This window comes from Carassius carassius, chromosome 12 (genome assembly GCF_963082965.1).
Source record: "Carassius carassius chromosome 12, fCarCar2.1, whole genome shotgun sequence".
Classification (NCBI taxonomy): Eukaryota; Metazoa; Chordata; class Actinopteri; order Cypriniformes; family Cyprinidae; genus Carassius; species Carassius carassius.
The window spans coordinates 10,870,456-11,326,494 of record NC_081766.1 but is presented as its reverse complement, the minus strand read 5'-3'; the positions used below and the strand labels follow the sequence as shown (position 1 = coordinate 11,326,494).

General features: G+C 36.7%; 14 protein-coding genes, 3 long non-coding RNA genes and 4 gene segments (V, D, J or C); 12 read left to right on the top strand and 9 right to left on the bottom strand.

Moving 5' to 3' along the window:
- The first annotated feature begins 13,260 nt into the window (after positions 1-13,260).
- Positions 13,261-22,946, top strand: LOC132154793 (uncharacterized protein KIAA0040). The gene is made up of 2 exons (XM_059563464.1): positions 13,261-13,488; positions 19,576-22,946. Exon 2 carries the CDS (start codon positions 20,081-20,083, stop codon positions 20,411-20,413), a length of 333 nt encoding a protein of 110 aa, XP_059419447.1. The 5' UTR covers positions 13,261-13,488; positions 19,576-20,080; the 3' UTR covers positions 20,414-22,946.
- Positions 22,947-24,002: 1,056 nt separating this feature from the next.
- tnn (tenascin N) lies at positions 24,003-52,944 on the bottom strand. Its single transcript, XM_059564259.1, is given in 17 exon segments — positions 24,003-24,749; positions 26,010-26,173; positions 26,255-26,419; positions 26,537-26,633; positions 26,820-26,971; positions 27,128-27,266; positions 27,907-28,037; positions 28,344-28,580; positions 29,100-29,141; positions 29,144-29,343; positions 30,942-31,158; positions 36,854-36,943; positions 37,051-37,233; positions 38,198-38,461; positions 40,727-41,101; positions 41,694-42,083; positions 52,833-52,944. Coding segments are annotated over 16 exon segments (2,967 nt in total). The 5' UTR covers positions 42,079-42,083; positions 52,833-52,944; the 3' UTR covers positions 24,003-24,623.
- Positions 52,945-63,666: 10,722 nt separating this feature from the next.
- mrps14 (mitochondrial ribosomal protein S14) lies at positions 63,667-69,383 on the top strand. Its single transcript, XM_059564258.1, is given in 5 exon segments — positions 63,667-63,771; positions 63,886-64,038; positions 68,811-68,975; positions 69,202-69,316; positions 69,319-69,383. Coding segments are annotated over 5 exon segments (603 nt in total).
- A 701-nt stretch (positions 69,384-70,084) lies between these two features.
- On the top strand, positions 70,085-71,973 carry cacybp (calcyclin binding protein). The gene is made up of 6 exons (XM_059562780.1): positions 70,085-70,241; positions 70,506-70,719; positions 70,807-70,903; positions 71,123-71,222; positions 71,314-71,408; positions 71,650-71,973. The coding sequence occupies exons 1-6, from the start codon at positions 70,224-70,226 to the stop codon at positions 71,807-71,809; spliced, it is 684 nt and encodes a 227-aa protein (XP_059418763.1). The 5' UTR covers positions 70,085-70,223; the 3' UTR covers positions 71,810-71,973.
- A 1,645-nt stretch (positions 71,974-73,618) lies between these two features.
- On the top strand, positions 73,619-80,241 carry plk3 (polo-like kinase 3 (Drosophila)). The gene is made up of 15 exons (XM_059563463.1): positions 73,619-73,912; positions 75,222-75,329; positions 75,418-75,534; positions 75,623-75,752; positions 75,852-75,939; positions 76,021-76,116; positions 76,220-76,418; positions 76,572-76,698; positions 76,826-76,938; positions 77,350-77,467; positions 77,880-77,963; positions 78,060-78,222; positions 78,399-78,528; positions 78,741-78,854; positions 78,951-80,241. The coding sequence occupies exons 1-15, from the start codon at positions 73,712-73,714 to the stop codon at positions 79,146-79,148; spliced, it is 1,986 nt and encodes a 661-aa protein (XP_059419446.1). The 5' UTR covers positions 73,619-73,711; the 3' UTR covers positions 79,149-80,241.
- Positions 80,242-80,724: 483 nt separating this feature from the next.
- On the bottom strand, positions 80,725-87,628 carry LOC132154184 (dynein light chain Tctex-type 4). The gene is made up of 3 exons (XM_059562779.1): positions 87,022-87,628; positions 86,781-86,889; positions 80,725-81,478 (listed from the first exon to the last, which is right to left on the bottom strand). The coding sequence occupies exon 3, from the start codon at positions 81,465-81,467 to the stop codon at positions 80,787-80,789; it is 681 nt and encodes a 226-aa protein (XP_059418762.1). The 5' UTR covers positions 81,468-81,478; positions 86,781-86,889; positions 87,022-87,628; the 3' UTR covers positions 80,725-80,786.
- Positions 87,629-122,028: 34,400 nt separating this feature from the next.
- ankrd45 (ankyrin repeat domain 45) lies at positions 122,029-123,973 on the top strand. Its single transcript, XM_059562778.1, has 5 exons — positions 122,029-122,304; positions 122,751-122,918; positions 123,013-123,107; positions 123,214-123,352; positions 123,660-123,973. Exons 1-5 carry the CDS (start codon positions 122,064-122,066, stop codon positions 123,689-123,691), a joined length of 675 nt encoding a protein of 224 aa, XP_059418761.1. The 5' UTR covers positions 122,029-122,063; the 3' UTR covers positions 123,692-123,973.
- A 494-nt stretch (positions 123,974-124,467) lies between these two features.
- rasal2 (RAS protein activator like 2) lies at positions 124,468-202,844 on the top strand. Of its 7 annotated transcripts, XM_059563458.1 has the most exons (19): positions 147,128-147,966; positions 167,677-167,804; positions 168,642-168,768; positions 182,842-182,951; positions 186,828-186,940; positions 191,856-192,009; positions 192,240-192,338; positions 192,432-192,986; positions 193,065-193,209; positions 193,290-193,434; positions 194,268-194,504; positions 194,765-194,966; positions 196,120-196,319; positions 197,185-198,142; positions 198,228-198,359; positions 198,441-198,643; positions 198,982-199,069; positions 199,286-199,316; positions 201,577-201,744. In XM_059563458.1, exons 1-19 carry the CDS (start codon positions 147,432-147,434, stop codon positions 201,606-201,608), a joined length of 4,194 nt encoding a protein of 1,397 aa, XP_059419441.1. In that variant the 5' UTR covers positions 147,128-147,431; the 3' UTR covers positions 201,609-201,744. The 7 variants fall into 7 exon arrangements, with proteins under 7 accessions (XP_059419442.1, XP_059419443.1, XP_059419441.1 ...); XM_059563459.1 differs by lacking the exons at positions 147,128-147,966; positions 199,286-199,316 and adding an exon at positions 124,468-125,323 and having other exon boundaries at positions 201,577-202,844; XM_059563460.1 differs by lacking the exons at positions 147,128-147,966; positions 199,286-199,316 and adding an exon at positions 124,469-124,611 and having other exon boundaries at positions 201,577-202,844.
- An 847-nt stretch (positions 202,845-203,691) lies between these two features.
- dhx9 (DEAH (Asp-Glu-Ala-His) box helicase 9) lies at positions 203,692-214,074 on the top strand. 2 transcript variants are annotated; one of them, XM_059563454.1, is made up of 28 exons: positions 203,692-203,827; positions 204,256-204,376; positions 204,514-204,654; positions 204,765-204,870; positions 205,143-205,276; positions 205,372-205,520; positions 206,408-206,454; positions 206,556-206,692; positions 206,779-206,868; positions 206,953-207,114; positions 207,206-207,283; positions 207,987-208,178; positions 208,273-208,414; positions 208,494-208,576; positions 208,680-208,836; positions 208,995-209,092; positions 209,316-209,529; positions 209,645-209,739; positions 209,822-209,895; positions 210,121-210,273; positions 210,364-210,524; positions 210,605-210,716; positions 211,121-211,282; positions 211,398-211,525; positions 211,637-211,866; positions 212,445-212,560; positions 212,712-212,912; positions 213,047-214,074. In XM_059563454.1, exons 2-28 carry the CDS (start codon positions 204,266-204,268, stop codon positions 213,330-213,332), a joined length of 3,759 nt encoding a protein of 1,252 aa, XP_059419437.1. In that variant the 5' UTR covers positions 203,692-203,827; positions 204,256-204,265; the 3' UTR covers positions 213,333-214,074. The 2 variants fall into 2 exon arrangements, with proteins under 2 accessions (XP_059419437.1, XP_059419438.1); XM_059563455.1 differs by lacking the exons at positions 203,692-203,827; positions 204,256-204,376; positions 204,514-204,654; positions 204,765-204,870; positions 205,143-205,276 and adding an exon at positions 206,165-206,307 and having other exon boundaries at positions 205,384-205,520.
- Positions 214,075-217,623: 3,549 nt separating this feature from the next.
- lamc1 (laminin, gamma 1) lies at positions 217,624-274,361 on the top strand. Its single transcript, XM_059563453.1, has 28 exons — positions 217,624-218,333; positions 255,113-255,417; positions 258,074-258,204; positions 260,574-260,740; positions 262,185-262,373; positions 262,548-262,665; positions 262,843-262,941; positions 264,567-264,703; positions 264,845-264,967; positions 265,078-265,267; positions 265,712-265,824; positions 265,976-266,197; positions 266,626-266,814; positions 266,900-267,145; positions 268,010-268,163; positions 268,258-268,400; positions 268,515-268,693; positions 268,788-268,944; positions 269,191-269,396; positions 269,532-269,611; positions 269,704-269,841; positions 269,980-270,124; positions 270,215-270,364; positions 270,919-271,033; positions 271,223-271,422; positions 271,539-271,697; positions 271,782-271,881; positions 272,319-274,361. Exons 1-28 carry the CDS (start codon positions 217,964-217,966, stop codon positions 272,573-272,575), a joined length of 4,782 nt encoding a protein of 1,593 aa, XP_059419436.1. The 5' UTR covers positions 217,624-217,963; the 3' UTR covers positions 272,576-274,361.
- Positions 274,362-277,758: 3,397 nt separating this feature from the next.
- Positions 277,759-295,591, top strand: lamc2 (laminin, gamma 2). Its single transcript, XM_059563451.1, has 22 exons — positions 277,759-278,028; positions 286,363-286,539; positions 287,410-287,533; positions 287,627-287,769; positions 287,857-287,988; positions 288,087-288,276; positions 288,499-288,611; positions 288,715-288,930; positions 289,018-289,194; positions 289,437-289,670; positions 289,784-289,920; positions 290,556-290,712; positions 290,802-291,007; positions 291,203-291,282; positions 291,730-291,867; positions 291,996-292,140; positions 292,322-292,471; positions 292,714-292,828; positions 293,646-293,842; positions 294,055-294,213; positions 294,316-294,415; positions 294,957-295,591. Exons 1-22 carry the CDS (start codon positions 277,953-277,955, stop codon positions 295,208-295,210), a joined length of 3,420 nt encoding a protein of 1,139 aa, XP_059419434.1. The 5' UTR covers positions 277,759-277,952; the 3' UTR covers positions 295,211-295,591.
- Positions 295,592-295,601: 10 nt separating this feature from the next.
- nmnat2 (nicotinamide nucleotide adenylyltransferase 2) lies at positions 295,602-304,416 on the bottom strand. Its single transcript, XM_059563452.1, has 11 exons — positions 304,329-304,416; positions 301,989-302,077; positions 300,990-301,057; positions 300,783-300,861; positions 300,576-300,693; positions 300,410-300,490; positions 299,534-299,578; positions 299,076-299,152; positions 297,972-298,073; positions 297,738-297,805; positions 295,602-297,662 (listed from the first exon to the last, which is right to left on the bottom strand). Exons 1-11 carry the CDS (start codon positions 304,411-304,413, stop codon positions 297,560-297,562), a joined length of 915 nt encoding a protein of 304 aa, XP_059419435.1. The 5' UTR covers positions 304,414-304,416; the 3' UTR covers positions 295,602-297,559.
- A 2,364-nt stretch (positions 304,417-306,780) lies between these two features.
- smg7 (SMG7 nonsense mediated mRNA decay factor) lies at positions 306,781-322,220 on the top strand. Of its 3 annotated transcripts, none has more exons than XM_059563449.1 (23): positions 306,781-306,927; positions 309,452-309,483; positions 309,852-309,969; positions 310,078-310,210; positions 311,521-311,692; positions 311,818-311,889; positions 311,984-312,134; positions 312,236-312,371; positions 313,103-313,265; positions 314,030-314,186; positions 314,469-314,539; positions 314,629-314,689; positions 314,798-314,917; positions 315,091-315,502; positions 315,589-315,724; positions 315,817-316,169; positions 316,356-316,700; positions 317,929-318,078; positions 318,562-318,639; positions 318,987-319,140; positions 319,276-319,446; positions 319,872-320,026; positions 320,199-322,220. In XM_059563449.1, exons 1-23 carry the CDS (start codon positions 306,902-306,904, stop codon positions 320,310-320,312), a joined length of 3,480 nt encoding a protein of 1,159 aa, XP_059419432.1. In that variant the 5' UTR covers positions 306,781-306,901; the 3' UTR covers positions 320,313-322,220. The 3 variants fall into 3 exon arrangements, with proteins under 3 accessions (XP_059419432.1, XP_059419431.1, XP_059419433.1); XM_059563448.1 differs by having other exon boundaries at positions 306,782-306,927; positions 315,583-315,724; XM_059563450.1 differs by lacking the exon at positions 317,929-318,078 and having other exon boundaries at positions 306,783-306,927; positions 315,583-315,724.
- Positions 322,221-331,801: 9,581 nt separating this feature from the next.
- On the bottom strand, positions 331,802-332,623 carry LOC132154182 (uncharacterized). Its single transcript, XR_009437097.1, has 2 exons — positions 332,485-332,623; positions 331,802-332,018 (listed from the first exon to the last, which is right to left on the bottom strand). It is a non-coding gene; the product is annotated as an uncharacterized LOC132154182 (long non-coding RNA).
- Positions 332,624-333,911: 1,288 nt separating this feature from the next.
- LOC132154181 (uncharacterized) lies at positions 333,912-335,379 on the top strand. The gene is made up of 2 exons (XR_009437096.1): positions 333,912-334,695; positions 335,283-335,379. It is a non-coding gene; the product is annotated as an uncharacterized LOC132154181 (long non-coding RNA).
- A 7,150-nt stretch (positions 335,380-342,529) lies between these two features.
- On the top strand, positions 342,530-393,499 carry LOC132154783 (M1-specific T cell receptor alpha chain-like). The gene is made up of 6 exons (XM_059563447.1): positions 342,530-343,040; positions 345,838-345,929; positions 392,152-392,319; positions 392,433-392,477; positions 392,732-392,839; positions 393,316-393,499. The coding sequence occupies exons 1-5, from the start codon at positions 342,946-342,948 to the stop codon at positions 392,836-392,838; spliced, it is 507 nt and encodes a 168-aa protein (XP_059419430.1). The 5' UTR covers positions 342,530-342,945; the 3' UTR covers position 392,839; positions 393,316-393,499.
- Positions 393,500-413,054: 19,555 nt separating this feature from the next.
- Positions 413,055-413,546, bottom strand: LOC132155399 (T cell receptor alpha variable 25-like). The segment is given in 2 exon segments: positions 413,055-413,386; positions 413,507-413,546. Coding segments are annotated over 2 exon segments (372 nt in total).
- A 5,474-nt stretch (positions 413,547-419,020) lies between these two features.
- Positions 419,021-419,771, bottom strand: LOC132154179 (T cell receptor alpha variable 12-3-like). The segment is given in 2 exon segments: positions 419,021-419,438; positions 419,561-419,771. Coding segments are annotated over 2 exon segments (405 nt in total).
- Positions 419,772-432,666: 12,895 nt separating this feature from the next.
- Positions 432,667-436,722, bottom strand: LOC132154178 (uncharacterized). The gene is made up of 4 exons (XR_009437095.1): positions 436,167-436,722; positions 435,845-436,012; positions 433,070-433,607; positions 432,667-432,986 (listed from the first exon to the last, which is right to left on the bottom strand). It is a non-coding gene; the product is annotated as an uncharacterized LOC132154178 (long non-coding RNA).
- LOC132154177 (T-cell receptor alpha chain V region CTL-F3-like) lies at positions 434,574-435,849 on the bottom strand. The segment is given in 2 exon segments: positions 434,574-435,002; positions 435,118-435,849. Coding segments are annotated over 2 exon segments (417 nt in total).
- Positions 436,723-437,098: 376 nt separating the features above from the next.
- LOC132154176 (T cell receptor alpha variable 36/delta variable 7-like) lies at positions 437,099-437,882 on the bottom strand. The segment is given in 2 exon segments: positions 437,099-437,707; positions 437,837-437,882. Coding segments are annotated over 2 exon segments (399 nt in total).
- Positions 437,883-456,039: the final 18,157 nt, after the last annotated feature.

Below are 456,039 nucleotides of genomic sequence, written 5' to 3'. Positions count from 1 at the left end.
CCCGGGAGCAGAGCAATCGGGGGAAAAACGCACAGATGAAGCCTCGGCAATGTCTGTACCATGGCGTCCAGCCCCAGTGGAGATGGATGAGTCAGAGGAAGCCAGAGGGGACAGTGCGATGTCTCTCGAGTCACAAACAGATCCCCCCGAGTCTGGCCAACCTCTCCAACTCTGCTTCATCACCTCGGTGTGAAGCCGCCATTCTCCGGGCCTCGGCCCCTGCCTCAACAGGATGTCTGCTCCCATATTAAGATGCCCAGGAATGTGGACTGCTCTCAGTGAGAGGAGTTCGCCCTGGGACCACACAAGGATCTGGTACGCTAGTTTGCATAAATGGCGTGAGTGCAGAACTCCTTGGTGGTTGATGTAAGAAAGAGACCACTGCTGTGTTGTCGGTGCGCAGCAACACATGGTGACCTCTTAGGTCTGGCAGAAGTAATGTAGTTCTTGAAGCACAGCCAGCATCCTCGGGCAGATGATATGCGTGTTGGATTCAACAGACCCCGGGAAGGGTGGCCACTCATGACCGCACCCCAGCCAGTGAGGCATTACGCGGTGACAAGGAGCTCCCAGCACTAGGCCCTGAGACAAGAACCAAGGTTGTCGAATACCACACCACGCCCAGATAAGTGGTTCTCTGTACTGGAGAAAGCACACTTTCCTTAGAGTTAAGTCTTAACCCCAGCACTTTCATGTGAGCGAGAACGACACCTCGATGCCGGACAGTCATCTGCTCTGATTGAGCTAATATCAACCAATTGTCACTGTGGTTGAGTCGTGAAAGTGTGGGGTGAGAGTGCAAAGCCAGAGGAAAAAAGCAAAAGCAAACCTCAGGAACTTTCGATGAAGAAGGATGAGGATCCTTCTTCATCAAAGTGCATCTTTTTGATAGATCATGACACACCAGTCCTCGGACTTGGCCTGTGCAAGCGTACTGAACTTCAGTCCCCTGACTGAGTGGTTCAAAAAGTGCAGATCTAAAAAAGGACACAACACCTCATCCTTCCACGGAACAGTGAATTACCAGCTGTACGACCCGGACTCTGGATCCCGAGGAGGGACCACCTCGATAGCCTCCGAGAGAGTCTACTTCTGTTCCATTACCAGAGCCTGCTTGGGGCCCACCAGAACTGGATTCTGTGGTCTCTCACTACAGTGTGCAGGACGGGCACTGTGTAATGCAGTGTACACTGCTTTTCCCCAGAGGGGCCTGCCCTCTGAGGTCCGGAGCCACAGCATCAGGACTCTCGAAGCTGAAGTCTCCTAAAAATGACGGTCCTCAGACCCACATCGTCTGCTAGGAAGACTAGACCAGACCCTGCTCGGGGCAGGACCCCATGAAGCACACTTGGCAGGGGTTCCCACACCACCATGTGACCTCCTAAGGGAACCAGTCTCGTGAGACTGGCCTCTGGTGTTTGTCTAGAGCCACTAGCTCGATGCCTCAGCGGACCGGCAGGGGATGACCGTACTAGCTGCTCTAGAGACCTCCATAGAGGTAGCGAGCCTCTTAGCACCGCTACATCTCTGGGCGGTAACTGAGAGAAGCGCTCGCCGGAGATCGCTGCACCCTGGAACACCGGCAGGGTTGGCAGAACGATCTCCTAAAGGCACTGAGGAGAGACAGGCACCGTGTAATGCGGTGTACACCGCTCTTCCCCAGAGGGAGTTGGCCCTTAAAAAGGTCTTAGGCCTTAGGCGTCAAGACGTTATGACGAAGGCCATCCAGCGAAAACGACGGTCTGCAGAACCGCTTTCCACTAGAAGCCTTTGGCCTGAGAGCGCCACTTTGACTATAGCATCTGCGGAGTACGAGAGTGACACCCCCGGCCCGAGGGGCTGGAACACAGTTGGGACTGCTCCGCCCAGCAGCCCCTGACCGCCTCAACCTCCTCATAGGAAGAGAGGTGAAAAGTGTTCTCACACAAGAAATTACATCTAACTTCACATAGTCAGATAAATGTTATTTTAGTCCTCAGAATTAAATGTAGTCAACAATCAGATGAGTCAACTTGGTCTGGTGTAGAAAACCTCACATCAAAACGAAACAATGTAATACACGATTTCATTCGTGCCTCAGCAGCAGCGCGACCGCAACAGCAAGATCGCATGCACGGTGAGAGCGGAGTGTTTTACAGCGAGAAAAGCACAGTCAGCCCCCCGAGAGCTGACTGTGTGAGCTCCACTCCTCATTAATGCTGCTTATTATAATATTAGGCATAATATGCTTGTGTAACTGGTGCTTGTGCAACTGATGCTTGGGCAACTGGCGAGCTCATCGATGCCTTCCACATCAAACTCCTCAGAGAAAGACAGGCAGCGTCTCACGCCCTCTTACCGGGGAGAAAGTACTGAAAACACAGGCTTCCAAACCACCGAGAGCGGGCGCCGGATCTGGTGGTTTAGGAAGAAGATAGGGACTTGCCCGTCTACATTCCTTCCAGCGGATCCGAAAGCGAAACCTGCGAGCACAACCACCGCTCTGCCTCGGCGAAAGCGGGGCTGGCACCGCGAGAAAGCCAATGAAGGCTCCCTCCTCAAAGAGGAGTCTTGATTGAAGCTTTGACAATGAAGTTTATCAGTGGACAAACAGATAGCGACTGACACACACACAGAGCACTTGCTGAAAACAGAAGGCTGGCTGCCGGCTTCGCCGCTCATGTTTTTATGCTTCCTGGTGTCTGATGTCACCTGCCTGTGACGTCTCGCCCATACATTGGACTGATTACACACATTATTCAGAGACGTCATGCTGGAGGCGTTCCCCAAAGCGTCCTCGACGCAGCTCGAGTTCCTGAAGTGGAATCCTTTTGGATGTCAGTAACATTAAATGTTATCTTTACCAAAGAAAATATTAGCAAGTGTTCCCAAATACCAAAATCATGGCACAAGTCTTAAAGAGACTAAATCAAATTTAAAATTCATTATATCATAAATTATATAAATATTCAAATCTATTATATCTGTATGCTCTGCCCTATTGTGTAAGGCCGTAGATAAATATTCTGCAGTTCTCTGGTGTTCTGCTTCTCTCACAACACCGGTTTCACATAGTCGCAAATCTCCTAATGAGCCTTTTTTGAGAGACGGCACTATGATGTCTTCAAAGAGTTTCTACCCTTTTCCTTTGGTTCTATTTTTTCTTTTCTTTTTTTCTTCATTTTTTTCTTTTTTTGAGGGGTGAAGAGTAGAGAGCTTGGCAACAGCTGGCATCGGAACTAGAAACCAAGTAAATTCTTAATCAGCTCAAGGTAATTGCATGTAACACTGAAAAAATACTTACATTTTGCTTGCACCAGAAGGCACAATTTTCTCCAGTTACTGTTCTGTAGAGAACATGGGTGGAAATATGTGTTCCTCCTTGTGTTTTCTAACCGTTTCCGTCAGAAAACTAATTGTTTCTAAAAATCATTTCTTGTTTCACAAAAAAAGCAGCCCTTCTTTAGTTATTTCTGAAAGAGGAATAGAGACTTCAGTGTTGTGTTGACTGATTGAGGCTTCTCAACAGAGAGACAGCAGAGTTTCCTTCATTATTCATTGACTCAGCATATGGTGGGGATACTTCAAGTCCCCTTCATTCTTCATGCCTCCCATCCACCAAACCACTTATGGCTCAACATTCACCATAGGAACACACGTTACACTTAAGACTTGGAACTCTAACTCTGTGGTATGCAGGAAAGTAGGTCATTTTACTACTCTCATATACATTTATTTAATTTCATTATGATATTTTAAAAATCCCATACTTTTTGTACCTTAGAGGATGTTGTAGAGCAGTAAAAATGCTTTACTGCTTGTCCTTTTCCTCTATGGCTCTTGGGAAATGTGTTTAGCATGAACACTAATGAAGCAGGTGTGTGCAAAAAAACATCTTTGAGACATTTGTACCGAACTCACTAACCACATTGTCAGATAACCTTGGATATTATTGTAACAGATCAAATTAGCTCTAGTTTAACTTATAATGTGCTGTATAGTTCCTTTTTTAATACATTTTCTACACATTAATAAAATATTCAAAATAAAAATTTGAATGTGAAGTGATTTATTTATTTAAGAACCATTGCAAGTTATGTCACTGAATAAAAGCTTGATGATTGAAGAGTTTTGTTAACATACATCCCTTGTAATATTGATTATACGACAGTTAGTTATGCCCTAAAATGTTATCATTCCACTTGTCTGTGTTTGGGCTTCAGACAAACTGTTTTACCCTGTGTTACATTCGGAAGGGCTCATCCCTGTGCCCTAATCCCTTCAAAGGTTTTACCCTCCGGAGTGAGAGTTTCTAAGGGATGAAGGGTGTAGGGGTCAAAAACTTTTCTTTTTTTTTTTGGAACACACTTCTGCATCACTTAGCCCAACGAGACGCCTTTGTCGCACATTTTGTATGAAAAAGAGTAAAAAACTAGACAAAGTAACCGAATTTACTAGTGGTTCTGACAAAATGTTCATTGCTTAATTATTTTTAAAGAAATATATTAATTTAATATATTGGGAAGCCAGAATGCATATCCATCGACAGAAGCAACATTAGCCAAAGTTTTATGCATTGTTTTTAACAAACCATATCACAGATGTCATTTTTAATTTGAACCATGGTCCAAGTGCGTGCCGAACCGTGTGTGGAGAAAAAGTCTCATATAGCTATAGGTGTGAGTGTGTGTGTAGGTTATATGGTCCTCCCAATGATCAAGACATGGTTATGGCCATGGAATTGTATATACTGTTTATTTGTTATTTTTGCATCATACATTTCACAGCCTTAGACACACTCTTGCTAGGTGTTAATTTATAATCTAAAAATACATAAGGAATCTTCTTTGTACGTGAGTCTGTTCACCATTACAGCTGTAATAACCCCTTTTATCTATGGCGGGTGCATAGCAGTCTTGAACTGACTTGCTAGGGCCTGAATTAAAGTTACATTAATGCTTGCCTTTTCAATGCTTTCTAGGCGGTATGAGGTAGAGATTAGAGTATGCCACAGGTATTTACACACTTGAAGTAGTCTGATAATGCACTTTATAGCCCCATCACCAACCAAAGGGGTTGAACCCCCTGGCCTCAGAACCTCTTCACTCTATTATCAGAGCTCTAGGTCCATGTACAGTATGCACCGTGCCCAGGGTGAGTCTGATGTATGTAGGCAGAATACACCACCCCCTTCACAAGTCACTGAACACTGCGAACTAATCACTCCTGACACCAGAATAAGAGTCTTGAGCGTCTGCCTGTAGGAGGACTCACTAATGGCAGCACACACACGGTGGTTAAATCAGAAACCAAATTTAAATCTCTGAAACAGCTTCAACAGAACCAGTGGAAGTACATTCTGTGGCACATGCATATGTTGTGGAGTAACACTGGCAACTGACGTACATCTGAAGGTAAGGTACATCCATGCAGCTGAAGGTGATTCCTATACAGAAGAATGAAGAGTTTGCTAAAAGAAGTGATGTGTCTTTATTTGTAAGCTCTTTTCCTGATCTCGACAGGTCAGTGGAACTGAGAAATGAGTTATATGCTTTTAAAGAATGCTATCATTTACAAATCTTTAATTAGCCTGTAAAGATTTTTTTTTTTAATTATTACCATGTGGGTTGATTAATATATTAATATTATTATACTACCTGTCTTAAAAGATTTTTTCAGAATAAGATTATTTATATCCTTCCTGACTTCACAGCACATTTAGGCTGCAATATAAATGGCAAATGGCAAACTATCTGGAATAATAAGCATTCTCCATCTCGTTTTGATTGTTTGCTTGTAGAAAAGTGTCATAGCAGAGACACATGTAGTCATTCAAACAAAAAGATAATACGTTAATATTGCAACACATTTTGTGACATGCATGACAATTGTTGACAAGATATTCCTTGGATTTCTAGGGCATGCTTCAGCTTGATGTATGAAATATAGCTTTCCAGAAAAGGAACTTTTAGTACAAAAGCAGGCTTTTCTGACTCCCTCAGCCGTGTTGGAATTTATGCTCTCAGGCAAAATCAATTGTATTGAGCATGTTCAAGCTTTTCTCCTTTTATCAAGATGTCACAACATATGGTGCAAAAATCGCAGAAATGCCTTTTAGGGCTGGAAACCCAATAATAAGTATAGGCCTGAGGCCTTTTATGAGAGGCATTATTTTGCAACTGTTTTGTCTTTTTTGCCACAATATGGTCCAGGCTGAACCCAATTGTGTTAGGTCATTCTATTTCAAGCTTTCTGTTGTCAGCTGGAAAACATTCAATACTTTTGATATTGTAATATAAAAGATTGGAAACAGAACTTAAAAAAAATACTGATCATCTTAAAAACCCTTCAAATGTTTCTTCCTAAAAAAAATGAAGGTTGGTCAATTTCGTTCATGTTCTCAAAACAGAAGTAAACGTACACATTTAGCCATGACTTCTGCAATCATCTCTTTTTTTCTCACACTATACTTGCTTGTGTATTTCGAATAATTTAGGCTGATATTCTGAACAATGTCAACAATACTGACATAGAGTCATATGTTTAGACTACCTTACAACGTGATGTACTTGTGTTAACAAGACTTCTGCCATGATCTGAATAAAAATCTGAGATGCATTAGATAATGGTAAAGAGATGAAAACTGAAACTGATGAAACCAAAAATGAAAACTTTCATCATTTATTCAACCTCAAGTCATTCCAAACTGTTCGCATTTCCTCTTTCTCCTGAACACAAAAGAACATATCTTAAAGAATTCTGAAAACCCAAGTGTTTTGGTTCCCATTGACTTCTTTTAAAGTTTTGGTCCATAAAATGGTAACCGAAACTGTTAAATACTTTCATGAAGTAGTATAGTTTATTAGCCTAACTATATTAGCTATTGAAATGATGGTGAGGTGTGGTCTGTATTCTAATTTTAATCTTTTTTAGAAATCTATTTGTAAAAGCACACATTTCTACACATTACTTTACACCTGATAATATATACTGTATACTGAAGTATACTGATCTATATCTAGTGTGACAGTGGGAGGAATGGGTGGGGTGAGTGTGAAAACAGGAAGCTCAGTTTCAAGATTCAACACAAATTCATGTTACTGTAACTTTGCTTGTTTTCTAAAATGGAGAGTTCCCTGTTTTGAGAAATCTGTCCCTCCAAAAGTCTAGTAATGTACAAATCCTACAAACAAAGTTTACCTCATGTGTGGTTTGAAATGAAACCGTATACAAAAAAAAAAAGGAAAAAGTTTAAATTACTCTGTGAATTACCCAATTTTTTTCAGTCACAGAGGTATTGCAAATTAGGAGGGAGTAGGTCCATTTATGGCAGAGAACAAAGCATTCAGTGTTCCCTCCTCTTGTTTTTATAGCACTTTTCTGATACATTTCAATAGAATGACTCATAAGCTACAGTTGTGACTGGTTATGGACAGCCTGGGCTATATTTGGATTCAGAGGCAGACTGCTTTTATTTTTCATTAAAGGGGCTACACATAAACCCAACACCCGTATGTTTCCCAAGCACACTCTGTGACTTTGGGATGTGCAGATTGCTGCTACTGAAGGATCCAATCAGAGGACAGAACGTCAGAAAGAAAGATGATGGAAGAATATGGTAGAGAGAGATAATTTCTTAGTCTGCCTTCCTTGGATTAGCAGTCTTGCCGCAGCAAAGATCTTTAAAGTTGGGTGTGGATAACCACAGAAGCAGGAGTCTTAAACTCAAGCTTGTGAGACATCAAGAACAATGAGTCCAGGTTTACATCATCATGTACAAAATAACCCCAGTCTGGTAAAAGTTTTACATTCAAAACATGTGAAATCCAGAAAATGCTTCTCTTGGTTAAGTCCTGTTTAACTTGGTTGACTAAAAGTTCAAATAAAGAATGTGCCCAAAATAGATGTTCAGTTCCGCATTTCTTATTTTTTCCATGCTTGATAGATTAAAGCACACAGTCTTTGTGCTGTTTCACTGTGTGTGTGTGTGTGTGTGTGTGTGTGTGTGTGTGTGTGTGTGTGTGTGTGTGTGTGTGTGTGTGTGTGTGTGTGTGTGTGTGTCGATTCAGGGGCCTCATGCACTTGTTATTTTTGAGGGGGCACAAGTGAATAGGGGAGAGGGGGTATCATGAAATATCTCGATTCTCAAATATGTGTAGTAAATGCATTTTGCACCTTTATTAATTATGTTAGTTGATCTATCCCGGGTGACAGGCAAAGTAGACAAATGTTAGTGTGATTTGTTAACTACACACAGGGCTGGACTGGGGTTAAAATTTGACCCTGGACAAATCCATCCAATTCGGCCTATGAGTTCCCCTGTGAATGTTTTATTGGGTTATAGAGCCTTAAATTGGAGAACATACATGAATAAATAAAGCAGGACAGAAACAAATAATGATAGATAATAGTGAATTCACTGCATAAGTAACAAATTTAATAATGAATTTTTAATAATCATAATTTTTTTTACAGTTTTTCTCGATTGGTTTGGCTCATTTCTTGAAACCAAGATGACATTCTCAAAATAATATGGACAAATCTCCAAACCACCTTGCAATTGTTCACAACAGAATGTCATTTTTCATTGGTTTTATCAAATTGCAAATGCTTTAGTACATGTCTCAAGTGACTCTGTGCTTTTTTTCAAATGATTATGTAAAAGTAGCTACAGTTAGCACAATGAGCCCACATTTAGCAAATTTTCCAAATAAATAGATCTTGCTGATCTAAACTGATTAGTTGATTTTTCAGTGAAATGGTTACTCTCTCCAAAACATATCAGCATGGTTTCATTGTGTAAGTCATCATATGCACAATTGTCTGTTCAACTGTCAAAATTAGTCAAAGATATAATACCATGAAAGAATTTCTTGGAACATTTGATAAATTTATGACAGTACTTGACAATCAATCAGGTGAAATTAGAACGAAGGAGCAGTTTCCCACATCTCAGATGACCAATCAAACAGTTTGTTTAGTTACCTGACAGGTGTTGTCTATGATTATGACTGCTGCCAAAAGTATATAGACAGAGCTTGGCCCAGGGCCAGTTTCATTTGCAGTGTGAACATGGAAGCACCTCGCCAAGTACAACAGCAACTTCCTTCTCGAGGAGGAAGAGGAGGAAGAAGAGGAAGAGGAGGAGTGAGAATGCGTGGAGGAATAGGGGGAAGAGGCCGAGGAGCACGGAGGCACCATGATGTCCCAGATGAAATCCGGGCCACCATTATTGACCACGTTATAAACCATCGCCTCACAATGGCAGAGGCAGGTCGCCGAGTGCAGCCTAATGTGCCTCGGTCTACAGTCTCCTCCATCATCCAAACCTTTCGCAGGGAAAACAGGTACAGAACTATTCTATTGAACTATTCAGTGTTGGTGTGTGTGTAGGCCTAGAGTACTGTAATATCTTCATGTGATGTTATATGATACTATAAAAATGACAAAGAAAAAAAATGGAGAAAATACTGTGAATAGTATTCCAGTCACTGTGCAGTGCATCACACTTTTAGTACCATAAAACAGCAGTACAATTACATTGGTAACTCATTTTGTAACAAATTTACAGTGTTGACCTTTGACTTGTATGTCTAGGATTGGACGACAGCCTCAAGTGGGTGGCAGAAGAAAACTTCTAAATGAACAACAAGAACGAGAAATATGCAACATGGTCATTGCAAATAATGCCATCACACTGAGACAGATTCGTAATGCAATCCTTCTAGACAATGTAATGTTCCAAAATATAAACTCTATCAGCATCTCCACAATAGACCGGGTATTGAAGAAACATCAGATGACCATGAAACAGATTTACAGGGTACCATTTGAGAGAAACTCTGACAGAGTGAAAGAGCTGCGGTACCAGTATGTGCATGTAAGTCAACTACTGGTTGTCTATCATTGTAACACTATTACAGTAAGACATGGTTACCACTTTTTTTTGTTTTGCTTTATCCTTTTTACCTTCAGAATCCAGCTTTGTGTGACTAGAGCATTTTGCCTAGAAATTGTCTTCAGTTTTTCACTCCCTCTTTTTACAGTACTTTAGATCCTCCCTGCAGTATCTGTCTCTACTTGACTGATTAGATTTATTTTTATTCTATTGTAGAGAATAATGGCATTAGAAGGCAACGAAACCTCTCACATCCTAGTGTTCGTTGATGAAGCTGGCTTCAACCTGGCCAAAGGTCGAAGGTGTGGCCGTAACATCATTGGCCACCGAGCCACTGTGGATGTCCCAGGCCAGCGAGGAGCAAATATAACAATGTGTGCCGCTATATCAGAAAGAGGTGTGGCCACACACATTCCCAGTTTAGGGCCCTACAATACACAAAAGCTCCTCAATTTTTGGACCACCTTTTATACTGATCTGATCCCGGAAAATGAGAGAGGTGAAGAAGGACCTCAGCTACCACATTATGTCATTGTGTGGGATAATGTGAACTTCCACCGTGGCCCACGCATCAGAACCTGGTTCACCACCCATCCCCGGATGCTAATGGAGTTTCTTCCACCTTACTCTCCTTTCCTAAATCCAATTGAGGAGTTTTTTCAGCTTGGAGGTGGAGGGTGTATGAGCATCAGGCTCAAGACCAGAGGGCCCTGCTGCATGCAATGGATGCTGCATGTGAGGACATCACAGGGGATCAATGTAGGGGATGGTTGAGACATTCACGCCGTTTCTTCCCTCGCTGCATCGCAAGAGAAAATATCCGTTGCGATGTGGATGAGAATTTATGGCCTAAAAGAGAGCAGCGCGTCGATGGCCAGGAGGATGAGGATGGTGGCCAGGAAAGAGAGGGTGACAATGGCGACCACTGAAAATATTACTGTACTATAGTTCTGAAACTTTATTTACAGTATGGTAGGCTAGAGTTTTTTTTGTTTGTGTTTATAACTGTTCACATTTACAGAATCCTGTATATGTTTTCTTTTCACAGTATGTTCTCTAATGTTAACATTTATTTGTACGAATAAAAATGTTTACAGTTTCCTTGAGTATGAGTGGTTTATTGGAGGCTGATTTTACTGTAAAATCTTTTAGTTTTATTCATAGTGGTATTCTGTTGCTAGACCTGTGCCTCAGTGACAAAACGTCTAAGCATTTTGACTTGCAGTGCTTAAACAATGCCAAAGGTATAATGCATTTTGGGGCATTGACTATTTATATGAGAAGGATATTTAGTTTTGACACATGGATAAACTGTTTTGGGAGAGATATGAGCTTTTGCAGGGGATCCATGGTGTTGTGCTTAACCATCCAGGTTATTTTGACAAAAGCACTAAATGAATGCACATGTGCCAAGGCAATTGAGAAGGATCTGTGCTATTTTGACTGTACTGACCTTTTATATGGGAAAGGAATCTGCTTTTGAAGCATGGAAGAAGAGTTTGGGGAAAGATATTTGATTTTGCTAGTGAGCTATAATGTTGAGCAGAACTGTAAGACTGTTTGGCCAAATGACCTTATGGTTTTGAGAATGTCATCTCGGTTTCAAGAAATGAGCCAAACCAATCGAGAAAAACTGTAATGCACTCGACAAGCATTGGTGTTGAGCTAGGATTAAGAAAATGTACTGCTATTAAATTCGGTCATTTCCTCACCCCCATGTCCTTCCAAACCTGTATGACTTTCTTCTGTGGAACACAAAGATGATATTCTGTAAAACGTTACCAAACCATTTTGTTACCAAATGTTTATCCTTGATTTCTACTGTATGGACAATTACAATTAAAATCACTGAAGCTGCTTACACTGAGAAATGCATATCTTACTTACATCGTAAGTACATCTGCACTTTGTTGTTTCTAATGAGAGAATTAATTCGCCAGAGAGCAGAATTCAGTCAGCAACGTGCACAGTGAACAAAACTCCGGTGTTTCAGCGATGACTCATCTTAACGCCTCTTATTGGCCACTGCATCCATAAGCTCAACAGAATCATGTGAGATTGGTTATAATGTGCAGCGCAGTAAAAAAAATATGTCAGTCTCTGGCTCAGTGCCAGCCAGGGAAGGCAGATTTGATTTTAGCGCACATCACGCCCCTAATTTATATATATATTTTTACACAGTAAACAGTAATAGTTAAACAGTAATATACACAATAATATATGGGTCAGTAAGATTTTTTTCTTTCTTTTCTTTCTTTTTCTTTTTTTCATACTTTTCCAGTAAGGATGCATTAAATTGATCAAAGCTGACAGTAAAGCTATTTATAATTTTACAAACGATTTCTCTGTATTATACATATATATATATATATATATGCATTTAGCGGATGTTTTTATCCAAAGCGACTTACAAAGGAGAAACAAAACAAATCTTAGGCAAAAATATTTGTAATATAAAATGCCATTTCTTTTTTGCCAACTATATTAAGAAGCAAGATATTTTTAATGATGATTTTTTAATATTGTATATGTAAGACTTATTTGTAAACCTACATTTATAATGTCTAGGTAATGGTCTTTTTTATTATTATTATTTTATTTATTTATTTTTATTTTGGAAGAATAAAATATTTTATCATAATTAGTCTCAAATTGTAGAGTAAAAAAACTATATATATATATATATATATATATATATATATATTTAATTCTATTTGAAATAAATGCTGTACTTTTGGACTTTCTATTTGCCAAAAAAATCCTGAAAAAAATGTATCGTGGTTTAAACAACAATATCAAACAGCACAATGTTTTCAACAATGATAACAATAATAAATGTTTCCAAATTGCAGTATTATAATGATTTTTGAAGGATCATGTAATACTGAAGACTGGATTAATGGCTGCTTAAATTCAGCTTTGTGAGACAGTTATTGTAATAATAATAGTAGACACAATTTAATATGTTGTGTCAAATATTGTTATAATAAAATACTTCACATTATAAATATGTTTTTGACTAAATAAATACAGCCTTGGTGAGCTTAAGTGACTACTTATCGAACCATTACAAGTGTTGAAAGTCATAAATCAAATATACAACAAGAATGCTCTCTTATTTTTGTCCTCATTCATTGTGAACGACTGATTTCAATTTGATTGCACTTCAATCTAAATGCATACCAGTTTCTTAAAATACAAGAAAGCATTTAAGACTGCCCTCACTCTGTTTCTTCAGTGAACTTTGAGACTGATTTGATTACATGCTAAAAACTGTTTAGCAGTAAATAAGTGAGCACTATTTAAACACAATGACACATTTTCCCCTCCCTTCATTCTGTGACATCACAGAGAAGTTGAGTTTATAAAGTAACCACAAGAATGCAGTGTGTCATGCAAAAGAGCTGCGAGCAGACAGAGGGCTCTTTCTTATACGGTACGGCCCAGGAAGACTGAGAAACAGTGACTCAACTCCTCCTCTCACACACAGGCTCCAGGTACAGCTGAGGATTTATGTATGTGCCATCCATTCAGAGCAGCAGATTGTGTTGCTGAAACAAGGGTTATGTGATGCCCACAGAGATCTCTGGACTGACCCCTCATCAAATCTGGTAAGATTTAATGCTTCTGGGCTAGAAATGATGGATTGCTGGCCTGAAACACATCTGTTTGTCATATGTGGCATAACTGAGAAAAGCTAACTCAATTCAGGCCATATGCCCCTTTAACTTTTGAGCTCCCTTCGTGATTGACATTTTGTGTAATAGAGAAGCTTGTGGACATGCTGGGAAATATGTTTTTCTAATTTTGATATATAGCATATGTGCATTTTGCGATATGACTTGCTTATCTGCTGTCTGGTTGATATTCCTTAAATAACTGTTGACCTTTCTCCAGATTATTCCTGGCAAAGGTGTGGTAAAACTGTTTGTTTTGTATTGAGGCCTGGGATTGGATTGTGTGTAAATGAAGGGCAGGTGGAGACTTATACAGACTTTTTAAGTTAAGTCTGATTTTCTAATATTTCCATAACAGGTCTAGAAGCAAGCAAGTGCTTAATTTTAAGACAGACTCTTTAGCTTTTAATATAGAGCTTCCAAATGATAAAAACTAAGCAAATGTGAGCAAAGCGCTTACTGTTCATCCACTTTCTCTCAGACACTTTTTGGACCCTGAGGGCCTGTGCTGTATTTAGACAGGGTCCTCTCTTGTGTGAGGTTAATCATGTCCCTGTATTTGTCTTTTCTAAATGTGCTAAATTTGCTTGTGAGCCTCTGAAAAAAAATACCTTTCCTACCTAGTTTAAATAATAATAATAATAATCTCTTCACAAAATTCAGAGGAATTTGGCATGATGTTCACAACGGCATGTCTTTGCATGTAACTAATGTTGTCAGTGAAATTCGGAGCTCCATCCTGGCTTTGTGTAAAGCTGAGGAAGTCTTCCTGTTTGACATTCCTCAGCCAATCTGAGAATTATTTAAAGTGATTGTTCTTCTTTAGAAGGGTCATGCTGAGGAGGTGAAGGATAAGAGTGAGAATGTAGAGTTGAATGCTTTCGAAGTCTTACGCAAGTCTACAGCTGAAACTTCAAAATGGGAAACATGATATGATGATGCCTTTTAGTGCTCAGCTACGTTGACTGTCTTCCAGTTGTCTGTTTTTGAGAAGAGAGTTGCCTTTTCTCACATAGCCATTTCCTGTTGTGAAACTGTCTGCAGGAAGCAGAGCAAACACATTGCCCACATGAACCGTGCACAGCCAAAACAAGATGCTGAGAGGCCTCAGAAAATTTTGCAACAAAGTTTTGGGAAACAGGGTTTTTTTTTTTCATTAATGATTATCAGACTAGAGCAAGCAAAAAAAAAAATCCAAAATACACATTCAAGTGTTTGTTTGATCACACTTTATTTGTTTGTGTCTGTAGATTTCAGTCATACATCATACAGTACCATGCAGTTTTCTCAAAATTAGTTTTTATTCCTCTCTCTCTCTCTTGGCAGAAATCTCCACTTTAGCACTTGCAGACACCAAACTTTCCAGTTTTATTCCTATCCATATTTTGAAGGTTTTTACAGAGGCATTTGCTCATATATAATTTGCCTGATTTATATAAAATTTTATTCCTAAAAACATGGCAATTTTATCTTCTGGTTGTTGACAGTACTTTCTGATTTATAAAGTAATAAAAAGAGATATCCAAAAGCACCTTTATAGAAACATTATATATCTCAACAAAATGAAAAAAGAACTTTGAACCTGCATTTATCCAGTGTTCATATTTCTGTATATGTGTAATTATATAATTACTCACTGGAATATTTAAATATAACATTTTGGAAAAACCTGTAATACAGAATATCTAAATGTATTGTGATTAACCTGCCGAGGAAGTATATTGATATCTAGAAGTTAATATTTTTACCTCTATTCAACAGAGGTGTCTTGCCTTGCAAATAATTTCTATATATTGATACTTTAAGGAAATTTGTTGAATTTGAATCTGAAAATGTTCATTATATGGATGTGTGTAGTAAATAAACACAATATAAACAAATCAATTCAGGGTGAAAAGGTGAAAATGTAATGAATCCATACCAGGGTCATTCCTACAGTTTAGTGGATTTAGAGCTGAGTTGGATTGTTTAGAGGGAAGAAATGCATCAACAACAACTATATATATATATATATATATATATATATATATATATATATATATAAATATATATATATATATATATATATATATATATATATATATATATATATATATATATTAGTAGTAGTACAGACCAAAAATTTGGACACACCTTCTCATTCAAAGAATTTTTTTTATTTTCATGACTATGAAAATTGTAGATTCACACTGAAGGCATCAAAACTATGAATTAACACATGTGGAATTATATACATAACAAAAAATTGTGACACAACTGAAAATATGTCATATTCTAGGTTCTTCAAAGTAGCCACCTTTTGCTTTGATTACTGCTTTGCACACTCTTGGCATTCTCTTGATGAGCTTCAAGAGGTAGTCACCTGAAATGGTCTTCCAACAGTCTTGAAGGAGTTCCCCGAGAGATGCTTAGCACTTGTTGGCTCTTTTGCCTTCTGTCTGCGGTCCAGCTCACCCCTAAACCATCTCGATTGAGTTCAGGTCCGGTGACTGTGGAGGCCAGGTCATCTGGCGCAGCACCCCATCACTCTCCTTCTTGGTCAAATAGCCCTTGATGCCTTCAGTGTGACTCTACAGTTTCCATAGTCATGAAAATAAAGAAAACTCTTTGAATGAGAAGGTGTGTCCAAACTTTTGGTCTGTACTGTGTATATATATATATATATATATATATATATATATATATATATATATAGATAGATAGATAGATAGATAGATAGATAGATAGATAGATAGATAGATAGATAGATAGATAGATAGATAGATAGATAGATAGATAGATAGATAGATAGATAGATAGATATAGCCTGGGGGAGAAAACGTCTGTCCATCAGAAAAATACTGGTCAAACTCAGCCTAGTAGAACATAATCCTGACCAAATATTTCACATGTTCATTTTTTCACCCTGTTACATGATGTTTAAAGCAAAAGAAGCCCATTGCTGGCTATGAAAAACAACATGATTGCAGATGAATAACATTTAGAAAGAATTTCAATAGATGTTTAAAATGCATTAATATATCCTGGTGGACTTTAAATTTTTATGCTATACAGTAAGCCTTCTGAAATAAATCTAAAAAGAGAAAAAGGTTTGACTAATGAAAAAATTTGTGACATACTTTGTTCTTGAAGTTCCAAAGAAATGATGTCACTTCTAAGAATTCACAAAATTTAGGGCATATGGTTAAGCTTTTAAAGGGCAAGTGTCACTAATGTAACAGGATGTGGGGAAAATATGTATCAAAATAAATTGAATCTTTATGTCAAAGAGTAAAATACTTAAAATTGCTAACTTATGAATATATTAATCTTTTATAATCCTTTATTATTTAAAAGTGAAGTTAAGAAAACATGACTGGGGACATTTGCCAAGTGTTTCAAAAAGTTTTGTTTTTGAAAAATCATTTGGCTTAGAAGTTCATACACATTTTGTGTAAAATATGCAGTATTTTTTCATGGGAACATAAAATCCAAGAATGTGTAGCAATGTGTAGAGTCCAAATCTTGGGACGAGAAACAACTTAAACTAAGTTCACATGTAATAATTAATATTAATTTAATCTTACAGTACAAATTTGCTTCATTATTACATTGATTACAATATGTTGCTGTGGGATTTATTCTAACAGTCAGTTTTATGTCATAGTGGTTTTGCAGAGCATATCTTTTTGTCACCATAATTGTGGTATATGGATTTACGTCAGAGTATATTCATTGTTTCCCAATCCTTTGAAATAATGTGTTATCTCTCATGGTTGTGGTAATGTTTTTGTCCATTTAACTGTATTATGTTGAAACAACACAACAAAACAAGTGAACATAACAGCGTCACTGAAAGAATTAACTCACTGTTAGACATTTCAAAGGGTTTTTACAGTAACTTACTGGCAACAAGTTACAGTAATTAATATTAACAGTAGCAAACTGTATTTGATTTACAGTAGCAAACTTTTACCATTTACAGTTAATTACTATAAAGTCCAATTTATCAGTATACTACTGTAATTAATTAACTTTAATATAGATTTCATTTGATTTAATTTTTTTTATATAGAATTAATTTTACTTTCATCCCACATACTGTATGTACTACTGGGGAAGTCATGGCCTAGTGGTTAGAGAGTTTGAATCCTAATCCTAGGGTTGTGGGTTCGAATCTTGGGCTGCAATACCACGACTGAGGTGCCCTTGAGCAAGACACTGAACTCCCAACTGCTCCCTGGGTGCTGCAGCATAAATGGCTGCCCACTGCTCTGTGTGTGTGTGTGTGTGTGTGTGTGTGTGTGTGTGTGTGTGTGTGTCACCATACTTGACTGAATGTCCACTTCACTTCAATCAATTAAAACTGACAAAGTAATTGCAAAATTTCAAATTCTTTAAAAAATTAAATATATAACACTTAATAAAACAGTCTTTCAATTCTAGAACAGTTTATGTTCACCATTTCTCCTGTCTTAGGACATTTTGCAGTGTATTTTGTTGTATTATTCTCTGGATTTATCCTCACAATGAATCTTTAGGCAACAGAAACATAATGGGAAAAGAAATACATAACCATCTGCAAAACCTAGGTGCCGCTCCAAAACGTGGCCACCACCTTTGCTCGCCATTCACTTTGTTAGTGACAGAAATGTGTTGTCTGAAAAACAAGAAGTAGAAATGCCACACTTTTTAAATGCAAACCCCATATAGAATACACAAACCTTTCAAAACCATATTTGATCTCTTACATTAATTAGTCTATAGAGTGGTTGGCATGCTCATGTCTTTCTCCATGATTCACTGCAGTTGCCTTTAAAACAAAAATATATATAAAAAAAATTAATAAATAAAAATATTTAAGTTAAACTTAAATTCCATTAAAAACTAAAACTAATTCTAAAACTAAGGCATATAGCCATAAAACTAGTTTAAACTTGCTAACATATGGTTTTATTTTCTAGGCTACGTGCCTAGAAAACCTGGCTAACACCAGAACAAAATTTCACATTAGTTAACTTAATGTTAATATAAGCTAAGAGTTGTTTCAAAAAATAATTAAATCGGTATGTTAATTCAATATGCTTTATGACAAAGTCATTTGAAAGGACAGTGCAGTTTCCTTTGGTAAATTTACCTCAGTGTTAACTGGTAATTTGTTAACTGGTGTCCAAAAATCTGACAAAACACACACACACACAGACATAAATTATATACTTATGTTTTTACCTTGCTTGCTGGTCTTATTCTCTCATAAAGTGCATCGATACACAGCGCAGATGTTCTCTGGAACTCTTCCACTCTCGCGGGTTCATCCCCGGGCACAGCACAACAAAAGACATAGAACCCACTATTATCTGCGATACTATCTACAATCGATGCGGACAGTAAAGTGCTGCCCTGGTATAGTTCTGATGTACAGATGAACTCCAAGCACACGCGCTGTTTCTGACACAAAGGTCAAACCTATTTGCCATTCATTACAAGCGATGTAACACATACAGAAGGCTATAGTCCATCCCAAGCTGTTGCGGAGTCGTAGACAGGATAAATCCTGTCAATCCAAATGTAAGAAGTGAGGAAAATAAAAAAACCTCAATGGAATGGCACCACAGATGTCGTTATGGCAAATACAGTAGTATACAGCAAAAAATACAGTAAGTCACTGTATGTGGAGTTTGAAGTCACAGAAAATACCCATGATGCAAAGGGTATTACAGTTACTTACTGTAAATGGAATTTGCAGTATTGTACTGGGGGATATACAGTAAATAACTGTAGAAATTACAGATTTCTAACAGTATCCGAAGTCTGATTTTACCATCTACAATATGGACCTCATATAACAATTTTTTGTTGATGTCTATTTACATAGATGATATTTGACATTAAAAATAATCTGGCTTGCAACATTGATGGGATTCAGAATACATGAGAGGCATGGAGTCACTAGAGGATCCACAGCTGACTTAACTTCTGCTCTCTCTTTTGCTTTCTCTCTCTCTTTTTTGATATTTCTTTATTTCTCTCTCTCCCCCCCAGAAATGCCCTCATTCCATCACATCTGTGAGAGTCAAGGCAGAAGAGACTAAAATAGAGTCTGAGTCTCCAGAGGGACCGATGCTGAGAGGAATCCACCCAGTATAAACACAGCCCACGATCTCTGCAATCCTCACAGCAACGCTTTGTTCTTAGACCCCAAAGGCAAGGGGTTTTATGAGATGAGCGGTGTAGTTTGGGATTAAAGCAATAACTGTGTGCATCAAGGATCTTCAAATTGTCTATCTGTTATCTATTTCAATTGACTTGTGTGATATTTCTCAGGATGGGACTTGTTATGACACAAGAACATTTAACAGGCCTAAACTGAGTTGAAACCCTTAAACGGTGTTGGAATTAGTTCAAATGGACAATTTCTTGATCTCCAGATAGAAATCCCATGCTAATTACTGGTTTAATCAGATCTACGGTGGCTTTACATCTCAGATCACATTGGATTTGATCTCTATAGGAACCCCAAAGGGATTTGAAGAACTCACGCTGAACCATGAAGGAGGAAATCCTGCAGTTTTTCAACGATATATGGAACCTCGTTTCAGCCAAGCACGACGAGAGCGTCTACAACACTGTGTGCCTGGTGGTGCTTCTGACTCTACCACTAGTTATCATCTTCACTTCTCTGCTGATTTGCTGTCATTGTTGCTGCTGTCGTAATGCCGACAGATCCCCGTGTTGTTGTCGTAAAGGTGAAACCTCAGTCACAGATCTGAAAACCGAAAAGAAGAAAAAGAAAAATGGCAGCCAGAATGATGAAGACTTGTGGATATCCGTCAAAACAGATCCCATTAGTAATGAAAGACTTGCACTGACTATGGTGTAAAAGGGAATGATTGATGAACATAAACAATTGTATATTTATTTATCTTAATGGTACATGTAAAGGTACAAAAGTGTTACAGAAGTGTTTACTAAAATGTACCTGAATGTAAAAAAATTCAAAAGAGAATTTCAAAAGAATTTTTGTATACAAGCAAAGTTTAGGAGTGAATGTGTATGCAAGAAGATGCTTTATGATGTGTGTGTGGTCCTGAAACGCTTTACAATAACAAACGTTAGGGGAAAAGAAATTCATATCTTTAAATGTTTTAAATGCCAAAGAGCATTCTGTCCAAATGGCCACTAAGTTTGCATTTACACTGCGATCTTGATACCCAATGTCTAATTGTTGATTAAATCAAATCTTTTTTTTTTTTTTTTTTTTTTTTTTTTTTTGATGACCCATATCTGATATATACAGAGATTTGGCATGAAACTCTGATGATCCAATCCAATAGGTCTAACTCAATCTGACATTGTGACATCATCAAATGGCAGAGATCTGCTACGAGGTGATTAATGTATGCAATGGGGTTATTTCATGTATGTTATATTTGCAGCAGCAATTTTTCTTATAGGATCACGGCAGCATGTTGTGGATGTATTGGCAGTAGCAAGTCTAGGTACTTGCTCTGCTGCAGCAGCAGCAGTGTAGCAGATCCATTCTCCCAAGACCAAATACATTAAAATGGTTATGTACATTACCATGCCAAATCCCTCTTGAGAGTTGTCATGACAGAACTGCATTTACATTATACACTTAGAGCAACAACTAAACATAGACACACTGACCTACAAAAACTATGGCGTGATTTGCAATGGAGGCAGATTAAATGATAAAGCAAGCTTTTGCTTGACATAAAACCTCAGCATGACTCCACTGGCTTGAGCCTTCATCCACCATTTAATTGATCTGATCTGTCCATTTACTTAGCAGACTCAAATAAACGTATCCGATTCATATCAGATCAGAATTGTGTCACTTGAACTATGTAGTGTAAATGTGGCCTAGGAACAGCAGAGGAACTTTTCGCAGTACTGTTAGCAGTACTCTGCTTATCTTTATCTGTGCGGTCTAGACAGTATTAGTGGTGGGGATTTTTCAGTGACAACAACTGTCTTTATGAGTGAATCTTTGATTTGTTAATTCAGCTGATTTGTTCAACTACAAAGATTCATTCAGGAGTGTTACCATCAATATGAGTGAGTCATTGAATCATTTACGTAACCAATTTATCCAAAATTTATTCTGGAATGAAACATACCACTGCTAAGTGACCCAACAGTTGATTCTGTTTTGATTACATTTGGAATTTGTTAGTTGCCAGAGTGAAAATACAGCAATGGAAACCGGCAATATTCCATATAAAATCTAAGTTACTCAATATGAATTTCTTGTTTATTAAACTACTGTATAAAATAAATATCACACTCGCAACCATGTTGTTGGTTCAGAATATCAGTGCCATTGTGATTCCCTGTAATATTCGGAACAACAGCGCTTGTGTGATATCGCTTGTTCAACACAGATTTCAGAAATCAGATGTCAGAAATATGTCAGATTTCTACACATTTTACCTAAAATTCAAATGCTTCTAAAAGTTACACTTAAACCAAATCTTGAAGAAAATAATTTTCCAAAGATGCTGTAATACAAAGAGGTCAAAATCTTCTAGTGACACACTCAGCGGGTCACAATCACTTGTCCTTCACTTGAAGGATGAGAAGCATTTAAAATGAGCTGCTTTAAATGGCTTCAGAAATAGGTTTCCTTACAAAACAATTTCTCTATAAATATAACATGCCTTTCTTTTTGTGATGATTCGCCTGAGAAAACCATTATTTAAATGGGGGGAGGGGTTGCATGTTGGATCTGTGATGCATATGGATGGATATTTAGAGACGAGTCAACAACAGCTCCATGACACTGGTCTCATAATCTTCGTTCACAATGCAGTGAAAAACTGATTATGCCGAGTTCAAAACGCAGACTGATAGATACACCATTATCATCAGAGTTGTGTGAAACTGAGATTGCTGATAAACAAACGTAAATCTTCTTGCACTTTTCAGATGCAGGGATGTTTGCAGTGCCATAATTAGATGTTTATGTAGTACTTCAGCAAATTCTGATTATGTGTGTTAGAAATTCATGCATTAACAGTCATCATGCTTCTTTTTTTACTTAACTGCTGTGTTTGACTACCATGCATTTCGGGTAAAGCAACCACTGAATTATTATGTAATTATGTAATCAGTGAGGTTGGATCATACTTGTCCTTCATTGATTTTGGTTTCTGGTACAGCTGGATTTTTCATTTGTTTGAACAAAGAAGCTGTCAAGTTCTGTTTCCTGCGCTCTCCTTCAACATACATGACAGCAAAGCTTTGATCAGTCCAGTTCTGTATGAAAATGAGTGTCAATTTGAATGAATATGCCGAAACTGCATTTTATTTTACTCAATATGTTACAATGCAGGTTGATGCATGCAAAAAAATCTTCAGCCTTGTCTTTTTTTTCCTTTTCTTTTTTAAATTAAATAAAAATACATTATATTTTTCGGGCTGTATTTTTTTTTTTTTTTAGACCTGTCAAAGTTCAAATGCTCAAAAATAACTTTTATAAAATAAGTTAACACAATTTAAGTTTAATCAGCATACAAAATCATTAACATAAAAAACACTACTGGCCAAAAGTATGATTCATTGGAATATTGGAATGATTTCCAAAAGATTGTGTGACACTGAAGACAGGAGTAAAGTTTCTAGTATAGCAAGAGCTTGATAAGCTGGTTCAGGTGTGTTTAATTGGGGTTGGAGATAAATTCTTCAGGACACCGGCCCTCCAGGACCAAGTTTGGATGCCCTGCTATAGACCTACAATATGGTACAACTAAGGTGTGATAGATTGTCTGTATATTTATATGGAAAAAAGCACTTAATGAACATTTTACACCCACGGACTGCTGTTGCTGCAGTTTTCCATCACATGGGTCAGGAGACAGAGCAGAGGGCTGAAAGGGAAATTCTCCCCTGGTTATACACACCCACAGTCCAGATCCCTCCACCCAAACAGACCTTGTTTTGTCTCATGCTCCAGCTCACGCTAATGCAGAAGGAGAAGGCGGGGAGAGGAAATATAACAAACCCCATCCAAAACAGTGATTCAGCCATAGACTGATGAGAGAAAAATAAGGCAGCTGTGCTGCAGGCTGAACACGGCCCTTTTGGTACCACAATCCATGGGGCTTCTGAACAAAACATGCTTTTAGCAAGAAAATAAATAAATAAACATAACATTTCTTTAGCCTACTATTTGCCCAGAAGATGTGCCAGTTTGGCAGATGTCTGGAGACCTAAAGATGAGTCAATACAGTCCTGCTCCTGCTGAGGCTGCTGATATGCCTCCTTCTGATGTCACTTCCTCTATAAGAACAGTTATTTTTCCAGTATGATCTAAATGTACATTTCCAGGTGATGTGAAGAGTGACCGGCCCACTGCAGTGACAATAACATTAAAATGCTTCAATATGCAGTGTAATTTTCCTAATTTCCCATCATTTTTTGCCGTAGAGCTGATCAAATCCAATGTGTGAGTAAAATATTTCAAACGCTTTTTTATTTGAACAGACTTTACTTCTGTGAGTATGTGACACTTGATTTGGTGTCTGAGTCAGAAATTATTATAATACATCTACATTACACATCCAGATGGAAGACATTATAGCTTAATATCTGTTATGAAACATCTTTTTATACATAACATTTGAATTAAATCATAATTGTCAGCTATTATGATGGGGTAAAATCCTAAATATTAATTCAAAACTTTAGAAAATGATCATACAGTAACAAAGTACTTTGGTGCAAAACACTGTAATAAAATATATATTTAAAAAAAACAGGTTCTATGAAGATTATAATATTTATGAAATACACACTTTGAGTTCCGAATGGCACTGTGATGTCAGTCATGCTACAAATGTTGGTTTGCTTTTGGATTTCTTTCATATACAATGTGCATAGTAAATCAAAAGAAGTATAGCATATTCTATTCGAAATCTGACTTTTGTATAATGTTACAAAAGACAGTTACACAGCGTATAATCTTCAGAATAGAGTGGCTTTCGTCGTATGAAGAACTATTCCAACTTGGTCTGATCAAATTCTTGAACATTTAAGATTTTATTATAACATTTTTTGTCAAGTGATTGTTAATACACAGCTACTCTCCTTTTCAATGACCTTTTCTGTCTGCCCGCTGCTCCCACTGGCCGGATCTTAATTTCTGCAAAGTCGAGAGACTGGAGTTGGCCTTTCCATGGCTCCCAGTTTACTCCCTGAAAGACACAATCAGGAAAGTATTAAGTTTATTTTACTTACATTCAGCTACTCATTTTTTTTATCATTATATTTTTCATCATCATTTTTCATTATATCATTGGGCAGCATCGTTGATAAAAGAGATTTCATCTAATATTGAGTGGTCATTTTTGCCTATGTTTCAGTTTTTCAGAAATGCTACAAAAAGTTCAAAAGTTCTTCTTAAAAAAAAAAAAAAAAAAACTTTTTTGAAAGAAGTCTTTTGTGCTCACCAAGGCTGCATTTATTTGGTCAGAAATAATAGTAAAACAATAATATTTTGAAATATTATTTCATATTAAAATAACTGTTCTCATTTTCATATATTTTAAAATGTAAAAATTCCTGTTTCGGCATTTATTGTGTCACATGATCTTTCAGAAATCATTCTGATATGATGTTTTGGTGCTTAAGGAAAATTTCAGGAAAATTAAGGAAAAAAAACATTGAACAATTTTGAGGACACATTTTGTATACTTACAAATTAGAAAAGAACAACATTTATTTGAAATAGAAATATTTCACTGCATTACAAATGTATTTAATATCATTTAGGCAAGGCAAGTTTATTTATATAGCACATTTCGTACACAATGGTAATTCAAAGTGCTTTACATTAAAGAAATTAAAATAATAATGAAGAAAAATAATAACAAGAATAAAACAAGCAATTAATTTATTGCATCCTTATGGAATTAAAGAATTTATAGTACAGTATAAAAGCACCAGTTCACATCTTACTGCACAGTAGTGTATGTTTGGGTCATTTATGCAAAGTTATAAACCAGGGACAAAAATTTATTTTTATTTAATTTATTTTAAAAGTTGGTAGCCCCTAAAACCTAAGCTTAGTCTGATGTTTAGAATAAGAAGAAAAAAAAATGTTTTCTATACTTTGTTGCCTACAATGTTGTTTTCCCTCTTCCATGAAAAACAATCCTGTTAGCCTCACAGAAATAAAGGCTGTAATAGGAATATAAATCTCCAACCAACTTGAAAGAATCGTCTTATCTGTGAACTTAAGAACTTTGATAGATCCAGAACACTGCTTTTGAATTACTGGGCTATTTCTTGTAAGAGGTCTCGCTTCAAATCGTCCCTTCAGTGTTGTAATTTGAGAGCTCCCCCTGCTGGTCATTACATCTCATTACTGTATTTCCTTTGGCAATCTGTAGAAATAACCAGACTAAAACAGACCCTATTTCACTCTGATTAACAACAAAATCCTCATAACTCACCATACTGTGTCTGTTGTCCCCAAATCTGCCGTTCAGATTGGCCAGGTGGCAGTTCTGGTACCACCAGGCCCCTTGGTGAGTCCAAGCACAGTTACTAAGCGCGATGTCATTGTCTGAATCCTCCGTTGAGAAAGACGCTCCCTGGTGGTAGGTCATGGCATCACCTGTGCACAATGTGTTATTAATAACATGACTTTGCTTCAAATAACTTTGTTAGCATAATCAGATGACATAATTCCACTCACCAGCATTTCCTTTGTAGTTACCGATGGTAAGATTAAACTTCTGTTTGGATGGTGCTACTCTGAAGTTATCGTAGACAGCATATGTCCGCTCTGATCCCAAGCCCAGATCAAAACGCACTTCATATTGTGTAGGAGTATTAGTCAGTTCATGGATCTTCTCCAGACCTGGCCAAAAAAAGCATCAGAGGAGTTCAAATCAATATCTAGTTCAATATGAAGCAAAGACATGAGTAAGTGAAAGGTTTCAATAAGAGTATAATGTGAAAACTTTATTAGATATACCGAGCCAAAATTCATCTGTCAGTTCTCCAAAGCCTTTCATATACTCTCTCCAGCGCCTCATGAAATCTAATTTGCCGGAGTTTCGTCTCTGAAACACCTGTGATTGATACATAGGATAAGTTGTTGGATACAAGTGTAATGTATACTGTGGCTACAACATGAATTAATAATATCAAAACCGGAAGAATATTTAACAAATTAAAACCTTGCATTTCATGAATTCATCACAGTATTATATATTCCACAATAACAAAAATAATAATCATCATAACGGCATACTCACAATCCAGCCGCCGCCATCAGTTGTCATGTCACAATACACCTGCATGGTTCTGCTACGGTTGCTGTTGACGTAGATTGTGTAGACGCCGCTCTCCATGTTTCCATTTCTCATAATCTGAGTGCAGTCCATTGGGAACGGGTAGGCCAGACGCACTAGAAATAACAGCAATACAATAAATGTATGAGGTTTCTTATTTCAATTAACTTTTATATATTTAATATTTGGTGAAAATAAACTTTGGTTATCTGTTGATACACGAGTAGTCTCATAAAGATGTGAATGAAGCAATATGGTACTGCATAAATTACCTGTGCTAAAGCGTGTCTCCACTACCCTACTCTTCTTCGTGCCCTTGTAGGCAATAAGGGTGACAATGTACTTTTTCCCCATTGTGAGGTCAGAGAGAGCAAATCTGTTCTCCTGCGCAGTCAAAGTTTTTTCCACAGTCTAAAAAAATAAAGCAGAAAGTCAGTGAAACAAACAACAACTCAGTTTAGACATTTAACAAACGTCAGTCAGACATTAACAAACATAAGACATTTATGAATTAAACAATAAATTATTTACAATAAAGTTCTTAGTATATTGGATATTATATCTAACAATGAAAAATAATTTAAAAAAAATTATTCAGCAAGGATACATTAAATTGAGACTAAAGACATTTATAATGTTACAAAACAAAAACGCTATTCTTTCAAACTTTCCTTTTATCAAAGAATCCTGAAAAATGTATCATGATTTCTTTATAAGAATAAGGAACGTTTCTTGAGCACCAGATCAGCATATTAGAATGATTTCTGAAGGATCACTTGACTGAGGACTGGAGTAATGGCTGCTGAAAATATATACAATTTAGTTTATATCAGTCCATAATACATTAATGTTAATTTACTGTATACAAAACTGAAATGTTGAAATGTATTAGTAAACAAACAATACAAATTAACCAACATTAATAAATGCCATAAAAGTATCATTAATTATTAGTTCATGCTAGCTATTGCCTAATACCTTATAAATTGTTGTAAGCGGATACAGAATTGAATTGAAGAGGTTTCAAAATCTGTTAGCATGTAGAGCAAACCTGCATGCTGCCATCTTCAGGCCTGTAGGTCAGGATGTAGCCATCAATATTAGCCTGAGGAGCTTTCCATGTTAAAGTGGAGGTTTGAGTCTGGACATCAGTGGCTTTGAGATTCTTTGGTGCATCAATCTCTGCGGATCAAAAAAAAAAAAGTTCAGTTGAATAAGGTTGACATCATTCAATATGTGGCTGAACTGTGTCTGGAAATGATCAGGAGATTACAACTTAATCTTAATGAGCTCTTAACAGATGAGAAATGTCTTTGAGTGTTAGCTGTTAAAAGTGTATAATTTGAACTTTCTGTGCAGAGTTAATTCAGTTATCACTATTGCTGAGACAAGACCTTAGCTAAGACCTTCGTCATGCTTCATCTGACATATTTAGGCAGTAGAAGAAAGCACGGCACAGAGCCATGATGCCTGCTTGAATCAGATAACCTGTTTCAGCCTCAGTTGTGGCTGTCCTGCTTGAGCGAGAGCCTTTCACAGCCCAGATGTAGACTGTGTAGAGAACTCCAGGCTTCAGAGCAGTGAACTTGTAGGATTGGAACTGCACTCTGCAGGACAGTGGTCCTCCAGGACCGAAGTTGCCCAGACCTGTTCTGGAGGCATATTTTAAACTGCTTATAACTATAGGACTTAAGTTAGTGAACCTGTAGAGGGCGATGTTGATTTCTTCTCATATGCCCAGAACCATCAACACAACAATAACCACTTATGTCTCTCACTTGGTTAGTCACAAGAGGTTAGTAGGAGAATGTATTTCTAAATGAGCAGTTGACACATTCAATTAAAGGTTAAGCATGTCATTTCTTTATAAACTAATCTAAATATGCAATGGACATTGTTATGTTTACCTTTAGTAGCTCTTTTGAAGGCATCTTGATTAAAACAGCTCTATATTTCACAAAGCAAAAAACCTGAGATGGAAGCGATGCAAAGTTTTACAGATTACGTAATCTGTACACAATGAATAAATCAATGGTAGACAACCATGGTATATTAGAAAGTATTTTAACTTTAAAAAAAATGACACGCTTCACTTTTAATGCACATTTCTGCATTAAAGCCATGCACAATTGGACTTAAGGATTCATGCCATAAAGTCTTATTTCTGCAGACAGATAAACTGTTCAAAACAGAGAACTCTGTGTTAGTTTTCATTAGCTGCCTCGGAAGACACAATTCAAAAACCTCTTTCTGCTTCTGTTGAGCTCTTTTTGCTAGCACGAGACACACATAGAAAACTCCAGGCTTCAGAGCAGTGAACTTGTAGGAGGTGCTGTTAGCTCCTACTCGAACCTAATGACCGGAGCCATCTATAGAGCTGTAGCTCAGCATGTAGCCATCAATGTCAGCCTGCACCTTGGCCCACGTCACCAGCGCCGAGTCCTCGGTCACCTCTTTGGTCATGAGGTTAGTAGGAGAATATGCATGTCTATGTAAAGGAATGCATCACTCAACCATGAAGGTAGACAGTTTATCCTTTTCACACTGATACAATTAGCTATAAATCCATAATACAGATATTATGTCCTATTAATTTCCATCACAGTTTGACCTAATATAGGATCAATAAATTTTTATCTTATCTGATGTTGTTTGCTTCTTTAAAAAGTTGAGCGAAAATTAATGACTTTAATTCATTTAAATTTGGAAATGCTCTGTGCTTACGAAAAGTGCAATTTTCTCAAATTAGAGTTCAGCTTGATTAATGCAGCCAGCAGGTTCTGTTATAATGTTGCAATTCATCACTTCACCAAGGGGACAAAACAGCACAACATGCTGCATAAGAGTATTCTTTAAAAAATATATTTTATGAATCCTTCTTGGAATTTATTACCTAAATGTTACCTGGGATGACATTTATTTGAAGTTTATTCGATTGACAATTTCCATTTAAATTGAAGATTTACACATTAAATGAAGCAGTAACAAAATGCTAACACAAAACACAGTAAAATAGGGTAAAAAAAAAAAAAGACCATCATGCTCAGACAGTGTAAATTAACATCTGCACAGATATTAAAGGAAAAATAAGTGATGGGGGAATGATTGCGCATTCAACAGAGATTCTAATACCTTCTTATAAAATATTAACATAAAATCTGCAATACTACATTACAGATTAACATGTCTGAAGCGCCAAACATTATGAAACACTGTCATTTGTAAGTTTAGGCACCAGCTACTGTAAACAACATGATTGGATTTTCTACAAAATTTAAAGGCTTATCTAAACTTTTGGCTCCCTGATTCCAGTAAACAAAGCTTTAAATATTCCTAGGTAGATATTCCAGCCATTCATGCAGTTTGTTAAAGGCTGCATCAGTAATACAATGCAAACAGAAATACCCAGTCCTGCTCACAATATCGTACACAGAATTCTTCTAATGCTATTTAGACGCTATAATGTGGACAGTGATAAATGGTTATGGTAACCCAAAAGAGGATGCGCATGGGTACATCTGTTATATATCCAAGTGCTTCTGTTTGGGTTGCGTTTCCTGACTCTGACTGTCTGTTGGTAATGCACTTAGACCATCTGCTATACCGTCTACAGCAGCACCCACTGGAGAAATACCTCTTAAACTTGAATTGCTATGCAGGAGTCTTCTTATTACAGGTTTGGCGGTTTAAAAGAGCTGAAGAAATTCTACTTTTGTTAATCTTATGGAGAATGGAAAATACTAGAACATTATGGCTCCATAATACACTGCTGACAACTGGTAGGTTGCATGTGCTTGCAACACCAAGGTCTTGGTCTGATTCTCAGATAACACAAAACACGTACAATGCGTCTGGCAAATGCAAAAATGTAGACAAAATCTCTGTCAAAAGAAATAGAATCAAGCACGGAAATGACTGCTTAGATGCACATGGAAACAATGAACACATGAGAATGCCAGTCTTCCATTCTCTGAGAAGCTCAAGAGATCAAAACATAGTGGCAAGATCCCTTGAGGGAACACTTGAGATGAGGAAATAAAAACTGTGAGGATAAAGCCCCACAACCTCACCCAGAAGTTGAACAGCATACCAGTCACGGCTTCGGTCATGCTCTTCTGACTGGAACGAGAGACCTTATAGGCCCAGAGGAAAACTGTGTACAGGACTCCTGGTTTCAGAGAGGTCAGTTGGTAAGAAGTAGCATCTGGGCCCACTTTAATTTCTCGACCGGTGCCCTCTGCAGAGCTGTATATCACTATGTAACCATCGATCTCAGCATGAACACCATCCCACGTCACAGATTACATTCAGATAAAAAAAAAAAACATGCAACACTGGCAGAAATAAAAATCTAAATGTTCTAAATCAATGTTTTTGCCCTTTTTTAAAACAACTTAAATGAGATATTTTTTTTATAAAATCCATAAACAATAAATAAATGTATTATTTATTTACAAATGTACAGTATATGATAAAAAGATTTCTGAGATTTCAAATATCTTAGATTTATATTAGTATCTTTTTGTTGTATAAATATTATTGTATTAGAAAATATTTTAAAGGTCCCGTTCTTCGTGATCGCATGTTTTAAACTTTAGTTAGTGTGTAATGTTGTTGTTAGAGTATAAATAATATCTGTAAAATTCTAAAGCTCAAAGTTCAATGCCAAGGGAGATATTTTATTTAACAGAATTCGCCTACAAGGAACGACCCGTTTGGACTACAGCCCTCTAGTTTCTGCAGTAATGACGTCACTAAAACACTAAAACAAACAGTTTTTTTGACTAACCTCCGCCCACATGAATACACAAACAGGGGGGCGTGGTCTTGTTGCGCTCCGATGGAGAAGAGGAAGAGCTGCATTTGTGTTTGTTGCCATGTCGTCGAAACGCTGTTATTTTCATCTCAGAGTCCAATCACCTTTGTTTGGCCTTCCCAGGGACGCTGTACTTGGAGATTAATGGTTACAATTTATGTTTAACTCGGTTACCGAAAATTATAATCCACATGTAAAACTATGTGCAGCACATTTTGCTGAGGACAGCTTCCTCAATCTCAATCAGTTTAATGCCGGATTCACACAAAGATTATTGTTGAAAGATGGAGCAGTTCCCTCTTTGTCTGGAGAAGGCGTCGTTTATGGACCACAACCGGTAAGTATATTTTATTATTTAAGTTGGTGCGTTTAACAGTTTCTGTAACTTTTACACAAAAGGTCAACGCTGTTTAGCTTTGTTAACTAGATGTTAGGGCTGTGCAAAAAATCGAATGCGATTTTCATGCGCATCTCGTCAGTAAAGGCGTTCTGTGATTAGAAGTGCATCTCCAGCACATGCGTTCAGGTCAGGATTGCCAGGTTTTCAAAACAAATCCTGCCCACTTGCTTGTCAAAACTAGTCCAATCGCGTTTCCAGGAGGGTAACGTGCACTAAGCTGGTGTCGATTCACAACACAGGAACTGCTGGCACAATCAGAACTCATCACGTATTTCTGAAGGAGGGACTTTATAGAACAAAGTCATCAGCCCGTTTTTATGACAGTGAAAACAGCGGTATACAGATAGGTGAATTGTGTGAAAAATACTGTGTTTTTTTACACGCGAAACATGAACACATGTTATATTGCACACTGTAAACACAATCAAAGCTTCAAAAAAGTGCGAAAAACGGGACCTTTACAACATTTACACAATCCAGAATATTTAACTATTTATAAGAGAAATTTATTATTTACTCACAATTGCATATGATACAAAGACATCAGAGATTTCAGAGAATTTATCTTTTTGTCTTTTAATGCAATATGCATTTGTGAGCAGTTCCACTGGAACTAAGAAAGTGCCCATGCAATGCAATAGAGGAAGTCAATAGTAAAGGAAAAGCAATCATCATTTAGGCCACTGTTGTGTGACTGCAGCAAGGTTAGCTGAATGTCACCATGCTATTGGCATCATGGAAACTGATTCACGATGCCTTCCAAGATTGCTTGAATACACAGCTCTCACTTTATGCTCTCTGATTGCTTATCATTTCTGACTCGTCTGAGTTTGAAACATGTACCAGAATACAAAGCAACAGTTCAAACTGGAAAGCAGACAACGCCAATAATAAATGCATTTATGAGACACTCAAAACTTAATGATTCTGCAATTACCTAGTCAATATCTCAGCACACAAACAACCAAGTTATAATAACATGACATGTGCCAAGCAGCTCTTTTCTCTGTTATTGCTTATACAAATAAAATGTCCTTTGTCAAACAGCGCGGGACCAGAGAGATCGAGAAAAACTGCCAAATGTATCTCTATTCCTGTCTCTGACCATTAAAGTATGGTCAGATTAGAAAATATTTCTCCCAACTTTCTCTGGACTCATTTCAAGCTTCCAAGCCAAAGTACAGCAGGGGAGATATGAGCTGGAAGCACTTTTCTATCATGGAAAACAGTTTATCCATCATGAGAATCAGGGCAGAATTATTGCACGATCTGATTCATGAGATGTGCATGTTAGATTCACTGTGAAGAAATAGAAAAAAATGTTGCACAAAAAAAAAATCCAATAATACAATCAATTGTGAGTGCAATCATGTCGTCTGCACTGAAATTAGCACCAAATAAGTTTTAATACTAGAAAAGAAGCTAATTCAAGACATTCAGATTTAAAAACAACAACAACACTGGTATATTGTACATTTTCTAAATCAGTATTTCTTTTGCCTTTTTCCAGGAAAAATATTTCAACAATTTTATAATAAACTATATAATATATATTTATATGTTATATATATATATATTATAATATACTATATATTTTTCCATAAAAATTACATAAAATACAATTAGAATAAATTCAGAGAGAATACATATATATACACACACAAACTATATTTATCAGGGGTTGTTTTACAGTACAACATTTAAATATTTTGTAATAAATAAAATCTATAATATTAAAATATTGATAAGATATATATTTACTAACAGTTGCATATAAAATACTTTAGATTTTGTAACATAAATATTTTGTTATTAAATTATTTAAATATAGTTTAATATTTAAACTTTTTAAATAGTTTAAATAAATAATTGATATTTAAATATTTATAGAACATGATAAGTGTACATTTATTTACAAAAAATTACATTAAATTGCAAACTGTAATAAATACATTTTCAGGATAGAGCTTGTGGTGAAAAAGACATGAGGTACAACCTCTTCGCAGGTGCATTTAACATGTGTTTATGTGGATGTATTATGTATTAGAATAAACAAAATATAACTTCAATAAATAGATCAATTGTTTAACTATATACTGTAGGTAAACTATGCAAACTGGTTTTGGAACTCAAAATGGACTTTTAGTATGGACTTTTTTCTGAAGTATAAAGAAAGAAAAAAACAAACACCAAACCATTTTTTTTATTATTATTATTATTATTATGAAAGCCCTTCTTTAAAAAAAATAATTTTAACGTAGTGCTGATCAAGATGTGAGGTCTTGCTTACCCACTTTAGGACATTAAGTTATTTGAAGATGTCCAATCCAATGATTCTTTCCACAGAACAAATGATGCCTTAAACTCCCCTGTGGTGGCAGAACTACACCTGATTGTAGGAGGTGATGAGGGACACATTTAGGGTAGAACAAAAGTATCAATGTCTGCAGCAGAATGAATGTCTTAGTAGAAACGTTCCCTACTGAGCCATTTTGTTCTTTTTATAGAGGCAGTCTTTTTAGTTAATTTAAAGTTGTGTTTTTATGGTTCCCAAGGACTTGAAAAGCTCAACAGTGCTGTTCAAGTCATTGATGCTAAAAGAAACCAGGTTGGGGGGCATTTGATCACTTCAGGTCAGTTTGAATGCAGTTGAATAAAATGAAATTCTACATTAAAGAATATGGTCACCCTAGATTGCACCGGATAACAAGAAGATGTGTTACACATGTGCAAAATATGCCATGGCTGTGAGGAAGCATTGAAAAACAATTTCCAATTGGTAAGACGAAGTGGATGAACTGGTGAGGTAATACATAAGTTGCTGAGTGGATAATACTGTACTGGAAATCCCTCTAATGGCTGCTGTTGCTGTCAGGAACAGACCGAAAGGATGTACTACTAGCCTTAAATTTAAAGGCAGTACTTTTGAAATTGAGAATCTCGCTGAGAATCTCGCTGAGGCTGAAGTCAGTGGGGTCCAAAACAACACTGGGACCCAATGAAAAAATAATAATAAATAACATTTTCAAAATATGTTTGTGTTCATACAAGTTTAGAATGAATTTTCATTTTGGGCTGAACTATCCCTTTAAGGAAGACTTGGGGTTCTAAGAACAGAAGGATCTTGATTAAAACAACATCTTTTTAAAGAGTAGACAGCTTATACACAAATACTTACTTATGTATTTGCCTATACAGTTCTGTTACAATCACGTTTGATTTAATATTTTGCTTTGTTGTTGTACTATTGATTCTTTTCTCACTGAGACATCACCACACTTGTCTCCTCAGACAAAGCAGCCCTACACACGTCTGATTAGCTGACTATGAGACTAGGCAAACTCTAATTTATCCCACTCAAGCAATTCCCATAGGTAAATAGCTTGACAAAGTAAACTATATTTATGCTTACAGCAATAATTCAAAGCCGCAGATGTTGAATACAAAATCTAGCAGTTCCCTGCACTATATTTGATAAATTAAAACCACCCTCTGCACATAACTGTGGTTTTGTATGTTAAGTTTTCTTTGCAACCATAATTTTGTGTCTTAAACCATAATTCTAAAGGGATGATCTTATTATTGAGCCAAAAGCAGTGACGCATAAATGTTAAACAGGGAATATTACAGCTGTTAAATAGACATAAATATTAGTCCAAGCATTTAGACTATGAAATTTAAGGCTTAATGTTTTCTCTTGGTTCATGTCAAATAAATTTTTATAAATAAGTCTCACCTGACTATAAGAAATTTAAGGCTAAAACATGACATATGCCTTTTTAATGATTTGAGGGCTATTGATAATTTTCACTTTAATAGGGGGGATATTATATGGGCAGTCCATCAAAATTATTCTGCAACATTTCCAAAAGCCACAGACATACACAAATCACATATTTAAAAGACTTCTTTTTATTAGACATCGTTGGGCACTTCTAAGGGAGATTTACAGACCACTATTTATTTGATTCAACATTATTTGACAGGTTTAGTTAGTATAAAGATCTCGTTGATGGCAGACTATCATTTCTAAAGCACTGGAGTGCTACCTTTAAATATCTGCAGCTCCAACCACTAAGATACCTATAATAAAACAGAAACCAATGCCTCTAGGGTTCTTCCTGAAGATTTGTTGGTTTTGGACGTGTACTTTTTCAGAGCAAGTAATGTTAGAACTGCCACATTTAAATAGCCCTGAGTAAAATAATAAAACGGATTTGTTTTTTTGTTTTGCTTTTTTTTCAGTCCAGGAAGCAATTTAATTGATTTATGGTCACAAGGAAAATATCTGTCTTACGCATTGGGCTGAAAAGATTTTAACTACCATTGGACACTGAACCCCTTCAGAAGAAAATATTTTCTGAGCGTAAAGCATGAAAGCATGAAAGGACTCCCTCCATTAAAAGATTGTTGTGGCAAAGATTCTATCTCTAGCATCAACATCAGAACAATAATCTTATTTCTGCATCTATTTTTCTCTGTTATGTTTTGCTTTCTTTATGTATTTCTGCAGATTTTGATGTTGTCATTTCTAGGTCAGGTTTCACCTACATTGTGAGCACCAATATCCCTGCAAGATTAATAAGGCATTAAATCACCTACAGTGTGGCACAATGAAGTGGCTTAATAAACATATTAAATATTCATATTGTAAAGTAAAAAATAATGACCGAAAGGAAATCTAAAAATGTGAAAACATCCCCACTATGAAAGAAAATCTAAAGTGGTGTCTGGAAATTTTACTTTACACTTTATGCATTGCTATCGAGGTATATTACTGACCTGTGACCCCTGTGGCATACGATGGCTTGCCTTCCATTTCACCTATGATTGCTTGTACGCCTATCTGATATTCTGTTCCTGGGTTGAGGCCTGAAAAACACACATTCATGTTGTTCTCACTACACAGCTACTGAAGTCAATACACTCTGAAGCTTAGGGACCTGTGACTGCAGATGGATGCATAACACCGGACTGACCTACAATGGTATGCTTGGTTCTGGCCTCTTGGCTCATTGCCACGTTCTCCTGTCCTCCCTGACCATCAGGGCTAGCATGGGTCAATTTGAAGTAGTCCATGGCAATTGCAGGATTCTTCCAGTCCACCTGGATAGAGTCCTCTGTCTGGCCCAGCACCTTGATTCCTTCAACACCAGAGACCTCTGAAGAGAAAACCAGATAAGGGCAATATCTCTTATGGACAGTAAACGGAAAAAAAGCGTAATGGTGCACTAAGTTGTTTTTACCTGTTTCAATGTGCAATATGACTACTGTGTATAATCAGGCATATATCAGAAGTTTGAGGTTGATAAGATTTCAGTGGCTACATTTATTCGATCAAAAAGATTCTGAAATGTTTTTATGATTAAAAATAACCGTTTTGTTTTCAGCAGCTATTACTCTAGTCTTTAGTGTCACATGAACCTTCAGAAATCAATATGATGATTGATATGCATTTGTATGTGTGTGTGTGTGTGTGTGTGTGTGTGTGTATGTATGTATATATATATAATTCTACAGCGATTCTGTGTGAACAGACTTATTTGATACAAATTAATGCAAATCCTTTGACATTTTTTTTTTTTTCATTTTTTTTATTTGATGTCTCCGGTACTCTTCTTACAAGCATCCGCCCTTAACATTCTGCCACCGGATGACAGAAATGAGTTGCAGACAAGGACTGAGCTACACTTTCATGTGAGAAGGAAATGCTTTCAGACATTCAAACTCTCTGTTAACTGGTGACAGACAGTGTCCAATACTGGCCATTCATCTTTGTCATCACATCCAGATTATCAGCACTTTCTCATGGGAGTCTAATGTGCTGTGGGGAATGTATGACTGACCACATCAAAATGTTGTAGTGCTCATCCCATTGTTGCACAACTGTAAGTATTCATTTCCGTGAAAATGTGTTTTTGGCTTTTCACTGAACTCTACCAGCTGGCTTTAAATGAACACAAATACCACTATGACAAAGCCATTTTACTGAACTGAAATGAACTTTCTTTGTTTACAAAGTATTTACACAACTACATAATATCTATTTTAAGCTTTATAAAAACTGAACCCTCAATACTACATGACTGCCAGTATATTTGTAGTATTTTAGGCAATTGGTCTTACCAGTAATAGCCACTATCTCATCAGACTGACTGTTAATGCCTCTGATGACAGCGTGCACCTGCACTATGTATGTGACTCCGGGTCTGAGGCCCGTGATTAGGTAGGAGTTTTTCGTGTTTTCCACCCGAACATCTTTAATGGCTCCCTCGTCTCCCTTTGGATAGTAGGACAGGATGTAGTACTCGGCCCCTCTCACAGACTCCCACTCCACCAGCAAAGATACATCTGTGACTTTGATCAGACGAAGACCTTTTGGTCCTAGAACTGAAGTATGAAGAAATGTTGTCAACAAGCATTCTTTCACATCAGATTATACACTAGTTGTCTATGCATTTGGGTCCTGTTTATTAATTAATAATTTGTTCAACCAACCAACATTGACAAACAGACCAAAATATAAGTCGATATTCATTGACAATATTAATTTGTCAAAACCACATAGTTAAAAGTTTCTACTTTCCAGTTCTCTTCTTTCATTTCTAAAGCTTTTTCACATTTATACAGCTTCCCAAATACCAGGTGACCTTATGGTTAACTGAACCTCTGAGTTGGCTATTTTATGGAGATTATACATTTTCATTCTGGTTACTTTGTAGTTTGAGCCTCCATCAATAAGTGGGGATCTTATCAAAACTGCACATCAGAGTAGGAAGAAAAGAGGGGAGGTCCCAGTAGCAAACCCGGAGCTCCAGAGTCAGACAGTCAGCAGAAGTTTGCATTAACACATTATCCACCAACTTACATGGGAAAAAAAATTAAGGAGACGGAGGATTTAAGGAAACTGCAAGAGAAAATAAAAATCAGGAAAATCCACGATGGGGAGAAAAGGGTGCTGTGGACACTGCAATACCCAGGAAAGAATGAACAGCAGGTTTTGACATTCTTCCACATGGCGAGGGGACAGGAAGTCAAATTTTTCCTTCAGTTCTGCAGGAGGCTTTCCATCCAGTGGCAGTTAATATTGCCATTCTTGCTGTACTCTCCTGAGTTTGCCAGTAAGAATTTCACCCGTAGATAATTTCCCAAAAAGGCCTGCTGAGCTATCATATAATATAATGAATTATCAGCCAGGTGTAAAGAAAACATTAGCGTCAGAAATGCATGCTCCCACCAAATGATTTTAAGGGCGATGACCAAAGGAATTGAATTACAATTACAACACAGTTCTGTTTGGACTTGGACAAACTTTAAGCCAGAGAAACATCAGCCTGATGCTTAGAGCAACTTTAATTAAGCATAAATTAACTTTTAATTAGATTTTATTGATGGTTTTATTGTGATCAGGATTAATATACATTTCTTACACATTTTAACAACAAAATTGTAGTCACTTTTTATGCAGTGACTAAGCCTATGGCGCCAGCAGTAGGTACAGTAAATCTAATCTTCAACATCTGCACTTTGTTGATCTACCATTAAGACATCCACCAAATCCCACTTGACTCTTTGTGGTCAGAACAAAGTTGCCACACTGATCTTTTGATGATCGACCACATTCATGATTAACGTAGAATTGTTTCATGGTGTTTTCTCTGTTTTTCATACAGGTCTCATCTGTGTGAGTTTGTAATCACTTTCACATAATCCAGTAGGTCTAGGCTTGCAACGTACATTATACTGTTCAAAAGTCGGTAAGATTTCTGTTGTTGTTGTTGTTTTGAAATAAATTTATCAAGGATCATGTGACACTGAAAACTGCAGTAAAGGCTGCTAAAAAGTCAGCTGTCCCATCAGTGGAATAAATTACAAAATTAGATAAATACCTCCTAATATAATAAACCTATAATTTTATATTATTATTGTTATAAATTTATTTTTATTATTATTTTTTTGCTTCTGGTGTTCAAGGTATAACTTTTAATCCTAGAATCCTTGTAAGATTTTACAGGTCAGAAATCCCCATATATGCAAGAACGAGTGTGGTTCAATAACAATGGCGGTTCCCTATAGCATTAGATATGGAAAATCTTTCAGACAAGTTATGGACAGCTGAAACCCTCGAGTAATATTCCAGAGCCAATTAGTGTCAAGATCATGAGACTGTAACACACAAATTGATCTGTTTGACTAGTTTGCAGTGCTTGCTCTTACATCCCTACTATTATCATTCTTGGAGTAAATTACACTGTGCCCTAACTCCACTACGAAACCATTTCAGAAATTTTAACACCGATGATATGTCACACTCTAAGGCTCTGGGCACGGCTTATATTTTTTTGAAGCTCAGCTCATCTATCCATGCATTCCAACTCTGAGGCACTCACTTCTTTTTTTTTTTTTTTTTTTTTTTTTTTATTAAACAAATATTATAGGAGTATGTTTTAAAAGATGTTTATTTTATTTATTTATTTATTTATTTTTTTTGTAGTTGATCTACTTCAAATGTTCGTGTTCTTGTTGCTGTTTTTTTTTAAATTGTTTGTAAAATATACTAGCAGTTTCAGGGTGAAAATTACAATTATTAAAACATTCTGTTTAGTGATTCAAGCACAGTCAGGACATTTAAATTCCAATTTAGTATAATCTTACCCATGGAGCAGTCGATTCTAAAGAATCCCTCATCGCAGATGCACTGTCCATCCACGCAGCGTCCATTTCCTACGCAGTCATTCGGACAGGTGACAATACTGCAGTCTTCTCCTGAGAATCCACTAAAGCACACGCATTTGCCATCCACACAGTGGCCTTTGTCTTTGCAGTTGTTAGGGCATGTGAGCTGGCTGCAGTCATGGCCGATGTAGCCTTCATAGCAGACGCAGCGTCCGTCAACACAGCGGCCATTATCGTTGCATTCATCGGGGCAGGATGAGATAGAGCAGTCTGGAGCCTCCCAGCCTGGGTTACACTTACAACTGCAAGAGTCCTGCTGGTATGTGCCATGCCCACTGCAGCTAGTGTCCACACCTAGCAAAACAGAACAGCCTTAACATATTTCACCTGCATGAGATTTTGGAGGTTGGGGAACTCAGATATATGGACCAGGGCGAAGAATCACAGATTTCAACTGTCTCTTTATAAGGCCTTTAAGTCAGTTATTGTTGTTGTTTAAATACAGTTATTTTTTTAAGTGACAAACATTGTTTTTTCTTGTCAAAATTCACATTTTTAGGGTTATATACATATTTTTTAATTCAGTTCAATGGTATTCCTTTCAAAAAATTCGAATTTTAGCTCCTGCTTGATACCTTCATTCAAATTCAGTTTAAATTTACAAATTGAACTAGAATTATAAAAAAGCATAATATTTTAACTTTTTTAATAAAAGGTGGCACATTCACAGTATATTACAGATGCATGTACTTATAAAGGCTCTGGGTCTAAGTACAATAGAAGTCAAATGTGATAAGGGATGCATAAGATATTTTAGCATGAATCGATTCAACTAGGTTATATTTGAGGCATATTCTGATATATATATGATTAACAGCACCAAATTAGGTAGCTTGATTTTGAGTTTTAAAAAATCAGGGAAAAATCTCCAGGTTTGTACTAATACCTGACCCTCCTCTGCAGCAGCCCTGAGCGCATTGGCTCTTTAGGTAGGTGACTTCCTCCTCTAGGCCATTTACACGGTACAGCAGGGCTTTGAAGTCTTCGGAATCTGCACATCCACAACCAGCCGACTGCAGACGTATGTTGTGTTTGAAAACAATGTCATTATCTCCACCCACTGTAACTAACTGACCTTCTGAGGCCTGGTCCTGGGAAAGCTGAACCACCTGAGAACCCTGCTTACAACCAGAGTCAATCCTGTAGACATGGCTGAAGGTGACTTCTTTCTCAGCAGGACCCACCTTTTCAGAGAGCACAAGATGGGACACTGTAAAGAACATCCCCAGAAGGAATAGGCCTCTCTTCAGCCCGTTGAATCTTACAATCATGGTTTCTGAAAGAAAGCAGAAAGACATGAATCCTTGGTTGGAGAATCTTATGATGATTGTGTGGTTAAATTTACAAGCATTTCTTTCTTAAAATATCAAACTTTCCTTATGGTTTGCGGTCCAACCTTCCAATAAGGAGCTTGATTTGCAAGCTGCACACACAAAAATCATTGTGCAAGACATCACATTATTTTTAATGGAGCGCAATCTGTTTTACAAGGCCAGTGTTACAGATGTCTAATCCTACAGTAGGAACTGGGCAGACCTTATGTTTCAAGCACATTTCATCCAAACCATAATTGCACATCCACAACCACAAGGGCTTCTGGGAGCAGAGAACCCTTCTAACTAAATGACGTGATCCCCATGATAATAATGTCAATCAAGGTTTGAATGCATCTTTATTTAAAAGTAGAAATTTTATAAAAGAGAAAGTGCATGCTTAGAAAGTACCACCAGGGGTTTGTTTGCTTTAAAACTAAGATTTGAATTAAAATAATTAGTTTTTCTTGAGCGCCAGCGGAAATAGGCCCCAGCATCCTAAGTTAATGTAAATCATTAACAGTAAGCGTCTGATATTGTGTAAGTCGATTCATGTAGTTAATAAAGTAAAGTTAATCATAATTGGTAAATGAATACTGTAGATATTTATAACTTACTTGATGAATTATAGCATTCTTATATAACCACTATAATACATTTATTTTTAGAACAAATCTATAATAATAAAAAAACGTAAAAAAATATTAAACAACACATTTTAAATTATATTAAATAAAATAAATAAAATAAAATGTTAAATAAAATTTTATTCATTTAAATAACTGTTTAAATGTCCATCTTTGATGCATGCATCTAATTTTCCATTATAAGAATCTAAAATAAATGCATACCTCTATAAATAAATATAAATATAAAAAATATAAAGCAAACAAACAAAAAACAAATCTAGCATAGTCCAATATAAGGACCAAAAATTATTACAGAATTCTTATATAGACTAATTATAAACATTTTACATGTTTATTATTATTTACTGAATAACAAATATAGATTTTTATCAAATAATATAATTAATAAAATAATTAATAAAATAATATAAATATAACATATAACAATATATAATATTATATTATATAGCAATATTTCAAGCATTTAAATAACTGTTTAAATGTCTATTTTTTTATTCATACAGTTAAATATAGTCTATATGTCCAGTAAAAATATCTAGAATAGGATAGGGCATACCTCTATTAACATAAAATTTAAATATAAAAACTATATACAACCCGAATTCCGGAAAAGTTGGGACGTTTTTTAAATTTTAATAAAATGAAAACTAAAAGACTTTCAAATCACATGAGCCAATATTTTATTCACAATAGAACATAGATAACATAGCAAATGTTTAAACTGAGAAAGTTTACAATTTTATGCACAAAATGAGCTCATTTCAATTTTGATTTCTGCTACAGGTCTCAAAATAGTTGGGACGGGGCATGTTTACCATGGTGTAGCATCTCCTTTTCTTTTCAAAACAGTTTGAAGACGTCTGGGCATTGAGGCTATGAGTTGCTGGAGTTTTGCTGTTGGAATTTGGTCCCATTCTTGCCTTATATAGATTTCCAGCTGCTGAAGAGTTCGTGGTCGTCTTTGACGAATTTTTCGTTTAATGATGCGCCAAATGTTCTCTATAGGTGAAAGATCTGGACTGCAGGCAGGCCAGGTTAGCACCCGGACTCTTCTACGACGAAGCCATGCTGTTGTTATAGCTGCAGTATGTGATTTTGCATTGTCCTGCTGAAATAAACAAGGCCTTCCCTGAAATAGACGTTGTTTGGAGGGAAGCATATGTTGCTCTAAAACCTTTATATACCTTTCAGCATTCACAGAGCCTTCCAAAACATGCAAGCTGCCCATACCGTACGCACTTATGCACCCCCATACCATCAGAGATGCTGGCTTTTGAACTGAACGCTGATAACATGCTGGAAGGTCTCCCTCCTCTTTAGCCCGGAGGACACGGCGTCCGTGATTTCCAACAAGAATGTCAAATTTGGACTCGTCTGACCATAAAACACTATTCCACTTTGAAATAGTCCATTTTAAATGAGCCTTGGCCCACAGGACACGACGGCGCTTCTGGACCATGTTCACATATGGCTTCCTTTTTGCATGATAGAGCTTTAGTTGGCATCTGCTGATGGCACGGCGGATTGTGTTTACCGACAGTGGTTTCTGAAAGTATTCCTGGGCCCATTTAGTAATGTCATTGACACAATCATGCCGATGAGTGATGCAGTGTCGTCTGAGAGCCCGAAGACCACGGGCATCCAATAAAGGTCTCCGGCCTTGTCCCTTACGCACAGAGATTTCTCCAGTTTCTCTGAATCTTTTGATGATGTTATGCACTGTAGATGATGAGATTTGCAAAGCCTTTGCAATTTGACGTTGAGGAACATTGTTTTTAAAGTTTTCCACAATTTTTTTACGCAGTCTTTCACAGATTGGAGAGCATCTGCCCATCTTTACTTCTGAGAGACTCTGCTTTTCTAAGACAAAGCTTTTATAGCTAATCATGTTACAGACCTGATATCAATTAACTTAATTAATCACTAGATGTTCTCCCAGCTGAATCTTTTCAAAACTGCTTGCTTTTTTAGCCATTTGTTGTCCCCGTGCCAACTTTTTTGAGACCTGTAGCAGGCATTAAATTTTAAATGAGCTAATTAAGTGGATAAAAGTGTAAAATTTCTCAGTTTAAACATTTGCTACGTTATCTATGTTCTATTGTGAATAAAATATTGGCTCATGTGATTTGAAATTCCTTTAGTTTTCATTTTATTAAAATTCAAAAAACGTCCCAACTTTTCCGGAATTCGGGTTGTAATAATTAGCCAATCTAGCGTCAGATTGTCATAGATAGACAGCACATAGAACTTCATTTTAAAAAAATCCTGAATGCATGCAGAAGATTAGACACACATTCTGTATCTATCCGTATAAGTGATGTAAAGGCGAGGGCCCTAGTGTCACGTTCGGTGTTACAAAGAACCACGGGAGAGATCCAAGTGCAGGTATGTGACTTTATTAAAGGGCAAATCCAAAGGGTAAACAGTCCAGGCAGGGTCAAAACCAGAGAATCCAAAACATAAAAACAAGACAAGAAGACAAGGCAAGGGCACGACTAGATGACGGACATGAATTAACATCACATTAAACAAGGACTCCGTGACTAAGACTCAGACAGACCAGGTATAAATACACAAAAGGATAATGGGGAAACAGGAGACAGGTGGGGAACAATCAATTAACTAAACAAGGAGGAAGGTGACCAAATAAGGAGACAGGAAGTGATAATATGATAAACACCGTGGGAACTGAGGACACCTAGTGGAAACCCAGGGAACACAACCCAGACACTGTGACAGTACCCCCCTTCTACGGAGCGGCTCCCAGACGCTCCAAGACAGACACAAAACAGAGACCAGGAGGGAGGCGGACAGGTGGAGGCTCAGGGGGAGGGACGGAGGGCCAGAAAAGAAAAACATGGGGAACAGGCACCAGAATGTAAACACAACACAGAAAGATCAGGAGGGAGGAGGAACGGAGGAGGTACAGGGGGAGGGACGGAGGGCCAGACTAACAGAAAGGAACAGGGACCGACATTAACACAAAAACAAAAGGAAAAAAAACAACATGAAGCCCCCCAGGGCGGAGCAGAAGACCACCACACCCTTGTGGTCAAGGCCAGAGTCCTCCAGGGCGGAGCGGAAGACCACCACAACCGTGTAGTCAGGGCAAACGCCCCCCAGGGCGGAACAGAAGACCACCATCTCCGTGTGGTCAGAGCGGAAGCCCCCCAGGGTGGAGCAGAAGACCACCACATCCGTGTGGTCAGAGCAGAAGCCCCCCAGGGCGGAGCAGAAGACCACCACGTCCGTGTGGTCAGAGCGGAAGCCCCCCAGGGCGGAGCAGAAGACCACCACATCCTCGTGTTCGACGCCAGAGTCCCCCAGGGTGGAGCAGATGACCACCACGCCCCTGTGGTCGATGCCGGAGTCCAACAGGGCGGAGCAGCAGACCACCCAGTGACTTGACTTGTCTCTGGAAGGTCAGCGGTGACTGGCCCTGACTCTGGAAGGTCATCGGTGACTGGCCCTGACTCAGTAAGGTCATCGGTGACTGGCCCTGACTCAGTAAGGTCATCGGTGACTGGCCCTGACCCTGGAGGACACACAAACATCTGACTCGACTCTGGAGGGTCAACTGGAACTAGCCCTGACTCTAGATGGTCGACGGTGACTAACCCTGACTCAGGAAGGTCCATGAACACCTGACTCGACTCTGGAGGGTCAACCGGGAACTGACTCAACTCTGGAAAGTCAATGGGCACCTGACTTGACTTAGGACTGCCTGTGGAGACGTTAGACGCCTCGGCTTCAAGCACCGCCTCTGGAACGGCCTCGGGCACTGCCTCAGTAACGGCCTCGGGCACCGCCTCGGCCTCCGGAACGTCAACGGACACCGCCTCGGCCTCCGGAATGTCAACGGACACCGCCTCGGCCTCCGGAACGGCATCGGGCACCGCCTCGGCCTCCGGAACGACATCGGGCACCGCCTCGGCATCGGGTACCACATCGGCCTCCGGAACAGCATCGGGCACCGCCTTGGCCTTGGGAACAGCATCGGGCACCGCCTCGGCCTTGGGAACAGCATCGGGCACCGCCTCGGCCTCCGGAACAGCATCGGGCACCGCCTCGGCCTCCGGAACAGCATCGAGCACCGCATCGGGTACGGCCTCGGGCACCGCCTCGGCCTTGGGAACAGCATCGGGCACAGCATCGGGCACCGCCTCGGCATCGGGCACCACCTCGGCCTCCGTAACGGCATCGGGCACCGCCTCGGCCTTGGGAACAGCATCGGGCACCGCCTCGGCCTCTGGAACAGCAACGGGCACCGCCTGGGCCTCCGGAACAGCATCGGGCACCGCCTCGGCATCGGGCACCGCTTCGGCCTCCGGAACAGCATCGGGCACCACCTCGGCATCGGGCACCGCATCGGCCTCCGGAACAGCATCGGGCACCACCTCGGCATCGGGCACCCGCTCGGCCTTCGGAACAGCATCGGGCACCGCCTCGGCCTTCGGAACAGCATCGGGCACCGCCTCGGAATCGGGCACCGCCTGGGCCTCCGGAACAGCATCGGGCACCGCCTCGGCCTCCGGAACAGCATCGGGCACCGCCTCGGGAACGTCCTCCGGGCTTTGAGGAACGGTAGACGCCTGTCTCCTCCTCCTCCGCCCTCTATGATGGCGAGTCGGTGACACCTTGTCTGGAGACTCAGGCGTTGAGTCGGCCATGTTGTGCTGTGGCTCCAAGCTGGCGGCCATCTTGTACTGTGGCGCTGGGCTGGCGGCCATCTTGTGCTGTGGCTCTGGGCTGGCAGCCATCTTGTGCTGTGGCGCTGGGCTGGCAGCCATCTTGTGCTGTGGCGCTGGGCTGGCGGCCATCTTGTGCTGAGGCGCTGGCTCAGCAGCCATGACGTTAACCGTCTTGGGAATCTCTAGAATCTTGGACAGCGTAGCGAAATAATCCAAGAATGAGTCAGCGGCCTTCTTGGGTGTTGGCGCTGAGCTGGCGGCCATCTTGCACCGTGGCGCTGGACTCGCGGCAATCATGGGCAGTGGCGCCACCGTGGCGGACGTGCGCTTCCTCTCCCCTCTCCGTCCGCCATGGTGAGACGGTGGCTCTGATCCATCCCACACGAGCCCCGGGTCGAAGGGAGGCCATGGTTGAGAGCGGTGCTGAATCTCCTCTCGACCACTCCCTCCTCGGCGACCTCCCCTGGTCCCCCGGAAAACCACCAGGCGAGTTCCCTCAAATCCGTTCCTCTCCCGCTCTGTGGCTGGGGAGGAGACATAAACAGACATACCGCTGGATCTTCGCTTGACGGAGTCCTTCTGTCACGTTCGGTGTTACAAAGAACCACGGGAGAGATCCAAGTGCAGGTATGTGACTTTATTAAAGGGCAAATCCAAAGGGTAAACAGTCCAGGCAGGGTCAAAACCAGAGAATCCAAAACATAAAAACAAGACAAGAAGACAAGGCAAGGGCACGACTAGATGACGGACATGAATTAACATCACATTAAACAAGGACTCCGTGACTAAGACTCAGACAGACCAGGTATAAATACACAAAAGGATAATGGGGAAACAGGAGACAGGTGGGGAACAATCAATTAACTAAACAAGGAGGAAGGTGACCAAATAAGGAGACAGGAAGTGATAATATGATAAACACCGTGGGAACTGAGGACACCTAGTGGAGCTCCGAGCGGCCGCTTCGACAATGGAGGTGGAGAACATGGTCCACTCGGACTCAATATCTCCAGCCTCCCTCGGGATCCGGTCGAAGCTCTGCCGGAGGTGGGAGTTGAAGATCTCTCTGACAGGAGACTCGGCCAAACGTTCCCAGCAGACCCTCACAGTACGTTTGGGTCTGCCGAGTCTGTCCAGCTTCCGCCCCCGCCATCGGATCCAACTCACCACCAGGTGGTGATCGGTTGACAGCTCAGCCCCTCTCTTCACCCGAGTGTCCAAGACATACGGCCGGAGGTCGGATGAAACGACCACAAAGTCGATCATCGACCTACGGCCTAGGGTGTCCTGGTGCCACGTGCACTGATGGACACCCTTATGCTTGAACATGGTGTTCGTTATGGACAAGCTGTAACTAGCACAGAAGTCCAATAACTGAACACCGCTCGGGTTCAGATCAGGGGGGCCGTTCCTCCCAATCACGCCCCTCCAGGTGTCACTGTTGTTGCCCACGTGGGCGTTGAAGTCCCCCAGTAAAACGACGGAGTCCCCAGTCGGAGCACTTTCCAGCACCCCTCCCAGAGACTCCAAGAAGGCCGGGTATTCTGCACTGCCGTTCGGCCCGTAGGCACAAACGACAGTGAGAGACCTATCCCCGACCCGAAGGCGCAGGGAAGCAACCCTCTCGTTCACCGGTGTAAACTCCAACACATGGCAGCTGAGCTGGGGGGCTATAAGCAAACCCACACCAGCCCGCCGCCTCTCACCATGGGCAACTCCAGAGTGGTGAAGAGTCCATCCTCTCTCGAGGAGTGTGGTTCCAGAGCCCAAGCTGTGCGTAGAGGTGAGCCCGACTATCGCTAGTCGGAACCTCTCAACCTCACGCACAATCTCGGGCTCCTTCCCCGCCAGTGAGGTGACGTTCCACGTCCCTAGAGCTAGTTTCCGTGTCCAGGGATCGGGCTGTCGAGGCCCCCGCCTTCGACTGCCGCCCGATTGTCTAAGCACCGGCCCCTTACGGTCCCTCCTGTAGGTGGTGAGCCCACGGGAAGGCGGCCCCACGTCGCTCCTTCGGGCTGAGCCCGGCCGGACCCCGTGGGGAGAGGCCCGGCCACCAGGCGCTCGCATACGAGCCCCAACACCATTTATTCATTCCATGCTTTGTTTTGAACATTAAGGACATCTCTGTAAATGTGGCGCTTAAATATAAACATGGAACAACAAACATCAAAGTCCAGAAGCAGATGTGGAATGGCAGAAATGCTGAAATGAGAAGACAGAGAACTCCCTCAGGACTGAGGTAGAAATGCGAACAGAAGCACAGAAAAATCTGGAGCTCATGCCACACAGATCAACCAACTGAAAAGAAAACATTGCTGGCGGCTGTTGTTTCTGACAGGTTCTCTTTTGCAGATGTGGAGAGCTATTCCATTGCATTAGTCTAAGAAGATTGAATTCTAACGGCCATTCTGTGTTCATAAATTACCAGATAATAACTATAAATAAACCAATAAAACAAGATGAATCATCCACTAAATCCAAAATGTCCCATCCAGCCAATGCCACCCAGATTCATATAAACAAGTGCTATAATCAACCTCAATACTTACAATAAGAACTACAGCAACGGCACAAACAAAATGCCCACACAGATCAAAACAATAATCCAATAACAATAACCACATAAAAAATCAGCAACACAGTTCATATGAAATAGCATATTCAAGTCACTTAAGAAGTTTGTGACTATTTAGGGAAATAATGTTGGTCTAACATGTGTTTTTAGAGTGATTCACATCTGTTACTCAAAAGGGACTGTGTACTGGAACAAAATATTTCCTTCTGCATTATCTCTTCTAATTGATACATCTAAATAAGGATATTCAACTCACTGGGTAACATTTAAATAATTAACCACTGAATTCAAACAGGCAAGAGAGTCTCTCCTTGACCTCATGGACTCCCTGATGCTAATTAGATTGGATGATGCAGTATTAAGACACAGAGCGGTGAGGTCCATCACATCCTGCCATAGCTTATATCACAGGCCCAGACACCAAACATATGCTACTGCAAGCTGCAAGGCCTTTTGAAGGTCTTGTTTATTGCTTTTTGTCAGAGGCTTTTATTTCATGTGCACCATTTCTTTTTTGCGTTTTTATTTGTCTTGGAAAACACACTGGAAAAGTCTGCCAACTCTCTTCTTCCACTGCTACTGAGGGGATGTTTGAGCCTGCATGCACATAAATAAACGCACAAAAAAGATGCTATGTTTCTACCATTGAACAAACAATGCAAATTGCCATGCAACAACCATAAAATACTTATTGCCCACATTTTGCATGTGACTGGCCAATGTATGACATCAAAATTGCTGATCACAGTCCATAAATTGCTCATGAATAATGTTTCACTCTTAACTATTTTTTACTCATCCAGTGGACTGCCCTGTAAATTTACACACACACACACACACACATACGAGCATTTAGATTTAGATAGATAGATAGATAGATAGATAGATAGATAGATAGATAGATAGATAGATAGATAGATAGATAGATAGATAGATAGATAGATAGATAGATAGATAGATAGATAGATAGATAGATAGATAGATAGATAGATAGATAGATAGATAGATAGATAGATAGATATTATTTTCTTTTATAGGTAGGAAGGTATCAAAAGAAAATTGACAAATACATTCTAAAATAAAAATAAAAAAATCTGAAATAATAATTTGTTAAAAAAGTATTAATTAAAACTATAATGAAAAAAAAATCTCATGATTCCACCCAATGAACTTAACTGATAAAAATAATAATAAAATATTAATAAATGTGCATAATGTTTTATACATATAATTTGTAAAATATATAATAACTTCTTTCTTATATTATTCCCAGAAAAATAAACATATTTTTTTTATAAGTTCTTTTAGCAAAATTTGTATTATTAATAATATTAAAATTAATATTAACATTGATAACAGTTAATTTTACCTGTTTTCATCTTAAAAATTACTAATAATACAATTAGGAAAATATCTATAATAATAATTAAAAGGTTTTGCTTTTGTTTTCATAATCACCTTGAATTTTACAAGTTTTTGCCAATTTACACACAGTGATGTTTGAAAATCTATCTTCCATACCCATTGAACATTTCAGTAAACCATGCTCAATGAAGTTTAACAGAGTCTGGTTCAAGACAGAAAAGATGCAGGCTGCTAAGTGGCCATTGACTGTTATCTGTTGGATCTCAACACCAAATTAAAATATAAGCTTTCAACGCTGTAACTGGGAATCATTTATGCCTTTTAGGAACTGAAAGGGCAAGGACCTACAAGCAATACAGAATACAAACAGCATGTGAACAGCATAAATCACATTCTGAGTTGGAAATAAACTGAGTGAGGTAGAGGGCAGGAAAATAGGCAGCCAGACTGTGCCATGCCATGCCCTCTCCTATATAAGACAAAGTCAGTCTGTTTCTCTGAATCTAAAGCAGAGCCCCAGTTGCACCATTAGTAAAAAGATTTAGGGATTACCAGTGCAGAGAAGAGAAGAGAAGAGAAGAGGAGGAGAGGTGAGGAGTGCAGACTGCAAGCCACAAACATGCAACACTAGTGATTTCTCCCTTTTGCTCTTCAGCTGATGAGAGCTGAAAGCAATTAAGCTTAAGTCTTGATACAGACTCATTTCCTCTCCTCAGTATGTACCACAGGGGAATGAAACCACAGCAGACTTACAAGGATCTTTCAGATTCCCAAAACTGACTCTGTTCACTTGTATTGTGTAATCTGCATGCAGCAAATAGTAAACCTTCAGCGGGCTGCGTGCAACATCTGCCGTTCATCTGATCTGGGCTTCTGATAATACCCGAAGATTATTGCCTTAAATGACAAAACACTATGGATGGTTTCAGTGTATTTATCCTAAAGAATTATACATTTAGCAATAATTCTTAGTCTGAGCATGAACATTAGACAGTAACATAAACATAAAAAGAAAAGAAAAAAGTTAAAAGTTCAAAAGTTAAGATTGCACTGTATTCATGTAATATTTCTATGTGATCTGACCCTAAGAAAATATATTACTTTAATTTGATTCAGACATGTTAAATCATACCTTGTAGAAAAATAAAACTAGTTAATTTAGATGTTATCACATAACATAACAAGTACTTTTTTATATAACCAGTCAAAACATGTTTACAGTTTTGAATATCCATAATATTAATATTCATTAGCAAGAATTTGCAAATTAGAAAAAAAAAGCAATTAAATTTTTTTAGTTTAAAAAACAAATTCTAAATCACTGCATTAACATCATTATATAATTTAATATCAATTAAACATAACTTTTTTACAGCTGCAAAAAAGTGAGAAGCTTATGCTCATGCAATACTGAAGCTGTAGATGCCTTACCCGAAAATATTGCCTGCCACAGTACTATTCCTGCCCACTGATGGACGCTTATTAGTGCAAGCACCTGTTTACAAGCTCCGACCAGCCATTCAGCAATGTCTCGACTCCTCCAACTCTCTGCCTTCAAACTGTTTAAATGTCCTCATTGCAGCCACGAGCCAATGGCCAGCCTGGGTGTGGCTACCTCCAAAACTTCACCATAGAGGACAGAACTGATGGAGGTAATGAGACTCTTCTCTGTTGTACATTGTCCGGAACTTATTACAATACATATATAAAACACAAACTTAAGAGGAGTGGTCCATAAATACCAGTAGCTCTCGCAGGTAGATTTGGTAACACTTTAGAATTGGTAACACTTGTGAACTATTAACTACGACATTTCTCTCAATAAATTCTTAATTTGCTGCTTATTAATAGTTAGTTTGGTGGTTTTTAGGTTTAGGTAGGGTAAGATTAGGGATGTAGAATAAGGCATTAATTAGCACTAATACATGGTTAATATTCTAGTAATATGCATGCTGATAAGCAACTAATAAGTGCTACCTATTCTAAAGTGTTACCAAAGATTTTAATAAACACGTTTTTAATGTCAAGGATTTTCTTACAGTAGCAGCACTAATCAATCTGTTTTCCAGGAACTGTGATATATAGCTAATGAAGGGCATGTAGAGCAAAAAATCTACTTGAATACAGCACCAAACTACATGGTTACAAGAGCAATATTTTATGTGTTCTTACCTCAAATTTTCCTCTTGATTCCAAAACTGGAATTACTTAACAAATGGAAACTAATTCCTAATCTAATTTACACCTTTTGGTTTTGTGCCGTCTGTGAAACATGTGCAGTGCAACATCCAGAATCATAAATCAAAACTTACACAAATGTTTCTTCAAAGTAATAAACTTAAGCATAACTAACAAAAACTTAGTTAAACATGCATCTTGGTTTTTTCCCTGCTGCACTCAAAAGAATTTAAACAATACACATACACTGTAATTTTTATTTATTCTATTTATTCTGTTTATTTATTTATTTATTTATTCAGAATTGGAATTAAAACTGTGCGAGCCCATTTTACAGTAAAACAATTTCAGTCTTTCTTCTTCAAAAATTTCACATTTAATTCTTGCTGATTCTTTATAATGAATAGTGAAATTTGCTAGCAGTTTCTACTTAACTTAAAAAAAAAAAAAAAAAAAAAAAAAATGTTTTTGGTGTAACAATTAACCAGCTAGCAGCTTTTTTTTTTTCTTTTTTTTTTAATTATTATTATTAATTTGTTTTGAGAGCTCCACACATATTTTTCTGTCAGCATATAATCAAGATTTTAAGTGGAATGGACTAGCAATTGTTAGAAGTCATCACAGAGGTTATTTGGCTATAATTTCCCAGGCATCTGTTGTTCTCTGGGTGTTGCGTTACAGAAAGGTGAAACTGGAGAGCAGGCCAGGTGTAATGTTTTTTAAAGAGAAGCAGGGGTCCCGCTTTATACATAATGTGGTTTTATGTTCTTGCTCAGACAGATAGCAACAGCAGTAGTTTCCTCTTGGAACACTTTTAAAGAATGTCGTCATTGAAGGAAAAAAAAATCACAATTACAGACTCGGGTCCTACAGCAACTATGACAAACTCAATGTTTAATTTGTTAACGGCTAAAAGTAGAGTCTAAGAACTATAAAAAAAATCTTTGGCACACCTGATTGTCTCCGTAAATATTTGGATACTTTCACATGTGGTGGGAATGTGTAAGGCATAAAGGAGAACAGGGAGAAATTGTTCTGTAGTCAGGAAATGTCCAGCTGCATTGTGGATTGTGATTGTGTGCATGTCTTTGTCTTTAATTACAGCTGAAAACACAGTAAACACTGTTACTACCTGTTTTAATTACATGCAGTTCTGCTTTTTGGGAAATGATTTGCAGACTGCTACTGCACTACTATGGTTTAAATACTGGTGAAAAAGGCAGACTTAAGGTAATGTCAAATTTAAGTCTGTATACAAAATGTATTATCTTTCAACATTATCTTTCAACACAATAGTAGTAGTTAAACAGAATCATACAGTGAAAGTGAATTGTGAAGGCACACTAAAGGCATCAAAAAAAGCATATTTGCTACATTCCAAATCTTCTGATTCTGAAACCATATGATAGCGGCGTGTGAGGAACATTAAGGAGGGAATCTAAGGGAATGGTCACCATTCACTTTCACTGTATCGAAAAGAGCCTTGCACAAATGTTGTTTTGCATGTTCTGCTATAAATAACAGAAGAAAGAAAGTTTTAAAAGTCAGGGTATTCATTTATATAAATGATAAGTAAATGTTTACAGTTTTCATTTTTAATTTTATAAAACTCTATAGTAGTATAGTACTTTAGTACTTTAAATAAGCAACTATATTTGTTAATTTATCATTATTATTTGTTCTTTTTTGTTTCCTTAAATTTATTTAATATACAGTACCACTTAAAAGTTTCGGGAGGTATGTTTTGAAAGATGTTTCTTATGTTCACCAAGGCTACATTTATTTGATCAAAAAAGTGGTATAACGTCAGTAATATTTTAAAATATTATTACAATGTAAAATTCATATTTTCTATTTTAATATATTTTAAAATTTAATTTATTCCTGTCACAGCAAGTATAATATTTATATATTAAAAATATTTCTATCTATGCTGAAAATCATACTAAAAACATACTATTTTATTTTTCTTCCCTCCTTTTTTTTGTAATACTGTAAATGTCTTTACTGTAAATTTTGATCAGTTGAATGCATCATTGCTAAATTAAATTATTCATTTAAAAAAAAATCACTTGGAAGTATACTTGTCAGTATACTTACTCATGTGTGACAATACTAAACATATTTTTTTAAATATTAAGTGGCCATATTTATTTACCACTTGTGTACCAATGAATGCATTAGAATGATATATACGGTTGAAGTCAAAATCTTGCTACCGCATGTTTAACATTTTCCAGAGAGCTCTAAATCACTTACCCTTTGAGCGATAGGCTACACATGCTTGAGGTCCTTCCTAACACATCCTCAAATATATCAAAAACAGTTTCCTTTGGAATTATTGAATTATTTTTCAGTTTTTCAACACTAGTATGATATGATGAGATGAGATGATAACCACAAAGCAAATGCAGCTTTCAGCTGTCACTCATTTTTCACCCTCTCTATGAGTTTATTTGAGAAGAGGATCTGTGTATGCTGATTAATGTGTTTGGCCACCAGTGTTGAGTACAAGAACTCAGCAGAAATGTGGCATGGCGTGAAGCAGACTTATGGCTTTCACCATGTTTTTTTATGAGGCATAGGCTCAGCAAGAGTTTGTGCATTAAGGAAATATGTATATATTTCAAAAAAGACTACGTGAGAGGCCCACAGAATAAAAAATAGAGGGGAATAGGGGAAGGAAAACTTTTGAATGCTGTGCTGGAGGTCTATGATTATTACAATTACTATAATAACCTGTAGCTATAAAAACGTTTTTTAAACTGTAGCTGCAGGTTATTGCTAAGCAACTGTAATCAATTTATAAGCAGACTACACTTCAGACAAACTCAGAGGTGTAAAACTCATCTCTCTTCTGAAAGTTCAACTTATTACAGCATGTTTGTTTTAAAGTCTACTATAGAAGCAGAGAGACTTGAGGCCACAAAGACAAAGCTGCAAGGAAATCTATCAAAGAAAATGAAATCTCTGTACTTAAACATATTTAGATGGAATGCTTCTGGGTTTTATTAGGCTGGTTTTGAAGGTCAACCCCGACATAAGTGAACTTAGATGGGAAAAGAATTTAAAATTTAAATCAAAGCCATAAGTTCTCAACTCTGCAAATAAAGCTTCTACCAGCTCACATAGGTGTGAGACACAGATCCAATATTCTATATCACACTGTCAACAGTACGCTTGGGTTGTGTTATACATTCATATAATTCCAATATAATTCATATAGTCCCAATGGATTGCATCAGCTGTGATTCCGCACTCACACAGTGTTGCCAGATCTCGCGAGACAAATAAGCAACCAGGCCTGTGAAAACAAGCCCAAAACAACGACTTTTTCTTTTTCTAACCCCCCTAGGTTCTGGGAAGAGAAAAATAAATAAACTGTGTGCACGGTTTTAAAAAGGTCTATTCGTGGGGACGGATTTTAAACTGGGTACAGATTGTCAATTTACATCCATGTGGACAGATTGGTAAACTGTGCGCAGTTTTACAAAACTGCACACACGGTACAGTTTATTTATTTTTCTCCCCCCTGAGCTTCAGGACAATGAACACAAGAGGAAGTTAAACCACCTTTAAACATTATTTAACATTAGAAAACAGACTAGAACTACATTTAAATAACATATAGAAAATATCTGCTTGATAACTTATTATGGAGCTGGGAACAAGCCCAAATAAACAACTACACTTTAGAAACAAGCCCAAAAAAATGCGACCCGCGACTACCAATATTTGTAAGCGACTTTACAGTCTTCCACTTCTTAAAATGAATACAGATTTAATGAAAATCCATGACTGAGAACAGACGTCTATATATCTACAAAAATCCTGTGTTAAAGGGATAGTTCACCCAAAACTACAAATTGTCATAATTTACTCGCCCTCAAGTTGTTCCATATCTTTATAAAAAAATTCAACTTTTGAGGACAAAAGTAGATATTTTGAAGAATGTTGGTAACCAAACAGTTGAAAGTAGCCAATGACTTCCATAGTATGGAAAACAGCTACCATCAACCATTTGGTTACCAACATTCTTCAAAATAAATTATTTTGCGTTCAGCAGAAGAAAGAAGGATGAGTAAATAATGACAGAATTTTAATTTTGGATGAACTATCCTTTTAAGATTATTGGAAATGCAAACAATAACAATAAATAAATCAATAAATTGCAAGGCAAAATAAATGACGTGTAAAATATATAAAAGTATGTAAGTTTGACAAAATGACACAATATTGTTTTGGAAACAATTTTACGGTCTTTACACATTATTGTAACACACCTTAGTCAAAGTAGATACCATATTTAATGAGAGCTTCTGAATTTGTTGTAGGTAGTCAGCCTTGTACGCAGTATTATATACTCTGTCAATGCAGTTCCATTATACTTGATTCAGCTGTAGTTTGACAGACCAAAAAGATCTTGATTGCATGTCTCCAATTGGGAATCTGAGCTGAGCTCAGGCTGCTAAATAAGAGAAAGAAAATGTTTTAATTAGTTGGAAAGAATATGGATCCTAAAAGGGATATTAAAACTCTGCTTTAAGCACTTACTGTCCAAAGCTCCTGACTTAATGTAAATTTATCAACTTAGAGTCAACACAGATTCTATACATGGGGCGGCAGTGGCTCAGTGGTTCATGTAGGTTGTCTACAAACCGGAAGGTTGGTGGTTCAATCCCCGGCTCCACCTGACCAAGTGTCGAGGTGTCCTTGAGCAAGACACCTAACCACACCTGTTCCCGACGAGCTGGATGGCGCCTTGAATGGCAGACACCGCAGTCGGTGTGTGAATGTGTGTGTGAATGGGTGAATGTGAGGCAAAATTGTAAAGCGCTTTGGATGGCCATGTGGTCTGTTGAAAGCGCTATATAAATGCAGTCCATTTACCATATACATACATATATACATACATTTGGGAAGTCGTGGCCTAATAGTTAGAGAGTCGGACTCCCAATCGAAAGGTTGTGAGTTCGAGTCCCGGGCAGGCAGGAATTGTGGGTGGGGGGAGTGCATGTACAGTTCTCTCTCCACCTTCAATACCACGACTTAGGTGCCCTTGAGCAAGGCATCGAACCCCCAACTGCTCCCCGGGCGCCGCAGCATAAATGGCTGCCCACTGCTCCGGGTGTGTTCTCACAGTGTGTGTGTTCACTGCTCTGTGTGTGTGTGTGCACTTCGGATGGGTTAAATGCAGAGCACAAATTCTGAGTATGGGTCACCATACTTGGCTGAATGTCACTTCACCTCACTTCATACATGTGAGTGGTATTCCTAACAAATTCTGGAAGAAGTGTCCCATATGGCATTGGAAGCTGACAATATTTGTGATGTACTCAGTTTTTCTTTATTTTATGCATTCCAGAGAGGCTTTTCATCAATTCTTTCTGAGGGTCACACAGTAACCCCAGTAGGTGGCAACAAGTTAAAAGTTTGAGTGAATTATTATATCATTCACTGAATCGATTCGTACAAATACACTGATTCATTCGGAAATTAATAACTAAGTGTATAACTGAGTCATTGCATCATTTACTTAACAATTCGTTTGAAAACACTGATTGATTCAGTAATAAAATGCCATTAATGAGTGTGTTGCTTGGAGAGGCCTTGGTTGAATCTCCTTTGATTTAGTTTGGAATAATGTTTGTTGGCGGAGCAAAAATAAACAATGTAACTGGGAATATTGTGTCTAAAATGTCAATTATTTAACATCAGGTTTTTTTTTTCATGACTATTGACCAAAGATACAAATAAGAAACGTAAGTTGATTAGTGTGCAGGAAATATCAAATGGTGCTGGTGAAAGAGTTTTCTTTTTTGTTTTTGTTTTTTTGTTTATTGTTGATAGGCAGTTCACTAGGAAGATCTGAATGTAGTTATAATAAGTATGCACCACATCACGTGATCAACCATTTCAATTGACATTTATTTTTTCAACAGACAATTATGACAGCATTATCAGTTTCAGATCGCTGGCCCTCCCTCAAAATGTAATTTCTGAGCGTGCAACACAAGTAAATGTCTGCCTCCCCCAGTTTTCTGTTTACCTTTGTCACAAATGTTCTTTAAATAAACCTCTCTGAGACACTTAAGGTATGATGATTGTCATTGCAAGACGGCAGTCAAAATGGCAGCCCTCCCCAAACGCCTATAGACTGAATCTTAGTTAAATAATTAAAACAGGTCAGAAACACATGCTGACGTGTACATCAGCATATGCTCTCTGCAGACCATTCTAAATTACCTGACTCAATAAAAGAAGATTTCATAAAGTTTACAGACTCTGCTGAACTGTATTGTGTTTGGTTACTCTGCTCCACTGAGTGGAAAGGGGTTTTGGATACCCTGAGAGCACACTTCCTGTTAACCTTTCTTGGTCCCTTTGAATTAATTCAAAGATGGTTGTGCAAAAAAGCTCTAAAGAGTCCTAATGTCCCATTTGTCATGTTATATTTCATATTGGAACTGACTCGTCATAAACGTCCTTGTGCTGTCTTTGATTGGCTCAACAGTTAGGTTTGGAAAGCAGGATCGCTCTGATTGTGATGGTTGGCCATGCGAGGTTCATTCCCTCTGATGTCTCTATTTCTTAATCTAATGTCAAAACCAGACATGCAGTGGGGACAAAACATTAATCAAATACTTGTCATGCCTCTGTGCTGAAATTAGAGGTTGAACGATCAATAAAAATGACACTGCTAGGAGTCGTTCTAGGAGTCCTTGTTTGTTTACTGAAATTGACAATCAACTTAAATGAGACTTCAGGATAGATGTTCTCTCTTTTTCTATAGATCAGCTTCAGCATCTGTTGTACAGCAGGACTGTGGTGTAAAATTCAGATAAAGACATGCACTGACCCATGGAGAGACAGAGGAGGAACAGGGACTACCGACAAAATATAGACTCGTTTGGCAAGGACATCGGTCCCCAGCTATTTGATTGACACTGACCTGAGGGAACAATACAGAACATTCCATAATTCAGGAAGGCCTTGAACTCATGTTCAAAAAGAATCTTATAGATGGAAGGCTGCCTGAAATGATAGTAAGCGCAATGGAAATGAGATACTGCACTGAATTTATCTAGTCAAAAATTCTAGAAGCTTCTTTAAAAATAGAAACAAAAAGTAATGTTAGTGGTTTCCCGGTTTCTAACCAAGATTTTACATAGGCCTAATAAACAGTGCAGCAGTTCTGAGGCAAATCACCTGTTACCTTATGGTAGAGAGCTCAGAACATGCATCTCCACACATGTGGAACATTTGAATTTCTTCCAAGTTAAATTTGTGGGATCTTTTTTGAAAAATGCAAAAAATACATTTTATATTTACAAATATGCTATATAATATATAAAATCTAATATATATATATATATAGAACTTTTTAAAATATAAAATGTATAGTGTTTTTATGTCGATGTCCATCATGAATCTGCTGACGGACACGTGCTGCATTGTCACGGGAACATCCCAGCTGAAGATAATGAGGAAATTATGTAATTCCCAACAACTACTTAATGGCACGTACGTGCCCTACTCACTCCAAAGTCCCCACTCCAAGGGGATAAGGATGAACTCTTCCATTTGTAATTTGCCCGGGTACCATTCGGTACCGATATTAAAACTGGCACATCCCTATAAATCATATGAATTATTTGCTAAATAAATCCAAATACCCACATCTCAATTGATGTGACATATGTGACATACAGCCAAGTATAGTGACCCATACTCGGAATTCATGCTCTGCATTTCACCCATCCAAAGTGCACACACACAGCAGTAAACACACACACACACCATGAACACACACCCCTGAGCAGTGGGCAGCCATTAATGCTTCGGCACCCAGGGAGCAGTTGGGGGTCCGGTGCCTTGCTCAAGGGCATCTCAGTCGTGGTATTGAAGGTGGAGAGAGCACTGTATATTCATTCCCCCAACGACAATTCCTGTCGGCCCGAGACTCAAACTTGCACTTTTGGATTACGAGTCCGAATCTCCAACCATTAGGCTACGACTTCCCAAAATTATGAAACATATTCATTCCTATGACTGATTTATACATGGTTTCAAAACTTACATAGAGCAAACTTTGAAAGTTGAGTATTTAACTAAGCTATCAACTGTCAGTCTTTCAGCTGTTCTGTACATCACAGCTTAATGATTGAGACAAAGGATATAAAATTAAAATAACTTGCAAAAGTATTCATCATAATTCACTACAGACTTACTTTCCACTGTTTTCCAATGTCTATGTAGAGATTATAGATATATTACATCATGATAGCATGTTTATTATGGATCAGTGTTTCTGCAGTGTATAAAAATTGTCATGCCTCATTCCAGCTAAACATCATGTGTATCATCTAGAACTTGTTTATCTTCCCTCTAAATATGACTTTGCTCTGTCATTCCTTTGCTTGGAACTACATGAAGGGCATAAGAGAACTAACCAAAAGAACAGAGAAAGTCACAGTTAGATGCTGAACAACCATGTTAAGCACAAGGAGACTATATCACATTGGTCTATTTCACTTTCTCTGAGCTCAAATTAGAACTGAAGTACCCAAATTTACTAGATTGCAAGCTTCCTTTCTGCAATGTGTTCAAATACTGAATTTGCAAGGCCTATGGTGGCATCAGAATGAACTGCCCACACAAGTAGCTCATGAAATTGAAATAGGATATTGTAAAAGTTATTCATGATTTCGTTTAAATGAACCAGTGGCAATGCTAAAAAAAGGCAATATGCACTCACACAAAAATTATTCGCACAGGTTAAAAACACTAAACAGGAAACTTTTTGCTTGAAAAATGTCACATTTAAACTCATTTGGTTTCTCATTTGGAATCAGCCTGGAATGCCTGAATATGAATTAAGTAGAAGTGAAGCTCTACTTAAGCTCTACTTACTCTACTTAAGCTCTACTATACCAATATGTTTAATTTTTCATTTGTTAAAGAACAAAGCACAGGCCGAATCTGCTTTGTTTTTAGAAAGCTTTGATCTAATTTAAAAGCAACTAGTGGGCTTAGAGTGGCCTGTGAACAGCAGGAAATTTACTAAATATTTCTGAAGCTCATGCTTCAGAAACCTTCAGAAGATCAAAGTTGCAGATGTTAGATTCAGCTTTAGAAGAGCAACACATGTATGTCACAGTATGACATTCTGCTTTATACTGGTAAGTTTTAAATAATAAGAACTGTGTTGTGAACTTTTTAGATCAACAGCATTAATGCCCAGATATTTCACAGGAATGTCCTAAATGGAATTAGTTGCACAATATTTTATATATGTGGAACTATAAGTGTATTTTTTTATGTAAAAATGATTTAATTACGATTAATTTAGTGATCAGGACCTGGGCTGAAGAATGAGTTTATGGCAAGCTCTAGAAGAGGGAGTCGTTGTGTACCTGTGCCATTCATCACCCACCCATCTAAGCCCTGCAGAACTACCTCCACTCTAGCGAACAGGGCTTATTCAGTGGCTTACCAGGCTGGCTCGGAACTTCACACGATGGCGGCGCTACAGCCGTTACTTCCTTGTTCCCGAGAAAGATGACGGGCTCAGGCCCATTCTCAATCTCATACATCTGAACCGCTCGCTTATGAAATGGCCATTCAAAAATGTTGACTTTGAGGCAGATACATATGCAAATATGCCCCAGGGACTGTTTTATTTTTATTTATTATTATTTATTTTTTTAATCAGTGGATCTGAAAGACACTTACTTTCACATCCAGATCATCCCCTCACCAAAGATTGATCTTGAGATTGGCGTTCGTGGTGGTGGCTTAACAATATACAGTACAGTCAATTCAGCAATTCAGACTGTCTCTGGACCCTGCACGTTTACGGAGTGCATGGACATGGCTCTTTCCCCTCTGAGACAGATGGGAATAAGCATCTTGAATTGCCTCAACGATTGGCTGGTTTTAGCCAGATCGGAACAAGAACCCATTGCTCACAGGTTGCTGCTGCTCAGAAACCAGAAACAGCTTGAGGTTGAGAATCAATTCAGCCAAAAACTCTCTGTCTCCCAGACAGTAAGCAGTCTTTTATTGATTCGGCCCAGATGAGGGCATGGATTACGTTGGAAAGCTCTCTGATAATTCAGAGTCTAGCAGCGTCATTCAGACTCGGGACTTCACGTCCCCTCAGGGCTTTCCAGAGGACGCTCTGTCTCATGTCAGCCACTTCCTCTGTGATTCGTCTGGGCATGCTTCACATGCGGCCACTCCATTATTGGCTCAAAACCCATGTCCCAACCAACACTTGAAGCTTGGGATGTTTTCATCTTAGGATAACCCACCGCTGCATCAGAGCTGTGTCCCCTTGGAAAACCCCTCACCTGTTTCAGTTAAGTGTCCCATTGGGGCTGACCTCCAGAAGGAAGGTGGTCATGACAGATGTCTCCAACTCTGGTTGAGGAGCTCTGTCCAAGGGCAGACTGGGGTTCGTATGCTGGACAAACCTGGAGCAATGCTTAAACATCAAATGCCTCAAGATGATGGCGGTTTTTCTAGCCCTAAAAACCTTCCTGCCGGCCTTAAGGGGGCACTACATCCTGGTTCCCTTGGACAATATGGTGATGGTAGCTTTTCAAATCAATCATAAATCATGCTCCCTTCAAAGGTTGGTCCGAAGCTTCATTTTAAGGGGACACAGAGCAATCTCCTCTCAATGAGAGCCAGAGGCAGGGTAGCTCCAGGAGAATGGAGTAAATCTTTTCTGATTGGTCTGCAATACGGAATGAGGACTCGTCCTCTTGTGACATTTTGTATCTTTTAACAAAGGAAGAATGCTTGGAAAATACTACAGGAACTTACTAGACTTGTTTTTTTTAATGAATGCCTTGGGGTTGAACAATAACCAATGTCATGCAGAGAAGCACCTAACGAGCTGTTTGTTGGTTGTTATTTTGTTGTTGTCTGATTTTTTTCCTCTTTTCAGTTGCATTGTTTTATTGAGGGGATTTATTTATGATGTGGTAATGACAGAATGTTAGATAAGTATAAGAAATGGCATTGTAAATGCTGGCTTAAAAAAAAAGAAAAAATGTCAACATACACATAATGAGCAAACTTACCTCAGACATCAAGCTGTGAGGGAGGAGTTTTAAAACAGAAGGTTCACTCTGTCCCCTGTTATTCTTATAGTTTGTTAAAGCACGTTTGTTAGTTTAATCCTTTGACATCTAATGACCAAACTTTCATAATATATTCAGGGATTCTGGTGTTATTGATTACTTAGTAGTAGTGACATTCTGCCCCTATCTGGCCATGTACTGAAATTACACACAAACTATTTAATGTAGATTACTTTCTTCATATTTTCTGATTTGTTTACTGATTATTGTGCCTTACGAATCTGTTTTTTACACAGCTAATTTCATGGCTGGTGATAATAGATGCTCAGAGCTACAATCCTCTGTGGACTTTTCAAAAGTGAATCGCAGTCTATGATTCGCCATGACAACCATCCAAAGGCAGCCAGTTGTGGCAATATTGTCAGCTATATCCTACAACAGCCAAGTATAACTTTTGCTAATTGTTTAGGGTAACAGATCTGCTAATTGTAGATCTCCAGTTGCATTTTAAAATAAATGAAAAGGAAATGTGTATGCCTAAAGAAATAGTAGTGGATCAATATCTGAAACAAAACTATTTTAATAGTATTCAAATATATACGGATGGGTCAAAAAAAATCCAGATTCTGGGTATACAGCAGCAGCCATATATATTCTTTATTTTAAATATAGCACCATTAAGAGGTTATCTAACGATATATCTGTATTCACAACATAAATTATGGAAACGTTGCCATAAATTTGAAGTGGTGGGGGGGAGAAATGAATCCTGTAAGTGTAGTAGTTTGTTCAGATTCATATTCAGTATTAAACAGTTTAAATAGCATCTGGACAGGATATACTTTAAGAAATTTTACAGAATCTATATAGAATAAATCAAACAATAGTAAGAGTACAGTTTTGATGGTTTTTATGGTGTAGAAGGAAATGAGAAGGTGGATAAGCTGGCTAAGTCAGCATTGAGAAAAGAAGAGATTGATTTAATAGAAATGTCTTTAAGTAAAATAGACGTAAAAGGTATTGTTAAAACAGCAGTGGGAAGTATGTGGCAAGATGTATGGAATAAACAGTTAACGATTTATGATTTTCTTCTGAAATATTTAAGAGATACAGAGTTGATTAGACGATTGTTTTTCCCCCAGTAGTAGCAGAAATGCATCTTAAAGGTACAGTCGTAGCCAAAAGTTTTGAGAATTACATAAATATTAGTTTTCAAAATGTTTGCTGCTAAACTGCTTTTAGATCTTTGTTTCAGTTGTTTCTGTGATGTACTGAAATATAGTTACAAGCACTTCATACGTTTCAAAGGCTTTTATCGACAATTACATGACATGTATGCAAAGAGTCAGTATTTGCAGTGTTGGCCCTTCTTTTTCAGGACCTCTGCAATTCGACTGGGCATGCTCTCAATCAACTTCTGGGCCAAATCCTGACTGATAGCAACCCATTCTTTCATAATAACTTCTTGGAGTTTGTCAGAATTAGTGGGTTTTTGTTTGTCCACCCGCCTCTTGAGGATTGACCACAAGTTCTCAATGGGATTAAGATCTGGGGAGTTTCCAAGCCATGGACCCAAAATTTCAACATTCTGGTCCCCGAGCCGCTTAGTTATCACTTTTGCCTTATGGCACGGTGCTCCATCATGCTGGAAAATGCATTGTTCTTCACCAAGCTGTTGTTGGATTGTTGGAAGGAGTTGCTGTTGGAGGGTGTTTTGGTACCATTCTTTATTCATGGCTGTGTTTTTGGGCAGAATTGTGAGTGAGCCCACTCCCTTGGATGAGAAGCAACCCCACACATGAATGGTGTCAGGATGCTTTACTGTTGGCATGACACAGGACTGATGGTAGCGCTCACCTTTTCTTCTCCGGACAAGCCTTTTTCCAGATGCCCCAAACAATCGGAAAGGGGCTTCATCGGAGAATATGACTTTGTCTCAGTCCTCAGCAGTCCATTCACTATACTTTCTGCAAAAGATCAATCTGTCCCTGATGTTTTTTTTTGGAGAGAACTTTGCTGCCCTTCTTGACACAAGGCCATCTTCCAAAAGTCTTCGCCTCACTCTGCGTGCAGATGCGCTCACACCTCCCTGCTGCCATTCCTGAGCAAGCTCTGCACTGGTGGCACTCCGATCCCGCAGCTGAATCCTCTTTAGGAGACGATCCTGGCGCTTGCTGGACTTTCTTGGACGCCCAGAAGCCTTCTTTTACAAGAATTGAACCTCTTTCCTTGAAGTTCTTGATGATCCTATAAATTGTTGATTTAGGTGCAATCTTAGTAGGCACAATATCCTTGCCTGTGAAGCCATTTTTATGCAACGCAATGATGGCTGCAACCGTTTCTTTGCAGGTCACCATGGTTAACAATGGAAGAACAATGATTTCAAGCATCACCCTCCTTTTAACATGTCAAGTCTGCCATTCTAACTCAGCCTGACATAATGATCTCCAGCCTTGTGCTCGTCAACATTCTCACCTGAGTTAACAAGACGATTACTGAAATGATCTCAGCAGGTCCTTTAATGACAGCAATGAAATGCAGTGCAAAGGTTTTTTTGGGATTAAGTTAATTTTCATGGCAAAGAAGGACTATGCAATTCATCTGATCACTCTTCATAACATTCTGGAGTATATGCAAATTGCTATTATAAAAACTTAAGCAGCAACTTTTCCAATTTCCAATATTTATGTAATTCTCAAAACTTTTGGCCACGACTGTACAATTTGTATGATATTTGCAGTAAAATATTCAAAAACCACTAGGCTAGTGTTATATATTTTGTCCAGCTGATTACTAACAATATCTCTAATGTTTTCAACTACTTGTAAATCATGAGAAAATTCCCATTTTAAACAGTGACATGGGGCAGTGCAGTCGCCTGTCAATGACGTTAGTTACCCTTTGTTACCGCCTTTACTGACGTAGAAACCACATGACAACAGTGTCCTGGACAAATGCGGAAGTAGCTTCGCGACAAACTTCAAATAGAAAGAGATGCCGATCTCACTTGTGATTTACTCGACAGGTGAGTTGTTTTGATTCATATCTTTACAGAAAGCGTATGTTATTATAACGACCAACAAGATTAGTATTATGGGGCATACACGCCAAACGTGGGGCATCGCATCTGTAGACCCGCGCGAGAACGCGTCTGATCCATAGTCTGATCGCGTCTTTGCATTGACTTTGTATGTAATCTACTTGTTGAACTCGCGTTAAATCCATGATTTATCTTTCCGTCTGATTGATGGCCGTCACCGAATGGATAGAAGACAACAAATCCCATCATTCCATGGTCCTTCTTAGCATCATCAAACCACGTGATTGTTATTGTTTTGATAGTGTGCCCTCTCGTGGCAGGTCCTACAACCTGAACCTTTAAGCTGGTTTGCCAACCGCCATTAAACACAAGCAAAGAATAAGAATAAGAAGCGCTTACTGGCATGCGGGAAGGAAGTCGACCGGAAGTTGAAGTCGACCGCTTGCCGCCATCTTGTAGCAGAACTTCACTTGCGTTAGCATCCCATTGACTCCCATTCATTTTGGCGTCACTTTGACAGCGTATAACTTTACATCTGAGGCGTTTAAAGACTCCATTTGTCCATTATTTATTTCTAAAGATACACAACATTATATAAAGGGCTCCATTACCTTCTATGTTACATTATGGCCCCGAAGAAACAGTTTTTGTAAAAATAGGCTAACGATTGCATCATAACCACTCGACTCTCTGTCGCACAGTAGAGAAATTACCGTACAGACAGGAGGAGAAGCTCGCAGGCAAATGGGGGAGACGTCAAGAGAGAAGCCCATAGATACAAGCCCTGGCGTTACATTTTAAAATACTATACAAGATAATTAATCAGAATACTTACTCCTGCTCATTCACGCCAAAGAACTCCCCCCTCAAGCTCGCCGTCTCTGCAAGCTTAACGATGGCAGTTTGTACGCACAGCTACTAGAAAATTTACATCTGTCAGACAGGTTGCTGACGTCATCAAGCTTAGTTTGAGTCTGCGTGTCAGAAACGGAAGTGCTAAAAATGGGCTTCACTTGTCTCAATTGAGTTTGGGTTTTTGACTTGGTGTATTTCAAAAACACACATATCCAAATGTAAATCTCGTCTGATGTTCTTCAGGCCTGCACAAGTTCTCTTGGAGTGAGAGTGCAGGTCAAGAGCTACTATGTTAACTGTAGAATGGTACAAGTTGTGAAAAGGAGACAAATGGCATTTGAATATGCAGATACAAGACTGCGCATTAATGCCATTGGGAAGAATACTGTTTTGCCAAAAGAGCTACAGGTATGTTCAAAGTCTTTCAGTTTTCATTCAGCGGAAGTTAATATGTTTAAGTTGTTTTCCATGTAAATTACATGTTTGGCTTTTTCACTGTAGGATTTTAAACCCATTTACATAGTCATTTACCTTTATTTCGACTTGTAATTAATGAACGTATGAATTACATGTCAAAATATTGCTCTGAAACGAAAAATAAAACACGCCATGTCTCTCATGTTTGTTTCCTCAGGAGATCGCTGATAAAGAGATTGCCGCACTGCCTCGAGACAGTTGTCCCTTTCGCATTTGCAACTGGTGTGTTATGACATCATGTCCACGTGGAGTCAAGCGCAGGTGGCGTCTAGTTGCATTGTTTTTCGCCATTTAGCGGACCACAACCGGATGTCTGGAATACAGAGATCAATGTGGTGATCAGCCATGGGATTTTATAAGTGTTCTATTCTAAAACCGTGCAATAAAATATATTCATGCATAAAATGTAAAGATGCAGAGCTGCAAAACCAACATCCACCTGCTTGTTGGTTTTGCAGGTGCTTGTTGGTCTGATGTTCTTCATGTCTGCAGTAGTTCATCTGGAGTGATGGAGCAGGTCAGGAGTTACTATGTAGAGAAAAATCTCTACTAAATTGATTCAGATTTCACAATCACTTTTTTTTGTTTTGTTTTTGGCTTCAACTGATTGCAAATTATGTAAGTTATTTTATTGAAGAGACAATAAAAAAATGTTTAATGTGCTAATAATTTTTTTTTTATTATTATTTTTATTTTTTAGGTTTTAACTTTATTTGTACATTGGCAAATGAGCACTCCTTACATTAAGCAAGCGTAAACTAGAACTTTTTACTTGTTAACAAGTAAATGTATTGAGTATATTTTCTGGATGCTGTTATATATCTTGAACGTTATGAGCACATTAAAAAAAATTGTATATATTTTTGTATTTTATTTGTTTAAGAATAATTTTACCCTATATGTAATGTAATAGGTTTGCAACAGTGTAATTATTTTTTCATGGTTATGAATATTTGGTGTTTGTAAGAATTATTTAGAAGCTTAATTGTGGTCATCAAAGGCCACTAAAAGGAGGACTTTTATTTTGACATAAACGCGGAAGCAAGAATCCTTCTAGAAACATCGCTCAATGCATATCAGCGCACACGCAGCGCGGAATCACAGTGAAATTAAAGTTCATTTTCATCACATAAATTAGAAACTGCAGAAGTGGTTTTCTAAGGTTTCTTCAGGACAGCGATGGACATCAGTGAGATGGTATAATGGACTGTGCGTTCTGTGTGTGTGTTTTATTAATGTTAGTTCGTTCTCATTGTACTATTAAAGCCTCGTGCACTGGTATAAAGAAGCTTATGAACGTGAATGAAACTCATGTTTTATAGGACAATATACACATTGGGTTAATTAAGTATCACTTGTCTGTGAGATGACAGCTGTTTGCTGATCTCACCTCTGCTGTAATGAACACGTAAACAAGCTTCTGTAAGTTACTTGATCTCAGACTTGACTTTGTGTGATTAGATCGCCGGTCTTGAGAGTGATCTTAAAGAGATCACGAGTGTGCTGGAGAAATGTGAACGCCAGCGCGTGCGGGATGTGTTAACGCAAGAGCAGAAGAAGATCGAGAAAGAGCTGGAACAGCAACGACAGCAGAAACTGCAGCAAGCAAAGAAAGACTCTGGAGTCAAAACAGACACAACACTCAAAGGATACACAGTTAAAATTAATAATTATGGTGCGTTCGTACCTAATAATAGGCATAGGCTATGACACAATGATAAGCATGGTCTAATACACCTGTCATTGTTTGTCTCTCTCTTAGGATGGGACCAGTCTGACAAATTCGTCAAAATCTACATCACGCTTAAAGGTGTACATACTATTCCAGCTGAAAATGTTGAGGCCAACTTCACAGAGAGGTGTGATCTCACACTGAATATTGCCTTATTTTAGTTTATAATTTTTGCTTATTTTTTATTCTTTCAATATTTGGTTAGGGAGTAATGTGTTATTGTGTGTGTGTGTGTGTGTGTGTGTGTGCATCATACATTTGCTTATGCATATATGAAGGTCCTTTCAACCAAAGTAAATGGGCAGCATAATGGTGTTCTTAATGTCCTGCTTTTCTGTTTTCACAGAGGTTTCAATGTTCTAGTTAAAGACCTGGATGGGAAGAACCATCAAATGACAGTCAACAACCTTTTATATCCCATTATTGTAGCAGGGAGTAGTAAAAAGGTTTGTAATTTTCTTTGTTATTGTATATTTAGTTGGAAATTTGATTTGTAAAACTGTATATATAAAGAGGCTGCGCTTCATTTGATTACAGATCAAAACAGACATGGTCCTTATTATGTGCAAGAAGGCGGAAACAAAAAAGTGGGACTGCTTGACACAAGTAGAAAAACAGTCTAAGGAGAAAGAGTGAGTAAAATGCACACACTTTTAATCTCTATTGGTTTTACATTTTAAAATCTATATTAAAGCAAAATTTAAATTGAATGGTGCAGATTTATGCATTAAAAAATGAAGGCGATAAAAGTATACATATAAAAAAAATGAGACTGCATGATGCACTATTATCAGGTTAGCATCATAAGCATCATATTAAATTTGGTTCCGCAAATTATAATAAGCTAATTGAATTGTAACCTGTCTGTTTTAGCAAACCCAACTTGGATGCGAATACTGATCCAAGCGAGGGGCTGATGAGTGTCCTGAAGAAGATCTACACGGATGGAGATGACGAGATGAAACGCACTATCAATAAGGCCTGGGTTGAGTCTCAGGAGAAGAAGGCCAAAGCAGATGACTTTGACTTCTAAGCCATCTTATTGATCTGCTTTTACAATGAAGCATCCAAATTCAGCTGCTGCATACATGCCATTCCAATTTAATCAATTATTTTATATATTGTTTTACTTTTTTCTGTTGCATGCAGCTGTTATTGAAAGTTTTGTTTCATTAAATGTTTCGCTTCCCACTGTAATTTTGACTAAGTTGATCATTTTCAGTAGTTCCTTATGTATTCAGGTAAACAAATGTTCATTTGTTCAAATCTTCAAATGTGGATTTTAGATCAATATTATTCTTGCACTTAAGACCAATGTACCTAAACCGTGGTAAATTAAAATAAAAATAAATTTCATTAATTTTTTCGGGCGCTCGTAAAATTAAATATTGCTGTCATGCAATGTTGTTATTATCATCATCATGGAGAGAAAACAGAGAACTAAATAAACTCTGTATGTAAAACAAAACAGTGTTTGTTAATTAAAAATGTAGATAATCTAGCTACATATTCTTTTATGTACAATATATAATCCCTGTAGTTTACCTATAAATCCACAAGGAGGTGCATGAAAACAGGATATGCATATGTTTTATTTTTTTGTGGTAAAATTATGGGAACAAATGGCTTACTGAAGTCAATATTATTCTTGCAATTAGGACTATATGTCTTTAAAAAATGAAAAAGTTAATTGCTTCTGGTAATCAAAAAATAATATTGCTGTCATGGACTTCTATTACTGGTACTGCAATTTATAAATTCTCATTTCACTTTATTGATTTTTTTTGTATTTATTAAAAAATAGTCCTCATAGTTTATTTGTCAAACCACAAGGAGCTTTTTATATTTATTGTGGTAAAATCATGGAAATAATTTAAAAGTTTATTGTAATATCATTCTAGTGCTTAGGACCATAGACCTTCAGTGTTAAATGAAAGAAAATTGACCGCTTTTACACTGGATGTTGTGATACAGATACTGGCCCACGAGTATTTCACAAAGGTTAACATACTAATTAACCTGAGTAACTATTCATCTGTTTATTTATTTATTTATTAAGTGTCTAAAAAGACCAATGTTCATAAATCTGCTGTGATGCAATATTAAATGTATGAATGGAACTAATCTAAACTAAACAGTGAATTAGTGTTTGTTGGTTATAATTTCGGTCACAGAATCATTTTCTAATCTAGAAAACATGTGAAAAAAAAAGTCCCCGTAATTTATGTATTGAGCCACAGGGGGGCTCATGAAACCATAAGTTTCTCAGTTCAGTTCTATACAGCTGTATATTCTACAGTGACGTAATTTGGCTACATCCACATTATGCCTAATTCAACTCTGAATGATACATAACGATACAGTATGATAAAATGTACGATGTGATAAAGTGTAACACATGGTGGGCATCTGTAAATATAGTTTTTACGCCGTATGACCTAAAATCATGAATTAATCTCTGCAAAGAATTGGAGGGTTTCACAGTTAACCAATATGAAATGATTCAAAGCACATATGATAATGCTAAACAAATGTTTACACTAAAATTTTTTAATGGCATGTCGTCTAGTGCACAAACCCTAAACAGAAGAAAAAAAAGAAACACTGTCATTAAAGCAGCCAGTGCAAGTCATTTGGAGGTCCATAATCACGGCAACCATGATTGGATGATGTTATTAGGTTTTCATTCACTTTTTCTGCAACACGTTCTCTGTGATCTTTGATTAAATCTCCAGCAGCCAATGACGTTGTTTCTTTTTCCAGACGTCCCCGTCTATCGCCCCGCCCATGCCCATGACGTCACGGAGAGGTTATATACTGCAGGTCTCCGGTGGCGAGCATGTTTGACTCGCAGGACTAAAAAACTTCCAAAGGTACTGGGACTAGGACTACACATAAGGAATTATTTTCTAGGTCGAAGGATCTATATAAATGAATGGATCCCGCTTGTTTTACCTCAGCGCAGCGTCTTCCCTGTAAAACTATGAATCCGGATTTGTTCAAACCGTCTCAAGCTCCTCAACCGCCCGCGAAGCCGAACCGGAGTAAATCAGAGCACGTTAAGACGGAGCTCGCGCAGGTGGTGGTGGACGCAAAGACGGGAAGATCGTACTGTAAAGGAAAGCTTCTGGGAAAGGTACCAATCTGTTTTTCAGTGTTTGGGATAAATCGGAGCTGGTCATTTTAATTATTTATGCGTTTTGTCACTGTCTCTTTTATCGCGTTTCCTGATGCGCTCAAACGAGGACGGTGGTCAATGTATCGGTCTCGTTCTGGTATCGCGCGTGCTAGTGCAGGTTCGGCTGGTTTTGGGAGATGGTGCACCATTAACCACTGGACTGCAGTCCGCTCTGTCTGTGTTTCTAGAACCGGTCTGCTGGTTTTCCCTCACTGCGTCCTTTGTTACTTTCAAATATTGTCCATTATCTATTGGATGGATTTTTAATACGATTCCAGATTTGATTTGATTCGATGTCAGGAAAAGACCATTTACATGAATTAATCCGGGCATATATGAAAATGTTCTGCATTGATCATAATCAGTGAAACCAATGGCCACTCTGCAGGTGGTGTTCGCTTGTTTACAAAACAAGATTCTTCTTTTAATTAATTAATTATTAGAAGTCTCTTTAATCCCAGATATTAAAGTGCTGCATCATTGAGCGATGCTGTAAGGAGGGGTTGGTCGATTGGGAAAAGAATACGTCATTCCTTTGTACATGTGTTGGGACCAAAGTAAGAAATAAACTAAGGATTGGTGCAAACATGCCCTAAATATTTGAAATTGGAGACCAAGAAGATTTTTTTTAAAGAGAGCGAGAGAGAGAGAGAGAGAGAGAAATTTAGATGTTTAAAAAAAAATCAGAATTTGCTAAACTAATCTGCTAATTAATAAGGATAAACCAATAGGCAATTTTATGCAGATATGACGATTCGTATGTGACCGATATCGGGTCAACCGATAAATGGTACCATCTCCAACAAAAAATAAAAATACAACAACTACCAACATCTGCAAAGTTAAAAGTAGATTGTTTTAAATGTTTAAAAAAAAAAGATTTTTTTTATTTTGTATAATTAATAGCCATTTTGTTTAAGAGCAAGCAGTAGCAAATTGGATTATGGACCTTTTTTATTGTGCAAAGGATCGAAATTAACTGAAAACCAATTCTAGATCGCAAATACTAGTCTGGATGTATTGATGGACTCTGAACTAGACCGCATTCTTGACATTAGTGATGCTGAAAACATACAAATCTAATTTTCAACTCTGGTAATCTCCAGATATGTTGTCTTTGTAAGCAATTAGTTAGTTTTTTGGACAATGAGTTGTTGAGGCACCTGCAGCCAAACGCTTTAGCTAATCATAACCCGAAGTTTAAACACCAGCGTTTTTCTTGTTGAAACCTTCTGAGTGACTTGATATATAATGGCTTTCGTTTTAGGGTGGTTTTGCACGATGTTATGAGATGACGGATCTTGCCAACAACAAGATGTATGCTGTGAAAGTAATCCCTCAGAGCAGAGTCTCAAAGCCACACCAGAGAGAGAAGGTAAATGGACAATAGCCAAATACACATGTGAGAATCATCACATTTCTAGCTGCCTCTCTAATGTTTATTCATTGTTTTTGTCCTGCAGATCATCAATGAAATCGAGCTTCACAAAAACCTCCAACACAAGCATGTGGTGAAGTTTTCTCATCATTTTGAGGACCAAGACAACATTTACATTTTCCTTGAACTCTGCAGCAGGAAGGTGAGTTGATCTGCTAAAAACAGACCTCTCATAATCTGATTTGGTGAATACGAGGCATTTACTTTAAACCTGCGCTCCATATTTTCAGTCTCTGGCACACATTTGGAAAGCAAGACATACGCTGACAGATCCAGAAGTACGTTACTACCTCAAACAGATCATATCTGCGCTCAAATACCTCCACAACAAAGGCATCCTCCACAGAGACCTCAAACTAGGTACTTGTTTTGTTCTGTTTTTTTAGCCTCCTGTTTGAATTTTAGCATGACATCCATCAAATTCAATTGGTTTGATAATGCTCTAATTTCTTTTTGCAGGGAATTTTTTTGTGAATGAAAACATGGACTTGAGATTAGGAGATTTTGGGCTGGCAGCAAAATTGGAGACAGTCGAGCAAAGGAAGAAGTGAGTTTATTTGCCTTCTTCCTCATTAACTTTTAATAAATCTACACTTTATCGGTGTGCTGATGTAAAATATCCTTACAGGACCATCTGTGGGACTCCAAACTACCTGGCACCAGAGGTCTTAAACCGACAAGGCCATGGGACAGAGTCAGATGTTTGGTCTCTGGGTTGTGTAATGTAAGCCTTATCAAGTCTATTCTACATAACTCTACATTATTGATGTTGATTTATGATGCATCAGTTGTGGCAGCCCTGATGACGAGTTCCTTGTCTAATTTAGGTACACACTCCTATGTGGGAATCCACCTTTTGAAACCTTAGACTTGAAAGAGACCTACAAGTGTATTAAGGAAGTGAAATACAGCCTTCCTCAGTCCCTCACTCCATCCGCACAGAAGTTGATCTCCGCAGTCCTTCAGAAAGACCCCTCTGACCGCCTTACACTGGATCAGATACTGGCCCATGAGTATTTCACAAAGGTTAGCATACTAATAAGCCTGAGTAATCATTCATCTGTGTCCAAATACATTTAAACGTTTTCCTTTTAACTTCATTATAAGGAACAGTGTTTTTGTTTTTAAGTGTTTACTTTGTTTTAATTCCGCAATCCATCTACTATTTAACTCCCTCAGGGCTTCACCCCAGAAAAACTCCCTCCCAGCAGCTGTGTGATGGTGCCTGAGCTTAATCCACCCAGCCCCGCCAAGAAATTCTTCACCAAGATGGCTAAAAGCCTCTTTGGTAAGAAGAAGCCGAAAGGTACGTGCCTACTTCAGATACAAAATGTGATTTTTAATAGATTTACTTGAGATAACACCATTGGTTTGATTCAAACCTTAGTTTCTGACATTAGTTTCTTTGTTATTGACTTGAAATGTCATTGCAGCTGTTGAAAAGACACCTTGTGAGGAGAAAGATGACATTTCTAAACTGGTTTCCGGCATGGTGAAGCATTCCATCGGTCGGCAAATGAGCTACAAGACAATGGGAGGGAATGAGGTAATAATTCATCTTACATTTTTGTGCATTGGTGTGTATTTAATAGCTTCGCTGTAAACTTTCGCTCCCTGGATCACTCATGACCCTGACAGAGAGCCGCATCAGTATGCATGCTGTTTTTAAGCACCACTAAAGTGGGCTCTGTGGGGATGTTTTGGAACCTGCTGTAGATGAATAATAGAGTGCAATCGTCCAGCTATTGTGCATAATGTCTCTGATTTACTCTGTACTGACCAAACCCAAAATTGCAAATCAAACCCACACAGTTGCTAAATTATTCGCATGACAAATGGGTCTTTTAAGCTTGATTGGAAAAAAGTTGTCCACTGTGCATGATGATAACTGCTTAAAACTGGGTATAAGGCAGTACTTATGATTGTAAAAACAATATGACTTTCTCTTGATACTCAGGCCACCTCTCCCACGGTTCAACTGGCAAGCTCTGGTCCTCTGGACACCCCGGCCGAGGAGGAGTCCAGAAAGTCTGCGTCTCGTTCCTTCAAAGGCACTGTCGCCAGCAGCACTGATGGTAAGGGACCGTAGAAGCAGATTCGCTCCGACATACAGCAGCAAATAGTTTTGTATGTGTGCAGCCTATTTTAGGCTCAACCCCCAGGCTTTCAAAGGCAGCTATTAAGAACAAGTTTGTCCAAAAACATCCTGGCCTAATGTTTTTTTATTTTTTTGCTCCGTTTTTGCTTCGTTTAGCAGCAAGTTGACTTGTCAGTTCTACCCTTCATAGATTTGTCTACCTTTTTATATTTACACTACTAATCAAGAGTTTAAGGTCGAGGTTTTCTACAAAAACATAAAGCAGAACATCTGTTGTCTAGAATTTAAAATATAACCAAGACACCACTAATATTTTTTCTTATTATTATTATTAATTACTTTCAATTGCTGTCCATATATAAATCATTAACTTTGTTCTCCCCCCTCAGCTAGTGACGATATCCCTACCCCTGCTGCTGTAGCCGAATCTGCCATGAAGGTTCTTAACAGCTGCTTGTCTTCCATGCCAACAGGTTTGTTCCCACACTCTTGTCACACTGAGGTGCTTAAGCAATGGCCGTTTTCAAGCCATTGACCATATACTCAAATATTGTCCTTTCCTCTTCTAGCTTCAAGAAACCCCCCCTGCCTTTCTAAAACCAAGCCTTTCATATGGGTAACCAAGTGGGTCGACTACTCCAACAAATACGGCTTCGGCTACCAGCTCTCCAATCAAAACGTTGGTGTACTCTTCAACGAAGGCACTCATCTGAGCCTGTGTGACCAGCGGAGGTATGTCAGCTTACTTTCTGTGCTCCCATTCTCCGAGTCTCCAGTCTGGCATTTGGACTGAGCTCTGATTGACCCACATAGAGTGCTTTACTCTTTACAAATTCTCTGCTTCCAACCAAATTGTTTTTAAGTAGCTTTACCTTTTATTTGAAGTTCTTCTTTTCATTTTTCCGCAGGACTGTACGTTTCTGTCTGACAAACAACAAACACTTTAGTTTTCCGGCCGATGCTCTACCAGAAAAGCTCCAGAATCAAAAACACATAGTGGATTTGATGGCTAACTACATGGAGCAGAACCTGATGGAAGTAAGTCCAAAAATTCTCCCTCAAAAATATAATCTAAACATTCTGAGATGCACTATTAAATATCGAATTTAAATGATAAAGTTGAACTATTATTGAGGTTCAGCACTAACCTTTTTCAAATGGAATTTGATTTATATTTTGAAAATATGTACATGTACAAATATTTTGAAGATTTATAGTTTATTTTATAAAACAATTTTTCCTTTTTGTAGGGTGGAGATATCAACTGTGAGGACCAGCCATCTCCAAGCTCTTCTCCATTGCTTCTGCAGTGGATTAAAACTGATCACGCCTTGGTCATGCTCTTTGACAACCGAACCATACAGGTGAGTCTCAGATCATGCAGAAACACATGAAACATTGATCATTTGAATTGATTGGCCAATTCACAACATTCCCTCTCTGTCCGCTTTCTTACACAGGTTAATTTTTACACAGACCACACAAAAATCATCCTGTGCAAGACCTCGGACTCCTCGTACCTGCTGACGCACATCAGTAAGGAGCGCATCTCTTCTTCCTACCCTCTGAATGTGCTTTCTGAATGGGGCTGCTCTTCGGAGCTCCGGCAGCGGCTTCATTACGTGGTACAGCTTCTCCAGCACTACACCAATGCATAATGCCTAAGAACTTCGATTGCGATTTGCTGCTTACCGCTTCCATTTGAGAAGCAAAAAAGGACTACGACGAAGGAAAAAATCAGGGGAAGCTTTCACGTTGCCACAAAGATCTCCTGTCCTTGGTCATTGGCTGGCCTCTTTGAACTATGGTGCACTGTTTTGTTTGGTTTTCTTTTGTTGTTTTTGCGACTGAGCCTACACCGACAGTATCACACTACCAGCTTGACTCACAGTGTGCACAACCAAAATTCAAGCCTGTTCTTTTTTTTTCATTTTTTTTTTTTTTAACTGGACTGAAATGCAGATGGCATAAAACTCACAGGGTTCTTAAGCGTCTAGCTTGCGCTGTCCCAAACACTGCGCAAAATGGGCTTGGCTTTTTTATGCTCTATCACCTGGGTTTTTTTTTTTTTTAAACATTTTATTTCACTAAATGGTACACAAAGAAGAGCTGCAGACACCAAATGGTTATTCTTTTAATGAGATTAGTTTTAAAGATGGCTGAGGTGGAACTGTAATTCATGGAGGAGCAGTTAGGAGTGGGAGAGACTAAAGTGCCTTTCTGATGGATTCCTCTGTGCAATAATGGCCCTGAATCCCAAGCTTCAGTCACAAAGGGAATAAAAGGGGCTTCATAAAGTCTTCATACTTGGTTTTCCAAGAGAGATAGCTAGGAGTGGGGGAAGAAACACTACAAATACACACCTGATATAAGCTTTTTGCTGTTAAAAGTTATATCTTTAATGTCTGTACTTGAGGAGACAAAAAAAAGACTATGTATTCAGTGTGCCTCCAGCTTTGTTTACTTGACATGCTCCATCATAAGTTATCCTAATGTCCTCAAAACTGTGACCATGGCTGTAAGTGTTAAATAAGTCTTCAGAATACCTACATTGTGAAAGCCATTACCCTCAGACAAATCCTAACAAGTATTATTAATTAATTGTGGCACGTGTTCTATTTATATTTTTATTTATAGTTTTTTATTTATTGATGTAACATAATTGTATGGTGTCAACACTGGGAAATGTTCAGTATGATCACTTTTTATGTATTTGGGGGGGGGGGGAATAAAGTTGATTGAAAATATAAATTTAGTTGATTGAAAATATAAATTTTCTGTCTCGAGTTTATTCTCTTTTCAGATGTATTACTTTTCCTCAGCTAGAAATTAAATTGAGCATAAGAAAACTTACTGACACATATACTATATATATATAATTTAAAAGGCAGAAAATAAAACATGTTATTGCTTATGTCTTATATTTTCTTATATACAATTTTCTTTATATACAATTAGTGTATATAAAATTACAATTTGTAGATAATATATGATTCTGAAGTCACGTTTTCTAGAAAATCAGCTTAGCCATCATAGCATTAATAATTATTTTTTTAAATGTATTAAAATGGAAAAACTTTGATATACAGTAAGAAACTTAATTCAGAAACAACCACAAAATTGTACTGACCCTTTTTGTCTAATAAAAAAAATCTTTCTTTACAATTTATATTATTTTGCTATATTACTGTTTATATATATATATATATATATATATATTTACATATATATATATATATATATATATATGTGTGTGTGATTGTTGTGGTATATAATATGTTTATTGATTTTAGCCTTCATTCAAAGTACATACCGTGTACTAAAGCCACAGCAAACAATGAGGGATTTTGGAAAACAACAGATGTGTAGTTGTCAGTGCTGAGGTTCATCATGCTACGGCTGGCCACCCTTATACCTTGTTTACCACTCTGTCCGACCACCACCTGGCACACAAGTTTATATCGTGGTGGATTGACATCTTTTAGCTTATTGAGAACTAGATCTGCTAACATCTGACAAAGCTGGCTACAACTATCAGGACTGTAACACACACCTTCCAAATAACTATCCAAAGTGGCCTGTAAGATCTGCTTGTTCCTGGTTGCACTGAAATGGCACCCTGGTTCTGGTCCCATTCTGTAGGTGTTCTCCACATAAACCTCCTGGATGGGTTGTTGGAGGTACAGTCCAGAGAAGCTCACTCTTCCTCCCTGGTGCCAGCCTGCGAATGAGAACCGCTTGCCCATGGAGATGTGAGAATTGCTGATGTTGGCACTCAAGAACGACAACTCAGAAGAAGGAACCGTCATGCCCCTAAAGAATAGGGGTCTGTGGTGGGGCTGATCTTTGGAGCTTCGGCGAGTGGAGATAGAGCCCAGACGTCGCCTTGGAGGCCCTGAAGCACCTGGTTCTGTGGCCATGGAGCGATTGAACTGAGCTAAAGTCTCCTGAGACAGTGGTAGAGGCTGATTTGCCATGATGAAGAAATCTGTGAGGACACAATCCACATTGTATTGATTAATATAGCCTTGTTCAAAAAGTGATTTTAATTGTTTCTTCACTGTACATTTCACAATGTATATATCAAATTATATATAGACTTTCACCTTATTTATAGCAAAAAAGAGAATTTTCAAGGAATACTTCACCCAAAAAATAAAATTAGCTGAAAATGTTCTAAGTCTCAGGTCATCTAAAATGTACAGCAGATTTATTTATTCTTCTTCTGATTAATTGTGGGACTAACTGGTAAATTATTGTGATGTTTCTTATCAGCGCTTTGAACCCTCATTCTAACGGCACCCATTCACTGTAGAGGATCCATTGGTAAGCAAGTGATGTAATACAAAATTTCTCTAAATCAGATTTAAAAAGAAACAAACTACACTACAGTACATCTGGATAGGCTGATTTTCAGCAAATTTGGAATGTAGTCCAACAAACATTTAGACTAGTACTTTTTTTGTTTTCAGTGGGTGATTCTAGGTGGTTACAGCTTTGCAAGTATAGATATTTATCATTCCGAACAATAAAACTCTGTGTTGTGTGCCAGTCCTGCTACATTCTAAATGTTTTGGGGTTGAAGATCAGTGCTAAAACGTCTTTGCTCCCAGCCTGAGCAACTATCATTGCACCTCACCTAACATTTTAATGCCAATATTCTTGTGCATTGTGCCAAAAAAACAATATTTCTTTGTTAAAAAAATATATAAATAAAAATTCAAAGAAAGTGCAGTTTTGCAAGGGACAAAGACAAATTCTTGTTCTTCTCTGAAAATGTATAAGGCATTTTAATTGAAAGTTATATTCCATATAACCCATCACAGTTTAACAGTTTATTCTTCAATGAAAAACACAAAATTAAGATTTTTTTCACACTACAGTAAACAGTCCAAGTCAATTATTCTAGTATTCTATTCATTATATCTGTAGTAAGTCATTCAGGCACAAATTACATCATTTCCTGGGAATTTCCAACATTGTATTTGTTGAAAAAGATGTGAACTTACAGGATGGTCAACTCTGTAAAATAGATCATGTGAGTTCAGTGGTTAAATTAGTACACAAACAGGTATGAGACAAAGGGCCTTTCCCAGTAACACAAATTGAAATTTTACTATTGTTTCCTCGATGACACAGGTTTCTGAATTAGATAGTTTCCTTGACCCAAAAGCATTTATATTGATTTAATTTAAAAGTTAATTGAGTTTTATTAGTTATAGGCCACTGCACAAGAATCTGGCCATGCGCGTAATTTGCACGGGGGTTACGGGGGTCATGACCCCCCCAAAAATCAGATCCAGCTAATATAACCCCCCCAATATCATCACATTATTCAGATTAAAATAGATATGAAATATTCAGAATGAATACTTTTGTTCATTTTCTTTATTAATTTCATTTGCCAGCAAGAAAGATAGTATCATATTTTAAATAATCTGTAATGTACCCACCGCCCACCGCACCGATTTGGTATTACCAAAGTCTCTGGTATTACCCAACCCGCTTTCTGTACCAAGTTTGTTCACTATTTTGCGCAGTCGATGGGATGAATGGTTGGAGAAAGCTGACGGAAAGATGAAAAGGACACTGAAAGGCAGCCAGACAACGATTTTTTATTGTTTGTCGACACCAGCCAAAAAAAAAGAAAAAAGAAAAAAAAAAAGAAAAACGAAAAATCCTGACCAAACGGAGGTACCCTTAAGTTAGCTGTTAAGTTAGCTCAGCGTTTCTCAAAGTGTGGGGAATAGAAACATGACAAACAGGTTTTGTGCCCATCTTTTAAATTCCGTTATTTATTGACCATACACTCAAAACAAAGACACATTTAAATGTAAGCCTTGACGTTACTTAACCTCTTCACACGTAAGTTTAAAAGTATTTCAAGGCTACCGTTATTGATCGTAGTATCGCTTTATGGTTCCCATGGAGACGCGCCATTCATTGCTTGTCACACCGTAGCCACAATAGTGCTGAATGACTGATGATCTGCTTTTATTTCCTTTTTTATTCAAAATTTCACAAATGTGTTAGCTATAGCAGGATATATCTGATATTCCGATTGTCAAATATGTGCAAGTGGATGTGTTTTGTTGTTCAAACACCTTTATAACGATCGCATTACTTGAGCTGTATGCGCAACGTATTTTAGGTATCTATCTTATTAAAATACCTAAAAAAATACGTACATTATTAGGAATTTACCACCTCTGGTTCAATTTGAGATTATTTTTATTTTTGTTTGTTTGTTTGTTTTTTTGTTGTTCTTTTTGCATGGATTTTGCAAAGTGTCAAAATGAATCAAAGCACAACTAGGTTAATGTTAGTCCACACTTGTATTGATGTTATCAGAAGCTAAATGCAAACACAATTATTATTATTTTTTAATCTAATTTTGAGTCTTATTTCATGCAAAGTGATAATATAATTGCACTTTCATTTTCTTTATTTGAAATTTTTTAATGCTGTTATTTGATGTTAAGTTTTTAAAATGTGATGTTAATAAAATACATTTTAATAGTTAAACTTAAAGCCTAGTTTATTAACATTTTGTTGGGGTGATTGGGGACAGGTGGGGCTCGGAACCCTTTCCTACCTCTGAAGTGGGGAATGGCAGAAAAGTTTGAGAAACACTGAGTTAGCTGATGATTTGTTTTGTTGACTGGAGTTGGCTGGCTAGATGTTCGTTTGCCAGTGTCCTATGAGGTAAAGCCAGAGGGTGCCAGGGACTGTGTAGAACCAATGTCACTGAATTGTAACTGCTGTTTGCTCCAATACAGTCACCCGTTTTGGGGGGGATTGCATAATTAAATTATGCAAATTAGCATGTTACCTTTTACACAAGAAAATAATACAATAAATTAATAAATAAATAAATATGCCGCGAGTTTAACCCCCCCAATGGTAGACCCAAAGTTACGCCCTTGAATCTGGCACTCATAAATCCATGGTTATGGAGTGTGGTACTCAGTGTTACTTATAAAGGGTGTCTGACCATCAGGGGAAAACAACCGGCAACATTGTCCCAGGCTTGGGACTAGAGGGAGCCTACTAAATCAATGCTTCTGAGTGTATGGGGCCTGGGGTCCAGTATTACAATTTTGTCCCGGTCCTGTGAATTTAGCTCTGTGTCCCACAAAATCATTTCAAAAGGTGTTCACTGCATTAGTAGGCCATAAAAAGGTCAGGCCAGAGTAAGGGATTGTGAGAGTGACATGACAAATCCAGTATAAAAAAAAACAATAGTGTGTCAGTTTAAAACAAAACCTAATGGACAAATGAAAATTAACACCCTCTTTAAAAAGGGTCTGAACACAGAAGTAGAAGAAGCAGATCTAACCTCTTAAGGCCCAAGGAAAAAGTTTAAGGGAAAAGTTTGTTTTTCCCCATATATTTACATTGTTTAGAGCATTAAAAATAATGTAAAAAAAAAAAAAAAAAAAAAAAAGGTAAACCAGTCCAGCCCTAAAACCCAGTTACATGATTGAATCTTTGTAAAAGGATTTTATGATCTACTGTGTCAAACGCTGCACTTAAATCAAGCAGGATCAAAATACAGCAAGAACCAGAGTCGAGAATGAGTAAAATGTCATAACCTTCACCGACACAGATTCAGTACTATATCATTGCCTGAAACCAGACAGAAAAAAAAACAACAACATTAAAATGCTTAAGTAAGATTAAATTTGAGAGTAGACAACTTTTTCCAAGACCTTTGAAATGGGTCTATAATTATTCATGACATGCTGATCAAGATAAATCTTTTTCAACACCGGTTGTACTATAGCATGTTTAAAAGTGGCTGGCACCACCCCATTGACTCAAAACTAGAAAAGCCTCTTTAAAAATATGTGAAGGCATAACATCACAAGGGCAGGAAGACTGAAAAAAGACCTGTAAGATGTTAGCTGATAATTGATAAATGCATTTTATGAATCTGTTTTGCTAAGGTTTTGATTCTTATAATATTTTTTTATCAATAGGATATGAGTTTCAGTTTGAGTGGTTTATTGGGCCAGACTAACAAGAATGGTTTTCGAGCCACAGACCTAGATTCAGTCCAGACCTAGATTAAGTTGCAGTTGATGATAACAACTGTAACCTTTAAAAACGGATTTTAACCTGGGCACCTGGTTTCATCTATTTCTTGGAAGCCAACCAGAAGAGCTTCTTTAAGAGAATAAGGTTCTTTTCATTGTACGAAACTTTTCTTAACACTGTCAGGGAAGTTCCCACCTGTTTGTGCAGTGAGTTGCTGTTAAATTACTCAGATTTAGTCAACAATATTCCACAGTTCAAGTTCAGTTCACCACTCTTCTGCCTCTCCCCAGTCTTTGCCTCCACAACACTCTTGAGAGATATTAATCTTTGTGCCAAAACTTTTACCATAGTTTACGACTCTATGCACATGTAGAATAGAAACAACAAGGAAAAAGAACAGGTATGGGTAAGATAGAGAATGAGTCTTTCATCACTGAGTCACTAGAAAAGAACAGCAAGCGATTGTGCATCCTCACTCAGATAAAATGGTTACACTTTATTTTACAGTATGTGCTGTTACATGTACTTACAGTGTAATTAAAGTGTATCTACCTAAGAAAGTACTGTAATATAAGGTAACTACTTAGGGTAGGGTTAGGTTTATGGATAGGTTAAGGATAAGTACCTAGTTATTAACTAGTTATTGTAATTACTATAATAAGTACATAGTATGTACATGACTAACAGGACTGTAAAATAAAGTGGTATCGATAAAATCATTTAATGAGCACATCCTTACCATCAGCCTCCACACCATTAGCAGCAAGAATATACAAGCTAAAATGTCCCCTGAGTCAAAAGATTTACATATGCTTCAAAAATTTTCCCAAGTTTCTCTAAGCACAATTGTTTAAACTTACATTTATGAATTTATATAAAAGTATATTTAAGTAATAGGTTGTTACTTCCTAAATTTTATCAATTTTGTTATAATGAATTAAAAATAAAATTCACCTATATATACTAGATAGATAGAGATAGATAGACATACAGACAGACAGATAGACAGACAGACATATAGATAGATTTAAACTTTAAAAATAGCTGTCAAATAAGTTTTGAATAGGTTAGAATAACACCCTTACATCATTGGGATCTGAAACTCAAAACACAAAAGCAGTAAAGTCAATCTCAATATTCCAAGAGTGTTAACATGACTTTCAAAACCATCTTTAAAAATCACCAAAATTTTTGTTTAGTATGAAGAACTTGGTATCGCCATGACAATGGGTTACCCCAAATTTCCTTACCTGTTTAGAAGCTCAATTAAATCTGAATACTGTTGTATTCCAGTGAGGGTCTCTCTTCTCAACTAATGCTGTCAGTAAGTGGTCCACGCTCACTGTTGCGAGTGCTTCTCTAAGTAAAGAGCAGCCCCGTAAATTATTATCAAAATGGGCTACATGGGAAAACACACCAAACAATGCCCCGCAAGCCAGGCAATCATTTACACAGAGCATTGAACAACCTGGATATCTGCCACGAACTTACTTGTAGTCATGGAAAGCCTTTTATTTTAGTCTTCCACAGCAGCCTGATTAGCTTATCAACAATTATGGCTGATGTCCAGTGCAGTCATGGTTAATCAAATTTATTTGACCAGTAACATAATTTTTTTGTTTAGCAAATGTTTTGCTGTATGGTCATTTTTGTATTTCCAACAGTGCTGTAGAGCTTCATTGCAAAGGGCCTTAGTGTATCACGCTGATCTCTTGTATTTGAGAGAGAAAAGGTTCTGATCTCCGGTTGCCAGTGGGCGGTATCAGGCAGAGCCATCTGTTTCCACTGCAATCAAGAGGAAAAGGAGGGCTGAAGTCACTTCCAAACACAAGCAGCTCATGAAACGCACCTCTGTGCAGAATCTTTGACTCACTAAACCAATCTTAGCAAAGTCAGGAGGCTGTTTGACCAAAAACAACTCTATAAGCCATGTGAGAGTTATCTCAAAGAAAATCACTGACAAATACTTTACATCTAATGGAAAGTGTTGTTGTTCATAATCATGATAACATTTCCACCCCAAACTCTTCTCTTCTCCATATTGATTTTAGTCATGCAAAACACAAGGATATTTGTGAGGACGTTGGAAATAAATGACAGATGCTCAAAGGTCAACAAGTTCCAGCATGTCTGAACATGTCTGCAGATGTATCAATACACTTGAGGAGTTTAAAAAGTGCTGATAAGCCAAAAGTACAAACAGTGGAGGCAGTTGAAAAGGCAAGACCTTTGTGAGGGGAAAACCAATTGTGTTTTCATACAGACAAAGAACTCTCATTTTCCATAAATCAACTGGAAGATTGTTGCCGTACAGAAACGAAACTTTTACTTTTCAGAAGAAGAAAAAGTAATGTTTGCCACAAAATGCTTGCCAGGGATTGACAGTGTTTTGGGTGGTTAAGTGTTGCTATGTAGTCGTTTTGGGTGGTTGTTAGGTTGGAGTGCCAATCTAAAACTATTAAAAGTAAATAAAATGCAAATATTAGATGAAGAATTAAAAAAAAAAATTACTTAGCAACTAATTGAAATAAAATAGGTTTAAGTTTAATAAAGGTTAAAAATAGGTTTAATAAAATAATATAGGTTTAATAAAGAAAAATTAATATTTGAAAAATAATTTAGAGAAGCTGATAAAGAACCATGACAAAATTATTAAAATAAAAACAAAAATTGAAAATAATAATTAAAAAAAACAATACGAAAGTCAGCACCAAGGTTAACTTTTTATCTGTACTCAGCGGGCCGGAGGGCTCTAGTGTTACACAATTTAAATACTACACACTTCGGGTCTAATGATGTCACTCAACTGAAACATTTAGAGGAGCACTGGATCAGCCAGAATCTTTTCTTGTCAGGACACAAAAGTCAGAACCAACTAAAACAAATGATTCTTTGCGATTGTAAACCATTCACCTGAAAAAAGAAATGTCATTTTGAGCATTTTTTTTTAACTTAATAGTCACTTTAAACTGTCAGTTTGTGAAAATATCTCATTAAAATAAAAATCATCATGTACATTTGGAATGACATGAACAACAGAATTTTCATTCTCAAATGAACAATCCCAAAAAGTAAAAGCCACAGTAGAGATCTACTGAAGTATTGATCATTTCTGATAGAGGTAACACCCATCTACAAGTCAGAAAAATTTTTGAGGGAGATTTTTAAGTAGATAGATGTGTCAATTCAAAACAGCTAAACAGATTCTGATCTCCACTATGAAATATAAGATGGTACTGCCTTTTAAGGATATTTAATCCATTGTTTAAAAAAAGATGCATGTTCAGACTCGAACCAATATTTTGAACTGTTATCATATCAAAGCATTCTGTTTCTCTGCATTATTCATTGAGACCTACACTGATGCATATTTCATTGACTTTAATCATGGTGTCAGATTAACATCTTTTCTGAATCACAAATAAATGTACAATGTTTCATAAACAGAACATGTGGGTGTGCTTAGTGAGGCACGCAGATGACATGATGAAGAGACAGGGTTTAGTATGTTTCTTTTTTTAAAGAAATCAATACTTTTATTTAAGCATTAAATTGATCAACAGTGACAGTAAAGACCTTTACATTATTAAAAAGAAATCCATTTCAAATAGTTGCGCCTTTGAACTTTCTATTTATCAAATAATCCAGAAAAATACTATTTTCAACATTGATATTAATGAAAAATGTTTCTTGAGCACCAACGCAGACCCATACTAGAACGATTTCTTAAGGATCATGTGGCACTGATTGGAGTAATAATGATGAAAAATCAGCTTTGCCATCACAAGAATAAAAATAAATAAATAAAATATATTAAAATCAAAAAGCTATTTTAATTTGTAATAATATTATATATATATATATATATATATATATATATATATATATATATATATATAAAATGTTACAGTTTTTACTCTATTTTTGATCAACTAAATGCAACCCTGGTGAGCCTAAGAGACATTCTTCAAAAAGTTTTTTTTTTTTTTTTTGCTAGCTCTTTGCTAACTTGTAAACCATGGCAAAAGAAAAGAAATGAAACACCTGCATTTTAACCTAAACATACCGACTTTGTCTCATAAATATCCCACAGCTCTTATAACCTGACATTGCAGTGGTTTGATGTTTTGAGTAAGCCTGCGTGAGTAAACAGTAAAACGGTAAAAAGTTGGGGTGCGTTTCTCACTCTGACTGAGCAATTGCGCTGTCACCCACTCGCCAGTATTTCCAGAGGCAGTCGAACCAGTGATTCACATTCAGGAAACCACAACAAAATGGAGTTGCACTTCTTTTTGACAGCTTCCTCAATTTCCTTACAGACTCACAGAACCCTTCCTCCCTCCAGCTGAGCTGAGAGTCACTGCTGAGTTACACAAACTGTTACACTGCTGGCCAGGTCATTTCACCTATATATGCTTCAGTGTAAATAAACGGAGTCCCTTATACAAACACATGAATTAAGTGCTCATCCCTTATTTTTGGTTACGTCAAAAAAAAAAATTTTTAGTCTAATATTTGTGCTTCTGTTTTTGTCCATACAATGAAGTCGATGGGTTCCAGTGTTATTTTGACTATTTTTTTGCATTAACTATCCTTTCAACTATGATTTGCTTCTTACTGTTGAAGGTTGTGTCAGGGGGCGGGTCATTCTCTTACTAGAGAGCATTCGATTGGACCAAATCTGTGTAGTGCAGGATGAGTCATCAATATATTTGGTCTGTTTTCTTATAAGATAAAAAAGTGCCAGTATCTCATTAAGATTAATTTTGTCAGATTTTCTGAGCATATAGATAAGTGGGTTTTTTTTTTAAGATTATGTTAAAGGCAGGGTAGGTAATACATGTATAAACAACTTTCTTCCAAATTTGTTAAAACTTTCTATATATATCAATGCATAATTAAAATGTAAGTACTCTGATAAAAAGAGTATAAAAATCGAGTGACTCTAGACCGTTTAATCTGTATTAAACACAGCTCATTATTTCCATTTCGGGACGAAACATAGGATTGGCTTAGGCGACTGTCACTCTCTCGCAACCATGGCAACCACCCTTTTGCCACACATGACCTGCCCACTTGCGCGCGCACGTTTGATTTGAGGAATTCAAGAGGCACGGATCCTAGGAATACCAAAACAATGGCAGAAAAACAGCAAGCAAAATTCACAGTACCGGCCTATGCAGTTAGTGAAGGCAAACCAGGCAAAAAAAGGAAGACAGTAACAGTACAAGAAAAGGCAATGAACAAAAAGTCTTTGGATAAACAAAGAAATAAAACGCGAGTTTATATCGGCGTGGCTTTCCAGCGATGCCGAGAACTGAGAGAACTCAAGGGGCTGGAAAGTGACTCCTTGATGGCTTTATTTCTGCTGGACAGGTAAATCTTTCTTTTTGTATTTTGATCATACATATTTTTTTCATGAAGCATGTGTCATTAGCACACGTAGCTGCGTAATATAGCTAACATAACATTACTTAGCGAGCCGTAGTAGAGGCTTTGGAAGGAGCCCAGAAGGGAGGGGGTGGAGTGAATGGAAATAATGAGCTGTCTTTAAAACAGTCGTGAGAGGTCTACAGACACTCGATTTTTATACTTTCTTTTTCAGAGTACTTACATTTTAATTATGTATTGATATATAAATAAAGTTTAAACAAATTTGGAAAAAAAGTTTTTTATACATTTTGTTACCTACCCTGCCTTTAATATAACTAATTTACATTAGGCCTGAACCACTGGTATAGATGACTTTAGCACAAACAGATATGACTTCAATCCCACAAAACTCCATTTAGGATTTATCGGTGTCTTTAAGGCAAACCTCATGGTAATCTACACAAAGTGGTCCTATTGAAAGAGCAATTGCTGATGTTTAGCGACTGGTTTTAATTTGTAACTTCCTCTGTCCCACTACATGGAAACACTCTGAAGACCAAACAAGGCCTTGTCCGCTGGCTTGTTCAGTGTTTCCTGACAAAAGCAGGGATTGTGTGGTGGGTGGCGGGTGATGGGAGACTGTTGTGGACTTCTTCTAGACACCGGCACAGGCCCAATGCAGGGTCAGATAAGCAGAGTTTTGTGTGCAGAAGACTTTTCAGGGAAGGCCCCCTAGTTCGCCTCAAAAAAAAAACAAAAAATGAGGATGTATTAGTTTGTGAAAGGGGTCTGCCATTAAACCAGAAACATTTACAGCAAAGTGTGAACTAATTCATGTGAAACTGGTTAGGGGTGGAATGGCAACTTCCTTTTCAGTCTGATTGTTCTTTATTGCACATGTGATGAAACTCACACTGTGGTAAATCAGATAGTTCTTTGACTTTTAACACTTTTTTCGCAGTTTTTCTCAATATGTTCACCTTAAAATTTGTCTGACTGCAAATCTCTGCTTCGACTTCGACAAGATCTGATGTGTCAGCAGCGGGCCCATTTGACAAAAACATTAACTAACAGGATCAATATTGTAGGCATGATGTCTCTACAGCAGCCAAGGATGTGGACATCTCTTATTACTTGTTGTTTGTTGCTGCCCAAGTTTTCATCTGACATTGTAAACTGTAAACTTTGTAAAATAAGCAAAATGTTTATTGTAAAAAGCACAGCTTAAGGAAATGTATATTTCAAATTGAAAATATATTCCGTTTACACCTTCAAATGCCTAAGTGTATTAAAATATACCTCAAGGGGCAATACTTTTTTTTTTCTGGTAAATGCAAAATGTACTTGGAGAGTATAAATATATTTAGATGGGGAAAGTATTTTATGGTGATCTATATTGGTGTATGACCCTTTCTGTTTATTTAATTATTTTTCCTTGACTCAACATTCAGCTCAGTTGCTGAGGGAAAACTGATTTCTCATATGCAGATAGCTGACAAAGTCCATCCATTAATATTCACATGTAACATGACACATGGATGGCTGATCTTTACTTAAACTGTGAATTATTAACAACTTGTTGTCAGTATGACCCGCTCTCCCTGCTCATTCACCATCTGGACTGGAAATGTATCATTGTGATGCAAATGGAAATACAACTTGAATTAACATGTAGGTAAACAATTTTTTATTTTAGTTTTATTAATGTTTTTGCCTTGTCCGTGTACTATTAAAAAATATCCAACTAAAGTACAAAATCTGTCCTTTAACTTAAAACTTTTATATTCTCATTCTCTCTTTCTTTGAGCATTCTCTTTTTACAGGACCAAATATTATGCTAGACCAATAAGACGTTCCAAAGTAGCAGATAGGGGGAATTCCCACAACATTCCCTCCTGATTATTATGGCAGCCTGGATCCCAGATGCACCTCACAGCAGCACTAAAGCCAAAGGCTTGAAGTCAAAGTATAAAAACATCAGTGGATTTATGGATCTCCTACATGTTTAGACAAAGAGATTTACTTCTGTTACTTACTTAAAGTTAAAGTAGATTTTTTTTATTTTATTTTTAATCTGTAAAAAGCATATCTTTTTAGGTGACCCAAAGCCAGAATAATCATATTGATTTTTTGTAAATAATAACAAACATTTTTATAATCAGAAGAAAAATTGTCGGACAAAAACAGTTAAATAAGTAAAACCAAAAAGTAGTTATTTCTGTAAAACTAGCATAAAAAAAACCATTAAAATCAATTCAGAGAAGCCATATATATGATGTATACATATAAATATAGTATATTTTATCCTAACAGACCAGACTCAACCTTCTGACCTCTTTGGCATCTCACAAACAAATCATAATCTGTTTAATAATGCCATATCTTATTCAAGTCTAAGATATCAATTTGAACTCAATTCAATTCAAATCAATTCAACCCCTTCGAGAGGTTTCATCTCAAAATCATCTCAGCTCCTCATGCTTAAGGCCGTTGGCTCAGTTCAAAATGAGACATGTTACTGTTATTAGCTATACACTGTCAGTCAATGCTGAGTTTTTCAGTTCTGAACCTACTTTCACAGAAATATGTGGGTGTTTATGCTTGATCCGTAGACAGGGTTTTTCAGAGGTGACATTCAGAACAGCGGGAGGTTTCAGTTTTGAAGGTGTGCAGCACTGACGACAATGTAATCGAGGGAGACGAGAGTATCACGCGCTTCACACTGGAGCTGAAACAGTAAGACAAGGAGGTGAAACTGTGGGTGGTGCAAAAGTGTTTTACTCAGTCAGAGGAAAACCAAAAAGGGGCCTTTCCTAACAACAATAATAATAATAATAATAGAAAAAAAGTTGATGAAGAAGAATGTGAATTTATAGAATGTGAAGACTACAGTAAACTTAAAGATAAAAACTCATGTGATACTATATATATATATATATATATATATATATATATATATAGTTGGTCTTGTGCTTAAAATGTCTTTAAAAATGTATTAATACATTATAGCAAGGTAAATGAATGAATAAAACAAGTTACATATAAGTTATATGTATGTGTGTGTGTGTGTGTGTGTGTGTGTGTGTGTGTGTGTGTGTGTGTGTGTGTGTGTGTGTGTGTGTGTGTGTGTGCTCTTGTTTTTGTGACATATCAGGACACAACTCTGTATAATGGCATGGGTATGCCACAGGTATTACAAGGAGAGGGTGACTCATGAGGACTTTACCCATGTCCCCATTTTTCAAAACGCTTATAAGTTTTTTTGAGAAAGTAAAAATGCACAAAGTTTCCTGTGAGGTTTAGGGTTAGGTGTAGGGTTGGTGTAGGGCCATGGAATTTACAGTTTGTACAGTATAAAAACCATTACGCCTATGGGATGTCCCCACTTTTCACAAAAACAAATGTGTGTGTGTGTGTGTGTATACATATGTGTATGTATATTAATTTACCTTGCTTAATACTTTATTATAAGGTAAATAAATAAATAAATAAATAAATAAATAAGAAGTATTTCAGAAGAGTGGAATGCAATACAATTCTCTTGCCGTTCCCGGCTGGGGCACCCCCGTGCATCTCTTCAAAAACTCCCCTGTTCTTCACAGTCATAAACCATACATCTCTCAACTATCTGCTGCCCGTTTTTCTAGAGTAGAGAAAGTATGACTTAAAACAACAACAACAACAACAACAACAAAAGAGAACAAGAAATCTGCTGGGGAATTTATTGTACTTTCTGCTGTCCCAGACTGCTTATGAATAAAGCATGATAATGTCGAGATGTTTTCTGTGGTTAGTGATGCTACTTTTTAAAACACTACTGCTTTTGTGTTAGAGAATGCTGTCATAACCCAAACTAAATTAAACACAGTGTGCTAAAAACATGTTTCATGGGTTTTGCATGTGTATATTTCCACCTCATTATTTCCACTCCCACAATATGGTGGGAGGTATAAATGTCTGTATGGGTTTGTTTGCGTGTGCTTGCATGAGAGTGCGTAAGTTTATCAAGCTGATAAGAATCACAAAATCTAACCCTAGGGGTTATTTATATTACAAATATATGCCCACAGTAAACTAATACTGAAACAACCCCTCAGTCCCACATAGTGGAAATGTCCATCTACTGACTGCTCTGTCACCACAGTTGCCGAGGGGTGTTACTACACCCTGACTTGAGCTGTGTGTGTGTGGTGTGTCTCCTGATCTTATAATAAATCTGATTTTTTTTATAGAGTCAGGTGGTAGCATGGCCTAATGGTTAGAGAGTCGGACTCGCAATTGAAAGGTTGTAAGTTCGAGTCTCGGGCCGGCAGGAGTTGTAGGTGGGGGGAGTGCATGTACAGTGCTCTCTCCACCCTCAATACCACGACTGAGGTGCCCTTGAGCAAGGCACCAAACCCCCAACTGCTCCCCGGGCGCCGCAGCATAAATGGCTGCCAACTGCTCTGGGTGTGTGTTCACAGTGTGTGTGTGTTTTCACTGCTCTGTGTGTGTGTACTTCGGATGGGTTAAATGCAGAGCACGAATTCTGAGTATGGGTCACCATACTTGGCTGAATGTCACGTCACTTTCACTTTCACTAAGCTAACAACACAGCACTGAAAAACTCAAAAATACATATCAAATACTGGGCAGAATGTTTTCAGAAGAATGTTTTTGTGAATAAAATATATTTATATTTTTGTGACTCATTTAGTACCTTTTTATTCACTAAGCATGTCACAATGCATTCTGGGATTGCCTAATTCACAGTGAACATATAATATACTAAAGTATGTTATAGTCATTGTTTCTCTTTACTTCTCTGCCATTTAGGATGGATTCTTTCAACAAGCATGACACAATGCATTCTGGAACTGCCTAATTAATAAAGTATACTATGTGACGCTGTGATGCTGCTTTTGAATTTGGCCAAAATGCAGTTTCTTGTAAGAAAGCCTCATTTTAAGGCCTGAAGTTTTGTTCATTTGCTGTCTAGACCCAGTAGGTTGAGTTAATGTCAGTGTGTGAGACTGTCTATGCCTACACAGTAACTCTTGTGGTGTTGGTTCATTACAGTAGGAGGCAGGTGGTAGTGCTGATGTCCATGTGCGTGACCTTTTTGAGTCGATTACCGCACCATTAAGAGGCTCTGAGGTCGAGAGCTACTAAGGGCTGACTGAACAACAAGGAGGCTCTTATTGTGTTTTTAGGTTATTTCCCAAGTTCTCAGGCGATGTGTGGTGAGAGATATGACTTCAGGGGATTAGCTTTGAAATACAAGAGCTCTTTAAGTCAGCCAACAGATAAAATTAGTTTTTATGGGAATGACAAGCAAAACTCCCTGATGTCTGTATGTTGTAAAAACATAAAAATTGGCGGCTTGCCTTGAGAGGGAATGTTTTATGGGAGGAAAGATACAGCAAGAATTCATCTTATCTGTGTTATTACTTTTTATAAATTTTGACTGATACGTCTGGACTCTCTCTGCATTTAGCATCATGACTTATTGTTCAAGTCTGTAAAAGACACACTGCACCTTTAGAAATATAAATAACTGTCTTTTGTCAAATCTACAAAGAACGGTGTGCCTTCTCGTCTGGTACATTAAATGCAGGGTATGTGCTGTAATATGTGAGCTGAGATTTTATTCATTCAAGGATTTCATGAGTGCTCTGCTGATGACAAGGACTCAAATGAGTCCGAACTCCCTCAAGAGAGTATCTCCAAGCCAGCCAATCCCAGCCAAAAATGCTGCTGTCTAAAACAAGCTGCATTTCTGTTGAGGACACGGTTCCTTCTTAGGTTTCCACTCTGATAAAAGATGATCCTATCTGTTAAAAATACAGATTCAATACACTGCCTGAGACACATGACATGTAATAATTCATGCCTCAGTCTATGTGCACACCGAATCTGTGTTTGAAGTTATCATGAGCTACAAAAAGACAGGGTGGCAATGATACTTCATGGATTGCGGATTATTATAATTGCATAGATCCCCAAACATCCCCTCTTCTTTTTATAACAGTCTGCAAACATCTGGGGACTGAGGAGACAAGTTGCTCAAGTTTTGGAATATGAATGTTGTCCCATTCTTGTCTATTACAGGCTTCTAGATGCTCAACTGTCTTAGGTCTTCTTTGTCACATCTTCCTCTTTATGATGCGCCAAATGTTTTCTATGGGTGAAAGATCTGTACTGCAGACTAGCCATTTCAGTACCCGGATCCTCCATACGCAGCCATGGTGTTGTAATTGATGCAGTATGTGGTCTGGCATTGTCAGGTTGGAAAATGCAAGGTCTTCCCTCAAAGAGACGATATATGTTGTTCTAGAACTTGGATATACCTTTCAGCATTGATGGTGCCTTTCCAGATGTGTAATCTGCCCATGCCACACGCACTCATGCAACTCCATACCATAAGAGATGCAGGCTTCTGAACTGAGCGCTGATAACAACTTGTGTTGTCCTTGTCCTCTTTAGTCCGGATGACATGGCGTCCCAGTTTTCCAAAAAGAACTTCAAATTTTGATTCGTCTGACCACAGAACAGTTTTCCACTTTGCCACAGTCCATATTAATTGACCCTTGGCACAGAGAGATTTTTAGATATGGCTTAGTTTTTTACCTATAGAGTTTTTGCCGGCAACGACGAATGGCACGCTGGATTGTGTTCACCGACAATGTTTTCTGAAGTATTCCTGAATGGGAATACTGGATGCCCGATACTGTATCCGATGCCTGATACCGAAGATCACAGGCATCCCGTATGGTTTTCCGGCCTTGACCCTTACGCACAAAGGTTGTTCCAGATTCTCTGATTCTTTGGATGATATTATGCACTGTAGATGATGATAACTTCAAACTCTTTGCAATTTTTCTCTGAGAAACTCCTTTCTGATATTGCTCCACTATTTTTCGCCGCAGCATTGGGGGAATTGGTGATCCTCTGCCCATCTTGACCTCTGAGAGACAGTGCCAGTCTGAGAGGATCTTTTATACCCAATCATGTTGCCAATTGACCTAATAAGTTGCAAATTGGTCCTCCAGCTGTTCCATATATGTACATTTAACTTTTCTGGCCTCTTATTGCTACCTGTCCCAACTTCTTTGGAATGTGTAGCTCACATGAAATCCAAAATGAGCCAATATTTGGCATGACATTTCAAAATGTCTCACTTTCAACATTTGATATGTTATCTATACTCTATTGTGAATTAAATATAAGTTTATGAGATTTGTAAATTATTTCATTGCATTTTTACTCACAATTTGTACAGTGTCCCAACTTTTTTGGATCGGGTTTGTATATACATACATACAAAAATACAAACATACACATACAAATCATATATATATTCATCTTTATATATGATTTGTATGTCTATGTTTGTATGTTTGTATGTGTATATATATTGAAATTTATTTATAATAAAATTGCCCAGTACTTTAGCACAGGGTTTAAGCTCCAGCCTTAATTAAACACACCTGAACTAGCTAATCAATATCTTCAGACTCACTTGAAACTTCCTAAAAAGTGTGTTGAAGCTGGTTGAAGCTAAACTCTACAGGCCACTGGGCCTCCACTTCTAATTTAAAATGTGACCAAAACCAGAACAAAACCAGACAAAACCAGTCTTAAGCGTCAATTTTTCGAATTTGGGATTTATATATCATACGAAAGCTGAATAAATAAGATCTCAATTGATATGTGGTTTATTAGGATCAGACAATATTTGGCCAAGATACAACTATTTGAAAATCTGTAATCTGAGGGTGCAAAAAAATCTAAATACTGAGAAAATCGCCTTTGAATTTTTTCAAATGAATTCTTAACAATGCATATTACTAATTAAGTTTTGATATATTTATGGTAGGACATTTACAAAATATCTTCATGGAACATGATCTTTACTTATTATCCTAATGATTTTTGGCATATAAGAAAAAATTTTAATTTTGACCCATACAATGTTTTTTTGGCTATTGCTACAAATATACACCAGCGACTTAAGACTTTCTTTGTGGTCCAGGGTCACAAATATGCAATTTTGGAGGTCTAAAAAACAAGCCTTGTATCTGAGTATGCATACTACCAGTATGTATGCATGCCCGAATACTGAGTCTCCAGGCAAACAATACAAAGATGAAGTGCTGCATCTGTTGAAATTCTGAAGTGTGCACCAAGTGGATGCTTTTCTATTCCATGAGACCATGGGAGCCTTCACACACAGGTCACACACAGAGTATGTTTTACAACAAACTACTATTTCAGTTTTCTACTTCAAAATTGCACGTTTAATTCAGTTTGTCACTTGCCTTTTTTCTTCTTTTTTTTATTGTTTGTGAAATTTACTTTGTGTAAACAGTGATTAATCAGGGTACAGTCTGCAAAAGCAGACAGAGGGGCTTCCCAGTGAGAAAGATAGAAAGAAAGAGAGTAAGATGTTCTCATTGTATTTCCAGTCACACATTGTCTCCTCAGGCAGCTGCCCCAACCCTCCTCTTTTCTCTTTTTTCTGTCTTTTCTTTCTCTCCGCCTCACATCTGTTTCCTGGGGTGATGTTCATGTTGCTACTTACTTTCCAGAACACATTTGATTCCATCCAGGGGAAAAGCCGATGTGCTGGAATGTCCAGGCACCAGGTGCATCAGCACTCTCTGTTATTCACATCTGAGAGGCTTTGTGATCTCTCTGCCAAAAAGAGACAGTTTAATTAGCGTGTGCACTGAACAGTGTTTATACTGAAAAAAAGACTTTATGTAACCATTAAACACTGCGTTATCATAGATGGATGGTTTGACATGCTCTGATAACTATACTTTTACTTGTTCTAAGATCTGTTTAGGGTTTGTTTACCATTCTTACCATTCAAGCAATGTTAACAGGGTGTGAAAATGCACTAAAAATAATTTATGTAATTAGAGATTACTTGTGATCAATCTATCTACGCAGTTAGATGGGTCCCATGTTGGAACTGTGCTTGTTGCCATGGGAAACCTCCAAACTTATCATCACAACAAGGATATGATGAGTCATCCAGAGGCAGATCCATATTTATACTCAGTCACCGTGGTGGGTCACACCTCCCTCCCCCACCCTGCTTTCTTTCCATATATGTTTATGATCCGGATGTAAGATTTTCGCAGCAAAGCAAAAGCAGAACTATGAGTCATGTGGTATGTAACTAACTTTGGTATGATTGATGAATAGATTCAGTATTATACTGCTCTAATTCTTTAAAAAATATTAAATAATTTTATTAGATTAAAGTTTATAGTTAAATATTCTTGGGTCATAGCTCATATTATTTAATATTTACACTACCATTCAAAAGTTTGGCTGTAAGATTTTTCTATGTTTTTGAATATTATGCTCACCAGGACTGCTTTTATTTGATAAAAAATGAAATAAAAAAAGGAATATTGTGAAATATTATTCAAATTTTGAAATAATTGTTTAGTCTTCAATTTCTTTCAGGATTCTTTGATGAATAGAAATTTCAAACGAACAACATTTTTGTATTATTATATAAGTAGCATTATTTGTGTAGCATTGTAAAAGAAAACAAGAAACATTAATATTGCCTTGCATATATCATTTATATAATTTAAATCAAAATAATGTTATAAATTATTATATAGAAAATGTTAATTTAAAATATGTGTTCCAAATAGTAATAATTAAATAAATTGATTTTATCCAAAACAAAAAATATTATTTACCATCACTGAATCAACCTAAACACACTAAGTTACACCAATAAAAGTTAATAAAATAATATATATATATTTGTGTGTGTGTGTGCGTGTGTGTGTTTTCATGTAACTATTAATTCATTCTAAAATATTGAACATATGCCCTGGGGATCACAATGCCACCAGTAGACCCGAAAGAGGAGAACAAAAGAGAAAATTAAGAGACTCTTGGATAATGTCTGAAAGAAAATACAGTGCAATTATGTTTTAAATCACTGGTCTCTTTGAGCAGACTGTAATACTGATTTGGTGTCAGACACACAGGGTGATTTCCCATGCTGTGTGAAAGAGGAATGTAAACAGTAGGGTGTGAGGGCTGACACCATGGGTGTCTGAGAATGTTTTCCTAAGCCCAGTCTCTTCTAGCTTTACAGCACAGAAGTGTGAGATGCTGCACAGTTAATAGCACCCTACGAATGAAATACTGCTCCACGCAAGCTTCTCACACAGACAGCAGACACCTTTCTAAACACTTCATTCCTCTTATAGAGGCTCATAAAGGCCGTCAGCAGGAGAGAAGACTTTATAATCTTGATTGGTTTTAATATAGATTCCACATGGAATGTCAAAACAGCTCCGACCCTCCCAACTACACATCAAAGCAAAGAAGAGAGTTCCTGAACCTTAAGATGTCTAGTGGTAGATATTCTAAACTTTGAACCTTGAGTGTAAATGGTAAGGGTGGTCATTTAGAATTCAAGCTAGTCATTGCATTCATTCCTCAGTAGCAGATGTTCACTTGAAGATTGCAGAATAGCGCAATAGTAATTTCTCATAGACTTCACATGCACTGAACAAGTGATTAAGAGAGTTACAAATATACAGTGAGAAGTGTTTTACGAGAAAGTCAGAGAAAGTTTGAGAGATGATGCATTGACATTTGGGAGAAAAATTATGACAGCCTTGGTTATGAATGGCCAGGGACATCATGGACATCTACATGTGATGATTCCCTTCAGCCACACAATGTAGGATGAGCTCACTGAAGTCTGAGCCAGAAAATAATGCATGTCTATGAGCCTCCCAGCATCACCACGCAAAACCACGCATGTGACATGTAGACCCTCATGGCCTTCTTGATGACAGCACATGGCAGTTTTATCATCTCGGATCTGATCTCATGTCTGTTAATCGTTCTTATTATTGGTGCTATATGCAATGCCCTAATTTTCTATTGAATGACCTGATTACGAAAGACGATTCCCAAATCCCAAACAAGGTCTTATAAATACAGTATTTCAATTGTTTTTCTAAAACAGCAATGAGATTAAATGAATAGAAGGCTTTTGTTTAATTGGAAAGTTCCCCCTATAACCTTACCTTCTTCTGTGGAACATAAAATAAAAACATTTAAAAACTTAAAACTAAAGGTTCCAAAAAGAGGTTTTCACAGTGATGCCTTGGAAGAACCATTAAGGGTTCCCCAAAGAACCTTTCAATAAACAGATCTTTAAAAAAGCATTGTTTCCTTAGTGTGAAAAGCATTTTGATAATCTAAAGAATCTTTTGTGCAATGTATAGGTTCCATGGATGCTAAATGTTCTTCATGGAACCATCAATGCCAATAAAGAACATTTATTTTTAAGAGTGAAGAATGTTGGTAACCAAACAGATTTACCATTGACTTATGTTGTGTGTGTGTACACTCACCTAAAGGATTATTATGAACGCCATACTAATACTGTGTTTGACCCCCTTTCACCTTCAGAACTGCCTTAATTCTAAGTGGCATTGATTCAACAAGGTGCTGAAAGCATTCTTTAGAAATGTTGGCCCATATTGATAGGATAGCATCTTGCAGTTGATGGAGATTTGTGGGATGCACATCCAGGGCACAAAGCTCCCGTTCCACCACATCCCAAAGATGCTCTATTGGGTTGAGATCTGGTGACTGTGGGGGCCATTTTAGTACAGTAAACTCATTGTCATGTTCAAGAAACCAATTTGAAATGATTCGAGCTTTGTGACATGGTGCATTATCCTGCTGGAAGTAGCCATCAGAGGATGGGTACATGGTGGTCATAAAGGGATGGACATGGTCAGAAACAATGCTCAGGTAGGCCGTGGCATTTAAACGATGCCCAATTGGCACTAAGGGGCCTAAAGTGTGCCAAGAAAACATCCCCCACACCATTACACCACCACCACCAGCCTGCACAGTGGTAACAAGGCATGATGGATCCATGTTCTCATTCTGTTTACGCCAAATTCCGACTCAAGACTCATCAGATCAGGCAACATTTTTCCAGTCTTCAATTGTCCAATTTTGGTGAGCTCGTGCAAATTGTAGCCTCTTTTTTCCTATTTGTAGTGGAGATGAGTGGTACCCGGTGGGGTCTTCTGCTGTTGTTGCCCATCCGCCTCAAGGTTGTGCGTGTTGTGGCTTCACAAATGCTTTGCTGCATACCTCGGTTGTAACGAGTGGTTATTTCAGTCAAAGTTGCTCTTCTATCAGCTTGAATCAGTCAGCCCATTCTCCTCTGACCTCTAGCATCAACAAGGCATTTTCGCCCACAGGACTGTCGCATACTGGATGTTTTTCCCTTTTCACACCATTCTTTGTAAACCCTAGAAATGGTTGTGCGTGAAAATTCCTGTAACTGAGCAGATTGTGAAATACTCAGACCGGCCCGTCTGGCACCAACAACCATGCCATGCTCAAAATTGCTTAAATCACCTTTCTTTCCCATTCTGACATTCAGTTTGGAGTTCAGAAGATTGTCTTGACCAGGACATCACCCAGTCATTTTAGAAGAGATTTCAAAGAGGTCTCAAGCGGTGCTCAGATTTAGATTTGCCAAGTTACCAAAGCTTGATAGATGCTATCTACATCAATTTTACAGCTTACCACATGTAAACAATTTCCTCATTTCTGTTTTTATTCCCAAGAAGAAACCCTGGAGACAGTTAATAGCAATTACTGAGCAATAAAATGTTCCTCTGGGTTTCTACATATTGTTAATAACCAACATGTTGGTTCTGAACCATAACATCTACCATGAACATCAGTTGAGATACAACAAAGCATTAACTTTTAGAAACAGATCTAAAATTCGACAACTCCATTTCCCAGAAACCAAACTCACCAAAATGAGCTTTTAATTAGAGAAAAGCATCTGATTAGGTCAGAAAAGCTAAAAGAAAGTTCACATGGGCCCCATAAGCACTGAGGCAGGAAGGCATGTAGCGCGAGCTTCATTAAATTAAGTGAGTAAAGCAATGCAGCCCAAATGATGAATCATGCCTGCCAGCAATTTGCACCTCTCCAGAGCACAACTAAGTGAGAGAAAGCCACATAATTATGTAAGTGAGCAGAAAATAATCCAGGGAATAAAAACAAAGCTTGAATAATCATCAGCTATTTGATTGCCTTGTTTCTCCCTACTGAAAGAGTATTTCTCCAACAAAGAGATATACACAGACATCATGGCAAGAAAATGTGCAGCACACATTTATAATTCAGGAGATCAACATAGCAATGTGTCTCTGGCTTCCTGTCCTGGTGATCTGGGAAAATCAATAGAGTTTTCCATAAAACAAGATGACAGCAATAAAAGATTTACAGGTGAAGGATGGGTCCATTGCCAATGTACCATCACAGAGCTTATTTTATATGGTGGCCAATTAAAAATGTGAAGATGCATAAAATACCCTTGAGATTTCACTGAGGTTTTGATTTCACACCTTTTGCTGATAGGAACTGATGAATTCACGCTATGTCTGATGGAATATATTAACACGGCTTAGTACATGCAGCATTTAAACTAATTATGAAATTAAAAATAACAACTAACTTAAAAGTGTGAAAAAGAAACTGAACTAAAATATTTTTTAGATTTTACAATAACTAAACTAATTAAAAATGGTTGCAAACAATTTTTGTTTCCATTTTTGGTGCATTGTATAAAATCTTCAACCACCCACCTGCATTAAACATGAACATGACATTAAACAGGAATAACACTGAAAAATTCAACACAACATACATATTTTAAATGAAACCATTTAGCACATTAACTTTGACAACCCTAAAAAAAAGTAAAACTTAACAAACTAAAATCAATCAATCAATAAAACTAGATCTTTATATAACAAAAATGACAGAGTGAAGACAAAAACTAAATTAAAAATACAATGAAATTATAAGAGAAAAAAAACACTAAGTAAAAAATACAATAACCCTCCAATCATAAAAGTTTATTTAAAAAATGCACACATGAATGAAGGACTGTAGTTTTTCTGCCGCCTATAAGGAATGCTTAAACAGATCTTTCATTATACATAACTATCTTTTTAGTTTTTGTCTGACAAAATATCATAATATATACTTAAATCTCAGCCAATTATATGTCAGATATGTTTACCATCACAAGCATCCATGATCAGACACAGAGGCTAATATACAGCTTGGGGTTTCGGGAATGCCTGTTTCTTTCACGATCATGGAATATTTTCTCAGGGAAAAGCAAATACCTGCATAGTGTTCGTTTCTGAACTATGATCAGCCTTTGGGCACTAGAAAATGATTAATTGCTATAAAATGACAAAACCACTGACTGTTACTTTGTATATAGGTAGTATATGTGAGTGTTAAAGTCCTTTGCCGAGGTAGTTTTGCATTATGTGGAATTTATTTTTCTTTTTTTCCCGATCTGTAACATTGGAAAATCATTTCCAGTTTATCAAAATCTACATATATATAGTAACGGGAGGAGCCAACGACAGACACAGGGGGCGTGGCGTCAGGCCTCCGAGAGGCCTGAAAATAAAAATAAAACAAAACAGGGGATAAACGTGGAGCATCCTGCTCGTTGGCCGCGGCGCTTGCAGGGGATGGACGGCCCGGCATCCTGGCCCGTCGGCCGTGTAAACGGGTGCGGTTCTCGTCCGGACCGCCGGTCCGGCAGCTCACGTCTCTGGTGGCGCGGGAGTCCCTCAACGCACCCTTCCTGGACCCACGAGACCACCAGTGTGCATGCACGGGGAAGAGACCGGTCTCTCGAGGAGAGGCGCGTTGGGCTTTTAACAGCGGCGGTGATGATGCTCCATTTACATCAGGTGTGCCCCATCACACACCCCCAGCCCTGACTCGTCCAGCGCCCCTCCTCTCACACACACCCACTCCAATATAGGCATATTAATTACACATCTGATCTTCCTAATAAACTGGAGTTACAAAGCAGAAAAACACTCATCTCCTTAAGCCAGCTTTACATCAATGTACCCGACAGAAGATCAATGCTTGGAGTCATTTCTCGGTTTGCTGTGTGGCAATCTGTACAGTAAGGAATTAGGTTACACATCACATCCTTCAATGGACTTCCTATTGCCTGCCTGCTCGTTTGCCTCCGTCCTCTCTCAAACATATCTTAATTTACATCCATTCAGTTTCAGTGGATTCCTCTGAGCTGTATTTTTCTATCCATTCACACATATAATGCATGTGAAAACAGCAGGGTTAGAACAACAGTTCAAAACTGAACTACTCAGAGTGCTTGTGCAGAATTATGCAGAGTCCTTGAGCGTTACCGTGCAAGGGTAATTGATTGTTTTGATATGCTGCTGGAGAGTACAGCTGTAGCACTGAAGTCTGAGACCGATTGCAATTTCTGTGCTGGCGCTGTAAATGAGGCCAATGTGATCCAGTGCATCTGCATCAGCACACACACCATGACAAGTTTTATGGTTGACAGCAGTGAACTGCTATTTGTTTAAGGCCACTGAATGTGTGAAGTTTAGATTGTGTTTCAAAACCTTGTTTGAGTGATGTAATCTTTTAGAAAGGATTGGCACCTCAAAACCAGATTACAAAAGAATTTGCAGAGTAGTTTTGCAAGCTTCAAAAAGGATGCCGAAGTACCATGAAAGAATGACAAAAGTAATGCAAAAGAATCAAAGTAATCTATAAGACTCAAAAATAATTTGATAACTTTGACATGTACAGATTACACTTTACTGGTGATACTGATATTTTCTGGATACTGTTAATCACAGTCAGTGAGTTCAACTGGAGAACTAAATCAGTCTGATTCACAAACAAATCTTCGGCTTGTGAACTGAATCAACTGGTTTATTGAACTGATCCGATTCAAAAGACTGATTTGTTTACTAAACAGACATTACTTGACTAGCTACAGCAGTTGTCAAGACCTTTAGTGAATATTAACAAATCAAAATTCAGTTCGTCTCACACAGAGCTTTTGCATTTGCTTCTGTCATTTTGGAGTTCAACAGTGCTTGCATTATATTGGTTTAAAAAGTAAGAAGAAAGTCATACAGGTTTGGAATGACATGAGAGTCAATGAACACTGACATAATTTTTCTTTGTGGGTGAACTATCCCTTTAACATCAAATTTGCATTGAGGTCAGAGTATGATTGTTGCAGGTTTTTGCTGAATTCCTCTTCTCACTTGGCGAATGAGGAAACTATGCTAAAATAACCTTTAAAGTATCCAGCAGCAGGTGCAGAAATCAATCATAGGAATCAATACGAAGCACCCTCATCAGAGCAATTAGCATTGCTTCACAAGGAGAGGACCTGAGGAGAGGGAGAGGAGAGATGTGCGCATGGAAAATTCGAGAAGCAGAGAGAGAGTGAGCGGGAGAGAGGGAGAGAGAGAGAGCGAGAGAGAAAGCACATATAATTGCAGGGCTCAGACTGGCAGACACTCTGATGTTCTTAAAGGAGCTCCATGAATATGCTGCAGCCCACACCAGATGGAGAGGGGCAAACTCACTCAGACAGTGCTGTGACACAACACAATGATGTTATCTCACTGTAGACGTGCGCTCCATTCATAATCACATCAGACAAATGTCCCATTACACAATAAATGCTTTCACCCTTGCATTCACCTACAGTCAGTGTACCATTAATTGTCAAGTAAGTGCTTGTTACGTACTGATTCTAGAGTCATATTTTTTTATGTAAGGGCTGATGATGATGATGATGATGATACGACATACAGCCTTTTAGCAGCGTAGCTCACTCATGAGTACAAATCCAAGCTGTATGGATTTCCACAGGCAAAAATCCAGCTTTAAGTACATTTTTCATGTTCTTTCAAACTGTCAACACATTACAGATACTGATAGGCCACTTGGGGTGGAAATGTAGCATAAAAAAATATTTGTTTTACCTCAGAACTAGTGTTGATAACTATTTATTTAAAACATTCAGATAGAAATATTTTCATTACGTTTGATTCATTTGATCGTCCTCACATTTCTATGGACATGATCGGAACACTTTATAATGAGTATGTCAGCTGGATCTTTTGAGTGAATCAAAAAAAAAAAGATTCATATGAGCCTGTTCTTTTTAGTAAATCAAAAACACACAGTGCAACTGCTACCAGAGATATGATTCATGAGTGATTTGACTTTTATAATCAGTTCTTTTTAGTGAATCAAAAACAGACAGCGTGGCAAGAGATATATAATTCCCAAGAAAAGCTGCGTCTTTATAGTGAATCGAAAACATATAGGGTGAAAAGAGAAGTCTGATTCCAGTGTAATAGACTCTTATGAACGGTGAATCACAAACACTTATGAATCAGTTGTTAATTTGTGACATTGTGTTTTGTTGTTCCAAAGGCTTGTGATGATCAGCACTTCAATTATTTTAGCTTCTGGCTCTGTGTTCATACAACAATAATTAAAAATGCACATCATGAAAATGTGGTATTTTATAAAAACAATGGCATGAACTATGTTAATATACCACACCTTTTGTTCATTGTTGTTTTACATTTGTTTTGGGTTTGAAATGATCCCAGCATATGGCAATAGAATTGCATTAATGTTTTCCAAATATTTCTTCATTTGGGAAAAGATAGAAGGAGAACTAAAAGAATCAATGGCAGATGTGTGTTGTTAGTATTCATGTGACCCCCTACAAGACCCATTTTACATATCAGTATGATCTGTGTTTATATGCTATAGAGCTGCATGAAAAGCAGATCTGGGTCCAGCAGTCTGCAGACTCATCTTGGGCTTTGTGACGTAGTAGTCTGGCTTTTGTGTGGTCTTGACAGGTGGGGTAGACACCCTCTGTCCGGAGGATCGGAGCAGCAAGAGGGGTTCATTCCCCATCTGCTCCTGTGAAAGTGGGGCATGTGACCCTGGTAGCAGCCCCCACCGTCGCAGCCTCTGGCGATAGAGAGAAAGAGGCCCAACGGTATTGCATACACAATAGAGGAGTCTGCACGTCTGTCTCTCTGGGCATATAACACAGACCAGAGGCCCCAAACACCCCTTTTAGCTTTTCACTTAATGAAATGGAGTGTGTATGTGTCTGTACACCTGTCACTGCATTGTCTTGGTTACTCCTTAAAGGAATGCTATTTCATGGTGTATTTCTGTCCTTATGTGTTCATGCAAGCATTTGTAATATAGCCAGAGGGATCAGCACATTTCTAAAAGCACAACTGCAGTGAACACCTGATACAGCCCGACCAGTAACAAATCCTTTGCCCATTCTGAGTTGTGATTTTGAGAGAGAACGTGAAATATGCACTTAAAACTTTTCTTATAATGTCAAATAATGGCTAGAGTTTACCAAGACACCACTTTAAATGAAAAAAAGGTGTTTATTTTTTTACTTAAGATAAGAAGGAATAACATACAGCCCAATAGAAACTTAAAGGTCAAATCAAAGTTTATTTATCCAGTGCTCATAATGCAGCTGTTATTTAAAATGAATATGAAATGGATCAACAATTAAACATTATGCAGTAAAGCTATTTGGTTCCAAAAAAACAAAACAAATATATATATATATATACACAAACAACAGAAAATTCTAAATTTTTATTATATGTTTTAATACTATATATCCTACACACACACACACACACACACAGAGAGATGGGTGTGTGTGTGTGTGTGTGTGTGTGTGTGTGTTAAAATCGCAATTAATATACATAATTACATTTATATTTGAATAAATAATTTACATTTTTATTAGATGTTTATTTTATGATTTCTTTTAGAAAATTAATTAACATTCATAAACAAGGCACCTCATGTCAAAAAGGTTGCCAATCTCTGTAGAGCATAACTTTCCACTTAAGCACCTCAATATATCTTTTTCTCTTTCTCTTTCTTCCATTTCCCTCCCACACCTGTAAAACGATCGGCCACAACCTAGTTTAAAACGATTATGTCAGCAGAGCAGAGAATTCAAGTTTAGCCTGCAGGAAGTTGTGGTTTGACCTGTGCTATTTTTTTACGTTTGGCCCAAATGATTTCAGTTGAGCACTTGGCATTGTTTTTTTTTTTGTTTGTTTGTTTTTACACAGTGGTTGATTTGAAGCAGCAAAATGAATGGCTCTTCTTTATATTTAGTCACTGATATATTGGAAATGCCACTGGGTGTCCCTTAAAACTGATAAATCAAAAGTGGATTTCAATTTCTGTGGCCATGTCAGATTCTGTCACTGATGTTTTCAATTTTAGCTCATACTTAAATACTTTGTGTAGATGCATTCTGTAAACACCCCCTCACATTCACAGGAAGGATATCCTTTACTGGCAGAGCAGCAGTGACAGTGACAGTGCTCACATTGTGTACAGACATTTGCTGCAGCAAAGAGGAAAAACTTGTTAGAGTATCTCTTGGAAAAGCCTAGTCAGTTAGCACAACATCACCTTCACCCACCTCAAGCAAACACTCATATATGCCCCATTCATACTCATACCTGAATCCCACATGCAACATGATTTATGAGGACAGCAGCTGAAGTTACACCCCCCACGTCAGATCAAAAGCAAAGTAAAACTCTCGTTGGGACAGTTTTAATCTACTTTGACAGTGGGTCTGCAGCAAGTCTGACTGTCAGGCCATTAGTGTATGCAATGTAGGGATCTGAAGTCTAAAAGAGTTGACCTTTAACATTTCACCTCCAACCCCTGGCAGCTGTCTGTGAAGTCAGTTCAGAGTTCCGCCATCTGTCATTGACCTCCCATAGGTGCAGGGGGGACGGATGTCTCTTTATTTCATTAGGCCGAAAGAGAAGAATGCCATTCTCTGTTTTAGTGCACTTGTCTGTTATATAGTGTTATATAACATGTATTATATAGTATTATGTATAATACAATAGATAGACGGACAGACAGATGATAGATAGATAGATAGATAGATAGATAGATAGATAGATAGATAGACAGACAGACAGACAGACAGACAGACAGACAGACAGACAGACAGACAGATAGACAGACAGACAGACAGACATACAGATAAATAAATAGATAGATTGATCGACATAGATCGATCAACAGACAGACAGAGATTTTCACAACCATTATATATATTATATATATATATATATATATATATATATATATATATATATATATATATATATATATATACTGGATGGCAGACAGACATATGGATAGCTGGATGAATGCCTAGACAGACCGACAGACAGACAGACCGACCGACAGACAGGCAGACAGACAGACCGACAGACAGATGGACAGACAGACAGACAGACCGACAAACAGACAGACAGACAGACCGACAGACAGACAGACAGACCGACAGACAGACAGACAGACAGACAGACAGACAGACCGACCGACAGACAGACAGACAGACAGACAGACAGAAAGACAGACCGACAGATAGACAGACAGACAGACAGACAGACAGACCGACAGACAGACAGACCGACAGACAGACAGACCGACAGACAGACAGACAGACAGACAGACAGACAGACAAACAGACAGACAGACAGACAGACAGCTGTTCACACACACAATAGAAGAATTTTCAGGCCAATTCTGAAGTGAAAATTTAACCTTGAAATACGGCCAAGGTATTAGTCACAAGATCCAGATCATGCCTCAGATTATTATTCCAATTTCCTCATCCCAGACCTACTTCTAAACTTACATAAACTGATTTGTGCACTAAACAAAGCTGAAAATAGAAGGGGGTTAAACTCAATTATTTAGAGGCGTACACAAAGACTCAATTGTGAAGAATTTCTCTGTGCTCCATAAATCCCTAATATTAATTGTGGTCTAAGGAAGCTTTGTGTGAACTGCAGGTAACAAAATACGGCAATCTTTCTCTAAGAGGGAGGAGATGTCATTTCTACCTGATGCATAAGTGGTATAAGAGTCAAAGAACACAAGAGAGGTCAATCCAGTAGATAAATACATTCATTCACTTATCAGCAGACATTAATACGGATGAGAATTTGAGTGTCCTATACACTCTATAAACAATGACAGTCTCACAAATTTGTGAGTGATTAGTCATTTCTGAGATCACACAGTAGAAAGATATATGTTACTGTGCCCAAGGCTGTTTGCGATCTATCTGGTTGACAGCTGGAAGATACTTTTTAAAGTGTGGAGAAGTCTCTTGTTCATATAGCCGTGAGATGAGAAGGGAAGGGAAGGGAAGGGAAGGGAAAGAGCTCAGGGAGATGTGGGCGTCGAGGGGAACACTTGCCGTGACGCACAAGTGGCTGCTGTCACAGGCAGGATCCGCTCGGCTCTACAAAGGCAAGGTGTGAGAGGAAACCCTGTTCTGGGAACATTGTCTAGCTTGTGTGGGTGGTACGGTGCTTACTGTTGTCTTGGAAACAAAGAAGATCTGACTACTATCAAGTTCATGTCTTGGTCAAACATGCAGTGTGCACACATTATAAATAGCAGCTTTATCTTTACTGTACCTGAAAGGAGTGTCTGTTTGCTGTATCCATGTGCACTTTACTGTGTTTGTGTGAGTAATAATCGGCACTCGTTTATGTCTGTGAGACACCGACTTTGACAAGGTGTTGTAAACGTTATTTGGCTTCGAGCGTTTACAAGGTTTCGGACAACAAGACAACAAACATTTGAACAGATAAAATATGCATTTAAAAAGATACAGTACACATTTACTTTCATCAGGTCCGCGATCATTAGAGTCTTGATTCACCATACACAAATAGAGAAAACATAGTTCAGTAAGTTTTGGATGACATTAAAAAAATTCAAGCATTTTTTTAAATTTGCTGAAAATTTGAAAGTTTTTTTTTTTTACTTGATTACCAATGGATCCTCTGCAGAAAATGGGTGCCATCAGAACAAGAGTCCAAACAGCAATAAAAAAACATCACAATAACTCACAACATGACTCCAGTCCATCATTTATGGATAGAGGACTTGGACACTGGATTTGTTCAATACAAACACTTTTCACTTTTTAACATTAATTGATTAACATTAATTGATGGAGTCGTGTTGTAAATTATTGTGATGTCTTTATCAGTTGTTTGGACTCTAATTCTGAAGAGGATCCATCCAATTTCTTAAAAATCTTCGAAAACTTTATCTATCTATCTATCTATCTATCTATCTATCTATCTATCTATCTATCTATCTATCTATCTATCTATCTATCTATCAAAAACTGAAATATAATGTTTCAATTCCCATTTAGCATAAATGTGAACTATTCCTTTAAACTCTTTTGTGATTGATCATTCCATCTTGCCAAAAGTGTTCTGATATTGCATGATGCATAACTGCGCAGACAGCAGTGACAGTGATGATCTATGACACTGATTGTTCTGATTAGGACAATGTTCTTGTGTGCTTTTGCCACTTTGGTTACAGCACAATGTTGCCATCTACTATTATTTTACTCAAATACTTATCTGGAGCTAAGCTTTTATTATTTTTCCTTCAGGTTGCTGAGCACAACTAAACCCAAAATGTCATTCAGTAAGTTACTCTTAAATTTGTTGGGCAATTCATACATGTTTGTTAGGTTGATTCTTCTGTAACCATAACAAAATGTGAATATTTCAGTCTACAGAACTTCTTCATTTGAATTTTTCACAATTTCAGACTTGACAAAGAATAACAACTTATTGCACCACTATGATGTACATCAAAATGTGGTGATTTCATTCTCTCAACCTTAAAACCACACATGACCCTCCTCTTGTGATGTCTGAAATATCTTGTTGCGACTGCCGTTGAAAACATGCACTAGAAAGGTGTGAGCGTGAAGTAAACTGAAAACAAGTCTGACCTAACTGCGTCAAGTTGCTGTTTTGTTTATGTAAGCATAACTGTGACATTTCTCAAGAGATTTATGCCACATTTATGTAATCCTCTATTTTTTTTTTCTTCTGAGTACTGGGGCAGGTACCTCTGCGTAGAGCCAGTCAACAAAACAAGCAGACCACAGCTGACATATTATGAGGTTTCAGACTGGAACACTCTGCTTTGTTAGTAATACATTATATTAATTAAAATGAATTAATATCTACATATCAAGTGTTCATGCCACATTTTCACCAAATAAAGAATTTTAGTGAAGGAAACACTTAACCATAAACACATTTTAACACGTTTAAGAACCATCTACCAAACTGAGATACTGTAGAAAAACTCCAAAAAGAGAGAATATACTGTAGGACCACCATGATCATGACAAGCACAAGTTTAAATGGCTTGCTGCCTGCCTGCCAGGGAGCAGAGCTGCTACTGCCCATCAAGCTACATAAAAAACAGCTGTATGTCCTCAACTCAGCGGGACAAAAACATATTAGGAACTCCAACCTGAAAGCTAGAGCAACTCCCAAACTCCCAAATGGAGAAGAAGACTTTCTTCAGTATCTGAGAATATATTGAGCTTGTTATCGTACCATAGAGGCAAATGTTCAGTATTGAACTTTGACGCTTATTCTTCCAGATAATCAATCCTCATGCCAAAACACCAGGCACAGACTTGCTTCCCCTTGAACCAACATACAACCCGAATTCCGGAAAAGTTGGGACGTTTTTTAAATTTTAATAAAATGAAAACTAAAAGACTTTCAAATCACATGAGCCAATATTTTATTCACAATAGAACATAGATAACATAGAAAATGTTTAAACTGAGAAAGTTTACAATTTTATGCACAAAATGAGCTCATTTCAATTTTGATTTCTGCTACAGGTCTCAAAATAGTTGGGACGGGGCATGTTTACCATGGTTTAGCATCTCCTTTTCTTTTCAAAACAGTTTGAAGACGTCTGGGCATTGAGGCTATGAGTTGCTGGAGTTTTGCTGTTGGAATTTGGTCCCATTCTTGCCTTATATAGATTTCCAGCTGCTGAAGAGTTCGTGGTCGTCTTTGACGTATTTTTCGTTTAATGATGCGCCAAATGTTCTCTATAGGTGAAAGATCTGGACTGCAGGCAGGCCAGGTTAGCACCCGGACTCTTCTACAACGAAGCCATGCTGTTGTTATAGCTGCAGTATGTGGTTTTGCATTGTCCTGCTGAAATAAACAAGGCCTTCCCTGAAATAGACGTTGTTTGGAGGGAAGCATATGTTGCTCTAAAATCTTTATATACCTTTCAGCATTCACAGAGCCTTCCAAAACATGCAAGCTGCCCATACCGTATGCACTTATGCACCCCCATACCATCAGAGATGCTGGCTTTTGAACTGAACGCTGATAACATGCTGGAAGGTCTCCCTCCTCTTTAGCCCGGAGGACACGGCGTCCGTGATTTCCAACAAGAATGTCAAATTTGGACTCGTCTGACCATAAAACACTATTCCACTTTGAAATAGTCCATTTTAAATGAGCCTTGGCCCACAGGACAGGACGGCGCTTCTGGACCATGTTCACATATGGCTTCCTTTTTGCATGATAGAGCTTTAGTTGGCATCTGCTGATGGCACGGCGGATTGTGTTTACCGACAGTGGTTTCTGAAAGTATTCCTGGGCCCATTTAGTAATGTCATTGACACAATCATGCCGATGAGTGATGCAGTGTCGTCTGAGAGCCCGAAGACCACGGGCATCCAATAAAGGTCTCCGGCCTTGTCCCTTACGCACAGAGATTTCTCCAGTTTCTCTGAATCTTTTGATGATGTTATGCACTGTAGATGATGAGATTTGCAAAGCCTTTGCAATTTGACGTTGAGGAACATTGTTTTTAAAGTTTTCCACAATTTTTTTACGCAGTCTTTCACAGATTGGAGAGCCTCTGCCCATCTTTACTTCTGAGAGACTCTGCTTCTCTAAGACAAAGCTTTTATAGCTAATCATGTTACAGACCTGATATCAATTAACTTAATTAATCACTAGATGTTCTCCCAGCTGAATCTTTTCAAAACTGCTTGCTTTTTTAGCCATTTGTTGCCCCCGTGCCAACTTTTTTGAGACCTGTAGCAGGCATTACATTTTAAATGAGCTAATTAAGTGGATAAAAGTGTAAAAATTTCTCAGCTTAAACATTTGCTACGTTATCTATGTTCTATTGTGAATAAAATATTGGCTCATGTGATTTGAAATTCCTTTAGTTTTCATTTTATTAAAATTTAAAAAACGTCCCAACTTTTCCGGAATTCGGGTTGTATATCACGCATGAACTCTCCACTACACTTCCGCTCCAACAACAGTTTTTCATTCATATAATTACTTACATTTAGAGTTATACACTATAGAACTATAAGTTTAAATAAGCAACAGAAAATATGTATTTTAAATTTATTTGATTCAATTCTGTTCTATTTAATTTAATGTAATATATATATATATATATATATATATTTGTTGTATTTATTTTTTTATTTTTTATTTTTTGCAAAAATCATGTAATGGCATTGTCATGTGTCATTGCTAGGCCCAGACAGAACTTATTGCCTTTTTTTAAATATAATTTTTGCATGAATGTTGATGAAAAATCATCATAATTCTTTACAATGGATTTAATGGACATGATAAAATATGTTATTTGAAAATCGGAGCACTATGCTTTTTGTTAGTATCTGAAAAGATCATCAAATTAGGTTTAAACAAACAGAAAAGGGATGGGATTTGATCATTTTAGAACTTGCAGAAGGCCCAATTTGACAATTTGAGTTAGATTATGTACGGAAGCAGCCATCAGCATATGCATGCACAAACATCCAACTAGAGAGTAACAGATTACTGATGAAAACCCAGATCTATATCTGGTAAAGTTTGATTGGTTTCTGAATGACCACATTATGTGTATTAAGTGTGAAAAGATAAAGTCAAAACCTACTTTATGAAAGCCTTACTTTTTTATTTCTCCATTTATATATTAGAAATTATATTATCCTTGACGGGAATGTTCTTTGAATCATCTCTTGGCCAAAAAGTGTTTTCCATGACCCAGGATGACTTTCACTCTAAAGTGAAAGAAAGATGCAGATGCACAGAGAGAAAATAAAAAGGAAACAGATTAGCATAACCACAAAAGCCCTCTTGCACAGACACCAGCTCACACATAACAAGCTGCTCAGTAAACAACATTCTCTAGTTCTTAATAAATACTCACATTTACCACAATGTGAGCAGATCTCACCATTCCATAACCAGCATGCACAAGGGCAAGAAGTGCAATATGCAAACTGCACCAGAAATTACTGTACAGCCTTGTGATTACATATGTTTCATTCTGTAGAACTGTAGCAATTCTGCAGAAGTGTTAAAACTTGGTGACAAAGGCAAGTTTGTTGGGTACTTTTCTTTGCAGGGTATTATTACAATGCACGTCAAGTGCAGCGGAACTTAGCCGTACACAATAGAACAGAGAATCATGCAGAACTAACACTGCTGACGGCAATTAATGCCACTCATTTGTCCTAAGTTCTGCTTTTTTTGCAAATACCCAAAGCCGTTCCTACATTCACTCATTGGATCGTCATCGAAAGCTGATGGAAAAGGGGTTATGCATGACCTTAAAGGACAAAACACTGTTCAAGGTCAATGCCACAATTCATTTTTTTGACGTGTTTCCTGATTGAAATGTTGATGCAGTCTGATAACTCAAGACAGGCTCATTATGATGTCAATGTAAAGGTTACAGAATGTACCCTGTAAGAACTGTAAAGGTACCCTCCTCCCATCACTGTTCCTGCTCCAGTGGGACGGTCCAATTAACTAAATATAAGGCTGTTCATGACCAAAAAATGGCATTTTACGGGTATTCCATTTAAAAAAATGTCATGTGCGGAATAAATATGCAAAAGAAATAACAGAAATATGCTAAAAGCACGTCATGCATACCTATCAAGTAAATGCATTTGAGATTCAAAATGTAACCATTTATAACTAAACAAAACAAAACATGACCAAGAAAGAAAAGTGGCAGAACAAAAACAAGACAGAATAAAACATACTTTTAAAATGAAAATTAAATGATATTAAAAGAGCAACAATATACTTGTCCCAGAATTTGGAAGAACAAAAACGTGGCAGAATGCAGAGCTCTCCTGACTCTGTAATGTTCTCTCTCCCCTTCTGGTGGTGCTCAGTGAAGCAATATATCTGAGATGTGGGGCACTGGACCTCACCCAAACAGAATTCAAGGTGATGAATCTGTGCTCACTGCAGCTGGAATGCAGCACTGATGATAGACAATGGGAACAGGAAGCAAGAAAAACTGTTTCTGTATTACCAAAATCTGCTTGAGTTGTGTGTTACCATTATAATAATAGTTGTGCTTGTTGGTGCCATAAACACCACCTTGAACATGAGCCTGTGTAAAAAATAAATGTAGCCTATCTTACTGTATGTAATCACTTAATGCAATATCTGGTCAAGAAAAATCATAATGCTGCTGCTTAAATATCACTTAAGCAACTCTATGTTTCTGAATAAGGAGCTCAGATCATCTGCAATAGCATAATATTCATAATGAGACTGCAGCTGTACCTCAGACTCACTGGAAAAAAGTGTTAATGTATGTCAACCATGCTAGACAAACGCACAATCCATTTATAGATGCATCCTGTGGAAACGTATCTCAACATGGACACCTGTGTTTGTGAAACACAATGTTTGTTTACAGCCTCTCTGCAATCAGAACACTCTGTATACTGTTGTTTACTTGCGTTGGATTGTTTCTATGCAGCATGGCCTTTTTCTAATATATCACCTTCCTGTTGACTTGTGTGGCTAACACACACACTGCAAAGTGAGATCATCATCATTAAGGACCAAAATAACCCAACTGTTTTTCCAACCACTTTCTTTTCCACCGAGCAGGTCACATGGTTTGACCTTGTGAGGGGTGCAGACAGAAGTCATAACTGGTGACAACTGCTTCCACAATTTTCAACTTCTTCCACAACTGGTAGTTCTAACTATTCAAGACTGATTTTATGTGATGGTTCTGTGTAACACTCATTTAGTGTTAAATATTAAATATTCTAAGTATTTCTTAGTATCAAGGAAATCTGACCTTTTGCACAAAGAAAAATATTACAGAATTTCTAAATATTTCTCTATACCATAAGTTTACTTGATCAAAAAACGACACAAATCCAGAAATCTTTTGTTTATTGCCAATTTAAATAAGACCTAGATTTTCACTTTTTTGGTTTTTATTTTTATTTTTTGGAACACCTGCTGTTTGGTTACAGGAATACACATTATAGTGACTAAGACAATGCAAATCATTTAGTAAAACATCAAAAGAGGCAGACTGTGACTTAACTAAAGTCAATGCATCACCAAAACCAGAGTGATTAAAGATACTGAGGTACGTACCCAGAGAATTTCCTACCCTCTTGAAAGGCATCAATGGGGGGATGACTCTGAGTTATGAATATGACAAATCAAAATCTCTTGTGATACATTAAAAGACTATATTTTTAATGTACAAATCCTCCTTTTAGAAATTGTGATTTGTTTAGATTTGCTTAGAAATGGATTACACAGTATAATTAATGGGTAAAATACAGTTCAAAAGTTTATTTGTTTGTTTGTTTTTATAAAATAATACATTATAATACTTTACCTTTGCGTGTGTAATGGAGATCCAGCATCCTTGTTCTAGGGATACATTAAATCATTAATTAAAATTAAATTACATCCTTCTAGAATACTGAAAATAAGTGTAGTGATTTCCACAAGAAATAAATACAGAATGCTCTTGTTTGACTTGATTAAATTTAATATATGTTTAAATCACACCTAATACTCACTCCTAAACAACACACTGAGTACTACAATGCACTCTGTCATGTCAATGTCATTCCAAACCTCAAAAATCCAAAAAGCAAGTTACATGGTTAAGCTTAAATGTCAAACTGGTTGCAACGTGGCCTATAAATGATAAAAAGCTTTAAAGAATGTGAATACTCAACATACAAAGTGGTTAAACCTGTATTCCTTTAACAGGTGTGGCTAAAGTTTCAGGACAAGAGGAAATCCAATATCATGAGTCAGCAGAAACAAACATAAAGACTGAAACGATCACATTATAGGCCTCACAGCTTAAGGAAACATCTGTTTTCCTTTGGATCTCTTGCAGTGGAAGACGTCAGACTATAATCCAGTGCAGAGGGGTCAGTGTAAAGCAGCGGACATCACTGGATTCTCAGGACCTGAAAGCCATTTACTAATTTCCTGAGTCCAGTCCTCTAACAGGGTTATTTTTAGTGCGCCGTGATTCACTTGTAAGTGCAGTTTAGAGAATCCAGGCCAAGCCGAAGCCTGATTACTAATTTCAAGGCAGAAACGGAAAACAGACATGCATGTACAAGGAATATGCCGTCAAAAAGAGATTATTGTAGCTTAACAGGGCAGAAGTTCAGCACATTATTTAGGACGAAGCAAAATGAAAGTTTTTCAGTCCTGATCAAAGGTCTTTCATTCAGTCACTGTTAACAGCTTTAGGCTAAATTACATTTTTGGGCAGATTGGCAGAAATAGAGCTCACTGACTCTAATAAGGTGATGTAATGGACTTACACAGCAATACAAGACCATGTTGATTCTCAATGCACTATGATTAGCCTTGGGACCAGGCTGGTCAATGTAAACTCATATTTTTCACTTACAAAAGCAGTCCTGGATAAAGGATAGCTGATGTAAGCAGCTGCAGAGTTCATTAATGCAAAGACCTAATGCATTTTAGTTACAAGTGTTTGCTATATTATGGCACCTATATATCAGCCCCAAGCACAGATGTTGTTTTGGCGTTTCAGAGAACTGAAGCATGACTGCAATGGCTCTGAGGACAGATGCTAACAGCCCACTCTAAATGGTAAAAACAGCCAGATGCATATTAGTCTCACCTCAACTCAGGACTTAGAGTTGTGAAAGAGGTCTACTGAACTAGTATTTGTTGGTTCTAATAACCAACTAATTCTAAATTTTCCTATAATTACAGACCCAGATCATAAAAGGTTTCCTCCTTTGGCTTAAAATAGAACAACTATTTGTCATGTCATTCATTGAACGCACACATGCTACAAATGCTTCAATGACAGATCAGGAGTTATGGGCAGGTCAGGAGTGAACACTTGAGTCAGAACCTCTGACACAAATCCATTCATTCCACATTCTTTACACACCATCATTACACACACACTCTCTGTAATGTGATCATTTCATGCCTCGAGCAACACAACTGTCCGTGTGGTATGACATGATGCCACTTGATGCTTCCTTTGTATAATAGAGTGAATTCTACCAAATAATTCCCTGCCATTTCATCTAATGATGCTAAAGATGAAGGCAAATATTGGGTTGGGGTGACCCAGAATTTTTAGATTTTCAGGTGAGGCTAATATTAAAACAAGTCATGATATTTTAACAGTTGATTGAGGAAGTTTTTTTTCTGCTTTTTTTTTTTTTGTTTTGGAATGTACAATGACATTATGTGATGACAAAAGTGAATTTGTAATCACAAGTTTCCCTGTCAGCTGACTTTCCATTCTTTATCATCATGAGAGAAATTACCTTTAGGGACATCAAATGACTTTTCCCTTTTTAAATGAAATATATCAAATTTACCACAAGAAATGTCCAGTTCCTAGTTTTTTCCCCTCGTCCTCTCACTGAAAAACATATTTGCATATAAACTAAATAAAGTGGAAAGAACATTTACCCAGATACTGTACTAATATATCATCGATTAGAGTTTACTTTTCAAGACTTTTCATTTCGTAGAATCAAAATACATGACTTCAAATGCATATTTTATCTTGATTAGTATCTTTCTTTTCAGTGTTAGTCCATTTAGATGTCAGATGACAGGCCTAATGTAATTTACATGGAGAAGTCGGAGCCATTCAGGGGCTTTCTTTTCATTTTTTAAAAATGGTATCTTTATAATAATCCAACATTAGTTAGCTTGTTCTACATACATAGATATTCGTGTCTAATATTGCAGCTGAATAATAAAAAAGTTTTGGGTTTCTAATTTGATAATTATATTTATTTATTTTTACACTTATTTATTTCCACAGCTATAAATAAGGGTTAAGTGTTTCTTTTGAGAATCTACTTTCTTTAACTGTTCAGCTCAGAGCATCGGCTCTTCTTATTTCAGCAACAGCGACATCTTGTGGCCAATAACAGTAATGACATAAAAACAGCCCGGTTGCCATAGAGACAGCGAAACACACCATCACTCTTCAGCATGATGCGGTCAACTGAGGAGAAAACTGTACTTTTATGTGCTTTAGATGATGATTTAGAGGGACTTACGAGTCTTTTGGAAAGCAAGAGCGCCAATGATAATGAGCAATCAGTGAATATTTTGTGTGAAAAAGATGAGGTTGGTAGAAATGCGCTGTTTGCTGCGTGTACGCTCGGACGGAGCCGAATAGTGCGCGAGCTTGTGCGGAACGGCGCTGACGTCAATAAACTCACGGCGCGCGGTAATAACCCTGCAACATTACTTGTAATTAAAAATACCTAAAGCTTATCCACTTTAACACCTACAGTAAAAGTTGTTGTAGATGTGTAGTTAATTTAGCCTAACAAGACACCAAATTACTGCTAAAACTAAAGCCTGAAGCGGTTTACTGGCCTCAGCTGGATCCTTGCTGGTCAAATCAACCGGAAGACAATAAGCCTAACATATTTAATATAAATAAATGTGCTAGATTTTAAGTAATGTTGTTTCTTGAAAACTTTTGCATTTCACCTCTTAATTATGCACCATTTGTTTCTATCTAAAAATTGTCTTTTTTAATTATTTTTCACATTTCATTAAGATATTTCTAAGCTTGAAAAGTGTACGTACAGTAACAGAATTTACAAGTTGTTGCACTGCAAAACAGTCTGATGATAAATAATGGTTGATGGTTCATTGCTGCTGTAGGCTACTCAGCATTGCATTATTCTGCCATGTGGGGTCAGCTGGACACTTTAAAAACTTTGGTTGAGCTCAAGGCTGATTTCCAAGCGATCAGTTTCCGGGGAGAGAAGGCTGCTGATGTGGCCCGGCGTTATCACAAACTGGACTGTGCAGAGTATCTGGCATGGGCTGGTAGGAAAGAGATACATTTCAACACATTATGTTGAAATGTTATGAGTCCAATCTTGTTATGATTAAGGCCGATGATTTTTTTTTCTCCTAACAGAGGCCAAACAAAGTTTGCAAGCATTAATAGAAGATATCAGAAACATTATAACTGATCCAGAGAAAGTTCAAGGGAAGCTCAATAAAGAAGACAAGGTAATTAATTATTCGTAATATCCTTAGTGAAATAGTTTCAGATAGTCTTACCTTTTTAGTAAACACAAAAGTACAAGTTTCCTAATCAATGTTTGTGTGTTGCTAGACTGTGTGTATAAACAACTGTTCGGCAAAATCTGACTGGATACACAACACCAAAAATGCAACAATTCAAGACTTCATCGAACAGAAGCAGCACCTTGAAGACATACTGGCACCTGTTCTGTTCAAGCTTAACACACAATGTGAGAACTGATGTAAATCTACTAAGAACATCTTGGTATTTTACGTCATTCAGTATCAGTCAGTGAAAGTGAAAAGTGATCAGTGCATAATTAATGTAAAAAAATTTCATTTTAAGGGATAGTTCACCTGAAAATGAATATTACCCCTCAAGGATGGCTTGAGGGTGAGTAAATCACAGAGTCATTTTCATTTTTGGGTGAACTATCGCTTTAACCTAGCACATTCCTGCCAAACAAATGTTTGATATATTTGTGTTTTATTTTTTTATTATCTAAATTAAGTTTTTTGTTTCTTATTTATTCACAGCTGAAGCCACAGCAAAGACAAGAAAGCCTTAGAACTTCATCATTGCACAGAGGCATTATGTCATTCAAATGACCAAATAAATTGGTTACATTAACTCAATACATGTTCTGCATTTAGTCTTTTCAGAGATTAATAATAAGACCCTAAAATAAATATTGTACGATTCCTGACACAGAATTGCAACGCAACTTTTATCTGAAAAAAGAAAGCTTTTAACTGCTGTTTAATGAATGTTTACTTTACTAGAACATGTATTGCACAATTTCCATTATTAACTGATAAAGAGAATCAAGGTCATATAAACAAGAAAAAAAATTTATATATATATATATATAAAATTTTTTTTTTTTTTTTTTTTAGCAGAGCTGTTGGCTGATGTTCTTGTGATGCGCTTAATAAACACTAGATGGAGACAGAGGCCGCATTTCGTGGTTAGCTAAATCATTTCTCAATATCGCCAAAATATTTAATATTACATGTATTTTTCAGCCAGTCTTATGCCTACAAAACGTGTTATTCAAGAAGTTATTCAACTTATACATTATGACATTACTGCACGAGGTTAACCAGCAGATGTCTCAAAGACTCGATAATTATTTGATATCTGTCTTACAATATCGATCGATGCTGTCAAAGTCTCAATTCGTCGTAAAATGTAACAAATAAAGCATATTTCTAAAAAAAATAAAAATAATGAATTTTAATCGATGTGTAAAAAAAGTAGTAAAAGCTGTCTGAAGCGGTTTAAAACATAAATTCGTCTACATTGTGTCACTCGGTCATCGTCTAGTTTCCCCTGAATCCCAGCGCACAGGCTGGCGATGACGTGATTGAGCTGGAAAAGCGGTTTGGATTTGGAAGTGTGAAAAGGGCTGTCTGTCCTCAAAACAGGACCGGGAGGGAGTCCCAAACAATGACTCACGCGTAAAGTGGACGACAGAACAATAAACTTGTACTTGATGTTAATTTGGTGATTACTGACGCAAGGACAATGCAGTAAACTCCTGCCGTCGATCCAGGAAAACCGACGCCTGGATTCATTCATGAACACACTCAAGAAACAGCGGTCCATCCGAATATAACTTCAAGAACTGCTGCTTGTTGCTTCTGGTTTAACTTTTGGCTGCTGATTCTGTCTTAAGAAAAGGGTGATCTAAACTTTGCACTTTCGTATGTTTTGGGTTTTATAAGTGTTACACTATAAAAGCTTTTATCCGTATTTCCTTATTTTATTGTATTTTTGCCGACTGCGTAGCTACAGTGCTCTGTAATGTAAACATAGACTAGAATCGTGCGTACATAATTTATATATTCCAACTGTGAAACAAAGACAAATATGGGAAACTCCAAACGTTAGTTTGAACATTGTCCTACTACTGTCGCTGGTTTATTTAAACTATTTTTAGCTATATGGACGGATACTAAACCAACACAAACAAGCGGAAACATTGTGACTGAGGATCTCCTGCCACGCGCGTTGAAATCCACCGGACTGGAGTCTTTACCTGGACGTTACCGTAGAGGTGTATCGACCATGGAAACGGATTCAGTAACCGCTGGCGACGTGGGCTCGATTCAGGGAGGCATGATTTCTTTAGACCCAGTGGTCGATGGGATTTTGATGGACTCGTTTTGCCAGCAGCAGGGATGGGTGCGGGTCTACGGTAGGTGATATTCAGTGGCCGCGCTGGCTTCAGATGTGATATAAATCACAGAGAGGTGCTTTAAATTTAATTCTGAGCTTAAATACATTAAATAAGCAAATGATTTGGGGTTTTGTTTAATATCACCCTTTAATACCGAAGGAATTCAGATTCGTATGTTTACCTTAGCATGTTCAGACAGGACTCTTTATGGCAAGCCGTTTTAACCTTTAGCCTGTTTCTTATTTGGGGTTATTTCTAGCATTTCAGTACTGGGACACAGGCCCTGCATTAAGAGCCAACATTTTGTTGCTACCTTTTTTTTTTATCCTGTTATGGATATATTTATAGAACTTGTCTTTACCAGCAGCACAGAGTCAAACTGCACACATAATTCGGTTAAGTGATAACGTAAGAAGCGCTGTTTCCGGGTCCAAGCCTCAAGTCGCTTCACTTGAGAATACGACCTCAGCAGCCGTTTATGAGCACTGTTTATTCATATTAATAATTTAAGCTAAACGCTTTCAAACTTACGGTATACACTACAGTCTCCATGCTCACAGCGTCCCAAACACAAATAATTTTTATATATTTATTTTTTATATTTATATTTTCATTGTCTGGCTATCTGGGACTTCGGTATGGAGTTAAAGGTTAAGATTATAACTTTCTCGCTAGTATTCTATCACATTGTGAGTTTATATTAGCACCTTTTGTTGTTTTCTCGTGGTAACAGATAGAGCGTTTGGACACGGAAGCGCTGCTACGTGACGTCAGACTTAACAAGCGAATAAGGTGCTTCATCGGTGACAAACCATAGAAGACAAGTTTTTTTCTTAGAGTGGGTAGTAGGTAAATGTCTACATCAGTCAGCACCCCATTTGTTTAATTATAAAATAAATATTCTATAAGATTAGATCAAAACGGTGCTAAACTGATTCTAAAGTGCTGGTAGAAAACAACATGCTGATATATTCTCAGGAAAGTTTATTTTCAATTTAATATATAGATTTATAATTTGTATCTTTTTGGTGGGGCACGGAGGTCATTTAATTGTTGCTAGTTCCCTTTTCCAGTTTATCTAGAAATTATTTTAGTACTTATTACTTAGTTTCTTGTAGATATTCAAATCATGACTAGTATATATTCAAGTTTTTGAGTAACGGTTAGGTTAGCATATACTACCTGGAGTTTAACAGTTGATATATGAACCACAGATCTATGGAATAGTTAGTTGGTGAACAGATACCAGTCATTGTTGGCTTATTTACTGGTAATTAAAAATTAGTATGAGTAGCATTAAAATACCTGCTAAAGTTAGTTGTGTGGACTAAATATTAATGTGGTTTGCCATAGTACAACAGCTCTAATAGAAAAATATTGGTCCTTTTTCCTTCCTGTTTGTGACTCAAACTATCAGTTTTCAACTTGAAAAGACACTAGGTTAAATTGTATATCTTCATACATTATGTAGTTTGTGTGTGATGGCACAATTTTGTGCCTTTAGTGTGATTGTTTTAACTGTAGTATAATTTGTAAAGAAACATTTGGATGAATATATGATAGATTCCAATGTGTGTATTACGATTTGTGGTTAAGGGAAGGGCTGTGTGGAAAATCCTGGTTACACATAATAGGTTTGAATGTTGATATGGTTGTGGATTTTTGTCTCCTAGAGCAGTTGCAATAGGAGACGGGTGCAATAGGGAATAGACAAAGGTTTTATATTGTTGACAAACATGAAAATCTGTTCTTGCCTTGGTTTAAATTTGAGTTTTAATAGGGGTTTGTAAATGCACATGCGCAAATTTAATTCTGAATTACAAGACTTAGTAGTACACCATGGTTACTGATTGTGTTTCCAGATTTGTTGTTAAAGAAGGCTTCTTTAAGACTGTGTGCACCCTATAGACCAGTTGCCAGGGGCTGTTGTCATGGCAACCTGTTGTCTTCTTATTTAAGGATGTAAGTCGAAACCAGGGACTTCACATGAAAGACAGAACATCCAGATCTGTCCAACCATTGTCACTGACTCTCATTTTCCATCCCCACCAATTCTGAGCTGAACCAACTAAAATCAAATTCTAAAAATTCTAATATAGATCAACTAACAAAAATAAAGGTTAAGTTCCCCTAAAATTAAAAAGTGTCATAATTTACGATCACCCTTATTTCATTCAAAACCCATACTGTTTTCTTTCTTCTGTGGAGCCTGTGGAAAAATTTTGAAATTTTACAAGATTGCACTTAAAATTAATGGGGACTAAAGTTTCAAAAAAAGGACAAAAAAACAATATAAATGTATAAGAACATTGGTCCATATGACTTGTGGACAAGTCAATCCAAGTTTTCTGAAATCATATAATGGATAATCTTGACATGCTCCATAGCTCTCTTTGACAAGTAGCGATTCCTGATTTGTTCGAACATCATTCTTTTGAGATGATCTCGAAATGATAATCAAGTTCACAAAACAAGTCTAGATGTTGAATCAGACTGATTCAGTGAGTGAACTCACTGGATACAATGAATAATGAACAATCAATGAATAGTCAAGCTTTTTTTGATTGTACAATGCTTGGAATATAGTCATACGAACAACCTTTATGAAGCTTTTTATAGCATTTGGGAATCAGTGACCATCACTGTCTTCCGAATAACTCCTTTTGTGTTCCAGGGAGCAAATAAAGTCATTCGGTTTCGGGAATGACTTGAGGATGGGTAAACTATTACGCAATTCTCATTTTGGGTGAAATATCCCTTTGTTTTGAAATACAGCGCAGTTTAATCTTATTTTCCAGGCCTGCACTGGGAAAAAGTTCAAATCCAAATGATGTGTTGTAATCTGTGAAGAATTCATGTTTTCTCTGTTCATGTGCTGTTCAACACCCTATGACATAATTTTCAATTCTTTGGTATTCGTCTTTAACTTGTTCCCACTGGTGTAAGGGCAAACTCACAGTTAGACAGAAATGAGTCATTACTGACAGTCAGAGAGCAGTCAGACCTCTCACATTAAAGCTGGCCTCATGGATGTCATATCATCCATAATTAAATGACCACTACATGCTCATGTCAAATATCACTTCCTCAGACAGACTGGTAATGAATCACGGTTTTAAAATAATCAGCGGAGCAGGGTCTTTAGTTTTGGTGGTGTTCATTAAGTGACTTGTTATTTCTAGGAAGTCTTTTTTTCTGTTTATATATGTCTGGGGAAATTAATAACATAACTATTCTGTTATAGTTGATGTGCCTCCCACAGGCTTATTCAAGGGCCATTTGTGTTCTGTGTAAATGATGTTTGTGTGCTTCAAATGGAAGTTTGAATTGCCTTAGGCAGCCTTTTCTGTGCACTTTGGATTTGTTGTTGCCTGGAGTTCTCTAAGAGACATTTTTGAGATGTATAATGCACTTCCTCCAGTCGTTTACACAAAGCTCGGGATTGGCGGGTGTGTAGGTGGCCCTGTCAGATTTGGCATCTGTTTAGGCCTGCTGGTTCAAAAAGTTCGCCTACATCCACAAAGCTTCTTACATCATGCCCCTCATATTGAGATGGAAAGGTACGGAACGGTTCTGCCATGGTGGATGAAAGTGAATGCTGTTGAATGTTTGTGAAGTTGCTGCTTAGATGTGTTTAATCTTGTAGAGGAAGCTAAGAGAGGGTGGGGAGGGGTGGGAGTGAATGGTGGGATTGTGTTAGCGGTGGATGGCTCAGGATGTGCTCCCCTATGCGCCACCTCCCCTCCACCCAACGTGAGCCATTCGATCGTTCATAGTAGCTGTCAGCAGACAGGGCCGGGACTATGATGTAAGCAGACCATTCCGAGAATGACCTCAGTGGACTGGATTCCAAAATCCCAGTGCATTCATCGTGGCATTCCAGAGCTAAAATAGCTCAATAAGGATGCTGGCCGGCTTCTCTCCCACTCACTTCCCTTATGAATCTGTTAAGAATAATGTTTTCCATGCCAACTTGTCTATTCGTGGACTTGTTTTTGCCATGGCTGTTCTTTTCAGCAGCAATTACAAAACATTTGCGTTTGGACTTTCAATCAGAGAGCAGAGCTGCTAAGTTTTAGCAAGTTAATTTGATTATTCGATATTTGAAAAATAAAAACACTAATCAAATTTAACCATGTGTTGCTATGCTAGCCGTAAATATTGTTTATAAATAAATGTACTGGGTGGCGCTGTGGAGCGTGTTAACAAGTTGATTATATTCAATATTAAATATCACCGAATGTCCTCGTCTGCCTCGTGAAGGTTGGAATTACTTTTTTGTAAAAAATGATCTTACAAAATGGAATTACTTTTGAACAAATAAATCAGAGAAGCTGAGTTTTCATAATATCACCACCTCAATGAGAAATAACATGAAATCCAGACACCACTGAGGAATGTCAGCTGTCCATTACTGCATTCACGACTGCAGAGAAGCGCAGATGTACTCCGAGTGAGCCGAGAAGAGAGCTTATCTGACAGTGAATGCACATTCTGTACTGTTATTGGCTATGGTCTGCTTCATTTTATACATTTGCTCTGCTTGAGCTTAAATGCTTTTGTTTTTAAATAATATAGCCTATTTGTTGTAGACGTTGTGTATAATGCCTAATCATTGGAATTCGTGGCCCAGTGGTTAGAGAGTTTGACTCCTAACCCTGGGGTTGTGGGTCCGAATTTCGGGCTGGCAATACCACGACTGAGGTGCCCTTGAGCAAGGCACTGAACCCCCAGCTGCTCCCCGGGTATAAGCATAAAAATGGCTGCCCACTGCTCCGGGTGTGTGTTCATTGCTGTGTGTGTGCACTTTGGATGGGTTAAATGCAGAGCACAAATTCTGAGTATGGGTCACCGTACTTGGCTGAATGAATGTCACTTCACATAAGTTTGTTCAGCAATGGTGACAAAAACTTGATTATTAAAAAAGTTACGTCTTTCTCCTTAAACATCATTTAAATAAACAAATATTCATTTTTTATGAGCCCAAATATTTGAATGGAATATTTTGAAAAATGCCCATCCCTAATAATATGATTTCTCATGTGCTGTGTATCAGTAGAGCAGCAGTTATGTCTAAGCATCCAAGGTCTAAAATTCAATTACAAAGTCAGATTTAGTTAGGTTTAAATGACTGAATGTGTCCTTGACTTGCCTCTCCATTAATCCCTGATGTTCAGTCTATTAAGCACCTTTCTAGATAAGGATTAGGCCCTGTTTAATGTGGACTGTGGATTCTCACATTTACATAGACTCTCATTTTTAAGCTTATTAAAGGTTGAAAATGAGGAGATTATTTTATAGCTCTTCTTCTAGAAACCAACTGGGATGATGACAGTTTTCCAGTGATTTCTGTCACAAAGAGTGATGAATTGAGTGGAACACATGCTGCCTAGTCAAGTTCCTCATCAAGCTCGATGCAGTGCCCAGTGCCCTACACACCAGTGTGTTGGTGAGTTGCCTGCAGTGCTCAACGTTCAGTTTGAAAAGCCCCTTATTTGGAGAGTCCTGAATTGAGTTCACTGTTGTCACAAGAGTTTCACATGCTCGGCTCTGATGCACCAGGCCGCCTGTTTTGCTTCCTTTCACAAGGCTGGCTCAAAGGTGCCTTTGTCTCCTTAGATATTAGTTCTGGGCAGGTCATCTGAATAATAAAAGAATACTTTTTTAGGATTGATGCTTTAGTTTGTGTATGTTTTGAGCCTCTTGGAGGGGTCAGTAGAGTGCGGCGGTCTGGTGTTTTCCAGGAGACGAAGGCAGGTATCTGTCAGTTCTCCACCCTTTCCTTTCACTCATGGAGACTGAGTGGCTGGAAGACAATGCCCTGGGATTCCAGGCGTTACCTGAAAACACAGGAAGCCCCCTTTCCTGTTTTCAGGCCCGTGCCTGATCATTCTTGGTTAAATATTTTGCTCCTCTTGCAATAGATCATGGTGGTGAAGAACATTTTAATTCCATGTATTTTTTGTATTGCTACATGACTTTCTGGATTACTTGATACTTATGTGTCAGTCACAGCATTCAGTGGTCAAATAGGTTTCTATAATGACTGCTAGTTGTGGTAGTTTCATATTTTGTGTATCGCTTTGTGGTCTCTTCTCACAAAATAAGTTCATTTCAGATCAATATTTCGTTTTAATTTGTCATTTACTTGGTAAGAAGTCATGAATTAAGCAGGATAATGTACAGTAAGGTGGTCATAATCACAAAATGAACCCCTTCAGGATGATACAAAATCCCTGAATTTGGTTTGAAATTAGCTTTTTATTATTTTTATTTTCAGTGACCTAATGATTTTGTAACTTGTCTTAAAATGAGCAAAATTTTATGTATGCAACTGAACTTTGCTTTCATTTTTCTCTTTATAGATGACTTGGGAATGTCTTTTTCAATACCCAGATTACCTTTGCAGCTTGTGTTCTCAAGGCTGAACATTAATTCCACATGCAAGAGATCTCATGAAAGAATTCCTGCCACTCTGAGCTATCGATTAGAGCGTGTCAGCAGACCGGTGGCATGTGCTTCCTGCCTGCTCTTTTAAAGTCTGATATAGGAGTGTTACTTCCCCCGTAGGACTCATGGATTGTCAGAATTGATTGGCTTAATTGGTTTGATTGTGATAACACCCTTAAGGTTAAACAGCATCCTCTTGTTAACCAGCTCATGACTCTGCATAAGAAATGCACGGAGGATTTGGTGCCTTTGACTTTCTATGGTTGCAGTGAGACTCATCTGTGCCCATATGTAGCCAAATCCAATTATAACATTCCTCAAATTGCATTTGTCCAGTGTAGCTGTGTATTCAGTGATATTTCATTAGAAGTTGCTCAAGGTTGGACTGTATCCTCTGAGCAGCACATTCTATTAATTAAATCCTCTCTTGCCCTGAGTTAATGTAACTCGTGTGATTAATCACAGCCCTTTGATGGATGCGATTCATTACGGGTGAGCAGGTCGAATGCAAAATGCATCAATAAAGCATCCACTCATCTGGAATCATCTGAGCCAAGCTGTCAAGAGGGAAGTATATCTTCTCTGGCCTGTATAGTACACCTGCCATTGATAAAGATATGCATGGTTGGCACATACAAGGAAGAAAATGAGCAAGGTATCCAAAGGAAACCGATAAGGGATGGAGGAACATGAGAAAGACAAGGCAGACTGATCCAAGATAAACCTTCAGGTCCTTTTTTCAGCACCGCTATAGTTGATGACTGCTCATATTTGGTTGCCATTTGCTTGCTTGTAAAAGCCTGAATGATAATTTTCCACCTGTCTGCTCTGATTCACCATGAACACTCAGAGCAAAAATGCCTGAATAAAAAGGATAATAAAAGCCATGCTGCAGTCGGACTTCCGCAATCTCATGTTACTGGTAGAGACTCATGTGACGCCAAGGTTATTTGATTTGCTCTCACAGGAACCCTCAGCATTTAGTTTTCACCAACAGTAGCACTTTAATGTTAGTTTGTTCTTTACTGTTTGGATTTGTCTGTACACTTAAGACAACTGCATTTATTTAGGAAAGCCTTATTGTGCTTAAACATTGAGCTTGTAGTAATTTCAACATCTTTGTTGCAATAGATTTGGAGCATGTATTGTCGAGCTCCGGTGTACTAGGAGTTCATTGGATGGTTTGCTCAGTCCATTTAGCACATATAACGCAATGTCTGTCATACACAATGCTTCACTTTAACTGGCTTGTTTGAGGAAAGCATGAGGGACTGAATGACATCATGATACATAACAAGGCCCCTCCCTTTAGCAGAGCTAGCGTTTGATTGGTTGATACCAGCTGTGTGTGTCCGTTTGCGCTCTCTTGCATGTCTTCCTTTGGAAGATTGACAGTTGGTAGGTGTAGTTGCTGTTTTGTAGTGGGCTTGATAACAGCAGTGGCATTATACCAAGCAATCCTTTTGTCCTTGGTTGAATATTTCCTACTGATTATCATTGCTGAAAAAAAAATCCTACTACTGCAATGCAGTAGTGTAAAATATCTCCTTTTTTCACATTACAGTAACAGTTAGAAAGGAAATCAGATATGGAGCAATAGGATCCCAGTATCATAATGCAGTAAACAGCTGTCTGTCAAACAAAAGAAAAAGAGAAAATCTCTCACTGCTCTTTACTTTATAACCTCTGTAGCTTTATTATGGATCAAAGTATATATAATTCATGTGGAGCTCATGTGTTTTAGTTTTTAATTTGATTATTCAGTTATTTCTTACTTGAATGCTACTGTTAAATGTATCTAATGTAGGCCTACCTGAAAATTAAAGCACTTTATTTAATTTGTATCTTTTGTTGCATTCTATTAGTCATCTTGTTTGTTGTTATTTATTTTTAATAAGAAAGATAAATTAAAATAACAAAAATAAGTAATCGTCCACCGTTAGTTTCAGGTTAGTTCAGACATTATCTCTAATAGTGTTGTCACGGTACCAAAATTTCAGTATTTGGTACCGATACCAGTGAAAATCCACGGTTCTCGGTACCAATTTCGGTACCAAAGCAAAAATATGCTAATTTAAAAAAAAAACTTTTTAGCACTAAAAATAAAACCAATGCCATTCTTTATACTTATTTACAATTGATTTTAAAGTTTTTCTACAAGTTATATAATTATGAAAAACAGTAAAAACAAGTTTCACCCTAATTTAATTTGTCTTTTAATTTATGAAATTTAAACACATTTTATTTCTGGTAAATAAAGGGGATTTTCTATTAAAATTAAAACATGTAAGAAATATTGTGATTTATTTCTTTAAAAAATAAAGTTTTATAAAATTTTTCAACAGTAGTAGCAGTATCACATACATTTTACTAAATAATAGTAATATTTCAAGCACAATGCCTTTATGTAAAAATTTACTTTTAGGCCTAATGAATGCATATTTGTCATTTTAACTGAACTTAAAACTGGTGGTGATGCTTAAGATATTTTTGGTCATTGATGGTTTCTGTAAAAAAAATAGTAATAGATCATATTAATTAGTATTAAAATTAATTATTATTAAAAGATAATAATACTACTAATTCTACTATCATACTAATGTATATACAATGCACTATGAATTGATGAGCTGCTGGGCTCATGAATATTAATCACGTTGTCTGCGTTCGGTCAAACTGATTTGCTGAAATCAAAACAGGGACGGTACAAAATCAGCGCCAGCCAATAATATTGCCATTTGCGCATTAGCTCCGCCCACTACCGGAGAAACCGGTATGTCTTCTGCTTGTTCAAAAATGAATGTGAATAATTCTAAATGAACTCAAGATTACAGGAAAAGACAATAAAGAATAGTTTACATATAGCGTGTCGATTCAGCGTGGTAAGACTCTCGCTCTCTCTCTCTTTTGCATGTGTGAGAAACTGAAAAGATCGCTTGATGGAGAGAGAACTCTGAAGCTCAGATGCTAAAATTAATGCAAGCGTCATGTGCTTCAGTCTATGTAGTAAACAAACCCGCACGTCTCTGCCATTCATTAATTCGCACAGAGACGCGCAGAACACTGATTCATATTTCAAGCAACTTTTGCAGCTTAACATTTACAGATACTGGTCCATATGGAGATTTGATTTGATTAATGTATGCTAACTTTGACAAATTCTATGACTGTCCATATTAAAATGTAAGTTTCATTTTCATGACTGGATTTTGAGATTCCGTCCTCGTTTTCTGCTTCGCGGAAATCATAGCGCTGAACCGGGTTTGAACGGGACCTCGGTACTACCGGTACTTAAAGAAACCTGGTACCGTCACATTTACATTTTTTTAGTACCGACTTGGTACCGAAGTACCGGGTCTTTTGACAACACTAATCTCTAATATGGGTGCCAGCAAATTCTGTCAGATATGTCGGTCAGGTCTTACATTTGAATCTTGAAATTGCGTGTTTCAGCCTGACAGTGCTTTGCACTGTTTGCTCTGCAATTGACTGGTAAAAATCACAATCACACTTCACTGCTTAGAAATGCTGTACGAACTGCCAAAAGAAAGCAGAGCACGAAAGTCCAAAGAAAATCAGACTTCCCTTTGTGTGTTTTCATGCACTTTGCAGGTTTGCAGACCCTAACGATATTGGGCAACTCTGGTAGCCCCGTTTGATTCGTTGATCGAGAATGGCTAAATGGGGTCAGGCGCTGCGGGCTCCTTCTGAGTCTGACTGACCGAAGTCTGCTGTGGGAAGCATCCAGAATCTTACCATGCGAATGTACATTAACAGTATCACAACTGACAAAGCTATATGGTTAGAGATAAGCCTGAGATAAGTCTGAGGTAAGCCCCATTGATGTGACGCATCAATAAGTAGACGTCTGCATCATTAAGACATTGAAGGTATGTGTACAGGGCGTGTTTGTTTGCCGCTCAGTTTGCTTTCAACATTATCTGTGTACATCTTTTAAAATGCATTGTCAGTCTTGTTTGTGCATGTGTGCATCACCGTGAAATGTCTTTCCAAGTTTTGTGGGCCATCTCATCTATTTTGCAGAAGACCTTTAGTCTTGTGTTTCCACTCAGTCTGTTTCTTATCAGGGCTTTGCAGTGAACGGCTTTAGAAAATGGCTCAGCTGGACTGGACGCATACAGTGAGGCAGGTGAAGTCAAGCTCTTTTTTGACATCCTTTTCCCATCTTAAAGACTCCTTTGAGGCACAAACAATAGGACGGCAGTTATGCTCTAAAATAACTGCATCATTTGTCCTCTTAGCTCTCATATGTGAAGGGCTATTCCTTGTAAGATCGAAAGTGCTGCAGTGATGATGGGTTTTTGTAGGACAACCCAGAAGATCATTTTTTTTCCGTTGTTGTTTTTTTTTGGGGGGGGGATCACTGAAAATAACATATGCCTAAAGGTCATTGGGCACTGTCTGAATCTGAAATTTTATTTTATTTATTTTTTTACATTTTACGCTTCTGTAGCAAGCATCTTGAGAAGCGTTTTGACCGCTCAGAGTCACCGTACAAGTAAACGTCAAAATCCAGATTGCGGATTGCTAAGTTCATCCACTTCGTCTCGTAGCACAAAGCACCGAAAAAAATTTGTTGGACGTTGAGTTCACAAAAATTGGGGGTCTTTTTAATATGTGGCTCTGGTATCGCTACCAAAACATCAAACTGAGCCACAGACATCCTGAAGTAAACTTTTACGCATCAGACTCTGTGTGCAAGGTTTTTGTGTGTGACAAATTTTTTGGATTTCTAATACTTTCGAATAGGAAAATTTACAACTACACCGTAGTCATTTGACTTTAACGTCACCACCATTAAGCTTCCAGCTCTTTCAGTCTTTATTTAAAAAATTTTTTTTTTTACTTTTACTAATAGTTTGCAAGAGTATGATTATAAACTAAGGCTAAGAATGTAAAACAGACTAGTTGAATAGATGAGTTTACCTGTTTAATGTCCCTGACACTTGTTAATAACTGCCCTTTTTCAAGACAAGTAAAAGCTTTTAAAAAATTACAAAGTCTTTTAAATTTTATGTCAGAATAAAATAAAAAAAAATATTGTTAACCACAGACCTTATTTAACCAAAACCCATTCAAAAAAATTAACCCATAGGCTTCAGGATGATGGAACCAAAAGTGCAAAAATGCTAACTTGTTTAAGGATTTTGGCTAACAAAATTATGTTATTCCTGCAGCATCCTATTTGCTCAGCCTAGTGTTGTTCCAAGCTTGTATGAACCCCCCAAAAAAGATATTTTAAACGGATTGGGGTCCATTAACTGTTATTGTATAGACAAAAACACTAAGACGTTTCAAAACGCCTCAATTTTGTTGCACAGAAGAAATTCAAACAAGTTTGGAGATGTAGAGTAATTGATGACAGGTTTTGTTATTGGGTAAACTAACCCTTTTACATGTCCTCTGCTCTGTAATCACATGAGGGTAATTTTTTATGATTTGCTTCATTTGTTTGGGGTTCCAGGTCGAAGCAGATATTTCTTAGATTCCTCACTTTAACATTGTTTGAAAGCAATGTAATGTTCAGGCTGTTGTGGATGCCTAACCCCCTGTGGGCCTGCTGTACGGAGGAGATGGAAAGTTTTTTTGCAGCCTCCATGGAGCGATGTCTGGTGAAGGCAGGATTTCCCCTACTTAAGAGCCAAAGCAAGAGCACTAACCTATGTGTGGGTTAAAAATACTCTCTCTTCTGTGTTTCTAGGGGGTCTGTCCTGGCTGAGAGAAAAAATATGCATGGTAGAATTCATCTGTGTGTTTACTATACTGTTGAGATTTTGTCAGGAGCTCAGGCTGGTCATTCCATCGGATATTCACAATGTAATTATGCAACAGTTTGAAGCATCATGGATATCATTATTATTGTAAAGTGCTTTTTCATGCAATTTTTTAGGCCTTCATAATATGATTCATGATTTTTGTTAGCATTACCATCAGTAACTGCTGATGTAACTTTCATGTGCTGTGGTTGTACAATAGGGTTGTGCCGATCGTGTATCGACAATCGTCAGAGATATCGACATAAGTAGATTTCTCTGACGATAATCAAGACGATATAAGGCTCATTTTCCTATTAATGTATTAGATTATAATAATAATAACTATTATTTTTATTTTTATTAGGCTGCTTATAATTCGGCTATCAAACTGCCCAGTTATTTCACTTCAGCACCGCATTTCACACACACACACACACACACACACACACACACACACACACACACAACGCGTGCTAATTAAATATTTAAAAATTAAATAATAAAAAATAGGGATGCACCGAAATGAAAATTCTTGGCCGAAACCGAAAAAGAGAAAACCAAGGCCGAAAACCGAAACCGAAACACCGAAAGAAATTATCCCAATTATTAGTACCATTGCATTTATTGCTATGACCGTGTACTAACTTTACTAAAATTAAAACATTGCAATTGCATAAATTAATATTAAAGTTTCAAAGATAATTACAATTACATAAATTATAAAAAAACATAAAAATGCATAATTACAAATTATGAAAATATTTATTAAGCACATTGCAACAATGCACAGTATAAAATAAAATTCAAACTAAAATTTAATCCCACTCATCTGTATATTAAATAATAATGTACAGACCTACTGGCCTGCAGAAAGGTTTTAAAATTAACTGTTCTCTCATAAAAAGTGCATTTAGGTGAAGAGCATTTGAAATTTTTCTCTGTAGGACTAGAAAGTGCATTACTTCTCCAGTAGGCAAGACTGTTATCACTTCTGGGGATGGGGACTTCAGACAGATAACCATCTAGCTGTTGAGCAGTTGAGCTTGTCATCTGCCTGACATTTGAGAAATATTTGAGAGAGTGTATTTAAATAGGGCCAGGGCATAAATAAACATTTTTATCAAATTAAAGCAGAAATCTAGCAAAATATCTAGCAGAAATATGGCTACAATCTGATATTATGCATGTATATGTATATGTGTGTGTATTATATATGCAGAGACGAGTCTTTTTTTTTTGCGCTCTGATCTCAGTCTCCTGCGCTTGGCGCTTCTCCGTCTCCACGCGGGTTCTCCGCATCCAGCGCGGCCTGGAGCATTTCTCGTGTGCTCTGCCATATTTCCGCGTCCAAGTAATGGCCTTTATAACGCGGATCAAGCACATTCGCGATGAAGTGCGGAGGATCCGAAAAGATCTCAGTGAGACGTGTGCTAACAGACTCTATAAGACTGTACTTTTCTTTGTTTTCACTTCGTGGTCCGTCTCAATCTCTTTGTTAGGAGACGCTTTAGTGCTGCGAATAAAGGAATAAGAATAGAGAGAATGTTCTCTATTAAGACCCACTGGTGTGAAGTGAATGACGCGGGGAGCTCGTGGTCTGCGCTATGCAGGTGCACGTGCAGGTCGCGGTTTCTGTTTGCGTCATCATAACATTTCGGCCGTGTTGTTTCGGTAATAAAAGTGTTTCGGCCGAAAACCGAAAATGCACTTTTTGGCCGAAAATTTTCGGTGGCCGAATATTCGGTGCATCCCTAAAAGTTATAGCTGTTTAAGTTTATTGTAATAAAAAAGTAATGCAATAAAACTTTTATATTTTATTAAAATAATATATAAATAAAAATTTGGTTCACCCTAAAATTATATGAAATAAAAGCCATAGTTCTAAAGAAGTTGTGTTCCAAATTTTTTGAGACTAATATCTTAAAAAATGAGATTTTTATGAGCTGTTATACCAACAAAGGCCACTAGGTGACATTCATGCCCAGTTGATGATTCCTAAAGGACACTTGTTACCACTTGACACATTACATCAACCATTAAAAATATATAAATTTTCGATTGTATTCTCAATATTTTTGGACAAATACTAGAAAATATATTTAGTTTGGATTATTAGCATAAAAACTAGAGTTTAAGTCACTGTAAGTGTGTTTATGGGTTTTTCATAACAAAGGTCACAACTCCTGGTATAGTTTTGATTTTTTCGTTACTTTCTCTTGTCACAAATTGATAACCACTATGGATAATAAGTTCAATCTGCCGCCTAGTTATTATTTTCATGCACTCCACACTATAATATGATGCATGCAAAATACATAGTTTCGGCCGTTACAAAGTCTCCATCCACAAACAGACGTACATGGTCTGTAGATAAAAGGTATTTCATTGAACTTTAACAAGTAATCTGAACGGCCTTTATATGTGTAATATATTAAATGAACCCTCACTAACTGAGTTTAATGCCACAGTTATATTATAATGCATCTCATTCTTGTTTCTGTGGCGGTGCGTCGAGCTCGTCATGAGGCACGCGGTCCGGAGCGCTGTATGACTGATGCATCAGTTCAACTCAACTTACTCCAAATATATGAACTTGCCTGTTTTAAATACTTTATTTAACGTGTTCGTTTATGCCCAATAGTAGTGTTAAACTGCTGGACTCTAAATGAAATCTACTATTGATATTCACCGTTGACTGATTTTGCAGAACATTTAGACTGATAACTTCCGTGCGCAGATGCGGACGTGCGATATGACAGTTGCGTCCAACTATGTATGAACTAGCTGTTTTAAATACAGTATTTTTATATTTAACGTTAGTTTATCAGTATGTTTGAAAGTATATTTTTTCGATTATTGGTGATTACATAGGCCTCTCTCGCGCACCTGCGCGGTTTAAAACACTCAATAGTTATGATTTGACAAGGACAAAGAGTCTCTCTCTAGCTCCACCCATCCACGATAATATCGTGTATCGTCGATCTCACAGGCTGACGATATGACGATCTGAAAAATGACCATATCGCCCAACACTATTGTACAAGGTTTTTATTTTAACTTTTTTAATGACCTTTTGTGCCCCGTGACCTCTTGTGATACTCTTCTGACAGATTTGTAGGGCCTAATGCTATTTTTAGGAGAGAGGTGTGCGTGCATCCCCTGTCCCTCCTGGTTTCATCCTGCACTAAATAGCAGACCTAAAAAATCCCTCCAAAGTGGAGGTAGGTGTAGAAGGGTGCCTTGTGTCATTACTTCCTGTGCTGTGTAGACAACGTGACCTCCTTTGCTGCAGAGGTTGGGGGATGTTTGTTTTTTTTAAGGTGATGGCTTATCACAGATTTTAAAGAGAGAGAGGACAACAAGCTTTGAGTAATCTCAACAAATGTTAGCAGCCTTGCATTAGCACTTCTTTTAAGCAGTCATAATGGCCTACATGTCAAAACTTATTTGCTTAGTTTGTAGAATAATTACTGAAACACTGAAAGGAAACATGACCGTTGCTCTTTTTCAGATCAGATTGTGGCATTGATAATGGGGTTTATCTGAATCTCACGCTCGTAGTGGTGGAGAGGGATACTGGTGTTTAATGATTGCTTTCATGCTTGTTTGATGGCTGTAACAGGGTGCTAATTGCTGCTGTCCATACTGGACTCTCGCAGAGCGTTAAAAAAAAAGGCAGGAAATTGCTTCTCCAATTTCAAAACATAGCATAATAATAGAAGCTCATGGATGTCAGATGTAGTGTGAACGTTACTTTATCTAAGGGCTCTTAGCTTACCTGCGTTTAATGCTTTTATTAAAGAATCAGTTGATGTGTCCAAACTAAACTATATATATGTGTTAGACATGTGCCGGTATTCTGTAATGCGATATATCATGGTAAAGGATATGCACGATATTGTTATTGTGGGAATAATTATATATTATAAATTATTCCGAATTTGGAATGCATTTTAAGAATAATCTTCACACCAACTGTTCAAAATGCACAACACTTCTGTATGCTGCCTGAAAGACTCGTGTGGGCTCTAAAGTAAATAAGCACACATGAGAAGCACATGAGGGAACACGTGAGAGACGCACTGAATGAAAGCACATTCACTCTCTGACAGCAGATGGCACTCCGCTTTAGAAAATGCAGCTGTTACCCTGGAAACTTCATAACTAATGCAGCTGCTACTTTCTAAAACATATTTAAATAGATTTAAATAGCAATTCAGATTTGTGGATTTGCTATGGTGTAAATCACAGCACCAAATGCTTAAATATTTAGACTTTATAGGCTATTTCTTTTCAAACATTTTTTACATTTTAATCTGGACAACAACATGCCCTAGATATTGTTTTAATATGATATAACATAAGTGTTTTGATTCTTTATTGTTCATTCATACTTTACATTAGGGCTTCATTAGTTAACATTAGTTAATTCATTAGTTAACATAAATTGCCAATGAAAAATTCTTCTGAAAATTCCTTAATCTTAGGTATTCCGATATTTAATAACAGATTGTTAAAATTGCAACTGAAAGTTGCAACTGTGTTGTTTAATCAGCTAACATGGATTAAGACTTGTATTTTTTAACAAAGATTAATAACTTCCGTAGCAAATGTAGTTATTGCTCATTGTGAATGTTAATGCATTAACTAAAGTTAACTAATGACATCTTATTGTAGTGATACCTACTGGTCTTTATAGTTCTTTTGCACTTTAATCTGTGTAAAACTTTTAACTAGGGCTGAAACGATTCCTCGAGTAACTCGATTACAAAAAATGATCGAGGCAAATTCCTCTGCCTCAAAGCCTCTTTTAATTTATTTTAAATCTCACGTCAGGTTCTTTCGCAATGATTTTTTTTTTATGTGACAATGCGTTTACGTCACCCACAAAGCGGAAGGAGACACAAGCGCTGCGTATGACTGCAAGGAGTCAACAGTGTTTTGATTTGAGGGCGCGGGCAAACATAAAGACAATGTCGTGGCGTGTGTCCATTGCAAGATAGAGCTGGCATACCACAACTAGGGCCCTAGGATTTCCGCGATGCAGTAAACGCGGAGGGAATTGCGGAATACAGTCATAAAAACGGAATTTACTGTTTAACGCGGAATGGCACGGAATTTGCAAATTTTGAATGAATTAATCAAAAATAGGTTATTGCACTTACATCGAATCACGATATGGACTAATATCTGTAAATATTAAGCCGGAACAGTCTATTTAAATATGAATCCTGCATGTTCTGCGTGTCTCTGTTAATGAATGGAGCACAAGCGCGTCTTCCTTTATCACACACACTAAGCGCGTGTGACGCTCCTGTAATTTCATCATCTGCTGTCTCACTAAATAAGGATGTGAACACATGAACAACATCTCCAGAACTGCTCTGACAGTCACTTCATGAGCATTTGACCGTTTGATTTGAGTAAAACTAGCGTCACATCACATACACAGAACTGTAAAGGTACGTCAACCCATCAAAATAAAAGTCCTGTTTAGTTTAAAGACAAGTATTTGCCAGATATGTATTACTATTGTTCAGCAGAATGTACATAGCCTATTACTACAAAAGAAATCAGACATTTTTTTTTAAGGTTTAATCACACAACATTTCTTCCATGTTTTATTTTTAATAGTAAATCCCCTTTGTTTACCAAAAAGTTAAGTTTGCTTAATTTTCAATAATTAAAAGATAAATTTATGTTTTATGTGTTTAATGTTTAATGTGCATCTCAGAAAATACTTTATTTAAAACCCCAATTGAATGGCACTTAAATGCACTTAATTCATCTGTCAACTTTGTCATTGTTCACAGTACAAGTACAGACAGAGAAACAATGGGTAATAATTAAATGTTTTTTTTTTTTTTTATGTATGCATTTCAATTTATGCATCTAAAAAAGGAAACTAAGTTGTTCATTTTAAGAGACCCAGGAGTCTTATTTTCTCTTGCATAATTAATATTGCACTTTAATTAAGCAAAAACACATTTTATTCGATTACTCGATTAATCGATGGATTAGAATGGTAGAATACTCGATTACTAAAATATTCGATAGCTATATCCCTACTTTTAATTGTATATATTTTTCTGTATTGGTTTATCATATTTAAATGTTCAGTTATATTTGTTATAAGAAAAAAGTTATTAAACCTGTTATGTTATGACTTTTTTTTTTAAACTAAAATTCAATACCCTGATAATACCGTATACTGTGATACGCATTAGCAATTAATCGCAACATGAACATTTGATACCGGCATATCACTGTGTGTGTGTGTATGTGTGTGTATATATATATATATATATGTGTATGTATGTGTATATATGTGTATATATATATATATATGTGTATGTATGTGTATATATATATATATATATATATATATATATATATATGTATGTATATATATATGTATATATATATATATGTATGTGTATGTGTGTGTATATGCATATATATCTATGTATGTGTATGTATGTATATATGTAGAAGATCATGCCCTTTCTTTCAGAACATGCTGCACAACTCCTTGTTCAAGCTCTTGTTCTGTCCAGGCTGGATTATTGCAATGCCCTCTTGGCAGGTCTTCCAGCCAGTTCCATCAAACCTTTATAATTAATCCAGAACGTGGCAGCAAGATTAATTTTTAGTGAGCCAAAAAGAATACACGTCACACCTCTGTTTATCAATTTGCACTGGCTTCCAATAGCTGCTCCCATAAAATTCAAGGCATCGATGTTTGCCTACAAAACTACCACTGGCCCTGCACCCATTTACCTAAAATTGTTACTTCAGACTAGGGATGGGACGGTATGAAAATTTTATATCACGATTATAGTGACTAAAATTATCACGATTATCAATATTATCACGGTTTTGTTGAAACAAGATGAAAGTGTTCAAAAATAGTTGATGCTCACACTGAAAACATTTCAGCAAGTTTTATATTTAATAATCAACAAACAACTAATAAAACAAGCAACTCTATGCACTTAATTTAAAGAAAGATTAAATTCTGTGGCATTTCCTTCCTTACAATGAAAAGTGTAGAAGCATAGAAAAGCATAGAAAAGTCACTGACTTTCGCCATTCCTTCTCGAAAAAAAACAAAAAAAACATTGTGCACTGCGCTTGCGTCAGACTGTTGCTGGCTGGACATGATTTAATAGTGAGTTATTAAAACCGCGATAATCAAACACGGTTTTAATGATAATTCATTTTTAAACGATATTACTAACCTTCAGCACATTTTATCACGGTTATCAATAAAACCGGTTATCGTCCCATCCCTACTTCAGACTTATGTGCCCTCTAGAAGCTTGCGTTCTGCAAGTGAACGTCGCTTGATTGTGCCATCCCAAAGAAGCACAAAGTCACTTTTACGGACTTTTAAATTAAATGTTCCCTCCTGGTGGAAAGACCTCCCAAACTCAATCCGGACAGCTGAGTCCTTAGCCATCTTCAAGAATCGGTTTAAAACCCATTTCTTCCATCTTTATTTGACCCTATAACTTTAGCACTCACTATTCTAATTTTATTCTTTAAAAAAAATCTAACTACCTTTCTAATCTTTTTGTATTCTATTTTCTTTTCATTTATTATGCATGTGTGTGTGTGTGTGTGTGTGTGTGTGTAAAGACCTCTAACACTAGCTTGCTCTATTCTTTTTTTTATTATTCTATCCGTTTTCTTTTTATTGTATTATTTAAAAGCCCATGCTAGGTGTACTGTGTTAACCTAACTGAGACTTGTTATAGCACTTATATATCATTGCTCTTTTTGTTGTTTTTGATTGCTTCCACTGTCCTCATTTATAAGTCGCTTTGGATAAAAGCGTCTGCTAAATGAATAAATGTAAATACATCTTATATATATATACACACACACACACACACACACACACACATATATATATATACACACACACACACACATATATACATACATATATACACATATACATACATATATACACATATACATACATATATACACATATACATACATATACAGCCAAGTGGGCTCAGTTTCTTAACATTCTTAACATATACATTTAGTGGACGCTTTTATCCAAAGCGATTTAGAATGCATTCAGACTATACTTTTTATTTATTTATTTATTTTCCCAGTATGTGTGTTCCCAGGGAAGTGAACCCACAATCCTTTGTGCTGCTAACGCAATGCTCTACCACACTGTATGCCTAGATCTATTTGTAAATCTGTAAGTCAAGGTTTCTTCATAATCTATGTAAGTGTCAATAATGCACTGGGTAAATCTCAGCAGAGATTGTCAACTTTAATATTCACAGCTTTGACCTTCCGTTCTAAATCCGTTGCTCTGGAAATGTACTGCCCAAAACTCAAGTCCTGCTGACCCACTGTATGTTTCTTTTTAACGTCACACAAGGAAATAGTTTTTACAGTGGCTTTCTTATTTAAAAGTATGAGAATGAAAACATGATAATGTTTCTGATTCACTTTAAAAACCTTGTCGCTTTGAAAACTATTTTGGTTATCAGCATTGAAAGGATCTGACTCGAAAGGAATTTTCTTCTTTAACTTTCTCATTGGTTCATTGGTTGCTCTTGAGTTCATTTGGCTTTTGCACAGATGTGGGTTTACTGATGTGGCACCGACATGCTATTGACCGCAAATGATAAAAATGGATATGATTATCAAACTATTCGTGTAATCAAGATCAAACTGACATCCATTGTAACCATGTCTCCTTTTGTATAATACTTTTGATCTTCATATATCGCGGCTGTGATTCATCATGAACATAGACAAGATTGTTGAGCTGTGGTTGCAGGACTGTTTCCCATGGACCACGTCCCATTCCTCCTGGTGCTTAAACCTCCCGTCCCACAAAACTAAAAAGACAACAGTTAAATAAGCAATAGCACAAACAAAAACCATAACCAGTTACAAATTAAATTAACAGTACTTTAAGTTTTTTAGGTATAGTTTTAACAGTAATAGGCCTATTTCAGTACAGAATTACTACAGAAACTGAATAATCTATTCAACTGTAAAATAACACTGAATAGTCTTCACTGTATAAATAAACAGTAATGACAAAGACAACAGCAGGTTTATTTAGATTGAGAGCAGTGATAAAAATCTCTATGCTGTTATACTAAATATCACTTCTAATATCATACCAGTCAGAACTAAATGTTTTGTTATCCAGAATATGAAACTTCCATATTTGTTCTGTTTTTCCCCTCTATTGCATAACATATTGCAGGGAAATCCCTTGAGGTTACTCTTCAGTTTCTCTCTCTAATTCAATGAAACATTTCTATTTTCTTCGCATTTTACATTTGCTATACTTTTTTAAATGGTTCTTTTCAACACTAACATGAATTTATACTTGGAGCTCTACAGAAGCCGTGTGAGGTACATTTCCTGCACTTGACACTGACGAACCAGATTCTCTGAAGTCAGGGCATTTTTTTTCTTCTTCTGGTTTTACTTTCATGAAACGGTCTGTGTTGTGCTAACCACAGAGTGGGGCCACTAAATGGGCAGCACATGCTCTGATTGGATAGTGAGGCAAAGTGTTTCTACGCACACATATATCTGACACTTATTTCCTCCCAGAAAGCCAAGCAGCAACCAGGAAGTGGTGCCTCACCAGTGGATGTCTTGCTCTCTCACTGAGAGGCATTTGCTCGGCATGTTTCTTCACAGAGATCTCAGGGATGGTGTTATCCGCTATGTCAGGCATCAAATTTAGAATATTATGTTCGGATAACTCAGTTAAATCGAGCCTAGCTCATCGAGATGAGACTTTGATGCAATTGTTTGCATTTGAAACGGACTAAAATAGATTTTTGGCTTCCTGCTTCTGGATATTGTTAAGCTTTTTAGCTTTTCTCCCCTCATCAACCATGAGTTTACCACGGAAGGCCACACCGGAGGAGCAAACAGGGTCAAACAGGAATCCATCACGCAGTTCGTCTGGCAGGGAGAGCACTCGTCACTGGCGTCTCCTCAGTAGGCCTTGGCTAAAGCACCGTTCAGTTTCAGTTCCCGAGGAGCCATTGGACACGCATGACAGAAGGAATCTGGCTGGATGGAACATGCACACACAGAGCTTGACATGGTCCAGAAGCAGCAGCAGTGCACATCCGTCCAATCCTCCTATCTCCAGGGTCCACAGTCTCCCGGACCCTCAGAGGGTCACCAGCCGCGGTGTCCTCCTGGAGCATGCTAATCTTCAGAGGGACTGGTTATCTCGAAGCTCAACCCCTTTTTTAAGATCTACGTCTGAACCGGGGAGTGAAACACGTAATGAGACTCCACCGCTTAGACGGGGACTGAGCTCTCAAACGTTTTCAGGGATTCTGCTGTCCATGTCAAGACGAATTAGCCAAATTTTAAATACCTCTCCTGAGCTGGCTGTTGGAGATATTTCAGAAAATGGTAGGAAACTTGATTTATGGTTTTGATATTATGCACCGCATAAGTGCTCTCATTTGATGGTTTAGGCTATCTGAAGTGGATGGTTCACAAAAATGTCTCATTTTATGTTCCACAGAAGAAAGTAAGTCATAGTAGTTTGGAGTGACATGAGAAGTAGGGCTAAATTTAGACTGAAATGTGGCACAGAAGTCTTTCTGAAAAGTGCATCATTAGACAGGTAGTTTAATGCTGCTCAGAGATTTGTCTTAAATGCAGTTACAACTGTATAATTTGATTCCTAGGTGCTGAGGTGGGTCTGAGCAGGCTTTATTTAGTCTGGCTTTAATGCCGCATTGCTTCTTTACACTGAATTTTGAGAAGGCACAGAGCAGCTTTAACTCAGCTGTGTAAAAGTGCCTTGGGTGAGTAAATGATGATAGAATTTTGGTTATCCCTTTATGTGCCACCTCCACACTAATTTGTTTAAAATTTGGTTCAGTTGTTGGGTAGGTTAAGCACTTTGTCAGATTGAGCTGCCATCCCATGTACTATAATAATATAATATATATCAGTGGATGTGATATTACACTTACTTTTTGAGTGACATGACTTTGTCGTCCTGTGGATTTTGATTACTAAAGTTATTTAGCTTTCTTGTGTTTTACCAGAGTAGATTTATCTTATAAGAAAGCTGTTGTACCAGAAAATGCTAAATTGAAGCATGAGCAGTTAAAATGAATGGGAATACATCTTCAAGCTTTCCACATCTACAGTAGAATCAATTGTCATTTAGTAATTTTTTTTTTACTGAGATGAACCGTTACATGAAAATGGCATATTTCTAAACACCTTTCTCACACCGTATTTCATTCAAATTTTCTGTGTACAGTGTTTTTTTTTTATTAGGAGAAAAATTAATGCGTGCGCCTTGAAAAAGATCAAACTGCAAGCATTGTTCTTTCCAACCTCTCCATTGACTCCATTAGCATTTGCAGGTAAAATGGAAATTCATTGAACACTGTCTCACTATCCGAGTAAACACCTTTTTCTCATTTAGATTCACTTCCCCCTTTCCAACCTAACTCTGAACACTTCCCATCACCATTTTCAAAAATGCTAATTAGCTAGCATGGAAAGGCATATGCATATACTTGATAGAGCATATGCGAAAATAATAATTACGAAAGTAATTATTGCTTTCGGCTCCTCTGGGTTCAACACTGTGATCCCTGGGTTAGCTTGGAGGTTGTGTCAACAAACCTTGGGGTGACAGCAGGGTTTTGACCCCCTCCTAAATCCAACTTTTTCCTCCATTCCTTTAGAAATGTAGGAGGCAGCTAACTCACCTCTTTTTGTATGCTAATACATGTTCCTGCCAGGGTACAAAGACCGTGGGCTCGTCACCTTTTAGCCTTATTACCCTTTGAAAAGCTGGGGCAAAGGTGGTCTACAGAAGTCATGAGAAAGCACCCTGTGAAATAGATTTTTGAAAGGAGAGAGAGGCAGAACTGTACCTTCAATATAGCTGATTTCTGTGTTAAATCAGAATGTAAAAAGAACTATTTACATCTTTGACACATTAGTAAGCACAGTTTCCTCATTTAGGTCATCTCGTCATGGGCTGGTTGCTCCAGGAATGCCCCAGCCTGACAGAAACACAGTGGGTGGGGAGAGCAGCGAGCCTTAGACCTGCAGCTGAAAATGGGGCACTGCTGAATTTGCAGTCCCAGTGTCATGCCAGAGATAACTTTGTTCTGTCCTGCAGATATTCCCTCAAGAGTTGGCACAAAAAAATTGCCATTCCTCCTTAACAGCGAGAGTGAGCAGGAACAGTAAAGACATTTAATCCATTAGAAAGGAAATGTTGCCAGCGAAGAATCAACTGGCTTGAATATAAACAGAGACTGGGTCTCCTGAACAATGCCAGAATCATACTACTACTAATAATGGCCTTGATGATGATGATGGTTGTTGTTGTTAAGCTTTCTTAATGCATATGTATTAACTTTGTCAAATTAAATGTTGTTAAAACCATATGGATTTAGGTTTGAAGCACACACAGGAGGTGAGTTTATGCAGAGTGGGGGATATAAGGAAAGACATGCAAATGCTTCAGGCATGCTGACGGCAGCCTATTTAAATATGTAACTTATGTCTCTCAGGGGAGGATTGTAGTACTTGTGACTTCAACAAAAGAGCATGCACTCGGTGCCTTGTATATTGCACGGTCCCATCTGTAACAATGGAGGAAAGGATTACAAGCATTTTGAATTATTTAACATGCTCAGGTGTCGGACTGTGAGAAATGCATGACCTCCTCATGCGACAATGTTTGACGAGTAAAAAAACACGTAGCTGGGACAAATGTGCTAATTGCACAGAAATTTAAAGAAGTGAAATTGATTTTCCTCGCCACTGTTTTTTTTTTTTTTTTTTTTTTTACATTGCAGTAATTGCAGAGTCAGTCCTGATAAATGTCAAATTAAACATTGACTGAATTACACAATCATGCAAGTGATTCCAATACAAATGAATGCAAACGTTATTACATTCAGTTTATTGGGTCTAGTGTCCTGCCAGTGGCTGTAACTAACCTCTTTACAGTATGCATGTGTTTAGAGGGGCTCAGCTGGGCGGAGGGCATGTTTTGAGGGCATAACATCTTTCTGAGCAGTGTGGTGTTTTAGATTCTACAGGGAGTCTGAACTGACTGAATAAATCCATCTTATTGTAGAAGGAAGATGTTTGAGCATGCAGATTAAAGAGCAAAGGGACGATGGTGTCGTCGCGGAGCTTCTTGGCTAGAGTGGCACAATGTTAAAAGGCTGGTGATGCTGATGTTGTGAATAATGAATGACACGAAGCACTCTCCTGTCACTGCGATGGCACAAATCCAAGTCATTTCTTCTGTTCACAAGCAATTTGTGCAATTTTGCTTTAGGGAAATGACCCAAAAGGGCACCTTTTATATTTCTAAACACAATTAATGCTCATTTAAAGAGAAGATGAATCCATTTAACAGCAGCTGTTTTTAGGTGAGTTTGACTCCCGTATGACCTAGATTTCTAATCATATGAACGCTTACATTTTTGGTAAATTTAAATATAGTAAATTTAAGGTGTGTGGTCAGTGTAAAGTACATTTTTCTATCACATTTTTTAAATGTAACGTATTAAAACATTGACATTAATGAAATATCTCACCCAAAAATGAACATTTGCTGAAAATCTATTCACTCTCAGGTCAGCCAAGATGTAAATGAGTTTGCTTCTTGAACAAATTTGGATAAATTTAGCATTAGCTACATAATGTATCCATTGCTGTAATTGGGTGGCATCAAAACAAGTCCAAACAGCTGATAAATTATTATTGTGATTATTGTACTGTACTTATTGTTGTGATTTATTTTGATGATTTTTATCAGCTGTTTCAACTCTTATTATGATGGAACCCATTGACTGAAGAGGATTCATAGGATAGCAAAGGATGGATGTAATGCCAAGTATGAAGAACACTTCTTAAACCTAAAATGATTTTTGTAAATCCAGTGGTCAAATGCTGTGTTGCCACCTGAATAGTGACTGTTATTTGTGTGAAGACTTTCTGACCGTGCATATAAGAGGAAGGCTATTTTAGAAAGGAAGATTTAAAAGATGAAAAAATGGAATTAGGGAGAAACAGTGAATTATAAATAAAATATTGCTATTATGTGAATAATATGTTATCACATACTAATCAATAAAAAAAGTAACTGTCTGATTATGAGTATTTTAAAATGTAACTTATTCTGATTACATGTACATCATTTTTGGAATCTGATTCCATAATCCATATTACATGTAATCAGTCACTTCCCAGCTCTGCCGATGTTTCAGGCATCCCTGCTTGTAAAGGCTGACACTGAGCAGTGTCTAAGTCCTAAAATGTTTATATTTCTCTGTGGTGGTGTGTCCGGCCTTGTATGTTCTGAGTAGGGCTGTAGCTATCGAATATTTAGTAATCGAGTATTCTACCAAAAGTTCCATCGATTAATCGGATAAAATGTGTTTTTGCTTAATTAAAGTGCAATATTAATTATGCAAGAGAAAATAAGACTCCTGGGTCTCTTAAAATGAACTAAGTTTCCTTTTTTAGAAAAATTTATTTAATATTTTTATTTTTTAAATGCATAGAATGCAATGCATACATCAAAAATAAACATTTAATTATTACCCATTGTTTCTCTGTCTGTACTTGTATTGTGAACAATGACAATAAAGTTGACAGATGAATTGCATTTAAGTGCCATTCAGTTGTGGTTTTAAATAAAGCATTTTCTGCGATGCACATTAAACATAAAACATTAATTTAATTGATCTTTTAATTATTGAAAATTAAGCAAACTTAACTTTTTGGTAAACAAAGGGGATTTACTATTAAAAATAAAACATGGAAGAAATATTGTGTGATTTAAACCTTAAAAAAAAATGTTTTTTTAGTAGTAGGCTTTGTACATTCTGCTGAACAATAGTAATACATATCTGGCAAATACTTGTCTTTAAACTAAACAGGACTTTTATTTTGACGGGTTGAGGTACCTTTGCATTTCTGTGTATGTGATGTGATGCTAGTTTTACTCAAATCAAACGGTCAAATGCTAATGAAGTGACTGTCAGAGCAGTTCTGGAGATGTTGTTCATGTGTTCACATCCTTATTTAGTGAGACAGCAGATGCTGAAATCACCACGAGCGTCACGCGCGCTTAGTGTGTGTGATAAAGGAAGTCGCGCTTCTGCTTCATTCATTAACAGAGACACGCAGAACACGTTGTGTCACATTTAAAAAATCATTGCAAAAGAACCTGACGTGAGATTTAAAATACATTAAAAGAGGCTTCGAGGCAGAGGAATTTGCCTCAATCATTTTTTGTAATCGAGTAACTCGAGGAATCGTTTTAGCCCTAGTTCTGAGGTCATCATGGGTAATAGGACAGCGCTGCCCCACCTCGCCCTGCAGTCAACAGCATGTGATGTGCTGAGACAGGTTAATCAGTAATCTAACAGGGACTGGTCCGGCCTGGGTTGAACAGCTGTTTAACCAACTGTGTCAAAACAAAGTCACATCTTCCCCTAAGCATCCCCACTTTGTTCCTCCAGCTGGAAGCTCCACAAACACATCCTCACAGAGCTGCAATCATAGCTCAATCTGTTAATTGCAGTCATTTCCTCTCTCTGTGGACCCAACTCCCCCAAACTCCCCAGACACCAATTAAAGCTGCTAATTTGCAGGACTTATGAATTGCCATCCCAGAGTGAGATGGCTATGGATGCATCTGTAGTGGGCTTACGCTGAATCTTTTATTATGATCTGCAAGAATTTGAGTCCTGCACTTTGCCCTGCTCACGAGAAAGTACCATGGAATTGCTGCTTTTGGACACATACAGCTCCAATGTAATGGCATTTGTTTTTGGACATGCCTTGTGAATGCACAATAAAATGTGTATATTGTCTGTTTTACACTGACTTCATATGTGGCTCATCCAGTCAGAGTTATAGGTTTATATTTTTGATTTATATAAGTCTATGTATTCTGTTTATTAAAGTAAATGATTCACTGGATTTAACAAACTATCCATTGTTTTATATATATATAAAAATATATAAGATGTCAAACTACTTGCGCTACAAACCAGTGTTTATGAAAATAATATAATACCATTTTGCAATATCAAACAGCTAAAAATAACTAGAGATGATGACAGGTTACAAATGACTACACCCAATTTTACATCAAGAATGTGTATATTAAGTATTATATCAACAAAATTCTTAAGAAAAAATAAGTATAGTTTTTATTTTTTGTCATTAGTTATGTGTATTTTTGTTTAATTTTTTTTATTTATGTGTGGGTGTGTGTGTGTGCGCAAGATTTTTTTCACTGCTGTACACGGTAATGTAAAAGCCGAGGAGTAGTGCTAGTCAGAAACTTAACATGTTATTTTTTTTTTCGTTGCTGTCATTAGTCTGTGGTAACAGTGGTAAAACATTTGCTCTCTCACGGTTTCATATGGGCTATTTATATAACATGAGAGTAGCCGTCATGAGTATACGGGCCGTTTCTGCACCACACCTCCTCGCTCTTTTCTCTCTCTCACTTTCCCTGTCCTGACTCTAATGTTCTTCCACATGAATTGACAACCTGCTGTGGCCACGCCCCTCCCTCTGTGCTCTGCCATTGTTATTAGACGGGCTGTTTATGTTTAAGGGTTGTTGTGGAGACCAGGTGGTTGGGCACTGTCTAGGTTGGCCCATGAGAGGGCAGGAGGGTGACGCTCCACAGCCTCCGCGGCTGAGTGACACAAAGCATCTTCTGTTCTCCTTTGCAATATGTTTGTGTGTCAGGTTGTGCACACATCTGGCAGGCACTGTGGGAATTTGGCATTAGGACATATATGAAACTAATGAAAGTCCAACATAACGAAAAAACTGATTTGGGTGAAAGATCCCTGTATAATCAGCCAATTCATGAATATAAACTTTGCAATAGACTGGATGTTTGAGTGTCCGCTTAATAGTGATGTAATCTGATTCTTTTAAAGTGCATTGAATGTTGGGAATCAATAGCCCTCTTATACAGAACCAGTTCCATTAAACAAAACAAGGACAGTAGATTTTCTATTCTATTTCTATCTAGCAGCATTAGAATAAGAAATAGTTTTTTCTGAGCTTGCAGTATGTCTTTGATAGGAAAAAAAATCACTGCTGAGTAAAAGGCAGTAAAAAGAGACAGATCTTTCTATTGCGGTGTTCTCGCTAGTTTCACACAACTATCAAACATACTGGGACCAGTGTTTGGCAATTAGTGAACAAATGACTCCGAGTGGTTCTTTTTAATGAATCCACTTTAAAATTAGGGTTGAAAGAACATTAGAATCAATCGAAGAACTCACTCACACAGTGAATCATAGTGAATAGCGTTTGATTTACTAAATTTGAGTGATTAGGGTTTTTTTTTTTTTTTTTACCAAGAACTGTGTGTTTACTTAAGGCTTGTGAGACTTAAATTAGTGTAATTATTGATTGTTTTTATATTACAGTGCATAGTTTAAGATACACTATAGTGTTCAGTAAGATTTTTTTTACTTATACTTTTACTTATATTTTTTTATATATATATATATTTTTGATAGAAGCAAGGCTGCATTTATTTCATCAAATGTAATAAAAAAACAACAACTTTTGAACAGCAGTGTGTGTTTAAATAAACAGTGCTTTAATATTTATTATTGTGTTTTTTTATTTTAATTTAATTTAGAACTGTATATAATTAGAGCAGAATATGTTTCCGTGCAAAAAGACGCTAGATCAGGGGTCTGATCTAGTAGGGAAAACTCCATACAGATGTACATTTTGAGGTAATAACTTCTCATAGTCTCATAGGAGCTATAAATACTATTAAAGTGTGAGAATTAACATGCACTAGTCTACGGATGCGAATGCTGCACATACTAGGCGCTTCAGATCAAAGCCTCAGGGGTCTAACAGCGCTTGTCAATGTCAAAATGACTGAGATGGCCAATCAAATCAAAGTAGGCGGGGTTTAATGTTCACAGAAGCACAGCGTGAAGCGTCAGTTTAACGTTAAAGAGAGCGAGGTAAGATGAAGTGACAAATCTTTTAATATTAGTCAACTTTAAATAATCCGTTTTATGATTAATAATATTCTCCGTTTTAAGAAATGTTAAATGACCGACTGCTATGTCTAGTGATGAAAATTTTTCAAAAATATGGCCATTTTGAGAGAGATGTGTAAATTGTCTGCGTCTGTCTCCCTTTACATACATTGAAGCGATTTTGCCCCCTTGTTGTTGGCACAGTGGTTAACCAGAAAAATTTTAAATGGCACGTCATGCCAAAAAGGTTGCCGACCCCTGCGCTAGACCATCAACGTCCGTATTTTAGTTCTGCAGCAACTGATGCTTCCCTGTTTCCTCGCTTCATTGCACTTCTGCTTTCCTCATATATGAACCACTATGATCCACTTTTATCGTGTGGTTTGTCATGAGAAAAAATAAGAGAAGTAAGGTTGTCCCATTTGTCATATCATATCCTCATCAAACATATACCTGGAGTTGTTTTATTGTGTTAGTAATCCTTTGTCGAACTCTTCTGCAATCAGAACACTGACCCATACTCTAGGAAATTTCACAAGGAGATTTCAAATGTTTTCACCATGGCAGTCCTTAGAGCTCCTAAAGTAGTTTAACATCCTGAACAAAGCTTATTAAGGAATCTTTCAGAACATATTTTCACGAAGAATAAGGATAAAACAGAATAAAATTGCAGTGCATTGTATTTTATTATTTACTGGGAAAAAACTTTATAGCTTTTGCTGTGAAATTGTAAACAATCCTTCGAATAAAGTGCCAATGGCATGAAACCTGAATGGAACTCACAATTTAAAGTAAAATCCATCAGAAGGTTGTCCAGAAAAAAAAATAGGACACACACAAAAAACCTGCTGTGTGAAAAAGAGCAGTGAATAATACTTAAAAAAAATAAAAAAAAGTGCATTTCAAATATCTACATTTACCTCTCTCATTCAGTCATAATTAGGCTGCACGACTGAATTTTGAACTGGTAAACGACAAACTGATCACAGAACATGTTTGTAAAGCTTTAAATGTTAACTGTTAAAAAGCAATGTTATCAGCTTTTACGACTAAACATTTGCAAACAACATTGTACTGGAGAATCTGCACAAATGAAAGTCTTAGGGGCCGTTCACAAATCGCGCCTAAAAACGCGTGGAAAACGCTAGGCGCACCGCTTTCTCCTTCTTTCCAAAGCGCTCGCGCAGCAGCGCCCCTGAGGCGTCTGCCTTTGCTAAGCAACCATGACGTGCTCTCTCCTTGAAGAAGCGGAAATTTCAGCAAAGGTTAAATGGATTTGCAGCTCAAAAAATCGCTTGCAGTAGCTCTGCTACTAAATTTATTTCAAAATGGAAATCCATATACAACTATGATCAGCTGTTCCTTTCATCTTGACTGAGCTTTTAACGTTGTTACGGGAAAGGATGAAGCTGATTGGTTAGTTCTTGTCACATGACCAGCGGTGCGGTTGCGGCATTCTGAAAAGTTTAAATGTTTTTAACTCGATGCGGTGCGGTGTTGGAAACAACGAAATTGAGCGCGCAAAAGACGCGATATGGGAACGTCCCCTTAAACAGTGCAGTAGTGCAGAGTTTACAGGTTACTCTTCTTTTTTAAAGGCTCAATGTAAAGTACTCCCACATCACGCTGAATGCTGCAGACATAGACATCATATGATGTCTATGGCTGCACAGACGCTGTCCGGGAAGCACGTGACATAAAACAAGCCCAGCTATTGGCTATTCGCTACTTCTCCTGTTGTACTGGCTGAGTAAAACCTCCAGTGGCTCATTACTGCCACACTTTGGTCACCGCAGATTTGAAATATGCACGAAATGAGCCGCTTACGGCAAATAAAAGTTATTTAGCAACGAATTGATGACTAAATTAGTTGACAACTATTTTAATAATCGATTTTAATCGATTAAATCGATTCGTTGTTTCAGCTCTATTTGAGGGTTAGTAAAACACAGGCTAATTTTCATTTTTGGGTGAACTAACCCTTTAATGACACATATTCCTATTTACATTTATTCATATGCCATTGAACGATACTTCAGAAATTTACTTTTAATTTTCCACAGAAGAATGAAAGTCATGGGTTTTGCCGCAACATCAGGGTAAATAAATTGTGTTTTAGGAGAACTGTTTTTATTATTATACAATTAAAAATAAGTAACTGAAAGAAATTGCAATGTGGTTTTGTTTGGTTGTGGAGAGTTTAATTTCTTGACAAAGTGGGATCCTTTAAAAGCAGGAGGCAGTTGAGTTTTCTCCATCTTGGCAGTGATTAGCGGTCCCAGGCATTCCCTCGTCTGAAACCTCATCCCAGACAGGTGGTCTCTTCTTTAGCTGAGGTCATTCCAGGCAGGGCTGCAGGGGTTAGGATTACCCCTTCATCAGACACATGCAAGTGTCTGTGATCATGGAGATGTACTTTAGGCCCGTCCCAGTCAGTGTCACACACATGCTCCTCACAGATGCTTGATCTGCTTGTGACATATCTGCATGAACCATGGTGTAGCACACGTGCAGACGAAACACTGACCTGACTCATCTGTTTTATCTTTTCATACTCTCATAGTTGACACATGCTTTATTACTTCAGATGTCTTACAAACGTGATGATATCACATCATCATCCTGTATAACATATGGAGCTTTAATCTAACACATGCACACTCACTTCCTGCTAGTCTGTCTGAACCTTCCCTGACCTCTTGGGTAAGCGCTATTTGTGGGCTCCAGTTCCATTACGGGGTCACAAACTGGCAGCTTTTGGGATCAGCTGGCAGCCACCCTGCAGTAATTGTTTCACAAACAAACATATGGGAGCACGTAGGACCATGTCTAGGACATCCACACGGTTACAGTCTTATTATAAGCTTTCTAGAGTCTAGGTATCTCTCTACCCACCCAGCTCACTGCGGTTAAAAGAATTGCCCTTACAGCTTAATCTGTATCTTGTATCTTCTAAATTATCAGATCATCAGGGTATGATGTTCATGGTTATTTTATATTTTTTCTTCACTGTAGGGATGGATCAGAATGGTTGACTAGTTACAGCTAAACAACTTTAGCTGTTGTTTACATCATTAACAGTAGCATTGAAAAAAAATACTACTGATAATATAATAATTACACACGCATACTTTATATATATATATATATGTATATGTATATATATGTATATGTATATATATGTGTATAGGTGCAGATTAGTATGAGGGGCCGTGCAAGACTTAATTCATTCTGGCACTCTTACACGCTTACATTCTCCTTTCACATACATATATTCTTGCTTTCACACACTTACATTCTCCTTTCAGATACATATATTTTTTCTTTCACACACTTTCATTCTTCTTACACATGCATACATTTCTACTCTTAACACACACTTACATTCTCCTTTCATATGCATATATTTTTGCTTTCACGCACACATACATTCTCCTTACAAATACATATATTTTTGCTTTCAAACTCATACATTCTCCTTATACATATATTTCTACTCTCACACACATACATTCTCCTTTCACATACATATACACACATGCATATATAGAATGTATGTAAGAGAAGAATGTATGTATGTGCGAGAGAGAGTATAGTGGAAACGGAAGGCGTTTAGTTGAAACGGAAGGAGTATAGTGGAAACGGAAGGCGTTTAGTTGAAACGGAAGGCAGGTTAGGCGCGATCAGGCTCACCGTGACCGGTCTTGATCAGCATGGCTGAGGTAGATGAGGAAGCCGCAGATGTATTTCAGCAAGCTATCTGGGTTTTAAAAAATAAATAAATATTATTATTGTGAAAAGGTTACATGGCCTCGTCCTTTGAGCGAGTTGTGATTGAGGACGCGAGCTCAGCCTCAGTCGTGTTGCAAGATAGATGTATTATAAGCGTCCGAGGTTTTTTTTTTTTTTTTCATTTAATTTAGGAAGTGAATAAAGTGGGAGGTTGCAAGTTAGGGACAGCGATATCTTTATATTATTTAAATAACTGAAGACTCATTGCGGTTTATTTATTTTTAGATTTTAATTTACTTATTTAATTATTTTTTTTCAATTGCAGCTCTGCGTGCAGCAATAGATACAGACGGTTGGTCTGGGAACGCCCCCGGGAACGCCCCGTCACGTGATGTGAATTTAGCCCGTGGGGGAAAACATTGCCTTGGCGCCAATTGAAATACATGGGACAATCACGCCGAAGAGTTGCTGTGTCGTTTTCTGTACCTCCAATAAACTAACAAATTATGAATTGAAGTTCTACATCCTTCCTAATAAACATACAGAACCGGAAAGGATGACAAAATGGCTACAAGCAATAAGTTGTGAGGATGATCAAGGGAAGTTGTGGAATCCCAAGACTAAGCATGTGTATGTGTGCAGTCGGCATTTCATCACAGGCAGGCTATATTAACATCGTGTTCATTATTAACGTTGTCAAAACTGTGTAAGGTTGTTTCAGAAAGTGGCATGCATATATAATTAGCCTTATCATTCTACCTGAAGCTAAACTATGTAACGTTAGCCTAGTGTCGAACATAAACCCACTTAAAAAAGCGTGTGGACATGTAACAACTTAGTTTTGTGTCAGAACTTTTACAATTACATTCATAAATTCACCCCGTCTGTGTTTGCGAAGCGATTGAATCGCGGAATCCAGTCAAAAATAGAACTTGCTGTATAAAGCAGAACGTCAAGGATTTTGGCTATTTTTGAATGAATACATCTACATTAGGGCTGTAAAATATATCAAATATCGATATGGACTAGTGTATATGAATATTAAAGTTAAAAGAGACTACAATTGTTCTACGTGTCTCTGGGAATGAGCGCTCAATATGTGCATTTTTGTCATTCAAATACACACAATGTTCGCAGTGTTTTCCCCCACGCCGACTCCGCCCTCGCCACGCCCCCAGCTATGACTAGATGCCGACTGTATCTATAACTCAGTGCTAGAATAGTGATCTATAAGCGCCACCTGTTGTCAGAGATTGAATTAGCATTTTCAATAGAATCAGAAAGAGCTTTATTGCCAAGTGTTTACACACAGAAGAAATTTCGTCAGGAGCTTCCAGTACAGAAATTACAAACAATTAAGGAAATAAAACTAATAATAATAATGAAAAATTAATTCAGCCAATCTGATGTTTTTGTTTTGTGCACTTGCTTCATGTTGCATATATTTTTTTGTTTGTTTGTTTGTTTGCTCAAGGTTAGTTTGGCCAGTAACAGAGCAAAATAAACATTTAATAAATGTAAAAAAAATAAAATAAATACAGAACAACTAAATAAATTGGCAACGAGAATGGGAATCGGCTCATTTGATTGTAAAATAAATAAAATCCTGATCAGTGCATCCTTAACTGGAATAGTTAGGACTACCTGAAAGACATGAAAAAGCATGGTTTATTTCAGTTTTATCTTTGAACTATTGTACCTATTTGTGCAAAGTGGTTATTATTTATTACAATACAATGTTACAGTCAACAATGAAAACAATTAGTCTTATTGATTGATTGATTGATTGTGGCAAGTCCTGTAAAAATTTTGCCAGGGCAAGTAAAGAAAAAATGAAACCACTGGCCGAACCGGACCAGTAGAAAATGTCTTTAGCGTTAAGCCCTGTTAATATGATCAAAATCAGTGTCTTAGAACTTGTACACAGATCTGTAGAACACGTAGGTTACATAATGATTTGTTAAAAATAAAAACTTAAAATATGTACTTGAAAAGAAAACAGGATGACTTTAAAAGAAAATAGCATAACTGTAAAATTGTGAGGAAGAGCTGAGCAGGTCTTGCTCATGTATTTCCTGGTCTGAGAGTGACTTCCTGCTTATACAGGAAGTAATGGATACCAAAAAAGGTAGAAATATATATATATGTAAAAGGAGAATGCATGTGTGTGAAAGCAAAAAAAAAAATTATGTATGAATATATGTATTTGAAAGGAGAATGTATGTATGTGTAAGGAGAGTGTATGTGTGTGAGGGTAAAATGTATGTATGTGAAAGGAGAATATATGTGTGTGAGAGTAGAAATGTATGTATGTGAAAGGAGAATATATGTGTGTGAGAGTAGAAATGTATGTATGTGAAAGGAGAATATATGTGTGTGAGAGTAGAAATGTATGTATGTGAATGGAGAATGTATGTGTGTGAGAGTGCCAGAATGAATTATGGCTTGTATGGCCCCCCATAGATTATATGTTTATGTTGTTCTTATACAGCCATGTTCAAATGTTTTGAGAGTGACACAAATATTCATTTTTACAAAGTCTGTTGCTTCATTTTTTATGATGGCAATTTGCATACACCCCAGAATATTATGAAGAATGATCAGATGAATTGAAATTAATTGCAAAGTCATTCTTCGCCATGAGAATTAACTTTCCCAAAATGACTCTGTCATGCTGATTGAGATAGAATAACAGACTGGTAGATTTAAAAGGAGGGTGTGCTTGAAATCATTGTTCTCCCTCTGTTAACTATGGTTACCTGCAAGGAAACGTGCAGTTATCATTGCTTTGCAGAAAAAAAAGGATTCAGACCAGTACAGAGTTTGCTCAGGAATGGCAGCAGGCAGGTGGGAGTGCATGTGCATCCTCCATAGGCAGACTTTTGGAGGATGGCCTGGTGTCAAGAAGGGCAGCAAAGAACCCACTTATCTCCAGAAAAAAAAATAAGGCACATATCTCCAAAAGGTACAGGGACTGGACTGCTGAGGACTGGGGTAAAGTCATTTTTCTGATTGTTTGGGGCATCTGGAATAAATCTTGTCCAAGAGGGTGGGCTAACTCACAGTTTTGCATAAGAACACAGCCATGAATAAAGAATGGTACAAAAACATTCTCCGAGAGCAACTTCTCCCAACCAGAAGTTTGGTGATGAACAATGCCTTTTCCAGCATGATGGAGCACCTTGCCATAAGGCAAAAGTGATAACTAACAAAACATAAAAATTTTGGTCCATGGCCAGGAAACTCCCCAGACCTTGATACCATTGAGAACTTGTCGTCAGACCTCAAGAGGTGGGTGGACAAACAAAAACCCACAAATTTTGAAACTCCAAGCATTGATTATGCAACTATGGGCTGCCATCAGTCAGGATGTGGCCCAGAAGTTGATTGACAGCATGCTAGGGTGAACCGCAGAGGCCTTGAAAAACATTGTAGCAGCAGACTTTGTGAAAATTTATATTAGTGTCATTTTCAAAATTTTGGTCATGGCTGTACAACACATTTTTTGCCTTTCATTTTTTGCTAGGATTATGTTTTATATAGTCCCTACACAAACAAAAAAAAACTATTAATAATAATACAAATTAATATATATATAAATAATATAACTTCTATTTATAAATGGCCTTAAAATAACATTATCTGTGTCTGTCATTTGTAGGGGTGTTACACCCCTAATCATTTGTGTTTTCCCATAGAGGTTACCTGATCTAGCCTTCGGTTCTGTGGTTGCATTTCCCTTCCAGAGAAATGAGTGTTTGTTCTCTCTGGTATATTTTTTTATGTCTTTCTTATGAAATACTACGGCAATACATTTATTTAGAGAGCTATATGCTGCTTTTTTGTGGGGTTTTTCATCCGTTTGTCTCTTGACATTTTAACTGACCCTTCTGTCATTGCAGGGTTTGATTTAATATCTGTTTTCACACAGCTGCCGCCCCCCTCACAGAGCATGTTGGGTAACATCTTTTGCATGTTCTCTGTCATTGCTGATGCTGTGCTTTAATCTAGAGGAGATTGGAGTGAAAGATGAGTTCAGTTGAGGACAACATTTTTGTTAAAATGAGTATTTTGCAGAGGTTATGTAACAGTACTTTTTGAAGGACTTTGTCAGGACAGATGTGATTTTCATTCTAGATTTCAGATGACATATTCACACTTAACTAAATGTTCCCTTGCCTGAACACCTCAGGGAGGGAGCTTTATATGCCGCTGCTATATTTAGTTTAAGATCACATTAATTATGTTCCTGAGGAAGTTAAATGTTTTGCCTTCTCAGTGAACTTGGGACTCTCTAGTTTGTGTTGCTGTTACTTTCCCCATCCACATAAAGAAGTATTCTTAATCTAAAAAAAATATTTGGCATAATTAAAATATATATATATATATGTGTGTGTGTGTGTGTGTGTGTGTGTGTGTGTGTGTGTGTGTGTGTGTGTGTGCGTGCGTGCGCGCGCACGCCCAAGATGCTGTTAATGGAACCTACATTCAGGGTTGCCATAATCATGGAAAACCTGCAAATATAAGTGGATTTTCTAAAAAATATAAATACACAGGCCTTGAAAATTTTAAAGGTCGTGGAAATCTATTTTGTTTATGCTGTACATGGAGCCTCTGGAAGCTGAATCCTCACTGACTTGCAATTAAAGTCTCTTTTGCATCTTTTTGTATACCAATAAATATATATTTCTTTAAAATCTATATTAATTCCAATAAATGGTACCCAAAATGCAAATGGCACAACCTCTATTAAATTACTGTAAAAATATTTATAAACATGCATTGCTTTAAGACAGTTGGCAACCCTATATGTTGCATTTTACCCAGAGAATTAGTTTAACCTAGGTTTTCTACAGCTTTTAAATAGTTGTCACAATTCTGCATAACATTCGTGCAAATTAAGTCAAATAAATGAGCCTGCAATGTATAGCCTTCCATATGCAATCAAGACTAGTTCAGTGAGATGTAAATGAGAATTCTCAGCTCTGAAAACACTATTCAGTTCTTTCCAATGGCGTGAATAAAGGCCTTTGAGAGGCTGTTCCATCTGCTGGTTTTGAGAGATCTCTGATCCTCAATGTTCACTGGCCTTTTACTCTCCCAAGAGAGAAGCTGTGATTTGCACATAGCTGGTATGAACAGGTGCAGGTGATGCCCTCATCCGCCCCAAAATCAGAGGCAGGCAATCTGTACGGGATGCAATTAAAATTCCTGAAATAAATCTTCTTTGCTGCTGCGTTGACAAAATAGACAAGTATTTTTGAAATTCATATGCTAGTGGTACACGGTTTACACATTTGTAATTTGAAACTTTGGTGTAATTGAACTGTTATTTTCGAGTCTCTCATGCCTGGAGAGTCTCAATATGCATAGATAATTATGGAAGATATTGTGATCGATCAGGAGTTGTCAACTGCTTTCCCAACAGCTTCACACATTTCTTAATGGGATATAAGATCCCTGGAGAAGTCACTTAATCTCACCCATCCATATGTTTATATGCTGCCACTGTGCTGCCGAGCACGAGCTGTCGTCTCAAAGACAGGCTTTAGATTGGACCGATTCCCTCCACTCCCACACATTTCACCTCCATCTTTCTGCAGCCACCTTGAGTGGAGCGCCACCAGTCTCACTCGTTTGCCTTCCAGCACTTATCCAAACACCCATTAAAGCATGTCTGTTTACACAGTTGCATGCTTGTTTGCAGAGCAGTAAATAGAAGAACTGTTTGTGTCATTGTCAGTGTTGAGCTCGATCTCTCCTAACCTTTTTTGTTCACACCTAGGGCTGGGAGATTTGACCAATTATCACAATATATCCATGATGATCACTCTCAGGTGAAATAACATAAAGCAAAACTGTGAAGGGCTCAAGGCCCGATAATTCACCCGAGAAATTATATTTCTGTCATCATTCAATCAGCCTCATGTCATTCATGGCAAATAAAAGATTTTTAGCTGCAGGTTAGTGTATAGAGAGCCAAAGGAATCTTAATAGCATTTCTGATTTCATATTTAATAGCAGAAACAAAATTTAAATAAGTTGGTGAGTTTGAGTTTAAGTGCTTTATCTGTCTGATTTGATTAATCATACAAAAATAAGAAATACATTTTCATACATTAACATGTTATTGTTAAAATGCACTTATGTTCAGAAGTTTGAAGTTGGTGATTTTAAGAAGACTCATATGATTACCAAAAATACAGTAAATCCAGTAATATTGTGAAATAAATTTTATTACTAATTTAAACCATTTTCTATTTTAATACATTTCAATATATTTCTGTGATGGCAAAGCTGAATTTTCAGCATTATTACTTCAGTCACATGATCCTTCAGAAATTATTCTAATATGCTTATTTGGTGCTCAAACATTTCTTATCAATGTTTGAAAATAATTAAATATTTTTGTGGAAACCATGATACACCTTTTCAGGATATAGAGTAGAATAGAAATTTTTAAAAAAGTATTTTTTAATAACTGTCTTTACTGACACTTCTGCTCAAACTTGCATCCTTGCTGAATAAAAAAAAGAAAAAAAAATTAAATCAGTGCAAGTAAAACCTTTTTACAATAAACATTTTAGATTTACTATAACAACTTGCTCTATATGACTGAAATGGTTACTCTGATTGAAAAATAATAATAATACATTCATTTGTGTGAAATATCATCAAAGTTATGAAAATAATGACTATTTCTTTTATCCTTCTTTTAAGCTTTATTCGCACTAAGCTCCGGTTTTTATTTATTTATTTATTTTTTCTCAAGAAGTCTCTATTTTGGTCCATTCGCTCTGTTATTGAATCAGTTCTCTGTCCGTTTGAGCTCCTGATCTCACGTTGATTAAAGAGCAAATGTTTTTTCTTCATTTCCGTCATAGCATTGCTTTAAGCTAATAGCTTATGTGTAAAATAGTCATGGGTAAGATGACTGCATTCACTAAACTGAGGGGGATGCCCCCCACCCGTCCTCTTGAGACACATTGCGTCACTTTCTTCTGCATCTGTGTGGTGTTCATTTAGCCCTGCGGCCTGGGAAAAACTGAAGTGAGGCCACTATTGGCCCAGTCGCCTGATCCAGAGTGACATAAGGGCGTGGCTGACCTCTGACCTTGAGTCCTGACATGTTCTTTCTGTGTCTCGTTCTGGTCAACCGTACACCAAAACTGTCAGCCAGAACTGATTGATGAAGCTTAGCGAAGGTCTAAATGATCAATTAATAGACAAGGAGGACCGCCAGTAATGTTCTCTGACAAGTGCTTGCACTCGTTGGTATGAGATGTGACTGTTCCCAAAATGTACTTAAGTGTCGCTCTGAAGGTGACCCAGAATGCATCTAATCACTCAGTTCTTGCTTTCAAAAAGCAGATGTTTCCCCTAACAGGGTTTGTTTGGTTGCTCTGAGAGAGATGCAAAGAATTATGAGCTTCCTGGTGTCATTTTCCCCCACAACTGAGATTGAATTCTGTAAAAGATGTAGATTGATCGAGTGCATGAGCAACACTATAAACCAGTATAACGCTGCTCTCTACAGGCAGCAGTGTGCAGAACACCATACAGTCCAAGTACAGCTCTTCAAATGTGAAATCAAAGCCAACATTAATGCACTTTCTTGGTCTTATTGTGCATGGTTAGGCATGTTGTTTTTCAAAGAAAGACTTTTGTAATCACAAAAAAGTCTTTGTAATCTTTTAATCACAATGTAAAAAATTGCTCCGCCTCTGAAACAACTTTCCTTTCAATCCCTTTATCTTTTTCAGCCCTTCCCAGCCACCCGCCGAAGTCCATTTTTTCACAACATAAGTCACACAGTGAAAGTGGGTGGTCAGTAATTTTATACAGTATATACTTTTATCCCGTTAGCTGACACATTTGTGAATGGGATTTGCAGCATGTGTGTGTTATTCAGTCAGAAGTGTAGAAGGCAGCTTTCTGCCACCGAGATACATTTTAGACCGCGCTAGCTGGCAGTGGTGGAGACTGTTGTTATTGTTATAAATCCATTTGATGCAGCTAGTGCTGCAAAATTTGCTCACAGCAGCGTTTAATGAGTTCAGTGTGACTCATTTTCTTATGAGCAGCATCATTGTCCAGAGTCTATTTTTGTGAGGTGAACTGATTAAATAAAGAAGAGAAGAGAGTCTGTGCCTCTCTGAGGACCCTTGTCTATTTCTGCAAGATGTGAGGAAATATGTAGTTGCATATTTTGGGAGTTCCGATAAAAGCGCTGCTCAGTCGTGAGGTTTAAAGAGAATCTTTGCTGACATGAAGAGAGGCTGTTTTTGTGGTGGTCCTTTTCTGTGGCAACCGATTCTGAGATGTCTTTTCTGTCCCCTGTGCACAGATGTGAAGGGGCCACCCAGTCACCACTTCTCCTGTGGCCAGTCACCGTTCACAGAGCCCTGCGTTTGGGAGAGGAAGTACTGCATCCTGACCGATAGCCAGCTCATCCTGCTTAACAAGGAGGAAGAGGTAAGAGCGCTCCTTCCCTGTGCTTCATTCTTCTGTTTTCCTCTCTCTCAGAATGAGGAGCGAAGGACAGTTAAATGAAGACGTGCAGATGATGTTTGTGCTTTCTTGTACATTTCCCCTTGTGAGGGTTAAATACATTGTTTGCTGATGTAATTTACTGACCTGAGCTCTATTTGGATCGGATTAGTTTTCCAGACGTTTGGGTTACAGTTATGAAGTCTGTTATAAAATCCGAAAGCAAATTTACCTGACCTCCTTAAAGGGATAGTTAACTCTAAAATGAAAATTCCTTTCGTCATTTACTCACCCTCAGTTTGTTCCAAACCTGTATGAGTTTCTTTCTTCTGTGGAACAATATTTTTGTAAAATCAGTTGATGGTCCCCATTGACTTCCATAGTATGGAGCCCGGGGGACTATAGAAGTCAAAGGGATCCAGAAACTGATTGGTTACATACTTCAAAATAGCTTCTTTTGTGTTTAACAGAAGAAATGAATTCATGCAGGTTTGGAACAACTTGACTGTGAATAAATAATTACAGAATTCTCATTTTTGGGTGAAATGTCCCTTTTAGGAAAACTATTCCCATCTGATTAGGTCTTGATAGTTAAAGAGCCTCATTTTGAATGATTTGTTCTATTCTTTAATGAGTGCATTATTCTTGTTGTGCATACCAACCAATTTAATCTTTAAAGGGAATAATAAATTCTATTAATTTACTGAAATAGTTTCTGATTGACCGATTGCTTTCAGATACATTTAAATGGTTAGTTAATTAATAGCATTGTGTACTCTGTGACCTCCACCCACTGACCTCTGAGCTCTGACTTGTTCCCAGATGCCATCTGAAGTCCATGAAAGCCCCACAGCATCCTCATCAAAGGGTCACAGCCTGAGAAGGACAGTAAGTGTGCCCTCTGAAGGACAGTTCCCAGAGTATCCACCAGAGGGAACCTCCATGTCAGGTAAGATTTATGTGGCGCTTCTGTTATGAAAGCTAAACTATTATTTATGCCCCGGTTCAAAAGGTGTGGAAATAAATGCTGATTCAGACAGTAGCAGGAACTTTTAGCAGTCTATAGGGTTTCAAAGATGAAGCTTATACTGTGGGATCAGATGGCACTCTTTTTGCATTTACTGTAGCTTTAAGATGTTGTTAAGCAGGCACGCTCACACTGCAGGCAGAGCATGAGGTGAATTGTGAACAAAATCATGTCAGTAGGTGCATTTGTAACATCAGAGCCATAACTCTTGAATCCACTTCTAAAAAGCACAGAGGATCAGAATAACAAAGCAATGGATTTAACCGCAACACTGCAGACTGGGTTAAGAGAAACACCAGATTGGGGGCGAAAATATGCATGCTAAAAACTGCAGAATATTTCACAAAACAAAGATCTGTTGTACAACAGTATCAAATGCATACTTGTTATGTGCGTATATATACACTGCCCTCATTATTTCAATATGAGATACGAGATACCATTGCATTAGTCAATAAATGTGTTGTTACAAACTTCTATGACTGACTGACTTCGGTGAAACACAAAATAAGATATTCTGAAGAATGTTTTGTCTGCTTTTTTCATATAATGAAAGTCAGTGGGGTCCAAAACAACACTGGACCCTACTGACTTTCATTATATGAAAGAGAAAAAAACACTTTCTTCAAAATGTCTTATTTGTGTTCAACAGAATAAAGTCAAACAAGTTTTCAATGCCAAGAAGATAAGTAAACGCTGACAAAATGTTCATTTTTGGGTAAACTATTCCTTGAATCCAAACTCAGACTCAGATGCTCCAGAGTTTTCAAAGTTCAAGTTATTCTAAAAGCAGGTTAATATTCTGATTCACCTCTCCATATCTGCACCTTTTTCTCATAATGATTCATTATGTCTGAGTAACTTGGGTACGTTTGATCTCGCAACCTCTGTGGGCCGGGCAAGCTTGTGCGAGGAGGAGTATAGAGGAATGTCATTTTGTAGAACAAAACTCACTGTTGTTACTGTGTTAGTTCTCTCCCTCTCTTTCTCTCTCTCTTTGGACAGTGTTTCATTCCCGCTCAGGCCTAGGGGGGCAATAACTGAAGCTGCCCTCTGACTGGTCTCGCATTCAGTACCAGTATGTGTGGGGGTGTGGACACTGACCCAGCGGGTCGGTTGCTAAAGGCAGCAGTCAGAGAAATGCTCAAATCTCTGTGACTACGAGAGTCATTCATTCTCATTCTCAAGTTGCGCCGCCACGGATTTAGAGCGAGAGAAGAGGGTTATTTATATGTTAATGTTGGCTCTGTTTGACAGTGAGACACTCCACAGCAAGGGTGGATTTCTGTGGCCATTCAGAACAGGTTGAGTCTCTAGAGGCTGTTAGATTCACAGCTACAAAAATGTAGTGAGATCATAATGTGATTTTCGGTTTGTATGGTTTTGATCAGTGAATCATATATATTTTTTCTTTTGTTGCCATGAGGAGAGCTATACAGGTGTATCTTATTGAAGCTCCAGCTCTGTATTTCTCACGGTTGTCAAGACAATGAGGTTCTGACTTCTCTCACATAGCAAACAAAGCTATTTGTGCACTTGTAACTAATTGTGGATGTTGCTTCCACATTTGTAGTATTGTTCCAATGAGAAAATCTGTTTTAAAAGGATAGTGAGCTCAACAATAGGGTTTTTAGGGTAACTATCCCTATACAATGCAATATTTGAAAACAGCATCAAAACATTCACTTGAACTTTTTTGTTAATAGTAATGAAGCATTTAATTGAGACTAAAATAGAATAATGGAGATCTGTTTTGGTAGATGAAATGCATCTCATTCTATTGTTGCACTAAAGAAAATGTCCTATTGATTTTGCTATTTATACATGTTGAGGCGAGGAAGATGACTCAGCGTTACAGAATCAACTAATACTGGTCCCAAAGTCTGTGTTTTTCCCCTGAAGTCTTTCTGCAACACAGTTTATTTTTATTGGAACAAATAAAAAGGATGAGAATAGTTCAGTGAGCAGTGTCATGGGGCATGCTGTCCTTAGAAATTATTTTTTTACGTGGTGGACGAGGCAGATCAAAAAAACCTCCTGCCATATTTAAGGCAAGAAAAACTGCTACTAGTGTGTTGATAGCAGAATATTGTTGTTTTGCTTGTTGGAAGAAAGAACTAAGTGTGAGGCTATATGTATTTAGATTTATCTGGATGGCAATTTTAGGAGTATTATTATCAGCTCTTTCCTACTATTTTCTCAGTGCATTATAAATGCACGACATCCTACTTGTTTGCTTTGACCATTTGAATGGTGCAGTGTAAAAAAAAGTATTTTGAGTTTCAGAATTTTAGATCAAAATCAGTGTAATTTTGCATAACACACTGCAATTGGTCTGAATTGTGATTGTCATCTTGAGACCATCATCTGATGTTGCACTTTGGATTTTCCTCCTTAAATTTGTTTTTAGAAATCCATTAAATCCTGACATTTATGCATTTGCCGGTTTGGGGTGAATTTTAGAGAAGTGAAAACCTGCAAAATTGCAGTGCTGGGCTCTTAGGGTTACAAAATTTCACAATGTTGTTGTCTATAAAGGAATATACAGTATTATTTAACTGTTTTGAAGCTTTCCTAGCCAGTACGAAGGCTGAAATTCTGATAAGTGCATCTCAAAGCTTTCCTCTTTCATTGTCTAAAGTATCAGGATCCTGTAATATTCCAGCACCTCATAGACTCTAAATATATAGTTATACACCTGACGTGCAGTTGCTTTGACCACTATAAAAGCTTTTTCAGTGAGTTAGAAGACAGAAACTTTAGTCTGTTCATCTCCGAGCAACCATCTTGCACTCCATAAAGTTTAGTCTGGCTGTGATTTTACTGAATCAGCTTAGTTGTGTGCATAACATTAAAAATTGTTTACTGTTAAGTATGCATTTCTGAAACATTAAATTCTTCAGCTTGTCTCGTATTTTACACATTTTATGCAATGTTGCAATATTCCTATCACTAAGAATTGGGGGGAAACCACAGATCAAATACCTGAAGATAGCAACATTTGATCTAAAACAGTCAAAAGTGTTGTCAGTTGGCAGTGACCACATTGTGTGACTTTGGCATGGTGGGACATTGAGATTGCAAATAGACTTGTTGCTATGATACATTTCACAATGTGAGCTGCTGTTATATGTAGCTTCAACCCATATTAAGTGTATAAATAAGCATTATTTCATTGATTTATACAGCTGGTCCCAGAAGATAGTTAAATGCTAATCGCCAGCATTTTCACACGCATCCAAATTCCATTTAAACTGAAAGCTTAAATCCTATGTTTCTTTAAAAGGATTTTGCTGCATTGCATCATTCAGAAAATGTTACAGTATTTCACTGATTTCTAATGACATTCTATTCTTTTAAGTAATTTAAAATAAAACTACAGTAAGAAATGGCATTCAACACAATGCTTTTGTTGCTAGAAAAATAAGCTAAGTTGTACATCCAGGTGCTTCACTTCCTCTATTCATTCCACTTTATTGTTCTGCCGCAGTGAGGGTTTCCTGTTCTTTCTCACGCATGTAACAGGTGAAATGTCTTACTTCAGTGTTAGTACACAATGAGTGAAATATAATAGTGCAGCAATATATTTTGTATTTCTGTTCTGTATATTATAAGGATCAGTGCTAGATTGACTCATTGGCACCTTTGCATTAAAGTCATAGTTTTTATTTTTATTTTATTTTATTATATATACAAAGCCTGTTTGACTTTTTCTTCGGTGAAACAATATAATCGCCAGTAAATGTCTTAACTTTCATTTTGTGTGAAACCCAGGGATTTATCTTGTCAAAGCGCTTGATTTATTGGATAAATGCATTTCCTAGTAATGTTTTAGGATGGACCGTGTGCAATCGTCTGTAGATTAAAGGATCCTCTGAGAGGACAGTCATTGTGCTCTTTTCAATAGACTAAGCGGAATGGGTTTGACTGAGACTGACTGGATCGGGCTCATGTTTTACTGCATTCCTGTATCAACTGCGTGAAGGGGGTGTGAGAGGCTTCACTCACTAAACACCGGCTCGGCTCAAATCATCTGCTCTCTGGGATTGTTTCGTTTTGTTGTCGCGAAGGAATATGACTGATTGCAGATTCGGAATCAACAATGGAATTTATAGGTATGTTTTTCGCATCGCTTCATATTCCACGGTTGTGGAGCACGGCAGTAAGTTGTGGGAGTTTGAATTGATGTTACGTTACGTAACGTTTGCCTAACTGAGACTTAGGTCTACAACTAGTACTGTTATAGTGTTGTTATTTCACATACTAATGCAGACATATGATGTAGTGTGCATTCAACAGTTGTGTGAAGTTGAAACTGGTTTACGGTTCTGTTAAAAGATTCAGAATCGATAAACGGTTGTTTTTAATTTCATGACCTGAACGTTTCCTAAACTTGTGTTTCCCGCTGTTTCAGACTAAACGCCGGATTAAAATACTTTGAATCCAGTGTTTGAAATTTACAGCGTGACTAGTATAGTTCGATTCCCTCCACAAAGACTCCGTGATTCACTATTGTAAAGAACCGACTCCTAAAGCTCAACCCGTAGTAGTCCGATTCCCGAGAAAATGACTCGCTTGAGTCGGTTCATTCTAGTGAACCAAATATATAATATGAATCACTCATTGAATCATTCGGAGAGGTTAAATCTTACTGGAATACTAACGCGTGTAATTATTTATATCGTCGTATTTTAAACCAAAAATTTACTTAGTATAGAAAATAGACTTGTATAGCAAAACTGTTTTGAGTGTGTGTGTTTGTGTGTGTGTGTAAAAGTAACTATCCTGTAGTTAAAACAATGTGTTTGTTATTTTATTTTTTATTTGTTTAGAATGGCTAGAGTACAGAGAACATGAATAAGCTATGATCATACAGAGTTTGATTTCTGAGAAATGCCACCAGTTTCTCAATTTGTGAATAGACCTTCCAATAGTTTTGCATTCCAAAAAGAAAACTCATGAGTGCCCTTTGCATGAGTTTTCAATTACTAATATCACTCAAACTCCCTTGGGATTTGAGAGTACTAAAGCATATTGAAATGATTTGTCATGGTAAAGATTATTTGGATGTAAACTCCTGCTTGGAGTCATGCAGTCTTTGTTGCTCATTGCCCTGCCCCCATTTGACAGGATTTTTAGTCACTGAGGCCTGAAACTTGCTATGTGACTCTGGATAGCTTGAATAGCATCATCTGAACATGACAGTCATCACATACACTCACTCTCTTGTGCATGTAGGTGTAAGTGGAAAGGAAGTGTGTAGAGTAAGTACATTGTATGACCACCTCTTATGAACCTCAGCACACTTTTGATACCTGATGTTAAACTTGAAATACCTGTCTGTGGGTTTCCGTCATTTTTGACCAAACCTGTTTGACCTTTTAGGTTCTGAGGCATCATAAAACTAAAACAGTGCAAGGTCAGTGAGTTGCACCACACCTGTCTGCTCAGTGTAAGAATAGAAAAGACATCTTGCGAGTCTACAGTTTCACAGCTTAGTGTCGTGACATCACTACATTCCAGACATTTGGAATCACACAGAAACGGGTAGATGGAAAAGTAAATAGTGACAGAAGTCTTGTCATCAGGAAAGGAAGAGAATAGATACACTATTGTGCTTCTGTTTGCACTTGTTTCATTAAATAACACATTCTCAAGAGCAGTGGTATTTAAGAAGGTGCACCAACCTGAACTAAAATGGGAAGATAAGGCAATAGAGAAATTGCTGTCTTGGTCAGCAAACACTTCTGGAAGTGTTCTGTAGCGCCATCAAGCTGTTATTGTGGTTTAGCACCACAAATAGAAGTTAGAAGAATGGTAAACCCAGCAATAAAAATAAATATAACCCCTCATAAGTTGCCCTTGAGTATCTGAATGAAAATAAAAAAACACTGGGATAACAGGCCCATGAATAAGTCTTTCTGAGTCAATCCTGTCCGATCATATAGTGTGTGTTTCCACTAAATGACTAAAACCCCACTGCGTTTTGCATTGGCTTTCATGCAGGATATTCCCCATAGCTTGCCGTCTCTGAGTGTTATGATGCAGAGAAATGCTGCAGTTGCATGTGGTAGAAGCGTGGAGCTTTACAGAGCTTCACTGTTTCCCCTGCCATTCCGCTAAATATGAATAATTAATACCCGGCCTGCACATTTCATATCAGGTATTATCATCTTTACTGTGATGGTGTGGAAAGGCCTGACAAGTAGGCTTTTCATGTATTCCATATTCTTCAGGCATGTAGTACTGATAAAGTTGTCGGTTTGTGTAAGGTCTTGTTCTAGTGGTCATGCTGAGATAATGACGAGTAAAGCTCGGTAAGGCTCATACACAACACCTTGACATCATTTCAAGATTTCAGTTTTATTTTGATTATTAACCTAATATATCTTGTGTATTTTAGACCTTTTTTTAGCATTTTTATGTATTAAGCCTTAACATTTGGTTTTCTCTATCAGTCTGTTGTCACCTTTTCAACTTTACATTGGATAAATAAGGTTTTGTTGTAATTGCAAGAAAGATTTGTTATAGTCTTGGTAACAATACAATTTAAATTCACGTCTCGCACAATTTAATGGAACACATGCGCTCCCTTCCATAGATATGTTATACGTAGGTGCCTCATTAGCAACTCTTTCCATGGGCCGCTATACGTAAGCCATCCCCTATATTCAAAGGGTCAACTTGACGTCATTCACCATAACATCCGATGGTCTGCGAACTAGGGCTGGGCGATATATCTAACGATATGATCATGCGCATCTAGTCAGTAAATACTATGCGCTTTCCTTTCAATAACAAAATAAACATCAAAAACTGACAGTGGTGAGAAGGTAGCAGTTTAAAACGCATCTGATTACAGAGATGTGGATGTTTGCACGAGCTCTGTAGTTCAGTCCTCCAGTAAAGAACAGTCACGTCATGTTTATTTATTTAATACTTTAGTACTAGCCTTATCAAGCAGCTTTACAGTAGTATTAAACATGAAAAACCAGAGTTAGTTTCGCTTTCAGTTAGAATTACAACTTGATTTTCTGTTATAAAGGAGCTCTCCAGTGTGGAGCTAGCTAATGATAAAAATCTTTTTTATTAGTGGGGAAAACATTTATTTAAATGACATTTAATTAAAGGTATAGATTGGTTTGCAGAGATCAAAGCTTTGTTTTGATTATCATAACCCTATAAGGTATTTTAAGAGAGATTATGTTGTGAATATTAGTTTATCAAAATAATTAAACATGTTATCACTTAACCTTCATTTTGTTTCTTACAAAAATATATTTTAGGTAATTAAATGGTGAATAAGAGAGTTTCTCTGCAATCTCATATACAAATATATTTATTTGTATAAATTAATAGTATAACTGTAATTACATAATATGACTTTTAAAAGCTGAAGTGATTCCCTTAATTTATTTGTTAGAATATGTATAACTCAATATTTTAAATAATTGCAAAAGCTGAATAATCAAATGTCTACTGATAAATCAGCAAAATAAACGATGACTAGTTGATTAATCGTTGTAATAACATTTATAAACACACGTTTCTTCAGGATTTTAAATCCCGGCGGTTTTTACAACCATCGCATGTGCAGGATTGTGGCATCTTTGAATATTCATTGATTTGTTATGGTGTATGATGTCAAGTTGACCATTAGAGATGGCAGACGTGTCTACATAATTGGTGCAGTTGAATGGGGCATCTACCAGTACTTATCTATGCTCCCTTCCACCTGGAATTATGGTGGAATATCTCATAGGACACTTAAAGTCGATTGAAGTGATAAGAGATGTATACAAAATTTGCAGAGCAGGGGGTCGAAATTGACTGGAATTGAAAACCACTGATATAGAATACATACTCTGTATATGTATCACATAATATACATATAATTATACATGTAACTTTATTTTATCAAAATAATGACATTAAAATTTCATATTTACATTTCTATACTTTTTTTTTTTTTTTTTTAACTGGAGACCTGTGAATGTTGGGAATCAAGTTGCACCCTTATGATTTTCAGTGGTTCAGTGGTTGATGGACAATAAAACAAAAATCTCATAGACTTACAGTGAAGGAGGGACCCAGCCACCCTTACCTTAGAGTTTTGGCACAGACAAGCACCACACAGAAAATTTAAAAATCTAGTTTCCCAGTGAATTGTGTCTCCCCTACAATGCATCCATATATCAATACATTTAATAACAGTCTTTTCATCCATGCAGAGAATGATGGGTAATGTAAGTGCAGTTATGCTTAATGTTGCAGGCAGTTTGGCTCTAGATAAAGCATTGTGGCAAAATATTTTTCACTTTTTTTTAAGCAAATCCATATTGAATCATTTACAACTTGCGAATGGCATTTTACCACAGATTGATGGCTCATCTCAGAAGGCAATAAAAGCTGTGTTGTTGCGCTAACTAGGGACCACCCTTTCTCGCCCATCCCCCACCCTCCTATCCACCAACAGCAGAGCACCCGCATCACTTCTAATTACAGCCCGGGTTTCTGTTTCAGGTCTTGCAGTGTTGATTTTAACCCCTCTGTTATATCCAGCACCGTATTGATCCGAGGAAGGGTTGGGCCAAATCAATGCAGTAAGTGGATTTTCAGGGGGAGTCACAGCCTGGAGGGTAGGAGAAAAGGAGAGACGCTACGCTTTGCTGGCCTCACTGAGGGTCTGACAGGGAGACCTGTCGACTCTGATGCAAGGGGACAGGGAGGGAGAGACGAGAATAATTCTAGGTGTGATGTAATATCTGTGATTTAAGGGAACTAAATGAAAGTGTAGTCACTGAGAATAGCTGGTTTTTCCACACTGCCTGAGTCCTGGGTCCGTGTACCAGGTGGCCAACGGATTTTCATTTTAAAAGGAAAAAAAACAAAAACGAAAAACGGATCGTTTCCCAATTTCCATTAGTAAATAGGAAAACAAAAAACGGAAAATAATCCATTTTTCTTTTTTTCTTTTGATATTAAAAGAAGGAAAACAATCTCGTTATCCGATTGTGTTTATAGATGGAAATCGGAAATCAAAATACGTATAAATTCGTAATCAGTGTATAATTCGTTCTTTCGTTTTTCTAATTGAAACCAAAAATGAAAAAATAAAATTTGAAAAAAATAAAATTTGAAAAACAAAAAAAAAAAGATTTTCAAATTTGTGCTAATATCAAAAATAAATATAAAAACGGATAACAAGTGTGTGTGTTTCACTTTGGTGTTTTCGTCTGATGCCAGTTAGTGACGGTTGTTCTTGAAAGATTCGGTCATTTTAAACGAATCTTTAATGTGACTCGGGAAGAACGAGTCATCTCTGGGAGTGTTTCGTTCGGTCGCGCATGCGCATAATTCTATAGTTTAAAAATTTTCAAATGAAGTACCGCTGAGGGGTGCTTAAAAATGAATGACCATGCAAGTAATGCCTGTTTATGAAATTTGGTTAAATTGTAAGGGATTCTAGCAATATTATAAATACAGATCAATAGGAAAGGGAGACCACCTAATTTGGAAAAGTAGTCATTGGGGATAAAAATACAAATTGAGTTTGGATTACACAAACACTGTCTAATCCAATTAATTTTGGAAGTGTTGTTCAAAAAAGAGAAATCAAGGAAATTAAACCCACCATAATCATATGTGTTCAGTAATAAGTACTCTTTATTACCTTTGTTACAACATTGTGTATAGAAAATAACCACTGTGATAGAAATTTGTACATTTATAAACTGTAAGAAGTAAAAAGCTCAGAAATGCAGTAAGAGTAAATAATAATTATGATAATGATGATGATAATAATAATGACTAGGCACCTATTTGTAAGGAAGCGTGTAAATTAATTTCTTTATCCAATGCTGTCTCGTTCAAAATGACCGAACCGTTCAAGAATGACCGTCACTAACTGGCATCAGACGAAAACACCAAAGTGAAACACACGCTTGTTATCCGTTTTTTTTATATATATATATATATTAGCACAAACTTGAAAATCAGAAAACGAAGCTTTATCCATTTTTTTTCATTTTGGTTTTGGAAACAGATTTAAAAAAATCTTTATATTTTTATTTATTTTTTATTTTTCAGATTTTCAGTGTACAAAGATTCAGGTTCTGAGGTATTTGCATTGGTAAACAGTGCATTTTTTTGTTCTAACATTTATCAATAGGTGAATTTAAAAAAATAAAACATTTTTACTTTTTTTTTTTTTTTTTACACTTTTAGTAGGGTGTTATTTAAAAAGTGAATTAATACAAAATGTATTTTTAGGTCTGTCAAACTGACAGTGTTAACAGAATATTTTTATTACATGTTTAAGACTATTTTTAACTTGATTGATTGATTAATTGATTGTTGATTGATTTACACTTGTGCAAACGTGAGGTCAGTTCAGTAAAACATTTTTTATAGAAGCTATTTTTTTAATCAAGGATGCAATAAATTTAATTTTTATACAAATAAATGTGGCCTTGGTGATCATCAAAAATTTTACTGTTTACTATTTACTTATTATTTAACATCTGCAGTTCCAATAGGTGACAAACGAAGAGAACATTACAAGGTCATTTATTCACTATTAAATTTTTTGCAGTATGACATTTAAAACACAAATTTGTACTTTTTGCAACATATCAGTGCGTTTCTTCCTATTTATTTATATAATTTTTTGCAAGCTATGCAATTCCTGTGGGGAACAGAAATTAACTTAACTTTATGTTGTAGCTGTGGCCTAGGAGTTACACACTCCAGCAACTTGAGCTGACTAATGTGGGCAGTCTAGGTTTGAGTCTGGCTTGCGTCATTTTCTGATCCCAGTGTTTCAGCTCTAACACACTTTGACCTTACAGCAGCTAATGTAATCTGATACACGCTTGTGTTTCCTCTCTATTCCTTTACTTCTCCATTCTTTAACGTCCTCCATAACACACCTCATAAAAATGACATGCATTCACACGCGCAGCACAAATCTCCAGAGCCGTGTCCCACATGAAGTACGAAAGCAAAAGTCTCAAGGCAAAGAGCGCCTCTTCGTTTTTCCTAATGTGCAAGGCTGCAGCAGGCAGACGGAGCCAGATGCGCTGAGGAGGGGGGGGGGGACGAGCGAACGAAGAGAGAGAGACAGAGGGATGGGAAGTGCTTGCAGTTCTGCTGCGAGAAACAGAGGAGTGAGGTTACAGCGATTGATTGAGTAAATGCGGTAAAATCTCTTCCGCTGGCGTGCCAATAAAGAGAAAGGGAAGAGGCTGATAAAGTGAAGATTAGGATTGTTATCCAGAGATAGGGGTAGAGAGAAGAGGATGGACTGAGACGGGAGAGAGGGGTTTAGCAGAGGACGTTTCAGCTTTTGAGGGAGAGCTCTGGAGTGCTGGCACAGAGAGAGAGAGGAAGACGCTACGATGTGGCAGCGAGCCACGGCAGGACAATGAAGAGGCTGCAGTTTATCAATGCGGCGGAATCTCTCTCTGAGTGATGGACAATTAAAGGGAAAGCGCTCAAACTCATTGGACGAGGGCGATGGTCACTCTTCAACCAATCCAATGGTGACCAGCTCCATTTATTCAGCAGGTGATGGGCAACAGCTGTGATAGAGGTATCGCTCGCTCTCTCTCAACCTTTTTCTCAGCTACATTTCATTATATTAATTTAATAGATTAAGTTATCGTCTTGATCTCAGACTTGGAGGGTCATTAAAAAATCAATAATGATTGAAGTGGAGTTGAATATGCTGTTACAAGTCATTTCCTGTTTGATAAGTTGTCCGTGCATTTTCAGGGGCGGGTGTTTTGCTGCCTTTGGTTTTTATTTACTCACATTTATGCATTTGGCTTTTATGTAAAGTGTGTTCAAGCTGTATGTTTAATCACAACATGCATTCCCTGGGAAGTGATCCCATGATCTCTGTTGCTAGCGTCAAGATTTAATATAAGTACCGCTTTGCTTGGTCATAGGGATCACTGCGATTCGTCAAGTTCAGCACTGCAGAGCCCTCGCGCTGGCAGCAACTTCATGGAGAGTGTGAGTGATGTGTGTAAGAGTTTGATCCAAAGAGATCGATTATACAACAAGAAAATGTAAAGTTGCTGTCCTTGTAAAGCAGAGTTTTGATCTGATCTGTATGTATAAGATATAAAATCAGTAGTTTAGCTAAAAATAAAAAATCTTGCAGCATTCGTGTCGTTCCAAACTTGAACAACTTTCTTGTATTTGTGAAACAGATATATTTAAAAAAAAAGATTCTCTATAGAATGAAAGTTTTAAAGGGGTGTGGTGTTGTTTTGGACCCCATTGTGATCATTGACAAAAAAATTATTTAAAATTATTTAAAATATCATTTTTTGCATTGTACAGAAGCAAGTCAGTCACACAGGTTTGGAATTTTGGGTGAACTATGGCTTAAGCTTTTCATTGTGAGTGGAGGGTATGATCTTGAGCAGCAGTGGGCAGCTCTCCAACGGATCAGGCACAGTCTCTATTGTATGGATCCACTGAGGCCTGCAAGCTGGAACCAGAAGCAGCATCTTGGCCAAAGACCTCTGGGTCAATTTCAACAGTGTTTCTTGATTCAGTGCAGATGCTGCGAGGCGGGAGTTCTGCGGCAGTTCGTGCTCAGTGATGGACTGGGTTTTTATTTCTCAGGATGAATTAACTCATTATGGGGTTATCTACACTTGGGTGAGGAGGACAGCCCGAGGGGTGGATCTCTGGGAGGCTGTGCGGATGTAGGTTACATCTTACTCCATCCTTGACACACATCGGCTGCAGGGCTCCCTGCAAATCCAGAATGAATCGGTCTGAGGAAATTAAAAATGAACTTGGCTATGAAAGGAAAATGAGTAATATTCCACTTAGCTTCTGAGAGCGGATGTATATGAGAGCCACAGGGCATCCATCTGAAAGTCTGGTGGTGGCAGGTAGAGTGAGCGTTCACGAGTGGATTGATGAGTGCTTTATTAAGAGGACTTACTGAAAGCTTTGGGTTAATTCACTCTTTTAAACCTGTCTGACTGGCACTTTAGCCAGACGTGAGCTCTCTGTTAGTGACCTGCTGGGCATCATTAGGGGAGAGATAGATTTACAGAGGGCAGGTGACTTTATTAGACCCCAGACTACATTTAAGATTGGTCAGGAGGATCAATCATGGGTGTGGGCACAGTTTTAAAAAAATGTGAGAGGCAAAGGAAGACATCATAATTAGGGATGCTCATAAAATAAATTTCTTGTGCATCCTCAATTTTATATATATATATATATATATATATATATATATATATATATAGAATAGAAATCATTCTAATATGTTGATTTGGTACTCATGAAACGTTCCTTTTTATTATAAATGTTGAAAACAGTGCTTCTTAAAACACTGATCATTTTGAATTCATCTTTGATGAATAGAAAGTTTTTTTGAAGCGCCATTTATTTGAAATTGAAAGATTTTGTTACATTGTAACAATGTATTTATTTACCATCACTTTTGATCAATTTAATGCATTATTTTTTATTTATTTATTTCCAAAAAAACTTACTGGGCCTGACTTGCAAATATATTATTAACCTTATACATAGAAACTTTATAACAATTCATACATAATATAGTTTGCAGCTAATGCAGGCATAGAACCACATAATAGCATTGCAGTGGAACATACGCCACTACACTGTTGCATTCTGACTTATATAATTGGTAATGTATCAGCCATCATTTCTAAATGAGTGCAGCCACAGTAGTGCTAATAATGTTTGGCACAAATGTTGATTCCAGTTAGAAAGACTCCTGTGTCTGCAGTATCAGTAATTCATCAATGACATCAAACTTCTTTCTGGAAGTTTTCCACAGTCGACTACCTCTGTGTTACAGCTTTTCAACTCAGTGTTTGAAATATCTGTAGTACTCTGATCATTAGTGTGCCTATTAAAACATTTAAAGACATCCTCCAGTCTCTCTGAAGGCTTCCTCTGATCTAATCCCTGCTCTCCTCTCTTCTCTCACAGCGGAAGCGTCTGCGGAGCGCTCTCCCAGGCGGAGGAGCATATCGGGGCTCGGCAGCTCGGAGAAGAACATTCCCATGGATGGCCCCAACTCCTCACCCTTCAAAGTGCCTGTGAGTTCATTTAGCAAAGCACTCATATCATTATTATACCAACTCATCATCACATCTCACTGGCCTCAGTTACAGTCTGCGATGCCAGCACTTTATGCCCTACAGCCGTTGTTTCATGTTTAGGTCCCATATTGTTTTTTTGTTGGCTATTTGAGCATACTTCGCTGTTTTGCCTGCTGACCAGTGTAAATTGTCCAGTCATGTTTTTTTGAATGTGTTATTATTATTATTATTATTTTTCAGTTCATTTAATTGAACTGTCTGAATGAGCTGAATCACAGGAATGAATCAGACTCAGCAAGGTTACATTACTGTTTAGGAGAGCATTTGATTTTTGTCTCAACTTGCTCGACTGTAAAGTTTCATTCACAATACAGTGTTTTATTAAAAACTATGTTAAGTTTTGTTATACTACATCGCTAAATTCTGGAAAAAGTGACTGAAAAAGACGTGTGGTCAGAAATGTAAAAGGATGGTGCACACAAAAATGAAAATTGCCGTCATTTACTCACCCCAGTGTTGTTCCAAACCCATATGGCTTTCAAAGTTTTTGAATAATGAATGACAGCAGTTTGGACAAACAAATATAACCTAACCTATCTTGCTTGAACCTGTTTTCAACATTAGCATTCGTTGAAAAGAATCGCTTTAAAGGGACATTTCACCAAAAAACTAAAAGTGAAACTAAATTACTCTCATTTTTGTATTTATTCTATATTCGTGTCGCTGCCATTAGTTAGTCTCCACTATCAATCATCGTCTATTACATGTCACACTGCACTGATGTAGAAATAGAGCAGATTTCCTGCTTGGGATACATGCCCCACTTTAATCACCCTCTTGAGCCCCTGATTAGTGAAGTGTCATCCTCCTCCGTTTATCTCCAGGCCAGTTCCTATGTGTGAGGACAGAAGTTCAGCACAATGATATATCTATATATACAGTGTAATAATACTTTGTAAGTTTGCACAATAAAATTTTTTCCTTTTTTTTTTTTTTTGCATTAAAGGCAGGGTAGGTAAAAATGTATAAAAAACTTTTTTTCCAAATTTGTTTAAACTTTATTTATATATCAATACATAATTAAAATGTAAGTACTCTGAAAAAGAAAGTATAAAAATCGAGTGTCTGTAGACCTCTCACGACTGTTTTAAAGACAGCTCATTATTTCCATTCACTCCACCCCCTCCCTTCTGGGCTCCTTCCAAAGCCTCTACTACGGCTCGCTAAGTAATGTTATGTTAGCTATATTACGCAGCTACGTGTGCTAATGACACATGCTTCATGAAAAACTAAACAAAAAAATATGTATGATCAAAATACAAAAAGAAAGATTTACCTGTCCAGCAGAAATAAAGCCATCAAGGAGTCACTTTTCAGCCCCTTGAGTTCCCTCAGTTCTCGCCATCGCTGGAAAGCCACGCCAATATTAACTCACGTTTTATTTCTTTGTTTATCCAAAGACTTTTTGTTCATTGCCTTTTCTTGTACTGTTACTGTCTTCCTTTTTTTGCCTGGTTTGCCTTCACTAACTGCATAGGCCGGTACTGTGAATTTTGCTTGCTGTTTCTCTGCCATTGTTTTGGTATTCCTAGGATCCATGCCTCTTGAATTCCTCAAATTAAACGTGCGCGCGCAAGTGGGCAGGTCATGTGTGGCAAAAGGGTGGTTGCCATGGTTGCGAGAGAGTGACAGTCGCCTAAGCCAATCCTATGTTTTGTCCCGAATGGAAATAATGAGCTGTGTTTAATACAGATTAAACGGTCTAGAGTCACTCGATTTTTATACTCTTTTTATCAGAGTACTTACATTTTAATTATGCATTGATATATATATAGAAAGTTTAAACAAATTTGAAAGAAAGTTGTTTATACATTTTTTACCTACCCTGCCTTTAACAACGAGCAAACACTGCCTCCGATAGCATTATAGTAACAAAGGCACATCCTGGAAACGGTCTGGGCCTCTGAGATGCATTAGAAATTGTTTAATGATATTTTTAACCAGGCATGAAGTGGGACAAGGCAGATATTTATATCTCCAGCATTTCTGTGTCATTTTATAAGTGATTAATCGTGCATATTTGTCTGTCTGTCACAAAATTCCTAGACAAATGAACTGATTTGGTGCTCTTGGATAAAAGACTTGGATGTTGGATGTGTCTGTTAATATGAAGTCTCATTACAGCCCAAGTCATTTTCTATTAAGAATATGGAAGCATTGCCTGACAGGTGCATTCGGATTAATGGGCTCTGTTGAGGAAGCATAGAATTGATATATGAATTATGTGAAGACTGCATTGAAGCCTGTCAGTCTGTAGTGTAGCCTGAATTTTAAGATACATCAGCAGTATTCCCAGAGGTGTGGAAACCAGATAACAGAACAAAAAATATGATTATTATTCTTAATAATTATAACATTTATTGGAAACACTTTACAATAAGGTTCCATTTTTTTATTGTTAGCTTATGTATTAACTAGCATGTCAAACAATGAACAATGTATTTATTACATGATGTTAATATTAGTTAATAAAAATACAGTTGTTCATTGTTCATGTTAATTCACGGTGCATTAACTAATGTTAACAAGCACAAGTTTTTTTAACAAAAAACTTTTGTTTTTTTAATAATGCATTAGTAAATGTTGAAATTAACATGAACTACCGCAGCTGAGTATAAGTCGCATCAGTCCAAAAATACTTCATGATGAGGAAAAAAACATATATAAGTCGCACTGGACTATAAGTCGCATTTATATAGAACCAAGAACCAAGAGAAAACATTACCGTCCACAGCCGCGAGAGGGCGCTCTATGCAGCTCAGTGTAGACTACAGGAGCACTGAGCAGCATAGAGCGCCCTCTCGCGGCTGTAGACAGTAATGTTTTCTCTTGGTTTATTTCTCTCGGTTCATGCCAAATTAATTTTGATAAATAAGTCGCACCTGACTATAAGTCGCAGGAACAGCCAAACTATGAAAAAAGTGCGACTTATAGTCCAGAAAATACGGTAAGCTCAATAAATGTTGTGGAAGAATTGTTCATGCTTAGTTCATGTTAACTAAAGTAGTTAACTAATGTTAACTAATGAACCTTATTGTAAATACAATTTATACCCATTTATTTATTTATTTATTTATTTAGGTTGTTTCTCCTACAGTTTCAATCAATCAGATTTCAGAGGTTTTACAAATGTATTTATTTAGTTAGTTATTGTGCTCCTCCTACTAACTGAAATGAGTCAATAACATACTCACACCGGATACGAATGGATATGCTTCTGCTGAGAATTTTTTGTGTTCTGTTTATGCTGAAACCAGCACACCTCATAAGAACAGCTCATTCTGACCCAGTACCAAATATTACTTGCATACATATCCACAGGTGGCTGTTTGAACTCTATGACTTGGTTACTTATTAATATTTTGTTTTCCTTCAAGACACTGAGCAAGCACTGACTGTGCAACAAGCAGACGTTAAACTATTCAGCTGGCCTTGGCCGCCCCTTATTTCTCCGTGCGAGTGCATTTTCCCTGCCAAGATAGACTGATATGTCTGCTGAAATGGTCGGTTGGATTTTACTTCAGCTGCTTGTCGTCTGATGTTCAAACCTGCTTTAGAAAGGTCATTGAAGTCTGTGAAGTTGCCTTCTGCTTCGTCGTGTAGGTGCCGTTTTCTCTGTCATGTTCTCAGGGTCTTTCAGCGAGTGCTGTCCATGTATAATTGATCATGACTTTAAAACTGTATGCGCAGACACTCATGAACAAGTTTGAGTCATGCCGGCCACAGCCACACACTTAGCCGTCATTCACCGACTGAAAAACATGAGTTTCTTAAAGGCACACATCTGACTTTTTCTACGCTTCTTCTTCACAGGGTTTTTTAAGTAAGCGACTGAAAGGATCCATCAAAAGGACGAAGAGTCAAACAAAGCTGGACCGCAACACAAGTTTTAGACTCCCGTCGCTACGACCAACAGAAAATGACAGGTACAACTTACGCTTGATTGTTTCTCATGAATGTAATCATTCATAAACTTTGAATGAACCTCACTGAATTTCCTTCAGTATTTTATTTCAAAAAAAAAAAAAAAAAAAGCCATTTTATTTCATTTTACACTGATTTAATAGATATGTTTGAATGGATCGTTTTCTCTGGACCTTTTATAGGTAAAATAATAGTTATATGTTTTTTCACTTTTCTTTAATTATAAGCAACTATTCACAAAAAGGGTTTGGGTGCTTATATAACAAGGCCAAAAATTCTGCTTAAATTCTTGCTTGTCTTCTAGAGAGCAGTTGGTTGTATAATATGCTGTGCTGTGACCTGGCATAACATGAGATCCATTTTAAAGAAATTTTAAACCTTTCAGGCAGTCTTACAGCTCTCTGGATGAACCATCCCTAATAAAGCTACAGCGTTAAAACTGCCCTTTAAACTGCACTTAAGCTACCAGTCAAACATTTGGATTTTACTGCCATCTAGTGGAATGCACTGGCTGTGTGACAAATGTTTTGGCTGCCTAGCAGAGGCCAGTTCACCCATTTAGAATTGAAAAATCCTTCTCCATTGACCGACATTAAGTTCCCATGTGTTCTAACCTAAAGAAGTCTTATTTTATTTTATTATTATTTTATTTTCTGAGCTGTTGTTGGACCGTTCCTGCGTGCCAATGAAAATCTTTCTACTTTAATTGCTATCAGAAAGTTCCATTGTTTTCTGATGAAATGGAATATATATTTTCGCAAACGGACTCCCCAAAAATTAATCTTTCTCCACTGATCATGTTTCGGTGAAATTCAATTATTTTGCTTTGCTTTGCCTTTCTTTAGTTTGTTTCCCCCCCAAAAATCATTGGTTCATTAATCACCAGTTAACAGTTCCTATTTGTCCTAAAAAAATAAAAGTATTTAATTTTATTTGATCTGCCTTTAAGATAAATGGCTTTCTTCAGGTGTTATTGACTGTCCACCCAGATGATGTTGTATCACATGGACAGTGGCTCTTTGTTTTCTGTCATTTGATTTTTCAGATTTGCTTGTGATTTACTTCTTCTCGGTGCTGCAGTTGGGTGTGTAAGGAGGATTAATGGATAAGCAGGGCTGTTAATAGTATTAGGGAAATTCACTTTTGCTTTATTATCACACAGAGAGTGTGGCACAGGCCCAAGGGCTGAATTAGGGCTGGTTACCTATGGTGACAAACCAGAAGTTGCTTTTCCACCCTTTTTGTTTGTGTTAGTTGGAACATGTTGGAGACTTTGGGCTCTGGCTGTGATGTTGCTGTTGGATCTGCTCTCTCTGTATACTCTAATGGCCACAGCTGCTGCGGTTAGACTACAGATGAGGAGGAGATGCGATTCTAATCACTCTGAGTTCTCATGCTGCTCCTTGTGGATTGAGTGCATCTGTTTTGAGGAGCTATTGCTCATAAAGTAATTCTGGGAAGGAGTGTGTGAGTGTTGTGGGGCATGTGGTTGTTTCAGTGTGGCCAAGACAGAGGAACTGCATGTGACCGTTTGATTGAGATGAATTACAGCTGAACTCTCGGCAGACATCTGTCACTACATTCACGCATGCGCTTACATGCACATGTTTGGGTGCATTTAAAGGGATAGTTGACCCGAAAATAAAAGTATTATTTATAATACCGTATTTTCCGGACTATAAGTCGCACTTTTTTTCATAGTTTGGCTGGTCCTGCGACTTATAGTCAGGTGCGACTTATTTATCAAAATTAAATTGACATGAACTGAGAGAAATGAACCAAGAGAAAACATTACCGTCTACAGCCGCGAGAGGGCGCTCTATGCTGCTCAGTGCTCCTGTAGTCTACACTAAAGACATAGAACACCCTCTCACGGCTGGAGACGGTAATGTTTTCTCTTGGTTCTTGGTACTAAATAAATGCGAGTTATAGTCCAGTGCGACTTATGTATGTTTTTCCCTCATCGTGACGTATTTTTGGACTGATGAGACTTATAGTCCGAAAAATACGGTATATAAATATAATGTATAATAAATGTATTTTAAAGAAAATAATAATCCTACTGATCCCATATTGGCATTATAAGCTATTCTGCTTGTGTATGTACCATAAAAATATCCTATAGAAATATTTTTTTATACTGCTGAAAATTCCAATTTGGTTTTAATGTCGGATCGGAGTTTTACATTTCTTTTACATTTTCATTTACATTTCACTCAAACTTCAAAACTCAATAGGTTCCCATTGTGATCATGCCAAGAGTTAGCTTAAGCTAACTAAACCCCTCTTCAGATAAGGCTAAAGTTTTCTGCTTTCTTTGCTTTGCTGAATAGCTGGCAATGGGAAAACATTTGAACTCTTAGCTGAAAAGAAAATCTAAATGGCACATTAGAGGCTTTGAAGTAATCGACCTTTGCCATAGCAGAATCACCTCTCACTATGTGGTCTGAATGAAAATACTAGTCCTGTATTCATAGTGGAGTTGGAAGCTTTGACTATAAAGAGCTTGAATGTGGCTCTGCAGTCCCAGCGGACTGATTAGATTTCTTGGATCAAGGAAGAGAGCTGTGTCCGGGTACGGGCTGACTGTGCACTGATCTGCTTAGCTGTCCGAGTCAGCGCAGGTGAAACATATCAAGAGCTGGAAGTGTGCCCTCCATCAGGAGTCACCCTGCTGTTTCTGCATCAGCTGTCCGATTCAGTGTACCATGCCTTTGTAAATGGAGCCGGAAAGAGATACCTTCAGGATGGAGGAGATGGATTGAAGTATCTTGAACTACACATTGTCATATGCAATTGCACTGGGTCTCACAAACCCCAGGCAAGATTCAGAAGGTTCAGTAAGTGAGTCAGTTCAGTAAATTTGCTGACAGATTTAGCGAGTTCATCTGGTGAAAGATCCATTAAACTGATTTGTGATTCGATAGCTTGTGAGTCTGACCAGTGTTATTAAAAGAGCTAACTCGCAGGATTTGTGTGTTCATGAATCGCGCTACATTGGGTGTGCTGTGTTTTTTCATACAACCAGAGAAGACATGTTGTCTTTTGTGTAACTGGATTATATTCAATTCTGACTGGAATATCACATCTCGGGGGAAAATATGGGGTAATGTGGACAGATAATGGATGTTTTGTGATAAATGATGGGTCCTGTGTTTGGGTTCTGTTGGGCTGTGAGCCAGATGAGTGGCCAGTCATTGTGGTTATCTGGTTTTTATCTAAGTCAGCAGGCATCACCACAATTTCTTATAATGAGAGTAACTGATGCCAGCATATTTTCTATTAGGCACTTATGCCAGGATAGTCCATGTTACGTGACCTACTCTCTGATCATATGTGCAATGTTATTGCGTTCGGCCTTATAGCAATTGGATCGCTGCATTTAATTTGAGAATGTACGTACAGAATGATGCATCTGATGTGCGATAGACGCAACAGTCACCAGCACATGCTTCACCAACAACAGCCTGCCCCAGGTAGTGCCAGTTCAATAAGGCAAATTTTTATTTATTTAGGGGGTGCTGTAGGCCTAATTGTAATAGAATGAAAAAAATATATACAAATCGCTTTAAGATACTTGTGATTCTGGATAAATAAAGCAGTAATTTTTGTCCAAATCATGAGTCTGTTTTGATTTTAAAAGTCAGAAGCTATAGCTTACATGAATAAAAAACACAAACATGACGTTTGTAAATTAAATAATTTAATATATACATATTTATTAATTAATATGTAAAAAAAATTTCAAATGCATTATAAAAACTTTAATACATGATTTTAAGAATTTTTGCAGCTCTTTTGCTTAAGACCATCTATTCATTTTAAATCCACAAAGAAAATGTTAAGGTTTCAACTCATTCGGTCTTAAAAACTAAAAAACTTTTGATTAGTTTTATTAGTTCTAACAAATATGTTTTTACTCAAAACTAACCAAATTTAAAATAATCTGAAAAAAAAACAGACTTTGTGTTGTTTCAAATCAAAAGGAAATTTATAACTGTTTAGCTAAAATGATTTGAAAAATATCGGCATATCGGATATCGGCAAAATCCACTATCGTGCATCCATAGTTTTTACAGTATTTTTGATCAAATAAATGCTTCTTTCAAAAATATGGTAGAACATATGTACTGTATGTAGCTGTGTGTGTGTGTGTGTGTGTGTGTGTGTGTGTGTGTGTGTGTGTGTGTGTGTGTGTGTGTGTGTGTGTGTGTGTGTGAGTGTTAAGACTGTTTATGTAGTCAACTCATCCCTTGCTCCTCAGCTCCTCATAGGGCGGTCCCCATGGTAACGTTCTCACGGGGACTTGGCATTGGACGGCCCTCTCTCTTGTTTGTCACATCAGCTTTCTGCATCCTTTTTAACTTCACCTGAGCTACAGTGAAGTACCTCTACACCTGCAACAAAAAAAGGAAGTGAAAACTATTGGATAGCAGTCTTCGTTTCATTACAGGAATGCGTTAATATCCTGATATGCTCTTGGGAGACTCCTTCAAGTGGATCATTAGTTGTTTTTCGTAGGTATAAACTCTCTTTCTGGAAGCAGTGAGATTGTGGAATTGGTTTCTTGTCAGATTTTATAATAAATATTGCTTTGTCTACGGCAAACAAGTAGAAATTGATTATTGGGTGCGTTTATATAAAATGAAATGATTGTTTTTGTCTGAAACACTCACTCTCTTACGTTTGACTGCCTCCCTGTGGCCGTACTAAAAGGTCCTCAAAGTTCATCTGAGATTATAATCAATCTCTCTGAGCCAAAATGATTTGTCACGGTTCTTATTTGCCTTTCAAATCTCCTGTGGCTGAGGACACAGTGTTCTGAAATCTAAGAATCGGATTCATTATTATTAAATGATCTGGCTGAATCTTGAGCGGTTGAGTAAAAGCTTCTGTTATTTCTGTGTGCTGTTGTAGGTCGCGAGGCCTTACCAAATTGAAGGAGTCCTGTTCCCATGAGTCTTTGCTGAGTCCAGGCAGTGCTGTTGAAGCTCTTGATCTGAGTATGGATGAGGACGTCTACATCAAACCTTTACACAGTAGTATTCTAGGACAAGACTTCTGCTTTGAGGTACAAAGCATTATTGCTCTTTTGTGAGCCACTTTGGCTAAAAGCATCTGATTAATGAATAAATGTAAATGCAATCAAACTGAACCATAGGATGAGAAGAGACCATCAGTAAACCACAGCACAAACACAGTATATTTTGGAAGGGTTATATTGAATACAGTTCACATTTTCATAACATATGGGTTAAATGAATGATTTCCTTCATGAATGAAGTCCCTCTCCTCATGTAGGTGGCATACTCGGGTGGAAGTAAGTGCTTCAGCTGCTCCTCTGCTGCTGAACGGGACAAATGGATGGAGAACCTCAAGAGAACTGTGCAGCCTAATAAGGTGACCACCAGATGCTGGTTTTTTGTTGTTTCTTTTAATCAATACAAAAGCATGCATGCTTGTTTTATACTTACTGTGGGTTCAAATCACCAGGACAACTGCCGACGGGTGGAAAACATCCTCCGTCTGTGGATCATTGAAGCCAAAGATCTGCCACCGAAAAAGAAGTATTTCTGTGAGCTGTGTCTGGATGACGTGCTGTATGCCCGCACCACCAGCAAAACCCGCTCTGACTGCCTTTTCTGGGGGGAGCACTTTGAGTTCGCCGGTGTGCCGGCCATTAAGAGCATCACTGTACACATCTACCGTGATGTTGACAAGAAAAAGAAGAAGGACAAAAACAACTATGTGGGCCTGGTGAACATACCAGTGCAAGGAGTGATGGGAAGACAGTTTGTGGAGAAATGGTATCCGGTCAGCACCCCCACCACCAGCAAATCCAAAGGTGGAGGCCCCTCCATCCGCATTAAATCTCGCTTCCAGACCGTCTCCATCCTGCCCATGGAACAGTACAAGGAGTTTGCGGAATTTGTGACCAATAACTATACCATGCTGTGCTCTGTGTTGGAGCCTGTCATCAGCGTGAAGAACAAGGAAGAGATGGCCAGCGCGCTTGTGCACATACTGCAGAGCACGGGACGAGCGAAGGTACGATGCCAGTTAACTTCTCATTTACTTAAATGCACCATAAATCACTTGTTTATGACTGAAACCTGCCTTTATTAGGACTTCCTAACAGATCTGGTGATGTCTGAGGTGGATCGCTGCGCTGACCATGACGTGCTGATCTTTAGGGAGAACACGTTAGCCACCAAAGCTATTGAAGAATACCTCAAATTGGTGGGACAGAAGTACCTACATGATGCACTAGGTAAATTAGGAAAAAAGTTTGCTCATCATTGCTTTTGTAACAAGAAGACCCTTTAATATATGTTTGTACTTGCTTTGCAGGAGAGTTTATTAAAGCCCTTTATGAGTCAGATGAAAATTGTGAAGTAGATCCATCGAAGTGCTCCAGCACTGAGCTTCCAGAGCATCAAAGTAACCTAAAAATGTGCTGTGAGCTGGCCCTCTGCAAGATCATCAACTCTTACTGGTAACTTTTTCAATTCCTAAAACTTGACATCATTTATGTAAAGCGTAAACTTTAAAAGTAGCTAAGAAGAAACTTGAATAACAAAAAAAAAAACAAAGAAAAGAATCTATGTAGGGTTCACAGTAATTAAAATAGTGGTTTTCTTGTGAGGTGATCTCCATAAAATGTTTTAAAGAATTCTTCTTCAGAAATTCTGAACAATTGGAAAAGTCTTAAATTGGTTTTCCAGACTTTATATATTCAGATTTTACACTGTCGTTCAAAAGCTTATGGTCAGTAAGATTTTTTTTTTAAAGAAATTACTTTTATACAATGAGGATGTGCGTAAATTGATCAAAAGCGATCATTAAAATGTAAACAGTTATAACATGATGTACAAAATTTCTATTTCAATAAAATTCTTATGAGTTCTTATGAATTTTCTATTTTCAAAGAATCCTGACAAGAATGTATTATGGTTTTCAACATTGATAATAATACGTTTTCAACACTGATAATAATAAGAAATACTGATTTCTAAAGGATCACATGAAACTGTAATGGCTGCTGAAATATTAGCTTTGCCATCGCAGAAATAAAATACATTTTAAAATGTAAAAAAGATCATTTACGGTAAATTGTAGTAACTTTTACAGACTCTGTGAGCATAAGAAATGTCTTTCAAAACATGATGAATAATTGCCGACCCAACAGCAGTATATGTTTATGGAGTTCACCGTTTTTCTACTGGTAACTACAAACACAACTACATTGCTCTTCTTTGTAGTTTTTTCATATGCTCATGTTTGCAATAGCATTAGTTCCATCCTAACCTGCTGCTGTGCTCTTGTCAGTGTGTTTCCACGTGAACTGAAGGACGTGTTTGCATCCTGGAAGCAGCAGTGTCATGCCCGAGGGAAGCAAGACATCAGTCAGCGTCTGATTAGCGCATCGCTCTTCCTGCGTTTTTTGTGCCCTGCCATCATGTCCCCTTCGCTCTTCAATCTCATGCAGGAATACCCTGACGACCGTACTTCTCGAACACTCACCCTCATTGCCAAAGTCATCCAGAATCTCGCTAACTTTGCCAAGTATGTCAGGAACACTCTTCATACAGTTCACAATGTTTACTTCATAAAATTCTAATTATTAATTCAATAGTTTCAGGATTTTGAATGTGAAAATGGGAAATTGAGTCAAAATTATGGAATCCAGGTTAACGGTTTACATGTCACTAACATAATTCTCATTTAATGTTATGTATTAATATTATAATATTCTTGTGTGTGTAAATGCGGTCATTGTGAAACGCTTTCAGTACTTTTGAATATTTTGTTCTTTGTTACATCAGATTCGGAAACAAAGAGGAGTACATGGCCTTCATGAATGACTTCCTGGAGCACGAGTGGGCTGGTATGACTCGATTTTTGCTTGAGATCTCGAATCTTGAGACTATCTCCAACACCCCGGGCTTTGAGGGCTACATCGACTTGGGCCGTGAGCTGTCGGTGTTACACTCGCTACTGTGGGAGGTGGTGTCTCAGCTGGACAAGGTACTGAAATCCCTCCAAACCATTAAACTGCAACAATACCTCTTACAATGAAATCTGCAATAGGCTAAAGTCTGGTTTTACAGAGATTTAGAACAGCTGAGCATCAATTTGTTCAAGAGGCGTGACAGTGGTGGGGTAAAAACACACCTGCCTACCAGAGAGTAAACCTCTTTTTTTCACCAAAAAGTTTTAGACATAGAAATAAATAGGACTTACACAACATAATCAAATGCAACATGAATGGTACTCACCAAAAAATTGCAAAGTGCACATTTAATTTATTAATTAAGAGAGCCCACATCTCAAAATCATGAAGCACGTTTCATACCTCAGAGGTATTGCTGCAAATGTTATGTTGAGCTGTGTGCTTCATGTCAGTAATGCTTTATCCCCACTAAACGTTGTAAGGATTTAGCTGATTTTAAATGTTATCACAAACCTGGTATTGCAGTACATTGAATGGCTACGTACGTATGACCAAAAAAAAAGCTTTGCACTTGTTTGCAGTGTTAATGTCATAACTCATTGTCTAGGTTAAGTTAGCCTCAAGGATAATGCCCCTGTTTAAACTGGAACAGTCTGTTTAATGACATTGGACACAGTGCATTCACGCATCCCCACGCGTCCTTCCCCTTACTCTCGCTGACCTGTTGCGTCTGGAGCATGGTTTTGTTTTGACTGCAGTTAAAACCTCCCTGCACAATATTTTTGTTTCTTGCCATGAGTTAATTCATCGCAACCTTTATTTTATCTTATCTCAGACATAACCTTCTGTTGTTGTGTGATGCATGGCCTGCATTTGACCATTTTTACCCCTTTTGTTTCTGTCTGTTGTTTTTGAAATTGCTTTTGTCATTTTTGTAGAAGCATGCGTTTGTTTTTTCTTTAATTTATACCTAATTTGACTTTTTTTCTTTTGTTTTGTCCTCTGTTTACCCATGACACTATCCATTCCACCCTTTCCTGTCCAACACACTGTCTCCATGGTTATGCTGTTCTATCACCAATGCATTATGGTGCCTACTATCTCGACCAACCAAAAAAACCTCCTGCCAACCCACCAATCTGCCATCTGCACCCTCATACTCTGGGGCTCCATGTGGTTGCCCTCTGTGGTCCTCAATGTGGTTACCATGGTAACACACCAACCCAGGGTGACAATTCCTTCCTGCAGGCGACGGTGGCCAAACTGGGGCCCCTGCCACGTATTCTTGGCGATATCACCCGCTCTCTGTCCAGCCCCACCCCCATCCAGCAGCAGCTCAGGCGCTTCCAGGACCATAGCTCCGCTCATGACATCAGTGGAAGCGTGTCCTCAGGACTGCAGAGAATATTCGAAGACCCAGCAGACAGGTAGGACATTGTTGGATTTCATAAATTTCGCTATCTATGAATCTTGTGCTATATTCTATTATATTCATCTAAAGCCATAATTAGGCTTTGTGTGAGGAATAGACTGAAATTATTTGGTTGCTATTCCAAAATTATAGTAGTTTCTCACTCATCCACTGGTTCAAACTTGGTGTGTTCCTGAAAGGAGAAGAACATCATTGGTTCTCACATGTACTGAGAAAGTTCATGGTTTGAATTTGTGGAAACATGAACATTATAAAGGGCTATTTTGGTTAAAGACGCAATGTAATGAAAGTAGTGACATATATTTTCTTCTGTATTGTGACATACAACAGATTTCATGCCAACTTTATATGTCAAAAACATAGCCTTTGCGTGGTGACCTGTGGTGATTTGCATTTATAGCTATATATAGGTACATTATCTTTGTTCTCGTACACAGCCAAAACACAAATCACTTTTTTTTTTCTCCAAAGATCACATTTAGAACGGGTTTAACTGGTTAATAATGGATAAATTGTCCCTGTCCTACATTTTTTTTGGGATAATTCATTTCACTCAAATGTACATCACAATTCAGAAGAAAAGATCTGTACTAACTTCCATTTCATCGCAAATTTTAAAAGGCTTTAGAACAGATGGCAGGCAAGCCTACTTATATTTCTCTGAGAAGGCCCATTTGTATCGGACAAGGAAAGACCACAATACATTGTAAAACCAAAGTATGAATGAACATTACATTAGCACAAGTAACTTTCCAAAACCTCTGAGACTTGGACCATTGAATTGGACCATTTAAATAAAATGCGCAATATTATGAATGCATGATTCTCATATATTCATTCTTGTGTATTTTGTTCTTCAGTGAAATGAGGAGCATCAAATCTCCTCTCCAGGAGCACATGGAGGCCTTAGTCCGAGGGAAGCATCCTTTATTGGGTCAGCAGTCCTCCACTCACAGCATGAGCTTCTCTGACAAAGAGCGAGACAGTCCGCTCCCGAATGGACGCAGTATATCTCTAATGGACCTCCAGGACTCTTACTTGGCAAAGGGGCATCCGGGTCCTAACTCTCTCAATGAAGCCCAACCTAGATTAGGCCGAGTGGGCTCTCAGGCCTCCATCGGCCCTGTCCCACCTCCACACCTCCACCAGCCCCCGGTCCATCCGAAAGTTCCCCAGCTAAGAGACAATTTGTCCCAGAGTGCCCCGCAAGTGCGGCGCCCTATGCACCCCTCCCTCAGCCAGCAGCGCAGCCTGCAACCGCTGTCTTTCCAAAATCCTGTTTACCACCTCAGTAACCTGCACGCACAATCCACACACTCAACCCAATCCATGCACTCTGTCCAGTCCCAGCAGCCAGACTCCAGCTCAGAGAACCTGAGCACTGGCAGCTCTCGGAGCGCCAGTCCAAGTGCGTCAGTTGGCCGGGGAGCTACACCCAGAGCACGGATGCCCTCCACCAGCAGCATGGAGGAAGAACTCACTCGCAAAAGCATCCAGGGCCAGGAGACGCCTCCTCCCTCGGCACGCTGGCACCCTCCCCTTGCAGACCAGCACTCGGGAGCCCAGGTTGTGGCAGTACCGAAGCAGAGCAGCGCAGGTACGGCGCATATCGTGAAGGTGGAGCAACAGTGTCGAGGAGTGGGGGTGGCAGCAGGAAACGCAGGGTCGCGAACCCCAAGGTCACTTCCTCACAGCACTTCTCTGCGTAGCAGCAGCAGCGTCAACACTGAACCCATGCAGCAGAGCGGCGAGAGATCCAGACAGCAGTCCATGTGTTCCAGAGACAGTTCGGTTCCAGGAGGACGAGGCACCAAACAGGTAAAGACTGAGATGAGGAAAGAGAGTTTGCTTTATCCAGACACATTTGAACCCAAATAATGCTTTCTTTGCATGTGTCCATAAGGTACAGTCCCCTGTAGAGTCAGTCACCATGTCCCCAGTGGAGCGGACGGCAGCATGGGTCCTGAATAATGGCCAGTATGAAGATGGGGAAGAGGACGGACTGAGCAAAGATGATGCCAAACATGTAGAGAAGGTACAACAAGCGATAAGAAGAAATTGCTGCAAATATGCATTAGAGTTGGGTTTTAAGAGACTCTGCTCTTCTTCTCTGAAGTACGAACAGGAAATCTCAAAGCTGAAGGAGCGTCTGCGGGCGTCTAGTCGGCGACTGGAGGAATATGAGAAGCGGCTGCTGGCACAGGAACAGCAGATGCAGAAACTGCTCTTGGAATACAAGACTCGATTGGAGGACAGCGAAGACCGTCTGCGCAGACAACAGGAGGAGAAAGACAGCCAGATGAAGAGTATTATCTGCAGGTGAGTGCATGAACCGGCAGAGTATGACCAAATTTACAGTATATACTGTATTGAGGAGTGAGAATCTTACACTTTTTGGTGTCTAAACATTTAGTAAACATGAAGTCAAATCTTTGTATATGTGTACATTTGATGTTTAACAGTTTAGAGGTCAGTACAATATGAAAGCTCTTTTGCATTTATTATTAATTTCTTAAGGTTCTGATGTGTTTACATTTTTACTTTTTAATTTGTCTGGTTCTTGTATACAACATATAAACAAAATTATCCAACTTAAAAACCTGCAATGTCAAAATGTAAGTGTAAAAATAAGGTTTTATGTCATTTGTGGCTCATAGGCTGATGGCCGTGGAGGAAGAGCTAAAGAGAGACCATGCAGAGATGCAGGCGGTCATAGACGCCAAACAGAAGATAATCGACGCACAGGTACTGCAGATTGCCATATTAATCCGCATGATAAATGCAAGAGAACTTTAGTGAGAGTTTGGAGATTATCTTAGTCTACTGTCTGTTTGTGAGGTGCTGGCCTGTGTGTGCTGCACAGTCAGTGGTATGCTTTGAACTCCCTCCTAAACCTCAGATGGTATTAAAACAAACAGGCTGCTGACTGGCTCATTGTCACTGTGTCCTACTGAATTCCAGGTTGCTAATGGAACTGAGGTAATACCAGCAGGCAAGTACAAGCAGAGCAGCTAGGCTTATGTAAGCGCTCCCCGATCCAACACCCATGCCTGGCCTGAACCTTTGCAACACTCAGTCCTCTAAGCCATTTTGTTTCTCTCCACTTCAGACAATATAATAAAACAAGGGTTAAAGGTGAAGTGTTTAATTTGTCAATGTTAAAAGATGCTCTGTCCAAATTTAATACGCAGAGACGACGATAACAAAAATGTATCATAAAGGAAAATGTGTAATAAGTACAGAAAACAAATGGAAGCAAAATGTAAGCTAACCACACAAAGTATAGCTTTGTTAATAATATTGTCACATATAATGATATTCTGTATTATATGTAACAATTTGTATTCAATTTGAATGTCATTTATGTAATTCATGTTTAATTTGATTATTAGATATTTAAAAGGACTGTCCACCCAAAAATGAAAACTGTCATAATTATTCACTCTCATGTTGTTGCAGACCTTTTATGCATTTTTTTTTTCTGAGGAAAACAAAATAAGATATTTTGAAAAATGTTGTTAACCAAACGTTTCAATTCCATTGACTTGACCCATTGTTTTTGTCCTGTGTGGTTACCAGCATTCTTCAAAATACCTTTTTTTTTTTACATTCCACAGAATTAGAAACTCATACAATTTTGAAACGACAGGAGGGTGAGTAAATGATGACAGAATTTTCATTTTGGGGTAGTCTTTCCCTTTAATTTATAATGTTTTAAATCATATTACATTGAATTAAATGTTCCTAATTAGGAACTGAAAAGTACTTGAAACTCTTCATGACACCATTAGTGATGTAGAAATTGCACACTTTACCTTTAAACTAGATATTTGAATATGGTTGCATACTGAAACTTTTCAGTCGTGGCCTGTTTTTTCATTTCCCTCTTTTTTTCTTTTCTTTTTTATTCTCCTCCGGGTTGTTGAACGCTCATGCTTTTTCCCACATGTCAAAGCTGTCAGAGCATCTTCCTGATGTTAGTATGATGCTATTGAGGAATGTGTGTTAATAGGGATCTCTCGTAGCAGATTTAGTACCTGCTATCTGTGAGCTCTAGCTTTGGCTGCAATTTTGTTTTTGTTTTTCCCTCCTTATTTTTGCCTAGTCACTTCTTGATTGCCCATGCTGCCACACTCCCAGCACTGTAGACGTTGTGTGTGCACTCCTCAAATTACTACTGACTATATATGTGTATACTGTATACTGACTATATACTACTGATGGTGTATCGTTTATTTGTGGTTTTTGTTTGCGTATGTTGCTTATACAGGATTTGAGTTGTGCTAATTTTTTTTTTTTTTTGCTGTCCTTACAAACTTGCTCTTTTGCTTGTGTATGCTTTTGAAGACCGATTCTTTTAGCACATGTGATTGTTCACTTGACCGACCTCTGTCAGACTGGCACAAATTATTAATAGGCCCTATTCACATTAATTATTATTTGTCTTTAAAATTATCCTAATTTTGTAGTTAATTTGGTTATACTTCGTTGAAAAATATACATGATAAAAAAATTACTCATTATAATTATTGAATTTATTATTTATTTTCTTTTTACTTTTTCCTTTCTTTTTTTGAACTTTTTTTTTTTTTTTTTTTGGCTAACATTCAGTTTCACCATCTATGTCCCCCATTTTTCCTTTTGGGCAATATTATTTGTTTACTTTATATATATAGCTTTGTTTGTATTTGTTTGTATTTTTGTTTGTATATATATATATATATATATAATTTTTATTTTTTTTTATGAATCTTTTTGAAGGAATATCCATGGTTTAATGTAATTTCAAGTGATTTATATATAGAATATATACTAGAAATACTTAAAATAGAATATAAAAGGTTGGTAGAATATAATGCAAAATTAAAATTCATTAACCTGAAAAAGCAAACCTACCTTTAATAATAAAACAACTAATAATAGAAGAAATGATACTAATATGTATACAATTTAATAATAATAAATTAACATTTATATGTATGTATTATAATACAAAATATTTTTGTAAACAGACGTTTTGTATATACACATGCATTACACACAGAATGTCTGTATTATATGATATTTGTGTGTATTTTTGTGTATATACACTCAAATATCATGTAATACACACACACATATGTTCTGTTTCTGCTGCTAAATCAATAAGAGCAGTAATATTATATGTAATATTTAACATTGAATATTGCTTTAATTTATGTTAAAAATTAAGATATCTTAAATTTTTATGCACTTCTTTCTCCCTCTTGCAGGAGAAGAGGATCAGCTCCCTGGATGCAGCTAACTCTCGGCTGATGAGTGCCCTCACTCAGGTGAAAGAGCGATACAGCATGCACAACCTCCGCAACGGCCTGTCGCCCACCAACCCCACCAAGCTCTCCATCACTGAGAACGGAGAGTTCAAGAACAGCAGCTGCTGATTGGTGCTCATGGACTTGATGAGCTGTGCCGATTGGTGCTCCAAGACAGATCACCAGCACCGATTGGTCGAGTTCAACACGGACAGAGTACCTAGACTACATGCCTAAACATACTGACTACTGTATACATGCGATTGCAATGAATGTCTGGTTATAAATGTATATAAACGTTACCTAATATTGGTTCTGTACAGAAATGCAACTGCAGAGTGTTTTGAAATTGCGTGGGAGAGTCGTGCGTAGCATCGGTTCTGTTTTTTTAAAATACTGATTTACGCATAAATGCAGATTTAAGATTGCAAAAAGATTTTTAATTATTGCCTAAGATATATGAAGGAGATGTACATATCTTAAAGTAAAATTGTTTTAAAAGAAAATATGAAGAAAAGCACATAGGTATCAGCCGTAGTTGTAAATGTCCTTAAGTTGCAGAATCTGACAGGCAGAGATAGATGAAAGGCAATTTTATGCACTCAGTTTTCTAACACAAATTTTCTATATATTTTTTTCTATTATTATTATTTTGTTCTAAGGTTATGACTGATTTTAGGTGACTAAAAGGACACAGATAAGCCAGCCAGAGTTCAATTGCAACAAATCTAGAACATGATATTCAATAAATTGAAATGCGTGTTCATAGATGTTACTAAAAAAATATGACTGAAGCAGTGGGTTTAATAAATTAAAATATTGAACGTAATTAACTAACTGAATTAATTTAACTGATTTTTTATTTCATTTTGATTGGTTATTTTACTGCCACTCAACCTAACTTAACTTTTTTTTCTTTTTTTCTTTCTTTCCTTTTTTTTTTGGCCCTATATCTGTTTTATGTATCTGACCAGAGTGCTGTGAAACCGCCAATCTACAGCCTCAGTGCCCTCTTTCTGATCCTGTTATTGTTTGTCAGCTGCTTTTATTGAAAGTCATTGTTTTTCCACTTTGTTCTCACTCTGTCCATATGAGTATCAATGCCTTTAACCTTTTGAGGCACAGAACTACCGTACTCCATGTTTGCTGTTCTCATAGCAATATATTTGATGGTCAGTCTCAAGGTTGAAAGCTGAGCATTGAATAAAGTTGGATTGTGGCCTCATTGATCCTGTTGTCTGTGTGTGACCTGAAACAGATTTATAATTTCTGCTTCCATTTATTTTGCTGTTATTGCACATTACCAAAAGAAGAGTCATTCCCATTAAAGATTATATTGTATTCATTTTTCTATTGTTTTATATTACATTATTTAAATAGTTTTCTACAGCAAAGATGCATTGTTGGTCAGAAGTGACATTAAAGACATTTACAATGGTTAAAAATATTTATTACAAATAAATGCTTGCACCAAATGAATAACAGAATTATTTCTGATGCATGATATGGAACCATAGATTTGCCATCTCCGGAATAAATTACATTTTCAAATACATTAAAATAGAAACATTTTAAACTGAAAAAATGTTTCAAAATATTATTGTTTTACTGTATTTTTATCAAATAAATAGCCTTGGTGAGCATAAGAGACTTATTACAAAAAGCAATCTTACTGATCCCAAACTTCTGCACTGTAGTGTATATATAAGAATGACAGTTTTCGAAATGATAGTTTTCATAATTGTACCCCAAAGTGGGTAGAATGTCATTTGGCCTTGAACAGGCCTACAAAATAATAATTTACTGTTTACTTAAAAATGTGTAACAATTAATTAAACTGCTATGAAAGTTTGTCATTGCCACTCTCCGGATGTAATATCTCCAACACATCAAAGCATCATGTATATCCATGGTAATGATAACCTAAAATTAACCTAGGGCCAAATAAATAGGAACTAACATTCAGTCAATAGTCATGCTAATTTTGACCCCAAAATCTATATGTGTTATCGATTATATTTATGCTTCAGTGAAACTGCGTCACAAGGATCGAGTTTTATTGGATTTTCTACGCTTTCACGGCTGCGTCACTTCCTGTGTTTTCTGCTCCGCTAGCTTTCCAGACAGACAGTGAAAGCTTTCCTGTAACATAGAGGCTTGTCTCAACATCGTGAGCGTTTTATTTGGATTCTTGCAAAAGGCCATTTGTCGGGTATGATACAAACGTAGAGAGGATCATCTTAAGTTGTATTTAATAATTTACCAATAATGTTATTATATGGCTTGGATATGGTTGCAGGAACCGGCTAGTTAATGTTAGCCCTTTCAGATTGCAGCAGACTAACTTACCTGCAAATATATAGCCAAGAAGCCTCTGTAGATGTTCATTTGTGTGTTTTAAATGTATGATTTTTCTTGTGCTGAGAGTTTAAAATTCTAACTACCAAAGTATCGAGTTGGATACAGTTATTCTTGCAGTAATTTTCTCTCTCTCTGTAATTTTGAAGTCAGCGCATGTTTATGTTTATCTGTGAGAAATGGGTAGATTCCAGTTTTCACCATATTATTTTCCTATGGGCGATTGATAATCTTCTTTTATTTTTTAATCGTTTTATAAATGTAATGCACGTTCACATGCAGGCTTTCAACTATGGCGGACATGAAGAACTTTTTGTATGCTTGGTGTGGAAAAAAGAAGCTAACGCCGAGCTATGACATCCGAGCAGCTGGAAATAAAAACAGACAAAAATTCTTGTGTGAGGTAAGAATAAGGCTGAGGCCTCTTAAAGTCATTAGCAAATTTTATATAAAAATACTTTAAATAAAAATGTTGTGTGTGTTTACATAAGGCGTTTTATTGTTGTAGTTGTTAACTGTTTTGAACCATGTTTCTTTAAGGTGCGTGTTGAAAGTTACAGTTACATTGGCATGGGTAATTCTACCAGCAAGAAGGATGCTCAGTCCAATGCAGCCCGAGATTTTGTGAATTATCTTGTTCGGATGAAAGAAGTTAGTCCTGGTGAAGTTCCTGCTCTTGGGGTCAGTATCACATCTGTGTTTACCAGTTCTACCTCGGCTCATGTGTTGTGAGGAGGGTCTGAGCTTACATTTATCCTTTTTTTTTTTTTTTTTTTTTTTTTTTTTCTCAGGTCAGCGTACCTGACGGAGGGAATGAGGAAGGTGGTGAATTTGGAAATCTCCCATCCAACTGTCCACTACCTCCACATCTTTCTATGAAGAAGGAATCAGATGGAGGTATTTTATATTATACCTAGAATCATCCAGTAATTAGTTGCTGTTGCTAACGAAACATCTGCTATAATGTAATATCAGTGTTGTAGATGTTGTTTAGATATCAGTGAGAAAGATCCCTTTTGGCCTCAGATTTGTGTAGTTATGACATCTAGCAGCAGAGTTTGGTCTGATTAGCTAACAAGCCACTTGTATTGACACACTGGTTTTATTTAAACCATTTATAAGATTGATTAAAAAAAAATGTTTAATGCTGTGTTCTTCCTGAATCTCAGAACCTCCTGAGGGTTCTGCACCTGTCCCTGGAGTCACAGGTTTGGGCTATTCTGGTTTTGGTAACACACAATGGGAGCGTGGAGCCAACATCCAGGAGTATTATTCCAAGAGAGATGAACAGGATGCAAAAGCGGTATGGTTATTATTATTATTATTATTTTTGCCTGTTTTTGACTACCATTATAGAAAGTTTCTGAGAGTTTAAGATATTTTTCCCACATTCCCAAGACCTTAGAAGCTGAGGAAGTTGATCTAAATGCTGGCCTGCATGGGAACTGGACTCTGGACAATGCAAAATCTCGTTTGAACCAGTTCTTTCAGAAGGAGAAGAACCAAACCGACTACAAGTACAGCCAAGTGGGGCCTGACCACAACAGGTCTGCACGTTCACATTTACTTCTATAGTAGATTATAGTTTAATTATAAGCCTCGTCGAAAATCAGGCTTTGCATCTAAATGTATTGTATCAAACGGTTTGTTTTTCTGCTGGACTGAAACAATGACAGAGAACTCCTTGATGTGTATATAACCTCAAGGAGATCTCAGACAACTAAAAGACTCAGATGGGATGTTACTTTTCAAAATCAACAATATTACATGGGTGAATCTTATGAAAATTGTCAAGCGCGTGTCCAGGTCATATTTCAGTCCAAACTCAAAAGAATAAATTATAGTAATGAAAATTGAATAGTATAAGAATAATATACTTAATTGATACAATTAAGATCACAATGCAATAAAACAAGTAAGATGGAGAAAAAAAAAATTATGCATATTTATTTACATTATTTAGGGGTGAAATGTAACCTGGACATGTTTTGTTTTGCCAGATTGACCCATATAGTATGTAATCTTAAAGGGGGCCAATAGAAAGACCAGAAATCACAACCTTAAACATGTGGGGAAAACATGTGACATGACTTAGGCTACACTAAGAGGTCACATGGTGAAGTATGTGATTGGTTGGGTTTCTAAGCAAAATAATATCTGGTTGTGATTTCTGGTGTCACTCATCCATCAGGGGTCAAGGCCTCCAGTACCTAGAAAGGAATAACGCCATGTTTAGAAGTCTGGCAGAAAAACAAACCTGCTCAGGATGGGTTGTCCTGTACGGACTCTGCTGAAATGTCACTCTGTTGATCGCGCGTGCTGTCCGGTTAAGAGGTCAGTTTGTGGAGTTTATTTGTGCTTAATTCTTGCAAAGGCACCTGTGGGCTAAATGTCATGTTGGGACATCTTGATTTTAAATCTAGCTCTGTTATAGGAGTTTTATTGCTGAGATGACAGTCTTTGTAAGACAACTGGGTAGGAGTAAGTATCCGAAAACCTTCCACATAATAAACTTTTAGGTCAAGGGCAAATAGTTTGACATCAGAGGCCGTGTCCATGCTAAAGCTTCCCTACTTTTCCAGAGGTTACTGCTCGTGAGCATGGCTCTACGAAGAAGCTGGCCGCCCAGTCATCTGCGCTGTCTGTTGTCCGTCAGCTTTACCATTTGGGGGTCATAGAAGCCTACACAGGACAGACCAAGAAGAAAGAAGGAGAGAGTGTGAGTTTTACACCCCAGTTAATCTATCTTCTGAGACCTGTCTGCTGACGGACTCTTCTGACTTCCTGATTTGGTTGCTGTGACAGGTGGATGTATATGAAGTCAATCTCAGTGATGATGTACAGCAGCAAATACGCAGTATTGTGCAGGAACTTGGCATCCTGATCCCTTCTCCTGTAAGTGATGGACAGAAAAGCTGCTTGACTTTGCATTACCAAGTAAGAATAAGTGCCAAAACGTTGTTGTGTGTCCTGTCTTAGCCTCAGGACCCCAACAGTCCAGTATCTCTGGTGCAAGGGAAGATGGCTCAGTTTGAGCCCTCACAAAGGCAGAGCATAGCAGGAGTGGTGCCGTGGTCTCCACCGCAGGTCAACTGGAACCCCTGGACCAGCTCCAACATTGACGAAGGACCGCTGGCATTTGTGAGTCTTGCTGTTCTAACTGAATGATAGCAAATAAAATTGATGTGATGTACTTCATACCACTGAAAGCCTATTGTGCTTTGGTTTGCAGTGTACCCCAGAACAGATCAGCACAGACCTGCTGCATGAGCTCAACTATCAGCTCGAACAGGACAAACATCTGCAGACGGTGAGATTAAAAACTGCCCTGAAAAATTGATGTTTTGTGGGTTTTAGTTAGTGTATTATATTTGAGGGCATTTTACTTTACAAAGCAAAGAAAAAGACAATAATACTAACTCCCCCATGATGGCAGTCAAGCAAAATATGTATGTGTATGTATATATACACACAAAAAATAGTGTGTACATAATTATATATTCTATTTTAAACCTTAGAAAGCATAGCTAGGCAACCTAGGCTGAGGATATTTATATGTTAAATGTTGGCGTACTAAACATGAATGAATGCACATTTAAAATGTACAGTTTTTCTCTTCTGCTCTGGGTGTGTGTTCACTACGGTGTGTGTGCACTTGGATGGGTTAAATCCAGAACACAAATTCAGAGTATGGGTCACCACAGTTGGCCACACGTCATGTCACTTCTGAAAAATGGACCTAAAATGTAAACAATGTTATGTCAGATGTTCAGAAAATGCATCATAATCATGTACAAGCCTTGGAATATATATCCTAAACCTAGTGTCCTGTTTCAATAGGAAGTATGTCAGTACCAAAAACTTCACATGCTTTAAACTTTTTATGTTTTATGGAATATTCAGCAAGCCTATTTTTTAGCTTTTAGTGTGAGCATTTTGCATATGTGAGAATTGTTGACGGGGTAAATGCATTTGGTTTTGTCAAATCAACTAAGCGCATGGTCTTTTTACAGATTCTCATGGAGCGAAGTCAGCTGCCAGTCAAGAATTTCAAAGAGCAAATCATATCCACCATTAACAAAAACCCAGTGGTCATTATTCGTGGAGCCACTGGCTGCGGAAAGACCACTCAGGTTCCTCAGTACATCTTGGATGAGTTCATACAGGCAGGCAGGGCATCTGAATGCAATATCATTGTTACGCAGGTGAGTCTCTTGAAATGCATATTGATTTTGTATGCTCGGTCACCATAAGTAGGCCAGTAATGTGACTAGCTATTGCTGCCTCTCATCCTTTCAGCCAAGACGGATCAGTGCTGTGTCAGTGTCTGAACGTGTATCATTCGAGAGAGGAGAGGAGGTGGGGAAAAGCTGTGGCTACAGTGTGCGCTTTGAGTCCGTCCTGCCCAGACCTCATGCCAGCATCCTCTTCTGCACAGTTGGTGCGTTTCACTTTATAATCTTTGACTGTGGCACACTGCACAGGGTTGGATGATAGAACTAAAAACGTCTTATTCACAGGGGTGTTGCTGAGGAAGCTGGAATCTGGTATCCGTGGCATAAGTCATGTGATTGTGGATGAAATCCATGAGAGGGACTTAAATGTAAGTCCAGTGTCTCACCATACCATATCAGCTTTAAATGGGTTAGAGAGGTTTAGACTCTCTCAACCTATACTGTCTCACTACAAGATGTTTTTCTGTACAGACTGATTTCCTGTTGGTAGTGTTGAGAGATGTGGTCCAGGCTTACCCTGATGTGCGCATCATCCTCATGTCTGCCACCATTGACACCACCATGTTTAGGGAATACTTTTTTAACTGTCCTATCATCGAGGTGCATGGACGTGCACATCCTGTGCAAGGTGAGGAGCACGTTTCACCAATGCAATGTGTTATAATGTTGTTTTAATTAGTTAATTTTAACATAATCACACATACTGGATGAAAAACAATGTAAAACACTGTTGAATTGGTTTCAACAACCTGAAAGCTTATTGTTTGTACGTTTATATATCTCCAGTGTATTTTCTAGAAGACTGCATTCAGATGGCTCAGTTCGTACCACCACCAATGGACCGGAAGAAAAAGGATAAAGATGAAGATGGTGGAGAGGAAGATGTATGTTTTTGTTTGTTTGTTTGTTATCATGTTTTCATAAAAATATTAAGCAGCACAGCTTTTAATAAGAAATCTTTCTTCTTGAGCACCAAATCAGAATGATTTCTGAAGGATATGAACAGCTGCATTTAACTCACTAAACTTTACTGTACAGCACTGATCAGATAAGTTTACTTAAATTGATCCTGGAAACGCTTTACTTTTCTACTTCTGTGTTCTGCAGGTGAACTGTAATGTCATCTGTGGATCTGAGTATACTGCTGAAACCAAGCGTGCCATGTCTCAGTTGAATGAGAAGGAAACTCCTTTCGAGCTCATTGAGGCTTTGCTGAAGTACATTGAAACACTGGAAGTACCAGGGGCTGTGCTAGTCTTCCTGCCAGGCTGGAACCTCATCTATTCCATGCAGAAATACCTGGAGATGAACCCACACTTCGGTCTGTAATGATATTCTGCTCACACACAAGCAAAATCTTTTTTCCAGATAGGTTTTTATCTCATGATCACTTAATATATCTCATAGTGATTCCTCCAATATTGTGTCCCTCAAAGGTGGACCTCGATACCGAATCCTGCCCCTTCACTCTCAGATCCCCAGGGAAGAACAGAGACGAGTGTTTGAGCCCACTCCTGAGGGTGTGACTAAGGTATGGAGATGTCTCACTGTGTAGTTTAGGAGCTGATATAATAAAGCATTTGATTGAAACAAATTTTGTGAATACACAACAGGTCATTTTGTCCACGAACATCGCTGAAACCAGCATTACTATCAACGATGTGGTCTTTGTCCTCGACTCCTGCAAGTAAGCAGCTTAAAGAGATAATTCACCCAAAAATTACACTTCACCCTCATGTCCAAACATGTATGACTTTCATTTGTGGAACACAAAATATAATTAAAGGTGCCTATTTTTGGATACCAACATTCTTCTTTGATGTAACGCAGAACATACAAAGTATTTTCTCTCTTCTCTATATGCCCCATTTTATGCACAAATGGTCTAAAATATCAACTATCTGTCATGCAGGCAGAAAATGAAGCTGTTCACTTCTCACAACAACATGACAAACTATGCCACAGTGTGGGCCTCCAAGACCAACCTTGAGCAGAGGAAGGGTCGAGCTGGCAGAGTCAGACCCGGCTTCTGCTTTCACCTGTGCAGCAGAGCTCGTTTTGAAAAGTATGAAATGTCATTCTTCAGTTGTACCAAAACCTCAGACAAAATCAGACATTTTCCGGAATGTTGATGATTGCAGTGATTGTTCCGCAGGCTGGAGACCCATATGACTCCTGAGATCTTCCGCACGCCCCTGCATGAAGTGGCCCTCAGCATTAAGCTACTGAGACTGGGTGCCATTGGGAATTTCTTGTCCAAAGCCATTGAGCCGCCTCCATTGGATGCCGTTATTGAAGCTGAACATACACTGAGAGGTACAGCTTCTGCTGTTATACATCTTAATTCTAATGATGTTGAAGTGAACCAAATCAAACAAGCCTGTGTTGTTCCCCAGAGCTGGATGCTCTAGACTGTAATGATGAGCTGACTCCACTGGGACGCATTCTGGCCAAACTGCCCATCGAACCACGTCTGGGAAAGATGATGATCATAGGATGCATATTTAAGTAAGTTCATTCATCCAACCTTGGCTGGTTATGAAATGGGTGAATCACACAAACCTGTCAAGAACTTACAGCTCATACTTAACCCTAAAAAGAAGTAATAAAGTAAAGAAAAAATATTATGGGAAAGAATATTTCTAAATGCTTATACACTAATGTTCAAAGGTTTGGAGTCAGTAGGATTAAGGTTTTTGAAAGTATTCTGTATGATCACAAAGATTGTTTATTTTTATAAATGCAATGTTAAATATTATTGATGTTTTTACTGTCACTCTTGAGCAATTTAATGTGTCCTTGCTGAATGTGTGTATAAATGTTTACATATGTGTATTACATAATCTTACCTTTTTTATTAGCCGTTTCCCCCCCATAAATTACCTGTTGATTTATTTGTGTTTGTTGTTTAGTGTTGGAGATGCCTTGTGCACTATCTCAGCTGCAGCGTGTTTCCCTGAGCCCTTCATCAACGAGGGTAAACGCCTCGGATTTGTTCATAGGAACTTTGCGGGCTCACGTTTCTCAGATCACGTTGCCTTACTCTCTGTCTTCCAGGCCTGGGATGAAGTCCGGTGAGTCCAGATGCCATTGTGCTAAATCTGGAGACCTTTTAATGTTTTTTGTTGTTGTTTTAACATTCTGGTTTATTGAGGGATTCGCAATAGAAATACATTTCTCATTTGCCAGGATGGGAGGTGAGGATGCAGAGATCCGGTTTTGTGAGCACAAGAGGCTGAACATGCCCACTTTGAGGATGACTTGGGAGGCCAAGGTCCAGCTGAAAGACATTCTTGTCAATGTCGGCTTCCCTGAAGGTTAAGCCGTGCTTCTTAATGCACTTCCATGTAGTGCTACGGTTTATTTCAGTCCTCAGATGTTATTTAGAGAGATTCATAGTGGATTTTTGGCTTTTCCGTTTCTTGTAGAGTGCCTCCTGAATCAGGTGTTTAACGCTGTGGGACCAGACAATAACTTGGATGTGGTGATCTCTCTGCTGACGTTTGGCTCTTACCCAAATGTGTGTTACCACAAAGAGAAAAGGAAGATCCTGACCACCGAGGGGCGAAGTGCTCTCATTCACAAATCCTCAGTCAACTGTCCTTTCAGCAGCCACGATATGGTGTATCCATCTCCTTTTTTTGTCTTTGGTGAAAAGGTTGGTTTGAAAGTCTAGCTTTAAACTACTATTTTTTTTTTTTTTTTTTTTTTTTTTCAATTTTTGCTCCATTTATACTCAATTTAATGCAGACTTTAGTTACACCACAGCCATGAACCATGATTTTCAACTTGCTAATCAGTTGCAGATAATATATTAGGGGGTGGAACGTTCTTATTCAAATATTAGAATCCAATTTTATATATTAGAATCCAGTCCAATCAAATGTATATAGTCCAATTAAAATATCTGATTGGAGTATATAGTGCAAGACAGAGAGAAACTGTACATTTTTAAATGCATACACTACCAATCCAAAGTTTGGGTTTGAGATTTTTAGTCCATTTATCTTTAGCATTGACCCATTCAAAAATACAAAACATTGATTTCTATTTGTAATTCATTCCTGTGACATTTGGTAAGTTTGAATGTGTACTTGGTGAATAAGTATAAGTGTAAATTTCTAAAAAAAAAAAAAAGACTCCTGACTTTGAATGGTGATGTATATCATCTCCTAAAAGTTATTTTTGTCAGCTTTTAGGAAAATGCAAGTATGATTTTGTCTTTTGTGATTATAGATCCGAACTCGAGCCATTTCTGCCAAAGGAATGACTCTTGTCAGTCCTCTTCAGCTTCTTCTGTTCGGCTCGAAGAAGATCACCTCAAATGGAGAAGTTGTTGAGCTTGATGACTGGTATGTGTTTCATTAAGATGAACCATAAACAACAAAAATAAGTGCTCTGGAATTCTTGAGTCAGGAATCCTGGAAGCAAGCCAAATATTTGCATGGAAGCCAACAAGAATAGTTTTCCAGTGATAATGCAGAATATTCCTTCCTTCTGCAGGATCAAATTGAAGATTCCCCATGATGTAGCCGGTGGTGTGGTGGCCCTGAGGGCACTGGTGGAAGCCCTGGTGGTGGAGGTGACCAAAGACCCAGAATACATCAGAAATTTGGATCCCAACAATGAGCGCTTGCTGAACGTCATTCGGCTTGTGTCTAGACCCTCATCAGCGGGCATCAACCTTATGGCCGCCAACCCACGGTGAGATCATTGATCCCATACATTTAATTGGCTTATTTGGGATGAAGCTTTCTTATGGAACTCTTTTGAAATTGAGATGTTAATTGTATTGTTTTAACAAATCGTTTTATTTATTTATTTATTTTATTTTATAGCTTTGGAGATGGTCCTCGTCCACCAAAGATGGCACGTACTGACTTTGGAGGGGGCGGAGAGTTCAGGGGCCGTGGAGGAGGTGGATCCTGGTCTGGTGGAGGATATAGAGGCGGAGGAGGCGGCTTCAGAGGGTCTGGAGGGTATCGTGGAGGCGGGGGTGGATACAGGGGGTCTGGTGGATACAGAGGATCTAATGGAGGTGGAGGATACAGGGGAAGTGGAGGAGGAGGATATGGAGGGAGGGGAAACAGAGGTGGCTGGGGAGGAAACCGGGGTGGTTATTAAAGCTAAATATCTGAACAAGGATATCTTTGAGAAGGTAGAAAGTTATGTTTTGAGTTTTGTTTCTTTGTGTTAATCAGTCCTTTCCAGGGTTTTTTTTTTGTGTGTGTATAAGAAAGCATGAAAAAGTTGAACCATGACTGTCATCTAATAACAGTTATTAAAATAACTATTTGTGACCAATGATGTTTACTCATTTTTTAATAGATGTCAAATACATTTTAAGTGATGTATTATAATGAAATAATTTTTTTTATTATTTTGAATAATTTCTTTATGATATTTAAAATATGGGTCTTTTTGATCTCTCTCATGCCCTGTAAGAATTAAGTTCACTGACAATCAAACCACAAAGTTACTGGTGGGAATTAAAATCTCAGTTTCCAGATGTGTGGTTGTGCAGCAATGTGTTTTTTTTTTCTATTTGGATTGAGCAACATTTTGTTCCCTAAAGCAAACAACTCAGTTTAGAAATATGCATTTTAAGAAAATAATGTGAAATAAGCAAACTGTTTGTATGTAATAATATTGGATTGCTGACTGATAAATGCATGAATATTTTACTTTAATATTTACATTATTTCAGTTTCTCAGAATCCAGTGTCTTTCCAAAGATCACAAAATACAAAATGACATTTTTGCAGCTGGAAAAGCATGGCTATAAAACGGTGTACCACACAAGAGTTTTGGAACACTGAGTGAAAAGTATAAAGCAAGTTTATCCTTTTGCTCTTTTTTTTCTCTCTCCCTTTTTTTTTCTCCATGTACATTCTGTTTCGGAACATGCAATACATTTATATAGTGATATTTGAGCAACTGTAAATTATTTTTGGCTATATTAAATATCAAGGTTTAAGCCTCTAGATTTACATTTTGTTTTATGTAATTGTAGTCTTTGGTGCGTAAAATTAAAATGCTGGCAAAATATTTTATGTATATTAGATACATATTGTTTAAATAAACTATTCCTATAAATGATTTAAATGACTGCCACATATCTATTGTTTATGGGGTTTGTTTATAATGTTTTTTTGGCTTACGGCAGAGGCGTTTGCTAATAATTACCGATAGAGGGCGCTTTAAATCAGAAGTAGAGTATTCATAAACCAGTGGTTCCCAACCTTTTTCAACTCGCGGCCCACACAACCAAACACGTATGTTTGCGCGGCCCACTTCAAAAAAAATTAACTGACCCCGCTATTGTTGGGTTAATAACTTAGTACTCAGAAGCTAGATTGTTAACTGTATTTATTGAATGAACTAGGGCTGTGCGATTTGGACAAAAAAAAACTATCGGGATTTCTTTGATCAATTTTGCGATTGTGACACACACCGATATGCTTTTACAGTCATAAATGCATTCTGGATTAATTTGAAACATATTTCCAAACGAAAACCAATTAGAGCTTTATCAAAAAGTTGTAACGTCTCTAGAACAGACATAAGTCAAAATTATCACTATAGTAAAGATGTAACAAAATGTATAGACTTATGGCAAAAAAAAAAAATCCCATGTACAGGGACTTTTTTTTCTTTTTTGCCATGCATTGTTCATAGAGCTCATTAATTGTAGCGGTGCCTCAGGTGTTTGCAGTGTGTATACAGTATGTGTATGCGGTCAGCAGCGAAAGCGCATAAAAATAACGTGAAAGCACATTAAAATAATGCACGAGTGCGAATCTCTCTGTTCGCACGAAGATTTCCTTTGCTCTGTCACAAAACCAGACGTGCTTGCTCAGATACACGCTGCTCTGCGCGGAGAGAGTGTGCACTTAAAACGTGTCTCTTCTCACTTAAACTGCGTCCTGTGCACTCACAATTCTCTCTTTGCTCTGTTAGATATTAATTATTTTCGCACGTTTTTATTTCTAGCCTTTTACCGCGTGCAGTGTGAACGCTCTGATCCGTTTACATGGGCTCGGAAAAAAGGCGCATCACAGAAGGTGTGTGAACCTGGAAATAGGCATATGCCCAGTCTGTTCTCGCGCTAGGCGCAATGCATTCTGATTGGATCGGATAGCATACTACGGGAGGTCAGGGCCGTGGAAAATCGTGCTATAAAGCGATTTAGAAATCGCGCACGCTCAAATCGTGATTTTATGACGATTTCTTTTAATCGCACAGCCCTAGAATGGACTGGAAATTAACAGAAAATAATTGGCGGCCCACCTGCAATACCACCGCGGCCCACTAGGGGGCCGCGGACCACAGGTTGAAAACGACACTGTCATAAACGATTAGAGAGCCTCTGGATGTTCCCATCAATGATATTACCATTAAAAAAACATGTAATTGCTTGTTTTAATTAAACTCTAATTGACTAACCTAAACTGCAAATATAGTTGTCTCAATATTGAAAATAAAACCACCAATTCTGTACACTCTTACTTATAACTCCTCGTCTTATTGCTACTTTAACATTTTTCTACAAATTACACTACATCTGATTTACTCAAAAAAGCTAATTTTGCACTACAGCAAGATCCCAGAGGATTGGAATATGTCTGAGGAGAATGTAGTCGTAGCCTCTGGGTAAAATGAGAGAATGCATGTCTCTTATATCCTGGATAGACTAAATCTCCTTCGAGAACAATTGCTGATGAATGTGTTCAAAGTTTGAAGGTAGCAGTGAGGCAATCCACATCCAGGGCATGCCTGAGCTTGATGCAGCAGTATGGGGGGTAGGAACGAGTATTTGACAAAGTGTTGAGACTCATTTCTCATTTTAACAGGAATAAATCTAGCCCTCATTTCCCCCGTGCTGGATATAGTAAGACATGGCGACTGATTTATAGAAGTCTAGTACACAGCTGACTGCTGATTGCAAGGTCAAAGGTTATATAATGCTGCTAGACATCAAAATTCTTAGCTCAAAAATATATAAACATATTTTTGCTTTTATGAGGGAAATGTAAACAAATTTATTTCCAACTGAGTTAATTATATTTTATAGAGAAATTAAACCAATTAATCTCCACTGATTGATTGTCTTGATAAACACCCAAGTTTTGTTCTTTGATGACTATTTGATTAAATCTTAATAGTATTATCTAAGGAATGTGTCTGAAGACTGGATCTGAAGATGGTCTTTCTGCTCACTGCCAGTCTGAAACACTCACTAGGCTCATGGAGATTATCAGATACAATATCTGCTGTAGCTCGTATCAATGCCACACATACCTTTTTAGATAATTCAGTACACCAGCTCTCTCTTTCCAATCAATCCATGCAGCAAACTTTATTTGGGAATATCCAATGCGAAAAGAAAGGACAGTTCAGTGTGATATGAATTGAGAAAAAAATAAAATACATTGCCAAAATAGCCAGCACTATCTTTTATTTCTATGTGTTAATGTATTTATTTGTTTTACTATGACTAACTGTAACTTGTTATTTTATTTTATTTTATTACTGTTTATTTCTGTAAAGCCTTTGGGTTTGCTTATAGCGATTAGGATCTATGCTTATTTGCATTAAAAATAGTTTGCATATTATTATTTTGCATAAAGTAAATTTTGAGGTAATATATATCAAACATGGAATAAAAAAATAAGCTAGTTTTTAGCGATGTGAAACCTTTGAATATGCTAGCTGCATTGAAAAAAAGTTGATTTTGAGGTAAGATATGACAGAAAATCTCATATAATACCCATACCTAAAAACACGAGTCTGAAGGATTTATCTTAAAATAGATGGAACGAATGTGGGAGGAACTTTAACATGAATATCTACACATCTTAGAAAAAATGCTGGTAAAATATTAATAAACAGACCACAAAATGTTACTCTCAGCTATTTAAAGTTGTCGGATACAGCCTTGCCTGGTAGAGTAAGTATATATAACCTTGCTCTTTGACCCCACTGCTCACAGCAAGCAACGGCTATCATCTATTAGTTATTCATAGCACGGGGGGGATTCATCCAGAAAGTGAGTCTCTTTGAAAATACCTCATGATAACTGTGAAGGTGGAAAACACAGAAAAGTGTTTAAATGAAGACAGCTTTAATTACCCTGCTGAACAGCATGCCTACATATGGACAGCTTATTTCGGGGATTTTCTGATGACGAATCAACAATCAAGCTTTGGTTTAAAACACATATTTGTTTACGGATAATTAGTGGTCGCTACGTTGAGAATCTATGAGGTATGGAATTCTGTCCCAACCCACTCCTGGAGTTGACTGGGAAACTGACCAATCGGAAAGGTGCAAAGCTCATGTCGCTTTCGCCACGCCCACTCATGCCTCCCATTTGGATTTGCCTTGTTTAGAGGGTCGGCGGTCCATCAAAGCATCCTTCAGGCGGAAGTAGACGTAGGGATTTTTTTTGTGGATGTACTTTGACTTGCGCACTAGCAGCCAGGGTGTAGTCGCAAATAACTCAATTTCTCCAAAAGTTTTTTTTTCACATGGCGGTGGTTACAAAACACTAATAAAGTGAAGGTTTGCAAGAGAGAAGTCGCGAGGAGATTAAGCCACAACTATCGCTTTTTGGAGTTGAAGCGATTACCACCATTTTCCGCATGAGTTTATTTATTAAACCACAAACTCGGTAGCTTGCGAGTTACCGCAAACTTTTTAAGGGATCAGGACAGTGACGGTAGCTACTTAAGGCGCGTGAAAAAAAGGATACAATGTCGCTTTTTAGCTGTTTGTTATTATGGACTTTGTGGGCAGCGTGCAGTCATGGAGCGATGGATGAATGTACAGACGAGTCCGATCGGCCTCAGCGCTGCATGCCAGAGTTTGTTAACGCCGCTTTCAATGTAACCGTAGTGGCCACGAACACTTGCGGCTCGCCGCCTGAAGAATACTGTTTACAGACCGGGGTAACGGGAGTCACTAAATCATGCCACATTTGCGATGCCGGAGACCCCAGAAACTACCACGGCGCTGGTTTTCTCACCGATTACAACACCCAGTCGGATACCACCTGGTGGCAAAGTCAGACTATGTTAGCGGGCATCCAGTACCCGGACTCCATCAACCTCACCCTTCACCTGGGTAGGCAGCTCTCTCTTGTATTCTCGTCAAATTGTGTTTCAGAGTCACGAAAATGTTGTTTTCCTGCGCTATAAGGAAAAGTTGTTCTGGTGTTATGACGATTAAGTCGATTTAGGATGTGTTATTTAAAGTCATCTCTGTTTCACTAGTAGCTATTCATTAGATATAAGTCACTAAATGTTTGTATTCGTTGCGTACTATAATTTATTCCTTTGCTTATTATCACTATTGATAGTGATACATAACTACTTAATTGTTACTATTAACATATTGCATTTTTTTATTGAAATCTAAAGAGATCTGTATTTCAGATATTAGCTATTCACTTCTGACTAGTATGTGTTCTAATAGCTGTAGACACCAATTCCACTCTTACTTGTTATTACTATTCACTGCAGGTAATAAGCATGCTTGTTACTATTCACTATTTATTTCTTAGTTACTTTTTGGATAGTTGCTAGTATCTGTTCCATTTGTTAGTTTTATTAGAAATTAGTACTAATTTATTAGTCAATAATGTGTTATTAATCTCACAAGGAAGTAGTAATAAACTATTAAATAGCCATTCTGACTAATAGTATATCAAGTAAAAACCGTAACACTTTATAATAATATCTTATTAGTTAACATAAGCTAACATGAACAACAGTTCTACAGAATTTATTAAATGTTAATTTCAAATGTACTAATTTTGTAAAAAAAATAAAGATTTAATTAATGCTGTAAAAATCATTGCTTATTATTAGATTATTTAATGCAATATCTTTAATGCATTAATGTTAACAAATTAGGCTTTATCGTAAACTAAGCAAAGGCAGTTGTAGAGAGAAATCCGCAGTGCTTGGTGCCTTTCTGATAGCATCTCATAAATAAATAAGTGCTAGTAAAAAAATAGTAAAAAAATAATAGTGATCACTCAGTTCTGCTGGTGAAATGCATTGTGAAATAATGCTATTATGCAATAATAAATCTTCATGTTTCTAATTGTCATGGTTCGACTTTTTGTTGTATTGTATTGTTATCATATACTGGATGTCATTTAGCAAGAACCATTACCTCTTAAATACAGCTCAAGCTTTACTGTTCTGTAGTTCTTGTGGCCGTCATGTAGAAACCTTACCTAAGAAGATCATACAAGATAGTGTTTTAGAAAATGATGTAGACCCTCTGTTAGATCTGGCATGGAGTGACCTCTCTACTTGGCGGTGAAGCTTTGCACATTACGCAAATCATTGAATTTCTTCCAGCATAAGCAGAATGATTGGGTTGCAGGTGGAGGTTCTTCTGCCTGTGGGAAAAGAGCAGTATCATAACCCACTGGGTCCCAACCCTGGTCCTGGAGGCAACCCAACAGTCCACATTGTTCATGTCTCCTTAATCAAACGCACCTGATTCTGATTCAGGTCATCAGCTCATCAGTAGAGACTTCAAGACCTGAAATATATGTGTCAGAGAAAGGAGACATGCAAAATGTGCAGTGTTGGGGTGCCTCCAGGACCAGGGTTGGGAACCACTGATGTAACCAATTAGTAGAGTCCCAGCAAGCCATGACCTCTGTAGCTTTTCGTTCCCAAGTAGACACAGCTATATCAGTAGGCAAATATGTAAGTAATAAGCATTTCTAATGAGCTGTAATCAGGGTGTCAATAAGACTTTTTGATAATGGAAGAGGAAGTGATTTGGCTTTCAATGTTCCTATCATAGACTTGGTTTATTAGTAGCCATTTGTTAGCACATGGTCTACAACGGGCCATTTCAGTCAGATGCCTTTCTTCTAATTCACTTTAGTTCTTCTTGTTGATTTTGCATTTGAATCGTATCATTAAAACAGTGTGAAACTTACGGCCATATGATATTTGATGCTTTTTGTCTTGATTATGTGCCTAAGCAAGGTAATGAAATTAATATAATGGTTGAGCCACAATTTTAATTTTAATTTATTTGATACATTAATTAATACTTTTAATAAATGTGCTTCTGGCATAGTCTTCAAACAAAAGAAAATATTTATAAATAAATGTACATTTTATATTTATTGACTTTCGGTTGGGCAGCGAAGCAAGATGGCAGGTTAAGCCGGGAGCTTTAAATAAGTTTTAAAACTCCGCTAAACTCATTACATGCTTGTCGGGAAATTATGTGTGTGGTCAGATGAGCGGAGGAACTAAATCTAAATGAAACCCCGAAAAACAAGGAAATTTTATATTTATCAAGTTTTTCCATACAATGTTTTAATGCAGTACTCCCAATTTTGCTTAAAAATACATATTTTTGAATCTCTTTTTAAGCATCGTATTGAAAACAGAAGCCAAAATATTACATGATTCACATTTGTTTTATTCTTCTGTAATTTTTTTTGTTCGTTTTCAAAGCCACTTCATAGGTGGGAACCTACAAGTAGTCTGGATCCCAGCCATAAGCTTTTATTTTATGTGCTCTGCCTTTGATGGCTTTCATGTTTATTCTGCATTTGTTGGGATGGTCGAGGCACAAGCAGGCATGTCTTAACTTGACACTGCTGAGTCCTGGGAGAACGTGAGGATTTGGGCCTGGCCTAGCAGATTCAGGGGGCGAGGAGAGATGAGGAGGGTAGATTTACTATTGAACATTTCTGTATGTCTGTATTAACCAGTTCTGGCTGGCCTGTCATGCTCCAAGAATGCCATAAAACTGAGAAATTGGATTCATCATCCAGACACTGGCTAATGAAGACTTATGCATCGGAACTTGTACAGGCAAATAGATATAATGTGGTGGTTTAAGAATGGTCAGGTTAATGGAATATTGCTGATGCTGTCTGTTTTTAAATTGGACTACTTGTTAGACACAGCCCAGAGGGATTCCAGATATAAATTTAGCTATGCTGTATCCAGCAAGAAGTGCCTGTTTATATTTCTGAAGTTAGGACATTGTTTTTCCAGAATTGTCTTAGGCATTGATAGAATACTTGAGGCCTATGACAAAGACTAGGGAGCTATTAAGTCTCACAAATGTACTAGCATACATTGCATGATACATTACAGCAAGGGTTCCCAATCTTTTTAGGCTGCTGAACACTTGGACATAATTATTTACTTGTTCACCCATGTAAATGTGTAAATGTTTTAGTGTGTTTTTTATTTATTTATTAATTATTATCAATTCAAGTCTGCATGGAATGAAAATTTGCTAATTTTACACCCCCTCCTCCTTTTTCATGAAAGCATGTTATTAATCTTATTGCGATCGTTTCATCCTTGCAATGTGACCTAATTTTTAGACTTGGACTTCTCTATGGTAATGTATACTGGACTTCTCCAGTAAGCTTAAATACAATCGACTGCAAGTTTGCATTCAGATCTGCCTGCAATCATTCAATAACTGATGGACAGAACCCAGGTCCCACCCTCCTTTTTTTTTTTTTTTTTTTTTTTTTTCATTAAGAGGTACATCAGAATATGTAAGAATTGATATGTATGACTTTAATAGCTTTTCATCATCTTATACGACCCCTACAGTTCCCTCACAAACCTCCACTTTGGCAAACCCTGCCTCAAATTAACCATTCCTAGTTTATTTTGAAAATGACTCCCAGTTTTCAATTTGTGACCTCAGTATTGGCTCTGAATGTTTTTTTTTTTTTTGTGAACTTTTTTGATTGACTCATTAAAGGAACACTCCGACTTTTTGGGACTTTAGCTTATTCACAGTATCCCCCAGAGTTAGATAAGTCCATACATACCTTTTTTATTTCGGTGCGTTCTGTAAGTGTTATTTGACGCACCCACCGCTAGCCTAGCTTAGCACAAAGACTGGATGTTAATGGATACTGGTAGCATAGTAATCCCAATAAGTGACAAAATAATGCAAACATTTTCCTATTTACATGTTGTGATCTGTATAGTCACAGCGTGTACAAATAACAAGGCTATATGAGACAGAGAGCATTTTTAATCGTATAAATACTGGGAACTATATTCTCACTAGGCGTAGGAGCACAGCTAACGTTACTTGGGCGGAGTGGCTACTTGGGCTACTATTTTGTCACTTATTGGGATTACTATGCTACCAGTATCCATTAACATCCAGTCTTTGTGCTAAGCTAGGCTAGCGGTGGGTGCGTCAAATAACACTTACAGAACGCACCGAAATAAAAAAGGTATGTATGGACTTATCTAACTCTGGGGGATACTGTGAATAAGCTAAAGTCCCAAAAAGTCGGAGTGTTCCTTTACAACTGCACAATAAAGGCTCTGTAGGCATTTAAGTAGATTGACAGATTGTCTTTCAACAATGTGACTGTCATCAACGCATTGGTTTTTATATAGAATTTGTTAAATTATAGCTTTAAAATGATTTTTTTTCATAGGTGTATATTATTTCAGCAGTGATAGAGGAACGCAGAAAAAAAACTCTTAATCCTGCAAGTCTGTTACTTCCAAATTCTTAAATTGGCCCAGTGCATATCAGATTTTATTTATGTATTTATTTTTCTGTGGAGGGTGAGCATTTCTTTTCATCTGATAAACTGCAGCAGTGAGTGATTCATTAACTTGAGAATGGCCCTTATCGTGCAATGTTTCCTCCCTCACTGATAGAAAGAAGAAATCCGCAGTGCTTGGGGCAAACTGTGCCTTTCATTTTACTCTGTATTATATTGTTTTCGATTCCCGTGTCATCTTCAATTTCATACTTAAATGCTAAACTATTTAAGATTGGATTAGATTAGATTCAACTTTATTGTCATTGCACATGTAAGGTACAAGGAAACGAAATGCAGTTAGCATCTAAACAGAAGTGCAGTAAGCAGTAAGTACAGGACATACATTAAAATGAGAGAGCTCATTTTTCTCCTGTTTGTAATCATATGCTGTCCTCGTGTGTTTATCAGAAGCTCTCCTTGTTTTCATTTCTGTTTTCGGGGGAAAAGGTCTGGTCGAACATCTGCCTCATAATTGTTTAATTCTGGGAAGATTCTGGTGCACACTATCCAGAATACAATGTGGCCTTTTTAATGCTGTCTTCCTTTAAGATTTGTACAGACAATTGTTTATGTGTCGGAAAGAAGCTTGTTTTATTTGGAGATAATGGGCATTTACAGTAAGACGGTTGACCCTGGTTTACTTGACGAGCCAAAAACTTGCTCTCTGTTCTTGTTTTCCTCCTCTCTTTTTCGGTTTCCTGTCTCATCCTCTCTCTCTCTCTCTTGGTTTCTTAAAAGAGAGGAGACGATGAGTAGTAGCAGTGTGGAAAAAAACTGAACAGCCGAATGTCTCTCTTTGGCTCTGGGGTCCTCGTCTCTCATTCCTCATAGGCACTTTTTTCCCCCCCAAACTCCATTAAAGAACTTGTCATTTCTGAAGGGGACCAGATGGTGCAAATTATACCCACCTGAGTGTAGGGGGTTGGAAAGAAGAGCTTGCTATCTGGTTCGAACCTATTGTTATTCTCTGGAAGGTATGATCTCAGTGTGGGAAACTTGTGTTTATGAAACCTGTAGTTGAGCTGTTCATGTAAATTACTCCAGTTGTCATCGGCCCTGTTGCTGCTTTTCTCCTTTGAGACGAAAATTGGCAGTTAGGGTTAGAATTTGTTTGGAACAGCGCCACTAGTAAATGTAATCCAAGCTAATTTGTTGTTTCCACTCATTTGCAATGCCACCAGAAAGCAATTGGACTCTTTAGTGGCTCTAATTGTACAGCCAGGGGCAAGATTTAAGTTTCGGGCCACCCAGGGTGGACAAAGTGCAGAATCTCCCTCATTTCCTGGTGATAAAGCCATTGTGAGCCACTAGTCCTTTCCAGATTGTACAAACATGTAATGAAAGAGCCCACACTGGGTCTGTGGTGCCAGCGATGGGAGCCGTGAGACGGGGAGTTGTGGTTATGGTGTCATTTAAGAGAGCGTTGTCCCATGGGCCCGTTTGACCGTGAAATAGTGGAATGAGCCCTTAAGGCCACTGTTTGCTGCTCTTGCTAACACTGATTAGTGTTCCTAACAAATGACAGGACCCCGTTAAATGTTAAGCTCTAGAGATTTAACGCTAGTTTGGCATAAATAAGTCTGTCTGCGTGATCGGTGATGATTTCGGTCTTTCAATACCTTAAGATTTAGTGCACTCATTGCTCTCAGCTCCACCTGTAAGCAGCATTCATCTTTGGATTTGGCTTTTCTCAAATGTCTTTGATTCTCACTAAGGTACAATACCCTATTAAAGGCTTCACAGGCTTCCAATCTGATGAAAGCATATGTTTACAGAACACTTTGATTCCCTTCTGCCAGCGCTATATTGTCAAATTTAATCAGTCAGTGTTATTCCTCATTGTTTTGCTCCTTCATTTGATCTGAAGTCCAGATTGTATTGGAATTTTATTCTGTGAATGTGATGGCTGGAACTTGTGCAATTGCATGAGTGGAATAAGACTGTGTGTTGGTAATTCTCCAATCCTGTCATTCACAGAATGGTATCAGAAGCAGGAAAATACTCCCATGAACACTAGATGTGCATCCAATGGCCTTTGGGCTGATGCCAGCATTGCAAGCAGTTGCAGAGTTGCAAAAAAAATAAAAAAAATTATCAGTGCTCTGATACCATCTGGGATGTAGGTCAACCAGTTCATCTAGCATGTAGCCTGACACACACGCTTTAAAATAAGCCTTATATTTTATGTATTTTTAAAATACTATTTTACACACACACACACACACACAGTTTTATATGCATGTAAAGATATATACACACACAATTTTGCCATTTTCAACTCTACATTTTCCACAAAAGGTCATAAAACAGCTTTTTTAGTTTACTGACACCTCAACGTAAAACATGCTTTTCAAAACATATCCAGTGTCGAGCCCTTCGCTCTGTTATTTTCCAACAAAGAGTTCTCTGAAGTTTCAAAGCACTGCGAAGCAAAGTGTGAATCCGATATCTCAGCTTCCTTGCAGATTGTCAGTTGTCAAATACAGCTGTTTTCACACATAAACACAGCTTCACAAGCCAGATGGGAACAGGAGTGTTGTCCCAACACAATGGGAAAAACTCAATGTATTTCTTATTCTTCATTAATTCTTCCAGCTCATCATGCTTACTCGGAGCGGGTGGTTAAGAGTTGGCAACGCACGCTACACAGCTGGTTCATACTTGATGAAAATACCCTCCCTCAGGCATCAGTGATAGCACATGCTTTTACAGTGAAGCACGATTTGAAAGTAGAGTAAAATATGAGGTATAGAATCGGAGAGTGAATGACCTTGCTTCCTTGTTTATAGACGGTGGGCCGAGGGTCCGTATCGGCTTTACTTTTAGAAATGGATGATCCCCATGGAGGGAGAACCTGGATTTGTAACTTGGGACGGTTGTTTTATTATCAACGATCGTTCTGCAAACGTTCGCCAAAAACTCAAGGCAAACATGAACATGAACCTGTTGATGTTTAAGACATATATTTAATTATCAGTTACATCTGACATAATGTTAAAGGGTCAGTATTCTAATATTCTAACCAATATTCAAACCGGAGCGCTAAGAGCTCTAATGTTAGTTAGAACTGTATGTAATAGAAATAAGATTATAACTATCAAATAACATAAACTGCATGTAAAAGAAACAAGATAAGTATAACTATCAAATAACATAGGCTATCAAACAGAGCAGAGTTATAATGTACATAAACATGTCATACAGATTTACTTCTGCAGGAGTAGCAAATACACCACTCCCCACATGTGTACATACATACACACATGTGCCCTAGTCATCTTCAAGTGACTTATTGTCAGTTTACACCCTGACAGAGGTTTGTACATGGCAGCTCATGCAGTTTACATGTGCATCTACCTTTAACACAATTCGTTTTTTACACAAGCAGTGCACAAGTTCCAGTATGGCCTGTGGAGCTGGCGGAAGTGTCATCCAGTCCACTCCGTAGAAATCTCTTACCATCTTCCAGCCATGATTTACAGGAGGAGGAATGTCTGGCATGCACTCAAGAGTCCTTCTGTGTCCTGCAGCCTGTTAGCTTGCCCACCGGATGTGTTATTTTTTTCTTTTATCTACCACCTAATTTTTCTTTCTTTCTACCTATCTATTGAAATGTATTGCCTTAACTTTCTGGCTAGGCTTTTTCAAGCCAACTTAAAAGTTTGCCAACAAATTTCATCCAGTTTTTTTTTGTACTAATCTTATATTGTTACTGCACACATCTGCGTATATGTTGTTCATACTGTATATCTATTCTGCTCTTATATATAATATATTTAATTTATATTACTGTAAATCATACTACTTTCTTAACTGTATACTACTGTCCATACTGTACTGTACAGTACAGGTCAAAAGTTTGGAAACATTACTATTTTTAATGTTTTTGAAAGAAGTCTCTTCTGCTCATCAAGCCTGCATTTATTTGATCAAAAATACAGAAAAAACGGAAATATTGCGAAATATTATTACAACTTAAAATAATAGTTTTTCTACAACTTTCTTTCTATTAAATTAGCTGATACCTGATAATCTGTAGCATTGCCTAATATATATTTTTGACTTGGGCATGTTGATACAGTTGATACAATTTTGCGTGCTTTCAGGAATGCATAATTCATGCAAAGTTAATTCCCAAGCCATTCTTCAGTACTTCAGTAAATGCATTCACACAGAGCTGATGTTAATAGGCTAAAGGTTCAATATAATATTAATATGCTAGGAAATTCACAGTATTTTCAAGTGACACTCTCCATTGTTAAATCTCTCTTCCTTTAGCATGTTGTTTGGGGAATATTATGTTCTTGAAACAACACCATAATGCTTTTTTTCCTCTTGTGGCTGAGCAAATAGTTGTTTTAGTTGGTTGTACCTTGGGTCCATGGTTTCCTGTGTTATGTTTTTCTGAACTGCCTTTAAAATGAACTCAACCCTTTGTGATAGAATGTTAAACAACTGATCTTCTGACTATTTATTGCGTCAGAGAAAAAGAATCCCATTTGGCAAACCGTGACCAGGTTTATTAAATATTCAACTTTTTTCTCAAGTTCTATACTGTCAGAGATGGTTGTCGTTTTATTTTTTTCCAGAGATAGAAATGTATCAAATATTTCATGTTGCTTACCACCTTTTTGTCCTTCAATGGTGGCTGGGTTTTGAGACTATTTCATGACCCTGGAGTTCATTGCATGAGTCAGATTTCAGATTTTACTTCACACATTCCTTTTAGATTATTTGTCATGCCAACCTTGTATAAAACTCATTCATCAAAAGATCTTTTTGTTTAGCAACACTTATCTGTCAAAGTAAGAGTTTTATGAATCCCGAAATAGGTTATGACAGAAAACAAGTCACGTCATAGAGTCAGAGAGGTGGAGTCTTGGTGTCTCTCCTGGTTTAAAGAAAGGCCTCTGATTCCAACCCATGAATCAGTAAACTTAATAAACTTTTGTTTACACAGCTCTATATGTTAAGAGCTGCTTTTATTAGTAAAGGTGACCCCTTGTCTTGTATGTTCTGAATATTCGATTTAAGTACAACTTATTTTTAACGGATCCCTGACCTTGCGATCTTTTAAAATGTCTCGTGCGCACACACTCCATTGACCACAGGTCAGTTTGGTTTCCGGCTCCCAGAAAAACGTTGAGGCACGTTTGTAATCGGAGTCTCAGCAGTCACTTCCTTTTGTCTCCTCTGTCCAAACACCATCTCCTACTGAGGAATAACAAAGCAAATTCTGCACTTTGTTGTGACATTCCTCCTGCCTTTGTGTTAGATAATTGGCCAGAATGTGGTAATAAGGGCTACAAACTCTAGGGGGATGAATAATGGTCTATACATTTATCTTTGCAAGATGCATCACACTTTACTTTGTTAGGCCATATGATAACGTCTTCTGTTTATAAACCATCTCTGTTTAATTTTCATTTGTGATTTTAAAACCTAAACTCAACTTTCCAAGAAAGTATTACTGTTGCTATGTGATATGGACTTAATTTTATTTAATAAAGTTAATTTCAGGGTAAATAAAGTAAATGCATTGTTTTTTTTTTGTTTTTTTTTTGGTAGATCATATATTATTTTACTATATTTATACTTCATATATTTTTTAATTTTATGGAATTCTTTGAAATATTTCTTTAAACTTTTAACAAAGCTTTTTTGTTTACATGCACAGTAAGAGTTGATTTATGTGTGTTCGCACATTCTGTCCAGTTTGTTGGTGTCTATCTGAAAAAGTTTATTGTGCAGATTCTTGAAAGCCGATTTACTTAATTGTCTTCCTTTGACTATGACAGCCTGAATATCAAAGATTAGTTTCATCTTAAAACAACCTCTGGACTCTGTCTTTCTTCCATAATCATAAAGCTAAACAGACTCGTCTACAAGTAAGAATGAAGGGAAAGCCACCAAGGAGCTTATTAAAGTAAAAAGGTATAGCAGCTTAAGGAATGATTTGAGTGGTTGCACTCTCTTTAAACCTTTTGAATGAAGCACCATCCCACCGGAGAAGCCTCAGCCGTGTGTGTCAGGGTCCCATCTTTAGATCTGAGGCATGGGCCAGTGCCCCCCCTCTATCTCTAGCCCACCCTCTTCAAGTTCTACTTCACAAAACCCCTTGGTCTTCTTTTCTTTACGTGGGGGAAGGGTTATGCAGTAACTGGATTAGTCTTTTTGTTTGGTTATTCCTAGTTGTCTGTTCATACATCCCCCACCTTTCAGTCTGCTTGTTTTTTCTCTCTCATTTCCCTCCATCCCCTCTTTCTTCCCTTCCTGGCTTTCTTTTTCAAATTGAATGTTCTTAATTAGAACTTACTCTCAACTTCATTGCCCTGTCTTAGAGAAGTCTTCATCTGGATGAGATGTTAAACACCAAATTTACACTCTAAAAGCTTAACCACGGGCCTGTGTTTGTAGTCCATTCATCACTGTTTACTTTGAAGTTGAAACTTAGGAGTTTGGGAGTAAATTGAAGGGTCCGGAGGAGCTTGAAGGGGGAGCAGGAGTGCTCCGTTTCAGCAAATTAGAGCACTGTTTCTTCAGCATCAATGGATGTCACCAGAGAGTTGTGTCCATCTTTCGCTGTTGTCCCCGAGGGAGGAGTAACCGTCTAGTGCCAAATACGACTGGCGGGTTACTCCAGTTTTACTCAATTCTCACTGCATGGTAATTTTAGATAATAAATGATCAAATTGTTAAATTATAAGAATGCTAATCAGATTGACAAGAAATTCAAATCAAAAAGTAAGCATCACAACAAGTTTTTTCTTAAAGATTTTGTGAATTTGGTCAAATATTCCTCTTATTATGCTAACCAAACAAAATGTGAGAAACACAATCTGGGTTTTTTTCTTTTTTTTTTTTTGTGTACGTTTGTTTTTTTGACCTGCACAGCCTGTGCTGTTTAGGGTTGGGAATCGGTAGATATTTTCCAGTTCCTGTCCTGCCTAACGGTTCCAGTTCCATTAAAATCATTTAACAACTATTAAATAGTGGTAAGGAAAAATGCACAATACTCAACTACTCAATACACAATACTGTTTATTACTTACTGTCAACTTAATTTGAAGGTTGGCAATGTCAAAATTCAACATAAATTACAGTGTACGGATCTTCATAAGTAGGGTTGGGTATTGTTAGAAATTTTCCGATTCTGGTTCCATTTAAATGAACTTTTTTTTATTTATTTTTTTACCTTCATTGAATTTAGTGTTGCTGGAAGGTAGTAAGTAATGTTGAGTAATGCTAGTCCATCAATCAGCATATGCTTCAAAGTTGATGTTTTTTACACTATAAATTACATTTTGCTTTTCAAGCAGGAATAAGCTGGTTGGCCAAATAGTCCCTTGAGGGCGAAGACACTTGTTCATTTCCCTAAATTAATTAAATATAAACTGTTATACTTATAACCATGTATAAACACACTCCATAAAGCCCCTATTTTACAAATAATAAGTAGGGATGCACCTGTTGACCAGGCATGAATCGGAACTGGACAGTTTTTGCTTAAAATACACGATTGGCAATCGGACGGTTTTTGATATTTTTTTTCGGCCGATTTTTCCGGAAGTGCGCCTTCGTGCACAGACTACATTGTAATAATTCGCTATCATGTCATTTGTTGGAAAGCATTTCGAAATATGTGCGCAGGACACGGGCAGCCGATCAGCACTGGAAGTACAGAGCTACATGTCTGGGGCACAGATAGCAGGAAGCGAACAGCTGTTGGTGTACTGGCGCACAAATAAAAGCCCCTTTCCTGCGCTCACTGAAGTTGCGCAAGCTTACTGTACCTGTCTGCACCCTGCACAAGTGGAGACTGTGAAGGGATGTTCAGATCAACTTCTACCATGTTGGATGAGAAACAAAACAGACTAAACTGTGACAAAACTGAAATGCTTTTTCTTTTTTTTTCTTTTTTTTTTAAGTAGAACTTGCATATACATTTGAAAAGACAGAAGTAAACATCAGTTCTGTATAGGATTACTATTTTTATTTTACCTTAAAATTACATTGACTTAATTTGATTTATAAATCACCTGCTGTAGCACACTGAAAAAAAGTGTTCCATTCATCCAATTAAAATAAATTTAGGGTAATGATTCACATCTATATTTTTTTTTAATTTGAGCCAATAGTTATTTATTTATCATTGGCTTAATGTAAATATAGGTGTGAATCATTACCCTCATTTTTTTTTTTGGATGAATGAAAAAACAACATTATTTTATTTTAACATTTTGGAATAATTTATATAGCATACTTTTATTTAGTCTCACTGGTAAAGACTTTTTTTTTTTTAATTTAAAACCAAATTTAAAAACTAAAACAAATACTTAATGCTGATTAAGAAACCTCTAATTGAATGTGTGTTGATTGTGTTGTTTGGATTGTAGAACTATGCAATTATTGTTGTAACCATACAGTATTAACTGTAACCATTTCACATGGTTACAGTTAATCTTTTCATTTAAGGCCAGTTCTCTGTAGTTTCAGCCCAATTCAAAAACAAAAGCTAAATGCTGATGTCTGTACCATCTGTTTGTATTGAATGTAGGCTACTTAATGTGCAGTTACTGTCGTTAATTTCAGATGGATACGGTTATTGTTTTCAATAACCAAAAGCCATTTTGGCCTATTAAATACCAAATAAACATCTTGTTTATGCATACTTTCCTTCTTTCTTGTTTGTTGCTTAAAGAAAAAAAAATCGGAAATTGGTATCGGAATCGGCCATGAAAAACCATGATCGGTGCATCCCTAATAATAAGGCAGTCAGGAGATGGTGTGGTGAGCGTCTTCCACATTTTTCCACCTGTACACTAAATAATCTAACCCTTATACTTGCATAACAATAGCAGTTTATTTATTTAGTGGTCCAAATTGAAGTCAGTATGTATATTAATGACAATATGGGACAAATATAATGTAATTGGCAGCAGGTGCGGTGCGCTGTCGGTACATGCAGTCAGACAAAATGGTTATCAGAGGCACGAGTGCGCATACAGTCGTGTTTGGCAGGTAAAGACGTGTATGTGGAGTGCAAGTCACTGGAAACAATGTTCTCAGTAATTAAAGAGGCAGCATGGCATTTCTGGGATTTTGTTTGTGACATCCTTTACCGGAAATGCCAGAGCAAAGCTGCTCCCAGTGCTTGGTCACATGTTGCACCAGAACCGTTTTCGGAACCGAAACTTAGGAATAGCTCACGGTTCTGGTTCTTTTCAAAAAACAGAACCGGTTCTGAATACGATTTCCAACCCTAGTGCTCTTTGTCTAAAATATATAAATCTATAATAAATTTAAATAAAACTTGTTTAAACTCAAATGTCTTTCTTTTTGATTATTATTTTATAGATTAAAAAATATGCAAAATGCAGTTTCATAACATTGAGAAATATTTATGGCTGGATTATTGGCAAGAAAGTTTATTTTGGACCCTTACAGAAGGTTTGATTAAATTTACTTTCTTTTGTAACGTGATGTTTTTACAGGTGTTCCTGAACATTTGCTGGTGCTGTACCTCTTGTGCATTTATTGGTCTTTTCTGTTGTGAAATGAACTAGGTTTACTACTTCCAGTTATGTATTACCTACAGTTAGGGATGTGTCCACTCAGCAATGTCTCTGACCGTAATGTGACCCGTGAGATTTCATTTAGTTGTTGCTTTTTGATCTGATAGATGGTCTACATGCTTAAACACGCCATACTACAGGATATGGCGCCCTCAGGACACTTTTGACTTGTACCTCTATGCCCATACTCCCTGTTTCACTGGCCCGTCATTGACTTCTGACCTCTTTTAATTCCAAAACACCCTCTTTTTTTCACCCGTGAGATCACAGAGCAGAATTGGCAATGTGCGGTATGAATTTAATTGCTTTTGCAGAAAAGACCTTGCTTGTTTGTAATTGAAAAAAGAGAAATTAATCCAAAGCCAGGTTTTCCATATGCTCCCATAGGTCATTTTGATACTGTTGATCTCAGCGATCACTCGTCATGTGGAAATGAAGTTCCGCTCTCTCTAACCCTTCTTTCTCATAATTACATGGATCGGTTCAAGACGGATTTAAGGGCTTTGTACAGCATGCCGCCTTGACCTTATAGGCGGCTGCATATATGAAAATAAAACACCTAACCCCTAAAAAAATTCTAACAAAATGTTTCTCAGCTGTTTTTTGTAGTATTAGGTGTCCTTAATAAGATACTAAAAGTTTACCAAAGTTTGACCACTAGAAAGGTGTAATTTTCAAGATGATGTCCAAGATGGGCAGGGAGCCCTTAAAATATCCTAACTCCTTCATTATTTGATTTAGTCAAGTAATCTTGGTGTCTAACCCCATGTTTTCTGGGTCTATGAATCCATTTGACTTGTCTAAATTGCAGTGACATGATTACATACTTATGGAATACATGATTTTGTGAGAATACTGTAAGGTTTTATCATTGTTGACCAAATTATATCTTGGTTCAACTGTATCTTTCTGCTCCTGGCGATACAGGAGGTCTCTTAAAGGAGTCATGACCCACAATTTTCACTTTTCCACGAGAATCAATGTATGTTATGATTGCCTAACGATTATACACTGGCCGGGAAGCTGATATTTAAAAGTGAAGCGTTTGTTTACCTCAGGGTTTGTAAAATAGCCCACGTGCACGCGCACTCAAATACGAGATTTTGATTTCTTCCCCGTCTTGACGTCAAGACGGGGCAGGATATACCATATATGGACACCGCCGCAGGAAGCTCGCCCCTTCCCCTCTCCCCCTCATATTCAGTCGCGAAAGATGCTGGAGTAGTGCACACGTGAGTTGCTCTGTGGTTGACTGCCAGAATCAACATGTAAATGTGTTTTCTCTACCAAGAACGGACCTAGCTATCAGAGACCAGTGGATTAAATTCATTTTTAATGACGCGGTTCCTTCAACCCTTCCACTGGCTTATCGTTACGTGTTTGTGCTAAACATTGTACGCCGAAATCCTTCACAAATTTGGGGCAATATCAGGCGAAGTTGGCATCGAAGCTCGGGAAAAGCGCCATTCCAACAAAATTGGCTGCAATTGAAACGGTAAGACTGTGTTTTTATTGCTCTACTGTGTGTAACAAACAGCATAACTGCTAATGCAGCTATTGTCTGTCACTAGACAAATAAACGAAAGACTTGAGGTGAAGTAATTATTTATGTTCCCTGTAAACGGACTGCAAAAACGGACTTTTGACTGCATTATAATGATTTCTTAATCCAGAATATGATCAAGATTGCGTAGGTTGATGTGTTCGGGGAATTTGCCATTTAATAGTAACATTTAAAGCCCCTTAAATGAACGAAATGACTCGAAAAAAGATTTGTTCATTTTGATGAACAAGTTTGAACAAGAGAGTCTGGCGTTGCCAGATTGGGTGTTTTTTCCGCTACATATTAAGGCCGGTTTACGGTGGGTTTTAGGTGGGTTTTCGCCTGGAAGGCTTTATAGAAATCTGGCATCCTACTGAACGTAGTTAAACTGAGAGAGCGTTGCGTTCACAGACACCAGAATGAACGACTTCACAGTAACTTTCCTAAAGGCAGTAATGCGGTACGTTCAGTTCATGTTCGCCCAAAATATGAACGAGTTCATGAACTATCGTTCAATGAACGCGTTCAGGCACAACACTGGCAGGAGTATTAGCTTCGAGGTATGGGGAATGGCTGCTAACGTACTTTGCAAAAAACAAATGACTGAGATCATCATGAATTCGGTTATTGTTTATTTATTGCCTAACGCTTACATGAGGCCCCGTCTAGTTTGTGTGTGTGTGTGCTCACGTCTTATATTTGTGTGTGTGTGCTGTGCTCACGTCTCATATGAGTAACTTTATGTGCGTAGATAGTTCATATACATGTATGTGTGACTAGTACTTAGTATATATGCAAGCGTGTTTCATATTTGTGCGTGAATGAAGTTTGATTTAAGCCCTAAACGGCGCCTCATACTTATACACTGGCCGGGAAGCCGGTCGCGTTCATTCACAACTTGCGCCATGATGTCAGTTTGTAATGATATGCTAAAGCGTTACCTGCGGTGTCAACCCTCCTCCTTCCTGCAACCAATCAACGTGCCCCTCATTTGCATTATTATAATGACCGTCCACGACAGCCAAAATATCGCATCAGATCTCGCGAGACAATAATGCCTACAGAGATAAGGGTCTGAGGAGCTCTGTGTTTATTTTTTTTTCCTTTTTTCTTTTTTAGAAGGGCCTGAAAGACTATAATACAGCAGTAGGTATCCAAGGTAATACGAGGGTATGACTCCTTTAAAGAAGACGGACGCAGAGGGATGTCAGTTACAATTCAAGACATTGCAAAGTAGAAAAGAACGTGTCTGCTGAAGCTGATTGTAAAAACTGGTGTTCATGTTGTGGCACAATCATGCTTTGAGACAGAACGTATGATCAGTCATGTTATAATCATCTCCTTGCCTTTTATCCATTTTTTTTATCCTGAGACCTGGATACTTTCCCTGTGATTTCCTGAAGTCTTGTTGTAGCTGTAGCAGCTGTCTTGTAGCCGTCTACATTGTTCGTTTTCAGCGCCAAATTTAGGCCCGGCAGACTGAACTAACTTGACTGACTTCCATTCTTTTTTTTGTCCTCAGAGTTTGCTATTGTAGCATGTGCTTGATTTTCTGCCTGGCACAAAACAGCATTTTCAAGTTTGTGCTCATTAGCATGCCTAGCATACTCTCCTGAGCCTTCACAAGACAGTATGAGGAGGAAGAAGAGAGTGACCATACAGAGAAAAATAAACGCAGCACTCAGTATGGTGACTTTAACAAGGACTTCTCGCCTTTAGTTAAACTGGCCTCATTTGTAAATGCATAACTTGCATTGTGTGCATGTTTATATTATGTATATATAATTTATAATTAGGGTTATATATTATATATATTGAGTTGTATGTATTTATTTTATAATTTTTTTATGATAAATATATTTATTATATACTTATATAGTGATGCCAACATTGAATCTGAAAGTTTTTATTTTTAAACATATTTAAATTTTTTTAATGTAAATATTCACATGCTGTTTTCTCTGAATTTGTGCATGGATGAGCCTAACCCATCTGTCACAGGAAATGATGTAGTCTAAATATATGTATGAATATTTTAGTGTGGCAAACTCGTTGATTATTGCCTTTACAATAAATTAGCTACAGCTTTGTAAAGTAAAAAAAAAAAAGTTTTCACATGGTGGTAAATTCTTCAGTAAACTTTTGTTCAGCCAGCATCTTTTATAGTCTTATTGTAGAATGGCATAGAACGAAACAGGATTGTGTAAAGTACTGCCAACTTTCATATGATTGGCTAAAACCTGAAATCTTTCTTAACTCTTGTCGAACACATGCTGGTTCAGACTAAACACTGCGATTATCCCCTCAAGAAAATCTGTGATGAAAATCTTTGAAAATCAAAACCCTACAGCCAGCAGCTACAGCTGTGATGAGAGCAACGAATGAATGACTTGAGGTGATTTTGTCTATTAAAGTAAAGAGATAGACAGATGTCTCCTTCCTCTTATCAATCTCAGAAAGGACCCTTTGAAAAGAGCAATTATCCCCTTTGGATCTGCGCTGTATCTTTTTTGCTCCTGTAATGGCTGTTATCGCGCTGGCTCTTTGCGCTGTGTTTTATTAAGGGAAAAGCTGAGGGTGACAGACATGAAGTTGCCAGCTGATTGTTGAATCTTATTGGAAGAGAACAGAGTGATGGTGTTATGGTCCTGGTGTTTTAAATATCCCACTTGCCAGCTTTAATATAATTGAGCCTCTCAATGTTGATAATCTTAATGCATAAAGGGATAGTTTGCTTAAAAATGAAAATCCTGTCTTCATTTATTCTTCTACATATTCATGACAAACCTATGTATGACTTTCATGGTATGGACAAAAACATTTGAAACCTAATGAGGCATGAGGAAATGATGGCCGCATCATCATTTATGGGTGAACAAACTACTTTTCCTTGAGTAAGCAATAGTACAGTTTCTTGCACATTGCCAAAATTGGGAAATAAGTCATCGGTTTATAATCTCATCATCCATAGCCCATCACCTGATAAAACCACAAATCCAGCCATAGCTGAACCCGGGGCTGTTGGGAATGGGATCGAGTGAGTGGTTTGGCCCGAGAGAGGCTCCTGTCCTCGGAGGCACCGCTGAAGGAAGTTCTCTGGACTGTTTTTGTGGGGGGCTCTTCCTCTCTGTCTGAATTTTTTATTTTTTTGCACAGGAAATTATTAAATGCCTCAGGAAGACCTTTCTCCTAATTATAGATACAGGCTGTGTGTTTATGCGTCTGTGAATGTGACAAGATGGAAAGAGATGCATTGCGCAGGCTTTCAGACGCTTGCAGTGTAATCTTACCTTGTTTTGTGTAAGGAACCATCCTCTTATATTAGTAGATGGGAAAGGAGAGGGAAAAAAAGGAGGAGAAGCCATAAATGGATAATTATGGAGAATGTGTCCGACACACCAAGTGTTTTACACACAGGAGACTGAAAAACTAAAGTGAAATCTTCTTGGTAGTGTCACCCGTGAAGACCTTTACTGCAGCTGCTCTCGACAAGTTCCACTCAGCAGACACACATTTGACGTGTATGACCTCAAGCTTTAATGTAAGCAGGTAACTATGTTAGCTGTGGTTACGCAAACAGGATGTTTGTCCTTTGCCGCAGGATATGTTAACTTTCTTGCTGTTTTGACATTAATTACACACAAAAAAGCCTATTTTTTAATTTATTATGATTTATTTATAGATATGCACAGTTTTTAAATATTGTTTCAATTGAAATTGTTGTTTATGAGCACAATTTCTATAAATGACTTTAACAGTTCGTCATTCTTATATTAAAATGTCATAGAAAAGTCCAAAATTTGGTATGGTAAATATATTTATCACTAGATCATTCCTTATCTAGTCATCATTAACAACTATGATGGTCTGAGAAAATCATGGGAATTTATTGGTCACAAAGTGCGAGAACCCACAAAATAAGAACATTTAGCATACTAACTGGACTGATATATCAAAAACAGATGCCCTCAAAGCCCATCTCTATGCTCAATGGGCAAAATAGTGACTAGTTGTCTAAATATTTGAATATTTCAGAGATGGCTGATTGACCCCGAAGAGGTTTTAACCCTGAGAAGTCGGAAGTTTAAATAAAGGATGTAGTAAATAAAATCAGGGATTGTTATTTTTTTGACCCTTCACTTAGACTGTAATCTCAATCTCTTTTTGAGAAAGCCCTTAAAATATCATGTACCCCGGCACAGGGGAGGAGGAGGGCTGAATGAGGAGATTGGCAGCACTTCAGTAACTGTTTATGCAGCTGTTGCATGTCCTGCATCCATGTTTAAACATGCATCTGTTAAACAGTGCCTGCTTTTTCCTTGCATGATCTCAAATAAGTTCAAACATCCTCCTCCTGTTTCCCAAGTTCAACTCCTCTAGAAATGGTCGAGATTTTTGTTGGTTTGGAACAATGCCGTCGCATGCCTTAAAGGCCTGAAGTTAATGAACAGTGAAGTGAGTGTTGAGCCAAGGCACCCTGTGGAATAGATTTTGTCAATGTAAAGTTATGAGTGTTGCGGAGTTTATCATTAACTCTTCTGTATACATGTGCAGACCTGAAAGAATGAGAAGAGGCGTGTCCTCATTTTGCCCTCATATCCTTTTAGGAATATTCCAAACAAGTTAAGCTGAATCAAGTGCATTGGTGGCATAATGTTGATTACCACAAAACTATTTTATCTTGTTTGTACCTTTTTATTATAATAAGGTTTAATTTTATTCTTTGTTAATTATTTTTGAGCAAAAATCCAGGGTTTAGTGAGTCACTTTTTTTCATTTTTGAAGGATTTAAATGCAGGATTGAACTTCATAATTTTATAAAAAAAACTTTTTTTAAAACTTGTCTATTACTTGAGCTGCAAGGTTTTGCTTTACAACTACTTTAACTTTACACAGAAAATCTTAGTAAGTGATTTGTTTTGACAAATAAAATCAACATTAAAATGGTTATACCATTGATTGTAAGTGTCTCACTGTAACCTAGCAAAGCCTATTAATCTTGTAGTATAGCATTATGTCACAAACTCATGCTAGTTAAGCTTAACTTGCATCAAACCCAGAATATTCCTATATGTTTGAGATGAAGTGTTTTAAATGATTGCAATTCTGTATGACTGATCACCATATTTGCAGGTGACCTTTTAATGGCATTTCATAAGTTCACAAACTGACTGTCATACACACTTTTACTATTTTTAATGCTAGACTGAACAAGACCTGACTAGTTAGTGCTTAGCTTCTCTGGCTGTCTAGAACTCAACAAGTTACCACCATGTGTGGAGTTACAGCACAATAAAAGCCTGTTGTTATGACTAGTCAACCACAAAAATTTGTCTATGAATGCTGTGTGATGTGGTTCGTAGGAGGCTGTGATGTGTGGCCTAGTGTCACTGAGCGTCTGCACTGCGGTGTGGTTTGAAATGCATCAATGTCTTGAAGCTTTACCTTAAAGCTTCCCCTTGAACCAGTGATGACAGCATTTGTCTTCATAGAATAATATTCAAAGTAAACCACATCTTTAAGACTTGATTTTACTTAATGCTATGCAGTGATTCATGGCTAAATTTAATTAAACTGATCCTTGTCAGTGAAGTCGAACATTTTCTAAAGATTCATTTTGCCAGTCTGATTATGTAATATAAATAGATGCGGTGAAGAGGGATCATTTATACTGTTGTTATTGTTGTGTGATGAATATGTTCTTTAGATTTGTCAGTAATCATTTATCTTGGTCTATTTTACTCTATAATTGCATATAGTTTTCGTTGATGAAAATAACACTATAGTTGATGATAAAATGAAACAAAGAAACTTAATACATTTATAACTTTCTGTAGAGTGTTGGAAAATTATTGATTTAAATGTCAGTTAAATTTTATTTAAACCTGCTTCGGTGTTGGTGCAAAAGTAATTTGTTATATTAAATTTCTCTTTCAAAATCATTGTTAATATCTTACACTTATTCTATTATTCCGTTGACACTGATTTAATGTTTAATTACCATCATAATATACTATTAAAGATACATTTAAATGCCCTATTAAATCAGAGTTGTTCCTTAGCTGGGAACCACCTTTTTATGTTGACTACTGCTTAGACACACCTGTATATTTGCTTGTGTCTTCATGATGTCACCCTTCAGGTCTTTAGATATTTCTTTCAGACAATGGAAGACCCATACTGGTTGACTTCGGTGTACAAAAACCAAAAAAAAAAAAACACGGATACAGGATTTGTGGTCTATAGCAGTATTGCAAATGTTGGTTGTTTGTCCCTTTTGACCTCTAGGGTGTGCAGACAAGACTGGGCCTATTGACCCTGTTTTTGCCCTGGTTTCCCAAAGTGTAATGGCGGTTTTACACTGCATGGTACGGCATGATACGGCTTGGTACTCTTCACTTATGGGGGTTTTTGCACTGGGTACAGTACCTGGTACTGTTTCTAGTACCACCTTGGTTGAGGTTCCAAGTGAACCTTACCATTACCAACACATGAAATGTAAACTCTGAATCTTCACTACCTGCGTCACTGAACTTGTGACACAAACACAACAGAAGCGGTCCTTTCCATCTCCCGCAGAGCCGCGTCTGCACAGCTTTCAAAAGTATACTCAACCGCAGATGAGTGTGGATGGATGAGCTTACACACCATACCATGGAGTGCACGGCTGTGCGCGAGCCCTCTTAATGACGAAAAATAACGTAATGCCGACAGTGCACGGATGGCTGGAAAATACTTTGGCCTTTACACGATCTGCAACCGGCCGTTTTTGCCTTGTTGCAACTCTGTTTTGGACTTGCACAATGTCATTTATGTGATAACATGAAGTCTATTAACGCCCGTTAACACAGGCCAGAGACACTGAAGACGGACGCACAGACAAAAATACTGTAGCAGGCAGACCACTCACTGTTCATGGTGCACAAACTATTAGAAGAAAATCCTGAGTATTGATTTGGGGGGTTTATATGAATGTATTTCTGAGGGAAGCTGACTGTATTCTGAAAAGTTTACGTGATATCATTTTACAAAGCTTGTCAGAACATTCTGTTTTTGCTTCAAATTGGGTTATTATTCAATTACGTGTGTGATTTGTTATTATAAAACTAAATTATATAAAATTATATAGATGATATGTATATGAATTATATAATAACTAAAATTAAATGTCAGTCTTTAATTTTTCATTTTAGGAAACAAAACAAAGAAAAACATAAACGTATTCTACTGTTTCTAATGTTCTGTATGTTGCTCAAAAACTAAATATATTGTGTCCAGCTAAAAAAAAATAAAAAATATGTTTTTTTTTTTTACCCAGTCATTTAAAAATAACACATTTCAGAGCTGTAACAAAAATACCGTGATACCGTGATATTTTTGCTTTGAGGTTATCATACCCTCAAAATCTCATACCGGCCCATGCCTACTCCTGATTGGTGTGGAAATCTCTTGACTGTATTCAAATTATTTGTTTGATTTGAAATCCCTTGATGTTAAGTAAAGTCTTGAGTTGTGACGAGATTGATTGATTTTATAGTCTGGCTCTCAATTTAACCTTTTATTCTCCCGAAGATGCCCTCCTAAGAGATGTTTGGGTTTAGCTACACCAACACAACTTTTTGTGTCAACGCCAGCCATTAGTGATTCTCACACCAATGGTTCCATGGTCTGTCTGCTCTTTAATGAGTCAGGGGGCCTTAGGCATTTGAGCTCAATCATTACTTCCCATCCTCCTCTCTGTTGTTCATCACCACCCTAGGGGTCCCCGCACTCCCCTCTGAACTCTACACTCCCAGAGATCAACACCTTAACGCTGTTGACTTCTCACGAAAGAGCAAGCAAATATATATCAATATTAAATATTATAACTATTTGGTTTCTAGGTTTTTGTATGAAAACAGTAGTCTAAGAACATTCAGTATAAATGCACAAATGCTATAGCTTACTGACAAAAATCACTGTAATTACATTTAATTAGGTCTGCACAATTAATTAAATTTCTAATTGCGATTACAATCATGGATGCCACAATTACATAATCGTTCAAAGCGGCAATTAATCGTTCAAAGTCACTTATGTTATTTGTGTGCTTAAGATTGTGTTATCTTAAGGGTTTTTCCCATTATTTAAATTTTAGTTCTTTTATAACATTATAATAACATTCATATATATATATATATATTTTTAAATATAATTTAAAGAAAAAAAAACAATACAATGTATAGTTGACATTTGAGGCTTAATACTATAGAAAAGTACTAAAGTTTTTCAGTCAATGTGTTTTCATCTTGTTTATTTTCATGTAAAAATATGGCATTCAGTTGCATTAAACATCATTCTGTAAAAACATAATTCGATGTAAATTGTGATAATTGTAATTAATAATCGCAATTACAATTTCAAGGGAATAATCGACAATTATGATTTTTGCCATAATCGTGCAGCCCTACATTTAATAGTTTTCATTAATAATATAATAAAATTTGATATGAACATCGCACATTTCTGACACAATTCCATGGTGCAGTTAGTGTTTCTACAGTAAATATTGTACTACTAAATATGGTAGAAACTTAATTTTCTGTAAAGTTGCTTTGCAGTGATATGTATCATAAAGCACTAAACAATTAAACTTGAATTGAATTAAATCCTTGGTAAATGTTGGTAAATGATTAAAAAGCCTTCTCACTGTCTCTTTGCACACAGTGTTTCTCCTGTATGTCAGCGCTGTTGCATTTGGCTTTAAACTAGTTTAACTCACAGAGTCATTTGTGTTCTTGGTTTGTCTTCAAACTGGATCGCACACCGCTGTTGAGTGCTTGCGTGATCGAGATTTATCAGCGATTTAAACTTCGAGCAGAGAGCATGAATGGTCCATGTGGTCGGTTCAAATGAGTAGTGCTATTTCATTCTAGAGGTCGACCGATACATCGGCCGGCCGATATATCGGGCCGATATTTGTCATTTTTTTATATATCGGCATCGGCCGATATCCGTGTTTAGTAGCGCCGATTTAAAGTCAGGCACGTCGGCGGGCAGCCCCGTGTTATTGGTGCGGTGGAAAGTGCTGCTGCAGCAGCATGTGAAGCACCCCAAGCCAAAACTTTTGGAAGATTCAACAGCAGTCCTGGGAGATAAAGGTAGTCAGAGAATTTCACTCTGTAAATGGGGTGGAGAAGTTGACAGCTCTAACAAACACTGCAGCGTGACGTTACCAAAGTAAACTGTCTCTGACGTTACTCCACCCCGCTCACAGACAGCACCGCGCTCGGAGAGACAGCTGTCCTGGAGCTGCCCAGAACGGTGAATCACATTTGTTCGGAAGCATGGTTTGATGCAGACAATAACCAGTTTTCCATCCAACTCATTTGTATTTAGGGATGTCAATATTCGATAATTTCCATGATCGATCGTCGTTTAAATTAATGATCAATTAATTACTTTAATGCTGCAAAATGCGTCTGCAGCGGTATTATTATTATGTGCAAAAGCCACTTGGAAAAAAAGCTTTCTCATCCGAATTAAAGGGGTTTTAGTCTGAATAAAATGCTAGTAGCAGGACTGTAAAATGAATAGATGTGATTATGATCATTTGATAAAATGAAGAGAGCGCGCCATACGTTGGAGATCATTTTACTTTGTTGACTGTTTCTCGTCAAGGAAGACCGCTGAATGCGCCTCTTTAAATGGTTTCGTGGTGCTCGTTGTTGTATTTTAAAACTCATCTGCAATGTTTTCAAATGACACACTATAGTAGTGGTGCAACGGATCATCATTGATCAATATCTTCGGTTCGGCACACACGTGACCCCCGGATTGATTTATGAAAAAAAAAAAGTTGCGCATGTTTAGTCCACACTCAGTGGTAATGGCGAGCGGAGGAACGGAGGAGGAATAAATTAATTATTTAATTTAATAATTTAATGTTAATAAAAAAAGACAAAACGTATGTTTATTTGTCTTGGCCTTTTTTTTTTTTTTTGCTGATCCGAAAAATGATCCGATCCATACGAGGACGAGCGAGCGCAGGTTTGACTAGATGTATTTGGAGGTTATTGCTCACGTCTCATTCTGCACATATCCAATTGTTTCCATATTCGCAATGTATCTGAATGTTAAACTATAATATTTTTTATTTATTTAATGTAAACTAGACTATAAAGATCCTCTTCACATGAGCAAAAACCTTGGCATAACAGCAGAGTGGACTGGTATACTACGGTCTATTTAAACTGACCAGTGTAACCTTTTAAATGTTTGGTTGACTATACTTTATTTTAATAATGAACAGACTGCGATGTAAGTTTGAAATTAGAATGCACTTTAGATGTTCTGTGTCATTTATACCAAACACAAAGTTTGCTGGTTGCTAGTGTGTTTGCAGCACTACTGTTATTTATTTTTTATATATTTATTTTTTTTATATTTTTCAGATTTTTATTTTTAAAATTGTATTTATTTAAATGTATATTTAAGTTTATATTTATTTTCCAACAAACTTGAAAAATTCTACTTGATAAATGCTCTAAAACTTTTATGTAAATATATATATATATATTACCTGTTTTATATATTTAATACTTGGTCATTTTATTGATTTTATTTGGTTAACTTTGGATACATTTTTTATTTTAATACCATGCAGTGCACAAAATTAAGATTAGAGAGATGGTTCAAGTCAGTGCTCAATAAATGGTGATAAGTTTAGAAATGTTGTGCATCCACTTATTATTAGTGTGACATTTTTGCATGCAAATGAAGGGGAAAACTTCAAGATATCGGCCCTAAAAATCGGCAGCACATATCGGCCATCGGCTGACCCTGACCTCTAAACATCGGCATCGGCTATAGAAAAATCCATACCACTCTTGTTAGTGTTTTGTTTTTATTTGTTATTGTTATTAGTTATTGTTTTATTGCCTAGCCCTACTTATCCCATAGAGCAACATAAAGCTAACATAAAGCCAATATGTGTCACACTATTTAATTGATATCTTATTTGTATTTATACTGTTTATACTTATTTATACTGTCATGGGTAACAGAAAGGGAGGTGTCTGTGTTACTTGGGTTGTTGGTTAAAATTAGTTTGACTGTTGCTGGGAAGCCATGTTTTTACATGAATAATGTGCAAAGATTTTTCTTAAGTCTTGGATGTTATTTAATGTTCACTAAAATTAGAAGATTGAACAATAAATGTTAGACCAACCAGTACAACAAGTATAAGTTATCAAATCAATATGATAATTTAAAAAGATTTGAGAAGAGATCCCACTAGAGGTCAGATAATTTGCCAGTTCTGAAATCAGAATTTCTATACAATTGTTTACCTTCGTTGCCATGAAATAAGGTTTGAAAGCAGTAAAAGTAAATATGTTGAACATTGTTTATTACCTCACCCTAAAGAACCATCTTTCTCCTGGAACAGATAGTAGTAGAAATAGTCATTGTTTTTTAAAAGCTGGATATGACTTTATTTTGTTTTGTTTGCAGCAATCTGGGTGAAAATTGAATATGATTCCTGGAAATGTTATTTTAGATGAATGTTGTGCAATGGTCATCTATTGAGGAATGGGTCTCCTAAATGACAGAGGACTCTTTTGACCTGACCAACGCCTTCCTTCAGCCCCACCTAAAGAGGCAGGCCTGAACATACAGGGTGTAGCTCAAATCCAATTTCTGTTCTCGTGGGCAAGGCCAAAAACAGAGCAAATGGTTTTTCGTACCATAAATCTCTCACTAAAATGTCCACCAACATGACATTTCAGTATGGCTTCTAATCAGTTTAGCCATAATTATAAACATTCACACAGCAGTAAACTCACAACAGTAAAACTTTCAGAGTTGTTTAGGTAACGTAGACACTTATTCAGTTTTACTCCGTCTTGTGAACAGCTTCATGAATTACTGTCGTCCCCTGCGAGCCAGTCAGCCTGGGGCCCGAGACTCCATTTGCTGCTTTGTCGAATGAATGCATCTTTCTTTTGTTTTAACAGAGCTGTAGCTCAATTGTCGTAGGTCTTTATCACCTCAAACATCTCTTAATAGAGCTTCAAGGTAAGCTGAAAGGTGTGAATTCATAGCGCAGCCTTTGGCAAAGTACTCCACCTCTTTTTTTTTTTTTTTTTTCTTTTTTTTTTTTTTTATACCCAGGAATGTCAATCCTGAATGGAATCCCTGATTGCAAAGATGTGGGTCTCACCTTTGAAACTTATGAATGGGCAGAACTCTCACCACACAATGAGACCTACACATTAGTGTTATTTGGTGTTTGTTTTCAGAGGATTTAATTGGGGCCATGTGCCAGTTGCATACCAACAAGTCTGACCATGTTAATGTGATGTGATTTTCAGAGCCGGGTTTCTTGGCAGTTGAGACTAATCAGTGGCCTCTCCATTTCAAAAGACACTTTAGTGATTTCCCCATAAAACTTGGATTTACCTTCGGCACACAAATTAAATTCGTTCGACAATCTTTTGCCCTCCGCCTTGCCAAGGCACGAAAGTCGACTGTTTCTGTCAGTGGTATACGAGTAATACGTTGTTTATATTTGAATTATATATATGTCTATGAAAGATTGTTACTGAACTGTGATGAAAGAGTATCGCAATGCTGAAAAAGTTTTTTGATGTTTTTTTAATACATGATTTGATAACGGACAAATGTTGTATTTTGTGGCTTAAACAGCCGCGGATCAGTAGCGGACTGCAAACGCGTCCTGTGTGAAAGCACAATGAGTCCGTGCTGCTTCAGCACCACATACGTAACGCACACGGACTGCATACGCACTGCAGATGGATTATATGTGAAACAGGCGTAACAAAGGTATTGTTTTAGTTTTTGTGTTTTCTTTACACTTGCTCTAACCAGAGGCTGGTCACCATGTTTAAGGAGGAACTACTAATCAGCCATTAGGGCCTTTCGCACCGCTTTAGTTCCTGAACTAAATGTACGTACAGTACTAAAGTACTGGTACGATTTTGTGCAAACTATTTCCCAGTACCATTTAAAGGGTCGCAATCGCATAGACCATGTGTACTAGGCCGTGACGTAAGCCGGTCAACAGCGATGTCATTTGTGCGCGGCATTCAACAACGTTAACAAAAAAGAACAACGTTAACAACAGGAGGATGGAGGATGCTGTGATCGGAGCTGTGTTTTTGGTATGTCTCACGGGTTTCACAATAATGGACATGGAATGTCGATGTATACGGAAAGTGATTGAAAGAACGGAAAGGAGGATTAAGAATCTCCAACGACAACTGGCAGTGCTACATTTGCTACAAGTGCCTGCACATCCGTTTATTTATCGCTGTTGGTCATACTTGCAAATTAAGTTGACACAATGTTTACGGTAAGTTACACAGCGTTTTAAATCATGGCAGGTGAGGGCGTTTTCGAATGCGTCTGTCCAAGTAATGTGTGCTTACGTCACGGTTAGTATCTGTTGTGCTGGTTATACACTGCTCCGCAGTAGGAGCTAATTTGGTTCTCGAAAAAGGCAGTCTGGTACTAAAATCGCACCTAGTTCCTTCGGTGTTTAGTCTTTAGTCTGAATTTAGTCTTTCTCTTAGGGCCAATGTATTCCCCTCTCAAGGCTCTGTCTTTCCTCCCTCTCCTGTCACTGTCTCTCCTCACGCTTGGTTTAAAGTGGATTTATGGTGGTCTCTTTAGACAGCTGCTGCCTTTCTTTGCATATATTTCAGTGTTGGGCTCATCCTGAAATGTTATGATATATAGCGCCACAAGCACAATGCACATTTGTCTGTGAGGCTGGTTTAAAATTCAAAACGTAGGTCTAAAACAAAGAATTTGATTCAGCTTGGACTTCAACAGGATGTTTAGATGGACAGAATGTAGAGCAACGTTTATTTATGCCAAGGAGAGGGAGTTGCAGTGTTGTAGCCGCTGAGAACACTATGAGAATTAACATGTAATTTTAAACCTTTAAAGTTTGGAAATTGTTTAAATGATAAGATAAGATTTGTTTGGCAAGATATTTTTTTGTTTTGTTTTTAAAAGAAGAATCTTATACTCGCCAGGGTTGCATTTATTTGATCAACAATAGGGTAAAAACGGTAATATTGTAAAATTATTTTTGCAAGTAGTTTTAATACATTTTAAAAAGTAATTTATTCCTGTCTTGTCAAAGCTGAATTTTTAGCAGCGGCGTTACTCCAGTCTTCAGTGTCATACAGTCCTTCAGAAATCATTCTAATATGCTGTTTTGCTGCTGAATATTTTTTTTTCATAGAAATCATAATGTATTTTTCTTTTTCAGGATTCTTTGAATAGATTTTTTTGTAACAGTTTAAAAGTCTTTAATGCCATTTCTGATCAATTAAATGTGTCCTTGCTGAATAAAAGTAGAAATTTCCTGAAAAAAGCTTACCGAGTAGAATGAAATGGTGGGTTAGCAAGGCCTGTGTTTTTAGGGTTTGCACACAAGCCTCAGCTTGTTGCCTGAGCCCTTCTCTCATCTTTCATAATGACCAGTTAAGCCACAATGAACCGCACAGTGCTCTTTCATGAATTTCCTCACCTCCTTCAGAGGACGTGCCTTAAATTTAATGCCATACATTTATATCTTCCCTTTTCCCTCTTTTATAATGCCAGTAAATTCTTTTGAACCCAGACTAATGATCTTAATAGCACAATGGCCTCTTATCACAAAAACATCATGAGAAATGCTTTATGATATAATGTGGCTTAATGTATTTTTCTATTCATCCCTGCACCTCATTATGTACTTTTTTATGGCAGCAGTTTTTGCTCAACCAAGATAATCTCTCGTGTGTGCCTTGCATTGTTTGATTTAGTGACAAGTTTCATCAAATATGTCTCTTCCCCCCGTGGTCTTGGATGTTACCTTCTGTGTTTTATCTCTTTCTATCATGTCCCCTTGATCATTAACAGATGTTCCCTCTCTCTCTTTTAATCTCTCTTTCGGTCTGTTTGACCCCCCCACACTTGGCGTCACTAAATGCGGAAGCACATTCCAGTCAGTTCAACCAATTACCTACCCCCTTCCCTCTTCGACGACTCCTGTCCTTGTCACACAGTCTCAGTTCAGGTTGAAGGTATGAGACAGAGAGAATATAGCATTCAATAAAACCTTGAAACCTTGAAAACACATAGCTTACTGAAACAAGCTTACTGAACACATAGGGCCTAGCTTACTGAAAAAAAGAAGTTCTTTCAGATGAAAATAACAACAACTTGATGTCTAGCATTCAATAAAAAAGGTCACCCAAAATACTTGTTTAGAGCAATTGAAAGAATACAGTATGTAAATGTAAACTTGAGGGCTTTAAGCTAATACAGAGAGTGCTTTTCCAAAAAAAAAAAAAATTAACAGTGGGAGCCAGCAGCCTGTCATGGAGAAAAAAAAAATCTCCGAATGCTCCACGTGAAACTTTGGCGTTCCGCCCTTTTTCTATCGTGTCTAATGATGTTGGTTAATATGCACGAGGGAGGGAGGGAGGGAGAGAGAGAGAGCGAGCAAGACAGCGCTCGTGTAGTTTGAAGACTGTGAGTGCGCGAGCGCGCGTAACACTTTGGTGTTTCGCCCTTTTTCTATCGTGTTTAATGATTTTGATTAATATACACAAGGGAGAGAGAGAGCAAGAAGCGCTCGTGTTGTTTGAAGACTGTGAGTGCGCGCGCAGCCGGGGCTCTCTCTCGTACGTGCCCTTTCACTGTCACTCACCGATCAAATAAGGCTTTGACAGCCGCCAAATAAAAAGATCAATGCAGAAAAACCCCTGGATTGGTTATATAACGTTGGACAGAATGTTGACATCGCGTATATTCAGCATACAAAAGGTAAACGTTTTGCAAACGTTTTTTAGAGAAATAAAAACAGGTCGACAAATCGATGCGCATATTTTGCGTCTACGTATTTTTTGCGTCGACGTCATCGATGACCTCGACGCATTGTCCCAGCCCTAGTGTTGTCCCTATGAAAAGTGTTCTAACTCATCCCAGTGTCACAAGTTTTCCGTACTAAATGCAAAAACAGAAGTTATTTTCTTTTTTATAGTTCTGGAGCAAGATTTTGGACCAACAAGATCTCCCAGAGGGTTGGGGCTACATGAGGCTGCAGCTGGTTGGGACACTTCATTCTATTTGGTGAAGATATGACTGAGTCTGTACAGGACAGATTGTGAAAGACAGGAAGTGGAATAGAATGTCCCTGTCTGATAACTTGAAAGCTACGCTTGATATTTGCAGAGATGTTGATGGTGGATAATGATATGCCTGAGACAGCGGAATGGAAATGTATGTTTTTGCTTCTTCCATCCTCTATCTGTTCGGGGAGCCCCACATCTTTTATCATCAATACCCTGATTGTTCTGGAAGAAGTGGTGGAATTTCTCTTGTTCTTCTGCTCATGGTGGTCCTGAATTTGAAGGTCTTGGTACGCCCATGTACCTCTGTCATGCATTCATTCATTCAACGCTCTTCATGGACTTCTCACAACTTCAGTGAGTGAAATAATGTGGCAGCTTTTTTTTTACACGCACTTAAATTAAGAATATACTGTGGGATGCAAAAAAAAACATCTGAAACTTTTGGAAGAATGTAAGCTTAAAAAAAAGTTACTATACAAATTAAATAAAAACTATTATAGATAAAAATGTAAATATATATTATAAAATGGAATTAAATGTATTACAATAAAAAAAGTTCACAGACCCCACTGTATTTATGGATTAAAGTCGATTTCATATCTGCATTCAGTGGCACCAGTAATGAATATGTGATTAGGCACTGAGGAATTTCCCATTAATGTGAAGATAAAAGAGCCCTTCAATTTGCCTCCATATAAGCCTAATTAAGTTGCGTTTGTGAAAAGCCTTTTTAACTCCTGGAGTAGACCTCAACACATCTGGCGACTTCACAACAACCTTAGTTCATGCAGCGAAAGTGACTTTTTCCCATGAGGATTATCAAATAAAACCAGCAATCACACAATAAGTAAGGAATAATCAACGACTAGCTGTGCGTTAAATTTGAATGCATGACGTGGAGGCGAAGAACCACCCGACGTGCAGTGAATTATCCTGCTTATTCCATGGACCTTTCCAGCATTCACATATTAAAGATGTTAATAATATTTGCGCTGTAATATTTGACTTCAACAATAAAATGACTGTTATTATCATCAGTTGCAACTTGTTGTAAGTAGTGCAGTAAGTTTACTTTAATTTGAATGAATTATATCATTTAATTGAATTTACTGTTGAGCGAGAAAGAAATGTGTCTGTGAAGTAGCGCTCATTTACTGAAGTGAAGTTTAGAAGAGAATTTATGCTATTTTGACACAAAAATTTAAATATTTTCATGGCTTTCTAACATTTACAAATGGAGAATATACCTGTGAAATGTAAGTTATGCATTCAGGAAGACATTTCAAACTCCTTAAACAGGCCAAGCAACCTAGTGTCCCTGTCAGCAGCACATGCAAGGATACTCCTTCTGGTCATTTCAATTTTTCTCAGCTTCAGGGGTCACCTGTGGTTACTTCCCTCACAGCTGCAGTCGATTATGGTTTAGGTCTGAGTAATGTCTGCTCTGTTGACCCAAAGGAAATTATTAATCAACGAAATGATGTGCAATAATTTTGGGATCACAAGAACATCAGTTTTTTTTTTAACCTGGCATATGAAAATATTAAATATACATAAAATATGCATATGTCTTATTAGGATGTTTTTTTTTTTCTTTGCTCTGATAAAAGCGCATTGTATCACCTTTGCTGCAGTGATGTAACTGTAAATGTAATTTATTTTACTACTATTATCCATCTTCCTCAATGTTTGGAGATGTTTGAAACAGTCCTCCACATTAATTCCAGTATGTAGACTGAAATCACAGCCTCTCAGTCTCCAGTGGCTTGGTGACAAAGATGAGAGTGTAAGTTCAAAGAACGTCCAGCGCAGAGTCCCCCGCAGGGCCTGACCCTTTCCTCTTCATGTGTGCCCTGGCTTCAGTCATGCTTTTGAGCTCCAGCACTGCTCCAGTGAGCACTATGAGTCAGTGCTCAAGTGCTCTTTGTCTGTCCTCCTGAAGCGCATTGGCTATGTGAAGGAGCTTTTTTGTTTTGCTCTCAGCCAGCTTCTGGCTCATTTCTTCACGGCTTTGCCAAAAGATTTGGTTCATCTTGTTTTGCAAGGATGCTGGGGAGACTTCAGAGGTGAGGCATCAATGATGGCACTGTTTGCCGTGTCGTCAGCAAAGCACATGTACGTATAACTCATGTGAATGTTTTAAGCCAAGGCATTGCATTGTTTGGGTGTTAGGTTTTAAAAGTCATCCTGCTGTTGTTGGATCCACGGCATAGCAGTGCCATATGTGGATGCGTTGGGTTAAGGAATTGAATGGGAAATGGTCCTATTTTGGCCCAATGTTCTTGCAATCGTTCCCAGTCTTTGTTTCATTGCACCTGACCTGCAGTCAATTACGATATGATCAAGAGACAAATTAAGGTAAAATCATGGCTTGAAAACATCTGGATAAGGGTTATGAGTAAGAGTTAGCAGCTGTCCACCGAGAGAGGAGTAGAATTTGAAAGGCCCATGAGAAATATGGACATGTATTGGATAAAACTCTTGCTGGAAAATACATTTGACTCGCTGTCTGAATTTGTATCCGGGAACTTACCAGTGTTCATGCATGGGGATATTGTCTTATTTCATGAGTGTGACCATCATCGTTTTCCCTCTTTTGCAAGAGCCAGTGCAGTGATTCTGTAAAAGCCCGTCAGCCTTAAAATGATGGTTCAACAAAGCATTAGAAATCTTTCATTTACTCACCCTCATGCTGTTCCAAATCCATTTGACTTTAGTTCAATGGGGTCCAAAACAATTATTGTTGTATGGGCAAAAATATATTTTCCTAAATATCATCTTTTATGTTCCACAGAAGAAAAGGTCATACAGGTTTGGAACAATGTGGATGAGTAAATGGTGAGAGAATTTTTAAGCTCTCTTTTTATTGTATCTGTAAAGCAAGTGCAATTTCACTCAAAATTGGGGTGAGCAGTAGCTCATTAGCATTTAAAGAGAGATGCACTGAAAATGGTCACTGTGAACAGAGCAGTTTCTAACAAGGTAAAAAAGGGTGTCATTTTACACGACCATTGAAGAATTTTATCCAAAGTATGTTGCGGATATTTCATGAAGACCATAAAGATTCATACTTGTGGAAAATGGGTATCCAATGTCCCCTTTAATACTTTTTAGGATCATGACAACTAGCTATTTTTTGGTGAATGAAGCTTTGAAGTCTTTGATTCACTTTTGAGTCATTGTCAACTTTTGTTAAGCTCTACGTGAGGCATTGTCAACTTATTCACTGACAGAAAAGCAGAAAGCTCACACCCTATTGTAAAAATCTCTCTCACTTCTGTTGAACTTTGACCTTGACAGCATGATGTGTGCAAGAGGCTCCTAAAAGTCAGCAAGTTCATTTTCATGTTAACAGCCATAATACCCTCAGAGACTGCTGCAAGGTATGAATCTCTTTGTCATTGCTTTAAATCAGTCGCTGCTTTAGCTGCACTTTTTGATGCAATCTCTGTGTATTTATTTAACACACATTGTCCCTAGTTTTTGCGGATTTGTTTGGAGAGCAAATTCTTTGCTCAAACCAAACTTGGCCCTTCTAAAAGATAGTGTCATTTTCTTCACACTAAATGAATGATGTCTTTCCATACCATTTCCATTTTGCCCCCCGGTTGCAGTTTTTCCCAAACACACGTAGCTTGCTCAGACATGCAAAAATATGTTTTTACAAGCTCCATATAATTGCTGGAGGACCTCGCAAAGCTTCTGAAATCCAGACTAGCACAAAAAAATGAAGCTTCTTGTAAAAAAAAGGTGTGAGATTATGCTCGTTTTTTTACAAGACAATGTTTTATTGCATGTTGTGCTTTAAATAGTGAAAAGAAGGATTTCAGGGTGATTGATGATGAAATGATTACAATTGTGGCAGAGAGATAAAAAGAGAGTTTAAAAAAAGAGATTAAACGGAGAGATTTAAAAGCATAAACTAGTTTAAAACAAGTGCCAGGTTCTGAAAAGTAGTTTATGTGGTGTAACCATCAAATAAAAAAACAAATCTTTACATTTTGAATACATTATTATTTAAAAAAAATATATTAATGTTTTTAACAGATTTTTTTGTTGTTGTTGAAATATTTAAATTAATTCATAAACACCATCTGACATTTTACAACCTGAATTTATCAACAAAAAAAAACAAAAAAAAAAATATATATATATATATATATATAATATATCAGCAATTAAAAACCTACTCTTCAAAGAAGTGGTGCATTCAAGTCATTGTCAATTATACATTTCATTATACTTTGAATAAATAATGCACCCAAAATCACATCACAATCACAATGTCACAATCGTTTGAAAATTGGGAAGTCCCCATCATATTTCTAAGGTGGTTACAGCCCTGATTATTTCAGCAGCTAGAGGGAAAAAATGAGCAGAACAATGGAAATTTGAGGGCACGGATTTGCAGATCTTATCAGACAGGAAGGAACTCTTAGGCATTTTCAGTGGAACAAGGTTATGCTTGCATGGCATTATGCCAGCTGCATATAATATCAGGCTTGTCTGCTTAACCTTGATCCCTTTTTATGTGCAATCTTTCAGAGATGTGTGTATGTTTGGCACCTGCAGTGCTGACTTAGTGTCTTATCCAGTCCTTGAATCCAGCTCTATCTGCTAGTGGGCCGTACCGAAGCACAGATTGTTTAGAAAAGAGAGCGTATGCTATCCAATCATCTTCCACTTTATCTGAACTCTGTTCTACCTTTAGTTTTCAGACGCTACTACCAGTCTATCTGTGTGATATCTGCTTTGCATTCTCTGTACGTTATAGAGCACATCTCACTAAAATCTTCTGTGTTTACCTAAATATATGCTGCATATCCTCACGGTACCTGATCATATGTTTATCTGTAACTTCCCCATGCAATGCGTGCCAACTCTGCACCCCAACTATTTAAAATCGGTTGCATTTCCCATTAACTTATTAGCAATGATCTGTCCATCACCATTTTAGTGCTTAAATCTTGGTGTTAAATGGTGTTAAATCTTTTCAATGTGTTTTGAAGGAATGAAGATTAAACTGCAGTAGTCAGTGCCTTATGTTGCCTTCTCTCTTTTTCTAGGCAAGGCTTTCGACATCACCTATGTGCGTCTGAAGTTTCACACCAGTCGTCCTGAGAGCTTTGCCATCTACAAGCGCACTAGTGAAGACGGGCCCTGGATTCCCTATCAGTACTACAGCGGCTCCTGCGAGAAGACCTACAGCAAGATCAACCGCGGCTTCATCCGCACTGGTGAGGACGAGCAGCAGGCTCTGTGCACGGATGAGTTCAGTGACATCTCACCGCTCAGTGGAGGAAACGTGGCTTTCTCCACACTTGAGGGCCGACCCAGCGCTTATAATTTCGACAACAGCCCTGTACTGCAGGTAAACCAGTCTTCTGTCTCTTTTTTTTATCTTTCATTCACCCTCCCTTGACTGCTCAAACTCATGAAGTCAAAAGCGTTCACATCAGTCACAGTCTCAGACATAAGGAATCGAAAACACTGTTTCCAGATGTGTGGTTCTTGTAATGTGTGACTGCTGCCAAGTTACTTTTCCAAGGTTTTTCTTTCCAGATTGAGTAACATTCCACTGCCTCAAACAAACAGCTCGTCATTTAGAAGTGTTTGCATGTGAGAGATATTAGTATTTGGAAAATATAACAATAAAACTTCACATTTTCATTTACTGTATTTTGGAAAAAGTTGCACTATAGTAATAGTAGTTAATAGTAATACAAGGCTGTAATACAATACACCAAGGCTGCATTTGTCTGAAAAAAAAAGAGAAAAAAACAGTAATATTGTGAAATGTTATTATTACTTTATCATATGTTACTGTTTCAGTATATTTTAAAATTGTATTTATTCTTGGACAGCTATTTACTCTTCAGTTCCACATGATCAATTGATCAATTCAGTGCATCCTTAAAAAGTTTTTTAATTTGAATTTAATTTAAAGTCAAAATCTTGCTGAGCCCAAACTTTTTATTGGTGCTATACTTTTATTTTATTTTTTATTTATTTATTTTTTTATTGTTGAGCGCCATTATTTTTTTGCTTCTTAAAAGCATGAATTTTATTTGTTAAACTGGTTTTACAACATGTTTCTGACCGTTACACACCACAGGGTTACTGTTATGCAAAAATCCTACTGTTACTTTGTTTCATTTCACCAAAACTTGATATATTTCCCGAAACCACAATCACAGCAAAAAAAAAAAAACATTTTCCAGACTAAATAGCTGAATAAGAGACAGACGCTCATCCCAATGTGAGCTGAGTCAGTCCTTCCGTGTGCTGACTGTGGAATTTGTTGTCAGGCAGAGAAAGCTCTCTGCATGCCAAACCTAAACAAGATGCTGCCGTGGTTACAGGGAGGCGAAAAGAGGTTAAGTGTGAGATATGAGCAGGAGTGGGTGGACAGCAGATAATGTATGGCTGAATTGATGCATGGAAGCAGGCAGGCTGGGGTTTGTTTGTGTGACCAGTGCTGCGCTGTCCAGGTGCTACATCGTCTCCCGCTCGCTCAGCATAGCCAACAATTGCAACATGTTACTAGGTGACACCCCCAGATTTCCCACCACATTCTGATTGTGCTCGGCTGTGCACAGACACAGCTGGAAAAGAGTGCATGTGCAAGTGATGAACAACGTGCAGCATAAACCCAAGAGCTGGAACACTGGGGTCTGATTTGTTTTCTTGAATCACTTTTTTTCACCATGTGCTTTTATATGTTGAAAATTCAAGTCGGCCCCCATGGTTTCTAATTTACAAAAGAGAATTTAATATAGATAGAGGTTTATATTCATAGTGCTAATGGTTAGATCTGGTTGTATCTCATTTCTTGGGGGTTGAAAGGGGTTAAAGTGAAAGTGAACTCAAATGTGAAAATCCTGTCATCATCATTTTGGTCAAAACACATGATGTAAGTTTTCCGTGAAACACAATCGGAGTCCTGTTTGCTCTTTTCCAGACACTGAAAGCGGATGGTGACTACAACCGTCAAGCTCAAAAAATGACCTTATGAAGTAGTACAAACAGTTTTGGCAGATTTATTTATGTATCTCCTCCAAATATGAAGTTCAAGAAAATAATCTGATGACAGAGCTTGTGTTTTAAGTGTGTAGTGCTGTAATGTATTTTTTAAATATTTTAAAAATGGATTATTATAAAAAAATATATATTTATTTTAATAGTATAATAGAAACACTATAAATATGGAACATTTTACTTTAAGTTACTTTAAGTATACTGCCCATTCCTAAACATAGTATAGCTTTGATCATTAGTGATAATCCTCATATTTCTTTGTGATAAATCTGTGTTTATGTAGCATGTTTCTCTAGGGGAAGAGAAGTGTGAAATCGTTGGCTGTCTTCCCAAACAGGAACATGCTCTGAATCACGGCTGTCAGCTGTGGATAAGGTGTCAGAATGACTTGAGGACGTTTCCTCCTCAGTTCCAGCAGATGTTTGGTGGACTGAAAATGTTCACTGTTGTTACAGGGTTGGCCGGCTCCACTTTAACCGTCGTGTTATTCTGTCAGCCCTGCTTGTAAAATAACAACATTTATAGTGAAACTAGAGGAAATGCGTGCAAAGCTTTTAGAAAAAGGACTAAAGTCTTGGTCTGAGTCATGTTTTAGTTGGTTCCTGAGATTGCTTCCATTGGCACTCCCTGAATGTGGCCACAAACAGGCAAAGTTCAACTGCAAGCACTGTGCGGCATCATTCTAAATGACATTTACATGCTAAACGTCACACTGGTGTTTTTCTTTTTTCCCATGAAACCTTTCTGCAGACATTACAGTGCCTCAAACAGCAGGTTTTGTTTAGATTAGAGGCCTGAGGATGTATTTTCTTTTGACGTCTGAACACAGAACAGATGGGAAGAATTCTTCCCTGCTAAAACCTCTCTAATAACTACTGCAAAAAATTAAAACATGCTCATCTACGACTAGTCTTTCTCTAGCTACATTCTTGCTTTTATTGTCTCATTTTTTTAAATGCCTTATTTGTAATTCTGTTTCTCTCTATCAGGATTGGGTGACTGCCACGGACATCAGAGTGACCCTGAACAGATTAAACACTTTCGGAGATGAAGTTTTCAACGATCCCAAAGTTCTCAAATCCTACTACTACGCCATCTCTGACTTCGCTGTAGGAGGAAGGTACGTTTTCACCCTGTTGCTTCGCTCTCCAGCCAGCATAAATATGTCAGTTTATAGTTTAATGAAGCATTCACATGTTTTCCTTGTATTCAGACCATGGATATCAGCAGCTCCATCTGGAATGCTGGACATGTGACGCGAAATATGATTTTTTTTTCAGTGTGCAAACAAAAAAAACAAGAACCACCGCTTTAAAAGATTAGATCGTTGCAGTGTGAGCTTTCACGCTTTGAGCGAAATAGGTTGGTTGGGATGCACTGCTTCATTTCAAAATCTTTCTGCATAGGAAAACTCACTCTCTGTGAGAGCAAGCCTCTAGTTAATAGATAGTAGCACAAGAATTTCTTGTTTTAAACCAGCTTGTTCAATTCTATATGCAAAAAAGGACCAAAACAATGAATTCCTATGCAATTTATCTTAAGGTACAACAATTTAAGAATTACCTCTTTGCTTCCTGTCTGTGGAATCTATAAACTCTGACAGTGAGCTTTAGAGATGACGGCCGTATGAGGGATGATCAGAGCGCTGTCGAGCAAGTGTGAAACATCTCTAGGTGCAGGATTGCATGTCTTTTCACCTTAAACTGTTTGAAATGTGGAGCAGATTTCCATTACACAGCCCACATTCCCTACATTCCTGCCTGGGAGTGCTGGATTATAGAGCGCAGTGGAACTGGAATGGGGCGGGCAGAGAGTCTGGAAAGGGAACTGAACGAGACTGAGACTCATTTAAACCTGCTGCCTTATAGCCGTTGGGTTTCCTGTCCAGCTTCAACATCAGTGCTCACGGACAGCCGTATGTTCCTCAAGTGATCTGATCGACATACACGTAGCATCCTGGGAGTTTTATTGTATCCGTGATAAATATACAGTATATTAGTATTATGGAAAATGCACGTCCGATGAGTGCACATCCTCCAAGTTATGATTCTTCACGTCACCTTTTCCATGAGGCTTTGCCAAGGATCACCTGAGACAATGTGCAAGAGGTGGCTTTACCTGCACAAGCCCTCTTTTGTCCTGAGTCCTCTGTCAAGGTGTCTTTGTTGGTGAAAATGTTCGTTGCGTTCGTTCGTGTGCTCGCCATGACATGTGGAGTTGAGGACAAGTTTTTGTGCCTAAACTATGACACTGAATTGATTTTTGCAGTGAAGATTTAGAACTAGTTTCCAAGTTGCACTTTTAATTTATGCAAAAAAAAAACAAAAAGGGGAAAAAGCTAAGCCCACTTTAAAGAGAATTCTCGCAAAGTTGTGAAAAACAGAAATCAAAGTTAAAGCCACTGACACTTTTAATAAATGTTATACAGTTTATTAAGTGGGAGCAAATAGATGGTTCTAGAAAGTAACAGTAGCCAGTCGTTTGAGCATATTATTTAATCATTGACTTTTTCAATGCATATCTCAGAATTTATTCCATATTAGTTTGCCAAGCAGGAAATATATTATAAATAATATATAAATAATGTTAATATATAATTACATATACATAATGTTTAAAAAATTATATAATATTATGGAACTGTCAGGCTCAAACTGTTCTATTTTGTTGCAAATCGATTCAATTCTTCAGGCCGAAAGGCGGGGCACAAACTGAACGCCAAGCACAGCACTGCTTCTTGGATAACTCATGGGTATCACACATCAGACGCATCATGTATAGTTCAATACTGTAGTCTAAAACAGTTAATCTAATCACCAAACAGGCAAAAGTTCAATTCAAGAATGGAAGTAGCATCAATGAGTTAGAAGTTTTAAAAAAGAGAAGTGTGATCTATATTATTAAAGCTCTCTATATGAAATATACAGACTTTATACGAGGTACAGAGGCAAACGTTTTACTGAAAATGCACAATACACAATCTTCCAACATAGGCTGAAGTCATTATGTACGTTAACAATAATTTGGGACAAAATAATGTGATGTAATGGAAAACTATGTGAGGGGTGCTCTGTCGTGCCACCTGGCATCGGTCACTGTGCGTACACTCATAGAAAACATACTCGGAATTTGTGCTCTGCATTTAACCCATCCAAGTGCACACACACAGTAGTGAACACACATACACACACCCATTGTAAACTGTATTACTGCATATTCTCACCCGCTGTATCAAAGGATGGGCAGAATAAAGAAACCGACATCAGCTACTCAATCTCAAAACAAAGGTGCAGTGACGCTTCAGTGATAGGCTCAGCAAACATCATCAGAGCTCTGTGTTTGAACAGCTTTGCGGCACGTTTGTGTCTGCTTGGTTTGTGTTACGCACAACAACGGCAGGATGTGTACTCATACAGTAAGTGTGCCCTATCATTGTGTGGTGGCCCTTTTGCACCTGACCGGTCTGTTACCTTCTCCCTCACCACCCAGGTGCAAGTGTAACGGCCACGCCAGCGAGTGTGTGAAGAACGAGCGCAGCAAGCTGGTGTGTAACTGCAAACACAACACAGAGGGACCAAACTGCAACGTGTGCAAGCCCTTCTACAATGACCGTCCCTGGAGGAGAGCCACCTCTGATAACGCCAACGAGTGTCTGCGTAAGTTTGGTCTTATGTGTTTAGTCAACTCTTACTCAAAAAAAGACTAATTTTGCTTTCACTGGTTTTCTACATATAATGGAAAAATTCAAATTGTGATCATTTACTCACCATCATATCATTCCAAACCTTTATAAATAAAAATGACCCTTTTTATACTGCCAAGCTTCAGGAAAAGCATGACCTTCTATCTTGTAACTTGTAACAGATTTGTGCACTGTATTCCAAATATGTGCGTGTATTTACACTTTTGTTTAAAAATCTGTAAAAAAATTTTTAATAAATTCTTAGATTTATTTAGCTAGTATGATTTAAATTAATCAAAAATCAACAGTGAAGACATTTATAGTGTTAGAAAAAAAATCTACATTTAAAATAAATGCTGTTATTTTCAACTTCCCCTTAGATTTCATTCATACTCTGAACACTATTGAAGATATTTTAAATGAAATCTTAAACTGTTAAAATGTTATTCACTTCTATTTTTCTACCAGAGCTCTCGAATCTCATTTACACATGTTAAATTAAATGTTTTGTTTTTAGACGTGTCATACATCATTGTTGTCATTAACACACCATTAGTCCTCGGAAGTCATGTGACTGATTCAGCTCATTTAAAAAAATAAAAGATTATGAGATTATGTTCCTCAAAGTTTATGTATACATTTCAAACGAAGGCAATAATCATATGCTTTTAAGATATATTTGTCCTTTTGGGAGCCAGCATGGAAATCAGTTTATTTAACAATTGCGGAAAACAAAATCTTAAATCCTGACTAAGGTCATTTCTGCCAACTTTTGTATTTCAGAAAAAAAGAAAAAAAAAGAAATTAAATTTAGTAGCACAGAGTTGAAAAGACATATGGGGTAGAAAATAAGTTAAAAAAGAATTCCCACATTTTGGAGGTTAACTATCCATGTCCTCTCAGCATTCAGTGGAATAAGTAGGAAGATTCCAAATCCCAGCTGTTTGACCTCCGTCATGAGTACATGGAGAACTGCAGTCTTTCCACACAGACTAACCTCCTCCATAATGAGTCACTTGTTTTCTTAAACTAACGTTATATTATATAAAGAGGGGCTTTTGGGGTCCTCCCTCCCCTTCTTTGGATGCATACATGCAGGCACTTCCTGGAAATGCATGATTAATGTGCACATCTGATGTACAGCAGCCTGAGAGCTAGAGTTCTCACACCCACACAGCTCCTGCTCGTCCATCATCTTATTTCCACTTCTCTCTCATGAATGTGTCCACTAATGGCTGAGGCAGAAATCTTACTCGAAGTCCTGATGATTGCCGAACCACATCTGCGTAATTCAGTTCCAGATTGTTCAAGCATTTATTTCATGTACAAATGTGATCGTCTGCGTAATAGTCACATTAATGCCACCCCAGGGAATTTTTACGTCTAAGTTCTGACTGGAGGATGTGTCTCTGTTTCAGCTTGTGACTGTAATGGAAAGAGTGGTGAATGTTACTTCGATTCGGAGTTGTATCGTGCCACTGGTCATGGAGGGCACTGCCGCAACTGTGCCGACAATACGGATGGGCCGAACTGTGAGCGATGCTTGGACAACTACTACAGAGACTCCTCCGGCCAGCGCTGTCTCTCCTGCAGCTGCAACCCTGTTGGTATGTAACAGACCAGCCAGACTTTTGTTTTGTTCTTTAATCAAGGAGAAAAATTATGTGACGTGAGGGAACCAATAGGGTTTAATTTTTTAACGTTTTGTTTTGGTGTAAATTTGAACGTGCCCCTGGAGCTTGAGTTCCTAACCATTTGTTTTACTGGTTCTTCACCTACAGGTTCTCTCGGTACCCAGTGTGACATCACCGGCAGATGTAGCTGTAAGCCGGGAGTGATGGGCGATAAGTGTGACAGATGCCAGCCTGGTTATCACACAATGAGTGCGGCAGGCTGCAGGTAAAGCTGGCACGGCTTAAACCGCCAACCTGAAACACAATCTCACATTTTATGACTTTTTAAGGACCCCAGAAACTGTCTTTCTTTTCGAGAAGGTTATTTGCAGACCCATTAATCAGTGTTGTTAAAGTTGATTCCGTCTCCTTGACCTTCTTGCTCCCTCTTTCCCCTCTACAGTCGCTGCTCTTGTAATCTAGCCGGAAGCACGCAGGTGTGTGATGTCCAAACCGGACGCTGCCAATGTAAGGAAAATGTGGATGGATTCAACTGTGACAGGTCAGACTCCACACACAATGGCAACACCCCTGCTGTTAGTGTTGTCAATACTTGACTTGTTCACAAAGACAAATGTTGTAATTACTAAGATTGTTTAAATATGTGCTCAAATTAGAAACGAGTCATCAACAGAATTAACTTGAGCATCACGGTCCCAAAAGTCCAATAAAGATCATCCACTTTTCAGCTCCTGCTCAGTTATAAGGATTTTAAAAATGGGCGTCTGCCGTTTACACAGTTTTTCTAATGGAAAGTCCGTATGCGGGTGACACACAGAGGCTCTGAGGCCATGTGTGTGTCTGAGAAACTGAATTAGGACTCTCAGTGTCAGATGGAAGAGAAAATAGCTCAGGGATGGCCAGGTTTCCCAGCTGAGAGCCCTCAGCCAGACCATGTAGGGCCTCCAGACTTGCAGTCACCAAAGTTGAACGACCCTGGTGTTCTGCCTGTTTGACTGTTGATGGGCTATCTCTACATGTTTCATTATGTGTTTGTAATTTACTGATTCATTTTTCTAAAATAAAATACACAAAACGTTTTGAAAGGAGTCTTTTAACACTCACCAAAGCTGTGTTTATTTAATAATACAGTAAAATATTATTACAAATTCAAATAAAATATTGTAAAACATTTTTATAATGTATTTTGAAATATAATTGATTCTTTTGATGACAAAGCTGAATTTTCTGCAGTATTCAGAAATCTTTCCAGTATGCTGGTTTAGTGCTCAAATATTTATTTTAGTTATCAGTTTTGTCCCGCGTAATACTTTAGTAGAAACCATGGTATATGTATTTGTCAGGATTATTTGATGAATGGAATGGAATGTTCGAGAGAACAGAATTTATTTGAAATCAAAATCTTTTGTTATATTATACATGTCTTTACAGTTACTTTTCAATTTAATGTGCTCTTGCTAAATAAAAGTAATAAATTCTTAAAAAAAAACAAAAAAAACTTACTGTCCACAAATTTTTGTATGGTAGTGCGGAAGAAACATTGCAATAAAGTACAGTAATTGCAACAATTCAGTGTTGTAATCAACTCATTTGTCTATTTGGATTAATTCAGCTGATTAATCAGGATATGATGGGTTTTTTTTTTCATTGATTGGCACCCTTAATTTAAACATTCAGTGCATCCCAAATATTTGCCATTTCCGTTATGGTTTTTACATAATCCCAGCTCTCCAACCTTCTTTTGCCTTGCACTTTGCACAAAAACAAACAAACATTTCACTCCACCTTTTGTGACAATGTTTTATACACAGACGTATGAATGGTGCTTGTGAAAAATGTTACATAAAATCTAAATTATGGTTAAAATCTCAATTATAAGTGTCATTGTTATTACTATGACAATAATTAAAATAAATATCATTATAATAATTAAAATAATATTTCATAATAAAATAAATTATTATTTTGAAAATGTATTTCTCAGCCACATACGTGTTTATGGTGGTTTTGAAAGATGTAAAGAGAGAAATAAATAAAACTGCAGTAATAATTGTATTTACATGGGACAAGAAGTAATTAAAATTATTAAAATGTCCCTGAACTTTACAAATCAATTTATCAGCCATCCTGTCTCATTACAAATAAACTCTTGCCTCTTTCTCTCAGGTGTAAACTGGGCTACTTTAATCTGGACCCCCAGAATCCTCAGGGATGTACTCCATGCTTCTGCTTCCAGCATTCCACTGTGTGTGAAAGTGCTGATGGCTACAGCATACACAAAGTTACCTCCACCTTCGACAGGGGTAAGTATCCAAACAGTAGGGTCAACATTCTGTTTATACTAATTCCTAAAGTTATACTAGTGCCAATGCAAAATCGGCCACAGTTACAAAGGATTGTGATAAGGAGAAAGAATAATATTCGTAATGTGTGTCACTGAATAGATGAAGAGGGCTGGAGGGGACAGAAGAGAGACGGCTCTAGTGTTCCTGTGCAGTGGTCACCCACCACTCAAGAGATCTCACTCATCTCAGAAGACTACATCCCCATCTACTTTCTTGCTCCAGGTATAATAGGAGACATGGTTTCCTCTTTATGATAAAGAGACAGAAGATTTCATGAATAAGACTGGTCTAATCATCTGGGATTTTTTTTTCGTTCGTTTTTGTTACTGTAGAGAAGTTTCTTGGTGATCAGCTGCTGAGCTATGGTCAGAACCTTACGCTGAACTTCAGGATTCAGCGACATGATGCACGACTCTCAGCGGAGGACGTTGTGCTGGAGGGGGCCGGCCATCGGGTTGCTGTGCCACTTATTGCCCAGGGCAATTCCTACCCAGGAGAGGAGACACAAACCTTCGTGTTTAGGTGAGGTCTTTGAGCTCATGTTTAGTAAAACTAGGGCTGGTCAAATTAATAAAAACAAATGTTATCAAGATTTACATATTCAAGTACATAAGAATACAACAAAAACACTTATAATGTGAAATAGTATTACAATTTAAAATAACTGTTTTCCATTTTTTATTATATTTTGATGTATTATTCCTGTAATGGCAAAGCTGAATTTTCAGCATTATTCAGTAATATTTTATTTAAAAAAAAAAAGAATTCTTCTATGAATATTAAGTTCATGCTGTAAATTGCACGTCAAATTCATCATAATAAGGTGACATTTATTGCATGCATTGTTCCATAAAAATAAAATATATTTCGAATTCATAGTCATCTCACTCTACTAGTTGATTTATACATATGGTTAGCTTATCTGATGTACTCCTAATGTTAAACATCATCTCTTTTCTCATTTAGACTCCATGACACAACTGACTATCCTTGGAGACCCACCATAAAACACGCCGACTTCCAGAAACTTCTGCACAATCTGACTTCGGTTATGATTCGTGGAACCTACAGTGCAAGTAGTACGTCTACTAATTCACTAATTCACAAAGCTGTGTTTTTAGACATTCTTTTAAGACAAAATAGAAAGGACAAAATGAAAATGACTGTTGCAAGACTCTTAAGGTCATTTTAACTGATACTTGAACTAACTTAATAATGTTTCTGCTGTAGGTGCCGGTTATTTAGACAACGTGTCCCTTGTGACTGCCCGCCGTGACGCTGGAACTCCTGCTCGTTGGGTTGAGAGGTGTACGTGTCCTAAGGGTTACGTGGGGCAGCACTGTGAGCAGTGCGATCTGGGATTTAGGAGGAGCCAACCTGAGCTGGGCCGCTTTAGCAGTTGTGAATCCTGCGACTGCAACGGACACAGTGACAGTTGCGACCCTGTGACAGGTTCGTCATCACAACTGACTTATTTGTATTTCTTTGGCATAGTTTTGATATTTAATTTACTTATCTGCTCTCAGGAGACTGGATCTTGATTTCACTATTTATTATCTGAATGTGGGCATTACGGAAGGTCATGTGCTCTAAATGCATGCAATATGAAAGCCACTGAAATCAAATTTATTTTAGATAATATCTGTACTTTGTTTTTTACCCATAAAGGTCTTAAAAGACTTTTGAGCAATACGAAAATTACATTTTAAGATTCAAGCCAAAACAGAGTTGTGCAAATACATATTTCTGGATTTTTCTAAATATGCAATGGTTACTCAAAATTCCCTCTATACATGCTACTTCTTCCTTTGTGTTTATAAAATGTTGCCATCTTGTGGTGATATATGGTATTACATGGTACCTTTGTCTCAAATTTGCAGGATTGTGTAACTGCCAGCACAACACCACCGGCATGAGCTGCGAGAGGTGTAAGGACGGGTTCTACGGTGACTCCACGGTCGGCTCTCCTTCAGACTGTGAACCCTGTCCCTGCCCTGCAGGTGCCACGTGTGCCGTGATGCCCAGGACCAGAGAGGTGGTCTGTACAAACTGCCCAATTGGAACCACAGGTACAGGCTCTGAGCATTCAGTCTGTTTGGAGATTCAATATAGTAAATAATATAGCACATGATCTCCACCTTTAACTGTCTCCAGGTAAGAGATGTGAATTATGTGATGATGGCTTCTTCGGGGACCCTCTTGGTTCAAATGGGCCAGTCAGGGCGTGCCGTGCCTGCAGCTGCAACAACAACATCGACCCCAATGCTGTAGGCAACTGTAACCGAGAGACAGGCGAATGCCTCAAGTGCATCTACAACACAGCCGGAGTCTTCTGTGACCGTTGCAAAGAGGGTTTCTACGGCAATGCCCGTGCCGCAAATGTATCAGACAAATGCAAATGTGAGTGTTTATTTCTTATATTTTTTTTTATTACATTTTAAATGGTTTATTTCATGATACTTCCTTATAGAGGTATAAAAAACAGGCCATGCAAGCTTAAAGGAAGTATATATATATATATATATACACCGTATTTTCCGGACTATAAGTCGCACTTTTTTTCATAGTTTGGCTGGTGCTGCGACTTATAGTCAGGTGCGACTTACTTATCAAAATTAATTTGACATGAACCGAGAGAAATGAACCAAGAAAAAACATTACCGTCTACAGCCCCAAGAGGGCGCGGCTGTGGACGGTAATGTTTTCTATTGTTTCTTGGTTCTAAATAAATGCGACTTATAGTCCAGTGCGACTTATATATGTTTTTTTTTTTTTTCTCATTGTGGCGTATTTTTGGACTGATGTGACTTATAGTCCGGAAAATACGGTGTGTGTGTGTGTGTGTGTGTGTGTGTATATATATATATATATATATATATATACACACATACATACATACATACATACATACAAACATACACTACCATTCAAAATAACAAAAGTTATTTAGCAAGGATGCATTAAATTGGCAATGAAGACAATTTATTACGTTACAAATGATTTTGAAATAAATTCTGTTCTGCTGAACTAGTCAAAGAGTTTTTGAAAACTGATAATAATTAGAAAAGCACCAAATCAATATTAGAATGATTTCTGAAGGATCATGTGACACTGAAGTCTAGAGTAATAGCCGTTGAAAATTCAGCTTTGCCATCTTAAAATAGAAACGTAATTTAAATATAATAATATTTCCCAGTTTTACTGTATTTTTAACAAACAAAAAACACATTTGTTTTCGAAACCTTTCTTTTTCCACCTCTGCAGCGTGTTCGTGCTCTCCGTACGGTACAGTGGACAGGAAGACGACCTGCTCTCAGGTGACGGGTCAGTGTCAGTGTCTTCCCCATGTCATTGACAGAGACTGCAGTGCGTGTGAGCCTGGTTTCTACAACCTTCAGAGCGGCAAGGGCTGTGAACGGTATTTGATTTATATCTCTCTCTCTCATTCTTAATGATATAGTATCGACAGAACTGCAAGTTTTTAAAACGAATCCTTCAATTTGTTTCCCCAGATGCAACTGTGACCCTATCGGCTCCACAAACGGTCAGTGTGATATCGTTAGAGGCCAATGCGAGTGTCAGCCAGGGGTCACAGGTCAACACTGTGAGCGCTGTGAGGTCAACTTCTTTGGATTCAGTTCGTCAGGTTGCAAACGTACGGTGTCCTGCTCTTTTGCCTTTCTACAGCAGTTCTGCTAAATGCAAAATTGCTTTAGAATTGATCTTGTATATTAGATTTGTTCCATTTACCATTGGTTTGGTTTTGCAGCTTGTGACTGTGACCCAGAAGGCTCAGAGTCTGCACAGTGTAAGGAAAGCGGGCGTTGTCAGTGTCGCCAAGGCTTCGTGGGAGCTCGCTGCGACATGTGTGAGGAGAACTACTTCTACAACCGCTCCACACCAGGTTGTCAGCAGTGTCCCAGCTGTTACAGCCTGGTCAGAGACAAGGTAGGAGAATCATCTCATGAACACCGGACTTTCTGTTTCATAACAGAGCAGATAACTTCTTATACCTCTGATTTTTCTTTTCTTCTCTTTACAGGTGAACCAGCAGAGACAGAAGCTCCATGAGCTACAGAATTTGATTGATAGCCTGGACAATACTGAGAATACAGTGAGTGACAAGGCCTTTGAGGAAAGACTGAAAGAGGCAGAGAAAACAATAATGGACTTACTGCAAGAGGCTCAGGCTAGCAAAGGTATTGTCTGACAGTGTAACAAGTTTCAAAATATTTCTTATAGTTTTAAAAGCCCCCCACAAAACAAATGAGATTTTTTTAAAAATGTAATAGGTCATCATATTGATAAAAAAAAAAATTTTATTTATTTTTTTTTTTTTTATAAAGGCAAATAAAAAAATTACTTATATTTTTACTTGATAATAGCGCAGATATATTTCACTTTACATGATTATAATTTAATTATCTTTAACTATTATAATGCAGAAGTGGATAAAGGCCTTTTGGACCGTCTAAACAACATCAACAAGACCCTGAACAACCAGTGGAACCGACTGCAGAACATCAAGATCACCGTGGACAGCACAGGAATGCAGGCAGATCGAGCACGGAACCGAGTCCGCAACGCAGAGGACCTGATCAACACCGCTAGAGAGGAGCTGAACAAAGCCAAGGAGGCCATCAGTAAAGTGGTGAGATTTCTACTACACCTCCAAGAGAGAATACTGTAATATCCCACAAATACCTTCAGCTAATGGTAGTGGAGGCCATTAAAATGTCTCTTAGTTACCAGTTTTTTTTTTTATCCTTATCATCTGTTCCTGTAGGATATTAAAATACCCACAACCTCTGGAGATCCAAACAATATGACACTTCTGGCAGAAGAAGCCCGCGTACTGTCCGAAAGGTGAGTTACAGTATTTCACGCTGTGCTAATAATGATTTTTCATACCACCTAATACAGTTTTATTCAATATTTTTCTATGGCTCTTTGCACAGACATAAAGCAGATGCTGATCAGATTGAGAAGATCGCAAGGGACGCCAATGACACTTCCACTAAGGCCTATAATATGCTGAAGAAGGCGCTCGATGGCGAGAACAAGACGAGCAACGACATTGATGAACTCAACAGGAAGTATGTCTTGGACGTCACATTAAATGCAACTTTCTTGTCTTGTCAATATATTCTTGTCATCTGTTTTTAGGAAAGTATCAAACATTTTAAATGCAGTTGGTCGTGCTTTACAACTAAATTGCTGTTCGATGTGCGCAGATATGTCGAAGCAAAGGATCTAGCCAAGAACCTGGAGAAACAGGCTGCTAAAATACAAGCTGAAGCAGATGAGGCAGGAAACAAAGCTTTGAAGATCTACGCCAACCTGACCAGCTTGCCCCGAATCGACACCAAAACATTAGAGGTGCTGATTTCATGATGTTTTATCATTCTTACTGAATTTGCACAATCAGCATGGATGCATCTATAATCCAGTCTCTTGAATTTCCCTCAGAATGAGGCCAATAAGATAAAGAAGGAGGCATCAGACCTGGACAAACTAATAGATAAGACTGAGAAGGAGTACAATGACCTGAGAGAGGACCTGAGGGGCAAAGAGACGGAGGTCCGCAAACTACTGGAAAAAGGAAAAACTGAGCAACAGGTACGAATGCTGTTTGACTTTTAATGTACTTGTTTTGTTTGGAATTAGTTTTCAGAATACAGTCATGTAGTCTAAAGATTTTGAAGAAATGATGAGAATATTTAGATGCTGTTCAGTTTAGCAGTTCTTTCACACATTTGATATGTAAGAGTCAAACACATGCAACGAGGCACAGGAGTTTCTTAAATGATACTGACGAGAGACAAGCGATAGTCCATAGTCTCATCCCGATCTGATGGAGTTCAATGTCAAGAGCTGGACCATGACACTATTCTTAAGAAATCTGCTCGCAGTGTGAGTTATTTTTGCAATGTTTGATGAAGGTTGGCATTTCAGGAATAGCATTTACATGATTACTTTTAGACTAAAATATATTGCGTATTTGTTTCCCCACTGTATTGCTATTCATTCTCATAAGTAATTATGTTCATGATGAAAGTGCAAAACTTCACCTTCTGAATGGTAGCCAGACAAGTCATTGAAGAGAGCAGTGTAACGACTCAACCATTTTTTCTTGTGTTTTCCATCTCTCGTTCCGCTTCGGACTCCTTCAGACGGCTGATCAGTTGTTGGCTCGTGCAGACGCAGCAAAGGCTTTGGCTGAGGAGGCAGCAAAAAAAGGCACCTCTACCTTCCGAGAGGCCCAGGACATTCTGAACAACCTCAGAGGTGAGAGGTCTTGGGTCGCTGTGTAAAATACCTTTTATTTATAATGATGAAATTAAAATAAATATTAATATATATATGTATATATATATATATAGAGAGAGAGAGAGAGAGGATGAATAAATAAGGATCTAAACATCAAAGTAAATACGTGTTTAAAAATGTATTTATTAAAATTGGTCTTTCTTTCAGATTTTGACAAGAGAGTCAATGACAACAAAACTGCTGCTGAGGATGCCATGAGGCGAATCCCAGAAATCAATGCGACAATCAATGAAGCTAATGAGAAGACCCGACGGGCCGAGGCGGCTTTAGGCAACGCAGCTGCAGATGCTAAAGAAGCTAAAACAAAGGCAGAGGAAGCTGAGAAAATAGCTAATGATGTGCAGAAGGTACATGTTGAGTTTCAGATGAAGAATAATAAAAACATAAATCATACAAAAGTTGTGGGATGTCTGTGGATTTATCAGACTGTGCCTTTATTCGATTTGCCCTTTTTTGTAATCAGGGTTCAGCAAAGACAAAGACAGATGCAGAAAAAGCTTTTGAAGACACCATGAAACTGGATGGAGAGGTGAACAACATGATGGACCAGCTCACAGCTGCTGAGAAAGAGCTAGAGAAGAAGAAAGCTGAAGCAGATGCTGACATGATGATGGCAGCCATGGTGGGTTATGGCCTTGACTAAATGTGTGCAATTTGTTTTCAAATCGTATTATAGACATTGAATTAACTTTGCTCTCCTTCACAGGCATCTAATAACGCTAAAGAAGCTGAGGACAACGCCAAAAATGCCAAAAATGCTGTCAGGACAGTGCTGGGCACAATCAATGAGTTATTAAAGCAGCTCAGTAAGACACATGATTAATAATTACATTTTTTTGTGGCAGACATAACCAATAATTGAAATCATGAAAGATTTCATCTACCTTCCTTGATGCCTGTTTAAAGATGTGTGTTATGCATTATCATGAAATCTTATTCTAGCTCAGTTTTTTTCAGTGATTGCCATTTTTAACAAATTAAAACTATTCACAGTTGTTTACAGTAATTGAAAAAAAGATTAAATAAAATACAAATATGAAATGGAAACTATAAATGTTGCGGTTTGGGTTGCTAAAATTGCTTAAACTGAAATAAAAATAAAAATAAAAATATTTAGCTTATACCACTGTTGTTATTGATGATCATTTTATTTTCCTTGTTCTCCTGCGCAAGAAGAATGCACTTCTGTGAATTGTGTGACGACTTAAACACCTTAATATAACACCACCTTTTCCTCTTCCAGACAACATCGATAAGGTGGATCTGAGCAAGCTGAATCAGATCGAAAACGCTCTGAAAGATGCCAAGGAAAAGATGGCAGGAAGTGAGCTGGACAAGAAGCTGAAGCAGCTGAACGACATCGCTAAGAGCCAGGAGGACATGATCAGCGACTACGACCGTCAGATCCAAGACATTCGAAAGGACATCTCTAACCTCAACGACATCAAGAACACTCTGCCAGAAGGCTGCTTCAACACTCCGTCTCTGGAGCGGCCTTAACCTCTCCACGCCACACTGCTAATGGCTGCCTTACACTCCCTGTGTTCATCAGCATCCCTCTCCACCAAAACAGGCCTTGTTTTGTTTCAAATTATTTTACTTGCATTTTATTTCCTTTTATTAGGTTACTGTTTGTTTGTATTTCTGTACGTTTCTTCAAAATCATGTTTTACAAACAGAAGACAAAAGCAGCTTTTAATCTTTTGATATGCATTAATGCTACGTGAAGAGAAATGGCCGTGTGTGTGTGTGTGTGTGTGTGTTTGTCTGTATTTGTGTGTGCATGAGCTGTTAGGGGCCTCGAGTTGAACCCTCATGACTGCACCACTTCCAGCTCTTCCTCTCAATTCTCTTGTCTTTACAACCGAATCAAAATTCCGACCTAATCAGAAGTCAAGACATTTGTTTGAGGACGTTTGCTACTTAATCATTGGTAACGCTATTTGCTCAAAGCTAACAGTGAAGGAATCTTAATTTGTTCGCAATGCACATCTTCTTCGCCCCTCGTGCTAGATTTGGTACTGAGAGTGAGTCGAACACGTAAACACAGTATTTCAGTTCATGTGTATATAAATTGTTCAGTACTAAAAGTCCCTACATGGCTCAGCTGACTTCATACATTTCATGGTTGCGACACATTTCAGTTTTGTGTTTGTTTAGATGTTTCAGACGCTGCTGCTTATTAAAGGTGTCCTGCGAACCACATTAACATGAGCAAAACTCAACACTATGCAACTTTGTACACTGGCGTAGCAAGACTTTTATCTGATACACTGGTGCTAAGAATTATTTCAAATGTTATATTTTTGTGTGAATGTTTTTTTTTTCTCCTTCTTTTTTATTATAATATAGAGTTGAGTAACTGTTATTTGTGTAAATATGCTTAAATGATTCAGGAACGGCTGATTTTTGAATCCAAGACCCAACCAGCCACCACGAGAAAAAAAATTAAATAATCAGCCAAAACTTCTGCATAATATATATAATTTTATATATATATAATAAGTTCTGTGGAATATAATACGCTTGCCTGTATACATGGCTCAGTGTTGCATTATAGCTATATCATGTATTTTATTTGTGGCTAATTTTCAGCGGATGGTGGTGCGTAATGTCTTGGCCCTTTAATTTGCACACCCCCAATCATCCACATATGTCTCAAATATTTCATATTTATCGGAATGATTTGCTTTACTTGAGATGGTAAGCTTAATCACATGTTGCTAGCTAACCATCTTTTTAGTGCCTAAACACTTGGACGTAATCTTCTAAAAATGTGGACGTTGCATCTTAAGTTAAAGAGATCTTTTGAAGTCCAAATAATGGTTTAGAACACTTCACTGTTTGTTTCTCTCAGTTACCGCATCCATAGTTCCTTTAGTTACAGTCTTACTGGTTTCTACATTGAGCGGTTCCTCAGCCAGCATAGCGAGAGATTCAACTATGAAAAGTGCCACTATAAAGCATTAGATTAGATCTAGACCTCTCCTCTCTACCACTGTGGACATAAGTGCAACACGTACACGTTTATGTATAAAACAGTATTTTTAATTTATAAAGTATCAAGTATTTGTGATCTGTAGTTAGAGTATGTGTTTGCTGCACAGTCTTGATGTGGTCCTTTGGTTCTAGAGAGCGTAATGGTTTTTAAAGACTCCCTTCCCTCTGTTTTAATCAAGGCATTGACAAACACTCACCCAAAGGACCTGACACACCTCTGCTTGTTACCTATTTGACTGTAAATTCAATCATAACATTTGAATAATAAACAGTGGTTATTACAGGACTCACTGATGTGTGATTCTGCTTCGTATTTCTACTTTTTTAGTGTTTGTGTGATTCAGTGACTCAGAACAGTGGGTTTCAAACTTTTTGCAGTTAAGAATCACCAAATATTACGATCATGCAAGGAAACTCTCTTCTAAAATATAAATGTTAAACTGTATGAAACTAACTTTTTTCATTTATGGATTTGGCAGCCACTTACATTAGTTACACATTTGATCTATTATCGCTTTCCCTGAGATATATATATATATATATATATATTAGTTATTTCCTATTATTAAAAGCTAGGGCTGCCAAAGGAATAAAATAATTAACATGATTCACATGGTTTTTTAACAGTTTTTAGAAAGCAGAAGTGAATAGTAATATAAACCCATATAAATAGTGTGCCATCTGTAAAAAAAAAAAAAAAAAAAAAAAATTCTTCTAATTTTCTTTTAATAAGCAAGGATGGTTTCATGGTATCCACAAAAGATTAAGTATCTGTTCTCAATTCTCAAAAAAAGTATTTTTTTTTGAGCACCAAATCATACTGGAATCATTTCTGAAGGATCATGTGACACTGAAGTCTGGAGTAATAGCAGTCACAGGAACAAATTACATTTTGAAATATATTAAAATATAAAAATAGTATTTAAAAATTTTATATTTCACATTTTATAGAATTTTTGATCAAAATAATGCTGCTGTGTTGGCAGTAAGAGAGTTCCTTCAAATACATGAACAAATCTTTCTAATCACAAACTTTTGACAGATGCATGCATATAGTCGACATTAAGGACTCTAAAAAAAATTACAATTGTAAAATATTGTTTGTCTCAAATTGTCCATGCAACCTTCTACAGCACCCTCTTGTGGTCTTGTATGGCTCCCTGGACCCTATTTGAAATCCCCTGCCGAAGATTATTTACAGTAGATTAATGAAACACATAATTCACCAATTATTTGCAAATAAGTCAAAAATATTTTTCAGATCATAAGTCTGTAGTGTACAGCATATTTAAACATGTTCATATAATAGCAGTGCAGTTCAACAGTAATCTGTAGGCCTATCTGTGTCTTTATTGATGTGCAGGAAATGACACACACTCATCACCAAATTAGTAGTTTTTCAGTGTTATTCGCTCATCTGATACAAAATCAGCACTATTACCAATATCATTCCTAACTACATTTGGTAAGACTTTGCCATGAATCAGCGGCCATCATCATATGCGGTTGCATTTTATTAAATGTGTTTTTCTCCTCCACAAGCCTGGAAGTACAAAATGCGAACCTAGACACATAATGAAAAGCATTGTGCCAGTTTTGGCCTTAACAGAGTTTCCAAAAGTCATTTCCATCTTTAACATAAGGCTCTCTCTTTTAACATGCTGGCAGTCATGACTAAAAAACTGAAATAAAGAGGGTTTTTCTCTAAATCTATCGGACTGATGACTAGATTGAAAGGAACAATCATGTGAACAATCATCTGCAGAGTCAAGTCCTTGAATCAGTCGAACCAAATGAGTTCATTAGAACTTTTATAGTCATTCAACTGGATTTAAATCTTTATTACAAAATAACTGCCTGAATGAAGTTTGTTCTTGATTCTATATATCTGTAGCCTAGTTTTATCATTTAAAACAAACCTCTTTTGTGAAATGTTTTGTTTAGAATGACAGTGCTGAATGTTAAATAATATAAAGTGATATTTTACATAGATGCCACATTATATATTAATTCAATGACATTCTTACATTTTTAAATGTGACAAATGTATATGTTCTCCAATCAGTCTGTACAAAACCTATGGAGGACATCAAATTTGCAGTGTTTTCTTGATGTAGCCTAATAACTGAAAGGCAGGTTATTATTTGTATTTTTGTTGTCCTCAGTGATCTATGAGAGAGCTTATGAGACTCCTCTCTCTTGCTCTACCTTCTCTCTGTGTTTCTTATCCCGTCCGGTTAAAGTGTGTGTGAGGGTGTGGTGCTGGCAGCGTCCTGCGAGAGGTAGACAGGGTGTGCTTCACACAGCCCTATGCTGTTCTCTGTGGCCGGAGCATGTATACCTGCAGAGTTTAGGTGGGGCTCACTGCGTCTGTGTGAGGAACAAGGTGTGGACAATAAAGATGTGTGGCTCTGGATGTTTGGGTGTGTTTTGGTAATGCGTAGCTGAGACAACTCTGACTCAGCCCAGCGTCTTTCCTTTCCTCTCAGAGAGTTCGTGACAGGGCGTAGCCAGTTGCACACAGTAGAAAATTCACTGCCCTCAGGCCGTGGATTTTTTTATGACTCCAGTATATTTGACTGTTCTATAGTGTCTATTCCAGTGCGGTTCACTTTGTGCCGGTATTTTGATGACAGCTGTGGCTTTGATATCTAAGCAATGGTCAATCTAATGTTTTTTTCTTTACAACTAATTTTCAATATAGGGCCTACTGTATATAACTAAAAAGATGCCAAATTGGCTATAATTGAATGCCATATTAAGTCAATGTTTGTGTAAACAGTTCAACACAACAGTGATTCATTGTCAATACAGGTATTATACAATTTGTAAACCACAAACACAGAGTACTAAATAAGATAAAGCTCAAAATAAGTGTACTTTCCTGCAGGCATTTAATGACTGAAGTATGTTCTTTAGGTTCACTTGATGTACTGAAATTTTTTGTGCCCTAACATACAATGTTATCTTATTGTGGATCATTTATTCTTGTTAAATATAGCTGTAGATGATTGTGCGTTACAGCAAACTGCAATCTCAGACTGTTTGCGATTGCTCCATTTCTATGGCTGCGGTTTGGTGGATTGGTCTTCAGTAGGGTGTGATTCTCTCATTCTCTTGCCATGAGATCAACTCCTAATAAGTAATATCCTAACAATAATAATAATTTAAATAATAGATATTTTAAGATTTCTAAAGAGGACAAAGTTTTGGCATAAGCAATTTGGAACCAACTTTAGGCTACTTAACTTTTGCCTGCCAAATTAAAGTCTATTCTTGTATTGTTTTTGTTTTTTGTTGTTTTACATTTGGCATTTTTAATATTTTGTTCACTCTATATATATATAGTTAAACGTTTTTAGTAGGCCTACTTTATACTTGACATTTTAATGTCATATAATTTTTTTAAATGGGTTTATCTTCTTTTGCCTGTTTCATATTTAGTGTATAATTTTATTGATAACACTACTATGGATCTTATGTCTATTAGGCCTGCACACAGTCTCAAGCATCAATATCCTAGTTTTAATATCAGATCCAAATAAGCTGAAGCATTGATGAACAATGGGTTTATTGTTCTGGTGCTGAAGTTATAGACTTTAAATCAAACACGTCTTTATGTGAGGAATGGCATGAGACATTTCTTATCAGGCGCATATGCTCTGTGAATCACTCGTGAGTAAATGAACAGTTGAGACAGGGAGCTTGACGTGCCCGCTCTTGTCAGATGGGAAGTTTTTAAGTGCGCGTGCAGGGATCAGCTGGCAGAAGCGTCAGGTGTCCGTCTCATCGCACCCAGGACTAACGGAGCGCCAGTATCCTTAATACCAACAGACATTATAAAAGAGAGAACGTGGCATTAAATCTTGTTTCTTGGATGTGGAAAATGAAGATCAGTTGCATCTTTCTTTGCGCGGTTTACATCTGCTCTCCAGTTCACGGAACAGTCCGATGTAAGTAAAGTTTGACTACCTGTTAATTCATTTTTAGACATTCAGAGTGTGTAGACAGCTGGTACGTGTTTTATTTTATTTTTTTTTCATAACTGATTCAGTCCAAGAAAGCTATTTTAAGATGTGAAAGTGAGACAGCTAGTACAATAAGTTTGTGTATTTAACATTTCTTCATATTTTTCTCTGTTTTAAATTGAACAGTGTAGGCTACCATATGGTATCGAGTGGCTAATCCATTTGGCATCATATTTTAAAACAACATTAGTGACAAAAAGTGTCCCACTTTATCTGTATTTACCATAGATTATAATGACAGAGTACAGTGAATTGCAGTGTAACAAAAACTTCTGGATCATACATCATATAACAATCAGATCATAATAGTCTAATGATAACCAAAATAATACACCCGCCCAAATTCTAAAGTAATTCAAATTCTATAATTATTATATATGCCGTTTTTATGACTTAATTCTAACTGAAAGATGGATTTTTTAAATTGATTTTTGTTGTAGCAATTTGTTGGAGGAAAATTTTATTGGAGCCCAATTCTTTGTAAAAATCTGATACAGTTGCTCCACGTTCTGCTGCTTTTTCTGTGTCAGGATTCCTTATCAAGTAAAAAGACGCTCACATTTTATTAGAAACCCCACTGAGGCAGTGTTAACAAGCGTTTTCAATTCCAGAATAATAAATCATAAAGTAGGCTAGTGTTAATGTACAACTAGATGAGTAAAGCTTGAGAACCAACTTTGAAGTTGGCTTGAGAAAGCCTAGCCTAAAAGTTTGTAGTATAGATTAGACTGATGTTGTTAACATGTTTTTAATATGATTAACATGTTTTAGGCAATTAGCCTGTTGTTAGCATGTTGCTATCATGCATCTAGCATGATTAGAACGTTGTTAACATGTTTATAGCAGGATTAGAATGTTGCTATCATGTTTAATCATGGCTGCATCAGAAAACAATAGGTTACTGTCGTAACCCCGGTTCTCTGAAACATCGAGTGGAGAGATCCACCTATGGGAAGGGCATCCGTACCTGACCTCTGCAGAAGCATCCAATTGTACCAAGTCTGGCTAGACAGACAGAAGCTCGCAGCCAATGCCAGGTAAGGCCCCACCCCTTACCCAAGGGCATATAATGGCTACGATGCTGCTATTCTCCAGTAAGTATATTCGCTTCTCGTGTGGCAAGCGGGGCAAAGCTGGTGGATCTCTCCACTCGATGTTTCAGAGAACCGGGGTTACGACAGTAACCTATTGTTCTCTTTCATCATCTCGTGTTCGAGATCCACCTATGGGAGAGACATGGACAGCTCCCCAATTGCCCAATACACTCACAGTGAGGTTCTGAAAGCCAGAGAAGGACGGTCGCCCCAGGGAGGTGGTGCCTGACACGTCCCATAATCATGAAACTGCAATACTGACGCAAACACATGACTGCTGTGCACATGCAGCACATTAAACTTGTATGTAGTACACACACGATAGTAACTCTAGCAACACCAAAGTGCATATAAATACACCCAGAAAGGAATGGAAATGCATGCTTGGTGACAGGAATGTACGTGACCTGCCGGCCCATTCCCTCCTATTTGTTACTTCTAACGTGGTTGCAGGGAAGGGCTAAGAAGACCCCACCCCTAAAACCGAATGTGCTACCGAGATGCTGGTGACATCCAGCCGGTAATAACGCACAAAAGTATGAGGAGAAGCCCAACTGGCAGCGGAGCAGATGTCCTGCAGTGACACTACCCTAAACAAAGCCCTAGAGGCGACTATGCCCCTCGAGGAATGAGCTCTGATGTCCCCTGGTGGCTGCACTCCCTTGGATTCATAAGCCAAAGCTATAGCGTTCACAAGCCAATGTGAGAGGCGTTGCTTAGATATGGGATTCCCTCCTCGAGGGGGTGCCCATGAAATAAAGAGCTGGTCGCTCTTCCGGAAAGCACTGGTCCTGGTCAAGTCTGTAAAGCACGGATGGGACACAGAGCATTTAGCCTCTCATCCTCCGGGGAGGAAAAAGGTGGAGGGTGAAAAGCGGACAGCTCCAACACCTCCGAAGTGAACGCAGAGAAGCACTTCGGCATGAAGGCCAGATTAGGCTTAAAGGAAACCTTATCTCCACTAAGAGAGGATTTAGTGCACGAGGGATGAACCGAGAGTGTATGTAGCTCACTGACACGTTTAGCTGATGCCAAGGCCAAGTGCAAAGCTGTCTTGAAAGACAGAAGCTTTAAGGAAATACATCCCAGAGGCTCAAAAGGGTATTGAGACAGAGCCTCCAGCAACATGGAGAGTACCCACTCAGGGACAGTTCTCCTGATGACTGGCAAGGAGCGGCGGGCACCCTTCATAAATCTGCAGATTAGAGGATGCTGCCCGACTGTTGAGCCCTCAAAACCCACATGACAGGCCGAAATCGCAGCCAAGTAGACCTTGATTGTGGAAAAAGACTTACCTTTTTCCAATAGGTCTTGCAGGAAACACAAAATATCAGGAACTGAGCACTGATAAGATGTGAGACCACACCCATCGCACCACCCTTCGAACATTTGCCACTTACAGCCATACAGGGACCGCGTAGAAACGGCCCTGGCATTCTGTATAGTAGCAATCACACACGGCGAAAGCCCCAGTGTGCTTAGGTTCGTCCTCTCACGGGCCAGGCCCAAAGAGCCACCCTGTCCGGGTGCGGGTGATAAATATCCCCGTTCGCTTGAGACAAAAGGTCCGTGTGGGGGGGGAGGCGCAACGGCCCTTTATATAACAGAGGGATTATCTCCGCCAGCCATGGTGCTTTGGACCGCCTGGGTGCTATCAGAATGAGAGACAGGCACTGCTCTCTCACCCTGGCTAGTGTGGGAATTATCAGGCACAGGGGAGGAAAAGCATACAGCAGCACTCTAGGCCATGGGTGGGCCAGTGCATCTACCCCGAGGGGCGCGTCCACGTCCTTCAGCGAGAAGAACATAGGACAATGGTAGTTTTCGCGCGAGGCGAATAGATCTACGGTTGCCTGTCCGAATCTCATCCATAGCATATCCACTATCTGCGGGTGAAGACGCCAATCTCCGTAGATTGGGTTTCCTCTCGATAGAAGATCTGCGCCTCTGTTTAGAATGCCCGGAACATGAGTCGCGAGTAACGATAGGAAAACCCGTCTGCTCCACACCAAAAGCTTTTAAGCTAGAGCGTGAAGTTTCGACGAGCGCACGCCGCCTTGACGGTTGATATAAGCCACTGCTCTGGTATTGTCACAGCGTACGAGCACATGATGTTCCTGCAGGCAAGGCAGAAAATGATTCAGAGCCTTCCATACAGTCAGAAGCTCTAAATAATTTATGTGCGCTGAACGTAATCTGCTCGGCCACAGACCGTTCACCGTTCTGCCCTCCTGGGTGGCTGCCCAGCCTGTTAAGGAAGCCCAGGAAAATGGCATTCTGACTGGGTGTAAAATTGCTCTTGTTCACATTCACTCTGAACCCGAGAGATGTGATGTGCGTGAGCACACGGCAGGTGTCCTGCAACACTTTCTCCTTCGATTCGGCTATGATGAGCCAATCGTCTATGTATGTCAGAATCCTTAGACCTGACATTCTCATGGGTGCCAAGCCCGCCTCTGCACACAGACAGAAATACCGGGGGCTTAGACTGAGCCCAAACGGCAGAACTGTGAATTCCTAACATGTCCCCTGGTAGGCGAAACGAAGAAACGTCCTGTGTGGTGGATAAATGCTTATATGGAAGAAAGCATCTTTCAGGTCGACCGATGTGAACCAGTCATTCTGTTTTATGGCACGGGCGAGCGAGCCATGAGTTAACATTCTGAAATTGTATTTCCTTAAATGTTTGTTCAACACACGAAGGTCCAAGATAGGGCGGAGAGAGCCGTCCTTCTTTGGAACCAGGAAATAACGAGAATAAAAAACCCTGATTCATCAGACTGGGGGGCACCACCTGAATCGCTCCCTTGTTTAGAAGGGAGGATATTTCCTCTTTCAGAATGTGTGAGGCGTTCACTTCCGTGTGTGAAGAGAGAACGCCATTGAAATGCGGGGGTTTCATTGCAAATTGCAGTCTGTACCCCTGCATTATAGTACGCACACCCACTCGGGAGCCGAAACAGTCTGCCAAGCCCATTCATGACTCGCGAGTGTTCCCACCCGAGCCGCAGCGGAGCTGTGTAAGCCCAGCTGAGTTATTTGTGATGCAATGCCGCCATTTAGTGGACGAACTAGGGGCAACATGCAGGGGTTCAGACAGACTTTCTCTCTCCGCAGAAAGATGGACCCTCTCTGCAGAGAGAGATCCTCTCTCCAAAATGAATTCATTAGATTCGTTTGTTTTTGTTTTTTGTGTGTTTTGTGTTGGGGAAACACTGGGGCCGAAGCCTTAAATAATTGGGTGAGGGGAACAGAGTGTGTGCGGTGTGGTGACACTGCTTCTGCACTTTTCCTCACAACAGACCCCTTGAACGTGAGGGGGGAACACACAACGTTCATAAAACACATGGGCTGGGCAGCGTCGAGAGGAGGGGAACCGCTCCATGCGCGGGCGACCCTGCGTCTATTGTACGGGGGTTCTGGGACAGGAAGAGAGTCCGAAGGGCTCGTGGCCCGTGAACGTGGACTCGATGCCCCCATCAGCCGGACATCAGGCAGGCCGCTTACGCTTCGAGTCAGTGGGGGCAGGGTTAGATGGTCTTCCAGCTGCGGCTGCGGCGGGAGTCGATTTTCCCCAGTGCTTAGCAGGCGGTGGGTTATTCTGCCGTGGAGGGGGTTTGTTGCTGGGCCTTTCCTTGCTCTGGTGGAAATGTCGTCCCATGGCAGGTGTGTTAGGCAAACGCGAAGGGGGTGCCTGGCGAGGGGCCGTCTTCCTAGGGTGGCATAGCTTGAAGGCCTCATCCTCCTTCTTTTTGTCATCACACCGTTGTTGCGAATAGCGCCCGGCAGGGCTCTACCGACGCACCCGTGATGCGCCGCTTCTCAATGTCAGGAAGGCCCGACAGGTTAAGCCAGAGCGCGCGCTCTCCCACCACTGAAAGTGCCACAGAGCGCCTGCAGGCTTGGACGGCCTGCTGAGCGTTACGGAGGACGAGGTCGTTCACCGTAAGGATCTCCTTCCACAAGGGTAGGGAAGGAGTTCCCTTTTAAAGCTGTTGCCCTAGTTCATCCAAAATCTCCACCTGGTAAACGGAGAGGAGGGAAGAGACGTTCAGGGCCCTAACAGCCAAGGCCGAGGACTTGTATGCGGCCTGGTGAACTGAGGTATAAAAACGGTCCATTTTGTTGGGCAAGACCGGCTTAGGGGGAGCGAGCAGCCCGCCCTGAGCGGGGTTAAGGTGCCTGGCGATGGAAGGCTCGATAGCCGGGGGGTCACCCATACCATGAGCTGCCATATCCTTCACTTCAAGGCCCTTGAGACCGTGTTTGAAGTCGAGCGGGTCGCTCCAATTGTGCCTCATGTGCTTAGCGCACGCTGGAAGGACGGGGAAGAGTTGTTTTCTCGGACCGGGAGGAGGTCCCAACACTTTGCCATCATAGATATCCCTCTCCTGGTTGGTGGCGCTCTGCGGAGCTGGCCACTCAATGTTGAGGCGAGTGGCCGCTCGCTCACAAACCTCCAGGAGTATGGACTGAGGCAGGGCTGCATGGACGCCAGCCTGGGGAACGCCAGAGGGCGGGATGGCCTCCTCGTCCTCTGAGATCCCAAGAAGGGCCGCATCATCCTCATCGCCGGAACCGGCTGGTTCGTCGACGAGCGTGATGTTGCCCGCGAAGATGTCCTCTTCGGGGAATGCGGGATTGGGCTGGTCAGCCCAAATAAGTGGGGAGTCCCCCACTTAAATAAGACGGGAGTCCCCCAGTAGAACGACGTCGTCACCATGTCCCCCATCTGAGTCAGAAAGGCCAAGCTCGGAGCACTGGGTTGCTGCAACTTTAAGACGGCGTCGTAACAGCTTCTTGGGCAGCATAAATCAATGGCTGCAATTTTCCGGATTCTCCAGGGCTTCTTGAGCATGTTTAAGGCCCAAACAAACCACACAGAAAGGGTGAAGATCCTTAGCGGCAATAAGTGCACCACACGCGGCCGGGCAGGCCCGTGATAGGCTGTTCCCGGGAGAAGCGGAAGGTTTAGACAGTGACATACCAGCGAAGAAAACTCGGAAAAATCCGTGGCGGGCTGCCGTGGAAGGAGAAGAAGGTGAAAAAGGCGAGAGCGCGGGCGGCTCCGAATGCAGAACACAGCGAAAAGGCTGAAAAGACGACTGTCACGTCTGGCGGAGGCTGATCTGGGGATATATCCTCCTGAAGACACGAAAGTGAGCAGCGTAATCCAACCGAACTGTGTCAGTGCAGAGATCGCGAGAAGCGAATGTCAACTGGAGAATAGCAGCGTCGTAGCCATTATATGCCCTTAGGTAAGGGGTGGGGCCTTACCTGGCATTGGCTGCGCGCTCCTGTCTGTCTAGCCACACTTGGTGCAATTGGATGCTTCTGCAGAGGTCAGGTACGGATGCCCTTCCCATAGGTGGATCTCGAACACGAGATGATGAAAGAGAACTTAGGACTTGCTGCCTCCCTGCCAGCGTTTTTGCATGAAGGCACCCCATGAAACTGATTTTGGTGATAACTAGTGGATATTTAATTACTGCAATATTAGTTTATTCATGGAAATGACATAAAAAGTGGAAAACATTGATCAAAAACATAAATTTACAAACAAACTGACCACCGATTGCAACTTTCAGACACCATCTTTATTTTTTGGCTTAACTGTCACAGAATGGAATGCACAGGATTGTGAGATACCAAATCAGCAAAGGATGCATCTCTACTGCCTTTAAAAATCGGCCAGATGAAGGCATCTCAGGAGACAGCAACTGAAGCTAACATTGAATTCAGATGTGCCTTGATGCCTTCCTACCTTGGAATGCGTCCTCCGAAGGAAGCATTTTTCAGTTTTCAGATGCAGATCAGTTAGAAAAGGTATAGCACCTGAGTTTAGTGGTTGTAGCTTTAAAGCTGTAGGAGGAGTTAGTGCTCAAACTTTAGCTAAGAAAATGAAGTGGCAACTTAAATAGCAGATTAGTAAGTTTGCTTTCTCAAGCTTAATAATAATAAATTAAATATTAAAAAATAAAATTAAGAAATTGAAAGAAAAAAAAAAACTTTTCGAAACTGGAAACACAACAGTCCATGCAAAAAAAATTAAAAATTAAAAAACAATTGTCCTGGGGCCCTGTAAGGATGACTGTTGTCTAACAGCTGGGTAGTTTTGTCTCTCATTGAGAAGCTGTTGTTGCTGCCTGTCTGTGTTGCTCACCTGTGAGGGACCCTGATGTTGCCCGGTTAGGAGGAATGGAATGTCTGTGTTCTGAGTGGATAAGGTTTGGTTCATGCTGACTTATATTACCTCATTATACCTTTTCGATAAATTGCCTACAAGAGTGAGCTTGTCCTACTCACAAAGCCTGTCTATTATCTAACATACATAATCGTCTGTGTGTTCAGCACACTGTGGGCCTGGTTGAACATGGACTTGGTTGTTTTATTGCAGGTAATCCTACATGATCTAATGTGTTTACACAGCTGAGGGCATTTCTTCTTCCCATTGAAAAGATGTCCACCTGTGGATGTCCCGAGTGTCTTTCAGATACTTGTTGATCCCCAGACATGTGGGATTTTTTCATTGTATTCTGCAGTAGCTTATTATTTGTGGGTTTCAGTAATTGTCCATATATTATTTTGGAGAGTGAGTGAGTATACCTAAGGGTGGGGTGTGATTTTCTGCATTTGTGGAAAATAGGTACAGTATAAATGGTAAATGGACTGCATTTATATAGCGCTTTCAACAGACCACATGGCCATCCAAAGCGCTTTACAATTTTGCCTCACATTCACCCATTCACCCATTCACACACACATTCATACACCGACTGCGGTGTCTGCCATTCAAGGCGCCATCCAGCTCGTCGGGAGCAGCTGGGGTTAGGTGTCTTGCTCAAGGACACCTCGACACTTGGTCAGGTGGAGCCGGGGATTGAACCACCAACCTTCCAGTTTGTAGACAACCTACATGAACCACTGAGCCACTGCCGCCATAAAACTTTTATAGGGATATTTCTTTCCCTTGCTCGCAGCAATAATACTAAAAACTTGACTGGCGCCTCACTTTGACAATTTACAGTGATACTATATTTTCGAAGACTGTAAAATGTCTACTTATTCAGCAGATTCCTTAACCACAAAACATCTTAATGGGTGCCTGCTTTGAACAGAAAAAAAGTTGGCACTAAGTAACGTATCTTGGCATGTTGTCTTGCAGCCTCCTCTGCCTGTTCATGTCATGGTAAGGCACAATACTGCAGAGCAGATCATCTGGGATTCTACTGTATAAACTGCCAGGGAAACACAGAAGGGCGGCACTGTGAAAACTGTAAGGAAGGATACTTCCACCAGAGGGCAGGAGACAACTGTGTGCCCTGCATCTGCAACACGGCAGGTGAGCTGCTACTTTAAGATGTCTTTCTTTCTTTACTAAACATTGCATTGACTTTCCTTTCATGTTCCAAGTCATACAGGAAAAGAAATGTCTTTTTGGGGGGGGGGGGGGTTTAACATTCCTTTGCACATGATCATTTTAATGCTGAAATAAGTAAATCCACTTCACCAACTATTCAATAGATGATGATATAGAGCTACTGCAAAAATTGAAGTTGACAAAATTCTAAGGATTCTCACTTGTTTCTCTGACACATAAGGTTTAGAAGCACAGTGGGAGATTTTACAGACATTTTTACAAACTTGTCTTGCCTTGTCTAAAAATGTCTCAGCTCCAATGTATTAGATGGAAAATATCAAACCAAGCAGCATTTGCTAACAAATGACGCCAGAGGACTTTTCTCAGAACTGAGACACTTAAAAAAAAAAATGTAGACACTTTTTAATTTATTTTAACCAATTGGTCCCAAGGTTATTTTTCGTGGTATGAAATCAGTTTCTTCACACTGTTGTCTTAGCAGAATAACTATCAGTATAGTTCATCATATAACATATGAACATGTCCCTCAAAGTTTGACAACAAGAATGTGTCCAAGACTTTTGACCTTCATTTTAAACAGTATACTTATTTTCATATTTAAAAATCTAGGAAAATTTAATTTCACTGAATTAAAAAAATATATATGTTTATATTTTCTTTAATATAAATGATACTTGTTTTTTTATATAATAAAAAATACAGTTTTAATAGTTTATATTTAATAATATAGTATATAGTATATTTAATAGATTCCAACTATTTTTATTTCCCCTCTATATATGCATTATCTGCGTAAAGTTGTACAAAATGCGTATACTTTGTTCCGTACAGGTTCTCAAGGAGCAGTCTGCAACAATGAGGGACGGTGTACTTGTAAACAAGGAGTTTATGGAGACAAGTGTGACCGCTGTCACGATGGCTCTCCAGTCACTGCCAGTGGATGTGAGCCTTTGAGGTGAGAACAGTGAGCCTTACATCTCTGACCGCCATCTAACTACAGTATAACTGTGTAGAATTATTTGGTTCAATCAATGTTCTTCTCATGCAGGCTAAACTGCCGGTCACGTAACAGTGGCCGCCTCACGTATAACACAGAGGAGTGCCTGCCCTGCTTTTGCAATGGCCACTCAAGTGTGTGCTCCTCAGCTGAGGGATATTCCATTCATAACATCACTTCGACTTTTGAAAACGGTGAGCTTGATGTGTAATCTCTGATTTTAGTAAACCACATTCGGTTTTAGTTGCTGGTTTAATTCAAATTGTTATCTCGTCTCATAGGACCTGAGGGCTGGCGAGCCGCAACTGTTCAAGGTGTGAAACCTTCACAAGTGCAGTTCAGGTGGTCTCCTACTCACAAAGACATTGAGGTTATCTCTAAGGAGGTCCTTCCTGTTTATCTGTTTGCTCCAGGTATGTGGATTAAATTTTTTTATTACTTAATATCATTAATATACCATCAGTGATGTATTGCCATTTCCTTGACTGCTGTGCGTCTGTGTTTAATGCAGCATCTTACCTGGGGAATCAGGCATTGAGCTACGGTCAGACGCTCAACTTCTCTCTGCGTCTGGACAGAGGTGTCCGTCGTCCTTCCATCTCTGATGTTATCTTAGAAGGAGCAGGTCTTAAGGTGTCTGCTTCACTAGGAGACTTGAGAACTGTGGTGAACTGTGGCAAGAAAATCACCTACACATTCAAGTGAGTCACATCATTTGTAATAACCAGATCTTTGTGTTTTCTGAAGAAGTGCGAGTGGTGCTTACCTTGCCCTGGTTCCTGCCTCTGTTTAAGTCTATAGATTTTTAGGGATGCCTGATATATGTGTACCATATCAGCCAATTTTAGAGATGTTTTGATTGTCCTGTTTAAAGATCTATGACTGAGGCTGATAATAAGTCTAATGCATATTATTCTTCATAGACTGGACGAACAGCCTGGCAGCAAATGGAAACCACAGCTCTCATCCACAGAATTTCAAACACTTCTGAGCAACCTTACAGCCATTAAAATCAGAGGAACATTTGGTGAAAATGGTAAGTCTTTAATCTCTCCACTCCGATAATGTATCACAGAGCTGCATATATCGTGGAAAACATATATATGGATGAAAGAATTGTATATCTGCTTTCACAACAGGACGTGGTTATCTGGATGATGTCTCTCTGGTGTCAGCTAAACTGGGTCCCGGCACCCCTGCCGTCTGGGTAGAAAAGTGCAGATGCCCTGGTGGTTATGATGGACTGTTTTGTGAACGCTGTGCCACTGGATACCGGAGACGTTTCCCTGGCCAAGGCCCCCAGAGCCCCTGTGATCCCTGCTCCTGTCAGGGGGGAACCTGTGATCCAGAAACAGGTTTGTTTTTTCGGTTTAATGAATGTTGGTATTTCGGTTAAGAAAAAGATGCCTGAGCTGAGGAAGGTGGATTTGTTGTGTTTACAGGAGGCTGTTACTCAGCTGATGAGATACCAAATCTGCAGATGTGCCCTAGAGGTTATTATGTCAACCGCCAACAGTCCAACTCCTGCCAGAAGTGTCCTTGTCCCGAGGGCGAGGCTTGCTATATTATTCCAGGAACCCAGGAGGTGATGTGTGTTCGCTGTTCCCAGGGCACTACAGGTGAGGAACACGAAGGAAACATTGACGTAGATGTTCACCCAAAATTGAAAAGTCTGTTGTTATGTACAGAAACATAACAATATAATTTTCAATATAATAGTAGTTGGGTCTGTCAAGCTGTACATTGTCAAAAAGCACTATATAAGTAGAATTAGAAAAGTCACGCATTAGATTTTATTAAGAACTTTAGCTTAAATTGAACTCTAAATTAACTGTTTACTAATGACACATTTTTTTGAAAGGCTCTCGTTGCGAAATCTGTGATGACGGCTTCTATGGAGACCCTCTGGGAGAGTATGGCCCTCCCAAACAGTGCCAGCCTTGCCAATGTTTTGGCCACGTGGACCAGAACGCTGTCGGCAACTGTGACCGCCGAACAGGGGAGTGTCGGAAGTGCCTGAGTCACAGCACCGGCCCAAAGTGTGAGAGCTGTGAAGATGGATACTACCACAGTTACACCACAGAGCCATGTCAAAGTATGGAGAAATACTCTAACTGTCACAAGCCTGAATAAATGCTGCAGATTGTACTAGAGAAGTAATCCATAACAGTGACAGGTCACCTATGTTTTGCTTTGTTCTCCCTGTAGCATGCAACTGCAACCAACAGGGTTCTGTGTCAAATTCATGCAATGATAAAGGACAGTGCAAGTGTAAGGAAGGTTATGATGGACTCAAGTGTGACAAATCAACATGTCCTTCCTGCTTCAACCCAGTTAAGAACAAGGTAAGAAACTGAACTGAAAACAAAATAAAGAAATACAAACTAATAAAAATAAAAAAATCTTATATGAGAAGTCATTTACATGATATAAATATATATATATATATATATATACATATATATATGCAATATCATTTAGGTCAATCAATTTTAGTTTGATGTTATTTGAACTGTCTTTTATGCTCACCAATTCTTCAATAATTGAATCGTAATGTAATACAGTAAAAACTGTAATATTTTGAAATATTAACCATGAGAAAATAATGATCGGTTAATATCATCATGTCAAAATAAGCACTTTACACTCTATGTTGTGTGAAAGAAAAAATTAGTGGATTTGATGATTGTTTATTATCTGGAGAGTGATATAACCGTCTGATCTTGAACACTGCCTGTGTGGGTGGAATTTAATGTGCTGTTTGCCCAGGGACCAGCATGCACAAAATCCCACTGCTGTTAACTCTAGTGCATTTACAAAAGCCTGCTCTCTTAAGGGGAAAAATGATTGGAAACATTAGGTTATGTCATTTACTGTAGCGTTGGATCCAGTCCATGCACACCTGTTAAAGTAGAGTTATATGAATAAATGGTGATGATGATAAATAAATGATGAACATTGTGGGGTTTTTCCTTTTTAGATAGAGGTTTACACAAGACAGCTGCAAGACATGGAGGATTTATTTAAAGGAATTGGAGGTGATAATGCTCCAGTCAATGATGCTCAGATGGAACGGGCTATTAGTGCCGCAGAGGTCATGGTGCAAAGCCTGCAAATCAGAGCAAATGAACTCACAAGTATGAAAATCCTTTATTTGTCTTGTTTAATTTATTGTTTTTAGTTCATTTATTGTCTGTTTTTAACACTGGCTTTTTATACCAAATAGATACCGAGAAACAGCTTCAAGATAAACTGGTGAGCATTAGCCGATCCCAGCTGAGAGAGGACAGAAAAATGGAGGCTTTGTTGACAACAGTGGATGGGATCAGAAACAAGGATCAGCAGTACAGAACAGAAGTGTCAGAAATCCGTAAACTCATCAGTGAGATCAGGTTAAAACTGCAACAGGCCAAACGGGACATGCAACAGGCTGTGAGTATTTCATTGTTATATCTTTATGGGTGTTTATATATATATATATATATATATATATGCATATATATATATATATATATATATATATATATATATATGTATATATATATGGGTGTTTAGATGTGATCTACAGCCTAACTGTCACATAGAGTGTTAAAAAAAATTCCCTTATTCCCTGTATGTCTATTTCAGGAGTTTCCCTCAGGTGATGCGCTGCCAGGCACTGACACCCTGTCTGATTTGGTTCAGAGAGCTGCTGATCTTGCTGAGCAGTAAGTCATGTGTTATTCTCAAATGCCACAAACAGTAAAAACAACACATGTTGAGATCCATAACTGCATGTGCATTAATAAGGCAGTTGCTTATTCAGAAAAAGCTCTAAAAGTTTTCCTACAGCTTGAAAATGTGGTGGCTCTCAAACTTTTTTGCTTCACAACCCAGACTTAAAAGGGAACATCATATGAAGACATTTTTATTGTACAAAATAAAATAAAAAATTGCTATGATATCTATGCATGTTTATTATTTGCATTACATTTGTTGCCATATTTGCATTTAGAATATTTTTTTCCCTTGCTGTCCATGGTAAGAAAGATTAGAACCATTGCATTAAAAATGCCTTTAACCACTGCTTAGACTTCCACAGTACATATCTTGTTGTGCATCCAAAATATTTGCTGATTGAAAAAAAGACTGACTGAAGGGTGTTTTCTTGCCAGTCACCAAGGTGAGGCAGTGACAGTGGAGACCATTGCAGATGATTCTCTAGCAGAATCTAAGAAAGCCCTAGACCTCATCCGTGGTGTCATCAACCGAGAAAATAATGTCAAAGACGAGCTCAGAAACCTTAAAAGACAGTAAGTGGGACGACATAGCTTAAATTTTGTCTTAGAAACACTGTTAAACCAGATAATGTTCTCCAAGTGTTTACCTTTGTTGTGCAGAGATAAAGACTGACCTTACTTTCTAATGATGTTGTTTTCAGGTATGAAGCCGATGTAACTAAAGTGCTTGACATGGATAGGAAGGCCATTCAACTGACTGAAACGGCTGGAAAGGAGAGCGGAGTGGCTCAGAACACTCTCAAACAGTTATCTGACCTGGAGAAGACACTTCCAAAGCCTCTGACGGTAGTCAGTCTTAATGAAATATTTATGTTTGTAGAAGAGTTTTAGTAAAAATAGGGGAATACAGGAGATACAAGTCTTTGTTTGAACCCCCATCCGCGTCTACAAAATGTTTGCTGATCATGTCTCCAAAGATACACAATAAAACAGAACAATGTGTACTATTATCGTTCTGTTTCTGCAGAAGGACATTGCTGGTGTGGTTTCCAAGTTCGACAGTCTGAAGGGCATGGTGGAGGGGAATTTATCACAGTACCAGGACTTTCAGCAGTATTTGCTCAATGAGCAGAAAGAGACAGCCGATCTGTTCAATAAGGCCAAGAGTTTCCAACAGGTAACCCTAATCCTCTGTTAAACATTCCTGACAGTGTAGATGGTTCAGAAACCAATCATTTCAAAGAACAATATGTGAAATATGTGTAACAATGTAATGACCGAAAATGAACTTGATGTTATGTCGATAAGAAAAAATCTAATATTTGCAACAATGCTTATATATCTCTGTGCAAAGATTGACCTTTAATGACTGTTCATGGGTTGACGGGAAAAGTAACAATTGTTTTAACTTGATTTAAGGTTCAAGACAAACTTTTTGCCAGGGCAAATGCAGCAGAAGCAGTTCAAAATAAATCTCTGGAAATCTTTGCCAACAACATGGGTAGCCTGGATAAGACACTAGAGACACTCAAAGGTACAGATGAACACTAGACTTCTACAAGCTATTAAATATTATGTATGCATTTCAGTTGAAGAGTTTGTCAGTAAAAAGGTCCGTTTTAACATTTTTGGAGTCTATTATGCTCACCAAGGCTGCATTTATTCGATTAAAAATACAGTTAAATAAGAATATTGTTAAATATTTTATTTATATATATTTTTTCAAATATTAATTTGTTTATTTAACAGAGGCAATGAGACAGAATTCTCATAACTGCCCCAGAACTAGCTACAGCGATCATTTCATCTAATTGTAAAAAAAAGGAATGTTCTGATATTTTCAGTTTTTTTTGCTTGCATATTACAGAATTTTATCTATTGTAATTTATGCATCCCAATAAACATATCTTAAAAAAAAAAAAAGACAATTCCATCTGCAGTCCCTGTTATTATTAGAATAACTGTGTTTGATTGTAATATATTTTAAATATAATTTTTATATATAGTTTTTAGTACCCATTACTCCAGTCTTCAGTGTCACATGATTTTTCATAATCAGTTTTAAAAATAGACGTGATACATTTTTCAGTTTTCTCGAATGAATAGAAAGTTAAAAAGAACAGCGCTGATAACAAATAGAAATATTTTGTATAGTAATAAATGTCTTTACAGTTGCTTTTGATCATTTTAATGCATCTTTTCTGAATAAAAGTATTAATTTAAAAAAAATCTTACCTACCTGACCTTTTAAGCAGTAGTGTATATATATCTCCAGATAATTTTCTGTCATTATTTAAACTATCCAACACAATTAACCTTAATATGCATTTCTCTGTTGTGTCTTTACACAGGATTTGATGACCAGATCAGTGGTAATAAGGATCTGGCAGATGCCGCTATTCGAAAACTTCCTGCCATCAATGCCACCATCCAGAAGGCCAAAGCTGACAACATTAAGACTCAGGACATTCTGGATGCAATGTCTGCTCACTTTAGAGATGCTCAGGATACTATCGACACTCTTAAAAGCACTGCAACCAAACTGGAGGTATGACGACCTGTTACCTTGAGTGCTCATCCATTTATTATGTAAAAACTGTATTTGTGCAAATGCCATTAAGATTTCACAGAAAGACCAGTTCAGTTTCTCACGGTGTCTCTCACTAGCTGTACTAAATGACCCGAGTTGAGTGGGTCTATTTGAGTCGTATACAGAAAGTTTTGAATGTGCTCACAGTGTGCTTGTGTGTGTCTCCACAGGGAATGTCAGATAATCTTCCGCCCTCTTTGGATATTTTGGAAACTGCCACTAAACTGAAAAAAGATGTGGATGGACTGATGACAGAGGCATCTGTAACTAGAGACAAACTGAATGAAGAGAAAAACCAGGCAAAAGCACAGATAACTCAAGCAAGGAATGTAAGAATGTCTGCTTACATAAAACTATTTGAGAAAGATATTTGAAATCACATGTAATGTGGGGATATATGTTAAATTTTCTTTTCTTTGCTGTTAAATCAGGCTGTCTTGGAGTCCACTGGGGCACTTGAAAATGCAAAGAATGCCAGGGATGCTGTTAGTGATACTTTAAAGACAATCACTGATATTATGAGCTCACTAGGTGAGTTATAGCAATAATTCACCTCATGCAAAACATACAGTCAAGTGAAACTGTGTTTTTGTATTGTTTATATACTATTATAGTATAAATATTTTAAATGAGTTTTTGTTTGGTGTGTTTTCTCATTTTTGTTTAGTAATTTTGTCGTGCTTTTGTCATTTTAGTTTTTTGTTAATTTTCTATTTATCTTTAATTTTATTTTTACTTCAGTTTTAGTCATTTTAGTACTTCAACTTCAACTTATTTTATTTCAGCCTAGGCACCATTTCTAATTTTTTTTTTTTTTTATGTATATTTTAGTGTAGATTTATTTCAGTTAACAAAAACAATTTTTAATAGTTTATTTTAGTAATATACAGTACATTTAGTAATAAAGGTGTGACCAATTTTGTCAGAGAATGTAAAACTTTTCTATAAAATGTAACTATGATAATGGCATGTTGGAAGCAGAACTAAAAAATATTATTTGTTGCTAAATATATTTTCATATCCAAATTTTTATCCCAGCGCTAAGCAAGGATTCTGTAATACTGTTTTTCAGGAACTCCCGGGACAGTTGACGACACACGACTGGCCGAGCTAGAGGATGCTGTCACTAAAAGCCGCAGCCGCGTGGAGAAGGAGCTGAAGCCCAGACTCAGGGAGCTGGAGGAGAAGGAAGCCCAGCAGAGAGCCACCATTGCAGGCATGATCACTGACATTGACACCATCCTGGCTGACATTGCCAACTTAGAGGAGATCCGTAAAAGCATTCCTAATGGCTGTTACAACATACCACCTATCGAAAGGCCGTAAAGGCTTTAAGTTACAGCAGGGCTAAATCACAATGTTACATAGTTTAATCTATGAACTTACTGACCCTACGTTTTAATTAAAGAGTGTTTATTGTCATAACATGATTGTGTATTGTGCGAGATAATTTTATAGTATTTATTTTTTCAGTTTAATTTGTTTTTCTAATTTTGAAAATTATTACTGTGAAGTTTGGAATGTTGTAAATGATATTTCTGTTTTGCTTGATTGCCAAAGACATTTTGTTTTGGGTGATTAATAAATAATTATATACCATATCTGTAATTGTTCTAGATAAGAAGTAACATCCAGTTGCTTCTCCATCTGCTTCAGCATCTAGTAAAAAAATACTTTCAGTCATGAAAGAAATGCACAAACTAACAATTTCCATTCCTTTTTTTCATTCTTGTTGTTTTGTTTTATTAAATTCAGTGTTGTCATCAAGGACACAAGTTATTGTCATGGCAACATACTTTTTCTGTTTTTGAATGCTTATCGTACGGCCACTATAAAGTAGAAATAAATGAATATTAGACATTATGCAAACACACTTATACGTGCTTTACACCATACACAACCAACTAAATAAATTATAATATTGAAGATCTAAAATTAAGATCTACAGTTTTGCATCTTAAAAACAGAACCTTATAATCTTATATGGCGTTTTTTATGCATACAAGGAGATTTATCTTAATAATCAATTTAAAAGCAATAGGACAATAAAAATACAAGAAACAAACTATCATCAACAATATCTATTTTTGTTGCTCATAATTTTGAATGAAGGCGTGAAGAATGCAAGGAAGCAATTTAGATTGTAGAGCTACAGAAAAATACAGCATGAAAAAATATATTATTTGTGTTGTGTTTCCCACTATTGTTTAATGATATAACATTGAGAGAAAATTACGTCTTCTAGTGATGCCTCATATACCAGTTGCTATGGTAACTGCTCAATGAAAATGAAAACAAAATTCATGAATTTAATTTGATAAACAAACAGTGAGGTATCAGTGTGTGTTTAATAATTCTCTGTTTATTTGAGAAATATAATCCATTCAAAATATGAAATGGGGGTATTATATTTCTCCTTTAATGTCTGTGTCATTAACGAACATAACCAACAGCATATGAGGTACAGTAAACCTAGTAAACGCTGGGTATGAAGTGGTTACACAAGGAATGTCTAATAAAGTTACAATCTCAGTATTTTCATAAGCTTTACATATCTGAAGATTCAAATTCTGGCTTTTAGTTTGAAGAGTCATGTTTTACCAGAGACTTATAAAGCATTATCATATGAAAAACAATTATCACAGTAACATATAGAAGTCTTCTTCATATCATAAAGCCGGAGCCTCCCATAAACTCGCAAAGCCGCTCAAAATCAATTATGCACAATTTACAGAATTTGCTGAATCTGTTATTGCTCAGATCAAATAAACTTTGATTCCTTTATAAAGGTTGTGTTAGATGTGCAGCAGCTCAAATAATAATGATGTTCCAACCATCAAACGGCTTTAAAAAGAGTATAATTAAAAAGCATATAATTTTTTTTTGTCCTTGTCTTAACAGAAAGCTCGAACGATCTCACAAAACAAGCGAAAGTGCAAGGAATCTCATCCTGAAACGAATGGTTTGATGCACAGGCAGTGACTGGCTTCACTAAACACCACATCCGTGGCATGTTAGCATGTTAATGTTAAGCAAAGGAGCTCTGTGAGAAGTAAATGTGCACGAAAGCAAAGTAAATGAAATCGCATTCTTTAATGTGCAAGCAAATACTCCACGTATACGTGAATGCACATTGAAGACAAAACATTGAGCCATAATACAGTATATGAGATGATCTCTGTACATACAGTTGAAGGATGAGTACAAAATCTATTTAGAGATGAGATGAGTCAAAGCACAGTTTTTTTAGCAAACACTGTAACCACAGACTACGGTCTACGTGGTGTTTTCAACACTCATTCGCTGAAAGAAAACCTTTAGGCATGCAACTACAAGTACAGAGAGTATTAAATCAACAGCAAAGACTGACATTATAGCAGGCAATGAATTATCTAATTCAATCAAAAACACTCTTTTTCTGTCATAGTGGTATCGAGGCTCTCTCCTCTTCCTCCTATTGGGCACCTAAACCCACCCAGTCCCTTAAAGCTGATTGGTGGAGCAGATCCCTCAGGCACAGTGCTGTACATCCCAGTGAGACACGAGTAAGAGGGGAGGACAGATTAATGCTCCTCTACATGGAAAAGCAGTGGCAGCACAGGAGGATTATTCTCTAGATTACACACAGAGAGACAGACAGGGATGACTGATGGCTCGGAAGTGAACTTCCCCATCCTATCCAGAAGCATTGATGTAGAGCTGACTCTGCAGGATGTAGTCGATGACGGGCTGGCTCAGGTATTCCACCACGTGACCGTCACCGTGCTGAAGAGCCAATCTGGTGAGGAGAAAAGCAGAAGGTTATGGTACAGAACGGAGAGATGAATTATGCAGAGACAGCGGGGACACGCACCTGCTCTTGGTGGAACTGACGACTGACATCGGGTGATCGATTTCATCCTTTACCACAATTATATTGTCCTGTGAGAGGACAACCAAAGCAGTATTAACATCACAAAACAGCAAATACACTCTACACAGCATGCATTTACTGTGAGTCAAAACACAGTTGCTGCGAAACATGTTTTTAGTTGCAAATAATAATAACTACGGAAGCAAAGCTGAAAGGTTATACCACAAATAATACCTTATGCTTGCGGAGCACTGATGAATGGTTCATTATCCTTTCTGTGTCAACTCCATCCCGAGGAACCACCACTATCCCAAAATCCCCCACAATCACTTCCATCTAGAAGAATATAATAATCACAAACTTAGATTAACAACACCTGCTAAAGATGCATTGTTAGTGCTGTAACTGATCAATCAAAACTGATGCTATTTTCTTTATTAATATGTCCCTGGTCTTATTGTGTAAAATTCATCAATGCATGTTATTATGAAAAAAAACAGTATTTGTGAAGTCTCAAGTTGATTTTAATTTCTTTAATCCATACCTTGCATCACATTTTAATGACTGTCACATTATATTTATCATTTTATACAAACATTATTACAATAGCATAGTCATATATATTAATATAACTCAAACTAAAGCTGAAATAAAATGAATAAAAACTATAGACATTTTAAGAAACATTAATAAAAATGACTACACAACAAAAACTACACAACACAAATTAACAATAATTAAACATAAAATACAAAAAAAATCTTGACTCAAATGATTCAAACTGCATGCTAATATTATACTACTAATCTTTCTATGGCAGAATTAGTACAAGTAGTATGCTACTCCGAATTCACCAATTTACTTAAGACATTTGTTCAAAAACACAGACTGATCAAGACTGAATCCGAAATTGCCCCCTTTTAGGCCACTAATACAGTTCACTTGAAGGAGTGAATGAAAATGAGTGAGTGAGTTTATGCTTGCTGTTTAATAATCATTTGAAACTGTCAAACTGACAGCTCCGGGCGATTCTTTCAAGAACAAAACAACACTGTGTTGCTTGGAAATGCTCAACGCATGATTCTGCTTTCGATTCATTGGGAACCATTTCACTGGTGGAGCAAAACTACAACTACAATTTAAGTTGCTCAATATTAACTTACTGTTTATTAACATAAAAGCAATATTAACAAGAACATTAATAAGGATGTGACTACTTGAGATATTGCTTAATTTATGCGAACACACAAACTGCATGCTAGAATACTATATTCTATTAAATATTTATCCATTTAGGAGTAAGAAACACAGGGAAAGAAAGAAGTCATTATATCTTACATCACTTTCTTTCCATAAGCCGGGGATGCAGAAAGATTCCAGGAGATCACTGCCACAAAGGAGCAGGATACGCAACTCTGAACAAACCACAATCACAGTTACACATCACACCATAACAACACAAGACACAGTAATGAGATGCTTTTCCTTTGCTGTGGGGGTAAACATAACAACTCTGATAAGATTTAAAAAGTCACATTTTTCCCATGAGGAGGAAGAATGAGGCACTACACAACACGCGGATGTCTTCTTCACAGTATACAGACAAACACCACCACATTTCATGACTTATAGAAAGATTTCTACTGTTTTGTTGTTTTTCTATCTTTGTCTTATTTGATGTTGTATTTTCCTGAGGAGAAATACATATTGAATTTATTGCATTTTCTGACGACTCAACGTGACAAGCAAGAACTGATTTGAAAACCAAAAGCCACAGGAAAATCACATTGTCTCACCGATTTCCTCGTAGCGCATTGCAGTACCAAGATTGGCATTTTCGTCTGTTCAGAACAATAAAAAAACAAAAAAAAAAAAACAAAGACATGATAGGTCACAGTGATAACTGTAAGATGGATACATATATCCTGTGTGAAGCGTATGAATAATTCAAAATATTAAGATGTAATTATGGGATTTCTACATGAAGCCAGCCACAGTGGAATATATGTAATAGACATTTTTTTTTCTACAATTTTTATTTCACAGATTGAAATGGATAGAAATTGTGACATTAAAATTACAAGACTGAAAGTCTGGGGTGGTTATTTTAACACATTACGTTGTAGTGATTATTAAAAAAATAATAATAAACTGATTTGAATGATCTGGGGGCTTTTTGACAAATATTCATATATGTGATTTACTGTGATCAGTGTGATTAATTAATTTGCATGTTATGTAATAAATGCAGTTTGGCATTTATAAGCAATTTTTCAGCCATTGTAAAAATTTAATGAAATATGAAAGTCTGTTTCTTCTATGGAATAAAAAAAAATTAAAAAGGTAATTGTGAATATTTATCTCACAATTCAGAATTTTTGAATTGCAAGATATAAACTGGGAATTTATATCTCTAGAATTGCAAGATTTAAACTACACACACACACACACACACACACATACACATATATTGCAACCTTTTATCTACCAATTCATGCTTTTTTTCAAGATATAAACCAGTATTGTGTTACAAGTTACAATTACCATTTTTAGTTTTTTATCCATAGTTTTCCATAGCTTTTGACTGTCTTCTGGGGGTTTGTTAGACTTTTCGACTAATCAGTTACAAAATTAATATGTATTACATACTGTACATGAATATACCAACTTACCAACAAAGGTATAACGTTCCATGTGTGGTCGAACACAGCAGATTTTACCCAGACTTTCGCTCATCTTTCCCCAAAGCTTAACTGGAGAAAAAGAGACATCAGTCAATCAGGCAAGAAAAGCCTGCAACACCAGACATAAACATCAGAATATTTAATAAAACCTTACTAGCTACAGACTTGTTGACTGTGTTTTGATAAATAGGAGACGTTCCATTTTGGGGCTGACCAATCACAGGGGTTGTGGAAGGTGTGTTGACGTTGGACAAAATGCATCCTGTGACTCTCTGCAGAACAACAATACAGTTTATTACTTCAAGCCAAGATTGAGTATATTTAAAAATTTGGTAGCATTCAGACCAAACTTTGGACTAACCTTCATTAGGTCTCGGTGATGCTCCAAAACGCTGCAAGTGGTCTGCCAGGTGTCCTGATAGCTCTCCCAAGGATCCACTCTGCAGAAGACCATTAACCCATCAAACATTTTATGTCCATTCTTCAATATATATCCATCTTCAATATAACTCTAATTATATGGCTAAGTGCTGCATAGCATTCTACATTCTGTCTAATTGACAGTTACCTGATCCAATCAGAAGACTGAACTGCCAGCTGACACATGGTGAGACGATGTCTGCTTGAGACAAGGCCCTAAACAAGCAGAAAAGAAATCAAAACATGAAAAAGTGAGTCAACTAGACATCCACCTAACCAATAAAGTATCTAAACTTAAACAATATTCTTTGGTTTATATCTGCTTGTCGAAAGAAGAAGAACCGATCTGATCAACAGAATAGCCATTTTTCAAACATTTGCTTTTATTAGATAATCAGGGTTCAAAACAATGATTTCTAAAATAGTTTCTTCCACACGTGTTATACCTCTCCCATCACAAAGGGTTTAAGTTGGAATGACTGAATCCTGCTTTCTAAAGCATTTATTATTCATATTTTGTTGCTAAGAGTGAAGAAAACTAGGCCAATGTTCTTTTTAATTCAGGGTTCTGTTGAAAATATTAGAGATGATTCGTATAATTCAGATTAAAACCGGCAATGCAGATCAGTAGGAATTCATACAACCAGGAATCTGACCTCGATTTCTTGACTCTTTTTACATAGATACACCAGTAGATGACGTCAAGTGACTTTCATATGAATGATGATCGAGTTGGGAATAATTTTCTTGACAAATTCATTCAAAAATGTTGATTCATTTAAGAACAAAATAAGTGTTTTTTATGAGCAAGTTACTGGATCATTTACTAAAACAGTTCGTTCAAAAACACTGATTCATTCAGGAACACCAATAAGATGCGCAACGGTTGTGCAGTGGCTTTCGTTGGAGCTGTGTCAGATGGCAAAACAAAAATAGGCAAAGCAACTGGTAATGTATCTAAAAATGTAAGTTACTGAACTGCAATTCTACACACAGCATTGGCCTCAACATCGATACAGATGTGATTATCTACAAATAAAAAATCAATAGCACTCTCTTTCTTGGATATTACATTTAGCATGTAGTCATTGCTTAAATATACAATAGTAGAACAACTTTAGACCTTAAAACGAACAGATTTTCTTACCGGTTTGCCATAGGAATCATGTACAGGTGAGATGATACCCCCAATCACAATGAATCGTCCAGTCTTGTTTAGGCACTCTCTGGCTTTTTCTGCAAACCAAACAGTTTACCTTGTTATTTCATGAGCAGTTTTTTGTTGTCTGTTACACACTATATGCCATGTTATAAACGTAGACTGGATGAAAGCAATTCTCTTAGATACATAAAAAAAGTGAAACAACTTTTATGTGAGAACAGCACCTCTGTTTTAACTTTGATGACTGATATCTGATTCCTCTCACCATGTAAGCATGTATTCTTCATCTGTCTAATTTAACCTCACACCCCCAGCCCCGTGAAAATATTGACAGAAGTGAATGTCAGAAACAAGATCTCCTGCTGGGGGAGACATAAAATGAAATAATCTGAACAAATCTCCTAAGAAAATATCTCTTGTCTGCAAAACAAACTACAAAGAAAGAAAAAAATGAGGCCATATCGAAAAGCAGAGGCTACAGAAACCAAAATATTCAATGCTTAATAAATAAAATGCTAGAAATCGAATATATTTTTAAAATCATATTCTCCGTCAGAAGCATTGCTCAGAATAAGCCATAAACCCCCTTTTTTTAATTTTGTACTTCAATATATGCAAATGCATGCAATAGAAGAAGGCTTAAAAATTAGGTCATGAACACGCAGATGCTTTTGCTTCAAGGGAAAAACAGTGGAAATGTATTGATCAAACTGTGGTGGCGGTACTCCTCTTCTTGCTTATGCTCTGAGAAATACAGCTGCAGTAACTGAATTAAGGAAACTACCAAGCTCCTAAGTTATTTTCCCCTTGTATATTTATTGGCACACTGAAATGTGGAGATGATGGAAGAAATCTCTCTCTCTTTCTCTCTGAAAGTCTCTTCCTTTCCCACATGCACTCTTAAGTTTCTATCACATACAGTATAAATGCATATTTCAGTGCAAGCAACCAACCTTAAACCCCTGTGTTCTTTTGAGATTTACTTAAATTGTTTATTATATATACAAATTCATATTTGTTTAACAAGTTCCTCTGACCTAATTAAACCCGTAGGCAAAGTTTTGTATTCTTAACATTCTGTCAATATTCTGTCATTATAGAAAGCACAATGAAATAAATCAAAATAAACATCAGACAGTAGTGTACTGAGAGAAAGAACATTGTGATTCAACTTGTGAAAATGCATTGCATTTAATCATGTTTACACCTAAAACATGGGTCACATATCAGTATTTATTGGAGGATAAATCAAGCTGAAACTTAGTTTATAATTTTAAAGTCATGAAGTATTAAGCTAATTATTTCTGAGAAATACTCCAGGGCTCCCCAAATGGAACATAAGAGCACAATCATTTATGTGGTCTTGTTTCGCTACACAAGGTGGCCTTATTAAAAGTCTTTTGGTTTTAATTTGTTTTGGTCATACATGTTTATGGAGCAGTGACTTTCTGTCCTGATCATTTTAATTAAAAAATATATATATTTTTACTGGTTTTCATGCTTTCACATATATTTGTTCAATATATTTTCTTGTGGTATAAAACATTCATCCTGAATTGAAATTTAATTGAATGCTCTATTGACTGTTTAATGACTGAAACTAATAGCGATACATTCATTACACTCTCAACCACTTTAGCCTATTAAAACGAAGAAAGTCAAGTTGAATCTCTGGAAACGTATAAAATCAAGTAGACATGACAATTTATTTTGGGAAGTTAAAAGGATGCGAACATATTTAAATGCATCAATTAAAACTAAACTTAAATATATTTAACTTGCCATAGGTCGAAATTAATATCAAAAGCTCCTTAGATGCCGCAAGAAGGTCAGTCTATATTAAAGTCTCTTGGACTTTCAACGTGCATATTCATATCATATTACGTTAAATGTACAGTGCTGATTGTTATTTGTCCTCACATAAGCGCTCTAGCATGCCAAGTATCATTCGCAGAAGTCATGATTAATTACGTGTGTTGAAATATCATAAATCATAGTTTTATATTGCTTGCTTCCGCAAAATAGTGGATGAATATAAAGATGTCTTTGCTAAAAATGCGGCTGCGCAGCACCATCATCTGAACCTAGAAGCGATTTGATTCTTCAGGGTTTTTAGGCTGTCGCCCATTTCAGCACCTCCGCTTTGGACAGCGAACGTCACTAAGAATTTATTACAGAAACATCTAATCGATCATCAAGCGTGACATCACAATGTCTGAAATCATCACTGTCACCATGAATCCCCTTTACATACACATTCAACACACGGATGGATTAAAAATCAGCTCGCGCGTCCACTCCATCCAGAATAGGCGAAATACTCACCGAACATATGAAGGTGTCCCTTCGTGATGGGGTTGAAACTTCCACATGACAGCAAAATGACATGTGTTCTAGTGGTCTCCGTCATTTTGTCGCGGATTTTAAGGCCTTTTGTTTTGTTGTGAGACTGCAGTAAGAGGCGAGGCTCATGAGGCTGCGGCAGGCGCGAGAGGCAGAGCGTCACTGTGATCTGATCCTGCGCACTTAAAGGAACATGGCTTTCAGTTCCGATTCATCTTTATAACTGTTTTCTCTTAACGTTTCCGATTCTTTTAGTGTTTCTAATTTCAGTTTTTATCTTAGAACATGACAAACATTTTCAGATATCAAAAGATCATATGACAGATCAGAAAATAAATAATTGCATACCTGATACATATAATATTTTAAAATTTTAAAATTATATATATATAAAATGTACAATTGATATATTTATAAATTTATGCAAAATTAAATTAATGGTCAAAAACAAAAAGTGGATTCCATTGCAAGAAACAAAAATAAACCACGTGCAGGCACTCACATAGCAGACAAAATATAAAGAGCCTTTATTGTAAGACAGGGCTAAATGTAAAAAACAACAACAACAACAACAACAACAAAAAACATTTCTTTTAATTAATATATATATATATTATAATATGCTTTTCCAGGTGAAAATATTTAAATGTGATTGTTGTTATTGCACAGCTTTACATTTACTTAAGATAAAGGCCTAATAAAATAGCTGTTTGAAAATAATTTTAGATGAATTAAAAGTGCCAAAGAATCAAACTGAATGTGGTGTACTGTAATGTGTATGCCTAAAAGCCAGAAAATTCCTAAAATGAACCTTCTGAAAGAATATAAGCTGAGGCCCATCATTGGGTGACACACAAATAAGACTATATGCCAAAAATGGACACAAACAGGTGTTTCTGAACAGCTGCATAGCTTTCCTTTTATAATCTTGGAGTCTATTATCCCACACAACTGCTAAAAAATAATAAATTTATCAATGTTAGTACATTGTAAGAAAACTTCTGAAAAAAATAAAAAAAAAATAAAAAAAAAGTGTGTTTATTTTCTGCCAGGACACTAGTTATTGATTTTACAGACATATCCTTTAATCTTTAAACACAACAATGCATAATTCAAAATACAGTAAAACACCAATGGAAAATCAATATGGAAATTTCCTTTAACACAATGTGTCTTATTTTTTTACAGACATTTCTTAGAGAGTGCGGCAGATTGGTTTGCCCTGTGGGAAAACCGCATTTGCACCCCATGTTTGTCAACACTAAAAATACATTCAATACACACATCATGTGCAGACAAGCAGTCAAGAGAGGCAAGCCAGTGGCCCTCATTAACACTGACTGCCTCTGTCTCAAACAAAAGGTCCTATGGCTGCAAGGTGTGAATCATGGATCAATTTGAACAATGCCTTAGTGGATTTGTCTCTCTCAGACTATTCTCAAGCCAATCATAACTAGTCAGCAGCAAATGCTGTCCAATATATTTCGCAAATGTAATTAAAAGTCCACCTGCGAACAGAGCTGCTTGGATTAATCACTTCTGCTTGTGTTATTCTCATCTGTAAGTCAATTTGGATAATAGGGTCTGCTACAGTCAATGAATAAATGTAATGAATTAGACTTGTTTTCAGTTTTGAATCAATGCCATTTTTTTCTTAGTTCAGCCTTAGTTGAAGTCTTTTAAATTATTAGATTTAAGATTTTCCCTCACATATTTGGCATGGCATCAGTTATGTGTTTATCAGTACAACGAACACCATCCTTGATGACATGCATTTGAATATGGAAGCACTATAGTCACTAATCAATTGCAAAACAAGCTATATAAAGCTCTCAAACATGTTTCAAATGGTGAAAACAACTCAGTTTAACAAATCATTATATTGGAGATGTTATGCAGTTTTTTTCTCTCTATAAGCAAATGCAACCAGTGGATTATCAGTTCTTTACTCACAAAACCCATCAGAGCCCTCAAAACATAAAGGACTAGAAGCATGAGTGAATATTGCAAGGGTTTGTGCAAATAACTTGGTACAAGAAAGTTGGTGAGGTTTCCTTTTGATAAACATTCTTGTCAAATGTGTTGACTATGCCTCCAACCAGGGCGCCACAATCAGGGAAAAGGTTTTGTGGCTGTTTAATTTGCCAGTGCCAGTTGCCATTCTTTTATTTGACACACTTTTTTTCTTTTTAAACCGAGATTGCGCTTTAAAATATATATTGATGTTAAAGCTTAGCAGGAAACGTTTAATAACAGTAGCATATTTGTATTGCTTGCAGTGTAGCACACTAGAATTATACCCCGTAGATTTAGTTTAATAAGAGGTCAAACTGTATGGACCCTTTAAAGTATTTATCCTCGCTTCGATGCACGCACAGTCTGGATTTGGACAAGCTATGAAAAGTGAGGGGGCGGGGTCTGTGACGTAGTTCAGCGCGCTCCTGTGTGTACGTCTGGTCCGTTTCTACCAATGACGATGTGATGGACAATATGGCGCCGGGAGTAGATTTAGCTTGTGAACCTGTCGTTGTCTAAAAGACTGGTAATCCCACAGGATGAACCTCTGCGCCCAATACTTACGGTAAGTAAAATCCGGATATTCTAGGGCTGGAATTGGCGACCGAGTCCGTGTTTTTATCGTTGAGGCCCAATGTGGTTCATCGGAATGTTGCTCGGCTACCATTGGCTGGGAGTGCTAGACGCTAGGCTAGTTAGCATGCGAACCTGTAAACGAGACACGAAACTGAAAACAGACAGAAGCTGCTGACATTTTGACCTAAATATTGCAAAAAGGATTGAATGGGCGGTTGGACAAATCGCGACATTTACTTGATGTAACGTTAACGATAACTCGTGTCTACATAGCAGCTGTTGTGGGAGGGCATGCTAGGTGCTGTGCTGTGTTAGCCCGCGTTAGCTACAAACATACCACTGGATGAAGTCAGAAAACAGTCCAGTCACACATGCTCGATACATTAGTCACATTAAAGCTTCGGGTGACTAGTCATCTTCAAAATCTACCTAAAAAACAAGGCTTCATTTGTTACGTATCTGCTGTACACGGGTTTCCTTTCATTTCAGGTTGAATAATATATTACAGGGATGAGCCAATGGTGACAGTGAACTGGTGTAATACGTTTTAATAAAGCTGTTATGTTATTAAATGTTATTCATTTATATGGTTTACAAGTGTGTTTGACCTTGTTTTAGTCGTGTCGCTCGATCGTTTTAGCTGTAGGACATATCGATTTGGACCAATAACGTTTAGATTCGGAACAAAATCAACATGATTTTCTAAAGAGTTTTCTTTAGACTTTCTGAGACCTTATCTGTGAGAATTTCAGGTATGCAAGTCATTGTTTTTGCATCTGACATGCTTCAGTAACCTTGGGTTAGTTCAAAACAGTGTTACATGAATCGACCAAGGGAGTTTGTAAATGAAATTAGTGGCTGGTAATGACAAATCCAGGCCATTTGAACGTGAAAGGTTGTCAGCAGTGTGCTGAGTGGATGCGTTTGTTCTTCAGGAGTGTTGTGAAGGAATGATGATGCTGTGATGATGCACATTTCTGCTCCAAACTGACAGTGAGTTGAGAACATGTCTTAAGTACTATGGTTTGTACTTGCTGAAACAGGGACAACAGAAAAGCTGTATGTTGTTATGCTTTAATGTAATCAGATCACTTTATGAAGTCAACAGTCAAGTTGTAGTCGACTGTTAAGAGACTTTCAAGCCAGCTGTTTGAATTGTCACTTCCCCAACTGGTCCAGTGCTGCATAGTCACAAAATTTTATATTTCAATGATCTTGTACGACATGTTTTTTATGCCTTGCAGAACATTTAGCTTTGTATGATATTTTCTATTAAATTTTGTACATTGTGGTTGTACTGATGATTTGTGTTGAACTGCTGCTCTAAATGTTACCATCTTATCAAACTGGGTTTTTTTGATGGTCTTGGATACATTTGCAAGAATTAATTAAAATTGTAAACCTCTATAATATATATATATATTAGTGGTGGGCATAGATTAATTTTTTACATTGCATGATATTCGATATCCGTTTGAATGAGATTTTTCTCAAAATTGACAGCCCTAATGTGTTTCGTATTTTTATTACGCACCCATGTTAACGGATTCCAGCGTTCACGCGGTTGCGGTCCGTCAGTGTGTTCCAGTAGCGGTGCGTCTGCAGCAGTGCAGCAATCGTTCACGTACCGAGTAGCGGACTGCAAACGCGTCCTGTGTGAAAGCACAATGAGTATGAGCTTCTGCACCACATATGAAATGCACACGGACTGCAGACGGATTGTGTGAAACAGGCGTGCGTCTTGAGGTTTCCATTGGGAAGCTTCTTAAAAAAAAATTTCTCTGAAGCAAACCCGGCGGCTTCAGTTGCATCCATGTTAGCACGTCACGTTTGATGTGGTAATTTCACAGTAGGCATACACTAGTGTTGTCACGGTACCAAAATTTCAGTATTCGGTACCGATACCAGTGAAAATCCACGGTTCTCGGTAGGGCTGCACGATATTGGGAAAAAATGACATTGCGATATTTTATTTTTCTGCGATATATATTGCGATTATTTTTTCTTACAAACAAAAATGGGGTGAGCACACTTACATTCTCATTTTAAATGATTTAAACATCGACACCATCGTTTTTTTTCCTTCTAATTGTTTAAGCAACTTTATTAAATATTTATGGTTTATAAACTTTATATAATTAAACATTATGCACTTTTTTTCAAAGATAACTGTTATTTTATTCCACTCTGAAGAAACGTTCATAATATTTTGCACGATAAGTCCTCTTGTGGCCTCAGGAGAGAAGCCAAAAGTTTTTTCCCCCTAATTGAAATTATGCCTTTTAAATTAAAATATAATCGAATGTTATCACTAATCACTTGAGCTATGTGCTTGAAAAAAAGAAAAAAAAATGTCCAAAATGCACTTGAGATTGAGAATGTATATTAATGAAGCCCTGAACTGTGATTTCTTTCCTGTTCACTCCAGAGCTGTGTTCACCAGACCTTGCTCAATGATTCTCTCTTCAACCATCTCCTCATTAATTAACACATTCATTTCTTGTTTTGAGCAGGCAGGCAGAGGCCCTGAAGGCTGACATGACAGGTATGTGCTACTTTAGTCCATTTAGTTAGGACTTTAAACATGTCTTTTAGTGTCTATATCATGGTATTTAGATGTTTATCTAATGTGTAATCTTTAAAATATTGATAATATGAGTGCGTTGGTTTTAAGTTGCACATATTATTAAAATTATTGATGTGATGTTGAGGTTGCTTGGAGTCTATTTCTATATTTCGCATTTGTCATCTTATCACTGTCACTCTGGTAACCATGGCATTGAATGTGGTTACTAAGACGTGCAGGTCTTTCTCCAAATGAACAGAAAGGCGCTGTTAGACTCCGTCAGTCACATCCTACAGTGCGGCTGCAGTGTTAGCTGTTTAACATGTTCCACTCCGTATGTCATGCAGATTCAAAGCTTGGTGCCGCAGAGGTCTGGACGTCAAGGCAGGCTCTTCAGGACTTGTACCAGAAAATGCTGGTTACAGACCTGGAGTACGCCCTGGACAAGAAAGTGGAACAAGATCTGTAAGAAAACCAATAACAATGCTATATGTAATTGACATGCAGAAATCCTGGTTTTGTGTATTTTGTTGAAAATATCTGATTTACTATCTTGTCTCACTTTTGTTTTAGCTGGAACCATGCTTTTAAGAATCAAATAACCACACTACAGAGTCAAGCTAAGAACAGGGCCAATCCCATTCGAAGTGAAGTTCAGGCCAATCTCTCCCTGTTTCTTGAGGCAGCTAGTGGATTCTACACACAAGTAAGATGCGTTATTGTACAGTGTTCATTGTTATGCTCATTGTTAACCACAGACCAGATTTGTGTCACATGACAAATTGTTATGCCAGTCTGCTGTTCTTAGTTGAGAACAGAGCCTTAGTGCCTTTTATAAAGAGCTGGACGATTAAACGAAAAGTAATCGAAACCAAAATTCAGAACCTTTAACCGACCTGCGTCTTTTGCAGCATTTCGCACGAGTGTGCTTTTTTTAAGATGCGGTGTCAAGTTAAGAGAATTTCAACTTTTACACACAGCTTCACTCATCAATGTCAGTTCCAAAACAGTGGACCAATCAGAAGACCGTGGAGGCTGGGCGAGCGTTGTGATCTTCTGTTTACAGTACCAAGTTGCTGTGGCAACATGGCGGAGGAGGCAGTCTGCACTGTTTTTTGTTGTTTTTTTTACATTCCTGAGCTCTTTGTTCTGCGTTTTTAGGTGCAAAGATGCCTTCTATGTGAATGGCCAGTAAGAAACTAGAGTAAATACTTGTGCATATGGAGTGACCGGACAAGATCACTGAAATGAAGGTCACATGCAGCAGTGATCATGAGTCAGATTCTCATCTATAACGTTATGAGCTCACAGGATATACAGCCTGCTGAGCCATTACAGGTGCCATGTCCAAGCCCTGCTCTTGCTCTTAATCAGCAGTGTTCTATTTACATTTTTGCACATGGCATTATTTACAATATTTGTTTAATGGAGATGCAAATTATTATTTTCTACTATTCACATGTCAATATTTAAAATGTATTTTGTTTGCAAGAGATGCTGGTTATTTTCTACTTTTGATATGGCAGTATTTAAACTCATTTATTTATTTTTTTTGCAAAACAATAAATAAAATAAAAAAGTTATTTTCTACCTTTTTAGGAAACTTGCTTTTTACATTACAACTGAAATTGTACTTTTTTCATAATACTTTTCATTTCAGGCATTTGTTTTATTCTAAATACTCATTGAATAACCATAAAGAATGTGTTTCCTTTAATTATTTTCAAATCACAAAGATAAGAAATGCACTCTTTTATTAGAAAAACATACCACCTTTAATATTTGAACATATTTATAGTACAAACCTTGCCAGTGAACTGTAAGAGCTAACAAACAAAAATAAAAGAATCATTCAAGGTTTTGATTTTTGGTCATATCGTCCAGCCCTACTTTTATTTTTTTATATATATATATATATATATATATATATATATATATATATATATATATATATATATATATATATATATATATATATATATATATATATATAAATCTCTCTCTCTTGATCCTTAGCTGTTGCAGGAGCTGTGCACGGTGTTTAATGTGGACTTGCCTTGCCGTGTGAAGTCATCTCAGCTTGGCATCATCAGCAATAAACAGAGCAGCACCAGTGCCATAGTGAAGCCCCAACCCAGCTCCTGTGCCTACATCTGCCAGCACTGTCTTGTCCATCTTGGAGACATTGGTGAGCTCACTCAGATTTCTTGTAGCTAGTTTCCCGAGAACACCAGCAAACTGCTTTGCTGCTTTTATGAATATGAAAGAATGGAAGGATTTAATTGGTTGTGGTTAATTTTATGCAATCCACAGCACGTTATCGGAACCAAACCAGCCAGGCTGAGTCGTACTACAGACATGCAGCTCAACTTGTTCCCTCAAATGGTTGGTTTGTTTTCACATTCTCAAGCACACCACTGACATGTGAATATATATAAAACGAATGAATTAAAAGTGATATTTTCCCCTCTGCTCTCAGGTCAACCTTACAATCAACTGGCCATCCTGGCTTCCTCTAAAGGAGACCACCTCACAACAATCTTCTACTACTGCAGAAGCATTGCTGTCAAATTCCCCTTTCCAGCTGCCTCCACCAACCTACAGAAAGCTCTTTCCAAGGCCCTAGAAAGGTCAGAATATTTACATTTATTGGATCATAAAGTTTTGCTCACACTATCATATGTAAATAGGAAACTAGTGCTTAATTCTCCTATGTCTGTTTAATCCACAGCCGTGATGAGGTCAAAACAAAATGGAGCGTGTCTGATTTTATTAAGGCCTTCATCAAGTTCCACGGCCATGTTTATTTCTGCAAAAGCCTGGATAAGTTGAACACCCTGAGAGAGAAACTAGAGGAGCAGTTCCAGGTAAGGCCAAAACCACCAGCTGTAGCACTTCATGTCATTTTGCCCCATTAACGTAAGGTGGCAGTTTTTTGACAGATTTCTGTCTCATTAGTCTTTCTTAAGGCCAATTTATACTTCTGCGTCGGGTGCGCGTAGAAGGTACGGCGTAGCATACGCATTGACGTGTACCATACGTCGTACCCTTCGCCGTACCCTGACGCGCACCTCCTCAAAAATGTAACTACGCGTCGCGGCGACGCGGACCGCAAGATCTGTGATTGGTCGGCTTGGTAGCATCGCATTTCCGGCTACGCATTTCCGGCGTGTTCTTCTGCACCGCCCGCCATTTTTAAATTCAGAAGTTCAGGTGAAAGTTCAGTGAAGAAAATGGAAATGGACCAAGTGACCGAGCGATTAGTTGAAGAAGTGCGGAAATACAGCCATCTGTATGACTCGTCTTCTGCAGAATACAAAGACTGCCAGATGGCAGCGAATTCGTGGAGAGAGATTTCCTCCAACGTCGGAATCTAAACACAGTGGAACATTAAAACCCGCCCCCCGCCAACTAGCGTTTCGGCGGTGCAACTGCAGAGCAACGCAGACATAACGCAGAAGTATAAATGCTCACGACGGCGTCACCTACGTGCGTAGCCTACGACGTACACTACGGCGTACCCTCGACGCAGAAGTATAAATTGGCCTTAAGTTTGAATTTGCATGCTCCTTAATCTCCCTACTAATTCGTTCCACAGAGGCTGATTTTGCAGAAAGCCTTCAGCTCCCAGCAGCTGGTCCACATCACAGTGATAAACCTTTTTGAACTGCACCACCTCCGAGACTTCAGCAATGAGGCAGATGAGCACAGCTACAGCTCGGATGAGCAGATCAGCTGGATTCAGCTCCTCGGCCTCTTCAGTATGGCTTTCTTTTCACACTGTTCTCAAGCCATGTCTCATGGTCTATTTAAATTCTGGGTTAAGCACATTACCGCTTGTAATTTTGAAAGATACTCGCTACCATTCAAAAGTTTAAGGGGGGTAATTTCTTAACAAGTTTCTATTTATTTGATCCAAAATACAGTAAAAAGTGCATCCTGTGATGCAAAGCTGAATTTTCAGCAGCTGTTACTCGATTCTTCAGTGTCACATGATCTTTCAGAAATCATTCTAATATGCTGGCTTGGTGCTCAAGAAACATTTCTTATTATTATCAGTGTCAGAAACAGTTGTGCCGCTTAATATTTTTGTGAAAACAGTGATACAATTTTTTTTTTTGAGTCCTGGAATAGAGTTCACATGATAGTGACATTTGTTTTAAATGTAAATCTTTTGTAATGTAATAAATGGCATTACTTTGACTTTTGAAATGTAATGCATCCTTGATGAATGAGTGATAAAAAAATAATCGTATTACCCCCAAATATTTAAACGCTAGTGTAATACCACTTTTAGCTCTAAATGTTTTTGGTTGTTTCGCTGGTTTATTGACCTAATAAATATAGAAATATAGTGTGAAATGTTGAAACCTGACTACCCATGATTGATTATTATTGGGACCATTGAAGAAAATCTAAATTATAATGTCGTTCTGTAAAATGTTTAAAATGTGGTGATAGATTCTGCAAATAAAACATGTAACTCTAGTTGGTGCAATGTTATAATGTAAATGTCTTTCCCTAGTGTCTTTCCTGGGTGTGATGCTAAGCCGAGCTTTACTCAATAAGAACCGAGAGGAGATCATGGGGGAGTGCCCTCTTCCTGCCATCAAAGTGTCTCTGGACTGGCTGAGGCTTCGACCCAGTGTGTTTAATGAAAGTGCTATGGACAAGCAACAGTAGTAAGAAAGGCTTCTTTTTCTCCTTTGACCATAGTACTGAACACTATTTCAAAACCGAAGATAGTTGATTTCGCATTTGAATGTGTTTATATTTGACTGGGAACTTGAGGTAGTTTCTAAATAGCCCGAGTCTCTTTAATCCAGAATTTGCATAATCCCAGCAACAATACCCACCATCCATTGCACGGAATGTCTGTTTTTGTCTTTTAAAATAATTCTGCTTGAGCAAAGATTTTGAGGTATTGAATAGTGTTAAGATGACACATCTTTGGCATCTCACAGCATCTGGCCATGGCTGGTGTCCATTCTGAACAGCTTTCAGCCTAAGGAGGAGGATGTGTCAAATGTGTCAGGTAGTGAGCACTGCATCACACGCTGGAATTTGCTCATGAACGTTTCTTTTTTTTTTTTTTGTTAATAGCCATGGTTGTTTGTTTCACAGTGATTCCACTTCCCGAGGAGTTTGAACTGCAGGGCTTTCTAGCCCTTCGGCCTGCTCTGCGGTAATTCTTCATGATTAATTGATCTGTTCTTGTTTTAACTCCTTATTTCACACACATGATTATTTTAGCTGTATTTGTTCTCTTAAGGCTGTTATTTAATGGTTTCAGAATGCTGGACTTCTCTAAAGGGCATCAGAGTATCGTGGTTGGCAAAGAGAGCCTGTTAATTCATTCCCGACACCAGAGACTCATCAGCGTAGGCAAGTGGGTGGCTGACAACCAACCACGGTAAGCTGTTGTTTCATTTTCTACTCCTCATTTCTCGGGCTTTCTTGGACTTTCTTGAAGTCTGTCATCTTAATTTTTCTTTGCTTTTATTTGCATTTGTCCCCCTTTTTTGATTTGTTCCATTTTCTTGTGTGTGTGTGCAAAAACGTAATTTTTACTTTTGGCATCAACAGGTTGATCCAGTGTCGCATAAGTGATGGCCTTCTGCTCTTCATCACTGATATCCCTGAGATGGTAGTGGAAGAGCCAGAGGAAAATGACTCACCTGTCCTCCAGGAGTCATCTAATGGTGAGCAGACCCCGAACGACAGCACCCAGGGCCTGAAGTCGGTCCTCTCGGCAGGAAAGAATCAGAACAGTGGGCTGGATGGCAGTGAGAGACCTGTGGTCACCTTCAAAGAGAACATCAAACCTCGAGAGCAGAGTAGAGAACCGATCCAGAACCAGAGGGATGCAGGGAAGGACAGAGCTGGATTTAATAAAGGAAATGGAATACAAGGGAAGAACGAGCAGAAGAAAGAGGGCAAGAGAAAGAGCGAGGTGAAGAAAAACAGTCATGATAAAACAACAGAGTTTGGGAAACAGGTAAGAGAGAGCCTTATTTTGTTGTAATTCTTTTTCAAATGTGTCAACACCACCTGATCTTCGCTTTGATTTGCTGCAAGGTGAAGACTCAGACTGAGATGAGGAAGACTCCAGTGTCTGAAGCGAGGAAGACTCCAGTCACACAGACTCAAACAACATGCTCTTCACAGTTTATCCCCATCCATCACCCAGGAGCTTTCCCCCCTCTGCCCAGCAGACCAGGTACCCTCACACACTTCCTAAATTCCACACCTGAACATTATTAACTCATGGGCTCTTCACTTCCTCACTTCCTTTTTTTTTTTCTTCTTCAGGTTTCCCCCCACCAGCATATGTGATCCCTCCTCCTGTGGCATTCTCCCTGAGCCCAGGTTTTACCTTCCCAACAGGTGTATCCGTACCTGCACCGTTCCTCCAGACTGCTTCCCACCCTCAATCTGCCAATCCGGTCCAGACGGGGAAACCCTCACACATTCCCTACAGCCAGCAGAGACCCTCGGGTCCTGGAGCCCTAAACCAAGGCCCTCCACAGCCTTCCCCTACACAGCAGGCCTTGCAACAATCTGTACAGCTTCAAGTACAACAACAACAGCAGCAGCAGCAGTCGCCCACAAAGCAGAGCTCCCAGCTTGGAAAAAGTCCACCACATCATCACAGCATGCAACAGGTAACGTGACGCTTTTGTTTGGCTTATTATGCCCATTTCATTGGCTCTTGTGGTGCTGAGGTTCAATATCTGCTCTGCTGTTTCTATGACAAGTCCGATTACCATGGCAACTACTTAGAAACATGGATGTTACTGACCTTGTTGGGTAATGTCTCTATTTTCTCTAATTTTATTTTGTTCTTGCAGTCTTACATGCAGGTGCCTGAACAGCCTGGTCAAATGTGGAACCAGCACCAAACTCAGCCCACCATGCAGAAGATGCCCATGCAGATGCCAGTCAAACAGCCTTTCTTCATGCCCACCCAGGACCCAATGAAACTCTTTGATCACCCCATGAGCATGCAGCCTCCTCAGCCCAGCATGGACAAGAAGATGAAGTTTCCGGAGGTCAAAATGCAAGATTTCTACTGGGAGCCTTCTTACCACATGGGAGGAGAGGGCAGGAGCGGAATGGGGGACAGGATGAGCAAACGTCAGCCTGGAGTCTTCTGCCCTGACCAGGAGAACATGCCCAGAGGCCCTCCATACGAAGTGAGCATTCTTTGTCTTCTCTGTTTAGACAAATGTAGTTATGTTACAGACGGGCTTAACATAATATGATAATAGCATAATATCCTATTACTCAATATTTAGTATTCACACTGTGTGTAGAAAATGTGAAATAACAATAGAAAAATGAATATTGTTTTAATAAATACTATAGTTAATATATAATATCTAATTTATTTACATAAACTACCAAAATTATAGGTTCAGTAAGATTTTTTTTTTGTCCCTCATGCAAATTATTTGATCAATACAAAAACGAAACGGAAGTAGTGACAGATAATATCTTCTGTGTTGTGTCGCACATCTGAGAGTAGCGCATCATCATAAAGAAAAGAAATGGGTACATGGTTCTTTGGACCGGCTGTGGATTGTATTTTGAGATGTGGCCATTGCACTCAAAAATGGTGCAAAATGATCATGCAAAGGGCAGGGTTTAAATTATTTAAGTCCTGTATACATCTCCTGAGAGAAGTCGGCCGTTTTTCAGACTGCCAAGTGGCAAGACGTTTTAAACCGATTTGGATTTTAAATATTTCTATTTCCAAATTAATAACTTTCATCATTCATGAATTTAAAAAGGACAACATGAGGTTAAACATGCAATATAGTTCATAAATGCTTTAAACGTTCATCTTTTCATAATGTGTTCATGTTATTTATTAATAGTGTACTGCTTGGCGCAGTGTTCCCTAAGTAGTAAGCGAGCATTCCTTTCCGAACACAGCTTCAGTCCTTATTCTCAGTCAATTGCTTCCACTTGCCTTTGGTTTCTATGGGCTTAGCATCTGTACAATATCTGTTATGACTCTGATTATCATAGTTTTCCGGCTTTAGCTGGGGATCATTTACAGCCATACTTTGTTTTATTGAAACTTGATCTCCGCGCTTGTTGAGTTGTGCATGCTTTCTAATTTTTCATCTCTTCTTTCACGTTTCCACCTCTAGCTGTCTTAACTGCTGTGAAGCATTCTGAGATGCGTTTCTGTGTTGTTTGAAAGACTATTTTACTTTTGAGTAAGTCAAACAGATTTATCACAGGCCGTGAACAGAAGTCAGGTTGAGAATCGCACTAATCTTCACAGGCTGCTGTTTTTCTCTCAGCTATGACAGGCTGCTTCCTTTTTTCTTACATCCTTTTTCTCTCATCCCTTTTCCTCCCTCCCTCCCTCTGTCTCTCCTTCCTTCCCCTTTGTGCCTCGTCTTTCACTAGGACAACAAGAGCTCCCCTCTTCTGCCCCCAGACCTGTTAAAGACTCTGGTGGACTTTGAGGAGGAGGAGGAGCTGCTCTTTACTAAACCTCATGATTTCTACCAGGCCTTGGCTGGCCCTCTTAATTCTGCTCCTGGAAGGAACATGTTTGTATGTAGTTCTCCTCCTATCATGTCGTCAGGCTGGAGTGGATATAGAATTTATATGCTTCTGTGGATTAAAAAATCAAAACAAAAAAATCTGTTTCCTTTGTCCAACAGCAGTTAAAAGTTTGGAAATACCTACTAAATTGTTATTACTGTTTTCCACATATGGGAATACACATATAATAAAAGTAATTGAAACTAAGGAATTATAAATGTACGGGACACATGTAACTTCACGAGGCACATCCTGGAATACTTTTAAAACCATATTGAAGAAGGCTGTTCAGATTTAAATTAATATCTTGGTATAATTTATTTTTGTTTATTAAAATAATTTTATAAAAAATATTTGTTATAAATAATGTTTGGCTTTCTGGAAATCTATATTTTTTCCTACTACTGTGGTCTGTTGGAAATGATTGATCTGTGTTGGAACTTGCATGTCTATTGCGGAGTTCTCATCTTTTTTGCTTCTCTCCCTCTGTAGCTGCCAAATCAGTCCCGACTAGACAGTGGAGCTGATGTGATTGGTCAATCCTCTCTTCTCCCCCGATTTTCCATTCAGGTAGCCTAAAGCTGCTTTTCTCTTTCTCAAACAATCACTTTAGACTTGCATTTTAAAACAAAAGTCACCAGGTGGCAGTGTTTTCATTCTAAACATAACCAGTTTTTGTGTTTTTTTTTTGGACTGGGTGTTGCTATATTCTTACTTTCCAAACATGCTTTGACTGGTAATGAAAATAAAAATCATTTTTAATAAAAACTTATTATGAACTGCAATAACCCGATATTTTCCCGATAGCATTCTCCCCTTTTTCTGACCTATCTCCAGTATATCTATCAAAGCTAGTCGCAAAAAGGCAAATAGAAAAGTCAAAATATTGATTAAATTGCTTTTGTTGTTGTTTACAGGAGAACTCCTACCAGAACAGCATTTTTAGCGAAGCCTATGGTAAAAATATGACTCCTGTGTCTAAGCCGGACATACCCATGATGCACCAGGAGCCTTCACTCTACTCCCTGTTTGAAGGAAATCCATGGTCCCCTTCCATTCCTGCTAGCTCAGGTACCATGTTGTGATTTTGATTTACTGTAGAATCAGAAATCATATAAGGATGTTTAATTTTGTTCATAGCCGTAATTTTAGATTGTACAGGGGATCAGTTTGTTAATGATTTGTTCCTATCTTTTGTTGTTATAGATCATTCTACACCAGCCAGTCAGTCCCCTCACTCTTCCAACCCAAGCAGCCTGCCTTCATCCCCACCCACCCACAGCCATGGCTCTCTGCCCTTTTCCAACTTCGGCCCCATTGGGACGCCTGACAGCAGAGATCGCCGTGGTACCGATCGCTGGAAGGCTGAGAAGACTGGTAATGCTGGTTATTCCCATGCAGAGAGTGTGCTCTGTTGGTTTATGTGTCTCTTCTTTTAGTCAACTTTATTACCACTGGCCAGTGTCAGACTGCACTGTAGGCTATGGTGTTTACTTTCTTTATATTCATATTACTACAAAATACTACAACAGGATTATAGAATAAAGAAGTAGAAAGTCTGTTCATTTTACAGATATTTTACAAGTTCAACCCCCCCCCCCCCCCCCACCCACTTTGTTTAATTTTAAATTATTTGTATGTTTTAGTAAATGTTATGTAGAATGAATATACATTTAATAGCAGTTGTTATGCTTGTATTATTTACATTCTTAAAATGAAATGGCCTGATTGATCACAAGTAGTAGTTAATAAACTGTTAATCATATTTGTTCATTTAAATGGTTGGTATGACTGTCTTTCAGGTGTGAGCGGCTTTGGGTTGGACTACCTGCCTTCTGCCTCATCCTCCTCTGTGACAGATACCAACAGCTGGCACCAGGGGGCGCAAACCAGCAGCTGGGCTGCCCAGGACATGCCAATGGAGGACTCCTCCACTGTCCTCCTTGACAGTTTCAAGGTAACATGGGATCTTCTGTCTAACATTTAGTGTGTACTGTTTTATACACATTCACAGGCCAACAACAGAGTTGTTGTTTTAACCATAGATGTGCAATGACATGTATTTTTATCATTTTACTTTAGTCTTAATTACCCTCCATATTCCCTTTCTTCTATCCCTTTTTGTGTAGTCAATCTGGTCGAGCTCTATGATGCAGCCCGGTCCTTCTGCTCTGGAGCAGCTCCTGATGCAGCAGAAACAAAAGCAGCAGCGCGGCCATGGCAACATGAACCCGCCACACTGAGAGTCCACAGGAAGACACACTTGTGTGAAACATGATTCAACAAAAAAGGTGAAACACCACAAGCTCCAATCGGAAATTTCCGGCATTACCTGCGCGCAGAAGCTGGAGACGGCAAACGATGTGAAGCGACAGGCTCAAAACGAACCGCTCGCCTGACCAACGAGGGACGTGCAGCCCTCTCCTCTATCTCTCTCACTCACTCTGTCTCTCTCCCTGTGAGGGCGTGCAAGCACCTGACCCGTCACGCTGCTCCGCACGTAGCCGCTGCAGAACACTGACTCTGAGGGGGACAAACTCTGTCACTAATTCTGATTGCAACACCTCTCTTCCTCTGGGGGGGGGGGTCAAAGGTCATTCTCCTGTCTCATCTGGACTTAAGACTCTGGACTAGACACCCCCATGCCCCCTGCTTAAATCTCTCTGTGTGACCGGCTCGCCATACGTAAAGGAGTTGGGTGTGTGCGTGTCAGAAAGGGATGTTTATTGACGGCAGACGTGGTATTACGAGGGACAAAAAAAGAAAGAAGGACTGGTTTTGTGTTTTTATTCCAAGTCTGGATTCATTTTCTCAGAGGGATTCCTATCGCTGTGTTCAGAATAAAAAATAAATAAATAAAAAAATGAATGAAGGATGATGCGAACGGCATGAAAGTGCACTTCTAGAGAATGTGCTCGGATATTAGATTGACACAGGCATGGATCATGGTGTTGTCATGTAGAGTCTGTTGTTTTGTAAGAAGAGTTCGCAGAACGGGACAGGGAACGTCTCTAAAGTTCGAACCATTATGAAGCTCATAGCGACATTATAGCTCGATCAGTATCAAGCGGAGTTGGGGGTTAGACTATAGATGTAGGATGTAGTATCATTAGCTGCAATAGAGACTGCATTTATTAACAATACTGTATTTTGTGACTTGTTCTGTAGCAGTTTTAGCTCTCTGAAATATTATTCAGTAAATATGTTCAATAGTTTACTGCTAACAGGGGAGTTCATTCGATATAAATGTGTGCCTCCCCTTTTCCCTCCTCTCCTCATTACTTTATTCTCTAGCTTAAACGCATAACGGCTTCTTTTGTTCTTGTTCTGCCTTTTTATTAATAGTTTTAAGCCTTTATCAGCTCTCTTTGTGCCTGGTCCGTGTTTTCTCTCTTCCTTTTTTTGTTCTTTCTCTATTTTTGTTTTAAGGAATCATTAGCATCGAAATCACAGTTGGCACTGTAGGGGTGAGGAGAACGGGTCTAGCTGTGACACTTGTTAGCTCGGCAGAAAGGGATGTGAACCGGGGAAGCTCAATTACCCACAGCCACTGTACTCGGTTTAAAAACCACAGAACATACCTCCGAAAAGACCCTCAGCTCCCGTTACACTTAGCACTAAAAAGTCGTCTCTGAGGAAGAGCTTCAAGCCCGATTACTGCTTCATTATGAAATCTTGTTACGTATATGATCGGTTGCCTCAGGTTAGCGTCACATGGCCATGTTTCTCAAGCTAGAAAAGGGACAGGTCATTATAGACGCCCTGTTTGCAGCCTGTATGTTTTTTTTCTTCGAAGTAAAAATCAAATATTGTTTTGAAAACATAACTGTTCTCTTTTTAGTAGAGGATATAGCACTGAGTAGGCCTTTGAGACCTTGTATGGGTGCCACTGTTTGGTAGAGATGTTCTGGGGCCAGGGGTTTGTGTTGGAAAATGCTGAAATATCTATAAAGCATTCACAGTGGTCATTTCTTCCTGGTTAAGTAAGATGTTTTTGTTCGGCGAAGGTTATATGAAAGACATACTCTCGTATGATGAGAATAAAGCGTGTTTTTATTTTTGAGTAGAGAACATTTTATTAAAGACGAACTTTAAATGATGTGTCTATTTGCTGTGTGATTGTGCTTCTCTTGTCGCATTTAAAATTGTATTTAAAAAATAAAGGAATAAATGATTAAATGGAACCTTAAAAGTTGAGTTCGGTCAAAGTAACATCTGCAGAAGAATCTAAAAGCAAAGTTTCAGTGCCCCATTTTTTTTCATCTTTTTGTTTTCCTATTAAAGTCATTCAGCAAGTTTCAGAAGCCAGTGCTCTGATTGGTTGCTGTGGATGCCCAATATTTTTATTTTATTTTATTTTGGATGACTTGTGGTGCACAGTCTTGTGTGAATGTGCTTTTTTCGATACCCTCTATCTCAATGCATTGTAAATGTGGATTTTTCCCCTGTTCAGTATTCCTTTTTTTTATTATTGTGGTTTCTGTAGTGATGTACATTACAATGCTGATCACAGGACAACAGCCTTGTGCCTCTGGGCCGTAATATAACATTCCAATAGTAAAGCTAAAAGAAAATATAACAGCCAGTTTTTTACATTAAAATTACCACTAAGACAGTTTGTCCCAACCCTAAATTCAGTCTGTCACTGATTCTGCATGAAATCCATATTTCAGAATGCCTTGTATTTTGGATGAGGGAGATATCCAGTCAAGGTTTTTTTTTTTTTTTAAAAAGAGGATTTTGTCAGGGAATAGTTGGGGGTGAGGATATCTCCTTCTATAATGGGCTTGATTTATTGTGTTCTTGTTTCTTTGTGTACACTTGTAAACTCTGGAATCAGCTATGCCTTTAATAAAATAAACCATGTCCTCATAGTCGGACTTGAGTCTTTTCTGTACCTCACACTTTCTCATTCTACCTTGAAGTTCCTTCTTCTACCTTGAATCAGAGACAAGTGCATGTCAGGGACACTGATGACTATGGAATGATAATCCGGACTTTATTCAAAAGGAATTGCAAATTGTATTTACAATTGCGTGTTCAATTTGTGGACGCATAAAATGTGACATAATCCAAACGCAAATGCAAATCGCGCATTACCGTTTGCATTTTCATTTAAGCGAACGCACAGTGTCTGCCAAATTTAAAATGGAAATGCAAAGTCCGTTTGCAATTGTTTCCCATATCTTACGAGCTATGAGCTCATATTTAAATAGCAATATTAATTACCACATTTGTCTTTTCACTCTCTCTGCACTGTGCATGTAAACTGCCAAAACTCAAATGGAATCGCAATTCCTTTTGCATTTGAATTTCCAACGTCTACACGGAAACCTGTCAATCAAGTGACATGGGTGGGGCCATTTTATTGGGCGTGTTTGTATTGGGAAGTGACGTCACTCACAGTCGACGGTAATAAAAGAGGCAATTGATATAATATATAGTTTCATTTGTAATGACTGTATATATACACATTTTCCTGAACTAAGTACATTTCTGCTGCTATTATTATGTTTAAATGAAAAATGAAAGGTGGCAGTGGTATTTCATATCCTTTTTTGTTTTATTGTAAATATACAGTGAGGAAAATTGCAGTAGTCAAGGCGAGCTGACTGAAGTTATCATGTACGCTGCTGTTTGCAGAATTACCGGACCTGCGTCCTCACAGACATCACACTCCCGAGTCGAATGCACAAAGTCTGAACTACCGAGGATGCATGTCCGAAATCAGCGTCTATTTGTCTAATCTTCCAGGTGTTACGGTTTAACTGGTTACCGTGTTATCTGGTGACCAACTTCCTGGTCCAGGACAGGTCTCTGCTGCAGATGTGCTGGAACGGCGGCAGCAGATTAGGCGATTCTGAAAGCACAAACTGACATGATATGAAGTGTTTAATAAACGCAGACTTGCTCATTGCATGATTCAGATATTCTTGTAAAGATTACAAGTTATTAGTATGATCGCCCGTTTCGCGGCAGAAGTAAGTAGGATAAACAAAAAAATAAAGTACGTCTGTGATGGCGCGGGTTTCGAACACGCGCTAAAAGACGAAGCACCGCGCCTCGAGACAAGAGTCACTAACCACCAAGCTACCGATCTACATCGAATCAGCTCCAGATCTCTCAATTGAAGACAGGACTCTCGGCGTCACATCGTGCTGCTGCTGAATCAAGGAAATGTGACCGTGTTAACTTGTGACCTGTGTTTACCTATTATGAAAATAAACCATAGCAGACCACTGACTACATTTTATGGTTCATGATGTTAAAGAACATTTCATAACGTCTCAGACAACTGTACATTTGTGACTACTGTGGTTTAATTATAAACACTATCGATAACTCATATTTACCATAGTAAAACATGGTACATTTTAGTATGATCGAAGATACAAAAATTCTTCGAGAACAGACTTGTATATGTGCATTCCCAGAAGAGATGAGAAATGGATTCGTGTTCAGCACCACAAAAAGAACATAAAGTATCAATATCACGAAACATCTTTTTTAAGTAAAGCTTCACAGGATAGAAAAGATGAAGTAATTTTTAAGAAACATCCTTAACCCTATTGGTTATTAAGTATTTAGATGACAAAGTCCACACTAATTAATTAATAATTATTTATTACTGTCGACTGTGAGTGACGTCACTTCCCAATGCAAACACGCCCAATAAAATGGCCCCACCCTTGTCACTTGATTGACAGGTTTCCGTGTAGACGTTGGAAATTCAAATGCAAAAGGAATTGCGATTCCATTTGAGTTTTGGCAGTTTACATGCACAGTGCAGAGAGAGTGAAAAGACAAATGTGGTAATTAATATTGCTATTTAAATATGACAGGCTCATAGCTCGTAAGATATGGGAAACACAATTGCAAACGGACTTTGCATTTCCATTTTAAATTTGGCAGACACTGTGCGTTCGCTTAAACGAAAATGAAAATGGTAATGCGCGATTTGCATTTGCGTTTGGATTATGTCACATTTTATGTGTCCACAAATTGAAAACGCAATTGCAAATACAATTTGCAATTCCTTTTGAAAAAAGTCCGGAATATCATTCCATAGATGACTGTTAACCGCAACATAACTAAAATCTGCATGCGTTTAAACAGCTAGTATTACTTCATGACCCAATATCCTTTATAGCAGCCATTAAAAATGTTCTAGTATGAAATAAACTCAATCACTGCTTCATTTCTGAACTCTGCAAGAAAATCTCTGGTCTTTGCACATTGGTTTTTATGGTGCATTCTGGAAAATGATGGATCGTTTTATTACAGCAACAAATCCACAGTACTTGCAACTGTGACCATATATTTACAAAGTGAATTCCACAAACTTAACTCAAAGTCATAAAAATGCACAAAACTACATACAGTTGATTTAATACATTAGTTATCATGAGTTAAAAATCACCAACATTTTTATAGTGTTCAGATTGGTCAAAGTTTATAAATGTTTTGGTTAAATTTATAAATGTATTTTTTTTTCATTAGAGATAGTTGAAATGTGTGTGGAATATAACATTGATATGCTGTAGAAATATTCATTGTTCGACAACTAATTAATGAATTAACTAATGAACATTTAGTTAATGTAGACATATGAATCCCTAAATGTAAGCATTGCCATTTTATTTTATCACTATCCAGTTAATTATTGTATATTTTATTTGGTATAATATTGACTTATTTGAGGGGGAAATGGGTTTTACTGTAAATCACAGAGGAATGAACCGTGAACTTGATGCTGTCTAGAAATCGAAGGAACATCTCTCAGCTCCTCACCCACTTCCTGAGAGGAAACCAGAGTGGTTGAAGATCATCTTACCACACACACCAGCTGCCATATCATCTCTCTCCTTAATGCAAGTTCTATTAAACCGTTTTTGCCACATAATATTTCAGTGTGTATTCGGGGCCACGTTGAGTAAATCTTTGACAAGCCCCTGCAAAAACTCACATTTTTTATTTCTAAATGCATGTCTGTTTCCTATGCTGTTAGCTTCAGTTAAACCAGACCCTCAGTCTTGGCCTGATGGCCCTTAACACACTACCACAAATCACTAACAAATTGTCAAACTGTCTGATTTTAATATAAATTGTAATATTTATTCTAAAAACTACATTCAGAGCCAGAATCTGTGTCTTTGAATTTAAACTAATATATATTTTATCTCTATGTTGTTGATTAAAAGATGAAATCACAGATTCCTATACTGTTAACTAGAAGCTATCATACATAATACTATACATTTTTAAATTGTATAGTAAAATGCAGCAGCAAGAGTTCTTACTAGAACCAGGAAGTATGACCATATTAGCCCAGTCCTGTCAACACTGCACTGGCTCCCTATCAAACATCGTATAGATTTTAAAATATTGCTTATTACTTATAAAGCCCTGAATGGTTTAGCACCTAAGTATTTGAATGAGCTCCTTTTACATTATAATCCTCTACGTCCGCTACGTTCTCAAAACTCAGGCAATTTGATAATACCTAGAATATCGAAATCAAATGCGGGCGGCAGATCCTTTTCCTATTTGGCGCCTAAACTCTGGAATAACCTACCTAACATTGTTCGGGAGGCAGACACACTCTTGCAGTTTAAATCTAGATAAAAGACCCATCTCTTTAACCTGGCATACACATAACATACTAATATGCTTTTAATATCCAAATTCGTTAAAGGATTTTTAGGCTGCATTAATTAGGTAAACCGGAACCAGAAACACTTCCCATAACACCCTATGTACTTGCTACATCATTAGAAGAATGGCATCTACGCTAATATTTGTCTGTTTCTCTCTTATTCCAAGGTCACCGTAGCCACCAGATCCAGTCTGTATCCAGATCAGAGGGTCACTGCAGTCACCCGGATCCAGTACGTATCCAGACCAGATGGTGGATCAGCACCTAGAAAGGACCTCTACATCCCTGAAAGACAGCGGAGACCAGGACAACTAGAGCCCCAGATTCAGATCCCCTCTAAAGACCTTGTCTCAGAGGAGCACCAGGACAAGACCACAGGAAACAGATGATTCTTCTGCACAGTCTGATTTTGCTCCTGGAATTGAACTACTGGTTTCGTCTGGTAGGAGGAGAACTGGCCCCCCAACTGAGCCTGGTTTCTCCCAAGGTTTTTTTTCTCCATTCTGTCACCGATGGAGTTTCGGTTCCTTGCCGCTGTTGCCTCTGGCTTGCTTAGTTGGGGTCACTTCATCTACAGCGATATCGTTGACTTGATTGCAAATAAATGCACAGACACTATTTAACTGAACAGAGATGACATCACTGAATTCAATGATGAACTGCCTTTAACTATCATTTTGCATTATTGACACACTGTTTTCCTAATGAATGTTGTTCAGTTGCTTTGACGCAATGTATTTTGTATAAAGCGCTATATAAATAAAGGTGACTTGACTTGACTTAAATTATTCAATGCAATAACGTGTATGAAATACAAGCATTGTATAAGTAACTGTATATCTGTATATCTGTATGCGGTAGTGGTCACAGTTTCACCAGGTTAAGTGCACTCTATCTGTATTGTTAATTTTAACAATTAAATTATGAACCCAGTTAACACAGTTAGAAGTATGCATATTGTGTCATTTGTTCTTCCTAAAAGTGCCTTATTCACAATATGCAAAGAGGATGTAAAGACGCAGCATTTTCCAGACTCAGGTTTGTTTGTTTTAGTTTTCTTTTTTTTAATCTTTTGCTTAATTACATAGATTAGTTTGCTGATGTAGATGTGTTAGACTGCAACACAGAGCTATGTTTATGAAGGGTATGAAAGAACTCCAATATATTTCATAATGTGCATAAGAGAAGAAAATGTATTTATTACATTTCAATTATAACATACTTTGTTTTTATTTTCCTATAATTTTCCGGTTTTAGAAATAAGGAACTAATCAGTCAATGTGATAAATAAGGATCAATCAATGTGAACATACATCTGCTCTGGTTTCTACTGCACTGAATTAATTTGAACATCATTATGTTTTTGTAATTTGCGAAGCCTTGGGATTATGTTATGTAATGTTATACAAATGTCAGAACTCTATATATCAAAGTGGTTGACTCGCTCAGTTACTACGGCATTTGATGACTATGGCTGGACTATGGCTGGTCCTTGGCATCAGCGAGGTTAGATGGATGACAATTGGCTGAATTAGCAGTGATGGCAAGACCATCTTGTATGTGGTAGGGCTGTGCAAAAAATCGAATGCGATTTTCATGCACATCTCACCAGTAAAGACCCTCCTGTAATTAGAAGTATATCTCCAGCACATGCGTTCGGATCAGGGTTGCCAGGTTTTTACAACAAATCCTGCCCAGTTGCTTTTCAAAACTAGTCCAAAACTAGCCCAATCGTGCTTCGAGGTGGTTCCCCGATAAAAATTGCTTCCCGGGGTTAAAATATAAGTTTTTTTAGCAGGGTTGCCTTGGTAAAAATTCGCATTTTAGGGGCTAAATATCACGTTATTTGTATTGGGGTCGCTTCGACCTGCGGACATGAAAAACAACCTCAGACTTGGCAACACTGGTTGGCATTTACTACACCGAGCCGTAATTCACTGACAATCTACACAAAATCGATGTTAAAATCGCAGGCGATTCTTTGTCGATTTTGAAAACGATTTTGTGTTAGTTGTCGGTAGACTACGGCTCTGTGTAGTAACTGCTGCTCCACCTGTACCAGTGGTGCCAAGTCTGCGATTGTTTTTCATATCCGCGGTTTGAAGCAACCCCAATACCAATAACTTGATATTTAGCCCCTAAAATGCGAATTTTACCAAGGCAACCCTTCCAAAAAATGTATATTTTAACCCCGGGAAGCAATTTTTATCGGGGAACCTCCTGGAAACGCGATTGGGCTAGTTTTGGACTAATGGGAAGGATTTGTTGTGAAAACCTGGCAACCCTGATCTGAACGCACATGCTTGAGATATACTTCTAATTACAGGAGCGTCTTTACTTATGAGATGCGCATGAAAATCGCATTCTATTTTTTGCACTGCCCTAGTATGTGGGTCATGAAGAATGGCACGAATGTGGAGTAGGCCTTATCCTACTCAAACGAGTGATGAAAGCACTCCTCGGCTGGAAGCCCATCAATGATCGGATCATCACAGCCCGTTTTCCCATGGACATGCCAAAGTGCCCATGGTGCGAGTTTATGCACCTATGGACAGTGCGGATGACACAGCAAAGGACAACTTTTATGAAAAGCTCCAAGACATCTTCTACGGCATCCTGAATCACGACCTGAAGATCCTGATTGGGGATTTTTAACGGCCAATTGGGCAGTGCCCGTTGAGGACTCGAAACCGTGATCGGTGACCATGCATCATCTGCTCTCATCAGTAACAATGGGGAGTGGCTGGCATGGTTCTGTGAACATAACAGGTTGTGCATCAGGAACATGTACTTCCAACACCAGTGAATCCACAAGAAGACCTGGCAATCATCAGACGGACGAAATTTCAACAAGATTGACTTCATATGCGTCTGCCAAAAGTTGAGGTCATCACAGCACGATACAAGGGTCTACAGAGAAGCAGACATTGGATCTGTTCGTTACCTAGTCGGGCAGATATCAAGCTCAAGCTCTGTAACCAAAGGCATCCCATGCCAAAGAGACCGTTTGCTATAGTTCAAAGACCCCTCCACCACAGATGCTTTCACCCTGCTTCGCCCCTCTTAAAGAGATGGCGAATGTAGAAGACCTCCGGGGAAACCTCAGAGATACTACCACGTAGTGCACCCAAAACGTCACTGGGAAGCATCTAGAAAGATTGAAGGAACAGTTGATCCAAGATCGATCGTGGAAGTTGATCGATGAGAGAAAAGCTTCAAAACTTTAAAGGAACCAGGGCAAAACAATGGCGAGAAGGAAGAAGGAATCCGAAGATATGCCGGGCTGGACAGACTTGTGAAGAAAAGCTGTCGGATGGATAAGAAAGAATGGCTAGAGCATAAAGGTGGAGAAGAGCAGGAAGCTGCTTAAAGAAATGACTCCAAGATCTTGCACTGACTGTTGAACTGACTGGAACAAAGAGTAACTTCAGCATTCCAATCAAGGACAAAAACTGGAAGCTTTTGATTGCCCAAGACAAGCAGAAAAAGTGGTTGATGGAACATTTCCGGGAGACATTCAATCAACCAGATCCGACAACCACATACAAATTTCGATGTGGAGGATGCCCAGGAGGAGCTTAAGGTGAACACTGGTGACATCAGCATCGAGGAAGTGAAGATCGCAATCAAATGCCTAAAGAATAACAAGGCGGCTGGCTTGGATGATATAATGGTGGAATTCTTGAAGTATGGAGGGCAAGCCAGTTTCCGTGGCTGAATGTCATGCAGTGAGCAAATTCATCCTCCGTAGCATTGAGCAGTGCGTTGAATACTGGCATCCGCTAGCCATCAACTTCGTAGACTTCAAGAAAGCCTTCGACAGCATCCAACGCGAGTCCCTTTGGCGGATCCTGTGCTTCTACGGGGTACCGGAGGCCTTTGTCACCATCTTCAAGGACCTGTACCTATGCTCGAGACTGAAAATGGCCACAAAGACTTCTTCGAGATTGTGACTGTGGTCAGGCAAGGATTCATCCTTTCCTCCCTCCTCTTCCTCGTCACCCTTGACTACATCATCTACATCGTCTCAGCGACCTGGATTATGCCAACTTCAATGCCCTCGTTGAAGAAGATAAACTAAAGCTGCACCATGCCACGGCCACACTGGAAGGAGAAGCAGGCAAAGTTGGCCTCAGGATCAGCTCCAAGAAGTCCAAGATCATGCATGTGATCAACACAGCCAAGACATGGGGAGTCACAGTCGGGCCACAGCAATTGGAGGAAGTAGAGAAATTGCCTCCTCGCCATCCATCTCGCTGAAGATCAAGCTTCATCTATAGAGATCGCTAACACATGTGACCAACTGGGCGGCAACGTCATCAGAACGCAAAGAATTATGGGTATGTTTGGCCAGTTAACATGGTCTGGCATAGGAGGCTAGTGTTCTGGCATGAAAATAATGAAAAATTAGGGTGAAAAACAGAATATAATCCTACAAAATGCAGCGGGCTAAAGAAAACATTGTCGGACCATACCGCCTAAAACTAAATCCTAATGCAAAGATGAGATATGACGAGAAAATAAAGAGAATCAAAGGACTCGATCCTTACGAGCAGAGCGACTGGTCAAGGTAACACCCTCCAGCCCAAAAGAAGGGCATGTGAAAAGAGTGTGTTGTGGTGCTTTTGCAGACAGCCTGAAGAGCTTGATGACATGTTTGCTTGCGATAATCAGAACTGTCCTATACAGTGGTTCCATTTAGACTGCGTGGGACTCAGCAGCGCACCAGCCAGAGAAGAGTCATGTGTCTGTGACTTATCATCACCCACAACCTACCTCATACATTTTTAGTTTCTCATCATTTCTATGGACTCTTAATAAATGTAAATGTATTCACATGTTAATGTATTAATCTAAATGTATTTACAATGTTAAATATGTAAAGAAACTGAAATTAAGTTGGTTGTTACTACTATTTAAGTTATGTAATTGTGTTTGCAACCAAAGAACACTGACTTTGCACAATTCGTCCTTAATAACAGGGAGGCAGAATTTCATTCAATCTTTGTTATTTTATTTACAGACATGGCTAAAAAAACATTACATGTGAGAAGAGACATTACAAAATCTTTTGGAAAACAAAAAAAACATTTACATATTAGATGTGAGCATGGTGTATAATTCTAACATGACGCCTTCACAACAATACTTGGACACATATTGGTCAAAGCACAGCACACAACCACAATTTTATCCAGCAAAGTCTTCAGCTCAGTCTCATGAGTGGCGTGGACAGTGCCCGGCGATGGGGGTGGATTCACAGGACCTTCCATCTCAGGTGCAGGTGTAGTGTCTGACAGTAACAATATAAAGAAATTGTGTCATATCACAATCTCTTTTACTAAGGAATCCAGATTAGCTATACACAGGGGGCAACATACACTACCGTTCAAAAGTTTGGGGTCAGTAAGATTTTTTAATGTTTTTAAATGAAGCATCTTCTGCTCACCAAGGCTGCATTTATTTGATAAAAAAAATAATAAAAACAGCAATATTGTGAAATATTATGACAATTTAAAATGACTTTTCTATTTTAATATATTTTAATCTATTTTATTCCTGTAATCAAAGCAGGATCACACTCCAACATTTCATAGGCAGGTTTGCCTGCAAACACAGTGACCAAATAAATTGCAATGTAGCCTAGATGTACAACATTTAAAACTGATTAACGTTATGCTTTAGTACATTGGTAACTTAAGCTCATTTTCTAGCCATGTAATGGTAGTTAACATTTACAGAGAGTAATTGTAACTTACCTATGTGAAAATGCTTTGAACACAAAATCATGTGTAGTGGAGTGCTATCGAAGGTAATCTTGGCCTCCTTACCGCTGCTATCCATGCCATTCGTCGCTTTTTTGTCACCTCTGAAACATGGCTTGTACTATTATTTTTCCAACCTGGAAAACGACAGTTCATAACACAGCAGGTAGACGGCATCTTTAACACTGAGTTCTTCCCTCCATGCAAAGAAGTCTGGCACCTTATGTTTGTGCCATGGATTCCCGAAATGCTTTGCGTTCACCACTGGGAATACGTCATGATGACGACACATTAGCGATCTCTATTCACCTCAATCGTGGTCCCAACAGCCTTCTACCCTAGTGAGACCTGGTAAGCGTCAAGAAGCATCAACAACAAGCTCAACGTTTTCCAGCAGAGGTGCCTGCACCGAATTCTGAAGATACAATTTTATGATCACATCACCAATGAAGAGGTACCTTGAATGAGTGGCACGTGCAAACTTCATAACACCTTCGCCCGAAGAAGACTCCGATTGGCCGGCCACATCTTTCGTATGGAGAACAACTGGATCAACAAGATGGCTATGAGATGGGTCCCCCTTGGTGCCAAACGACCACGAGGATGCCCCCAGAACACCTGGCGAAGAACGTTCATACAAGATCTGAAGACGCTTAACACAGCATGGGACTATGCTGAAGCTCTCGCGAAAGGACCCAATGATTGCTACCAAATATGCTACATAGCATGGGAGGAACTAAGTCTAAGTAAGTATTAATATATTATATTGTATTTTATTATCTTCTACTACATTTTGGATTACCAACTTTATTTTCTCAATAGTAAAGGTAAATCCATTCATTTTTTGTTCATATATAATGAATTTAAGGTACTAAATTCAAGAACTTGAAATGTAACTTACAAGCTGCGCAAATCCAAGCTGATAATGAATGTGGATTTGCGCAGCTTGTCAGTTAACAACAGCTCTGTGTAGTAACAGCTGCTCTATGTGAAATCACTCACCTGATGGAATTTACTGCTGATTAGAGAACCGGCTTTACTGACGAGATGCACATTAATTATCGGCCGATATATTTATCGTGCATCTCTAATCTTGTGTAACATGCATGTGTACTGTATTTATATACTGATATATCAGTCAACTCAAAAAATAAATACTTAAAATTAATCTAACAACAGATTATAGTGCCTGTGTCACTACTACGTTAATAATTAATATTACCTAGTAATTATAATATGTCAAGTATATGTTCAATAGTAAAGCTCTCACTTTTTTCTTAAGCTGGGTACGTACATTGTCACAAAAGCCCTACTGTAAGGTAATTCCAATTATTTAAAGGAATGTTCTGTTTCTAAAGAGTTTTCTTTGAGGTGGTCTTTTAGGTGCCAATTTCTCCATATATTTGTGCTTAGTTATTCTGAAGTGATTCTATCACACAAAGGAGGATGGTTTTTGTTTCGAGTTGTGTCATTGTGGAGTGGGGTACCACAGTGATTCATTTCTGTTTTTGCCTCATACAAAAACCTCACAGAGATTGATTTGCTGCCACTGCACTGAAAAATTCTTCCGAGGCTGTTCTGTCATCATAGATGTGAACACCTCCACTGCAGCTTGGGGTTTCATCTCATGGATATGAATTTTTAACATTAACAGCAGTTTTATTCAAATATGTCTGTTGAGAAGATTGTAGAGATGACAGTATTTCTCTCTCTTCCATGTGAGACAGCCCCTCAACAGAGGCCATGGTTTTTGTACTGAGGTTTTTCACCGTGTTGGGACTACCACAGTGATACATTCTTCATTAGGTGCTGTACAAAATCTCATAACACTGTTATTTCTGTGTATAAACTGTAATGATAAATTTAAACCAATATATGACTGAAAGACTGAACTATCACAGAACTGTTCTCTCAGTTTTGTTGCTTTTGACTTGAAGGCTTTTCTTCCAGCCACTTGTTTGTATGTGAATGGTGCAGACATGGATATATCATGAGGATGGACCGACAGATGGAATTGCCTTCGAAAGAATATCAAACTGGATTTCTTTGACTGGATATTTCACATCATAAGTCCAGATAAGTCTATAGTGTATTTCTTAAGATGTTAGGATACTTTCCATTACCAAAGGATATTGTCAGAGGGCTGACTGAAGTGTGCCGACCCACTAACTTTTGGGAATCCCATCCGTCTCACGGTCAAACCAAGTAAGTAAATCCAATTTTTATTGTTGTTATAATGCAGTTTTCCAAACCATACACCTGATTTTGTGTAAACATAAACTTTGGTCAGTTAGTTGTAGCTACCAGGGCTCAGTTAGGTCAGTTTGTCAGTCCAAAAGCTGGTGTAGGGTCAGGAGCGTTTTTGTAAGGGTTACGGTAGCGGTGGATTTTCAGCTACTGACACCTTAACATTCGGAAAGCCGATAACCCTCAAGGTCGTACCAAGTAAGTAAATTTTTTTAACCGTTCCAAGCGTTTACACCAACATATGTGCTGTAGAAAATAGTGAAAAACCCCATAATATAGCTTGAAACAGTTGGTTAGTTGGTCGTGCTGTTATGTTGCGTTCTGCTTCTGATCACATTATGTTTGAGGACTTGGGATGTTGCTCAAACATTTCTAGTGGAGTAATTTGTTCTTAAGGCTATGGATTTATTTTGTGCATGAATAGATGATTGCAAGACTTTTTCACTGACATCATGAGCATAGTTTTTCAAATGCCACGTGTAGAAAGTATGGTCTTACCAAATGATTGAAATTCTGATGAAAACCGCATATTTTTCTTTGTTCAGAAAATCAACTGAAAACTCCTCCATTACTGTCCATCTTGTCCCCTTTGGAGGACAATGGACCAGATATTTGCCTGGCCGCCGGGTTCTTTCCTGAAGATCAGACTATGATTTTGACTGTGGAAGGTGAAAACAGCCCTGTGAATCTTAACACCAACGAAGCACCCTTGTTTCAATCGACCACAACCTATTATTATGCTGGATTCAGTAAAGATGATAAATCAAAATTGGAAAAATGTGAAATGGATGGACAAACAGCAAACAAAACTCTTGACCCTCCTGTAACAACAGGTTTGTACTTGTTAAATTGATAATTATTGTTTTTTTTTTTTATTTTAAACATGATTTTTTAAAGTATTGTATGTATAATATATATATATATATATATATATATATATATATATATATATATATATATATATATATATATATATAAAGAATTATTTGTTTTGTTCTTCTTTATATTTATTCTGCAGAAAAACCCCAAACACCGACTCAGTTTTGTCCAACTAGTCTTGGTGCCTCAGAGTTCATAGACACTGGTTAGTAATAAAATACATAAGATATTCTACATGTATATCTTGCATTTGTGAATTGATCTACATTGTTATGATTTACAAGATTTAAATAAATGTAATATCAAAGGATGATTATATAATTTTTTTTTCAGGTGTTCCAAAAATGAACTCCATGAATCTTCTTGTGACAGGTCTGAGAATTCTGCTTGCTAAATGTGTTGCAGTTAATGCATTGATGACTGTCAAGGCATTCATATTTTAAAGGTTCAATTCAGACAAATCATCTGAATAATCAAAAATTGCAACTGTAACTTGATCAAATATTCATGCCAAACAAACAAAAGTGATTATAGTCAGCCACAAGGTCACTGTTTATACACTACCAGTCAAAACTTTGGGATCAGAACGATTCTTTATGTTTTTTAAAGGAGTTTCTCATGCTCATCAAGGCTGCATTTATTTGATCAAAAATAAATAATATTGTGAAATATTATTATGATGTAAAATAACATTTTTCTATTTTAATATACATTAAAATCTAATTTATTCCTGTGAAGCAAAGCTGAAGTTTAAGCATCATATCTTCAGTCTTCAGTGTCAGATGATCCTTCAGAAATCATTCTAATAATTTGATGATTTATTATCAGTGCTTGAAACTGATATGCTGCTTAACAATTTTTTTGGAACCTGTGATACTTTTTTATACAGGATTCTTTGATGAATAAAATGTTTAAAAAGAAGTGCGTTTATTTAAAATATAAATCTTTTATAACAATATACACTACACTAAAGTTTGGGATCAGTAAATTTTTGTTTGTTCTTTTCTGAAAGAAATTAAAACTTTTATTCAACAAGGATATATTAAATTGTTAGGAAATGATAGCAAAGATTTATATTATTAGAAGAGATTTATATTTTATATTTTATATTATACTGTTGCTAACATTGATAATTCTAATAATAAATCAGCACATTAGAATTATTTCTTAAGGATCATGAGACACTTTATACTGGAGTAATGGGTTATGGAAATTCAGCTATGCATAACTGAAATAAATTAGAAATGAAAATAGAAACCATTATTTTACATTGTAATAAAAAATTTGGGTGGGTAATTTTGTTTAAATAAATGCAGCATTGATGAGCATAAGAGACTTAAAACAAAACAAAAAAACATTACAAGTCTTACTGTTCCCAAACTTTTGGACGGCAGTGTATATTCTAACTAATAATGTTTCATGGAATGAAAAATATAAATTGTTAAAAAAAAAAACTTTATTGTTAACTTTTAGAAACATTTTTAATTCTTTGGTATAATGTTTGTATTGCTTTGCTATAGTATGTGTATTTTCAGCTTTATTTGCAGATAAGTGCAAGTTAATTTTTTTAATACTTTTTAAAGATTTTTTTTTTTTTACAATACAGCAGTGCATTGTTTAAGACTTTTACATTGTCTAATTGTGTAACTGATAACTATTTGACTTAACTATTGAGACTCTGATCTTTGCATGTAAAAATTATTTTTCAAAAATATGCAAAATAATAAAATGTCTTGATAAAAGAGAAGTTTCATGTGAGTATGTCTAAACCACAGTTTTAACAGCATATTTGCACTGGAGGCAGAGTCTAACCACAGCATCAGATACAGATCAACTGCTCGCTTTGGGTTCCAAGAATAAGTATGTTTTGTCGCTGTGTTTTTTCACCTCTGTTAGAGAGAGAGAAAGAGAGAGAGAGAGAAACAGCTGTTAAGTCTTACAGCTACAGTTTTGGTGGTCGTTTTATTATATAACTTTTATATAAAAAGATTTACAAATAAATATTTTACCAAATAGTTTGTCAAACCACTGTTTTGATGATAGCATTTATGAAAAATAAGTTACTAAGTGTATTGAGAGCACATTTTTTTTAGATGTATTTATAAATCACTTAATTTATTATTTATTTATTAATGAATAGTGTGATGTTCTCAGCCTATTTCATTTAAATGGTGAGCTGAGCTTGCTACTCATCTAAGATTATGAAATTAAGTGTAACTGCCCTCTTGTGGCTTTTAGTGGGATTTTGCCGTTTGTTTTAACAGGCAGACTTTAGTGACCTCTAGTGGCCGAATGAGCCTATGCATCCAGTGTGATTCCGCATATTCCACTTTTTTTTTTTTTTTTGCCTGTGTGTGAACATGCGAGATTGAATTGGCGTAGGCTGCAGACCATGAGCAGGCAGATCTAGGTCCCAGACAGTTTTACGCCCCTGTTGTTCCTCACGCGTCCAGCAGGGGGCGGCTGTAGGCTACAGTATGAGCTATTCAGAACAGACAAAGTCAAGAAGAGACACTAGAGGTTATATAAATTAGAGGTATGTTGATGAATAAGTTATTATTGTTCAGCAGTCATGAAACGTTGCAACATTTATAGTTAAATGATTAGCTAAGAGTCTATGTCAATTAATTGTATTATGTTAATAGGTTTATAAATATATTTATTGACAGTCAGGTAGATGTAAGTAGTAACATTTGCATGTAAAGTTGTTTTCTTAGTTTAAAGAGCTTAGACTTTTGTGTGTGTGCAAGCTATTTTGATTGTTTCTCTTGCAGATTGGAAATGCCTGCATGAAAGAGGTTTGAGCACATATAAATCTTCTTCACGTTATTTTATATAAGCTGTAGTTTATTTAAGACTTTTTAGAGAGTTTCTTCATGTCATATTTGAATGGTAAGTGGTAGTCTGCTTATCATTTATCCCCTTTACTCTCATAGGGCAAAGACATATACCCTGCCAACATGCATGTTATTGCCACAATCCTCTAGCCTACTCTCCAGAATGCATAAATCATACTATTTGTTATCTACCATAACTCAGACGTAAAATAAAATGTATTCTTTATTGGTGTTATGGTTTTTTTTTAGGATAATGCTTTCTTCAAAGTCCCTTTAAGGGTATTCTATAGTCTTTGCTTTCATGAAGGATGCATGAACACAAGCTCAAACTAACCATTATCTGTTATGTGTAAGGCTTTACATTGTGTAGCTCATAAGAATATAGTAATTATTTAACTTTGTGTTTTTTGGTCTTTTATGCTGGTTTTATAGAGGGTGATTTTACCCCAATATCATAAGGCAAAGATAATACAAATGTGAAATGGATTGTCATAACACTTTTTTACACTCCTTGGCCATAACCATTGTTTATTCATCCTTATAGGTACAGAAGCCACTCTTAAGAGAGAACCTCCTTCCAGTCTCCCTTTATAGTAATCAAAGCCTGGTTTTGGAGATGACAAGCACAGAGACATCTTTAGGTCCACAGCTAAGAGATTCTTGATAAACTACATTTAAACAATTGAAATGAAACTAAAACATTGTAATCATTTAATTATGATTCTGCCTGTTTATTATCAGTAAAGAGTTGTCGTATTTGGGCGGGGGTGTCTTCAAATAAAAATGTTTTCTTTCTTTTGAAAGGTAAGGCAGCGGCCAAAAGAATTCAAAGTGGCTTTACACTTTTCCACTGAAGATCAGGAGCAGACAGATCCGATCCACTCTCACCTGACTTCAGTTCTGGACAGCACACCCACAGTGACGTGATCAAATTCATCATGGATTTTTTCCAGAGGTATGTGTCATGTGTTAGCTGTGCTCTGCATGATATCAGATTCACATTGTTTTTAATGTCAGTTAGTTTATCTATAATGTGAGACCATTGTTCTAATAATAATGTTTTTGTGGTTATTATAGAAGAATATAAAACTTTGTGTTTTGTTGTTAAAAGCTAAATAATACTTGGCTAGTTGGGGTGTGTGATCAATCTCAATTCTTTCTCTGGTAGAGTCCATTATCTGTGCCCTGGCTTTTGTGGAAAATCTGTCCATCCTGGAGGCTGAGGAGAAATTTCTGCAAGGGCCTGTCCTTTACAAAAGGTACTGTAAGGATCCTATGAAGGAAACATGTTAGACATGACAGCCTGCCATTATTCACAAATAAGGCAAGGCAAGACAAGGCATTTTTATTTCTAAATCACATTTAAAACAGCAGCTGCTGACCAAAGTGCTGTACAATCAATAAGCGTAAAACGACCAAATACACACACACACACACAAAATACAATACAATACAATACAATAAAACAGATAAATTAGCAAGAGAACATCCTGATGAATAAAATTACATTGATCCAAAAGCCAGAGACAAAAGGTATGTTTTCGGTGAAGATTTAAAACACTTATCATCTGATGAAAGCCTAATGTGTACCAGCACATTGTTCCACAGTAGTGGAGCTACAACAGAGAAAGCACAATATCCTTTTAAAGGGGTCATATGATGTTGCTAAAAAGAACATTTGGTGTAATGAAATTTGTTTATGCAGTTTAAGGTTAAAAACATATTATTTTCCATAAACTGCACATTATTGTTTCTCCTCTATGCCTCGCATTTTTCTGAAATGCGTAATTTTTTACGGCTCATAGTTCTGAAAGCCGAGGTGTGCTCTGATTGGCCAGCTACCCAATGCTTTGTGATTGGCAGAATACCTCAAGCGTGTGACAGAAATGTTATGCCCCTTAACATACTGTGATGCATGTCGCGATCAGAACACCGTTGCGGCAAGACAGAAACATTAAAATCCATTACAAACGAGCCATTTGTTGCATCCAGTGGGGACATAATTATAGATTATAATGTCTTATGCTGTGTTTTAACACATTGCATCATGCTGCTTAAACATAAAAACATGTCTTCATTTGAGATTGGAGAAACAACAAACAACAAGCACTACTCTACACCAGAGGTTCTCAATTCCAGTCCTCGCGTCTCCCAGCTCTGTTTATTTTGCACGTTTCTCTTTGTTAACACACCTGATTCAGATAATCAGCTGGTTAGAAGTGTGCTCCGTGCATGAACTGTGTTCCCATTGACATGGTCCCTACATAGTGTTCATTGCTCCCTACTCTCTGAGCAGGGGAAATCTGTTGAAGTTTACCTCACTTCGTAACATTCATTCATGGATTTGCACTGCGCAGTGTCTTCTCACACACTGACAAGTGTGACATCATATATCTCTCTAAACAAAAAACTATTTAAATTCATGTATCGCACACATTAATGCACTTTGAATTAAACATACTTTGAGCTGGAATCATGGTGGAATATCCTGTGATGTCCACTTTGCAGGGCACATAAGTTAGAATAGAACAAACATCTGAAGCCATATGAGAAACATACAAAATGAGCAGAGCAGGGGGGCACGAGGACTGGAATTGAGAACCGCTACACTTCACCGCTCAAAACTTGCGTTTGAATCATCAGTGGCAAATCCTTTAAATATATGTAAACATACTTACAGACTGTGAGTCAGAACAGCCGGCATTCTAGTCTTCTCTCTCAGGATCAGGAAACAGTCCTCCATAAAATGTGCTGCACACATCTGAATATTTGGGTTGAACTGTTCTGGAACAGTGTTGTAAATGCAACTTAACCACTGATTTCTAGTTGTGTTCTCTTTCGGACGGCCTAACAAAGTATTCTCGCTTTCACATCAAAACAGCATCTCTACAACATGGCGCCGGCGGCAAGAGTGAAAATCAAAGTTACGCCTTTCTTTCTTTGCGTGAACATTTGGGTGGTGTTATGCAAATCTTCCCACATTGTGACATAGACATGTGGGGGTGTGTTTAAAAGAAGCGTTTTAGGGGGGCGTGGACGAGTCTTAACTTTTATAAAGAGACTTTAGTCTTTGCAACTTTACAGATCTCCTTTATGCACCAAGAGCTTGTAACACTCCAAAGAAAAAGTTGAAATCACATCATATGACCCCTTTAACTTCAAACGTGCCAATGGGACAGTCAGCAAAAAACTGTTTGAGGACCTTAAAAGTCTAGAACATTTCTGGTGAACAATAAGATAAGAGATGTATTGTAGAGCCTGGACATTTAGACCCTTATATACCCATACAATAAAACCTTAAATTTAACACTGTATTCAACTGGCAGCCAATAAAGAGAAGTCAGAACAGGCGAGATGTGTTCCCTCTTTCTAGCTCCAGTAAGAAAACCTGGCGGCAACATTTTTGTACCAACTGAAGTAGAGATAGAGAGGACTTAGCCACACCAAGATACAGGGATTACAGTAGTCCACCCTGGAGGACGAACAACCATTTCTTTCTACAACTATCCATCTTTTATTTTATTTTTTATCAGTGACCAGGAGCATTTTAACTGGAGGACTGAACAACACTTAAAAGAGAGTCATCAACGGGAGACATCCTAGTTCACATTTTTAATAAATGGGGTTAATAAATAATATTTTTGTACACAAAAAGTTGTCTTTTTCTTCTCAGATGGCTAAATGACCCTTAGAATTTTAGAAAGGGGAGAATTGTGTTTGTCTTCATAAAATGCTTTGTTCAGTTGCTGTATGGCAACCAATATTGAATACTAAAGCATAAATAAATATTAAATAAATAATTAATCGATTGTCCATATGATTACACTGTATGTCTGATGGGCTAAATATGGCTAATATCTGAATGTAAATTTATATATTAATTCACAACAACATAATATATCACTCTGTCTCCTCTATATATGAACACTTAAAGTGAATATAATTGGGCTACAGTAGATCATGATCATTACATTGCCCATTTGAACAACAGCGCCGTAAATCTGTCTGGGCCCTAGACCTGCATGCTCCAGGTCTGCAGCCTCCCCGTTTAGGGCAAGATTAGCAAAAGCTGTCCCGTTTTCAGTCTGGCTTTACCCCGCTGTTAGAAGACACTTTAGATCACAAAATAAATTGTGTCTTAGCTCTCTGCAAATAGCACAGTTCTATGTTAGTGTCCTAAACTATCCTAAAGGTTTGTTTTAGCTCCATTGAATACAAAGAGGGACTCAATATTAAGTGTTTTGGTCGAGCACAAATGTTAATTTAGAGCTTAAAATACAATAGACATTTTTACTATGTCATTTAGTTTTACTTTGCGTTGACAAAAAAAAAACCGAGTTAAGCATTTGTAAATATTAGCCTATTATTTCAGACGTTGTGTCTAGGTTCACAGAAATGAAGAATAAATAAGGCCATGCTTTACATTACATCTAGGCCAGTAGGACACTGATGTCCATATGAAGAGGTGAGTTACCATGTAATGCTCATTTGAATGATTGTCTTCACCCAAAGTAAAATGTTCTGCTGGGCAGGTGTCATTTTAATTCTCTGGTTTGGATTGATTATTCAGCAAAGATTGACATGCAGGTAAACCCACTGATACATTTAATACACTGTTTCTTACAGAGTAAGTGCAAACACATTCCAGCATCCGATATAAATTGGGAGTAGGGACGCTAAGGTAAGGATTTAAACTGTTTCAGAATTGAATGTATATCAAATTTGTTTCACCACAATTTCACGTTTAAATGTATTAGAGAGGTTTTGGCATCATGATCATTGATGCATGATATTATCAGTGCCCAAGTACTGATGGTGTGAGGACCAGGGGCAGTTCTAGGGTGACTAAATATCTGGGGCTTAGCCCACAGACATCCATGTACACATGTATGTGTCAAAATATATTGGATGTGCTAACTAAGATATATATATATATATATATATATATATATATATATATATATATTTATTTTTTGTTCATTAAATTGTTGCCCTGGAACAGATTTGCATGTCCCAGGAAGACACGACAGCATATTATTATATGTTTAAATATCTACAGGCTGTTTGTAGCCTCACACTGACAGTGTTCAGTAACAAATAGCCTAATTTCAGAAATAACAAAACCAGTATTACAGTGATAAATTAGACACCTGATGCAGCTGCTGTAATTTTTTTTTTTTGCTGTTTGGCCAGTTTACATGTCAAATCAGAAGTACGAGCCTCAATTGGGGGTCCCCTAGTTAGTGAATGACAGTGGAAGTAGATGTTGGATGTGTAGAGAGCAAATCTGCAGTACTAATCGAAATCATTTTAATGCGCATGAAAACTCAATGATGATTCGTAAAGGGTGTAGTAAAAACATTTAGGGCTTTACAAATAAAGATTTTAAAATGCAGGATAAGTTTATGTTCAGCTTACTGTCAGCCTCTTACATGTATGCTTCTCAAAAACAACTAGCGGATATGTATATAAACAGCTTTATAATTAACAGAGTAGAATAATTATGGCTGATAATAATACATGCAAACGTAAAAAAAAAAAAAAAACCTGGCAAGCAGTTACTTATTGCCCAACTTGTTAATGAAAACAAGGATATAATCAAAGAAAAATTAGGAGTTGGGGTAACCTCGAAATCCAAAGGTGATATCTTTTTAAAATTCATTATCAAATGTTTCTAAAATGTTTATTTTCAGAGGCAGACTGCCGGGAACAGCCATTTTAGGAATAGTTTGTGGTTTGGTCTTAGGAGTCCCCTTCATTACTCCTAACGCTTCACTGATTTAGGAGCTACTTTTAGTGCTTAAACGCTTTGTAAAATACTCTTAGAGCAAAAATTTTGAAGTCCTAAATTTAGGATTGACACACCCATTATTTTAAGAGATACTTTTAGGCTTTAGATGTTTTGTGAATACAGGCCCTGGCCTGAACACATCGACATGCCAAGATTCAGTTATAGTCATAGCGCCACCTACTTTCAATAGGAAGTGGCATGTTTAACACTGTGATGCACTATTTGCAACACAGTATAATATGCCATTGTGTGCTAAACACGTTAGAAACATCCTCAGACATGCTAGCAACACTTAAGCATTCTATTAACGCCATCAAACAGAAAGTTGTAGTAACTAATGCATACAATGTCCAATCTGCATCCAAGAGTCCTGGCCTGAAGACATCTATATGCTCATATTCGTTTATAGTTATAGTGCCGCCTTTTGGCAACAGGAAGTTAAGTTTAACACTGTGATGCACAATTAGCAATACAGTAAAATATGCTGTTGTGTGCTAAATATTGCTAGAAATATGCTCAAACATGCTAGTAACAGTTACTAGGTGCTAAAGCATGCTATTAATGCCATGAAATAGGAAGTTGTTGTATCTCATGCATTCAGCTGCAGTGGCCTAATGGTTAGAGAGTTGGACTAGTTACCCAAAGGTCACCGGTTCGAGTCTCTGTGCTGGCAGGACTTGTAGGTGGGGTGGGGGGGTGTGAATGAACAGCACTCTCTTCCACCCTCAATACTCATGGCTGAAGTGCCCTTGAGCAAGGCACTGAACCACCAGTTGCTCTAGTTGCTACATACATAGCTGCCCACTGCTCCGGGTGTGTGTTCACTTCTCACTGTTGTGTGTGTGTGCACACTTGGATGGGTTAAATGCAGAGCAGCAATTAAGATTATGGGTTACCATATACTTGGCAAATGTCAAGACTTTCACTTTTTAATGCCCAATCTACTGCACACATTCTATAATGTGGACTGAACACATCTAAAGGCCAATATTCAGTTATAATTATAGCGCCACCTACTGGCAAAAGGAAACAACTTGTTTCACACTAACTTAAAGATGCAATGTCCGATCTGCCCCTAACGTTATATATTGGGTAAGAGTCCTGGCCTGAAAACATTTAAATGCCAATATTCAGTTATAATTTATAGTGCCACCTTCATGTTTTACACTAACTCAAACATACCATGTTCAATCTGCATCAAATTTCATGGATTTAATAAAAGTCCTTGTCTGAAGATATGTACATGCCAACATTCAGATACAGTCATATCGGCAGTAGCTGGCAGTAGGAAGTTTGGCACAGATAAATGACTTTGACATATTCCTCGTATATTTATCACTTTAAATGCATATTGCCCACCGTTAGCTGTTTTCCTAAACTCACCCGGTGGTGGTGAGCCCAGGTGCGAGGGCCCTTTCATCAAAAATTATATTTTATTATTTTAATATAATTTCATAATTCTAAAATTTAAGGGAAAAATATAAAACATATACAAAAATAGAAGAATATTGAGCATTTTAAGATATGATCTTTGATCTTGAATATTTGGTAAATGAAGATTTTAAACGATCTGTATCTGTATCTTGTGTGAAGAGGTTTTATGTCTGAGAATGCAACACTGTGGACGTCTGGTTCTGGCTCTAAGTTCTTAATGGGATCTGGAACAAAGTTAATTGTGCAGCACAGTGAGTATTATTTTAAATAGCTTTTATTTTTGCTTTATAACATGAAATAATGGCTTGAAACTACTTGTACATTTTTTTATTAAATTTTTTTTGAGGGTAGTGAAATTAGTGATGATGACTTTCGTATCATCATCACTTGTGATAATTCAAAGCATATAACTTAAATGATTAGTTTTGAGAAATGTAGATCAGTTGAAGTTGTTTGCACTAAAGGATATTTGAGATGGTGTTTAGTGTTGTGTGAATGACCAGGGAATCAATAATCTTAATCTTCGGCTCTGGTGCAAAACTTATAGTGGAATCAGGTGAGATTTATCATTCTTTATTGCATTTAAGTTTTCTGTAAAACAAGAAAGTGACATTTATCTACTACTCCATTTATAATACAGCTTCACAAACAATTTATTTTTATTTTGAAAGTATGGAAAAGTACAAACATCAGTCTGCTTGCATTTGATAATATATTAGTTTGCAAATACAATCTTTGACTTACAAAATGATTAACACAGCACATAATAAATGTTTCATTATTATTTTTTTTAATTAGTAAAATATTTTAAATGACAACAAGCAGTGGGAATTGACTAGAAAATATTTTTGAGAATATAAAATGAGATCTAATACAGAATCAGTCCTTAAAATTGGATAAATTGGTGATCATAATGCTTTTGTTAAGCAGAGCGCTGTGAGAGTGCAATGGGGTGAATCAGGTCGTATTTGGCCATGATACCAGATTCATTGTGCAATCAAGTAAGTAGAAAATAATTTGATAAGTCACTAAATTCAGAAGATTACACATGAAACTGATTGAAGGTCCACTGACATTAGAAGATCCAACTGCATACAGTAGCTGCATTAACTGAAAGTGTTTAGTATTCAGTTTACTGTATTTAGTATTTCTGTATGATGGGTTTGAGGCAGTTACAGGAAGTTTATGTTATGGTGTATAACTTTGTGTGAATAGAGGGAATGAAAAGCTTATTTTTGCAAATAAAATGAAACTAATTGTGGAAGTAAGTTTCTGCTCTCTCTAATCTTAAAATCACAAAAAATGTTTATCTTAGAAATGACTTTTAAGTAGTTTAGTATAGTACAACATATATATTGTGAGCATTTTAAATCTACTTATTTTTGTCACAGTTATTCAAAGCATATTTACATATTGCATAATTAAACATTTTATGTTTGTGATTATTTTTAATACATTTATCCTACAAGCACAGAATTCCTAATGGCATTGCCTGGCTATTATCAGAGGTAGAATAAAAACAATCTAAATGTTACATAGAACATGGCACATTTTTGAACAAACAAATCTAACCGAATATTTTAAAGTAAATAAATATGAAATCTCCTCTGATAGGTAGCATGTAGTTTTAGAGATTCTCTCTGATGCATAGGTTAATGTATGGACGTATAGCCATGTGTGAATACTGGCAGCCTTGGAAAGATAATCTTTGGTAAAGGAACCAAACTTTTCATCCATTCAAGTAAGTTTGCACTTCTGAAAAAAAGAAATCAGTTGAAACATCTTCAGAGTTGAAATCCTGAAAAATAAAGGTGGATGCATTTCTGCATTGGTTTAGCTTCATACATTAATCGTACTAGTAGAAATGGTTATTGTAGTGGGGTAGTCAACTGTGTGAATGTTGGTGGTGGAAATAAGCTGATATTTGGTGAAGGGACCAAACTCTTCATTGAATCAAGTAAGTAAAATATTATGTATGTTACAGAAACAGACGAAAAACTTAGAAAACTGAATTAAAAGTAAATAAGTTAACTATATGAATTTGCTAAAATGTTTTGTTTTTACCAATGTTGTTATCATGTGTGTACACTTGAAATATCTTTGAATCAATTAAGCACTGAATATACCTGTAAAAATATCCATTGGGAAAATAATAATGAGGTTTGTAAATGGACATGGAACTGTTTACGGTAACATTTGGGAAGTGGCACAAAGCTTGTTCTAGAAAAAATGTAGGTGTATTTCTTTCCCATCTGGTCAGATTTGATGGTCATTGTTTTGGTTATTGGACTGAGAATGTGATAGTTAAAAGAACATCAACACTGTATTACACAACACTTTGATGTAAAAGTATACAATGACTATTTCCTACATCAGTTTTAAAAATTCTACCTTTAAAGTCTAAATCTTTCTAATATCTAAATATTTCTGCTATGACAAGTAGTGCATTGAGTATTTGATGCAGGTTGTATTACTGTGTGGATGCAAATACTGACAAGTTGTTTTTTGGAAGTGGAACAAGGCTCATTGTTGAATCAGGTATTTGTATTTGAGTATTTGAGTAATTAACATGTGCATGTTGCGTCACTGAATTAGGCAAACTCACACCATAGTAGTCTTTATCTCATTAGATCTTTGGCATGTAAATCTCATTTGATTTATAGTACAGTATGGTCATCCAATGCATCTTTGATGTGAATGGATAGAAACTCTTAAAAAAAAAGGTATTTGTTCATATTGTAGTGCATTGGTTGATTATAACAGGTCTCCAAATAATTGTAGTGATAATAATTGAGTGAAGATTGCATGAAATCATCATGTACAGACAAAATATTTACTTTATCCGCTTATTTTGCTTTCTAAAGTTGCATAAGTTTAGTGACTGAGAACTAATCTGCTGGTAAAGGGTAATGAATGTGGTGTTTTGCACTGTGTGAATGCTGGAGGTGGATATAACAAGCTTTTCTTTGGGACAGGCACAGGTTTACATGTTCAGTTAAGTGAGTATACAGAAAACAACACAAGCTATTATATTTAGATGACTTAGTTTCCATTTGCATTGCACATTAAAATACCAAGAACAATAACGCATTGGCTTCATTTGAGTACTAGTCTGTCAACACCCAAGTTGAAAAGTAATTTTGTAAACATGGACACACCATTATTTTGTTTACTGTGAAAAGTCAAGATATAAAACGAAGTCAAATTATATTTTAAAGGAAGAATGTAACATGAATTCATATTTTAAGCTGTGTTAGACAATATGCAAAGTTAGCAATTAAAGAAATGATACGAAAGAAGGTAAATTGCATAAAATAGCAATTATTTTTATCAGTAGTTATTGTCAGGTATTTATATTTGTGCATTTTTGCTTAATGTTTATACCATGAAAGTGGCCATGTATTTGTTAGCACACAAAACACTGTGTGTCTAGTAGTGGAGCCACATGGAAGATTATTTTTGGAAAAGGAACAAAACTCACAATAAATTCAGGTATGAAAAGATCTAAAAACAAACATACCCAGTCTCATGACACCTTTAGACAATATTGCAATGTAAAAAATAACTGATTACTTAAAATCATAAAAAAATTGGTTTTTTTAAACATCTAAAATGTATACTGATAAATAAATTATTGCCTCAGGTAAGTAGTTTTCAAAGTCTTCACATTGTGTGCCTAGAACAAACAAACCTGTTTTGTTTGTGAAAAAGGGGGAAAAATCTACAGCAAAATTTGTTGAAATCCACCATTCCATTCATTTATTCACCTTTAGTAATGTAAAAGTTAGACCATCTGAACAGGTGAAGTATAAAATCTTGACCATTGCTAAATGGTTTAACTGCTTTTAATATGCATATACTATAACAAATGCCCATACAAGAACTATGCATATGCAGAAAATGACATATTTAAAAGGAATGATTATACTTTCTTTACATTTTTAATAATAAAACACTTCTAAATGTGAACAACAGTTCTCTGCAAATAGATATTTGCATGGGGTATTTGTTATAGGTTGTAGCTCTGTGTGAATACAGGAAATCATAAGATTATATTTGATATATTTATATTTATATCAGGCACAAAACTGATGATCCAAAGCAGTAAGTTCATAAGGATCAGTGATGTTTACTTTTTATAATTTCATTTAGTATTTCCTAGATTAAGAATTGGGCTTGTTTTAATTAAAATGGAGGTAGATAATAGTAAGACATAAGAGAACCAAGTGCTTGTGATGGGTTATTATTGTATGACTACAAGTGGACTGAAGATTATTTTTGGGAGAGGCACTAAACTAACAGTCAATGGCAGTACGTTTATTATTCTCAGCCCTGTTTACTTCAAAGGAATATTTCAATAAGGTTTAATCTATTGATGTAGTCCTCAGGAGAGAGTGACATGTTAGGACATTTGTTTTACTATCTTGATTATTCAACATTTACGTTGCATACTGTATGTTTATATACCATTCTCTGTTTGGTTTCCCTCAAACAATCAGCATGTTTTTGTGTAGCTATATAACTGTGTGTGACTTATTCTGGAGCACAGAAATTATTATTTGGAACAGGGACAAAGCTCAATGTAAATGCAGGTAAATGATTTCTTTATACACATTAGATTTAGATCAGATCTCTTATACTCAAACTAACATGCAAACAGCAATAATCTTGTTTCCAATTGTGTTATTACGTATAGTGCAGGGTAACCTTATTTGGAGGTTAAGTTTAGGTAAAGCCTGTGAAAAAACAGTAAATTTAGTAACGTAAAAATGTATGTTTAAATGAGGGAAATATCTATAGTGTTTATACTGTTGACTGTTACAGTGAAATACTCAGCCAGTGAGCTGTAATCAGTTATAGTTATGATACTTCACATAGTGTGACTGATGGATATAGAAAAGTGATCTTTGGTTCTGGCACAAAATTACAAGTTAGTACAAGTGAGTATGCAGAATCAAATACAGTTTACCTTTTTTTTCTACTGTTACCAACTTTCCCACATTGATTGTAAAATGGACAGTATGATTGCGGAAAAGAATGACAGGTCATAAAACTCAAGCAATAACTGACTTTATCATTTTTATTATGTGAAATCAGCTTAATCAAATAGCAGATTAGTGGCTGTTGTGTTGGAAGGTTTTGGTTGTGTGGTGTCATGTTGTGTGACTACTGGAGGAGGATATAAGATCATCTTTGGGTCAGAAACAAAGTTGATAATTGACACAAGTAAGTTTGTTCATTTCAACAGTGCATTAAAACGGCACATACTTACATTCTTTTTCATATTTATCATATTTGTTTACAGAGCTATTGTTTGTTTGTACATTACCAATGTCTTTAAAATTTAATGTAATTTGTTTTAATAATCAGGTTGGTAATGCAGGGGAAGGATGCCAAACACTTTAGTGCATTTTGTGCTAAATGAAGTTGATCCATAAAAAAGTGTTGCAATGGATCTAGTGTTGTTTTAATGGAAATGTCTTATAATTTTGGTTTATCATAGTCCATATCCCTATAACCTCACACTGTTATTAGTAACACAGGGAACATATTTGAAATCTTAGTCACTAGTTTTGATTCACTTTTTCATGGTACATAAATCATTGATTTAAAAGTAGAAAGTTATTGTGATGGTAAACTGCATTGTGTGACTTCATCTGGCCTCTATCAGATCTATTTTGGCTCTGGAACCAAACTGATAGTTGAAACACGTAAGTGTCTATAGAAAATTGGAAAACATCACAACCATTTGGGATCCAGATCATGATATTAATGAAAAGATTATATGGTTTAGACATACTCATAGACCCAGTGCTACAGTGCTACTGTTTATTTTATTTATATATTTATTTTTTTAAGTTCAGGACATTTATTAAAATGCTTTTAATTAGAAATAATTCATTTTCACTTTGCCATTAATAGGTTATGACAGGTGAGTTGATTTTAGCCTTGCAGGACAGTTTATGTTCAGTGATCTGTTATTGTGTGACTTCTGGAGCTGGAGGCTACAAGATATTTTTTGGGGCAGGCACAAAGTTAATAGTTGAAAAAAGTAAGTTTGTTTATATTGGATTATCATTGATGTTCAAAGTGTGCTAAATTCTTCATTTTATTTTTATTTATTTATTTATTTATTTTGTATGAAATGCCATGATTCAAATATCATGGCTTTTCAAAAAATCCATAATTCAATCTATCCTTGACTTCTAATTTAATATTGCAGTTCAGTGTCAAATGTCTAATTTAATATCGCTGACAAACTAGAGATGCAATCTGACACTATTACTTGGTAATATACCTTGTCTACAGGATGAATGCTATTGGAAAATGTGAAGCTTGCTTGGTAACACCTGAGGTTAAATTAGTTAAAATATATTAGTAGAAGTTAGCATAAACCTAGATTAATAAATGCTGTAAAAGCAGTTCTCTATGCTATTTAATGTTTGCTATTGCATGAATTAATGTTAGCAGATTGAACCTTAACATAAAGTGTTACAGCTTTCTTTTATAGTTCATGTAGTAGCATTGACGAGGTTTCTGTAGAGGCAAAATATTGTGTGTGACACAAGCTGGAGGCTTGAAAATCATTTTTGGCTCTGGAACCATACTGACAGTTGAAAATAGTAAGTGCTTTGCCAATTTAGAAATTGCTGAAGATTAAGCGATTTTTTTAGGAAGTTAATAGTATTTAAGCATGAAAGGAGCAATTCATCTGACACAACATTGGCAATGTATGCAAAAAAAGTAATTAAGTAATTTTATGAAAAGTTTATAATTGAGGTTTAAATATAATTGTGTATATAGAGTTTTGACAAAACACACTATAATAATTGTGTGTTTTTCAACAAAACCTATAGGTCTGTGTTGTATTTGACAAGAGATTTTGATATGTGGTGTGACATTGTGTGTATACTGGAGGTGCAGGAAAGCTTATTTTTGGGAGAGGCACAAAATTAACAGTTGATTCAAGTAAGTTCATTATGTTTGGCACTACTTACATCACTGTGAACACCTTATTTAGTACCTTTTAGATCCTTAGGACATAGTCATTAAAACTGAGGCATTTGTGTTAAGGAGTAGCCTAGTTTTTCTTTCATCAATCCCAATCATGCTTTTTGCCATACAAAAAGATCAACACAAGGACACTTTTCTGCTTGATCACATGCAAGTGTAATTTTTCTTATTAGCACAAAGTTGCTCAATGACACAAGTAGATTAATTATAATTATCTTCAAACAGAGTACAGCTAATTCCTGGTGTTAACACTGTCACAGTTTTGGTAAATTAAGGAAGGGTAAAGGGAAATGTAATTATTAACTAGTTTAAACTTTTGAGTATTTTATAGGTAAACTAAAAGCAGTCAGCATGTTTTGTGTGTTTTGTGTGGAAAATGAATCATATTTTAATATAGTCCTCAAGAAAAATCAAAAGTGTTATTTACTAGTGTGCTGTTCACTAATGGCAGTTCATTAGTGTGATTTAAAATGTATATTTTATATACCGTATCAATTACAAATCGTCATATTAATCAGATTCATTGAGGAGAATTAAGATTCAGGTAGTTTTTGTTTAGTGGTCTTAAAATGTGTGACTTCTGGAAGTGGACTAAACAAGCTTATCTTCAGTAAAGGCACACAATTGATAGTTGAAACAAGTAAGTTTGATTATCAGTTCTATTCAATGTGTTCCGATTTCTTTTTTGTCACTAAATAATCTTGTTCCTTTGATCCAGAATGAATGTTTCTTAAAACATAAAAGTAATACGGCTGTGATTCTGTAATTACAACATGCATAATTTCCAGCATGTTTTTGTGTAGCTGTATAACAGTGTGTGACAGGACTACAGAAAGTAATATTTGGAAAAGGCACAAAGCTCACAGTGAATGCAGGTAAACAATATGTTTCCCATTCGTATAACATTCTTAAGAGAAAATGGGCATACCAATAAACTTGCAGATCCTAACAAAGAATTTAGATATGTTCTCTCAATTTCAAGTCAAAATCATTAGTATAGATTTTCCTACATATCAGGTATCCAGATCATGATATATATATGTATTTTTGGTTTTAACATGTTTATTAAGTATATTTTACATTTTAGTTCTTAAGAGAAACTAACTCGTATATGAAGTATGCCAGATTAGTGCATGTACTTGGACAGCGCTTCAATACTGGATAGCTTAATAACATTATAAAAATACTTTCTTGTGAAGTGAAAGCTGATAATTGTTAAGTGTTCATTTATGAAAGGCTGATTGAGCCACTCAGACCAAATAGTTTTTGTTTGGTGGTCTTACAATGTGTGACTTCTGGAGGTGGCAGATACAAGATTATCTTTGGGAAAGGCACACAATTGATAGTTGAAACAAGTAAGTTCATGTGGTATTGTGTGTGAATTCATTGTATTTAATATTGTTCCTTTTTAATTGTTATCAATTTAAAGCAAACACTTTACACCATTAAGGATGTAATCATTACAGTTTTTAATGAAAAAAAAAAAAAACGACAAGTTTCTTACAGTAGCATAAAGGTATTGGTTTGGTAAACTGCATTGTGTGACTTCATCTGGTGTCGGCCAAATCTATTTTGGCTCTGGTACTACACTGAATGTTCAAACAAGTAAGTGTTTTAGAGGCTAATAAAGATATACACTATTTTTTACGTAACACCAATATATAATAAGGTTAAATAATGCATTAAAAATAAGTTAATCATGTGTAGTCCACAAGATAAACTAATGCATAATTAATAAAACATTTATATCCTAAAGACAAAATGGTTCTTTAGTAATGCACTTTTATACCAAGTATCATTGCTACTATGCTTTGACTTGCTTATTTATTATCTTTTATCAAAGACTGCCTAAGTAAGTCTTTCAGGTAGTTTTTGCTTAGTGGTCTAATGTTGTGTGTCTTCTGGAAGTGGAGTTGACAAGCTTTTCTTTGGGACAGGCACAAAGTTGATAGTTGAAACAAGTAAGTTTTTGTTCGGTGATCTTACATTGTGTGACTTATGGAGGTGGAGGGAACAAAATTATCTTTGGGAAAGGCACAAAACTGATAGCTGAAACAAGTAAGTTCATGATTACCAGTATTATGTGTCATGAATTCATCATATTTGAAATTGAAAAAAGATCCCTTTTTCTGGAAACAGTTGTTCACATACAGTCCAACAGCTGAGTTTGAAGCATCTTGGGTATCCCTAGTTTTTGGTGTTTGGTTATGTAATGTGTGATTGGAGATGGATTCAATAAGCTTATATTTGGGACAGGCACAAATGTGATTATGGAAACAAGTAAGATAATTATTACTCACTATACACCAGAAGTTGTTTGATATGTTTGGAATTTTAAGAAAAGCCTTGTTTTTTAGTTTTTTTTTTCGTATAGGATAACACTTTAAATACTTAATAGGACAGAATCTGTTAACATGACAGCATAACACTGCTTTAAAGCATAAACTAATAATTACTAAAGCTCTCAATTTTTTTTATTAAATTCTATATTGAATTTGTGTTTCCCTTAAGCAGTCAGCATGTATTTGTGTAGCTAAATAACTGTGTGTGACTGACACTGGAGTAAGGAAAGTGATATTTGGGAAAGGCACAAAACTCTTTGTAAATTCAGGTAAAACTCCTCTCTCTTTTTACAAGAGCTAACAAACAGACTCACTCTTACAAGGCCTTACAGTATAGTGCACATAGAAATAGATTAAGGTGGTTTTAAAATATGTAATTAGAAACTTAAGGAATGTTGAAAACAATTGTGTCAATGGAATAATAGGAATTGTAAGAAATTAATGTAAAGACAAACATTAACGTCTGACCTCATAATCTTATAACTCTAATCAGTAACCATGTTAGTGTTATGATGTTTCGTACTGTGTGAATGATGGAAGTGGGTTTAGAAAGCTGATTTTTGGCTCTGGCACCAAATTATATGTTAATAGAAGTGAGTATACACATGTTTTGTTATTACTACTGTTGTTCATTTGACATAAACATGGAAAACGGCCCACAAAATAGAATACATGAGATATATAAGCAGGTCATAAAACAAAAAAAAAGGTCATTTATTTATTTTTTAATTAAACTTTACATTTCCTTAAAGCAGATTCTTAAAAACAGTTTTAGGATTTAGGCATGTGGTCTTATATTGTGTGACTGGAACTGGATATAAGATCATCTTTGGGGCAGGTACAAACCTGATAATTGAAACAAGTAAGTTTATTAATGCTTGTGGTATTCTCAGCCATATACATTTATATATATTAATTGCTATTTATTATGTTATTATTTATTATGTTACTTGTGATCCAAAAAAAAAAAAACAGCGAAGCGGATACTAACATTTACAGAGGAAACAAAAAAATGTATACAACTTCATAAGTAATTTTGACAGCTCAATTCTCCAAATAAACTAACACATATCTAAAACATGCCAACAAAATCGTGGAGCGCTTCAATATTTGATACTGTAGCTTAGTAAGATCGTAAAATTGCTGAATTTTCACTTCATGTGAAGCTGATCTGATCATTGCCAATTATTGATTTATGAAAGGTTGTTTGAGCCACTCAGACCAAATAGTTTTTGTTTGTTGGTCTTACATTGTGTGGCTTACGGAAGTGGAAACTACAAGATTATCTTTGGGAAAGGCACAAAATTGATAGTTGAAACTGGTAGGTTCATCATGAATTTATCGTATTTGATATCTGTATTAAAAGACATCCATTATAAAATCTGTATTGTATAATGGATGTTTAAGGAATACAACAGCAAGTAGTGAGTTTATTTTGACTTTAGACCCAGTGGGAATATTAGATCATATTGTCAAAAATGACAAAATTGTCAAAATGTCTTTTTTGCACATTACACTTAAATCCAAAATCTAATATGATCTACATTCTGATTCTGTTTTTGTTGGTCAAACATATATTTTACTATCAGAGGAGATTTAAATTCAACTGGAAACAGTAGTTTTGAGTTTTACAGAGTGATCTAAAGGATCTTGAGGATCCCTAGCTTTTGGTGTTTGGTTTTTGTAGTGTGTGACTGCCGGTGGATTCAGTAAGATTATATTTGGTACCGGCACACATCTGATTATTGAAACAAGTAAGTTACTGTACTCCAAAAGTACCACTGACATGACATTGCGAAAAGCCTTGGTTTTTCTTAAATAGGATGAAACTTTACATGGTTAATAGGACAAGATCTGTTAGTAATATAAATTAATTATTTTTGTACTAAAGCTCCACATATTTGAATTCAATTCTGTGTTGAACTGATGTTTCCCTAAAGCAGCATGTTTTTGTGTTGCTATATAACTGTGTGTGACTAACACTGGAGTAAAGAAAGTAATATTTGGGAAAGGCACGAGGCTTTTTGTAAATTCAGGTAAAACTCTTTCTTCTTTTTTTAACAATAGATAGCACAAAAACAAACATTGACTCACTTTTGCAAAAAAATAAAATGTGTACGATATATTATAGCTTGTGATAAAATATTACTTATATTTTAATTAAATTGTAAAAAGTCTTAAAGCAGATTCATAAAATCAGAGTGGTGGTACTTGTGTTGGAAGGTTTTAGGTGTGTGGTCTTATATTGTGTGACTGGAACTGGAAATAAGATCATCTTTGGGGCAGGTACAAACCTGATCATTGAAACAAGTAAGTTTATTAATGGTAGTGGTATGCTCAGCCATATATATATATATATATATATATATATATATATATATAATTTTATTAGATTATTATTATTATGAGCTGTTATTTGCTTCTTTGTACCCAGCCATTAAAAATAAAAAAAAATAAAAAATCCAAGCAGTCAAGGTCATACTATCGCTGACAGTAGCAATACAACTACAAAGCAATAAGATAAATGATAAAAGTAAAAATAAAAAAAAAAATAAATAAATAAAAACCGGCTCCGACTTTACAGTAAAAATACAATAGCAACATTTCAGGTGTTACGGACTATAATTTACACAAAAAACTTGCTTTTCCACAAGTTAAGTAAATACTAATATACAGAAGGTGCATGGTGTTGCACTCAAAAAAAACATAAAATCCTAATGTACATTATCGTTAAATTATGTATATGAAAAAAGCTAAGAAGAAACAATGAAAAACCATTACATGTGAAGTGTCTCACAAGGTATTCTGGGGTTGTCAATTTAGATATTTCACTGCAAAATATAACTTGATTTTTTCACTTCCAAAAACAGTATTTTACTGTAAAAGTATGTGAAATGTCCTGTTAGAATTTAGAATTTTTTATAGTATAGTTTCTTTCTTATATACTAAGGGAACTTAGTTTTAGTTTTTTGTTTGTTTGTTTGTTTTGATCTTTATAAGTTATTGGTTTGGCAAACACTATTGTGTGACTTCAGCTGGTGTCAGGCAAATCTATTTTGGCTCTGGGACCAAACTGATTGTTCAAACAAGTAAGTGTTTATAAATCAGTAATGCATATTAACATAAGAAAAGAAAAGTGAATCATATGTAGTTCTGAAGAGAAACTAATGCATATATTAATGGCAAAATGTGCCTTTACACCAAATGTCATGCACTTTGAAATGTATATTTAATATCCTTTATCCACCACAATTTGTCACATTAATCTTTGGCTGCCTTAAAAAGTCTTTCAGGTAGTTTTTGCTTAGTGATCTTATGTTGTGTGTCTTCTGGAAGTGGAGCTTACAAGCTTTTCTTTGGGACAAGCACAAAGTTGATAGTTGAAACAAGTAAGTGATTTTTAATAAAGAGGTATAAAACACATTTTTATGCAAAAAAAAAAAAAAAAAAAAAAATATATATATATATATACCAGCAAAATGCTTATTTAACAACATGCTATTTACTAATAGTCATTCATTACTGTGCTTTAAAATGCATATTTAATATACCTTATCAATTACAAGTTGTCATATTAGTCATTAAGGTTGAGGAGCATTAAGTTTCAGGTCAGGTAGTTTTTGCTTAGTTCTCATACGTTGTGTGACTTCTGGAAGTGGACTCAAGCTTATCTTTGGGAAAGGCACACAACTGATAGTTGAAACAAGTAAGCTCATGATGATCAGTGCTACTTAATGTGTTGCGATTCCTTTTTGACGCCATTTAGTCTTGTTTCTTTGTTCCGGACACAATGTTTCTGAAATAACAAAACCAATAATAACTGTAAATCTCTAATTTATCTATGATCTGTCATTTAACATGGCATCAATAATCTTTTCAGTTAGTACTGGGATGGTCATATGAGCAGGATGGTCAAAGTTTTAATGTAAAACAAATTTGACCTGATACCCTGTACCCTGCCTTACTTTGAGGAATGAATACAACATGTATATTAAGTAACATTTATAAGCTTTATTTTATCATTTCAGTGGCAGAGGTACAACATATTGTTAAGGAAGTTATTGTAGAGATGAAATATACTGTGTGTCTCAAGGTGGAGCCAGGAAAATCCATTTTGGCTCTGGAACCAAACTGACCGTTGAAAGTAGTAAGTGATTTGTAAAAAGAAATGTTGGAAACGATTATTTCCTCCAAAATACAGACTGGTAAATAACGCAGTATGTTTTAAAGTAGTATAGAAATACCAGCATTATATGATGATGAGTTAGAAATAACACATATTGGATCATAAAATTTGAGCTATGACTTGGAACAGATTAATAATATTGGAGAATATAATATGCATGAAGATTTGTATTATTTTGGTTAGATAAAACTAGAGTCTTATAGTTGTTATAGTTTGAGGGATTTTGTTGTGTTGTTTCGTACTGTGTGAATCTTGGAGGTGGACAAAAGATTATTTTTGGAACAGGCACAAAACTAGAAATTCAGACAAGTAAGTTTTATTGTTATTTTATTTATTTGTACAGTTGCATAGTATTTGTGCAGATTTGACTTCTGAGATTTCATTTATCATTGAAAAAGAATTGCTAGCTGTTTTGTTTGAGAATTTCTGATAAGTACAGTTATGTCAGTCCACATTCATAATGATGCTTGTGATTTATTTTTCTATGGTCCAGCATAGCAGTTTCTGGCATGTCTTCATTAATTAATATTAATATGGCCCTCAAAAAGTGATCAGTCTTCCCATTTATGCAGTGTTAATTTAACAAACCCACACTAATCCAGTGTTTACTTAATCTGCAAAATACCTTTAGAGTAAGACATAAACAGTGATCATTGACCTTAATAGTCCATTTGTGTTTCTAAGGCTGCGTAGTTTTTGCTCTGTGGTCACATACTGTGTGTCTACTGGAGTTAATGTTAATAAACTATTCTTCGGGACAGGCACAAACCTGATCATCGGAACAAGTAAGAAGGAAGAAAAGTTATTTTACTTTTAATTATATTAGGATAGTTGTTGATTTTGATGAATCTAATGGGTCCCTTAGGTATGGACAAACTTTTTTTTTTATACTTTAAGCTAGCATGTGGCAAAACATAAATTTACAGAGGTTTGAAGTCAGAGATGTTTTTGTGCAGCTATATAATCCTGTGTGACTAACACTGGAGGTGTTAAAATTATATTTGGGACTGGAACAAAGCTCACAGTACAGTCAGGTATGGCACAATAATATATTCCCCAATTTATTTTCCTTAACTCTAAAATATCCTGTTAAATGTCCTAGTTTCAGACTTAAAGTGAAATTGATACTTAAAAAAAAATAAAAATAAAACAATTAATCTGTAAATTCAAAGAAATTACATATACATATTTAAAAACAATTTGAAACATTGCTTAAGTATCATGGGCCTTAAATATGAACATATTTTGCTAAATGTATTTGTAAGAGTCAAACTGTCCACTGTAGGGAGTTGTAGTTCTCAGGTTTAGCACTGTGTGACTTCTGGAGGTTCATATGGAAAGATAATCTTTGGGTCTGGCACAAAATTAGAAATTCACACAAGTGAGTATCCAGATCTGTATCTATTCGTATTTTATTTCAAACTTCTTGCGTTACAAAAAACAAGATTACAAAAGATTATTTGTGATTATTTGCTCTATTACAAAATCCTTAACCATCAGGTTAGTTTATAGTAAAAATATATTTTTCTTTTTCCAAGTGCAAAATGTAGAATTCCTATAGTATGAATGTTTGTAGAATATTGGGGTTGAGCATAGAGTAATTGCTAAGAGGAAATGCAGTGTGTGACTGGAACTGGAAACTGGAAAATTATTTTTGGCTCTGGAACCAGACTTACTGTTGAGACAAGTAGGTCAATAATACCTTTTATGATGAAGTTTTAAACTGAAATGAGAAAGGGACCTTGTACAAATTCAGCAGTACTTAGAAGTGTACTCAAATCTAGCACACATCATAAAATATATATAAAATATAAATATTGTTGTTTTAAATTTTTTTTAGTGTAATTACAAAAATGTAGAATCCTCACAGTCTATTAGAATATGTATTGACGTGTAGAGTAATTGCAATGAGGAACTGCAGTGTGTGACTGCTGGTGGAAACTATAAAATGTATTTTGGTTCTGGAACTAAACTTCATGTTGAAACAAGTAAGTGATAAATTAATGAAATTATCTCTGGGACAGGCATAAAGTTGATAATTGAAATACGTTGCCGACAAAAAATTGCTAAAAGCTATTTTACTTAACGTAAAATAGACCTTTTCATCACAATATTATTTTAGATATCATACCCACGTGATGTCTGAAGTTCCCCATAAATAATTAGCATTGAAGAAATTATTATTGTAAATTCTTTATATAATTCTCCCAGAGATTGTAGTGTTTCACTTATATTATTGGAAAAAATTGTACTGATGAAAATTATTTTTTTTGTTCCTTAAAAAATAAACTAATTCCTGGGCAGTACAATGTAGAAATAATCAAAAGAGGTCATTTGTGCATTTGTTAACACTGTGTCCTATTCTGCTAATAAAGATAATTTATGTTCAAGGAACAATGGTCATCGTAGAAACAAGTAGAAACAAACCTGAATTATTCATTTATCGTTTGATGTACAGTCTGATAGATTTTGCTGTGCAGTGTAATATTGTGTGATGTATGCAAGTGGAGGAAACAAAATTATCTTTGGGACAGGAACAAAATTAATCATAGAAACTAGTAAGTTTGTTTTAATTGTTGTTGAGAATTGTTAAAAAATACGGTCACACTTTATTTTAAGGTCCAATTTTCGCTATTAACAAGCTATTGACTATGAACTTTGCCTCAATAAACTCCTAAATTTCTGTTTATTAGTTATTAGTAATTAAGTAATTTATTAATAGTTAGTAAGGTAGTTGTTCATTTTATGTATTGGGTAGGATTAGGCATGTAGAATATGGTCATGCAGAATATGTTTATAAGTACTAATAAACAGTCAATATGTTAATAATAAGCATGCTATTAACCAAGATAATAGTGAGAATTGGTCCCTATACTGAAGTGTTTCCAAAATAATTAACCTGATATTTAGAGTAAAATAAAGCATTAATTTTACATGATGTCTAAAGCTTAGGATGTTTTCCATTAGTAGTTAGTATGTTTTAGTGCTGCCATGTAAAACTGTGTGACTGATGCAGGAGGACGGAAAGTAATATTTGGAAAAGGAACAAAACTTACCATCAACTCAGGTAGTGCTTAATTTTCACAAATTGGTTATTTACCAATATTTAACAACAACAACGACAAACATAAATGCTTGACACAATCCAAGGATTCATTTTATTATTTTATCTATTTATATAAAATGGCAGTTTTTATAAATTTTTTTCTTTAGTCATTTAAAAAAAAAAATCACATCTACATTCTCATTCGGGATAGTTTTTGTTATGAAGTTACTGGTTGTGTGAAAACTGGAGGATTTGAGAAGATTATCTTTGGAACAGGATCAAAATTGATAGTAAATTCACATAAGTGTATTGCCTACTGAGAAGTTTTGTTTGATAAATCTGACATTGGTCTCCAGACATCTCTAAAAACCTTTCTCTTGAGATTTTTTAAATTATTTTTCCTGCTGAGTGAATGTGGGAGTGAATAAGATCATTTTTGGGAAAGGCACACAATTACTAATTGAGCCGAGTAAGTGCACTGAATCAGTGTTGTCTGATTTGAACCAAAATACAAAATTAAATGAATAACATAAGATATTCTTGAATTTTTCAAACTTTACCAATGTCTACTGCAGACATACACATCGATTAATGTAGATCAACATGCATAGTATCCTGTTCCAAATATAAAACATTCAGTTAAACATTTAGTATTTCATAAAAAAAAGTTAGCAAGCACATTTATTCAAAGTGATTAACATTGTATTGAATACATAAAATATATATATATATATATATCAGTTCTTGGATCTTCTGAGAACCGAACCCATGACTTTTGCCATTGGGCGGCACAGATGTTTGACTATAGATTGTAATAATTCTAAAGCACTCTAAGTAATTGCCGGGGCATTAGCTACTGTGTGACTTATTCAGGGGGCAAAATAACATTTGCCTCTGGAACATCATTGACTGTTCATTCAAGTAAGTGTATATATTTTTTGAATTAATTGACACAGTAAAAAGCTTTATTTATCGCACAGTTGTTTATCATTGAAACGTTGCTAGTCTTTTTTTGCTGGAAACTTTCTCAAGATACATTTGTCTTTTAAGTTAAATGATGTTGAACCACATTCAAGGAGATATTTATGATTTATTGTCTGTCGTCCAGCATAGTAGTTTCTGGCATGCCTTCATTAAATAACGTTAATATGGCCCTCAGAATCTTCCCGTTTTGATGCAGCTGCATCTGTTTCTCATTTTTAATTTAACTTAGTTTTTGATCTGTGGTCACATAGTGTGTGGCTTCTGGAGCTAATGTCAATAAACTATTCTTCGGGACAGGCACAAAATTGATCATCGGAACAAGTAAGAAAGAAAACAAGCCTATTTACTTTTATTCAAGTGTATTCTGAAAGTTAATGATTTTAAACCTGATGGGTAAATCTACACATATTAGTGCACACCATTCCCTTCTTGTCTTAAAACAAGAATTGAATAAAACTAAAAATAATAGTAATAAAAACAATAATTTATTAAAAAGTGGATTAGTATTAAGTGCACTTTAAGCTAGCATGTGGCAGGAACATACTTTATTTATTTTTTAACAAAGATTTGAAGTCAGAGATGTTTTTGTGCAGCTATATAATCCTGTGTTACTAACACTGGAGGTGGTAAAATGATATTTGGGACTGGAACAAAGCTCACAGTACAGTCAGGTATGGCACAATAATATATTATTTCTAAAATAACACAAACTTAGTTGTTGAAACAAGTAAGAATGTCAATAATATGGAATTTAGTGTAAAAACAAAATTTTGGTAATTTGTGATTCACAGTAATGGATATTGTGGATATATATTCATTGTCAAAAATGTTTAAAAACAAAATGATGCATACGCTAGGTACACCACATAGCGAGAGAGTTAGAAGTATGAGGTTGAGCAGTGTGTGGATGCTGGATTTGGAAAGCTGATTTTTGGGTCTGGCACACAATTACATGTTTACTCTATTAAGTATCTACAATCCCACTCCTCAAGTCAGATTAAATATATATTTTACACTGATGTGAGAGATGTGTTTAGAAATGCTTCTTAGACTGGGTCTGATAGTAATTCAAATGTTCATTTAATGGGATGTCAGGAGTAGTGGAGATTGAACTTTGGTTGAGGAGTTTTTATTATGTAACTACATCTAGTTTTGACTGTGGAACATCTGGTATATAAAGTTGATTAATTATCATACACTATTTCTCAGATAAAGCTGTATTGTAGAACTGTCCTTTAAAAGCTCAGTGTAGTTGGATACTGACCTCTGGTCTTGGTGATTGAGAGAACGATGGAAGAGCAGTCAGAAAATGTTATGAAGTTTAGCACTGTGTGTCTGGTAACTATGGAGGGAAACTCATTTTTGGTCAAGGTACAATTCTGCTTGTTGATACAAGTAAGTGTTTTTATTTTTTAAGGATTGCAATATTAATATATTCCTTATTGGATATGAATAGTACATATAGAATGCATTTTAAAGGTCATGATGGAAGTAGTAAAAACAAATTAAAAGCAAATTAAATTACATTAAATTACAGCTAACAGCCTCTGAAAAAAAGCTATACATTTTCATAAAATAATGAATCCAGGTAATTTTATTTGAAGTATAGTTGAGGGTAGATTTTTGCTTAAGTATCATGGGCCTTAAATATGAACATATTTTGCTAAATGTATTTGTAAGAGTCAAACTGTCCACTGTAGGGAGTTGTAGTTCTCAGGTTTAGCACTGTGTGACTTCTGGAGGTTCATATGGAAAGATAATCTTTGGGTCTGGCACAAAATTAGAAATTCACACAAGTGAGTATCCAGATCTGTATCTTCCATCTCTTTTAATTGTATACGTTGTTTCAAACTTTTTTTGTGCCATGTTTATAATCTATATTACAAGACTTATTAATTTTGTTCTATTAAAAATATTTAACATTCAGGATAATTTATATAAAATACATAGATCTGCAATTTTGCAATATTTTCCAAGTGCAATTGCAAAATTTTTAATACCGTAGTACAAATGTTTGAAAAAAAAAACGTCATTGTGTGAATTTCTAAGAGGAATTGCAGTGTGTGACTGTAACTGGAGACTGTAAAATAATTTTTGGCTCTGGAACCAGACTTACTGTTGAGACAAGTAAGTCAGTAATAATTCTTGCAATGAATTTCTAAATTTAAATGAGAAAAGTTATACAAATTCAGCAGTATTTAGAAACACTGTAAGGAAACAAAAGTACTTATATATATATATCTTTTATTATTACAAAAATGTAGAATCCTCACAGTCTATTAGAATATATATGAAGTGTTTTGTGGGTGAAGAGTAATTGCAACGAGGAACTGCAGTGTGTGACTACAAGTGGAAACTACAGAATCTATTTTGGTTCTGGAACTAAACTTCATGTTGAAACAAGTAAGATTTAAATACATTAACAAACACAGAAGTGTAATTAACAAAATTATCTTTGAGACAGGCACAAAGTCCATTTCATCACAATATTATTTTAGATATCATATTTTAGGTTCTAAGTAAAATAAATGATATCGGAAGTCTAAATTTTTTTTCCATAAGTAGTTTTGTATCAGGTTTGCAGATAAAATTCAAATACTTAAAGATTTAAAACTTGCCAAAGATTGTTGTACTTTAATTACAACTCTGAGAGTAAAATAAATAAAAATAACCAGCTAAACAAACTCAATTGCAACATTGCATTGTTAAAAATCATTTTATTTTGATGGCAAAACTTAAAAATAATACTTTACGCAGGCAGTACAATGTAGAAATATTCAAAAGAGGTAATTTGTATGGTTGCTAACACTGTGTGTCATATTCTGATAAGATCATTTTTGGTCAAGGAACAAAGGTCATCATAAATTCAAGTAAGTAGAAACAAACCAATCTGAATTATTCATTTATCATCTGATGTAAAGTGTCTGTTTTCATTTTCACACATTTAAACCATTCAAAATAATCTTTATACATCTTTAAGCCATTCAAAATAATTATAGTGTTGTCCTGATTTTGTAATATAATTGAGTTTTGGATCTTTAAAGTTCTGTAAGACCTATTTGTCAGGTCTGATAGATTTTGCTTTGCAGTGTAATAATGTGTGACTTATGGAAGTGGAGCAAACAAAATTATCTTTGCTACGGGAACAAAAGTAATCGTTGAAGAAAGTAAGTTTGCTTTGTTTTGTTTTTGTTTTGATTTCTGTTTAAAAAAAGATTAAAAACATTTGTCCTGATTTGAAGGACTCAGTAAAAAGCATACATCTACATGATGTCTAAAGTTTAGGATGTTTCCCATTAGTAGTGAGTATGTTTTAGTGCTGCCATGTAAAACTGTGTGACTGATGCAGGAGGATGGAAAGTAATATTTGGAAAAGGAACAAAACTTACCATCAACTCAGGTAGTGCTTCATTTTCATAAAAACAACAACAATAACAAAAAAAATCAAATACCACCCCCCACACAAACAAACCAAAAAAAAAAAAAAGAAAAATATCTTTTCAAATTAAGTTTCAAAGTTGCTTTAAAATTCTATAAATAAAAACGCTTGGATTCTCAACATGACATTTTTTGCGGTCTTATAGGTTTTACTAAATCAGCAGCAGATGTGTTTAAACAGTGGTACTCATTTCTTAATTAATGATCTTAAGTTTTTGTAAAGTGGTGTATCTCTGTGTGTCTAACAACGTAGGACGTATAATATTTGGGAAAGGAACAAAACTTACTGTTTTTTCAGGTATAGTTCAAATCTATCATTACAGCATTTTCATTTTATAAAAAAGTGGCAGTTCTGTTTTTCATAATCCTTTTATTTCAACTGTCCTGAATAATTTATTTATTTATAAAAAAAATATTTGTTTAGTCATCTTTAACAAATTTCTACATCTGGTTGTGTGAAAACTGGGGGATTTGAGATTATCTTTGGAACAGGAATAAAATTGATAGTAAATTCACGTAAGTTTATCGCCTACTGGCAAACTTTGTTTGATAAATCTGACATTGGTCTCAGATTAGGTTTTGAGACTAGGAATAGTTTTAGACAGTAGAGTCAATCGCTGAAAAACTTTCTCTTGAGATTTTTTTAAATGATGTTTCCTTCTGTGTGAATGTGGGAGTGGACAAGATAATTTTTGGAAAAGGCACACAAATACTAATTGAGTCAAGTAAGTGCACAGGATTCATTTTACCTGATTTGAACCAAAATATAAAGTTTTTAAAATGAATAGCATGACATATTTTTGAATTTCGCAAGCTTTACTGATGAATAAATACACATCAGTTTATGTAGACATAACACACATAGTATCCTGTTCCAAATACAAATTAACTTTTGAAAAATTGTTACTTAAACATTTAGTATATCATTATTTTTCAAGTTATGTTAACATTTGGCACACAAAAACACTGAAAAAATGTTGGTGTAGAAACAATTTTCAGTTGGTAAACGTCACAATTATAAAGAAGTTAAATAGTTTTCTGTAAAATGTGTTCCTACTTTTTGTGTTGTTTACAGATATTTAATTAATTAATTTATTTTTTGCATTACTTGCTTTGTGTGTAGATGTTTGACTATAGATTTTAATAATTCTAAAGCACTCTTTTTAATAATTCTAAATTACTCAATTCTAAGTAATTGCCGGGGCATTAGCTACTGTGTGACTTATTCAGGGGACAAAATACTCTTTGCCTCTGGAACATCATTGACTGTTCATTCAAGTAAGTATACAGAAGTATTGTCAAAGTAAAAAGCTTTATTTATCTCAAAGTCGAGTTTATATAAGTAAATTTGCTCTCTACATCTTTTCACAATGTGATTCAGACCATGAGGTCGAGAAGTGTTACCAAAGCACTATATATAGTTATTCTAGGACAGTAAAATACTTTACAACATTTATAGATGCTTTGTATGCATTGAGAAATCAAGATTTAAAAAAAAAACTTTTTAAATACAAATTGTCTATAACATAATTGTCAAAAAATAAATCAAATTAAATTAAAAGGCCTTATTATATTGACAAAACTGAGACACTCTCTGACAAAATTATATTTGATCAAGGCACAAAGCTGAATGTTGAAGTAAATTAAAAATGTTGACAGTGAAAAACAGTGTAGATGTAGGCTATATATAGAATTTTTTTTTACAACTCAAATTAATTATTTAAATATTTCTAGGTTAAAAATTAATTTGAGAATGCAACTGTTTTTGCTGCGAGGTCAGGTACTGTGTGAATGATGGGTCTTGGAAGATTCATTTCGGAAAAGGGACAACTTTGTATGTAAAGTCAAGTAAGAAACTTATTGCTTTTTTTTAGTAGAGAAATATGCTATAAAATACAATATAATAGTTTACAATTACTTTAAAACTAAATTTAACAGTAATAGGCTTAATGTTTAAAAGTAACTAAATTACGAAAAGTAATCTCAAATGAATATTCAAATCCTAAAATATATATTCATTTATTAAATATATTCATCTGTTTATAATCAGCATACAAATCAAACACATTAGTTGCAGTTCATGGTAAACTGGCCATGTTTTTGTTGTGATGGTTTCTGTTGTGTGGATGGTTCTGGGACGAAGATCATTTTTGGTCGAGGAACAATTTTAACAGTTGAATCAAGTAAGAGACTTTTAAATTTCAGAGACCAGTTTAATAAAAATACTTTATTAACAAGTCTTCACATGCACATAGATGGCAACATTAATAGCAATGCATTTTGACATTCAAGACTATCACAACTAAACAAATCTAAGGCTTTTACAATATCATCAACAGTGATAGATAAGTGGGGGGAAAAAATCAAAATATGCAACTGATCAAAGCTTCAGATTTTGTTGCAAATATGATGTACAACAACGTACTTGTTGCCTCTGAGGAAGAGTTTTTTGAAGAGATGTTTGTTACTGTGTGAATGATGGAACACGAAAGATCATCTTTGGATCAGGAACAAAACTATTCATAGAGCCAAGTAGGATAATCTTTTGTTCTGTTTCATATTCTTTTATAGTACTCCTTACATATTTCACAGCAATTTCTTCATAATATACTTCATTAATCAAACAATGTCCATGGCAGCAGTCCAAAATGAGGAACATGAATTTGTTGAGGGTCTAAGCAATGTGTGAAATCAAACCTTAAGATCATATTCGCAACAGGGACAAAGTTAACTGTTGAAACCAGTGAGTACAAACATCTATCTTGATTTTTTTCTATTAACATGATTGCTGTTATGTAGTCTTAACTAATAGAACAGCAATGAGTGTACATAGACAGAAGAATATTACTGAGTTTGTTTTTGTGAGGGATATTAATATTGTGTGAATATGGGGGCTGGCAGGATCTTGTTTGGACAAGGGACAATGCTGCATGTAGAAACAAGTAAGATTCACATTAATATTGTTTTTAGGCAGCCTAGGAAAAATTATTACTTTGGTATTTGATACAGTATATGAAGTATGACAAACTCATATTTGGTCAGGGAACACAAATACACGTCTAGATACATGTTTATTCCAGTATGTTCATTGATTTAAAATTGATCAATGGCTTTCTCAGTATTTATGAGTATCATATGTTGCTATTGAAAATACATTAATATTTAATTTACTGCTAATGTTGCAGTTGTAGTCTCATTCAAACTATGAGCAGTATTTGACCATTCAAATAAACATCCAAACAGACATGTTTCTGACTGTTTACTCCGTAGTAAACTAGATAATTATAGCTAAAATTATGAATTAAATACTATTAAAATAGATATCATTCCCTGAAATAAAAACAGTTTTACAGTTTGTTATCAGCACTTGCATCATAATACGTATTTTAGCCCCAATTCCTGGTAAACTGGTCAAATTTTTGTTGTGATGGTTTCTGTTGTGTGAATGTTGCTGGAGGGACAAAGATCATTTTTGGTCAAGGAACAACTTTAATAGTTCAATCAAGTAAGAATTTTCTTAAAATTGCTTTTTATGTACATTTTACGATAATGAGATGTGATTAACACGGTTTAATGAAGTTAATGAAGAAGTTCCATTGAACCATTGTCACTGACACATTATAAAATTACAACATTCATAAAACTAAATTTACTTCCTAGTAGGTCGTCAAGATAATCAAGTCTTTTATCACATACACATACTTGTAGTGTACTTAATGAAAGGCCTATCTAAGAACATTTTGTCTGTGTGTTTGTTACTGTGTTTATTATGGGAACAACAAGATCAGTTTTGGAAGTGGAACAACACTGACTGTCGAATCTCGTAAGACATAATTTTTTTTTCATCAGTATATCATAGATGTGCAAAACAGACACTAAAATCTTCAAATACCATTATTACAATAATGTCTTAGTTTACCATTAAATATCTGTCTTAACTTTAGCCAAAGTAAGTAAAAAGAGGGAAAAAAAGTAAAAAAAATAAATAAATAATTTTCTGCTTTACCAGCGGTTGAAAATAGTAGCTGTTTACTAACTTTTGTTGGTATGAAAACACTGATCAAATCTATTTTATAATATTTTTCTGTTTACAATTAAAGCAGTTGAACATGTAGTTGAAGTTTTCACTAAGGAGCTATTTGTAATATATTTAGCCAAACCATAACAAAGGTAGTTTTTGTGAGGGCTCTTTATATTGTGTGACTACTGGTGCAAACAAGATCATCTTTGGAGAAGGGACGATGTTACATGTAGAAACAAGTAAGAAGCTATTTATGATTACTATGATCACTATTACATATGAGATTTTAAAGCAAAAATAAATAATGAGTGCCTAGACAATGCAGCTGAATCCAGATGTTGCTCGTTTTCAACACAGTTTGAATTACAGCAATAATATCATATTTTGTCAGGGAACACAGCTTCATGTTTACTCTAGTAAGTACAGTGTAATTTTTCGCGTGAAAAGAAATTAAAAATAGTTTGTTGTTATAAAAATTTATGTATAATTCTAAAATATTTGTCAATACGATGGAAGCATAAAACAGTGAAGTGTGAAATAATTACAAATAATAATTGGACATTTTGTGTGCAAGAACAATAAAAAAATATAACTCCATCTGACAAACCATAAAGAAGAAACAAAACAAAATTATTTATGAATTTCATAAGTCTTTCAAAACTGACCATATCACAGCATGTGCTTAGAGAGTTTTTGCTGAGGCTTTTGTTAGTGTGTGAATTACGACAAGATCATTTTTGGAGCTGGAACAAGGCTAATTGTGGAATCTCGTAAGACCAAAAATATTATTTCTTTGAATTAATTTTACTAATACAATAATTAATGTAGTATTAAGTCATACAGTAATATGTTTACTCTTCTAAAAAAAAAAAAAAAAAAATATATATATATATATATTGCTCTGCATTTAACTTAAAAGCTGAAATGTATGAACAGTCCAATAATAAAATGTAAAAAGAGTTGCAAATTCTCTTAAACAAGACAACTTTGCAACAGAATGAATAATAACAGACAGAACGGAGTGATGGTAAAAATGTTATGGCTGTCGTGTATGACATAATAGCAAAACATCTTTAAATTTGTTTAAGTCATGTTGATTGATAAACACTAATTTAATCTGCAGGTTTTATTTATAATCAAAATTATTTTGACATATTTTATAGTATTAATGTTCCCAGAAGTAATACAGAGCCTTTTCCAAGTCATGTACCAAGTTTTTGTAGTTAACTAGATAACTGTGTGACAACAGGACTAAAGATAATATTTGGAAGTGGTACACAACTTATTGTCGAGTCAAGTAAGTGAATTTATTTCATCAAACTCATCCCACCTCTATTTTATTAAGACAATCCAAAATGACATTTGAGATCGAGATCAAGTCTTTATCAATAAGTCTTTTCATCACATGTACATAGATGGCAACATTTATAGCAACACAATTTGACCTCCAAGTCTATCAAACTAAACAATTCTTAGGCTTTTAGAGTAAAAACAGTACTTGTTGCCTCTGAGGAAGAGTTTTTTGAAGAGATGTTTGTTACTGTGTGAATGATGGAACACGAAAGATCATCTTTGGATCAGGAACAAAACTATTCATAGAGCCAAGTAGGATAATCTTTTGTTCTTTTTTATATTCTTTTATAGTACTCCTTACATATTTCACAGCAATTTCTTCATAATATACTTCATTAATCAAACAATGTCCATGGCAGCAGTCCAAAATGAGGAACATGAATTTGTTGAGGGTCTAAGCAATGTGTGAAATCAAACGTTAAGATCATATTCGCAACAGGGACAAAGTTAACTGTTGAAACCAGTGAGTACAAACATCTATCTTGATTTTTTTCTATTTACATGATTGCTGTTATGTAGTCTTAACTAATAGAACAGCAATGAGTGTACATAGACAGAAGAATATTACTGAGTTTGTTTTTGTGAGGGATATTAATATTGTGTGAATATGGGGGCTGGCAGGATCTTGTTTGGACAAGGGACAATGCTGCATGTAGAAACAAGTAAGATTCACATTAATGTTGTTTTTAGGCAGCCTAGGAAAGGTTATTAGTTTGGTATTTGATACAGTATATGAAGTATGACAAGCATATCGGCAAATCATGTGAAAAATCATATTTGGTCAGGGAACACGGACGCATGTCTATTACAGTAAGTACATTTATTGGATATTGATTAATGGCATTCTCAGTATTTTTGAGTATCCCGTATAAATGTAAGTCCAGTAATAAATCTCATTTTCTAAAATATAATTACAGTAAAAAATATTTTACAGTTTGTTGTCAGCACATACGTCATTATATATATTTTAGCCCCAATTCCTGGTAAACTGGTCCCATTTTTGTCATGACTATTTCTGTTGTGTGAATGCTGCTGGAGGGAGAAAGATCATTTTTGGTCAAGGAACAACTTTAATAGTTCAATCAAGTAAGAGTCTTCAAATTGTTGTTGTTTTTAACATAAATTCAGCAATAAGGAGATGCAATTAATGCCACGGTTTTTTAAAAAGAAATATATATATATTAAAAAAATACTGCAACTGAAACATTGAAGTTGAAATAGTATAAACTTCAAAAACAAATGTATAAAATTATATTCAATTATTACAAAGCCATCAAGAAGTCTTTCATCACGCACACACACACATAATTGTGATGTACTGTACCTTACTGTACTTAATGAAAGGCCTATCCAAGAACTGTCTTATCTTAAATCAAAGTAATGAATTAAAAAATGTTAGAATACACAACCTACCTGTATTACGTAAAATATGTAATGTATAAGTCATGTTTTATTAATTATATTAAATATTATTATATTTTCCAGGTAACTAGTAGGCCTTTTACTAACATGTAAACACTGCTAAAAATAAATATTTAATAATATTGTTTTTACAACTAAATCAATTGAGCATGTAATTCAATTTTAATTGAAGTTTTGAAGGAGCTGTTTTTTATTTGCTGTAATTAGCCAAACTATAACAAAGGTAGTTTTTGTGAGGGTTCTTTATATTGTGTGACTTTTGGTGCAAATAAGATCATCTTTGGAGAAGGGACGATGTTACATGTAGAAACAAGTAAGAGGCTGAACATTATTTCTTACTTTACATTTCTGTTTGCGTCTAGAGGACAACATATGTAGATTGTAAATTAATTCATAGGATATCACATTTTAAGGCTAGAATATTAGTAAATATAACGAGTGCCTAGACAATGCAGTTGAATCGAGACGTTGTTGCTCTGGTTTTCAACACAGTGTGAATTATGGCAACAAGATCATATTTGGTCAGGGAACACAGCTTCATGTTTACTCAAGTAAGTACAGTGCAATTTTTTGAGCGATAAGATACATTTATAATGAATAAAATATTTGTATTTTATTTAAGCTTAAAACAGTGGAGAATAAAATTATTTAAAAAAGCAAATGGCATTTCTAACTATGTGACCATTATAGTGTCTTAATTAAAAGTATTAATAACATCCATTACTGTTTGTAATGTGCTCTGCTGTAAGTCACATTCTATGCTCAAGGTCATAAATAAATAAAAAACGATATTAGTGAATCTAATGAATCATAATATGCGCAGTTTAAAAGTTTATCAGTAAGATCATCAAAACTGACCATATCACGGCTCTTTTAATGTGCTTAAAGAGTTTTTGCTGAGGCTTTTGTTAGTGTGTGAATTATAACAAGATCGTTTTTGGAGCTGGAACAAGGCTAATTGTGGAATCTCGTAAGACCAATTTCTTTCTATGAATTAATCATATTAATACAATAATTGATGCAGCATTAAATCTTATAATTAAAATTAATTTGACAATTTATTGAAGCAATGTTCTCAGAAGTAATACAGAAACTTTTCCAAGTTATGTATCACGTTTTTGTAGTTAACCAGATAACTGTGTGACATCTGGAGTAAAGATAATATTTGGAAGTGGTACAAAACTTATTGTTGAGTCAAGTAAGTGAATTTATTTCATCAAACTAATTCAACTGTTTTACTTATTTTTAATTGTTTTACAGTTTGATAAAGTAAACAATCAAAAAATAATTTGATTAATTTATATTTTATTAAGACAATGCAAAATGTATGTTTAAATTTCAGTGTAAGTACTATTTAGGCATGTTAAGACACTAATTGAAACTGAAATATAATTGTAAAATTGCATTACGCTTGATATCAGACTCCAAAAACAGGCACAATGTGTTACATTAACTCGGGATGGACAGGTTATTGCCTAAGGTTATAGCAATGTGTGACAAATACAGCAAGAAAGATCATTTTTGGAGAAGGAACTAAACTTACAGTTGTAGCCAGTGAGTATTCACATATTTCAGTCATAAGAATAATGTTCCATTAGGACTGTTATACTCCCTTTAATTACACTGATGTTTTATTCATTGCATGTACACATTAGTCAGGGAAGTACATCATATTATTAATTTAAGTGGAAAAACTGAGAAAAGGCCATAGTGGACCTGCACTTGTGAGTGCAATTATTTGCAGTTAGTTGTGGAAGTTTTTGATATGCAGTTACTGTCTGTGTGAATAATAATTACAAATTAATCTTTGGAAGAGGAACACAAGTGCACGTTGAAGCAAGTGAGTGATACAGACTTACCATTACTATATAATACATATTATACTGTTGCATGATTTTTGTAAAAAAAAATAAAATAAATTGGCTTGAATATATATCTTATATATACATATGCATTTGGATGATAATTTTATGCGACATGCTCTACTGTTTGAGCAGGAAATCTATAGAGATTTCTACAATATAGAGAGTCTTTGGAGAGAACATAGGTAAAACAAAAATGTATATCCAACCCATCTATATTTTGGCAAAATCTCATCATAAAAGATTGTTGGCATTGTACATGTATATTTTAACTACTACGTTTTTATACTTGCCCATTTATTTTCTTTGTTTGTTGTTTTAGAAACAATGAACTCAAATAAATACAGATTTTTGTTTATATCTAAAGGTGAAACATTTAGTAACATGCTTTTTTTAACAACAGCAAATGATGGGGAATGTTCATGAAACCTGTTTGAAAACAGTCATTATTGAATTGAAAATTCAGAAATGACACACTTTACCCCGTTAAATGTTTAAGCCTGTTAATATAATACATCCCCATATATAACAAAATAGATTTGGAACTTTAAATGTTTTTTTTTTTGGACTCTTGGGATGCCCTTTTTGTTGAGAACTTCAGCAATGTGTGTATGACGGGACATACAAAGTCATTTTTGGAAGTGGAACTTTGCTCTCAGTGGAATCCAGTAAGAAATATATTTTTTTTTTCACCATCAAATTAACTTAGCGGCTAAATGTAATTAATTTAAATTTAAATGATTACCATACAGCTCACTATTATTGTAAATAATTTTATTTATAACGTCCAATTACTAATAATTTAATATAAAAACACTCATACAGAATCACTACAAATATAGAATCTAATATAGAATCACTGAAAAAACACTCAGTATAGCAAACAATAATGCACAGTATGTTTAAAAGTGCACCCATATAAAGTATTATGATACATGTTTGTATTATATTTACCCTACACATAATGTGCAAAGCATTTCTGTTGTATGGTTTTGACATTGATGGCTCAATGGCGCATTCATAGCACATTTGGTTTTTGTTCTGTGATTAACTGCTGTGTGTATACCGGCAATAAGATTATATTTGGAAGAGGGACACAATTAGTTGTTACTGCACGTAAGTTATATATTTTTTGTCTTCAGATATTTAACTCTTAATCTGTAGTTTCTCAGAGTCCATTAAAAAAATAATCTAACATTACTACAAAAGTCAAAACAGAATCCACAATACATCCAATAAAAGGGAATAGGGGAAACAAATCCATTTTATTTCTAAGCATTTTTTTCTTATGAAACAAGTTTAAAACAAGTTATCAGTGCAAAACAAGTTATTTATTAATTAAATGGGAAATCCTACTGATTAACTTGGTATGATCTAATAAATTCAGTGTAAACCTTAACATAATGAGAGCAAAGTTATGCGAAATATAATGAAGAAATTATGTTCACTTCATCTTAGCAATAGTACACTAGTTAATGTAGTAACTGCATATACTGTGTGAATGATGGATTTGGAAAGATCACATTTGGCTCTGGGACAAAATTAATTGTTCAGTCAAGTAAGTTATTTCATTTTACTAGCAGTAATATGAAAATATATCGTTATAATATTAAATTGCAGAACTACTTTAAAAAATGTAAAAACTTTTTAAGAACGTATTATTCTTTCTGTTATATCTTTCTATTCTTCTTATTATCATAAAACATATTTAGTATAAGCATATTTCTATTATTGTAATTTTTTATAATTAATGAAAAAAAGTTAGCATTAGCTATTTGTAATGGGATCAGATGATGTGTGACTGATGGAGTCAGAATAATATTTGGCAAAGGAACAGACCTCACAATACAAGAGAGTAAGTTTGAATTTTTCCAGCATAAAGAGAGCTTTTTCAAACAAATGGAGTCCATTCTGCAATCTATCAATTATTTTTTAATATATACATTCTTTTGTCAATAGTTTTGTTTTTTATTAGCTTTATTCTTTTTCCAATCAATCCAAAAATCAAAACATAAAGAAAATAAATTTCAAGAAAATTATTTATATAGCAATTTAATAGTACAATTTTTGTGCACAGTTCTTTCATTGTGTGACAACAAACTGGAAGGTCATTTTTGGTTCAGGAATTAAACTAAGAGTTGAAAAAAGTGAGTATAAATCAAAGCATTGAAAAATGTATTAATTTTATTTTTCTCAGCTCTCGCTTTAGATTAGATTAAATATTATTGAAATATATTAGTTTTATGTGAGTTTGCGAGCACATAGCTATCAACTACTGCAGTATTTAAAAAAATCACAGGATTTTATTTATTAGTTATTGACTTTATTTGAGATGTAGTTTGGCAATGTGATCCCTGATCAGCAGTTTTGTGATTACTTTTAGACTAATGCAAATTTGTCAGATTTTAATTGACTAAGCAACCAAGAGTTTTTAGTGCATGTCTAAAAGCTGTGTGAATACTGGATATAAGACTTTCTTTGGCAGTGGAACCTATCTTTTAATACAATCAAGTAAGTAGATTTATAAATAAAAAAACAAAAATAACATCCATAATAATACATTTTTGTTCTGTCCTATAATATAATATGATCCAGCATTACTAATACAAAAAAAAAAAAAACTACAGTATATATTTGAAACATTTATGTTGTGTTTTTATAAACATACCCTTTAAATATACCCTATGTAATGCCCAATGTTAATGATGGCCTGTTTGAAATACAAGTTTTTGGTGCACGCTCAGTGGCTGTGTGAATACTGCTAATAGGATTGTCTTTGGTAAAGGGACAAAACTCAATATAGAAGCAAGTAAGTCTTGTAAACTTAAATGCTATTGGGTAGTTTGTTACGGCAGATAATCATACTGTAGTTATTGACAAAATTATACAGTCATTCTTCAGAAAAACATTAATGTAATAGTTAATCTTTCATGTTTATATAATGTTATTGCTAGTTAAATTATTTTGTACTGAGGGAAAAGGAGCTTGCATTAATGCACAAACTGCACAGTCGAAAGTCTATTAAAAAACAGTATTGCAGAAATATAATAGGCTCCTACAACATTACTTAGCATTAGCATACACGAGTTACTGTAGTGAGTTTATATGATGTGTGAATCAAGGATATGGCAAGCTGACATTTGGTTCTGGGACAAAATTAACTATTAATTCAAGTGAGTTATTTTTTTGTCACCAATATTTTATATTACACTTTAATACAAATAGTACTAAAGAAAATAGTCACTGTTTAGCAGAGAACTGTTTTAAAAGTTAAAAATATTATTGCACAACTACAACAAAACTTCCAATGTGATTACATCTAGCAAAGATTGTTAAAGTATTTGAATTTATTTCATTTATTTAATAAAATAAGAAAAAATAACTTAAAGCTCACAACACTCCAAACGAGGCTAGATGGTTTTTGTTATGGATCCAACATATGTGTGAATAATGCTCAAAAGATCATCTTTGGGAAGGGGACAGTACTCACTGTAGAAACAAGTAAGTTTGCATTTCTAAATCAATGAAAACCCTTTAAAATAAAAATAATAAAAACACTGATTCTCAAAACTGACTAATGCAAAAGTGATGCTTTGTCATTAGTATTATAACGTTTTCTCATTGCAGTTTAAACACATATTTTGATTAAATCTAATGTAATTTGTAAAAAATTTGACATCCTCCTAAAAGAGAACCATTTCCATTATAAAAATATAATTTAACACCTTCACTCTGCCCATCAACACCATACAAATGCTTAAGTATGTCACAGTTAGATTAACCCATAAGACAATGAGGTTTTTGTGATGGAGTCAGCACTTGTGTGAATGCTGGCAACAAGATTATATTTGGAAGTGGAACAAGACTAATAACGCAAACAAGTAAGCTTACATTATCAATGTCGCCGTCCGTCAGTGTTAATGTTACATTGAAATATACAATGTATCGCAATTAATACTAGCCTATAACTCCATAAAGTATATGAAATAGCTGGAAGGCATTAGTTTTTGGCACATGCTCCAAGGGTGTGAATGTGAATAAGATTATATTCGCCAAAGGAACCAAACTTGTTGTTCAAACAAGTAAGTAATAAATTTCTGACAGAGTCAACATTAACAAATACTAACCTCTTAGAGATCTGATCATATATAAAAGCTGTGTTGTGGTATTTACATGTTTTTACTTATTTAAAATTGAACGGAATCATTCAACAAACTGTTTGTGATATTGTAAAAGTGTATTTGTTGTTGACAAACTCCCAAGATCAGGAATTTGCTAATGATTAGTGATAATTATCATGATCACTTGTGTTGTTATTTGCCAGCCAACAAAACTTTCCAAGCGAACACATAAAAATAAAATATAATGACCCACAAAAAAGATGAAACCTTATCAGCCTAACATGTACTGAGGGTAAATGTACCATAATATACTGATGTGTGAATAGAGCGGGCAACACGATCATATTTGGAACCGGCACCAGTCTCATTGTTACTTCAAGTAAGATTTTTCGGTTGTAAAAAATGTGGTAGAGTAAAAAATATTATTGTTAACAAATTTCTTCTGAACTTAAAAAAGATTAAGAGAAATGTTTATCATTAAAAAAAAGTCCATGATAATTTTTTGCCTAAATCCCAAAACATGTATTGCTTCCCAAATATAAATGTTCAATAATTCCACCATTTAGTGTTAATTTTCACAAGTATAATATAAATTGTACAAGAATAAAGGTAATGCCAGCCACAGTAATAATATTAATATATTACATTATATAATGTAATTATAGGGTTTAAAGTGTTTTATGAATTGTTTATGATTCATACAATTTTTTTTAAGTGTTAATAGACTGCTACTAGTTTTCAGTGTATGATAAATGACTGTGTGAATGCAGGATATAAGATTTTCTTTGGTAAGGGGACCAAAGTCATAGTACAATCAAGTAAGTTAACATTTATCACCTTACAGTTAATTTTATGAAGTTTGACTAAATAAAAAAAATGTGAGTGAAGTTCATCACAATAAATGGTATAATATTCATTACTGTATTGTTGGATGAAATTATTTGGCTATGGAGTCCTATTTTAACCAAGTATTAAATAGTCCACATTTTACCAAATAGTCACTGTTTAACAGAAAACTTAAAAGTTAAATATTATTGCAAAACAAAAATAAAACCAGCAATGTAATTACATCTAACATAAAGTACTTGTATTTCATTCATAAAATAAAACATAACTTAAAAATCACCTCAATACATACACAACTAGGTGGTTTTTGTTATGGACTTAGCACATGTGTGACTAATACTGACAAGATAATTTTTGGGAAGGGGACAGTACTCACTGTAGAAACATGTAAGTTTGTATTTCTTAAATTAATAATCACTTAATATGTTCATTATTGTTAAATGCAAATATAAAACAGTGTTTTTTAGAAAAGGAACTAAACTGACATTTGAATCAGTTCAGTATTCAATTATTTAGACAAAACAACAACAAAATAAACAAACGATTGTTAAAGTATTTGAATTTAATTAATTTATTTAGTAAAATATTTAAACAAACAGAAAAAAATGTAAAATAAAATAAAACTCACCACACTATAAACAAGGCTAGAGGGTTTTTTGCATTGAAACGGGTAAGTTTGCATTTCTAGATCAATAAAAAGCTTTTAAAGTAAAAAAGAACAACACAAGATTAGAGAAGGAACTAAATTAAAAACAAGTCAGTTTGAAATTAGTTAGACAAAACAACACCAACTGCTTGCGTTTATTTATTTGATAAAGCATTTTATAAAAGCAATCAAATTGAAAACTCACCACACTACACATAAGGTTTTTGTTATGGATCCAACATATGTGTGACTAATACTCAAAAGATAATCTTTGGGACGGGGACGATACTCACTGTAGAAACAAGTAAGTTTGCATTTCTAAATCAATTAAAACCCTTTAAAATAAAAATAATAAAAAAACTGATTCTCAAAACTGACTAATGCAAAAGAACTTGATGTTATGCTCAATAATGTTTTGTAATAAGTGCTTTATACTGTAGTTTCACATTGCAGTTTATTCACAGTATATTTTGATTAAATCTTATTTAAATAGTAAAAATATTAACATACTTCTAAAAGAAATTGTTTATGGTCTGTTTAGTTTGTATAGTCAGTTTTTTTTTCTTGGACACTAATATGAAAATATAGTCTAGTACTAAACTGAATGCAAAATTGTAATTAGAATGAGAATATGCAGTGTTAAAAGAATATAGAAAGAAATGTTACATTATAAGACCAGTTATTTCTCATTTCACGTCAGTTTCACAAGAAAGATTAGGTCAAAAGTTTTTGTAACCAAGTCTGTCTATGTGTGACTATGGCAAATAAAATTATATTTGCAACAGGAACAAAACTTATCATAGAAAATGGTAAGTTACCTGAGGTTATCCTTTAAATTTGGCTTGTTTAAAAAACTTGCCCTGTTCAATTATTTTGAATAGGTCCTCATATATATCATTCATCATAATACATTATGTAATTTGTCATTGTGTGACACTTCCACTTGAGTACATTTATAGCAAATTAAAACTAATGTGATTTTAAAGAACAGAGAAAAAAAATGTCCCCCCTTAGTTATTGGCACATGCTCCAAGAGTGTGTGAATGCGAATAAGATTATCTTTGCCAAAGGAACCAAACTTGTTGTTCAAACAAGTAAGTAATACATTTCTGACAGCATTTAACAAATACTAACCTCTTAGAGACCTGATCTTACTGATGTCCAAAAAAAGTTAAAACCTTTGTTGTGATATTTACACATATTTAAAATTGAATGGTATCATTCACCAAACTTTGAAAAAAAAAAAAAAACTATAAAAAAGTATCTGTGACGTTGACAAAGATCAGGAATTCTTTAAGTTTCACAAAAAATACATTTGCTAATGATTAGTTATTATTATAAGTTATTGCTTATCATTATCTTAATTACTTATATTATTCTTTTCTGTCTTACAAAATGTCCCAAACTAATCAAATAAGTAATATCAAAAAATGTTGAGACCTTATCAGCCTAATAATAATAATATAATAACATTAATATATTACATAAAATAGGATTTCATGAATTGCTTAAGATGCATACGATTCCACTGCTACTAGTTTTCGGTGTATGATAAATGACTGTGTGAATGATGGACGTAAGATTTTCTTTGGTAAAGGGACCAAAGTGATAGTGCAATCAAGTAAGTAAATCTTTTCCAAATATTACAGTTAATTACTTAATTTTATTCAGTTTGTCTGGGGAAAAAAATGCTTGAGAAGTTCATCACAATAAATAGTATACTGTACATTAACCCTATTATTGGATTAAAATATTTAGCTATGAAATCTTATCCCTTTAATTTTCACCAAATATTAAGCAGTTCAAATAGTATCAAATAGAGGCGTATACCTTCAATACTATACTATTAATACTATTCAATATACAATTCAATACTATTTCAATACTATTACGATATATATATATATATATATATATATATATATATATATATATATATATATATATATTAAACATTTTATTTTGCACAATCATGTTTAAAATGTACTACACCATGCAAGTCGTACACCAAAATAGAGGTTACATGCTTTCATAGGAATTTGATGCCATTATTAAAAAAATTTTTATTCAACTAAATTGATAAATTGACCACAAGAAATGTGTTATTAGTAACAACACATAGTCACAATAGTTATCAAAATACTTTTTGTAATAGTAAATGAAAAAATATTCTAAATATTGTGTTAAAACATGAACAACAATCAGTTATTCACATTTTAAAGTGATTCTTCGTTCCAGTGTTGTAAAATGCTAGCTTCTCAATGCTGTTCAGCACTATGAGGATGTCAGTACTGTTTTATACATGGTGAATGACTGTGTGAATGATCAAATTAGAATATCATTTGGCAAAGGAACAAAACTCATTATACAGTCAAGTAAGTTGCAATAATCAGTATTTATACCAGTATTTAGCTAATAATGTAATGTACTGTAAATGTTTTCTGATAATACTGCTGGTGAGCACAACTAATGCTTTGTGAAAATAACATCAAACAGATAACAACAACCATAAACATGTTGTCAAAATAATATAAAATAATCCAACTCAATAGAGCTTTATAAGGTTTGGTTAAAGCTAAAGTCTGCTTTTATTTAATTGCAAAAATTAGAAATTTCTCAATGTTGAATCAACATGTTATTATATATTGGTTAGAGCTGTCCTTAGAATAAATGTAATGTACTGTACTAATGTGTGAATCCTGGGGTCACCAAGATCATATTTGGGACAGGCACCAAACTAACAATAAATTCAAGTGAGTTTGTTGCTTTTTACAATGACCATAGGACCATATTCTTCAAAGGAGTTTATTTGGCATTTAATGGCTGGTATTGCTTAACAATGTTAATTTAAATATTTAAAATGTAATACTAGAGAAAGTAACAGATAAAATTAGACGTTACTTGAAATGAGTATTGTTAAAATAATGTGATACTTTATTCACATAGCTCTCAAAATGAGCTGTAATCAGGGTCAGCTTCCACAAAATAATAACAGGATAGTCTGTAAATCTGTTTGCCAATGTTCAGACAAAACATGTAAAGAGTAGGTAGACTGGTAGGATGCTGCTGGTATTTGGTACAGAGTCAATAACTGTGTGAATAATCAATTTAAGATTGTCTTTGGTGAGGGAACCAATCTTAGAGTACAAACAAGTAAGTTTTATTTTAAAAATTTTAATACTCACTCTCATTTATTTTACTTAAAATATTGTATTACACTGGTGCACAAACAAAAAAGTTACAATGTATGAAATATATATTATATTTATATGTGATTAGTTATTGCTTATCATTATCTTAATCACTTACGTTATTTTCTGTCTTACAGAATGTTCCAAACTAATCAAAGAAGTAATATCTTAAAATACAATATAATGACAAAGAGACCTAACATGTACTGAGGCTAAATGTACCAAACTATACTGATGTGTGAATAGAGCGGCCAACAAGATCATATTTGGAACCGGCACCAGTCTCATTGTTACTTCAAGTAAGATATTTAATCATAAAAAATAGTTATAATAAAAATGATCATACTCAAAATATTTCTTTAAAACCTAAAAACAGATGAAGATAAAGGTTCATCATACACAAGCACAAAACTTGATAATCAATATTTGTATAAATCAAAGTGATATTCAAAGTATTCAATAATTTAAGAGTTTAGTGGTGACTTTCACTTATATACATATTCGAAAAGTATACCATACATTTTACAAATATAAAGGTCCTACCAGCTACAGTAATAATATTAATATACTGCATAATGATATAATAGGATTTAAAGTGTTTAATGAATTGATGCATATGTTTCTTGGAGTGTTAACAGACGGCTACTAGTTTTCGGTGTATGATAAATGACTGTGTGAATGATGGATATAAGATTTTGTTTGGTAACGGGACCCAAGTCATAGTACAATCAAGTAAGTAAATGTTTTTCCAAATCTTACTGTTAATTAATTAATTTTATGCAGTTTGGCCGGAAAAATTGTAGGTCATCACGATGAATAATATAATATTAATTACTATTATGAAACCATATACTTATATATATTTAGAGCATTGCGTTAGCAGCACAAGGTTGTGGGTTTGATTCCCAGGAAACACATTTTAGGTAAAAACTGATAGCCTGAATGCACTGTAAGTCACTCTGGATAAAAGCGTCTGCTAAATACATAAATATACTAAATAAAATTTTGTACAATCATGTCTAAAATTCACTATGAAATATGTCATACATCAAAAAAGAGATTGGCTAAAGTTCTGGGTAAATGTACAATGCTGTAGTAATGTGTGAAAGCAGGCTATGACAAGATCATATTTGCAAAAGGCACCAGACTAACAATTGATTCAAGTAAGTTTGCCGCTGCTTACAATAAACTAAGACAGAAAGGTGCAAACATTTTAAACCTTAATAAGTTTGGCAATTCTGATATTTTTCTCAAAACAATCAAGTACTTTATAACTTGTAGTGATGCAAAATGGCTTCAGACCTAAATTTTATATACAATAGCCAAAACTTGTGTTTTACCTGAAAAATAAGAAACTTTTATATATGACCCTGGACCACAAAGCCAGTCTTAAGTCACTGGGGTATATTTGTAACAATAAAAGTAATTTTGATACTGAAACAGATCCCAAATAAAGTATTCATAATGAATGAATTAATACATAATAGTCCTCAATGTTAGGCTTCACAGTGAGCAAAGTCTATGTTTATGTGGTCACATCAACCACTGTGTGACTCAAGGGGTTAACAAAATTATCTTTGGAAAAGGGACTCAACTCACTGTGCTTTCAAGTAAGTGTAGATCAAGCTTGTTTTCCTGATTGTGTCTTTTTAAAACAATGTAAAATTTAAAATGATTCCTTTTTTGATGCCATTTTAAACCATGTTCCCTTTTTTGTTACGTGCTTTCCAAGTAATTAATATTCCTAGAACATTAAAACAGGAAAAATGTTCTGATTTAAATAAATTGATGAAATCGACCAAAATAAATATTAGTAGTGTAAAATATATCAGTTGTACACAGTCAATATGACCCTTTATAATCACTTATATCATGGCAAGATGTCAAGTCTATTTTACAGTTGTAACATACTAATTGTATAAAATGTTATACACTGATAGATTCTTAGTTATCAAAATACTTTTTGCAATTGTAAACAACAACAAAATATACCCTAGATATTGTGTTAAAAATCAGTTATTTACATTATAAAGTGACTCTTCACTCCAGTGTTGTCAAATGCTAGCTTCTAAATGCTGTTCAGCACTATGAGGAGGTCAATATTTTTTTATACATGGTGAATAACTGTGTGAATGATCAAATTAGAATATCATTTGGCAAAGGAACAAAACTCATTATACAATGAGTAAGTTGCAATATCTATTATTCAGTCCAATAAATAGTTAATAATGTCAAGTAGACATGTTTTTAATAATAATAATGGAGAGCACAACAAATACTTTGTCATTTGCAAAAACAAACAAATACAAACAAACAATCAGCAACAACCAAAAATATGCTGTCAACATAATATCAAATAATTAAACTCAATAGAACTTTACAAGGTTTGCTGAAAGCTCAGCCCTTTTTTTAATTGTAAAAAGCGAGTAATATTATAATAATATGTAATATACATATAATAATATGTAATATACATATAATAATATGTAATATACATATAATAATATGTAATATAATAATATAATATTGAATATATATTTCAGTATTGAACCCTACTGTTCATATTGGCTTGGGCTGTCCTGGCAATAAATGTACTGTGCTGTACTAATGTGTGAATCCTGGGGGCAACAAGATCATATTTGGGACAGGCACCAAACTAACAGTAAATTCACGTGAGTTCATTGCTTTTTCAAATGACCATAGGACCATTTTCTTTAAGTTTATTTGGAATGTAATTTAACTGACGTAAATGAGTATTTGAAAATTTAATGTGATATTTATTTACTTAGCTCTCGAAATGAGCTAAAATGGTCAGCTATCACAAATAAAAACTGTTTGCGAGCATTCATTAAGTAATACGTTTAGTATGTATCCTGTAATAAAACATGTTTTTAGTACTTGTAATGTGCTCTTAGTTCAAAGATATTTAATACTTCGACTAACCTTAGACTAAACTTTCTAAAATGTATAAGTTTATTTGATTGATTGCATCATCGTATGCAGAAAAACAAACTGCTGAAATTTTTTTTAGTTCTTATATTTTTTAGGTTCGTGATAAAAGTTTAAAATGGTTTTAGTCCTTTTTTAGACGACAGAAATCCATGTACAGACTAGTAGGATGTTGGTATTTGGTACAAAGTCAAAAACTGTGTGAATAAACAATTTAAGATTGTCTTTGGCGAGGGAACCAAACTTAAAGTACAAGACAGTAAGTCATATCTTTAAAATTGTAATACTCATTCACTCATTTATTTAACTTAAAATAGTTTATTCAACAGCTGTATTGAAAAACTTACAATGTAAGCAATATACAGAATATACAGAATAATATGTATGAATATGAAAAAAGATTTTTATAGACATTATCATCATTACTGTAATGTTTTATTCTTTATTTTAAATAGAGTATAAAGGAAAATTACCATTCCGTGTGTTGTTACTGATTTGCAAGGATTTGGAAAAAATGGCAATTTGAGAGAATTATTGTTATTTTTTTAAATCATCGACTGATCTGTGTAAAACGAACAACTTAACTAGTTCTTAGGATTTCCATCAGCTTAACTCCAGTACGAAACTTTGAATCTGGGATCATCAGTCATCTTTTTTGTAGTACATCCACAAACATCTAGAAAATATTTGTAATAATCACACATAATTGATGTTTAACTGATAAGTTATACAATTTTCTAAACTAGAATTTCGGTGATAATAATAACTTTATATCCCAACCAAAGAAATAAAAACATACTTTATCTGGAATGGTTATATGATCAGCCGCAGTTATGTGTATATGGTCAAAAGCTGTGTGACTCAAAGTGGATTCAAAATTATATTTGGAAAAGGCACTAAGCTAAATGTGTTTTCAAGTAAGTGCAGCTCAGATCTCACAAATATGACATACTATTACATTACATACATTATATTACATACATAAATTATGCACTTTTAATGATGATCATCAGAACAATAATTGTCAGAACAATGAATCAACGGTCATTTCTTACTAAAAAGATTTGAAGGTATTTATCTGGGAATTAAGTATAGTATTGCAAGAAAAAATCTGAAGTTTTGAGTTTATAAAAGCTGAAGTTTTTCTTACATTTCAGTGGTTTACGTGATTTTGAAAAGCTGTAATAGAGGAACAACAACTATTTCTGTTATAGAATCATAATAGCTAATTTTTAATTCTAACCCCTAAACTTTAATATAAACGGATTAATGCCTTTGTTATCAGGGTATTGCTAGTTTTTAGTATATGGCCGATGGCTGTGTGAATACTGGAAGTAAAATTTTCTTTGGGAAGGGGACAAAGCTTCTTGTACAAATCAGTAAGTTGTATTTTAATCTTAGTATTGAGTTTATTCTGTGATAAACCCATAATTTCATCAACCAACTGTGACTATGACTATATTGTAAGGTGGGAGTTACTTTTTCACAATGAAAACAAAATGCCATGCATATATTTATCATGTAACCTATTTATCATGTAAAAATTCGGTAACACCTTATTTTAGGGTCGCTTAACTAGTTGATAATTAGCATGCATATTACTAGAATATTAGCCATTTATTAGTAGTAATTAAGCACATATTAATGCCTTATTCTACATGACCTTATTCTACAGTACATCCATAATCCTACCCAATACCTAAACTTAACAACCTTACTAACTATTAATAAGCAGCACATTAGGAATATATTGAGTGAAAAGTCGTAGTTCATAGTGAATAAGTGTTCCCTGTTCTAAAGTTGTACCAAAAATTCTGTTCAGTGATTTTGGACTTTGGAGTAACAACAACAAAAATAAACTGACAAATATAAAGGCCTTGAGTATAAAGGATAAAGTACCAAACAAAACCATTGTGTGAATACAGGGTTCAACAACAAAGTCATATTTGGGGCAGGCACCAAAACAATAATAAATTCCAGTAAGTTGTTTTATCTTAATCTTTAGTTGTTCAGTATATAAAAGATGGCTGCTGACAAAATTGTTGCGACAGAAGTGTATATGTATCTAAACTACTTTAATGTACATTCATATTAAAGTTGCACTTGTGCTACCTGTCCATATTTTTTTCCCTTGATAAATCCCTTTTCATAGAGACGAAAATCATTATAACTGTAACTAATCATTATATTTAAATAAATTATATTAGAATTTTTATTCTTAATACTTTTTTATTTTATATTTAAATCATTATGTGTTAATTATGTATCTAACATGATGGAATGTGCCCTTGGTACTCGTGGAAGTTATCATTCCACTATGAACCACAGTGTGAATACAAATACTGGTAAAATAATATTTGGGAAGGGGACACAACTGTATGTACAACCAAGTGAGTACAGCCGTTTAATAATAATAACATATAATTTTCATAAAATTAGGTGTTTAATTTTAGAAACATGTCATTTATTATACAAATTTCTGTACCATAAAATATCAGAATTTTTCTAAAGTTTAAAAACAAATAACTCATTGTCACGGGTAATATCACAAACATTAGTGAATAATCTAATTATTCATAGAATTTACCACTCATGTCATTTATACCTGTCATAGGAAAGATTATGCTTTTGTATTTGTGTATTGGGGTTTGTAATTGTGTGACTCAAAATCGAAACAAACTGATATTTGGTCAGGGGACTCAGCTCATTGTGCTATCGAGTAAGTTATTGTTTGATTTGTCTTAAGTTTACTCTAATTGATATTACAGTTCTACGTATAATCCACTGATAGGACAAGTAGTTGCCTGCATGATATTTTCACTCTTTTTATTTTATGTACTTTATATAGTTTTCTAAAATTTTAATCTATATTATTAAATTGATATAAATATTTGAACTGCATTGTTGAGTGGCTTTAACATCAAAATGCAAGCTGAAGTTTTGACTCAAATTATTTTTTAAGTATTTATAACACTGAGAGTCACTGTGTGACTGACAACTTTGGGAAACTTTTATTTGCGAAGGGAACTCATTTGTTTATACAGACAAGTAAGTAAAAACGTAATTACATTAGGAAATAATTTATCTGAAAATCAAATAAAAACAAAAGGAAAGGAAATGAGCTTTAAGTAGAACTAGGACTGTCCACCTTTGTTACACAGTCCAAATAAATATGTAATAATTATATAAATATATTAACATCAGATTTTATACCTAAATAATGCAAAGATTTATTTTATATAAAAAAAGTGAACACAGAAACAACTGGGAAATTGCCGTTTACTTCTGTTAGCAAGATGGTACAGTGTTAAGAATTGTTCATTCAAGAATAACTGTTAAATAAAACCATATCTTATGATGTGCAAGGTTGAATCTTGCCGACAGATACAGTTTAATATAAATGTACAATTACTTAAATGTTTAATCTATTCTAATCATTGTATATAGATACCCAACATATAGATAATGTTTCTTGTACTGCTATATTAGTTTGTGTGACTTCTAGTGTTGCAATTATCTTTGGAGCAGGGTAAAAACTAACAGTACAATCAAGTAAGAGAATAATTAATTTTAAAGTGTCTAGGTTGATTCGAAAGTTTAAGAGAGCAATGGATAAAGTACACAAATAATCATTTGACTTTACTCATAAATTCATTATCTACCAAAATGTGTCAGGCCACTCCATCAAACAACACTTAAATATTAATCTGCACAAACAAATATATTTGTTAAAAATCAAGTAATGTTTGAATGAACAACAATAATTAATATTTTACCAAGTAACCTTTGGTAGTATCTCTGAAAAATTTTGTCAGCATTGTTTGCACTGTAATCGATCAGCTCACTTTCCAATTTAAAAGCAATATTGATAGCTCATATTTCATTCCTAGTGTTATAAATGTAACAGGTTATAGTCAGTTTATTTCTGTTTCGCACCATTGAATACCAACCATCTTTCAAATTGGTTAATTCGATAAGTGTCTAAATACTGCCGAATATCAAGTTTTTTGTATTTTAAAATAAATACAATTTGATATTGACATATTTTGATTTAGTTAAAAACTATAGTACGGAACATTGAACGTGTGTAATATTGGCCACATGTAAAGTATTATTATATGTGTGCAAATCATTGTGTGACTAACAATGCTAACAAAATTATATTTGGGAAAGGGACGCACTTATCTGTGCACCCAAGTAAGTAGCAACAGATAGGAAAGAATCTGTGTTATAATATAGATTGTACATATTTTTCATATAATTAAACCTATAATTTAACTTCTAGTGCAATATCCAAACGTATGTATGATTTTGCTCATAGCATTTCATTTAGATTCATAGTATACAGATTTATTGACATGGATTTTCCGATATAAACAAGTGTTACATTAATTACATTTATTAATACAATTAACAGAAAGCTAATAGATTCTAAAATACATGAAAATATATGTTTCCCCCATGTTACATTGCGAAAATAACAATTACATTTCATAATATTATGAATTATTGCCTTGCTCTGGAAAACAATGAAATATGGACATAGTGAAAGTGTGAATGAGTTTTTGAGATGAGGTATCGGCCTGTGGGCCTAGAAAATCAGTTACTTTTGAAGTAGGGTAAGAATTTGTCATATTTTTTATATTTTAAATATTCAAAAATTAAAAGGACTTTGGTGTCATTGATCTGAGCCAAATATTTTCTAAGATAATATTCAAGTTATATCCAAGAATCAGGTCAAGTTTTTTTTTTCCATTTTAATTAAAAATGTAAAAAAAAAAAACATATATATAAATAAATATATATATATATATATATATATATATATATATATATATATTTTTTTTTTTTTTTTTTTTTAAATGCCTTTGAATTATCTTGAGCATTATTTGGATATACATAAGGTTTATTGTCTGTGAATGTACTTGCTAATCCATAAAAGCTAATTGCATAATACAAAATGTAATTAGCTCATTTTCATCTGTATTAAACACATATGCTTTTTGTTTATGAAACTAATGTATTTTGTCTTTTTCTTCTTATATTTTACAGACAAAGAAGTAGATCCTGTCTATTACAAATTTAACGATTCATGTTTGGCAACCGACTTCACAAACTATACTGCTGTAAAATTCCAAGACGTTACACCAGTGCGATATTCAGGAAGGAGTTACTACAGCAGCTTCTCCTTTAGTACTTCAGAATATTGCGAGCAGAAAGGTAGGAATTATCAGTTACCATAAAAATAAAAATAAATAATAAATAAAACCTTTCCAGATTAATTCCACAAATAATTGGTTGCATTATATTAATCATCTTTATTCCACTTTCAGCCTGTCAGCAAGGATCATCCAGTGGAAATTTTGAATCAGGTAAGTGTGCTTTTATTTGCACATTGATAGTCTGCTGTGAATTTCATTTCATTTGCAGTCTATTACTACTAGTCTGTTACTGTCTGTTGTTTGAACAGCAACATCCAGCACTGTCAAACATTAACTACACTCAAATAGATTTTAGATTGTGAAACTACTAGCATCAAAAAAAAAAAAAACCTTAAACACATTAAAGTGCTAGATTATACCACAAAATTCATGCTAAAACCAGTAGACATAATTGCATTTTTATTCTGCAGATGAAAAAACCAACTACATGTCACTGGGCCTCTATTGGCTGAGAATTCTCTTTCTGAAGACGGTTGTGTTCAATGTCCTGATGACTTTCAAAGCATGGATGAACTAACGTGAGTGAAATGTTATATCTTGTGACAGTGGGTCTCATTCACTAAATGTATGTTAACACATTTGTGTATAAAAATATTTTCATACAGAAATCAAGATTTATTAATAGGTTGGCAGGGTAACATTTAGAACCAACTGAAACCACACATACAAAAAAAGACTCCTAGCAGACTGTTTTACAATCATTTAACAAAAATGGGTTGCAAAGTGGCATAGGTTCTAAAGATAGTCACTTGCATGTAGTCTTGGTCTATTTAAAAGATATCTGATGAGTATCAACCTGGTTGTGAATGGCACACTTGGCTTTACTTGAAGATTTTGCCGCAAATGATCTCAGAATTTTTTTCTACAAACATACAGTAAGTATGCAACTTATATGCAATTATTAGTGAATGAGACCCAATGTTTTATTAGCAAACTTTACAAATTATGTGCTGTTTTTTTTGTGAAGAATTACAGTGCATTATTTGTTTTTCAGATGTCGCAAAAATCCCCATCATTTTTCATCAGTTGGATTTTCAGTGGCTTCAACCAAGACAAAATATCACATTCGAGAGCCATCAGAATGGCACTGTTCTTGTTACACGATGATCACTGGATTATGAAACCTATCTCAGTTATGCTATATTGCTTATGGTTTTTAGAATTATTTACTCTATTTGAATGTCGTCTGAATGTTGTGCTTATATAGGCTTTTATAATATTGGCCCAACTATTCTAGTTTAGGATACAGTAGAAGTATAATATAACAACATGTAATTGTTTCTAATTTAGACATAGCTCATGTTTCATGTCTCTGTATTTTAATGATTTATACATATTTTTTTTGTTTGTTTTTTTACTTTGAGGATGTATTACATCTAAAGAATTTTCTATAGAGCTTTTACTTTTTGACACATATTTGCTTCCACAAACACATTGACTTTTGCTTCTTTTTGACAATAATCAGTAATGACTTTCAGTAATGACTGTGTATTGTGCAAAAAATATGAAAATAAATTGCATAAATGACCAAACCGAGTTTTTTTTAATCGCAAGCACAAAATCTAACAAGATGAAGGTCTATTGGTATACTCCATGTTACAGTGAATGAGAACAAATTACATTTTTAGTGTATTGAAAAGACAATAGGTGTACTTGTGCACTATTGTATGCTCTTTTGTAGTTATAATAGTGTGATTAATGCATTCACACTGAAAGGTGCACTTTACATACCCAAATAATGCACTTAAACAAAAATAAACATAAAAAATAATTATTAAGTATGGAATGCAGAACAATTCATGCACTCAACTGTCACATTTTTTTATTACATTGTGGGGGGGGGGCGGCTATCAGACACTGATGTTGAATGACAAAACGTTCATATACTAAAGAAATTAATATACTATACAGTGAGTACATAGTGCATAAGTACACAGTGTATAAGTGTGTAGTGCGTCATTTGGGATGCAACTAATGACTTAAAATTGCACAGATTAAATGTATTGTTTTTATTTATTGAAAATTACATTTTGTGTATTGAAATCAATAGATATGATAAACTGTTTGAAAAAAAAATTTCAATTTTCATTATTAATTGGGGGATTAGTAGATTGGTCATCATAGCTTTTGCATAGTAACTGCTTGGTAAAGCATCATACAGCAGCTTAACATAAACATAAGCTCAATGATAATCCCAAAACTCAAAAATATAACAACTCATGTAAATCCCCAAATGCCAGAACATATGAATGTCTTCCCCATTTTTATCTTTCTCAAAATGACCAACTTTACAAAAAAAAAAAATCTATCAAACATGCAGACTTCCATTATTTAGACCAGGGCTGGGCAACTTTAGTCCTGGAGGGCCAATGTCCTCCTAGTTTAACATACCTGCCTGTAGCTTTCTAGGCTGCGTTCCAATCAATTTTTTTTTATGCCCTTCACTCGCTAACTTCCCTCTGTCTTATTTACTCGGATGTAGCCTACGTTTTTGATTACGTTGCATGAGTACACACTATTGGCTGAACCCCTGGAAAGGGCTGAATTGGACGTTCTAAGCCCTTGATCACTTAGAATCCACTATGGAGTTGGTTTATTGTTTATATTTTCACACTTACAAATTTGTTTGGTGCAGCGTTCTATATGTTTATAGGTATGCTTGGGCTGTTATAAATATAAAACCAAATTCATCTCTCTATATATAAATATTAGAGTTGTTTGGGATGGGGATAAATTAAACACGATCTGTGATGAAGTCATAGTTATGTTGCATTATGGTCTATAGAGTAGCCTGAAGGGAACATATATATGAAACAGACTAGCTCCCTCTGTCAAAATCGAGAGGTCGAGGGTCTGTCCATATAAACGTCCTTCGTCCACTTATGAAGTGGAATGCGCTTCAAAATAGCAGCGGGGATTCCCCACGAGGTTGAAAGTGCTTAGAGAAGTTCACGGATACATGTTTAACAGTGAAGTGGAACACAGCCCATGTGATCTTGAAGATATTGATTAGCTTGTTCAGGTGTGTTTGATTAGGGTTGGAGCTAAACCCCAGCCCTGACTTAGACTTACAGTATGCAGGCCATTAAAAATAAAATGGCTGCTGAAGAGTGAATAAGGTAAAGTTTATCTTATAATTCAACCAAGAAAGTACATGCAAGGAATAACTTTACTTGTGTTGCCCTTTCACGTCTTTCACTGAACTTGCTATGACCTTCATAACCTTATTTAAAAGTGCGTTATATGATAGCAGAGAATTCACTTCATTCAATTCATTTCATATACTGAAACAGAGAAAATCTAAACTGTGAAATAAAAGTCTACACAGTACATCTTTTACAATGTCTGTTAGGTATCTTACAGACAAAGCCACTGAATGTGAAGCCAAACATGTGTTTTGAGTGGACTAGCTGGTACTAAAACATGAAAATATGCTAAATATGGTGAAGTAAAGTGACGTAACATACAGCCAAGTATGGCATTTAACCCATCCAAAGTGCACACACACACAGCAGTGAACACACACCCGGAGCAGTGGGCAGCCATTTATGCTGCGGCATCCAGGGAGCAGTTGGGGGTTCGGTGCCTTGTTCAATGGCACCTCAGTCGTGGTATTGAAGGTGGAGAGAGCACTGTACATTTACTAGCCCCAACTACAATTCCGGCCCGAAACTCTAACTCACAACCTTTGAGTTAGGAGGCTGTATCTCCAACCATTAGGCCACAACTTCCTCTAGAAGAGATGGCTTTACCCTGACGTGATTTGAACACACAACCTTCTGATCTGGAGTCAGACACGCTACCATTGCATTTATCTTTCTATTAAACTGACCATGGGGTATGAGCAAATAAGATAAGCCTGGTTCCTGAGCTAGTGTTGACACAGCTTTTGCGTTTTGCGTAAACCAATATGTGCCACAGCTGCAAATGTAGCTGTCCATAACCTACGCATAAGCTCAGCTCTTTGGCAAAATGGTAACCACATCAAATTGATAACATAGTGTATTCTAAATCTCCATTAAACATGTACATTAATGAGTCTTTCCTCTACCCAAAAACACATTTGACTGTTAACATTACCCCTATCATGCAAAGCATGTTGGAAACTGTCTAGGAAGAAATGATTCAAAAAATTAAAACAAAAAAAAAATTCATGCAAAAAATTACTCATTTCCCAAATGGACTGGAATTGTGACAAAATGTCTAAGAATTGTGTCACTTTTTCTATTTTTAATTATATTGAACAAGATTCAGAAATCATTTTTAAGTACTGTTATCTGACAAGAAACTAGGTTTTAAATGTTTTATGTTTTAAATGTATTAAACAAAACATTATTTGTTTACATTGACTTGTTCTTGTTGTACAAACCTAAAATACATGTGCAGAAAGGTTAATTGAGGTGAAATCTGAACAAACATATTTATGAGTCTAACCAGCAATAAACACAACTTAATGTAAAATGCAACAATATAAATTTTATGCAACACACCTCCTGACCACGGACCCTCTAACACTTGCACTCTCTATTCTATTTATATTATATGCTTGTTTTCTTTTTATTTATTAAAAAAGTCTTGGCCTTCGAACACTGGTGTTGTTTATTCTAAGTCTTTTTATTTATTATAAAAAATAACTTGACCCTCTAACACTAGCTCTTTCTATTTTATTCCATCTGCTGTACTTTTTAGTATTTTTATTTATCGCAGCACTTAAATCTTGTTGCTCTTTTGTCTGATTCGTTTGATTGCTTCTGTTGACATTATTTGTAAGCTATTGCTATTATTCAGGACTAAAGCATGTGGTGATGCACAAAAACATCAGGTCCTTGGCTTCTAGCCAGTCTTTTTGCTGCTGAGTGAATATTGCTGCTTAGCATAATGATAATGTCACAAGGTATTGCAACACATTTGCAACATGGTCACACTGTGTAAGCTGCTAAGTAGTGCATTAAAACAGACCAAGCTCTGACGGCGCTATTAAAGGTCGTCCTTTGTTACACTCCTGGAGCTCATACATACATAATTAGGTTTGGCAAATATTAGGGGTGAAAAGCCACCATCTTATTATTGATGCGGCACAGAGACAAGTATCTCTCTGTCTTAAGCATGCCCCAATTTATACAAATGACTGTGCATCTTTGCAGACAAGATCACTCTGGTAACTGGTTTCAAATGCTTGCAAAACCACATGCTGAGAGGAAGCAAGCTGTCTGGAGTCAACAATGCTAAATCTAAAAAATATTTTGGCCTACTACAAAACATCCAACTCTAGCTTATTTATGTCTGAGAATGTAACATTTTTCAGTTATTACCAGGATATGAATAGGACAGCAATTTGATTTCAGTTATCAGGAAGGCCTTACTTGTACTCTCTGAAACAGTGGCCTTGGTCTACACTCACCTAAAGGATTATTAGGAACAACATTCTAATACGGTGTTTGACCCCCTTTCGCCTTCAGAACTGCCTTAATTTTACGTGGCATTGATTCAACAAGGTGCTAAAACAAGGGCAATCTTTAGAAATGTTGGCCCATATTGATAGGATAGCATCTTGCAGTTGATGGGGATTTGTGGGATGCACATCCAGGGCATGAAGCTCCCTTTCCACCACATGCCAAAGATGCTCTATTGGGTTGAAATCTGGTGACTGTGGGGGCCATTTTAGTACAGTGAATTCATTGTCATGTTCAAGAAACCAATTTGAAATGATTCGAGCTTTGTGACATGGTGCATTATCCTGCTGGAAGTAGCCATGGACATGGTAAGAAACAATGCCCAATTGGCACTAAGGGGCCTAAAGTGTGCCAAGAAAACCTTTCCCACACCATTACACCACCACCACCAGCCTGCACAGTGGTAACAAGGCATGATGGATCCATGTTCTCATTCTCTTTACGCCAAATTCTCTACCATCTGAATGTCTCAACAGAAATCGAGACTCATCAGACCAGGCAACATATTTCCAGTCTTCAACTGTCCAATTTTGGTGAGCTCGTGCAAATTGTAGCCTCTTTTTCCTATTTTTAGTGGAGATGAGTGGTACCCGGTGGGGTCTTCTGCTGTTGTAGCCCATCAGCCTCAAGGTTGTGGCTTCACAAATGCTTTGCTGCATACCTCGGTTGTAACGAGTGGTTATTTCAGTCAAAGTTGCTCTTCTATCAGCTTGAATCAGTCGGCCCATTCTCCTCTGACCTCTAGCATCAACAAGGCATTTTTGCCCACAGGACTGCCGCATACTGGATATTTTTCCCTTTTCAAACCATTCTTTCTAAACCCTAGAAATGGTGGTGCGTGAAAATCCCAGTAACTGAGCAGATAGTGAAAAACTCAGACTGGCCCGTCTGGCACCAACATCCATGCCATGCTCAAAATTGCTTAAATCACCTTTCTTTCCCATTCTGACATTCAGTTTGGAGTTCAGAAGATTGTCTTGACCAGGACCACACACCTAAATGCATTGAAGCAACTGCCATGTGATTGGTTGATTAGATAATTGCATTAATGATAAATTGATCTGGTGTTCCTAATAATCCTTTATGTGGGCGTAGTTCCATACACTTTCTTACTTTAGTTAAGCCCTAGTTCGTGACACTCACAATGAAAACCACACATATACTGTATGACCCAAGCTGTTCTAGAAATGAACAAGTCATGAAACTCCACTAACAGGAATCTTTTCATTTTTTATTTATTTACATTTAATAGTTTATACTATAAAAAGTTTATACTAAAAGTTATATCTAAAATTTGTCCACTAATTAGTTTTAGCACTAAAATTCAAATACATTAAATACATTTCAGACACTTTAAAAGAAATGTGTAATATATATATATATATATATATATATATATATATATATATATATATATATACTGTAAAACCCGACAAGTTAACTTAACTTAACTCAAACCGTTTGAGTAAACAGATTGCCTTGATTTAAACCATGTAAGTTTTGAAACTTTGCATTCAAGTAATTAAGTGATTAACTAAGTGCTGATTGAGAATTAGTGATGAACAGCTGCTGTTAACAAACAGAATCACTGAAGAAAAGAGAAACACAAGAACTACTACAACTGACTTCAGACACAGCCTTAGATGAAATCAACTGAAATAAAATACATGAAATCTCTCAAGATCTGATTAAACAACCCCACAAACAGCATCACCAGCTCCACTTATTAATAACCAGACTGACTTTATTTCTGTCAGACGTCTACAGAAGATCTTACTGAGAATGAACTAAGGTTTAGATGTTGATTTATTGTTTCATTTGAAGTAACCATGTTAGAGATCAGTGTTTGCTTTAGTTGGGCTCTTAACCCTTTACTTTTGTCTTTGCGTTTTCTCTGGCTGTTATAACCGTGTGTTTCTAAAACACATTTGTTGTAACTCAAAAGCCCAGAAGAAATATCATCAGGTGTTAACCTGTACCTAGGTGTAGGTTGTTATACTTTATATTGGTGATGATAATCATCAATTATTGAACTGTACGGAGTCTAATCTCCGATGAAATAGGTGTTGTGTATTTTGATTGATTATAGTAAATTGATAATAAGAGCCAGTGGTTCTGTGATAATCAGGTAATACAAAGACTTTCCAGACAGTTTGGACTTCTATGGTGTCAATTAGTCACACACAGACATCAATAATCAGCATATGAACCTCAACAATGGTGACCATAAAAAAAAGCCATGGATGAGTTTTGTAATACAATAGTACCCAGCATGCATTGCAGCATGTTTTTTTTTCGTCACCATTGTAGAGGTTCATATTCTGATTATTAATGTCTGTGTTTGACCAACTACTGGCATAGAAGAAAAATGTATGTGTACAAAATGTTTAGAAAGTCATTTTTATATTAACTGATTATCACAGAACCACTGGCTCTTAGTGTCATTTTTTACTAGAACCACTTCTACAAATTACACAACACCTATTTCATCAGAGATTAGACTCCGTAAGGCTCAATAAATGTGAATAATAATGAATAATTATCATCACCAATATAAAGTATAACAACCTACACCTAGATACAGGTTAACACCTGATGGCATTTTTTCTGGGCTTTTGAGTTACAACAAATGTGTTTTAGAAACACACGGTTATAACAGCCAGAGAAAAGACTAAGACAGAAGTCAAGGGTCGAGAGCCCAACTAAAGCAAACACTGATCTCTAACATGGTTACTTCAAATGAAACAATAAATCAACATCTAAACCTTAGTTCATTGTCAGTAAGATCTTCTGTAGACGTCTGACAGAAATAAAGTCAGTCTGGTTATTAATAAGTGGAGCTGGTGATGCTGTTTGTGGGGTTGTTTAATCAGATCTTGAGAGATTTCATGTATTTTATTTCAGTTGATTTCATCTAAGACTGTGTCTGAAGTCAGTTGTAGTAGTTCTTGTGTTTCTCTTTTCTTCAGTGATTCTGTTTGTTAACAGCAGCTGTTCATCACTAATTAACAATCAGCACTTAGTTAATCCTAATTGCAATGTACATCATCTTTCAGTGAACTCAACTGAATTAAGTTCAGAGTACTCATAACTGTGAGTTTTTTCAACTTAAACGGTTTAAGGCAATCGGTTTCCTCAAATGGTTTGAGTTAACATAACTTAAGGATATCTGTTTACTCAAACCGTTTGAGTTAAGTTTACTTGTCGGGTATTACAGTCAAGGCAATCGGTTTACTCAAACGGTTTGAGTTAAGTTAACTTGTCGGGTTTTACAGTGATATATATATATATATATATATATATATATATATATATATATATATATATATATATATATATAGTTTTATAAAATGTTTATTATTATTATTATTATTATTATTATTATTATTAAATATTTGAAATTATTTTCTTAACAGAGAAGTGACACGTTTGCTACCATATTTTATAAATGACCCAATTGTGGCTCACAGTGAACAGTGTATTTACACAGTAGCACTGATAACTGTTGAAAGGTGACTTGAGGTCGCTTCAAGAGTCCCTTCACATGGGTCTAGTGGTGGGGCCTCCCCTGTTTGGCTTCATGATGATGATTACAGGTGTCTGCATGAGACCTGTTGTGACAAATATGGACAGGCTATGTTTTGCCATACAAAACATATATAATTTTAGGCCAACAAAAAAAGGAGGGTTTAAAAAATAAAGTACATACATACATAAAGTAAATAAAAATAGCATTTATTTTGTGCACATACAGAATCTATGCTGTTATACAGAATAACAGCATAGATTGCTATTATTATTTTTTATGTGATGTTCCCCTTTGGGCTGACTGATATTCAGTTTCAGTTATATGGTGTGAAGGTTTGTATTTTAATTTCTTTCATTTGTCTATTTTTTATTCTTTTCATTGCTGAGCAGTCAATCATTAAATAAAATAATATATTCCATTTGATTTCTCAATTTGCATGTTTTCATGACACAAGACTGGCAGCATGTCAGTGAGTGAAGTTGACTTGCTGTAAGTGATCTGATGACCGACGGGAGCAGATTGTTATCATGCTGAGCCCCTGGACCGATGCCTCATACTCAAACCTGTCGCTCACAGGTCTCGCACTCACATTTCTCACATTTGTGTGTTACTCACACATGGTACTTTTGAGCGCATGCATCTGTTAGTCTTAATGGGTAAATGCACAGTGATAATATCATAAAAATGTGATATTATGAACTTGATACTAATTATTGTAGATTTGTAGTGATACGAATGACACAGAACATTAACTAGGTTACTCTTCCCTCTTGTCCTTTTTATCTATTGAACATACAATCTTGAGTCTTGCATATTCATGAACAAAACTTTAAAATGTAAAATAGAATAGCATGCAACATGGGAGAACTTCCCAAATGCAAATTTATTTTTTTGTAAATAATGAGAATAATACATAATATAAGGACACATGTAAAACAGACAAATCTATATGATTTATGTTCTCAATATTCTGAGATCAATGCTCTGATATATTGGTGGGTTGAGAACAGGTTTCAGATTCAGGTTCCGATTCAGTCTGAATTTTACTGCCCTATGTAAAAAAGCATGAAAATTACAGAATGATGCATAGCTGGAATAATTTTAACATTTGTAAACACTGTATACAGCATGTTACATTTAAAAGTACAAAATAAAGATAGTGTAAATGCTTTTAAAAGTATAAAAATGTTAAAGAATCACAACTTTTGGAGTGTTGAAATACGCAAGTAAATTAGTTTTGCAAAACTAAGCATATACTGTATGCTAAACAAATTTTAAAAAGCAACATCTGTTAATAACGGGCACAAAAATCGTACACGCCCAAATTTCTAAACTTGTCCACATCATCCGGGAAGTGTGTTGTGTTTTCCATGGTTTAAAACCAGAGCTGTGTGAAGCGGAAAACCGAGCTCTCGAGATAGACCAGCTGTCAGATCTATGCCTGTAAACCCCTCACAGACATTAAGCCCACATCCACAGCACCTGTTTTCCACACAAACAAAATCACTCACACTTCCTGTTGATGTTTTTCTGTGTCATCTTCAGTCGAGGATTACAAAATAAATACTAAAATTTGAATGTAAATACATTAGCATATTGCAATGAAAGATATAAGCATGCAGTTAAAGGTTGGTAAAGCCTTTTTATTTAATCTTATGTTTTTTTATGTTTATCTGCTTTGTGCAGCAGTCTAAAAGATGTGCTACCTTTTAAAAATTAGTTTATGAGAATAACATTTTATTAATGTAACATACTCTGCAATGTCAAATATTCTTTTTAAAATTATTATTATTATTATTATAGTCCAGCTATTTTTTGTAGGCTATTTTCAGTAACAAAATGTTGCAGATAGTTGAAGACAAGATTGTCATAATAAAGACAGACCCGCACTGTAACTCAATTTCATTATTTTCTATCTCATCAAGGAGAGTGTGTCTGTTGTCATTCTGTTTTATAAGGTATGTCCCATTAGCACACAGACAGTTGAGCACTACAGCCTTGTGACCTTAAATACAGTGCATGAGGTCAGGATGAGCTCATTGCATCTTTTGCAAAAAAAAAAAAAAACTACTACAAAAAAAACAAACATTCATGTTTACATTTTAGGGGCAGGACAATGATGATTTTTAAGCAGTGGCTGTCAAACTTCGGGCCAATTACCACCTTTGATCAAGTGACAAATTATTCACAACAGCCTATCCTCATTTTGTTCGACTTTGAGCAAACCGACATCTCTTTAATTACAAGCTTTAATCGAAATAAATAATACTGCTGTAAGCCCCTCGACTGGCATTTTCTCAGATCTGGGGAAGGACCCTTAAGAAACATGTACTACAAGAGTAATAACACCTAGAAAAGATTTGAAAGTAATTGCAATTGCAAGTTAATATGCAAATTAAAAGGAACGAGTGAACAATTGTAAAAAATGTTTACCTGTAGACTGTATTGAATTTGCTGGTAATTGAAAGTTTTGGCAGAAAAGACAACAACAGCACTACTTACTAGATATAAATCAAAAGAATCATAAGATTATATTTATTCATTAAATTATATTTATTTATTTTTTTGTTTTTTTAAACAATTTTTTTTAGACCATTATACATATTATAGAATATTACAACATTAAGAGCTGTAGTGTTTGTTAATGGAAAATATAAATCGCAATGAACAAGGTTATTCATGTTTTTTTTTTTTTTTTACCTTTTTAGCTATTTTTGACAGGTCCTTCTTAATTAAGACCGGGCAGAAGGTTTTGTATGTTTGAAAATAGAATATTTGAAACTCTAATTAAAAATTATGTTTAATTCTGCAGCATTATTTCATCTTCAATTGCATACATAAATGTATGTATGTGTAGTCCTTTATCATGATGATGGTGCTGAAATAATGCAGCTAGAAATAATGCAAAATAAAAGTGATAAAAAACATAATTATAATTCTTTTTAGAGGTCACCTTAAACACACTTAAAATACCTCTAGCACCATTTTGAAAGTAAGTAAGAGGGATTATGAAGGATTTGTATTTAAGTGTTTTATTTATTTATTTTAAACATTTTTTAAAAGTAATATTATATTATTATATGGTGTTACTGCTTCCTTTTACATGCATATACAGCATAGTTTTAAAGTTGAAAACAGTTAAAGTATGAAACTTTAAGTACTATAGGTGAATTCCAGCAACCCGATTATATATGTGAAAAGGGCATTGAACAAAGCAATGCATAAAAAAAATGCAGTTAGTGAACAACCACATGGAAAAATCTAACACTCCAAAAAGTTACAGAGAGAAGCTAAATGGAAATTTGTGTCTTGATACTATCAACCCCTTACTGTTGTAAAACATAAAAAAGTTGACTCTTTTGAATATGCATTTCATATTTTTATTTTTAGATGTGTCTTTGAAAATTGATGAAAAAGACGATGGTGTTGTAAAAACTCAAGCTATAAATTATGTAGAAATAAAGTGATAAAAAACAAAAACTACTTCAGCATTATTATTATAAAGTTAACTAAAGCTAACCTTTGCATCATTTCGAAAGTAGGTAAGTAGGATGATTTGAATCAAGGGTTAGTATTATTTTCCACAGGAAGTGGGTGCTGTGCAGAAATAAGACATGATGCCTAACTTCCTGCCTACGTCACAGATGTATGTGGTTGTTTTTCTCTTCTGTGAGACAAGCCAGACGGAATGTGTGTGTGTTTGCGCATGTGTGTGTGGGTGGGTGACAGAAATGAGGACAGGAAGACTGATGCATGCACATTTTGCAGCTTGCAGAGGAGAAATGTAGCACATGCATGACTTTAGTCTATAATATGAACCTTATAATCTGCAATCATGTAGGCCTAGTTTACCTACAAATATTGAGTTAAAATACACATTTCCTCTGTCATTAAAGCTTTTACACTGTTCCATATACTGTATATATTCTGTGTATTGTTCATTGCCATTATTGATAACTGAAACAGGGGGTGTGATTAGTCATAAAAGTACATAAAATGTACTTCACATATCAAAGACTCTGCAAAACAGAAAGAATGATTTATCATTTCTGTGAATGATTTTTTTCCAATGCTTAACCTTTATGCTTTTCTTGAAAGTGTGATTCATGATCAACATTTTGCTCATTTTAGTCTAATAAGTACCGTTATAAGATTTACCCATGCAGAAGTGCAAAAAAAAAAAAAAAAACTGTGTTACGGTTTTAATTTATTTATTATGTATTCCCATTTTGTATTGCAATTCACGTTGTGTTTTGTACAAAATAATAGTCTGTATTTTAAAGATATCTATTAGTTTGTATTTTTTTGAATCATTAGTATGTAATATATGCATCATGTTATGATATGTGTATGTGTATGCGCATTCATGAGCAAAACACTTTCATGAAGCCTTGTACAGATAATCAGACCTCTAAACTGCCATCAGGCGTCAGTGGTTTGGACTAATTCCTCAGCAAATCTGCAGGACTTCTGATGTTAAGACAGTGACAGAAGCTTCCAACAGAGGGCCTACAGCAAGAGAATCCTCCCAACCAAAACTAAGTACCTACTGCCATCTATTGTCATTATTGTAATCTGCAGTTCTGTGCTTAAAACTACATGTTGTGCTTAAAAATACACACTAGATGACGCCATTGCATCATTAATCATACCTGTCACTTGGTTTTCCTGAGAGATTTGCTTTGGCTTACAGTTGATATTGGCATTGTGTGAAAATGCTTCATGTTCTTATTCAGTCTTGTATTTTCAGTTATTTAATATAACACAATTTATTAATGTAATATACATTTGCTTGCTGCTTTTTATGATTAGTATTGTTTAAATCACCCTCTATATATAACACAATTCCACCAATCTCTAATTCTCACCATTAAGAAACATTCTGTAATGAGAACAGCCTTCTATAGATTTAACAGTGCCTACATTCTAAAAAGTAAATTACCTACAGTAATAGCACTAAAAGTGGTTTATTGGCTTGTAAACATAGGGCAGCCACGTTAAGTGCTATACAGCACCTTAGTCAAATGGTTTTATGTACCATAAGAGGAACCCCATTTTTCTCCTTAGATTTTAGATACTGTATGTTACTCCACTCTCTTATGTGTTTATATGTTTGCTTTGAATGCCAAATTACTACATTGGCAAAAGCTGTTTTGAATCACTTTTATGCTTTTCTGATGTCAAAAAGTCTCTTGTTGGTGCCTTGCAATATTTCCTTATAGGTGGGCCTTGGGGGCAAAAAGGTTGAGTTATTTATTAATCCTTTCCCCAACTAAACAAAGAGACTAGAGAGTTAGAGAACCTTTAAAGAACCATTCAAAGGCTTAACAGTTTCTTTATACAGTAGCAGTATAGAAGCTGTATATACAGCTGAAGCACCAATTGTTTTTGTGAGTGTATCACATCACATTCATGCAGTTGTTTTTTTATTTATCTATACTAACAAACACATATATATTAAGCTACAGTATATATCTTGTATATTGTATTATATTGTAAGATCTGTAGTTAAGATCACAAAAGTGACTCACATTTTGTTCTACAACATAAATTACACACACTTTTTTTGTAGACAAAATATTTTTGTATTTTATTCATAGCCTATGTATGTACTGTATGTATGTATGTATACAAACAAACATATACAGTACAGACCAAAAGTTTGGAAACATTACTATTTTTCATGTTTTTGAAAGAAGTTTCTTCTGCTCATCAAGTCTGCATTTATTTGATCAAAAATACAGAAAAAAACCAGTAATATTGTGAAATATTATTACAACTTAAAATAATAGTTTTCTATTTGAATATACTTATTCATAAAAAAATAATTTATTCCTGTGATGCAAAGCTGAATTTTCAGCATCATTACTCCAGCCTTCAGTGTCACATGTAACATCCAGTCTATCACATGATCATTTAGAAATCATTCTAATATTCTGATTTATTATGAGTGTTGGAAATAGTTCTGCTGTCTAATATATTTGATGAATAAAAGGTTAAAAAGAACTGCATTTATTCAAAATAAAAATAAAAATTCTAATAATATATATTCTAATAATATATTTTCTTTACTATCACTTTTTATCAATTTAACACATCTTTGCTGAATAAAAGTATTGATTTTATTTAAAAAAAGAAAGAAAAAAAATTACTGACCACAAATTACTGACCAGTAGTGTATATTGTTATTACAAAATATTTATATTTTAAAAACATAGCTTCTTTTTTTTTTTTTTTTTTTACTTTTTATTCATCAAAGTATCCTAAAAAAGTATCACGTTCTGAAAAAATATCAAGCAGCAGAACTGTTTCAAACTTTGATAATGAATCATCATATTAGAATGATTTCTAAAGGATCATGTGATAATGATCCTAAAAATTCAGCTTTGCATCACAGAAATAAATTATAATTTAAAGTATAATACATTTAAAAACAATTATTTTAAATTGTAATAATATATCACAATATCACATTTTTTTCTGTATTTTTGATCAAATAAATGCAGGCTTGATGTGCAGAAGAAACTACTTTCAAAAACATTAAAAATAGTTATGTTTCCAAACTTTTGGTCTGTACTGTATATTACAGTATATATCTTAAAATGCATATGCATATACACTCACTGGCAACTTTATTAAGTACACCTTGTTAGTACTGGGTTGGACTGCCTCCAGAACTGCCTTAATTCTTCATGGCATAGATTCAAAAAGGTGTTGCAAACATTCCTCAGAGATTTTAGTCCATATTGACATGATAGCATCACGCAGTTGCTACAGATTTGTTGGCTGTACATCCATGATGTGAATCTCCCGTTCCACCACATCCCAAAGCTGCTCTATTTGATTGAGATCTGGTGACTGTCAAGGCCATTTAAGAAAAGTGAACTCATTGTTATGTTCAAGAAACCATTCTGAGATGATTTGAGCTTTGTGTCATGATGCTTATCCTTCTGGAAGTAGCCATCAATAGAGAGATACACTGTACTCATAAGGGATAGACATGGTCAGCAACAATACTCAGGTATGGTGTGGAGTTTAAATGATCCTCAATTAGTACTAAGGTACTTCCTAAGGTACTACAAGAGAATATCCCCACACCAATTACCTTCACCACCAGCCTGAACCGTTGAGACAAGGCAGGATGGATCCATGGTTTCATTTCTTTACACCAAATTCTGACCCTACCAGCTGAATGTTGCAGCAGAAATCGAGACTCATCAGACCAGGCAACATTTTTCCAATCTCCTATTGTCCTATTTTGGTTTTCCTGTGCGAATTGTAGCCTCTGTTTGCTGTTCTTAGCTGACGGGAGCACCACCTGGTGTGGTCTTCTGCTGCTGTAGCCCATCTGCTTCAGGGTTCACTAGCTAGGCCCACGCCACAAATAAGCTATAAAACAGTTAGTCGAAATGTGTTGGGGTAGAGTACAAAGAGAATGAAGGGGTAGAGGGAATGGGATGACGGTCGATCAGGGCATCTAGAATTGATGGCTCAGAGAGCCCTGGGGTGGGGGTACCATCTAGATCATATATTTAGGCCAGACAATTAGGATCCACCGATACAACCTGAAAGAAAGAGAATGTGGGATAAGGTTGGCTGAATGGATGAGAAAGGGAGAGAAGGGTGGGTTCGAGAGAAAGAGACAAACAGTATGGTATGAGGTGGCCAGATATATGGAGGTTTCGGGAAGTCAGGTGATCGTTTGTGGTGTGGCCCTGCTCCCGAATGTCAGTTAACCATTTAACTCTCTTTCAATGTGTTGTGCATTTAGAGATGGTATTCTGCATACCTTGGTTGTAACGATTGGTTGAGTTACTGTTGCCTTTCATCATCTCTAACCAGTCTGCCCTTTCTCTGACCTCTGACATCAACAAGGCATTTTCGTCCACACAACTGCCGCTAACTGGATATTTTCTCTTTTTCTGACCATTTTCCTTTAAACCCTAGAGATGGTTGTGAGTGAAAATTCCAGTAGATCAGCAGCTTTTGAAATACTCAGACCAGCCCGTCTGGCACCAACAACCATTCCACGTTTAAAGTCACTTAAATCCTCTTTCTTCCCCATTCTGATGCTCAGTTTGAACTACAGCCAGTCGTCTTCACCACATCTAGATTCTGCCATGTGATTGGCAATTTGTGTTACCAAGCAATTGACCAGGTGAACCTAATAAAGTGGCAGGTGAGTGTGTGTGTGTGTGTGTGTGTGTGTGTGTGTGTGTGTGTGTGTGTGTTATACTAGTTAATTACAGACCGATCTTGAATCTCCCTTTTCCGTCCAATATACTAGAAAAGGAAGCATCCTATTACATTCCTTCTTAGAGACAATTTTGATGATTTCATATACGTATCATAGTATTGAGACTCCTCTAATTAGACTTACAAATGCTCTGATCTTATCATCTGATTGTGGTTGTATAATTAATTATGGTAAACCAGAACCGGGAACACTTCCCATAACATCCTGTTTGCTTGCTAAATTGTTAGAAGAATGGCAACTACGCTAATATTAGTTTGTTTCTCTCTTATTCCGAGGTCACCAGATCTAGTCTGTATCCAAATCAGAGGGTCACTGCAGTCACCCAGATCCAGTACGTATCCAGACCAGATGGTGGATCAGCACCTAGAAAGGATCTTTACAGCCCTGAAAGGCAACGGAGACCAGGACAACTAGAGCCCCAGATACAGAAACCCTGTAAAGACCACCAGGACAAGACCACAGGAACCTGTTGAGTCCTCTTGCTGCAGCTTGGTATTGAACTTCCTTCTGGCCAGAGGAAAACTGGGCCCCTGACTGAGTCTGGTTTCTCCCAAGGTTTTTTTCTCCATTCTGTCACCGAGTTTTGGTTCTTTGCTTCTGTCACCTCTGGCTTGCTTAGTTGGGGAAACTTCATTTACAGCGATATCGTTGACGTGATTGCAAATGATTGCACAGATACTATTTAAACTGAACTGAGCTGAATGATGACGTCACTGAATTCAATGATGAACTGCCTTTAACTGTCATTTTGCGTTATTGACACATATTGTTTTCCTAATTAATGTTGTTCAGTTGCTTTGACACAATCTGTTTTCTTTAAAGCGCTATATAAATAATGGTGACTTGACTTGACATGATTATTTAGAATACGTTTTTAATTTGTAAAATAAAGTTATATTTAACATCAAAAAAGTGACTCACATTTTGTTCTATAACATATTACACACAATTATGTCTGAAATATTAAAAATGTTTAGTTTTAGTTTAAAAAAATTAATTTGCTAAAAAAATAAGTTGCACTTCAGATATCACAAGAATATGAGTTTGTATGCTTGATGAATCAGACTGTGTCTTGCTAGCAACTTCACCTAAAACCAAAATCACAGCATCAATAGGAGAGACTTTAGAGAGGTTTAGTTTGTAAGTTCAAATGCAGTGATAGATCTATATGTGAGGCTTACATATAGATCGATAAGTGTGAGTGAAGTTGATGCAGACTGTAGATAAAAAATAAAAATAAAAAAATTGTGAAAGTCTAGACGTAAAGATGTGGTAATTAGCTGTGCAGAAGGCAGCAGACAGATTTAGTAGATTGAGAGCAGATTGAGAACTGAGGATCTGGTATGACATGATCCTGAATGTACAAGTGTATCTCACAAACAGAATATTTACAGTAGCTAGATAAATAGATAGATAGATAGATAGATAGATAGATAGATAGATAGATAGATAGATAGATAGATAGATAGATAGAGTCATGACATCACACAAAACTGTAACTGTACTGTAATACATTCAATCAATTAATTAGCATTAACAATGTGGTTAATTATAACATTATTATTAGTACACTATTATTGTGCGGATTGCAATGCATCCCACATTTTTGTTAAAAGAACAGAATATAGAATTTGTTTATTGGCAATTTGAGAAATAACCTTGCACTCAAGCATTCTGAACGCAAGATGGTGCTGTACGACTAAATATTCAGATTCAACAGTCAGGTTCATTCGGTTGCAGAGATGGAGATATGAGCTCGGTGTCATCTCAAGGTTTAGGTTTCTGTCTTGTCTTCCACTGGAGCTGATGCTACACGTTCTCCACAGGTGTAGGTTAATTTCTGAAGTGCGTGCAATCACGTGAACTTAACTTAAATTAGTTTTTTTTTCAGTGAAATAAATAATCTTGCCATCAACAAGTGTTCCCTTAAACACAACACAAATTGTCTCTTTATGCACACAAACAAATGGACAAGGGCTTTTTTTTCAGGAAATAAAAAACTGTGACTGTCCCCAAAAACAAAGCCAGAGTATGCTCATCCTGTGGGTTCTGCATAGTGCTAAATGCATACTTTGTGGTTAGTAAAACCTCAGGGTTCTTTTCAGTTAGACAAGGGGTGTAAGCTTGGAGTAATAATAATTCCCCTTCCCCCATGTGGTTCTAAATCATTTGCCAAAATTTTGGACACTTTCGTGCACTCATTGTAGCTGCTGCCACATAGGCTACTTCTTACAGGACTTTCCAGGATGTTAATATCTGAAGATTTGGCGTTTGAGATTGAGGTTGTATTGTTGGTCTTATTCAACCATGGAATGTGTCTTCCATGCTGAAGATCCCCTCTGGACACCAAAGTAGTGCATCTTGGAAATCGTACTCTTACAGACACTGAAAAGACTGAAGTCAGCATCACAAAATAAACAGAGAACTTCACACATGTTTACATTTCAAATGCACAGTCACTCTGAATTACATAAGGGTTTTTGTACAGTGTACGTGTGTTTCCTGTTACTGTGGGCCTCAAAAGCACAGTAATACATAGTGGAATCCGTAACTGCTGCAGAGGAGATTTCCAGATGAACATGTTTCTGTACTTTATCAAGTTTGATTGACAGACGTGGGAAAGGTGGATTGGGTTTTGTCACATATTCAGAATCTTCATCAATCATTATTAGAAGCTCTGGTCTTGATCCAGGTTTTTGTTTGTACCAGTGCAAACTGTCTGTTGAGCCTTCATATTTGCATGACAGTGTAATGTTTGTATCCTCCATTAACTCTGTGGTGTTTACCCAGTAGTTTCACCTGTAAAGACATATTTAGCACATAATATTTGGCTTTTAAAGAAAAAACAGGAAGTAGTTTGTCACTTTACCCCAAAACAAAAACCAATTTAAGCTCATTTCTTACCAAAGTAATTTAATGGTATGAACAGACAGAGCAACAACATTGTTTTTGTGAAGATTTCTCAAGATCACTGAAAGTCCTCTTCTGTCTTCGGAGACATTGTGCCATTCTTTTGTTTGCAGTGACTTTCCCCTCAGCTAGCTCCACCCTTCTAACTCATATACTACTTTCACAGCTTCACACACTTTAGAAGTTCTCCATGTTCTTCCTTCATGCAGAGTTTGGTACAAAGCTTTACCATTTAATAGTCTGCATACGGTGTATCAGGAGGTCTGCCATTGGGTATGCTGAGAACCATCCTTGGAATACAGATTAGTCACTGTTTTTGGTAAAGACTTAATTTGCTGAGAAGACATGTTCTGTATCTAGAGGACACGTGATGTCTCTTGTATTTAAACAGGGATTGGAACAAACTTGGAACTTGCTTTATCAAAAGAAAGAATTTTCATAGAAAAGTGTTAAGTACTTTTGCTGCGTATATGTACTACATACTTGCTTACTGAGCATGTTTTATTACTGTATATTGTTTATTAGCTGTTTAATGGCTATATTTAAGTTTTAAACTGAGCATCATCCTGAATGTCATTCCACATTCAGTTTTTGTACAGGGTAGTTGTGTTTCCTGTCACTGTGGGCACCAGGGCACAGTAGTACAGAGCAGAGTCTTTCACTTCTGTAGAAGAGATGGTCAGATTCATGGTTTTGGCTGCTTTATCAGCCGCAGCGGTCAGACGGAGAGCGTGCTCTAATTTAGGGCTGGTTTCAATGTATAAAATGAGGTGCTTAGGTTTGGATCCGGGATACTGACGGTACCACTGTAAATTCTGAACATTTCCAGTGTAGTTGCAGATCAATGTAACATCTTTTCCTGTTAAAATCTGTTTCTCTGTGAAGACTGGTTTTATGATGTCAGCAGCAGCATTCTCTGTTTAAAACAAAGCAAGTTTTAATTAATCATTTCTAATGGATTCATTCAGATTTTCAACAGTATAAAAAGGAGAAAAAACAAAAATAAATTCCACAGTAATTGTTATGAATCACTCACCTTTTTGGAGAAAAAATATAATGAATACCAGGAGCAACATTTACACTAATAAGAGCCAATGACTTTGAGAGTCAAGACTTACAGTTCTCTTCTAGGACTGACTCTATTTATGTCTGCTCTGTTTTTAAACAACTGAACCGAGACTGATCTAGGATGGTTCCTGAGCTCCACCTTCTGGCAGCAGAATGACTTTTGCTACAATGTCTCATGTAGAATATGGTCATGCAGTATATATGCTTTGTAAGTAATAATAAACAGCCAGTGTACTAGTAATATGCTTGCTATTAAGTTAATGGTGAGAAATGATCCGTAAACTAAAGCATTAATGAATTTTTATTTGTTTTTTTTAAATCTATTTTTGTATGATTAATATTAGTTTAATGCTTGCATGCAGTTTTTTTTTTTCTTCAAAATTTTGCATAATGTTATCTAGCATGTGGGTTCATACTAAGGTGTATTGGTTAACTTAACATATTGTAAATTATAACATGTTTTGTCTTTTAATAGTTGCATTAAATGACCAATAGTAAATGGTGCATAACATTTGCTAAAATGTTACAGTAATTCTCAGAGAAAACCACTTTATAAAGAACACAGAGTTGAAAAACACTGAGACACTGAATGAGGGCAAGCTTAGATATATGACTATGCAATAAGCAAGAAACAAGTTTTTGTACAGTCTAGAAGGTTTTCCTGTCACTGTGGGCTCCAGGGCACAGTGATACAGAGCAGAATCTGATACAGCAGCAGAGGAGATGATCAGATCCACATTATTATTATTACGGAGTCTGATGGACATATGTGGGTACGGTGGAGAAGCTGGAACTACAGTTTTAGAAGACTTTGTGATCAGCAGCAGAAACTCTGGTCTTGATCCAGGCTTCTGTCGATACCAGTGGAGACTGTAAGCTGATCCATCATATGTACAGGACAGAGTGGTGCTGCTTCCTTCAGTTAAAACTACAGACGGTTGGTTTGGTCTGATGACATTCCCATTCGCTTTACCTGCAATCATGATAAAGAATAAAGGAATATAATGGATTATGTTTAGAATTAATAAAAAAAAAATGTGTGTGTATATATATATATATATATATGGTACATGTATGAATAACAGTACTTACAGTAACTGAGGAAACAAATAAAAACAGAAGAGATGAGTAACATGATTCTGTAGTTTGAGTTCAGACTGAACAATGAAGGAAAGTCAGTGCTGTCTCAATCATTTCTTTTGCTGAAACTGACAAAACCTTGAGCTCCTCCCACACACACCTCCTTGTTCATCTTACCCTACAAATACTGACTGTATGTGAAAACACTTTGGTTTACTAATGAATCTACTTAAAAATAATGTTTTGTAAATGCAGTATAGCTGTTGTTTAATCATACATAATGATTTAATAAAAAATAAAGTGTTACTTTTGGACAACCTCTCTTCAGCTCTCTTCATTTTTCCTTCTTTTTTCATAATTGTACACTGTGGTACGTGTTGGTAATGTTTGGTAATTACAGTGTGTCCTGATTGTCTGTTTTTGTACATTGCAGTTGTGTTTCCTGTCACTGTGGGCTCCAGGGCACAGAAGTACACCGCAGAATCATCCATTTGAGTAGAAGATATGCTCAAATTCATACGTTTGATTCTTTTTTCGGCCACAGCATACAGACGAAGATTGGGCTTTGACTGACTGCTGGTCTCAGTATAAAAAATTATATTCTCAGGTTTGGATCCGGGATACTGACGATACCATTGCAAATTGCGAACATTGCCACTGTAGTTGCAGGAAAGAGTTACATTTCTTCCTGCCAAAACATGCTGCTTTGTGAAGAATGAGGTTATCACTTCAGCATCAGCATTCTCTGTTTAAAAAAATAAAAATAAAAAACATTACAATTCATGATCTAATTAAGAGTATAAAATAGTTGATTTATTAATACATTAAGCCAGTCAAAATCAATAATCTGGAAATTGTTATCATGGATTCCTCACCCTTAAAATGGGAAAATATCACGAGGATCAGGAGCAACATCATCAATGAGACAAAAAGCCTGTAGAGTCAAGACTTACAGTTTCCTCTGAACTGACTCAGTTTGTATATGCACTCTGTTTTGAAATAATGTAAATTTGAGCTCCACCTTCTGGCAAAACACATGCATAACTGGGTCTTTCTGATGTAAATCTTATTTAATATATATATATATATATATATATATATATATATATATATATATATATATATATATATATATATATATATATATATATATATATATATATATATATATATATATAAACAGAGACCGTGTAGAATGTGTGTGGTAACCACTGGTTAAGTATGTCATTCTTTTTCAAATGTAATTAAACCAACCAAAGTTATTACAGCAACATGATAAGCAGATTGCACATATATCTATAGAGTAACGTATAGGTTATGTATGTAACCCTCGTTCCCTGAAGGAGGGAATGGAGACGTTACGTCAGAAAGAGACTGATGAATGGAGACCCCATTTGTCAATCTCTTTCTGACGTAACGTAGAACGTGACAGACTGAAAGTTAACTATAAATTCAGTAGTCTAGGTGTGGTCTTAACTGTGAATCTAAAATAATTCTGTTGGTAACAAGGTCTCTGGAAACCTCTTGTATATAGAAACCTAATAACCTTCCTGTGGCAATATATTTAAAATATTTGAGATAAATCTGTGCTGTAGTCATTTGAACATTCTAGTAATTTATAAGTGATAAATATGTCTTAAACAATCTTTTAATTTATTCCAAGCTTCATTTTAAGGAACACATTGGATTTATTTTATCCTGGATGGTGATTGGTTGTCTTGGTATTTTGTAGTCCATTTTTGTATTGATTATGATTATAGTCCTATTATTATTTTTTTGCTCTTTGAGAAATGTCCTTGCTAAATAGTGTAAAATGAAATACATCTGATAATGGTCAGTAATTTCCAATGGCCAGTATGTTTAAATGCCATATTAGATCAGAAGCAGGTATTATTATAATTTTTTTAATGTAATTCGTTATTTGTAATGAACTAATTTACACTGTCATCAGAATATGGAAATAATACTTCCACAGTAGTTGTTATAATTCACTCAACTTTTAGAAGAGAAAATATAATGAATTCTAGGAGCAACATTTACACTAATGAGAGACAATGACTTTAAGAGTCAAGACTTACAGTTCTCTTTTAGAGTATGACTTATTCTATGCATGTCTGCTCTGTTTTAAAGAACTGAACTTAGAGTAAAAAGCTTTCTAGAGCTCCATCTTCTGGCAGAATAATGCAAATAAAATGAATGATTGTTACACATGGGAACTTTCAAAAAGTTTATATAAAACTTTTTGTGTATATAGGTAATGTGGGTATTTATTTTTTACATATTCTATTATGCAGGCTTTGTAATTTAGTGTACTTTTTAATAATTCACAAGCAAATTGTGCATTACATCGGGCATCAGCAGTAACACAGTAAAATGGTAATTGGGGTTACTTTTTCATGTCATGAAGCAATGATAAATAACATTAATTAGGGGCATGAGCACTTCATACCCATTTATACAAAAACCACAGATTTATGCATTATGTACAAAGTACGTTATTGGAACATTTCTACAAGTATGAGAACATGAACATAGCATCAGACTTTGCTGCATTCAAAGAACAAACTCGTATAAATGAGGCTCATTGTCAGTTAAATTCAAATTCTGCAAATAACTGTTAATAGCATTGGAATGCTGGCAATAATCAACTAATGCAGCAGCAGAGATGTTATCTCATGAGACTTTGCCGTGTTTGATAGTGACACCAAGTGTCTAGAATTATATTTATGTCAGAAACGTGACAAATTATGTTCTTTTTGTCATAAAAAAAAGTGCATCACATCATATCAGTCAGGAAAGACAATTAGGAAAAACTGGTGTGAAAGTGCCTTCTAGTAAGAATAGGCCATAAGAAAGTTTTTGTACAGTGCAGTTGTGTTTCCTGTCAGTGTGGGCTCCAGGGCACAGAAGTACACCGCAGAATCATCCATTTGAGTAGAAGATATGCTCAGATTCATAAGTTTGATTATTTTATCGGCCATAGCATACAGACGAAGCTTGGGCTTTGACTGACTGCTGGTCTCAGTATAAAAAATTATATTCTCAGGTTTGGATCCTGGATACTGACGATACCACTGCAAATTTTGAACATAGCCACTGTAATTGCAGGAAAGAGTAATTTCTTTTCCTGCCAAAACATGCTGCTTTGTGAAGAATGAGGTTATCATTTCAGCATCAGCTTTCTCTGTTTGAAAAAAAAAGTGTAAACAGGTATTTTATTGGCACATTAAAAATTAAAATTTGTATTTTTCTATTTGGAAGTTATTATTAGAAATTACTTACCCTTAAGAGGAGAAAGTATCAAGAGGACCAGAAGAAATATCTACACCAGCAAGAAACAAAAAGGCCTTTGTGACTTTCCTCAACTAACTCTTGTCTGTTTATGTATTGTATAATTACAAAAGTGGGCAAAAATGTATTGATTATTTTTGTTAACTATATTGCAAAGTTATTTTACAGTAAAATTATGAAAACAATGTTTTCATTAGACTGCATTTCTATTTCCAAAAGTAACCATAAAGCATTTTAGTTCAATACAAAATAAATAAATAAATAAATCCAAAGTAATTCAATATTCCAGTAAATTAAGAGTTCTTAGAAATCGGACTGTATAGCAAAGAAAAGGAAACAGTTTTTGTACAATGTAGTTGGTTTTCCTGTCACTGTGGGCTCCAGAGCACAGTAATACAGAGCAGAGTCTGATACAGCAGCAGAGGAGATGATCAGATCCACATCATTATTATTACGGAGTCTGATGGACATATGTGGGTACGGTGGAGAAGCTGGAACTACAGTTTTAGAAGACTTTGTGATCAGCAGCAGAAACTCTGGTCTTGATCCAGGCTTGATCCACATACTCCATCTGCAAAGAAAGTCATTTTAGTTGTAATTTTAAATTTAATTTACACTTCTTTGATAAATAGGTTATTCTTTCAGTAATTTGAGATGAGAAACATTTTAGTTCAGGTTTCTATCAGGTTCTGTATGAAGGAACATCAGTGTTGTATCTTGGATTTGTTCTGCTGGAGTCTACCAAACACTGAGCTCCTCCCACATAGTATGGTGGGTATAGAAAAGAATCACCCCCTTTAAAATAATCACATTTTGTTTCTTTGCGGCCTGAAATGAAGACAGACACATTTTTTGTTTTATCCAGCTGTATTTACTCAGTGTAACTTATAAAATCAAAATGTGATGGGGGTGTTCTTTTCTGTGCTCACTGTATGTCCTGTCAATGTTCAATTTGGACAAAAGGAAAGGAATAGTTTCTACACAGTGCCTGTTTGAATGTGTTTAGATGAGTACTGTCATATCATAACATGTTTTTATTTTTTTTATTTTTCACATTTTTATATCAGACCAATTCAGGTCCCCACAATATAGTAATACTTTTGTCAAAATAAATAAAAACAGTTGAATAAAAGTCAAATACATTGTCAGCCAGTCTGTCAGCTTTTAGATGTTACGCTCTACCACTGGCAAGTTTTTGTACAGGAGAAAAGAGTTTCCTGTCACTGTGGGCTGCAGGGCACAGTAATACTGTGCGGAGTCTGATACTTTAGCAGGGCTGATTTCCAGATCCATGAGCTTTCTGTGTTTGTCAACTTTAGCAGATAACCAGTGGGCTGATGGATCTTCTTTAACTGGATCTCCAGATTCAGTCATGTACAGAAGGAGTTCTGGTTTGGATCTTTGATACTGACGATACCACAGTAGATTATAAACAGTGCCAGTGTAGTTGCAGGAGAGAGTAACACTGTTACCATCTTGAGCTTGTTTTTCAGAACCATGAGATGTTATTAGATCACCAAGAGAGTCTCCTGTTACACACACACACACACACACACAAATATTCATTTATATTTAAAATCTAAATAATTAAAAATGTTAATGAATGACAAATTAGCATGAAGAATTAACATGGAAAGAAAAACATTCTCACCTACAAGTGCTGAAAGGAGCAAAGGTAAATAGAGCCACATGATGTTTTATGTCACAGAATGACAGCACACTTAGATGTCAGAAATCAAAAACACTCTCAAAGAGCTCCTCCTTCTGACAGCTTTGTAGGATTACATATAAAGTTTTATTCTTCTCCAAACAGTGGGGATGGGAATCAAAATGAAGTCATCAGCAGCTTTCAAATTTATCTTTCAGTAATTAAGATGTAACTATGTGATTTTTTCACTACAAAAAACTGACTAATTCGTTCAGCAATAAGACTACACAGAGTGTCATTTTTTTTATCTTCAAAAAAGGTCCTTGAATCGATGTTCCATAAAAAATGTGATATCCCATTGATATCCCATTCCAATTTCACTGATTTTATTTATGTATTGATTTACTTTAAGAAAAAGTTACCTTGGATTATTAAAATGCTCTTTGCAATACTAATAATAAAAAAGATATTTTAAGAACAGTTCACTGAAAGGGTAAACTAAAAAATATATTTTTTAATGGCATTGCTGTGCCTTTTTGGAACCTTTGTTTTCAAGAATGCTGAACTAACTGAAAATATCTTGCACATCAGATATTTAAATCATTGACCATTAAGCAAAGTATAATAAATTATATGCTCAACATCTGTGTTAAAAAAAATTCCCTAGAATAAAACAACAATTATTTTGTAAGATAAAAGCAAGGAGGTTAGTCATTTAGCGCCACCTCTTGGCAAATATGGTTAAGTGTAATGTTTTCTGTACAATTTTTAGTCATGGGGAGATGTGTACTTTGGTGTGAATAAGCATGATGTGATTTGTTTCAATGAAAGGATGGACTATTGTGGTGATGCATTTGGTATTTGAGAAAGGATGAAGTACTGTATGTAACTGAAGCTTCATCTATCTTTAATGATGTCATGGGAGGTTTTTGTATGATGCAGTTAGATTTCCTGTGACTGTGGGCACCAGGGCACAGTAGTACAGAGCAGAATCTGTCTCTACAGCAGAGGAGATCTTCAGATCCACTTGTTTGTCTTGATTCACTGCAGCAGTAAATCTGGGTGGTCTGTCGTCACTTACAGCTCCATGTGGGAAGATGAAAAGGAGGAACTCCGGTTTGGATCTGGGATATTGTCTGTACCATTGTAAATTCTGTACAGCACCTGTATAGTCTTTATAGCTACAGGACAAAGTAACACTGTCACCAACACCTCTATTTACATTCAGTGACGAGGGTTTTATTGTGTCTGCCTCTGTGTGACCTGGTAATGGAGAGTAAAAGTCTTATTAGACAGCAATTAAATGGTAAAACATAAGTAAATAAGTAAAAAAGTAACAGCCTAGATTGGAGTAAAAATTTGACAACTTTATCTTACCAATACACATCCACAAAAAAGTGAGGAGAGTAAAAATAATCATGACAGCAGAAATCTGAAGAAGAATCTGAAAGTCTTGAGGATCATTCAGACTGGATGTCTTTGAATTCTGACATCCTCAGATTAAAATGCTTCTTCATCCTGATATTAAGCTCCGCCCTATGTGAAAGTTATTTAGTTTAGCCTGCTTTTTTTATGGTGTCTTTATATTCAAACCTCTTAACATGACATTTAGCAGTCACTGTATACTCAGAGGTAAACATATGTCACGGTGTAATGAAGATTCTAGCTTTATCAATGCATAAACTCATATATATTCTCTGAAACAACACCTTTGTGCTTCATTCAAGCGAAGTCATCACACTTTGATTTGTAGAAATATTTTGAAAAATTGGTTAAAATCTGATGTTGAATCTAGTATGTCTACTGCCAATGATATCAGGTTTTTTACAGTGTTGCAGTGTTTCCCGTCACCGTGGGCAGCAGGGCACTGTAGTACAAAGCAGAATCTTCCATTTCTGCCTGAAAGATGCTGAGATTCATGCATTTATTACATTCATCAGCCACAGATGAAAGTCGTAGTGCAGGCTCTGACCGGCCATTGAGCTCAGTGACAAATATAAGGAACTCAATTTGAGGCCATGGCTATTGTCAATAACACTGCAGTGTGTTAACACCTCCACTGTAATCACAGGAGAGGGTAACACTGTCTCCTGCCGTGATGTGCTTCTCTGAGACCAGTGGGTTTATTGTATTTGCATCAGCATTCTCTATGTAGAAGAAAAATCAAAGATGATAAATTATTTATTTGGACTAATTAAATTAAGATGCATGCATGTGGTTCACACTGAATATATAATAATAGTGGGGAAAAAAATCAGTAACTGACCTTTGAGCAGAGAAATAATGATTAAAATCAGGAACAACATCTTATTTATAAAGAGACAAAAATGACTATGAGAATCAATTTCCTCCTAAAATTCAATAAAGCTGGAGCTGGGTAATGAAAAACATGAATCCTATAGGTCCTCCCTCTGGCAGAATATGTATAAGAAAAATAAATGATGATTGTTAAAGTGAACAATAGGTGAAATTATCTTCACAGAATTGTTCAGCAATACCTGGAATATTATCAATAACAAGAACACTGCAGCATTGATGCAAGCACTCTTTTTATAGTAAGCTTGGGAACAACCAATTAGATTAACCAACGTAATCTGAAACAAACTGACAATACTGTCTACTGTCTAACAATACTAATGTCTAACTTTTACTTTAAACATACAAATTATCATAAATACAGGGGCAAAATCTGACCTGTGAAATAACAAAAATGACAGAAAATTAATCTAATAATAATGTGAAATGAAACTCATATGCAGCAGAAGATGCAAACTTGCAAAATGTAAGAATGAAAAACAGCGCCGCCTTCTGCAAAAAAAGTAATATTTCAGTCAGAACTTTTCACTATATGACTATATTGTATGTTATGGCTTGTTTTAGCAAAATTACAAACTATTGTGGTGATTATGCACTGGCCTTTGAGACAGGATGATTTAAGTGTTTGAGGCTTCATCTTTCTTTACGATGACATGGGAGGTTTTTGTATGATGCAGTTAGATTTCCTGTGACTGTGGGCACCAGGGCACAGTAGTACAGAGCAGAATCTGTCTCTACAGCAGAGGAGATCTTCAGATCCACTTGTTTGTCTTGATTCACTGCAGCAGTAAATCTGGGTGGTCTGTCGTCACTTACAGCTCCATGTGGGAAGATGAAAAGGAGGAACTCCGGTTTGGATCTGGGATATTGTCGGTACCATTGTAAATTATTTACAGTACCCGAATAGTCTTTATAACTGCAGGACAGAGTAATACTTTCACCAACACGTCTATTTACATTCAGTGACGAGGGTTTTATTGTGTCTGCCTCTGTGTGACCTGGTAATGGAGAATTAAGCCTAATTAGACAGTAATTAAATGGTAAAAAGTAGCAAGTAGAAAATAAGCAAAAGGTAACTGGTCTGGACTAGACAGAAAAATAAAACTTTATCTTACCAATACACATCCACATAAAACTGAGGAGAGTGAAAATAATCATGACAGCAGAAATCTGAAGAAGAATCTGAAAGACTTGAGTATCATGCAGACTGGATGTCTCTAAATTCTGACATCCTCCCTCAGATTAAAATGCTTCTACATCCTGATATTAAGCTCCACCCACTGGAAAAAGTGAAAAGACTGTAATATTTTTAAAACTTTGCCAGAAAACATTAATTGGTAGAGTTATTTCTCTCTCACATATCTGTTTTTTTATTGCAAAATCACAATAATGATACATAACTAACTGAGTATCTAGTTGCTTATTTTCACATTCTTAATGCAATTTTTCTTATTTGATTTTTTTTTTCATTTTCATAATAACACCCAAGTGTTAGAAATCATTCCTTTTTTTATCATTTTTATTGAACTTTTATATTATACTTATATTTATATTATACAAATACTGGATAGTATCACAAATGATTTGAGTTGTATCAGAAATAATACATACTGTAGAATACATATGTTTGTTGAGCATCAATGAAAAGCATAACTAATATACAGAAAGATTATGTGCAGAGGAAAAGAGTTTCCTGTCACTGTGGGCTTCAGGGCACAGTAATACTGTGCAGAGTCTGATACTTTAGCAGGGCTGATTTCCAGATCCATGAGCTTTCTGTGTTTGTCAACTTTAGCAGATAACCAGTGGGCTGATGGATCTTCTTTAACTGGATCTCCAGATTCAGTCATGTACAGAAGGAGTTCTGGTTTGGATCTTTGATACTGACGATACCACAGTAGATTATAAACAGTGCCAGTGTAGTTGCAGGAGAGAGTAACACTGTTACCATCTTGAGCTTGTTTTTCAGAACCATGAGATGTTATTAGATCACCAAGAGAGTCTCCTAAAAAAAAAGACATACTAAATTTACTGTTGCTATCAGATAAATGCAATACTAACATTTTAAATCGAAAGAGGACGTGATAAAATAAATGAGTCTCACCTGCGAGTACTGAAAATATTACAAGTGCATAGAGCAGCATGATGGAATGAAATGACAAACTCAGATGTGTTTTTCCTGACTGGAACACAGTGATTTAAGCCTGGAGCTCCACCCGGTGGCAAGACTTGCCCTTTCATGACAAGTGTTGAGAAGATTGTGTGCATGAGGAATACAAACTAGAGAAGAATGCCATCTTTTGGGTGAAAAAACAACAACAACAAAAAAACACATTTAGACCGTCATGAATCATAGAGGATCACTGATAAAAATGACAGTATTTACATTTTTCCCTCTGATGATTACTTCTGTCAAGAATTAAGGTCTTTTGTAAAGGTCTTTTTAAAGTCTTTTGCTGACAGACGAAGAGAAGGCTCAGATGCCTCTGAATTTTCATTTACAAGTATCAGAAATTCTGGTTGAAATCCCCCAAAAGGGTCATATACAACACCACAGGACAGAGTCACATTGTCACCTCTGAAAATTTATTTTTCTGAAGACAATGGCTGTATTGTGTCAGCAAAACTATTTCCTGTATGGACAAAATACATGCAATTGTATTAATTTAATTAATGCTAAGTAACTTGTTCACAATGTGATACATTTTAATACATAAATAAATAAATATATATATATATATATATATATATATATATATATATATATATATATATATATATATATATATATATATATATATATTTATATATATTTATATATATAATAAATATTTACCTATGAGTAATGTCAGTGGTATCGAACAAAACAGAAAAATGATTTTTGATGAAGAGTGATCGTAAAACTATCAAAGCAGGATGGTTCTAAATGAATCAGGCTTTCAAACATTCCACTTTAGAATTCAGCTGAGGCTTTATCTTCTTCCCTGGTTGGCTGTTTTTCTCTCAAAATGAAAGTACATTTATAAAATAAAATGTTTCATTATATTTAGAGAGGGAAAAAAGTTTCAGCGATGATTTATTGTGCATGATTAGAAGCTGGTGTGTCTCATTTTTTGTTTAATGTAAGATATGTTAAGGTATTAAGTTTTTGTACAGAGGATGGGGGTTTCCTGTGACTGTGGGCACCAGGGCACAGTAGTACAGAGCAGAATCTGTCTCTACAGCAGAGGAGATCTTCAGATCCACTTGTTTGTCTTGATTCACTGCAGCAGTAAATCTGGGTGGTCTGTCGTCACTTACAGCTCCATGTGGGAAGATGAAAAGGAGGAACTCCGGTTTGGATCTGGGATATTGTCTGTACCATTGTAAATTATCTACAGTAGCTGTATAGTCTTTATAACTGCAGGACAGAATAACACTGTCACCAACACGTCTATTTACATTCAGTGACAAGGGTTTTATTGTGTCTGCCTCTGTGTGACCTGGTAATGGAGAGTAAAAGCCTAATTAATAAATCAAACAGTAACTTCTGGTAAAAAAGTAGTAGTAAATAAGAAAAAGTAGCAGGTCTAGATTAGAGAGAACTTTATCTTACCAATACACATCCACAGAAAACTGAGGAGAGTAAAAATAATCATGACAGCAGAAATCTGAAGAAGAATCTGAAAGACTTGAGGATCATTCAGACTGGATGTCTTTGAATTCTGACATCCTCCCTCAGATTAAAATGCTTCTTCATCCTGATATTAAGCTCCGTCCTATGGGAAAGTTATTTAGTTTTTATACCTTAGTCTTTAAACCAGTTAATGTGACCTGTGGTTTAAAGTCTTCGGCAGTGTATATTAAAGCAAAGGCATAATAAGTTTGTAATGCTTAAACTTTAGCTGAAAACATTAAATGGTGGAGATATAAGTGTCCGTTTTTATTTTATTTTTAAATGTATTTTTTTTTTTAATTTCATTTCTGTCATTCATCACAATTACCAGGTGGCCAACATTTTTTCTTTTCTTTACAATTTTAATAAAGTTTTGAACTAATATTCTTTATAGCAATTGATTAGAGGTTAAATAACTATGAATAAAATAAGTATTAATTTGAATTATAAAATGCTGTATATGACTTTTTAAAGATGGAGATTACCATGTCACACTGCAGGTCCTGTTGGTGGTCATGAGTAGTTAAACTGTGATTGCTGAAATGCAGTATAAACAGAGAATCATAGAGGACTGCATATAAGCCAAAACCTCAGTACAAGTAATTTATTCATTTAAAATAATTATCAAAATATTGTTTTTGTACTGTGTTGCAAACTTTCCTGTCACTGTGGTCTGCAGAGCACAGTAATACAGAGGAGATCTCCAGATCCACACGATTGTTGTTATGGATGCTAGTGGACATACTGTATGCAGAAGAGCTGGACTAGCTGGCACTACAACTTTAGTGGATTTATCAATTAGCAGCAGAAACTCTAACTTCGATCCAGTCTTCTGTCGATACCAGTGGAGGCGGTAAGCTGATTCATCGAAGGTACAGGACAGTGTAGCATTACTGCCTTCGTTTAAAGACACATATACTTTATCTGAACTGATAGGACTCTTATAGCTTCACCTGCAAAGTAGATGAACAATTCAGTGTTACCAAAATCATAGTTCAAAATCAAGTTGTACATTAATACAATTAGTAAAAGGTGTCAAAAGACTGTGGCTTACCATAACTCAAGACAAATGTTAGAACAGAGCACATGATGATCATTGTTGTATGTGGTTTGAATTTAATGTTCAATGACTAGGTGTGTATCAAGCCTCTTTGAACTCTTCTGCTCCTTTCCACATTAAGCTGTGCCTACGTGTATCTATGGAAATATGTGTAGTATTAATCGTTAAGGATTCATTAAGAGACGCTTGTGTTACTGATGGCTCATTCAGTCACTGAAAAATAATACATCCTGTAGAATGTTTGTTAAGCATCAATAAAAAGCATGAGTTATATAAAGAAAGATTATGTGCAGAGGAAAAGAGTTTCCTGTCACTGTGGGCTTCAGGGCACAGTAATACTGTGCAGAGTCTGATACTTTAGCAGGGCTGATTTCCAGATCCATGAGCTTTCTGTTTTTGTCAACTTTAGCAGATAACCAGTGGGCTGATGGATCTTCTTTAACTGGATCTCCAGATTCAGTCATGTACAGAAGGAGTTCTGGTTTGGATCTTTGATACTGACGATACCACAGTAGATTAAAAACAGTGCCAGTGTAGTTGCAGGAGAGAGTAACACTGTTACCATCTTGAGCTTGTTTTTCAGAACCATGAGATGTTATTAGATCACCAAGAGAGTCTCCTAAAAAAAAAGACATACTAAATTTAGTGTTGTGATCAGATAAATGCAATACTAACATATTAAATCAAAAGAGGACGTGATAAACAAATCTCACCTGCAAGTACTGAAAATATTACAAGTGCACAGAGCAGCATGATGGAATGAAATGACAAACTCAGATGTGTTTTTCCTGACTGGAACACAGTGATTGAAGCCTGGAGCTCCACCCGGTGGCAAGATTTGACTTTCATGACAAGTGTTGAGGGACACAGAAAAGAGAAGAACGCCCTCTTCTGGGTGAACAAACACATTTAGACTTTCACAAATCACTGAGGACTTGGACAGTATTTGTATTTTTACCCTCTGATGATGACTTCTGCCAAGTTAGAACGTTCTTAAGTATCCGTCATATAGCTGTTCTGTAGGGTTATACTTTGGCATCACTTTATAGCGAGAAAAATTGAAAACATTAAGTTACTGACATTTTTCTTAAATTTTTGCTGTGCACATGGAAATTACTGTAGCACCTCATAATGCAAACATATATGGCATATTTATCCCATTTTAAGAAACTGAAATCAAACAGAAAATGAATGCTTTCTGTTTAATGGAAACAATGGGGTTGGATTGTTCATGGAAATTTTAAACTTAAGTATACATGTAGCAAAACGCACACAAAAAATGGTGTAGAATTTTTTTTTTCATTCAGATATTTCTTGTAAATTTCAAAATGAATTACAAAGATAAAGCAAATAACACATTGCAACTTTGAAGTAGAAAGACAGAAGTAATCTTATTTTATTTGCAATTTTGAAGAAAAAAAACTTACACAATACAAAATGATTCCTCTGAAATCAGAGTTTTAGTACAGTGCTTCTGGGCTTTCTGTCACTGTGGGCCTCAGAGCGCAGTAGTACACAGCAGAATCTGTCACTTCAGCAGAAGAGATTGTAAGATTCACTTGTTTCTTTTCTTTTGAGTCTTTTGCTGACAGACGAAGAGAAGGCTCAGATGCCTCTGAATCTTCATTTACAAGTATCAGGAACTCCTGTCTTGATCCCATATATTGCCGATACCATTGAAGATTGTTTACAAAACCACTGTAGTTACAGGACAGAGTCACATTGTCGCCTTTGAAAATATGCCTTTCATAAGACAATGGTTGGATTGTGTCAGTGAAAGAATTTCCTGAATGGATAAAGTGCAACTGCATTAATTAAACTAACACTAAAAGTAAGAAACTTGTGCACAAATTGATATACAATATAACACATCAAAAAATAATTTTTAATAAACAAGAATAATATCATGAATTCAATTATTTACCTATGAGTAATGTCAGTGCTATCCAACAACACAGAAACATGATGGTTTCTGATGAAGAGTGATTGTAAAACTATCAACGCAGGATGACTCTAAATGGATCAGCCTTTCACACATTCAAAGACTTTGTGAATTTGCTCCACCCTCTGGCTGAGACTTTATCTTGGCTGATGGGTTGTCCTTTCTTCAAATCAGAAGACCTTACAGTGTTTCATTAGATTTGGAACAATAAGGACAGTTGCATCATTAATCTATTGTTCCTAATTACAATTAATTAGCTGGTGTGTCACAATGTTTGGGGAATGCAAGATGTATAATGTATTATGTTTTTGTACAGAGCAGGTGGGTTTCCTGTCACTGTGGGCACCAGAGCACAGTAATACACAGCAGAGTCTTTGACTTCAGCAGAGGAGATCTCCAGTTCCACTTCTGTGATTTCTTTTTTAGCCACTGCTTTGAGACGTAAAGTAGGTTCGGATGAAAACACAGTCTCTGTGTTATAAGTAAGGTATGCTGGTCTGGATCTTGGATATTGGCGATACCACTTAAAGCTGGGCCCAATGCCACTGTATTAGCAAAAGATAACAGCACTTTGTCCAACTAAAACATGCTTTTCCGGTAAGAGAGATTCTATTGTATATGCACCAGCACTTTCTGTAAAAGAAGAGGAGAGAAAATGCTTTAAAGTAATTTTTGTTCAACATAAATCTTAATCTATAGTGATGCAGAAGAGAGTTACTGTAACATGTTCAGTTGACTGGTACTGATGTTAATGAAACAGTGAGTGTTAAATTATTACTTACCAGTGAGCAGTGAAAATACAATAAAGACAACAGTAAACATGGTCACTGTTCAGTAGACAGAAAGCTTGAAGTGTCAAACTCAACCTTGTGTCAGTCACATTTAGCCTGAGCTTGAGTATCATACTGCAGAGCTCCACCCTGTGGGCAACAACAGAAACTTTGTGTTGAGGCTACTACAGTATGTTATATTCATACTTTCATAATTACATTTTCTTTAATGAAAGATTTAGCTCATCAGGAATACAGGTATCTTCGATGACTAAATATAAGATCTTTATTAGAGTTTGGTACTGTAGTAAGGTGAAGCAGCTTCTCAGCTCAGAAGAGCACCCTCTTGTGGGTCAAACCTGAATGACTTTTTCAAACTCTTCAGCTTCATGATAAAGTGAGGTGGAAATGAATAAATATGTATGTAATGAAAACTTTTTTTTTTAGTAATGGTCAGACTTTTGAACCCCAGCTGTATATCACTGTTTTTTTTTTCGATGTGAAGATACTCTGCTTTGTTCAGTTTGTTTCTGCTGTTTGATTGAAAGATATTGGACAAATGTTTGCACTTGTAAAATTTTATTTAGTATTTTATTTAATGCAACATCAAGCTTTCATTGCTATGGTTTACAAATACATGTCAATTCAGATTTATTTTTTAGGTTTATTTATAAGGTTTTTGTACAGTGTTTTCAGGTTTCCTGTCACTGTGGGCTGCAGGGCACAGTAGTACATGGCATAATCTGTTTCTTCAGCAGAGGAGATTGTAAGATTCACTTGTTTTAGGTCTTTTGAAGCTTTTGCTGACAGACGACGTGAAAGATCAGGTTCTGAATATTCTGTGATGAGAATGAGGTGCTCTGGTCGAGATCCAGGATATTGACGATACCACTGCAGATTGTTTACATCACCACTGTAGTTACAAGAAAGAATCACATTTGTACCTCTGACAACATGCTTTTCAGAGTATAATGGTTGTATTGTGTTTGCAAAGGAATTTCCTGAAAAAAACAAACAACAACAGATATTCATTTTTATTATTAACAAAAGATTTTAGCATCATAAACACAAAATAACTGCTCTCACTTCAGCCACGTGCCCCATTTTCTTTTTTCCCCATTGTTTAATCTTTATCAAGACTCTAAAAATCCAATCATCTTACCTATCAACAATAAAAAGGATATCCAACAAAGGAGAAACATGACGGATGGTCTGCAGAGAAGGAGTAATGCCAAAGTAAAGTGACTCAGAGCAGCCTCTTGCACTGTCAGTATGTTGTGAGAGAGCACCACCCTCTCTTCCCAGTCTCCTTATTTTCTGATAATGACTGGGCTCGTCTCAACATGACAATTTTTTAAAGGGATTGATTTCTAATTTTTTAGATGTATAGTTTATTAATAGATAATGGTTATTGTGTATGCTATTTTTTAAGGTGCACCTCTTTTATGGAAACATTGTGTAATTTAAAAACCTTGTAAGGCTTAAAAGATGGACATTACTATAGTGGATTTGACAAAAATAGAAGATACATATTATGATAAATGTCAGGTAATATTAGTTACACTGTAAAAGGTAAATACTGCAATACTAAGAACTGATGGGTCAGTTTTATGCTGCTGTTGAGCTGCTGCTGTAAAAAAATGTCTGACTCTGTATATACATTTTTTGAATGGCTGCAGGAGAAGTGCTTTTCGGATATATGTTAAGTGTTACTGTTACCAGTGCTATTTATTATATATGGGATAAGGTGAATCTATGAATACAGCATCTGTAATCCCAGATCTACTTGTCTAAGGTCTCGATGAACTTTGCCAGACAATTCACCTGGTAAATGAGAAAACATGAGTTGGAATGAACTAGTTTACTTCATAAGCCTCTCAAAATTAAACTCTTGACTGCCCCCTCCTGCCTGAGCACCACAAATAAATATGCATGTTCATTAATTGTAATACAGTAGATAGTGATATTGCACTTTTTTAACAGCTATGACTGTGCAACAGTAGTTTGCATCTAGTGAGGGTGCTTTCTGTCAATGTTAGGCTCTTCAGATACAGCAGCCTACAGCTGACAAGATCCTATGTCAACAATGTTTGCGAGATGTCTGTGTTGTTTCCATATAGAAAAAGTATTAATATACTAATTTAGTAAACAGAAGTTGATTGTATTAGAAAGATTAATACCTTTCTGAACAGAAGTATGGATTAATGTAAAATTTCAAACTGATAAATTAATACTTGATAATTGTGCAACAGAAATTTTTTTATAAAATGTATAATTCACATGTATCACCAGGATCAGAGTGCATTGCAGTCAATGTGAGAGTCATATCTCAGGTTTTTGTACAGTGTTGGAGGGTTTCCTGTTACTGTGGGCACCAGGGCACAGTAGTATATTGCAGCGTCTGCCATCTCAGTTTTGGAGATGTCCAGATCGAGTTGTTTTTCATTCATTTGAACTTTAGCAATATAACGATCCTTCTGTTGTGGTCCCGAACTTTCAAAAGCTTGCAAGATAAATTCAGGTGCAGTGTTGGAAGACTGTCTGTACCACTGAAGACTATTAATATTGCTTCCACTGTAGTTGCAAGAAATGGTAACCTTTCCTCCTTCTAAAACATGCTGTTTAGTAGAGCGGGATGTTATTGCATTTGCAAGAACAGCATCTGGAAAGACAATAAGAGAAGAAGATTACATTAATTCAGAATAAGTATGTATTTATGGAATGTGTTTATATATTCTCAAAAAATAACAACATAGCTCTGATATAAATATAAATCAATCACCTGTAAGAAGTGCCATGACTGTAAAGTAAAAGAACAGCATTGTCACACTGACACACAGAAAGAGCAAAAGCAGTGACTCAAGTGCCTTCTGTATTTTTCTTTTGTAGTCCCACCCTAAGAACGACTCCCTGCTCTGTGCAGGAGACTTCCCTGTTTTGTTTTTTTTTGGAATAAACAGCACCCCATTAAAATACAACATGCTTGCAGTGGTAGAATAAATGAAGCAAAAACAAGAAAACAGTAATGAATAGATCAGCATTTAAATTTATATGGTAATTATCCATAATGCTATGCACTGAGGCTGACTTCTGTACAGTACTATCAACAAAAAATATCTACTGTACTGTATATTATTCAGATAGTTGTGTGGTGAATTTGGAGATCATCACATGAAGACCATTACAGTTCGTAGTGCATAGCACCCTCTTTTGGGCAAAGTGAGATAGGTGTGAGACAACAAATGCATCAATTTATTTATTTTTTGGGATTACCAGGGTTTGGAAAGATATTTTTTGTCTATGATGACATGACCTTAACTATTTCTGCTGATGTTAACAAATTGATGTGTTACATGCCAAGTTTTTGTACAGTGTTTTCAGGTTTCCTGTCACTGTGGGCTGCAGGGCGCAGTAGTACATGGCAGAATCTGTTTCTTCAGCAGAGGAGATTGTAAGATTCACTTGTTTTAGGTCTTTTGTGGCTTTTGCTGACAGACGACGTGAAAGATCAGGTTCTGAATATTCAGTGACAAGAATGAGGTGCTCTGGTCGAGATCCAGGATATTGACGATACCACTGCAGATTTTCTACGTTGCCACTGTAGTTACAAGAAAGAATCACGTTTTCACCTCTGAAAACATGCTTTTCAGAGGATAATGGTTGTATTGTGTTCGCAAAAGAAATATCTGTAAAAAAAAGATATTCATTTTTATTATTAAAATAAAGATTTTAGCATCATAAACACACACACAATTTGAATGTCTCTTACCGAAGAATAATGAAAGTGTCCAACAAAAGAGAAACATGATGGATGATCTTCAGAAAAGGACCGATGACAAAGTCAGTGAAAGTAGAGAGACTTTGAATCACCATCTTAGTAAGAGAGCTCCGCCCTCTAAATCTTCATTTTATCTGATAAATACTGTCTCTGTGTGATGAACACTTTGACGTTAGAAGAATATTATTTGGGATATCATTAAAAGTTTTAGAAAATTAGCTAAAGATGTAAATAAAATTAATTCCTCCTCATCTCAGGTTTTTGTACAGTGTTGAATGGTTTCCTGTTACTGTGGGCACCAGGGCACAGTAGTATATTGCAGTATCTGCCACCTCAGTTTTGGAGATCTCCAGGTTCAGATGTTTTTTGTCCTTTTGAGCTTCAGCAACATGACGGTCCTTCTGCGCTGGACCCAAACTTTCAAAAGCTTGCAAGAGAAATTCAGGGGCAGTGTTGGGATACTGTCTGTACCACTGCCAATTCTGTATGCTACTTCCACTATAGTTGCATGAAAGAGTCGCTTTTCCTCCTTCAAAAGCATTATTTTCAGAAGACAGGGCTGTTATTGCATTTGCAAGAACACTCTCTGGGAAATCACAACAGAACAATTAGTGCACATTCAGTAATTGTATCTTCATTAATATACTTTTGTAGACATACAGTATATAGATATATTAACAAATATAAATATCAAATGTAAATACCTGTAAGAAGTGCCAGAACGGTGAGATAAAACATCACCATTATGACTGTCAGTTATATGACTGTTAGAGATCATATACAAAATAAGATTTGTGGATATATGGCCTCCCACTGCTGTACCCATTCTCACCAAACTCCACCCAAAGGATTGTGGGACTCTGTTGACTCTTAGAAATTAATAGTGGACACAGATATTTCACACAACATCCAAATATTCCCTGTGCAATTCTTAAAAAAAATGATTATATGTTCTTATATTTACTGGACATCGAAAACAACTAAAATGAACAAGTAAAGGCATCTGCAAAATATTTATCTTAAAGAACAAGTAAAAGCATTTGCACAGTATGCATCTTAAATGTGTCATAAGGGCATCTTTGAATTAAGAAGTGTGTTGTTCATCATTTATCAACAATTTTTATTTTAACAAATGTAAATACCTTAATGAATTACCAAAACAATAAAGCAAAACCAAATAAACATTTTTTCTATACATTAATACATTTCATTTTCTTAGTTCATTACAAACAACTTATTAAACAAGTGAAGGCATCAATTTAATATGTTTGAAGGTCTCCTGTAAATTGAGGAGAAGTGTGTGGATGGTCTGCCTGCTTGGTTTGTAAAATAATGTTATTGATGTCTTTTGTGACTTCATTTGAGCTGTTACTTTAGTTGGGACAAATTATTATTTATTTTGCACTATTTGTTAAGTAAGAAAACAACTGAGCCAAGCTTTCCGGTTATGAACATTCTGAGGTTGCAGCATTATACAAATATATGTTTAGAGCATCATGCAATAAAGACACAGTCATATAGAGGTTTAATCTACTATTTAGTGTAGTTCATCAGATTGTTCGTTTAGTTTTTTTGCCCTTAATTTCATACAGTGTTTTGGGTTTTCCTGTCAGTGTGGGCTGCAGGGCACAGTAGTACAGAGCAGAGTCTGATACTGAAGCAGAGGAGATCTCCAGAACCACTCGGTTTTTCTCCTCATTTAATTTAGCAAACACTCCAGGTATTGGAGGGTCAGCTGGCTGCTCGAATTTGGCTTCACTAACCAGAAACAAAAACTCTGGTTTGGAGCTGCTGAATTGACGATACCACAGGAGAGAATCACTATTGTAAGTCCCATTGTAATTGCAGACCAAAGTAATGGAGTCACCATCGGTAACAAGTTCAGACGAGGAGAGAGGAGCTATTCCTTCTCCACATGCATCACCTGAAACAGGCAGAGTATTGCAGTTGAATTCCCATTCAACAGAAATGATTAATGTCTGATGACTTACAGTATATTTGGGAAGTTTATTTAAAAGGATGAAGGTCACATATCTTACCTGTAAAGAGAAGAATGAACCAGACACTGTATAGAAACATCATGGATCATCACAAGCAGCTCAAACTTCATAACTCACAGACTCTGACTGAATTTACATTTCCTTTTTGAACTGTTACTTTAACCGAAGATTCAAATCTCTTTGGTAATTTGAGTGAACACTGCCATCTGCTGTACATTTTATGCTATTACTTCACTGATTACGAATTAGTTTGTATTACTAATTGCAGTAGTTATTTAGGTACAAGTTGTCTAAATGATGTAGAAGGAATGTTTGATTTTAGATCCTAATAAATTTATACCAGTTTTTGTCAGTAGATTAAACCTTAGCATCACTGCTGACAATGCTACAGTGTGTTATGAGATACTAATAATGCCACCAGTGTCTGCAGTAATACATTTGAATCAATCAGCTGTGAGAGAAAAATGTAATTATTCATAATACAAAATATTTAGCTGAACATTTTAAAAGTTCTTTATTGGCATTTAACATCTATAGAAACATTATTTCTTTCTTTCTTTCTTTCTTTCTTTCTTTCTTTCTTTCTGTTTTCCTCCTCATCTCAGGTTTTTGTACAGTGTTGAAGGGTTTCCTGTTACTGTGGGCACCAGGGCACAGTAGTATATTGCAGTATCTGCCACCTCAGTTTTGGAGATCTCCAGTTTCAGATGTTTTTTGTCCTTTTGAGCTTCAGCAACATGACGGTCCTTCTGCGCTGGACCCAAACTTTCCAAAGCTTGCAAGAGAAATTCAGGGGCAGTGTTGGGATACTGTCTGTACCACTGCCAACTCTGTATGTTACTTCCACTGTAGTTGCATGAAACAGTCGCCTTTTCTCCTTCAAAAGCATGCTTTTCAGTAAAGAGGGGTGTTATTGCATTCGCAAAAACAGTCTCTGAGAAAATATAGACAACCGTAGAACAGTTATAATAGTTCACCTTCAGTAATTGTATCTGTTTGTTGATATGTTTTATAGGGGTATATAGTCTCCTAGCAAATATAAGATATATATATATAAAATATGTAAAAATTATATCAAATTTACATACCTGTTAGAAGTGACAAAACATTAAGGTAAAACAAAATCATTATGACTGTAGGAGATCATATACAAGATGAGGACAGGTCTAACTTCTGCTGTACCCATTCTCATCAAGCTCCACCCAAAGGATTTCCTACAAATGAAATCTGAGGAAATTGTCTGTCATTTCTTTTTTGCCACTGCAAAAATAAATAAATAAAACAAACAAACAAACACATAAATAAATAAAATCATCTGCAGTACATTTTGTTATGTTTTTTCCTAATTACTTTGCAATACTAATTGCGATAGCTGTTTAAGGACAAGTAGTTGGACTGATGCAGACAGTATACTTGACTTTAAATTTTGCTGATTTCATAGCAGTCATTTGAATTTATACAGGATGAATCCTAAGCATCTTCACTGTTAATCTGTTAGTCTGGCAAGACTTCTGTTTTATGAGATATACGACTGGAAATAATGCCACCAAGTGGCTGCAATAAAGAATTTACAATTTTGTCCTCTGTTGCAACAGAATCTTTAGAAATTAAACCTTTCATTATGGAAATCTTTCAAAAAAAACAAAAAAAAAAACAAAAAAAAACAAGAAAACCATCTTTGATGTAAAATGAAACACAGAAGGTATGGAATTGGGAATATGACACATCCAATGATGGGACATGCTATACTGTGTTGAAAACTATTTCATATGGCTTTATTATGCATGAAGTGTTTATAAGTGTTTAATATGATTTGGCATCATATCAAAATGGCAACTTCTTGACAACAAACTTGAGTAGGTAAAGTGATTAGATCACAGATTAATGCTTTAGTAATGGTTGATTTATTAATATTTTGTATTTATACTCTGAAATGCAGTAATGAGAAAAATAAGAAAATCCATTAATGTGCAGCATAACAACATGATAGCAATGTACTAGATACGCTGACAAAATTCGGACTAAAATGTGTCAAAATGTATACTGTATACCGATGAGAACTGTTAGAGTGGTTTACTAAATGCATGTCCTTAAATTCTGATTATATGTATTTTAGTATTCTGTTTTCTTAAACATAAGGTCAGTTGATAAGGAGACAATGATTAGCCAACTGAAAGTCAAAATCTCATTCTTAATCATTGGCTCCCAAATGCTGGATCAAAATCAATGCATAATGATCCAATGAGCACTTAAAACAGATTGCAGTTTCTATTTTAATGTGTCTGATTTTTGTACAGTGCATGTGTGTTTCCTGTCACTGTGGGCTGCAGGGCACAGTAGTACAGAGCAGAATCAGTTAATGCAGTGCCAGTGATCTGCAGATCTACAAGATTTTTCTCCTCATTTAATCTAGCAGATATTCCAGGAATTGGAGGATCCGCTGGTTGCTTAAATCCAGCTTCATTAACTAGAAACAGGAAGTCTGGTCTGGATCTCGGGTACAGATGATACCAAAGGAAAGCATCTGTAGTAGCTGATCCATTGTAATTGCAGGACAGGGTGATTGTGTTCCCTTCTGAGACAAATTCATTAGGAGAGACTGGTGCTATTCCTTCACTAGAGGCATCACCTAAGAGAAAGGAAAGAGAGGAAGAATGATGGGAATAATGAATGGAGATGAACAGAACTACTGAAGTGAAGTATGTTATATTGTTTTGTTCTTAAGTTGTGTTTGTTTGATTAATTGAATTTATCTTACCTGTTAAGAGGGAGATAAACCACAGACAAAATAGGAATAGCATTACTGACAAACAAATTCTAACGGACCCTCTGATGTCACATGGACTGCTTTGAAGATGATTTTTTTACCTTTCTGACATGGACAGTATACCATACACACACTTTCAATGGAGGGACTGAGAGCTCTCAGACTAAATCTAAAATATCTTAAACTGCGTTCCGAAGATGAAAGGAGGTCTTACGGGTTTGGAATGACATGAGGGTATTACATGAGTCATTAATGACATAATTTTCCTTTTTGGGTGAACTAACCCTTTAAAATTGTGATGTATAAAAGAAGCTGAAAAAAATATATCTTAGTATATATTCACAACGCTTCACTTGTCATACATTTCTCATGTTTTTGTACAGCCTAGCTTTGTTTCCTGTGACTGTGGGCCTCAGAGCGCAGTAGTACACAGCAGAGTCTGATACTGCAGCAGAAGAGATCTCCAGATCCACTCGTTTCGTTTTTTTATTAATTCTTGGAGTTAAACGCTGTGGTATGTTGTCACTCATCACCCCACTTTCATAGATGTGAAGGAGGAACTTTGGTGAAGATCTGGGATACTGACGGTACCAATGGAGATTATCAGGTACTCCACTGTAGTTGCATGTGAGTATTACATTTTTACCTTCTAAAACTTGTTTTTGGGAGTCATGGGACGTTATCATGTTTGTCAGGATGTTACCTATCAGAAATCAAAAATAAATAAATGAAATAAACAAGAAAGGAGATTGAATAAGACAATAAAAGTATTTTAACTGATCACAATCTATTCATTAATTTAAGTCATGGATTTTGAGAAATGAATCAAAACTCACCTATATGAAGTACCAAAATGAGAAAGACAGGCAGGCACATGTTGGATGATACTCTGACACAGTGATGGTGATATGATTCCACATTAGAAAATAAGCCAAGTCAAACTACTGTAAGTCAAAGTAATCTTAGAGCTCCACCTCTTGACACAGTGTTGTACCCATTGGGAAGACAACCATATCCACTTTTTATATAATTAAAAGACATGCAAAATATTTTTGTATAAGCAAACAAGAATCATAGAAGATCAATATAGTAAAAAAAAGCACATGCAAAAAATTTGTCTTCATCTGTAGTTCTACAGAGCTACACCCTAAAGTCATTGGTGACTATACTGCAGTGATTACTTAGATATTATTTTTATGCATCAAAAATTGTAAACTGTTTGCTGGTCTGTGTGAAATTGACATCAGATTAGAATCTCCAACCTGATCTCACAGGAAAACCTAGTAATTTTACAAGGTGATGATCTCGTATGAATTCGATATGATCTGAATCATATGAAAATGTGTAATATTTAGAAAAATGTAATCTCTACTTATGTATAAGAATTTTATTGTCAGATTTATTTACCCGTTAACCTTTACTCACCCTTTTCACGAGGAGAAAAATAAACAGTGCAAAAATTGTTTTAAGAACATAATTTTACTCTCTTTAATAATAATACATGGTCTTCTGTAATTATTCTCTACCTCATTTTAATCTAATAAAATAATGGCTATTCATTTACTATAATTGGTCAGCCATACAGTAGTTTCAGCACTTAATAATAAATACATTAATAATAATAATAATGTCCTGAACAGTATAATTATTGTGTGAATCAGACTAGATATGAAACATATGTGGATTCAAGTGGATTCAGGGTTTCTATGGTTTAAGTATATTTTTAAGTACTTTAATGTGCTTTGTTATGCCAGATTTAGGGTTTTGTACAACGCAGTCGGTGTTTGCTCTTACTGAAAAAGAGAAATGAGTTGTAAGTGTAGGTTTGTTATGGTGTTGTATTTTGGTTGACCTCTGTGAACCTGACCTCAGTTGGGTTTATTGTAAAGGTCCTGGGAAGATAATCTCATTAAAAAAAAAAAAAAATGTGGTTACAAGATTGAAGGTATTAAAATTAAACAGAAATTGAGCTACTCACCTCCGAAAGTAGATAGTAAGCCAAATAAACAAAGTAGCATTGTTCAGGCCCATGTTCTGACTGACAGCTCAGCTTGTAGCTTATCTATTTCAAAACCACATCCTCAGGATGACTTAGATGGTGTCAGAACACCAAAGCCCCTTCTACTGACCCCTAACACACACTTTAGGTCTAGAATTGGGGGTCCAGCTAAAAAAAAGCCACTAAATTATTTACAGAACATATTAGCATAATAAATTTAGGTTGAATATTATATTTTATTATACAACAGAATCAGACTTAACTCAAAACCCAAATTAATCACCAAAACTGAATAAAATTCACATAATGTTACTAAACTTGGTGTCAGACTCTAAAGTATGGTTTTAATATCTAATGCTAATAACAATTATTTTAACGGTTTGGATTTTTGTAATATAAGTACTTGTATATACTTTTACTATAAATGTGTATATATACATGTACAGTAAATGTATCTTTCTGAGTAATTACATGGATTTTTTTGGTAAATTGTAGTCAGTAATCCAAATATTATACATATATCAGTTTATGTACATGTTCTGCATTTCAACACTTCTGTCCTCACAGTGCACTACACAATGCTGCTTCATTAAATTTATAAATCTCTTGGTTTTGGCTGCTGTATCAGTTGCAGGTTTTTTTCAATTTCAATTCAAGTTTATTTGTATAGCGCTTTTAACAATACAAATCATTACAAAGCAACTTTACAGAAAATTATGTTTCTACAATATTTAGTAGTAGCTAGTAGTTTGTGCACGTTTGACAGGATTTTAGAAAAATAAAAATAATAATAATAATACAAGACGTAGTCAGCTAGATGATGAACTATCAATATTATTAATTAATAGTAATTATAGGATGCAGTCACACATGTAGCAATAATTGTTAGTTCTGTTTGTTGATTCAAGGTTAGGATCATCTGGGGTCCTCTGAGGGTCAGCATCATCTCTTCTCAGGTGTTCTGGATCCAGACTGGAGCTTGTGTAAATCCTAGTTACCACGGGATGTAAATCCCGTGGCAAAACATAGAAACAAAATAGAGACATCATTAGCATAGCTGCTGATCCAACAAAGTAAAATTAGTTTAACCCAAGCTAAAGAATAAAAATGCAGATGCAACTACACTCACAATTTAAGAGATACATTATTCGAATGCTTGGCGAAAGAGATGCGTTTTTAATCTAGATTTAAACAGAGAGAGTGTGTCTGAACCCCGAACATTATCAGGAAGGCTATTCCAGAGTTTGGTAGCCAAATGTGAAAAAGCTCTACCTCCTTTAGTGGACTTTGCTATCCTAGGAACTGGTGTTCCCACATACAGTAATGGTTTTGGCAGATAATACATTTTGGTTTGGCTAATACTTTGATGATTTTGAGTTCAAAGCATGTGTGTTTTTGTAAAGCTTCTCAGAAACTTTGTATCACTGGGTCTTTCCAAAGAGCACAGTAATAGAGAGCTGAATCTTTCAGAGTAGCTGCTTTAATAATCAGTTCAGTGGATGTTCTGGTTGTAGAAGATTCAAAATGAGGATCTGGTATGTTACTCCCACTTCTTTGTCGTGCACTTTTCCACAGTATGTACTGTGGCTCACTTTTAGGATACTGTCTGCACCAATAAAGATCAACATATTCACTGCTTGTTTCATACGAGCAACTCAATGTCACCCGTTGAGTTTCTTCACTGATAATAACAGCTTGATCTGGGACAATGCGATCACCAAGAGCAACTGGAAAGGAAGTAAAAAGTGGTATGTGAATACTTACATAAATATAAAATCTGTTTTTTATTAAATTGAGAAATTATGCATTAATTTTAAAAATTAGTATAATTTTACAAAAATAGCCTACCTGATGCAGCTACGAGAATTAATACCACTGATCTTCTCATCCTGAATTTACTGATCAGCTATGCCTCTGTTCACAATCTTAAAGTGTTGCTATTTGTTTCTGAGCAGTCTAGTACCACTTGTTACACGTCAACATCCGTGCATGCTTCTGATGTTGTTGAGTGTGGTAAAAAAGTTCTGCCCCCTTGTGGCATTTGTCCAGACTCTTTGGTCTCATACTGATTTAAACCATTTTCTTCTCCGTTTAGCTCTGAGAAGGTTTTTGTATGGTGTGCATGCATTTCCTCCCACTGTGGGCTGCAGTGCGCAGTAATACACTGCAGAATCCTTCACATCTGCAGGAAAGATTTCCAGATTCACAGTCTTGTTTTCTTTATTGACTGAAGCTGTCAGCCGAGGGTGAGGAGGTGTAGCCGTATGATTTTGTCCTGACTCCATGATTAGAACCAGGAATTCCGGCGCAGAGTTGAGATAATGTCGATACCACTGTAGATTATTCATTGACAGAGTGTAATGGTATTTACAAGAGATTGTAATTTTTTCATTGATCATTGCTTGGATTGCAGGAGATGTTGGGGTAATGCTGTCTTGTATACTGGCACCTGAGAAGAATGTTAAATAAGCAAGTCAAATCAAGTGACATTTATTTGTATAGCTCAATATACAATACAGATTGTTTGAAGCAGCTTAACAGAAATAAAAAGCACAATAACAGCATTTAAAAATGAATCAGTTATGAAATGACTTCTGTTTCAACTGTAAGCAACTCTCCTGAAGACAACTGTCATTAGTCAGCTTGAGTCAGTTCAATGTTGATTCAGTTCTGTTCAGTAACTTTGCTAAAGTTGAAAAGCATCTAAACGTTAGCATAAGGTTAGCGTCAGATACACACTGTGAATGTGTAAAGAAAGAAAATGCATCAAATACATCTATCAACTGAAATCTTACCAATGAATGCCATTAAAACTAGTAGCAAGCAGAAGCTCATTGTTTAAAATGATGGTATCCTCACTGAGCTTTGCAGAACTATCATAACAGCCTCCATACAGACAACTGAAGCTCCCTGCCAGTGTTTTCAACACCCAATCACAATGCAGTGATGTCTCTGGCAGGTATCACAGATGCTATAGACTTCGAGGGGCTGTTACAAACTCATAAACTGGTGTTCTTGTGATCTCCAATAGTCTAAAGTAAATGTTATGTAAATCAATGCAGCTCACTGACTTAAAAATCCACTGTATGTACTGTATGTTTACCAGCTTGAAAACATTTCATAGTTTAAGTGCTGTCTATATAGCAAAACAAAACATCACAATTAAATGCGATAGATTCCAGGTTTGTATTGTGTCACTGGCTTCTGTTCTTTTAGGTTATGGTTAATTTCAAAATGGTAAGAAAGAAGAGAGAGTTAATCGATGGCAATTGTAACACCTGCTTTGCAGAACTTGTGATAAACTAGATCAATGGGCCGATCAGAAGACACAGGAGTCGAAGGAGGCAGAGGTACACACACATGGACTTTTTTCCTTTTATATATCAAAAATGAAAGTATCAACAAACAAATAAAATAATGGATTTGAATCAACAATGTTTGAAAGAAAATAAATTGTACACAATTCAAAAGTGAATTTACCTTAGTTGCAGATGAAAACAATTACCCAAATCAAATACAAGAAAATATCAACCAAAAGAAAAGTAACAGACGTTTAGTTCCTTTCCTTTCCCTTTTCAGCTAGTTAATTTCTATTTTGAGTTTCCTTATAATCTAGAATTTATTTTATTGCTTTTTAACCTAATTTAATTACACCTAATTGGCAGATTTATTAGTTATTTACTAGTTTAGATGTATCTCTTTCGTTTCCTAATTTCAGTGTAATTTTTTTTTTTTGAAAACAATCTTTTCACAATCCAAAATACATGACAATTTCTCAACAAAATGTTCACCAACAAAGTAAATTTACAATTGTGCTTTGTTACCCACAATAATAACGAAAGAAAATATGTAGGGGATATAGATCTCTTATCAAATCAAACGATTATTTTCAGTTCAAAGATTCTCAGTCCAAACAACAAAAAAAAATAGAAATTTCCCCTTTAGTTTTCAGAAAATGTCACTCCCAAAAAGAAATAAAAGATACCTCAATCCTTAAAGTCAAAAAAAGAGAAGAACTCCTACAGATGGTCGACCTGCAGGAATGACGCAAATCCAAGGAAAGATGAGAAAAGTAGATCCAAGTTCGGTTTTCACGGGTGGCTCGCCATCTATTTCCTTCACTCGTCACACGTTTCGATGCATCCACACCAAAGAACGCAGTCCACAATACGAAAATCCAACTTCTAAACACATACATGCAAAATCTGGCCGATTCCTCTGTAAATTAACTTTTTTTTTGTTTGTCTCTCTTTCCAGATTTCCCCAGATGAACCACGCTAGTTTCGTTAGTGTTAGCTTAGCCTAACATCTACAGAATCAACAGGAACTCTACCCAGGTAAGTATCTAAACAAACGCTTCTCAATCAGTGTAGTTGTAACAATAAACTGATTCTCAAGGAAATTCTAGGTTTTCTTTCAGGTATTTCACCATTAATTCTCCTAATCACTGTTTCTCCTCTCTGTATTGTTTCTCTGTTTTTTCCGTTCTGCCCTGCGCACAGGGAGGCGGAGTCAGCGCTGCTGCCTGTGATCTCTCCTGATTGGATGCTTAACATCTGCAGCGCTACAGTATACACACTTTCCATTCGTTGCGATTTGCTGCAATAATTTACATATCACTTATATGAATAATAAAATGTATAATTTACATATTATAATAAACATTATAATAAACTATTACATTGTCATGAAGTTTTATTCTATTTGCTGTTCAGTCACATACATATTTAGTTAAATATGTAATTTTAGTGGGTTAATTGTTAAATATTTTGGACAAATTAACTTGAGCAAAGACTGCAAATATGCTAATTTGAGTCTGGGTTACACCCTCCCCTCTTAGAACTATGCAAGTCCCTTTGCATATCACCAATGGGTGCATACCCCCGAGTTAGGAGGTGTCCTATTTGAGAGGAATCTTGCAGGGACTCTGAGAGAGCAACATTTAGACCTTGAAGGAGGGATTGTACTATGGTCACAAGGGGATTTCCCAGTTCAGGGTAAGTTAGAATTTTGGGTCTCTCTTTATGTCGGGCAGACCTTCTCAGTTCAATCTCATCCTTCTCTGCATCATTTGTTTCTTCTTCATCAATTAGCTTTTCTTCAGTCGAACTGGATTCCAGGATGGATGATTCTCCATTATGATTCGGATCCTGCAGCTCCAAGGTAGGTGAATGACTCATATCAGCATCCTTTTCTCTTTCAGGTTGGACCTCAGGATTTTCAGGTAAGTCAGCTTTAGGATTCACAGGTTCACTCACAGGTAATTCATCAATGACCTGAAATTCCCTTTCAGGTAATTCACTTTGAGCTCCTCGGTTGATCTCTGAGCTTGCTTCAAGTGATGGAATTACAGCACTTTCCTTGTTTGAGTAAGTCACTCCAGAAGTATGAACCACAAAAGACTCATTCACAATATCAAGTTGAGGCATTGAACAATATTCTTCCTCTTCCTCAGAATTGGAGATTTCCTCTGTTTCCTCAGAATTTCTGCAAGCTGTCCTACTGCGAGTCTTGCGCTTGGGAACTGAACTCTGGGACTCACATTCCCGCATTTCAGATGGAAGAGTTCCACAAGGAAGTAACAAATCCCGGTGTAGTGTCCGGGTGGGTCCTGTTTGTGTCTCAGGGCACACTTTATACACTGGTAAATCACCATGTTGGTTTATGACTACATAGACTACTACTTCCCATTTGTCAGCGAGTTTGTTCTTTCCCTTGAGTCGAACACTCCTGACCAAAACTCTGTCTCCCTTGTGCAATGTTGACGCTCTCACAGATTTGTCATAGCGGGTTTTATTCCTTTCAGCCATTTTCTTGGAATTTTCACTTGCAATGCGGAAACTTTCTTCAAGATGTGACTTGAGATTCTTTACATATTGTGAATGTGTTATTTCTCCTTTGCTCTTCAAGGGTAATCCAAAAGCCAGATCTACAGGAAGCCTAGGTTGCCGCCCGAACATCAACTCGTAAGGGCTGAACCCCGTGGTCTCATTGCGGGTACAATTGTAAGCATGTACAAGAGGTTTTACGTACTCTTTCCAGTAGCTTTTCTTTTTGTTCTCTAGAGTTCCAAGCATGCTCAACAATGTTCTGTTGAATCTCTCAACAGGATTTCCTCTCGGGTGGTATGGTGTTGTCCTGACCTTTTGCACTCCAGCTATTTCACACAACTCTTTGATTAGATGTGATTCAAAGTCAGGCCCTTGGTCACTGTGAAGGCGTTCAGGATAGCCATAATGGCAAATGAACTGCTCCCATAAACACCTTGCAACGGTTTTGGCCTTTTGGTTAGGGGTGGGCATAGCTAGTGCATATTTAGTAAAGTGGTCAGTGATTACTAACACATCCTTGGTGTTGCTTTGATCAGGTTCTAGACTCAGAAAATCCATGCACACAAGTTGCAAAGGACGAGTGGTAGAGATATTCACAAGAGGTGCAGCTTTTTCGGGTAAAACCTTTCTTCGTATACACCGACCACAGGTCCTAACTTTGTGCTCAACGTCTGAGGCCATCTTGGGCCAATAGAACCTGTTTCGAACCAGGTCTAAGGTACGATCAACACCCATATGTCCGAGGTCATCATGCAGAGATTTGAGAACATCTAGATGGAACTTCTCAGGTAAGACAAGTTGGTAAATAGTTTTCCCAGCAAAGTTCCTTCTTCTGTATAGGACTCCATCAAGTAACTCAAGGCGGTCTTTCTCCCTGAGGAGGTAAGGCAATCTGGGAAGAGCATTCCTTACAGTACTCGAAGGGGATTCTCCAGTTTGAAGTTGGGCAATAACCTCTCGGATGCAAGGATCGGCTAATTGAGCGCTTTGAACTTCAGCCTGAGAAAGATGAGGAATGATTGGTAGTCCTCCACATTGATCCTCTTGTACATAAGCGTTAGGTACAGCGGTTTCCTGCATTGCCAAAGAACTGACAAATGCAGGAGGGAAGTCATTCGGACACTCTGGCCATTGGATAAGACGACTTTCACAGATGGCTTTTACCACATCATCACTAAGTTCATGCTCATTCGAATTCTTGGTAAGTTGTTCAGTGAAATTAAGGATGCGGTTTTGTTCCTTCAGAGAGTTATCATCAGTCGGAAGCTTCTCGTTGGGTCGACGAGACAACCCATCAGCGTCAATATTCTGCTTTCCGGATCTATATTGCAGGGTGAAATTGTAAGTCGACAGTGCAGCCAACCACCTGTACCCAGTTGCATCAAGTTTAGCAGTAGAAAGAACATAGGTAAGGGGGTTACTATCTGTCACCACTGTGAAAGTGCCTCCATAAAGGTAATCATGGAACTTTTCTACCACTGCCCATTTAAGTGCCAGGAATTCTAATTTATGGGCAGGGTATTTGGACTCACTGCTCGAAAGCCCCCGACTCGCATAAGCGATAACTCTAACTTGTCCATCCTGCTCCTGATACAGAGCGGCACCCAGACCTGATGTGCTTGCATCGGTATGCAGGATGTATGATAACCTGGGGTTTGCAAAAGCCAGAACCGGTGCAGATGTGAGCTCCTCAATGATTAATTCAAACGCATCCTGACAAGCGGTTGTCCATCTGCCATTAAAGAGATCTTTAGGGTTCCGGTACTGGACATTACTCACTGACTTAAAGTTCCGCCGAGTAGGGGGGTACCCTGAAGTTAACTCATTTAAAGGCTTCACCTTCTTGGAAAAATCTTTGATGAAACGTCGGTAATATCCAACAAATCCGAGAAAGGAACGGAGTTCTTTCAAATTTTTAGGAACCGGCCAGGTTTTGACAGCTGCTACTTTATCGGGATCGGTTTTCACTCCTTGGTCTGACACTATATGGCCGAGGTACTTAACCGAGGTTTGTGCAAAGACGCATTTCTCTGGAGCAAGTTTAAGACCATACTCTTTAAGTCTATTTAGGACTCTAGTCAGCCTTTCCTCATGTTCTTCCAAATCCTTGGAGAATACTATGATGTCATCTATGAACACTAAGACCTCGCGAAGGTTTATGTCTGCCATACACTTTTCCATAATCCGCTGGAAGGTGCTTGGGGCGTTAGTGACCCCTTGTGGCATCCGATTAAATTCATAAAATCCTAGCGGGCATACAAAAGCTGTTTTTGCCTTGTCAGATTCTTCGACCTCAATTTGGTAATAACCAGATTTTAGGTCAAGTACTGAAAACCACTTAGATCCCGTTAAAGCCATGAATGTGTCCTCAAGTTTGGGGAGTGCATACGCATCCTTGATGGTCTTTTGATTTAATTTCCGATAGTCAATGCATAACCGGATGTCGCCACTCTTCTTTCTGACTACCACAATGGGAGAAGAGTAAGGTGATTGAGATTCCCGTATGACTCCCACATTGAGTAATTCCTGAAGGTGTTTCTTAACTGCTTCAAAATCCTCCGGATGTATAGGCCTTGCCCGATGTTTAAAGGGCATTTCATCCACAAGATTGATCCGATGCTTGACCTTATCGGTGCACCCAAAGTCTTGAGGATGCAAGGAGAATACCTCTGGCATTTCTTGTAGCCGCCTTGTAAGTCTGCTTTTCCATTCTGGCGAAATGGGTGAATCACCAAAGTTGAACTCGAGAACAGATGTTGGAATGGGTTCTACTACACTCCCATGGTCGGACTGCTCAGAGCACACAGACTGGATCGCCTTCAATTCAGCAACCACACATCTAGGAGGAATTGTAATGTCGTGTGTGGTAGAATTGGCAACTACAACGGGCACATAACAATGTCTGTTGTCTCCAAGTGTGACCATGCATGTCTTGACGATCAGACCACAAGGTAGAGGGGAACAAGACGGGTGTTCCACAACTGCCCACTTGTCTAAATGTGAACCGGCAACAGAGGCTGCTCCACAGAGGACTGCACTTTGGCCGGCTGGAATCACCTGTGAATGATTCTCAGATACGCGCACTAATCCCACGTTTCCTTCTACATTCTGCTTCAGGCGCATCTCCAACATCTTAAGCACTTGCTTATATCCATAAGTGGGAGAAAAGTATTGAGTCTCTTGTTGTGAAAAGTCCTTATACAGGTTGTCCAAAGTGTTCGTGCCGATCAACACTGAAGGCTGAGAAGTGGAGGGAAGATCAGGGACAATCAAGGCTAAGGTAAGTACCTCTGTGTCAACTCCCACAAAGTCCTTGGGAAAAGTGATGATCAGCTCAACATAACCGAGGTAAGGGACGTTTTGACCATTTGCTCCCTCAACTTCCAAAAGATCATTTAAGGAATTTATCGGCTTATTGTACAGATTCTCATTGTAGAAGGATTTTGTTATGGTAGTGACCTGTGAACCAGTGTCAAGCAAGCAGTCACACATCACACCTGCAACATCTACTTGTGCAGTGCATTTTGCTCCAATTAACCCCCTAGGTAAAACAGATTGGCGTGGTTTCACTTGTGCTCGGGCTGACAGTGCCCTAACAGACTTGGGACACCCTGAATCAATCCCAGTTCCCATTCGTCCCGCAACAGGAACTGCAGTCAGTTTAACTGGGGCTTAGTACTGCTATTACGAAAGTCCCATTCACGCTGTCTCTTTGCAAGTTCATTCCGCTTCTCTGACACCAAGGCTGGATTCGGGTCATTGGAACAAGAACTGACAATGTGCCCATCCTCTCCACACCTAAAGCAATAACCTGGCTTTGGTCTAGCTGTCTGGGATGTGTCTGGAACTTTGGTTTTTTCCTTAGGACTGATGGTACTCTGCTTATTTGAGGACTTAACCATGTTTGACTTGGGGTTTGGTTTGTCTTTAGACTGCTTCGAAGTTAATAATGCAAGCTGATTTTGGAGTTCTGCTATCTGACTTGCCAACTGAGCAGTAACAGAATTAAATTGAGCCACATCATCTCTAGTGGTCGTTTGAGACTGCATCACGGCACGCTGCTTAACACTTCCCAAATGTTGTTTCATTCGTACACTTTTGGAAGCATGCTTGCTCTCCTCAGTTCGCAATAAGGTCATTAGCTCTGCAAAGGATGGGGGTGAATGCTTTTTCTGCTCTAGTTGCAACTCTAGAATCAAGGAATTTTCCCAACATCCTCTGCAAAACTGCTTAAGTAGATGCTTGTCAACCTCTGAGCCAAGGACTCCACCACGGCGCATAGTGGTCTGTAACGCAACATGCAATCGTTGCAAGTAAGCAGATGGGTTTTCTCCCGGGTTCTGGAATATATTCAGGAACTTGGCGAATAACTCATCACCATCTTCAATGGGCGCGAAAGCAGAATCAAGAAGCTGAATGTAAGTTGAAGGTGATGCTGACGGGCCAACAGATTTTACTATGTCTGCTGCCGGGGAAAGAAGGCTCTCACAGATTCTGCGCACTCTGTGGAAATCGGAGACTGTTGGATCTTGGAAAAGTAGTTCAGCGCTAGTGCGCCAAGTTTCATAATCAACCTCGTTGGGTGGATGGGGAGTTCGCCCAGAGAAAACACGGAGTCGTAACGGTGAGTTTCCAGGTATGACTAAGTCACTGGTGCGTACAAGATGCTCCACTACAACTTTCTGCACACCAGGTGGGTTTAAATCACTGACAGTGATTGACGGGGATTCTGGGCTTGTGGCTGACACTTGTGGAACAGAGTGATGTCGTGCAGCATTTATTGGCGTCTGAGACGGCTTAAGAGAGAACTCAGTCAAAGATGGATCTGCTGAATGAGCAGGTAAGGTATCACCAGCAGAAGAAACAGGTACAGGACATGGGTTTGGCACCACGCTCTCGTGAATATGAGCCAACATGCCCTTCAATACATCCTCGAAATTCTCTCCACTGCGACTTGCCAGCTCTTTCAGCTCATTGAGGTAAGTTTGAGTTGTGTTACGTCCCAGCCTCTCAACATAGACATTTGATAAAGCGGTAACATGGAACGAGACATCAGGATTATTCTTTGCTTGCTGGATATATGGTAGCACTGTCTGAAGGTTTTGCACTGCCAGTCCAGAGTTGAACTCAACTATCAAGGACCTCTTTGACTCTAAGCTGGGATCACTTAATGGGATGATTCTGTTAATTGACCCGTACTGTTTTACAAAGTCCAATATTTCCTCATCCACTTCAGTCTCAGTTAGGCCACTGATTAGGACTGCATTTGGGACTTTTACACCCTTTTCCTCTATAACGTCCATCTCTTTGAGTTTTTTTTTCAGTTTGGTTGATTCCTACACTTATCTCTTGTCTTTAGTTCTTATTTTCGTTTTCTCTCTTTGTCTTTTTTTTTTTTTTTTTTTTTTTTTTTTTTAGGAAACTCTAGAATTGAAGGTATTGGTTAATGTGTGTGTCTCTCTCTGTCTCCTGGCTGGCTCGCCATAAATATATGTAACACCTGCTTTGCAGAACTTGTGATAAACTAGATCAATGGGCCGATCAGAAGACACAGGAGTCGAAGGAGGCAGAGGTACACACACATGGACTTTTTTCCTTTTATATATCAAAAATGAAAGTATCAACAAACAAATAAAATAATGGATTTGAATCAACAATGTTTGAAAGAAAATAAATTGTACACAATTCAAAAGTGAATTTACCTTAGTTGCAGATGAAAACAATTACCCAAATCAAATACAAGAAAATATCAACCAAAAGAAAAGTAACAGACGTTTAGTTCCTTTCCTTTCCCTTTTCAGCTAGTTAATTTCTATTTTGAGTTTCCTTATAATCTAGAATTTATTTTATTGCTTTTTAACCTAATTTAATTACACCTAATTGGCAGATTTATTAGTAATTTACTAGTTTAGATGTATCTCTTTCGTTTCCTAATTTCAGTGTAATTTTTTTTTTTTGAAAACAATCTTTTCACAATCCAAAATACATGACAATTTCTCAACAAAATGTTCACCAACAAAGTAAATTTACAATTGTGCTTTGTTACCCACAATAATAACGAAAGAAAATATGTAGGGGATATAGATCTCTTATCAAATCAAACGATTATTTTCAGTTCAAAGATTCTCAGTCCAAACAACAAAAAAAAATAGAAATTTCCCCTTTAGTTTTCAGAAAATGTCACTCCCAAAAAGAAATAAAAGATACCTCAATCCTTAAAGTCAAAAAAAGAGAAGAACTCCTACAGATGGTCGACCTGCAGGAATGACGCAAATCCAAGGAAAGATGAGAAAAGTAGATCCAAGTTCGGTTTTCACGGGTGGCTCGCCATCTATTTCCTTCACTCGTCACACGTTTCGATGCATCCACACCAAAGAACGCAGTCCACAATACGAAAATCCAACTTCTAAACACATACATGCAAAATCTGGCCGATTCCTCTGTAAATTAACTTTTTTTTTGTTTGTCTCTCTTTCCAGATTTCCCCAGATGAACCACGCTAGTTTCGTTAGTGTTAGCTTAGCCTAACATCTACAGAATCAACAGGAACTCTACCCAGGTAAGTATCTAAACAAACGCTTCTCAATCAGTGTAGTTGTAACAATAAACTGATTCTCAAGGAAATTCTAGGTTTTCTTTCAGGTATTTCACCATTAATTCTCCTAATCACTGTTTCTCCTCTCTGTATTGTTTCTCTGTTTTTTCCGTTCTGCCCTGCGCACAGGGAGGCGGAGTCAGCGCTGCTGCCTGTGATCTCTCCTGATTGGATGCTTAACATCTGCAGCGCTACAGTATACACACTTTCCATTCGTTGCGATTTGCTGCAATAATTTACATATCACTTATATGAATAATAAAATGTATAATTTACATATTATAATAAACATTATAATAAACTATTACATTGTCATGAAGTTTTATTCTATTTGCTGTTCAGTCACATACATATTTAGTTAAATATGTAATTTTAGTGGGTTAATTGTTAAATATTTTGGACAAATTAACTTGAGCAAAGACTGCAAATATGCTAATTTGAGTCTGGGTTACACAATGGTTTCATTTTAATTTTCATTTTAATGTGTATTTTCATATTTTTTTTAGGAAAATGAATTATGTCAATGCAGAACCTTTTTTAGATGTTTTATTTTTAAATATACACATACATGCAAAAATTACAGACAAAAGAAAACTTGTATACTTATATTCCCAGTCTATTATTTAAAAAGAAACACACACACACACACACAAACACACACACACACTACTTTTTGAGTAGATAATAGTGCTATATTAAAATTTTTACTATAAATATTTCACCAGTAATCCAGCCAGTGTAAAGGCCCATAGATAGCAGATTCATTCTAGTAAAAAGATAGATCATGATATTTTACTTTTTTTATAATTACATATTTTTCTTATTAGGGCTGTTACACTGTTTAGATGTTACACTATCTTAACTTGTTGAAGGAAGTTTACAAGGTATGTGTCCAGGAGAACATGTTTTTTCTAGGCAAGTTTTTGTACAGTGTGTAAAGATTTCCTGTCACTGTGGGCTCCAGAGCACAGTAGTACAGAGCAGAATCTGTCACTTTGACAGAGGAGACGATCAGATCCACACGGTTTTTCTTTTCATTCAGTCTTGCTGAAAAATGAGAATCCAGATTCTCTGCGCTCTGGACCCGTCCAGAGGTTTGAAAAATTGAAAAAAGATATTCAGGAGCTGATCTGGGATATTGGCGGTACCAATATAAACTAACTGCAGTTGAGTAGCTACAGGACAAAGTTATACTGGCACCCTCCTCATGAAAAACCTCAGTTTGGTCTGATGAAATGGGACTCTCAAACCTTCCACCTGGAAATTATTATAAAGATAAGTAATGATAGACTCTAAACAATAACACATTTTGTTTTAATTAAGCCATTTAGGAAGTCATTTTGGAAGTTTACTGTGTAATTATATTCAAATATTATATATTATTAAGACAACATAATACAAATAAAAAATATACTTGACTTTTATGTAATATTAAATTATACTCACTCCCAACAGCACAGAGCAGGATAACTGTGGTGAGCAGCATCGTGCTGAAATAGTGCATTTATGATGGCACTTATGATCTTTAGAGCTACTTGAAGCTCCTCCTAACTCATAATAAACCCCATGAGATCTTAAGCTGTCAGCTTTTTGTACATTAAGATTTCACTTCCTGTTACCGTGGTCTGTAGAGTCTTTAATTCTGGAAGAGGGGATTTCCAAATTCACATGATTTTTGTCCATGTTCAGTTTTCCTGATAGATGCTCACCTGAAGTCTGTATTACTTTTCCAGAGCTTTGTAGGATGAGTATAAGGAACTGAAGAGTTGATGTATGAGGCTGTTGATACCAAAGGAGACTTTCTGCCAAGAAATAACTACAAGATAGTGTTATGTTCTCTGTCTCAAATACATGCACTTCTGTATATTCTGGAGTAATGGCTTCTGCATGAGTTAAATCTTAAAATTAAATAATAAGAGAATATATTGAAGTATGTATATATAAAGAAAACGGTTTTCAGTAATACAGTCACAGACAATTGTTAAAGAAAAATATACCTGCAAGGGTTAACATCCAAATAACTATGTACAGCAACATTGTGAGCCTAGGCAGAGCAAAATAATATAACATTACATGTGACAAACTGAAATCTCCTCTGGAAGCTCAGACTCTTTCCTTAGTATGGAATTTGTACAATAATGTAGCTGGCCAATCGCATATTAATATATTTGTATTCTTCATTTGCAGGTGTAAATATTATTAACTGCAGGGAAATAAGTATTTTGTGGTTTCAAACAACACAGTTTTGAACATGAGGTTTTTTTTACAGCCAATTAATACATTTTATCGTAATGTTCTTCTAGCACATAGTAGTAGGAAGCAGTGTCCTCCAGTTTTAGATTTTTAATTAACCAAAAATTAGACTTAGTCTCTGAAGTTGTGGAGTTATAGCGAGGACCTATGCTTTAAAAAAAATTCTCTGTTCATGCACCTTTGAGTAACAAAAACTCAGGTGCCTCTCCTGTGATCAGCCAACCACAGAAGAGAGCTGCTTGATTTCATAAAAACAAAGATTCCCCCTCTGTACTGATGACAGTTTTTTTCTCTTTGGTGCAATATGAGCACAGAAAGTGATTTCTGTAAAAATATCAATGTATGTTTAAGCAAACAAATGCTTAACTGTTTGATTGATGCTAAAGTAATAGTGTGTTTGTACCTGCCAGAAATGTGAGACTGGTGAAAAGTGTGGTTTGGTAATTTGCAATGTGCACAGTGATTATTTACAAATCTCCTTATAAATGCAAAGGGCATTACAGTTAGTGTCTGATTGGCTCATCCCATCATGAAGTACCTCATTACAATGCAGTATTGATGTAGTACTAATATACAAACACAGAACCAACAGGTGGCGACAAGTGACTGGACTTTCTTTGAGAGAGTCATTAAATTATTAATTCAACTGATTAATTTAAAACGATGATTCATTCAGGAATTAAACTTGTCTTTATTGAATCATTCAGAAACTTCACTAACTATGTGTTGCTGGGAGATGTTTAATTTGGAACTATTTGAGTTGGCACTTGGCAGAGCAAAATAGCAAAAACAACTGGCAATATTGTGACTAAAATGTAAGTTACGTAATATTAATGCCATGCTAATAATCCATGCAGAGCTTTGCTGATAATACAGAGGAGTTAACTAATTATTTAATCACTAAATTTACCCCATTTACATCAGCTGTTGTTTACTGTAGGCTACAGGTGTTACCATATCCTTCAATCTGACTCTGTGGTTTATGAAGACACAAATGTGGTCTGATATTCATTTGATAACTCACTGTTCAAAGCAAGTTTTCTGAGTGAGTTTTTGTAAAGCCTCTCAGGCACTTTGTAACACTGGGCTGTTACTCTTAGAGCACAGTAATAAAGAGCTGAATCTGACAGAGTTACACTTTTTATGTTCAGTGAAGTGGATTTCTGGGATGTAGTTGATCCAAATTGATCAGGGTCTGGTATGTTCTCATATGTCTGTGATCGTCCACCCACTGCCAGCACAAATTCTGGCCGTGTTTTAGAAAACTGTCTGTACCAATAAAGGATAACATAGCTGCTGCTTGTGTCATATGAACACTCCAGTGTTACAGGATTTCCTTCTGTACTGGAAACACTGGTCCTCTGGTCACTTGGTCGAATCCAATCTTGACAGATAACACCTGGAAGGAAAAGTTTTTAATAAGATACAATTTCACTATTAAGATGTATATATTTAAATATCTGAATAATCATACTAGACTTGTGGATTGTACCTGATGCCGTAAGTAAAAACAGCA

Bases quoted from the DNA above. Each gene is read 5' to 3' on its own strand.
- LOC132154793 (XM_059563464.1), top strand. From the start codon at position 20,081: ATGAAGGAGGAAATCCTGCAGTTTTTCAACGATATATGGAACCTCGTT.
- cacybp (XM_059562780.1), top strand. The intron at 70,720-70,806 runs GTGCGTTCGTAC...TCTCTCTCTTAG, and splicing joins AGTTAAAATTAATAATTATG to GATGGGACCAGTCTGACAAA. The intron at 71,409-71,649 runs GTGAGTAAAATG...TGTCTGTTTTAG, and splicing joins AAACAGTCTAAGGAGAAAGA to CAAACCCAACTTGGATGCGA.
- plk3 (XM_059563463.1), top strand. From the start codon at position 73,712: ATGGATCCCGCTTGTTTTACCTCAGCGCAGCGTCTTCCCTGTAAAACT. The intron at 77,964-78,059 runs GTTTGTTCCCAC...TTCCTCTTCTAG, and splicing joins CTTGTCTTCCATGCCAACAG to CTTCAAGAAACCCCCCCTGC. The intron at 78,223-78,398 runs GTATGTCAGCTT...ATTTTTCCGCAG, and splicing joins AGCCTGTGTGACCAGCGGAG to GACTGTACGTTTCTGTCTGA.
- LOC132154184 (XM_059562779.1), bottom strand. From the start codon at position 81,467: ATGGCAAATCAGCCTCTACCACTGTCTCAGGAGACTTTAGCTCAGTTC.
- ankrd45 (XM_059562778.1), top strand. From the start codon at position 122,064: ATGATGCGGTCAACTGAGGAGAAAACTGTACTTTTATGTGCTTTAGAT. The intron at 122,305-122,750 runs GTAATAACCCTG...TTGCTGCTGTAG, and splicing joins CAATAAACTCACGGCGCGCG to GCTACTCAGCATTGCATTAT. The intron at 123,353-123,659 runs GTGAGAACTGAT...ATTTATTCACAG, and splicing joins GTTCAAGCTTAACACACAAT to CTGAAGCCACAGCAAAGACA.
- rasal2 (XM_059563456.1), top strand. From the start codon at position 147,432: ATGAGTTTACCACGGAAGGCCACACCGGAGGAGCAAACAGGGTCAAAC. The intron at 168,769-182,841 runs GTAAGATTTATG...CTTCTCTCACAG, and splicing joins AGAGGGAACCTCCATGTCAG to CGGAAGCGTCTGCGGAGCGC. The intron at 194,505-194,764 runs GTATGTCAGGAA...TTGTTACATCAG, and splicing joins AATCTCGCTAACTTTGCCAA to ATTCGGAAACAAAGAGGAGT.
- dhx9 (XM_059563454.1), top strand. From the start codon at position 204,266: ATGGCGGACATGAAGAACTTTTTGTATGCTTGGTGTGGAAAAAAGAAG. The intron at 209,740-209,821 runs GTATGGAGATGT...AATACACAACAG, and splicing joins CTCCTGAGGGTGTGACTAAG to GTCATTTTGTCCACGAACAT. The intron at 210,717-211,120 runs GTAAGTTCATTC...TTTGTTGTTTAG, and splicing joins ATCATAGGATGCATATTTAA to TGTTGGAGATGCCTTGTGCA.
- lamc1 (XM_059563453.1), top strand. From the start codon at position 217,964: ATGTCGCTTTTTAGCTGTTTGTTATTATGGACTTTGTGGGCAGCGTGC. The intron at 268,401-268,514 runs GTACGGTGTCCT...TTGGTTTTGCAG, and splicing joins CAGTTCGTCAGGTTGCAAAC to CTTGTGACTGTGACCCAGAA. The intron at 268,945-269,190 runs GTATTGTCTGAC...ATTATAATGCAG, and splicing joins AGAGGCTCAGGCTAGCAAAG to AAGTGGATAAAGGCCTTTTG.
- lamc2 (XM_059563451.1), top strand. From the start codon at position 277,953: ATGTGGAAAATGAAGATCAGTTGCATCTTTCTTTGCGCGGTTTACATC. The intron at 291,283-291,729 runs GTAAGTCATGTG...TTTTCTTGCCAG, and splicing joins GCTGCTGATCTTGCTGAGCA to TCACCAAGGTGAGGCAGTGA. The intron at 291,868-291,995 runs GTAAGTGGGACG...TGTTGTTTTCAG, and splicing joins CTCAGAAACCTTAAAAGACA to GTATGAAGCCGATGTAACTA.
- nmnat2 (XM_059563452.1), bottom strand. From the start codon at position 304,413: ATGACGGAGACCACTAGAACACATGTCATTTTGCTGTCATGTGGAAGT. The intron at 299,579-300,409 runs GTAAGTTGGTAT...TGTTCTGAACAG, and splicing joins GGAACGTTATACCTTTGTTG to ACGAAAATGCCAATCTTGGT. The intron at 298,074-299,075 runs GTAAGATATAAT...ATATTCTTCTAG, and splicing joins GCTTATGGAAAGAAAGTGAT to ATGGAAGTGATTGTGGGGGA.
- smg7 (XM_059563448.1), top strand. From the start codon at position 306,902: ATGAACCTCTGCGCCCAATACTTACG. The intron at 310,211-311,520 runs GTAAGATGCGTT...CTTGATCCTTAG, and splicing joins CTAGTGGATTCTACACACAA to CTGTTGCAGGAGCTGTGCAC. The intron at 319,141-319,275 runs GTACCATGTTGT...TTGTTGTTATAG, and splicing joins TTCCATTCCTGCTAGCTCAG to ATCATTCTACACCAGCCAGT.
- LOC132154783 (XM_059563447.1), top strand. From the start codon at position 342,946: ATGATTGTCTTCACCCAAAGTAAAATGTTCTGCTGGGCAGGTGTCATT. The intron at 343,041-345,837 runs GTAAACCCACTG...TCTTGTGTGAAG, and splicing joins CAGCAAAGATTGACATGCAG to AGGTTTTATGTCTGAGAATG. The intron at 345,930-392,151 runs GTGAGTATTATT...TATATTTTACAG, and splicing joins AAAGTTAATTGTGCAGCACA to ACAAAGAAGTAGATCCTGTC.